Here is a 433041-nt window from a genome sequence, read left to right on the forward strand (position 1 = left end):
AGGCATTGCTGCTGGCCCAGGATCACACTCCAGGATGTAATGTTCATTAGCATCACCTGAGGCCCTACTGCAGGCCAATCAAACGCTCTGTGGGCGAGGCTTGGGCTATCAGCTCCCCGGGTGTGCAGACTGAGCTCATTTCTTGTTGGTATGTTCAAATATATCTGGGATTTGTTTTAATCAGGTGTGATATGACACGCAGACGTGGGAAGATTGTCATGAAGGAGTCATAGTCACACATCTTTAGAAACGGGAGGCACCGCACGCCATGCAGGGCCAGACGGGGGCCAGTCAGGAGGCAGAATGGGAGAGGGCAGACATGGCCCAGAGCCATGAGGTTTTTTGGGGGAGGAATGGGTGAGGCAGAGTAGGTTCCTTGAGTCAGTTTAGGATTCAATAGTTTGAATAATTTCAGCGGGCTCTGGCCCTGGGTGACTGGCTCGGTGTGTGAGTTTGATAAAGGAGACAGTCGGGGATTTGGGCTCTGGGAGGTGGGTTTGTAGATCACAGGTGTGCCTGCAGGAGAGTCCTTCGCCATCTCTAGGAGTTCGCTGGCCCTGGGAGCGGCAGCCTCGCCAGGATCAAGGCCCCAAATGCCAGAGCATCAGGAATTCAGAAAATAAGAAAACACAATATAGTCTGTACAGTTGGCTACCTCTGCTTCCCTTCTGAACCTCATCTCTGAGTTTCTAACCCAAGTCTGACTCTGTCCTCAATTCTCTCTTTTCTTACTCCAATTTTATTTGAAATTGCATAGCTTAACCTAAATTCACTGTCAAATCAGAAAGGGAGATGGGTTCTAGTGTGAACCATGTTCAATCACTTCAAGAAAATTCTGTATTTCCCAGACTGCATTTGAGGAGACTGGCATGCCACAAAATGATAGAAATGTAATTTTTCTGAGGATTATGGCAACTGCTTCAGCCTAGCACAGCCAGAGGCCTACGAACTGAGACCCCTTGTGTGAACATGACTTCACTGTTAGTTCCAAGAAAGATAAAACCATTCCAGGAATTTACCTGAGACAAGACTGCTCACCTGGCAAACAGCTTGCTTGTCAAGCCGCTCACCTCTGAAGACTCCCTATAAGACCCTTGCTGTATTCACAGTCTTAACCTGCTTTATTGCACTGCTTAAAAGACACATCTTAGCACTTGAGCTGACCCCCCAAGCCTTTCAAAATCCTCTTCTGCCTTCCCATCTGACCCACTCCTCGCTGCTGTGGGCTCTCCCTGCTGCCTTGGGTTCTGAGTCACTTGGTTTTGTGTGATTAGCAGACCATGTGATAATACGTTGGGGAGCTCAGGGTGTTATTAGGGAGTTACTTCAGGAACAGAGGGCTCTACAGGCTCCGGAAATACTATCCACCAGTTTCACCAGAATCCATATAAAGATTGCAATCGTGTCTGCCTAATAAAGCTTCTGAAAAGTTCTGCATTAAAAAACAACAACTAACTTTATGAGATTAAACAAACTGGAAGCTCATTCATGGGAAGCCTTGTTTTTCTACAGGCTTACTAACTTCTCTAAGAAAAATGTCCCCCTCAGCACCAGTGTTTAAGCCATTAAGATCATGAATGACCCATGAGGAGTTAAGGACTGCTGGCACGTACAGCACAACTCGGACGTCCTGGCGAGAGCAGGCACCGGGCTTCTCCACACGAAAGTGTCCTCACCCCACCGCCCGAGCCCGCATGCTGGGCTGGCTGCCTGAGGAGGGAGTTTCCACATCCTTAATGGTTCCTACATGACCGATGAGGGAGGGCTTATTGGAATCCACCCATCTGTCTGCAGAAGGCCAGTCACTGAGGCACCCCAAGCAAGGCACCCACCCACTGTCGGGGCAGGAGGCAGCAGGAGACCCCTCTCGCCCTGGATTCCCAAAGCCACTGACCAGGTGCATACTGCCTGGCGCTGCACTTTGCACGGAATGAGCCTCTGTGAATGCGACCCAGACAGCAATTCCTGTTGCTGGACGTGCTGCTGACAGATCAGAGGAAATCCCCATCTCGTCCCTCCAAGGCCTTCTCAGAGAGGGGTCAGGGCAGCTGACTTCCCCATTGTTTCCATTCTGGAAACACCCTGGTGTTGGCCCAGATCTGGGAGAAGAAATAAATAAATTACCAGAGAATTTCAGGATCTAATGCATTGCCAGTAAATTACGTGACCAGGCAAAGGAGACAATTGGTCTAATGAAATCAAGGTTATTCAAGTTACCAAAGAGCATTTTGCCTGTGCATTTCTTAACATACCCTCATTAAAAATTAATCAACATTAATATTAATGACATTGATATCAATTACCACCCCCCCCCCCCATGCTACTTCTCTGGCTTGCTGCTAGCATCTCGATTGTATAGCTGTTGTCTGCAGAGGTTAGCCAGAGGTTTCCATCCTGCAAAATCCATACTGCTCCAGGTCTACTGAGCTGATATGGCATTATACCAATTTTTTCCTTGTCTACACCCTGTGAACCACTCACTGTTCTTTCTTCTTTTTCCAACTTTGTGGTGGGGAAGCGAAGGGTTAAGTGAAGGTCATTCCCAGGGAGCTGGGGATTTCTCACAAGGAGTAAATGCCAGACAGTCCTGCCTTGCTCTCAGTGGGTGTTGAAAGCCTGGGAGGGAGGGGCGGGGGGCGGGGGGGGGGGGGCAGAGAAGTACTGACCCAGATCAGTTTTAGCCCAAGATGCAGAGAGACTCAGCCTGGTAGGAATACTTCCCCTCCCCCATTTGTACCTGCTCACGGGCAAGGAAAACACCCCATTATCTGCCCACAGCAGGGACAGTTGCTTTCTTTCATGCATGTCTTCCTTGAACCAAAAGCCTGGCCTGATGAAGCATAATCCAAAGCACACTAAGTTCTCAGAGTGCCTGTGGCTTTCTGCAATGTTATGGGGAAAACGGCTTCAGGCCTGGAATTTTAAAACAACACTTTCTAATTATAAAAACTGCATCGCAGGAGAGATGAAGAGTGTGCTGCCCAGCCCATGGCTCGGGGCCCTGAAACAGCAAACTTGCAAGCTTTCTTTTCTGCCCACAACCCCCTGCGAAGCTTTCTGCGCATCAGCAGGGGGAGGCGGCTGCCAGGAAAGGTGGCCTCCAGCCACTCCCGCAGGTGCAGGGGGCGAAGGTGGCCTGGTCCCAGGTCAGCCATCCTGCGTGCGCTATGAAAACGGTGCTGAGAACACACTTTCCAAAGACATGCTTGTTCTGAAAGATCAAAGGGCAAGGTCACATGGAGACTCTATAAGAGAGTCTTGATATCTCTTCAAGGGAACGAGGCATTAAGGATCTGAGTTCTGGTAGGAGTTCTAGTTACCAAGGGCTGATTTTCTGGTTAGTGCTCATAACTTTTTTTTTCAATCCTTACGCAAGGATATTTTTCCCACTGGTTTCTAGAGAGAGTGGAAGGGAGAGAGGAGGGGAGAGAGAGAGAAACATCAAGGTGACCCTTTGGTCTGAGGGCCAACGCTCTGACCATTGAGAAAACGAGCTGGGCAGTGCTTGAAACTTTTGAAATCCAGCCATTAATAGCACTTCGAAACCCGAGTAGGCCTCAGGGTCTTGCATTTCCACAGGGTGATGACTTGCCCCTGAGTCCTTGCCCCTGAGTCCCTGCCTCCCAGTGACTTCCAGGAAGAGCTGCTCCCCCCCCCCCAAGGTCATAAATCAACATGCCCTATTTACCAAGTTCTCCTGTGAGCTTAGCCTTGTACCAGATGCTGGTGGGGGTCGGGTGGAGTGCGTGCTCCATCTGGAGATGCGTCTCCAGAAAGTTCCTTATGGACTAGAACAGAGCCCTCAGCCATCCACCCCGGGGCACGTGTTCGTTGGCAGGGGCTGAAGAGCTGAGGCTTAGAAATAAGTGGGTGACCTCAGAGAGATGCGTGGTGGTGGTGGAAACTGGTTGCCATGGGGATGTGAGGTTTCTGCTCAAGCTGTTTGAGAAGCAAATTTTCCATCATGTATATGTAAACATATTGCAGCATCTTTAGCTTTTAAATTCATCTCCTTTCCACACAGCATCCAGCGGGCTCATCCATGAAAGAACTGTGGCAGGTAATTTCCCAGGGGACAGTGCCTGGAGGGATGTGGGCGTCAGCCTTGGTTAGCTGAGTGCAGGAAGGAGAGGGCGGGGCTGCTTTGCAAAACCAGGGCACCTTCCAGGTTGCATGGGGCCAACAGTAGGAGAAGCTCCAGAGATCGGCCCGGACAGCATTCTCTTCTCCTTCTTCAATCTTCAATGAGGACTTTTTACCTTGTTTTCTATCCTTCCTGCTGTTCAGTAAACGATTCCCCAGCCCTGTCTCTCGCCTCTAGCTCAACACGCAGGAACACTTTTCGAGCCTTTGTCAGCGTGGACTGCTAAAACAAATCACCATAGACTGGGTGGCTTAAACAACAAACATTTCTTTCTCACATTTCTGGAGGCTGGAAGACCAAGATGGAAATGCCAGCAGATGTGGGGTGTGGTGAGCACGCCTGCTCGCTGGCTCACCCGTGGCCGCCGGCCTGTCTCCGCACACCCGTCTAGAGCTATAACCCCACCCAGGAAGGCTCCGACCTCATGACCTTCCACAGGCCCCACCTCCCAACACCTTTACTTTGGGGATTAGGGTTTTAAACACATGAAATCGGAGGGGACATATTCAGTCTATAATAGCCCTTGTGGGCTTTTTTCCTGGTGTGTAGTAAAATATATATAACAGAAGTTACCATTTTAGTGTACCATTCAGTGGCATTAAGTACATTCACAGGTTGTGCAACCATCACCACTCTATTTCTAGAACGTTTTTATAATGCCAAACAGAAGCCCCTGGGAACCACTATTCTACTTTCCATCCCCATGAATGTGTGTATTTAAGTACCTCATTTAAGAGGAATCATGCAATACTTGCCCTTTGTGTCTCATCCTATAAAAGCCTAGGTGGCGTCACACCCTCACGCAACGTCATCACAAGATGGCTGCCCTCACGTGGTCACAAGATGGCCACCAGGAGATGGCTGGCAGGAGACGGCAGTTGTGAGTGATCAGGCTGACAGGGGAGGGCAGTTGGGGGCGATTGGGCTGGCAGGGGAGCAGTTAGGGGGCAATCAGGCAGGCAGGCAGGAGAGTGGTTAGGAGCCAGCAGTCCCAGATTGTGACAGGGACGTCCCAGATTGGAGAGGGTGCAGGCAGGCCGGGCTGAGGGACACCCCTCTTCTGCACAAATTTCGTGCACCAGGCCTCTAGTTTAACATAATGTGATCAAGGTTCATGCATGTTGTAGCATGTATCAGTATTTCATCAGAGGCTGAATGCTGTATGTTTATATTTATCCATTCATCTGCTGGTGGACCCTTGGGTTGTTTTCACCTTTTGTCTACTGCAGATAATGCTGCTATGATCATGGGTGTACAGATATCTATTTGCGTCCCATATACCCAGAAATGGAACTGCGGGACCATATGGTAATCCCATTTTTAACTTTTTGAAGAATCATCATGCTGTTTTCCACAGTGGGCCTCGTGGACTTTTGATCACTGTGTTTCCTGGGCAGATGAGGATTATTTTCTACTGGACTTTGGCGATGAGCATCATTGTTTTTGTTTCATGCTCTCACATTTCTCTGAGCTTTCCTGCATGTCATCTTAGTTCAATTGTCCTCTATTAACTGTTTAGGCTATAATGTGTCTGGGGGCAGCAGATTGATGACCTATTGATTGGTTGATAGACCTAGACTAGCAACTAGGTGGGGTTGGGGGAGGGGAGAAACTCATCCTCTCGTTTTTGCAAATCCTCCTGAGCCAACCTGTCCATCCAGCAATTCTGGGTTTCCACCACTCACCCACGGGGACCTGGGCGTCTGGTCAGGCTGGCCTCTTGGGCCTCCCCCAGCACGTCATGATTTCCTGCCACCAGCACACCATCCTTTCCTTTATCACAACACCCTTCCCCACTCCCCACGCCCACTTCTGTCTCCACCTACCCCCTCCCTCTCAGGACCAGCAGAGGCAAACCGCACCACACAAGCCCCCACGGAGCTCCTTCTCCTAAGAACATCCCGGGCCATGGAGTCTCTATAGTCTGGTCCAGTGTTTTCACTGCTATTTCTAATGTTTTGTTTTCTTGGGAGCAGCACGCACTCCACCCGACCCCCACCAGCATCTGGTACAAGGCTAAGCTCACAGGAGAACTTGGTAAATAGGGCATGTTGATTTATGACCTTGCGCAGAGACTTGGACAAGGATCTAATTGCGGTCCCTGAAATAAAGGAACACCTACAGTCAACGGAAGAGGCCATTTCTAGGTGCGGAGGCTGAAGATCCTCTACTACATTTCACTTTTTTCTTTTTAATATTTTACTGTGAAATGTAACATATATTCAGAGATGCGTGTAAAATGTAATCACCACCACCACCTAAGTTCATAAGGAGAACGTTCATTCCCAAGCACCCGGAACCCCTCTACCCAGTAAACCTTGGCTGGTTCTGACTCCTTCCTTCCCCCTGGGGTAACTGTATCCCAAATTTTGTAATTTTTTTTACCTTTTTTATATTTTTATCACTTTTGTGTGCATCTCTTAAAATTATGGTGTAGTGTTGTTTTGGAACTTTGCACAAAAGAAATAATTCTCTACATACTCTTCTTGGATTGCTTCATTCCTTCAACTTCATGTGTGGGAGTTACCTGCCGTAGTTATCTCACCTTCACGGACATACACCCTTCCACGGGATGAGCAGAGCCCAGTTTATTTGGGGCGTATGTGCTGTGAATGTTGAAGGACAGAAGGCTGTTTCCAGGTCGGGGCAATTGGGAAACCACTCCCAGGATCATCCCTACCCACCTCTGGAAGCGGAGCATTTGCGGAGCAGGACTGCCAGGTCCTAGTGTCTGTCCACCTTCACCTCCGCTAGACAGTGAATGCAACCTGTTTTCCCAGGTGGTCGTGCCGTTCTCACTCTCACCTCGAGTGAGAACGTGCCTGGTGCTCCCCAGCTCTCTGACACTCAGAAAACACCCTACCAATCCATGTGCAAGGATTTACTCCACTGAAGCCAAAAAAATGTTCAACAGACACATCCTTGACCTTACAACCCCCAAACCCAAGGGCCCTTGGAGGTCCTTCCACAGGAGCCCCTACCCCTGTTTTAGGGTGGCGGGGGAGACACGGTGCAGGAATAAGAATCTGAGGGGCAGCAGGGACCCAGGGGCCGGTCACCATCACCCTGGAGCTGTGAACCACAGCACCCTAGCCAGCAGCATAAAACAAACATCAAAGGCTCAGGATGCCACTGGCTGTGGGTTTAAATAGAGCCCAGGTGTTGCCTACAAACTCCCTCTCTGCTGCCTGCTGAGCTGCACACCTGCCCTTGACCAGGGCCTCAGTGCGCAGCCTCAGTGTAACCAGGGAGCAGGGCCCTGCAGTCAGTCTTGCTTGGTCTTGCCAGCCGGGAGTGCTGGCTCGGGCTCTGCAACTGGGGCTACCCCTGGCATAGAGCAGAGATCCCTACTACTCTTTTTAAAAATGCACCTTATTATTATGTCTCCAGCAATCGAGGAAAGTACCAGGAGGAGGACAAACAAAGGCATTTGAAATCTCGCCACCCACAAATAACCATCACGAAGGTTTGGGCAACATCATTCCAGATATCCGTGCCAATCTACAGACGGAAGGGTAGACGGAAGGGGGAGAAGGTGGATGGTGGGTGGACGGAGAGGTAAATGGACACACAAGTTATACATATAACTTTAGAAAAAATCCCACTACAGTCCATGTTGTTAGAAAATAAAAATGTCTTCTCTTCACAAACTAATATTCATTGATTTCTTCCTCTAATTACAAGAGTAATACATTCTCGACGCAGAAATCTGGAAATCACAGAGAATAATTAAAGTTCATCTGCATCCCACCACCAGAAGATTGCTATGAACATGTCTGCATGCGTGTGCATGTACAATGCAGTGCTCATTTATTAGCAATGTCTTTATCAGAAGCACAACCACAGCCCACTCCCGCCCACCCCCCACGGACCCCTGGCAATGCTAGCCTCCAGATCCCAGGCTGGACCTACTCACAAACACTCGCCCACATAGGGCTCAACAACAACCAAATCTCACTCTTTCCAATAAGGAGCCAAAAGGAAAATTGGACCAGCCTTCACTCGTCAAATGGTAGGTGGCACCATTTTTTCTCAGCATTTGAAGCAAAATAAAGCCAAACCTGACCAGTATGTATGGTCTTAAGCAGTGTATAGATCTGTATAGCTCAATCCACAGAAAAGATCCATGGCAACACTTTTTAAATAGTAACTAACACTGTAATCAGAATCTTACTGGGGTAATGCACTCCATTAACGCTCTCAGAGTACAGACACTGCACAGTGATGGGCTTTGGTGACTGTCCACCCAGACCAGGTGTGGCAGCCCCTTGCACGGTTCCTACAGAGCTCACGACAAGCCAAAAGTTGAGACCAGGTATCTTGTCTCCATAGCTACAGGGCCTTGAACCAAATTTTAAAACAAACCATTTAGGAAATAGAAACAATAAATAAAAGTCCTCTCACGTCTGTCCCTAGAGCCAGCTGGAGCCAGCATTACTTCTCCCCCACGAAGTGAGTTGGCCTTGTGCCCCCACCACCATCTCCTCGGCCAACACTCAGCCCAGGAGTCACGTGGGCCTGTGTCTGCACCTAGGCTCTCGTAAGAGGCTTTACCAGAGCGTTGGAAGCCAAACCCAAAGCTTTCCAGCTCCTTCCCCAGGCTTCAGAGAAGCGGGGCTGCGTCTGGGTGGTCCTGAGGCCATCTGGGGATTACTCCCATCCCCAATCCCTCATTCCTCACTCAATCCCATCGCCCTGGTGCCCCTTGTTATCCAAGAGCCTCATGTATCCCCACACGCAGAGCACCCACCACTGAAGGCCCTTCCCACACACCCCTTCTCTCCCATCAAAATATCACCAACCCCCATTCTCAGAGCTGTCCCATCCTCAGACATCCACCGGCCAGCTCTCTGGAGGGGACTGAGCTGTCCCTACCCGACTGCTCCCGGGTAACAGGACTGCATTTCAACTGGGCCCTTCTGAAAGCAATGCTGAACTCCAACACATGCCCACCCCCCAAAGCTACTGCCCCGAGCCTGACTACCGGGGCTCTGCATGGAGCATGCCAGCTGGGGACCCTCAGAGCATACTGTGTAGGGGCCACACACGCCCTCCATGCCTGAGACCAACCCCAGTCCAAAGAGTTGGGGGAAGGGAAGGGAAGAGAGAGGGCACCTCTCCATTCCTGCCTCAGCCCCTCTCTGTGGAGCCCAGAGCTCGCTGGCTCTGCTCAGCGTAGCCGCAGCACCAGCTGGGGAGCTTGCTCGATCTTTCTCTGTCGCCCATGCTGCCTCCTCCTCTCACCTAAAACGGGAGGAGAGGGGGAGGAAAGTTCTCCTTCTGTGCTGAATTTATCCCACTGCAGACCGGCTGCAGAAGCTGGGAGCAGATAAACACAAGTCCTGTTTTAATCTTTCAAAACCTCCCAGTGCCTCCGGCCCACTCCTTTTCCTTCCTACCTTGTGGGGGGAGGAACTCTGGCTTCTACCGCTCCATCCTGCACCCGAAAGGCCTCTCCTGGCTCATGGAGCTTCTCCTACTCCCCGTGGGAGCTTCAGGCCCCAGCTGCGGTTCGTTTCATTTATTGGCACCGAGATTTTCGGCCGGTGCTTAGCCTGTGCTACCCCGTGCTCCTCTGTGCCTGACAGTGGTCGGCAAACTCATTAGTCAACAGAGCCAAATATCAACAGTACTTCTTCAAATTAGACTCGCCCAGGCCGAACACCGACTTCTGCGCATGGGCCACGAAGTTTCAATCGCACTGTACGCGCGCCCGCACGTGGTATTTTGTGGAAGAGCCACACTCAAGGGGCCAAAGAGCCGCATGTGGCTCGCGAGCCGCAGTTTGCCGACCATGGGCCTAGGTCACTGCAGGTGCACCTGGTTTTATTGGGCTTCACTTTATTGAACTTCACAGGTGTTGCGTCTTTTTACAAGACTCTCCACCAGCAAAAACACTGGGACTTGCTTTAGGGTGATACTCGCTTCATGACGGTGGCCTGGAACCAGACCAGCAATATCTCTGAGTTGACCCTGAGTTCCACCCGCCCCCTATAAATCTTCTCCGGGGCAAAGGCACATTCAATTTCGCCTGTCTCCCCCTCTCTCACCATGGAGGTGCTAAGGAGAGAGAAATGGCTCCTGCCTGAGAAGGAGAAGGGCAGGGCCTGGATGTCCACCAAGCGGACTCTCGTGCTTGGACGCCAGGTGACTGGGTGGAGGGACAGGATCAGAGAACCCCCAAGGGGCAGCTGTCCTCTCCTTTCATCCTCATGAAAGCTCATTGGCAATGAAAGAGCAATCGGTAGTTTTCCTGCTGGGAGTTGGGAGAATTGACCTCAAAACTGAGGCCTATGGGTGTTTATCCCCGTGTGGTGGGGCGCAGGCCACGGTCGGCCTTGACCGCTTAGGGCCCTGGGACTTCAGGGAGGAGCGGGCCCTGGTGCGATGAGGCGAGAACAGGAAGAATTGTGGCGGAGGTGGGCCGGGTGTCTGCAGGCCCCAAGGCAGCTGTTCCCGCCAGTGGTGGGGCAGCCGCAGCCAGACCCGAGGAGCTGCGATACCCAGCGATCACCAGCAGGGGGTGCAGAGTGCCTGCAGGACGGGGCTCTGGTGTGATTTTTGCCTGTGGGCCTGGCTGGGGCACAACTCATGCCTCTGTTTCCCAAGCTTGCTCCCCAGCCCTCCCTTAATTCTGACCATCCCATAGCCACTCAGCACACCCCTTTCTGTTCGAATCAGCCGTGTGGGTGTCTGTGGTTTACAGGTGAGAGCGCCAGTGCCGATTCCCCAGGGACTTCCACCCGACTGCTCCCCACATTCGCTCTGCCTGCCGAGCACCCCACGTGTCAAATGAAAAGGAGGAATGCCCTTAGGCCGGCAGCAACCCCGCCACACACACGCCCCCTTCCCCCATAGCTGGGGCTTCCTCCACTCGTGGGCCGATTTGCGTAGATTGAGGGGTAGGTAATGTCCTAAAGGCAACTGAGGACACCGGGAACCCCGTAAAGTGTGATGTCCTGAGAAGCCCACGCAGGCCTCCTTCCTGCGCTTCTGACCTGCTGGTTCAAGCCCAGCTGCTCTAGTCACAGGTGGTTTCTAAATGGGACTTCTATTGGCAACAGCAAGGTGCATTGCGGTGCACTGCAACGATTAACCACCACCGTGGTCCCATTATAATAGCAATTTGAAAGCTAGGCAAGCATTTCTTCTCATGTTTGCCTGTTGACATGGGCATTTTTCTCTCTGCACATGCTTTTAGCACCTGCCTGCCAACGTTAATTATTTAAACTGAGGTATAGGGGGGCAGAGCACCCTCTGTGCCCTTGAAATGACTGGTTCGCTTCTGCTCTCGGGAGAGTCAGAACATAGGATTCCTTCGTCCTCGGGAGAAGGGTCAAATAACAAGAATCAAAGGGTTTCTAAATCCATTCCGACTTGTGGCAGCTGTGAAGGGGACCAAGGGGCTGTACTTGCGTGGAGACCTGGATGAGCTCTTCTGAACACCTCCGGCCTCAAGAAAACTGCTGCTCCCAGCCCAGAGGGGCAGAGCAGACAGAAGCGTCTAACGGTGCATCCTCGAAGGCCGTGCAATTCACCTACAAAGGGCTCTTCTGGGCGCCAGTCCCCCGTGGCCCCCGGGGCCCACCTTCCTGGTGACATCCAGATGTGTCACCGCACGCCGGGCCTGATCAGCTGCAGGACGTGCTATTTCCATGTTCCCAGGATTCATCCGAGTTCACTCGGCTGCTAATTGGGTTTGTATCTGGCAGTGGACACTGAATAAAGCTTTTGTAGTCAATTACATTCTCCTGGAACACACAGAAAGGGTTGTCCTGTCAGTGCTGAGCTGGTCCCTGCCTTAATGAGCTGCCCCTGACGAAGGCAGGAAGGACATTGTGGTCCCCGGGTACCGTCTCTGCTGGCTGCTGTTGAACAAGCAGCTGAGCTCGATCTGGGCACCGAGCGAGCTGGCTTTCCTGCACTTTCAGTTCACCTGCTTCCGGGGGGACATGGCTTCCTCCGAAGGCGATCAGCAGCCTAGTGACCCAGGGTTTGGCTTCACTGCACCCAAGCCTGGAAACGGACACTGAGCGTCAGCAGGGCCCTCCTCACGGCCACGTGGCACCACCTGGGGGAACAGACGTGGAGTGCTTCCTGCAGGGCTTTTTCCTGGTCCAGGACAAATCAATCTTCAGATGCTTTAACATCCTGAGCGTGGGTGGGAGTGATGCTCACTGCATCTCATGGAAAAGACGGCGTGTTTAGAGAGGGACCAGCCGGCTGGCTGCGGCCGCAGGAAGGGCGAGGCACTCAGGGAGACAGCAAGGCCTTGGCTTTTTTGTCCTTGGGGTCTTGATGGGTCAACTTCTGCCCACGTTTTTAGAATACTGGGGGTTTCCAGACCTCTGCCCCAGGACCGGAGTCACTTCCTATTCACAGGGAAATGGAAAGCTCCACATGACTGGCTCAGAAATAGGCCCCCGGGGCCGGGAGCAGCTGGGAGGAAGGGGGCTCTCTCTGGGCCATGCGGCTCCCTCTGGGCAGTGGGAGCCCCAGTGAGATGACCTTCAGGAGCGGTGGCTTCAGTCCCAGGCGGCGGTGGGAGTGAGCGAGGCTGTGGTCAGTCCGTGGTGAGCAGGGTTCCATGTAGGATGGGCAGCACCCACGTGGGCCGTGCCAGACCAGCCCAGGCCTGAGGTCGGTCTGCCCGGTTTGCCTCCAGGATCCCATGACCAGCCTATAAATGTGATACAATGTGGTCCAACCACTCCTGCTATGGGAACTGAAATTGCACATTTCCTGCCTTTCATCTTGACGTGCTGGGGATGCATATGTCAAAATAACCTAACCGCATTGCCGTCACAGGGGCAAGGGGCAGCGCCGTGCCCCGGGGGACGCAGGCAGGGCTCTGAGAGTCTGGCAGAGAAGCCTGCGGGCTGCAATAGAGAAGAGCCCGGGGCTGCTGTACCAGCACCATCTGCCCAGGCCAGGGCATGTGAGTGCTGCTGGCCGGGACGGGGATGCTGCTCAGACAAGGTGCACGGCCAGGAGGGCACATGAGCTGCGGCTGATCGAGCAGATTGCTAATTCTGGGTTATCTCTGGGTGGTGCTGGGAAAGCGCCCTGGAAATTTTATCCTTAGCTGGAGAGCATGGGGCCCTCCCTTCATCTCCTGCCAGGGTGGATTTTTGGAGAAGAGCCTGGCTTTGAAAAGGCAAATTCAGAGAGCATAAAGCCAGACCATGAACATGCCGAGCTAACTTTAGGGGAAGGGGGAGTTTGAAACTGATTTTTTAAAAAATTTCAGGATACAGTAAATACGGGGATGGTCACAGGTCTTTGTAGAGCCAAGGCTACCTGGTTTGCTGAGTTTTCTCCTTAATCCCAATTTGCTTTCTCTCTCCAGCTCCCCACCCCACTCCACAACTTCACCATCTCCCCACCACACACACACACACACACACACACACACACGCGCGCATGCACACACATACATACACATGCATACACATACATACATATGCATACACATGCGCATACATACACACACACGCACATGTGCACACACATGCAGCAGGTTTTCCTTCAGCCTCACCCTTGAAGGTGTGGCTCTTTCTCCCCAATACCAGGCCCCGGGTAAGGATTCAGGTCACAGTCCTGGGAAGTTCCCTGGGTGTCTCCCTAGGGTCTCTTACAACAACTTCTCATTCCCAGAACCTGTTTCCAGTTCTTCCTTAGAATTAGACAACCCATTGTCCTTGTTTTCTTTTCTCTTATTTTTTAATATTTTTTAAATTGATTTCAGAGAGAGGAAGGGAGAGAGGGAAAGAAACATCAATGATGAGAGAGAGTCATTGATCAGCTGCCTCTTGCACTCCCCACACTGGGGTAGAGCCGCAACCCAGGCATGTGCTATGCTGGGAATCGAACTGTGACCTCCTGGTTCGTGTGTTGATGCTCAACCACTGAGCCACACCGGCCGGGCTGTCCTTGTTTTCTTAGCTTAGTGCCTCTGAGTCTTTCTTCACCTTTCCTAAGCCATATGGCAGAAGACAGATGATCTGTCTCCATCTCAAGAATGAATTTCCGATAGAGGAGAACCAAGATGGCGGCATAGGTTAACGCCGGAGTTTGCTGCTTTGAACAACTACTTCAAAAGTGAAACCAAAAAACGGAAGGGACATCACCCAGAACCACAGGAACGCTGGCTGAGTGGAAGTCCTACAACTAGGAGGAAAGAGAAACGCATACGGACACCCAGAGGAGGCACAGTGCTGAAGTCAAATTCTGAGGTGTGGAGTGCGCGGAGCGGGCTGGCGGCAGAGGGCGCGGTTGGCGTTTTCAATCGGGAGGGAGTCGCAGACTCTGAGCTCCAGATCCGGGCGAGTCTTTAGGGACCCAGACTCAAACAGGAGAAGCGGGACTGTCTGGCTTCGGTCAGAGCGAGTGCAGCTTTCTCTCTGAGCTTTGCAGCGGGTGCTGGGACTCAGAGAGGCAGAGCCCCTGGGGACAGGACTGAGAGCCGCCATAACTGCTCTCTCCGGCCCACCCTGTTGATCCTGTGCGACCCGCCCCGCCCAATCCCTGCACACAGGCATTTGTCGGATAGCCTCAGGCAAACGCCAGATTAGCACCTCCCTAGAGGACAGAAGTTCTCTCACTGCTGACACAGCTGATTCTCATAGCCACTTGGCCTGGAGGTCAAACCCTCCCTGGAATTAGCTACAACAATCAAGATTTAACTATAAGACTGCGAACAAAGACCACTAGGGGGTGCACCAAGGAAGCATAACAAAATGCGGAGACAAAGAAACAGGACAAAATTGTCAATGGAAGATATAGAGTTCAGAACCACACTTTTAAGGTCTCTCAAGAACTGTTTAGAAGCCGCCGAAAAACTTAATGAGATCTACAAGAAAACTAATAAGACCCTCGATCTTATATTGGGGAACCAACTAGAAATTAAGCATACACGGACTGAAATAACGAATATTATACAGACTCCCGACAGCAGACCAGAGGAGCGCAAGAATCAAGTCAATGATTTGAAATGCGAGGAAGCAAAAAACACCCAACCGGAAAAGCAAAATGAAAAAAGAAGCCAAAAATGCGAGGATAGTGTAAGGAGCCTCTGGGACAGCTTCAAGCGTACCAACATCAGAATTATAGGGGTGCCAGAAGATGAGAGAGAGCAAGATATTGAAAACCTATTTGAAGAAATAATGACAGAAAACTTCCCCCACCTGGTGAAAGAAATGGACTTACAGGTCCAAGAAGCGCGGAGAACCCCAAACAAAAGGAATCCAAAGAGGACCACACCAAGACACATCATAATTAAAATGCCAAGAGCAAAAGATAAAGAGAGAATCTTAAAAACAGCAAGAGAAAGAAACTCAGTTACCTACAAGGGAATACCCATACGACTGTCAGCTGATTTCTCAACAGAAACTTTGCAGGCCAGAAGGGAGTGGCAAGAAATATTCAAAGTGATGAATGCCAAGAACCTACAACCAAGATTACTTTATCCAGCAAAGCTATCATTCAGAATTGAAGGTCAGATAAAGAGCTTCACAGATAAGGAAAAGCTAAAGGAGTTCATCACCACCAAACCAGGATTATATGAAATGCTGAAAGGTATCCTTTAAGAAGAGGAAGAGGAAGAAAAAGGTAAAGATACAAATTATGAACAACAAATATGCATCTATCAACAAGTGAATCTAAGAATCAAGTGAATAAATAATCTGATGAACAGAATGAACTGTTGATTATAATAGAAGCAGGGACATAGAAAGGGAATGGACTGACTATTCCGGGGGGGGAAAGGGGTGTGGGAGATGCGGGAAGAGACTGGACAAAAATCGTGCACCTATGGATGAGGACAGTGGGTGGGGAGTGAGGGCGGAGGGTGGGGCGGGAACTGGGAGGAGGGGAGTTATGGGGGGAAAAAAAAGAGGAACAAATGTAATAATCTGAACAATAAAGATTTAATTAAAAAAAAAAGTATAACTCAAAAAAAAAAAAAAAAAACAAAAAAAAACAAAAAAACAAAACAAAACAAAACAAAAAAAAAAAAAAAAAAAAAAAAAAAAAAGAATGAATTTCCGTCTGCGAAGTATCAGTCCTCATGCACATGGTACCAGAGAGAGCTGCGGCTTAGGACAAAAAGGGATAGACACACCCTGTCCTCAGTGTTTGTCACAGAGCCAGACCCAGGAAACACGTTCTGAAGGTGAGAGTTCTGATAAATGTCAACCAACATGCAAATGAACCTCCAGAATAGAAGCGAACACAGAAGCACAATCCTCCAAATCTGCTAATTATTCTTCTCTTGGAAACAGAAGTCAAAGATCAGTCTCCGGAAAATCATATTCTTAAGAGGCTGAACCAGGGGGGCTCACTGAGAGGGGTCAGACCCTTCCACCTTAATACAGACGTTAACGTTGGGCCTGGAACTGGTCTGGCTGGAACCGGACTATCACATTCAGATCTCCAGTTAGTGACTCCGATAGGGTGGTTCTTTCTACCCGAATGTATCCTGAGAGGCCTCAGGCAGGAGGCAGGGAAAAGGCCAGGTCATAAGACAGCAGCTGTTTGTCCAGGACAAAGAGGCCTGGTCATCCTCAGACCCCTCCCGCCACTGCGGTCTCCTGCTCACAGAGGCTGCTCTTGCCTGCCGGGCTCCCTGAGTTTGTCATTTCCCCCATAAGAGGCTGGAGCTGAGGCTGCGTGGGCTGCTGTGCAAGTCACCACAATGAAGTCAAAGTGGCCCCAGCCCTGGCCGGGTGGGCAGCTCAGCTGCTTAGAGCATCATCCCCATGCACCATAGGTGTGGGTTTGATCCCCAGTCAGGACACATACAAGAATCAGCCAATGAATGCATAAATAGGTGGAACAACAAATTGTTTTCTCTCTCTCTCTCCCTGCCTCCCTCCCTCCCTCCACCTCTCTTTCTAAAATCAATTTTTTAAAAAAAGTGGCCCTACATCCTACTCTCTGAGCTCAGGCTCCCTGCACCAGCCAAGCTGGCTTTATCTTTCTGGACATGAAACAAGCAACATAAAGTTGCATTTCACCAAAACAACTTCAAATACTTCTGAAAACAATTTTACAGGGAAAATAAAAGAGAGAAAAGGACCAGTCCCCACAAAATTGGCACAACCATATTGTCCACCCATTAAGAACAGGAGCTGGTTTGACTCCTCTGACATTTTGCAGACTGGGAGGAGGGGATACAGGCATTGCACAGCTACGAGGCCGGGTGTATGAAACCGTATGGATTTTAGTCATAACATAGTTAATGCATAATTTTGCTTGCTTCACAGCATGTTAGATGAAGAATTGGCAGCACATTAAATAAAAGGTTAAATTGACTAATTTTTTGTCCCTCCAAGTCTTCAAGTAAAATCAGAGCTCCGGGCAAACACACCGTGTCTGTCCCGGGGCTCTAGGCAGGGCTGCCCACATGCCCAGGGCTGTGACAGCACTGTTAGTGCCGCTGATGCCCTGAGGGAGGGCACAGAGAAGAGACACGTGGATGCCGGCAACTTAAATATACCAAATGGTGGCCACATAATAGGCTAACGTACTTACTATTAATAAGACTAATGAAATAGTACTTGACTAGAACTCAGTCTCAGCTAGCTAATCTTTAAAGGCCTAGCTAGATTAATTATGGAGCTGACATGCATGCTTTAATTTGTTGTAAGGCCTCTATAACAAAAGGAGGTAAATTTCCATAAATATTTAAGCACATCTGCTCTCTTTTACACCAAATTGCTAAGTAATTCTGTCAGGTATGTAGTAACACACTAGACCCATCTTCTAATCTGTAATTAGCCAAGTGGTCCCACGACTAAATGACTCAATACTTAAGAAAATGAGACTGTAGACAAGATTCAAGGTGATCACTGCACCTGGCAAATGCACCATGCGTATCGCGGGCTGTCCCGAAAGAAACCCTCTCATGCTCTTATGACTATAGGTTTCTGGCCTAAACTAGAGCGTGCTTGCATTAGTGTCGTGTGCAGAATCCTCGTAGGATAGTCCACTGACATACCCGAAACTCTCACTGAATCTCCTTTGATCTTGGCCAGATTTTCACACAAAAGTATTGAGAAGGCTTAACTCGCATTGGAAAAGACCAAAGGCTGGCCCCAATATTACTAGCTCTTCAAAATTTGCCCACTTTTTAGCCAGAGGGATGTGTGAGTCTTCCTTAGAATAATGCACCGATGGTTGGTGGACAACTAACACCCTTGTCTTCAAGGTCGGGAAGGAGAGAAGGGAGATGTGATTAAAATTCCAACAATATATTTTGATTCCTTGTATATTTCTTCTGCTTTATGGACTCTGGGAGCCCTGGCCAGCTTTTCTCTTTGGCACTTTTTTAGGTGAACGGGTTATTGCTCATCATTTTTCACTGTGTAATGAACATAGTCACTATTCAGCTAGAGCAGAGATTTCAAGGCTCTGGACAGTTGCTGATCTGACTGATTTCTTGCATTAAGGCAAGTCAATTATCTATGAAAAGACAATTTTTAAAATTCCCTTGCAAAACATGCAGGAGAGATGAAAAGTAATATTTAAGTAACCTCTTTGCCAATGCCATTGCTGCTTTGAGAAACACAATTAAAAAACAAACATAAATTTTAAATTAGCTGCCTTTGCTGAGCTCGAAATTATAAAATACTACATTAGTGCAAGTTTTTTCCTGAAGTGAGATCTTTATTAATTTTATTTTTGATAATTTCTGTCCCTGTGTGAACAGTAGAACATTCTTGATTCAAATGAAGACAAATTAAAAGTTATTTAGGGAACACAATGACTAACACTGTTTAACAGCACCTCTCAGAATAGAAGCTCAAGCAGCAGGCAACATGGAAATTGAAGAGGATTCATGATTTTGACTCCTCCAATCACCGCAAAGAGTAAAGTTTTTGTAACCAACATAAACCCAGAATCCCACAGGGTCCAGGTGTGGCACTGGTCCAGACCTGCAGAAAAATATAATTGGGAACAAATCAAATCTTTTCTGTCTCTTGAGAAAGTGCCAAAGCTCCTTAAAAATACCCTTTGGACCCTGTCTCAGCCTCCACCTCTCTCTCCTGATTCCCTGAAGGACTCCAGACCCGCCCAAGGCTTTTCTCTCTCCCTCTTGTCTCCGCCTCAGTCCTCAGTTCTTCCTGTGTCATCAACATGGCCTCCCAGATTGTATTCTCCAGACTCTGCGTGAGCAAGAAAAGTTCAAAACACACTCCACTAGCAGCTAAGGAAGGAATAGGTCATGCTTGAGTCTGCGGCAGATTCACTGTTCCTGATTTCTGTCTCCAGAGAAGCTGGTTGCAGAAGAATTTTGCCATCAAAGCATTTCCTGGATTAATCAAGTGGTTAGAGCCTGGAGCTGCAGGGCCAAGGCCTTGCTTTCAGTTCCTGTCAGCTTTGCTGTGTCTCAGAATCAAGTTCACACTTACTTCTACCCAAGTCAGCAGGGGCAGGAGGTACCTGAGGCCATACACCCTATGAGAGGATCCTCAGAATTTTCTCTCCTTATGCCATGTGTGTGTGTGTGTGTGTGTGTGTGTGTGTGTGTGTGTGTGTAGTATTTCACTTTATATATCTTTATTTTTTTAAATCTAAGTGCAGTTGCTCTATTGGAAGTGAGGGTGAGAGGCAAGAAGCACCACCCTTTCGGCCACAGGTCCCCGTTCCGCCTTCCCTTCTCTGTGGCCCCCTCTGAGGGCTCCTAGGAGCAGTCTGGCCCTAGAGCGTAGTAGACAGAGACCATATTTGGATCAGAACATCAGCCCGCGGCCGTGGTGAGCTCTGCTACTTATGACCTACCTGAGCGCAGACACATTACTCCAGCACCCGCCCACTGCGTTGCTGCCACATGAAGGGTGGACAGTGGGGCCGTGGTGAACGGTGACTTCCTCCCTACCCTTATCTCAAGGGGAGGCGAAGCTGGGCGGAGCAAATGCATCTCTGCCCCTGCAACAAATCCTGGCACCAGCATGGAGAGGACCCAGGTGGGCAGCACCCTGTTTTGTAAACAGTCAGAAGCATTTATGTAACCCAGTGGTTACAGATCCAATAATCACTACAAAGTATCGGCCTGAACTGCAAGGAACTGAGTTTAGATTGGGGGAGCGGGGGGAAAGAAGCAGCAAAACTGACCGTTTCGGAAGGAGTGAGACAATGGCGGAGGCGGTCGGCTGGTGTGATGATAAAATCTCGGAGCCTGAGGAGGGCCAGGTGGTCCAGTGACTTTCATTTGGCTCCGAGCCGCCTGCTGGGCGTCCCTCTGACCTGGAACCCCTGAGAAGTGGAAAAGCGGAGTTGGACTCTCTCGGGGGCTATGAGCTTCTTTATTCTTTACTCTTCTGAGGGGCCCCGGGAATGGCCCCAAGCAGCCTGACTCCCAGGAGGGAACCCGCTGGCTGGCCTGCAGGGCCTTTCCAGGTGGACAGAGCCCGACAGGCCCGGGGACAACAGTCCCAGCCGTAGAGACCCTTGCAGAGGCCCCTGAAGCGCCACGGCCACGTTCATAGCCGTCTGTTGCCACCTGCTGGCCACGGGGAGGAAGCGCTCAGCGGGGGAACCGGGAGGGTTAGGCAAGGGGTAGCTGCACCAAAATAGAGACTCAGTCGGAGTTTTCCTTCAAAGGAGTGACCTGGGGAGGACCCACAATGATTCCATTGATTAAGCCACACATGAAGGGGGACTTTTATAAAAGCGGTATCTTCACTCATGCACTATATACTGAGTCAAGTACAAGCACCCTTGAAGCTATGTACCAGGTGGCCTGCACGGCACTGTGCGTGATTGATAGTCACACCTCCTTCTACGCCCAAATGACATTATCCTGCGTGATTGCCCACCTTTTTCTCTGAATTAAGGTTTCCGTTCATTCATTCACTCGTGAACAGTTACTGACTGGACCCGGCCTGCTGCAACAGGCTCAGGCTGGAAAGCCGCGGAGATGGCAGTGAGCAAAAGCAGGTGCGTGTCTGCGGGCCCTGGTTTGCATCTAGGGGGCGAGACTGACAGTAAGCACATAATCACACAAATAAATGCACCAGTGCACAACTGTGATATGTATTATGGGAAAACGTAATTGCAATAAGGGCTGGCCTAAATGAGTTTGATCGATTCTAAAATGGAGGTTTGGGCTATTTGATATGCATTAAAATGATTTAAAATGTTTTAATTCTTTGACCCAGTACTTCCACTTTTAAGAGCTTATCTGAAGGGAGCAATCATAAGATTGGACTGATTTATGTAGGATATCTATTGCATGATTGTTTATAAAAGCAAAAATAAAATAAAAGAGATAAACAGGAAACATTCAAATGTCCAGTGATAAAGGGTTGGTTAAACAAATTATGGTACACTCAAAAAACAGAATATTCTGCAGCCACTCAAAATGAAAATAGAGCCACATAGAGACATGTGTATTATCTATTTTGCAAGTTATAGAAAACTTTTATAGTAAATCCCATTTATGAAAATACTTTATGATGGTTTTCTTTCAGATCCTTATTACATAATTAATTTTTTATTGTTATGGTTGGATCATTATAATCACCATGCAAATATGCTGCTATTTTTATTATCTAAAAAAAAACCCAGAAAATAAAAACCTCAATTAACTTCTCTTGACCCTACTTCTCCCACCCACTATCACCTCATTTCTTTGTTACCCTTTGCAGTAAAGCCCCTTTCATCTCTCCCCTCTCAAACCTACGCAGGCAGGTTTTGTACATGTCAAGGTCACCAGTGGCCTTCATATTGCTAAGCCCATAGTCATGTCTGTCCTCCTCTCACGGGCTCCATCACAAGCTTTAACACAGTGGGCCACTCCCCCTTCCTTGTCGGACTTCTTTGCTGGCTTCCGGAAGTCCACCCTCTCCTACTCACCTCCTGCCTCATTGCTTCCTCCCCAGTCTTTGCTACATCCTCCTCTTCTTCCCAGTTTTTTAATGTTAGTTCTCTTCTCTGCCTACGCATCCCTTTGACCTTATCCAGCGGTGCCTTTCAGCACCATCTACCCTAACCTGTATCTTTTTCCTAAACTCCTGACTCATAAATGCAACTGCCCACTCTGATTTCGAATACACATCTCAAACCCATCATGTCCCTAACAGAACTCATGCTTACCCCCACCCTCATTAAACCTGCTTCGTTCACTTGTTGGCACCTAAATCTTTCCTGATGCTCAAGCCAAAACCATGAAACCATCTTTAAACATCATCCTGTCTTTCTCATACCCAGGTCCACTCCTTCAGAAAATCCTCTGGGCCAGCCGTGGGCAAACTATAGCCCGCGGGCCGGATCGGCCGGTTTGAAATGAATAAAACTAAAAAAAAAAAAAAAAAAGACTGTACCCTTTAATGTAATGATGTTTACTTTGAATTTATATTAGTTCACACAAACACTCCATCCATGCTTTTGTTCCGGCCCTCCGGTCCAGTTTAAGAACCCATTGTGCCCCTTGAGGCAAAAAGTTTGCCCACCCTTGCTCTGGGCCCTAGTGTCACAATATATCCCCAAATCCAACTGCTCCTCATCACCTGCACTGCAACCACTGCGGTCCAGTCCACCACCATCTGCCGCCTGGATTGTTGCAGTAGCGCCTCACTTGTCTCCCCCACAGCCTCTGTCACCACCGGAGTCAGAGCTGTCCTTACAACATACGTCTGATCATATCCCTCTTCTGCTCCAAACCCTGGAGGCTTCCCTCTCACACAGAGTAAAAGCCTGCAAGGTGTGTGCCCCCCCTTCCCCTGGCTGCGCTCTGATCTCATCGCCCAGCCGTCTCCCCATCGCCCACTCTGCCAGCCTGGCCGGCTTCCTTGCTATGTCTTGAGCACACCAGGCCCATTCACCTTCGAACACCCATGCTGTTCACTCTGCCTGGAATGCTCACCCCGTAGATCTCTGCACCTCCTTCAAGTATTTGTTCAGATGCCTCCTTCTCAATGAAGCCGGCCCTGCTCCAGCTGTCCTGGTCCCCCTCACCTGCTCTACTTTTTGTTTTTTCCACTGTATTTTTCACCTGATAAAATACCAATTTCCTTATTAAATATATATGTATGTATGTATATATGTAAATATATTCATTTATTTTCTCCAACTAGAATGCATTTTTCCTGAGGAACAGAAATCGTTGTCTCTTCTGTTTACTGGTGCATCCCAAATGCCGAGAACTGTGCTTGGCACATAGTAATGCTCAATAACTAAAAATGTTTAATAACTGAATGTATGGGGGGAATCCTTTCACAATGCATGCATATATCAAAGCATCACATTGTATACTTTAAATATCTTGCAATTTTATTTGTCAACTAGAGGCCTGGTACATGAAATTTGTGCACTGGAGTGGGGGGGGGGTGTCCCTCAACCCAGCCTGCACCCTCTCCAATCTGAGACCCCTCGGGGGATGTCTGACTGCCAGTTTAGGCCCAATCCCTGCGGCAGTTGGACATCCCTCTCACAATCCAGGACTGCTGGCTCCTAACCGCTTGCCTGCCTGCCTGATTGCCCCTAACTGCTTCTGCCTGCCAGCCTAATCACCCCCTAACCACTCCCCTGCCAGCCTGATTGACACCTAACTGCTCCCCTGCTGGCCTGATTGCCCCAACTGCCCTCCCCTGCTGGCCATCTTGTGACGAGGTGGGGGCAGCTGTCTTGTGATGATACAAGGGCATGAGGGTCAATTTGCATATTACCTCTTTATTATATAAGATTCTACCTCAATAAAGTGGGAAAAGATTAATCTCCTGAAAGTAGCATTTCCCTAGCAGTGGTAATCCACAAAAAAACTAAAAATTAAAGGAAATCTTTTGACTTCAAGTAGCATGAAGCAGTGCTTTGGGATTGTGAAAAACATATATACGTACATATATACATAGAAAGGGTCTAAATGGATATAAAATAACCTATTAACCATGGATATTTCTAGGTAGAAGGATAGTGAGTAATGCTTTTTTTTGTTGTTCATCTGTTTTCTAATTTTTCTATAGTAAATTTAAATTACTCGAATAGTAAACTTTTAAATGAAACAAAAAAATAGGTTTGCTTCTGACTAAGTTTTAATATTTTTTTAGTTTACTTTTCACTGCCAGGAGAGAAGTGTTAAGGCACTAGGAATAAGAATAAAGCTCCGTTTGCACCACTGTGAAGATCCCCTGTCGGGACAATGGGAGAAATTCTGTCTGGATTTGAGTTCCCCCAGAAGCAGACCCTGTCCGGAGTTTATTTGAGAGGTGACAGGTGGGGAACGTAAGGCAGAGGGGAGAAGGAAGCTGATAAAGGGAGGGAGTCCAGTCACTTCCACCACAGGCAGCAGGGACTCAGTCCCACACATGTCCAGCACAGAGTGTGCCTCAGGTACCCCATCACGGGGGTGAGGAAGCTGGGGCACGTTTCCTCCTCTGGTGGTTGAGGCTGTTTCTGGGGGCGTCACTCTCCTGCACTTCCAGCTTGTCCCATGTGCTCCTACAGCCAGAAGGGGAAAAGCAATCCCCGAGGCAGAGGACTGCAGGCGTGGGCAGAAGCAGAGTTCTCTGCGCAGAGGTGAAAGCCAGGGGGGCGTGGGTGGACCCTGAGAGGGGCTGCAGTGGGGCCTCGATTAGACCCTGATTTTTCTCTGGGAGGATCTCCCTTGTTGCTCTTTGGCTCCTGGCTCTGCCCTCTGGGAGGCTCTTCCTTATCCATTCACCTCCATGGCCACACCTAAGTGGCAACGGGGAGGGTGCCCTCTTGGGAGTCTGTGCAGAGGCTGTGGCCTGATTTCTGCAGATGCATGTTTGCGGTACCCGAGAACTGCTTTAAGGCTTGAACAACCGAAGTTTTTGTAGTCTGGGTTCATGAACTCTTTGGCAATACAATTCCTTCAAATACTTAGTCAGCTCCTAAAGTATTTGCAGTCATTCCACGTGCCAGTTATGAGCTTGGTAACATTTGCATTGTAACCTCTATGGCGCTCCTTCAACAGAAAGGCAACCATCTTGAAGCCATCTGGGAAACACAGGCTTGAGTGTGAAGTACCGCCCTGCTCCTGGCTGCGGGGAGAAACTATCTGTTTAGTGAGAGTTCTTAATGGGCTTTCGTTGCTAGAAGCCCTTTTGCTGTCATCACTCTTTGGGGTTCAAAACAGAAGGCTCCAGACTTCTGGACTCATCCTATTCCTTTTCATTTCTGCTCTTGAACCAGCCACCTCTTTCCTGAGCTTCACTCTTACTTGTGCCGACTCACTAAACAAAGCCAGTAAGAATCAACATGTACTAGCTTTGGATTTCCCAACCTCTCCTCCTGGAGCCCCAGGCTCAGTAACACTTTGCTCACTAACTAACTACGGAACAATTTTATTAAGTAATCTGCTATTATATAACACTAGTGTCCTGGTTCACCGGTTCCTGCACATTGAAAGGAAATTAATTAGAAGAAATATTTTAATATCGCTATCCACCCTTCCTCTATAATAGAAGTGTCAACCAAATTCACGACTGACAATGAAAGATTGAAACACATGTGTGTGATTGGTGTCAGCGAGAGCTTTATATATATCACACATGCGCGAGTCAACCTAGCCTTTTACATAGAGAGAATAAACTTGCTTAATTAGACCTGCTTTCTGATGTAGCTAAACTTTTTTCAGCCCAGTGAAGCACTCCAACTTCTTTTCAGGTAATTGTCAGCAACAGAGTAGTAAATATCAACACGAAGCAGATTATTATTGTAGATCACGCAGGGAGAAAAAGGGTAAAATATTTAACTGCAGCAGTGTTTGACTATATTCTGCGCAGTGACAAAACCTGAAGTCATTTTCAAGTTCCACCATTTCTTACTTCTTTTCAATTGGGTCAAGTTTCTAAACTTCATAATCTCCTTTTTTCCAGCGAATGAAAAGAAAATAGGATTCTACCGAGTCTTCCATCTACCTACTCCAGGACTTCTGTGAGTATCAAATGAGATTAGGCACGGGAAAATTATTCACAAACATTTGGTTAAACTGTAAAATGTTTGCACCTGGCTATAAAGCAAGTTGGGTTCCTGGGCTAAAGAAACTCCAAGGAGACTAGTTGCTAGGGAGAGGAAGCTGGGTGTGCTACATGACGTCATTACCCGGTCCCCACAGCTACCATTTCCGGGCTGGGCTGGGCTGGGCTGTGGGCCTCATTTTGCGCCATGGGGTCTTGGCAGCCTTGGCTGTGATTTGCTGGGGTGTCACTCTGGGGTGTTGGCGGGACCTGTGTCCCACTTGGGGGAAGCCGAGTGTTGATTTGTCAGATCCAGGTCTGTGGTGCCGTTTATTTTAAATGGCCAGTACACCTCATGGCAGCTCCTGTGTTGAGCATCTGTCCCCTGGTGGTCAGTGTGTGTCATAGCTACCAGTCAGACGGATGGACACTTAGCCTTTTATAGAGAGAGATGGGTCTTCATCTTTTCAGCCTCCAACATCCATTTTCTTGCCTTCCTCTGCAGTGCTACATATCTTAGGGCTTATTCTCCCCCCCCCCCCGCCCCCCCACCCATGGACTTTTAGAGAGAGGGAGGGAGGAGGAAACACAGAGATAGAGCAACATCAATGTGAGAGAGACACGTGCCCTTGACTGGGAATTGAACTGGCACAATGGGGTGCCCTCCTCCATGAAGTCACTCAAGTTCTAGATGTCAAAAGCCCCCTTCAACACATGGGTTCCAAGGTTGCCCTGGGGGTCATGTCTGCTCCCAGCAGTCAGAGATGAGAAGAGCATGGACAGCTCTGGGGGGAGGTTTGAGTCTCATAAAATGTCTTCTCACATTTTATTTTCTAGAACTCAGTCATACGCGTCCATTAGAGCCAGGGGCGGGCGTGCTGGGTTGGGGCGGGGGGGGGAGGAGGGTATAGCTCCTGGTTAGGCAGTCACAGTGCTGTGCTATGTTGAAGGGAGACAACCAATTTTTTGAGTGGAAAGTTAGCTGATCTCCCACAATTTTAAACAGAAAATTAATAATGTGAACTTTCAGCTCTGTCCTCTAACCTCCCAGCCCTTGGACTCACTGAAAAGGGGGATTTGTCAGAAGTTGGCCGGGGAGGGTTGGGGGGCAGGAGGTAGGGGGGTAAGAGATCAACTAAAGGACTTGTATGCATGCATATAAGCATAACCAATGGACATAAGACACTGGGGGACAGGGGAGGCTAGGGGACTGTCTAGGGCGGGGGGATAAAATGGACACATATGTAATACCCTTTGTAATACTTTAAGCAATAAATAAAAAAAAATAAAAATAAAAATAAATAATGATAAAAAAAAAGAAGTTGGGTTTGAGGTGAGGGGCCTTCTTCACCCACTCAATTTGGGAAGGAAGAAGAGAAGGAGCAAGCAGGGCATCTTTACACAATGACGTCCTCCCTGTTTTGGTAAAAAATCCCTCTCAGGCTGAGCAATTACTAACTGCTGGCTTTCAGGATTTTTTTTTAAACAAAGGAATTGAAAAGCTGAACCATCTGCCCTTTGCTCCCCTGAGTGAGAGTGGGCAGAGGACTGGATGGAAGGGCGTAGGAACCTGGAACAAGAGCCTAAGCAGCAGGACGCTTTGCCATTACTTCCTGCTCCTTGAATGCCAGGCTGTGGGGGTGGGCAGTCCTCCTGCTAACGGCGGCCCACGGTGGGTAGGCGCTGCCTGCCACAGAGGGGCTGGGACAGCCACTCCGGAAGCCAGCGAAGCCAATTTTATGGGAGAAGCCTTCTTTGTTAAAACCCAAATCCAATCAAACCTTGGCTCTCTAGCTGCAGATTTAGTATCAACCACGCTCTCCTCAAATCCGTTTTGTCACAGAGCCCCAGGCACTCTCGGCCCCGCGAGAACCAAAGCAAATGGGCTTCCTGTGTGCAGAACAGGACGCCTGTGACTTAGGAGGATCGGGTCTGACACACAGCTGGTATCTGCTCAGACCAGTGACCCTAACAAATCAATCTGCAGAGCTGAGGCTCTGGTGTCCACAAAAGGGAGAGGGCTGCTCACCATTCAGAATAAGTCTTTCCCTACTGCAAGCTGTTTTTTTTAAAATTAAGATCTGATTCATGGTGCATTTCAAACACAATGCCGTTCACACTCGCCTCGCCAAGGGTACAGCAACTGTGTAAAGTGAGGCTCTGCCATATCAGCGTAAGGCCCTCGGCCACGCCCTGGGCTCCAGGCTCTGCCAGCCCAGCTGTCCCGGCCCAAACAGGTGGCGTAAAACAATAGCTCCGCAGCCGCGGGCCGGCCAGACCCTCCAGCCGCCAAGTCACCAGCCGGACTCCTGCAAGCAGCACAGTCGCCAGCCGCCACCAGCCCGGCCAGTACCCACACTCATGGAGCCCCGGCCGCTCCTCCTGCTCCTCGGCCTCTGCTCAGGTAAGTGCCGGTGTTGGGGGGCTCTTCTCTGAGGCTGACGCACTAGAGCCCCCAAACCAGAGCCTTGCTTCTTTGGTGGGAGCACAGCATGGCAGGCGTCAGCAGCCCAGACCGCTGTCGGTTTCTCACCAGTGTCCACTTGATTGGGTTTGGGGATAAAGGTTTTTAGTTTGTGTTAATCCATTAAACTGGGTGCGGCTGGGTCAAGGGCTACAAAGTGGACAGCGTCCCTCCCTCCGTCGGTGCCTGGCCCCCACGCGCGCCTGTGACCAGATTCACCGCCGCCTCCACCTTCCCAGAGCTGCTCTCAGACTTGAACCGCCACAGGGGCTTAGAGTGACGGCTTACCGCCGCAGACAATAAGGTTAACAAGCCCTTGGCTCCCGGAGAATTCTGAACTTGAAGAGGCTTGATTGACAGCTCCAGGTGCCGGAGAGAGAAACCCATTCATCATTGTAATCAAATGCTCTCCATGAGCTGAAATATTTTGTAACTTTTTAAACTTCTGAAGTTAGAAAGTTCATACGAATGCTTTCTCGCCTACTTTATTTTGGAAGTACATTACTCTATGTAGGGGTGGGTTTGAAATGAAACCGTGAAACCTTGCACAGCCCTTGACCTTCATTCCACTCTGGAACGTGTCACACCACAGCAGCTGAAACGCTATCCTGAATCCCAAACTTCCGGTAGAGGAAGCTAGCGGTTTGCTGATTGCTTCACGGAAAAGCTTCCCGGTGACGTCATCCCAACCGAGAGGCCAGGCAGCTGACGCGCTGTGATTTCTCTTCTCTGATGTTGCTCTGGCAACACAGGCCTCTGGGCAAGAGAAGTGAAGAGCGTTATTGTGAACGTTTTTCAATGGCAGAGTTGAGGGAAACAGCCTAAAACTCTAATAAATTCAGAGACATTACATCCGAGGGATTTGGACTTGATCCAACCAAAGCTGCCTGGTGGTGGCGGTAGTGTGTGTGTGTGTGTGTGTGTGTGTGTGTGTGTGTGTGTGTGTTTCTCTCTGTGTGTGTGCAAACACTACACTCAGTGAAAATTCTTACGTTACATGCTTATGTATAAAAATCCTTAGGAGATCTCTTAGGATACCAAAACCCTCCAAAGATGCATGCTTAGCTACTTTAAAAGGCATGTGACATGTATTTAGATCAATCCTAGAATTTGCTGGTGTCAATTCACATGAGTGAATGCAGAGCTGGATGAGGCATTCCAACATCTTTGATTTTTTATTAGGGACACTGAGGCTGAAAGACATGGACTGATCTGCCCGAAGTCACTTAATTTATAAATCTTGGAATGTGATCACTTACAGACTGCGTTGGTTATGCACACAGTCAGAAAACAGCCTGAAATGTCAAAGGTGGCCAAATACCTAGGCACGAGGCTGAGATAAGCATTACTTACCCACGGTGACTAGTAACCGTACAGGATTCCCTGTCTAACCCAGTGGCCATACAGACTCAAACTGGACCAGTATGATACAAAACACACAGTGGAGTCATGTTGGGCTTCCCTATTTAGAATCAGTTCTCTGTGGGCAAAATTCTCATCATATCAGGGATACATTTTCCTGTGTTAGCTTAATACATAATGATCTCTGTTCTATTTATATAGCTTTTTTAAAATGATTTCCTTTTAAAAATATGTTTTTATTTATTTCAGAGAGAGGAAGAGAAAGGGAGAGGGAGAGATGGATAGAAACATCAATGATGAGAGAAAATCATTGATCTGCTGCCTCTTGCACGCCCCACACTGGGGATCCAGCCTGCAATCCGGGCATGTGCCCTGACCAGGAATCAAACCTTGACCTCCTGGCTTATGGGTTGATGCTCGACCACTGAGCCACACCAGCCCAGCTATATAGCATTTTTTTATTACAACTTTTCCTCTCTTCCATCTCAAGAATCCCAACTATGTTATTGCCACCTCTCTTATAGCATGTTACTTTCCAATTTGTCCAGTTATTTATGTAAGTGACAAATGGCAATCACCATGAGGGTCGGAAGACAGGATTTATGTCTGATTCACTTTTGATAATCTCAAAGCTCCTAACAATGCTCTGCACACAGTAAATGTACAACAAATATTTGATGAATGAATTAAGGTTACTGCTGTCTGAATTAGGATGATTTTGCTGAAACGGGACATTATTTATTTGTGTGTCTGTATGGTTACTGATTTGCACCCTACCTTTTAAGGAAAGTATTTACTGTGACTCATTGGCTTCAGGAGGAGTTGGTCCCATTCTCCAGACCATGTTGGAGTCAGGAACAGAATCATAGATTCTGACCTCAAGTTTTCTAACACTCTACCCTGTTTTAAGGAGGAAAGAAGGACAAATGCTAATGAGCCTAATCTAAGAAATGGAGACTCAGAAATTCCTGAGAAATTCACTCAGGAAGGAGCAAGGGCCTTGTGATTGGCCGGTGGGAGTGGAGGAAATGGGTGTAACTGGCGTGCTGAGGCGTCCTGTCTCCAGTCCTGCCCTCTCCCTGGTGGGCCATAGGGTTGGCCTGCATAGTTTTCCTGCTACATAATGCCAGCCATCTGCTCTATCTGTTGCTTTTAGTATGTTCTTCCTGTCAAACCGGAATAAACCGTCACTTGAAAATAAGCAGCCCAGGGCAGTGCCAAAGCAATAGCGTCACTCGGTGGCCAAGGCACTCGGTGGCCAAGGCACTCAGTCGCCATGCCCGTCCCCTCCCCCTGTGCACTGAGTGGGGCCCGAGATAGACAGGCAAGGAGGACAGAGGATCACTGTGTCCCAGGGGCTTAACGGGGTGACTGCAAGCATTGAGTCTCTGGACAACATGCTCTTGGAGAGTCCTCGAATGCAGGAGGTTTGGGGAGATGCCGTGTGAAAGCTCTGCATAGACCCTCTGGGGTTTGCAAAACTGGGAAGTAGGCAGGCTGGGTCCGAGGTTCCCCACAGACACTCCAGGAAGGTCAAAATGAAGAGTTTAAGCTGCACTGAATGCAAATGACACATGTACCTTTAGGGAGGAGGGAAAGCGCGAGGTCCTAGTGCAGCGGTTCTCAACCTGTGGGTCGCGAACAATGAAAATACATCCTGCATATCAGATATGTACATTACGATTCATAACAGTAGCAACATTACAGTTATGAAGTAGCAACGAAAATAATTTTATGGTTGGGGGTCACCACAACATGAGGAACTGTATTAAAGGGTCGCGGCATTAGGAAGGTTGAGAACCACTGTAAGTGTCAGGCTGCCCCATTCACAGTCCCGCCTCTAACCAACTGGGAACCACGAACACTGATCAGCTGTCTGCACCTCAGTTTTCCCATTTGTAAAACAGGGTAAAGATGTGCTCGTAGGGCTGCCATAAGGACTTAATAAGTCAACACAAGACAGGGCCTTTAATGAAGCTCATGGACTAATTGAAGTGCACTCTTGAGGGATAAAAATGTGTCAGCAACATTGGTTATTTCCAGCTGCATCAAAGTACTGGCTGAGAAAGAGTGGCAGAGAGCATGGGCCCTGGGTTTGAACACTTGCTCCACCCCTTATGAAATCTGGGCAAGTGTTCACCTCTCTGTGCCTCAATTTCCCCTTCTGTAAAGTGAGGACAAAAACAGCACCTACCACACCCTATTCTGAGGATACAAAGAGTATGTATAAAGTGTGTCCGAGAGTGGCACATAAGTTGAATAGGTCAGTTATTTTTATTACTAAACATAGAAAAAGTAATTACTTTTTATTTTATTTTGTTGACAAACTCTTCAAACTTAATATCCAGGGGAAAAAATAATAACCTGTCTTAGAGGGAGTAGGCTAACACTACTGGGGGAAAGAGAGCATCTCTTTCATTCAATTTTTAATTGTCTTGGCCCAGGGAGAAGGTACGGGGGTTTCAGCAATAACCAGCGGAAAGGGGAGCTCTGGTTACATGAATCAAGGCAAATGGATCATGTGTCTGCTTCCTCTCCCAGCCCTGAACAGGCAGTCCCCCATCCACCCTGGGTTTGAGTTACAAAGACCCTTCACAAGGCATTTGCTGGAATCTGGAACACTTTTTCTCGTTGGAATAATGTTGAGCAGTTTCCAAGGCAGCCACAGCTCACCCATGATGTTAAGAGTTAGTGCAGGAGCACCAGGCAGCGTGACAGGCGCTAATCCCCGCTCTGCCCCAGCCGCGTGACCTTGCACAGGTCGGCCAACCTCTGACTCTCTGCCAGCCTGCCTGCCTGCCTCCCCGGAAGCTGGAGAGTACCACATAGCATTGGCCATAAAAGGGCTCTGAGCCCCAGGAGTACTGATGATACTGCTTTTCATCCTGAAAGAAAACGCAGTAAAGATTCCTTGGAGTCGCTCGTGCTCCAAATCAGAGCCCCAAACCCAGGTTGGCAAAGCACAGTTTTCACTCTGTCTTAACAACTCAACTGGGAGATGTACCTACCAGCAGTATTTTTTAAATTATGGTAAAATACACATGATATAAAATTTACCATAGTAAAATACACATTACATAAAATTACCACTTTACAGTGAACTATTTAGTGGCATTAAGTATTTAAAATGTTGCACAACCATCACCACTGTCTAGTTTCAGAACTTTTTCACCCCAAAAGGAAACTCCGCACCCATGAGCAGTCTCTCCCCAGGCCCCTGTCCCTCTAGGCCCTGGTAACCACTAATGTCTATCCTGGACATCTATAATAATAGAAGTGTAATATGCAAATCGACTAAATGCCCGAATAGCAGAATGACCGTCCGGACGACCTTCCGGACGAAGTCGGGGCTGCGAGGGCCAAGCCCCTTGCACAAGTTTTGTGCATCAGGCCTCTAGTTTCTTATAAATGGGATCATGCAATATGTGCTCTTTTGTGTCTGATTTCTTTCATGTGGCATAATGTTTTCAAGGTTAACCCATGTTATAGCATGCATCAATACTTCATTTCTTTTTCTGGCTGAATAATAGTCCACTGAATGGTTAAACCACAATTTGTTCACCCACTTACCTAGGGATGGACATTTGGGTTGTTTCTATCTTTTAACTATTGTATATAATGCTGCTATGAACATTCAGGTACAAGACTTTGTATAAACAATTCTTTTGAAATATACCCAGAAGTGAAACAGGTATGTCATATGCTAATTCCATATAACTTGTGTGAGGAACCACCAAAATGTTTTCCACGGTGACTGCACCGTTTTACACCCTCATCCGCAACATCTCAGGGTTCCTGTTTCTCCCCTGTGTGACCAACATTTGTCATTTCCACCTTTGCTGATTATGGCCATCCTAATGGGTGTGACCCCGCATTGACTGTGGGCTATCCCTAGCATCTGAGGCCAGCCAGTTCGAGATTTCATTACGCCAGGACCAGACTCTGAAGTACTGAGACTGGCTTTGGTGGGGACCCTTGTTCCTACGTGTACATGTTCCTAGCAAAGATGATGCAGCCAGAAGCTGGATTAAGGAATGTCATCTGTCCAAAGGGCAGGTGTCATGCTAATCTGGCACGCCCCACGGAGAAGGGACCGCACCAGCAGCTGTGCCTGGACAGGACGGCAGGCAACACTAGCTGCAAGTGGGAGCCCTTCCACCAGGGGTCCTGCGTGCCTTCCGTTCGCTGGTCACGCCTCAGGGGCTCGTGTCAGTGTCCGTGGGGGCGGGGAGCAGAATCTGACAGCGTGCATGCCATTTGCTTCCTCAGCTGGCCTGGTCCTGGGATCTGAGCACGAGACCCGTCTGGTGGCAAAGCTATTTGAACAATATAACAAAGTGGTGCGGCCAGTGGAGGACCACCGCCAGGTCGTGGAGGTCACCGTGGGCCTGCAGCTGATACAGCTCATCAACGTGGTGAGATGGAGTGCCCGGGCTCCCACGGCAACCCCCTCTCCCCGAGCATCCTCCCCTCGGCTCCCCTTTCTGCCCCCTAAACATGGGTCTTGTCTTTCTTCAGGATGAAGTCAATCAGATCGTGACAACCAATGTTCGACTCAAACAGGTAATTCAGCTAGCTAATTGCGTTTGTGTTGTTTGTTTTCAACCTGAAATTTAACCTGGGCCCAGAGTAAATCAATTTGGGCTAAAGGGGCATATACCAAAGTGTAAAAGTAAATACTTTGGGGGTGGTGGGATTATGGATCATATGTGTTGGTGTGTGTTTGTTTTTAGTGTTGTGCTTTTTCTGTGTGTATTAGTTTGCTAGGGCCGCTATAACAAAGCCACAAACTGGGTGGCTCAAACAACAGAGATACATTGCCTCGCAGTTCTTGAAGCCAAAGTCCAAAGTCAAGGTGTCGATAGGATGGGTTTCTTCTGCTTCAGCCCTCCCTCCTTTGCCTACAGTTGCCTGTTTGCATGTTCACATGGCATTCTTCATGAATATGTATCCATCTTCAAACACACCCTTTTTGTTTTTAAATTGGCCACCTTTGCCTCTTCGGGCAGACCTGTGCTTTTTTTTTAAAAAAAATAGATTTTTATTGATTTCAGAGAGGAAGGGAGAGGGAGAGAGAGAAATATTAATGCTGAGAGGGAATCATGATTGGCTGCCTCCTGCACGCCCCCTACTGGAGTTCAAGCCCGCAACCCAGGCATCTGCCCTTGACCGGAATTGAACCCGGCACCCTTCAGTCCGCAGGCTAATGCTCTAGCCACTGAGTCAAACCGGGTAGGGCCAAACCCGCCCTTCTTAAAAGGACATCACTCGTATTGGGTGGGGCTCACCTTAGTTACCTCATTTTCACGTAATTACCTCTGTAAAGACCCCCTCTCCTAATAAGGTCATATTCTGAGGTACCAGGGGTTAGGACTTCAATACTGAATTTGGGGGAGATGTAATTTGATCCATAACATTGTGTTATCCGATGTTGCCTCATTGGGCATATATTACTTTTATTCTATAGGAAGAATTATACTTGTAAAAAATGATGCTGCCTTCTTGAGGAAAATGTTCAAATTGTTCATTCTCCTTTCGTGGGGTGGGCAGATGTGGCATGATAGATCTGCCACCGCCTAGCGGTGAGACTTGGAGGTACCGCTGCTTTCCCATCTGTAAAATGGGGTCAATGACCACGCTTACGTCCCAGGACTTTTGTGAGGACTGAACCGTCGTTATCGGTAACCTGCTTATAACTGTGGCCGCATGTAGCCAATCAGTGCAAGTGTTAGCTGGTGTTAGCTGAAGTGAAGGCTGAATTCTGAGTCAAACCTTTCTTACCATAGCACAGTTTCTGTCGCTATCTGAATGATCATGCCCACCAGAGCTCTTGATAACCCTAGATTGTTTTAAAAAGGTGTTTAGCTTTCTAATCAGCGAAAAGTTTTCATTTCTAGCAATGGGTGGATTACAACCTAAAATGGAATCCAGACGACTATGGTGGCGTGAAAAAGATTCACATTCCCTCCGAAAAGATCTGGCACCCAGACTTGGTTCTCTATAACAAGTAAGCGAGACAGACGGCTGGGCAGGGAGGGGCATTCCCGGGGAGGGGAGCCAATGCCCTAACAGAAGGCCACCTCTCGGTGTGCGTCAGGAACCCAGAGCCAAGCTGACATGCTAGGGGCCATATGGCGTCTCATGTTATGAAGAGAAACAATTATCCGAATCAAATTGAATCAGGGCTGTGGGTGAGGGACATTTCATCCCTGAGAGCTCCTGCAGGGTGCGTGGCAACTATCCAAGGGACCCAAACCTCCTATAATTGAGTTCCTTGGAATTAAATGTCCTTCCTACCAATCGGTCTGGACCTCCTGAAGCTGTTGCTCGTCATACCCTCGTGGCATCCCAAGATGCCATGCAGCTGATGGCCCAGGGAGAGCATGTGGCCCACCCATAGGCTCTGTGACAGACCACATGCCATGAAATTAAATGTGATTCAAGGCACTCTGCTTTCACGACATGCTCATTATCACACTCTCATTGGCCAGGGAATGTGCATTCAAAGTGCATCCGTCCCAGGCAGAGCACACAGCACTGGCCTGGAGGATTTGCACCTGATTCCACAGCATGTTTGGGGCGAGAGGCTGTGTGTGCTGCACACTTACCAGGAAAGGTGGCCACGGCTAGTGAGTGGAAATGATACCCTGTATGGCCGACCACCCCTACTTTGATGTTCCCCCTGCATATTTTCCAGTTATAACTGGGATTCGAGCTTGATCCAGATTATCCAATCATTTGTGTGAACTTTTCGGACAAGTATGCTCATTGGGCAAAGTGTCTTGTGCTGGTTAAGTTTCTCTTCCAGTAAGAATGAGAGCGAGGTGATGAACCCCTCTGGTCCTGTTCACAAGCTTGTTCAGGGGCACCTGTTGGGGGGAGAGCCCTGTCGCCCCGGCTGAGAGGGAGAGACTTGGGAGGTCCTGTGGCCTCTGCTCCGTGGAAGGCCCCAGAGCGCAGTTCTCTGGAGAGAGCCCACCTCCATCCCGAGGAAAGCTCAATGGGAAGAAAATCCTCCTGATTCATGTCCCTGAGAGTCATCAAGGCAGACCCAGCCACCTGTGTACACCCGCGCCCTGCCCTTGGCCAAGGCCTGGACACAGGCTGTTTGCAGGACAAGCGGACTGCTCACAGAACAAGGCCTGCAGAAGTGGCCTTTTGTTATTTCTAATCTCTACCATGTTGGATATTTTTGAACAAGAAATTAGTGCCAATATTTGAAAATATCACATCAAAACCCAGGCTTTTAGCATCTCTAGAAAACTCCAACATTCAAGAATATGGAAACTTTGGGTTTAAAAATGTAGATTTTTAGCTTCTAAAGGAAAATCTAAATATCTGGCCACACTGGGCCTTTTCTCCCCTCGGGACAGCACAGGCAGAGCTGAGTGGCACCTTCATCAGAGGCAAGAGAGGCTATCCCTTCACACAGCCTCACCCCTCCCTCCTTCCTCGCCTGCCAGGCTCTGGAAGCATCTGAGTGTGTGATCCCACCCCACTGAGTCCTAAATAGTTCTCACAAAGGTATTGGACACCTTCCTTAGCCTGCTTGTCACAGTAATGAGCCACTGGATGTGTTCTTATTTAAAACTAGAGGCCTGGTTCACGAATTGGTTCACGGGTGGGGGGCCTGGCCATGATCAGGATCAATGGGGGTGCTGGCTGGCCAGGGGGAGGGACCATAGGAAGTTGGCCACCCCCTCCATTGGAGCCAATTTGCGGGGGGGGGGGGGGGGGGGGGGAGCCTGCCATGGGAGGTTGGCTGTGGGAGCGCACTGACCACCAGGGGGCAGCTCCTGCATCATAGCAACCAGTCGACCAATCATTCAGTCTTTCAGTTGCTTAGGCTTTCATATGTATAGATTCCTAGGTTTTCCCCAGTTAACTTTCAAAGTATAGAGGGAGGGGGATAGATGGAGATGATTACCAATACTAGAAAGCACTGAGAAGAAAAAGGTCTGGGATGCAGTGGGTCAGTGTTACCTGATATTTCTTTAACACTAGATTCCCAGATTCCTCCCCAGGTAATCTGATTCATGCTTAGATGGTGCTCAGGAATCTGTCTTTTAACATGCACCCCAGAGATTCTTGTTATCAGTCAAATTTGGGAAACACTGACACAGACAAGCAGCGACACTGCCTGAAAGACAGCTTCTATAATTAACGCCCGAGTAATTAACCGCTGTCTCCCCTTTTGTCCCACCGTAGTGCAGATGGTGACTTTGCCATCGTCAAGTTCACCAAAGTGCTCCTGGACTACACTGGCCATGTCACGTGGACACCCCCAGCCATCTTCAAAAGCTACTGTGAGATCATCGTTACCCACTTTCCCTTTGATGAGCAGAACTGCAGCATGAAGCTGGGCACCTGGACCTACGATGGCTCCGTGGTCGCCATCAACCCGGTAGGTGGTGACCTTGCGTCCTGAGGTTGGGTTTAGGCGAAGCATGATTCAGGTCTTCGGCTCTGCCCCTTCATGATCAGAGGCTCTCGGCACCATTGAGAGCCTGGGGGACCATCTAGTTGGATCGCTCTCAATTGGTTGGTTAAGTTCTTGATGTGCTGCCTGTGAGAATCACCTAGACACTAAAATGAAGTCCCAAGAATATGTGTCTAATCCATCTGGGATGGGGCTAGGGCACCAATATGTTTTAAAGCTCCTAGGTGACTTGAATGTATAACCAACATGGAGAATTCCAGTAGCCCCAACACCCTCATTTGATAGGAACCTAAGACCTAAAAGTGGAAGTGACCCAGAGTCCCACCTGGGTATGTACCAGCGCTGGGATCTGTGGCCTTGTCGCAGGTGATTGCGAAACCCTGGTCCTCCTCGGGGAGACATGGCTGGGTTTTCAGTTTGATTTCATCTTCTCAGGAAAGCGACAAGCCAGACCTGAGCAACTTCATGGAGAGCGGCGAGTGGGTGATCAAGGAGTCCCGGGGCTGGAAGCACTGGGTGTTCTACGCCTGCTGCCCCTCCACCCCCTACCTGGACATCACCTACCACTTCGTCATGCAGCGCCTGCCCCTCTACTTCATCGTCAACGTCATCATTCCCTGCCTGCTCTTCTCCTTCCTGACCGGCCTGGTGTTCTACCTGCCCACAGACTCAGGTGGGTGCCGTTGCCATGGCTGTGGCTGCTGATGCTAACAGATCTTGTGCTGCTGTTTAAGGAAAAGCCAGAAATAATTATAGGCTAATAAACAAATACAGGCAGACAGACTCAAATCATCATCCCTTGGAGGGCACGCTTACCGAGTGGCCATGTATAGTGGTGAGAGAGTTGAACGAGACCTTGAAGATGCACATACATAGCTCAGTCTACTTACAGGAAATAATCACCAATACCTACTTGTTGAATACCTACTGTGTGCTGGGTAAGGCGTGGATCACCGACATACCTCATGCCATTTCCCCTGGGCAGTCACTTGCTCTACACTGACCAATCAGGTCTTGCCTCTGTTGCCACTGCTGGCCACTTGAAAATAGCTTTTGCCAATCTTTTCCCAGATGGCAGTGTCTTTGTGCACAAGATTGTACTCCCTAAGAGGCAGTGCTTCCTCACCTATCAGCCCACACAGCTTACCTCCCACTGAGTCAGCACATCTCACCAAACAACAGCAATGGACAGAAAACAGGAACGGGGTCTCTATACATCTGCCAGCAGGTCCCTAATCATAAGGAATTTATGACTGACAAGTGTGTATGTGTGTGTGGGGGGGGGCAGATGGTACAGACAGTCCTCAAACTTATGACAAGTCAAATTTTATCAAAATTATAAGAAAAAAAACCTCACAAAAGTCTAAATCCAACTTTCCAACAAGGAAAAAAAAAAGACTATGCATTCATTCATTCAACATACAGTACTTGTTGAACAACTGTTAGGCAGCAGGAATACAGTGGATATGAAGGCAGAATTCGCCCCTACAGAGCCTATGCTCTAGTGATTGTACTTAGTTTTAAACAAATGATCACAAACAAATATTTCTTCAACTTTCTAATCAAATGAAGCTACTTAAAGTAAAGAGAGAGAGAGCAATAGTCAGGCAATATAAAAACTACTCACAGTTTCTATACATGATTTATGCTTGGAAAGTATTTTTTAACAGTGAGATGCTTGATGAGTGTTAACTATTATTATTATCACTATTATTAATCAAGAAATGGGATGTAAGTTGATCAGTCTTTCATATTTATAATTCTGTCTTCTTTTTCACCTTTAAAGGCTTTCCTCCTCACTAGGTAGAATTCCACTCACAAGGTAGACTGCTAACTTCTTGTTCGCACCTGATCTGTATCCTGCATACACTCCTAGCATCTGGAAGCATCCTGTGTGGGGTGGGCGGGGCCCGGGGGGAGCTCCATACTGGAAAGCAGGATACCATGAGGGTTTCCCAGGACACAAACAGCAAGACCAGCCCAAGGGAAGCCCCTCCCACCGGCTCTCCCCTGCACCTAAGGTGGGGCTCCCCACAAAAGCATCCCGATGCCCTTCAGCCCCGCCCTTCTCCTTTGCCATTCTTGCCTAAGCAAGACTGCAACAGGGAATCCTTCACCCTGAAATTGTAGGGCCTGGAGAAAGAAGGCGGGGCAGAGCACTCCCTGGTCCCTGCATATGAAAAAACAAAACAAAACAATCATCCTCTTTAGCCAAAAGTCCATGGTGTGATATCACTGATTTCATTTTCTCAGTTTGGGTCTTACCCTTGCTCTCATCATGAGAAAATTATACATGAGCCTCTGGCTGCCCACCCACCGGCAGGGTAACGAACAGGCCAGGCCGCGGTTCAGTGTTGTGAGGTTGACGACGTTCTGCTACATATGGGAAAACTGCCACTGGGTCTAACATGTACCTTGGCTCCCTGGGCTCCGCCAAGAAGTGGGATTCTGGGGCAGGAGATGAAGCCGCTGTTTCCTGCCTGGCGGCCTCTAATGAAAACACCTGCCACGTGCCAGTGTCTGCAGAGTTAAGGTGCCAAGGTCTCACAGGAGATTCTGCCCAAAATGTGTCCCCAGAATGATGCTTGGAGAAATGCCTGTCACATTCCTCTCCCCCGAGGGTTTCAGTGGGGTCTTGGTCTGAGAGAGCAGCCAGAGCAAAGGACACAGCCTGGGGAGCTTCAAAATCAGACATTTCCGGTCTCACAGCTCTGGAAGCTGGAAGTCCGAGATCAAGGTATCAGCCGGGGTGGTTTCCTCTGGGGCCTCTCCCCTTGGCTCACAGATGCCAGTCTCCTCCTCGTGTCCTCACCTGGGCTTTCCTCTCTGTGTGTATCTGTGTCCCTCTTAGGAGGACACCAGTCAAGTTGGATGAACCCACCCTGAGACCTCATCTATATATATAAAAGGCTAATATGCTAAGGTCCGACCATCTGACCGGTCGCTATGATGCGCACTGACCACCAGGGAGCAGATGCTCAATGCAGGAGCTGCCGAGCTGCAGTGACTTGGCAGCGGTGGTTCTCAGGTGACACACCCAAAACCAGAGAGGAGGGAGCCCGATTCCTCGCAGGGCTACACGATTCCACCTTCGGCTGCGAGTTATGTTGTTGCTGGGGCACTGCTGGCCCCGAGTCTGGTTTACTGCACAGTTGTGTTTGCATTCCACACCCTGTACGACAGCAACTTTGCAGAGTGCCTTCTCGCACTCGGGGACCCTTCAGGGGATGTCGGAGAGCTGGTTATGCTGGTTATGGCCCAATCCTGGCAGGCCAGCCCAAGGGACCCCACCTGCTATGGGACCCTGCTCACTCTCCAGACGCCCTTTGAGCAGTGCCACCCCAGGTGCGGTTGGCTGGGGAGGGACCATGGGAGGTTGGTTCCAGGGCATGTCTGGCCCGTCTTGTCCAGTCCCACTCCACCAACCACCTTCTAATTAATTTCCTTTCAATGTGCACAAATCTGTGCACCGGGTCACTAGTTTTAATTTAATTACCTCCTCAAAGGCCCCATCTCCAAACAGTCACTGCGTGCTGAGGCTTAGGGCTTCAACATATAAATTTGAGAGGACCAACAGTTCAGGCCGTAACAGGTGGGCGGTTGTGTTTTGTCTCCATTTTGTCCAGGAGAGAAGATGACCCTGAGCATCTCTGTGCTGCTGTCCCTCACCGTGTTCCTGCTGGTCATCGTGGAGCTGATCCCCTCCACCTCCAGCGCGGTGCCCTTGATCGGGAAATACATGCTCTTCACCATGGTGTTCGTCATCGCATCCATCATCATCACCGTCATCGTCATCAACACGCACCACCGCTCCCCCAGCACCCACGTCATGCCCGACTGGGTGCGGAAGGTGAGTGAGCGAGGCCCCTGCAAGCTCCGCACAGGCCCGCCGTCCCCTCGAGGGCATCTACAAGGCTTCTGCCCCCGCTTGTCCCCGTGGCCAGCGGAATTCCGCTCACCCTTGTGGGTACTCAGAGCTGAAAGTCCTTTCTGGGCTGTAAGGCATTTTTGAAAGGAACATTCTTGGGCCTCTTTCTAGAGATAAATAACCCACATAGCTTCCTCGGAGAAAGAAGAAAACCAGAATTAACAGAGCTCACCTCTAATTCAAGCTTTAAGAACCTCTTTAATTAGCGACGATAAATAAATCACTGTCCTTTTCATTCAAATGCTGGGAAATTCTCGCGGTTTCTGTTTGTATGGCTTGTGGTTCGTGAAGAGGTAGCTTATTTTTTGCTGGTGGGATCATCTGCAGAGAATAGGGCTAGAGATGGAGGGGAGGCTTGATGAGAGATGGTCAACAGTGAGTTCTAATGGGGAACTTGGTCTCAAGTCTTTACATTTTTGAAATATAAAATGTGTGCCCGTTTCAAATGTCAGTGTTGTTGTTTTTTATATAAAACTTCACAGACACACAAATGGCCAGGATCTTTTGTGTAAAATTAAAAATATTTGTCATGAATTGACAGAAACCACTGCTCACAATGTATTCTTTTGAGAAGAAATGGTCTCTGTTTGTATTAATGGTCCCTTTTTTGTCTTTCTGTCTGGAAGACAAAACAGGCTGGGCGCTTAACATGTTAAGTGACTTCTGGCAATACCTGTCTTGCATTTTTTCAGAAACAAGAAATGAAAGAAAATAGTTTAGCTGTTTTGTGGGGCCAGAGCTATATATATATAAAATATATATTTCATTGATTCTTTTTACAGAGAGAAAGGGAGAGGGATAGAGAGTCAAAAACATCAATCAGCTGCCTCCTGCACACCCACCACTGGGGATGTGCCCGCAACCAAGGTACATGCCCCTGACTGGAATCAAACCTGGGACCCCTCAGTCCTCAGGCCGACGCTCTATCCACTGAGCCAAACCAGTCAGGGCTATATTTTTATCCTGAGAGACCTTTTCTTTAACCATATGATCTTGAAAGAAGCAGGTACCTGCAGGGGGTCCAGAAGCTAAGCATCACTGGTTTCTCGCGAGTTCAACAGCTGCATACAGGCGCCCTCCAGTGGCGAAATGCTCACATGACAGAATCGGCACTGTTAACCACTGTAATTCCACAGGCCTCAGGCTATGTGTGTACTAGTACAGTGATTCCCAAAGTGGGCGCTACCGCCCCCTGGTGGGCGCTGCAGCGATCCAGGGGGGGGCGGTGATGGCCACAGGTGCATTTGGGGGCATATATCTTTCTGTTTAATTGCTATTAAAATTTTTTAAAAAATTAATTTCCAGGGGGCACTGAGTAATATTTTTTCTGGAAAGGGGGCGGTAGGCCAAATAAGTTTGGGAACCACTGTACTAGTATGAAGGAATCTTTGAGAAAATTGAGTAAAGTCCTTTGTTTTAAGGACAAAGAGGCGGAGGCCCAGAGAAGCCGAATGACTTGCCTAAAGTTACGTTGCTAATCCAAAGTCCGAGTCTGACGCTTGCCTTGCTGGCCATTATTCTCATAAATTGATTTCTTTTCCAATGGTAGGTTTTTATCGACACCATCCCAAATATCATGTTCTTCTCCACAATGAAAAGGCCGTCCAGAGAAAAACAAGACAAAAAGATCTTCACCGAAGACATTGACATTTCGGACATTTCTGGGAAGCCGGGGCCTCCACCCCCCGCCTTCCACTCTCCCCTGATCAAGCACCCCGAGGTGAAAAGTGCCATCGAGGGCATCAAGTACATCGCAGAGACCATGAAGTCAGACCAGGAGTCCAACAACGTAAGCTCTGTGGCTTGAATCCCACGCCTCTGGGTTTAAAGAATCAAATGCTCGAGTGCAGGTGGGTGGGTGGGGTTTCAGAGGCAGCTACTGACCTAAGGTAAGCCTGGTGACCGCCTCTTGGCCACCTCAGTGAGTCAGCATTTTGAGTAACCTTTCAACATAGGAAGATCGCAATGCCAGCCGAAGGATGCTGAGGGCTTTGCGACCTACAAGGTAAATGGCTGTAAAAGATGCGTAACCTGCACTGTGGGCCGAATGACCACCTTAAGGTCATTCTAACCTTTTCCTCCCTCCCAGGCGGCTGAGGAATGGAAGTATGTTGCAATGGTGATGGACCACATTCTCCTTGGAGTCTTCATGCTCGTCTGTATCATCGGAACCCTGGCTGTGTTTGCAGGTCGGCTCATTGAATTAAATCAGCAAGGATGAGCAGAAAGCTGAGCTGAGCACCAGGCCCCAGTACCGGGCAGAGCAGAGAAAGGTGGGCAAACAGGAAGACGTGTCCACTTGGATATAAGCTCACTGATCAAACATTTAACTTTCTGTTTGCATGATTAACCATAATGATTTACATTTATAAGGTTGTGGCCTCAAAGTGTTGTCACCTTGCTTCTCCCTTCAATCTCTGTCGGCCTGGAGAGTGAACCCCTTTCAGTAAATCAAACTGGATCTCTACAGTAAGTTTCCACCCCCAGTGTTGTCTGGAAGTTTTGCCCAGAATAGCTGAGGTTTTCTGTTGGCTTGTTTTTCTATTTTTATTGATTTAAGAAAAGAATGTATCCTTGGCTTAAAAGCCAGTTTTGTGCCTAGTGGGAAAGCCCCACCTACCAGTCCCAGGAAGGTAAAGCACTGGGTCTAGAGAGAAAGGAGGCAGTAGAAAGGCTGCCAAAATGCAAATTGCATCAAGCCCCCGGTGATAAAGTCCATGTCTGCAACTGGTGGCCAAGGAAAGCGTTTCCTAGTCTAAGGCAGCATCTGGGTTTGATGCTCGGGGTTTGAGGGAACACGTCCTGATTCCCAGGCACGAGGGAATCACCTCACAGACAAGATTTCTTTCAACCTCATGACTTTCATACAGACGAGGAAACTGAACCTGAGGGAGGTTAAGTTCATTGCCTAAACCAGTGGTTCTCAACCTTCCGGCCCTTTAAATACAGTTCCTCATGTTGTGACCCAACCATAAAATTATTTTCGTTGCTACTTCATCACTGTAATGTTGCTACTGTTATGAATCATAATGTAAATATCTGATATGCAGGATGGTCTTAGGCGACCCCTGTGAAAGGGTCGTTCAACCGCCAAAGGGGTCGCGACCCACAGGTTGAGAACCGCTGACCTAGGCCATTCTGTCACTCTGGTCAGTGTCTTGAGCGCTTCAGTGTCAGTGTCCACCATCTTTCCGCCTTCCCCAATGGAACTTCCTCCTTCCTTCCTACCCCTTATTCCATGGAGAATATCCTTTAGCGACGTCCTAGCCACTGTAATTCACGCAGGACTAGAAAATGTGCAGCCTGGGCCTTGGATCACACCTGCCCCACATCAGTGCCGGGTAGAGCAGGGAACTGCACTGTGGGTGGCCTGACTGAACCCGCAGGTCTGTCTACTTCTCCGCCGGGGCCCCTCCCACACACCCAGGGCAGGACTGAGTGCCTTCATCTTTGAATAAACTAAAGGGAAAACAGTTTGGTGGCTCCTCAAAAAACTAAACATAGAATCATCATATGCTCCAGCGATTCCACTCCCAAAAGAATTGAGAGCAGGGACTTGAGCAGATACTTGTATGCCAAGTGTTCATGTAGCATTATTCACAGCAGCCAAAAGGTGGAAACAACCCAAGGGTCCATCAGTGGATAAGCAAAATGTAGTCTATACATGCCATGGAATAGTATTCAGCCTTAAAGAGCAATACAATTCTGATATATAACATGGATCAACCATGAAAACATAGTAAACGAATGCACCAGGCACAAAAGAACAATTATTGTATGATTCCACGTACATGAGGTACCTAGGGTAGGCAAGTTCATGGAGATAGAAAGTAGGAGAGTGGTTCCCAGGGTTAGAGGAAGGGGCGAGTTACTGCTTAATGGATAGAGTTCCGGTTTAGGATGATGAAAAAGTTCCGGAAATGGACAGTGGTGAGGGTTGCACAACCTCACGAATGTACTTAATCCCACTGAATTGTATACTGAAAGACGCCTAAAGTGATCCATGTTGTGCTATGAATGTTTTACCACAATAAAAAGTGTTGTTGTTGTTTAAATCATAAACTGCTCCTGTGCTCATCCTTAAAATTGGTCCCCGGGTGAGGATTGGCTGAAAACGGGGTCTGCTAGAGAAAATAGGTTCCCCTTGAGGAGTGCTCCTTTCTCTCTCTCCCTCCCTCCCTCCTCCCTCCCTCTCTCCTTCTCTCCCTCCCTCTCTACCTTCTCCTCTCTCCCTCCCTCTCTCCCTCCCTCTCTCTCCCTCCCTCTCTCCCTCCCTCTCCCTCCCTCTCTCCTTCTCTCCCTCCCTCTCTCCTCCCTCCCTCTCTCCCTCCCTCTCTCCTCTCTCCTTCCCTCTCTCCCTCTCTCCTTCTCTCCCTCCCTCCCTCTCTCCCTCCCTCCCTCCCTCCCTCTCCCTCCCTCTCTCCCTCTCTTTCTCCCTCTCTCCCTCCCTCCCTCCCTCTCCCCTCTCCACAAACATCCCTTAGGGGCCTAGCTCCCTCCTAGAACCGAGCCCCGAGCACCCCCCCCACACACACACACACATTTCCCTCAGAAAGTCAGCGGGAAGACTAGAACAGGGAAACTCTACCCCAAGTTTAAACCACTTTTGAGCCAGTGGCCCACCTGCCGGCATGCTCAGGGGTCTACAATCAGGGGAGAGCAGGGAGCAGAGTGGGGGTCTCCCTGTCTCTTCCCAGCCCTTGGGGCAGCTCTTCCCCAAATCCCTCCCCCCTCTCCATCAGCCAGGGAAGGCCCTGCTTAAGGTGCTTTTAGTAGGAGTTTAATTTTTAGCGAGAAAAATCAATTTCTTGAACAATCTTTATTTTTTGAGCATCACCGTAACGTAGTGTTTTAAGCCTGTGTTTCCATCCTCCTTGCTGTAGCCTTCTGCTCTACCCTCTTATCGCTTTACAGTATTTTCTTGTGTCCCTGTCTGACTTGAACTCCCGACTTAGCATCTCCCCAAGGACAGAGCTTGTTTTCCCTTTGTGTTGATATTCTAGGTATGAGTAGGTGCTGGAGAATGTGCTGAAGGAATGAGGAGATAGTGAGTGAGTGGCCAGGCAGGGTAAGCAGTCCCGGGAGTCGCTGCAGCCTCTGATTACCATCCCACCCTGGTACAGCCGGTCAGAATGCCCACGGCCTCAGCTGTGCCAGGAGCTCCTTACACACCTGCGCTTGCTCATAGGCCCACCCCAGGCTCTACGGCCGAGAGCACGCGTCCTGCGAGGGAAAGCACGTCTGTGCGCAACTCACTCACTTCTAAAGACAGCTACTCCCTGCATCGCTCAAACCTTATCATCCATCGGCAAAGGCCTCGCCTCCAGGAAACCCTCCGCACCAGTGCCCATGGCCCGGCCCTTTTCTGCCTCATCACACCTTTGGACCTGGCGAGCTCCCTGACGCCTGCTTCACGCGCGTTACTTTGCGGATGTCCATCTTCTGTCTTCAAAGGGATGGTCCCTACCTGAAAAAGGAAGTCGGGGTCTTGCTACCTGTACTTCCTGTGGGGCCTGGGCAAGTTACTTAACCTTCTGAGTCCCAGAGTAAAACATGTGATGGTGCCGGCTTCTCCAGAGGATGCGGCCTGCGCTCTGCAGTGCTCCTCCGATAAACCCTCCAGGCAAAGGTCGCGCCCTAAACCTTTCAATCCTCCACCAAACCCAGGAGAGGGTTGAGTACCTATAGTGTCCACAGACATTTGCTGAATTTTTTCTCCATACATTAAAATATATATATATATATATATATTGATTTCAGAGAGGAAGAGAGAGGGAGACAGAAACATCAATGATGAGAGAGAATCATTGATTGGCTGCCTTCAGCATGCCCCCCACTGGGGATCAAGCCTGAAACCCAGGCATGTGCCCTGATGGGGAATCACTCAGCCACTGAGCCATGCCGGCCTGGCTTGGTGGTTGTTAATAAAGTCAGAGGCAATGTACCCATCATCACTATAGAATGCCAGTACAGGTCCATCAGCCCATCTGAGTTATATTTCCTTAAAGCTTTGTTTAGTTTTAAATGAATCAAAGTACATTGACTATATCACACTAAATATAATTATTCTACTTTATAATCACTGATGGTATTGACCATGTCTCAGATATTGTTTTGAGTACTTTATAAATAATAAATCCAACATGGTAAGTTTTATCAGCATCATTATCCTGTTACTGATGAAGAAACTGAGCTGAGTTTCTTCAAGGACCGAAATCTTGCCCAAGACCACACAGCTAGAAGGGGCAGAGAAGGGATTTGAACCCAAGGCTCCCTCAGCCGTGCCCCTCACCACTCCTTCTCCCTCTCGACCAGAGCATTAGGATTTAACACCAACCAACCAAACACAAGCAAACATAGAACCCTTAAGCATGAAAGCCTGTTTTCTTCCTCCCCATATTTATCAGCCACCCTGGGGTATTATTTTTTCTAAACATGAAGGACTTGTCCACTGCTGGCCCGAGGCTGGGCTCTATGGGTGACACAGAAATCCAGAAGGCCTGGTCTGCGTCCCTAGAAGTGAGCAGAATGAACAACAGCACAGGTAGAAGGTGACACACACACAGGGCATTCAGACTTGGGAGAGTCTGGCCACTGCCGATGGCAGAAAGCTGGGACTGTCACAACAGGAACCGTAAGTAATGAAATAGTACATTTAAAAGACACACCTGAATTTTGGCTACTTCCTAGTCCATTATTTGCAACACGTCATAAAAGAAGTTGCCCATCCCGAGTTGGAAGGCCTGGACTCAGCCAACAAACATCTCAGCTAGACTGTGACCCTCATGAAACCCCGGGCACTGTGTTAGGGCTGTCATCTCAGATGTGTTGCCCATACATGAAGCTCTGAAGCATTTTTTATAAGTAGAGCTTCCATTACTAGGAACCCTGAGTTCACTGAGGGCTCTGAAGAACCCTCCAGTCTGGTCTAGGATATCCATTTAGAAAACATTTTAAATGTTACCTCCCCCTCACCCCCTATTAATCATGTAATTCCTTTTAGAAAATAATGCACCATGGATTCCATTTAGACATAATGCACCAGTGATGATCGTTTTGATAGTATGTCTTTGTTTGGTGGGCTATTTGGAGGGAAGGTGGTTAAAAGGCCCAACATACTACACTTAATTCGGGAAGAAATGGACAAACCTAAAGAAATTCTACTTTTGGTCAAATAAACTGGGCAGCAGCTCCCTCTTGTGCTGAAAAGTAAGTACTGCAGCCACTGAATTAAAATGTGGGAAAGCATCCCTTAGAGCTTTCACCAAATGCTTTCAGCCTAAGAGAAGCATGTGCTTAGTAACTCTTTGTTTTAACTGGAACATGCACTGCCTCAATACTTACTTGATTAGATCCTCAAACACTTATTGAGCACTTACTGGTGCCAGTTGCTGTTTCCCAACGGCGATCTCTGCCGCCTCTGAACTGTCTCCTTTCTCCCTGTCCCCAACCCCAGAGACTGAGTCATCGCCATCTTCTTGCTTATCAGTCATTTGCTTGCCCTGTCTTTTGACTGGATTGTAACTTCTGGGAAGGCAGCAGCCACCTCTGGTCCCTCTGAGTGTTCCCACGGCCCCTCCTGCTGCGTGTGTCCAGTCGGTATCCACGTGCATATTTGCTCAATGTGATTGAGTTGAACCCAAACAGAAAGCAGCAGAGCTTGAGCCATAGAGAACGGTTTCGGCAGCTTTGCACACGTAACTCTCACAAATGGAGTATGTGGCCAAGGTCGTGTCGCTGCCAAAATGCATGTTGAATTTTTCTCTTCCGTTTCTGTGGTGTAACAAGGCCACCAATGGAAGATAAGATTTATTTTATCCTAGATCCCACTGTGTCAGGGAGAGTTTGTTTCGTCCAGTTCCTGCCACACGTGAAAGGATGCTGGATTGCTCCAGGTCAGGTGCCTGAATGCAGACGCCTGCGCTGGCCCAGCCGCCTGGGTGACCAAGGTTTAAATCAGTGCTTATCAGATTTGGGGATTTCACGTTAAATTTATATATATATTTACTATTATTATCTTAATCCTCACACGAGGATATGTTTATTGATTTTAGAGAAAGGAAGGGAGGCAGAGAAAGAGAGAGAAACGACGATCAATCAGTTGCTTCCCGGACACTCCCTAACTGGGGATTGAACCTGAAACCTAGGTATGTGCCCTGACGGGAATGTCCAACCTACAACCTTTTGGTGTCCGGGTCAACGCTCCCACCTATTGAGCCACCTGACCAGGGCTCATGTTAAATATTTTTTGAAACATTTTCCAGGGACTGACATAAGGTTGCTCACTTTTAAAAATTATAATTTATTATGACTTTCACTTATGAAAAAAACATGACTTTTTAACACCAAAACGTAGGAAGGCCATGCTCTCAGAATGAAGAAGTTTTCTTCTACGTGTACATTTAGCTCACGGTCTAGACCTTGATAAAGAAATTGGAGAAAGAACGCAGAGGGTGGACACACAGGCTCACTCCTGACACCCGTGTCTGCCCACCGTTTCCTCTGCTGGACTCAAGGGCTTCTCATTTGATAATTCCCTCCCCCGGGTGTGCCCTGTAGTGTGTGGTGATGATCAAGCAATCAGTCCCTGGGGAACAGAGGCTGGCGTGGAAACCAGCTGATGCCAAGACCCAAGCCAGAGTGGGAGACGGGTGTCAGGTGTGTGCCCTCACGTCTACCCTCCACTTTTTTGGCCGAGTATGTGGTTTGGTTGTTTGGGCGGCAGGGCAGTCTGTGGGATGGCCTTGGATGGGCTGGGGGTGGGGGTGGGGGATGCGGAAAGAGAGACAAAGGTATTGACCCCACTTGCTGGGTGGGAGTGGGTTTCTCTCCTCTCCTGACCCCCAGCCAGGTAAACAGCACAGAGTAGGAGTGGGTGGCGGTCTCTTGCTTTGCTTTTCCGACAGCCTGTCCTGCCTGATCATCTCCACACAAGCAAGCCGCCGATTCCAGGAAGGGCCGAGGTTGGCTTTTTCTCCCTCCCTCTCCAGACTCATCAGGAAGGGGATGGCTCTCAGCTGCACCTCGAGGCATTGCAGATGCAGCCCCTCACCTGACTCCCAGCTTTGCAATCTCTGCATCTTTCCCCCCGGGTGTCCCTGCTATCCCCAATCTCTGCAGGAAGCCTGGAGGGTCAGTGTGTGTTCATTTGTTCCTGAGCCCATCTCTTAGTCACCTTTCCCTCTCCCTTCCCTCCACACCCCTCCCTCACCCTCACCCGCTCCTCCTCCCTCCTTCTCCTCAGGCCAACTTCACAACAACCCCGACAAGGACGAGGACGAGGGCGAGGACGGGAGAAAAAATTCCAGGGCAGCAGTTTGTTTATAGCGGGCAATCTCTCTCGTGCCACTAGTTGTAACAGAGTTTTCCATTTATAATTTAACTTCCTGTGACCCACTGTTCTTAAACAAGAGTTGCCAGATATAGTAGATCCAGTTAAATTTGAATTTCAGATAAACAATAAATAACTTTTTAGTAGAAGTACATTCCATGTAACATTTCAGACAGTCTTCTTTTCTGAAACTGGCCATCCCGGGTTAAGCAGATGTAACAATAAAAATGGCACTATGACGCATGGAGCACCTTAGGGAGACGTCTGAGCCTGGCAGGGACGCCGGTCATGCCGGAGGCCCTGGGTGCTGATGGGTAGCTCCCCCGCGCACTCAAGTGGCCCACGTTGGGTACTCATGCATCTTCCTTTTTCATTTTGAGCCCCAGGAAAACCCTAGGCAGGAGGTTTTATCGTCTTCTTTTTGCAGATAAGGCAATCAGGTTTCAGGGGAAATAAACAATTAGCGTAAAGTCGCACAGGAAGCTAGGAAGCCGTGCAGGCCTGCGGGACTCAGAGCCCTGCTCCTCTGCACGCTGCCCCCCCTTCAGAGGGAGGCGGTGGGGACCGTGCCCACAGAAGCCCCCGGCTTCCACAGGGACTCACCCGCTTCGAGAGCCTTCCTTCCGGAAAGAATCAAAACTGTGCCCAAGCGGCTTCTCCAAGCAATGGGGTCCCCCCACCCCAATTTAGCTGAAGCAGATGAAGGGTTCTCTGCTAACCTCACAGAAAGAACCCACCTGGGGTTTGGGAGGACTGTTCGTACCTTAAAAGCTCATGCTTACACGGTGACGCCAGACTCACCCAGAGGAGCTGTGAGACTGGGGAGTCAGCATAGTCTGAGCAGCAGTTCCGCAGGCCCAGGGCAGGCGGAGGACAGGAAAAGGGCTTCCCCTTTGGTCACCGCGTTTGTAACTACAGTATCCACCTGTCCTTCATCTGTCCACACAGCACACCTGCAATCTGCACTCGCTGTGTCGCAGGCAACACACTGGACTTGCTGGTGAACCAGACGGGGGGGGGGGAGACGGACGGACCAGCGTGAGGCTTTGGGTCTAGGCCAGTGATGGCGAACCTATGACACGTGTGTCAGAGGTGACACGCGAACTCATTTTTTGGGCTGATTTTTCTTTGTTAAATGGCATTTAAGTATATAAAATAAATATCAAAAATATAAGTGTTTTACTATGGTTGCAAAGATCAAAAAATTTCTATATGCGACGCGGCACCAGAGTTAAGTTAGGGTTTTTCAAAATGCTGACACGCCGAGCTCAAAAGGTTCGCCGTCCCTGGCCTAGGGAGAGTCAGGTGAGCCAGGGGAGGGGTCAGGCTGGCTTGTTCACCTGGCCCAGCCTGCTCCCTGCCCTCCTTGGCGTGTGGGGTTTTAGCTGAGGGAGCTCCTACACCTCTTGGTCGCACAGCAAGCGGCACTGAGATCCTGTGGACAGGGACACATCTGAGCCCACTAGCAAGTGCCCACGAGATGGCCGAGCTGCTAGGCCACGGGCCACGTTTTGAGTAGAAGGCTTTAAGCCTCTGGACAGTTTGACTGCCTCGTCAGCGGTTCTCAACCTGTGGGTCGCGACCCCTTTGGCGGTCGAACGACCCTTTCACAGGGGTCGCCTAAGACCATCCTGCATATCAGACACTTACATTACGATTCATAACAGTAGCAACATTACAGGTATGACGTAGCAACGAAAATAATTTTATGGTTGGGTCACCACATGAGGAACTGTATTTAAAGGGCCAGAAGGTTGAGAACCACTGGCCCAGAGTGTCGGCAGCCATCATTTTGGCTAATTTTTATTAAGCCCTTACCCTCACTCTCTATTAGGTCCTATCGTAAGCGTTTTCCGTGGATTATTTCATGAATGTCCCCATTTTACACGTGAGGAAACGGAGGCTTAGATAGCTAAAAGAACTTGTTCAAGGTCACCACGCCAGCAAGTGGCAGCGGGCCTGGCAGGAGGAAGTGGGAGGCTTGTCGCTCATTTTGAATGTGGAGCACACCGAGGGGGAGCGTGTTGCACGTCTCAAAGCAAGGCCTGGAACCATCTGGTTCTCATAATGCAAAGCCCGTGCCTTTTCCATCTCCCCCCTAACCATGAGCAACCAATTCCAGCAAGAGATTTCTTCCTTCAGGCAGATCTGAAGGCGTCCTTGACCCATCCATCCTCATCCCCCGGGACTTGAACGAACTTTCCCAGCTTAGCTGTCTCCCTTTGCAAAGCCCATTACGTTGGTGAGAGTCCCCAGAGGCCTGCGGGGCCTCAGACAAGTAATCAGAAGCCCCGAGCTCCTGAGAGGCCCGACTACTGCGGACCAACGTGCCTCTCTCTCCCCAGTTACTTATCGCGAGTTCAATCAGCCGCAGCGGAGCCAGGTGCGTCAGGCCCGAGACCTCATGTGAACCTCCAGTGACTGCGCCAGAACCCCGGGCACAGTCATCTTCTGTCCAGCCCCCCCTCCACCCCCCCTCCCCTCCCCTCCCCTCGCAGGTCCTGGGGCCCGCCCTCCAGTATTGTGCATTCCTCTCTTCTTTTTTCAAGCTTGCTTTCCAGAAAGGATCCTTCGCATTCCAAACTGATGACCGATAATATAAACAATTGCATCCACCGAGCCAGGTGCTGGGCATGGGAATAAAGAACTCAGAGATTCAAAAGATGCCCACCCCTGGGAAATCTACAGCTGCCAGCTGAGGGAGGGTACCAGACACAGAAGAATTTCAGCAGAGAGGTCACGGCTCAGAGGCGAGGCCTCCAGGGTCTGTCGGAGGAGATGCTATCAAAGGTGAACTCTGGAGAGGCGTCTGTGAAGTAGGTGGAAAGGCACTCCAAGCAGGAAGTGCATGAGCAAAAGCAGAGTCATGAAGCCGCTCAGAGCGCGGAAGCAGTCCTGTACTCTGGGCATGAAATGCGAAGCAAGGCCTGGCCGGAGGGAAGTCGGGAGGACACCATGGAGGCCATGTCCAGGGAGCCTCCCAGTGCCACCCCCAGGGGCTCGGGCTTGCTCCTCCAGTGTTTCTCAAACCGCGCCTCAGGATGCATTTGGGAAGGCCCAGGGTGGACGCCCACACTCCCCCCCCTGCAGCCTCCCAGCCTCCACTGCCCTCCGCCTCGAGCTGGGCCTCATCGGCTTCACATATCGCTGCCCTGCATGACACTAGGCAGTGGTTCTCAACCTGTGGGTCGCGACCCCTTTGGGGGTCAAACGATCCTTTCACAGGGGTCGCCTAAGACCATTGGGAAACCCATATATAATTACATATTGTTTTGTGATTAATCACTATGCTTTAATTATGTTCAATTTGTAACAATGGAATTGGGGGTCACCACAACATGAGGAACTGTATTAAAGGGTCGCGGCATTAGGAAGGTTGAGAACCACTGCACTAGAGAGAGTCCTGCCGCCCAGGGACGCCTGACACCACCGCTGTGCACGACGGGCAGCATCTCGGAGGAACCCGGGACCTCAGGGCTCGGCATTTGGGGTTTTCGCTAACGGGTAGATGCCCCAGGAGTGCTCTCTCCACAGGCCAGGAAGTGGCCATTTCGTTGCCTAAGTTCATTCAATGATGAGAAATCTGGAGCTGCTTTCTCCCTCCCAGGTCAGCTAGCCCGGCTGGGCCTACTGACCACAAGCCTCACCAGCCCCAACGGCCCCTCACACCCTCTGAGTCAACTCCCTCTGGGCCAGCCCATGGGGGCTGGTCACCCCAGTGACCCTTGATGCGAAGCTGGAGATTACTGGTATTGACAAGCCACGGTGTCGCCAGAACTGACCTTTCTGACGAAATCTGCCCATTTTAAAGCCGGCTGCCTCCCCTTCCTCCCACCCCACTACTGACCTCATTAAGTGCTGAGTTTAAGCTGGTTCGTCTTCCCTCCTCCAATGCTCCCAGCTGCCGCCCAGGCCCGCCTGTCGCTGGGTCAGGCCGTGGACATCCCAGTGCTTTTACGCTGCTCTCCACCTAAACCGCGTCCCTCAGCCCTAACACACTGCGTCCCTCAGCCCTAACACACTGCGCCCCTCTGGCTGTGCTGCTTCCACCCCAGGAAGGGGGCTGCTAACGCTCCCTCCAGCTCCACCTCGAGGGGCCGCTGAGCCTTCCTTACCGAGTTCACCTTCACGGGAAAGCCTCGGTCCAAGAAGCTCCACGTATTTTGAATGTGCACAGTATCAATAAACATGTCTGGGGATACACCCCCAATAGATGGATCATTGATTTACTTATAGATTATAATCACATGTCACTGCAACAATCCATTGTGAACAGTATTAAACATAGACAAAAATAGAAATTAAAGCCAGAGAGTTAAAGGTAAACAATATTTTACAAAGTGTTGTTATTTATTAATGGTACAAAAAAAACTTTACTCTCCCTTAAGATATGCAATGAAAGTATTCTATCTAAGCAGGCAGACAGCTCTGGTAGTGGTGGGGGGAGGAGGGGGTAAAGGGATTGAGCAAAAAAGAAAAATGAGAACTCATGGGCGTGGACAGCAGTGTGGTGACTGCGGGGACGGGGAGGGGAGGTGGAAGTGGAAGAGGGCATAGCGGGGATAAGTGGTGATGAAAAAATATCAAATATAATTTAAAGCAAAACAAATTTTTTTTATTGATTTCAGAGAGGAAGGGAGAGGGAGAGAGATAGAAACATCAATGATGAGAGAGAATCATTGATTGGCTGCCTCCTGCAGGCCCCCTACTGGGAATCGAGCCTGCAACCCGGGCATGTGCCCTGACTTGGAATCGAACCCTGACCTCCTGGTTCATAGGTTGACGCTCAACCATGGAACAATACCAGCTGGGCTAAAGTAAAACATTCTTAAAGTATTATTTCTAAGAGGACTATGATGGATATGCTCAGTTAATTGTTTTTATTTAGCACACGGCTACCATTATCATCACAGAAAAGAGGAGCAAATTTATAATATTTGCCTTTTTTTAAAACAAAGAATCATATACATTTAAAGTTAAAAATTTTTTAAGTTTAGTAATATCTTTATGTACTTTCACACAGATAAGAAATCTTCGCAAATTATAGATTTTCATAGCCACTCCCACCTAGTAGTCCACTGTTTATTATTTTTGTTATTGTAATTTTGATATGTCTTATATTTTAATATATTTTTTACTCTTGTAATTTTTGAAACCTTATTGCAGAAGGTTGAGTTCATCACTCTTCTGGATCTGGGACACATTATTGTTCTTCACAATATTCTTGGGATATTTTAGCAAGTGCCCTCGTCATCATTTAAAGTGGTTCTCAACCTTCCTAATGCTGCAGCCCTTTATACAGTTCCTCATGTTGTGGTGACCCCCAATTTCATTGTTACAAATTGAACATAATTAAAGCATAGTGATTAATCACAAAACAATATGTTATTATATATGTGTTTTCCGATGGTCTTAAGCGACCCCTGTGAAAGGGTTGTTCGACCCCCAAAGGGGTCTCGACCCATAGGTTTAGAACCGCTGATTTAAAGCATTGTCTTTCAGATCAAATATAGTTAACAGCATCTTCAGAGAGCATTTTAAAAAACAAGTATAGCCTGGCCGGCGTGTCTCGGTGGTTGAGCATCGACCTATGAACCAGGAGGTTATGGTTCCATTCCCAGTCAGGGCACATGCCCGGGTTGTGGGCTGGATCCCCAGTGTGGGGTGTGCAGGAGGCAGCTGATCAATGATTCTCTCTCATCATTAATGTTTCTCTCTCTCCCTCTCCCTCTCTGAAATCAATACACAAACAAACAAACTCCAAAACAAGTATAAATTTGCCACAATAACTATATTAAATACAATCAGCCTTCCCTGCCCCCAGCCAGGGTCCTCTGTTCAGAGGCCTGAAGATGGAGACACTGTGCAAACACACCCACACTTCCACAGGGACTTCCTGTGGATGCTGTGACTGAAAAGGGGAGGCCCAGCTAAGTCCTGGGTTCACCCCATTTCCTGGTTATGGTACTGAGGTTTCTCTCCTCTGGCGGCACTGCCTGATCCCACTGAAGTGAGGCTCCTGGACTTCGCTATGGGAGGAGAAGGACATTTGGAAAACCCTGTGCCATTGGAAGCCCCTAAGGACTTCGCAGGTGCCGGTGCTGGCACCTGGCCAAGGAAGCCAGGTGTAATCATCAGAGTCACCAGAATGAGTGAGCAGCACCAATCCTATCAAGTCCTTAAGGCCCCTCCCCGGATAAATAAAACCTGCAGCCCGCGTTTGCTTCCCGAGACACTGAGTTTAAATCCCTGTACGTCGCCCTAGCCAGTTTGGCTCAGTGGATAAGGCCTGTGTACTGAAGGGTCCCAGGTTCTATTCCGGCCAAGGGCACCTGCCCGGGGTTGCGGGCTTGATTCCCTGTAGAGAGCATGCAGGAGGCAGCCGATCAATGATTCTCTCTCATCATTGATGTTTCTATCTCTCTATCCCTCTCCCTTCCTCTCTAAAGTCAATAAAACATATATATATTTTTTAAAAAATCCCTGTACCCCCGTCACTAGCCCAAATGGAAGCCCCTATAGAGGCACCATAAGCTACTTGCTCCGGCAGCCAACCCTCCCCACCCCCTGTGCTGGAAACTCAGGATTAACTGCTTTTCAGCTCCTTTTATGCCAAGGGACCAAGGCGTCATGTCCCCACGAAATATCCCATCAGTGAATGGCTGTGCCTGCCCACACTGGACAGTTGGTTTTTTGTTTTTGTTTTTTATTTTTAAATATATTTTTATTGATTTTAGAGAGGAAGGGAGAGGGATAGAGAGATAGAAACATCAATGATGGGAGAGAATCATTGATCGGCTGCCTCCCTGCATGCCCCCCACTGGGGATCGAGCCTGCAACCCTGGCATGTGCCCTTGGCTAGAATCGAACCTGGGACCCTTCAGTCCGCAAGCCGATGCTCTATCCACTGAGCCAAATCAGCTAGGGCTGGACAGTTGTTTTTTTAAATCCTCACCTGAGGATATATTTTTATTTTTATTATTTATTTATCTAAATATATATTTTTACTGATTTCAGAGAGGAAGAGAGAGAGATAGAAACATCAATGATGAGAGAATCATTGATTGGCTGCCTCCTGCATGCCCCACACTGGGGATCAAGCCCACAACCTGGGTATGTGCCCTGACCAGGAATTGAACCGGTGACCTCCTGGTTCCTGAGTCAAGACTCAACCGCTGAGCCACACCCGGCTGGGCCCAGGGATGTGTTTTTATTGATTTTAGAGAGAGAGGAAAGGAGACAGAGAGAAACATCAATCCATTGCCTCCCATATGCACCCTGAACTGGGAATTGCACCTGCAACCTTCCACAGTGGACATTTTTTATTCACCTCTTTAGTCCTGGGGGGCTGACCCATACACAGACAGCATGGTGCGTTTCCTTGTTCTTCGGCTCTGACTGGGCTCACATGATGAGTGGCATTGGCAGGAGAGGAGGAAAGTCAGTATTTATTCCTCTAGTCTTGCCCCTCTTGGCACCATTCTGGTGGCGGTGGAGAAAATGGCCCCAGGTGTTACACGGGTGGAGTCAGACTGGACCCTGGGTCAGTCACCTCAGTACTTCAGTTCTGGCTACCACACTCCTCAGGAAGGTGCTGTGGGTTAAAGTGTGTCTTTTCAGAGTCACGGTCTCCACTAATTGGTCAGCACCAGGGCAGGGGGTCATTTGTCGATGCAGCTGGTCCTGATGTCAGCCATGCCGTCACTTGTCTGGTTTTTTGCTTTTCTGGGCCTGGAGCTGAAACACAACTGAGGCTGAGATGTTATCCCTAGGGGGTAACGCATAAGGGAGCGGTTGTGCAAGGGCCCACATGGGAGTCGAATGAGGCCACTCTTCACCCCTGTTCCTCCTCTACGGGGATCTACCCCATGACCAGGGATATGCTGGGGGAGGAATGGTGACCTGGGGGCCAGGTCCTTGTTTTCCCAGTTGTTAGGCAGCCAGGGCTTTCAGCCCTGCTGACCTGTACCTGGCCTATTGTCCTTGCTCTGCTCTTGAACACCTTTACAAACTATTCCTCTAAGCTTTCCTGTATTACCTCACTTGAGAAGATTCGTTTCCTGATAGGAACTGCCCAAATAGTAGCTTTGATGAAAATGCCATTCTTTGGTTCTTGTGATACTGAGTCAAACAGGAAAATGGGTGTCATAACAATAACAGTAACAATAATGAACTTTTCTTGAGTGCTTACTAAAAGTCAGACACCATGTATATTACTTTGCATGCATTAATTCACTTTAGCCCCACAACACCTACCTGAGGAGGGTGGTAGGCAGCCTCTAGGATGACCCAAGGACCCCTGCCTGCGGATATTCACACCCTGGTAACACCCTCACCCTAAGTATGGGCTGCATTTAGTGACTTGCTTCTAATGACTAGAATATAGCAGAGAGATGCAGTGCCACTTTCAGGATTAGGCTCCATCTTTCTCACTTGGAGGGAAAACAGTTGTCATGTTGTGGGCTGTCCAATGGAGACACACACGTAGCAATAAACTGATGTCTCCAGCCAACAGGCAGAGATGACCCGAAGACTGCCAACAGCCACGTGCGTTAACTCAAAAGCAAATCCTCCTTCAGCCAAGCCTTGAGACGCCGTGGCCCTGGCTCACACCTTGACTGCAGCCTTATCAGAGACACTGAGCCAAATACACCCAGCTAAGCTACACCCGTCCTCACCCAGAAAAACTGAGGTAATAAATGTGTATTTTAAGTCACTAAGTTTTGGAGTAACTTGTTACACAGCAACTGATAACTAATACAAAGAAATGTCATTATTATCATCCTCATTTTATTTATTTATTTTTACTTTTTAATTATATTTATTGGGATGACAGCTATATATATATATATATGCCTAAGTGACCTATATGACCAAACAACCAGAACAACCAGAATGACCAGTCGACCAGTCGCTATGACACACACTGACCACCAGGGGGCAGATGCTCAACGCAGGAGCTGCCCCCTGGTGGTCAGTGCGCTCCCACAGCCAACCTCCTATGGCCCCTCCCCATGGCTGGCTGGCCCCCCAATAGGCCTTGATTGCTGGCCAGGCTGAGGGACCCCACCCGTGCATGAATTCGTGCACCGGGCCTCTACTTGGTTAATAAAATTATATAGGTTTCAGATGTACAATTCTATAATACATCATCTGTATATTGTATTGCATGTTCAAGTCTCCTTCCATCACCATTTATCCCCCCTTTACCCTCTTCTACCCCATCCCACCCCCACCCTCTGGTAATCACCATACTGTTGTGTGTGTCTATGAGGTTGTTGTTGTTGTTGATTTCTTAATCCCTTCACTTCTTTCACCCAGCCCCGTATCCTCAGTTTAGAGAGTAGGGTGCATTTTTTTCTTTTGTTTCCTTACTTTGTCTTTGTCTGTTGTATTCTTGTCATAAGAGATTTCATAGGCATAAATCCTATAAACCTGTTATCCTGGCCAGCCCCTACATGCTTGCAGACCTCCTCAGACTGGCTCTATGTAAATAAGCTTTACTGTGGATTACGTGCACATGAGGTAAAAGTCAGTGCTAAGAGAAACTTGGAAGCCAATGACGCAGATTGTTGGGAATGGATCAAGCATTTATGAGTCATCAGGACACTTACCGCCTCAAGCAAAGGCTCACATGATAGGATAAGTTGGTCATGGAGTAGGTTAGATTGACATCAGAAACCTCAAAAAAAGTGACAATCTCATGAAAAATTACTTACAATGAGAATTTTAAGAAGTGCACACACTCCCCAAACCCATGATACATCTCTCTTAGGTCTTAATATGGTTCCAAAAACCCCAAGGCTTAGTTAGCTAAACCTGTTAACATGCATGTAATTAAAAAATCAAACAAACAGAATTTTACTTTGATCCTAAAAATTCCCTTTTGGTTCCTGCCATCCAGAACGTGTATGTTCCAGTATGCATTCGGCAGTCAAGCTACCGGTGGCTTTAGATTATGAACACTTTTGACTCTTTGTCCAGCCATAAAAGCTTTAACACGGACCTTCACCCTCTAAAATTCCCCCAATAGTTCCTCCCCTGGGAACTTAGCTAGTTATATATACAAACATGTTGGTCTCTCCTCTTATGCCTTTTTAATAAAATGGACCAACTTAGCAAAAAATAATTTAGGCCTAAGTCTTAAGTCTACCTCAATGGCCTTCCCTTAAAGAAAGATTTTCAAATATGTTGGGAACAATAGAATGCATTCTTTGTTTGATAGGTAGAAACTTATAAAATACAAAATGACTTCAAAAACAGTTCTAAAAGGATCCTAGAAGAAACTTTGGCCAACTGAGAAGGTAATTTTAACTTAGGCACCTAAGAGCAAGAGTCTCCTCTAAAAAGTTAATGACGAATTAAAGATATAAGAGGAACCTAAAACGAAAGACTATAAGGCCCATTGGTTTTCCTATCCTTTCTCTCCCAGGAATAGCTATTGCCCTCTTTGGTATTCTAAAGGCTTGACGTAGCTTTCTGCTTCCTCGGGGACATGCAGGCTGTCAGGTCTTTCCTTGAACTATCAGAGGAATGACTCTGGAAGGTTGTAACCTTTGTATACTCTTGGGCCCATAGAATTGTTTTACTGTCAAAGATATTTATTGTTTGCCCCACCTCAGACCTAACAAGATAATTCAAATAATTTAATAATTCCATGATCAGATCTTTGGTAGAATTAAAAGTCTGATAGAAAAATTTTTAAGGTTTCCTGAGCAACTCTCCAGCCCCTCCTGCAGAAAGTCAGGAATGTAAACACAGTTCACAACTGCTTGGGACAGAGCAAACCAAAGGGGGGAATATTAGGAGAGAATTTTAAAAGCACAAGCGGCTGAAAGGTTCCCTTAGCCTAAGCAGCCCCATCCTCCACCCTCCCACTCTCACCCCCCTCCTTAAATATTGTTTGTCGAAGACAAATACAAACCTTAAAACTCTTCTCTAAAAACAGTAAAAGCCTTGCCATCTAAACAATTGAACTTAACTTATAATGACTGCTATAAACTAGTGGGTTTTGCATTATTGTACCTGTCTCATGGCTGATATTTTTTTAAAAAATTATTATCGTTGTTGTTTAAATTATGATACATGTCTCCTTTTTCCCCGCCCCCTCCCCTACTCCTGTCCCCCAGGATAAGCCCCCACCGCCCCAGTGTCCATGTCCATTGGTTATGCTTAATATGCATGCATATGTTAACATAAACATCCATTGAAACCTGTAAAGAATTTTTGTGAGTGTATTTGAGCCAAACTGTTGACATATGCTGGGAAGCAGAACCTCAATGAATTGAGATAATGCTCCGGAGAATGGCAGGTTACATTTGTATTTACACATTGCAATCAAAGGAAAGGGACGTAGGTGGGTTACATGAAATCCATTGGTGATAGACTAGAGATGGGAGAAAGCAAAGTGGGGAAACCCCTGGGATTGGATAAAAAGTAAAATGATAGACACATACTTAGGTGGGTGCAGAAACAATTAACATGATAATGAAGGAATCTGTGGTATCTGTCCTGGGGCACATTAGGTTGTGCTCCAAGGGGTCCAGAAAAAAGGGAAGTTACAAGTTACCCAGACATTTCAAGGGTATGTTATTATAGATGCAAAAAGACAGACAGGCTCAGTTAAGGTAAAGGTTGACCTTGTCAGTGAAGATACTGGCCTAGGATGTAACTACCCACCATAACTGCTTTTAGTTAAAGTTTAATTTCAGCTCATCCTTTGTGGTTACCTTAGGTCTCTAGTTTGCAAGACTGCCATGCAGGCCTCCCCTGAGCTTGTCAGGTTAGCATGTGGCCCCTTTCGTCCACACATACAAGTCTTTTGAGTTTTTTTTAATAGTTTATTGATTTTTAGAGAGAGAGAAACATCGATGTGAGAATGAAACATGGATCGGCTACCTCCTGCATGCCCCCTACTGGGGATCAAGCCACAACCAGGGCATGCGCCATTGACCAGGAATGTAACTGGCAACCTCCTGACTCACAGGAGGACACCCCACCATGAGCCACACTGGCTAGGGCTCATGGCTGAAATTTTAAAAAGAAAATATCAGGTCTCTGGTTGCACCTATTTATGTGTGTGTCTGTCTACCTCCAGAGGATATTACTAAAATTGGTTTGCAAAGAGCTCTGTTTAATTGGCTGTAAGAAATTAAGCACTTATATAAATTAAGAAACATAGCAGAAACTAACCCAAATGTTTTCAGGTTCTGCGAAAATATTTGGTGTTAATGCTAATTTAAACAGACATATCATTTAAAAAATTATTAATTTTTTAATCCTCACTGGAGATCATATATATATATATATTAGAGAGGGGGGGAGGGAGAGAGAGAAGCATCGATCAGTTGCCAACTGGGGATTGAGCCTGCAACCTTTTGGTGCACAGGATGACATTCCAACCAACTGAGCATCCCAGCTAGGGCCAAACATATTTGCAGCAAAACCAGACAAGTGACTTCAGGGCTGACCTCAGGACCAATTGCATTGAATAATGACTCCCTGCCCTGACCCTGACCAATCAATCAGTGGAGACCCCAACCCTGAAAGGACGCATCCGGGAAGCTGGTGAATATTCTATTGAGACCTTCCCCTGGGACGTGCCCTAAAATCCCCACCCTTAACCCCCTAGGACCGGGACCCAGGGTGCTCTCCCTTCCAGGAGCACGCCGGTGCCTTTCCCCTGCCCCTTGTCCAGGTGCGTTACCTTTTCCTTCCTCTCTCCCAACCTCCAAGGGCCCTTCCTTTGCCTCTATAACTTGTTTCCTTGGCCCATTTCTTCTATGAATTACTTCTTATACCTCTGTGATTTTTCTAAATAAATGTTCTCTTATAGTTTGAGTCTTGGCTCTGAATTCTTTCCTAGCCAGAACTCAAGTACCGAGGTTGCTGAACCCAGGTCTGGTCTGACACCAGCTGCCACCACCACCTCGTTATCCATAGTAAGTATACTAAGCCTCTTATTCTACCTAGGCTTCCAAACTTGTCAGCAAGAAAAATAACTCAATATGATGTTTTCATAATTAATCTAAACTTAATTGTGAAGAACTAATGAATTAGATGTAAGTGAAATAAAAAGTTCTTTTTTAGCAATAATTATGTGTTAATGTATATGTACTAAAGAATAGTTTCCAAAACTCTTTTGGTAACTTCAAGCTTTAAAATGTTGCTAGCTAAATTAAATAAAAATTTATTGAATATTTAGATCATTTCAAAATAAGAAAACATATTGAGACATTAGTTGCTGAGTAAGTCTAAGTTTACCTATTTTGGGCTTCTGATTTCAGAAAAACTAAAAGATAAGTTTGGATCTGTTAATAAAAATGTCTTGTGCTTTGTAGAGAGAGCATATGAAATATGTTTCTAGTAAAAGAGTCTATTTTTGTAGAGATTGTGAAATGTGTGGGTTTGCCAATCTATAAAATACTGATATGGCTGCTCATAGTTGCTTAGTTTGTAGCTTTCCCTAGAAATTAAGATGAAAGAAAAATAATGTTTTTGGTAATGGTGTTACCAGATGAGGTCTGGTCCCGGGCCGGTTTGCCTAGGACAGGGGTGGGCAAACTTTCTGACTCGAGGGCCACAATGGGTTGTTAAACTGGACCGGAGGGCCGGAACAAAAGCATGGATGGAGTGTTTGTGTGAACTAATATAAATTCAAAGTAAACATCATTACATAAAAGGGTACGGTCTTTTTTTTTTAGTTTTATTCATTTCAAACGGGCCGGATCTGGCCCGCGGGCCATAGTTTGCCCACGGCTGGCCTAGGGCCCACCAGTAATGTGTGAGTTCTTGTCTTGATGTAGGAAAGATCTCACAGTGCGAGTCCCGGTGGCTTTTGAAAGTATGTTTATTAAAGCTGGGAACAGTGAAACCAAGGGAGGGCTTAGGGTAGAAGCAGCCACAGGAGAAAGTCAGAGGAAAGGGGGCCTTGGAGACAGGTTCAGAGGGTTAGCCCATGTCTAGCTGCTGCTGCCCACGCTCCCTGGCGGCAAGTCTCATGGGGTCCCTTGGAGTTTAGAAGATGCATGCCTGTGTAGGAAGGAAGGGTGGGTTTTTTCTTTTATCTTTCCTTTGCCGGCTTGAATCCTAGGGGAGATCTCAGGGGAGGGGCTTAAAAGAATATTCATTAGCTTTTCATGTGTTTTCTAAATTTTGTTTCACAGTGACCTATGATCCTATTTGACGGAGTGTTTTTAAATCTTTCATATATGTATATATCTATGTATATAAAAGGCTAAGCGACTGAACGACTGGTCAACTGGTTGCTATGACATGCACTGACCACCGGGGGTAGACACTCAATGCAGGAGCTGCCCCCTTGGTGGTCAGTGAATTCCCACAGTCAACCTCCCTCAGCAGGCCAACCTTCTGTGGCCAGCCAACCTCCTGCAGTCCCTCCCCCATTGGCTGGACAACCTCCTGCAGCCCCTCCCCAAGGCCAGCTGCCCCTCCCCCCCCCACCATTGGCCCCGATCACCGGCCAGGCCTAGGGACCCAGTCAGTGCGTGAATTAGTGCACTGGGCCTCTAAAATATATATATATATATATATATATATATATATATATATATATATATATATATAATGTTTTTTTACAAACTTCCCAAAATTAAAGTTTTTTCTTAACCTGAAAATAAATTTTCCATGAAGCCCTAGAAAATGAATGTAAATGATTTGATATAAGCTTCAGATAAATCATCATAATAGCTTATGCTTAGATAGATTTTGTGCCTGATACTGTATAAGCCCTTTGGAAAGTTTACCTGAATAAGTGATGGCATCATCATAGATATATCAAACTTCAACCCTGACATCTACAATTCTTCTTAAGATCTGCCCCCTTTGATAAACATAAACTTTCATATTTTTGAAATATTTACAGATTGACCTGTGCATTTAATTTTATCTGCTTTTGTTGTCCAATTAAATAAAGGAAACAAAAAAGTTAAACAGCACAATATGTAACCAGATAAACGTGTATATTAGAAAAGACACCTTCGAAAGGACTCTTTAACCAACCCAAGATGAAAAGGACCTGAATCAGGTACTCTTAACTAATCCGTGGGCTGCCAATTTTAAGGGTGTTGACTGGTGGGTTCATTTAAAGAAAGTTCGTGCACCCAAACTGGACTGCTCCACCAACAGAGGAATTAAAATTAAAAGTCACTGGGAAGTGAGTCAGACAGCATCTGTTGTGGACAGCTAACCGAAAATTCTGGACTAGGCTTGCATAATCTAAACCTTTTTTTTTCTTTTCTTCTTTTTCTTTTAGTTCCTTCCTATCTCACAAATAATATGAGAGTCTAAGCACTCACTATAATAGTTATTGTTTCCTTTTCCCCATAAATTTCTACCTGGAAAGATAATTCACCAATGGGCATCATCTTTAAACGTACTTCATAGGTCAAAACATGCAACTCGTTGCACACATAGTTAAGGGTGTTCAATTCCTGGTGTTGTCAACCCCTGCAAAGGTCAGATTTGAAAGAATACTTTTTCCTTGGGCCAGTGTTACAGTGAATAAATACATGATTAGGAACTTATCAAAACCTTAGAAGAAACTGTTGGATCTACCACCAAAAAAAATAGCCACCCACGAAAAAAAATCTTTACATTCCTTGGACAAGTTGTATTAGACAACAAAATTGCTCTCAACCATCTTCTAGCTAAAGAAGGTGGGTTTTGCTCTATTGTTAGTATTTACTTATTATTCTTGGATAAAACACCTCTGGTGAAGTACAAATGGAACTAGGTAAAATCTGGACACAACCCAAATGATTAAATACAGTGCCCACTGGCAGCCATAGTTCTTTGATATCTTCAGCTGGCTGACTGCAGGTATCACCTCCTGCTTCAGATCTCCAAATTGGACTTGTCAGTCTGTTTGTTATTATAGAAAATTTTGCTGTTATAAAACTTTGCTTTGCATAGCTTGACGCTATAAAGACACCACCCAGATAATGGTTGCTTAACGTTCTCAGGTGATTACTGAGGCCTATGGGACGTCATATGAGAAACCTCTAGAAATTACAGAAGATTTTGGTCCTTAAAAGTTTATGATGGTAAAGCTCTTGTGCCCTGATGGGGAACTGAACTCTCACACTTTTGGTGTGCAGGATGACTGAGCCACGGCCAGGGCTGCTCTGGCATTCTTGTTGCTCAAATGTGGCCCAAGCCTCCCAAGGAAACATCTTTCCCTCTGACGCAAATCATGACCTAACAGGCATGAGACTTTCTAACAACGGAGCACCGATGAGATGTTACCGTGTCCTTTTCATAACTGATCAGTTTTGCTTTCCAATGGTTGAAGAGATGCTTTCAAGGAAAGATCTCCAAACAGGAGAAACTTGAAAAATAACATAAATGGGTCCGCCTCAAAATGGAGTCAGAGCTGCTACCCCAGCACTGCCTTACCTGTCTTATATCTCAAACCTTTGGAATGTTTAAATTGGGCAAGATAAACTTTAGGCCAAACCAACACTATATTCCAAAGCTATTTGCAAAGCTCACAGGAAAGCAGACTGAAAATTAAAGTCATTCTTTAGAATGAACACCATTATGTGTAGCTAAAGAATAACTAAGCCTATTTGCATCTATTGAAATTCTTTCCCTGACTTTTTAACACCAACAGAAGTTCTTTCTTTCTGTTCAGGTAATTATTCCCCTTCCCTTTCTCATAAAAACCCCTGGCCTTCACCCCCTAGAGGAAACACTATGTGGATTTGTTTCTACCTGAATCAGTGTTTCTAACATAGCGAGTCTTTGGGTTCTCAAACAAATGCTCGTTGCCTCTTACTGTGGCCTTTTATTTTTAAGTTAACAGTGGGTTCCACTCCATTTTAAAACTCCTTTTTAAAAATCAATCTGAATGTAAGGTATCTCAAGGCCGGACACTCTCTTTTGAGAAGGGATGGCATGGGAAAAAGCTTTCCCTCCGGGCAGGGGCGGGGAGCCCCAGCAGTGGAAAGCTGGAAAGGATGCAATCTTTGGGGCGGGGGAGGGCCCTTGGTTGGACACCCCGTCCAGGCACCCTCTCCTCTGCAGAAGCCGCTGCGTCCCCCGCTGCGCAGGGGAGGAGGGTGGGACAACCCACACGTCCCCAGGCTCAACTCACCTCGCGCCCGCCGCGCTCCTCTCGGGGGACCCGGGGCCGTATGGGCGCTGAGCCTCAGAACCAAGCTGGGCTGGCGGGACGCCCCAGCAGAGGGCCTGGGGCCAGCGGCGGCCTCGCGGCGCGTCCACATGTGGCGGGGCCGCAGGGCGGGGCGGGGGGACCGGGAGCCCGGGGGGAGGGTTTACATCTCCGAGAAGTTCCCGGATGGTCGCAGCCTCCCAGCGCTGAGCGCTTTTCCTGCCCGGCGGCTCGGCCGGCCCCACAGACGAGGGAGAAGTTTCCCAGAAAAAATGCCTGGCGCGCCGCGGGGCCCTGGAGCCGCCCGGAGTCGCTGCGTGGTAAGGGACGCGCGGCCGCCGCCTCGGGCGCCACCAGGTGCCGGGGTCTCCAGGGAGTGATCGTGGGGACCCCCGCGGCTACCGGGACCCCAGGGGGGCACTGAGTTCGGAAACGCGGCTTGGCGCTGGGTGGGCGCGGGCGGGGGAGGCGGGCGGGGCGGCGGGGGGCGTCGGGGCTGCCTCGGCTGCGGCTGCAGGAGGTGGGCGCGGGCGCAGCCCCGGGAGGGGTGCGTCTCCGGCCCCGCGGCCCGCGCGCCCTGCCCGTCCGGCCGCTGGGGCGGGAAGGAAGGGGCCGCGGAGAGCGGGGCTCCGGACGCGGGAGCCTCCCGGGCTGGGCGCGCTCCTGGACTCCGTGAACCCGGGCCGTCCGGGGAGCTCGGGACCGCAGGCGCCGTCGTTCACCGCGACCCGGGTTTCGCGGGAGTGAGCCTGGGCCGCATCTGCACCCCAGCTGGGCCGATGGCACGCCGGGCACCCCCGGGGTCAGTGCCTGCCATGGAACCGCCTCGCCTTTTCCGCCGGGGAATCATGCCACCCCGCACATCGGTTTCCCCAGCCAGCCTCCCGCCGGTGGCCCCAGACGGATGCTCGCACTGTGGTCGTTGCAGAAGCGCGTTAGATGTGTGTGCTGGCCCTCGGGGCACCTCGAGTCCGGGTCAGCGCCTTTCCTCCGGGCCTCTCCCAACTTCCCGACAGCTTCACTGCAGTCTCACTCTTCTACTTTTTTTCTATTAAAATAATTCTCTCTTTTGTTTTAAAAGAACAGTTAAAGAAAGTTGCAAGTGTAAGAGAAACCAGCTGCCCAATTCGCGGGGGTGGGGGTGTGTGGGGTGGGGTGGAAGGGGCAGTATGGGGTAGGGGGGCAGATCTTCAACTGGTGGTTAGACAGTGAACTGTTTGGGACGAACAAAGGGTGTGTCTGTGTGAGGAACCCAACCTGGCCAGATCGCTGGTCCCAGAGGAACGGCCCTCCTGGGCTGGGCTCCTGGCCTTATCTCAGCTGTCCAGGAAGCCTCTCCAATTGTCAGCAGTGATTGGGCGGACTTGGTCCTTTTTTCTGAAAACTGTGTGTCACTGTTGTCCCCTGGATAGTCACTGGATCCCACCCCCAGTTGCTGACACCATGTAACCCCAGGCTCCAGGCCATGCAGCCGGGGAGCCCCTGGGCAGAGTGCCTTGGGTGGGTTTTCTTTTGCCAGTTTCCAAAGGCAGTTTCAAACAGCAGTAGTTTCATTTTGATTCACTGGCATATTTTTCCTTTTCAAAAATGCCTTTTACTATAATTAATAAAATAATTTTGAGACATTTCCTATTTCTGTTTTTATAAATCACATTTTTACTTCTTGAGGTGAAGGGACCCTACATCACCCTGACTGGTGTGGTTCAGTTGGCTGAGCGTTGTCCCATGCACAGAAGGGTAGCCAATTGGGTAGCCAGGGCATGTGCCCAGTTTCGGGTTCCATCCCTGGTCTGGGCACGTGTGGGAAGCACTGGATCAATGTTTCTCTCTCACATAACATCAATGTTTCTCTCTCCTTCTCCCTTCCCTTTTCTCTCTCTCTTTCTCTCTCTCTTTCTCTCTAATCAACAATAACTTTTTTTTAAAAAAAAAGAAACTCACATAAGCATTTTTCATCTTCACAGTGTTCAAAACACAGCCTTCTACGTTTGCTGTGTATCTTTACCTGCCTGTTATCCCCACAAGGTTGAGTTTCTCAGGGACCAAATCCGCAAGCCCCTATAGAAACCCTGTCATTACCTGCTGAAGGAACTATGCAAGGTAGACTCTGCAGATGTTACTAAAAACCATAAGGTATGAGGATCAAGTGTGACAATGGGGTGTGAAACCGCCAAACGCAGCACAGCACAAGGCATTAGGGGGCTGCCCAGACACCGTGCAGTGTGTAGCACCAAGACACAGAGGGATGAAGAGCTAAAGTGGCAGGATGGGGGCAGCAAAGAGAAGGTTGTCTGGCCTTATCTTTTAAGTTTACTGTCTCAGGTCCTCTGGCCAGGGATGAACCCTCTTTTGTGGGTCACTGGGTCTGTGTCATTGTCTTCTGATATTTCAGGTTGTAATTTCAGGAACATGTATGTTTTCTACAATGCACATGAGGAGAACAAAGTCAAACCGAAGTACCTGTTACCTGTTGCTACAATGTCTTCACTGTCAAGCACCTGGTATTTGGGATTTCACCGCCCAGAGCCATGGTCTTCTGAAGCCTGCCCTCCAGTGAGGTCTACCACGCTCCCAGTGACCCCCACGCAGAGGCCTCTCTGCCACTGCGGCTCAGCACCCAGTTACGCAGTGGCATTGCAAGGTTTGGAACGCTCGTTCCTCGTGCATAGCCACGACCCACATATGTGAATCAGGCCACAGGTGGAATCAAGCCAGACACTCATCCAGCATTGAGGGTCCCTATGGGGGGGGGGGGGGTCCCTGCTGTGCCCTGTGCTAGGAGTAGAGGGGGACGCCTAGCTCAGAAAGAGGTGAAGTTTGCCCCCGAATGCTTACCTTCTGGTAGAAATGAGACATGGTTTCAAACAGCAGGAATGCACGACAGAATGTAGTAAATAAGGTTAAAAAAACAAACGGTACAGATCAAATACAGGGAATTTAGAGGAGAGTGCAGTTACACCCAGCTGGAGGGAGTCGGGCCTTCCCTCATTTGCTGGTCCACTTAACAAGTATTTATTAAGTGTCTGCTCTGCGCCAGGCAGAGGAGGGCGAGCAGGCACCTGCGCATCGTGCTTCGCTTCACTGCTGCAGCTGAGGAGCAGTTCAGGTCCCGCCTCCCTGTGACAAGAGAACACTTCTCACTGGGCCTCATTGTACTGCCCAGCCCAACATTTGTCAAAATAATGAACTCCGTCTCTTGTGTACTTTGGAATAATAAAAACTCTAGGCTCACCAAAGCCCCCAGAATACCTTCAATTAGTTGAGTAATGCTATTCCGCCCAACGCACTTTAACTAGTAGTTGAAATATGCTGGTCCTTAGCCATGGGCGTGCCTAGATGTTTATAAAGGTTTGATTCTGTTAGTTGGGGGTGAGGCCCAGGAATCTAGGTTTTGAAAGCCCCCTGGGGATGCTGACGTGCTGCCCAGGGCAGAGTTGCTAAAGGTTAAAGCACGGGCCAGGAATTCGGACAGACCTGGCTTCCTTGCAGTCCCAACTCTTTGTCATTTACAAGTTCTGCGACCTCTGTTTCTTCACCTTTAAAACCTACCTTGTTCTGAGCGTGGGATGAAGTCATGGATGTGGGTCTCTTAGCAGATTGTGCTGCCGGTCAGTCTTTGTGGGTTGTTATTATTCGCATCCGTGTTACCTTGTATAAAGCAGTGTTGATATTCCTCTTTCCACACACAAGTACAAAAAGAGCCTAAACAGAGGAACTGCTTTTTATATAAATTAACGTTTTGAACAGTCCCTTAGCTGTCTGTAGTCTATTGAGAGTTTCACACCAGTCACCTCATGTATTCTCTTAACAGCGAAGAAGGAATCTCACAGAACAGAATCTCAGTTCTTGGGGCTCCCTGCCCTCGGTATCTGCTTACCCAGGGAGCCTACTCTGCCAAGATTATCAGGGCAGATAAAGGGCTGGAATCCAAAGACTGATGCTTTCCTGGCCCTTTGGCACCAGGAAGTGTCAGGGTACCACACTGTGGCCATCGCGCAGTGGTCATTGTCAATATGGGTGACCAGTGGGACTGCCTGCCCCAGGCCAGACGGCTTTGGTCACAGGGATAGCACATAAGCCTGTGGGGTGGACATCCCACTGCTTTTGTGTCCTTTTGTGGCCAGGGGTCAGGGAACTTTGACTGATCAGAAGCATGCTCACTATTAGTCTTCATCCTATATAATAAAAGGATAATATGCAAATTGACCCTAACAGCAGAACGACTGGGAATTACTGGTCACTATGATACACACTGACCACCAGGGGGCAGACACTCAATGTAGGAGCTGCCCCCTGGTGGTCAGTGCACTCCCACAGGGGGAGCTCTGTTCAGCCACAAGCCAGGTTGACGGCTGCCAGCACAGTGGTGGTGGCAGGAGCCTCTCCCGCCTCCTCAGTAGAGCTAAGGATGTCTGACTGCAGCTTAGGCCTGCTCCCTGCTGGCAAGTGGACATCCCCCGAGGGCTCCCGGGCTGCCAGAGGGATGTCTGACTGCCAGCTTAGGCCCGATCCCCTGGGGAGCAGGCCTAAGCCAGCAGGTGGACATCCCCCAAGGGGTCCCAGACTGTGAGAGGGCACAGGCTGGGCTGAGGGACCACCCCGAGTGCACAAATTTTTGTGCACCAGGCCTCTAGTATTAGTTATAAATTGACTTTGCTCATACTCAAGAAAAACATAGCTAAAATAAATAGTCCACACAACTACCTACCATTTTCATTAGTTTAGAAGTTTCAATAAACATGGTTCATATCGTAAAAACATGTTGCTATGATGTTATACAAATTTAACATTTTAGCATTACTTGCTATGGATATATTTTTTCCCATCTAATAAGCCATCTTTCCAGTGGAACTCAATTTCTTCTTTTTAATTTCCTTTGATCTCTTAGTTATATTAAATTAAGTGAATTGGATTTTCAAAACTTTCTATGATCAAGCCCAAGCTTTCAAAGAGTCTCTCTTTCCTTTCTTCCTATCCACGGTCCTTCTTTTCCTTCCTTTTTTTGTTTAACATTGCCACTTACTATTTGTCATTTAGTTGAATCATTTCTGGCCACACAGCCCTGTGAGGTAGGGTCTGCTCAGATATGTGGCACCTGAGGCTAAGAGAAATGAGCTCACTTGCCCAAGGCCGCACAGCTAGTGACATAACTAGTGTTCAAACCTGGGGCAGTCTGGTTCCAACCTCTGCACTTTTAACCCTCAGTTTCACCCCTGGCGGTATTGCATACTCCTCTTCACACAGGGGGCTCTTTTCTCTTCCCATCTGTGTGCTTTTGCGTTGCCAGTTCTCCCCACACAGCTACTTCTTTTCGCTTGGTGTTGAATCCTATAGATTCTTTATGGGCCACAAATACTTTTTGAGAAGACAAATAATAGACTTTGCTAATACTCAATAAATGGAGAATATGGCTAAAATAAACAAGAGGCACAATCACCTACACATTTCACTAGGTTAGTAGCTTCAGTTCAACATGGTTCACATTGTGAAAGCATTCTTCTCAAGAGCCAAAATGCTCTCTTCTCCATGAGCTGGTTCCTGCCTCTTCTAGTAGATTCTCATACTTGATTCCTTTAAATGCATGTAATGTGTACACCTTATAACATACTGCTACTATACTGCTACTGTATTCCTAACAGCTGTATCACATTCTGCTGTCGGGATGGAGAGATGTGACTGGTGCATTATTAGTTATTCATAGTCACCCATTAGAGTTGGCACTGCCAGTTCAGTGACCATCAGCTCACCTGTTAGCTCTTGCTAATGATGCCTAAACAAGCAATCCATTGAGTCAAGTCAAACAACCAACCAATTCAGTGACAGAATAAATATAGTCATTTCATTGGCATCCACAGGCCAAATGAGCAGTTGGTTGAATGTTGTGATTTTCAAACACTTGTGTGTCTCCTCAGCCCATTTCTGAAACCTCCCAAGCATTTTTCTATAGACATACGCAGGAGATTTTTACCTGTTGACTGAAGAATTTAGGGCTGGGTGGGGCCAAGAGAGAAATCTGGCACATCTTAGAGCAGTGGTTCTCAACCTTCCTAATGCCGTGACCCTTTAATACAGTTCCTCATGTTGTAGTGACCCCCAACCATAAAATTATTTTTGTTGCTACTTCATAACTGTAATTTTGCTACTGTTATGATTGTAATGTAAGTATCTGATATGCAGGATGTATTTTCATTGTTACAAATTGAACATAATTAAAGCATAGTGATTAATCACAAAAACAGTATGTAATTATATATGTGTTTTCCGATGGTCTTAGGCGACCTCTGTGAAAGGGGTCACGACCTACAGGTTGAGAACCACAGAGTGATGCAAAGCTAAAGTGTTGAACATGTTATCAAATAATATTTCAGGAAACCCTGAGACTCCCCTACACCCAGCCCCAGCAGAATAAATTTTGAAAGTAGAGAACCTTCAAATCTTGGAGAAGATCTTTTCGTTTCTTTCTTTTTTTCTTTTTCTTTTTTTTTACTATTTTTAATAGATTTTTAGAGAGAGAGGAAGTGAGAGGGAGGGAGAGAGAGAAACATTGACCATTGACGTGAGAGCGAAACATGTGAGAACGAAACAACACCAGCTGCCTCCTGCAGGTCCCCTACAAAGGATTGAGCCCACAACCCAGGCAAGTGCCCTGACTGGAAATCGAACCCGCAACCTCTGGGGACACAGGAAGATGTTCAGCCGACTGAGCCACGCTGGCCAGGGCACCTTAGAGAAGATCTTGAGGAAACATGTACTTAGCTTTTTTTTTTTTCTGAGAATGTAAACTGTGAGATCAGTGTCTTAACCACAACAGTCTGGTGTTATGGGGATGGATATTTAAATAATGGAGACAGTCAGATCTGCCTGAGATATAAGAGGAAAAACATGGGCTGTTAATAGGCCCGTGTCCGGTAAGCAGCACACGTGAGTGCTGGGGGAGGGCCTTCCAGGAAGGACCGAGGTGATGGATTGAGAGGGGCGTGGGGAGGGAGACTAGAAGAGAACTATCCTAGTTGTCGTTCCCAGACCTCAGGCTGAGGAGCACCAAGACAAGCTTTGCTATGGTACTGAAGTTCCTAATTTGAAGTCTGAGGGTCCAGAAAAAAGGCAAAGTAGTTGAAGGCCTCTAAAACCTTTTAAAAAATAGGAAAGCGATTTACTTTAGCAATGCCTAATTGTACCTAGTAGGGCCAGAATTAGATTGCTATGCATGGTTTAAGAAATAACCCAATGTGTCAGTTTAAATAATCTCAGATTTTGTGGGTAAAATTCTACACTGTTCTTTTCCTCTGTGTTTTAGCATTGTTAAAAAAAACAAAAACAAAAACAAAAAAACGCCTCGCATTTTAAGACAAATTATAAAACTAGATTGTTGTTCAACTTGTGTGGAGCTATACAACCGTGTTTGAATGTTGTTGGGAATAAGCTGGATAGAGGGAAAAGGAAATAAAAAATAAAACTGGGGCATACTTGAGTGATATTTGACAAGGTGTTGGAGCTAGAGCCTTACTAACTAAACATCATAATTTTCTCTCCTTCATTTTCCCTTTTAAAAAAAATATCTTCACCTGAGGGTATGTTTTTATTGATTTGAGAGAGAGAGGAAGGGAGAGAGATAGAGAGATAGAAACAGCAATAAGAAACATCAATTGGTTGCATGCTTCCTACTGGGGATCGAGCCCACAACCTGGGTATGTGCCCTGACCAGGAATCGAACCAATGACCTCTTGGTTCATCAGTCAGTGCTCAACCACTGAGCCATACCAGCTGGTCTGTGATGATTTGATATGTCTCTACATTACAGTATGATTACCACCATAGCATAAGCTAGCACCTTTCATGTCGTATAATTATCATTCCTTCCTGTGGTGAGAACATATAAGATAGAGTCTCTTAGCAACTTCAAATATATAATACTAGAGGCTCGGTGCATGAAAATTTGTGCACTCAGGGAAGGGGGGGTGTCCCTCAGCCCAGCCTGTGCCCTCTCACAGCCAGGAGCCATCAGGGGATGTCTAACTGATGGCTTAGGCCCGCTCCCTAAGCTGCAGTCTGACCTCCCTCTGTGGGAGGTGACCGGGGGCCCATCAGGGGATGGCGCCAGCTGACGAGCAGCCGGCCCTGCCCCCCAACTGCCCCTCGCCACTGGTCACCACTGCTCCCCGATTGCCATCCCCTCCCTCTGCCTGCTGGCACCCGCCTTGGCCTGGCGCTGCCGGCTTGCCAGCCCTGCCCCCCACAGACCGTTCGTTCTGCCGTTCAGTCAATTTGCATATTAGGCTGTTATTATATAGGATAATACAGTGTTGTTAACTATAATCACAAAGCTGTTCATTAGGTCCCTAGAACTTACTCGTCTTCTAAATGCACATCTGTATCCTTCAACCATCATCTCCCCGATTCCCCTACCTCCCAGCCCCTGGTAACCACCATTCTACTCTCTACGAGGTGAGCTTTTTAAGATTCCACATATGGGTTAGATCCTACAGTGCTTGTCTTTTTCTGTCTCATTTATTTCACGTAGCTTAATGCCCTCAAGATCCATCATATTGTCACAAATGACAGAATTTCCCTTTTTCTCTTGGCTGAATAATATTTCATTGTATATATACTAGTGCACCATGTCTTCTTTATCCATTCATCTGTTGAGGGTTGTTTCCATATTTTGGCTATTTTGAATAATGCTACAATAAACATCAGGATGCAGGTACCTGTTTGATATCTAGGAGATTTTTTCAACATAACAAAATGCTATAGACCTCCTCTTCAAATTAAAAAGTCACTTATGTCATGGCTGCTTACTTCATCAGATTGGTTCAAGTTTTGTCCTAATGCAGCAGCTTTCTGAATACCCTTGCATGTGAGTTTGACTCTGCTAACATACAGAAGCTTTCATTTCTGCCTGTCAGAATCCCCAAAATGGTATTACTTTCCAAAAGTTATAGTAATTCTTAGTTCGACTCACACGACATGAAATTATCTATTTTCCCACATTCTTGCCAGCTTAATTCATTTTAGCAGTATAAAATTTCTAATCTCTTTTTCCTGTTTTGTTTCAGATTATTTCTTTAGGGAACACTTGCCACTATCTTTACCTCTTTTTTTTTTTTTTTTAATCCATTCACTTGAATTATTCATGCCCTGTCTTTTCCTCAATTTTCTAATGTGCATAGGATTTCTTACAGAACTGGAGAAGAAAGCTTGAGCCTAAGCTCACTGAGCTTAATCATTCTATATTGAAGTGAAACAAAACACTTGATTTCTATTTATAATAAAGTAAATATGGACCTTTCAATCTTAATTTTTTCCTTCTAAAAGGGGATTATTTGAGAACTGGTCTCAGGAAATATAAATGTTTTGATGGGAGAAACAGAAACTTACAACATGTGAAGATGGGAAATTTTAAAGGCATTTTAAGCTTGCAAAGCTAGCGAGGTGTCCTTCTTGAATCCAAAAGTCTGAAGACAAAGGTTCTTTGACAGCATTAGGTGTAAGTTATTCTGAATTACGTCCAGAGGAAAAAGTGAATCACAGCAGATAGGAATTCAAATCTGGAGCATTATTGAAAGCCCCTGCCCTGCTGCTTCCGCTTGTTTTTCTGGGAGGTGAGACTAGATTCCATTTCTCCTGCCCTTGCACTTGCCGAGTTCATTATAAAATTATTTGTATATAACTCCAGGAGTACATTGGCTAATCAGAAACAGCTGTACAACTGGATTCATTTATATGAACAGAATGACTAAATCGATCAGCCACATTTCTTGTATTTGGGTAGGTGGGGCCAACATTGTGCAGCTCAGAATAATAACAGCGCTTTGGAACTAACCTGACAGATGGCAGAAAGATTGTGTCCGGGCAGCACAGGTTGGAACTGAAAATTAAGAAACCCTGTGAGTCCTTGATATCTACCACAATAAAGTGTAACTCGATTTTCAATGCTGGTGTTTTAAAGGCTAGGAAGCTTCATAAAGAGACATTATGTTCAAAAAAGAACCCAGGAGAGTTGCATCCTCCGAAGGCGGGGGCTCCTGAATTAGGCTGGATTGTCCAGATCGGGGTCCCCTGACAGATAAGAGCGTGCATTCTGCCAAACCTCACAGGCTGGAACACGCCAAGGCCCCGTGCTGGGAAACTGTCACAGACAAGACAAGCAAACTGACCTGTGTGACCAGAGGGAGCCACACTAAATCAGGGAGAAGACACGAGTTCCCAAGCGAAATGGGGGCCAAAGTCCTGACTAATGTAGCCAGAGGAATTCCCCGGGTTATGTGTTCATGTGCAAAACCCAAAGGTCCATGAGCGGGGAATGAGTTCACAGAATGCACCCCATCCATCTGGTTCCTTGCGGTCAGTCTTAATGAAGACGGCGGTACAGTGAGACCGGAGGTCTGAAAGCAGGGAAATCTTTAGCCCTCGAATCTCCATGTGGGGTGCAGCCTTGAGGAACCCTGGACTCTCTACCACTTAAAAACACAGGTCACTCTCAAGGCCAGAAGCCCACCGGCCCCAACTAGCCAGAGTCCTCAGGCGGATTGGGCTCCGGGTGCCCGGTTGGCCTGCTGTGGAGCTCACCTTGATAGGGCGCTGCCTTAGGGTTTATCCCCTGAGTGGCATAGTGAGGGAAGGTGCCAGGGGGAATTGGCAGCTCTCCTCTTGCTGCATACCATAGCCATGGCACTGGAATTTGCAAACACATCTTCTTGGGGCCCCATATGCTGATGCCTCTGCCCTGACTTCACGTTGACTGTGCCCTGGGCTGGGGTGTCTGTCAATCCTCAGCGAGAGTGTAGACTTTTGAAAATTAACTCCCTTGCAGGGTAAGATATCAACTAGCGCATTTACTTAATTCCTTTTGCACTGAATCTGCTGAAGGTAGAGTAATAAAGTGGCAAGAGCAGTAAACCAGGAGTTCAACACTTGTATTTTAATCCCAGTTTTGTTGCCTAGTAGTCATATGACCTTGACAACAATAGACAGTATGCAAATATCTGTAAGAATGGGGAGACGATTGAGGCTAGTGATGGGACAGATGGAACATCTCTGGACAAGGCACTCTCTAGACCAGTGGTTCTCAACCTTCGTAATGCCATGACCCTTTAATACAGTTCCTCATGTTGTGGTGACCCCCAATTTCATTGTTACAAATTGAACATAATTAAAGCATAGTGATTAATCACAAAAACAATATGTAAATATATATGTGTTTTCCGATGGTCTTAGGTGACCCCTGTGAAAGGGTCATTCGACCCCAAAAGGGGTTGCGACCCACAGGTTGAGAACCACTGGTCTAGACAATGTAACTGTTAACATTTTAACTTAGCAGTCAAAAATATGATGAGTCTGAGATGTTACTTTGCCCATGTTTGACTAGGTATTTGATCAATAAGGGAGAGAAGTATGTGTCTATCACATTTCTCATTTAGCTAAACCAGTATTGTGTGTTATGTGTAATACATAAATGTGAAATTACATTTCAGCAAACTCATCCAGTTGTTCATTTTTATTTGAATCTCCCTGTATGCTTGCCGAAGAAAGAACCCTGAGGTTTTCTTTGTGATGTTATTTGCGGGAGTGGGATCTGAGCTGGATGAGTCCCGGTCTGTCTGCAGACCTTGTTTTATTTACATGCAGTGAAAATCACACTACTTCACTACATGCACCCGCCCCCACCCCCATTATACTCATCCTTATTCTGAATTATTGTATACAGGCTCACAATGTAAACCACCTGTCCTCACCGTCTACCGCACACAGGAGCATGTGCGAGCACATGCGTGCACAGGTACATCATTGGCTAAACCCACTTAAAGAGCACAAACACATGTCTTGCTGCAGTTTTGTATTCATCAGCCTTTGTAGTTTCTTAGAAGGCAGAGGGCATTGCTCACTGTGGTGCTGTGTGTGCCGTCTCAGACAACACATATGCAGGCGACTGTAGTGCATGCTTTGGAGGATGTACACTGTGATGGTGCTGAGTCCTGGGAGTGGATAAAAATGCCATGGGGCTTTCCCTTGGGAGTCCTACCAAGACTGTTGCTTGGTGGTGGTGACCGGTGCTGGTTGAGGCTCTTGTTTGCATTTCTTACTGCTGGTCTGAGGAATAATACATTGCTGTTTTGGCTCAGAGGCAGACCATTTTGGGTGGCATCCAAGAAACTGTGCATTGCTCTTGCTTCTCGAGATTGGTGCTAACATTCCAGGGCCTCCAGCTGTGCATAGAAAGGTCCTGGACCAACATACTGGCAAATGGTGCCCCTGTGAACTCCCTGCTTTACAGAGAAGTTAGACACACTGTCTGCCTGGGAAGCTGAACTTAGGACGGTGTCCAAGAGAGCCCACTCACCATCAGGATAAGGAGAAAATGCCTTCTGAGTTCCAATCCAGAAGCCCAAGGGAGGATGGAGCCCCAGGAGAAACTTCCCCTCCACTCCCCTTCAGCTCTGGCCCCAGCAACACGAGGGAGAGAGGAACAGGGAGGAGGTCCTGGTGGTGGAGAGAGAAGAGGTCAGCAGTGACAGCGGGGGAAAGAATCAGGTGGTCCTGAGCTACAGGGAGAAGCCCTCCAGTGGGGTGGGGAGGCTGGGGGTGAAGGGACTGGATCCTAAACTCCCTCTGCAGGGGTAAGGCGCTCCCTGGCCGAGTGACGTTGCTGGCACAGGGGGCAGAGTAGTTGGAAGTGAAGGGAAACTTGGTGAGAGGGACTAAGCTGTGGTCTGCTCTTAGGAAGAACTCGTCAGGAAACAGAAATAAGATGTCTGCTCTCCTCGTGCCTACACAGAAGTCAGGAATGAAGTATTTCTCTTCAGATTTCCAGTAATCATTTTTAGAGAAGTAATACCAATATCATCTAACATAGATGGCTTACTGTGTACCAGGCAATGTTCTAAATGCTCTAAGTTAAGTCACTGAATCCGTATAACAACTCTATGAGGCAGGCTCTGTGTCTTCATTGTAGAGATGAGGAATTTAGGTGAGTCACCTTGCCCCAGTTCACACAGCTGACTTGTCAGACTAGAGATTCAGGCCAGGCCGGGTGGCTTCAGAGCCCCCTCGGAACCCTGGTGTCCCTGCCTCCCTCCAGTAAGGATCATCCAATTGGAAAGATAGCTGAGCACTGATAGAGTGCTCTGGGGAGTAGCCTAGGCTTTCTGTTCCGCTGTTTCCCTGCGTGATTCTGGGTTACAGTCACCAACTCAGTGCGAAAAGGACAGTCAGAGACGGTCAATACCAATGGCTGATCCTTCATCTGAACGGCCTGCTCTTTGTATCTGAATCGCCCACTTTGACCCCTGACACCCATCACAGACATGCGTTCTCATTGACCCCCTAAGACAGTGGTCGGCAAACTCATTAGTCAACAGAGCCAAATATCAACAGTACAACGATTGAAATTTCTTTTGAGAGCCAAATTTTTTAAACTTAAACTATATAGGTAGGTACATTGTTATTAACTTAATTAGGGTACTCCTAAGGCTTAGGAAGAGCCACACTCAAAGGGCCAAAAAGGCGCATGTGGCTCGCGAGCTGCAGTTTGCCGACCACAGCCCTGAGACTTCAGCGGTCCCTAACGAGGAAGAAAAATGTCCTAGAGTATCACAAATGCTGCCCAAGACTGATGTCAGTGACTGGCGTCCAATTATGTTCTCAAGAATAAATGAATAACGTAAGTTACATTCAGCCAGTGGTGTAAACACTATAATACTTAACAATAAGATGGAGAACCTTTCATAAAATCCCAGAGCGTGCGAGCTGGGAAGCAAAGTGAAAATGGAGATCATTTTGCCGGACCTCCGTGTCCCAGCTGAGGAAACAGAATCGCAGAGAAGTTGGATGGCTTTCCCAAGGCTGGTGGCTGTTTGGTAACAGAGTTGAGACAAGAGCCCAGGCCTGCTGAGTTCCAGTTCCGTCCTCCTTCCCCGGCCTGAGACTGCATACATTGTCCTAGAAATACTTTTCTTACTAAATCCCAGGTGAGCCCTAGGATGATCTTCCTTTGCTGGGTGGGACCAGGTGAACCTTCCGTGCAGATGGGAGCGGTGCAGTGGGACACCTCCTTGCAGGGCAGCACACAGTAAGCCCAGGAGAAGGCCGTGTGTTCGCGGCACCTGCCCCATGGAGCTCGCAGCGCTGAGCCTCTGGTTTCTGGGCAGTTCTGGGGAGGAGAGCAGACACCTGTCCCCAGTACGCTCTGCTCGCATCACTTGTCTTGGGAGTGAAGGAATCAAAGTAACTCAGTTTATAGCAGAGTTCAGTGAGGGGGATGAGGGAGAGAAGGAAATGGTCACCTTGTTTTCATAAAAAAAATATATATTTCTCAAAACCCTGCTCCTCAGAGTAATCGTCAGGCAGCCAGGCCTCCTTGAGCTCTGGCCACATTGGCGTCCGAGAGGCCTGCAAGCAGCGTAAGCCCTTCCTGGGAGAGGCCCAGGAAGCCTGCAGACGGCTCCTGGGAGCTCTGCTTCACCAGCCACCTGGGCAGGTCAACACAGGACTCATCTGGGATCAACAGGCAACCTTGTACCTGCAGATCAATGACCTGGGATCCCCACAAGCCAGAATGGGGAAGAATTCAGCTTTTTATCAGGTAAAGGCAGACACCTAGGGCCAGAAGGGCACCCAGAGCTGTTTCCCCACCTCTGGGCTATGCTCAGGGCTCATCGGGGGCTGCGGAGTATCCTTGGCTGGGGCTGACTTCAGCCCTGACATTGTGCGACCCCACGCACAGCAAGAGCTTTGGTGGAGGGGGGATTGAAGCTGTAAGTGCAGAGAAGAAACTTGAGGGCCATTACCCACAAACCCTGCAGAGACCTTGACCAATAGTCTCCACAGCACCCTCCTTTCTGAGCCACCCAGTGGGTAGGGGTGCTTTATTCCTGCAGGCCCCCCAGTCCTGTCAGCCCCATGGTGATTTCTCCTGTGGCAGTTTATCTAACCATCTTTTCAAGCCCAGAGATGGACAAAATGGAAAAGCTCTCCGGCGAGCAGAAGGTAGAACAAAACCAACTCTGTTCTTAGGGCCGATGTGATCCGGGAAGGCTTTCAGGGAGATGCGCTGTTCACCAGCCCCACGGGGCCTTTCCAACCTCAAACCCACAGGCCCCTGCTCTTGGTCAGAGGACAAGAGGATCTCTTTTTTTCTGATGTGACCCAAACTCTTCTAGAATTAAGCAAAACACCAGAGGCAGAGCTAGGACTCCAATGTAAAAGTTTTTGATCCTCAAGTCCCTGGCCCCCCTGCCTCGTGCTTGATTGGAATGGTGACACATCCTGTCTCTGAGCGAGCTGCTCCAGTGTCAGCCCGCCTCCTGTGATGCCTCCTTGGCACAGGCAGACTTCTGACTTGCTGCTGCTCCTCCCCCTCCCTAAGCCTGGACAGTCCAGAAAGTGACTGAGTGGTCAAGGGGAGCAGGGGGTCCAAGCGCTGGGCTGGTGCAAATGGGCCCCACCTTCTCCTGAACTTACTGTCTCAGCAGCAGTGGAAACTTATGAACCCTCATGAAACCAGTAATGGCCAGCTTCCCTGGAGGAACTAGAGGGCAGGGTGTGCTGTAACTAACCCTGTTGCATAAGTTAACACAGTGTGTTCCTCCCCTCCATCCCCCCACGAGGTACGTGGGAAGGACCCAAGGCGGAAGAACTGCACAAATAAACTCAGTCCTCTATAGAGGAACCTTGCACTGTGTGCTCTGGGCCTAGGAAAACAGGGTAGTGGGTCCCTTCAATTCTTTCCAGAGTCAAAATATTTTTAAGAGAGAAAATGTAAATTTAGGAGGCTACACGTGCTTTAGAGTTAAAACACAACAAAAGCAAGCATGCATCGTCTAACCCAGGGTTCTGAAACCTTTTTAACTGTGACCCACAGAAATACATTTTTCATTGAGATCCAGTACAGATAGATAGATAATAGAAACAAAAGTTTTATAAAACAATCCCCATTCTTACCAAATGCAATACACTTTTATTATATACGTATTTAAAAAATATATTTTATTGATTTCAGAGAGGAAGGGAGAGAGAAACATTAACGATGAGAGAGAATCATTGATTGGCTTCCTCCTGCACCCCCCCCCCCCCCCCCACTGGGGATCAAGCCCACAACCTGGGCTTGTGCCTGACCAGGAATCGAACTGAGAAATCCTGGTTCATAGGTCGACACTCAACCTATGCTACACCAGTCAGGCTATTCTTACTATATTTTTGAAAGAGGAGCTAGTTGCAACCCACTAAATTGATTTGGCTGTTAGAGAATAGGCAGCAGCTTGTAGTTTGAAAACTACTGATTATAATAGAAATGTGTCAGGCATGTAGAAACCCGTCTCATTGTAGCTGTCAGACTTCTACAGAAGGAGATCCAGTAACACAGGGTTCATGGCCCTAGAAGAGGTTTTCTTCACTCACCCATCACTGAAAGTCAGTGGGGCAGTGATGGTGATGCAGGACCAAGGAGGGGAGCAGAGGTCATGGCTGATGGAGGGAGCAGGGAGCTGATTTTAATTCTGTTCGAACAGAGAACAGTTGAGTGTCCATGGTGCATTGTCTTGGCACAGACAAGACACAGAACCTGCTCAGAGTGCAAGAGTGCTCATCGTCGAACGCGTGTGCAGTAATTCCACCCAGTACGGTTTATAGCGAAATGAAAGCACAAACAGAATGATATAGAGAACCCGCGGTCCTCTGAGGTCCCTAAAAGGAGGCACCATGTTATAGGGTTATGCTTAGCGTTACATCCCTAGTTCTCTGTCTCATGGATAGTAAGTATTCAGTAAATATTTATTGAAAGACATGATATCTGATTAATGCAACTAAACTAGTAAGAGTCCAAATGATCTATGGTAATATTAATAAAATGCTTTTTGAAGGGCACCTTAACATACTTGACTTATGATGTCGCATAAGAAGTGACAAGACAGATAAGAAAGACCCCCAAAAAGTCTGGGTTATAGAGCAGAACTGCTAAACCCCATGTGGGTTTCAGGTCCTCTGCAAAGCAGGCCTTTAAAAAGTTGAGGTTTGCCAGGTTTGACCTGTAAGTGAGCCTGGGGACAAGTTGGGGGCACTTTGCTTGGAAAAGAGAAGTGGGAGTGGTATGGGCGAGCTGGTGCTGGCCGAGCGGGGAACTGGAGCGTCATTCTGACCTTCCCCCACTGCGGGCATCTGAAACTGCGCTCCTTCACCCACCAGGGTCAGGCAGTTCAAGATGATGTGATTCGGGCCTGAATCACCCAAGTTTGGGGTTGGGAGATTTCTCTAGAGAGGAGGGTGCTTGCAGACCACTCTGTTGAATCCTAAATGGAGCCTTTGTTTCAAGTTCTGAGCCACCCCTGCACTAATGGGGCATTGAGGCTGAGAAGTGGTCTGGGGCCATAGAGACCTGGCATGGGGCCCGGTGCAGAGCGAAAGGAGCCCCCTGCACCCCTAAGCCGGGCTTCCTGTAAGCATCTGGCCCCAAGTGCTGGCCTTCAGTCCTAGGCCTGCCGGTCCAGATCCCAACTTGCCGTCCTGCTGCTAAACTAAATTAGCTACAGGTCCTTCTTTCAAGCAATTGGGGTGTGTGTGTGTGTGTGTGTGTGTGTGTGTGGCAGGAGGTAGGGTTGGGGAGGGAGGAGAGGGGAAGCAGGCGTTTGCAAAGAGGAGAGGGAAAGACAATATGTAACTTGAGAAAAATAGGATGGTTTCTTTCCAAATGAGAAGGTCACATCACTTTAAGAACTTGTACTCAGGAAACACCCCTAAAAGTGGACACATTTAACCTCAAGAAGATTGATGTGTATTTTAGACATTCATTCAAGCTTGGCATGACCTGACCCCAGAGAAAATGGCTAGGGACCACTGGGAACGGACGACAAGATATATTTCTTCACAAAATCCCCGGGGATCCAGCCACAGAACAGGAAGCCTTGGGCTCTGAGGCCTGGACATGGGCGTTGGCACCTCGGCTGTGTCAGGGATGGTAGGCCCACCTAGGCAATTCTGTCTGTGTTTAATAATTTGCTTAGTGATTTATACCCATTTAAGATAAAGAACACTCTTGGGTAAGACCAAATCTAGTGGGGAAGGGAGAAGATGGGGGGCATTTGTGATAGTGTCAACAATAAAAAATATTAATTAAAAATAAATGTAATACTTTAAACAATAAAGAATATTAGTAAATAAATAAATAAATAAATAAATAAATAAATGCCAAAGAGCATTCAAAATAAGAAAGGCAGGCAGAGAGCCCCAGGGACTAGCTGCAGCTTGGCCAGGGTGTGACCTGGGGCCTCAGTTTCCTCATCTCTAAATCGGGGAGCTTGGAGATGCTCCCCATGATCTCCCGCAGCTCAAACACCCCGTGGCTCTCTCCAGCCTGAGAGACATTCTCTGGCAGGAAGGAGAGGCTGCCCCGAGCTCCTTTCTCAGGCAGCCAATGAGCACATTCTTTCCTGTGCCCACATATGGAAGCAATTTCTAGATTATCCAAGGCACTTGTGCTGCTGAGCTCAACCAAACAGAGGAGCTCCGTGGTGGAAAGTGGAAAAAGTCAAAAAACTGCATGCGTTTTCTTACCGCCGTGCTCGTTCCTATCTGGAATCGCCCGGCAGGTTGCTCGCCATGCTGTCTCAGGGGTGTGCCGCCGGGTAAGGGGTATTTCAGAGGTAAAATCCTGCTAAAAACAAAGCAAGTGTTGAGCTCGCTGCCTCTCTCCCCTGGAAGCCTTAAGGCTGGAGGCTGGGAGGAACATGGATTCCTGAGTTTTGTGCCCACGTTTATCGTCGTCTTTCTCTCTGGTCTGTTAAAAGGAGGACTATTAATGGCTGCCCTTAGTTGAAAGTTGAACTGGGAAACATTAGCCATGGGCTTTGAAGGGGAAAATGTTTTATTAGTTCCTTCTCTGCCAAGGTAACCCTTTACTCATGTTCCTCTTCTGAGCTCCTTGGGGGTTTTGGTAGCGGTTGAGCCATAATTCCTGTAAACTGGAGGCATTTACTCCGAAATTCAGGTCAAGACAGTGACTCTTTCTAGAGCACAACCTTATTCACACAGCCTCCTCTGTGGCCTGGTTCCCATCACTGGTCCGAAGGCCCTTATTCCCTCCATCCCTCTCTCCCCGCTCCTGACCTTAATTCCTGGGAAAGAGGTCCCTGAAGGGCATGTTTATAGAGAAATGCTTTTTGTTCCCCTTTCATCGGTCTCCAACTTCTCTACTGCCCAATCCCCTCCAACATTAAAACAAAAAATAATTTGTAAAGCAGGAATATTCTTCCTAGAAATGAAATCCGAGTAATTAGGGATCTATAAACATATACCAATGCTTGTTAAAACTGTCTCGTCAGTTCTCATAGATCCACGGTATCTCTTCCAAATACTTCCTGGAAAAATATCTCTCAAAATCAAGGCAGCAGGCTGATCAATGCCCAAGGACTCGGCAGGAACCACATTCCTTTTTGTTTTGTTTTGTTGCTGGGTCTCCAGTGCGGAGCCTTCTGTTCACAGAGGCCCTCGTGTTCCCTCGGAGAAAACACATTTACGACTCTGGTTTGCTTCACCTGGGGCTGCTGCTGTCGAGGGCTGGGACTCAAACGACATAAAGATGGAAACACTCATCGGGACCTCACATGTCGGGTCGCCCTATTTCAGACCACTCAGATTAGCTCCGCTTGGCTGTGAATATGGTTGTAATTCTTTACTTATGCTTTTCCTCCTATGGTTTCTGGACTATTTTAAAGCAGCCTAACTTGCCGCTGTATAGCACCATAATCAGGCACGTTTATTTTAAGTCCCATGTTCCTCTTCTGCGCTCCTCTGGCGTTTTGTAAACTGGCGGCATTTACAAATGTTAGATTCTCTTCACCCGCCTCCTGTCTGCGAGCTGCTAACAGTCTGAAATGCCAATCCCAGAGAGAGCTACTGAGTACAGGCCTGTTCCAGCTGGGAGCATCCGCAGTATTAAGTTGGCCCGGCTAGGTGCTCTGTGCCAGCCAGTGTGAGGCAGCGCCCTCCTCTGCTGAGAAGATGAAGACCATTCACCCAGCTGTTCTGAGGCCTCGCCTTCCTCTGCAGGGCAGGCAGCGTAGCCGCCTCTGGGCTTTACCCAGACGTCCTGCTCCCACTGACCAATCAGGTTCCCTCCCCCCTCCCCTCCCCGCCCCCCAGCTCAAGGCAGTCACCTCCAAACCTCACTCCTCTGCAGCCTGCTCTTGCTTCATTTATTCACTCAGCAAACATCTGTGCTCACTATTGAGAGTTGCTTGTGTTCTAGAAGGGAGAAACAGATAGTAAACAAGCAAACAAAAAACTATTAGATAAATTAATTCATAATTCATACTTAGATTAATTACTTAGATAATTAATTGTGAGATGTGCTAAGAAAAGGCTGACAGATGGTGGGAAGAGGATGTTGGGGATACCACTTGAGATACAGCTGCCCAGGAAAGCTTCTGAGAACTGAGATATAAGTGACAAGGAGCCAGACACGAATACCTGGGGAGAACGTGCATCAGGCAAAGGGAATGTCAACTGCAAAGGCCCTGAGGTGAGAGTAAGTTGGCCAAGTCCAGACAAACGAAGTGGGAGAGTGTGGCTGTGGGGAGAGGGTGAAGGACCCAGTCAGAGATGTAGGCCAGGGCCCAGTGCTCCGTAAGGACTGGAATGGGGTTTTAGCCAGTGGATATCATCAGATGTGTGTTTTAATATAGTCACTCTTGTTTCCACTGAACCTCTGCCTAGCTCTGCGCTCATGCCTCGCGCCCTAACTCGCAGCTGCTCTTCCCATCAGGGTGCCCCCAGCTCTTCCTGCTGCACCCTGGCCCTCCCAGTCCTGAGCCCAGGTCCCTCACTTCTGCAGCCCCAACACCAACTGATCAGCCAGGCCTGGGCTTGAAAGGATGGGTGTCTCCCTCTGCCCTGAGCTGGGCTGCAGCACTAGACAAAGAAGACAGGGAGGTGTGTACGAGGCCTTGAGACTTTGGGCAGGCTCCTCCCTCCTGCCTTCTGTTCCCACCTTCGTTCAGGGGCTCCGGCTGCAAGCTTCGGTGATTGGCACTGACGTCGCAGTAACAATGTTCATCAGGCACTTGCTTTAAGCATTTACTCCTCTAGGAGATCGACACTGTTGTTATTCCTACGCTACTGTGTAGAAAACGGAGGCACAGAGAGGTTAAGTGACTTGTCCAGAGTCTCCAGCTAGAACGTGGGTGAGCCAGGGTTCAAAGCAGGCAGTCTGATAGCCCCACGCTCTGAGTCACTGTATTCTACGGTGGCTGTGTTTCCCGCCCTTCACAGTCCTGAACGAGGTGCTTCGCCAGTTTGCTCCGCCTGCAGTGCAGCCCTCATCAGAGGCGATGCTCTCCCACTGACACACTCCGCCTCGAACCCGGAGCAGACCCGTTCAGTTCGCCAGTTAGGACGGCCTCTCCGGTGTCAGCTGAGCACGTGCTGATTGTCCCCTCCCACAATCCTCTGGTCCACGTGTGAGAACCTCTACTCTGGGAACACCCACCACCTGCCAAACAACAGTAATAACAATAGGGGCGAATGGTTATGGAGTTCTCCCTATGTCCCCGGGTCTCTTTTTATTATTTTTATTTTACCAATGAAGAAACTGAAGCACAAAAAGGTTAGGCGGGCAGCCTGCCTGAGGTCACAGAGCTAGTAACTGGCGGAACCAGGATTAGAACCCAGGCAGGCTAGCTCCAGAAAGCATTTAGAGTACTCTTCCTTCTCCTGGAGCACTCCACCCCTGTGGTGGTCCATGCCCTAATCCTTGTGGCCACAGGATGGCCTGACTTCATTGACACAGGATAGGCCTGTCAATATTTGGGGACAGTTGTCACATCTCTCTTGGTTCCAAACCGTCCCACCAATCTTTCGGGGAGCAGTTCTATCCTAGGTCTCCCAATTCCTCCCAGAAAAGCACTGAGTGCTGTATCATTTTCCGTCCAAATCCAGACACTTGTGAGAGGCGAGTGAGCACTATTAATAATTATGCTGGGACAAGGCATAAATAGGGACTGTCTAGGGCAAACCAGGATGTGGCTCGCCCTACCCGCAGGCCAGGGTAGAAATGCCACTGCTCCGAATGCCTTCTGAAGACAGAGTGCGTTCAGGGGGGTTCTGGGGAAGTTGAGCCGACTCCACACGGACTCTTGGGTGTCAGGAGTCTGTCATTACGCAGACTTCTTGCAGGGACAAGAGCTGGATGTGCAGTGGAGTCCCACAACCGCTGATGTGATCTTGGACCCATCACCTCCCATCCTGAGTTCCCAGTTCGCTCATCGGTGAAATGGAGGTTGGTAATCTGGAAGTCCCTTCCAGTCCTAAACCTCTGATTCCATGTGAGCCTTCTTGGAAGTTGGAGTTTTTAATCCATTTCTGTGTTTTGCAGCGCTTCTGCCAGCATTATATGCCAGACCCTAGAAGTCGACTTTCAGGGTGCCAGCGATCCCCTTTTCTAGCCTGCTTTCGGGGTGTCTGTGAAATTGTGCCGAGCACTAAGTAGCTTCTTTAAATAATGTTTTTCCTCTGAGGTAGCCACGGATTTTGTCGATATAAACACAGGAAACAAAAAACAGCCTCCTTTGAAACTCCCTGTTGACTTATTGAGAAATTTCTTTTGAAAAATTTACCTTTTATAGTTCCTAAAACCTGTATCTGTGACGTAATTTCCAGGTGTCTCCACACAGTTTATCTCATTAGATCCTCAATGTGGCGGTGTAAGGGCGGCTTTGTCTTCATTTTTCCGAAGCTGAAACAGGCCCCGGAGACAAAATGACGTCGTGAGAGGACACACCGCTAGTTAACGGTGGGACTGCAGCTCAGATTCACGCCTGCAGTTTTTGGTTTGTGTTTTTCAAGCAGAGAACTCATTTTTTCAAAAGAAGCAAAGCTTTTCCAGGTAAAGTAGGGTGCACCTGCCTTTTGTGGTCCTCAGTGAGGGGCTCTGTAAAACCTCCATCCCCTCCCCACCTCAATGGAACATGGTTTGAGCAACACTATGCTTTTCCAAGGTGCCTCACTGGTTTGCCCATTTCAAGGAGAGAGGATGCTACGGGATTCTGCACAGTTTCATTCTACATAGACTTGTTGCCTTTCATGAACTTCACTGTGATGCTAAGCCGCTTGGTCAGATCATCACGGAGCTTGGGTCGGTTGTGTGAACATGGTCTCTGCTAGGAGCCTTGTCTCTCTTCCTCACCCTCCTCTCCCCTAACTCCTGAGGCTCAGTGATGACCCTCTGCACCCCACTTTCCCGCCTTGCCCTGTCCATTACCAGAGTCATGTCTCCTTTCTGCATATTACTTTCCTGCCTTCATTATTCATCCACCCGCCCAATAAACACTTGTCAGCCACTTACCAAATAAAACTGCGGTAACAGGCCCAGCCTAGTGACGGGCACGTAAGGAGCATGAGCCCCCACCCCCTGCAAGCACAGTGCCCCTTTATTTCCTTGTGTCTGAGATGACTGGCTTCACCGGGATAAGCTCCCAGTTGCTTCTATGGCAAAAACCTCTTGCTGTTATGTAGCCTTTTCTCTCCCCTAGAAGGTAAACCTGGGTGCTTGGCTCATTTTCACTGCCTGGGTGTCCTGACCTCTCTCACTGTCAAATCACAGCCTATGCCTCCCCCAGAAGTGACTAAAGCAGAAGAGAAGTTAGAGGACAGTTTTCTCTCTGGGGTTGCTGTGTCCCAAGGAGCAGCCGAGTGGCGTCTATTCAACGAGCACCCTTACGGAGGGGCAAAAAAATGAATGGGAAATTTTTCCCATTTTTAAGTCCAGTGCTTGCTTGCTCTCAGCAGTTTGAAAGGGGTTCGTGCTCAGCTTCACCGACTGGCAGGTCATTGACGTGCATGCGTAAGGTTCCATTTCTCTTGCTGGAGCTTTGCAAGCACTGGGAACTGATTCTTCTCTTTCTAAACATGCAACCTTCACGCTACCAGGTTTTTCCTAAGTCCACTCTTTATGTTGATCTCCACCACATACGATTTATTAATTGGAGGTAGTTTTAGAAGACGTGATATACTAAAAAATACATTGATAATCCTATCTAATACAAGAGTAATATGCAAATTAACCATCACTCCACGACAAAGATGGTGGCATCCGTAGTGGCCGGGGCTGGATGCTGGCAGTGTCGCCCTGGCAATGCGAGCCCAGTGTCCGCTCTTCAGCCGTGTGGAGGGAGGGGAGGGGCCTCCGGCCAGAGGCAGGGGTGAGGGTTGCTGGTGTCTTTGCAGGCTGGGCTGAGGGACATCACCCCCCTGCACAAATTTTGTGTACTGGGCCTCTAGTTTTACCTATAAGAGGTCATTCAGAAAATTCAAAGCATTAGTCCAGTATAAACTGTTGGGAAATATTCTTGGCATTCTGTGTTTTGATTTTTACAAAAGACACTTTGCTTAGACCCATAGTTCTTCTATAATGATTCTTTTTCCTTTCTAAAAGAGCAGCAATTATTGAGCAATCCAAAGTTCCACCAAGCCACTATAAATGTAGCAGCCTTTCCCCTCATTCTGCAAATGTGCATGGGTTTTTTAAATAGTCTAGCCATATCCTGGATGTGCGTCAGCTGTCTCAATGGAACATCGATATTGTGTGTGTGTGTGTGTGTGTGTGTGTGTGTGTGATTGCATTCCTGGGCTAAGGCATAGGTAGCTGTTTATTTCTACTAGTCATTTAAGTCTACTAGTCAAACTTGGCCATTCTGTCCCTAAGGTGATTTTTTCCACAGAACTGAATATTTGATGACCAGTACAACTAAGCCAGAAGCCCCCACAGTGTTCATCTCCCTGAATACAGCAGCGCCCGTGCCCTCAGCCACAGCTGTGGATCTATACTGCTAGTGAATAAGAGGAAATGGAACATCAGGATGGGTTGGCCAGGGTCTAGTTTCCATTCATGTGGTAATATTCACATAGCAGACTTGGTTGGACTTCTTAACTTTCTGTCAGACCAGGAATCCTTAAAAAAAAAAAATTTAAAAAAAGGTAGGAAAATCTTTTCATTGGAAAATGTCTTAGAACCAAAGAAAATGGCATGGGAAGCTGGTGGTATGAGTTCTCTATATCCTTTAGATTCTGTTGCTGTTTTCTTGGATATGCCTGCTAGAAACATGGACTTGTCTTTTCATGAAATTTACCCTGTGAAAGAAGTTCTTATTCCCTTTTACTCATATATTTAGTTCATTTGCTAAATGTTACTCTGTAACAAGTGAACCCCAAACGTAGTGGCTTAGGACAACATTTAGTTGTTTGTGAATCTGCCGTCCAGGCTGGGTGGGCTCAGCTGTGCAGCTCTTCTGCTGTTCTTGCTTTAACCAGATGGGGGTTGCGTTCAGATGGCAGGTTACCTGGGACAGAACATGGTGGGAATCAGGGACGGCTGCGCTGCTCTTGTTCTCCATGTAGTGTCGGACCTCTCACTCTCCAAGTGGCCTCTTCAACAGGGTCACTGGGCTTTTTACATGGTGGTTAGGGTCACAGAAGCAGAAGCTGCCAGGCCTTCGGAAAGCTCAGGCACAGAACCAGCAGGTTGTAACTTCTGCAGCCTTCTTTTGGTTAAAGCAAGTCATAGGTACAGCCCAGTTGAAGGTGGGGGAGGGACTTGTTATTTCATAAAGAAAATGAGCAGTTAATATATTAAGGTAACTTCTAGTCCTTTTGTCAAAGAAAAGTAATCCTAAGATAAGAAAGAGGCATACAAACCATTAAAGTGAATTTTTTTAAAAAATGTTGTCTATTTCCAAGTGATCTGACAGAGACATATCTGTAGCCTGAGAGAATGGAGAGAGAGCAGGTCCCCATGATCAATTTTTAATAAACATAAATGGTATAATAAATTATGCATGGAGGAATGGTATAAAGCATTAAACAATGAAGGATAAATAATTTAAATGATTACAAACGGCCTCTGTCATATATTTGATATGTGAGAACTCTATTTGAATTTTCTCTTCAAGGAAATAGAGGAGGGCTTTTTTAAAGGGGATTTTTCGGGACAGGTTTTTTAAGGGAAAATCATCGCGTGGTCTGCCAAGAGAGGCTGTCGAGCACAGAAACTCCGACTTCCATGCTGCGTGTCTGTGAGTAGTGCCTTTCTGGGAAGTGGGGTTCTTCTATCAGGAGAGCAGGTGGGGCTGAGCCTGCATTCTCTCTTCGTGTCCAGAGAAACTCTGTCAGGTCACAGGGGTAGTGACCACGGTTTCTTATGTAGTCTTAAACTCCCAGGATTCCTGGGTATGAGGGACTGCACATGAATATTCACTGCCTTGGGTAAACTCCCAGTTTCTATCCCCAAATTAGTACGGCTGGATGGGTTACAACCAAAGACTGTTGGCAAAGGCATCCCCCTTCCTGGGGGCCACTCACCTGTGGTTTAGGGGAGCCACATTCATCAAAAGCACCAAGATGCAGTGGCTAAGACCAAAGGTGTGGAGGTCAAACTTGTCTAGGTGTGAACCCACTCTCTGCCACTCACTAATTTTTATCAACTTTGTTATTAATTGGCCTCCCTGAAGCTCAATTTCCTTATTTGTAAAATGGGTTCAGAAATAGTCCCAAAGGACTGTTGAACATTAAATAACATACAAATGGCAGTAACTGAGCTCAGTGTCTGGGACATAGTAAATGATCAATAAATGTTTATTATTAGCCCTGGCCAATGTTTCTCAATGGTTAGCGTGTTGGCCCATACACCAAAGGCTCTCCAGCTCAATTCCTGTCAAGGGTATGTACCTGGGTTGCCAGTTTGATCCCTGGTCCCAGTCAGGGCACCTATAGGAGGCAACCAATTGATGTGTCTCTCTCACATTGATGTCTCTCTCTTTCTCTCCCTCCCTCCCTTCCATTTCTCTTAAAAAAAAAAAAGAAAAGAAAAGAAAGAAAGAAAGAAAGAAAGAAAGAAAGGGAAAAATCAATGGAAAAAATATCCTTGGGTGAGGATTAACAACAACAAAATGTTTAGTATTAGCTACAGAATTATATATTGAGTGTTTATTTTTCCATGTCAGAGCAGTACAAAATGGACCATTTGAACCAGGCAAAAAAATCATAAACCTAGGAAATACCTGCAACCTAATCTAAATCAAAGAAACATTAGCTGTGGTCTAAGAGCCAATTCTGGAAAATGCACTATTTTTAGATTAATTTCAATTATTGAGTTCACATACCTTCAGGCAGGGCCTGAGGTGCTCCAGTTAACCCCAGTCATCAATATTTCCATTGACTTACTTACTCCATCCTTCTTTTACTTCTCTACCTGCCTAGCTCTGATAAGAGTTTGAGTTTGCCATCTCAAACTGAATAGTTCTATAAAGTTAAATTGTTTTCTCCCAAGTTTCCTAGCTCCCGAAATGTTTCTTTTTAATAAGTGTTTTCCCACCCTGTTTCTTCTCTCTTTCAAAAATTTTTATTCATTTATTGACTTATTTGAGAGAGAGAGAAACATCAATTTGTTGTTCCACTTATTTATGCATTTATTGGTTGATTCTTGTATGTGCCCTGACAGGGATCAAACCCACAACCTTGGTATATAGGGACAACACTCTAACAAATTGAGCTACCCAGCCAGGGAACTCCTGAAATGTTTTAATTTAACTTGGGGCATCTGATATCTTAATGGCGATAGGAGAAAAAAGTAATTTCCCCCAACTGAATAATTTTTATAAAATTAAAGGCCAAACATGTCAATAGATCTTCTGCCAGTTGTTGACTTTGTTGTTATTTCAAATTAATATTTATCTAATACCCATGTAGGCATTATATCAGAACTATAGATTATCATAATTCAGAATCTGATAATCTAGAAATGTAATTGCCGCCATTTGTGGTTGATATTCTGCAAACATTATATATATATATACATATATATATATATATATACATATATATATATATATATATGTATATATATATATATATGTATATATATATATATATTAGTTCAAGTTGAAATTGTTGGTAACCAGACCATGGGAAACTGAAGACACACTGTGAGTGTTTGACAGCATGGCTGCAAATATATTGACACTTCTGCTAATAAGAGGTGGATTTGTGGCTCTTTTCTCTGAATCTCATGGGGGAGGGGGATTGTCACTGCGTTGACCAAGAGAGAGGACAGAAGTGGCCCCATGTGACTTCCAGGGCTAGGCCACCAAAGGCCATACTTCTGCCTTGTTCATTAGGAACACTTGCTTTCATTAGGAGACTTGATCCGCCAAGTAAAAAGTCCAGCTGGGTGATGGAAAGGCCATGCTCTGGTGGACAGTCTTGGTTGAGCCCATCCTTTGTCCTTCCCGGCCTTGCGTCAGACATCAGTGAAGAAACCCTCCTGGAATTGGATCCTCCAACCCTAGTATTCTAGCCCCCATTTATCAGTGAGCTCAGCAAGACATATGGGACACAGAAGAGTTGTCTCCACCGTGACTTTTTTGAATCCCTGACCCACATGGTCCATGAGGAAAATGAAGCGGTTGCTTTATGCAGCTAAGTTTTGGGGTTGTTGGCTACACAGCAGTAGTTAACTGGAGCACTTACCCAGCAAGGTGGCCTGGCTTCATATCTTGGGTTGTTAAGATATGAAGATATCTATGTGGCTTATAAGATCTTGACTGTAAGAACCACCTGGCCCATCAAAACATGCCATATTACTGCTAGTTTTTCCCATACAAGATAACATGGGACATTAGCTAATCAGTTGACAGATATTTATTGAACTGAGACCCGTGGTGAAAGGCCACTCACCAAGCTCCTCTGCAATTTTACAGTTTGCTTGGAAGGGTGTGTTACTGCTATTTTTCATATTACAGTCACCACCACTAAAATAGAAATAACAGTTTTCCTCAATGATTATGAATTAGATAATGCATTAAAAAGCACTTAGGGTTGTTTTTTTTAATAAAAAGATAATACTGTTGATACACATAATGTAATCATTATTTTAGGTTAATGGATCATGCTAACAGTTCATGCTATTAAGAGCATTTACAAAGCAACATGAGCATATACAGGAAGATTGGGCCGTGAGGGCCTGAGGTAGCTAGTCATTTAGAAGCAGCTGAACTGTAATGTAATAACAGTCATAGAACTTCCATTTGTAATCAGTTTAATGGTCTTTTTATGAACAGATAATTCAGGCTGAGTTTTGAAAATCAGGGTGTGGCAGATCACAGGGTGTATCCCGTCTGAGAGGCTGAATGGAGTAATCTTTATTCTTTCCAATACTGCCTTTTCATCCAGCCAGCAACATAGAATGCCAGCACCCAGTGCATCAAAAGTTATGCTCTAAGGGCAGGGGTAGCCGGTCCACTGCCCATCCTTCTGAAGAGAGCCATGGGCATGTTGAACCAACAAAGATCCCTAGCACAGATCTGGCTGAAGAGAGATTGGGTGCTTTCATTTGTTCAAGACTCGATCTTGCTGACAATATTGTCAGGAGATGTGCTATTTATGTTTAATCCTAAAATGAACACTGAAAAGCTAATCTTTTGAGAAGAGCAGTTGGATGCCATGATGATTCAGTGAAAGTGGAAGGTCCAGGAAACCCCTCAGTATATAGGAGATTGTAGAAGGAGGAACAAAGGGAGTTTTATATCCAGTTTCAACCTTAAAACCTATAAATTACTAGACAAGTTAACTTAGAATCCAAATCGGCATTTTTTTATTTTGCAGCTCTTATACTCTGTGCATACACAGGGCGGACCATTTATGAAACTGGTGCACTGGAACTGTGGATATGAGAAGGAGGAAGTCTTCTGTTCTTTGGTGTTGGGAGGCGGTAATCTTTCATTCGTTCAGCAGACACCTGCAAGGTGCCAAGGTCTTTTCTCCCTCCCAGGAGGAGATGGACATGTAAGGCAGTGGTGTAGTAGACCATTGGAGCAATGGAGTGAGGGGAGTGGCTCAACCTGGGAGGGTCTGGAAAGAAGAGACTGACCCCGAACCAAGGCCAAGATTGCGTTACGGGAGACAAGCCACTTCTCTCCGAGGTGCCATAAGTGTCCATCTTTGCTTCAGAGATGTCCTGAGAGATGGCAAGTAATTTATTTGTTTTGCTACATATTGTTCCAGATATTTTTAATGGGATGAAAAAGCAGACTGTGGGCTTGGTTGTTATCTAGTAGCACATTCTCATGTGTGAAGATATTCCTCTCTGGGTGCGCTTCCCCCCTCTTTTTTCCCTTTAAAAGGGCCAATTATGCTCCAAACTTCCTGTCCCCTTTACAGAGAGATGAAACCGTCACAGGTGCTGGACAATCAAAGGGTTCTGTTCAAAACAAAACAAAAAAATCTCTCTCGCATCTTTACTTCATCCACTTGGTGGAAGGAGAATAAGGGGGAAGGGCTTCCCAGAGGGCATGTGGTTTATAACTGAGCCTCAAAGTCACTGCAGCAGCAATTTCTGAGCTTCTGTTGCCAGGACAGGAGGAGCCAAGTTGAGATTGACTGATCTGATCGAGAGCAGGGGTGAAGCTAGGGCTTCGGTTGTGGCTAAGATAGAAATCGCGTCTGTTCAGAATTACTCTTGATTGCTATTTCCTTGCTTGACCTCCAGAAGAAGTGGCTGGCTGCCAGTTGTGGGCCCTGGCATTTGGAAAACATGTGTTTTTAAAGACTGGAATCACACTTGGTGTGGCACGGTGGTGACAACCGCAGGTTTATGTCTGCCATCTCAGGATGCCCTGGGGCAGTGGTTCTCAACCTTCTGGCCCTTTAAATACAGGTCCTCATGTTGTGACCCAGCCATAAAATTATTTTCATTGCTACTTCATAACTGTAATGTTGCTACTGTTATGAATCGTAATGTAAATATCTGATATGCAGGATGGTCTTAGGCAACCCCTGTGAAAGGGTCGTTTGACCGCCAAAGGGGTCGCGACCCACAGGTTGAGAACCGCTGCTCTGGGGGCACACTGGTTGTGTAGGATGGTGGGTGAAATGGCTGTCACTTTAAATTATTTTTTATCTCTTTTTCTTTTTCAAGCATAAGAGTTGGATTTATGTAAGTAAAATAAGCATGTTATCTAACTGCACAGATGAGAAATGGAATCCCAAGGTGTGTCAGTCCACAATTTGCACAGTTTTATTAAGGGTTCCTGGATTTTTAATTTTTTTTTTAAACAATTTGGATAGCATGAGGCAGTTTATTATTCAGAACAACCCAGGATGGTGGTGGTGTTGCTTTGCTTTGTTTGGTTGGTTTTATAACCTTATGTCCTTGTCTTGAATCAAGCTATATGAATGTTTAAGCTGAATTTATACATTTAGTAGTATACTACTGGTCACAACTTATTTTCCCCTGCGTGTTCCTCATTGCTTAGGAAAGCTTCACACCTATAAAGTCTAGTTACTAAAAATTTCAAAATGCTCTGATGAATATTATAGTTCATGGTGGTAATTTTCTGAAAAGAGGGAAATGTAATTTATTAAAAACAAAAACTATAATCAACTCATTGTAATATTTCATCAACTCCTAATCTGTGGCTACTTCTGTCACTGTCATTAATGATCCATAGTGCTTCAAGGTCAAAGTGCAGTTTTATAAAATTTTCATATTTCAGTAATCACACTTGGGTTACCAGATACAGACATGTTTGATCATTCTTGTACATAAATTTGTCCTTGGAAGTTAATTGGTGGATATGATGTTGCTTTCAATACTGTAAGTGTATCATTGAGGCATATTCAACAGTAGTTTAGTAAACAGTACCTAGTTTTCTTTTAAGTACCTCCCAGAGCACCACCGTTATTTCTGGAAGTTGCTTGAAGGCAAAGAAAATAATGGATGCTGACATACAAAATGTAGTGTTACCCATTCCGAATGACCGTGAGTAATTAATACGATATTGAGAGATGTTTATCTTTTGAAAGTTTACCTCATTTACAGAATCATGTGATTTAGCCTGTCTGTAGCCACTTCAAAGTCCAAGTCATAATCCAGAAAATATGTGATAAACACATGTGGTTGGGTTTGATGTTGCTCAACTGGATATGATTCACACTCTGATTGTAACCTGGATAAATCCTGAGACCCCCCGCCTCACCCCCCCCAGGGTCCAGATTCTCATTCTCATTTGGAGTCTCATTCACAGAAAACATCAGAAACCCTTGAAGAATAACATTATCTCTTTAATCTAAGTTTTTAAAAAGGCATGTCTTAGAGGTTTTACACTGCACATCACATAAACAGCTTCTAGGTAGCCCCTATTCTACCTACACTCACGGCCACTGCTAAACCTCTCTTTGTCCCTCTCATCCACATAGTGTTTCACTGGCCATGAAGCTTTCCTCATTAAAAAAAATATATATATATGAAGATATAATTCACATTCCATTTTCCTCCTTATTTTTGATCAGACACAAATATATCCAACTCTTCCAAATATAGAAGTATAAATGCTATCCCACCTCCAGGCTCAAAGTACCCATGTGGATTTCCTGTTCTGCTTCCTGGGTGGGCTGTGCCTCTCTAGGGTGACTGGAGGACCTGTAGCTCCACTTACCCTTATTCCTGAATATCCCTATTTCCTGCAGGCACAGCTCCCTCGGAAATAAAACTCATTGCTAGGCTCTGCGCTTCTTGTGAGATATTCTACTATACAATTTTCTGATAATAAAATTTCCACCTACTAACAGCAGCCACCATTTATGCACTGCACTGGCTAAGCTCTTTGCACCATCACAGTCAATACTCATAAAATTATGTCCCTGTTACAGATGAGAAAACTGGGGACCCAAAAAATAAAGTAATTCACCGCAACTAGTAAGTAATGGATTTGGGATTTGAACCCAGGTAATTGGACGCCTTCCTCTAAAAGGAAGTGACGTAGCTTGTTTACAAGTTCGGCCCTATTCTCTGTGCTCTTTAATAGGGAAGGGTGGGATGCATCTGAGTAGGAAGACTGTGCAAATATAGGCAATTAGGTGTTCTCTAGCTTTCATGTTATGCATGTGTGTGAGGAAAGCATAAATCCTGAATCAGAGCCACAAATCCCTCCCAGCACCCTGGGCACGCGCTGGAATTATTTACATTGACTTGTATTCTCTCACTTGGTGTTCAGCCTAACAGAAAGGAGCGACAAGTGTGTGAGAGTGTCTTGGCTCTTAGTACTGTCTACTGCCTCTGGAGTTCCGTATTGACTGAAAGCTTATGCTGGGTGAGTGGCGAAGCTTTCTTTGTGTCCCTAGTTAGCCTTTTCATGAACACGGAAATTTGCCATACCCTTTCAATGTTTTGATCAACAACAAAGATGAGTATGGGGCCTAGTTATTTGGAATTCAACTGCACGATACTGGAAAGGGCCAATTTGGTTGTTGGCATCAGGCCCTCTGCTGTGCCAAAGAAGAATGTCCCTGTGAGGGCTCTAGCTTTGAAGACAGCTGGCCGGAATAATTCTGGCTTAGATTACATTACAATGGCATAAACAAATGTACCAGGATGCAGTGCATCAGCAAGAGAACTTTCTTGACCTTTCATCTTCCTTCTAGCTGCTCCAAGGGCTCAAAAAGTGGTATATGGTGTCTTTTTGCATGAAAGCTAATGAGGAAAGCCTTTGACATGACTTAGTGCTTCCCAAGTCCCCCAGGAACCATGTAGAAACCACTGCTCTGGGGTCTGACTGGACTGTTTGACCTACATTGTGAAGCACTGACTGCCAAGGGCGGGCCTCCTGCAGTTCCTCTCTGCACAACATGCATATGGTGTGCATGGGTCTGTCTTCCTGCGGAGACAGAACAGCAAGGAGGTAGTTTTGGCGTATACTGGAAATGACACCAGACTTGTAGTCAGACGCTTGAGGTTTAAATCCCAGTTCTTTCACTTACTCACTTTGAACAAGTGTCTTCAACTCTTGGTCTTCCCTTTTATATTATGAGGATGATTGGAAATAATAGTGAATCCATAAAATGTTTTTGCAGCTAAATTACATTTTTAATGTTATGTTAGAATAGAAACACCCTTTTAAGGTAGTGTATCACATCTTCTTTGTGGTCCAAACTAGGATCTTAGTCCAGTAAATTGAAATTAAGCAGCAGGTCTTCAAATACTTGCTACACCTTTATCCCCATTTCTTCCTTCCCACTACCCTAGGATTCTCCATGAAAAATTAAATTTTAATGTTCACCTTCATTCAAACACATATACAAACATGCACAAACATTACCTGCTTACATATTTTAGAGCCAGAATTTCCCCCATCACCCTGCACTGATATGACAGCTTTAGAAAGATAGAAGCTACCTCATTTTTAAAAAATATATATTTTATTGATTTTTTTTTTTACAGAGAGGAAGGTAGAGGGATAGAGAGTTAGAAACATCGATGAGAGAGAAACATTGATCAGCTGCCTCCTGCACATCTCCTACTGGGGATGTGCCCACAACCCAGGTACATGCCCTTGACCGGAATCGAACCTGGGACCCTTCAGTCCGCAGGCCGACGTTCTATCCACTGAGCCAAACCGGTTTCGGCAAAACTACCTCATTTTTTGAACAACAAAAAAAGTGTGGATTCTTATTGATTCCTTTGCTTTCATAACCAGACCTCAGGAAACACAGCATTCTAGTCTCTAGCAAGCCTAGCAACATTATTTTCTCATTTGAATTCCTCAACTCTTTAGAGGATATGTTTACATTCTTATGACCTTACAGTTCAGCTCTTACCTAATTCTAGAATAGATTCCTTAGCAGGTAATGACTTCTAGTGCCTGGAAGTAAGATAGCAGGAAACCCGCCCTGCCAGCCTCCCTTCTGCGGAGTCTGCTCCAGATCTCTGGATTGCTTGCATGTCTCAGAGTCCAAAATTTGCAGCAGCATTCCCTGGATGTTCCTGTCTATGTCCTAGCCCCTGGGTTCTTGGCTGTCCCCCTGTCCTACACATGTCCACATGATTTGTGAGAGCTGTAGCCAGTCTTCCTCATAGAAAATGGGAAGGGAAATGAATGGAGACCTGGCAGCATATTCTTTTAGAAGGGTTTCTGTTGCCTGTGTAATGTCATCCCCCTGAACACACAATTTATTATTGTTATTAACATGAATTTACCATTAAATTTCTCCAAACAATGTGTTGATCTTACCAATTAGTAGGTCCTGCTATGTAGTTCTCTGTTATTCATCAAGAAAGGTCATGTGTATTTGATCTTTAGAAAAAAGTATAGATAGGATTTCTAAACCATTAGATATTAAAACACACACACACAGAGTCAGGGTAGAGGGTACTACAATAATAAAAGCAGGGTCAATTGGTAAACGACAAGAAAAGGAGCAAAACAGGAAGAAAACAATAATAGAATACATATTATAAAATGGCAGGAATAAGGTAACATATAATAATAAATGTGACTAGGTTAAATTCCTTTAATAAAATCAGTGACTCTCAGGTTGATTAAAAAGATAATCTAGCTTATATGCTGTCTTCAAGAGTCATATGTACACAGTAAGGAAGAAAAGAAAGGGATAGGTTTGTGAATGCTAACTAACAAAACAAAAATAAGATGGTAATATTAATATTAAAAAGTGTAGGGTTAAATGTAAAAAGAAATATTAAATAAGGAATAAGAGAAATAAGTCAGACAAGAAGATTCAATAATAACAAACCTTCATGCACTGAACATCTTAGCACTGGATTAGATAAAGTAAATTTTATTAAAAACACAAGTAAAATAATACAAATAAAAATATAAATAAATAATTTACAGACACAAAGTTTTCATAATTATAGTGGGAAACTTTAACAAAAATGCTTTCTGAATTTGATCAAGTGGTCAAATATAAGTAGGAACAAAAGATTTGAATAATATCATTTTTGTTATTGACCTAACCTAACAAATAGAAAATACTCACAGTTTTTTAAAAGACATGGAGCATTTACAAGAGTTGATGAATACTAGACCAAAAAGAAACTTTACAATTAACCAGGAAGTAGATATACTGGTCACATATGACAATAACAGCATTGAAAATTAACGGAAGATGGCTCCTCCATCCAAGCACTTCGAAACTAAAATATGACCCTTTTAAATAATTCTTGGCTCAAACAGGAAATCACTACTCAAATTATAGACTATTTAAAAATTAACAATGAGAATACAATGCATTGACATGTGTGGTACAGAACTGAAAGTATACTCAGATAAAAAGTTAAGGCTTTTATTTAAAAGGACTGAAAAAAAACAAAGTGAGTTTGTAACAAGAAGCTAATAAATGAAAAACAAAACAAGACAAAGTCAGTGGAAGGAAATAACAAATGTAAATTAATTACCTTTATTACAAAAATTACGATTTTTTCTAATAAATTAGAAAAATAGATTGGCAATAAGGCAGAAGTGCAGAGTTTATGGGAAAGCTGCTGGAATGAGCTTGGAAAGCTGAGGTAATGGTCTGAAGGAAGCTGTCCCTGTCCTTAATTGCCACTTAGGTTTGACTGAGGTGAAAAGTATGTGCAGAAAATAATTAGAGAGCAGGACTACATTCAATAAAGTGCCTGTTTGTGAGTGGTAGATGGTAAACCTATGACCACAAAGAGCAGCAGCGGACTCTGGGTGTCTGGTGTCAGGCAGAGCTGAATTTGCACGTTGGCTTCAAGCTTATCAAAGGGCCCTGGACAGATGATTTAGCTTCTCTAACTTGGTTACCTTTTCTGAAAAGTGGTGATCACAGTACCTACCTCTCAGGATTACCGTGAGAATTAAACAAAAGTATTAATATGGAAAGCATTTAGCTCCGTGCTTGACGTGTGGTAAGGGCTTGGTCAATATTAGTAGTTTCCTAAGCAAGTCAGTGCAGCATCTCCTGCCAGTCTCTTCTGGGTGTTGGTGAGATGATTAGGGCGCTCTCAGTAGCTTAGTACATTTTACCCAGGAGTGAGACAGAAAATAGTGTTTCCAGTAGCTAAGTTCCGCCTACCTGGATGAAAAGATTGGCATTATGTCTGTGGCTGTGAGATAGACCCATGGTGAATGGTCAAACAGGACTCTGTCTGTAAAGAGAAAACTTCTGTGAAACATGATGCTCCCAAAGCAGTAGTGGTTCGGTCTTGAGCTGGAGAGAAGATCCTGGCCTGTTCTGCCCATCGGCAGTCAGTTGGCTTCTCTGTGGGAACGGCAGAATCCAGGAGTCCTTCCTGGTCTGTAAAGGCTTTTACTCTTCATCAGCAGGAGATGTCATTCTCACCACCCTTCGGCGTCAGCAGCAGGGTCCTCAGGCGTGATGTTGGATTCCTGAGAGCTTGAAAGGTAAACATAAAAGGAGTCAAATAGTAAACACAGAAAAAATGGAAAATTTAATGCCCACCTCTTATCTGTATTTAGGACTTGAGAATTTGTGGTTTGAGGCAAAGGTAGAATAGGTATGGGAGTTGGTAAAAACCATGGGTTGTTTTAATGTCTGTAGATGCTACACATCAAACCACTTCAACATATGTGTTCGGTAGAGGGAAAATCGGTGAAAGTAGTTAATGGATGTCTCTGGTTCAAACAAGAGCTAATTGACTGCTCTACTTTCTCCCTTCCCAAGACGCTATCAACTGTAAGGTATAACCTCACATTAATGACATATGGGGGAGGGGGAGAGATGTGATTTTAACATAGGCACTTTGATTTCAGGGACATTAAAATATGAAGGAGAAAACATTACCAATAAAAACATGCATCTTGGAATTTCACTTGGTATTTTGGTGTTTTCTCCCTGGTAAAGGCTAGCACTAATTTTATGAAAGCAATAAAAAAAAACTTTTTTTTCTTACTAATACATGTGGCAGAACTAATGAAAATTAAAGGCAAAGAAAAATTTTTCTCAGGCCCATAGTTATTTTCTTTCATTCTCTTATGAAGAAGGAAAAATCACGGACAGCTGGGGAGGTGCACACGGTGAGACTGGAGCATCTTGTATTGCCAGAACTTAAGGAAGAGCTCACAAACCAAAAGCAAAGCACAGAATTGCTAGAAGTATGTCAGAGGAGCCCACGGACCAACTGAGAGAGCTCCCAATGGCCAAAGGAGAGCTATCTGAACAGCAGAACAGCGTTGAATTATAACCCAAAATAAAAAATAAATGTCCATGAAGCCATGCTGACATAAATAAAAGATTGAATAAATTAAGAAGCAGATAAAAGAGACACATCTTCCATACAGAAGAATTCCAAATAACTTACATAGATACTCCACCCTCCCGGCTTTCCTTCTAAAGTGTACAGTATGGAAAGGGGTGGGAGCCCCTTTACAGAGGAGAAACCTGACACCTACTACCTCGGGCAATCGAGGCCGACATCAACAGTATTAAATTATGTTGGTGATATGCTTGATATGTGATTAAAATGGCACTTTACCTCTGTGGTCTTACTCCAAATAACCCATAACTCCAGTCTTACCATAAGAAAAAAAAAAAAAAAAAACATCAGAAGACAAATCCCAGTTGTGGGGCATTCTACAAAATGCCTGACATGCTCAAAACTGTCAAGGTGATCAAAACAAGGAAAATCTAAGAAACTGGCACAATCATAAGGAGCCTAAGGCGACATGATGACTAAATGTAATGGGATGGGCTCCAGGGACAGAAAAAGACACTGGGGGGGGGAAACTTAGAAAAATCTAAATAAACTACGGGCCTTACTTCATAATAATGCATCAATATTGGTTAATTAATGGCTACTCATATAACATTCTAAAGGTAAGATTTTTAATAGTGGGGAGGGAGACTGTGTGCATAAAGGATGGGAATTCTGCGTTCTTTATTTTTCTAATAATCTACAACTGTTCTAAAAAATAAACCTTATTAAAATTTTTTAAATGCCTAAACAGGAAAAAAAAAAAAAAAAGAAGAAGAAGAAGTAGAACCTCATGGACAGGACACCAGGTTAGGGATCTCAAAGGAAAGTTATGAAGCATTTTGTTAAGACCTTTAAAAATTCCACGCAGAGCCTGGCTTAAGTAGAACATATGTAACTGCTTAGTTGAAAAATGGAACTGGCAGCTTCACCCAGAATGTGACACTTCTAAATACATTCAAATGGAGCCATTATTATTTCTCATCTATGTAGTATTTTGTTTTTGCAAGATGGCAAAATTTCACCATTACTCCTATGCCATGCTTATATCCATCTCGACTCAACCGGCTAATCTAACTGTACAGTTCAATCAGAAAACCAGCCCTCAGTTGTCAGAACGGTAAAACAGTTTTCCGTGTTTTCAAAGCCAGAAATGCAAGCATGCGGTGAGACTTCAAGGATTTACTGTTGTCCAAAGTTCTGACTCTCAGGACTCATTTTCTCACTCGGTGTTCGCACATGGAAAACTTCATTGGGGAATTATAGGGTGACGTTTTCAAGACCTGGAACAGTGAGATTGTCTACAGTTACCTTTCTAAAAACCAAACCAAAAAATCCCTGTAAAAGCATTTGGAAAAAAAACTATTCCAGGGAAGCCAAGTATAAACAACTTTCTGCACTGAGTCAAGCTGTACAAATTGCAGATATTCCCTGGTGCGGGCATCATTTTACTCCCACACACCACTTCCTACATCCAGCAGCTCCAGTGTGTGTGGACCTCCAGAGAGCGAGGGGAGTTTTACAAGGAAAGAGAGCACTCACCACAGGAACAAGGAAACTAGAAAAGGCACCCTGGGCTCCGTGCTGGGTCCTGCCTCAGCTCTTCCACACCCCCTTGGAGACAGAGGGGCACACCCAGCCACCGCCCCCCCTGCTCCCCAATCCCTTGCCAGGCCAGCATCAGGCCCCCATAGCCAGGGCTCACATGCCACCAAGAACCCCCACCATCCCACAGGAAGATGTCAAGATCAGCCCTTTGACGGGGAAACCAAAGGCTGGCGTATTTGTATTTCGAGATCAGCAGAAGCCCTGGGGGGCATAGAGTATGGTGACTTTGCTGAACCAAGAATTAGGACACGCTGTTTGACAGCAGGACTGATTCGATTGGATGTGAACTTGAGACTGTCCCAGGAAATTCCGGGCGTCCCTGCAGGATCCAGAGATGTGAGCTGAGCCCTGTGTGTACTCTCCTGTGGTGGCGCCCTTACCAGGGCAGCCCGGGGACATCCCGGGCACATGCCACCCGCCCTTCCTCATCCTCCCTCTTCTGCTGGAGGGCAGTGGCCCAGGCCTGGACCCATGATGGGGACAGGCGAACACCCAGCTCCGCTGAGCGGTCCACCCCTTCTCAGCTGCCTCCCCGACCCCAAGAAGGGGAACCCCGGAACCCAAGAGTCTGCCTCTCCCTTTCCCCGCTCCCTCCTTGGGGAGTCACCAGTGCCAGGAGCACAGACAGTGCCCTCCCGCCTCCTCCCAGGCTCAGCTCCTCCACCTGTGCCTGGGGAAGCCTGCAACCACCTTTGGGGTAGGCAACCCTGCCTGTGGACGCGGGTTCCCCAGTGTGGAGCAAGCAGCGAGAGGGTGTTATCACATGGCCCTGACCGCGGAGAGGCAGTCAAAGAAGGTGCAGTGAGGAAGTGTAGTGTCACATGCAGCGCTCACAGGAAACGGGCCAGCAGCTAGCACGGGAACTTGAGAACGGGGTCGTTTGCAGCCGATTAAAACAACACAGGTTAGTGCTCCCCCCCCCGCCCCCCCCCCCTAAAATCTTCCATAGCCGCTCTAAAATGCCTACCCAGCTCTCTTTCCTGAGCTGCCTTTATTTTTGTAATGGGAGGTAACCGCTCTGGCTTTGAATGGAACAGCCACACGTTGTTAGAGGAACACGCATCCAGCCATTATTGTGAAAAGGAAATCCACATCGCTTGCTGCCCTGCTTGGAACTTCTGTGCCTTTAAAAAACAAGCCTGGAGATGTGCACTCAGTAACTTACTTTGCGGAATTCAGCTAAGCCTCTGCTCCGTTCACCTATCAGCATAAGTCTGCGGTGGGACGGATCAGCTCGTGTTTGCAGGCGGATCCGGGCGTTCACAGGGCTGCAGAGCAGGGATATTTTGGGTAAAATCATGCTGCGAGGCTGCCTGCAAAGGTTTGTTGTTTGGGGCGTACTTTTCATCTGGTAGAGAAGCATCTTTTGGCTTTGTTAAAATATGTGAAAATACTTTATCGTGTCTTTATACATTCTTAAGTTCCCCTTTCTATTTTTTCTGTCCTCTTTCTTCCTTTTTTCCTTTCCTTCTTGTACTGACACACACGGGGAGCAGCGAAGAGGCTGGGCAGCTTGAACCTGAGATGAGGAAGTCCCCTGCAGTGTAAGAAGGCGCCCAGCCTGGGCTGGGGCTGTGCGGGGCCTGAGGAAGCCCGGAGGTCTGGCTGTTGTGTTTTCAGCTCGTGCTTCCCATGTATAAAGAAAGATTTGAAGAGTCTAGAGAAGAGCCTGGGACCTAGGTCAAAGGTTGGAAATTAGAGCCCAGAAACAGCGGAAGGGCCCAAGATTATTCATCCTGAGGCCACGAGGGACAGTTGAATTAAGAACTTCAAGTCAATGAAAGGTCCCTACACAAACCTGATGCTTTCGGACCTATCGGAGGAAGGAATCTGTCTCAAATTTGAGTTAGAAGAAGGAAGTTACTATATTCTTGGACTATGTTAAGGACTAGAACAGGTTAGCCAGAGAGGATGGTGAGTTGTGGGGGGTTTTTTTCTGGGCATTTTTGAAAACGGAGACTTCTTCTGTGGCTCTGTGGATGTGTTGCTAGAGGCTGGGAGAGGGATGGAGAGAAGGGACCAGGATTGGTAGCTTCTCATTCTATCTTTTCATGCCATAGTGTTTCAGTGTCTGGACTGGAAAACAACAACGGAGGGGTGAGGGGTAAATGGACTCACATGTTGTTTACACCCCAGGCAGGCAAAATCACCAGGAGAGTGATGAAAGACAAAAATCATTGTTTACTTTGTCCTCGGATTGCCACATTTTTCATGTTTTACTACCATGTTGTGTAAGAAAATGGAGAGGAAGTGGACAGAATCAGGGAGGATCCTAAGTTGGGGATCGCAGGCCAAGTGGTTTGAGAAACCTTGCACTGGGTCGACAGAGGCAGCCACGTTCCCATGGGGGAGGCGGTGGAGGGGAGATTGGAGTTTTTTTGTATTTGGAGCCCTTTGCATGAAGCAGTGTTCCCCGGGAGGAAACATAGGGGAGCTGCAGGGGGCAGGTCTCTTGCACGAGGTGCCAGGAGCACCCTTGAGCACCCCGCAGGCCTACAGCTCAGAGGAGGCCCGTCATCCCTAGAAGGAGCTCCTCTTTCGGTTTTGTTTTGCTATTTTGCTCTTTTTCATTGGTCCTAGAGCTTTGTTGTTCAGGAATTTTCGTATTTAGCTAATGTGCTGTTCATAGTAGAAAAGGGTTTTCTATTTTGCTAAAATGCTTTCCAGATGGACCTGATGTTTTTTGTAAATGCATCCTTCCAAAAAGCTGTTCCCCTTCTTCTGAGGCATCTGTTCTCTGGGGCCGTCTCTCACCCCCTTCTCTAGCTTCCCACCTTCACTGTGTTCCTTTGTGTTTGAGATGCAAGAAGACAGATTTATAGAGTGTCATTATTACACAATGCCTGTTTCCCAGACCTGGACGTGGATTCTGGAAGAAAAAAAAAAAAGAAGACAGGGAATGGGCAGAAGGAGGTAAATCATGGGGGATAATGGAGAGCAACTGGAATATTAATCTCGCATGTAAGTTTTAGACAGGAATTACTTCCAACTTGAATACTGAGTTCAGTTTGAAAGTCAAAAGTAGAAAGAGATAAATGGTCACCTTTTGGCTAGAGAAAAAGTGGTGAATTTTATGGGGCATGTTACTGAATTCTATAAGTAAGGAGGAGGAAGGGGGCTGACGTTGCAAATCTCTCTTCTCCTGGACCTTGACATATAGGCAGGCCTCTTCTCCCCCAAACCCCAGAGTCAGCATCCACCAGTGTTTAGGTGGCCTGGGTGTTAGAGGGATGAAATGATGAGTTATCATTCATGCTGGGAGGGAAAAAGAAAAGAAAACTCTGACGAGTGCAACCTTTACCATGAAGTTCATCCTGGGCCATCTTTTTTAGTTGACATCAGCAAGTCTGGAGGCCCAGCTCTCTGGACTCCTCAGAGAGAAGCCCCTGGCGATGGGTAAGGCCATCATGCTGAGAAATACAGGGAGTCATAGTTTGTTTTTTAAATTGTGATAAAATACACATAACATAAAATTTACCATCTTAACCATGAAGTGTGTAGTTCAGTACTGTTAAATACATTCACATGGTTGTACAACCGATCTCCAGAACTTTTCCATCTTGCAAAATGAACAGAGAGCCATTCATCAACTCTCCCTTTCCTTCTCCTCCAACCTCTGGCAACCATGTTGTACTTTCTGTTTGTGAGTTTGACTACGCTAAGTACCGCATGTGAGTGGGATCACATGGGGTGGCCAAAAGTAGGTTGTAGCCCATGTGTCAGAATTTCCTTCATCTTCAGGGCTGAATAATATTCCATTATATATATATATATATACCACATTTTCTTTATCCATTTATCTGTGGATGACATTTGGGTTATTTCTACCTTTGGATATTATGAACAAGGCTGCTGTGAACATGGCTATACAAATATCTCTTTGAGATCCTGCTTTATTCTTTTGGGTACATACCCAGAAGTGGAATTTCTGGATCATATGGGAAATCTATTTTTAATTTTTGAGGAACTGCTATACTGTTTTCCATAGCAGCTGCACCATTTTACATTCCCACCAACAGTGCATAAGGGATTCTAATTTCTCCACATCCTAGACTATACTTGTTATTTTGTTGTTTTGTAGCAGCCATCCTAATGGGTATATGATGATATCTCATTTTTATTTGCGTTGCCCTAATAATTAGTGATATTGAGTATCTTTTTATACTCTGGTTGACCATTTGTGTATCTTCTTTGGAGAAAGGTCTGTTCAAGTCTGTTGCCCATTTTTTTAATGAGGTTATTTGGATTTTTGGTGTTGAGCAGTAGGAGTTCTTTATTCTAGATATCAAAGAACCATAGATTTTTTTAAGCTTTTATTAAGTTTTATCTTTTTGTTGTATTTAATCCTCAACCAAGGTTATTTTGTCATTGATTTCCAGAGAGAGAAGAAGGGACAAGTAGAGACAGAGATAGAGAAACATCGATGTGAGAGAGACACATTGATTGGTTGCCTCCCACATGCACCCCAACCAGGGCTGGGGATTGAGCCTGCAACTGAAGTACATGCCCTTGACTGGAATCAAACCCAGGACCCTTCAGTCTGTGGGCTGACACTCTATCCACTGAGCCAAACTGGATGGGATCCATACATTTTTTTTTAAAGTATTGAATATTCAGGTTCTAATGTCCACATCATTTGCTACTAGCCAGTTACCTCCTGTGGTTTACAGCTGTGAAAAGAGCATGAGTTTCAATAATATGTGTGTGTTTTTCAGCAATATATTTTTATCTTGACCCAGAAGTGCTACACAAAAAATCTTAGTCATTTTCAGCTTATAAGCAGTTCAGTTTTCAAGAGCTTACAAAGGTGAGGGGAAGGAAAGGAAAGGGAAGAGAAGAGGTAGCTTGAGATGTTTTTTATTCCTCCTGTGATTTATACTTTTTTGGTTACATAAACTTCAAGAAAAAGCCTTACCTGGATTCTGTTGACTAAAGCCAGACTCCATACAGAAATAAACATACTTTCTGAGAATCATCCAGTAATTATGTCTTCTTATACCTCCCTCCCTCCAAACCTGCAGACTTCAAGGTAACTCAGATCATAAGATCATTGTCACTTTCCTTTGTGAACACCTCAAACAAAATGTTATATTTTGCTTTTAAGGAGTAAGAGGACTTGGGCTCTTGGAAATGGAGCAAGAACAGTGTGATTCCTGTGGAGGTGCGGGCATGTGGTTTGTTTAGATTGCAGATTTTCTGGAAGGAAATGATGAGGGAGCTGTGATGGAAGTTTGACACAGTGCAGTGTGGTTTTAGGTGCTGTCTTCTAAAGAAATATTATTAAGGCTTATTTATACTTATTAATTCTCTGTTACACTTCCAGGGAAGGGATTGCCTTATGCCTGATTGATTTTTCACTCTGCCATTTCAATTTCCCTCCACTTCTTCAGAAATGTATTGTTTAAAAAAAGGCTTTCAAAAAAAGCCTCTTAGTGCAGGGGTCCTCAAACTACGGCCCACGGGCCACATGCAAATACAAATATTGTATTTGTTCCCTTTTTGTTTTTTTACTTCAAATTAAGATATGTGCAGTGTGCATAGGAATTCGTTCATAGTTTTTTTTAAACTATAGTCCGGCCCTCCAACGGTCTGAGGGACAGTGAACTGGCCCCCTGTTTAAAAATGGCAAGAACAGTTGCATTTGTTTGTTTGTTTATTAAAGGATGGAGGAAAGCTTTTCCTTAAAAAGAATAAACTGGGAAAAGATGAGTCTTCAAAGTAGAATCCTGTTATGCTGCAACAAACCAAATCTAAGAGCCGCCTAGTCCTAGCTTATGTGACATCCTATGTCAGCTTCACCAGGTGTTCATATACCACCAACTCTGTAATTTCTCAATACTAATTAGAAGTTACTGCTTTGAGACTGTCTAGCTGGCTAGCTACTACGGTGTCTGTTTTGGTACTTTCTGATGAATTAGGCTTCCTTTCTACTTTTGTTTGTGTCTGGATTTTAATAATATATCATATTTTAAGTTCACTCATTGTATTGGTTTATAATCCTGTGTGGCTTAAAAACAGAGTCCTTTTTTTATAGTAGGATACATGTTTGCACACACATGCATGTGTGCACACAGAAAAATATATATCTCTTAATAGGGGGAAATTCCACGGACCACTGGTGGTATGAAAAGGTTGGCGACCACTGGTTTAAGGAAACCTTTGGAGCAGCGGTCGCTAACTGGTGGTCCGTGGACAACTGGTGGCCCATGAGGTCCAAAAGGTTGGTGACGGCTGCTTTAGGGCATATGCCTCCTCAATTAAAGGTCATTAGATAATACCTTGGAATCTACCATTATTTGGAATATGCTGCTAACTTCAGACTAGGAGGTTTTGCATATATCATACCTATAGATTCATTGGGAGGGTTTGCCTGTGGATTGCTATTCTTTCAGTAAATCGCTGACTTCTTAAATGGTGATTTGGAGCATCTTCTTTCATTTCCATGGCAGCTATGGAAAGATTTGTTCTCCCTTAAAGGCTCAGGGACTTGTAGAATGATCTTGACTCCTAAAAACTAGGTGTGGGACCAACAGAGTTGCTGCCCAATACCTCAGCAGCTTGCTACGCAGAAGGCCGCGTGGAGAGAGCTGTGAAAGGGAGTTAGAGTTCCAACTCTGCCTTCTCGTTGCGGTGCGACTTCTCAGGAAAGTCCCAGTTCCAGAAGTCATTTAACCAAATGAACATTCTTGATGAACTGCCACCAGGGCTTGGCCTAAAACCTCTTTCAAAGCGAACAACATATGCCTTCACTTTTTTTCTCTTCTTCCCTCTGTATTTTCTCTTCTTTCTTCACTCCTGCCATTTTGTGCCCATCACCTCGTGAAAATGTGACCAGAATTCACCTGCATGGACTGCATGCTTCCTCAGCCAACCTTGTCTCTAAGCTTTTTGTTCCTCTTCTCCCGAGCATTGAGTAACCTTCCTTGCAAAACAGAAGCAAATCGAGGCTAATGAGCATAATTACTGGTATAAAAATGCTTGAAAGGTTTTAGGTAGGAAAAATAATTTTGGAAGGAAAATAATGTTGTAAGCTAGATCCTGACGAGCCAGGAAAGGCGATAATTTACTTTTTAAAACTTACTTTAAGGATTCATAAGGAGGAGCAGTAGAAAAAAGGGAATTGAAAAGGTCAGAGGATAATTTTCTCTAAAAGACAAAAATGTTAGGTTATTCAAAAAATATTTTTTTTCTCCTACTTTGGTGCCAGGAACATCTGGCCTTAGGAAAAGTTTCGGAAAGAGGCTCTCAGAGGCTGTTGTCATTATTTAAAACTTAAAGAGGTAGATGGAAAATAGAATCTTAGGTTTTTAGAAATAGAAGAGAACTTCAAGGTTCAATCCTCTCGTTTTTAGATTTGGAAACTGAAACTCAGAAAGGTTAGGTGATTTTTCGTTGTCCAAATAACTAATTAGTGATACTAGTGGGTGCAGACCAAGGCTTCTAACTCCAGCCTGGGTCACCAGCTACAGTGTTGAGGGGTCCCGAGGACTTGGAATCTAGATACAGGTGCCCTCGGGTATCTACAGAGGCTAGAGCAGCGGTGGGCATACTTTTTGACTCGAGGGCCACAATGGGTTCTTAAACTGGACTGGAGGGCCGGAACAAAAGCATGGACGGAGTGTTTGTGTGAACTAATATAAATTGAAAGTAAACATCATTACATAAAAGGGTACGGTCTTTTTTTTTTTTTTCGTTTTATTCATTTCAAACGGGCCGGATCCGGCCCGCAGGCCGTAGTTTGCCCATGGCTGGGCTAGAGCCATGCCTAATGGGAATAAACCAAGAGACTGAGGAGTTTATGAACTCCCAGAATTCCAGCTAAGTGATCTCTACTCAATTCCTGGAAGACAGCACAGCAATATGGGTATAATACAGGGGTGGACAAAAGTAGGTTATAATTATTCATATGGGAAATAATGCAATAATTAATAAATGATTATATATATATATATATCTACTATGCTACGTGTCCGACCATTCTACTGTTTGACCAGTAGCTATGATGTGCACTGACCACCAGTGGGGAGACACTCAACACACAGGCATGGAAACATGGAACAGACTGATGATTCTCAGAGGGAAGGGTGGGAAGAGATCAACCAAAGATCTTATATGCATACTAGAGGCCCAATGCACAAAATTCATGCAAGCGGCTCGGCCCTCACAGCCCGGCTACCTTGGACCTCTCTTATTTATCTATATATACATATATATAAAGTTAAGTGACCAACCGTCCATCCGTCTGTCTGTCCATCTGACTGGTCAGTACAAATGCTGCTCACTGGCAATTTAAAAATAAATGTTGACTTGCACATGTGCAATACATATAAAGCTCTCACTGGCGCCTATCACATGCGTGTGTTTAGATCTGTCATTGTCGATAGCAAATTTGGTTGTTTTTGTTGACATTCTGAAGCTGAAAGAAAGTGGCATTGTCAGAAAAATATATCTAAACATGCGATTCTTTGTCCTAAAAATGAGCTCATTCATAAATTAAATGAAGAAATTTTGGATATACTCAATGGAGATTTTCACAACTATTTGAATGATGATTCCATCAATTCAACGGATGATGCCAAAAAGGAAAATTTTCCCTTAGAATTTCTTAATAGTATTACTCCTTTGGGAATGCTGTGTCATAAATTAAAATTGAAAGTAGGTGCAATTCATGCTGCTGAGAAATCTTAATAGTAAATGGGGTCTTTGTAATGGCTCTAGATTTATTACCAAAAGATTGTGACCTAACATAATCAAAGCTGAAGTATTAACAGGATCTGCAGAAGGAGATTGTTCTGATTCTAAGAATTGATTTGTCCCTCTCTGACAGTGGCCTCCCATTTAAATTAATTTGAAGACAGTTTCCCATGAAGCCAACATTTGCGATGACTATTAATAAATCACAAGAACAAACTCTAGACAGAGTAGGAATATTCCTACCTGAACCCGTTTTTGGACATGATCAGTTACATGTTGCTTTCTCTTGAGTTCGAAGAGCATGTGACATTAAAGTTGTAAATACTTCATCACAAGGGGAATCAGTCAAGCACTCTGAAACTTTTTTTTCTCTTAATTTGGCATACAGGGAGATATTAGAATAAGTTTAATCAATTTATCAGTCATTGTTTTTATCAATGTTATTTTTATATCATGTTTTGTTTTCATATCATATTTTCATTGTTTTTATGTCATGTTTTTATTGTTTTTATTTCATGTCTTTGTTGTTATATCATGTTGTTATTGTTTATTTATTAATCAATTTATATTTATTTTCATATACATTTTACTAATTTTCTTTCATCTCTGACACTTCTATTAGAAAGGGTGAATAGCAATATTAAAATATTTCTTCTAATTAATTTCCTCTCAATGTGCACGAATCCGAGCAACAGGCCACTAGTCCTATATAATAAAAGGATAATATGCAAAGTGACCAAATGGTGGAACAACTGGTCGCTATGACTCACACTGACCACCAGGGGGCAGGCACTTAATGCAGGAGCTGCCCCCGGTGGTCAGTGCGCTCCCACAGGGGGAGTGCTGCTCAGCCAGAAGCCCTGGTGGGGAGCAGGCCTAAGCTAGCAAGTAGTCATCCCCCGAGGGGTCCCGAACTGCAAGAGGGTGCAGGCCAGGTTGAGGGATACCCCCCCTGAGTGCATGAATGTCGTGCACTGGGCCTCTAGTACAAGAATAAACTCTGAACTCTGTGTTTTGTGTACACACAACTGTAAACCTACTTTTGCCCAACCCCTGCATTATAAGTAGACACCGAATTCATCCTACCTGGAGAAAGTTCGTGTGTAGTGAATGGTGATGGTCCCCATGGAGCAAAGAAGAGGATAACTCAGAGAGGAAACTTCCAGTGGCCGTCCAGGATTGGCCAGGAAGAGTGAACATGCATTGAGAGGGATTGTCCAGTGTGAAGTTTCCAGATTAAGTAGCCCTCAAGAGGTTTCTCCATCCTTAGCTGTGATTCCAAGGTCCCTGAACCACCTTCTGAACACTAAATAATGGGTACCATTATCTCAGAAGAATGTATTCTGGACAATGGACACGGTCATTAGAAATGACATCATTTGTGAATTTTTGTATGCCCAGCAGCCTCTTATAAATTTGTATTGTGGGTCAGTCATGCTGAGTCTGGCTCCCAGATAAAAGGGAGTTTAGGACCTCTGACAAAGTCCCTGTGCTGGAAGTGTGGCAATCTACCCCTCCCCGTGATGACACTCTTAGGGGGTCTTTCCTGGATAAACAACAGCCTCTCCTTCATCACTCCTCTTCAAAATACCACAAGCATTATAAGAAGGAGGAAATGATATAATATGTGGGTCCTACTACTGGATATTACAATGCCCTTTTTGGACAATGGATGTTTCATGTGGGGTGTGTGTGTGTGTGTGTTTACTTTTGTTGTTGTTTGCTTGCTTTTTAGCATTTTCTCTTAATCCAGAAATATTTATTGAGTGCCTTCCATGTGGAGCATACATTTTAGTTGGAGGACTTGGGCAATAACAAGAAACCCAATAGAATAGTCTGTTAGGTTATGTAGTGTGCTACAAGGTTAGAAAGTAGTAGGTATGATGGAAGAAGTACGGCGGGGAAAGGAAGAGCAGCAATGCAGTGGTGGACATGCAGGTTTAAGTGGGGTGACTGTGGAGAGGGTGGCATTTGAGAGAAGACTTGGAAGAGGTGAGAGAATTCTTGCAGATACCTTGGGGCAGCGGTTCTCAACCTGTGGGTCGCGACCCCTTTGGGGATCGAAGGACCCTTTCACAGGGGTCGCCTAAGGCCATCGGAAAACACAGATTGAATAGATAATTATATATTGTTTTTGGGATTAATCACTATGCTTTAATTATGTTCAATTTGTAACAATGAAAATACATCCTGCATATCAGATAGTTACATTACGATTCATAACAGTAGCAAAATTACAGTTATGAAGTAGCAGCGAAAATAATTTTTTGGTTGGGGGTCACCACAACATGAGGAACTGTATTAAAGGGTCGTGGCATTAGGAAGGTTGAGAACCACTGCCTTGGGGAAAACACAGGGCCTCGAGGCAGGAGCATGCCTGGCATAGTCCAGGAATAACAAGGAGCCAGTGTGACTGGGACAGAGTAAGTGAGGAGGAGAGAAGTAGGAGGCCTGATCCTGGAGGGCTGGTGGGACTCTGATGTTCACTCAGGGTGAGAGGGAGCTTTGGGAGGACATTGAGCAAAGGAGAGAGGAGGACCTGGCTTTACCTTCAAAGGGTCTGTCGGGCTATTGTATTGAGAATAAACTGCAGGAGAGAAAGTGAAGAGAGAGACCAGTTAGGAGGCTATGGCAGTCCTCCGGCGAGAGACGATGGTGCCTTGACCAGGTGGCAGCAATAGAGGTGGTTGAGGAGTAAATAGTCTGGTTATTTTGAAGGTAGAATCAACAAAATCATTGGATTGAACAATAATAAACGCAAGAAGGGAGTCAAGGAAGACTCCAAGGATTTTGGTCTAACCAAAGCAAAAATGGAAATGCCATCAAACTGAGATGGGAAGGTGGTACGTAGAGCAAGTGGGGGTGGAGGAGAGATACATGGAGTTTAGTTTGGGATATGTTGTCTGAGATGTCTGTTAGACATGACGCGGAAATATCAAGTAGGTAGTTGCATATACATGTCTAAACGCAGGAGTTAGAATCCTAGAAGAAGTTAATCTTTCTTAATGGTCTGAATGATTTAATATTATTCCTAAATACATCTGTAGCTTGTAAAACTCCTATCAAAAAACATGCCATGGGCCTCTGCATAAGGACTTATTCACTGACTGATTTCTGGGACTGAAATCAGAGAGACAGTGTTTACGTGTGTAAACAAGAGCAGAAGGGTGAGGATTTTTGTTTTAGGCCTTGCCTTTCACTGCAGAAGCCCCAGTGATTCCACGATTCCTTTATTTAAGGGGGAAATATGTTAAGCAAAGTGGGCAAAAGTGCTGAAACCAGTTTGGCTCAGTGGATCTAATAGAGCGTCGGCCTGCGGACTGAAAGGTCCCAGGTTCGATTCTGGTCAAGGGCATGTACCTGGGTTGCGGGCACATCCCCAGTAGGAGATGTGCAGGAGGCAGCTGATCGATGTTTCTCTCTCATCGATGTTTCTAACTCTCTCTCTCTCTCTCCCTTCCTCTCTGTAAAAAAATCAATAAAATATATTTTTTTAAAAAAGTGGGCAAAAGTAAGGTTTATTTTTTCAAATGCTCAGTATAAACAAATCAAGCTTTTCTGTGTATATACATCATGGCAGTTGAATAAAATATCATGAAGTTATTTTCATATTTATGTAAATGTTATCTTAATAATTAAAAGTGTATTTATTGTCATTGTTTTTTTATTGTAGTTAATCCTTACCTGAGGATATTTTTCCCATTGTTTTTTTAGAGAGAGTCGAAGGGAGGGAGAGACAGGAAGAGAGAGATAGAGAAACATCGATGTGAGAGAGCCACATAGACCGGTTGCCTCCTGCACATGCCCTGACCGGGGCTGGAGATCAAACCTGCAATCTGGTATGTGCCCTTGACTGGGAATCTAACTGGTGGTCCTTCATGCATGGACCAATGCTCTAACCACTGAGAAACACCAGCCAGCATTTATTGTCATTGAAACAGATGTTAGTTATAAAAAATTAATGAATTAGTCTATGCTGGCTATTTTCTTGAGAGAAGGAGGTATGTTATCTTTATTCAGTAGGAAGAACTCTGAGTTCTTATGGGTTGGATCTAAGTCTGTGCAAAACGTACCTTTTGACCTCTACTTTACTTTTTGTCTACTTTTTAGTTAGCCTAAGTAAGCAAAAAGGATCTATTTTAAAAATACCTAAATTGGTACACTGGAATAACACTGGCAGTTCCTGCCCCAAACGGAGATGGAAAGTTTTTATTCTCAATCTTACGCTCCGTTTATAAGAAGAGCATCCGTCAAGCTTGTCTCTCTCTCATTAGCCCCTCTACCAGCCTGTGAGGGAGGCCCCGAATGAGTCCCCTTCACAGACGTGGACACTGCCTCCGAGGGACGAAGGGACTGCCCCACAGTTCACAGAGCCAGAACTCGGACCCGGACTGTCTGCCTCCAAAGCCTGACCTACTCTACTTGCCAGAGCACGGAGCAGAGTAAAACCAACCAGAGCATTCCAGTTACTATTGTAGACCACGAGGCAATGCAGAACGACCCCTTTTATGATAGGCCTGAGACATGGGCTCCAGTCAGAAACTTCGCGTGGTTGCAAAACCAATCCTTGACATGAAAGGGTTTGTGGGAAAAGTCTCTTTTTTGGCCTCTGCCCCATTGAGTGGTGGGGCTGCTTAGGTGGTATGACACCTATGGACTGAAAACCATCAAACCCTGAAGGGAACACCTGACCCTCTCTTGCACAGAAGTCTGCTGGTGCCAACTGCCAGAGCTGGGCCAGGCTGCTCGGAGAAGGCGCCTGAGAGCTGGGAGTCTGCAGCCAGCCTGCCCCAGGGAGACATGAGTGGTTCAGGACCTGGAGGCACTGACCTCAGCTCCAGGCTCAGGAAGGAGGGCTGGGCTCTGTCCCCTCAGTACAAGCTAGAGTGCTGAAGGGTCAGCTGCCACCCCAATAACCCTCCCCGGGGACCCTTGGGAGGAGCAGTCCTCACCTCAGCAGTTGCTATTCAGTCTGTTTGCATGGGTATACCCTTGCTTCAGAACTAGTTGTTGGTTCATTACCAATCTCAGTCATGCGAATGGACTCCCAGGACCCCAAAGATCTCTCTCATAATTCGAACAACGAAGGATTGGTGCCTGGCACAGCGTGGGGTGCCCCAGGGCCCTGTTCTCACATCAGACATTATTCTGATTGGTTAGTGCCCATAGCCCTTATTGGTTGTTAAATATTTTGAATATAACCCTGCCCTACCCCCAATAAAATGGAACACTGAAAGCATTTCTGTGAGCAGATGATGACAAATCTGGGGTCCAGGAGGGCAAAATTTAAACCTATAATTGGGTCGTAAGTTCACTGGTTCTCTGATAGGGACCTGTTGATAGCATCCCAGGCTATTCACTATCTAGAAAGAAAATACCTACAGTGGTTATACCTAGAAAGGTAATAAGCAGAGGTCAAGCAGGGCCCAGGAAACATAATTTTGATTCATGTTTTCACAGGGCCTAAGTTTAAGAAGATTGAATGTTACAGGAGTACATCTCTCTACTCCAGTTCTACCTGTCATTAGAAAAATGGTTACTACTTTGAAACATGGCTTGTTTGCTTCCATAGATCAGTTGGTGACGACCTGCCCAGAGGAGGTGAAAGGTTCATTATAAGCCGAGCTCCCCTAACCCTGATTTACGTATTAGTGCCAATCACTTGCCTTTTGCAGCTGTGGTAACAGTTTTCAAAGTTGATTTATTTCTGAGCTGGACTAGCAGTTCTACATGGTGTTTTTTTGTTTTGTTTTTTAAATGGAATCTTTCACAAACGCAGTAAATACCCACACATGGTGGATTTCCGGGGTATGTGAGGAGTCCTTGTGCCCATCCACAAAGCATGAAACTGATTTTTAGATGGTGCAAGTCAAGATATGTTGAGCCCTTTGACTCGGGGATTTTTAACCCGAACCATGTAAACTAGATGGGGAAAATAATACATTTTTATTTTCACTAACATCTCCCTGAAAACTTGCATTTCCCTCACTTATTAATGTAGCCAACAAACTGCAGTAATATAGATTACTACATTACTTCTGCCCAGTAGACGGCTTTGCAGCACAGGCACAGCTCATGTGGCAGCTCCTCTGCGAAGCCTTCATATCCATTGCTCTACCAGTCCCACAGCACCTTGTGCACCCATCACCACCCAGTCACATGCAATGGGCTTATTTGCTCACATATCTTCCTGCGCACCACTCCAAGGATAAATCCCTTGTTTCTTACCTTGGGACCCTTCCCCTGTGCTTCCCTTCCCCTAGCACAGTGCCTGGTCATAGTATATTCTTAGTAAATGTTGGCCGAAGGAGAAGATAATAGATCAATGATGAATATTTTAATAGTTCCAGGAAAAAAAAATTGTAGATTTAAGCAGGGATCTTAAGAATAGTACTTAGATGTGAGTTTTTGCTTTTGTGTGGCAAACAGTTTATTCTGACTTCGTGTCATGAAGATAAAATCAAATTTAGAACAATACTGGCTTCTTTTTCAAATGTACTTTTATGCTTTCTTTTTTTTCTCCTTTATACTTTCAGTCTGATGACAGTGGTTTGCTACTTCCATTAGGTTGTCAACCTGTTCAAGAATCTCACAGAGCAAGACTAGAGTCTAGTTCGAACTCGACTCCATCACCCAGACCACTTAACCTCTCTGAGCTTCGGTTCCTGGAACTGCTTGCTCAGTGGTTTCTACAGTAATTTCCATGACTTACATTCTACAGCATTGTGAGGCTTCAGGAGCTTGAAGTTGGGGACTACAGACGATAGGCTTCTTTCACATTGCTTGTAAGTGGCCCTTGTGAAATCTTATTTAGGAGCATGACCAAGACAAACACCGCAAGATTTCATTTATATGTGGAATCTGAAAAGTGAAACAAATGAACAAACAAAACAAAACAGATATGTAGATTCAGAGAACTAACTGATGGTCGCCAGCAGGGAAGGGATGGGGGAAGAGTGAAAAGGGTGAAGATTAAGAGGTACAAACTTCTAGTTATAAAATACATAAGTCACGGGGTGTGTAATCTAAAGCATAGGAAATATAATCGATCATGTAATAACTTTGTAAGGTGACAGTTACTAGACTTACAGTGGTGATCACTTCATAAGGCAGATAAATGTCAAGTTACCATGTTGTATACTGAAACTATTATATGTCAACTGGAATAATAAAAATAGATAAATAAATAACATGTGTTAAAGACTAGTCAAGTGTAAAGATGTGAGCTGGGTGCTGCAGGGGGGGAAGATAGAAGTGACACCTGCCGTCTGGGAGCACCCATCTTGCAGGTGCCACAGCTCACAGACACATACTGTGACCATGTCGCTGACAGTGAGTTACTATAGCACAGGGAGAGGCCAGAGCTCATCCTGCTGAGAGGCCTGGCCAGCGCTCAGCACTGTCCTCCGGTCTGGGAGGGGCACCGCAGCACCACCCGCAGGCACCTGCTCCGTCAGAGCGGTTCCGGCGCTTGAGCTTTACTTGTTGCCGTCCCCGGAGCTCTGACCCAGAATCCCAGGGAGGGAGATCTCTGAGGAAGCTATCATCTCCTAGTCTGTTTTTGTCATGGTGATTTTTAAAATGTGCTTTTTAGACGCTATTTTATCAATGAGCGCAGGATACAATATATTATTAAGCAAAAGCAGGATACACTATGTACAAGGATAGGATAGGATAGATATCACGCATAAGGTCAGCAGTGTGACCTACGCAGAAGGTTCCTGAGAGCTAGAACAGGGCTGATTCATCTTTCGCTGGCAACGCTCATAGCCGTTCCTGGTGCACATTAAGCATTAAGTAGCTCTTGACTTAATAAGTATACACTTAAGTTACTAAGATTCATAATGAGTAGAACCAAGAAAAAATGCTGATAGTGAGGCAATAAGGGAGCAAGAAATACCAGTAGACTCTGCCAGGCCGCCTTTATAAAGGGGCTTTATTACAAGGATGGACAGTAAAGGTGATAGAAAACTCAGGACTGGCCCCACATGGAGGCACATACTGGTTGGAAGTATGGACTCTGGAGCGAGGCCATTTGGCTTTAGGCTGTGTCTCTGCCACTTACGAGCTGTGTAGTGTTCACCAGGCTCCTTCTCTGTGCGTCAGTGCCGCCACCACCACCACCATCATCATCTACTTCATAGAGTTACTGTGGAAAAGGAATTAATTCGTACTTGAAACAATGCCTAGAATGTTCTTTAGCACATAGTAAAGGTACAATAAATGTTAGCTATTATTATTGTTGTTATTATTAATATTGATACTATTAGAATTGTTCAAAACTAGGATTCAGTTTAGGTGCCTGAAAATCCATGATTTGCCCTCAATCCCAGGAGATGGATCACCTCCTGTCTTAAGTCCACCAGTTAACCGGCTCAGCTGTTCCTTTCTGTCTCTTCTCATTTCTCTGGTGCGACTAATGGGCTGCTCATCCCCATGATTCCGGGTCATACTTCTGAGACAAGGAGGAACTGGCTGCCTTGTTTGAGCAGTTCTCATGCCTGGCTAGCTCACAGGGTGTTCTCCAGCCTCAAGACTGGCCACCATTGGGTCGGAGCTCTTGTCCAGTTGGCCGTGGCCAGGGTGGGTCCAGCTGCAGCTGATCTCAGAAGGGGAACGTGGGCACTGAGGGAGCTCTTGTAATTATGGGACCTTAAATTATTCTGAAAAGAGGACTCATAGAATAAAGAAAGGATATAAAACAAAAAACTTAACACTGTTGAAGAGACAGATGACTTTTGGCGTTTTCCAACCAGCATACCAATTCATTTTCTAAGGCCCATTAGTTTCTGGTAAGATCCTCAAAGGAAATTATGTGGCTAAGAACTGTGGCAATGAAACAAAACCTCAGAGGCCTTTTCTGAACCCCTGCCATTCTAGGTCATGCCCTTTCCACCTCTGCATCAGTTCATGCTGCAGCATGTCTCTTTTCTGGCATCTTATTCAATTCTTTCCATCCCGTGGACCAGCCAAGAAAACAGAGTATAATGTATAAACTACTCACAGAGATGCCAATGGACTAATTATTTTCTATGTCCGAATGAGCCTTACCTTTGGGAAAGCTCTTTTGGGGAACATTAATGGCACATGTGCACGTTCTCATAGACCATATCCCTCTCACTCTCACTGCCATGGACCCGCATCTGTTCACCACTCCCTGTGTTTTCACTGTGATCAAAACAGCATTTCACTCCCTGGAAGTTGACCATGGCCACTTTCAGACCACCTGAGCGCTGGAGTCGCGTTTGATAGAAATGGCTGTTTGCTGCAATGCCTATAGCTCAGCATGAAGCAGACAGCAGGAAATGGGTAGAACCTTTAGGGGGTCAGGGCTATGTAAGATCATTGTTCTTTCTGGGCCATTTCTTTTCCCCAGAGGCCTGTGATTTGGTATTTCTTTGGCCAGATACTAGCTCTGGAAACATTGAACAGAAAGCATTCCATCCCTTATTACTCAACGTGTTCTTTCCAGAGCCGCCGAGAAGGTTGTGTTGGGTTTCACGGGCTGCAGAGTTTGAGTCTGCTACTTAGCTGAGACAAAAATCTCTGCTTTCAGTGCCCAGCTTGAATATTATGTCCAACACTTGAATAGGGGAAGCAGCATTTGAAACATTTTCATTGTCCCCACGTGTGATCTGGGTATTAAATGTTTTGAACTAAAAAATATCTCACAACCCAGTGGAAGGTCAGTGTCACATGTTTCTGATAATAAAAAATAATCACTCTTTCCTGCCTTCCTCTCACAAAAAAATGAAAATAAAATATAAAGTAAAATAAGGTAAAATAAAATAGGTCTTGAGCTGTGAGATGAATTTCCTCAAATGATCAAAACCAAAGGGCTGTTTGAGTTTCCTTAACCCTGTTAGCAATAAAAAGGTCAAAATAGCCATACATACCCTGGATTGAAAAAAAAACAATTTAAAGACTTTTGCTGACACATCTAATGATCTCAAATAAAAGTTATTTGAACATAAAAATAAGGACCTTTTAAAGATGTGGGTAGCAATCTCCACCTGTTCGCTCAGGAAAAAACAGCTGCATTTTCAGAAAATTCCAAATGGTTTTCAAAGCCAAATATAACAGGATCTTTGCTGCTGATGTGTTCATTTAGTTTGGAAAATAATTTTTAATGCTCAAAAGTTGAAAATTCAATATTGGTCATTTTAAAGATTGTAAAATGTATTTCAGCCCCAGGCTGACAAACAATACAACTGTTTTAGGTGTCCTTCTCCTTTGTTAGCTGTGTAAGGACAACAGTGTTGAGGGAAGACTTCAAGAATGGAGAGACCATGTGTTACAGGCTCAAGATTAGCTTCTGATCCACTAGTGGCTTCAAGAAAGGACCTCAAACTTGCATTTCAGCAGTGGCCCACGGCCCACCTGCCTCATGGAAAGGTGTGAAGTCCTTACACATTGTGATTCTCTCTCAGAAGCCATGTGGGGTGGGGTATCTTCTCTTCTTCCTGACCCCAGATGGATAACCCTGCCCTATTATCTGCTTTGGCACAGAAGAAAATCACTGGACAGTTGCCATCTTTCAGTTTCCTGCACATGTGTGTAGCTATGGCCAAGGTAAACCGGTCTCTTGGGTTTATTTGGAGTTAAATTAGCTGAGCTGTTTGTTTCCTCTGAGCCATATACAGATGCTTTTTGAACTATCTTTGTGTCTGAGGGATTTTTTTTCGTAGTATCAGCACACCACTTCCTCCACGCCATTGCTTTGAACAGTTTTGCAGAGGGCGATATTCTTGCTGGCCACCAGCCTAGCCAAGCAAAGTGATGATGGATGGATGGCAGCAAGCCTTTACTAGAGTATTTCATGTCTGTGCATGACTGCATGAAACGATTTCTTTTCCACTAATTTTGGCAGATAGGGTGGGATATCAGGCATTGGCTCCCCCATTTGAATGATACTCAAAGTTTAGGCTGAAATAATGTCCTCGGACGACCCTTTGCCTGCTCTCTCTTTCTGACAATCCCATGGACCCTTCTGAATGTGGATTTCTACTTAACGTTTGATGCTTCCAGATTCTCTGGTCCTGTTAAAGTTTAGAAACTGCAAGTTTAAGTAAAGCCATTCCTTTTTTTGTTATTTATTTATTTTTAAAAAAATATTTTTATTGATTTCAGAGAGGAAGGGAGATGAAGAGAGAGATGGAAACATCAATGATGAGAGAGAATCATTGACTGGCTGCCTTCTGCATGCCCTCTACTGGGGATCAAGCCCAAAACCCAGGCATGTATCCTTGACCAGAATCGAACCTGGGACCTTTCAGTCCACAGGCCAAAGCTCTATCCACTGAACCAAACCGGCCAGGGCCTTTAAAAAAAAAAAATCATGTGATTTTAATTTTTTTATAACTTTGTTTTTATTTTATTACAATAAAAATAGTCATTCTTAATTTTCCTTTTATTGTACTTTAAATATTGTTAGTAATGATCTTTGAATATTTTTAAATGTTGATATACAAACATGTATAGTGCTTTTACTAACACATCTTATAAATATTATGCCCTTTTCCATAAATTCATAATTTTTTGTGATGAAAATAGTAATATTTTATAGTATCTCCAGAATAAATTCTAAATTCTTAAGTACTTCTATACATACGCTAAAGAAAACAAAACTAGACATTAAAATATAATAAGTTTGGAGTGATTTTTATACTCCGAGATTTATGCATTAAAAAAAAAACTGATTTGACTTTTACCACATTCTGATTTTACATTTTAGAAAATGTAATTGCTTTTTTTTGTGGAGAAATAGTTGGGAGTGAGAGTTACACTTAAGTAAATTCACCGCTGCGTTGATCCAGTTCTTTCATGGACTTTATTTTTGGAAAAGCCCAAATCTCAGCAAACTGATAACAGGTACCAGTTATTTCCCTGAGTAATATGTTGTACGCTGTCTTTTGTATTGTCTTGGTGCATTTTAGAATGTATTATCATTTTAAAACGTTTTTTAAAGCTGCATTTAAAGGCTGATGCTAGACACATCCCAGATAGTAAAATCTTTAATGAATTCAGAGTAGAAAGGAAGGTGTTACTGCCGTTCCCATTGCTTACACTTCTACATGTTGCTTATGCCTCTAAAGATTTTGAGATTCCTCATCTCTGTGTATCTCTGGGCATTTTTTAAAAACTCTTGTCTATATTTTCAAGATACAAGGCAGGGGAAGAAAACCTTGGCTCCTCATTTGTGCAGTTAGAGGTTGAAGAGAATTCAGTAGACACCTCTAGTGAAGAATGATCAGAAATGGGCCTCCGCAGAGCACAGTGTATTCTGCAACTGGACTAAATCAGGATAGAAAGTCCTGTGTCCAGAAGCCTCTGTCCTCTGGAGAATAAACCTTCACATTGGTGGTCTTCACATTGGTTTTCCGTGAGTTCCCAGACAACAGGAGCAGGGTCCTGTGTGTGTTCGCTGTGTGGTATTAAATTCTGCTGAAGCTCTATTTGACTCTTGGCACTACTGTCCTTCACGTCAGAGTGCCATCTTGAGCTGAACTTGGGCATGATAATAGGAATGTGGTTTTGTTTCTCACTTGTTCAGATCTTGCCTCAAGGCCCTTTTTCTCTCAGTTCAATATATGCCACCTCTGAAAACATTCCCAGACCATTGTTCTTCTCTCTTTTCATTTCTCAATCACTTAAAAAAAAAAAAAAAAAAAAAAAGCAGCCTTGAAAATAAGCTCTGTTTTCCATTTCCTAGTTGGTTGAGACCACCCCAAAGCCCCAAAGAGCTCTTGGGCATTTTCCTAGTGCACTGAAGAAAAGTCCTGCTGGTGTGGCTCAGTTGGTTGGGCGTCATCCCGTGCACTGAAAGGTCACCAGTTCAATTCCCGGTCAGGGCATAGTATTCCTGGATTGTGGGCTTAATTCCTGGTAGGGGGTATGCAGGAGGCAGCCGATCAATTTTAAAAAATTATATTACTTATATTTTCCAAATTGTTCCATGTATGATTTTTTAATAAAAAATATTTTTTTTTATTTGAAAGAAGTTAACTATAAAAAGTGGGAGAAACATAAAGAAGTTAACCCTAGACAATGGGACTCAACTCTATGGTGTCTCCCTCCAAACAAATGTCTTCTTTCATCTCAACAAAAAGACCACTAATTGAACATCATTTGGGTTAACAACTGCTCTCTCTTTAAAAATAAAAGGCAAGCCCAGCCAGCATGGCTAAGTGGTTGAGTGTAGACCTGTGAACCAGGAGGTCACGGTTTGGTTCCCGGTCAGGGCACATGCCTGGGTTGTGGGTTCGATCCGCACTGTGGGGCGTGCAGGAGGCAGCCGATCAATGATTCTCTCTCATCATTGATGTTTCTATCTTTCTCTCCCTCTTCCTTCCTCTCTGAAACCAATAAAAATATTTTTAAAGAATAAAATAAAAGGCAGCAATTTGATTTCCTTCTTACATCTCGAGGAGATCATATTATCTTGGGGAAGGGAATCATGACCTATGGGTCAGAAATACTTTGGGACAGGAGCCCCTTAGGGTTCCGAGTGGGGCGGAGGGGAAATGTAGGGCTGACTTGGGGGAAGGGACGGAGGCTGAGGCTGGAGTGCTCCACAGGGTGACGAGCCTCTCTCCCCTCCGCCACCTCTAGGTCCTTTCCTTTGAAGACTTGGAACTGAAGTTTCAGTTTAATCACATTATGTATTAAATAAACTTTTTCGGGCTGGCCCCATCAACATACCCTCAAGTAAACTTGTATGGACTGGTTCTCAAATAGAAATTACTGCCCCCCCCCCCCAAGGACTGTGGAGCACCCCACATTCACATCAGCCTCGGCCTGACTGGCCCTTCCCCTGCCAGTGATTTGTGAAGCGACCCTGTAAGATCAGATGAGCTGGATCCACACCAGCACCCGCACTGCACAAAACGGGGATAAATTCCTGTTCCTTCCATCGTATTGTCAAAAGTGCAGAAATAACAGAAGCAAAACCAATGAATCACCAAAGTAGTAATCAGTAAAAGCTTATTGTGCACACACCAAAAAGACAGTTTGCAAACCAGGAGCACTCAAACCAAAACATGGAGTGAGGCTCGGGGCATATTGTTATAAAGCAGCTCATGGGGTGAGAAAGCAGTGACTGCTTATTCCTCACAGTGATTGGTTATGATATTAGGATGTGCTTAAATGATAGCGCATTTGGTCAGTGGTTACCATATATCAACCTTGGGAAACAGTTTAAGTTTTTCTTATGATTTCCAGAGGCATAAAAGCAAGATATGACCCAGGTCAAGTTAGTCTTGCAAATAAACAAATTCAGTTTGGCTTGTATGACTTTACTGGTTTCATCTGCTCAGGGAATTTTCAAAATAAAAATTGAAAATTTTTGGTCTTCGTTTTTTTATGTGCACAGCATCAACTCAGATAGGAAGTAAGCTCCCTGAGGGTGGAGAATTTTGTCTGTTTGCTCAGTGCCCTGTCCCCAGCACCTAAGACAGTGCGTGTTGAATGACTGCTACATGAGGGGCTCTAACAGTGTCCCTACTCGCTAGTTAGCCATGCAGTCAACACACAGATAAAAAGGTCACAGAAAACATCTTTATTACTAGAAAGTAACTTTCTTTGTGTATTGGTCTTTTTGGCTGGAGAAGAGGGCTGAGAGGTTGGTTGTGGGGCCAGGAAAGGCCTCGATGGCAGAGCCTGGAGTTGGAGAAGCTAATCTGGAAGGAGACCGCTGTGGTGATGGAGAGGGACCGTGGTTAGGGATGAAAGGGGATGCTGGCCAAAGTGGAGGTTATGCTAACAGGTTATTCTTGACCTTTGCCCCACAGCACCCATTCAGCTACTTATTTGCTTTGCTAGCAACTGTCACCCAAGAGCCAAGAGGAACACCCGGGTTGGGTTCTGTTTAATTGCTGCTCAGTGGGTTTTTGTTTGTTGTTGGGTTGTTGGTTTTTGATAATGGTAAGGGTGAGGCAGGGAGAGACCATTTAGTTTGGGGTTTTTTTTACATTGTCCATTTATCTTTCTGAGAGTATCCTACAAAACATAAACCACTTGTGGTTTTCATACCTCAAATCTCTGTGGTTGGTTACTCTCAAACTAGTCAATATTTAAAGGTAGTCATGGAGTTGCTTTTACATAAGCCACCAACTGATCATTCTGTTGGAATGGTTTTGAAACAGAATGAAATGGTCCAAGACTGAAGGAAGCAGCTTCCATAAAGCAGGGAAAGTTAGCATTAAGCAAAAGAACAAAACAAAACCAAAAACAAAACACCTCCCCTCCCCAAAATGCTGAAGCTAATCACCCTGTAATCGCACTTTTTCTGATCCTGTTGCCCTGCACCCCTATTTGGAATTGAGAGAACACGTGTGTACATTAGTCCAGTAGGAAGCACTTCCATTGTCTTTCCTGTGGCTGAAAGGGTCGCCATCCCATCAGGAGACGACCTGGTAATGTTTTTCCAACTGTCTGTTTTCAGAGCTGCCAAGGGGCAGGCCAAAAGTTCTTGGAGTTGCAAAGTCAGATGGGAATCTGGGGTAGAACAAATTCTGTTTGGGGGCAAGCCATTGAGAAAAGCAGGGCCTGCTAAGAAACAAGAGGAAAAAGTACCTTGCACATCTGTGACCGTTTGGAAATAAGGAGAGACAAGGTTCCCTCTCAGATTTGTAGAGAGCAGCTGTGAGCAGAGCCATCAAACTCTGCTCATGACTTTAAACGAAGCCCAGGGATATGCAGATATCTGCAGAGCACCAGAAACAATGGCTCTCAGCTTTGCCTGATCCCATGCCCACTTTTAATAACAATATTTTCTAATGTCCCCTTCACACTTTCAATGAACCTTCACACGTAATTTTCTCCAAAATCCATGTAATTTTTATCTAATTAAAAAGAGGAATAAGAGGAATCTATATATATAAAAGCCTAAGTGACCAGTCGACCGTTCAACTGTCTGACCGGTAGCTATGACATGCACTGACCACCAGGGGGCAGGCGCTCAACACAAGAGCTGCCGGCCTGTCATGTCTTGGCAGCTGCAGTTCTCTGATGACACACCCAGAACCAGAGAAAAGGGAGCCTGACTCCGGGGTGCGTCACCCGAGAACCACCCTCTCACAATCCAGGACCCTTTGGGGGATGTCAGAGAGCCGGTTTTGGCCCTATCCCCGCAGACTAGGCCAAGGGACCCCACCTGTGCACCAATCCGTTCATCGGGCCTCCAGTGTAACTTATAAAATAACTTCAGTTTGGAAGTGATCAGATACAACTCATTATCAAACAACGTGAAGTAAGTGGTCAGGTATTTGCATCTACACCTGTAATCACCATAAATGGAACAGCTGTAACTTTGAACTAACCTTGGTAAGAGTTAGAGACTCTTACCTCAAATGGCAGTGTCTTTGGGCACATAATTTTCTGGGAGGGGTGATCAATTCTAGGTAAAAATCCAAGCAAAACATAGTATTTCATTTATATGATAGTGGCATTACTGGAAAATTCAGAAACTAATACAACAGTGCAGTAATTACTTTGAGTTTGTATATAAAATGGAGATGAGATCTAAGCTCAGATAACCATAAACAGCTTTTTCAAGTACACCAATGTCCAGCGGGACCTTTGAAGGTCATGTGGGAAAATTCTTTCCTGAGTAGGGCAGTCTGGTACATTGCATGTCATCTGGCATCCCTGGTCCCCAGGTCTGAATCACAGCAGGGCCCCCATCGTTATGATACCTACAAATGTCCTGTTCTTATGCAAGGTTGGGTTTGCACCAGCCAGGCCTGAAAGTGCAGTCAGGGGTCCCAGGGGAAGTCTCAGGTCACTGAGCCCTTCCTGCAGTGTTCAGATGGGTGATGTCAGGCCCAGAGGTGCAGAGCTGTAGAGACCCCTGTTTCCTGAGTAGCCCAGGGAACTGGTTTCATGAGCACAAGGCTCTGTCCTCCAGTGGGAGACACCGTGTAAGCATGTAGTTGGAGAGAAGTCTGAATAAGGAACAAGATGGCTATTGTCCCCACCCCAGAGATCATTGTAAAGACCCCATTCTGCTCCCTACCTAGTGATCAGCAACTGCAAGGAACATGCAGCTATCCGAATGCCAGTAGCTTCTCCCAGTGTGTGTGCGCACAAGAGTAGACATGGCAGGATGTGAAAATGCGGCTCTCCACCACTTTGCCCCTTGAGTTGTAAGAAACTTCTATTTCACATGGGTTTCCCCTGGGACCACTGGTATGGGATGTTGGTGACCCACTTTGAAATCTTTGCCTTTTAATTAAATTAAGAGACCCTGCCATATCCCTGACACTGGCAAATAGCCCTGCTTGGGAAGGAGAGTTGTTGAATGTGGTGGCAGGTCCCCAAGGTGACTTCTTCCATGGCTGTCCTGTGTCACGGCACATCAGGAGTACATGTAATGATAATATGTTTTAAATGCATAGTGTAGTAAATAAATATATTATTACAATTTCATTTATTTTTAATGTAGCTAGTAGAAAATATAGATCTGCACATCTGACTCATTATATTTCTACTGGACAGCACTAATCTAGTTGAAGGGTTTTTTTCTTTTGTTCTTTGGTTGGTTGGAATTTTGCTTTTTTTTTTTCTTGAGGGGTACAAACATGTTTTATTAATGTAAAATGCCTCTATTCATTTATATGACAAATACAGTCCCTTACTAAAAAAAAAAAAAAAAAAGACATTTGTCTTTCAATCTGTCAAACTTAGCTAGAAAATTCATGTGTGTTTTTTATTATCATATACTAGTATTGACATGATACAAAATGCAGGATGCAAAAATAAATTCAATAAGCATTAGAAATAATTTCACACATATGCAGAATCTTTGGGCAAATGGTTAAAATTAGAGATGAACATTAAATGTGGGCAGACAGATATTCCACATACAGCAATGAACTTAACAGATGTGTTTGCAGTGCTTTCTGGTAACCAACTTGCTTTCTGTTCATCTTTAAACACCCAATTCCAAATCGTCCAGCTTCTGGAGAAGAGCTTCTCTTTTTGAATTTTCTCCAACTGATTTTTTTTTTTAGCTGTTTTCCAGTTTCTACTTGTTCTTTCAGTTGTTTGATTGCTTTGTTTCTCCTTTAAGCTCTTGATTTTTGGTCTATCTCAGGTTTTCCAGAAGGTGACTGAGAGTATTTTGTGCTGAGGTCTGCAGGAACAGGGGCAGGAAGAGGCGCCAAATCTGTACTCGAGTCACTTCTTGCTTCCTGCTTTGCAGTTCTCTTAGATTCAGGCTTCCTTTGATTTTTAAGGGCTGTTGTTGATAAGGGCTTATCATTTCTGGGTTGTGGTTTTATATTCTTTTCTTTTTTAATATAATAATAATTATATTAAATATAATAATGTTACATGCAATAAACCTTAATATTTCAAGAAAATGATTTTAAATATAATAATGTCACATGCAATAATCATTAATATCTCAAGAAAAACAGTTTTAAATATGATAATGTTACATGCAATAAACACCAATTATTTAAGAAAAGTGAACTTACATATGGTAATATTACATGCAATAAACATTAATATTTCAAGAATAAAAGAATTTTAAGTATAATAATATTACCAAAACTGTACTAACATAGTATGATATCACAAAAGTTGTAGGAAATATTAAAAATCTGCAAATAACAGGATTACTTCTATTATATTCTAGTATATTTTTCCCCTCTGGCTCTATTTTTGTTCATCAGTTTATGTTGTTCATTATATTCCACAAATGAGTGAGATCATATGATATTTATCTTTCTTCAACTGGGTTATTTTGCTTAGCAAGATACTTTTAAAGTCTGATTTGTCGGATATGAGTATTGCCACTCCAGCTTTTTTTTTTCTTTTCCATTTGCGTGGAAAAATTTTTTCCATCCCTTCACTTTCATCCTGTGTGTGTCTTTTGTTTTGAGGTGGGTCTCTTGTAGACAGCATATAGTTGGGTCATGTTTTTGTATCCATTCAGCTACCCCACACCTTTTGATCGAAGCATTTAATCCACTTAAATTTAGGGTTATTATTGGGAGGTACTTATTTATAACCATTTTAATTCTGTATGGCTAGTTTTCTCTCTGTGTTTCTTCTTCTCAGCAATACCTTATAGCAATCCCTTTACCATTTCTTGTAATGCTAGATTGGTGGTGATGAACTCCTTTAGCCTTTTTTTGTCTGGGAAGCTCTTTATTTGACTGTCTATTTTGAATGAGGGCTTTGCTGGATATAGTAATCTTTGTCTCAGATCCTTGCTTTCCATTACCTTGAGCACTTCATGCCATTCCCTTCTGGCCTGTAGAGTTTCTAATGAGAAATCAGGTGTCAGCCTTATGGGAACTCCTTTGTAGGTAACAGTTTTCTTTTCTCTTGCTGCCTTTAAGATTCTCTCTTTGTCTTTAATTTTTGGCATTTTAATTATGATATGTCTGGGCATGGGTCTGTTTGGGTTCTTCTTCTTTGGGGTTCTCTGTGACTCCTGAACTTGTGTGACTTTTTCCTTTACCAGGTTAGGGAAGTTTTCTATTATTTCTTCAAACACCTTCTCTATTCCTTTCTCCCTTTCTGCTTCTTCTGGCATACCTACTATTCTAATGTTGTTAGGTTTCACATTGTCCCACAGCTCCCTTAAGCTGTCCTCCTGTTTTTTCATTGTTTTTTCTTTTTGCTTCTCTAATTGAGTGATATTTTCAACTCTGTCTTCTAATTCACTGATTCAATCCTTAGCTTCCCCTAATCTGCTGTGTATTCCTTCCAATGTGTTCTTTATTTGTGTTATGTCATTCTTTATCTCAGACTGTTTTTTCATAGTTACTATATTTTTTTTCATTCTGTTGAGCATTTTTAACATCATTACTCTGAACTCTGTTTCAGATAAATTTCTTATCTCCGCTTCATTTATCTCTTCTGGAGAATTTGCTAGTTCTTTCATTTGGAGGTTGTTTTTTTTGTTTCCTCATTTTGGTTGTCTGTTTGGGTTTGTGACTATGATTTAGGCAGATCCTCTCTACCAGTGGTTCTCAACCTTCTGGCCCTTTAAATACAGTTCCTCATGTTGTGACCCAACCATAAAATTATTTTTGTTGCTACTTCATAACTGTAATGTTGCTACTGTTATGAATTGTAATGTAAATATCTGATATGCAGGATGGTCTTAGGCAACCCCCGTGAAAGGGTCATTCAACCGCCAAAGGGGTCTCGACCCACAGGTTGAGAACCGCTGCTCTATACCTCTCAATCTCTAGTGCAGGACAGTGTTAAAGGCTGTTTCTGACTAATTGGATCAGGCAAAGACTCAAAGCCTCCAGAGAACGCCTCTGTCTACAGACTAATAGGATTCTGACTTGAATTGCCCCCAGGCAATCGTCCTCAAGTGTGGCAAGAGTTTTTGCAACAGGGTGGGGCAGTTGCTTCTGCCTGGAGGCTAATTGTTACTTTTAATCTCTTAAGTGGCCTCAGGGCAAGGTGTTTTCCAATAGGGTGTGCTGACTGTCTTCTCCCCAGGCAAGGCAGATGTCTGTGTGGGAAGGATGTCCTCCACTGTATGAGGGACTGACTCAGCCCAGGAAACTTGGGGTTCTGCCTTCTGAGCTCTATCCCCCAATTCCCCAGTCCTGGGTTCTGCTCTCACAGCTCCAGTCCACTTCACCCTCTCTCTGCCAGAGCACAAGGTGGGTGGCTCCACAGGGAATTTTTGTGTGTTGGCCCTTTATGAGGGTGCCCGAACTTTCAGCTGCCACTCCCTGGCAAACAGCACCCCACTGTTTTTCACAGCTAGATGTTATGTGGGTACCCTCCTCAGTTTGGTGCTCTCTGCTGAGGAGTTCAGCTTCAGGATTAGATCCCAGAGTTCTCAGTGGCATTTCCCCCCCCCCCCCCCTGCCTGCCCCCCGCCCCCAGCTGATATATCTCTCTGGGACTTCAGTTGCCCTCTGTGGGTGTCCAGCCAGCCCTTTCAAGCCTCTGCCCCTCCTACCAGTCTCTATATGGTCTCCACCTTCGATCCTTGGGTATCAGGGTTCTCTCCTATGAGTTTTCCATTGATTATTCAGGAAGCCTTTCCGTATTTCAGTTGTAATTCCAGCTTGTTCCTGGGAACATGTCCATTCAGTATCCTCCTACTCTGCTGCCATCTGCTTTTTGCTTTTTGTTGCCATTAAGAGGGTCTCAGGTTTTGAGAGTTTAATGCTTTGGGGGGAAAGAAATCTTTGAGTCCTGAACTATTACAGGGGAATCCCTCAGCCTCTGTCCTATTTCATCCATGAGCTGAGATCATTTTGAGAAGTAACAGGTAACTTCTTACAGTTCTGAGCATGTATATAACAGAGTAAGCAAACCTCTTTAACAGCCTCTAGTGGATAAAGAAGGGAGTGAGCCACAAGTCATTTTATTTTATTTTTTAAACTTTCTATTATGGAAACATTTCAAATGTACATGAAAACTAGCCAGAATATTATACCCAACTGCCATGCACCCCTCACCAAGCTTTAAGGATGATCATCTCAGGCCAGTTTTGTTTCATTTATATCCCTACCCACCTGCGCCCCTCTACTTTGAAGCAAATCCAGACGTCATATCATTCCCTCACAAATATTTCAGTATGTTTCTCTAAAAATTTAAGGAGTCTCTTTAAAAAACACAACAGCTTAACCTCAATAACATTATTACACCTAAAGTTTAGCAATAATCTTAATATTATTAAATACCGATCAGTATTCAAGTTTCTGGTTGCCTCATATTTTTGAATTTGTTTGTATCAGTATCCAAATACCATGTTGCCTCCGATTGCTGCCTCTCTCGGGCTCCCCTCGCAGCTCTTCTACTGCATTAGCTTCATTCTCAGCCTCTGAATGTTTACAGTGTGCCTATAATGCCACCAGTCCCAGCCCCACACATCTTACAACAGTCTCATTGCATCTCCTTGGTACAGAAGCAGTCGCATGCTCCTCTTTGAACCAATCACTGTCGCCAGGGAACCAACGGCCCTAACTGCCAGGGTTGGTCACTTTCTACAGGCAGTCATGGAAACACAACTTGAAAAATTGAAATTATTTTTTTTAAGCCCTGCTCATATTTTATATATGTTACTGTTGCCCTGATTCAGTCTCTGTTGATTCGGGGTCAACCACTGGAGGGTCATTGGCTGTGATTGATTCTGTACTGCTTTCCAAGACTGGTGTTTCCAAGATGTGCTGCTGTTTTATAATCTTTTTGCTCTTGTTTTGTGTGTGTGTGTGTTTTTCCAGGAGATTAAATATGGAAGATTCTTTGCCTGATTGGTCTGAGAGCCTGTTGGTTCTTGTTTTACTCTTATCACTAAGCTCAGGCTGGTCTATGCATTGAGTGGGGTATGCACAATTAAATTCTCATTGAGGTCCAAATTGCGATCGTCTTTATTTGCCTGGAGTTCTCGATTCACTTATCTTTGGCCTTTGGTTGTAATAACAGCCCTACCAGCGATCAGTACAAATACTGCTCTCAATTTCTCTTGTCCACATCACAGCCCTCTTCCTACCTCTTTCTTCTGCCTCTTCTCATGCTTATAGAAAAGAATTAAGTGAAATCCTCCTTCTGAACCTAAACTGAGGCTTAAGGCAGTAACAACACTGGGCCATGGAGCCGAGACCAGGCTTCTGGCCCCGCTCTGCTGCGCCCTGTGGTATGACATGAGCAGGACGCTTAGTCTCTCTGGACCCCCGTGTCCTCATCTTTAAGTGATGGTGTGGGCTTTGATCTCTAGTCTGGTGCAGCCTTAAAATGACCTATTTTAAGAAGCTGATGCTGATCTTGGGACACTTCATCACGGAGGAAGGTCAGAAAGCGCTTATACGCCCAACACCCGCATGTCATCCTATGCAGAGTGGCCTCCGAGGCACCCTGGGGTCAGTGATGTGGTCAGTACTCTTCCGCCGCCCGCCACATCATCTCTCCCTCATCTCCATCTTTTCCTGCCTCATTTCCTTTACCTCCCCTCTTCTTTCTGATTGGATTATTTGTTTTCAACTTTCTTAATCCATGTTTTTTTCTCCCCACTGCCCAATTCGTAAGCCACCTGTACTGCCTAAGACTGTCAAGCCCCCTGCTGGGCTAAAGGACTTACCTACTTTCCTCCTTCTGGAACTGTTCCCTTTAACTTAAGCCTTCTCAGGAAGGTTCAAGTCTAGTCTTGGCGTTTGTTATTCACTGTGCCACAGGGAACAATCTTAAGCTCTTAAGGGAATGTTATGTCTTGGTAGAACTTTTAGGAGTTATTGTTGTTTTTATTCAACAACCAATATTAATTGAGCACCTACCAGGTGTCAGACACTGGTCTAGATGCTGAGGCGATAGCAGGAAAGAGGCCCCTGCTCTCATGGAGCTTGAACTCCAGCGGGGAAAGAGGTACAAGTAAATAAACCATTAAATGAATGGAAAAAAAATGTCAAGTGGTGACATGTACTGTGCATAAAAGAAAACAGGAGCAGAGATGGGCATGAATGAGTTCATTTTTGCTGAGAACTGAAGAATGAGAAGGAACCAGGTGATGAGCTTACCTGCTGATAGGGCTTACAAGTGTGAGGCCCCAGGATGCAAATGAAATAGGTGCATTTAATAGAAAGGGGTAGAAAATAAATTAGCAAGGGGGGTGGGGGTTACTTGAGATGAGGTCAGAGGACTAGGGAGGGGCCAGATATTGTGGGTCTTTTTGAGTCTAGGTGGAGAGATTAGACTTTTTAAGTGAAAGAAGAAACCACTGGAGGATTTTAATCAGGGGAGAAACAGTATCAGATTTAGGTCCTATGGGGGCCTGGTAGACACCTCATAAATGTGTCCAAAGTTGATTGTATTTACAAGTTTTCATTAAAGATAAAATAAGCCCAAACTCTAGACAACTACTCCCTTGCATGTCTCAGAGGCTCCAGGCTTCTCAGTGACCTACTCCCTTCTAGCTGAGCTGACGCTGGTGGATAAGAATAGCCATGAGCACCTCTGCATCGTGTGCGTGTGTGTGCGTGTGTGCGTGTGCGTGCGTGTGCACGGGCGTGGGCGTGTGCGTGTGTTTGGGGTGCTCACTTCAAGAACTTAAAAATAATTCTCAAAATACATAGAGAAATCATCTTACTGCTCATGTTCTCTTTTTAGACCCAACTATAGTTAGACTTCCCCATAGGTTCACTCAGGCATTTACTTGGTAGTTAGTAGAGGGGGAAACAGATGGGAGCTGCAGGCCTCCACCTCTGCCCCGCCCCACGCCTGCCTGGGTTATTCATACAGTGAGTGTCCCTTGGACTCCAGGCCCTGTGTGAGGCAGGAGGGATACAGTCATACCTTCAAGAGGCTCCAGGCAAAGTAGAGGATTCTCGGTCACTAATCCTCCAGTGCTCGGTGCTCAGGAATTCTGCCATGGCGTGGCATCATGATAACTCTGCTTGTGCAGCTGGACTCATATCTCAAAGAGTTGAGAGTCTGGAAGAACCTTAGTTCTTCCTTAGCTATGCTGGTATTCCTCCGTAGGAGCATTTCCTCAGTAGAAGCATTTCCAGTGTTTTGGATGAGACTGTCCTAAGCATCATAGGAAATTTTTGCATTCCTGGCTCTGCCCATGAATTCTACTGACATAAGCCCCTATTTTAAATGAGAGTGGGGGGGGCGGAGGAGTCCTGTGGATCCAAACTGTCCAGTGGTCAGGAAAAATGCTACTGATAATCTTGCTTACATTTTGGCTCCAAATACCATTCCAACCCACTGTCCCCCACTCCCAAGTGAAAATGCCACCACACATTTCCAACAGCCTCCTAAATTGAGAACCACTGGTCTACCCAGCTCTATCTGAATATTAGGCAACTTGTCTTTTCATGCCATTTTTCTCAGAACCCAGCAAAATCAAGACCCAAAGTTCAAATTTTACAACAAGGTTAGTTACTAAAATATGCCTCTGTTTTTCATTCTTTCAACTGATATTATTTTATCAGAGTTATATGGTATGTGTTGAGAACATTAAATCTGATCCTTTCAGATGGATCTAGAAAAAAAAATTGTGAGCACTTTCAGATTATTTAAACATACAAGGTTTTGGTATAATATTTTTTACCTAAATTCCATTGCCCATCCACCTCTCAGAGTCCTTCAATGAGAAGCCTGGCTTTCCTTCTGTGTTCATTATCACTGTGCTTTTGTCCAGCGTCTCCTGGGAGAGGTATTGTTACCCCATTAAATATGAAGGACAGAAACAAAACATGCTGGCATAGAAAGCTCTGGATCTTCATATGGCCTGAGCTGTGTATCATGTATCCTGACTTGGGCACCAAATCACCTGTCAAAACGCAGTTGCTTTCATACACCTGACCAGCTCTCTTCACCTGCCTTTGTGACTTTCTCCCTATACACTTGAATGCTCTGGAGACGAGGACAAATCATTTGTCCCAATTATTGGTGCATTTGAGAGCTTTTAATTCTTGAATGACTCTTTTCCTTCATACCAAATGGTATAGTTAATATCGAGAGTGATTCTTTCAAATGGAATTTTCCTGAAGGAATCTCGGATTCCGTGAACAATTATTTTTGTGGAGGTATCTAGAATAAAGTTGGGCTGTTAACTAGATGGATGTTCTGATCTCCTCCTCTTACTGTGCCAAGCAGGGATATTACACCTTGTGGGAAGGAGAAACATTTTTTATCCTTTTAGTTTAGTTTGTGTGTTGTTGTTGTTGTGTGTTTTGTTGTTGTTGTTGTTTTGCTTGCTTGCTTCTTAAGTAAAACCAATCTAGTTTCTTTTTCTGCAGCAGAGGAGGAAGGAACAAACAGCAAATTAATCACACAGGAAGCGAATAACCACAGGAGAGCGGCTGCCTCTGACTCAGTATGTCACATTTAATAAGAGGCCAGAGCGTGTCCAAAATGACTGTCCAAAAGCGACTCCACATTTGCCTTAGAAGATGATGCCTTTTTCAGGGACCGTTTTCTCTCGGGGTTCATCTCTTCCTTGCTCTCTGTCTGCCTGTGTCCCTGATCATGCCTTCCGACAGTATCCATTAACGGTAAGAAAAATTATATTTAAATGTATGTTCTTTATCAGCTAGAGGGGAGCACTAAATGGCTTTTAACGGCCGTAGTATGTCGAGATAAAGCTCAGTTTTTCAATGGAAGACCACGTGGTCTGTTCCTCTTGCACAGAAGGCCAGCTTCACTGCTATGGTGATTGCAGGTGATTCATAACTTGTGTTTGGAGCCAAAATGTAAGCAAGATTATCAGTAGCATTTTTCCTGACTCCTGGACTGTTTGATCCACAAGTCTTCCCCTCACCCCCACCCCCACCACCTACCTCCCCACCCCTGTTTAAAACGGGGCCTTATGTCAGTCAGGAAGTGTAACTTTTCTGTGTATGGGGCAGTCCGGGTGCCTTTGACTGTGCTTTGGCCAGCAACAGCAAATGCTTTTAAAGTAAAGGGAGTCACTGGAAACTTCAAAGGAAAGCACCATGGAACTAAACTGTTGTTATTCTACTGCAACAGACAGACGTTACTTCAGTACAAATCCTAAATGAAACCATTTCTAAGCAGTCTTTAGAGAAGATGAGTTCTCTTTAGAATCATTCAACATCCTACCAGTGCAATCCATGCACAACCACTATTGCTAATCCAATTCCGTAGCATTTGCTATAACTATTTACATTTAATATGATTAATATTTTGGCATAAAATATTGTAGTTTTAAAATTTCAAGCCTAGTACCCAGAGCCTAGAACCCAGAGACCTACAGAGCAGGATTGAGGAAATTTGGGGGTATCAAAAAGTTTTTTTTCCCTTTGGGGCATGTATAAAAAAGCAACTTGACATTTACATTCCTCTCCCCCCCCCCCCCCCCCCCATGAAGCAATAGAAAATAAAGCTTTAAAATATTAAGAGGGCACATGCCAATTTAGTCAATAAGTACAAGTTCTTTTAAATAATTCAATGGTCTGAGTAGGGTATACAGTAGGAAACGGGGAAGTGGTCAAATGATAACGCTGCAGGAAGAAAAGTAGTACAGCTGGATAGAGAGAAAGGAAGGACGAGGAGAAGCCTGGGGAAGGTTCTGAGGTCAGTTCGTGTGGAAAATACCCTTACTATTCACTTGGATGGCGGGTCTTAAGCATTATATGTTACCTTCATAAAGCTATCTTGCTTCTGAACTGGAACATCATCTAGCTAAAACTATTTTGTAGTCTAAAGAGATTAAATAATTCTCTTAAAATCAGTTGGGTTTTCTAATGCTCTTTGAAAAGTTCACTCATGGGTCACTTGTTCACAGCCCTTCAATTATTCCAATATCTAAACCTTTAAAGGATTGCACATACTGTGAATGAATTGTAATACTTAGAGAAATCCCCATGAAAATCATCCCTCGGGGATCAGCAGCAAATCTACCCTGATCACCGATGGTATCAAGTTCTAGATCTGGCCTATACTTTGGAAGTTCCCCAACCCATGCTAAAACGTAAGAGGAATGAGCTACCTAATTCCTGGACCTTTTCAGTTTTCTGCCCTTTTGAAGGCTTGTTTAACGTCTCGTGAACACGTCATTTACTTTGGAAGTTTCTGGCTGCTTGCGATTTGACTTATTTTTGTTACACCAAACTTTCATACATTTACTTCTTGTTGGAGGGAGCATTTCCCCTCCCTGGCATAACTACCTCTGTCTGTATTTTGCAACCCTCACTCCTGAAAATTAAAACTGAAAATAATACTACAATAAGGAATGCCTTAATTAGAATGCTTTTCCGAGAAAATTAAAATTTCTTGCACACCCCCCTTCACCATTCATTTGTAATGCAGAGGTTTACAAAGATATGGACATGTGGAGTAAGGTTTAAATCAACTTGTGTTTTCTCTTTCTCATCATAAAATGGGGGGGCGGGGGGATCAGTAACAGTTATTGAGCCCTTTCCTATGTTAGGCTCTTTACTTTCACTTATTTTATTTTTAAAAAATGGCTAAAGTTATTAAGCACTTGCCTCATTTAATAACCCTACTTAATAGGTGCCATTTTCCCCATTTTATTGTGGGAACTGGACTCAGAGAGGCTAAGTAATTTCCCAAGGCCACCTGACGACTAAGTGTGTAGGAAACGTTCTGTCATTTAAAGAACTTTTTTCCTAAGTGCAGGTTAGAGACAACATCAGATGCCCTTTTCCAGGCCTGGAGTCTGGGGTTATGCAAATGCTTCGTTTTAAATGTCACAGCAACAGTAAATAGCTTTAAAGTGAATAAGACATTTTTCTTTCTAAGTCTTTGACCTTTGCAGAAGTAAGTTTGGTAACACTTCTAACTTATATAAGAAAGGCTCCACCTTTTCTTTAAAAAATTATTTTAAAAAGAAATATCCTCAAGGGAAAAAAAAGGCCCCACTTTCAACAATAAAATGAATAAAATACATCAAGTGTGTTGACATATATGCAGTGTGTGTGTGAGTGCATGCATGTGTATGAATCTGTGTGTGAGTGAGTGTGCGTGTATGTATGTGTGTGTAGTGGAGAACAGGGGTAGATCTTAATTCCATGATAAAATTAAAGGTGGTGCTGAGGATTTAGGAAAATTTGAGATTTGAGCCCCTTAAAGACAATGCTTGGCAGAGATGGGAAGTAGTGGGAGGAAATCAATACGTTTAGTTATGTGGATAAAGTAGAACAGGGTTTCCCTTCCCTTCCTCACAGTTAAACAACAGGTAGGTGGGTCATTCAACTTACTTTCATTTTCTCACTTTTGAAAAGGCTTCATGTCCATGAATTTGCATTAGTTTCTAAATTAAACATATATGACAGCAGGTTAAAAAAATAATTTTACTTCATAGCAGCCTTTATTTTCCTAGCAGTTTACTCTTACAGTAAAATTGTGAGTTGGCATCATACTAATTGTAATAACATTGTAGATGCTCCAAAATGTCTTCTGAAAAATGCCTTTCCCACCTCCCAAATTAATCAACTCTTTATCTAAATAAATTCTAAAAGAAGTATTTACAAAATAGCCAAGGACCCTCTAACCCTTAGGCCAAAACTCTTGCTGTTGAGAAGACAGCCCATAAGCACAATTAACTTAACATCATCTGAAGTCATGTTCAACCGAGAAAGGAGCGAGTACATTTTGAGAAATAAGGGGTTTCAGGTACAGAAAGCTTGTATTCCACATTCAGCTCAGACTGAGAATAAAGCAACACCTAACTAGGCGAGGCTGTCGCTCTACTTATCATAAAGCAACCCTTGCTTCTCTGCTCCACCTTCTGCTTCCTCTTGGGCTGAGCAGCCTTTTCTGTCTTCCCTCTTGTATCGATTGCCTCATTGCCTGCAGCCCTCTGAGCTTGGGCCTGAGAAGAGGAAAAGTTACAATAATAGGAACAAACTTTATGCAAAGATGTTACATTTTCTAAAATGGCCAAAGGACATGCACGGTTGGTGGGGGTGCGGGTTGGGGCACAGAAATGTTGCACTGTGACTGGTATCGTCAAACAGAAACTACAGGCGACTGCAGCTGTGAAAAGATTGTGCTAAAGAAACAGGATGGCTGTGGTTTGCTGTGAGCATCAATTTTCCTGTTGAGCATTTTTACAGGAAGTTGAAGAACAAAGCCAACTTCATCTTAATTTGTACTAATGGTTTTCAGATCTTTTTTTTTTTTAATTAAATCTTTATTGTTCAGATTATTACATTTGTTCCTCTTTTTCCCCCCCATAACTCCCCTCCTCCCAGTTCCCGCCCCACCCTCTGCCCTCACTCCCCACCCACTGTCCTCATCCATAGGTGCACGATTTTTGTCCAGTCTCTTCCCGCATCTCCCACACCCCTTTCCCCCCCAAGAATAGTCAGACCATTCCCTTTCTATGTCCCTGATTCTATTATAATCAACAGTTCATTCTGTTCATCAGATTATTTATTCACTTGATTCTTAGATTCACTTGTTGATAGATGCATGTTTGTTGTTCATAATTTGTATCTTTACCTTTTTCTTCCTCTTCCTCTTCTTAAAGGATACCTTTCAGCATTTCATATAATCCTGGTTTGGTGGTGATGAATTCCTTTAGCTTTTCCTTATCTGTGAAGCTCTTTATCTGACCTTCAATTCTGAATGATAGCTTTGCTGGATAAAGTAATCTTGGTTGTAGGTTCTTGGTATTCATCACTTTGAATATTTCTTGCCACTCCCTTCTGGCCTGCAAAGTTTCTGTTGAGAAATCAGCTGACAGTCGTATGGGTATTCCCTTGTAGGTAACTGAGTTTCTTTCTCTTGCTGTTTTTAAGATTCTTTATCTTTTGTTCTTGGCATTTTAATTATGATGTGTCTTGGTGTGGTCCTCTTTGGATTCCTTTTGTTTGGGGTTCTCCGCGCTTCTTGGACCTGTAAGTCCATTTCTTTCACCAGGTGGGGGAAGTTTTCTGTCATTATTTCTTCAAATAGGTTTTCAATATCTTGCTCTCTCTCATCTTCTGGCACCCCTATAATTCTGATGTTGGTACGCTTGAAGCTGTCCCAGAGGCTCCTTACACTATCCTCACATTTTTGGATTCTTTTTTCATTTTGCTTTTCCGGTTGGGTGTTTTTTGCTTCCTCGCATTTCAAATCATTGACTTGATTCTTGCGCTCCTCTGGTCTGCTGTCGGGAGTCTGTATAATATTCGTTATTTCAGTCCGTGTATGCTTAATTTCTAGTTGGTTCCCCAATATAACATCGAGGGTCTCGTTAGTTTTCTTGTAGATCTCATTGAGTTTATCGGCGGCTTCTAAACAGTTCTTGAGAGACCTTAAAAGTGTGGTTCTGAACTCTATATCTTCCATTGACAATTTTGTCCTGTTTCTTTGTCTCCGCATTTTGTTATGCTTCCTTGGTGCACCCCCTAGTGGTCTTTGTTCACAGTCTTATAATTAAACCTTGATTGTTGTAGCTAATACCAGGGAGGGTTTGACCTCCAGGCCAAGTGGCTATGAGAATCAGCTGTGTCAGCAGTGAGAGAACTTCTGTCCTCCAGGGAGGTGCTAATCTAGCCTTTGCCTGAGGCTATCCGACAAATGCCTGTGTGCAGGGCTTGGGCAGGGCGGGTCGCACAGGATCAACAGGGTGGGCCGGAGAGAGCAGTTATGGCGGCTCTCAGTCCTGTCCCCAGGGGCTCTGCCTCTCTGAGTCCCAGCACCCACTGCAAAGCTCGGAGAGAAAGCTGCACTCGCTCTGACCGAAGCCAGATAGTCCCGTTTCTCCCATTTGAGTCTGGGTCGCTAAAGACTCACCCGGATCTGGAGCTCAGAGTCTGCGACTCTCTCCCGATTGAAAACGCCAACCGCGCCCTCCGCCGCCAGCCCGCTCCGCGCACTCCGCACCTCAGAACTTGACTTCAGCACTGCGCCTCCTCTGAGTGTCCGTATGCGTTTCTCTTTCCTCCTAGTTGTAGGACTTCCACTCAGCCAGCGTTCCTGTGGTTCTGGGTGATGTCCCTTCCGTCTTTTAGTTTCACTTTTGAAGTAGTTGTTCAAAGCAGCAAACTCCGGCGTTAACCTATGCCGCCATCTTGGTTCTCTGGTTTTCAGATCTTAAACACATCCCACTAAGTTTGCATCATGGAGGAGCCTCTAAAGAATAGAACCAAGAATAATTGAGTAGAAATCCCAAAACTACTAGCTTTTTAAAATACAGGATTTTAGCAGCAATTTGAGTTGGCTAAATGGCTTACTTTTTCAATTGTAACTTGGAGTGGATTCATTGCTTTATAATGAATGCCTCTGAAATCCTTTCTTATGATTGTAAGAAATCAATATAAATTTAAGTGCCTTTTCTTATTAAAACACTGTTGAGTTATACTAGTATATATTACAAAGTTCTTTCTATTAGTATTTATTGGTCAAGTAATTGTGTGTATGTGTGTGTGTGTGTGTGTGTCCGTCTGTGTATTTATAAGCTAGAAGGATATACATCAAGATGTTAATGAAAATTACTTGGGCATTATTAACCCCAAATCTTTTCACCTAAAATTTAATTATTATCAAATGCTTCCTTCAGTGGTTAAGCGCCACTGTTGTGTTTCATTTTCATCTTTGTGTATTTTTGTGTTGTCTATTGATTTCTAAATGAATAAATGCTACTTTTAGAAGAAAAAAAATCTCAAAATAATCAGTCTGAAAAAGCCAAGAGAATGTGAGAAATACATACATAAAAATACTTTAAGAACATTATATATAAAGTAAAATATAAATGAATATAAATACAGATAAGGTACGGAATAAAAAGTGATGAGGGTAAGAGAGCATTTGGACCTTTAGATCTGTCCAGTTGTATTATTTCTATTATAGCCACCCCCCAACCCCCCCCCCCCACACACACACAGAGTGAATAAAATACTCAATTGAGTTAACCTTTTTGAAAAAAAAGTTTAAGTTTCTCCTATTTGTAGTATAGTATTTAAGTGACTTGGCAGTATTTATATAGCAAAATGCTTTATAGTTTTGAATAATACAAAATGGTGCTAAAACATAACTGGATAAACCTGCTTCTTATGGTCTCGAATAGAACATGGCCGATTCAGCAAACCACCCCCGCCCCCCCCGCCCCCCCCCCCCCCCCCCCAACCACACACACACACACACACACACACTTGGGATAGAGGCAGCCTTCTGAGGATCATCAGGTGCTTTCATTGGACAGAGTTGGAAATCTCTTCCCTCTTCATGTCATTCTGTAGTGGGGGCCTCACATGGCATGATCTAGTGAATTTAAAGTTGGCTCTGTGAAACTAAGAAATGGTTTACTTAAATAACTAAGTCGTTCTCTTGATCCTAAGAAAGTGGATCATTTTATACTCAGAAATAATTCTGCTTTCTTAGATGAGCACATTGAAGAAGAAAACACAAGTTTCCTGGGCTGAACTGTGGGCTGTGGTTGAGCCTCTTGTTGGCCATGCCTTCGGGGCAAGTATGTCTGTTAGAGGGTGAGGAGTCTTTCTCACAAGTGTTCCTCATAACCAGTACCACAGATTTAAGAAATGGCTCTGGGCTGCAAGATGCCCTGGCTGGTCTAGGCCCAATGTGTGATGCTGTCTAGTGTGAGTGTTAATTCATAATGCTGACCTACTGGCATTATAGTAAAACCAACAAAGCCAACCATTTTGTTCACAGGCAGTTCCAGGGTTTCTAAATATTGATGCGTGTTGTGTGTGTATGTGCATGCATGTGTGTAGGCAACGAAGAAGAACCAACTAATGAATTTTTAATTTATGCAAAATATCCTGCTCTGTTCTCTCAATCCATAGAACCAATCCCTTTATAAAAGTTTTATTAGTAGATCCCTCTCCTCACTTCAACAGCTTTTCACCTGAAATTTGACAATTTTTGAATGATGTATTTAACTATTAAATAAGACTTGTGCAGTCTCTCACATACCTAGGGTTTGGGATAATTTTTTATATATATATCTTTAATGTATGACAATCCAGAGATATTTTGGTGTAAGAAATCGATTGATGGGTATTTTAGTCAAAAGCTATTATTTTGTAATTTCCACAATGGATAATGGACGAGTATTGTTAAAACTGCGTATTCGTTTGCTAGGACTCCATACCAAAACCTCAGACTGGGTGGCTCAAACAGCAGAATTTTATTATCTCTAGAGGTTAGAAGTCCAAGATCAAGGCGCCAACAGGTTTGGTTTTTCCGAGGACTCTCTTCTTGGCCACCTTCTCCCTGTGTCCTCACAGGGCCTCTTCTTTATGCTCATGCGTCCCTGGTGTCCCTTCCTCTTCTTATAAGGACCTCAGTCATATTGGATTAGAGCCCACCTAATGGTCTTATTTTAACCTAATCACCTCTCCGGAGGTCTTATCTCTAAATAGAGTCACATTCTGAGGTACTGGGTAGGGGTTGAAGCTTCCACATGTGCATTTGAGGGGGACACGATTCAACCCATAACACTGTGTATGAAAACAAGAAAGCCTTTTCCATCCCTGTGGGTTTTCTTTGTGCACATAAAATTCAACACACAAGGTGAATGTTTTAGAAAAAAATCTGGCTTTTCTCCCTGTGCTCAAAGTTATTTAAACAGTGAAATGATTCTTTAAAATAAATTAATTCTCAAAAAATGTATGCTCTTAAAAATGTAATGCCTGAGGTGGGGGTGGGGTGAGAGGGCAAGGATCAGCTGATGGGAAGGTCAGTGATCCTCCAGCTTCAGGGAGACTCACTACAGTGGGAGGCGGGACACGATGATCTCAAAGAGCTGATTCTGATGCAAGAGAGAGCTCCCACTCCAGGCCCCCTGCCCTGGTCCTTTCCCTTGTGTGAGGACTCCTGCTGGCCCCAGGACAGGGCTGCCTTTCCTGCCCTGCTCCCTTCTCCCAAGGGAGGAACCACACGTACAAGGCCCCCCCCCCCTCCCTCCCTCCCCCCACCTCCCCCCCCACCCCCGTGCAGCTCTCGCCACAAAGGGCCTCAGCCAAGTCGCCAGCTTGGTCCCTCCTCTGCCAGGAGCTTGAGCGACACTCACACCGGCAGGACTTGTGCTCACCCTCAAGGAAGACAGTTCTAGACCTGCCTGTGGATTGCTTACCCTACCAGACATGCCGGGAGCTTCCTGTGCACCATTTCATTTCATCCTCACAGTAACCCCCATTTAACAGATGGGAAAGGGAGGCACAGGCAGGTTAGAGTCTTATCTCAGGTTATGAGGTAGCAGAACAAAGATTCAAAATCATCATCTCCCGACCCAGGTCTCATGTTCTCACAGGAATTCTAATGCTTCTCATGCCACAGACCACACTAGTGTCTGATAAAGCCCAAAGGACTCCCTCTTGGACTGTTGTAAAAAGCATAAAACAGAATACAGAGCATTACTAAGAAAACTAGTTATACTGAAATATATACAAGATCTAAACAGGGCCATCATTTCAAGAGAGATATGCCACTGTTGTAATAGGTTGTGAAAATCTATTGGTGAAAAAGTGTCAGGTGCTGTGACTTGTGGGTTGCATTCACAATCAAAGGAAATATAATTTTTGTTAGAGCTTAGGGGAGTAAATATGTCCTTTTCCTCATCCATGTTCACGAGCCCCTGAACTTAATCCACAGACCCTGCAGGTGTAAGGATCCAGGTTAGGAACGCCTGGTCTGATAGGATCCAGGCTGCTTTGAGGCCCTTCAGTAAGGCCCAGTTCTGGTTCTGATACGGGCTAACTCCTTGAGAGGAGGGAAGCCAGGGCCCTCCCAAGGCCTTGGGTTCTGCTCCACTGGCAGAGTCAGGGTCTGCCAGGAAAGCAGTCTGTGCATAATGCTAGCAAGCCCCTCTGACCCGGCCCATTCTTTGCCCAAATCTCAGAATGCACAGGGCTGATGCTGGGAGCCCTTGGCCAATGGCCAGCACATGGCGTATTTGTTTGACCCCTGGCTCTTCCACTCAACACATATTTAATGAGAATCCTACTTTGTGCCAGGTCTTAGGGAGCCCTGGTGGAGGTCAGTCCAGTGGGAAGACAGCCAAGAAATGGGCCTGGTGGGGGACCGGCATGGTAGACGTGAGATTGGTCTTTGCCCCACGTGGTGAGGTAGCAGGATTGAGTCTGAGGCTTCTTGCAGACCTGGACAAATCCAGTCAAGCAGCTGTTTAGCTTGGAAGGAGCAGAGACATGGCAGCCTCTGTAATCACCTGTCAGCATTGAGGAGGAAGAGGGAGGGGTTTATCTGGAGGAGAGTGAGAAATTTGGGGCAAAGCAGCAACAGCGGAGAGAACAGAATACAGTTGACCCTTGAACAATCCAGGCTTGGACCATACAGGTCCACTTATATGAAGATTTTTTTTTCAATAAATGTACTTATTGAATGTAAATGTATTTACCCTTCCTCATGACTTTCTTAACACTTTCACTTCTCTAGCTTTCTTTATTATAAGAATACATATGTAATATGTAATATGTATCCTATATAATAAAAACCTAATATGCAAATTGACCAAATGGCAGAACAACCAGTCACAATGACATGCACTGACCACCAGGGGGCAGACATTCAATGCAGGAGCTGCCTCCAGGCCAGCCAAGGTGGGTGTCAGAGCCCCCCCTCCACCCCCGATTGTCCTGCTGGTCACCCCACAGATTGGCCCTGATCACTGGCCAGGCCTAGGGACCCTACCCATGCATGAATTTTGTGCACTGGGCCTCTAGTAACATATATGTGTTAATTGACTATTATCAGTAAAGTTTCCAGCCAACAATAGGCTATTAGCAGTTCAGTTTGGGGGGAGTCAAAAGTTATGTATGGGGTCAGCTGTGCGGGGCCAGTACCCCTAGCCCCTCATGTTGTTCAGTGTACTTGTGTCTGCATCCCCTCGGAAAGGTGAGGGTGTCACCCGCAGGTCCTCCCTCTCCCTTGTATCCAAGGTGGCCAGGCGGGGAAGGCTGAACGTCGGTGGTCCAGGGGCTTATTTGTAAGTTAGTCAGTGCACAGTCAGAACCATAATTGCAACAACAGAAAGTTATAAAATAGGTTAGTTGGTGAACATGGGATCCAACACAATAAATTCACGTGCTAAGGGGCATTTCATCCACCAAGCCCATCTCTGCTCCACAGAGCCCGCCTCTCGGGCCTCTGGGTGGTCCCGTCCCCACCGCCTCCTTACTGAGCCGCTTTCTCCAGCTGTGATACCACTGCTTTGGCTGCAGCATCTCTCACAGTCGGCTGGACCTGAATCCAACGTCAGGTTCCTGTCCTTCCTCCTGGTCCTAGGACGTGTCTGACTCTGCAGCCTCCAAAGGTGCCTTCTGCAGCCAGGAACCCCTTTTACAGACTTAACACAGGCACCAGTCCGAGTACACAGCCCAATTAGCCTCCCCCCCCCGCGCCCCCCCCTGCCCGGGGTACCTAGTTGGTGTCATGCCGAAAACCAATCTAAGGAACACATGTTAAAAGAATCCTTGTCTGAGTCTCTTATTGAAAAACAGATTCTGACCTAGTTTACATGTGAGCCGTAGCACTAGTTAGCTAGCCCTTTACCTGCTTACAAATGCTTATCTAAGAAGAGCAGGGTTGGAAGGACTTGATTTGAACGGATTGTGTGGGTCTTTTAGTGAGTTGCTTAATTTCTCTACATCTCAGTGTCCTCTGTAAAAATAGCAGAATTGTGCTAGTTTGCGATGTCTGTAAAAGTTAGAGACGATGACGAGCCCTGGGTCCAACTGACTGTCGGTTATGAGCGCTGCTCTGGCTGCTGTGGAGTTTTTCATTTCCTTCTCTAGAGGGCCCGCTTGGAACAGAACTACCTGCCTGTCCTCATTCCTGCCTCCCCGCAACTTTGACAAGTCCGGCCACGTCCTTTTAGCTTTTCCTCCCATTTCTGTGCACAGAAAGCAAGCCACCCAGCAATACTTTAATATGGCGACTTTCAACCTTTTTTCCTCCTGGTACACATACACCAATTACTAAAATTCTGTGGCACGCCAAAAATATATTCTATTCTTTGCCGATCTAACAAAAAAATAGGTATAATTTTGATTTGTTCACACCGGATAGCTATTGTGTTGGCTGTTGTCATTTTTTATTTGTCAATCGAAGGGAAAGGAGGTCAGTGCCCCTGACTAGATAGTCAGGCGTTGTGAGTTTTGACGTTCTTGCGACACACCAGTTGAAAAGTCACCACTTTCATAGAATGTGTTTTTTCGAGGTGTGTTTTCCACATTAATATTTAGCAGTTGAACTCAATTTAAATTCTAAGAAATTGTGTTATGCAATTAAGAGACTATTGAGAATGGAAGAAAGATACTTCTGCTGTTGGAAACTGGGGATGCATGTTCCATAGAAACAGTGTTAGCTCCGGTGGTCAGGGTGCCAGGCTGCCCACTGGTTTAAAGCCCAAACTCTGCAAACAGGCTTCTCAAATGCTGACGCAGATTCAGCTGCGGGGAGAGGGGCAGAGACTTGATGATTCTAACAGCTCTGGGTGAGGCCCACGGTGCTGGTTGGGGTCCCCACTTAGAGCAGCTGCAAGGACTGGGTGGGAAAAGTTGGAATTGCTTAGGGTGAGAAAGTGGGTGAGGTGCCACTGGGGCTGGGACCTGGTGGGATGAGACCCAGGGATGGGACTCTGAGGATGAAGAGAAAGGGAGACGGGATTGTGGCTTGTGTAACTCCTAGGGCAGGGGTGGGCAACCTTTTTGTGAGTGCGTGCCAAAACCAGCAAAATCTCTGACTCAAAATTCTTCTGCGTGCCAATCCTAATTTTTCGAGAACATGTTACACCTACTTGATATCTCTTGAGGTGTACGTATGTGAAGAACTTGAAGAAATAATAAAATTCATTCGAGTGACAAAAACACAGTATATGATGATGAAAAAGACATTTTTTTAAATGTATACATGTACACTGATAGTCCGACAGAAAACTTTATGACTCCGTTTGATATTATCAGTGGGACTTTTGCTGCTGCATCACTGATGACAGAGATTTTATATCAGGTTTATATTTCGTGACCTTCAGAGATATGCACGAGCTACTGCTTTCATCCGTCAGGCTACTCCTATCACAAGACTTAACAAAATTCATCACTGAGAACAAAGATTCACAAGCATATGTGGATGAAACCAAAACACTGGTCGGATCTAGGAAGGCAGGGAGAGTTAAGGCAGAGGCATAGAAATTGCTCTTCCCCTCTCTCGTCAATCCATGTCTATGGTTTTTAAGATAACTTGTTATGTAAAATTATTTATTTATCTAAGATGCACCTACACTGAATTTATATGAAAAATAAAAAAGTTGATATTAAGAAAATAATTGTAAATGGAAGATTATAAGAGAGGGTTTCACGTGCCAGCAAAAGTTACTGGCGTGCCATGTTTGGCACGCTTGCCAGGGGTTGCCCACCCCTGTCATAGGGTTTCCTCACTGCTGTTTCTCCAGTCCCCCATGTCTGCCTGCTGCCCCCTTCACCACTGCTACCCACCAGGGTTTCCCTAAACTCTCCCGCTCAGTCGCAGAACCTGGCCTGCCTTTGTCCCCAGGGCAATCACACTATGCACAAAGCTTTTCCAATGTAGCCCATTTCTAGTAAACAGCCCGGGGATCATAGGTTTAAGCCCCTATTGTTGTTGTTTTTTTAATATACATATTTTTTTATTTCAGAGAGAGGAAGGGAGAGGGAGAGAGGGATAGAAACATCAATGATGAGAATCATTGATCGACTGCCTCCTACTGGGGATCGAGCCCACAACCTGGGCAAGTACTCTGACTGGGAATTGAACTATGGTCTCCTGGCTCATAAGTCAACACTCAACCACTGAGCCACATCAGCCAGGCAAGCCCCTAGCCTTTTCCCCCTCTTTTTTTCCACTTAGATCCTACAGGGAAATGGCAAGGCATATAAAGATAGAAATGGGGCCTCCTCATCCATCATCTTACCTGCCTACCTTACCTTACCACTGTCTTCTTTCCCAAGAAGACTAAGAACGATGAGGGCAAGAGCAGAAACAGATTCATCTTTGCATTCCTACAGTGTGTACTCAGACCCAGGTGAATGTCAGGAATCTGCACAGAAAAGAACACAGCAGGTGTAGGACTGAGGGGAAGAGGGAGCGCAAGAAAGGATTTTGTATGGGCAAAGGACCTAAATAGACATCTTTCAAAAGAAGACATACAGAAGGCCAAGAGACATATGAAAACATGTTCAAAGTCACTAATCATCCGAGAGATGCAAATCAAAACAACAATGAGGTACCATCTCACACCTGTCAGAATGGCTATCCTAAACAAACAACAAGTGCTGGAGAGGATGCGGAGAAAAAGTAACCCTCTTGCACTGCTGGTGGGAATGCAGACTGGTGCAGCCACTGTGGAAAACAGTATGGAGATTCCTCAAAAATTAAAAATGGAACTTCCACTTAACCCAGTAATCCCACTTCTAGGAATATATCCCAAGAAAACAGAAACACCAATCAGAAAGGATATAAGCACCCCTATGTTCATAGCAGCACAATTTACAATAGCTAAGATTTGGAAACAGCCTAAGTGCCCATCAGCAGATGAGTGGATTAGAAAACTACACAATGGAATACCATGCTGCTGTAAAAAAGAAGGAATTCTTATCATTTGCAACAGCATGGATGGAACTGGAGAGCATTATGCTAAGCGAAATAAGCCAGTCAGAGAAAGATTAATATCACATGATCTCACTCATTTGTGGGATATAATGAATAACATAAACTGATGAACAAAAACAGAACCAGAGCCATAGAAGCATCAAACAGACTGTCCAACCTATGAGGGAAGGCGGAGGGTGAGGGAGGAAGAGATCAACCAAAGGACTTGTATGTATGCATATGAGCATAACCAATGGACACAGACAGGGGGAGGGAGAGTGAGGGCATGTGCTGGGGGGTGGGGGTGGCCAGGGAGAGGTCAGTAGGGGAAAAAGGAGACTTATGTAATACTTTAAACCATAAAGAATTTAAATTTAAAAAAAGAAATTATATTTATACCAAAAGAAAGAAAGAAGAAAGAAAGAAAGAAAGAAAGAAAGAAAGAAAGAAAGAAAGAAAGAAAGAAAGAAAGAAAGAAAGAAAGAGAGAGAGGGAGAGAGGGAGAAAGAAAGAAGGAAAGAGAGAGAAAGAAAGGATTTTGTCATGGAAATGAGTAAGGAAGAGAAGCCACTTGTTCATGAGACTTTGTCGGGACACATTTCCAGCGATATCATCACCTTCCAGCTACCCAGGCCACAGGCCCAGGGGCCCCGCACGGGCCATTCCCCCATCTGCTTGGGTGGGTGGTGGAATTGAGCAGCACAAGGTGCTGGATTTTGCTTCCAGTCTCTTCAGGCACTTAGGCTGAGAAACCTCCCTGTAGGCTCCTTCCAGAACAGTCACAGCTTAGCAACATGGCAAAGGTAATCCCACCTCTTATGAAAGCTGGCCTGTGTGAATAGCGGGCACTTTGGTGGAGAAGAGGGAAGAGTAGGACAGAGTATTACTAAGAAGTCTAATACAGGACTGTGTTTTGTTTTTACAGACTTATCAGCAAGACTGTTGAAAACTTAGCTGTCCAAGATGCCCGTCCCTCCCCCTCCAGCGCCCCCGCCGCCGCCCACGTTTGCTGTGGTGAGTGGTTCCTCGCCCTCCATGATTCATGCATGAAGCCGCCGAATGAAGCTGACTCTGGCACCCATGTGTTTGTTTTCATTGTTTTTGCATTCTGGCTTAAATATGATATGGGGAGCTTTCCAGGTGCTGGCGTGAGCCAGAACCAGGGTTGGTTGTCTGATGTCTCCTGCCGTGCACAGTGCACGTGTGGGCCGTGGGGCAGTTGGGTGTCCTCTGTCATGTCCAGTGAGAGAAGTGTCCTGTTCATTCATTCCCATGCACTGACCCAAGACAGGTTTGCAAGGGCAGTTCTGCCCTGTTTCCATTCAAATGGGCCCAACTTCTGGGCAGGACAGTCCAGAAACCCAGGTCTCTATCTGAAAACGCATCCATTCCAGTGTCCTCCAGACCCACTCTTTTCTTTTTCTCTGCCATTTGCCCACTCTGTGTTTTTGACAACTATCCCCCACTCCCACCATTACCCCAAGACCTCATACACCCACACCCCTCTTTAAATCTATTCTTGCATTTAGACATCTAAATACAAAGGAATTTCTTCCCTGGGCTCATCCTGATCCTTGATAGACCCATCCTCACAAGTTAGTGCCCCCTCTTCCAGGAAGCCCCACAGCCTTTCCCGGGGCGATACAGGGGCTCCCAGCCATGCCATCACAAAGGCCTCCACCAGCTTGGGAAGCCTGCATTGCTTAAATGCTCCCAAGGACGGGCCCTTCATTTTTCATGTGGGGAAAACTGAGGCTCAAAAAGGAAAAGTCCTTTGCCCAGGCTTCTATGGGCACATTTCTATAGACCAGTGGTTCTCAACCTTCCTAATGCCACGACCCTTTAATACAGTTCCTCATGTTATGGTAACCCCTAATTTCATTGTTACAAATTGAACATAATTAAAGCATAGTGATTAATCACAAAAACAATATGTAATTATATATGTGTTTTCTGATGGTCTTAGGCGATCCCAGTGAAAGGGTCGTTCGACCCCAAAGGGGTTGCGACCCACAGGTTGAGAACCGCTGCTATAGACCATCTAAGGTTGGAGCCTGGTTGGAAGAACAGACCATTAATTAGCTCGTTGCTATTTGAGCTGTGGTCCTCCAACTGCTAGTTAGAGCCCCCAAGGAGATAAGCACAGAAATTGAGAGTAAGCATATAGAAACACAGCAACTTGATGGTGTTTTGCCTGTTGTTGTTGTTTTAAATATGTTTGTATTGATTTGAGAGAGAGAGAAAGGGAGAAGGAGAGAAAGATAGAAACATCGCTGAAAGAGAAACATCAATGGGCTCCCTCCTGGGGATTGAGCCCACCACCGGGGCATGTGCCCTGACTGGGAATTGAACTGGCGAACTCTTGGTGTGTGGATTGATGCTCAACCCCTGAGCCACACCGGCTGAACTGCCTGTTGTTATTAAGATTGCATTTTTGTGCCTTTTTTTTTACTAAGTTACCGTTATTTTACAAAAATATCAGTCCATAATAGATTGGAAGTTTTTTCTTAAAAATTGGTCTTTTATTTAGATAAGTTTGAAAAGCTCTGATCTAATATCACAGGATTAGTTTATATTTCCCCAAAAAATGTAGGTTGTATACCACTGCTGGGTAGTACATACTTTAATTTTTGTTTTATTTCAATGTTCATGTGTTTATCTTAATATGTGCTCTAAAAATTATAACTAGAATACCCAGAGTTTAATAGGGAGTTACTTTAAAATAAAATGCTCACTGAAAAGTAGTAAATTTTATATTGAATAGACTTAATAGAAACATAAAATAAATGGCAGGCAGCATGAGAAGATGGCCAAAATCATGAAGGCTGTACCAGAATGACTGAAATTTGGGAAACTTCATTAATTTTTTTCAATTGATATATATTTGACACATCATGTTGTATAAGCTTATGCCGTACATGTTGGTTTGACACATTTATATATTATAATTAGCTCTGTTGCTTTAGCTAACACTTCCATCACATCACGTAATTATCTTTTCTTCTTTGTGGTGAGAACATTTAAGATCTTGCCTGTTAGCCTGATTATAATGCAGCATTGTTGACTGAAATTACTGTCCTGGGCATTAGATCTCCAGAACTTCATCTTCCAGATGCAAGTCTGTGCCCTTCAACAGCAGCTCCCCAATTCGGGGAAGGGACATTTTAGACCCACATTTATCCTTCCAACAGATTCTAGGGAAGGCTCTGCAGCCAGACTGCCAGGGTTTGATCCTGGCTCCTGCTCTTACCAGCTGGGTGACCCGAGCGAATGATCTAACCCGCCTGCGCCAAGTGTCCTTGTCTCTAAAGTGGACCTACTGACTCCCCTTTCTGAGGACTAAATGAATTAATACACATGAAGTGCTGAAACAGTGCCTGACCCATAGTCAGAGCTGTCATGAACAATGTCAAGACCCTTGCAGCTTAACACAACAGAGATTCTATGTAGCCAACTTGAGGGTTTTTCTTAGCTCCCCCTCGGCCTCTGACCGCCTCTGTAATAAATAACTAGGTACCAATGGTTTAGCATTAAGCTAAACTTCCCAGGTCTACCTGCCATGGCCCTCACTGGCACCTCCAAGATCAGATCCTTCCTGAAGGGCTAGGCCAGCCGAGAGGGACTCCCGGGTCTGCCAGATGGCCTCTCCCTAGGACCAGGCCAGACCAAACCAGTTTCCAAGTGTGACAGACACAGGCACATGCCAACTTCCAAGTTCATATGCTGGGCTCTTAGAGTCCCCACTCCCTACAATAATCCTGGATAAACAAGAGCCCAACTTCATAGTAAGGATCTCTCCCAGGAATTCTGAAAGAACAGGAAATACTCAAATATTTTAAAGCAGCACTTTTGTCAGCTCTGCAGTCTCTGTGAACTAAGTTTTCAAAGATACACCTTAGGCCAAAGGGACATGAGGGAGTTTTGAGTTAATGGAAATGTTACACACTTTGCTTGTGGTGGTGGCTACAAGCAAGGTGATTGTATATGTTTGTCAAAACTCACAGGACTCTACATTTAAAGGGTGCTGTTACTATATGCAAATTATACCTCAAGTCTCTCTTAAAAAGAAGGGGGGGGAAAACTTTGGCAATGTAAACAGAAGGAATTGTTTTTCTCAAACTTTGGTGGATTAAAAAATAATACAAGTGACCTGTTCTGCTAGGAGCAGTTTTCTCCTTGTACCAGTTAGTTCCAAAAGATACAAAAGAGAAGCTCTTCTTCAGACACATTCTAGAGAATGAAGCCTTGTGGCATCCTGTAGAATCTTCCAGATTCAAGTTCCCTTCTCATTTCTAGCCATCATCCCGGGCATTGCCGGTCACAGCCAGACAATGGACTGAATTTTCAGAGACTTCTATCGGGAACTGACTCTACCTGCATTAAAAATAAATGTAATTGATTTCTGCATCTGCTCCCAAATGTCTGGATCATAAAAAGAATGACACCGGGTCTAAAACTTGTGGAGAATTTACAACCTATTGCCAGCAGCCTCAATCCCAAGCTCCCAACACGCTAGCTGTCTCCACTGAGGGTTGTAGCACTTGATTTTAATTCAAGAGATGAATACGAGTTTGCATGGTTTCCTTTCAGGCCAATACAGAAAAGCCTGCCTTGAATAGGTCAGAGCTGGCTGGGAGGAATGCTCTGCTCTCCGACATCAGCAAAGGGAAGAAACTTAAGAAGACCGTCACCAATGACAGAAGCGCCCCGATACTGGACAGTAAGTGAAGGAAGTTCCTTTCCACAGAGAGAAGTGGTTTATGGCGTAACACTCAGCCCTACCCTTCCCACCAAAAAATTTTTTTTGGTTAACAACAGCTGCAAAGCTAGCAGAATAAGGGACTGTGTCACTCATTGTAGGCCACGGCTTCGGCTTGGGTTCCCTCTAATGCTGCAGGAAGCCAGTATAATAATTCTTTGTTTAAGACACACACAGCAGCAATTCTCTGAATTATTCAAACACTTTCTGGAAATTAACTCTTTGCACCACAGATCAAAAGGCAGGATGAAACAGGGAAAGAACCCTATCCTTGGAATCAAAGGATACGGGTTCAAGTCCTGGCACATCCATCACTTACCATCTCCAAGCCTACTGCCCTCGCAAGTTCATTGTGAACATAAATGAGACAATGCTGTAAAAGTGTTTTGTTGCCTGCAATGTGAAACTCAAGTGTAAGATATGATGTTAGGAGCTTGGAGAAAGAGGAAATGAGATCACAACTTTGCTTATATAGCCATTGTAAGTCTGAGATATTTTCTGGAAGAAGGCAGGGTGTGTATACACAAACAAGTACCCACCACACAGGGCTGCTTATTAACATTTACAACAAAATGCAAAATTATACATGACTAGAACCTATGGATAGTTACTAATCAGGCCTTGAGACTATCTCCTCACATTCTTACATGTTTCCACTGCCAGCCAGATGTCTCCTGAATTCATACTAGACCACAGGGCCCATTTGGACTCAATAGAAAATAGACAAGTAAATAATGATGCAGGATTTTAGCCAAGTGAAGGGTAAGAAGGGCTTAGGAGGAATTTCTAAGAAAGGTGCCTAATAAGAGAAGGAGAAGGAGAATTAGATGAGACCACTGGTGTAGGAGGTAAATGGCAAAGAGGAAAGCCAAGACAAAGGCTTTTGAATGTTGGTGGTGCAAATAAGAATGCACCATAACCCCAAAAAGGAACTGTGAGGTCTTTGACTCTTGATACAGTTTTACCTCCAGATCAAAACTGATGTGGTTAATGTATAATCAATCCCTTTGTTCTCCTGATCCATGTTACAAGATTCTCCCAAGGGGAATCCCAGCACAGTCACTTATATAAAGGGAGCCTTGGTCCAACAACCATCAAGTCATGATGCCTGGTATGGGGCCAAAGGCCAACCTCTAGGACAGAGCCCAGTGGTTCTCTCCACCATGAGTGGGAGGCTAGGCTCCAGAGAGGTGGATGTGAGTTCCCCAGATGTTGAAGGAGACTGGACATTCTAGGACCTAGTCCTGAATCCACTAGTGAAAACTCATTATATTCTATAAGCTCCACTTATCCTCCCATTAAATGGAAATAAATGTTAGTTCTTCCTCCCAGCTGCTCACTTTGCTTGGTGGACACAAAATACAGCCCAATACATGCCCTTGTTATCCATGCAATTACTTGGCCACCAAGACTATTGTCACAAGCTCTTTGCAAGTGACAAAGTCCATCTATGGTTTTGAATTTTTTTGCAGGTGAAACCTCCCTGGGCTCTATATCAAAATGTTATCATGGCTATGCATGTTATAACTCTTAAAGTCCTGCAGTTTAATTACTAACAAAGTGACCTGTGCCAGTTAGCTATCTTCAACTGCTTTAGCTTCTCTACGGAAAGATACACTAATGTATGGTATCTGATAGTGTATTGATCTCTTTGAATGTTTAATACCATTTAAAGGTGTCCTATGTAAATGTAATATTCCAAATTGTATCATTCATTAATGAATAATATTTGAATGACAAGGGCATTATTAATATTACTAGAGTCCCAGTGCATGAATTAGTGCACAGTCGGGTCCCTCCTGGCTGATCGGGGCCATCTCGCCCAGTCCCAATTGGGGCCGGCTGTTGGGAGGGACCGCGGGAGGTTGGCTGTGGGAGCGTACTGACCACCAGGGGGCAGCTCCTGCATTGAGCATCTTCCCCCTGGTGGTCAGTGCGCATCATAGCTACTGGCTGGTCGTCCCATCGTAACAGTTGCTTAGGCTTTTATATATATAGATTGACAATATTATTGCTACAGAGCCAACAAAGACATGCTAAAACTATTCCAGAAAGAAGAAAACACAAATGAATAAAACTAGAACTCAGGAAGCAGATAATTAAGAGATTCAAAGCAGATTTCTTTTTAAATCAAGGATGCTATGATGAAGTTATATGCTAAATCATTTAGAAATCTTAAATTTATGTTCTAAGAAAAACATAAATTTACTAAAACTTACTCATGAAGCCTCAGTGAGCAAGGAAAGAGTTAAAAGCATTATCAATTACTTTCCCTCTAAATAAATTTAGAGCCAGATGATTTTTATCAATAAATTATTTCAGATTTTAAGTGATAGCTAATTCAATGCTGTATAAATTATTCACTCCCAAATACAGGAAGAGATGGAAAGCCCTCTGATAGGTGTAATGAGACTGGCATGATCCTAATATCACAATTTGACAAAGGCAGCATATAAACAAAAAGAAAACTATATATTAGTGTTCCAGTGGACCTGTGGCAATGCCTGGAGGCATTTTTAGTTGTCACAACTTGGTGAGGGAGGAGTTCCTACTGACATCTAGTGGGTATAGGTCAGGGATGCTGTAAATGTTCTATAGAGAACAAGACAACCATTCACAAGAAAGAATTACCAGACCAAAATGTCAGTTGTTCCAAGGGTAAGAAACACTATTATAGATGGACCACTTATGATCATAGATGAGAGGGTACTAATGGAAAAAACACACAACAAAAAATCTAATTCAATATGTGTAGTAAAAGAATAATTCATCAACATCAGGGCTTACCTCATTTTTAATGTTAGAAAATCAATAAATGCATCATATCAAATAAGAAAAACCATATAACTTTGAAACATTAGAGGCATTCTCATTAAAATCAAAATGTTTTCCTTTAGCAACATTAATAATTTACATTGTTATGGAAGTTCAGTCATCAAAGTTATTACTTATATAAAACAGAAATAAGATAAGATACACAACTGTTAGAAAAGAAGGGGGGAAACCTTTATTATCTGCAAACCATTTGTCTACTAGAAAATCCAAGGTAATTTTTGGGTAAATTTTAATTTTATAAGAACAAAGTTGTTTATAGATATCAAATGAAATTTCATGATGCTAATAATGACCAATCACAAATGTTAGTAGAAAAAACAATTTTTATAATTTTAACAAACAAAAATGTATTTGAAGTAACCCTAACAAGAAGCCTGTGTGACTCATATCAAGAAAATTACAGCCCTAACTGGTTTGGCTCAATGGATAGAGTGTCAGCCTGCAGACTGAAGGGTCCCAGGTTCAATTCCAGTCAAGGGCACAAAAAAAAAAAAAAAGAAAGAAAGAAAATTACAAAACTTTACTGGATAAATCAGTAGACACAGAAAATAAACCGTGTTTCTGTCCGGCCTCCCGGATTATTTTGTAAATCTCATATAATATTCATCAAAGACTCACCACAGTTTTTTAGGGTAGAACTTTAAACAATGCTTAACCTCATAAAACATACATACATAAATTATTTTTTTAATTAATTTCAGAGAGGAAGGGAGAGGGAGAGAGACAGAGAAACATCAATGATGAGAGAGAATCATTGATTGGCTGCCTCCTGCACGTCCCACATTGGGGATTGAGCCCACAACCCAGGCACGTGCCCCAACCAGGAATCGAACCGTGACCTTCTGGTCCATAGGTTGATGCTCAGCCATTGAGTCACACCGACCAGGTCATACATAAGAGACAATTTTATTTTGCTTGTTAAGTAATGAGAGGTGATGTTATCAATATGATGGTATCAGTTCAAAGGAGATAGGCAGATAGACACTGACATTAATTTACAAATAGGTGAAAAATGGATCAATATCAGTTGCCTTCCTCTGAACACACCAATTTGCATTCTATGGACTAATATTATTTGTATTATTGTTCTACAGTTTAGAGTTGTAAAATAGCTCAAAGACAATGGGAAATAACACAGAAGGCTAGACTTAGTAATCTTTTTCTTCATTTGTTTGTCCATTTCAAAAGCTTTCACTATTTTTTGAAAATAAATACAAAATAAAATATTTGCACTGTCTCAAATTGCAAAGAATTTTTAAATGTGAAAGCCTATCTTTGGGCTTAATGATACTAAAAAATTAAAATCAACCTAAAAGACCATCAAATAAGTAGATAGTTAAATAAACTACAATACAATCAATCATGTTTTAAAACACAATGCATTCCTTTAAATTTATCTTTTTAAAGAATATTTAATGACACGGGAAATGCTAACAATAAAGTGTTAAGCAAAAAAAGCAGGCTAAAAACTGTCCAGTGAATGTTGGTCTTAATTTTAAGAAAAAAATAATAAAAATGAAAAGATACTGGCGGGGGGAAGGGGTGGGGGGAAATATGCCAAGACACTAGGTATTTCCAAGTAGTAAAATTATGAAATATTTTTATTCTTTTTATTTTTACAATTTCCTTTTTTCTCACCTTTTTATTGCATCTCCCCCTCCCTTGAGACTTTATTTATTTGAAGATCCTTTTATTTGCCGAATAGATATTAATTCATATGGCAGCTAGCCAAATGGGAGGCCTGGGGCCAGTCACCACCTATGTCCATTCTTTCACCGGGCCTGTGACTGCCCAGGAGTGGAAGGAACCCCTCCTTTTCTGATGAGGGTGGGGTAAATCCTTACAATCCTGCTTTTTAATCAGATTCCAGTTGTCTACCATAGGCCCAGGTTTTGTTGTTACTGTGTACTTGGTCCAGGACTGGTGAAGGAGACTGGTAGTGCTTCCAGATCTGTGTAGAGATTGTGTTTTCTTCCTCTGCAGAACCTAAAGGAGCCGGAGCTGGTGGCGGCGGTGGCTTTGGTGGAGGCGGCGGATTTGGCGGAGGAGGTGGCGGCGGAGGTGGCGGCAGTGGCAGCGGTGGCGGAAGCTTTGGAGGGGGTGGACCACCCGGTTTGGGGGGACTGTTCCAGGCTGGAATGCCCAAGCTGAGATCCACAGCCAACAGGGACAATGGTAAAGCGTTTCCTTCTCTCTCGGTCACTGAAGACCAGGGTTTGGTGGTTAGGAGGCTTGGCATCCCCGCTAAGGCACCGCGCCCTTTAAAACATTCTGGATTGCTTGAAATGTTAACTTACAAGAGACTCTGTGGAGCATCTTTTTTAAATTAAATCGGTATCAGACGTGTCCTTGGGGTAACTTGTACTTTTTTCTAAAGGGTGAGCTAGAGTGGGAAGAAAAGAAAGGAACAAATGGAACTTGCCACCCTGGAAACTGCCCAGTGACCTGGCAAATTCCGCTTTCTTTGTGAGGCAGCCTGACCCAGCTGTCTAGTATAGTAAATACTTGAGAGCCACATTTCTCACACGCTATGGAGCATGTCATACGGAACATAATTACATATCTCACTAAGTCTGAAAAGGTGTTTTGCTGACAGACATTCGGCGTTTCAGGGCCAGTGATTCTAAGTCTTCCCTGCAGGGAGCCAGGGAAATGAGTCCTTCAGGGTTGTGTGTGGACCCGCTGGCAGAGGGGGAGCTGAACCTGGCTGAGCCCAAGTGAAAACCTCACAGAGCACGAGGCGCTCTCCTGACCATAGCAGGAGCTCAAGAAATTATATCATAAACTTTCTTTTTTCATGTTTACTGTTAGAAGAATTTTATCTCTAATTTTGTGACCTTTTAAAACGTCCACTGGGGAAAGTATGAAATTCCCACATTGGTCTGAAGATAAAGTCACTGAATCCTCAGTGACTATTTTAGCACTGGATGGCAAACTCTAGAAAGAGACTCAATAATATGAGAGAGTCTATCTTGCCAGACCTGCATTGAAACTGAAATTTAAAACCGACCAGAAGGATTTTAGGTAGCTGATAAATGCATACATTTAGTACTTTTTTTAAAAGGTGAAGAAATTAAGGCAAGAGACAACTGGAAGTAAAATAATAAAATGAAGGTGGAATTTAAGTTGGTCCATAAAAGGGTATACCAGAAGTATATATGTTCATAGTATACTATCCACGTAATGGATCCTATCCATGTAATGTAGGAGCTGCAGCTTTAATCTGAACTTGGAAGATATAACTTATTACAAGTTGGCGACATAAAAATATACCACACAGTCAAGGACACTACATCTTCTTTTAGTACTAAAGTTGAAACAAAATTCTAGAGTTCACATTACTCCGCTGTATAAATCCCTCCCAATGCCTGTCATTGTGCTTGGACAAAATCTGAACTCTTTTTGGCCTACGAGGCTCTTTCCGACCAGGCTCCTGATGGCACTCAGACTCCATTTCCTAGGGTTCTCTTTCCTACATGCTCACTGTGTGCCAGGCACACGGGCCTTGGTTTTCAGTTTTTCATTTGAAGTTCATTCCCCTCTCGGGGTCTTTGTACCTGCTAGTCCACTGCCTACTGTGCTAGCTGCAGCTTTCCATGGCTGGACTCAGCTCAAATGTCACATCCTGAGAAGAGCTACCCAGCCATCCCAGCATCCTCAGGCACTCCATCTCATCGGCCTGTTTTAGTTTCTTTTTAGTACGTGTAATTTTCTGTGTTTGCTGGTCTGTTGTCTATCTCCCCCCAAAAAGAATGTAAACTATAAAAGAGAGGATCTTTTCTATTTTGCTTACTCCTCTGTCTCTAGCATCTAGAATAGTGGCTGACATACAGCAGGTGCTCAGTAAATATTTAGTGCATCACTTGGCTGTACTGGTAGTTTTCAGGCTAACCAATTTTTTATTCTGGGGTGGTGGTTTGAATTTTTCTATAACCTTGGTTCCCCCTTTAGTTCTTCTCTTTGTTGAACTAGTTTAATATTAATTGTGTAATAGGGTTTTCCTGTCCTGCCAATATTGAAGTGGAATTGACCCAGTAGGAAAAAAGTTGTATAGTTGGTTTACTTCTTTGCAGATTAAGACCATTCACCGGTATTAACTTTTTCAATTCAACTTTGACAGTTTTTTTTTTCTTAGTTCCTTCTTATTTCTATCATAACTTTCCCATTCTATTTTTCTACCTTCTCTTGGGAGTTTCTCTTCAAAGAGACTAGGTAACCCTTCTCCTATGAAGATTTATACTGAGATAACTAATTTCTTCACCTTAAATGGCTAAGTTATTTTTTTAAGCCTACGAAGTACCAGGGCAAGGAGGCAGGGATGGTGACGGGGAGAAAAGAAAACCATGCGCAGAAGTCCCATGCGCCACACTGTCCTGTTCTCGTCCTCTGTGAGGAAGAGGGTGTCTCCAGAGGCCTTCGCAGCTGCCTCCTGGTTCCTGCCCACACGTAAGGCAGGAGGTCTCCCCAAAGGCCTGCGGGGAGCGGCGGCTGCAGAGCCTCAGGCCGAAGGTAATGGGAGAGCTGTGCTCGGTTCCTCTTCCTCCAGGAAGGGCCGCACCAAACCTGACTTAAATAGCAGTTACCTGTATCTTGTAGCATCTGGGAAAGGATGTCCAGCTGCTGGGAATCTACTCTAGTTCCTGGTTTCTTTTAAGGCTCCTCATCTTCTAACTGAATTTGCCCCCCTCCTTCTTCAGATTCCGGAGGAAGCCGACCCCCGATTTTGCCACCAGGAGCAAGAGCCACGTCTGCCAAGCCGTTCTCACCGCCCAGCGGCCCGGGGCGGTTCCCGGTGCCGGCTCCGGGCCACAGGAGCGGGCCCCCGGAGCCCCAGAGGAACCGCATGCCTCCGCCGCGGCCCGACGTGGGCTCCAAGCCCGAGAGCGCGGCCCCTCCGGTGCCCAACACGCCCAGACCCATCCAGTCCAGTCTGCACAACCGCGGGGCGCCCCGGCAGCCCGGCCCCGGGCCCACGCCGCCGCCTTTCCCTGGAAACCGAGGCGCTGCTTTTGGAGGAGGCTCCGTCCGCCAGACCCCCTCGGCCTTCTCCAATCGGCCGCCCTTGCCCCCGACCCCGAGCCGGGCCTTGGAGGACAAGCCCCCTCCGCCGCCGCCGCCGATGGGCAACCGGCCCTCCCTCCACCGGGAAGCGGGCCCGCCGCCGCCCCCGCAGAACAGCAAGCCCCCGGTGCCGTCCACGCCGCGGCCGTCCGCCCTGGCGCAGGCGCCCCCGCCGCCGCCCTGCAGGCCCGGCCCGGCCCACCCGCCTCCGGCGTCCGGCGGCGGCGACGAGATCCCGAGGCTCCCGCAGCGGAACCTGTCCCTCAGCTCGTCCGCACCTCCCCTGCCTTCGCCTGGGCGCTCGGGGCCTCTGCCTCCCCCGCCCAGTGAGCGGCCCCCGCCCCCCGTGAGGGACCCGCCGGGCCGATCAGGTATGGCGAGGCGTGGGGTGGGTGGTCTCCCCGAAACCCAGCCTGCACACGTCACTCCTGATAGGGGCTGAACGGAGTCCGGCTGAAAGCCCGCGGAACCCTTGGGCTGCTGTCATCTTACCTCTGTGATTGCACCTTGGCCGCGTGCAAACCCGAGGGGAGCGGGGCTGATAGCTGTTTCTGTCCGTGTTTTAGAGATGAGGAGACTGAGGAGGCAAGAAAGTGAGAGGATCACAAACTAGTTAATACCGAAGAGGCTAGAACTCTTTTCTTTTTTTAATATATTTTTATTGATTTCAGAGAGGAAGGAGAGGGAGAGAGCGATAGAAACATCAATGATGAGAGAGAATCACTGATCGGCTGCCTCCTGCACGCCCCCCCACTGGGGACCCAGCTTGCAACCTGGGCATGTGCCCTTGACTGGGAATCCAACTGGTGACCTCGGTTCCTGGGTCGATGCTCAACCGCTGAGCTACACCTGTCTGGGCAATGCTAGAACTCTTTCATCTCACCACTCTGCAACCCGGCCTCCCTGAAGTGGTTTCAGATGTCCTAATTTGGGAGATAAATTCCCGTCTCCTGCAGCAGGGCCCGTTATTCCAACAAGAAGGGCAATTATTTAAGAGGGAACGAACTTCTGCACTTCTCTCTTTATCTGTCAAGCTTTCCGGCCGCTTCCCTGCATAGTAAAGACAAATGTTAGAGCCCGTTTGGCTGTTGGCTCACATCTCCGGCACACAGAGCCCTTGGAGAATCAGATAAAGGCATAGGCCTGCACTTGACAGAAATGCTCATGAGCATAAACTCGAGCTACGCACGGTAGTTCATGGGCTGGAAGACCTGCTGAAGCACATCTGTGGCCCCTGCCTAGGGCTGAGAACCTGAATCTGAGGGAGTAGCTTTCAGAGTATGAAATGAAGTGTGAGGATTACCAGCATCATACTCCCTCTGCTAATTATAATCGGTGCTTTTTTGTTTTGCATCAGTTATTGATGGAATCAGGGGAACTATCTACTTTTAAAATTTAACCTTATACAGGCAAGATGTTTGGAAATGGGGCATTTTTTTTCCCTCTCTGCAAAGTTAACGGACCTTTGACCCTGTGACCTCGGGAACCTAATAAACACCATTTTTTAAACCAGTGGCCCCAAACTTGACCATATACTGCAATCACCTGGGGAGCTTTAAAAAGCACGATGCCTGGGCCCCTTCCCCGGGGCTTCTGGTTTTGGTGGTCTGGGTTGCAGACGGGGCATCAGGATACTGGGATTGCAATGTCCCAGTGACTAATGTGCAGGAAAGTTCGAAAACCACTCCTTCAAACCGCCCTGCCACGGAGAGTCCACTCCAAACATACAAATTTACTAATCCGTTCAATCCAGTCCCTAGACATTGTGGCATCTCATTAAGTAGTCTGCAGTGAATTAACAAGAACAGGTAGTCAGATGAATGAAACACAGTGTCTTCTTTTTATCCAAAAGCTATGGATTTCCCCCCAAAGTGGTTGAGAAGCTGATTGCATGACTCTACCAAATAGATGAATCAACAGATTAAATCTCCCCCAAAATAGGGTAGTCACATATAACATTTATTGTTCCTTTCAATTACATAAGTCAGATCTGTTTATTATAGAAAATTAAAATCATCTATAATCCTACCACCACCACCATCTAAAAATAACCATAACAGTTTTTAAAAATTATTTCAGTCTTTTAAAATATATATATATATATATATGTTTATAAAATTAGTATCATACTACGTATATTGTTTGGTATTAATTTGCTTTTTATTTAACAATATTTCATTAACATTTCCTAATATGATACAATCTGACTTTTAATGACTGCATAATATTAAATCCTACAAAATACCTTGATTATTTAATCCCTCACTTGGTCATATAGGCCATCTCCAGATTTTTGCTGTTGCAGATAATGCAGGAATATATTCTTGTAACCAAATATTTGTGCACATCTCTATGTATTTCCTTGGAATGAATTTCTAGAAATGGAATGTCTAGGTCAATGGGTGTGCACAGTAAACTATGGATTTCATAGGTACTGCCAAATTGGCCTCTAGAAAATTCCTACCAATTTACATCCCCACAAGGAACATATGGGAGATCATCGAGGGCCACCTGGATTTTGAGAGGTGGCTTAGCTTCATTGTTAGGAGAATAGGCTTTCAAATTTGACAGATTTGTAGTCAAATCCTGGTTCTTCTCATTAGCCTCCTGACTTGGTCTTTTTAACTTTCAACACCTCATCTGCTGTCTCTGCCTTTCAGGGCTGTTATAAAAATCAAACGAGATTAAGTGTATATCGTGGTTATTTCCCAACATAAATGACCACTTTTGTTATTATGCTGCCAATGGGAAATAGAAATGTTTCCTATTATGCTTGCCCAGGGTGAGAGACCGACCAGGGCAGGGCATGCCTCCTGCCTTCATCAAGTGTCTGAGCCAAGACTTCAGGCAGGGATGTCTGCGATGGACGAGTCGTTCCTTTGTAGGTCCTCTGATTGGATTCTGAATATGCAGTTAATAAGAGATACTTACATTTATAGCACTAAGATGTGTGTTACATAAAACGTCAGCATCGGACAAGTGGAGCACACTGCTGAAGATCAGGAGTCACTAAGGTCATTTTGGTTTACAGGAAATACTTAAGTTCTTCTTTTTGTTTATTTTACTCACGACCCAAACAGCCTCTGCACTTGGAGGATGGAAGAGGCAAGATAGGTTCCTTTTTATTATCAAAAAGAATTTACTGTGTTATTTTCCTAGGAACTTAAAGTTTTCTATTTCTACCATACCACTGCATTTTTAAAAAGTGGTTTCAAATACTTATGTAGTGCTTTTTATTTGTTTTTTGACTAAGTATTCCTGGCAACAGTGCTGTGGGAAAGGTAACTATTTGGTGCTCTTTGTAAATAGGAAATCAAGCTCCGTAGGCAAGCAGCCTGCTCAGGGTCAGGGTCCTGCACCAGCATTTCTAGCCATGCACACTGATGAGCTGTTTGTCACTCCCTGCATTAATCGCCCCGTGAAAGAGGAAGAACCAAGAAGGAACTTCTATTCTCAGGATGACTAACATTGGGTTTCCTGACCCACTTCTGTCTGGAAGAGATTGTGTGCCCGTGGAATTAACAATAATACTGTGCATTTAAAGAACTTAACCCATCTGAAGATCTAAAATAACTTCATAGCTATCTTATTCTTCATTTAAAATCCTCTTTTAATACAGCATTTATTTAATAAGTATATTGCAGTAATTAGTTCAAGGGCTACTTAAAATATTAAAATGTGTTTTAAGTATGTATACGATTGCCTGTATAAACAGATTATCACCTGTTGTCAACTGTATCATCTCCAATCTCAATACTCACAGCCAAAACAGCCACTTAGCTGTCAATATGCACTCATTCCACATCTGTGTATACATATGTGCATTTCTGAGTTTATATGTGCCTACTCCTTGCTTGGCTAAATCTCCTAAGAAGTGTCCACCATTTCTCCATGTTCTCTAGTAAAGGGCCTGTATCCATCAGGCACACAATAACTGCACCTTGGTGATGGAGAATGTAAGGTATGGCCCTAAATGTTGGTTTTTCTTTTACTCCAGGCCCTCTCCCACCTCCTCCTCCAATAAACAGAAATGGCAGCACATCTCGGGCCCTGCCGGCCACCCCGCAGTTGCCGTCCAGAGGAGTAGACAGTCCCAGGAGTGGGCCTCGGCCCCCCCCTCCTCCAGACAGGCCTGGTGCTGGGGTGCCTCCCCCACCTCCACCATCAACATCAATTAGAAACGGCTTCCAAGACTCTTCATGTGAAGGTGAGGTGTGGTCCCAGCTTCTTGGAATCCTACAAGCTGTAGAGCAGCGGCTGAATGGGAGATTTGTATTTGGGTGTGTGTTTGCATTAACATTTCTTGTTTGCATGACCCTCATTGTCATCACGCTGCACTGCTCTATCTAACCCAGCGATTTTCAACCTTTTTCATCCCATGACACACATAAACTAATTACTAAAATTCTGGGGCACAGCAAAAAACGTATTTTTTGCCAATCTGACAAGAAAAATAGGTTTAATTGTGATTAAACCTATGGCTATTTAAACCTATTAAACTCGATGGCTATTATTGTGTTGGCTGTTGTCATTTTTTAATTTGACAATCTAAGGGAAAAGAGGTCAGTGCCCCTGACTAAATAGTCAGGTATTGCATGTTTTAAAAATTCTTGTGGCACAGCAATTGAAAATCATTATTCTAACCATTTTAGGGCCCACCATGATTTCAAACCAAAAATAGTGATCCACCTCCACTTTCCGAAAAGTCAGGTCATTTTTGCTCTTCCTTGTTTGAGTCATATTTGTTAACTTTCCAGCGATATCAGAATTCTGAAAAGAATCATTTGTAAATTAGCTTCTTATTACCTCCCTTTCTAAACAGTTTGCTGTAGGGAAGAGGCCCAATGACCTGAGGTATTAAGCAGCTTCCCTCGTCCTCTGTTATCAGAGGGTCCCAGGCATTCCTCCCACTGGTGGGAGGAATAGTTAAGAGAGGTGTCCCAAGCCTTGGCCCCCAGCTCCTGAGCATTGCTCTACTTAAAATCCCTTGGATCTCGCTTTGGTTTGATTGGCAGACCCATATATTTTATTCATGTGCGATGTCAGTGACATTTCTAGTACTTCCAGCTTTTCTCTAAACTTCTGGACGTAAGACTAGAATCAATCTCTTCAGTTCTATTTCATCCTGTGCTTTACATGACATGTTTTCAGGGCAGATTGCCTGTTCTGAAGGCACTGTTTGTTTCTCTCCCTCAGATGAGTGGGAAAGCAGATTCAACTTCCATCCGATTTCTGACTTGCCACCTCCAGAGCCATATGTGCCAACAACCAAAAGTTATCCCAGTAAATTGGCAAGAAGTGAAAGCCGGAGTGAGTATTTCTGCAAGGGCTTTTGGTGACTTCCTACTCTAATTGATAAAACTCTGGTTTATATACAATTGCGGGGTGCATAGAAAATCCAGGCCTATTGCCTGGAGTGGGAGACTTCAGAGAAGTCACTTCCGGGTTTGATGCCATCTAAATTCTGGTAAACTCCCCTTCTGCACATGATGGGAAAATGGAGATAATCCAGAATGCATATGAGAAACAACTATTTTAATGTGTCATCACAAGCCCAAAACACTGTTGGGTTGCTAGTAGATCAAATTGTATTATTTTGCTTGTTTAGACAATTGCCCCCATTTTGATCTTCCTAAGATGGCACAAATAGAACCATCTTCTTTCTATTCCTATTAGTTTTGATACAAGCAAAATGTCTTAATTATAACAAAAACTTACTGAAATGGCCTTGATCTTTTTAAATATATTATAGCTTTATAGATTACATGAAAAATTTAAGTGTACCCATAATCTCTACACATATTTTCATTTACCAGGTTCTCATCTAATTTTTATCCATCTAATAATTCTGATTAATTTATATGGTTGTAGTTAGAGAGTGAAGTTTTTGGTAGTGGGGTTTATATAACATTGTTTAGTAGACACTTCCCTATTTTATCACATGGTTTTTATGATACAAGTTTCCATCAAGTCCGCAAATAATAATTTAGTTTACCATTATTGGATACTTAGGTTGCTTCTGTTTTGTTTGTGTTTTTTTGCTAATATATGTAATACTACCATAAGAAGTGACTCACTTTTCCACTATTGGGGGGAAATGTGAACAAGAAGAGGAAACAAAAAACTAAAATTTTACAACAACTGTATAGAACTGAAAAAGAATTAGCGTAAAATATATATATCACTGATGAAACTCAGACCTGTGACAGGCTTAGCTTCAGAACCAAACTCCCAAAGCAGAAATGTGTGGAGAAAAAGCATCTGAACATGTCAGATAACCGTCACCATGTCCCTAAAATGTTCTCTCTCTCTCTCTCTCTCTCTCTCTCTCTCTCTCTCTCTCTCTCTCTCACTCACACACACACACACACACACACACACACCCCTTGCCCTCACTCCCTGGCTGAGCTCCTTACACATACTCAGAGCCTGCTGACTCTTAGCACAGAGTTCTTAATATTTAGTTGATTCCCAGCCTTAGAGCAGATTAGTATCAACTGAAGTTAATGTTGGTTAGAAGCAAAATCACTGACTTCAGGGAGAAGTGATAGGTGGCAAAGGAGGAGACAGGGACACAGAATTGTGCTATATATTAGAGCACAGGACAACACTAGATGTCTCTGTTGGGTTATCAAAGATAGGTCAAATTGTGCTTTGCGCCTGTGCTAAAGAATTCAAAGAATTAGGAAATATTTTAGGAAAATTTTCATGAACAAATAGAAGTAAACAGAATATTGCTGCTTAAAAGGAGAAGTTTAATTCCTGGGGAGAATCATTTATGTGGAATAGTGCATTCCTAGACAATGCCTAATAAAAGAGGTATAGGTACAATAAAAATTATCATGCAAGAGTTGGTGGTTGAAATTTGGGGTGAAAAATGATTCTTCACATGGGACAAATTTCTTTGAGCTCTGCGTGTTTATATATGCATGTTTGTAGTGTGTGTGTGCAGTGTGTGCTTATGTTGTAAGAGGGGCTTCTATCTGGTAAGAATACAGCCTGCTTTTCTTCCCTCTTGGGCACTAATAAATGAATTCATTTTAAGGAGTTGTTCACATAGACTCTAAATATGTTAATACACACACACACACACACAGGTGGGCAAAAGCAGGTTACTATGGTAAAAGACATGTAGGTTATGGTTACTATAATTACTAAAGCAATTTAGTAAATCAAAAGAATGTCTCAGTGGCACAATGCACTTACTTTGCCTACGTGTGTGTGTGTGTGTGTGTGTGTTTTAACTTACCTTTATGTTGAAAGTATTACAGATTACATATATTGTCAGTTACAGAACCATCTTCCCCAGCCCCTCTAGATTTTTTATTTAATAGCTGATCACATTCCCTTCCCCATCCTCCTGTCTTTAAGACTTTATGAAATTTGAAGACGGGAACTATGTCCTGCTCACTGTTGTATCTTCCTGGAGTGACACAGAGCCTGAAACATGGTAGACACTTAAAAATATTTCTTAAATTGGTGGATTAATTTCCACTGCTCCCCCAAACCTCTTTTTGTAGATATACTTTAAATTTCTAGCATTGTGCATTTTAATATTTTTATACTGATAAAGAATCATCTCTCTAAAAAACACATAAAGTACTATCAAATGGTTTTATTCTGCTCCTGCTACCTTGGCCTCCAGGCCCACAGTCTGGGAGGGCACCCAGACGGCCCTGAGCAGTGCCACCTAGTCCAAGCTCTGCACAAGGCCAGCCCTTGTTTTGCTAACCCTGTGGTATATAGCAGTTGACAGTCAAGGCCCCATGACAGATGGCTGGTGTGAAACCAGATGTCTTTCCTCAGATGCCTGCCCAAGAAAAGACTTGGTTGGGATAGTAAGAGGAACAAGCAAGACAATGGGATGCCACTGCTTTCCTCTGACTCCTGTCCTTGCTCAGAGACTTGGTTCTATCGCCGAAATCCCTAACAGGGCTACTAGGATCATTGTTGAGATGCCTGCTGAGGAATCTGCTGGTGCCAGCTCACCTGAGTCTCAGAGCAGTGGCCTCAGCAGGCACATTCAATTGCCATGTGCCCCTGGTAGACATGCTTAAGCATCTGAGCATCTGGCCCTATGCCTAACAACAGTAAGATCCTCAGACAAATGTGTGTGGGACAAATGAACTTCAAATATTGTAAATGGCTTAAACCTGGATAGCTTACAAATATGCATAGAATGCAGTGTGTCAATAATTACATGTGTAAAGAGTAATGACTTTGAAAGATGTTCAAAATGACTATAGATGACCTAATTTTTAAAAGACAAAAAGGAACTGTTCATATATAGAAAATATATAAATAATGTTATCTCTGGGTGGTGCAAACATGGGTGAATCTTTTGCTTTGTTTTTACTGATCTATTTTTTCTAAACCTGTAATAAATGCATACTACATTTGGGATAAGAAGCAATTTTTTAAATTTTCTTAACTTTATGCAAGTACTCGGTAGCCAGTGGTGGGTCATCCTTAGTAATGTTTATTCAGATCCTTACTTGCTTCTTCCCATCCCCTCTCACTTCTCATCCACCTGTGCCAGTTATTTCCATCCCTGGTTAGGGTGTATGGTTGTGAATACCTTTGCACACATCCTTGAATTTCTACAGTGAGAACATAAGCTTTCTAACCAAAATTTATATTTTGTCTATTTTTTCATCAAGGTGGATCCAACCGAAGAGAAAGGGGTGCCCCACCCCTTCCCCCCATCCCAAGGTGATCCTAGCCTGCTCTTCTCCACCCGAGCCCAAGAGCTACTTCTGTTGTTGCTATCAAGAGTTGCACACCCTCCTCCCCTTGTCTTCCTTGTCCCTTTCATACTGGGAGTAGGGAAGAAGGGAGGGTGATGTGGGAATATGTGTGTGGGGGGTGGGAATGCAATGAATGCACCTAGATTTTTATATTGTGTATATCCTCAAAGCTATTGCTTGCTTTAGCTACAGCCCACCAGTGCTGACTGCTTGGGTTCAACTAGCTTTTATGGCAAGTAGGCAGAGATGAACTGTGTCCCAGCTTTCAACCAACCAGATTCAAACATTCACTGCATGTTTGCTACAGATAATGTTAAAGTCCCTGAGAGCTGCTTGCTTCCATGCCATTTTTGCGTGCTTGGCCTCCTGTCTGTTTCCATGAACCACAGACCACCTACACAAGTTGCTGAGCAAGGGTGCACATGACATTTTTGTGGTTATAGATTATAATCTTTGGCAGCCTGAGGCAGGCTCTAGGACAGACTGTCCAATAGAAATACAGTGTGAGCCACATATACAATTTAAATATTTCTAGTAGCCACAATAAAAAAAGGAAAATAAAAAGGTGAAATTAATTTTAATATATTTTTATCCAAAAATATCATTTTTACCTGCAATTAAAATAACAATTATTAATGAGATATTTTACATTATTTTTTTTTTGTACTAATGCTTCAAAATCTGGTTTTGTGTTTTACACTTAAAGCGCATCCCTACCTGGACTAGTCACAGTTCAAGGACTCAGTGACTACATATGGCAGTGGCTGCCATATTGGACAATGCAGGTCTAGAAGACAGAGGCTAGCACAAATACCTCCTGTTTAAAAAAAAAAAAAAATGCACAATAACGTTTAGCAATTCAAGAGGTCACTAAAAATAAAGTTAGGACCCAACACCTTGCCTGGCAGACAGCTTGACCTTAGATTGTGCTCCCTTATTTTCCCTTCTTCCCTTAGTATCTGTGTACAAGTGTTGCTTCACAGTCCCAAGGTCAGAAATTACTCTAATAGGGTTTACAGTTACGTGGAATAAAGCCATTGCAAGGAAACTGAAAGCCTGTTGGGGCTTCTGGGCTCAGAACCAGCTGGCTGGAGAGTATCTGTCAGCTGGACTTCTGCCTTGCCCATTGGAAGAGGCCGCCCAGCTTGCTCCTCAGGCGGGGAGGTTTGTAGGCTCAGTAGTGGGAGTGGGGAGGGGGTAGTCAGGGAAAGGTAGCAAATCAGAAACTCAGAAGAAGGGATCAGATTTGGCTTGATGAGCAAACTCTAAAAATCTAAATCTGATGCTTATGGGGTTGAGAGAAAGAGATTGCTACTGGAAATCAGAGGGAATTTGCTTTGAAACTATCCAAATGCAGCTATGCAAATACAGCTCCCGAAGGGACCTTAGGGAAGAGCCAGCCTTGCCTTTTTTTGTATGATTTTGTTTACAGACTTTACTGGGATTTTTAATCTAGCTACAGAGTTGGGGGAAAAATGTCCATTTAGTTATTTTATAACAGTTGATTATGTTTGAAATTACCATTACCTGTTTTTCAAAAGCACATGGTCACAAATGTATATGTATATCTACCTAAAGTTTGTATCATGGTTTCAGTGTATTGTTCATCTGTGACTGAGAGATGCTAACAAGAAATCAATCCAAAGAAAATTTTGAAAGAAGCATTCCTATTTATAGAAGAAATAACTGTTTCATTTATATAAAAGCAAAAGAACTTAGAGTTCTATTAAATGGGATGTCTAAATAATTATGATGTTGCCCATTTGAATATACTGTATTTTTATAACTTTTCTTGCCAAAGTCCTGGGCTTAGTACATTAGAGAACTTGGGTCCCTCCCTCCTCTACTTTTAATTTGTCTTTCAGGCACTTGGGGTCCTTTACCCAAAGAATCAAGAAATAAAAAGGTATAACAAGCTTGGCAAAGTATTTCCTCCCCCCAAAAATGGTATTGCTCATATTTTGGTAATATAGCAGCATCGTTTTATTTGGGATTCTTTGATCAGGTATCATTCTTGAATCTATAGTTGATTAAAACTCCTATGAGAAAGCCTAATGACCCACTTCAGAAAAGAGGCCTTGCTAGCAAATATGGCAGAGGAAAGTGTGACCCAAAGAAAGGGGGTCTGGATTTTGTACAGGGAAGTACGAATAGCCAATTTCCTTGTATATCTCAACTTTGCAGGTACCATCCTAAAGTCTGAAACAGGGTCACAACTCAAAGTTACTATTCACCCAGGAGGGAGATGTTTTAGAATGTTTTTTAAGTGAATGTTTCATGAATACACTTACATTCTTGCTTTGAAAGTTAGCAACCTAATTGCATCCAAAACTCTGAATAAGTTCTATGCTAAAACTTTCAACTATGGTAAATCACAAAAATGAATAATTTTCTTCCCTGAAATCAGAGCTTACATGTGTTTTTCCATAAAATTTCCAGGTAATGTATTCAAGATGCAATATAGTATTTTAACATTCACACATCATTTTATATTGAAATGTATTACAGTATTAAAATTCAGTGTTCGGTATTTATTTCACTATGCATTTTATTTAGTAAAAGCCTAGAAAGTGTTTAATCCAATGGTGCCTTACTTTGTGATTGGAAAGAAATCAACTTTTTATGTCTAAGTAGCGGGTTATTTGCATATTTGTAACAAACGGTTAGGCCTTTATATTTTAACTTGTAATACCAATTGTGTTATCTTAGTAAGATATGGGATGGGATAATTGTTAAAGTGCCCCAAATTTTTGGTATGAAATTAATTTTCCCCTGTTTATAGTCAGGGACTGTAAAGAAAGAAAAAAAACATTTTTCATACCACTGCACTATGTAAACAAACACATTTTGGTATCTAAGTCATGGGGATAGTTTAAATGGGACAGAGTCTATCCAAGACATCTGTGTCTTTGTAAGTTAACCACCAAATAAATAAAAGCAGAATGATATGAGTGTCAACTGGTGGTTTTTATTTAAGTATTGTCTATGTAAATGTAAACAAAAAAGCAAGTGTCTGTTTTCTGTTTTATACTCTGGTAAAGAAAGACATTCTCAAAAAAAAAAAAGAAAAAGAAGAAGAAGAAAAGTTCTCTATAAGTAAGTAAATATTCATCGCATCCACTTTCTAATACCTTGTTTTTCCTGAGAACCTGTCTCTTCATCAAAATCTTTTGTCTTTATTTGAGGCAGATGCTTCTACTCTGTGGTAAAGATGGATGGTAGAAGCAATGGAAGATGAAATTACAAAGATTAGCACTGACACTGATAAATATAGGAAAGGCCAATGGGAATTTAGGAGGCCTTCCCTCAGAAGACAGGACCAGATTTGGGTGGATGGGCAAAACTCTAAAATTCTAAATCTGATGCTTATGGGGTTGAGAGAAAGAGATTGCTACTGGAAATCAGAGGGAATTTGTTTTGAAACTATCCAAATGCAGCTATGCAAATACAGCTCCTGAAAGAACCTTAGGGAATAGCCAGTCTTGCCTTTTTTTGTGTGATTTTAAATTAACAGCTGTGTATGTAGGTGTGCCTGTGTACGTATCTCAGTATACTATAATAGTTAAGAGATTAGGAAGACCTGGCTCCATCTCCTACTTAACTTCTCTAAGCCTCAGTTTCCTTATGTAGAAAGTGAGCTATCTTACAGCATTAATAAGTGCACTAAATGATAACGCACTCACCCTGACTTCTCTAAGTGCTCAATAAATGGTAGCCACTATTAGTATGAACTGAAAACAAATATTTATATAATGATCTCAAACTAACTAGAACCAAATTGACTAGAAGGGGATTTACTAGTGTACTTTTAAAGGAAAGCAGTAAGAGCAGAAAAATCATCCCTATCAGAAATGCCAACAACCTCTAGATGAAAGTCACCTCAGGTGCTGTCAGCCCCTTACACTTCACAGGCTGGGAAACGAAAATTCATGTTACTTCAGTTCTCAAAGGAATTAATAGATTCAATTGGAAATCATAGAAATTGAGACTTGGAAAGAGCCTTATATAAGGACAGGCTTGGAATTTATGACCCACAGTGGAACACTTTAAAGTGGAAAGGATGCTAATAATCATTGCCTTGGCACCACAGATATAAGCCAGGGCTGCCCTGGCAAATGGCGCCATGTGGTCACCCCGTTCAGAGGTCATCTAGTCCAACTCTGTGGCCTTACAGTTGGGTAAATTAAGGTCCCAAATCACATACTAATAGGCAAGCAGTATGGCCCTTCATCATAACACACTCAGTTCTTTATAATCCTTCCTATCACTTGCTAAAGTCTGTTTCACGTGTCTTTCACATTTACTGGAAAGGACAAATGATAAGTTACAGAGTCAGAATGAGTCGTGGGCACATGAACCTGGATCCGAATCCCAGCTCTGCCACTTGCTCCCTGAAAGGCCACGGAAAGGTATTTAAGCCCCCTGACCTCTAGCCCCCTCAACTGCAAAATGGTTACAAAGCTTAAATGAATGTACAAAATATCTGGCACATGTCAGGCACTCAGTGAAAGTTCCATTCCATTTCCTAATCCTTCTGCCATCGATCCTAGGCCATATTCAGTTAAAAATTTTCATTGCATTCAAAGGAGTCTGATAAAATGTAATTACAGAATTCTTAGGGAAACAAGTCTGGATATTATTAGACAATGAGCTGAAATTTGGCTTAAATCTTTACTAGGACGATGCCTGCCAGAACACCTGGAATATCCATCATGGACTTCACAAAAATGTGTTTTAGTTATGAGGAACTCCCACTTTTTTCCTGTTTGCTGTCTTTCTTAGCAAGTTAGTAAGTTAAAGGTCACCTGTAAGAATGCAATCTATTTCCGATAGGTCCCTGAAACAAACAGCAGCAGATAATTGGGAAAACCTTAATTCTATGGAGCTATTGTATTCCGAGATTCATTTTTACATTTATTCATTCAAATCATCAATAAGCACTGACTTCGATTTAAGCAAAGATACACATTCTACAACAGGAAAGTACTAGTCCTGGAACCAAGGGTGTATATTTAAATTCTAGATCCAATGAGAACTTTAGCCAGTAGGCACAACCCCACCCTATCGCTGATTCTGGAATGTTCCTAACAACTGACACAAGGCTCTTGGGTTGGCTGTGTGCATGAAAGGGAATTATCTTGGTCTTAACGCTTGGAACAAAGGCATGGATAGGTCCCAAATGAGGCCACCATGACATAAATGGGAAAACATTACACACAGTACGAAAACACAATTTTATACCATTGACACTCTATCTAATTTACTTATTTAGAAGACAACACTTCCATATTGTCCTTATTCTTCATCTAGCCGCCACCAATTATTGATTACCTACAATATGACAAACTGTGCTAAGATCTTTGCAAATATCAATGCCTGTGTTACTGTTGATCTTTGTGACTTTACACATGGAGAAATCAAAGCCTGAGTGGATTAGAAATCCTCAAGCCACTTGCCTTGACTAGATCCAGAATTCAAACTCAAGGTTGAGCAAATAAATTTGAATGGTGAGTCGTAATATCATTGTCAACTTTTCATATCCAGCTTAAAAACATATTGACGCTTTATAAAAGCAAGGACATTTTAGTAAGGCAAAACAAGGAAAAGTCCTAATCTTAGGATGAAACACAGTATGCTCCATTGAACACATACAGCTTCACAGAAAACTCACTGTGCATTGTCCTTATTTTCCTCATTGAGCTACGGACTGGCTCTAGTCCTGCACCTGCGTTTACCACCCAGGACACATTGCCTCTTGTAAGTGATTGAACGTCTTTCAGTTCTTTGGTTCTTCATAGCTTGAGGGGTGGTCGTAATTTCTACCTTGAGGTTTTTAAAGCAATGTTATATACCTGCACTTCTCAGCTCATCTAATCAGATACATGCTACCTTTTAAGTGATCTCGAGGGAGCCAGCAAAATTCAGACATCATTCCTAGAAGTGGTATTACTGGGTCAAATGGCAGTTCCATTTTTAAATTTTTGAGGAAACGCCATACTGTTTTCCACAGTGGCTGCACCAGTCTGCATTCCCACCAGCAGTGAAGAAGGGTTCCTTTTACTCCGCATCGTCTCCAGCACTTGTCATTTGTTGATGACAGCCATTCTGACAGGTGTGAGGTGGTACCTCATTGTTGTTTTAATTTGCATCTCTCGGATGATTAATGACTTTGAGCATGTTTTCATGTGTCTCTTGGCTTTCTGAATGTCCTCTTTCGAAAAGTGTCTATTTGGGTCCTTTGCCCAAAATAGAAACACCAATCAGAAAGGATATATGCACCCCTATGTTCATAGCAGCACAATTTACAATAGCTTAGATTTGGAAACAGCATAAATGCCCATCAGCAGATGAGTGGAATAGAAAACTGTGGTACATCTACACAATGGAATACTGCTATAAAAAAAAAAAAAGGAATTCTTACCATTTGCAGCAGCATGGATGGAACTGAGAGCATTATGCTAAGTAAAATAAGCCAGGCAGTGAAAGAAAAATACCACATGGTCTCACTCATTTATGGATAATAAAGAACATTATAACCTGATGAACAAAAAGATAGATACAGAGGCAGAGAAGCATTGAACAGGCTGTCAAATTACAGCGGGAAGGCTGGGGAGTGTTGGGGGGTGGGGGTAAGAGATCAATCGAAGGACTTATATGCATGCATATAAGCATAACCACTGGACACAAGACACTGCAGGGGGGGGGGGGGGGCGGTAAGGGCATGTGCCGGGAGTAGGGGAGGCCGGGGGAAGGTCAATGGGGAAAAAGGGAGACATATGTACTACTATTTGTAATACTTTAAACAAGAAAATAAAATTTAAAAAAAATTCAGACATCATTTCATTAAACACTTGCAGACTTCTGAAAGGCCCCATCTCAGAATCAAACTGCAATGGGAATAGTTAATTTGTTCCTCTGTGTATCTCCCTTCATTATCTATGGATTACTTCTTCCATTCATATTATAAGTTTTTAGTATTTAATTTATTGATTACTCTTCTTGAAGTTGGAGAAGTGATGTGGCTCTTTTAAATTCCAAATAATAGGATTTGCTTTTCCATAACAGCCAGAAATAAAGTTTGTGTTCTTTGCCTCAGACAACCTAGCACTCATTCACAGGAGAAATTTGGGTTAGACATACTCAAAACAATTGAAATAAGTGGTTCTACAAGTTTAAAGTGTTTTCACATGTACTGCCACATTTTTACTCCATAGCAGCCTGTGAAAGAGAAACAAACAATCTCCGATGTTACAAATGCTGGGCTCTGTCCCTGAGAGATGACGAGACTCACAGCCGGTGGGGGAAAGGAGCCAAAACTAAGCTCTTTATGACTATTTCAATCACCCTCTTCGAATTGTATTTTTACCCTATTATCTTTATTCATTTGACAAGTATTACTAAAGCACCTTCTCAATAATGAGAAGGCCCAGAGTAAGCAATGCTGAATATACAAAGGTCAGTATATCACATAATCCCTGTGTTTCAGGGAGCTTACAGTCTTTGGAGGGACTGAGGCAAATACACAAATAACTCTAGAACAAGGCATAATATATGTGCTATTCCAAAGCTTGAAATAATGCATTACAATGATCCAAAGCAGATACAACTCCTATGAAATTGGCTGAATTTTACCATGTCACACTCATTCATTTTCTTTCTCTTCCTAAGTCAGACCTGCAGTGTTTCCCAAAATAAAAGGTAAGGACCACCTACACCAGAATCACCTGGAGTGCTTGTTAAAAACATATTCCTGTGCCTGGCTACTGTGACTCAGTGGCTTAGCACCGGCCTGTGAACCAGGAGGTTAAGGTTCGATTCCCGGTCAGGGCACATGCCCAGATTGCAGGCTCGATCTCCAGTGTGGGGCATGCAGGAGGCAGCCAATCAATGATTCTCTCTTGTCACTGATGTTTCTATCTCTCTCTCCCTCTTCCTTCCTCTCTGAAATCAATAAAAATATATTTTAAAAAACAAAAAAAACAACAGAGTCCTGGGCTCCACCTCAGACCTACCAATATAAAAATCTCTCGGAATCCAGTCAAGTTATATTTTTAACGAGCTTAAAGGTCATTCTGATGCACATTCACAATCCAGACCCACTATTCTAAATGTTTGCCTTGCATTTGGGCCTTTAGAGATTGTATTCATATACAGAATATTTGAAATAATATTAAGATTAAATCACAAGATGGCATTTACCTTTTGTCATACTCATTGACTCCATTTAACACTGCCCCATGCATGCTGATTCAATAGAATTTTATTTGTCTCTAAAATACTTTCTTTAAAAGTTATCTCTATCTCTATTTATCTATCTAATAGTCAATTACCAAACTCTGTGATGCAGTTTTCTCGTGCTAAGAGCTACCTTACCCTCTCAGCCAAAGAAAAACTATGTAATGACAACACAGCACAGTTCTGGCCAGTAAGCTTCAGCTCTCTGTTAAGTTTGTGTTCTGTGTTATCTTGAATTAAGTGTGCTTGCAGTGGGTTCTCTCTCCATTCCATTTTCTGGTGAGTTATTATAAATAACTGTGACCTATAGGACTATCAAAAGATAATAGTTTTACCCTGGCCGATGTTGTTCAGTGACTAGAGTGCCAGCCCTCATACCCAGTTCGATTCCCGTTCAAAGGCATGAACTTGGGTTGTAGGTTGGATCTCCAGCCCTGGTTGGGGCACATATGGGAGGCAAATAATCGATGTGGCTCTCTCACATTGATGTTTGTTTCTCTCTCTCTCTCTCTCTCTCCTTCCTTCTCTCCTTCCCTTCCACTCTCTCTAAAAATCAATGGGAAAAATATCCCCAGGTGAGAATTAAAATAATTTATAATAATAAAAGCATAATATGCTAACTAGACCGGACATCCTTCCAGACATCCTTCCGGATGAAGCCGGGCTGCGAGGGAAGCCCGGGTCCTGGGTGCCTGCGGGCAGCCAGAGGGAAGCCAGCCCGGATCCCTGGTGCCAGAGGGAAGCCAGTGCTGGCAGCCAGGGAAAGGAAGACCTGCTCTTGCACGAATTTCGTGCATCGGGTCTCTAGTCTATATATATAAAAGACTAAGCGACCGGCCAGTAGCTATGATGTGCACTGACCACCAGGGGGCAGATGCTCAATGCAGGAGTGGAAACCATAGGCATGGAAATATGGAACAGACTGATGAATCTCAGAGGGAAGGGGGGAGGTCAGGAAGAGATTAACCAAAGATCTTATATGCATATTATAGACCCGGTGCACAAATCCCTCGGCCTGGCCTATGCCCTCTCGCGATCCAGGACCCCTTGGGGGATGTCAGAGAGCCGGTTTTGGCCAGATCCCCACAGGCCAGGCCAAGGGACCCCACCAGTGCACAAATCTGTGCACCAGACCTCTAGTCTATACATATAAAAGGCTAAGTGACTGACCGTACATCCATCTGACTAACCAACCGGCTGGTACATATGACATGCACTGGCAATTTAAAAATAAATGTTGACCCATGCATGCGCGATACTTATAAAGCTCTCGCTGGCACCAATCGCACACGTGTGTTTCAATTTGTTATTGTCGATCATGAATTTGGTTGTTTTTGTTGACATTCTAAAGCTGAAAAAAAGCAACATCATCAACAGAATGTCTGAAGACCAACTATTGACACAACTGTCCCTGTCTGACACTGCCTCCCATTTAAATTAATTCGAAGACATTAATGCCAGCCTTTGCGATGACTATTAATAAATCACAAGGACAAACTCTAGACCAGTGGTTCTCAACCTTCCTAATGCTGGGACCCTTTAATACAGTTCCTCATGTTGTGGTGACCCCCAATTTCATTGTTACAAATTGAACATAATTAAAGCATAGTGATTAATCACAAAAACATTATGTAATTATATATGTGTTTTCTGATGGTCTTAGGTGACCCCTGTGAAAGGGTCTCTTGACCCCAAAAGGGGTCGCGACCCACAGGTTGAGAACCGCTGCTCTAGACAGAGTAGGAATATTCCTACCTGACCCTGTTTTCGGACATGGCCAGTTATATGTTGCTTTCTCTCGAGTTCAAAGAGCAAATGACATTAAAGTTAAAGCTGTAAATACTTCATCACAAGAAAAATTAGTCAAGCACTCTGAAAGTAATTTTACCCTTAATATGGTATACAGGGAGATATTAGAATAAGTTTAAACAATTTACCAGTCATTGTTTTTATCAATGTTGTTTTTATATCATGTTCCTATTGTTTTTATATGTTTTTGTTGTTTTTATATCATGTCCTTGTTGTTATATCATGTTATTGTTTATTTACAATTAGTAAAATGAATATACACTTTACTAATTTTCTATCATCTCTGAAACTTCTATTATAGAGAAAGGGTGAATAGCGATATTAAAATATTTCTTCTTATTAATTTCCTTTCAATATGCACCGGGCCACTAGTAATAAAATAAAATCAGTTCTGCCATCAAGAAATATAGAAGAGCATCATGTTGGATGTTAAAATTTTTTAAGCAGCTCAAGATGACTGCGAGGAAATGGCTGTAACGGGGGAAAGAGCAGGAGGAATTCAGGCTGGTGTAACTCCTTTGACATCATGAAGAGTATCACATCCCGCCTACCAGAAAGGATGAACTAACAATTATGACTGGTAATGGGAAGAAACTATGGCTTGTGAGCTAAGGAGATTTAAAGAAAAAAGAAAATCTACTTAAGAGGAACCCTTGGACTCAAGGACTTGACCGAAAGAGCCTGCTCACTTCAGCTCCCCTGGAACACACACCTCTGCAGTTAACAGGGAATGCTTACAGTGTGGCTGCAACTGCAGCCTGCATGCTTGCCCATGTTTCACTGTAGCCAATGAACACAGTTACAAGATGCCACAGCAGTGGTTCTCACACCTCAGAGAATCATCTGGAGGGCTTGTTAAGAGCCCTGCCCTAGCTGGTTTGGCTCAGTGGATAGAGCGTCGGCCTGCAGACTGAAGGGTCCTGGGTTCAATTCTGGTTAGGGGCACATGCCTGGATTGTGGGCTCAATCCCCAGTATGGTGCATGCAGGAGGCAGCCAATCAATAACTCTCTCTCATCATTGATGTTTCTCTCTCTCTCCCTCTCTCCGTCCTGAAATCAATAAAAATGTATTAAAAAAAAAAAAAAAGAGAGAGAGTCCTGCGCTCCCCCTGCTAGAGATTCTGATTTAGCAAGTCTGGGGTTGGGCCTGAAAATCTGCATCTTTTAGGTGATGCCGCTGGTTCAGACCACACTTTGGCACTGAACACTATCTGTAGTAATGGAACAGTTTTCTTTCCAATATGTATTTATAGCATCAAACCTAAATCCTGTGTCCATTCTTTGCATCATGGTTAAAGAAACTTAGCGGATTAGAGTAGAAAATCAGTGGGCATGGCACTGCTGTCCTTAAAACATAATTATGTCTTATAATTACCTAATACTCCTCTTTGACCATTAATCATCTTTGTTGTTGTTGTTTCTGCCTTGCCCACATATCATGGGGCGGGGGGGATCCACATGTTAATTATGGAGTTTTAAAAATCAAATCAAAACAGCCAAATCATGAAAAAATAATTCATGAAAGCTGACAAGCCTTCACCCTTAATCATCATCTCAAGGTTAAATAATGATCAGAATTCTTTCAGTTGAAGTACTTATGTTGCATCTTGATGTTTGACTATCATATAAATATAACTGTGCTATTAAACTCTATTTTTCATTGCAGATGAAACTGATGCATCTTTGTGTGGTGTATTCTGACATAGTAAAATTGTTACTCTCTAGGTAGGATATTCATAAAAATGTAATTATCGTAATCAGAACAGTCTTTAAGCTCATGAGAGGGGATTGCCAGACTTGTGATTGGCAGTTTTCAATCACTTCACATATAATAAAGAAACTTCTTAAAGCAGTCTTGGGAATTGTTAACGTCTTACAACAAAGGGTGATCAAACAACGAAGGGTGTTGGTAGATGCTAATGAGAACTCCAGTTGGCCTCCTCTGCTGGGCTTTGGGCGGGCTGGTTACAGGGGGCCTTTTAACATATTTCATTCCGTTTATTCACCAATAGGTTCAATAGCAGTGCTGTTTGCTAGGAGAGTGCTTTGATAAGAGATCACAGGAAGATCACTGTCAATAACTAGATCGCATTTTATCATTTCCCTTCTTGAGTTCATAACCTGCTGGAGGAATAGCCCGGAGTTGCTATGCACCATGCTACCTGGGAAAACGAAGCAAGTCCCTCAAGTGGGATTTAGCTGGAGTCTCTAGTGTTCTTCATGTCCCAAATGCTGGTGTAAGCAAGCATGCTTAATAATGTAGAGATACCACACAAAATTACCATGTTAGTGGGCTGCAGAAATAAAAAACAACAAAATAAAGTCAATAGGCTGTTCAATGTGAAGAAGAAAATAATCTATTCAAATCAGAAAGCAACCTTATTTTTGATGTTCCTTTTAAAATTATTCAGTGAGAGGGAGAAAGTTCTTACCCTTGCCACTGGATGAAAACCTCCATAATACTAGGACTTTTTTTAATACTCTTAAGTAATAAAAAGGTCCTACAGCCCTGGCCAGTGAGGCTCAGTTAGTTGAGCATCGTCCAGTACACTAACGGTGGCAGGTTAGATTCTTGGTCAGGGCACATACCCAGGCTGCGGGTCCAATTCCCGGTTGGCTTGAATGTGGGAGGCAACCAATCGATGTTTCTTTCTCACGTTGATGTTTCTCTCTCCCTTATTTCCACTCTCACTAAAATCAATTTAAAAATAAATAGAATAAAATAAAAGGTCCTATAGACACTTTAAGTCTCCAACACAGTCTTTAGACTCTAAAGTCATAATATCCAATCAATCTTATGTAATAATCAATTCTTGGGATCAGATTTAAAGGTGAAACTTCCCTTCACCCATCTGGGGTATTCTGCAGCCAAGACACCAGGGAAGGGGGCAGGGTCCATCTTTTCCTTTCCTCTACCTAGTGTTCCCTATGCTGGTCCCCATTTCACTAACCATGCTTTAGTCCAGGGTCAAAGCAGGAAGAGGGAAAAGAATTAAAGGGGGAAGAGAGAGAAAAGTTCTTAACTGGCTGGTTGTCCCACTAGGTGGCTTCTCTTTTTCTGGGCTAAGCTACAATATTGAAAGCCACCTGTTCCTAATGTTGGGGGCTTCTCACCTGAGTTCCCTTAATCACCGAAACTCCTCCGCTCTGAGTCAAAACTCCAATTTCTCCCTGCAGACGCCTAAGAGCTCCTCTAGGTGGCCACCTATAAGTGAGGTAAGTTTCTTTCTCTCTCTCTCTCTCTCTCTCTCTCTCTCTCCCCCCCCCCCCCCTTCTCTCCCTCTCTCCAACTCTCCCTCACTCTCACCCAACCATGGCCCACCCAGTCTCCAGCCACCTCTCCTTTACTCCCACTGTTAGAATTCTTTTTTTTAAATCTCCAGGTGGGAACCAAATACCAATCTTCAGCATCCTCAGCTAGCACCTTCCAAACCTCAGGAGATGTATGTCAATCTTTCTGAATGAAGCCTTTTAAATGGGAACACAACTTTGGGGTTGGGAGGGGCTTTCAGACTAGTCTCCTCCTGAGAAACCCTCCTGACAAATCTTCCCTCACTATCTTCAACCCCTCTTTTTGTGATGGGGATGGCTGTCCCTACTCCTGTGGAGAGTCCTGCACTAGCTGTCACATTCAGGTCTCCTCCTGGCACCACTTCTCATCACTGTTCACTCACCAAGAAAGCTTAACTGGCCCCCCTTCTTCCTGCCCTCAGGCACATACCTGTTCTGCTCAGGTCAGCCTGAACCTGGGGCTCGGTGAACAGCCCCACTTGGCTGCCACACTGAGCCCTGCCTTCCAGCTCAGCCTTACTCAGTAATGAAGGGGATATTTTGGCCTTCATCTTCTACCTCTTGTTTTGTTTCTCAGTTTGTTCAGAACCTGGGTGGGGAAGACAGGTGCTATTTATTGAGCCCCCTCAGAGCCCCAACATCTTTTTGCCTTGAATATCATAGGCAAAGGATTTGAGTCATGTTACCACTTTTTGGATAACCCTTTGAAGTTTTCTATCTTTTATGACTCCTCTCTTTGGTTTGTCATATATTTAATTTTGATGTGTAGGGAAGAACTTATTTAACTCCTGAAATGTGTCATATGGAAATGACTAGCTAAAAGCTTTATGAGTGTTCTTAAGGAGTAATGGATTACAGCAACTATTTGAGGACAGATATCCTATATAATAAAAGGCTAATATGCAAATCAACCAAATGGCAGAACTCGCTATGATGCACACTGACCACCAGGGGGCAGACACTCAATACAGGAGCTGCCCCCTGGTGGTCAGTGCACTCCTACATAAAGAACGCCGCTCAGCCAGAAGTCGGGCTCACAGCTGGTGAGCACAGCGGCAGTGGAGGGCACCATCAGTCGAACATCCCCCGAGGGCTCCTGGACTGCGAGAAGACGCAGGCCAGGCTGAGGGACCTCCCCCTCGAGTGCACAAATTTTGTGCACCGGGCCTCTAGTGTGTGTATGTGTGTATGAAATGAAGGTATTGTAGATAAAATTTTAAAATATTTCAGGAAGAGAAAAATGACTTCCAAGGAGACTCAAATTTTTTCTTGGCTTTGCCAAAAGACTAGCTATACTACCTTGGGGAAGTCACTCCATCTCTCCAGGTCCTATTTTTTTATTTATAAAATAAAGAGTTTAACCTAAATAATCTCTCACATCCTTTTCAAATGCTCACTATGATTTTTTTTGAGACCTTGAAAGAAAGTGGGAGAACATTTCTCTTGCTAAATAGGCAATGCTGGTGACATGGGCAGGCTCCTCATGGTATTCATGAATGTGGTCCTTCCTCCACTCAATTAGGCACAAACACTTACTGAGTGCACACATTTGTATACTAAGAGATATTTGAGTGCATAAGATTTAATCCTTGACCCAAGGAACTTATGAACATGAGAAAGCTACATGTTCACAAATATTGCTTAATAACATGACAGAGCACCCACCATTCTGTGTACAGTAGCCTCCTCCCCTTATCCACATGGGATATATCCCAAGACCCCCAGTGGATGCCTGAAACCGCAGATAAAACCAAATCCTATATTTACTATTTTTTCCTATACCTATGATTAAGTTTAATTTATAAATTAGTCACAGTAACAGATCAACAACACCAATAATAAAATAGAACAATTATAACCACATACTGTAATAAAAGTTATGTGAATATGACCTCTCTCCCAAAATATCTGATTGTACTGTAGGTGCAGCATGAAGTCACTGGACAGGGAGGCGGTTCAGGATGGAGCAGGGCAGCATGAGATTTCATCACACTACTCAGAATGCCGCCCAGTTTAAAGCATATGCATTCTTATTTCTTGAATTTTTCCTTTGAGATTTTTGGACTACAGTGGACTGCAGGTAACTGAAACCTTGGCAAGCAAAACTGCGAATCGGGGGGACTACTGTACAGAGCACTGTGGGATTGTGCTTGGGGCACAGGGGTAAAGACATTCCTCTCAGAGCACCACAGCTACATAAGGGAACAGACCAACACAGAGCCCACAGTCAGGATGGGCTGAAAGTAGAGCAAAGGCCATGTGACAGTTCACAGTCTCAAGGTCTGCCCTCACACTCTTGGTCCTATGCTTCCAAGGACAGAGACAAAGGACATTTCCATTAGGAAAATGATGGCGGTGCCTCTCTCTCTCTCTCAAGACGTGACAATCAGTCAGGATTCCCTGTTTACAGTTTGACTACTTCATAGAAAAATGTGTCTATAAAACACCTGGTAGTTGTAAAAAGGCTTGGGTAAAGGCCCAGGGAGCCAGATAAATATATGTTATTTATTCAGCTGTCCCTAGCCATTACCAATCTCCTTACACCCAAGGATTGTCTACCCTCTCCTAAATTTTATTTGTAATAATCTTGTTTCATGGTCAGGTTAAAAAACAAATCTGGAAAATCAAAGCTCTACTTCCCTTAAAAACTATCTTCAAGTACAAACATTCTTCATGGCACTTTAGGCATTCTTTGATCCTCTGAACCAGAAAGATGGTGGCAATGCATTTATCTGATGGGGCAAACACAATAAATACAATACAAGTTACTTGTCATTATAGGTCAGCAACTAGCTCCTAAGCACCTTTGGTGTACTTGGCTCACTGCAAGAAGGACATAGAAGATAATAGCTGGTATGTTCTCCAAGCCTCAGATTCAGAGTGAGCCCACTCTGATGTACTTCCTGTTGACAGCAATTCTGCCCTAAGTGGGCTTGAAGGTTGTTCTCTGCTCTGATCTGATCTCCAAAGACAAATCCTAACCCTCCCTTCCTTCTTCCCTTCATTGAATTTTCCTAGATAAGTTATGTTCATCAGCTCAAATGCACCACCTTATGCATTTTTAAAGACTTTGAACTTTATGGTAACAATGGACATTTAACTCACTCAGAATTTGATCAAGTAGCTTTCATAGAGAGATAGACTCCTGCCTTATTGATTTGAAAGAGAGAAGAGAAGAGAAGAGAAGAGAAGAGAAGAGAAGAGAAGAGAAGAGAAGAGAAGAGAAAACATTGATCTTTTGCCTCCCATAAAAACCCCAATTGAATATGTGCCCACAACCTAGGTATGTGCCCTGACGGGGAATCGAACCCACAACGTTCCGATGCATGGGGCAATGCTCCAACCAACTGAGCCACACCAGCCAGGGCTTGTCTAATTTTAGTATTGACTATGTTGAAATCCCTTCTGGGCAGGACCCCTGAGAAGAGGGTATTTCCACTGAAGACACATGGGGAATTTTGCTCATTGGGCAAAGTAGAAGAAGTAACACCTAAAGAAGCACCCAAAACAATGAGACATGTAGGGAAAACATCCAAGCAGGCAGAGAAGTTGCAAGGGGTTCTGCTTATACTTACGGTGATCATATTTTCCTAATCAGACACCAGGGCAGATGGCCTGACGCATGGTCTGAAACAGGATAGATTATTATTTTTAAATCTGGGATGTATGATCACCATCTCCACAGTGAATGAAGCCAACAGCTGTTGGGCGAAAGTCATTAACAATGAGTCTCTGTACATTGAGAGATCCAGGGGAGTGGGTGGGAAGCCTCCTGATGTCATCCATGTATGAGCCAGAGCTTCCTCACAAACACAAAGAGGGTTTATTAACGAGGGTTTCCTGGAACCACTTGCTGTCACTGCCTTGCCTGCAAGGACAAAGGTGCAATCTACCGACAAAAAGAAAACACAAGCACAATGAAGCTTTGCTTCCAAACAACACAGTCTTGGAATGCAAATACAAGAAGCAGGAGCTTAATGTTATATGTCAATTACATCCCAATTTTTACAAAAGCAAGAGCAAGTAAAGGCTAGATCATCAGCTACCCTTTACTTTTTCATTTTTATAGCTTTTTCTTAGTCAAATATACTATTTTTAAATTAAATCGTCATACTCAATCTTGCGCATTCAGTTTAAAACTTGGGAATTGTTGCAAAGGAGGAGATTCAGAAATTCCAATTCCCCTACTTAATAAGAATGTTATGTCCAGCATAATGTAATAGGAGAAAAGTTTCCTTTTGTTGCCAACACTCAAAGTCAACTCTTAGTTATGTACTTTGAGAATGATCCTTAGAAAATATTTTAACTCCAGTTCCTATCACCAATATAGAAATCTGTAGACCTCCATTTTCATTTTTAAGTTGTTATATGCCTTTTCAACTTATAGCTTATCAAAAGCTGATATTTTTTGCCCTGGCCTGTGTGGCTTAGTGGGTTGAGCATTGTCCTGTGCACTGCAGGGTTGCCTGTTTGAATCCCAGTCAGGGCACATGTCCAGTTGCAGGCTCAATCCTGCTAGGGGGCTGTGCAGGAGACAGCTAATTGACGTTTCTCTCTCACATCAGTGTTCCTCTCTCTCTTTCTCTCTCCCTCTCTTTTCCTCTTTCTCTAAAATTTATAGAAACATATTTTTTAAAAGCTGATGTTTTTTTAAAATATGCCATCATAATGTTAATTTTGATGATTCGATATGTTGTGCTATCTGTATCACCATTTTAGCTCTGTCAGAGTGGATAAGAAAGACTGGCTTTATGAAAATTAAAAGTCAAGGTCTTTTCTCTATATCAGGGCTTTAAATAGTAAACAGAACATAAAAGAGATTTATTTGAATACTAGAGGCCCGGTGCATGAAATTCATGCACTGAGGGGTGGGGGTGTCCCTCAGCTCAGACTGAACCCTCTCCACTCTGGGACCCCTTGAGGGATGTCTGACTGCCGGAAGTCGGACATCCCTCTCACAATCCGGGACTGCTGGCTCCCAACCACTCGCCTGCCTGCCTGCCTGCCTGACTGCCCCTAACCACTTCTGCCTGCCAGCCTGATCACCCCTAATCACTCCCCTGCCAGCCTGATCGAAGCCTAACTGCTCCCCTGCTGGCACGATTGCCCCCAACTGCCCTCCCAAGCAGGCCTGGTCACCCCTAACTGCCCTCCCCTGCCAGCCCAGTCACCCCCAACTGACCTCCCCTGCCAGCCCAATCGCCCCCAACTGCCCTCCCCTGCCAGCCCAATCGCCCCCAACTGCCCTCCCCTGTCGGCCATCTTGTGCCCACATGGGGGCGGCCATCTTTGTGTGAGGGTGTGACAGTCAATTTGCATATTACCTCTTTATTATATAGGATATCTGATATTTCAGTTAGGTTGTTTATAGCTTCAAATGATCAACTAAAAGTGGATTCAATTTATAATCTCACGTAATAAGTCTGGAGGTGTGGCATCTGCAGGTTTGGCTATTTCAATGGCTCAGTGACTTACTGAGGACCTGGACTCCTCCCACATTTCCAGCCCATTGTCCTGGGCACAACGTGGTAATCCTTAAGCTTGACCCCATGGTCAGAAGACAGCCACTTCAATGCCAAATAACCTCATACATCATCTAAAGGCAAAAAGCTAAGAACATCCTCACTGAGAAGGAAAGAGTTTCCCAGAAACCAGTCAGGCTTTGAAAACTAAAGAGCTGGTCAGCCTCTTAAGTGGGAGGTGGGCTAGCCAGTACATTAAAAGGGTGGGAGGGACAGCATTTGAATAGATAACCAACAATATTGCCATTAAGTGTGAATGAGAAAAATTCCGTTTACATATGCTGAAGATTTATGGAACCTTATGACTATTTTCTGAGGAAATTATGTCTCTGAAACAATCTTACAATCAAGTAACCATTTTCTAATCAGTTAAAACAGTACAAAGGAGTGGATATAAGTGAGTGTGTTTGGGAAGAGGGGTTGTAGCTTGATGGTTGGGTTGAGGGGTGATCAAAAATGAAGAAGGAAATCTTTCAGCAATGATAATTAGTGCCCGCTAACATCATTTGCCTATCTACAGAATTGAACAATGCCACCAATTAAGTGTTCTTGTCAAAAATCAAACCAAATCAGATTAAACCTCTAGATCTAATGCTCAGCTAACAGGAAGTACAGGGAACAGAGAGGATCTTGTTCAACATCACAAGGAAGTAATTAGCAAAACTCAAAAATGGCAGAGGAAGTTTACCCTGACTGGATATTTGATGATACAAAGGAATGTTTGTCAAAAATTGAGGAGTATTATGGTTATGTTTTGTTTTAGAAAGTACACCTCTTAATTTTGCTAGAGGTGCCGAATCCAAATATATGCTTATATGTTTTTTTTTAAAGAGTCCATATGTTTTAGAGATACATGCTGAAATATTTATAGAAATGATGTGACATCTGAGATTTACTTCAAATGTCTCAAAATAATCTAGTGGGAGTAGGGGGGTTCAAGGTGAGAGGGAATGACAGGATATGAAGACTTACAGTCATTTATTCACTTTCAGTGAAGGCTCTGTTTATTTTGAGAAGGTATAAACCTGGTGTACTTAGGACCAAGAAATGTAATTGTCAGACTTTGCCGGCTTGCTCTAAATGACAGCAAAAAACAAAATCAAACCTCTCAACAGCAGTAAGCCAGTTCTCCTCCACTGTGACTTCATTATTCCAAACCTCCAAGAAAACAAATGCAGCACATACACCACCAGCACAGACAGACAGTATTCAGCTTTTCTCAAAAATATGGGCAATGAAGACACCCTCTAAGCTCCAGATTGTTTGCAAAAGATCTATGAGAATGGCCTGCAATTAGGTATCTACTAGTAAATGCATCTGATATATCTAGGTATTTTCCTGAATATACCCCACGTCTCCTAGACTTCTACTTGAGTCATTTGGAAACTAGCTCAAGAAACAAATTTGGTTCTCACTTTTATCAGGATGAAACAGTGACAAAGAGGTGGGGAAAATTGGATGGGAATTGCCCAGCAAAGACAATAAGAAACTGAAGGAAATCATATGGGTGTCCCCCGCTTTTCAAAAGTTCATGTTATACCACTTTGCTTTTTACAAAAGACCTACATTAGTACCAGTTTTTGCTAACAGGAAGAAATCTGAAGGGGATTTTCACTTTTACAAAAAAAGGCAAAAATAGGGTTCAGCATTTGTTTCGGCGAGCTGTTACAGAGGCGGCACTCACTCGGGGCAGGAGAGTGGCACCTGCAAGCTCCTTCCCAGGAAACCACATTCAGCATCTCTGCATAGCTCTGATCTGTCTGTGAGCATCTCTGCTTGAGTTTCTAAACCTACTGGTCATCAGAATCACCTGAAGATTTTTAAAATAAATATTTTCATCTCCTCCATCCCTACTGAATCATATTCTTAGCCAGGGTAAGAGAAAGCCAGGGGCTAGGATAGAAATGCAATCCCAATGGTCAGTCAGGTTTGTGCCTTACTGTTGAGACCACGAAGGTACCTCCCAGTGCCTTCTAAGTTATACCACTCACCTGCTTGGAGCTATAAAGAAAAGGGCAGAAAAGGATCTCCAGGTGCCAGCCTGCCTCCCACCTCCTTCGCAAAATGCATCACTTCTCTGTTCTCAGAGCCCTGTAATCTGGGCCATCCAAGTCAGATACTCACACTTCCACACAGGTAGGTGATTCCTCCTGTAGAGAAAAAAGATGAAAATATACTTACTAGAACCCTAGAATAAAGTTTTACAAATAGCTAATTTCATTTACTAATGGCAATGTCCTTGTAAGTTTGCATCAGCATCATTTTGCAGTTGAAGAAACGGGCCAATAGGACTGCCGTGTGATTTTGCCAGGTTTCCCTGTGGTTAGTAGCAGAGGGTGAGACACAGACAGGGGGACAGGATAGATTATTGACATAGTCATTTGTGCCCTGTTCTTATGTCTATTGGGGACTTATTTGGCAGAAGGAAAGGGTGATTTTATCCTTTTTTCTTCTCTAGAAGGAAACTTGGCTTATTCTAAGATGCAGGATGCTCTTATGCTAGGGTGTAAGAGGTTTAAGAACTTCTTTGTGTTTCAAAAGCTATTCTGCAAAAAGCCCCAACCAGGACTTTGAGAGTTCTTGGCTCTTCCAGAAAAGAAGCTGGAATTATCCCCAAAAGGGTGGAGATGGAAGACAATGTTTCACAGGGAAGACAAATATGCCTCTATCCTGGGACGATATGTTCCCCAGAGGCTGGAGGGAGGCATGGACATTTCCTGCACCCAAGTGTATAGAGCAACTCAGTGTTTCCATTGCACCGCAGCTACAAAAGGGCAAAGAAGGTGCCACTGTCAAGCTAAGTTACACAGTTGTCCCATCTTACAATCTGACTCATGGGGAACCGCAGAAATAGAAGGAACTACCTACCACTCACTTCACAGCTACTGTGAACAGGAATGTTTATCCCTGAGTCCTGAGAGCCTCCACAGGGTGTCAGGCAGATGGCAGCCTGCCTAGGCAGGTTTTTCCTCTTCCCCATCCCCCACAGCTGGACCCGGATCACAAAAAGCTGTACTTGTGTACAGAGCCCTTGGGCATCACACTCTTAGCTATCGGCTCACAGATTCATGGCCTGCAAAGCTACTGGTTCTTTATCAAAATAAAAAACTAAAAGAAATCAGACATGAAAGAGCACAAACTGTATGTTCTGTTTATATGAGGTCTAAAACAGACTAAACTCACCTATGATGATAGAGGTTAGTGTAGCAGTTACCTTAGGCCAAGTATTGACCTGGGCAGAGGTAGATGATGGCGGACAGGGGGCCAAAAGGGACCCTTCTAGGGGCTAGAAACTTTCTATATCTTGATCTGGATGGTGATTACACAAGTGTAAACATATGTGAAAAATTCATTGAGCTGTACACTTAAGATATGTGTATTTTTCTGTTATGCAAATTTTACCTCCATAAAATAAATGCATAATAAAGCAAACAAGCCAACACTGATACTAAACAAAAACCTACAATGATTGCTAGCTCCAGCTTGCCTATTACTGGGGCAACTTAGTCCCCTTTTGCTGACTCAATCTCTTCCCAATTCCTAAAATTAATCTGTCTCCTTACCTCAAAACTGCACAGAAAATTTTAAAAGCCAGAGAAGAGCAATCAGCTGCATATCCCTTACCCATAGGTTAATCTGTAGCATTGCATGTGTGCAGAGATAACAGAGCCACAGCCCAGGTTCAAATCCCTGCTCTGCCACTTAATGATCACAGCCTTAAGCAGCTTACTTAAATTCTCTCTTCCTCAGTTTCCTGATCTGTGTAATAGACTTAATAATCAGGATTAAACAAGATTAATCCATGTAAATGCACTCAGTAAATATCCAATGTTATGGTATGCCAAGCCTATGGCAAGCATTTTACCAGTATTATCTTGTTTAATCCTTGCAGTAACCCTATCTGATAGATGGTGTTATCCCCATGTTACAAGTGAAGAAACTGAAGCTCAAAGTTACATAGTTGGCAAGGGGCAAAAATAAAGGTTTGAACTCAGTTTTGTTTTTTCTTTTCCTGTTCAGGGCTTCCCTGATGTCCACTGGATCCTCCCAATCAGGTGTTCCATCAGCTTCCTCCCAGATGGCCCTAGAGTTAACCCACCATTAACTTGCATTTCTCCCACTGCCTGCTCTGAGACAATGGCCCACATGGCCCACACTTCAGGGAACTTTTGAATTCTGTCTGAGTCCCAGGTACAGAACACACAGTCTAAATAATAGAACCATGTCCCCTTCCACCAAGATTTTCATATACTGACAGGAGGAAATGTTGTTCTTAAAGAAGAAATCCACACAGCACTAGTAAACTGGAAAGGACACTACTGTCAGAAAATTTTGAAATATCTGGAAGATAGAGTTAAATGGAACCAATATTGACAAGAGTGAAGAAAAATCACATCCCAAAACTGGCTACAGAAAATGAACCAAATAAATGATTAAAATAATCTATAATAATAAAAGGGTAATATGCTAATTAGACCAGACGTCATTCCAGATGTCCTTCCTGACAAAGCCAGGGTCAGAGGGAAGCCAGCCCAGGTCCCGGGTGCCTGCGGGCAGCCTAAGGAGGAAAGCCCAGGTTCCGGGTGCCAGAGGGAAGCCAGTGCCAACAGCCGGGAAAAGGAAGGCATACTTTTGCATGAATTTTTGTGCATCGGGCCTCTAGTGAGAACCTAAAAGCAAATCCAGAAAGATTCCAAATTCAGATAGACATTTGCAACAATACAGAAGAAGCCTCTGAATGAACCATCAGGGTAATTTAATAAATAACTGTATTCAGAACATGAGGCCCATTAAGCTTCTCCTGCTCCTAAACTGGCAGAATGAAAACATCAGTAGCGTTTGGCATGGGGAGGGGAGAGGGTTGGAGATAGGGGTGGGAGTGCACCGGAGGAATTGTTAGGAAATGAGAAGGTAGCTCTGAAAGAAGAAAATGTGCAGTCTGCCACCAGAGTGAAACCTTCCTTGCTTTAACACCATGGCAGGAAAATACTGTAAATGTGTGGTGTACTGGTTTTCAGTTGCTGCCATAACAAATTTCTACAAACTTAGTGGCTTTAAACAACACAATTCTGATGCCTCTTGCATAGTCACGTCTCTCTCTCATCACAGCTGAGAAAGCTTCTCTATTTTTAAGGAATCCTGTAGTGGGGCCCACTGGATAATCCAGGATACTCACCCTTTCTCAAATTGTTTAACTTAATCACATTTGCGAAGTCCCTTTTGCCATGTGAGAAAACATGTTTACATGTTCCAGGGATTAGGCCATGGGTATCCTTGAGGCTATTTTTTCTGCCTACCGCATGTGGGTGCCTGACAGGTAACTCTGCTTCCTGGTTTGGCAATTGGAGTGTTTGCTGGCTGTCCCACCCAGGACCTGAATGTGGAGTGACACCCATAAAGACCAACCAATAACCTAACCAAACTATTTTTGAAGAGTTTCCTTGGCAGTGGTCCCTTGATTCCTGCTGATTTTCCAAGCCTGGTTTTCAGCTTTCTGGTCAATTCTGTGAGCTACCCAATAGCCTGCAATAAACTATTTTTCTGCATTAATTAGCCAGACCCAATTTCTGTCACTTATAATCAAGAATTCCGACAGATATAAAGTGTCCTACCTAACTGTGTACTCCATACCCACTCATCTTTAAGTAAATGCTTCCTGGGAATATTCCCCACCCACGTACAGAGAACTTAGATCCTGTATTTAGAGGAGAGGTCTGTCAGATAGCACACCCACACAAAAGCAGATAAAACCCATGCCACTGGCCTACAATAATCAACCTAGTCCTTCACTTATACAAGTAAAAAATAACTCGGATCACTAGACATAAAAGCAAACAAACAAAAAAACCAGCATGAGAATCAAATAAACAAAAAGGAACAAATAGACTTGACCTGGAAGAATAAAAGATCAGAATAAAATGTCCATCTTAGACAAAAAAAAAAGAGTCAATTTAGTATATTTATGGATGATTAAGAATATTGCGCCTACATAAAACAAGAACATTTAGAGAGTAAGAGTTATCCTATATAATAAAAGGCTAATATGCAAATTGTCCCCTTGACCAGGAGTTCAACAGGGAGTTCAACCAGAGGGTGGGGCCAGCCCACTAGCCACCCCCGGCTGGCCTGGCCTGATGGGCCCTGATGGGGGCTGGCTGGCCAGACCCCACCTGTGCACAAATTTGTGCACCGAGCCTCTAGTTGGAAAATAAAAATCCAGTAAGAGGACTTCATTCACTACTGCATCTCAGCATTTAAAATAATACTAGGAACTAACTAAACATTTGTTGAATGAATGAATGAATGAGCAATGGAACCTGTACAACTGAAAGTCAAATTAGTAATCCAAAAATAAAGAGAAATCTCCCAAAATTTGAAATAAAAAGGACCAAATAAATGTAAAATACCAGAAAGAACTTAAATATGGAAAACTAACCAAGATTATCTGAAATCCATATAATAGAAGCTCCAAAAAGAAAGTACGGAAATAATAAAAGAAGAAATCATCAAGGAAAATAATGAAAAGAATTTCCCTGAGCTGAAGAAACCACAACATATAGATTGAAAGGGCCCACTGACAAATCCTGGTGAATCTTAAGAAACCTACAGAATAAAATATATATATAAGAAACCTACAGATATAGAACATGATTCTGAAAAATTCCACATGAATAAAATCTACAAAGGAACAAGCAGATTAGCATCAGACATCTCATCAGCAATGCTGGGTTCCAGACACCAGAGCAATATCTTCAAAATTCTGAAGGGAAATGATTTTGAACCTAGAACTCTATATACTAAGGAAAACTTATGTTCAAGTGTGAGAGCAAATTGGAAATATTTTTTAACACACCGTGCCTCAGAAGTTTTACCACAAACACACTATCTCTAAAATAATTACCTTCTCCTTCTTTCATCCTGTCCACCATCTCCCCTCCCCTCTGACAGCTGTCAGTTTGTTCCATGTAAACATGCCTCTCTATTTTGTTCATTAGTTTATTTTGTTCATTAGATTCCACATATAAATGAGATCCTATGGTATTTGTCTTTCTCTGACTAGCTCATTTTACCTAGCATAATAATCTTCAGGTCCATCTATGCTGCTGCAAAAGATAAGATTTCCTTCTTTTTACAGCTGCATAGTATTCCACTATGTAAATGTACCACAGCTTTTTAAAAATACATTTTTATTGATTTCAGAGAGGAAGAAAGAGAGAGAAACATCAATGATGAGAGATGCACACACCCCCTACTGGGCATTAAGCCCACAGCCTGGGAATGTGCCCTTGACCAGAATTGAATACAGGACCCTTTAGTCCATAGGCAGACACTCTATACCAGGGATGGGCAAACTTTTTGACTCGAGGGCCACAATGGGTTCTTAAACTGGACCGGAGGGCCGGAACAAAAGCATGGATGGAGTGTTTGTGTGAACTAATATAAATTCAAAGTAAACATCATTACATAAAAGGGTACGGTCTTTTTTTTTTTTTTTTTAGTTTTATTCATTTCAAATGGCCGGATCCGGCCCGTGGGCCGTAGTTTGCCCACGGCTGCTCTATACACTCAGCCAAACCAGCTAGGGCTATACCATAGCTTTTCATCCACTCATCCACTGATGGGCATTTGGACTGTTTCCAGATCTTGGCTATTTTATATAATGCTGCAGTTAACATAGGGTGCATATATTCTTTTGAATTTGTGTTTCAGGTTTCTTGGGATATATTCCCCAAAGTGGGATCACTGGGTCAAAAGGCAGTTCTATTTTTAACTTTTTGAGGAAATGCCATGCTGTTTTCCACAGTAGCTACACTAGTATGCATTCCCATCAACAGTGTACTAGGGTTCCCTTTTCTCCACATCCTCACCAACACTTGTTGTTGATATATTGATGGTAGCTATTCTGGCAGGTATAAGGTGGTACCTCATTGCGGTTTTAATTTGCATCTCTGTGACGATTAGTGATGTTGAGCATTTTTTCATAGGTCTAGTGGCAATCTGTATGGAGAAGTGTCTATTCATTCGTCCACTTTTTAATTGGGTTGTCTTCCTTGTGTTGAGTTGTATAAGTTTTTTATATATTTTGAAAACTAACCCCCTTATTAGATGCATCATTGACAAATATGTTCTCCACATAGATAATAGTGTGGTTATGGCCAGAGGGAAAGGTAGGGAGAGCTAGTGGAGGTGGACAGAAGTTTGTGTGGGTGGGGGGGTAGGATGGGGATGGGAAGAGACTTTGTTTGGGGCAGTGTACAGATGACATTTTGTTGACTTACACACTTGAGACCTGTATGGTTTTCTGAACCAATGTCACACCAATAAATTAATTTTTAAAATGCACTTGAACAAAATAACAATGACAAAAAGTAATCCAAAGAAAAACATAATATTGGATAAAAGAAAAAAGGTGAGTCAAAAAAAACACAAAACAGTACTATTTAACTAGAATACAACTAATTTGGTAAAATTGCTTACACTTGTAGAGGTAATGTGGCTGAAGGAGAAGGTTAGATGGGAATTTCTTGTTTAATGGGAATATATAAAGATGGATTAATTGTAGATGCTGATAAGAAACAACATGTATAACCATGAGAGTTCAAATGTTCAATTAACCATCTAAATAACTGAAACCAAATACTTAACTTTACCAACCTTAAAGGAAAACAAATGGAACAAAGAAAACAATCAATCTAACAACTGTAGCCTGGGAGAAAGAATAGCAAACAAAGCAACTGGGATAGAAAACATAAATCAAGATAACACAAATATACTTAAACATATTAACAATAAAAATGTGAATGAGTTAAGTTCCATGAGTTTTACCCGGCTAGTTTGGCTCAGTGGTTGAGCATTTACCTATGAACCAGGAGGTCATGGTTCAATTCCCAGTCCTGGCACACGCTCATGTTGCACAGGCTCAATGATTCTATCTCATCATTGATGTTTCTCTCCCCCTCTCTGAAATCAATAAAAATATATATATATATATTTTAAAATGAGTTTTGACTTGTAGTAAAAACTATATATATATATATACATATATATATATATACACACACACATATATATATATATATGCCATTTACAAAAGAGACACCTAAAATATTAAAGGGAAAGAAGGCTATTTCCCAATGAAAAAAAATCACAATTCGCTAACAAGACGTAAGAGGCAAGAACCTTTATTCACTTAATATAGAACTTAACCATTTAAAAAGCAAGACATTAGAAATACAAGAAGAAATTAAAATTGTTCAATCTATAATCTCTAATGACAGTGGAAAACTTTAATACATGTGTTTCAGAAATTGATAGATCAAAAAAAAATTTTTAATGCAAGTGTTTTTGAGTTATGTATTTAACCCAGGGGTGGGCAAACTTTTTGACTCGAGGGCCACAATGGGTTCTTAAACTGGACCGGAGGGCCGGAACAAAAGCATGGATGGAGTGTTTGTGTGAACTAATATAAATTCAAAGTAAACATCATTACATAAAAGGGTACAGTCTTTTTTTTTTTAGTTTTATTCATTTCAAACGGGCCGGATCTGGCCCGCGGGCCGTAGTTTGCCCACGGCTGATTTAACCACTGGGAGCAGTTTTATAAAGATCATAGGGCCCTCCATCACACAAAATAGAACTGTCTTCATCTTACTCCATCTCTCAGTAACAATGATGTGTGTGCCACCCCTTGTCCCCAAAACACTCTCTTCCTGGGCTCCAGAGATGCTGCACCCTCCTGACTTTCCTACTGCTCTGTGGGGCCAGTGTGCCCACTCTGCTCTGCTGGCTCCTCCTATTCCTGACCTCACAGTACCAGTAGTCCAGGACACAGTATTCCTTTTCTTCTCTCTCTACACTGCCCTCCTAGGTGGTCTCTCCCAGGCCTCCTCAGCCTTTAAACGCCATACCTACTATGATGATGCCCAGATTTATTTCCCCAGTCCTGGGTTTTCCCCTGAGCTCCAGATTCCTACATCAGCTCTACCTGAATGTCTAATAAGCACCATAAATTTAATATGTCCCAAATGAAACTCGAGTTTACCTACAAACATTTTAAAATGTTTGTTGTTGTGTCAGATTTTTTTATTGTAGTAAAATACATATAACATAGCATTTACCACTGCAACCATTTTAAAGTGTATAATTCCATGGCATTTAGTATATTCATAATGTTGTGCAACCATCTCTACTGGATAGCTCCAGAACTTTTTCATCACCCCCTAATGGAAACCTCCATTAAGCAGTCACTCCCCATTTCCCCTCCCCACCCTGAGCCGCCAGCAAACACTAATCTCCTTTATGACTCTACAGATTTGCTTATTCTGGATAATTTATATAAATGGAGTCGTATAGCCCTGACTGGTTTGGCTCAGTGGATAGAGTGTTGGCCTGTGGACTCAAAGGTCACAGGTTCGATTCCAGTCAAGGGCATGTAACTGGGTTGCGGGCACATCCCCAGCAAGGGATGTGCAGGAGGCAGCTGATCGATGTTTTTCTCTCATCAATGTTTCTAACTCTCTATCCTTCTCCCTTCCTCTCTGTAAAAAACCCAATAAAATATATTTTAAAAAATGATAAATAAATGGAGTCGTATAATGTGTGGCCTTTTGTGTATAGCTTCTTTCACTTGGCACAATGTTTTCAAGGTTTGGCCATGGTGTAGCATGTATCAGTGTCTCATTCCTTTTCATAGCTGAATGAGATTTCATTGTATGGAGAGACTTCATTTTTTTTATCCATTCATCTACTGATGGGCATTGGGTTGTCCCACTTATACACTCCACTGTTTTTCTTCCACTATTGCCTCCCTCCCCAGTCATCTCTATTTCAGTTGGTGGTACTAACACTGACCCAGTTATTTAGGCCCCAAATCTAGCAGTCATCCTTGATTCCTCTCTTTCTCTTAGGCTCACCTTACCCCTGACATCCAAACCATCAGCAAGTCCTGTTATATCATACAGATTGTTCCAATACGCCGCATATTTCACACCTTCCGCAGCTACCACCTCGTCCAAACTACTATTTCTCTGGCACAACTGAAGGTCTTTTTGCTTCCTTTCTTCCCCCTCTAATTCATTCCCCTACAGCAATCAAAATTAATCTTCCATAGTGTGAATCAGATCATGCCACAATAATGCCGAAGACCTTTCAATGGCATCCCATTACATTGGGGAATAAAATCTAAATGTCTTGCTATGGCTAACAAACCCAGCATCACCTAGCCCCATCTACCTCTCTGAGCATATTTCCTACACTCTCCAGCCACACTGGCCTCTCTGAGTCTCTGCCACACCTGAGTCTTCACACTCCCTGAGCTTCTGCCTAAGACACACACTTTCCCTCAAACTTTGCTCAGCTCCCTCCTCATCATGCAGGTGCCCTCTGCAGAAAGGCCTTTCCTGACTCTTCTATCTGAAATAGAGCCATCACCCCTAGTTTCTCTCTAACCCTTTACCCTGCTGGGTTTTTCCCTCATACAACTTAGAACCCTATAACATTACATTATTTTTCTGTGTATTATCTGTTGTTCCCCCATAAGAATGTAAGCTTTAAGAAAGTAGCCACTTTGCCTGCAGCCAAATCCCTGCGACCTAGAGCAGTACCTAGAATGTATGAGGCATCTAGTAAATACTTGTTGCTTGAAAAAATGCAGCGCATTATATACACACATAGAAATAGGACTTTGTGCTCAATAACATAATATCCATTCTTTTCAAACATCCTTGAACATTTATATGAACTGACCACAAGGTGCTCTTCAACAATGTTGGTGAAAGTATAAATTTGTATAAGCTTTCTGGTGAATAGTTTGATAATATCTACCCAATTTTAAAAAGCAAATATCCTTTGAACTAGTACCATATATTGTAAAGCCCTACCTTACCCCATGAATTTCATTGGCAACTTTGTGATAAATCAAGTGATCCTCTATGTGTGAGCTTATTTCTGCATTCTATTTTGTCCTGTTTATTGTCTATTTGGTCACTTTCAAGGATAATACAGAGGTTCATATGGATCTGAGGAAAGTTTCCTTCCACAATATTATTTTCTTCCACTGTTATATGTCCTAGAAGTGATTACTCTATACACCAATAGATTTATTAAAAATTTAATACTATGGTAATATATAGAGAATACTTTTGGTTTTGGTAAAAAGATTTTCACCATATTTAGGAGAATATTCTGGGATATTGTCTTCCTGGGCCTTGTGTCTGGAGGTAGGGAATAAACTTTTTTTAAATGAAAGAAATAGGCTCTGAAATTTCATTAGTTAGCACTAAATGCAGAATGCAGATCTATGGGGCTCAGCTTTAAAATAAAATAAAAAACAAAAAAACAATCGTTTGGATTTGACCTGATAGTAGTGAAATAGAAACTTTTTATCTGCCACATCACAAAAGAACAAAAGTCAGACTGTTTGAAGCTACCCACTGTCTTCACTATCAGAAAAGTGTAAACAAGGAACCAGAATACTAATGGACCTTGAGCTCTGGCAAGAGCCAAATCTATGCACCAATTGTTTAATTGAGACAATAGTGCTCAAGCAATTTCCTGACCAAATAGTCTCAAAGTAAATCTTTACTAATATTTACTGACCTTTAAGATTGTCTGTTACTGGAATTGCCTGCCTAAGGACAATATGTCTAAAATTGAATAAATGGTTGGCAGGGCCGGGCATCAGCGAAGTCCTTCCCCTAGAGTTGGACTCTCTTCCTGGCACCCCATGATTTCCAAATTCATATTTCTTGTCTAGTCTCGTCATTTGCACACGGTCCTTTTCCAGATCCTCAACCCAAACCATGCAGGACATGGCATCTCACATCTGGCACCTCGACGAGGGACATTTGGAGAAGAAGATTCACCTAGAGTGAAAAACTAAGTTTCACCAGCAAGGTGGGGGAGAAATTCACTGGATAGGTGGGAAAGAATTTTTTGGTTAGGTGGGGAAAATTCACTGTGTGCAAAGCCCACAGCCAGCTGCAGAAATCGCGATCTGTATGCAGGGTGGGAACGTCTTTTTTTAGCCAGGCTAATGGGGCAGAATTCGGTTATAAAGGAAGAAACTTTATTCTAGACCAGGAGTGGGCAACCTTTTTGTGAGTGCGTGCCAAAACCCGTAAAATCTCTGACTCAAAATTCTTCTGCATGCCAACCCTAATTTTTTGAGAACATGTTACGCCTACTCGATATCTCTTTAGTGAGCACCAAAGCCCCACTGAAGCAAGTCCTGCCCCATAAGGGTGTCTCCAGCACAGCAGTTCTTCCATTATAGACACAGCGGGTCCTCACAGACAATTGGCCTGGAGGTCAATTTCTCCCAGTGATACCAACAGCAATCAAGGATTAACTACAACAAGGCTGTGCACCTAGCCCACAAAGGGGTGCACCAAGAGTGTCCACCTCAGGTGATTGGAGAGGCTGAGCTACTGGGCCCTATAGGACACCTACCACACAAGGCCATTCTATCAACACAGGGAAGCAGCCAAAATGTGGAGACAAAGAAACATGTCACGAATGAAAGAAATGGAGGAAAGCAAACTACTGGATATAGAGTTCAAAACCTCAGTTATAAGGTTATTCAAGAATCTTCTAGAAACCTCCAAGGAACTTAGTGAGACCTTCAAGGATCTTAATAAGAATGCCAAAAAAATGAACCAGTCATAAATTAGGCATACACTGTCTGAAATAAAGAATAATATAGAGAAATTCAACAGTAGACTAGAGAATCCCAAGAATCAAATCAAAGATCTGAAATACGAGGAAGCAAAACACACCCAACCAGAAAAGAAAAAAGAAAAAAGAATCCAAAAATATGAAGATACTATAAGGAGCCTCTGGGACAACTTCAAACGTACCAACATTCGAATTATAGGGGTGCCAGAAGAACAGAGGGGGCAAGATATTGAAAACCTAATTAAAGAAATAATGACAGAAAACTTCCCCTACCTGGTGAAAGAAATAGACTTACAAGTCCAGGAAGAGCAAAGAACCCCAAACAAAAGCAATCCAAAGAGGACAACACCAAGACACATCATAATTAAAATGCCAAAGGCAAAAGACAAAGAGAGAATCTTAAAAGCAGCAAGAGAAAAGGTTAGTTACCTACAAAGGAGTACCCATATGACTGTCAGCTGATTTCTCAACAGAAACTATGCAGGCCAGAAGGGAGTGGCAAGAAATATTCAAAGTGATGAATAGCAAGAACCTACAACCAAGATTACCCAGCAAAGCTATCATTTAGAATTGAAGGTCAGATAAATAGCTTCACAGACAAGAAAAAGCTAAAGGAGTTCATCACCACCAAACCAGGATTATATGAAATGCTGAAGGGTATTCTTTAAGAAGGGGAAGAAGAGGGTGTTTTTAGGTGCCCCACTGAGATTGATTCACCTTCACCTGTGCGAGCCCTAGTTGACCAGGTAGGAAACCAGACAGGCAGTAAAATATGAATGGAAGAGTGGATTGTTTGGTCACTGAGGAAGAGATCAATCTTACCCGAGGACTCTCAGGTAAATGGCCAAGACCTAAAGAACCTGCTTTCTTTAGGTTTACCAGGATGCTGTAAACCTCTTTCGTAATGCAGGCTACGCTGTATCCCTAAGAGCACAGCACAGGTTACAGGTGCAAAATGGGCCCCTAGGACATCGAGGCGAAGGGGAGCCGAGCGGCATTCCCATGCCTGTGGTGCTGGTGCCACTGTTTGCCCTCACCATGGTGGCAGCCTGGGCCTTCATGCGATACCGGCAACAACTTTGAACAGCTCGCTTCCTTCCAGTGCTCCTGATGAAGAGAACATTTCTTCCTTTCTCTCCTCCTCCTCCCCTGCCATTCTCCCGTCTCTTGCCCTCTCTCTGCATAGCTCACACATGATTTAAAGAGACTGCTTCCCAACCAGAACCTGGCTCTTCAAAATCTTCAAGTCCTCGTATTCTGATGGGAGAGTAGAGGCATTGTTTGAAGGAAAGCTGAAGAAAGACTTGCTTAGGACAAATGAGGAGTCATATGTTTTACTAGGACCGCCAACAGAATCAGCTACAACCAAAGAGGGAAAAGTCCAGTCTTCCCGTCACCATGGTGATACCTGTTTTCTTAGCTGGCTTGCCTCAAAGGCCAGCTGTGCGATATAAGAGGAAGAGAGGATTTTTCTTTCTAATGATCTTCCTTGGGAATTTTTTTGGCCTTTATTTACTTTCTAATGACATACTTGGGTGCCTATATCAAACAAAATACAATGAGGAGACCATTTTTACTTTTTAAAAGATATATATATATATTTACACATGTATACACATATGTGCATAAATGATAGTATAATAGTGAAGCCTTATGGAGAGTTAAAGAGGTAGAAACCTGCTCTGGTTTCTAGATTTCTGGTGGAAGGGGTGATCTTAATTGAGGGAGTAAGAGAGTGAGCCTGACAGGATGCCCAGTTTGAGTCATAAGAAAAAGGAAGGAAAACTGAAGCAACTAGTTTAAAATCTTAGAATTCTTATTTCTCATAACACTTAAGGTGAAGTTGAGGCAAAATGCCATAATCCAGCTTAGCGCAAGTCAATCTGTCGGAAAACCTTTGAGGTTTAGAGAGAAATCTTACCAATCTCCGGCCTACTTAGTGACTTTTTGGATACCTCACAGCCTGTGAAAGGATCGGCTGGAATGATTGTGGTCAGAGCTGTAGTGACGGGGACAAAACGACCCAGTGAAAACCCCACAAAGGAAAAAGATAGTGCCTCCAAGGTGGTGCCTGAATCCCCAGACTGCCAACACGCCCCCCAAGGCTAATAACAGGCAAACTCTGAGCGAGGGAACTGCTCTTGGCCGGGTGGGCATGAAACCAGTTTTGCTTCTGACTCAGTTCTGTTTAGAGAGTTTGGATTGCTAGTTTGTAATTATTATTTCTTTTTTTTAAAAAAAAAAATAACAAAAAAACACATGGAAGAAAAAAAAAGAAGGGGAAGAAGAAAAAGGTAAAGATAAAAATTATGAACAACAAAATGACAACAAATACATATCTATCAACAAGTGAATCTAAAAATCAAGTGAATAAAAATCTGATGAATATAATAGAATCAGGGGCATAGAAAGGGAGTGGACTGACAATTCTCGGGGGGAAGGGGGTGTGAGGGGTGCGGGAAGAGATTGGACAAAAATCTTACGCCTATGGATGAGGACAGTGGTTGGGGGTAAAGGGCATGGGGTGGGGTAGGAACTGGGTGGATACATCTGGGACTTCTGAACCCATGAAGAGAAAAGCAAGCTTAAGAAAATGCAGGTGCCCCACCCAATTTGGGGTGATTTATCGAGCCCCAATCTCTTCACGGATGCTACAGAATAAACCCAAGACTTTTTTCTTTAAAAGATGGCAAAAATGACACAAGAAAATATACAGGCTGTATTTGGACAATAGGATGAATGTTTCCATAATAATGGTAATTTTTGAATAATAATGTACCTCATTCCAAAGTTGCCTCCCAAAAATCTTGGAGGCACTCCTGTTTTTATAAAATAAGATAATACTTTAACATTAAAGCCACTGAAAGTCAGTAAATTATTTCTGTTACAAAATTTGCCAAAAGAAAATGCGTTGGATAGTAATTGGCTTTAAAATCTCAAAGTTGTTAAAACATAAATATATAGATATAACTAAAATAAAGAATTTGTGGCAAAGCTTCTCAGTAATAATTATAAATATATAAAAATCCAGTCACTCTTCTCCCTGTAAAAGTGGAGAAGCCGGCAGTAGCAACCTTAAAATATTATCTCTAAGGAAGGATGTGGCACTTTTACATTTAGGCCCATTCCCTCCTCCCTCTGACTTTTTTGCCAGCCTCATATATAGTTTTCCAAAGCCTTTGATAACTTAAAACTTTAGAATACTGCTGAATTAAATAATAAAAATTATTAAATATCTAGGTATTTAAAAATGACAAAAATACTAAAATATTCATCTAAGTTCGCCTAATATGAAAAATCTAGAGGATAGAATTGAATCTATTAATTAAATATGCCTAGTATTTTATTTGAAATATTATCCTTAAAAATATAAAAGTATTAGTAATCTGAGAAATGCTAAGTATTTAAATTGCCACCTAAAATTTGAGGCATCTAAGAGTTTAAAGTTCAAATTAAGTTAGAAGAAATTATATAGATTGCATAAAGTTTAGAAATTCATTTTTGAGAAAAATAATTCTTATATTTTCTCTAGAGAAATTAGTAGTTCAAAATATATTGTAGTCTGTACAGTAAAATTTCAACCTAAGATATAATATTTAATATGGTCTAATTAAAAAAGAGGATTAATTCTATAGTCTGAACCAAATTTTTAATATAAAAACCGGTTCAAATTTAATTGATATCTTTTAGAATAATTACAAAAGGTGTGTTGATAAATGCCAATCTAAAAAATGCTGGCTGTTTACTTTTAATTATCATTGGAAAATTAAGGTTTAAATATTGTAGTTTTAATACTAGAAGGCAGGACATATATTTTAAAGAAAAAAATTCTGTGCAAATAGCTAAAGGTATATACAAGTTAATAACAGAAAGAAAATATTAGAGTAAAAATGCATTTTTAAAGGACATAAAAAGAAGGTTTAAAGACTAATTTGAAAGTATAAAATTTAGAAACTAAGATGGCGGCATAGGTAAACACCGGGAAATTGTCACCTCACACAACAATTGAAAATTACCGCAAAGGACTGAGCAAACATCATCCAGAACAACAGAAAGGCTGGCTGAGTGTAAATTCTACAACTAGAAGGAAAGAAAAGCACGCTGAGAGCCAGAGGCGCTGCGGAGGTGAAGTGCAGAGGTACGGCGGCTCGCGCGCCTGAGGAAAGGGGGTGGCACCTGAGGACGTGGCTATCTTTTTGAATCACAAGCTCCTGACTGCTCTGAACTCCGGTTCCGGGAAGTCTCTGGGGACCCAGGTCTCATACGGGGAGAAGCTGGTCTGTCCGGCAGCGGGCGAACTTGAAGGCGGCTTTCCCTCAGAGGTGCTTGCAGCAATTAGCGGGTCACTGAGACCCGCGACTCCGGGCGGAGAATCAGCCATAGCTCCTTGATCCGCCCTTGGATTCCCTGAGACCCCGCCCCACCCAGGCTGCGGCAGAGGCTTTTGCATGTGAATGTACCTAACTGCAGCCGAGTCAGGCAGACCCATAACTTCCAAGAGAAGGCCCAAGGCCCCGCAGCGGCTTGCATTGCTTCACAGCTGAGCCTCTTCGTGGCTCCTGCTGTGTGGCCTCAGGCAGAGGCTGAATTAGCACCTCCTTAGATCCAGGAGCCACTGTACCCAGTGGTCAGAGGGGGACCATCCAGACTGCAACTCCTCAGACCCATAAGGGACACACTCAGGGAGCAGACTCAGTGAGCACCAAAGCCCCACTGAAGCAAGTCTTGCCCCAGAAGGGTGTCTTCAGTACAGAAGTTCTCCCACTTTAGACACAGCTGATTCTCACAGCCAATTGGCCTGGAGGTCAATTCCTCCCAGTGATTCTACAACAACCAAGGCACCAAGAGTGCACCAAGAGTGTCCACCCCAGGTAACTGGGGAGGCTGAGCTACTGGGCCCTACAGGACACCTGGCGCGCAGGGCCACTCTATCAACACAGGGAAGCTGCCAAAATGCGGAGACAAAGAAACAGGTCACAAATGGCAGAAATGGAGGAAAGCAAATGACTGGATATAGAGTTCAAGGCCATGTTTATAAGGTTTTTCAAGAATTTTATGGAAACCGCCGATAAATTTAATGAATCCCTCAATAAGTATAGTGAGACCATGGAGGACATGAAAAAGGACCAACTAGAAATTAAGCATACACTGACTGAAATAAAGAATAATTTACAGAGATCCAGCAGCAGACAAGAGGATCCCAAGAATCAAGTCAAAGATTTGAAATACAAAGAAACAAAAAATACCCAACCGAAAAAGAAAAAAGAAAAGAGATTCCAAAAATATGAAGATAGTGTCAGGAACCTCTGGGACAACTTCAAGCGTACCAACATCAGAATTATAGGGGTACCAGAAGGAGAGAGAGGGCAAGATATTGAAAACCTTTTTGAAGAAATAATGACAGAAAACTTCCCCTACCTGGTGAAAGAAATGGACTTACAAGTCCAGGAAGCGCAGAGAACCCCAAACAAAAGGAATCCAAAGAGGACCACACCAAGACACATCATAATTAAAATGCCAAGAGCAAAAGATAAAGAGAGAATCTTAAAAGCAACAAGAGAAAGACAGTCAGTTACCTACAAGGGAGTACCCATACGACTGTCAGCTGATTTCTCAACAGAAACCATGCAGGCCAGAAGAGACTGGCAAGAAATATTCAAAGTGATGAATAGCAAGAACCTGCAACCAAGATTACTTTATCCAGCAAAGCTATCATTCAGAATAGAAGGTCAGATAAAGAGCTTCACGGATAAGAAAAAGCTAAAGGAGTTCATCACCACCAAACCAGCATTATATGAAATGCTGAAAGGTATTCTTTAAGAAGAGGAAGAAGAAAAAGGAACTCTTACCATTTGCCACAGCATGGATGGAACTGGAGAGCGGATAAATACCACAAGATCTCACTCATTTGTGGAATATAATGAACAACATAAGCTGATGAACAAGGACTGATCCAGAGACGGAGAGGCATTGATTGGACTGTCGGGACTTGGAGGGAAGGTAGGGGAGGGTGGGGGTAAGGGGGAAAGATCAACCAAAGGACTTATATGCAAGCATATAGGCCTAATCAATGGACATGGACAACGGGGGGGTGAGGGCATGAGCGGGGGGGGGGGGGGGGGGGTAGAGGGTAACGTGGGGACAAGGACACATATGCAATATCTTAATCAATAAAAAATATATTAAAAAAAAAAAGAAAGTATAAAATTTATGAAGGTTATGTATATGATAAGAAGAGAAAAAAGAAATTTTAAAAGAGAGAAATAAATTCTAAAGTTAACTATTTGAAAAAGTTGTAAAAGGGTCATAAAAATCTCAGGAAAGTTTTTAAAAAGGCTACACTGCCACCCTTATCAAGTTGCATATGCAAATGAGCACTAGCCAAAAAGAATGCTGTTTAAAAGTAAATTTTAAGCTTAATAAAAAGGAGAAATTTTTAAATCTCTTCCGCTACTATTTACAAAGTAAACTAAAAATTATTGTTCAAGCATTAAATCTCACCATTAATGAGACACCATAAGTAAAAAGAGAGTTACTTTTACTTGGCAGCATTGACCAGCATCCAAGTTTGTTGCTCGGTTTAAAAGAAAGAAAAAAGTTTTTAAAAGAAACTCCCTAAATATAGCTTAAAGATCACTCTGGGAGGAAGTAAAGGGAAATGCCCCTCAGATATTTAGAAACTGTAATTGAAAGTCAATATATTAGTCCTTAAAAAGTAGAAATACAACAAGAATTGCCTTGAAACCTTAAATGACTTTTTAGAAGTTATTAAAGGGCATTAAGTGGTTAAGACCGTAGCCAAAAATCTCTATGGAAGAAATGACAAATTTGTTACTCAATTAAAATAACTCAGTGACACAAGCTGTCATTTCTAGCAATTTTGAAAAAAGTTAAAAAATTCAGCACACTGCAGGATTTCCAAAAGCCTCTTAATATTATTTAAAACAAAAAAGGGGGGATTATGGAGAAATCACCTGTAAATAGACTACACCAAGCCTTAATTACTTCAAATTTTTTCACCTGTAATGCCGATGGCACGACACCCATGAAATACACTGGTGTCAGAATAAGCCAAAGGAAAATGGTTTGGAAAAATGAAAAGATCCCGAGTCTAGTTTATAGAAAGGATCCCTTTATTAACCTTTGGTCGAGGATATGCTTATATACTTCCAGAAAACTCCTCCAAGCCTGTATGGTTTCCTACAACAATGGATCCGAGAGAGGAAATGACCAGACTACTCCAACCACAAATGGCAATGGCCCCAAGCAACATGCTGACGAGACAGAGGAAAAACAGTCCAGACATGGGGGATGGTAAAGACACCTTGCCATGCTAGCAGTCATCAGCTGTGCGTCACTGCAGGTTGCCCAGGACCAAGCCAAAGAAGGTTGGACCTGCATTGCTATTGCTCACCATTTGTCCACCATCCCAAAATTGGAATATCATTGCTGTAATATCACAGGGGACAGTAACTGAGAAGGGAACCCATAAAAAACTGTTGGACAGCCCTAGCCAGTTTGGCTCAGTGGACAGAGTGTCGGCCTGTGGACTGAAAGGTCCCTGGTTCGATTCCCATAAAGGGCACATGCCCGGGTTGCGGGCTCAACCCCCAGTAGGGGGTGTGCAGGAGGCAGCCGATCAATGATTCTCTCACCATTGATGTTTCTATCTCTCTCTCCCTCTCCTTTCCTTTCTAAAATCAATAAAAATACTTTTTTAATTAAAAAAAAAACCTGTTGGACAGTGACTGGAAAGGGACTTAAAGAACTGTTAGCCTAGAAAGGAGCTTACTGCGAACTAATTCCTTAGATGCCTGGCAACAATTTAAAAAGGACATGAAAGGATTTAATCCCTTCCACTGGATCTCCTTACATTTGCCTCTCAGCATAACCACTATTGCTTATCTCATTCTTGTTCTTATATGTTAAAAGGACTCGAACCCTTCAGGTGGCATTCACTTTTCAAGATTTATTAAGGAAAGGAAAAGGGGGAGATGTTGGAAGCTATCCATTGTCTTCACTATCAGAAAAGTGTAAACAAGGAACCCAGAATGCTGGTGGACCTTGAACTCTGGCAAGGACCAAAGCTATGCACCAATTGTTTAGTCAAGACAATAGTGGCTCAAGCAATTTCCTGACCAAATAGTCTCAAAGTAAATCTTTACTAATATTTACTGACCTTTAAGATAGCCTGTCTGTTACCAGAATTGCCTGGCTAAGGACAATATGTCTAAAATTGAATAAAAGGTTGGCAGGGCCTGGGCACCAGCAAAGTCCTTCCCCTAGAGTAGGACTCTCTGCCTGGCATCCCATGATTTCCAAATTCATATTTCTTGTCTAGTCTCGTCATTTGCATTCGGTCCTTTTCCAGATCCTGAACCCAAGCCACACGGGACATGGCATCTCACATCAGATAGACATCATACTTCTCCTCAACAAACCCCGGTACTAAACCAGGAAGAAATAAGTACCACATTTCTTGGCAACATGATTTTATGGTACCCAGACAAACACAGTGAAGTGTGACAGTGGAATTGTTCCAGAAGATCCCAGAAAAACCAAGCGACGCTTTGAAGAAGTGGAGAGATGCTGTTTTAATTACACCGGTGGACTCCGGGAAATAATTTCCAAATCAGAGTACCAAAACATGCAGGGGCCTTCATTTTATATTTCCCTGTGGTCTTTGTCCCGCAAATATGGATTATGCTTCCGGTCCTTTTCACAGGCTTTGCAAGAGGCCCTCAGGTGTTGGGGGTCTCCGGGCTATATCTGATGGCCTGGCCTGGCACCAGTGATAACAGTGCAGGGCAGTGCACTGTTCACAGGTTTATGGCCTCTGTAAAAGATTCTGCAAGACCAGTTTCTGGGAAGGAGGTAATGACTTAATTATAGGTTAGCTTGCTGGCATGGATTCCAATTGCTAGCCCTCCAAATATCAGGATTACATTTGAATTAGCCCTTTTTAGCCTTCTCAGAATGAAGACCTATCAGACATGCAAGGACTTGGAACATTTACCTCCTCCTACATGCTCATTTTGCTGAGGTTGCCTGAAAATATTCTGCAGTAAAACAAGGAGAAATGAAAGGGTAAGACCAGTGACTCAGGAAACAGTGAAACAAACCCCAGAGAAAGAAAGGGAAGTTCAAATATGACTTGCTGTAGGGCATGATGAGAGATTAGAGAAAAATGTGATGTTCAGGAGGGAGGGTACCAGGGAAAAGAGATTGTGTAGAGGAGGGGGATCGGAATAAGTGACAGAATAACTAATATAATGAAATATCTGGGAAAAAAGATGAAACTATTATAAAAGCAAATAGCACATTAAAAAAAAAACACAGAAATCCTTCACAATTTTTAAAAGGAAATGAAAGCAAAGTGTGCCCCTTGGTTCAAAGTATAGAGAGACCCACCCTTCAGGAATGAAAATTTGATGTTGGAGTGTAGTGGCCCATCAAATTGAAGGGATAAAGTCTGTGTAAATTACAGAAAACCTTCAAAGCTAGGCTCAGAGATTTGTGCCCATGGTCTGATAAGCGCAAGAGAGCGGTTACTAGTTCTTGAGAAAGAAAATGAAAAGTTGAAGGCAGCATTTCAGTAATGGTAGCCTGGCAGGAGAAGAGGCATGAAGCTGAAGGGAAAGTCTGTTGCAATTTTTCAGACATGAGGCGAAGGAATAAACAGACGATAGAGAAGGAAAAGAGAGCACATCAGAAAGGTGTTTCAAAAGAGGACTACAGGACTCAGGCACCAGACTGAACAAAGGGGCACGGATGGCTCTATACTTCCTGGTCAGTGAACTGGAAAAATGGTGATGGCTTTTCATCTACTATTGCTGTTTCATTATGATACACATACATTCCCTCCTCCTCCTCCTTCCTTTTGCTCTCTCCAAGTCCATACTGATCTCCTTGATGGTAGATACTAAAACCTGTGTTTGTTTCCTTGACACCAGCACTAGGTCCTACAACAATAGCCACTCAGCTCTGCTGTGACTGGACTGTGGGTGGTGGAGGTAGTTGTGATGATGATGGTAACAATGTCCCAATGCCTTAAAGATAAGAAAATTGGAAAGAGCAGTGACTTGGGGCATAAATAATTGATAATTAGAGCTTTAGTGAGATGTCAGCTCCCATTGGGAGTTAGAAGAAAACACTTTTTGAAAATATTGCTATTACTTCTTTAGTGAAATGCCTTGATTTTTCCTTCCTTTAATACACTTTTCTTAACTTCATCTATATCTATGTAGTATTAAAACCAAGTAGTAATGGGAGATCCAACCAAAGTCAAGTAAACTTAATTCTAGATTCTTATTTCAAATCTGTTTTGATCAAAAATAAACCATTTTAGGAAGCAGAGTTAGTTACTTAGTGAGTTAACCCTCACTGGAGGATATTTTTTTCCATTGATTTTTAGAGAGAGTGGAATGGAGGGAAGGAGGGGGAGAGAAATATCAATGTGAGAGAGACACATCAATTGATTGCCTCCCATGCCCCGACCTGGGCCAGGAATCAAACCTGCAAGTACGTATGTGCCCTTGACTGGGACCCTTTGGTGCTCAGGCTAATGCTCTAACCACTGCTCAGGACAGGAAACAGAGCTATTTAAGCAAGCTCTGCTCTAGGACTATGTGCCTTGTATATGTTGTTTTGTTCTTGTTTCTGAAGATAAAACATGTTATTTTCAAAGAAAGCTCTAGGTGGCACTTGTGATGTATTCAATAGTTGCCTCAGATCCTTTTTGGAAAGGTTTGGTATTTTAAAAATGCAATAAATATTAAAATAGGAAAAATCTTCATTATAATAACAAAGATCAATATCTTATAGCTAGAGGCCTGGTGCACAAAAATTTGTGCACTCGGGGGGACGGGGAGGTCCCTCAGCCCGGCCTGTGCCCTCTCGAAGTCTGGGACCCCTCGGGAGATAACGACCTGCTGGCTTAGGCCCGCTCCTGGGTGGCAGAGGGCAGGCCCAATCCCCAGGTGCAGCCCGTGGTCGGGCTCAGAGCAGGGCTGATTGGGGAGTTGGGGCGCCGCCCCTGTCATGCACAGAGCAGGGCAGATCGGGAGGTTGCGTTGCCACCCTCAGTCACGCTCAGGGTAGGGCCGATTGGGGGGTTGGGGCATCGCCCCGTCACACTCAAGGCAGGGTCGATGGGCAGGTTGTGGCGCCACCGTCTGTCTTGCACAGAGCAGGGCCAATCAGGGGGTTGGGGAGCTCCCCCATGTCACTCACAGAGCAGGGCCCAGCAGGGGGGTTGGGGCTCCGTACCCTGTCACGCACAGAGCAGGGTCGATCAGGGGGTTGGGGAGCTCCTCCGTCACGCACAGAGCAGGGCCCCTCAGGGGGTTGGGGAGCTCCCCCATCACTCACAGAGTAGGGCCGATAGGGGAGTTGGGGCACCGCCCCCTGTCACACACAGAGCAGGGCGGATCAGGGGGTTGGGGCGCCGCACCCTGTCACACTCAGGGCAGGGCCGATGGGGAGGTTATGGCTCTACCCTGTCACACACAGAGCAGGGCCCATGGGGGGGCGGTTGGGGCGTCGCCCTCTATCACCCACAGGGCAGGGCCGATCAGGGGGTTGGGGCGGCGCCACTGTCACACTCAGGGCAGGGCCGATGGGGAGGTTATAGCTCTACCCCGCCACACATAGAGCAGGACCCGTGGGGGCAGGGGGTTGGGGCACCGCACCCTGTCACACACAGAGCAGGGCCGATCAGGGGGTTGGGGCACCGCAGCCTGTCACACACAGAGCTGCAGGGCAATCAGGGGGTTGGGGAGCTCCCCCCTATCAGGCACAGAGCAGGGCTGATCAGGGGGTTGGGGTGCCTTCCCCTGTCACGAACAGAGCAGGGCCGATAGGGAGGTTGTGGCCCCACCCTGTCACACACAGAGCTGCAGGGCGATCAGGGGGTTTGGGCACCGCCCCCTGTCACGCTGATCCCGGTGCTGGGAGGCCTCGAGGCTCTGCTGATCCCAGTGCTGGGAGGCATATTACCTGTTTACTATATAGGATAGAGGCCTGGTGCACGGGTGGGGGCCGGCTGGTTTGCCCTGAAGGGTGTATCAGATCAGGGTGGGGGTCCCCACTGGGGTGCCTGGCCAGCCTGGGTGAGGGGATGATGGCTGTTTGCAGCTGGTCACACACCCTTCAGGGTGGGGGTCCCCACTGGGTTGCCTGGCCAGTCTGGGTGAGGGCCTGAGGGCTGTTTTCAGGCTGGCGGGTGACTGAAGCTCCCAACCGCTCCTTTTTTTCTTTTTTTCTTTTTTTATTCTGGGCCAGCTTTAGCTCTGAGGCTTGACTCCAGCTCCTAGGCCTCTGCTGCTAAAAGCAGGTTTCTGGCCTTTGTTTACCTTCTGTATTTGAAACAATGTTGCGATCCTGCTGGCTGATGCCCGGCGACTAAAGCAGGTTTCTGGGGTTTTGTTTAGCTTCTATATTTGTAACATAGTTGCTTAGAGTTGCAGCTCAGAGGCCGGCAGCGGCAGGCGGGGAACGATGGAGTCCTCTGTCACTGAAGCAAGCAAGCCTCATGTTCGCTTTAAGCTGCCTGGCTGCCGGCCGCCATCGTGGCTGGCAGTTAATTTGCATATCGCCCTGATTAGCCAATGGGAAGGGTAGCGGTCTTACGCTAATTACCAGGTTTCTCTTTTATTAGATAGGATTGTGTTTACCATCTGATTAAGTACTAAGGGCCCAGTACACAAATTCATACACCTTAAAAGGAACTGTGGGCCGCGAGGCTGCGGTGGACACAGGGGCAGGTCTTGGCCCATCCTTCATGCTCCCGCCCGGCCCCTCCTGCCGTGGCCCCCTATCCCCTGTCTGCCTGCAGCCCACTCCTGCTGCTGCCGCTTCCACACGCTGAGAGCGCCGGCCCTGCTTGCACCCACTGATGGCGCGGAGTGATTGGGGCCGGTGCCAGCAGCGGGTGAGAGCAGGGCCGGCACTGTCAGCAGGTGTGAGTGGTGGCTGCTGCCCTGATCGCTCCTCAGGAGCAGGGGGAGGTGGAGAAGTCCTCAGGGGCAATCAGGACTAGCAACGAGTGATCGGGACCGGCACCAGCAGCGGGTGCGAGCAGCGGCTCCAGCACCAGCTACGGGTGCAAGCGGGGCTGGCACTGGCAGTGGGTGCAAGCAGCGGCTCCAGTGCCGGCAGCAGGTGCGAGCGAGACTGGCACGGGCAGCAGGTGCGAGCACCAGGAGGGACCGCAGCACATGGGAGCAAAGAATTTTCAGTAACCACCAGAGGCTCACCCTGATGACAGCAACCGGTGCCCCGCCTTGGTTTGGCGCCCCCGCTCACCTACTCCACCATCCCGCCACAGCCAACACCCACCATATGTTCCGCACACGCCCCCTGGTGATCAGCGCACATCATAACGACTGATTGTTTGGTTGTTCAGTTGTTCCGGTCGTTCCACCATTCAGTCTATTTGCTTATTAGCCTTTTATTATATAGGATGATCAATGTCTTTATGCAGCGTTGCATTTAAAATATGGGCTTTACTTCCTTTATAAAAACTGCAAAAGGGGAACCAGCATTTCTATAATATGTGAAAACTCCACATCACTAAAAATAATAAGAAAGTAATGTTTGATTTGCAAAAGGATTGACTATAGGTGTTCTTTTAAATGATCAGTTCCTCTATTCTGTTTAAAATATTTTAATTTATAAAAATCTTATACAAGAAAAGCCTAATATGCAAATTGACCAAACGGCAGAACAACTGGTGGAACAATTGGTTGCTATGAAACGCACTGACCATGAGGTGGCAGATGCTCAATGTAGGAGCTGTCCCCAGCCCGCAGGTGCCAGGCTGGCCAAGGCGGGTGCCAGTGGGGGCCCCCCTATCGCCCCGCCGGTCACCCCACAGTTCAGCCCTGATCACTGGCCAGGCTTAGGGACCCTACCCATGCACAAATTTCATGCACCAGGCCTCTAGTAGATTATAAAAGTAGTTTCCAAGTCCATCTATTGTGTAAAGCAGTGGTTCTCAACCTTCTGGCTCTTTAAATACAGTTCCTCATGTTGTGACCCAACCATAAAATTATTTTCGTTGCTACTTCATAACTGTAATGTTGCTACTGTTATGAATCGTAATGTAAATACCTGATATGCAGGATGGTCTTAGGCAACACCTGTGAAAGGGTCGTTCGACTGCCAAAGGGGTCGCGACCCACAGGTTGAGAACCGTTGGTGTAAAGCAAAATAAGTTATGAATTTAAAATACAGCACTATAGCCTAAAGTGGGATTTTAAAAGAATATTAACAACAAAAAAGAAATTTAAAGCAGATTTCCTAAGAATTTTTTACCTAAATAATACCATAATGACTTCAAGGAAATGTATTGTCTTCTCTGTTATTTGGTTAGGCAGTTCCCTCCATGTAGCAAGTTGCTTAGTTATCTCATGGTCCCACTTTACTGTAGAGAGATTACAAGCTCTTTTAACAGAAATGCAGGTTGAGAAGGTCTATCTCAAGTGGAAAATATTGTTGCCAAATACCATGGCAACAGCCGTAGCCTGTGACCCTCTCACATTGTTGCATCTTTCCTCTACCCATTATCTAGGCCTTCAGCGTAACCATTTTATGGATTAGGTTCACTTGTGGCACCATTTTACTTTTCTACCTTTATTTTCCCTTTGTCTCATTTTTGTTTCTTATTTTAAATGTTTGTTGTTGTTTTTTGCTGTACCTTTGTAGGATAATTTAACACAATGAAATCCTTTGGGAACATGATGGGTTATAAATAAATTAATAATACTGCTAATATGCTATCTTGTAATTGCACTAATTTGTAGGTTTTGGGATGAAATTGACATTTTGAAGGTAGTATCTCATGCAGTAGTAATCTCAGCATATCAGAACTCAGAACTAACTATGCAAAACTGTGCCAGTATTGAAAAAGTCTTGGATCTCAGAGTAACAGTTGAGCTTCTTTTGTTGAAAATGATAGAAATGGATTCTGGCTAACCTAAGCAAAGGAGACTTTGACCGAAAGCTAGCCAGGAACTCATGGGATAAATGGGAGGCTAGAGGCCAGGCCTAGACACCAGACAGGAATGAGGGCAGCTCCTGGAGTCCCCGCAGCAGGAAAAACTTACAGATCATGTGGAGATGCACTACCTTTATTTCCTATCCTGTGTGCCTCTACCCAGGTTGTTTCATGTGTTCTATGCTTTCACGTTTCCAGTGCTAAAATCATGGGAAATCCAGTATAGAATGAATGCTTTATTTTGAAAAGTTGCCAAAATATAAAGAAATACAAATTTGGAAAATAAAATATCTGAGGATCCAATTGTCTTCCCTTGGGTCACATATGGCTCCTTGGTTACAGTGGAATGAAGAGTATTAATTTACATTTCCACCAAGACTGTCTACAATTGGAGAGGTAATTGCCCAACAGGAAATTGGGGTTTTCCTGGGGAGGGAGAATGTGGTTGCTGGTCACCAAAAACAACCCATGTCACTACACTACAGCAAGAATAGATTGCTAGTTTCTGTGTTGTGTTGTAAACCCCTGTAATGGATTGAATATGTCCCCCCAAAATTCATGTTCACTCAGAACCTCAGACTGTGACCTTATTTGGAAGTAGAGTCACTGCAAATGAAACTAGCTAAGAATCAAGATGAGATCTTACAGGATTAGGGTGGGCTGCTAACACTTGATTTTGGACTTCTGGCCTCCTGAATGGTGAGAGAATAAATTTCTGCTGTTTTAAGCCATTCATTTTGTGGTTATTTGTTATGGCAGCCCCAAGAAACTAATATAACCACTGAAAACAGTTTCTTTGTGCAAAACCATAAGTGGTAATACCATGAAAGTAGGTGCTTAGTAAATGCAGTTATTTATGAGAGTGAATAAAAATTCTCTTTTTTAATTTCAAAAGAAAATAAATCTATAAATGGTTTTGGTTATTTACTCCACAAAAAGCTATTAAATGCCTTTAATGCACTGGGCATTGTTCTAGGGGCTGAACACACTGCAGTGAACAAATAAGGTACGCTTACAGAGCTTGCATTTAGAGGAAACGCAGTTACACAGGTGTCCAGACATATTCTGTTGAGAAGTGAAACTGGATGATGTGATCTAGAGTGGCATACAGGAAGTGGGGAAACAGTGCAGATTGGGTGATCACGCAAGGAAGAGAGAACTGAGACCTGAACAATGAGAAGGAGCAGACATTGGTGACCTGGGAGAAGAACATTCCAGGGAGGGGAACTGAGAAAACCCAGAGCTGAGTGACCACTGACAAGTGAAGGGGGGTGAATGGAGAGATTTAGGCAGAAACAGATAACTTCTAATCTAAGATATGTCATGGAAGTGGAGAATTTTAAGTAGGAGAGTAACATCATCTGATTTAAACATTGGTATGTGGAGAAAAGATTGCAGGGGGCCAGAAAGAGCAAGAGGCACTTGGGAAACCAAAGTATTAAGCTAGATTAGGGTGGTATAGTGGGGGTGTAGAGAAGTGGACTAATTCTGGATATGTGTGAGGTAGAGTTTGACAGGACTAGTAAGTATTAGTTAAGTGTCTTCTCTTGCTCCAGACTTAGTCTAATATCCAGAAGTTTTGCATTTAATTGGACAGATAAAATTATATATATATGCAACTCAGACCTATTATCATTTATGCCAAATTTAATAAACACCTTAGAGCATATGAAGAATATAATATTAACTTAGAAAGATCTTTGTGTGATTGGGTAGCAGCAGCCTGGAAATTAAGATAATACCTAGGATTTTATATCCTAAAACATCTCCATGGAAAGTATCAGGGGGAACTACTAATAAAAAAGTGAAATTAAGACGACTGACCTATGATAGGGACAGGTATCCTCACCACTATACATAGAAGCAACAGAACAAATTTTAAAAGTCATCTTGCCCTGGCCAGGGTGGCTCAGTTGGTTGGGCGTTGGTTGTCCATGCACCAAAAGGTGGTGGGTTCAATTTCAGGTCAGGGCACATATCCAGGTTGCGGGTTCGATCCCTGATCAGGGTGTGTATGGGAGGCAATCAATGTTTCTGACATTGATATTTCTTTCCCTTTCTCTCAAATAAAAAAAACAAACATATCTTCAGGTGAGGATTAAAAAATAAAAGTCATCTTAAAAAATGCACCCCTGCAGAATAGAACAGCATTATTTACAGAATATTTAGGCACCAGGAACAACAGGAAATCTCACTGACTTGAAAAGAACAGCTGAGGAACTAAGTCAAGATAAAAGCTGTAGCTTTAAAACTAATGTATACAGACAAAACAGACTATTCCTAATGTAAGTAAACCCAATCAACATAGACCATATAGAACTAAATTTACAAGGCACTTTCGGCCACCTAAGCAATTTAGACCACCACCCTTTCAACCAAATTATTAAAACAAAAACCCAAATAGAAACCTCAGAAACTATTTACATTGGCAGAGACAAGGAAATAGCTAATCTTTTAGAGCAGTGGTTCTCAACGTGTGGGTCGAGACCCCTTTGGGGGGTCAAACGACCCTTTCACAGGGGTCACCTAAGACCATCGGAAAATACATATATAATTACATATTGTGTTTGTGATTAATCACTATGCTTTAATTATGTTCAATTTGTAACAATGAAATTGGGGGTCACCACAACACGAGGAACTGTATTAAAGGGTCGCGGCATCAGGAAGGTTGAGAACCACTGTTTTAGAGGAACTACACCTACAGAAAATAGACTTAGTAATCCATTTGTTGTAAATAAAAACCCCTTTATAAAACCTAACCACATTAATGGGCAAACCATTTATAGGCCAAGGACAGAAAATCCAATGAGTCCCCTATAGGGACTCAGCATTTTCCTGGCCCATGTGTTACAGTGGCCATTTCAACAGAAACCCCTTTTATAAATAAAAACACTATGTATACTACTATGTTATTAGATACAAGGTCCCAAGTAACAATGATATAAGGATATCCTACTAAATTAGGAAAATAATATGAAATGGAAGACACTGAAAGGAATTAGACCAGATGAAAGACTAGGCATTAAGTGATAAGGCAAAAGAAAAGTCATTGAAAAGAGAGAATATGTGAGGTTAATATATATTGATATGCCCAGAATTCCCACATTGAATAAAATGCTAAGGGGGGAAATTTAAAGAATACAGGGAGTAAGGAGTTTGGGTCTACTCACAAGGAAATACACGTACACGTACAACATACAAGAATAGAAAGGTTAAAGATGAAAGATACTTTTATTTGAAGTCTCAGCCCAATCATAGTCCAACAGACGATATAACTCTAGCAACCAAAGATGTAAAAAAACAAGTATTTAAAATATATATGATAAAATGTCCACCACAAAAGCAAGGGTCTATAAAATGGTATGCCAAATTATAAGTATGGTAAAAAGAAAAAAATGAACACTATGACAGTGGAAGACTTTTAATCTTAAGTAACAAAAGAAAATTCAACTCAAACAGATTTAAGCATTGAAAGTGATTTGTTGGCTAATAAAATCCAGGGTAGTACAGGCCAGGCTTGGTTTGATTTAGTAGTTCAACTGTTGTATACCATACTCATTGCAGCTATGAATACTTCTCTGGCAGCTGCATCAATAGGATAAACTAGTGAGAAGTTTTGGGTTATATTCTGGAATGGAAGAGGAATCAGATTAAAAAAACAAAAGGAAGAGGCACAGGGTGACTGGATGACAGATTGGGAAACTCTTATTAGAAAGGGTAGGACTGATCAAGCCATTCCAGTTATTTATATTTTCACATTTTGGCTATGGAACATTCTCTCTACATAACATGTGGTCCATTGACATATGTAACTTCTAGGAGCCTCAATGAAATAATAAAGTAAACCATGGAAAGAGATGAGAACTGCTGGAAAAAGGAGACATAGCAATGATTCACAGAATTGCTGAGTCTTTTCATATTTCAGTGATGAAAAGGTAAATAAGAGACTTCTGGTTTCTGAGAGGGTATGTAAGAAGCTTAGAAGTTGCTACTCCATCCTAACAAGTAAAAAGCTGAACAAACTGAAAAATCAACAGTTCTTCTTAGATCTGAAAGAGAAGTGAGGTCACAAGGCAAAATGCTACTCCCAAAATTGGAAATACCAATATACAAATACAGAGAGTCACATCTTACTGGATGTGCAACCTCCCTAAGAATCAACACCAGAAGGAAAACCCGAACTATAATTGAAGAATTGCTGGGTCTCAGTCTGGGCATCTCTAAGAATTAAAAACTCCAGGGAAACCAAGTCGTTGCGGGCCCAACACAGTTGTGAGTTTTACCTCCTAGGTATTCACCAGGTTCTCACAGTGAATATTGGAAATATTCACACACTCCCTTCCCCACAATTCTTCTGACGGGGAAGGGAAAAGGAACCATAAAAGGAACACTACAGCATTCTGTACTTAACAAGGTCAGCCTTCAAGCGAAACTAATTAACCAGAGCCTAACCTGTTGGGAGTTTTATCAGAGCCTAATTGGCCTGGCAAGGTAAATACCTACCCCAGTCCATAGGCACAGGCACACTAAAAGACTGAGCCCTCATCATAGGACCAGAGTACACTCCCTTCCCACCATTAATAAAGGTCTATTTACAGCAATTCCTTTTACCCAGTACATCAGGCCCCGCTACCAAAAAAGAAAAGAACTATAAGATATACTAAAAAGCAAAAATCAGCTGACCTGGTTTGGCTCAGGGGATAGAGCATCGGCCTGTGGACTGAAGGGTCCCAGGTTCAATTCCGGTCAAGGGCATGTACCTTGGTTGTGGGCACATCCCCAGTAGGGGGCGTGCAGGAGGCAGCTGATCGATCTCTCTCATCCATGTTTCTAACTCTCTATCCCTCTCCCTTCTTCTCTATAAAAAATCAATAAAATATTTTTTAAAAAAAGCAAAAATCACAGATGGAACAGACAGGCAAGCATCAGAACCAGACTCAGGGATGGCAGGGATATTTTAATTATCAGACCAGGAATTAAAAACAACTATCATTAATATGCTAAGGGTTTTACTGGATAAAGTAGACAGCATTCAAAAACAGATGGGCAATGTAAGCAGAGAGATGGAAATTCAAAGAAAGAACCCAAAAGAAATGCTAACGATAAGACTGTAACAGAAATTAAGAATGCTTTTGATGGACTTATTAGTAGACTAGACACAGCTGAAAAAAAAAAAAAATCTCTGAGCTTGAGGATATCTCTACAGAAACCTCCCAAACTGAAAAGCCAGAAAGAGAAGAAAAAAATGAACAGGAGAAATATTTGAAATAATGACTAGAAATTTCCCCAAATTAATGTCAGGCACCAAACTGCAGACCAAGGAAGCTCAGAAGACACCAAGCAGGGTCTGATCCAGGCAGTCTGGCTTTGGAGTCTGTGCACATACCTGCCACTTCAGGAACAAGATTGGGAGGAGTCAGATTCAGGAGCACAGAAATCCGTGAACTCCAGGTCATCTTTAGTGGCACAGTTGCTCTCTCAGCACTTTGGCCACCAAATCTTCAGCTTTCCCTCTTACTCCATCAGTTTGCTGACTAGAATACCTTGTGAGGCTTACAGGGAAACTAACTCCGAGGTGGGTGGAGTTGAGGTTTACCAGCAGAGAGGGGACACTGAGAGTGGCAATAGCTCACCTGGGACTGTAAAAAAATGGAAGAGAATTCCAGGTTTACAATTCCTGAAGCTAGGCTGCTGCATGGACTTTTTGGTGACAGATAAGATCTATATGTGGCCTGAGAGCTCCTCAGGCACAAACTCTGTTTTCATTTAGAATGCTAACCAATGGGGGGTTACATGGCACAGATGAGAGTCCATAGGCATGAGTGTTCAAGAGAAGGGGATTTATGAGGGATCTAAGATGACAAGACCTCAGATTTTGGGTCTATCCAGGGTGGAGAAAATTTGGAAGTGGCAGAAATGAAAGGATACCAGGTTGTGGCTGTTTACTGAGAGGGCAGACTTGCAGAAAAGAACAGAAAGTAGTGAGAAAGGAAAGGGCCAGCCAAGGCAGCTAAACCAACTCTACAGGTTCTGCCTCACATCCAGAGATCCATCCCATCCAAAACAAATGTGCAGTGACAGCAATAACCTTCTTATAGTAGACGGCAGGGAAAGCTGTTACTGGTGAGGACCAGAATCATCCACTGAGCCCACCCAACTACATGGCAGATTTACTTAGTGAGAGAAACAGGTCTTTCCACAAAGGGTGGTGCTATTCATGAAGCCCAGGGTAGCTTAACAGAAATCACACTTTTGAAAATAGATTATTTTATATAGATAGAAATGCCTCCTTTGCTGGGATGATTATCAATTAGACCATTTGAGTATATGGAGAATATTCTTAAGGTTTGGCTTTGCAAGTACAAGTAATTGTCTACCAGGTGACAGTTGGAAAGTTATGGCTGGAAACTTATTCTCATCAGTTTGAGATGATATTAAGATGATATTAAGGATATAATCATGGTAGCCCCATGATTATAATGAGATAGAATGTACAAATGAGTCAAGTCAATCACATGTAGGCAAAGCTGGGTGTCTGACCCAATCCTCAAGACAGGCAGAAGACAGTAGGTAATAGCCATTCATAAAGCAGAGCAGCTGGAGCCCAGTTCCATAGTTAAGCCAAAAACCTAAGGAAGTATGTGGGTATGGCAGGCCAGAGCAGGGGTTCAGAGATGGGACATCTAAAAATGTTATCAAAAGATTACTTTCGTTGAGGTGGTTGGTTTTTTATTAAATAATTAACTACTATATGCCAAGCACTGCTCCAGGCACTGCAGATATTATGGAATTCAATAGAGTACCTGCCCGTTAAAGGAGGGAAGGAGATTGGAACTCCTGAAATACATACTCTACTGGAAGAATGCTTCTGAGGTCTGTGGTTAATTGTTGTGCTGAGAATGTTAATAGCTTTTTTTGAGCTAGCTTTTTACTCAATGATGACATTGAGCTGTAAAATGACTTTTATTCAAGGGCATCTTAAAGGTCCTGCTAGACATTTGACAAACATATGATAAATATATCTCTCCTAGACATTTGACATGCATGCGATAAGCATACCCACAACATGATTACCAGCCATTAGTCCACATGCCCTGCATTTGCTCTTTTCAAGGCTTACGGCCTTATTGCTTCAGTATCACTAGGGTAAATATACATTGACTTTAAGATAATTTATATTTCCATTAGCTGATACTGCTCTGCTATCTTCTTTGACCACATTTCATAGATTTTCACCTCTCTGTACAGTCTTATTTTATTCTACACTGAGGATTATTTTATTTAGACTCAGTAGCAGGAGCTACAGAAGTATTCTCTGTGTTGGACAGGAACTTTCTACACTTTGAGTCTAGAGTGGAGCTCTAACAACACATGAGAATTTAAAAAATGGTACAAAGAATAACATTTTTAAAAGACATTTAACTATAAAGCAGTGGTTCTCAACCTTCTGGCCCTTTAAATACAGTTCCTCATGTTGTGACCCAACCATAAAATTATTTTCGTTGGTACTTCATAACTGTAATGTTGCTACTGTTATGAATTGTAATGTAAATATCTGATATGCAGGATGGTCTTCTACCGCCAAAGGGGTCGTTCGACCGCCAAAGGGGTCGCAACCCACAGGTTGAGAACCGCTGCTTTAAAAGTGTATATATAAGTGAATATCATTATGACCTTGATGCAGGAGAAAATTTTTTTTAAGGACACCAAATGCACAAACTATAAAGGATAAAATTAAGTCATTCCTTGGGAAATAATATTTCTGAGGAAGAAATTATTATTGTTTCTCAAAAGCTGAAGCTTTAAGAGATGGTGAAATGACTGCATTGGGGTTTTGCTACAAATCCACAATATAGTAACTGTATTGGCTTAGTTGTTGAATGTGTCAAAAAATTAATTCATCCAGTTTCACCCATAATATGAACTTTCTGACTGGGATTTGGTAATGGCACTATAGTGACGATAATATATATATATATATATATATATATATATATATATATATATATATATATGAATGAAAGGAATACAGTGATCAGTTTTGTTTTGTTTTTCTTTTCTCCATAAAGGACAAACCAAAAAGAAATTGGTTTTACATGAGGAAGAATGTCCTCATAGGAAAATAGCTATTGAAATTAATTTCTGAATGAAGTTGCCAGACTCAATGTGTCCTTTTTCCTATAATGAGAACACATTTCTCCCCACACAACACTGACTCTAGAAAAATGAAAAATGTTCTGCCCTCCTCTAAGGCAAATATCCCCGCCTACTCTAAAACAGATGTGTAATTTCTAGTTTATTCCCTAGAGCAGCTGTTACCTTGGAATTTGCATTAAAATTTATCTGCAGAATCTGGAAAAAATACAGAACTTGGACCAAATCCCAGTGATGTTGATTTACTAAGTCTGACTGGGATCTTGGTATCTATATTTTTTAAAATGATATTCTTCAAGAACAACCATGTCAAAACTTAGTGTCCAGACCTCTTTCTGACTTGGTCTAAAAAATGGTCTTGTAGTTCAGAAGTCTTAAGCTCTCTTTTCTGTTTCAACTTTTTGGAATGGTTCAGATAAAGCTTGCATGGAAGTTAGGGTAACAGGAAAGTCTAAATAACTTTTGGAATTTTAGGAGCATTGAAATATTTATAGAATTAATTACTGGGACACTATTTATCATATTTAGTCTATGTCTCAAGCAATGATGATTCCCCCATGATTTATTCTGTTTCAGCCATTGTCAGTCACAAAAGCAATCTGTGTATTTTTGCTGCCAGATAGAGTCAAACATTTTGATATTTTTTGGTCAGTTACTTTTATTGATAGTTGAAGAAGCAGAATAAGAGCAGGTGTTTCCATTTTAAGTGACTCTCTAAATATAGAAACTTCACAAATTTGTTTAGCTGCCATTCCAAGAGTGAGTAGGTCAACAAATACTTATTAACTACTATATGCCAAGCACTGTTCCAGGCACTGCAGATACTATGGAAATCAATAGAGTACTGCCTGTTCAAGGAGGGAAGGAGATTGGAACTCCTGAAATACATACTCTACGGGAAGAATGCTTCTGAGGTCTGTGGTTAATTGTTGTGCTGAGAATGTTAATAGCTTTTTTTGAGCTAGCTTTTTACTCAAAAGTTCCACCCATGTTTTGTTTTGTTTTCCACTCATGTTTTAAATAGAGTAAGTTAAAATCTTACTCCCAAGTCAAAATTAAATCTGAGGTTTTCTCCACTTCCTCCTTATATTTTACAAAGTTGGGCAGATCTAGAGTTTTTCATGTTAGATATTATTCAAATTACAAAATGCTCTACACATTTATAAGATTCTTTGTTTAAAGATTGCCTATTACATAAACTTGTTTCTGAGCACATTTTTAAGTGAACAACCTAGTAGCTAAAACAGGACTATTTTGTTTTTCATGTTCATGTTCCTGATGTCTAACCCCTTAAAAAAAAAAAAAATGTGGTCAAAATGAAACAAGTATCAAGAAGTTATATCCACCCTGAAACAAACTGGATGGGCCACCAAAGTCATCATGCTTCTAGCTATTGTGTGTTTTCTGCATGCTATCTTATCAAAGTCGATTCAACTTTCAGTTTCATAATCTAATTCTGGCTTCACTGTTTTTCTGCTTAACTTCTTTTTTATGTACTTTAAATGATTTTTTATTTTTTAATTACAGTTGACATACAATAATATATTAGTTTCAAGTGTACAAACCAGTGGGTAACATTATTTAACTTATTAAGTGATCACCCTGATAAATCTAGTACCCATTTAACACCATACATAGCTATTATAATACTAGTGGCCTGGTGCATGAAATTCATGCACATTAAAAGGGAATTAGAGGAAATATTTTAATATTGCTATTTTGTTTCCATCTCTCCATCTCAGTCTCTCCCAGTCTGTCTCCCTTTGTTTTTCTCAGCAGTCCTCCAGGCCTCCCTGCCTCCCACTCTCCCTCTTCCTCTTTCCCCGCTGGGAGGGGGTGGGGCCAGTGGGGGCAGCTCCACCCTCTGCCTGCCCTGGGGCCTCATTCTGAGAGAGGCTCCAAGAGTGAGCTGGGAGGGAGGGAGGGAAAGAAAGGGAGAAAAGGCTGTGAGCTGGTGGGCGCTGTGTGTGTCTGTGCTTGTGGGCGGTTGTGAGCATGAGTACTGGCCCTGCTTCCCCTGGCCCTATCCCTGCTGCCACAAGTCCCCACCCACTAGAGCCTGCTGCACACGCAGCCTGGGTGTTAGGTCGAGCCTTCGATCATTTTGGATGTGACAGACCTGGCTCTTTATATAGAGAGATTTACTGTATTCCCTAGGCTATATGTTACATCTCCTTGACTAGTCTGTAACTACCAATCTGTACTTGTTAATCCCTTCACCTTTTTCACCCAGTTCCCTAACCTCCCTCACATCTGGCAACTGTCAAAATGTTTTCTGTATCTATGAGTCTGTTTCTGGTTTTTTTGTTCATTTATTTTGTTTTTTAAATTCCACATATAAGTGAAATCATATAGTATTTGTCTTCCTCTGTCTGACTTATTTGACTCAGCGCAATACCCTTTAGGTCCATCCATGGTGTTGCAGATGACAAGATTTCATTCTTTTTTATGGCTGTGTACTATTCCATTGCATATATGTACCACTTCCTCTTTATCCATTCATCTACTGATGGACACTTAGGTTGCTTCCATATTAGCTATTGCAAATAATGCTGCAACGAACATATGGATGTATATGTCTTTTTTATTTAATACTTTGAGTTTCTTCAGATAAATACCCAGAAGTGGATTTGCTGGGTCCTTCTTTGTCTTTTGTTATATAGCCTTTGTTATAAAGTTTCTTTTGTCTGGTATAAATATTGCTACTCCCATTTTTTGTTTCCATTTTCATAAAATATCTTTTTCCATCCCTTACTTTCAGTCTGTGTGTGTCTTTTGATCTGAAGTGAGTCTCTTATAGACAGCATATCTAAGGGTTTGTTTTGTTATCCACTCAGCATCCGCATGGCTTTTGATCAGAACATTTAATTTACTTGCATTTAAATTAATTGTAGATACATATATATTTATTGTCATTTTATTATTTATATTTTTATCCTTTTTTCTTCTTCTTAAAGAAGACTCTTTAATATTTATTATAATACTGGTTTGGTAGTGATGAGCTCCTTTAGCTCTTCTTATCTGGGAATCACTGTTTCTGTTCTCTGATTCTAATGAAAACTTTGCTGGGTAGACTATCTTGATTGTAGGTCCTTGCTTTTCATCACTTTGAATATTTCATGCCATTCCCTTCTGACCTGCAAAGTTTCTGTTGAGAAATCAGCTGACAGTCTTATGAGAGCTCCCTTATAGGTAACTGCTTTTTTCTTGCTGCTTTTAAGATTCTCTCTTTGTCCTTAACCTTTGGCATTTTAATTATAATTCTGCTTAACTTCATAAGTGCTGGCACAGAAATTGACCCATCATTACAGTCAATAAATATTTGACAAAGGATTGCAGAACATACAATGGAGTAAAGACAGTCTCTTCAATAAGTGGTACTGGGAAAACTGGACAGACACATGCAAAAAGATGAAACTAGACCACCAATTTACACCATACACAAGAATAAACCTAATATGGATGTAAGACTTCAATGTAAGGCATGAAACTATATAAATCTTCGAGGAGAACATAGACAGCAAAATCTCAAACATCTCTTGTAGCAATATGTTTACAGATACACCTCCTAGGGCAAAGGAAACTAAGGAAAAAATAAACAAATGGGACTACATGGAAGTAAAAACCTTCAGCACAGCAAAAGAAATCACCACCAAAATGAAAAGGGAACCCACTGTATGGGAGAACATATTTGCCAATGATACATGTGATAAGAGGTTAATATCCAAAAGTTAATATAAATACTCATACTACTCAACAAAAGGAAGACAAACAATCCAATTTAAAAACGGGCAGGAGACCTGAATAGACATTTCTCCAAAGAGGACATACAAATGGCCAAGAGACATATGAAAAAATTTTCAACGTCACTAATCATCAGATAAATGCAAATGAAAACCACAATGAGATATCACCTCACACTTATCAAAATGGCTATCATCCAAAAATCAACAAACAAGTGCTGGTGAGGATGTGGAGAAAAGGGAACACTCGTTCACTGCTAGTGGGTATGCAGATTGGTGCAGCCACTATGGAAAACAGTATGGAGTTTCCTAAAAAAATTAAAAATAGAACATCTGTTTGACCCAGCGATCCCACTTCTAGGACTATATATCCTAGAAACCTCCAAACACCAATCAGAAAGAATATATGCACTCCTATGCTCATGGCAGCATTATTCACAATAGCTAAGATTTGGAAACAGCCAAAGTGCCCATCAGTATATTAATGGATAAAAAAGCTGTGGGACATTTATACCATGGAATACTCTGCAGCTGTGAAAAAGAGAGATCTCTTACCCTTTGGGACAGCATGGATGGACCTGGAAAATATTATGCTAAGTGAAATAAGCCAATCTGAGAAAGACAAATATCACATGATCTCACTTATCTGTGGACTCTAATGAACAAAATTAATTGACTAACAAAATAAGACCAGAAGCATGGAGGCAGGGAACAGACTGACATACCTCAATGTGGGGTTAGGGGGATGAGAAGAGATAAACCAAAGAACTTATATACTTAATAGGGGCCCAGTGCACAAATTCATGCACCTTGAAAGGAACTGTCGGCCATGAGGCTGCAGTGGGCACAGGGGCGGGTCTTGGCCCATCCTCTGTGCCCCCACCCGGCCCCTCCCGCCACAGCACTCCGACCCCCGCCCCCAGTCCTGTCTGCCGGCAGCCCCGCTCCCACCACCGCCGCTCCCACGCACTGACGGCGCTGGCCCCACTCGCACCCACTGGCAGCGTGGAGCGATTGGGATCAGCACCAGCAGCGGGTGCAAGCAAGGCTGGTGCTGGCAGTAGGTGCAAGAAGCAGCTCTGGCATCAGCAGCAGATGAGAGCGGGGCAATCGCTGGCACCGGGTGCGAGAGGTGGCTGCTGGCCCCGATCGCCCCTCAAGAGCAGGGGGAGGTGGAGAAGCCCAAAGGGGCGAATGGGGCCGGCAGCCACCGCCCACACCCACTGACAGCACCGAGCAATCAGGGCTGGCACCGGGCGCTGGCAGTGGGTGCAAACGGGGCCAGTGCCAGCAGCAGGTGCAAGCACCAGGCAGAACCGTGGAATGCGGGAGCAAAGAATTTTCAGTAACCACCAGAGGCTTGCCCCAATGACAGTGACCGCTGCCCCACCATGGTCTGGCACCCTTGATCACCTGCTCCACCATCCCACTGTGGCCAATGCCCATCATGTTCTGCACTCTGCTGCCTGCTGCCGACGCCTGCCATGTTCCGCGTGTGCCCTCTGGTGGTCAACGCATGTCAGAGAAACCAGTTGTTCAGTTGTTCCAACATTCGGTCTATTTGCATATTAGGGTTTTATATATAGAGACTAGAGGCCCAGTACACAAAAATTTGTGCACTCGGGGGGTCCCTCAGCCCGGCCTGTGCCCTCTCGCAGTCTGGGACCCCTCGGGGGCTGTCCCCCCGGGGGATCGGGCCTAAGCTGGCAGTCAGACATCCCTCTGGCAGCCCCGGAGTCCTCAGGGGATGTCCATTTGCCAGCGGGGAGCAGGCCTAGCTGCAGTCGGGCATCCTTAGCGCTGCTGAGGCGGGCGGCGGGAGAGGCTCCCGCCATCACCGCTGTGCTGGCAGCCATCAGCCTGGCTCAGAGCTCCCCCTATGGGAGCGCACTGACCACCAGGGGCAACTCCTGCATTGAGCATCTGCTCCCTAGTGGTCAGTGTGTGTCAAAGTGACTCATCATTCCTAGTCATTCTGCTGTTAGGGTCAATTTGCATATTACCCTTTTATTATATAGGATAAAGGCCTGGTGCATGGGTGGGGTCGGCTGGTTTGCCCTGAAGTGTCCCGGATCAGGGTGAGGGTCCCACTGAGGTGTCTGGGCAGCCTGGGTGAGGGGCTGAGGGCCATTTTCAGGCTGTTCACACCCTCTTCAGGGTGAGGGTCCCCACTGGGGTTCCATGGCCAACCTAGGTGAGGGGCTGATGGCTGTTTGCGGGCTGGTCAAGCCTCTTGGCGACTGAAGCTCCCAGCCTCTCCTTTTTTTCCTTTTCTTTTTTTTTTTTTCAGCAGGTATCTGGGATTTATTTTATCTTCTATAATTGAAACTTTGTAGCCTTGAGCGGAGCTCAGGGCCTGCCAGGGCGGGCAGGAAGCTTGGCTTCCTCCATTGCCAGGGGCAACCCAAGCCTCCTGCTCGCTCCAGCTCCGTAGCAGCCGCCATCTTTGTGACGGAGTGAGGGAGTGATGGTTAATTTGCATATTACTCTTTTATTAGATAAGATAGGATATGCATAGCCCTTGGACATGGGCAATAGGGTAGTGAAGACCTGGGGTGGGAGGGCAGGGGCATAGGGCCTGGGAGGAGGGGAATAAAGGAGGGGGGAATGGGAAATTCCTGTAATGCTATCAATAATAAAAAATATATTTTTAAAAATCTTGTTTAAACAATAAAGATAATTGATTGGCTCAATTAAATCTTAAAGTTATAGTTCCCAATTATACAACTAGCAGAAATCAGATTAACAATGAATGACACTTGAGTGCTTTCAATGGGAAGCAAAAGGGCCATATTAAAATAATAATAATGATTATAATAATAATAATAATACCACCACCAGTAACTGGGAATCCCTCTCATGATCAGATTGTAAAAACGGAAGAGATGCGTATGTTGTGTCCTCACACTATAAGTAAATGTTATGCTGAATGCAAAACACATAAAAGTGAGATAGCAAAATTTGGATAGCTTGCAGGTTAGAAATGATCCAGAGTGTTTTTTTCTTAAGGAAGACCCATAAGTCCTGACTGGCTCTCATTTACCTGCATTTCCCTTTTAAGAAAAATTCGGCCTTAACTTCCAACCAAGTTTACCATCTTGCCCATTCCCAATGCTCCACCATTTCAGCAAGAAAAACACTGACACTAAGACTTCCTAGGAATGAGCCTTCCTAGCAAATTATCCAACCAAGAGCTTGGTCTTGCATCTGAAGATGAACAAAAGGGGAAAGTGTGCACAACAAAGGGGCCACATACTGAACCTGACAAGCTCAGAGGAAGCCTGCATGGCTGACCTTACAAACTCAGAGACTGAAAGTAACCACATAGGATAGTCAGAACATAAAAATTCCTAACTAAAAGCAAGTTATGGTGGTAGTCAAGACCTAGGCCTGCAACTTTCTTAACAAAGATCAATCTTTATCTTAACTGAGGCTGTCTAGTGTCTTTTTGCATCCAATATAACATACCTTTGAGATGTCAGAGTAATCTCTTTTTCCAGATCCCTCAAGGCACGACCATAGCACCAGAGCACAGAAGCCTTCATTATTACCTTGTTTCTCACATATCATCTATATGCTTTAAATGATAATTATTAACTATCCTATACCCACCAATGTAAAAGAAGGATGAGTTCCTCCAGTTTATTTTTTATCCAATCCCAGAGATTCCCCCCTTCCTGTTCTCCCACCCTCTTAATCTCCCACCAATGGATTTCATGTAACCCTCCTTAGTCTCTTCCTTTTATTCTAATGTGTAAAATAAGCTACAAAAACCTCTGGAGCATTTTCTCAACCTGTTGAGATTTTACTTCCCAGCAATTGTCAGTTTGACTCAAATAAACTCATAAAAGTTTTTTAAAAAATTGAGACCCCAGCAGCAAGCTAACTTACCATTCAGAGCATCTGTCCCCTGGTGATCAGTGCACATCATAGCGAGCAGTTGAGTGGCCTTAGCATATCATTAGCATATTATGCTTTGATTGGGTGAATGGATGACCAGACGACCAGACACTTAGCATATTAGGCATTTATTATATAGGATGTTGCTAAAAGTCATGTGTATAAAAATCATGCCTATTGTGTGATGTTATTTTTCTTAGTCTTATATACATAGAAAAAATGATACATATAGTAAAATGTTTTCAATAGGTGTTGATTTTTACTTCATTCCTTTCTAATTTATGTGAATAGAGGATGGAGCAAAAATAGATTTACAGTTGTGAGTACATCAGAGTTTATTCTGGTAATATTTTTTAATTATTGTATTATTGTGCATATGAATAACTGTAAACCTACTTTTGGCCCATCCTGTATTTTATAATTATTTATTACATTCATAATTATTTTTTAAAAATTAGATAATGAAACTGTGAATATGTTAAATATTAGCCCCAGTTTAGTGACAGGGCCCAGCAAAAGTGACTTCATTTTTGGCCTGTGGTTTTCTTTTTAACAATTGGAAACAAAGGTGAAGTGAGGAGAGCAGGAGAAGAATACATAACTTTTCTATAGTTTCAGTTTCTGACCATTTTTTTCCTGCTTAGTTTTCAGATCCTTTTATAACAGTTAGACAGACAAGAGCAGAGCAAGACGATGGACCAGATACAGAAGGTCACCAGTTTGAAAAGCCCTGGGTGCCTCCCTAGGGTGACCTTTCCTCCCCTAGCATATACTGGTCATGCAGTTTGGACCCCCTGACCTTTCATCCCTAGAGATAACATCTAGGCTTCAGTTGTATTTCAGCTCCAGGCCAGAACAGCCACAAAACCAGACAAGCAATGCCATGGTTGACCTCAGGGCCAGCTGCATTGAATCATGACCCTCTGCCCTGGTGCCAGCCAATCTATCAATAGGAACCACAACCCTGAAAGGACATACCTGGAAAACTCCTGAATATTCTACTGAAATCTTCCCCTGGGACCTCCCCTAAAAATGTCACCCTTAAAACCCTTAGGATGGACCCAGTTGCTCTCCCTTCCGGGAGCACCCCATGCCTCTCCGGTTCCCCCAGGCACTTACCATTACCTTCCTCACTCCCAAGCTCCAAGGGCCCTTCCTCTGCCTCTATTACTTGTTTCCTAAGCCCATTTCTTCTAGGAATTGCTTCTCCCACCTCTGTGATTTTATAAATAAAGGATCTCTTATGGTTTGAGTCTTGGCTCTGAATTCTTTCCTTGCCAGAACTCAAGTACCAGGTTGTTGAGCCCAGGTTTGATCAGATGCCACAGGTCTAGTACCTGGTGCCCTTCCCATTGCCCACACTTTAACCGACACTCAGCTTACTGTAATTTTTCAAGTTACATTCTTGTATCTTTACACTAAAACCACCAGGATGATAGGAAGACATTGAAGTTGCAAGACAAGAAAGTTAAAGATGCAAAGCAAACTAGAGGCTTTACAAAGCACAGACGCTTGGGGAGATATTAAGTGGGATCAGGTTATAAACATTTTTAAGTTTGAAATAGTTTTCCTTCCAAAGGACTAATTCAAATACAGGATTCCTTCTGGTTTCAAAACGGAGTTCTAAGTCTTCACCTAACATTATGGATAGGTTCTTGGAACTGCAAGGAAACAACATATAACGAAACCAATTTTACCATAGGCAAATTAACATACACAAGATTAAATTCTTGGAATTTCATCAACGTTATAACAAACCACGTGAAAGAAAAGGTGCTATTGGAGGATCTACCGTATTCGGGGCCCCTTCATTTCAAGAAGCTCTGGAAGTTTTCCACCAATACACAACCAGTTTCCTCTTGGGAGACCAAGGGGATATGCAGGTAGTTCCCTTCAAAATATAAACATAGGCAGACAGGGACCGGGAGCTCATTCTAAATTAAGCACAGTGCTAAAGCTTCACAGACATTTAAATCTGAGTTAGCCAAGTCAAGGTCACGCTGCCTTGGGAAAGAGGAAGGCGGGATTCTGAACCAGGTCTGATTCTTATTTAAATCCTCGCGCTTAAACTCTGTGCCATAAACATGACTAGGTTAACAAAGAGAGGAATTGGCGGATCACACGACGACGCTGGGGTTAGAGGGAAAGACTAAAGGCCTCTGAAGCTGAGTTTAGGAAAACACGACACAAGGATTACCCACTGCGGCCGCCATCTTGCGGGAGCCGGGCGGCCGGAAGTCCCGCCTCCTGAGTCTAGTGACTGGGCCGCTCGCTGGGGGCGGGGCCGGGCACCCTGAGTCTCCTCGTCCAGGAGGCGGGGGCGGAGCATGAGGGTGGGCCCGGAGGCTGGGAGGCTGGGAGGCTCGCGGCGAAGGGCGGGGCCTGGAAGCGGGGCGGGGCCTGGAGGGGGCGGGGCCTGGAGGCGAGGCGGAGCCGCCCGGGAGGAGCTGACCGGGCCACCGCTTCTCTGTACCTCACTTTCGTGGAACGTGACTGAGCTCCTGCAGCCGGCAGCTCGCAGCTCTCTGCGAGGGGCGCTGTGCGTAGGAGATGACGGTGATTTCCTCCCTGCCTGGCCCCCGCGAGCACCAACTCCCTTCTCGCGGCCCCGGGGCTGCAGACGTAGCAGGTGAGATGGGCCCCCGGTGCCCCCCGCCCCCTGGATCTGAGCAGGTGGGCAGCGCCCAGCCCTCGGCTCCCAGGCCCGAAGCCCACTGCCTGTGCCCGCCCGCCTCTGCCCCGCAGCGCCCGCCTTTAGGACGTGGGGGGCCACCGGGAAGGCTTACGTAGGGGCAGGGGCAGCTTGCTTGTACCTTCTGGGGACAGGATTGCCATTCCCTAGTTCGAGGGGCACCTCGTTTCACCCTGTCATTCTCGGGCTCTTCCCGTTATCCCAAGGGGCGTCCTCGGTATCTGCCCTCCTGGGACCTTCTGCCCATGCACTTGGAGAGTTGCCCCAAATTTCCTCCCCTACCCCCTTTCAGAGCATGTCAGTGACTCTGACGTGGTGACGCCCATGCCCAGGGGAGCCTGAAGGACCAGCTGGCCATCCCAGCCGCAGACCCCTCGCTGCCTGCCCACTTCTGCCGCTGCTGCCGGGCATTGGGTGGCAGCTGCTCTCGGCGGCCTGTGCGGTTAGCGGCTCTCCACACCCTTCTCTTGGAGGGCCAAAGTCTACAAGGAAGAGCCCTGCGCAGGGCTCCCCACGCTGGGTCCTGGGCAAGGACATTTGGTTCCCCACAAGCAGTGGGCGTGGGTGGATGGTGTGGCTGTTGCTGTTGGAGGGTGCTTGAATAGTACCACCCTCTTACGCTGTTCCCTGGGATAAAGGGGAAACGGACAGCCTGGGAGTTTAAAGCTTTCTCTTTGAATTGAATCAGGAAACCCTCTTCCCGATTTTTACTTCATAACAATTATAATGTCAGTGGTTTTCTGGTGTTATCTAAACAAAATACCAGTGGGCAGCAGCCTGAAGTGGTTTGTATATAGCAGGTGTCCACCGCTGCCCCTTTTACTGACAGGTCAGTGTGTTTGTGACACAGTGAGCTTTGTTTTAATGAGATGAAAAAACTGGATGTAACTTTTTAAAGAAACTCCCATTACTGTGGTTCCTGTTTATTTTAAAAGAATGCTTTAGATAGCACATTTTCCTCCCCCAGGGGACGGGTGGGGGGAATTTAAAGAAGATAAAAACTTTATAAGTCCTTTTTAGTTATTTTGATTTCCCCTCAACTAGCAGGTATTCCCTTTATAATGTTGAGGAACATTAAAAGAAACCTCATGGAAAAGGGGAAAATTACTTTTCAGTTTTTCTCTTAATTTTCAACTAACTGAAAGTTAAACCTGGACGTTACTACAACTATTCGACCATCACCTTGAGAAAAATGAAGAGCTCTCCCTTCCCTGCTAACAACTATTTAAGATCAAACTAAATTAAATTGAACTTCTCTTAATTGTTTGGTATAAAATAAAAACGGATAAACTTATGACCCATCCTGTCCCTCTATTTTAGTTGAAGGATCTTTAATACCAAATATTGTTTGAAGAACTGACATAGGGCAATACAGTGTATTTAATTTGTATTCTTCTTATAATAATTAGGACTACAGCTCCTAATAGCAATTGCTACCATTTTAAAAAATGTATTGGCACTATTACAGATGTCCTCCGTCCCCCTACCCCCTGACCCACCTTCACCCAGCCCCTCTCCCCTTCCCCTGGCCTTCACCGCACTGTTGTCTGTCTCCATGGGCTATGCATATGTGTTCTTTGGCTAATCTCCACCTTCTTTCATACAACCCCTCTCCCCCATTTCCTTTACCTCTAAACTCTGTCAGTCTGTTCCATGTATCCATGCCCCTGGTTCTATTTTGTTCGTTATGTTATTTTGTTCATTAGATTCCACATATAAGTGAGATTATATGGTATTTATCTTTCTCTGTCTGGTTTATTTCACTGAACATAATAATCTCCAAGTCCATCCATGCTGTTGCAAAAGGTAAGAAAGAGTTCCTTCTTTTTTTTTTTTTAAATATATATTTTATTGATTTTTTACAGAGAGGAAGGGAGAGAGATAGAGAGTTAGAAACATCGATGAGAGAGAAACATCGATCAGCTGCCTCCTGCACATCTCCCACTGGGGATGTGCCCGCAACCCAGGTACATGCCCTTGACCGGAATCGAACCTGGGACCTTTCAGTCCGCAGGCCGACGCTCTATCCACTGAGCCAAACCGGTTTTGGCAGTTCCTTCTTTTTTATAGCCGCATAGTAATCCACTGTGTAAATGTACCACAATATTTTTACCCACTTCTCTACTGATGGGCACTTGGACTGGTTTCAAATATTGGCTATTGTAAATAACACTGCTATGAACATAGGGGTGTGTATATTCTTTCTGATTGGTGTTTCAGGATTCTTAGGATATATTCCCAGGAGTGGGATCCCTGGGTCAAAGATACCATTTCTTGAAGACCTACTTTGTGATAAACTATAAGCTTAGTATAAAATCTCCAATCCTCACAATATCCTTCTAAGGAGATTTTTACTCTAATTTTATAGTTAAAGAAGCTTAGCTTCTGAGAGGCTAGGTAACTTGACCAAAAATTTGATAAGAGATAAGGCCCAAAATTGGGTTCATGTCTTTTTGACTCTTCTCACTGAACAACTACTAGTTTAGTTAAAACTATTGGTTTAAGAACTATTTTAATGCATTGATAATGTGAGTGTGGTACAAATAAGGGGTAGTGAGCCGTATCAGTTATTAATACTTCAGGCAAAGAAATACATATAGAGAACTTTGAAAAAAATAACAGAAGCCCTCACCGGTTTGGCTCAGTGGATAGAGCTTTGGCCTGCGGGCTGAAGCATCCCAGGTTCGATTCCGGTCAAGGGCACATGCCCTGGTTGTGGGCTCGTTCCCCAGTAGGGGGCGTGCAGGAGGCAGCCGATCAATGATTCTCTCTCATCATTGATGTTTCTATCTCTCTCTCTCTCCCTTTCCCTTCCTCTCTGAAATGAATAAAACTATATTTTAAAAAAATAACAGAAAACTGGGCTACTTTATCACCTCATTCTTTAGCACTGACTTTTAATGGCTCCAAATGTTTAACACCTTTGTTTAATTGTTTACCAGCTCCTACTTCAACTATGAGTACCTGTACCAACCAGTAGCTTTCCCAGGATATAATTGGACGCTGACTTGCTAAACTTCAGGTATGTGAATATTGTAGGTTTTGTGTCTAGTGACCACTCCTGTCTAATCCCGGTAGGAAAATACTTGTCCTGATCCAGATTAAATGTAAGTTTTTAAATGGTTCCGTTTATACCAGGGTAGCACAGAGAAAATTATCTCGTTCACACCCCTGAGTATCAGTTATTGCTGGTCTCTGGCCTGCCACCAGGGTCTTTTTAATGTGATGTAGATGTTTGAGAACTTAATTTGGGCATTGCACATTTCGGGAATGAGCTTTTCTACTTTCTACCTTATATAAGGTAACTTTAGATGATTAACTGGAATAATTACTTATAAATTGGCAGTTGCTGCCATGTTAACTTCAGGTTACTAATAAGAGCTGATTAGTTGCAGTTGTCTAAACTTCACGCTCATGTGTCCCTGGCAGCAAGAGGGGAATCTGATTATAATATTAGCATTCCTTGCTTTAGCATTTTTTTGAACATCTTTAGGACATTTTACAACACATTTGTGTTCTTTAACATTTAATGAACAGCTTTAGAACATTTTAGAACACATTGTGTGGTCTTGGGCCTGTTACTGTAGTGAAAAACTTAGAATACTTTATCATCAAAAAAAAAAAGAGAGAGAGAGATTTCTGTCTATGAACTAGATAGTTCCTAAAAGAGAACATTGATTCACTAAAAAATGAAGTAAATATACACATATGGAGTCTCCTGTGTGCCATGCACTATTTTAGGTGGTAGGAACATAACAGTAAGTAGAAACATGCACAGACTCTGTTTCTGTGGCACTTAAAGTCTACTAAAAGAGGTAGACATAAAACAAATAGCCACTCTAATGCATAGTATAATTATAAAATGAGAAAAGTGGCCAAACCTAAGGAACATGATTATATTTGAGAAAGAATCGTGGCCTGGTTGTGGGGTTAGAGAAGCCTTACCTGATAGAAGCAACTCCCGGACTATGTGATTTAGAGGATGAGTAGGCGTTAGTATGTAGGGAGTGGTGGGTGGGTAGAGAAGAGAACATTTCAGAGTTAACTGCATGTGCAAAGTCCATGTAGCACAAAGGGTCTGGGACATTCAAGAAGGCCAATGTGTGGCTGGTATAAAAGGAACTAAGAGTAGGTTGGTGGAATGCCATCATTTTTTGTTTCATTATCTCTCTTAATATGCTACCAAAATTATATTTAACTTTTGTTAAGGGATTACTTTGTTCCAGATGTGATTGTAAGGACTTTACTTAAATCATCTCAAGTTCCTATTAGGTGGGTACTATTATACAGATGATGAAAGTGATACCTACAGTATGTTACTGGTTCAAAGTTGATAAGGGATACTCTACTATACCCTTCGTCCTATCCTATAGTCAAGTATGGCCACAGGCTGGAAAGGCCCCTTCTGTCTAGTGTGTCTCCTTGACGTAACCCTGAGAATTTCTGAAATTTCTGGAGAAGTTGAATGCAGGTGAATATTCAGCAGAGACTCTGTGAGCTCCATGCTCTTAATCAGTAGGTGGAGCTCAAGGGTGGACCACTGGAAAGGACCCCGGGGCACCACTGCAGCTGTATTACTCGGGTCTGATATTGAATATAGGACAGCAACATAAATATTTTGCACTGACCCACCTTTGAAAGTAAAGAGGTTACTGTTAGTGAGGAAACACTCCTCCCACCCCTGCCGCCCTCTTATTGCTTGCATTTTTCTCAGATGGTAGTTTAAGAAAAGTATGTGTTATTTATTTGGCCATTTAATAAGTCTAGGTTTGCCAATGTATCCTTTCAATTAGAATTCTTCCTACTGATTGTCACACTGAACCTTTCTTCCTTCTTTCCAGAGATCTGGTTGGAGTTGGAGGGTGAAAGAAAATGAGTTCTTTTTCTGATTTACCTGCCAAGAACTTAACCATTGCAGTCAATATGACCACGACTTTGTCCTCAACAGTAATGCATGGATTTAATTCCACTAATGACTCATCTTCGATGTCAATAACAAGGCTTTTTCCAGCCTTACTAGAATGCTTTGGTATAGTCTTTTGTGGTTATATAGCAGGAAGGACCAATGTCATAACATCAACACAGGCCAAAGGACTGGGAAATTTTGTCTCCAGATTTGCACTTCCAGCTTTATTATTCAAAAACATGGTTGTACTTAATTTTTCCAATGTGGATTGGTCTTTCCTATATAGCATCTTAATTGCCAAAGCTTCTGTATTTTTCACTGTATGTGTATTAACCTTATTAGTTGCCAGTCCTAACAGTCGATTTAGCAAAGCTGGACTGTTCCCTATTTTTGCTACACAAAGTAATGACTTTGCATTGGGATATCCTATAGGTAAGTTATTTTATATTATTCAAGTTTCTAAAAAATTCAAGTGTTTTAGAAGGTACCAGGATGTAAGCCTTTTAATTTATCTAAGCATTTGTTAGTGATACTCTTAAATCTAAGAAATATTTTGTACTTTTTTCTTAGCTATATCTTAAATTAGGATGAATTATATTTTTCCTTAACTTCAGAATTTGAGTTCTTGAAAGGCCTACCTAAAACAAATGGTCATGTCCAAATAAACTTTGTGAATTTTCTTTCTAATAGTATTCTTTTTCTTCTCAATAATCATATATGAAAGAAGTATAATTTCAAGAAGAGATCAGATTCTGATTTAAATTATGTAAAAGAGATAGGTATATGTCTGTATAAAAAGTCATTACTAAATGTTAGCAGTGGAATTTTATGAGTGACTTTTTTCATCCCTTTATTTTTCTTACCATCTAGAATATATATTATTTTACATTAAAGCTCATTTTTTAGTTGTTCTTCAAAATGTCAATGTACTTTAGTTGAAGTTAATTTTTTGTTTAAGAACAAAAGCAGTGAGGGCTTTTTCACCTTTCCAACTTTTCCTTCTTCATCTTTCCAATTCTTTAAGCAGTCTAATTTTATGTTTCTATGTGTGTATGTTTTCCTGATGAAACAATAAACATACCAGTTTGGGATGTTGAGATATCTTAAAACATCTTTTTTTTTTTTTTTTCCGGAGCACTCTGCCACTAAGAAAATAAACATTTTGCCCTAGCAGTTTCGGCTCAGTGGATAGAGCATCGGCCTGCGGACTGAAGGGTCCCGGGTTCATTCCCGTCAAGGGCACATGCTCAATCCCCAATAGGGGGCGTGCAGGAGGCAGCCAATCAATGATTCTCTCATCATTGGTGTTTCTCTCTCTACCTCCCCCTTCCTCTCTGAAATCAATAAAAATATATTTAAAATAAAGTGCAAAACTGCCATTAAAAAAAAAGAAAATGTACATTTAGTAACTACTTACTTATATTTTTATTTTTAACTTAAAGTTTATGTTGTGCTTTGATCATGTATTATAAAGTGAGGACCTGAATATTATAGATCTAGTCATTCATTCATTTGCTCATCGATAGGGACCTGTTATGTACTAGTGACTGTGCTAGCTGCTAGAATACACCTGTGAGCAACATTCTTGTACATTTTAATGGAAAATTAAAATTAAAATAATGACAAGGGCCTTAAAAATAAGTAAAATAGTATTATAGAGGGATAGGAATGAGAAGGTGCTACTTGAGGTAGAGGATCAGTAAAGGCCTTTCTGATGATGTAGCTTCTGAACAGAGACTATAAAAAACTTAACAAAATGGACAACTGAAATCTACCATTAACTTTCAGATTTCTTATCGTGTAGTTTTAACCCGCCCCCACCCCCCAGCTTATCTCATTACTGGCACCAAGAGGATTTTGGTGGACTATACTTCTCATCTTTCTCCTCCTTTGACCCTCCTCCATCTCTTTTACTAGAAACAGAGGTATACCTTAAAATTAAATAACCATGAGTAAAGCAGGAGGTTTATGAGAGAGGAAAAACTAGGCTCTTACATAACTGAGCTGTAAATAGTCAGAAACTAGGTAGGTGTTCCTTTAAGGTTATTGAAATTTAAAATTAAGAATGAACCAAGCATTAAAATAAAGACTTTGGAAATAAAAGCAAGAAGTTAATGTATTTATCTGTCTCTTCAGAGCTGCATTAATAATGTAAATTTGTCAAGTATTTATGGTATAAGGGCCTGAGCAGTGGCTCAGTACAATAGTGTTAAATATTTAATAAATGTTGCGGTGTTTTAATTTAGACATAAACTGTAAGTATATAGTTTCATGTTCTCATAGATTAGTGAGCCCATAACTAAATAGAACTAACATTTGTAACTCTATAGTTGATAGAGTTCTTTCTTATTTACTTACCTCATTTGAGGTGGGGCAGATATCATTATCCTCATTTTTAAGTAAGGAGACAGGCTTACAGAGACTTATTTGCCCTGTCCCAGGTCAGATAGCTTACAGGTGCCTGAGACCCACACCTAGGTCTTCTGGTTCTAAACTCTGGACATTCCCTATGCCGCACAGTCGTATAACATGCCCATTTAACCTTCAGAAGACCCAACTAGCCCTTGTAATACATTACTTTCACAGAGAATCAACATTTTATTATCTTTGCATTAATCTAAAAATATTTCACAAAATGAATAGTAGTGGAAAAGACCTATTAAATTAAGTGTGTTTATTTTCATATCGAGGCAGACTCTCCAACTAAAAACTGTAGTTAACCATATTCATCACTACTTTTCCTATGTCCCACATTAAATCAGGTAATAATCTGGTAATAATCATGTTCCCAGCAGCGTGAGAACTCAATTTCCCCAATGATTATGGTTATAGATTTTGAGTTGTAGTACTTGTGTGTTTTTTCAGCATTTTAAATCACAAATAACATAAGAGCTTTTATAATATTAGATGGTAAACAATACCTTTACCAGAATCCAATAGTATAGTCAGGAGTGCTTTTTCATATATCTGCAGATTGGAAGGTGTGGTACAGAACTGCAGGGCCGTGTATCTGCTCCAGTGAGGTGATTTACTATTGCTGTCCATGCCCATCTGCCTTCTGGCCTCGTTCGTTGTGAACAGGAAAGATAGTGTCTCTAGAGCAGTGGTTCTCAACCTTCTGGCCCTTTAAATACAGTTCCTCGTGTTGTGACCCAACCATAAAATTATTTTTGTTGCTACTTCATAATTGTAATGTTGCTACTGTTATGAATCGTCATGTAAATATCTGATATGCAGGATGGTCTTAGGTAACCCCTGTGAAAGGGTCGTTTGACTGCCAAAGGGGTCGCAACCCACAGGTTGAGAACTACTGCTCTAGAGAGAAGACCTTTTCAGTTTATGTGGCCTCTCCCAGGAATTTCCACTCTCTTATTCACAGGTAAACATCATAGCTTACAAGACATATCCTTTTTAAGACTGCATTTGTTTCATAACATCAATCCAGTTTACAGGTGACTCAGGAGAAGGCAGATAATGAATAAAAGAAAAGGACAGTCATGTTTCCTTTTTCTCTATACTATGACAGTTATAACGGTCTATGAAACTAAATCAAAATGATTTATCTATACTCAGGTGACAGAAAACTACACACTGAAGCTGTCCGTTTCTTAAGAACAATTCCTTTTTTTTTTTCCAACTGATTTTAGAGAGAGGAAGGGAGAGAAACATCAGTGTAAGCGACAAACATGGGTCCTACACATGAACCCACAATCTGGGTTGCCCTGACCAGGAATTGGACCCACCACCTTTTGGTGTACGGGACAATGCTCCAACCAATTGAGCCAGACTGGCCAGGGCTTAAAAACAATTCTTCTCAAAGGTACTTAAAGAAATATGAGTGTGCCCTGGCTGGCTTAGCTCAGTGGATACAGCGTCAGCCTGCGGACTGAAGGGTCCCGGGTTCGATTCCAGCCAAGGGCACATGCCTGGGTTTCGGGCTCGATCCCCAGTAGGGGGTGTGCAGGAGGCAGCCGATCAACGATTCTCTCCCATCATTGATGTTTCTATCTCTCTCTCCTCCCTTCCTCTCTGAAATCAATAAAGAAATATATATTTTAAAAATGTGAAAACTCCATTTTAAAAAAAAGAAAGAAATATGAGTGTGAAAGGAAACCAAGGTGAAATGTTGATTTCAGCACATCAGAATGGTTTCTTGCCTTGGTCATTAAAAGATACTAATAGGGCATAGTTAAATCCTATAATTTATTCCTTTAACAATGCTGATAGATAAGTATCCTGGCTAATCATAATTATGCTCTAGTGTTTGAGCTGTAAACAAAAAGAAAATGAAGCATTTAACTATATGCCATTAAATAATAGAATGATCTTATCTGGGTCTTTGTGGTATTTGCTAGGGCTTGAAAATCTGCCAGAATTAAAATAGGAGCCACAGTGGGTGGTTAAATTTATCTCTTAGTTCTTCAAAGCTATGTAATAATTCCTCATAGTGGGTTTCTCCTCACCCCCAAGAGCCTTATTTCTAATTAATAATTAGAGCTTAATAGTTGATATAATGATTATAAATCTAATTTGTTAGTAAAGGGTCGCTGCTTTCATATATATTTTTTTCAGATTTGAAAAATCATCTTCAGATTGGTAGCAAAAAAATTGCACTAATTTATAAAGACATAATGTTAAGTAATTATGCAAATGAATGGCAGAAGTGGACTGAAATTTCCCATGTTTAACCATAATCTTTTAGTAATTTAGCAAGTATTTATTTATTCCCGATTTTTTGCTGTCCCGCTAGACCAGTGATGGTGAACCTTTTGAGCTCGGCGTGTCAGCATTTGGAAAAACCCTAACTTACCTCTGGTGCTGTGTCACATATAGAAATTTTTTGATATTTGCAACCATAGTAAAACAAAGACTTATATTTTTGATATTTATTTTATATACTTAAGTGCCATTTAACAAAGAAAAATCAACCAAAAAAATGAGTTCACGTGTCACCTCTGACATGCGTGTCATAGGTTTGCCATTACTGCGCTAGACTATACTTTTGCTTTCAAATACCTGTCCAACTAACTGGAAATACCCCAATAATAACCTGTTTTATAAATATTCAGAATATGAAAAGGGAAGAAAATTTGGATATAAAAAGAAAACAGGTTGATGAACAATTAGATATAAATTATTGTGTGTTAAAAAAATACATTTCTACTCTGAAACCTTTGATATCCATTGATGTGTTAATTCAACTCAGCAGCTATTTTCAGGTTTTCTCAGTACTGTGCTGGGACCTGGGGGCTATAGGAACTTAGAATAAGTTGGCACTAATATGACACAGTTACCAGAGTCACCCAGAGAAGAGGATATCCATGAGACAGATTGCAGACTTGGTGGAAGAAGCAGCACCTGAGACAGGCCTGAAACAGTAGGCAAGAGTTAGATGAGAAACAAGAGATTTCAAGAAGTTGGGGGATGACGGTCAGCATGTAGAACTAGTCATAAACCTGGCATTTGTCTGGTGTAACTATGATATTAAACTGGCTGATGGAGGCTTTGCACTAAGGAATAGCTAAGCATTCCCAGAGAGATGAGCTGGTAAATAAGGGGCCAGTTGAGGAGACTGGACTGTGAATGTCAAAAGAAAGGTTTTATAGCCGTTCTTGTGGGCAGTGAGAGTTATGGGAAAATCTTATTTTTTGAAAGTCAAGATTTAGATCAGTGGTTCTCAACCTTCTGGCCCTTTAAATATAGTTCCTCATGTTGTGACCCAACCATAAAATTATTTTTGTTGCTACTTCATAACTGTAATGTTGCTACTGTTATGAATTGTAATGTAAATATCTGATATGCAGGATGGTCTTAGGCGACCCCTGTGAAAGGGTCGTTTGACCGCCAAAGGGGTCTCGACCCACAGGTTGAGAACCGCTGATTTAGATGATATTGTCAGCAGTGAATAAAATGGATGAAGGGGTGGCCAAGAAAAATCAAAAGGATATTGGTTGGAAACACATTAAGTAACCCAGTTTTGAAATTTTTGACCAATGGTATCAAAATATGAAAAAGAAGAAAGTACTTGGTGATTGGCTAGCCATAAATAATAGATGGTTGCTCAAATTTGTTTTGCTCTTTAAAACAATTTAAAGTCTATTATATGATGGTGATTAAATGCTAGTGTGCCAGGAAAGTAAATTCTGGAAAAAGGCATTAATTTAAGGGACTTTGTAGGCTGTAAGTTGTCAAAGTTTATGTATTTTATCTTGGCCATTTGGGAAAATTCTTGTGCTCAGATTGAAAACACAAGGCTTTTCCAAAATATATTTTCCATTTTTAAAATTGAGTGGTGGGCAGGTATGGATGCCTTTCTCTTAGAATATCTAATTAGAAAAAGTTAGCCCTAACCGGTTTGGCTCAGTGGATAGAGCGTCGGCCTGCGGACTGAAAGGTTCCAGGTTTGATTCCGGTCAAGGGCATATACCTTGGTTGCGGGCACATCCCCAGTAGGAGTTGTGCCGGAGGCAGCTGATCGATGTTTCTCTCTCATCGATGTTTCTAACTCTCTATCCCTCTCCCTTCCTCTCTGTAAAAAATCAATAAAATATATTTTTTTAAAAAAGAAAAAGTTAGCTACCTATAAATAGTTATTAAAAGTGCTGCTTTTTTTTTTTAATCCTCACCTGCGGATGGTTTTTTAAAAGTTGATTTTAGAGGGAGGGGAGGGGAGGATAGGAGAGGGAAGAAGAGAGAGAGGGAGAGAGAGAGAGAGAGAGAGAGAGAGAGAGAGAGAGAGAGAGATGAGAGAGAAACATCATTTGTTGCCTCCCGTATGCACCCTGACTGGGCACTGAACACACAACCTAGATATGTGCCCTGACTGGGATTGAACCTGAAACCTTTTGGTGAACCATATAACACTCCTACCAACTGAGCCACCCTGCCGAGAGCAAGTGCTGCATTTCTTCCTTAAAAGATAAAACCTTATGAAACATGAAAGAAAACCACTAAGAATTGTCGAGCTAGTCCATCTGGTTTGAAAATTGGAAAGAATTTGTGAAATTTTATGTAATCAAATATGTTTTGTTTAACCACTGCTTCATTTCAGAGATATTATAGACCTCTGTATGTGCTTAACTAAAGGAAGGGAATTGAATCTTATAAAACATCGTCTTTAGCTAATGAGAACAGGTGAACTTCTACAGGTTATATAAACTAGTTACATAACTTTAATGGAACATGTGCATGACATTAACTGAACCTAAGTATCCTGAGTAAGTAAACTAATATATTTTCCTACCAGTGTCACTTTATCTTAATGTAAATTGAGAAAGCTAATCTTTTACATTTTTTCACATGATTGCCTTTCTCCTGGTGAGTGATTGTGGCTGTTCTTTTATCTTTCTTAACCTCAAATCATTTAGGCATCAGCCTTTATATAATAGTTTGAATAATTTCAGAACTCATTGCCAAAAATGTGCCTAGATTCCAGGTTGCTTACTTCAAGGCTCTAAGTTGCCCTGATCAACCCATGACCAGGTCACCAACCCCCACTTCTACCAAGAAACGCGAAAAGTCTGATCCAACCCACGTCCAGTTCTAAGGAGACTTAACTTATGCAGTGGTTACGTTCATGTACAGTCAAACCCTTGAAAAATCCCTTAAATCACCTACAAAATATAGCACACATATTTTGTATATATTGTACCATTTCTCCTAAGTCTAACACAGCCTGATTTTTTTTTTCTCTCTAGCACTGTTGTTCTTCAGTGAACAGCAAGTGAAGTAATTCATTTGCATTTGGGGACCTGCTTTGTGAAAAAAACCCAAAAAACTTTTGTCTTCCTTAGAGAGTAGTTGAATTTGTGTTAAGTGTGCATTACATGACTCTACTGTATACCCCTCCCAAACATTTCTTATCCACCTTTCCATCCCTAATTCTTCAGCATCTTCACTGGCCTTCCCAAAAGCCATGCATTCCCTTTCATTCCTCTCAAATGGAGGCTGCCCATCTTGTCATCGCCTGCATACTACATGAGCAATGGTAGATAGGGCTGACATCCTCATAGCCACTTTCTACCACTGTGAGGCCATTATTATTTGCTCTTTTGTAAAAATTGCCTCTTTGAGGTTCATGCTCAGCCTCATTGCTGTCATCTGCTGATCTCATTCTAGTCATTCCTTCTCATTCATTGAAGACTTGAATATCTGGCTGTTATCTTCTCTGCCCCCACGCTTTGCCATTATCTTGTTTGACTTGACATCCATGTGAACTACCCATCAATTTCTCTGTCCCCTTGACCTCCTCATCTCCAGTGATGTCTTTCTCTACTCCATTTCAGCCACTAACTAACATGGCCACCCTAGGTTATCCTGGACTTACTCATCTGGGAAATATTAAATTCAATAGCTCATTCTCTGACTTACTCTGAACTCCAAAACTTCCCACTGCATCTAATTCTTAGACTTTGTAGAGACGCCAGTCTCTTTTCTGTAGCATAGCTTGGACTTAGTCACATCCGTGTTCATTTTTGAATTTGTTGTCTGCCTCTTGCTCCTCAATCCTCTGTACCCTGACTTCTACCTCACCACTCCAGTGGAACTTCTCTCTCAAGAGAACCAACAGCCAACTACCTTGTTGCTATTATTACTTAAACATCCTGTTCTAACAATTTTACTTTGTTTCTTTTAAGAATTCTACAATTCTTCCATTTTATTGTGACTAGTCTAAGCCTCTACTTAGTAGAATTTAGTGGGTATTACTAAAAATAATTTGTAAAAGTTGATTATTATTTTATAAGCTAAATGTTATTTAACAGTATGTTTTTCTTTTTTTCAAATTTCCTGCTAAAATCTTTTTACAAAACAAGGCTAATGTGGTTGTTCTGCATTATTTAGATTTAATTTATAATATGCTATAATTACAGATAACGTTATACACATAACTTATTAATATGTTTCTGTGGCAATCATTTTAAAATCTATTTTAATTCTTGTTTTGCAGTTGAAGCTTTATATCAAAGTACATATCCAGAATATCTCCAGTACATTTATTTGGTGGCACCAATATCTCTTATGATGCTAAACCCTATAGGGTTCATCTTCTGTGAAATCCAGAAGTGGAAAGACAGTCAAAATGCTTCTCAAAGCAAAGTAAAAATTGTGGGACTTGGACTTCTGCGAGTAATACAGAACCCAATAGTATTTATGGTCTTCGTTGGCATTGCCTTTAATTTTATTCTTGATCAAAAGGTGCCTGAATATATGGAAAATTTTCTGGATGGACTTGCAAATTCTTTTTCTGGATCAGCTCTATTTTATCTTGGTCTTACAATGGTAGGAAAAATAAGGAACCTGAAGAAGTCAGCATTTGTTGTACTAACTCTTCTCATTACTGCTAAACTGTAAGTTGACGATTATATTTTGTGAAAATCTGATTTAGTCAGTTCATTGGGATGTGTCTGCAACTATTTTCTCCTTCAAATAGTTTGATAATAATAATTTCTCCTCATGAATAATTGTGACTTAAAGGAAAATGTGATGTTGGTGTATTGTGCAAAGTCCTTTCCTTATTCCATGTAGGTTATCCTTTCCATTTTACTGTTAGAGGATAAAGACTATTGGTTTTTCTTCAGCTTTTATATAACTTTATTTAATATCTCCTAATGTCCCACTTTGGTAATATTTTTTAAGTAATTTTGCAGGATTTCTGAGTTTTCTAAATCTGTTAAAATCCATTAAAATCTTAGTTGTGATGAGAACAATAATTTTGAATATAAACTGTTTTTATCATCAATTTGGGGAAAACATTCTGTAATTCTGAGGGTGGTTGAAATTTCTAAATATAAGTAAGTCAATATGAATGATTAGTATCAACCATCTGACCCTAGCCTGTCAAATAAAAAGTTATCAAACCCTTAGTTAATAGTTCTACAACTTACTTGGCTCCTTAGCCATGGCGTTATACTTCATGGTGCAGATGACATCGATTTTACTGCAAGATTGTCCCAAGGTGCTTGGGCATTCTTAACTATTGAATTCACCTCTTGTATTGACAGTTAAATTTATGAGACCAGTGGAATATAAAATAGTTTCTATATTTTTAATAGAATACAAATGAATGTAAATTCTGAATATTATTTATGGTAGTATTATGCTCCTCAAAAATGAAGTATTAATTAGTACTGGTACAGTACTAAATATGGTTCTAACAGTAATAGTATTATTAACTTATAAGTAGAATTTAAATATTCTCATTCTCTCTTTTTTCTGGGTCTTTGATCCCTATTTAATATTTTCATCTTTTTTTTTTTTTTAAATACACAGAAGAGTAGTTCTTTACTCCATCCTAGTGCATCTCTCTAGGTCAGCGGTTCTCAACCTGTGGGTCGCCAACCTATGGGTCGAGACCCCTCTGGGGGTCGAACGACCCTTTCACAGGGGTCGCCTAAGACCATCGGAAAACACATATTAAATATATAATTACATATTGTTTTTGTGATTAATCACTATGCTTTAATTACATTCAATTTGTAACAATGAAAATACATCCTGCATATTAGATAGTTACATTATGATTCATAACAGTAGCAAAATTACAGTTATGAAGTAGCAACGAAAATAATTTTATGGTTGGGGGTCACCACAACATGAAGAACTGTATTAAAGGGCCGCGGCATTAGGAAGGTTGAGAACCACTGATCTAGGTACTGCTGTGACAGTATCATCAACCTTGTTCTTTTTAAGGGAAAGCTCTATTAGCTCAGCTACTACTGATAGTGCTTTTTTTATGGAATCCTAAAGGATCTGTTTAATAATTGACTCCACCGGGTCTGGATTTCACTAATTTTCTGCTCTATTTCCACTTGTTTCAGTTCCTTTGCTACACCTTTTTGTCTCTCCAAAGATGAAGAACTCATTGTAAGATACCTATTTTTCTACTGGTTTTGAGAACCTTATTGAGCAGCAGTGTTATCATTACCTGAACCATCTAAACCCTTAATCATAATAAAGATCAGCTTTGTTTTTCAAAAAGGAGTTTAGTAATTTTCTTTTTAAAAGTTTGCTGAGATTGTCAATATTTTTAACATTTCCTTGAACTAATAGAGGAAACAAGAAACAGCAGCTATTACAACTTTTACAAACTTTTTGCAAGAAAATTACTGTAGAGCAAAAAAAGTCTGATTTTCTTCTTCCCAATATTTCAAGTTGAGTTCTTGATTCTTTCAACAAAATGTCCACAGAAGGCATGCAGAGAACATGTGCATGCATGTATTCTGGGAAGGAGAAGAATAACCTAATGCCAACCTTACTAGAACAATTTACCACCTGGGGACCAGCATGCTTGGATATCAAGTGATGATGCATTTCTTGTTTCTTCAGCCTGGTGCTGCCACTTCTGTGCAGAGAAATGGTGGAAGTCTTGGACAAGGGCGACAATGTAGTAAACCATACAAGTTTATCGAATTATGCATTTTTGTATGGTGTCTTTCCTGTAGCACCAGGAGTGGCTATCTTTGCAACACAGTTCAACATGGAAGTAGAGACTGTATGTATATACTACTTTTTAAGTTTGATTGTTTGTGTGGTTAGTAGAAAATGAATTTTCAAGACACAGAAGTCAGCATTTTTATGAGAATTTGATATCTATAAGTTATTTCATGGTATATAAGAGGGCATCATGTAACAGTAGTTATTTAATCTGGGGTAATTATTCGGCCAGGACGTTTTCCATTAGTCTTTTTTAGTTTCAAATATTTAATTGCTTTACTTATACTTAAGCCTAAAGGTTATTTATGGAAGGATAACTTTTGAAATTTTGAGGGAAAAATTCTATTTCATTCATTGATAATTCAACTACCAGATGCAAAACATCACATAATCAACTGCAGTAAATAGCTAAAATCAATTAACACCAAATTGTTAACAGTGTCTAAGTATATTGTAATTGTTATCTACAGCATTAGAGTAAATGTTTTTGTTTGTTTATCCTCACCCAAGCATGCTTTTATTTTGATTTTAGAAAGAGAGGAAGGGGGGGCGGGCGGAGAGAAACATTGATAGGAGAGAGAAACATCAATCAGTTACCTCCCATACATGCCCCAACCTGGGATTGAACCTGCAACCTTTTGGTGTACAGGATGACACTCCAACCACTGAGCCACCCTGCTAGGGCTAGAGTAAACATTTTTGAAATATAACATGAAGGTACTAAGTTGTTTAACAAAGATCAGTTTCATTTTTAATCTGTAAAATGTTTGTGTGATAATTTTCTCTTTTTGAATTGTTTTTATTGCATATATTTCATGAAACAGTACGTAAGGAAACTGGTCATAAGTTTAATTAGATCATTAATATGGTTTACTTCCTAGAACCTAGAGGATAACCAAATAATGTCTATTATTTGTTATGTGCAAATATAAGTTGAGCATAGATTGGAAAGGAGCTAAGGGAACTTATCTGTGTTTTCTTTTAGGAACTCTTAGAAAGGGGGAATATAGTATTAGATAGCATGTTGAATTCTGTGATGTCTTTTTACTGACTCTTGCTTCTATTTTAGAATGCCTTTGTGTGCTGTGGCTACTTAAAGTTTAAGATAATTGCTTAAGTGTGACTGTGACCCTTTCCTCAATTTGGTTTTTTATTTTTGCAGATAACCTCAGGGATGGTAATAAGCACATTCGTGTCTGCACCAATCATGTACATTTCTGCCTGGTTGTTGACCTTTCCCTCAATGGACCCTAAGCCATTGGCATATGCCATCCAGAATGTTAGTTTTGATATAAGTATTGTCAGCCTGGTTTCCTTGGTAAGTATGGTTCAATGAAAGATGAACCACAGAATGAGTGCAAATAGCTTGGTAAGAGAAAGTTAGGGATTTAAAAATCTAATTTCGTAGGCAATAGAGAACACTAAAGCCTACCCATAAAATATAATATCAGCCTTCTAAGATTTGTCTTTCTAACTGGAGTTAGAGTTATATAGCAGACAAGGCCTGAGATTTAGTCAGACCTGGATTTGAGTCTTGCCTTATCACAAACTAGCTGTACATCTCAGTGGAGTTACCTTAAAGCCTCTAAGCTTCAGTTTTTTCAGCTATGAAGTAGACATAATAATTTTACCTATTGCCTTGGGTCAAGGATCATGAGAGACAATACGTGTGAAAAGCATTCTGTACATAGTGAGTCACTATACATATACCTGCTGTTGTAGAATCACGGGGTTGAGGGATCCTCGGGATCACATCTAACCACCCATTTAATGTTCATGGAACTTTTTGGATATACTAGCATCTAGCTCAAGTTAAATACTTAAACATTTGACAACTAGAGTATTTTATAAATCAAGATGCCTACTAAATTCAAGCAGTATTTTGGCTAAAAAAAAAAAAAAGAAGAAGAACTTTCACTGTTAAAAGAAAGGAGGTGGGGATGAATATGTATATTGGCAACAAAAAATGCATAATAAATGTAACTTTAGAAAATTTTACTTTGGTTACATATTCTTAAAATCTATGCCCATTGGTAAGGGCAGTTTGGGGAGAAAGACAATATAAGTTTTGATTGACAATGAGGGGAGCAAAAAGAAAAATCAACAAGCATGCTTGGCTGGCCACTGTGTAGTTGGAATAGAAACCCAATCCTTTTCAATATAAGGAATGCAAGACAATTAACCATAAGGTAGGGAATGTGTATGGTTGAAGTAAGATAGCCTGGAATTTAGATACTGCATGAGTCAACATGATAGAAACTAAAAGGGAGAACTTAGTGCATTGTAGTTGCATCTCCCTCTAAAGCTCTTTTCCTGAATAGTTGCCTATGAACCTGTGTCCCACCCCAACCACCAAAGGCAGGGGGAGGTAGAACATGGCCCTGGTCAAGGCATTAATTCTTAAAGACCCTGTTATTTTTTGTACAGTTAATTTAGCATAGTACCTTTCCATGCTTTTTATTTTACTTTGGATATAGTAATTTATCTTAATACCTTTTGGGGAACTAGGCAGATGAAAGTAAATAAGAGATTGGAATTTCTTCCTGAATCAGGATAAAGTGGATTCTTTAAAGAGACTAATCAATGAATTCTATAAGTAATTATCAAGATTAAGAAACCTGAATAACTTTTGAACCTTTTGTCTTTAAGATCTGGTCTCTAGCTATTCTTCTTTTGAGTAAAAAATATAAACAGCTTCCTCATATGCTTACAACTAATTTACTCATCGCTCAGGTTAGTAAACCTATAGATATTTAGAACTATGGTTTTCTCATTGAAAATTACTTCTCTGTGTTTTTTCACTTATAAAGTAAAAAATGTTTTTTACCAAGTACAATCAATTATAATTTGATTACAATTAATTTATGCCTAATTTATTAAATATTACAATAGGTCTTGAACTATATAAAGATAAGGTTAATAATACCATTTGATTATAATTTTGGATTTTTAATAGAAGTAATTGAATCATTAAAAATTGAACTCTCACAGTCTTATTTTTCTAGTTAAGTCTTTGCATGTCTCAAGTTATAATGTAAAGAAGTTTAGCATTTTTTATGTAAACTATTACTAAATATAAGGTTAGTATTTAGAATGTTGTCATCTGTTTTAATTGAATATGTACATCGTTAAAGACTCTGTATAAGAAGGGGTTTTTTTTACCATAAAACTTTAAGTTTAGTATAACAGTATGCAATAGTTGATAATTATTCAGCAATAATTTAAACTGAATAATTATATTTGCTGTGACTAAAACATGAGTATGACTCATGAATATGACTGACTGTTTCTTTACATATTTTGTTCTTCAGTCTATTGTCTGTGCTGGAATGATAATATGGAATTTTGTTAAAGAAAAAAATTTTGTTGGACAAATTCTGGTGTTTGTTCTATTGTACAGCTCCCTCTATAGCACCTACCTATGGACAGGTAAGTTGGACCATGAATGGAAATTTAAGTCTGTCCCCCTCTCCATCCCTAGAAGCCCTCAGCTAGTGATCTATTTGAAGTCTCCTAGGACAAGATTAAGGCATTCTCTCAGGCAGTTCCACCTACTCACGGAGGCAGTCTGCAAAGCTGAGTCCTGTTTCCTGATGTACTCAAATTCTGCCTGGGTTTGGATAGTTTCCTCTCACATGGTCCTTTTCCTCGGAGTCTTTGGCTCTAGGCCACAGTCAGCACAGCTCTCCTTTGGAGACACCGAAAGGACAGGCACTGGAGAAAGTAGGGGATGGGCAGAGAGGTCTGAGGCATGTAAGGTATATCCCAGGCTCACTATTAGAGTCCAGCTGAACTGAATGAAAATTTCTGGCTCTGCCTTAAGCAAATGATTTCACTTTTGCAGTCTCCATTTCCTCATCTGTAAGACTGGGTCATCGCATCTTACAGAGTCATTTTGAGAATTAAATGAAATATGGGTATTTATGCCTGGTACACAGTAGACACTCAACAAATAGAACTATATTATTAAATAGAGGGGAAAATAATAGAACAAGAAAAGTAAGGAGTAAAAGGGTATAGAAATAGAAGAGTACTTAGTAAGAAAGACTATTTCTCATTTTAACGGGCTCCAAAAAGGATATTCAAAATGGTTTAGCACATTGCTCTTTTGAAGTATAATATTTATTTGAATGCATTCTGGTATGTTTGTGAAACATTCTGTCTGGTTGTTTTGTATTCATACCACAAATGTGGACCTAGAAAATGGCACATAAAAGGAAATTGTAGAATGGTAGGGCTGGTGATAGCCACTGTTAGGCAGGTGTCAGGAAGTGGCTGTGAGAAACTGGCCTTTGATTTCATGCCTTCAAGATCAAAAGTGGAGCCTAATGTAAGTCAACAACCTTTTGAAGTGAAGCAACAATGTAAAAATTCAGTGCAAAGAGAAGGTTCCAGCTTTTTAGAGGCAAGTGCACCTTGCTTAGCATAAGAGACTTCATGAGATGTCAAGTTAAAACAGCTTAAGGACTTTATTTCCAGATACAGATAAACCAACTTGATCTCTAATACTTGAGTTTATTGAGGCTAAGTTTATAATAAGAATAGGAAAGCGGGAAATAGGTCAATGTATCAAAAAGCCACAAGTCTCCCTGACACACTCTTCAAACATGCATACCAAAATCTATCCCAAAATGTTGTTCTGCATTTCCTGACCCTGTTGAAAGGGCCCTTTAACCTTGAGAATATTTTGATATAATAGATTTTAGACCTAACGTATCATTTTAAATCATCCCATTCAGCCATCTTTAATTTCTCTCATTTGCATACCATCCTCATGATTTTTGCCATATCTGCATACCACATGCCCTTGTTTTTCCTTAAAGTTGATTCACTTTTTTTACTTTAATAAATTGAGACTTATAGTAGTAAAATCTCAGGTTTCATGTGATAGCTAAAAATTTTTGAAGCACATGTTAAAATAAACACGTAACTAGTAAAAAAAAAATGTCACCCTGTGCCACCTCTTGTCTCTACACTTTTGGGAACACTGGTCTGCTTTAAATTTTTCATTTTGCAAATTAGGGAAATAAGCCCAAAGAGTTTAGCTGATTCGGCTTTGTCAGTGATAGAGCCAGGACTAGATTGCACCTGTTCCTGTATCAGTCTTTTCACAAGGAGGAAATAATGAACATCAGAACTTTAATGACCATCAGTATTGTAACACAGTTGGCACACTTTTGTGATTGGTTACTTGTATCCATGGCCCTTTGAAAACCTGAAACTATAAGTGTTTACAAATGTATTTAGGGAAGAGCAGGGATATTACAGTATCTCTTGACCTTGAATAATGTGTGGTCCCTTTTAAAGAAAAAAAAAATTCTCAAGGACCTTGGTGTTGATTTACATTATTTCTAGCACAGGGTTACTCAATCTGTACAACCTTAAATCTAGGTATGAATTCCTTATATACAGCTAATATACAACTTTAAAACTAAAGCAAATTCACAGATGAGATTCATACAAAACTATAAACTCAGTAATTCTAACTAGCAACATTTATCAACATGACAAAGGGTCTTGTTTTCCTAATCTGAATCAGAGTTTGAAATGTAAAATGGGGGGAGGGGGGGAAGGGAAATGTAAAATGGAACTCACTTCTCTGGTTAGGGGTTTTTTGTTGTTTATTTTTTTAGTTTGGCCTGCCTTTATTTCTGTGGGTTTATGATCTGGTTTTCTCATTGCTTTTCTCTCTTCAAACGGCCACAGAACCTTCATTTGTACCATGTGTTAGGATATCATTTAGCCTTCATTTGGCTCAAACTGAATATAAAACCAAAAATAATCTCTAAAATCATAAGTCCGAACTTTGGTTATAAGGTGGGCATTTAGGTGATTGTCATTGAACAGATACCAAAAGGACTTAAAATTTCTCAGATATTTCCAGGTCCTGACAAATGTGTCTTAGGAACCATCAGGGCTCATTGATCTGAGTTTTAGAAACACTGATAAAGTTGGACTTGCCTCCCATCAGGTGGCTGGGTTCCCAGTCCTGCTCTGCCCTCTGCTGGCTGTATGGCTTGGGCAAACCCTTGTTTCTATATCTGTAAAATGAAGGTATAATTTAAAACAGTGGTCCCAACCCTATAGTTCTAAGCTTCTATAGCATGTAGAATTTGTTAAATAAGCCATTACCTGGGTATATGGTATAAGGAGAGTTGAAGAACTTTAAAACATTTGTTTTTGTATTAAGTTAATATTATATTTAAAGTCTATCCTATAGACTTGGAGCTTTAAAAAAAAAAAAACCTGCTTAAGAATTGCTGGCTCTTTCTTAGCACAAATAGAATGGGAGTGTTTTTATTACTAGAATTGTTCCATAGCCGCTTAAAAAAACAACCCTCCATTTTCCAAATATACTTAGATTCCAAACACATCAGTCAAAAGAATAAGATGATTTGGGGCTTTTGAAAAAAGTCCTCATGTATAAAACAAGAAGGTTTGAGTAAAGACATGATTTAGGGGGGAAAACTCGAATTATTTTGAATTTAAAAAACCTGCTTCAAAATACTGGGGACAGCACTTACTTAGAAGGAGTAAATTCTAGGGCAAAAACTGCAGACTGCTCCTGAAATGAACTTAGTTAAATAAAATTCCATGAAGTCTGAACAACATCAAGAATAATTTTGTATCTTTCAACCTTTATTTCTTGTTCTTAGGCCTTCTAGCAATTTCTTTGTTTCTTCTGAAAAAGAAAGAGACGGTACAAATTCCTGTTGGAATCATAATAATATGTGGCTGGGGGTAAGTTGGTAGCTTTCTGTTTGTTTGCGTATTTCTGTATATACAGTGTTAAACAATAAAATTTGGCGTCCATGGCTGAAAGAAAGGGTTTATTTGGCCATTGCTAGCAAAAGAGAAGACCGTTTTGGGGGCATGGATTTTGAACTAGCAGCTGCATGGCTAGGTAGGAAAGACAACATGTCCATTGTTTCGCAGTTTGCAAGTGTTTTTATATATTAGGTAAGGGAAAGGGAGAAGAAAGATGTAAGGTGTTGAAAGAATGTATGTTAGCTATAGGCAAAGGGGTGGGAGGAAATGAAGTGGGCCAGCTCTGGGATAGGCGCAGAGTCTACAAAAAGAAATGTCCGCTCCTGTGGATTGGCTGCGGGCCGCAGTCCAGAAAGACCACGCGCACACAAAAAGCAGAGACCCCTGGAGTTTGATGGTTTCTGGCTAAAACCTAATCTGTGGAAACACCAGTCAGGCGTGGATCTGCACCTCAGTACTGAACTAGGCCAGGCAAGAGAGACAGAGATGATTCCTACCAATCTCTCCAACTGTACAGATGGCCTTACCTCCGTTAGAATATTTCTCCAAAATATACATGAGCCACACTATCTCTATCTATCTGGCCTTTGTCCCTTTCTTTTTGTTAATCCTCACCCAAGGATATTTTTTTCCATTGATTTTTAGAGAGAGGGAGAGGGGGAAAGATGGAGAGGGAGAGAAGGAAGGAGGGAGGGGAAGAGAGATCAACTGGCTGTCTCCCGCTCACAATCCAACCACCACGACTGGGGCCAGGGATCGAACCTGCAACCCTTTGGTGCAAGGCCGAGTAGCCCCCAGGAATCAATCCGAAGTTCCAACAGATGCACAGAATGTGTGCAGTCGTTGTTAGTTGGCCCCCAGCCATTAATTGACTGACAGTTCTGTCTCTCCGTCTGCTGTAACTTAATTTAGAACACCTCAGAATTTTCTTCTTGTTAATAGCTACCATTCATTCTGCCTTTCTCTCTAAACCCTTGTTATTCCAGAATTCCTGCTATCCTTGTTGGTGTTCTTTTGATAACTGGAAAACATAATGGAGATAGCATTGACTCAGCCTTCTTTTATGGAAAAGAACAGGTGAGAAGAATGTATTGAAAGTTCTGTTCTTGAGAACGTCTCTCTTTAGCTTGTTAATGTGTTTTTCTATACTTACATTAAAATTAACTCTGAAAATCTATTCCAACTTACCACATATCACACTGGTGATCCTACATCACTTTGTTAAGTCATGTCTCAAACTATGGTAAAGGTTTTAAGTGTCTAAGTTTTTTGGTTTTTTTTCCCCGAAGTTTGTTTTTAGGTGAGGATTTCAGATGTTTGAAACTTACTGAGTCTTCTTAAACACACTTATGAATTATGTTTAATTATGTTTCCTCTATTGGAGGAAAGCATGATTAATTTAAAGCCATTTATTGAGTTAGCAATAATAATAAAAGCCAAATTCTTGATTTTCAATCCTGTAGTAAATATAAATTTCAGAACAAAAAGTATCTCAGAGAAAATGTGCTTGAAAAGCTAGAGAGAAGAGACTTGTGGGACCTGCTGAATCAGAAATTCTCCAGGGGGTTGGGCCCACAGATGTGTGTTTTAGAAACCTCCTCAAATAATTTGGATTTCTCACTTTTTTGTTTTGTAATTTTGAATTTTATTGGGTTATTGTGAGAATAAATAAAATTATACACATAAAGGATTTAGACTAGTATTGCCATATAGTTAATACTCAGTAAATATTAGCTGTAATTATTTATTTTTGTTATTATTACTATAACAGAGTCTCTAGTTGAAGTATGCTTAAACTATGTATTAAAGCAAGCAAAAACTTTGAAGAGAAGGGCTGCAAACAATTATTTAAATTACTTGTGGAAGAAACCAATGGCATGATGCACAGTGAAAGAAGTATCTAGAAATTTTATATGATTACAAGCAAACTCTGATTTTTCTACAAGTAACTTACATCTCTTCCACACTCTTCTTTTTTTAAGAACCATTGTAATAGAGCATTTGTAGCTATGGAGCTATTGCATTTTCCACCAAAAAAGTACCCTTAACCTATTCGACTAAGATTATAAAGATAGAATTATGAAAAATGGCTTAATGTCTTTTTGGCAGATGATCACCACATCGGCCACCCTGTTCGGCAGCATTGTGATAGCCAGCATATCACTCATGTGTATGAACCGCACCACCCAAGGAAGCTACGAAGATTTCAACCAGTCTCAGAGCCACAGTGCAGCAGAGCCTGGGAACACTGCTTTTGAGGAGAGTCCAGTGCCAATAAACGAACCCGAACCTTTTGCAAGTTCTATCCCAGAAACAAGTATGACCCTTAAATATAAAGGAACTCTTATATGCCTGTATAGCATGTGTCCTAAATGTGTTGTTTAAGGGCACTTCCTTGAGCTACCTTGAATATCACAGGTATTTGTCAGATAAGGAACTTGAATGATAGTCGATAATAGAAAGAGCTTGCAAGTTCATTAGATTCTTGTTTATAAATCTTTTGTGAGGACAGTCTTTTGTTAAATCCTAAAACTTCCTTGGACCTGAAAGTTTTAGAGAAAAGTAACAACTTAAGGAGGACCCTTTTTAGGAAACTTAGCATCTAGACTTGTTAATTTAACAACTTGTATCAGGCAAGCACTATTAATAAAATGTTAAAGGAGACCTGACTGACACAGGGTTAATAGCATGTCAGGAGTTGGCAATATGAAATCAAAAGTTTAATTAGTAAAAGAGAAGGCTAGTGGTCTACTTATATATCCAAGTTATGTTTGAAGGCAAAGACTGCCATAGTAATGTTCTTGGTGGCCATAATCTGTGTGTGTGTGTGTGTGTGTGTGTGTGTGTGTGTGTGTGTGTGTGTGTGTGTGACTTCTGTGACTAAATAGTGGAAAACTTACAGTTCTGTAGAAGATGGCTCTGTGTGACTTCTGTAAACCAATCTACCTATAAACCAGCAAGAGATTTTTAGCAGTATTTTATTGAAAAAATTATAATTGTTTTTACTACATCTTCTAAACTAGTAGGAGACATATTCTTGAAAGCAGTGAGTTTTGAACTAAAACTAAAGGAGAGTGTTTAGATGAATTAACAAAAGTGGTAAGTCCCTGTCGTACTAGGCCTGGAGACCCTAAATAAACACGGGGTTTGTGGAGGCCACTAAAGATTTGTTCTGAAAGAAGAGAACGACCTTTGCTGAATGGTGGGAGGGGTTGGACAGACAGAGAAGGGCCAAGCCAAAGAGAGCTTTCAAATTCAGACAGAGGAATTTGAATAAACTACCATAAGCAATAGAGCATTGGGACCTGTTTTTGATGAGTGATGAAATAAAAGCTGTTTTTAGGAAAGTGTTCAAATTCTTAGTTCCCAAAGCAGAGTGGAAATTAATGGAACAGCATGGACAAAAACATTTTTCCTTGTGTCATATAGTGAGAAGACAATGTTTAAGGGAGCCGATCCTCTGCCTCTCCAAGTGTTAACTTTTCTGTATAAGTACATTTGAATACTTTTTGATAGATACCTTGTGACAACGTTTCCAATGAGACTGCATGAGAAATGTGTGTGTGTATAAATGGATTTGTTTGTTTGGGTTTTTTGTTTGATTGGTTTTTGGTTTTGCTTTGGCATCTCTTGAAGTTGTCCATTTCTGTTGTGATTGGGCTCTGTCCTCACATGTTATTTGATCTATATAGGGTGCTGCTCCTGCTTCATGGGAAAAGGTGAATTATGCTGCTCATCCACAGAGCCAGGAACAAACATAAGCCCTAGTGGACCTGCGACGCCTTCCTCTGAGGAAAGTAAGTACCCCTGGGTTATGAGGATGGGCCGATAAAAGATATGCTGATTAAGAGTACGTGTTCTCAGCCCTGGCTGGGTAGCTCAGTTGTTTAGAGTGTTGTCCTGATACACCAAAATTGCAGGTTGGATCCCTGGTCAGGGCACATACAAGAATCAACCAATGAATGTAAAAATAAGTGGAACAACAAATTGATGTCTCCCTTTTTCTCTTTCTCTTTCTCAATCAATAAAAATTTAAAAAAATATATGTGTTCTCAAATAAGATGGAAGAAAGTGCTAATAGGATACTCATGCATAGGTAGAATACTCAGTTTAAAATAAAGTTCTTATGATGTAGTAATAGGTAGTATTAGACACACATACACACACACACACACACACACACACACACACACACACATCAATTTCTCCAATAAATTTAACCCTAGTGATAATTCCAAGAAGTGTAACCTAACCACCATTATTTTTTATTTTTGGCCTTTTTTTCTTGTCTTAGCAGCTGAGACTTCCCCCCTCTCCCTTTCCCCAGGGCCAGGACTAATTAATTAGGGCTTAATTACATTTTGAATCCATATACTTAAAATATACCCTTTCTCATAAAAAGAGAAATCTTTCAAAGTAATAGCCTTTTGGCATATAGACTAAGAGACTGAATCACATTTGTGGTCTGGACTTCAAATTATTTAAAACAATTGTTTATAACACACTTATGTGAAGTTACAGTGTACTTTTAGTTGGTTATATTAATTTATAATTAAAGTTGAAAGGGAAACAGTAAAAAGTCTTCTTTATAATGAACCATAAGTCAACAATATTATTGCCAAAGGCATTATGTTGGGTTTTTAAAATATTTTTTACATATTTTTATTGATTTCAGAGAGAGGATGGGAGAGGGAATTAGAAACATCAGTGATGAGAGAGAATCATTGATCGGCTGCCTCCTGCACACCCCCTACTGGGGATGGAGCCACAACCCGGGCATGTGTCCTGACTGGGAATTGAACGATGACCTTCTGGTTCATGGATCGACCCTCAACCACTGAGCAACACCAGCCAGGCAGGCATTATGTTTTCATATCACAAATGTTGTGAAGAGTGTACGAAACTAGACGCCCAGTGCACAAAATTCGTGCAAGGGTGGAGTCTCTAGGCCTGGCCAGTGATCAGGGCCGATTAGGTTCCTCGCCTCCCTGCCTCCCTGCTTCCCTGCCGCCCCCTTCCCTCGCCACCCATGCACCACCACCGTGCAGTTCCCTGCCTCCCCTCTTACCCCCTCCTCCTTCCCTTGCTGCCCACGTGCCACCACTGCACGGTTCCCCACCTCCCCTCTTCCCCGCCTCTTCCTTCCCTCACCACCTGCATCTGCCGCCACCCACCCCTGGTTCCCTGTCCCAGCCCAGGGGCCTGGCCCTGATCATTGATTACAGGTAAAGCTTGAATTATTAATTTAGCCTTAAATATATATTACATTGTTGAATAGTGTAGAAGGGAACTATTGCATACTACTCTTGTTTTTTTCAGATAAAAACACCCTACAAGTAGAACTCTCTTGAAACAACATGAAGGAGCCTTCCTCAGATTTCATCTAAAATGATATACTGGTTCAGAGCTGAATGTGCATATGTGGTGTTTTGCTTAGGAAGTCATTATGAATTTAAAATGCATTCAAATAAAAAGCTCTGATTACAAATTGTTGTACTTACTGTTTTATAGATGATCATTGTGAGAGTCGCTGTAACTCCCAGAGCTGCATATTAGTCCAGGAAGAAGAGCAGTATCTACAGAGTGGAGACCAGCAACTGACTCGACATGTGTTGCTGTGTTTACTTCTCATTATCGGCCTGTTTGCTGTAAATGTTTCTTCTGATTTTGTTTTGGGGCCATTTCTTTAAATGTTTGGCAAAGGTTTTATTCAGGCATCTGGGAAAAACTTAGTTACTACCTTCCAGGGGAGTAGCAGCTAGGCCATCTGAATCCTAATCTTGAGCTAAATGTTTTTTTGGGGAAAGAGGAATAAATAATTCACATTACTGTGTTGCCTAGATGTCCAGTAGCTTATTTTGCTTGGAACCACTTACTCATTCTATACTCTGAACCTAGAATTTGGTAAGACGAGGTATCTTCGTAATGTGTGCAGAGCCACCTTTTCCTAGTGTACTCCTTGACTGACCTCAGTGGATAAACGCCCGCGTGGTCTCCCAGAAGATATTCCTCAGATAAATAAACTTTAAAAAATAATTTTTAAATTATGAAAATAACATAACCACTTCACATAATAGATACTTACAAAATAGAGAAAAGAAAAAAAATATCCATCATACTACTGTCTTCTATTTTTTAATACATTTTTCTAATCATATATACAGATTCTGCTTTGTCACTTATGTCAAGCATTTGCACGTTGCTGCATAGATGTTCATAACCATTACTTTTAATGGCTCCTCAATAAACCACAGAGGAGATACATTATAATTAACCAATTCCTTACAGAGCCTTCCTAGTTTTTTAAAATGCTCTAATAAACATTTCCATGCAGTATATTTCCTTATGATAGATTCTCCAAGTTGGGAAACTTGGATCAAATAGTATAAATATTTCTCTGCCTTTGGATGAATTTTACTAAGTTGTTTTCCAAAGGAGTAGTATAGGTGTTTGTAAAGTATCCTCACCAACACTGATTATTATAAACATTTTAATTTGATAATTTTATAGGTAAAATATAGCACTTTATATTAATGCATTTTTTTACTACTAAATGGTTTTTATAATTGCCTTTATGTCCTCTTTTGTGAATTATCCGTTGTTTTTTATAATTACTAGTACTTGAGACGGTTCAAATGTAACTTGCCTAAAAGTAGAAAATGGACCATATAACCTATGAGGGACCCTCCTACCCTTTTCACACTGGGATGCTCATTACACAGAATGATATCAACCAGCGCCATTTTAACTGCTGTTTAAGAACAAAAATCAAAAAGAAATGCTGCCAAGAATTGTTGCTTAGTGATGTGATTGTTTTCATTGTGTAGAACTAATTTTAAAATCACTCCTGTCTTAGGCTAGTAGGCAGTCCTGATATATTATGTAAGCTCTGTATTGTGGCTCATGTCTTCTTGCTTCAAATCTGATCAGAATAGATGCTGTTTGAGTGACATCTGTCAAGAGGAGAGGTTGAAACTTCTTGTTTGAAAGACAAAGCCTCTATATTCTCTAGGTGTTTTTCCCTTTAGTCTTTTTCTCCCTAATTATTAAGTAGTAGGTAAGTTATTGTTCTGTGTTCTGGATAGAGAGAAATGATTAGCTTACTTCATTTAAAAATACTATTTTCTCCTTCCTTTACAGAACCTTTCTAGTTGTTTATGGTGGCTATTCAACCAAGAGCCTGGGAAACTGTATGTTGAGTTACAGTTTTTCTGTGCTGTATTTAACTACGGCCAGGTATTTATTTACTAAGAACTTTGAGGGGTTTTTGTTTGTCTGGATGGGGTGATTGGGGGTGGCAGGACGGATGCGCTTTTCTTTTAAATCAAAAGGGTTTCGTTTGTTTGCCAGCTGCTGGTATGCGTGACAGCTGACAGCTGCTGCCTGTCTCTGGTAGAGATGGATTATTATATTGGTTAAAGTCATCACAATGCACACTGAGTGTTATAGTCAGAAATACTAAATCATTTTTTTTGCTTTGGTTTTGAGATAAAGAATGATAACGTAAGCAGCAACAAGATGTTCCAAGCACTTTTTACACTTTGTTGTGGTCTTAATAAGTCACTTTGGGAAAATGACTTACCTTCTCTGAGCCTTTAGTTTAGCCACTTAAATTGGTTTACATTATTTCATTTACATTTTGATATTTCTTGAACAATAGGTACTTAAATCTTTTCTAAAAATTATAAATTGGTGTATAAGTAAATGTTGGCCAGGTATAGATAGTAGTTACCATTCCTTGAGAGGATATAATATACTACCATTGGTAAGCATTTTATAATAACTTTCCCATTTAAATATTCACAATACTTGCCAGGTAGACATTATCATCCTAATTTAAAAATTAGAAACTAAAATTCTATGAAGAACTAATACAATGGTGCTGTTGTCTTTATGTCATTATTAAAATGAATATTTAAGGATAAATGGCATTTTGCATACTGGAAAAATGTCTTTTATGTGCAAATTTCAAAATTTGATTCTGTAGTCAATCACTTACTCTTAATTAGAGAATATTAGTCCCCAGATTGAGTATAAGGTTGATAAAAAGTGCTACTTAAAATTATTGGGTTTTCCTATGAAATCTAAAATAATTGGCCATGTGAGTTAGTTAACATTTATTGGTAGATATCCCTGCAAGTTTTTCCATAACTAATTTTTTCAAAATATTTAGAGTTTGTTTTGCCATTATTGTGACCTCAGGCAATTTATTACAGACAGACATGAGCATCTCAAGGGCCACTTGTTGCCCCCCTTACAGTGGAATACTAAGATCAGATTTTGTACTCAAGAACTATAAAATACTAGGTGGAAAAATCATAGCCTCACCCAGCATTTTGCATTTTTAAAGCCCACTCCAAGCTGAGCCGTCCCAGGACTAGGACTGGGAAAGCTTCACAAACAAAAACAAATGCCAGAATGTTGCGTTTGAAATACTAGCCCCACAGCTATGGCTCAAGTGCTTCAAAGGAGGGAAAGAGATACCACAACCTTCCCACACACACACACGCTGCACTCCCACATCCCATTTTTCTCTTGGGGATGTATTGAGTGTTGTAGTCAGATCATTCCCTTTTGGTTATTTATAGTTCTGGATGAAAACAGGTAGGTCCTCATGTAATACATTGCATTCTCCAACCCAACTCCCACCCACCCGCACTTAGATCCTTACCCCATTGTGCCTGACAGATAGCAGTTCCCAACCTCCTGTCTCCCTCATTCTGATCACAGCTCATATCTGGTGCCAGTTGGCCTCATCACCTCCTTTAAAGCCCTTTCACTAAGCACTAGCCAATTTCACTTCACATAAATTTTATTCAGTTGCTGCATTATATTCAGATACTACAGCATTTTTAAGTTCTGTAATTTCTGAAGTTTTAACAGAAAATTAATAAGGAAATACTTAAGTACAATGTGAAATATTTTTTCTTTTTTAAAAGGGAAAAACAAAGAAATAAAGCCCTAAATGTTTTCATTTTCTTCAGTAAGCCAGCACACACGTGTGGTTGCTCAGCACTGGTTTATATCACTCATCATGATTAATAGGACAGATGATGGGCAGAGGCAGCCAAATATCATACTTGCCTCCAGGCACTACATTTTAGAAGGTCTTCCTGTGCATTCTACTTAAAATGTTGCTTTAATCATACACATTTGCTTCCCCAATCACTAAATTTGGTGGCTTCCACAATTTCTCTGTCTTGAAATGTTATTGTTGTATTCATAAAATCTAATTTTTTTTCTCCCATAGGGGTTTATTTCCTTTGGCATCTTTGGATTGGACAAACATTTAATCATTCGACCTTTCAAAAGAAGGTAAATTTATTTGAAAAAAAATAATCTATATCTGTAGGTTCTGCCGGAGGAAATGAGGCCCTTTCATGGAGTCGCAAAGAAAGCATTCCAGGGACCCACGTATGGGAGGACAAGGCTTAGTGGTAAGGTTTATTGTAGAAAGAAAATCGAAGGACTGTCCTGGGGCAGTTCCGTCCTGCTGTGAATGAAGTCCAGCCTTGTCTTCATCAAGCCCAGACAAAGACCAGTGCCCAGAAATCCTGTGCCTTTGGTTCAGTCCATGTGAAAGCTTAGTCCAGTTCCGCCTCTGTCATCGTCCAGCTAGCTTAGCTTCTGTTCCTGGCTGTCCTCCAGCTGGCGCTGTATCGGCATACACAGGCTCACACTCAGAGCTCATGAGGTGTGCCGGACCCCAGGTGGCTTCTAGGGCCACATGGCTGCTATGGAAAGAGATGGCGGGAACAAATGGGGAGAGCCCGTGTTACAGAGGGAGAACTTTGTTAAGCTGATTCTATTACCTTGGGCTTGGTAAGGACTAGGTGCTTTTACAAACTAACCAATCACCTTCCTAATCTTTCATGGGCTTCTGCTGGTTCCTCTCCCTAAGAAATCCATTTCCTGGAACCTTCAGGGTTCTGTGTCCCTTATCCAATCCAATCCTTTTCCCAGGCTTGGCTCTTACTGCACATGCCTCATAGTGGAAGCATCTCCTCCTGCACCATCATGGCTTCGACTGGGCATGTGCCCAGCAGAGGAATTTCTCCTGCTGTTTTATTCCTTCTCTGGAAATGACCTATAAGGACCCATACTGCCCCTTCAGGGATTGGGTCCTGGTGCAGCGGTGCCCTGGGAAGCCTACGAACGCTGCAGCTTCCTGGTGAAGCAGGCTCAGTGTCCGACTCAGCTCCCCAGCTGATGAGGCTTTTTAATGTCTGATTCCCTTTGCTCCCTTCCTTTATTAATATCGAGCTACCTACCCTGACATGAAGGTGATGACAAAGCCACCTATTAAGATACTGGTATTTGTAAGTCTTTAGTAGCTAACTGCTGGGAGACCACAGAAAGTGTAAATCACCACCACAGATATTTGTTGTAAATAATTGCACAGAAGATATTAGAAAACTATTATCAATCTAACACTGTAATTTACATTTTAATCAGAAATGATGAATGCTGGTTTCTATCTGTGCCATTATTAGCTTGGTGAAGAGTTCCTTTGAATTCAGATTGGAAATTTCTTTATGAAAAATATGAAGGGTGCCCTAGCTGGTTTGGCTCAGTGGGTAGAATGTTGGCCTATGGACCGAAGGGTCCCAGGTTCTATTCCAATCCAGGGCACATATCATAGTTGCAGGCGCTCCCCAGCCTGGGCCCTGGTCAGGTTGCATGCAGGAGACAACCAATCGATGTGTTTCTCTCTGTCTTTCCCTCTCTTCCATTCTCCCTAAAAATCAATGGAAAAATGTCCTCAGGTGAGGATTAAAAAAAGAAAAGAAGAAGAAAAGAAAAATGAAGTAAGAATACTTCAGCTTGTGGGTGGGAGAAATTGTGGGGGAGGGGTTTTAAAAAGTCTTGTACTTCATTTGTTTTCAAAGTCAAAATTAGTAGAAACTATAAGTGCTAATGGAATTTTTACTACTAATGATATAAAAAGTGCCCAGCAAATGTTAACTGTTCTTTCTTCTCCTTGTTTTTCATCATCATTAACATCATCATTAAGATATAGTTGTTAGAGTCATAATCCTGTCATGGGAGAGGAAAAGTATAATAGAAAAGTCACTGAACTTAGCAGCTTCATAATGTTAATCAATTAAAATAGTCAACAGAGCCAGGCCGGTGTGGGTCAGTGGTTGAGCATCCACCTATGAAGCAGGAGGTCACACCACATACCCAGGTTTCAGGCTCAATCTCCAGTAGGGGGAGTGCAGGAGGCAGCAGATCAATGATTCTCTCTCATAATTGATGTTTCTATCCCTCTCCATTCTCTGAAATCAATAGAAAATATATATTTTTAAAAGTTAAGTAATATTCTTTTAAAAAATATTACTTAACTTAATATTACTCTGGGCTGGCAGAAACAGAATTGTTCTGAACTCCAGATTCCATTATGTGCCGTTTGGATACTGAAATTGGAAAATGATTAAATAAAATAATTGATCTCTGTAAATTATTTTTGCATTTCAAACAGTAGAATGTAGAATAAGAAACTTCATTTGTGGTAGAAACTGAAATGGGTCAAACATGCCTGGAGGTTATTTTATAAAATGTCCAGAACAATTTAATAAAATACCCCACTGCACCTCATGTTACTCCCACCCTAGCCTACTTTGAATAGGAAACTGAATGCAAGCTAAGTATGTTTCTGCTTCAGACACTAATGATGTCTTGGTGTTGCAGATGACAGCTTTAGTAAATGACAGCTTTGAAGCAGCCATGTTGATGGGGTAATAAGCAGGACGGGTTCTCTCTCGGTGCTTTTCTTTCCTTAAAAACGGTCTCCTTCAATTTTGGTTTTCAGACTTGAATTTCTTTGGAACAATAAAGAAACAGCAGGAAACAGGGAATCTCCTGTTCCTGAGGAAATAAAAATGACCTGTCAACAATTTATCCATTACCACCGTGACCTCTGTATCCAAAACATAGTCAAAGAAAGAAGGTAAGTATAGGTTCCAGATAATTTTATTTTAACTGATAATTTTGGTTTGTAATGCAGTTGTGACTAACTACATGATTATTCTTTTTAATATCATATTTACATGCAAAAGTTAAAATAGTTTGGGTCGGTTTATAGTTTAAGAAACAGCATACTATCAGAGCCATTATCACTTTGATTTTTATAATTTTAAATGTCATATAACTTCCTATTTCCTTAAAAACAGGAAAACTTTAGAAGGAGCCAAAATGTACTTGAATATTAATATTCACTTCATGTTAACTATTAGTGTCTCTCACAAAACTTGGAGACACATTGGATTTAGAAGTGATTTTGTATGCCCCAGCCCTAGTTATTTCATATTACTAATGATGCTGTCAAGAAAATGAAGTGAAATTTCTTCTCTTAATCAATTCTGCTGCTTGTTATTTACAGTAGCCAAGATATGGAAGCAACTCAAGTGCCCATCAATAGATGAGTGGGTAAAAAAGTGGTGGTACCTATATACAATGGAATATTACTCACCATAAACAAAAAAGAAATTTTAACATTTGCAACAGCATGATTAGGCCTAGAGGGTGAAATATGTCAAACAGAGAAAGACAAATACCGTATGATTTCAACTATATGTGGAACCTAAAGAGCAAAATAAATAAGCAAACAAAATGAAAATAGTCTCATAGATACAGAGAACAGACGGATGGTTGTCAGAGGGAAGGGGAATTGGGGGCTGGGTGAAAAAGGTGAAGGGAGTATGAAGTACAAATTGGTGGTTACAAAATAGTCACAGGGATGTAAAGTACAGCCTAGGGCAGCGGTCACCAACCTTTCAGAGACCGCTGGCCTAGGCAATATATTCAGTAATCCTATATAATAAAGAGCTAATATGCAAATTGTCATCATGCCCTCACACCACGATGCCCTCAAGCCGTCACAATCCATCACCAGGAGGCGGTGTGTGCAGCGGGCATGCGTGGGTGGGCGGGCTGCATGCACGGCGAGGCAAGTGCAGGTGGGCGGGGACTTGATGCTGCATGCGTGGTGCGGAGGTGGGTCCCGGCGGCTCCGTGTGGCCAGGCCCGGGGGTCCCGTGGCTCTGCGTGGCGCAGAGGAGGCAGGGCCCAGAGGCTTCTCGCAGCGAGGTCTGGGGGTCCCACAGCTCCACGCGGTGTGGAGGCAGAACTCCCGGCTCCAGCCTACCACTTTGGGGCAGTCCATCGAGGAGCCCTGAATGGGTGGGCAGGGCCTAACTCTTTGGGACAATCGATCATGGGGCTCCCACACAGTGAGGGCACAGGCCAGGCTGGGGACACCCCCTCTCTCCCGAGTGCATAAATTTTGTGCACTGGGCCTTTAGTCCTATGTAATAAAAGCCTAATATGCTAAGTGTCCGGCCATTCCTTCAACTGTTCAACCAGTCGCTATGATGTACACTGACCACCAAGGGGCAGACTCTCAGACCAGTAGGTTAGCTTGCTGCTGTGGTCCAGCTGATTGGGACTGGGCGAGATGGACCGGACATACCCTGGAGCCCTCCCGCGGCCCCTCCCTGGCCCTGATCGTGCACCGGTGGGGTCCCTCGGCGTGGCCTGTGCCCTCTGGCAATCTGGGACCCCTCGGGGAATGTTGGAGAGCCAGGCCGAGGGACCCCACTGATGCACTAATCTGTGCACCGGGCCTCTAGTATTTTAATAACTATGTATTGTGCCATGTGGGTATTGAAATATCAGAGCAATCACTTTGTAAACTATACGACTGTTTAACCACTATACTGTACATCTGAAATTAATATAAAATAATGTTGATGTAAACTTTAATTGAAAAATAAAAACGCTTTACTCTTTAAAAAGCAGTTTTAGTTTCACAGAAAAATTAAGAGAAAAGTACAAAGATATCCTCCCACAAAGAACTAGACTAAAAAAAATTCATTCTCATCTTCAGAATTTTCTGTCTCTCACAGCATGTAGAATATTTTTTTAGCATTCGCATCACAGTTTAAATTAGCATGTGGAGGACAGTAAAACCACTCTTAACCTTGACCTGATCTTTCCAGTCATGTAGCCACTAGGCCACTGTGGCTATTTAAATGTGGCAAGTGTGATGGAGAAACTGAGTATCTCCTTTTAGTGCTTACTGTTAATAAACTTAAACTGAAAATTCACTGAAAAATTTTAATTCTGCTGCTTATTTTTCACCTCGAGTCCTAACCTTTAGTCTAAGGTATCACACTTATTCTTCTGATCCTCAAGATGTGGAGTATGCAGCAAGAAATCAAAAAACAAATGTTACCAATTTTTTTAGTCATTGTAAAAAGAGATTAAAAGCAAACCAGAAAGCCAAATACTTTTGTCTATACTGAAAATTTGAAAATTACCATTTAGGATGATTTATTTACATATTATTATGCCACTATACTTTATAATAACCAGAAGGCAGCCTGATCTAGCTAGTGGAAAGGGGACTCACTGGGTGGGTACTAATAGGGGACTAATACTAGAACTCAATTCCTGGGTATGTCACTTACTAGCTGTGTGACACTGGGCAAGTTCAGTTCTCCAAACCTTAGTGTTACTCTTTTTTAAAATAGAGGCTGGGTCTCTGGATTGTTCAAGTTAGATGACAAAATCTATGGAATGGGCCTAGTCCAGTTTCTGGAAATGGTAAACTATGAAGAAAAGTTGGTTTCTCACCCTTAAGGGCCAAACACAATTATTTTTTAAAACTACTTAAGGGAACTCCCCATTAGTTCTACCAGGCCCCTGTTATTGCCCACTATCAGGAAGCATAGCTCTTGCCATTTGCAGGACTGCCAGCTGCCTCAGTCCCGGGAGGCAGAATGGGGCTCCACTGGCATTGGCACTGCCCTGCAGCCTGCACAGTGGCACATTCTCTGCCTCTCTGCAATTCCATGAGCTGTGCTTTAGCTGCCTGATCAGTCATCAGGAAGCAAATATTATTTCCTTGGTGTTGGATAGAAAGTGTTGGGCTATAAATTAAAACTCAGCATGTAAGATGAATGCTCAGATTAAGGTTCTAATATTCAGGCTTCTGTTGAAAATGATGTTTTGGTTGCAAAGCATAAATTAAGATATTAATAAGTAAAATACTAATATCAATCTATCGTGATTTTATGTACTTGAGAAAATTTTTCATGTATATTAACCTCTTTTCTAATTTTCTTTTCTAGTTTTTATATGAAAATCTAATGTATATTCATTTGTGGTTAAATGTTTTAAGATTTTTGTCACCTATTCTTTATTTCATCTTGATTTTCTTTTTTTTTAATTTGTTTATTGGTGAAAGTATAACAGATGTCCCCTTTTTTCCCCATTTACCCCCTCTACCCTGCACCCACCCCTCCCAGGCCTTCACCATGCTATTGTCTGTGTTCATGGGCTATGCATATATGCATATAAGTTTCCCAGTCATTTCATCTTGATTTTCATCCACTGTTTCCTTCTGTCAAGCACTTTGGGTTTTACAGCTTGACTGATGCTTCTAAACAGATTCATATTGCCTAATGCACATTTGTATGAAAATGTACAGAATTCATTTGGTGTGTTTTTTTACATTTCTTTCCCTTGTTTATTTGTTTTTACTTGAGGCACCCCATATCTGCATTAGGAAGACCATTTTAATACATTTTAAAAATCTTAGATTTGTAACAAGACAGATCTCACTTATTCTTCCCTTGCTTTCTAATGCAGCAAGTTGCTGACATATCATCAGTAAATCTGTCTTGGCTGCTGAGGGCAAGAAGAAAGGCTATTCATGGGCAGTGTGATAAGCAGAAAATACAAAGATCATTTGAGTAGTTTAGTTAAAATTGTCCTTCTTAAGGAGCTTATAAAAATATTATTTAATGTTTCTGAGATAAATTATTTATAACTTTGAGTATAATTTACTAAATATATAATATTCAACTGTCTACAGAATGTATCTGATCATAAAAGGCCATCCTATATAATAAAAGGCTAATATGCAAATCGGCTGAACAACAGAATGACCAGTCGCTATGACGCACACTGACCACCCGAGGGCAGACGCTCAATGCAGGAGCTGTCCCCTGGTGGTTAGTGTGCTCCCACAGGGGGAGCACTGCTCAGTCAGAAGCCCTGAGCCCGGCTCATGACTGGCAAGTGCAGTGGCTCCCCAGCAGCACTAAGGATGTCAGACTGCTGGCTTGGGAGCAGGCCTAAGCCGTCAGTCAGACATCCCCCAAGGGCCCCCGGACTGTGAGAGGATGGAGGCCGGGCTGAGGAAACCCCCCCCCCCCCTGAGCGCATGAATTTCATGCACCGGGCCTCTAGTCTACTATAAAAAGAATATTTATTTGTAGATGAATTTACATTATCTGAGTGGGTTTTGTTGGTTTAAACATTTCCGTTTTCACAGGCGTTATTGGCATTTTTTCTCCAGTGGGTCTTTCTAGGGTTAGGCGAGTTAAACCCATTATACTCATAACAGTGTCATTCCTGCCACAGTTTTAACTATCATGCTGTCTTTCCCTGTCTCCTCCTATTTTTCCTTGCTTGTCTTCTATCATGCAGTGCTGATACCAAGTTTACAGACCATATGGGTGAATCATTCCTTTGACATACAGGTGTGGTGCAAAGACTTCGGCTGGGACCTTCTGTGGCTGTGACCTGGTGAACTGGCTAATTGAAGTTGGCCTCGCCTCTGACCGTGGTGAAGCTGTTATATATGGAGACAGACTGGTGCAAGGAGGAGTCATCCAACACATCACCAATGACTATGAATTTCGGGATGAGTACTTGTTTTACAGATTTCTTCAAAAGAGCCCTGAACAGAGTCCTCCTGCTATTAATGCAACCACAACCCAGCAGGAAAGATATAAAGCAATTGAGCATTCATCTCTATCGCCTAAGACATAAGTTATGAAGGAGAGAACCTCACATGAAGTTGTATCAAGCCCCAGATCTGTTCTCTGACCCTCAGGTGCCTCTTCTGTAAAATTTGATGTTTTCCCACCCCATGCTAACATTCTGTGATTTTATGTGTATGTAAAACAAACAGGAAACTGACTTTAGGAAAAATAAACAAATTTAAAGTTCTGAATGTACATAATAACTGTTAAATAATTATTTAAAACTAAATACTCCAACATTTTAAAACATTGCTTCCTACAGCTGTTTGCTATAATTTCAAAATCAATATCCAATTTACTATTCCTTTAAATTGCCAAATTTGGCAGGTATATTGCTAGTAGAAAATGGACCTTAAATTATGACAACTTTGCACGTATTGATAGCACCTCCTAAAAAAGGATTTTGCTGGTTCTAATAAGAGGCCTTCTTATTATATTTTCCCCATTTCCTTGACAAATAGTACTCATTAAAACTGGAAACACTATTTTTTAAGGTTCACCTTTTCTTGCTTTTCTATCCATAATACTAAACTGTGCCATTAGGAGAGCAATAAGAACTTCCATAAATCTTATCATCTACAAAATCCATCAACAGAAGTACAGTTTAATCTTTAACTTTTATGCTAAAAATAATAATTTGAGATTTGTTTAAATTTTATCAATAAAATTACTGCCATGTGATGTATCATTTTTGGCATTTGCACAAAGCATCACAGTGTGGAAGGCTAACCCTGTTACTTTATTCCTTGTAATTAAAAAGAAGGATATGTACTTCAAGCCAAGATTTTCAAATTCTAAGCCTAACATTCTACTTTTACATTTAGAATTTAGTCTTTCTTGTGTCTATGTATAAAAATCAATAAGTTTAAAGATTTCTAAGTGTTGCCCTCAGATAAGCTTTATGTTCCTTCAGTAAATTAAATCTATGCACATGATCTTTGAACCTCTACTTACTGGGTGTCAGTTTTGGTTTAACTTATTTAAAACATGTTTTAAATATTTATCTCATACTTTCAGCGTCTCATATATAAAAATCATTTAGAAAATAATTTATAGGGTTAAGTCATTTAATAAGTACTTTTTTAAAACCTGCATGGAAGCCTAATGTATTTAACAAGTACAGGCATACCTTGGAGATGGTGTGGGTTTCGTTTCAGACCACCACAATAAGGAAAATATTAAAGTGAGTCACACAAATGTTTTGTTTCCCAGAGCATATAAAAGTTATGTTTACCCTATACTGCAGTCTGTTAAGTGTGCAACAGCATTATGTCTGAGAAACAATGCACACACCATAATTAAATATACTTTATTGCTATAAAATGCTAATCATCATCTGAGCCTTCAGCGAGTTGTAACCTTTTTGCTGGTGGAGGCTCTTACCTTCAATTGGTAAAAAATGCAGTATCTGCGAAGTACAATAAAGCAAAACTCAGTAAAACAAGGTATGCCTGTAAATACATTAGTGTGTGATATTAATCTATAGCAATTTTAAGTTATGATTAGGGAATGAGGATATTTTTCAGGAGAACTGTCTTGCTGCAGAACTTTTAAAAAAAAATATGACCACAATGTAACTCTCAATGCTCAGGAGATAGCATAAAACCTCACTGTTGTGCCAGTAGACCTTTATAGCTACAGCAATAGCGGTATTAACTCACATGCATGCAGGCAACTCAAACTCAAGTGGAAAATTTGTTGTGTTTGTAAACAAGTCATACCACACGTTCTGTTATTTGCACGAGCGGAATCAGCAGCATCTTTTTCCATGAGAGACATTAAAAGAAAGCCAAAAAACAAAACAAAACAAAAAACCCTGGGTTAAAATGATCTGCAGTTTCAGAAAAAGAAGGCTTTTAAGTGATGTTTTTAGGATTAAGGATATGTTAATTTTATTAAATTAAAATGTTTGTAACTTTTACTCTCTCACTGACAAAGCAAGTTTCTAAATAAAAATACCTATTTCAACTTGCATTGCCAATGTCTTTTCTTTGAGTAATCTGAGTAATGCAGAAGCCATCACAGAGGTATTTTCTATAAGTTTTTAATGTTTTCTTAAATGGGTCTCCTGAGATTGTTCCATTCTTCGTCATCCTGGGGGGTCTGTGCACAGGCCTTGCTCAGTTATGCACTCAGTAAACTCTTTTTATTGACTCATATTTCATAATTTTTAACATGCAGGGTCACAGCTGGAAAAATTATGATACAATTTTGATTAAAAGCTACCACTTGTATGCTAATCTTCAACATGATCAATTGTTCTTTTCTTTGTTCTCAGTGAGTAATTCCATGACTAGCTTGTGCTTAAATTTCAATATTTTTAGAATAAGGTCAAGTGTACTTGACATTTTCAGAATAGCAATTAATGGTCAGTAAGTTTCTAAAGAAAAATGTAAAACTATTATTTAACATGTTTCCCATGCAGCAGAATATAGCTCTTAGGTTCTGTCCCTTCATATCTCACATTATGGAAAATACTATATTACTTTAGACCACTGGACATAGATAGTCAAGTGATGAATGATGGTTAGAAGCACAGTTCAGGATCAGAAATGTTATCACCATTCTTCAGGAAAAGATAGGATGGCAAATTTATACACGTGGTATGATAAAAGCTGGAAGTAATTAAAAAGAGAAAACCGTCACTCTATAGTACCTGTTTTTAGCAAGTTTTATAAGTAGGCAATAATTTTACACAATTCTAGACTGCATAATTATTTCTAGGGAAAAATTTTTTTATTGAAGATTAATATATAAATTAAGGTTTTCATCAAAGATTAAATGAGCTTTCTCTAAAATACTCAGTTTATTAGATTATTTCCTTGATTTATCACACAATTATAAATAACTAGAGGCCCAGTGCACAAAAATTTGTGCACTCGGGGGGTCGGGGGGGGGGGGGGGTTCCTCAGCCCGGCCTGTGCCCTCTCATAGTCTGGGACCCCTCGGGAGATAACAACATGCTGGCTTAGGCCTGCTCCCGGTTGGCAGAGGGCAGGCCCAATCCCTAGGTGCAGCCCCTGGTCAGGCTCAGAGCAGGGCCGATTGGGGAGTTGGGGCACTGCCCCCTGTCATGCACAGAGCAGGGCAGATTGGGAGGTTGCGATGCCACCCTCAGTCACGCTCAGGGTAGGGCCGATTGGGGGGTTGGGGCACCGCCCCCTGTCACACTCAAGGCAGGGCCGATGGGAAGGTTGCGGCACCACCCCCTGTCACGCACAAAGCAGGGCCCATCAGGGGAGTTGGGGCTCCATACCCTGTCATACACAGAGGAGGGCCAATCAGGGGGTTGGGGCGCTGCCCCCTGTCACGCACAGAGCAGGGCCGATCAGGGGGTTGAGGAGCTCCCCCGTCACTCACAGAGTAGGGCCGATAGGGGAGTTGGGGCACCGCCCCGTCACACTCTGGGCAGGGCGGATCAGGGGGTTGGGGCGCCGCCCTCTATCCCCCACAGAGCAGGGTCGATCAGGGGGTTGGGGCACCGCCACTGTCACACTCAGGTCAGGGCCGATGGGGAGGTTATGGCTCTACCCCGTCACACACAGAGCAGGGCCCATGGGGGGGGGGGGGGGGGGTTGGGGCGCCGCACCCTGTCACACACAGAGCAGGGCCGATCAGGGGTTGAGGTGCCACACCCTGTCACACACAGAGCCGCAGGGCAATCAGGGGGTTGGGGAGCTCCCCCGTATCAGGCACAGAGCAGGGCTGATCAGGGGGTTGGGGCACCTTCCCCTGTCACGAACAGAGCAGGGCGGATAGGGAGGTTGTGGCCCTGCCGCCTGTCACACACAGAGCCGCAGGGCGATCAGGGGGTTTGGGCACTGCCCCCTGTCACGCTGATCCCGGTGCTGGGAGGCCTCGTGGCTCTGCTGATCCCGGTGCTGGGAGGCATATTACCCTTTTACTATATAGGATAGAGGGCTGGTGCATGGTGGGGCTGGCTGGTTTGCCCTGAAGGGTGTCCTGGATCAGGGTGGGGGTCCCCACTGGGGTGCCTGGCCAGGCTGGGTGAGGGGATGATGGCTGTTTGCAGCTGGTCACACACCCTTCGGGGTTGGGGTCCCCACTGGGGTGCCTGGCCAGTCTGGGTGAGGGGCTGAGGGCTGTTTTCAGGCCGACTGAAGCTCCAAACTGCTCCTTTTTTCTTTTTCTTTTTTTATTCTGGGCCAGCTTTAGCTCTGGCTCCAGCTCTGAGGCCTCTGCTGCTGAAAGAAGGTATCTGGTTTGTTTGTGTTCTATAATCGAAACAATGTATAACTCTAGCTCTGAGATCCCGGGCTCACTGAAAGCAGGTTTCTGGGGTTTTGTTTAGCTTCTATATTTGTTACTATGTTTCAAACTGCAGGCTCAGAGGCCAGCAAGGCAGACGGGGAACGGTGGTTTCCTCCGTCACTGAAGCAAGCAAGCCTCATGTTAGTTTCAAGCTGCCTGGCTGCCGGCCGCCATCTTGGCTGGCAGTTAATTTGCATATCTCGCTGATTAGCCAATGGGAAGGGTAGCGGTCATACACCAATTACCATGTTTCTCTTTTATTAGATAGGATAAACATCATTTAAGGGTTGACCCAAAAAAAGCTAAATTTTAGCTACTACATATTTTATTTTTAAGAAACACATGAAATGTAAGAAAATCTTAAGTTTTCTAAAATATACCACAAGGCATTAATGACCCACATAAGTACCAAAGCCCAAATACCACACTGGATTGATAGAGTGAAAGTGTCCTAAATTGTTTTATAAATTAATTTACATAACCTTATAATAATCCTTGTCTTTATCTGGGGAGTTCTTATTCCAATTTTGAATATGGGAAAAGGCAACAGGTTGATCTGAGACTTATCAAAGGCTACCAAGTTGTACATATTGATTATCTACCTAATTTTCTTAATTTTACAGATAGAGAAGAGGACTGTATGAATTTCCATCAATACTTGAATGTTCACTTAACAAAATATTTATTGAGCTTGTGCAGACAGAATATTGAACACTGAGCATGCAACTGTGGGGAAAAATATGGTTCCTATCCTCATAAAGCTTCTATTTTACTGTGAGAGAACAGATGTTAAATACATAACAGTTATGATCAGGATCACCTGTGGCTCTGAGTATCTGTAACAAGAAACCTGACCTGGTGTGGTGTGGGGAAAACTTCCCCGAGAAAATCATGTTTCAGCGAAACTCTGAAGGATAAAAAGAACTACTTATATAAAAAGGAGCAAATGAAATGAATGGTGGAAGCAGAGAGTACAGACATGATCTAGAAACTGGACACATTCAAGTAACTGAAAATGCAACATAGCAGAAATTTTAAAAAACAGTGGCTTCCAGTCAAGATAGTGGCTTAGGTAAATGCAATACTAGAATCCTCCCACAACCACATCAGAATTGCAACTAAACTACAAAACAATCATCATTAAGAACTGCCTGAAATCTAGCTGAAGTCCTTCAACTAAGGATTTCAAAAGGAAGCCACATCAAGACTGGTAGGCGGCTGGCCAGAGTTGCTTAGTTGGTTGTTGTTGGAGCATCATTGTCCTATGCACTGAAAGGTTGCCAGTTCAATTCCCAGTAAGGGCACATGTCTGAGTTTTGGGCTCATTCCCTAGTTGGGGCATGTATGGAAGGCAACCAATCAATGTGTTGTTGTTTCTCTCTCTCTCTCTCTCTCTCTCTCTCTCTCTCTCTCTCTCTCTCTCTCTCTCTCTCTCTCTTTCCCTCCCTCCCTCCCTCCCTCCCTTCCTCTTTCTAAGCATGTCCTCAGGTAAGGGTTTAAAAAAAGAAGACTGGTAGGCATGGCAAAGGTGCTGTATGATTCTAACTATATGATATTCTGCAAAAGGCAAAACTGGAGACAATAAGACCTGTGGTTGCCAGGGGTTAGGGGGAAGGAGGGATGAACAGGTGTAGCACAGAGGATATTTAGAGCAGTGAAACTGCTCTGTATGATACTATAATTGTGGATACATGTCATACATTTGTCCAAGCCCATAGAAAGTACAATAAGTGAACCCTAATGTAAACTATGGATTTGGGTGATAATGATGTGTTAATGTAAATTCAATTACAACGATCATACTACTCTGGTGTGGGACTATGGGGTGGTAGGTCAGAATGGGACCGGAGGATATAGGAACTCTGTACTTTTTGCTTAGTTTTGCTCTAAATCTAAAACTGCTCTAAAAAATAAGGTTGTGGGGTTTGTGGGTGTTTTTAGTTTTAGGAGGGAAATTCATGATTAAATTTTCAGTTTTAACAGATCCCTCTGGCTGCAGTGATTCTTGTGGATGGAGATAAAGAATTAATATGGGTGTAGAAGAACAGTTAACGGCAGTTGTCCAGGTGAGAGATGGCGCTAGTTTAGTAGCAGATGGTGTCAAAAGATAAAGTGAAAATGTGCTGGCCTTAAAGAAATAAGATTAAATTATGTGTCCATGAATAAATCAATGAACTGCTTACCCTTAGTTCCTTATATACTAAAAAAGAGAAAGGGAGGAAGTATATGGGGTTTGGCCAATGGTCTTCATGATTTAGGGAGAATCTATCACTGAATCACACTTAAGGCAAATAGAATAAACTGAGAACCTGAGGTAGCTATCCTTTCTTTCTTTAATGGCAGCCTTGTATTAAACAAAAACAAAACCAGGCAGATTAAGGTTTTTATGAGAGAACTTTTGAAAAATAATTTCCTGGGTACTCTTTATAGATAATGGTCCACTACTTTAGTAACAATCTTCGTTGCAATGATAGTGACTAATAAATATGATGATATAATCAAAATCCTAAAACGGACATTTCTAGAAACCAATAAATATATAATGTTATTTTGAGTTGGGTTTTTCTATTGTTTACTAGAGGCCCGATGCACGAAATTCATGCAAAAGTAGGCCTTCCTTCCCCCGGCTGCCAGCACCGGCTTCTCTCTGGCATCCGGGACCCGGGCTTCCCTCCAGCCACCGGCAGACACCCAGGACCCGGGCTTCCCCTCGCAGCCCCAGCTTTGTCCTGAAGGTCATCTGGCCTAATTAGCATATTATGCTTTTATTATTATAGATATTTGCAACTTTGACCCTTACTTGGTAATCTCAATGTAACTTTAACAGTTTTATAAACTTTGGGCAGAGATTATTACTCATTTATAATAAATGTCCACAATATATTATACATTAAAATGTTCATAATACACTAATAATTCTATTTAATTCTTACTATCTCCTTCCTATTTCTGTTTTCACAGAGTGAAAAGATGTAAAGGATGAGAGAAATTTAAGACACAGAAATGGTATCTTCTATCCCATTTCCTAATCTCCCACGCAAACTCTTCTAAAATATTAACATGAAATCCTACAAAGGAGTATGGCCAAAAAAATGCTACATAATTATAGCTAAAGGCTCACTGGTCATCCAAGTCTTGACAAAGAGCATATCTGCGTTTAATAAAAGTACATTTTCAGAATGAATCTATATAATAAAAGCCTAAGCGACCGTTACAGCAGAATGACCAGTTGCTATGATGCATACTGACCACCAGGGGGCAGACGGTCAACACAGGAGCTGCCCCCAGTGGTCAGTGCACTCCCACAGGGGGAGTGCCACTCAGCCAGAAGCCAGGCTCACAGCTGGCAAGCGCAGCAGAGTTGGCATGAGCCTCTCCTGCCTCTGCAGCAGCATTACGGAGCAGCGAGCTAAGCAGTAAGGAGCAGTGAGCAGGCGGGCAGTAAGGAGCAAGGGCTCCTGGACTGTGAGAGGGATGTCCGACTGCTGGCTTAGGCCCACTCGCAGGGAGCCAGCAGGTGGACATCCCCCAAGGGGTCCCAGACTGCAAGAGGGTGCAGGCCGGGCTGAGGGATACCCCCCCCGCCCCAGTGCATGAATTTTGTGCACCGGGCCTCCAGTACACTATAATAAGACTTAATGTGTAAATCTGGAACACTTTGTTAGAGCTGGTTAATATTTGCCTGAAGCACATAAAACTTCACTATAAAACAATATTTTTCATTATTAAAGAAAAAATTTCTTTTTTGTAATTGAGGACAATACATAATTATAATAAACTTAAATCCATGCGTTATTTTAATGTTTCATGCTTTATGCAGAATTGAATATGTGATTTGTAAAAAGTTATTGTAGTACAAAAAAAATAACACAGGGCAGTACCTGATTGTAACAACTGGCTATCCCATAATATATGTGTCTAATTTCGATGTTATTTTCTTTCTTGATATTTCAGCAATTATATGCAGTTTTAATAGTCAAGCTATCACTTGAATGCTATTAAACAATAATCATATCTGCTCACACTAGATTCATATCATTTACCACGGTGATTGATTCTGACTTTGAGGAAGATCGTGGACCATTTAGATGATAATTAAGAACTAATATTTAACTTATAAATTCGAATTTCATCTTTTGTACACTGAGAAAAAAGATTAACAATTTTATCCACATCAAGATGCTTGTTTTGAAGGATTGATTCCATCTCTTTGAATAGTTCTTTCTCCAGTTTTCTCATGTTCTCCAACATTGTTTTGGCTTTTTCCTAAACAATTAAAAATAACAATAAATGAACACACACAAGTCTAACCAAACTCTAACCAACTTCCATAGACAAGGTTTGTTCATTCTGGTTTCTACTTCTTGTTTGGTTCCCCTCCTCCTATTCTTTAGATATAGAACAAATAAAATTCTTTCAGAGAAAATCATTGTTCTAAAGTTTGAGTTATTTTATTAACCCCAAATTGTTAGTTATTTTTAGTAGAAAAAAACAAGAATAATTATGTAGGATTAGTCTATAAACAAGAAACCTAAAAGACAAATAACAAAATTGTTGAAAATCTGGTATTAATTATGTATGGGAATGCTGCTAAAAGTTGAGGCTGAGATATTTCTATGAATTTGGATCTTCTATATTTAAAAATAATATAGTCTATAAACAAGAAACCTAAAAGACAAATAACAAAATTGTTGAAAATCTGGTATTAATTATGTATGGGAATGCTGCTAAAAGTTGAGGCTGAGATATTTCTATGAATTTGGATCTTCTATATTTAAAAATAATATCAGAATAAACAAAGGAAATAGCACAGTAATGTTCAAGGGAAGGAGCAACTAAAATATAAGAAAATTACTAGAAAGTGAGCATAATTTTTAAATTTTGAACCATTATGGGACAAAACAGCACAAAATAAAGATACTTAACCTTAACATTGTATACAATTGTCTTTTGAAGAAATTTTATTTCATATCAGTGGAGAAAAAGTACATTTTGCCTATAAATTGTTTTTGAATAATTGGTTACCTCTTTGGAAAACAAAGTTAGAATCTCTATTTTATAGCATATGCAAAAATAAATTCCAGAGGAATTAAAGGACTAAATATTTTTTCAAACATATACACCTACTGGAAGAAAATACAGAAGTTATAATTATCTTGAGGTAAAGCAGGCCTTTTGAAATCAAGATGCTTTAAAGGAAAAGACTAACAAGTATAATTGACTAAATTTAAAATTTTTGTCTATAAAAAAGTCAAATAAATAACAAGTTGAGATTAAAAATTTGAAATGTAACAAAGACGATGCACATAGTTTGCCTCTTTGAGGTAGAAGACAAAACAACCAAGAATCAATTGAAAAATAAACCAAGGAAAAGGGTAGGCAAGTCTTTTAAGAGCAAATACTAATGGCCAATAAATATATGAGGAAAATTTCAACCTCATTAGTAATCAACAAATGAAAATTAAAACTGCAAGTAGGACTGACTTTCCCTAAGACACAGAAGTAGTTATTTGCAAAGCCAGGACTAGAACCCAACTCTTTGTCACTTCTACCCTCAAACTGTATTCTTTCCACTACTTTTTTTGTCAATCAATATTTCATGCCCATTAAATAAAACCTAAAATAGTAACAGCTTTTAAAATTTTATTTCAGTATTACTTGGGAAAATGTCAATCAGCAATTTAGTTGAACAAACATTTAGTAAGTCTACAAAACTCACCTCCCAGAGCAGTATTGAGGGGGAAAGGAAGCTGACAACTCTAGAAAACTAACAAAAGCAATTTGGGCAATGAGGCTGCTGGGGAGGAGGAGTGAGGGGAAATCCCTCCAGAGCAGACACTTTTGAAACATATCACTGAGGAACTGGAGTACAGGCAAGAAAAACCAGAGGACTTATACAGTGCTGTGTTGAGTCTGGACAGTAAACCAGGCCCAGGGAATGGATGACACCTCTGGCCCAGTGGACTGGGCCCTAATTAGCACACAGTGGACTCCAAGAACAAAATGCCTGCCTTTCACTCCATGCCACCAGGCTACAAAAAAAAGTGTTTACAGTGTAGGTGAGAAGTGAAAACAAACTAGGCCCAGATAAAGCAAATAGGAGGTCTCTGCTTTAAGCATAAGCAAGATGGGGATGGCAGGGAGAGGCATGGCAACTCTGCAAACATGCTACAGACAAAAGTAAATAAAAAAATAAAAGGAAAAAGCATTTAATTCATTCAATGTAGATAGAATATAAATACATATACCTTGATAAATTATAGGAAATTATAGGAATTATAGGCAATAAAAATGAGAGTTGGTGAAAACAGGTGAGAAAAATGAATAAAATGGAGAATCTTTTCCTTCATAGCAGGGAATCTGTTAAAAGCCTTTAGGCAGTCCTTCCATTTCCTTCTAATCTTTTTTTTTTTTTTTTTTTTTTTTTTTTAATCTCTGAGGAAGAGAGAGAAGAGGGCAAAAGAGGTATGGATATAAAATTATTTATCTATCCATCTATCTATCTGCCCCCCAAAAATACATTTGCTTATTTCTGAAGATAAGATTGTGGTGATATTTTTTAAAATTAAATCTTTATTGTTCAGATTATTACATTTGTTCCTCTTTTTCCCCCCATAACTCCCCTCCTCCTGGTTCCCACCCCAACCTCCGCCCTCACTCCCCACCCACTGTCCTCATCCATAGGTGTACGATTTTTGTCCAGTCTCTTACCGCATCCCCCACACCCCTTTCCCCCCAAAGAATAGTCAGTCCATTCCCTTTCTATGTCCCTGATTCTATTATAATCACCAGTTCATTCTGTTCCTCAGATTATTTATTCACTTGATATTTAGATTCACTTGTTGATAGATGTGTATTTGTTGTTCATAATTTGTATCTTTACCTTTTTCTTCTTCTTCCTCTTCTTAAAGGATACCTTTCAGCATTTCATATAATCCTGGTTTGGTGGTGATGAACTCCTTTAGCTTTTCCTTATCTGTGAAGCTCTTTATCTGACCTTCACTTCTGAATGATAGCTTTGCTGGATAAAGTAATCTTGGTTGTAGGTTCTTGTTATTCATCACTTTGAATATTTCTTGCCACTCCCTTCTGGCCTGCATAGTTTCTGTTGGGAAATCAGCTGACAGTCTTATGGGTACTCCCTTGTAGGTAACTGAGTTTCTTTCTCTTGCTGCTTTTAAGATTCTCTCTTTGTCTTTTGCTCTTGGCATTTTAATTATGATGTGTCTTGGTGTGGTCCTCTTTGGATTCCTCTTGTTTGGGGTTCTCTGCGCTTTCTGGACTTGTAAGTCTATTTCTTTGACCAGATAGGGGAAGTTTTCTGTCATTATTTCTTCAAATAGGTTTTCAATATCTTGTTCTCTCTCTTCTTCTGGCACCCCTATAATTCGGATGTTGGTACACTTGAAGCTGTCCCAGAGGCTCCTTACACTATCTTCGTGTTTTTGGATTCTTTTTTCATTTTGCTTTTCTGGTTGGGTGTTTTTTGCTTCTTCATATTTCAAATCTTTGACTTGATTCTTGTGATCCTGTACTCTGTTGTTTGAATTCTGCATAATATCCTTTATTTCAGTCAGTGTATGCTTAATTTCTAATTGGTCCTTTATCATAACCTCGAGGGTCTCATTAGATTTCTTGAGGGTCTCACTACATTTATCAGCGGTTTCTAGAAAATTCTTGCAAAACCTTAAAAGTGTGGTTTTGAACTCTATATCCAGTTGTTTGCTTTCCTCCATTTCTGTCATTTGTGTCCTGTTTTTTTGTCTCCACATTTTTTATGCTTCCCTGTGTTGGTAGGGTGGCTTTGTGTGCTAGGTGTCCTATAGGGCCCAGTGGCTCAGCCTCCCCAATTGCCTGAGGTGGACACTGTTGGTGCACCCCTTTGTGTGCTTTGTGCACAGTCTTGTTGTAGTTAAGCCTTGATTGTTGTAGGTATCACTGGGAGGAATTGACCTCCAGGCCAATTGGCTGTAAGAATCAGCTGTGTCTATGGTGGGAGAACTTCTGTGTTGAAGACACTCTTATGAGGCAAGACTTGCTTCAGTGGGGCTTTGGTGCTCACTGAGTCTGCCCCCTGAGTGTGTCCCTTATGGATCTGAGGAGTTGTAATTGGATGGTCCCACTCTGACCACTGGGTACACTGGCTCTTGGATCTAAGGAGGTACTAATTTAGCCTCTGCCTGAGGCTACCCAGCAGGAGCTACGAAGAGATCTGCAGTTCCCCTTCCTTGTTTTGGGTTTGGAGGTGCCCAAATGAGGCCCAGCTGTGAAGCAATGCAAGCTGCTGTGGGGCCTTGGGCCTTCTCTTGGAAGTTCTCGGTCTGTCTGGCCCAGCTGCAGTTTGTTAGGTAATTTTCAGATTGCAAAGGGCCAGGGCATTCATATGCAAAAGCCTCTGCCGCAGCTTGGGTGGGGCAGGGTCTCAGGGAATCAACAGGGCAGAGCAAGCAGCTATGGCTGATCCTCAGCCCTGCCCTAAGGGGCCCTGAGTCTCAGTGTCCCGGTAATCGCTGCAAGCACCTTTGAGAGAAAGCCACCCTCGAGTTCCGAGTTCTGCCTGCTGCCAGACAGTCCAGTTTCTCCCCGTATGAGTCTAGGTCCCCAGAGACTCACCCGGAATTGGAGTTCAGAGCAGTCAGGGGTTTGTGACTCCCTCCCAATTCAAAAAGACAGCCGCACCTCAGTTGCCAGCCCTTGCCAGCCCTTGCGTGCACCTCTGTACCTCTGCACTTCCGCACCTCCTCTGAGTCTCAGTGTGCTTTTCTCTTTCCTTCTAGTTGTAGAATTTCCACTCAGCCAGCCTTCCTGTGGTTCTGGATGATGTCCGTTCCGTCTTTTAGTTGTATTTTTAAATTTGTTGTGGGAGGCAGCAATTTCCGGTGTTTACCCATGCCGCCATCTTGGTTTCTCTGGGATGACATTTTAATCTTCTATAGTGTTCTATAATGCTTACATTTTAAAATAATAAGCATTTATTATTTTTTAAAAGCCCCAATTAATTATTATTATTTATGTCGATGAGGTCTTAAAGCACTTTCAATTAAAATTAATCTGAATCTGTATGCTTTAGAACATTATATAAGAGTCCAGGTTAACTGCCCTCCAGTGGCTTTGTAATTTGGGGTGTGAGATATATAATAAGCAAGCTACTTAGAATCTATTGAAGTCTTAGATTCCTTATCAGTAAAATGGAGATAATAATAGTTCCTACCTCACAAAGAGGCTGTGAAGGTTAAATGAAATATTCCATGTAGTAGTACTATGGTGCTTGGTGTATAATAGTGCTCAATAACAAGTAGCTATTGATATTATGTTTAATATGCTATATCTCTCTAAAAGATTCACAACATATTCTTAATCATTATTTTTAACCAAAGATACAAAATAGTAGAGCTCTACCATAGTCAAAGCATCTAAACTATTTTTAAACCTGATTGCCCAGCTGATGTGGCTCAGTGGTTGAGCGTCAACCCATGAGATCATGGTTTGATTCCTGGTCAGGGCACATGCCCAGGTTGTGGGCTCAATCCCCAGTAGTGGGTGTGCAGGAGGCAGCCGATCAACAATTCTCATCATTAGTGTTTCTATCTCTCTCTCCCTCTCCCTTCCTCTCTGAAATCAATAAAAATATTTTTAAAAAGACAAAATATGGATTGATTCATATTTTAAACTATTTGTAATGATAAAAGATAGAACATAATCTAATCATACCTCCTTGTTATCTATTACTTTCAATGCCTGTTGATGCTCTTGGTAGAGTGGGTGTCTTCTATCAGGTTTAGTCTTAAAATGTGGCTTCTTTTTTACTGGGTCTTCAAATTCAAATATTGGTGAACTGGTGTCCAGTAGTTGTGAAATATTTGGCACAAATATGAAAGGCTTAAAAACAGATCTAGAAGTAAAAATATTTTATTAAATTGTCACATGGGGAATTTAAAAATATTCAGCATTATTCTAAATCTTGTAAGGGTCCCTCTACTTAGATGTTTCTATTAACTTGCTACATACTAATGAGTTCCCGTCATACTAGTTGCAGCCATGCTGTCTTCCCTGGTATACTGGGATCTCCTTTGGGGCGGGGAATGGAGTTTATTTAGCCTTGTATTCCCATGAGTTTAACAAAATGCCTGGCATGTAAACAGTGTCAAGTAAAATTATAGTTCATCAGAGGGTAAGAACAATTCTCAATGTTACAGATTGAGGATTAAGATTTTGGATGAAAATTAGCAGCATTATTAATAAGGGGTTCACAGATTTTTCTTGAAAATATCTTTAATAATATGAAAGACTGTAACACTGAAAGATCGTGAATATAAGATCATTTCTAAATGTAATTTATATTAAGTTTTGTGAGAGATACTAATGACTTAAATCAAGATAGTCTATACAAATTCTTCTAAACTTGAACTGTTGATATTTTAAGTTTTACATGAATGTATTTTCTAGATATGAGTTCATAAGCAACCATCTAAATCCAGCACACTACATCATTTCCTTTTTTTATTAACTCTTAACCATCTAATATTATAATACTGAAATCTGCATAAGAAAACCTTTCTACTCTCTTTTCTTGACAATGTTAAGTATACTTGGGGAAAGAGGATGTAGGGATGACTGTCTACAAGAAACTATTAACATTTTTTCCAACAAAAATGAGAACAATTATGGCATTTATGCACATATGGAAATGGCAGACGAAAACTTAAACTGAAATGCATACAAAAATTATTTGTGTATTAAAAAAAAAAAGAAGAAGCCTCACAAAATAATCAACAGACTAAAGATTCTACCTTACCCCCTTACCCCTTGCTGGTTTATAGTATTTTTGTGACTTTACCTCTCAGGATCAGGAGTCCCAGTAAAGAAGTGAATGCAAGGAAAGTTGGAATCTTGAGGTAAAATAGAAACCATGCTTGCAGTGGTCAGGAATTCTCCCTCCATATTAATGCCACTTGGTTTATCTCGGAGAATTTCCATCATTGTTTCAAAAGTTATGTTTCCTAAGAAAATAATTTTGAAAATCATCAAATGTGCATAAATTTGCAGGTTGGTATCCTGCAAATATGAAATGCTTTCTCTACTGATAATATATACAATGAGATATTGGTCTAGGTATAAATTAAGGGATTGACTATAAAACAAAGCTTGTATCATAACTGTTAGATTAGACTCATTTCACTGTTGGAAGAAAGATATTTTTAAATATAAAATATCAAACCATTATAACAGGTAAAAATCTATGTAACTGCCTAAGAAGAAGAAATTAATAATACAAAATTAAATTCAACCTCATTGACCTTAAACAATATTTTAAGGTGTATTTGGTTAGCAATGAACTGATGCTATCAATATCATGTGAGTCAATCTATTCAGAAAACCAACTATTAAGAGAATAGTGTGCTTAGCTTCCAATACTAGTATTCAAGATGCTCTTTACAAAATAACAAATTATTTTTTCTGTAATAATTTCCTGTGCCTGAAATTAATATTGTTATAGGAAAGTGTGAATTGTAGTCTGAGTAGGAATGGATATGTATGTGTGTGTGTGTGTGTGTGTGTGTGTGTGTATCTCCATCCAGAGAGAAACTTAAAAGCCAATGTGGAAATCAGTAATCTAAGCTTCACTTTAATAAACTAGAAAAAGAGCAAAATAAGCCCAAAGCAAGCATAAGGAAGGAAATAATAAAAATAAAGCACAAATCAATGAAATTGAAAGCAGAAATAGAGAAAAATCAATGAAACAGAAATCTGGTTCTTTGAAGAGATCATTAAAATTGACAATCCTCTAGATACACAAATAGTTTGGGGAAACTCTTAGCCAGTATCTTTTAAAATATTGCTTTTGCCCCTCAATATTCCTTCTCCTTTTCCTTCTAGGACTTTAACTACACATATGTGAAACCTTTTCACTGAGTCCCATATGCCTCTCACACCTTTGTCTATATTTTCTAAACTTTTATATCTCTGTTTTCATTAAGTTCTTTTCTACTAATCTTCCAGTTCACTATTTTTTCCTTCTATTATGTCTAATTTGTTGTTAAACCAATCTATTTGGTTCTTCATTTTAGTTATTATTACTTTATAATTCTACTAGAGGCCCAATGCATGAAATTCATGCATAGGTAGGGTCTCTATGCCTGGCCGGTGATCAGGGCTGATCTGTGGGGCGACGGCGGGGTGGTTGGGGGGGCCCCCACTGGCACCCACCTTTGCCAGCCTGGCACCGACCGCTTGCCAGCCTCACCCCCTGCTGCCGCTGCTGGTTGCCTTCCTCTGTGGGGTGACTGGCGGGGTGATCAGCAGGCCTCCGCTGGCACCCGCCTTGGCTGGCCTGGGGTCTGCGGGCTGGGGGCAGCTCCTGTGTTGAGTGTCTGCCCCCTGGTGGTCATTGTGTGCCATAACAACCAGTCTTTCTGCCATTCAGCTGATTTGCATATTAGGTTTTTATTATATAGGATTATTTCCATTGTGTTCTCTTTTATAGATTCCAGTACTCTGATGTAATTCTCTTCCTTTTTATCAAATTTTCTTAAACATACAAAACATACCAATTTGAAAGTCTGTGTCTGATAAACCTAATGTGTGATGTTTATTTGTTTTTTATTGATCTCAGAGAAAGGAAGGGAGAGAGAAAGAAACATGGATGTGAGAACTACCCATCCGTTGCCTCCCACACACATCCTGACTGGGGATTGAATCCTTAACCTGGGTATGTGCCCTGACCAGGAATCTAACCCATTACCTTCTAGTGTAGGGAATGATGCTAACCAACTGAGCCACACAAGCCAGGGCCAACTGTTTTATAATAGAAAAATCTCAGTTTCTCCATAGTACAGCAATGATTTCAAATTCAAGAAAAGTAATTTATAAATAACTTGTTATAGGAGCAATATCTTTCTGTTAAATCTGAAAAAAAAATTCAGGAGGAAAAAAAGTTGGATATATAAACAAGCCTTAATCTTAAAACTAAACAATAAAGCAAAAGCCTGCCATCCACACCTAGCAGACACATAGCCGCTGCACCTAGGAAGGTTTTAAAGTGATTCAAATCTAAATTCCTTAAGTGGCAAGTTTTAATGAAAACAGTGTCAGAACCATAACACTGTCATAATATAGGTATTATGAAAATGTTTTCTGTATTCAAAACCTACAATTCTCAAAATGAAAGGAGGATTTACATGATCACTTGAGTAGGATAGCTATGAGTAATTCACGAGCAAGCATTGAATAAGTATTGAGACTTCAGTGGCAAGGTTCACGCAAATGAATGCAAAACACAGGGTGCAATTTCACTGCAATTTAAACTAGTTATTTAAAATACATGAGTGAATATAGATACAATTTGGATATACATGCAGCACAGTTAATAGCTATCAGTCAGGGACAGTTGGAAAGAAGAGAGGTAAGCTCTTCCATCTAGAAAAATCATAGGAAAAAATTAACCATAATGTACAAGTAGACAATTTCCTATAAAAGTACTGGAAAGACATTCTTTTGGCAAAGCACAAAAAGCTGAGCTGAAATTCAAACTTGGGAGGAAAAAATAAGTTTCATGTCTGATGCACCTATTACTATCATCATATATACATTTTAAATATATTATTCAGTTATTTTATAGTTAAGTAAAGCAGAATCAATTATTATGATGCAGTAACTAATTAATTTGTAATTGTTTCTACTTTTTCTTCCTTTTGTTTAATTCTTGACATTTTCCTCTCCACTCTAATTATGTGTTGTTCATTTTTTTAAAAAGGCCTGCTAATTTTATGTCCTGAGGATTTCAGTTTATTGCCAAAAAAGTACACAACAGTAATCTTTGTTAAACTATCTACAAATTATAATTTAATTAAATCCTTTTAAAATTTAATCAAAACATTAGGTATACACAACAAATTAGTGCAAGACTAGGTGCTGAGAGGAACATAAGGACAAGAAAGAGTCCATTTTTTTTAAGTTTCATAGGGAGAAAATTGAAGGCCACAGTTTCATAATTTGTAAAATGGCAATAATACCTACTTCACACAGTTGCTTAAAGATGATAATATATTCACTTAGCACAGTGTCTAGCCCTTGATATGCTTTTAACAAATGGAAGTAGGTGTTGCTGCAACTGCTATGCCTGTCTCTACTTTTACAATAATAATTTTTTAAAAATATATTTTATTGATTTTTTACAGAGAGGGAGAGTGACAGAGAGCTAGAAACATCAATGAGAGAGAAACATCCATCAGCTGCCTCCTGCACACCTCCCAACTGGGGATGTGCCCGCAACCAAGGCACATGCCCCTGACCGGAATCAAACCTGGGACCCTTCAGTCCGCAGGCCAACACTCTATCCACTGAGCCAAACCGGTAATACAATAATAAATTTAAAGTTAGAATTAGAATAACATATTTCAGCATTTTCTACACAGCTATCCACATGAGAAAAAGATAGTTTATATAACTTATAAAATGATAAGCTAACATTTAGACACTTTATAGAAAACTTTTCAAATGATAAGTCATTCTTCTGGAAATTAAAATATAAGTAAGATATTAAATACTTTAAAAACAATTGTGTTAAATCATTCTGAAAACATTCTGTCACAAATTTTTTTTCTGTCATACCAAATAACTAATATATCATTAATTTGTTTAATGAATTTCTGGAAAGCAACTATCAATCACTGACTGGTCTGTCTCTGAGTAGTTGCTTTCTGATTGATTTATAGAACTGGTTTATCCTTCAAGTGAAGGAGGATATATCACATTTTCTCATTAGTAAACTAATCCTTTTAGCAGTTATCTGCCACCCAATAATCTTCTTAAATAGAAGTTATTTTTCTGGAATTTTAGGTAACAAAGGGACAAAGAAATTATTGAAATTATTTTTTAAGAGTCAGGAGTAATGGAATATAAAAATGGGGAAATATGTATTAACTAGAGGCCCAGTACACAAATTCGTGCATGGGTGGGTCCCTCAGCCTGGGTGGCAATCGGGGACGATCAGGGCCATCATCTCTGGAAGAATGGTAACGGAATTGCCTCTGGGAAAAGAACTGCTATCTAGGGACAGGGTAAGAGGGAGAGACTTCACTGCATACTCTTATGGACCTCTGAATTTTGAATCATGTGCATATATTTATATTTACACGTAAAAGAATGCCATAGAATATTAAATGGCATGGGAAAGAGTTCTGCTTTAATTTGGCTGAGTAAACTCCCACCAGATCAGCCCTCCCTCAAATAACTATACACTCAGAATAAAATGCAGAAAAACAACTAACAGAAGGCTCTTCAGAGCAAACAAAAGCAGAAAAATTCTGGAGGGAAGGTGACATTTGGAAGATGAGATAATGCACAGGGTGTTTCCCTTTTCTGTTACAGCTTTGGCCCACAGTCAATGCTTCGCAATACTGGGCAGGGAACCATAGAAAACTTAGTCTTTGTGGCCTGAAGATCCAGAGGTCAGCCACAGGCACTAGGAAGTGAAGGGAGAATACCATAAAGGTGAAAGTTGAAGAGAGGAACCACCAAATTCTGTGTAAAAAACTCTGCCCACATCTCACCTGATCTGTGTAGGGCAGATCAGCTAAAAATAAAAGAACTGAACTGAAATTTGAGCTGCCGACTAGGGGATAAAGTTAGCAGGTTGAGAACAAACAGTCTGCTAAATCAAGACTTACTTCTGCCCTGGTCAGTATCACTCAGTAGGTTGGGTGTCATTCCGGGCACAGAAAGGTTTGGGGTTCGATTCCCAGTCAGGGCACATGCCCAGGTTGCAGGTTCAATCCCCGGTAGGAAGTAACAGATCAAGGTTTTACTCTTGCACCAATGTTTCTCTCTCTCCCTCTCCCTTCCTCTCTCTCTAACAATCAATAAAGAATATTTTTTTAAAATTCAATATATGAATAAGCAGGAAAATGTGACCCAAAACCAGAAGAAAAACAAAAACAGAAACAGACCCATAAATTACAGAGATAATGGAGTTTGCAGACCAAGATGCTAAAACAGCTATTATAAATATGTTGAATATGTTCAAAGATTTCAAGAAAAATGAAGATAATGAATAAAGTAATGGGAGATATATAAAAAGAACCAAATAAAATATGTAGAGATGAAAACTACAATATCTGAAATGAAAATGTCACCACATGAGATTAACAGCAGGTTAGATAATGCAGATGAATATATCAGTTAACTTCAGGACTCAACAATAGAAATTATCCATAGTAAATATAGAAACTACAACCATTCATCTAAACACCCATGAAGCTTAAATGTTTTCAATGGCAACTACATACAGAGTCATTATAGCAGGTTTACTACCTAGATGGAAAATCTGAATAAAATACTAAATATTTGTCATATCAAATATTCTCATAGAGAATACAGAGATATAGGTATGCTGGAATCCTGTGTGGTTTACTGCTTCCAAACCAGTGTTTGTTTCTCAGGATAGCACAGGTAGCCCCTGCTGTGCCTACAAAAATATATGTAGTTCAGCGTTCAATCTCTCACAAGAGACTTGTTGACCCAAAGCTCAGACAGCAGACAGCACAATTCCAGGCTAGACCTCTGGGCAGGGAGCAGAGTAGCATTTTTCATACTCTAATTTTGGTACGGAGTCCAGTTCCTGCTCTCCAAATGGGTTTTTCACTTACACACCTGCATTCTCATAGATGATAAAACTAGCCTCTGAGGCTTATACCTGGTCCAGAATCGCCACCTTTGACACAGAGAGGAAGAGTACTGTATGGGAATAAGACATCTCAAATCTTGCTAACATAATGGGTTCTCCCCTCATTTTTGGTACCTAGTGATTTCTTCTTCTTGTGTTTGAACTTAGCTATATATGACTTTAATATTTAAATATTTTATTCAGCCTTTCTAGAGTTTTGGAGTGGAAATTCTTAATCTGCTCAGTTTGTCTTTTTGACCAGTTCTAGATATAACTTTTGTCATAAAAATAACCAATAATAGCCTTGACCAGTTTGGCTCAGTGGATAGAGCGTCGGCCTGCGTACTGAAAGGTCCCAGGTTCGATTCCCGTCAAGGGCATGTACCTTGGTTGCAGGCGCATCCCCAGTAGGGGGTGTGCAGGAGGCAGCTGATTGATGTCTCTCTCTCATCGATGTTTCTAACTCTCTATCCCTCTCCCTTCCTCTCTGTAAGAAATCAATAAAATATATTTTTAAAAAAGTAAAAAATAAAAAAATAACCAATAATAATACCATCAAAGATAAATGAAAGAAGCAACAGTTATAGTCCAAAAACTCTGTCTCCATGTTTCGGTGAACTCTGAGAGGTAAAGTAATTCTAATTTGGATTAAGAACATTGGTATGAACTGGAAAAAGGGTCTAAGAATTATAAATCTGAACTTGTTCTTCAAAAAAAATCATTACCCTCTCATAAATTTATAACACTTCACTCATCTTAAAAAATAGCTTATAATATCACAATATTTTTAGTTTAAAATTACATCTTTACTAAGGATGATGCCTCAAAAAATATTTTATTATACCTACACAAAAATATAATTTTTCATTTTGATACTATTTAAATGATAAAATTACCTTTGTGTTTATTCAGAAGTTTGTAGCCTTCACAGTATCTTCCTGGTGAAATTGTCATCTTGGTTGTGTCAATATAAGAATATGTCGCTGCAAAATCAAACTCCTTTTTACCATCCCACCAACCTTTCCGCTTAGCATAGTTTCTCATGTCTGGGTGTTCCCGATCAATCTTGGTCGTTATAGAAAGCTGATTAGAAATATTACGAACTCCCTCTTTTTTCAAAGAAGAAGAGGTAAAGGGAGAAGAAAAGTGGTATTTAATATAATGTAGCTATCTGTATATTATGATTCATAATCACAATTTAAATGTAAATATAGTCTTCAAAATTTGTATCATATGCATCTATTACATATTCAAAAAGATAAATTGCTTTTTAAATTAAACTTTTTATTTTTGAGATATAGATTCACATGCAGTTGTCATAATAGACAGATCCTGTGTATACTTTACCCAGTTCCCCACAATGTAACTTTTTGTATAATATTACAACCAAAATACTGGTACTGATAATGTCAAGATGTAGAATATTTTCATCACCAAAAGGATCATTCAAGTTGCCCTTTTACAACCACATTCACTTGTCTCCCATTCCCAGCATCTCATTAACCCCAGGCAACCACTAGTTTGTTATCCATTTCTACAACTGTCATTTAATAATCTATAATAATAAAAGCATAATATGCTAATTAGGCCAGACAGCCGAATGACCTTCCTGATGTCCTTCCGGATGACCTTCCAAACGAAGCCGGGGCTGTGAGGGCCGAGCCCCTTGCACAAATTTCGTGCATCGGGCCTCTAGTGTTATATAAGTAGAATCATATAGTATATAACTTTTTGGGTTTTTTCATTCAGTATAATTCTCTAAAGATTCATATAGGTTATTACATGTATCAACAGTTCATTACTTTTTATTGCTGAGTAGTATTCTATAGTATGTTCATATGACAGTTTATTTAGCCATTCACAAGTTAAAGGACATCTGTTTGGAGCTGTCATGGAAAAAGCTGCTATAAATATTCATGTACAGGTTCTTGTGTGAATGTAAGTTTTTATTTCTCTGGGACAAATGCACAACATTTCAATTGCTAGGTTTTATGATAGTTTCATGTTTAGATTTTTTTTTAACTTCCAAACTGTTACCCAGAGTAGCTGTACATCCTTACTAGCAATGTATCAGTGATCCAGTCTCCACATTCTCACCAGCATTTAGTGGTGTCATTTTTTATTTTAGTCATTCTGACAGGGGTATAGTAATATCTCATTGTGATTTTAGTTTCCCTTTTCTAATGAATAATGATATTGAACATCATTTTACATGTTTTTTTTCCCATGTGTTTTTTTGACATCTGCATATCCCTTTAGATGATATGTCTCTTCATGTCTTTTGCCCATTTTTCTTTTTTTTTTTTTTACTGTTGGCTTTTGAGACTTTTTAAAATATATTTTAGTATTAATTAGTTTTGAAAAATAGTCATAAAAAAGTTTAGAACAGAAATATATAAGTCTTCCAAAAATAGCATGGCACTAAGTTAAACAAAATGTTCATCTAAAATACAAAATAGACAAAATAATAAAAGCCTGTGCTAAAGAGATCATAATGAATGAAATATATCATGATAAATGAAAATTGATAGTGTTTTAGAAAGACTTAGAATTACAGTCTGCCAAGTAGAAATTAATTAAATTATTCTAATGCAGTCATACTTGAGATATTCTCTCCATAAAAACTAGACTTAAGTCAGGATAGAACAAATACAGAAAAGAGTTTTCCATCTAATAGCTAATTCCCTAGTTTAACTCTTTAGTCTTGGGATCATTTAGTAAGGAAGAGAAACCAGTGGGCAAAGTTATTTTAGAGCTGGATAATTAAACCCAATGATAGTGTTCACATTGGATGGCTTGCTGGGCCCATCTTTTTCAAAAGAATACATTTATTCATTTCTCTTTTGCAAATGGCATAGTTAATAAAATAAAAAGTGCTTAATGGTACAAATCAGGCCAATTATTACAATAAGAAAAATAGTCTAAATTCAATTATATGTACTGTTTTTTTTACTGTTGTATTAGTAAACATACATACAAAAATATAAAATGTCCATCAAAAAACTGGCAATGAAAAATAACATCCAAATCCTCCTAATCTTGAGGCTACCTTCATAAAGCCTTTCTGAACTCCTCTGGCTCACTGTGACTTTTACTTTCTCCAAATGTTTACAGTATCTATGTGTTGTATCATTCATACACCATTTAATATTTTCACATGTGTATCTTATCTCCCTTGTAAAACCATGAGATCCAGGACGTAAGTGCACAAGAAGTATGTGATCACACTTGAGCACAGACTGTACTCTAATGAAAGAACACTGAATGGAGAGTCAGGATGGAAAGACTTAAATTCTGTTTTTCATTCACTGCCTTGAGTAATTCACCTGTCTGGATTTTCTCACTTGAAAAATGAGAGGAATATATGTTCATAAAGAAACCATGGAAAACAAAGCAAAGCATTTTAAGACAATTAAATTGTGTTCTTTTACTATGATAATGCTTTACTATTGTATCAACATATTCTTTCTAACCACTAGCCACCGACATCCATGCCCACCCTACTACCACTCCCCTTTTTCACCTTCATACCCACACATTATGAAATTTTGGAATTCAGCCCAAAGTTAAAAGAGAGAAAATGGTAAGAGATTATTAAAAAGTGGAAAACACAATAAAACAGCCAAGAGCTACTGTATAGAAAATATATAGAGGTTATTTAAAATTTATATTACATCTACGGAAAAAAGATAACATCACTGTTTTCTCCCTTTCAAAAAAGCTCTTTGTAGTGCTCTTTCATTGTGTGTTCTTGAAAATTGTTTCATTTCTCCTGTAGTTCAACCCTTCATTGCACTGAATTATAAATCTTGAAAGACAATTACATGCAACTTCTGCAAGTAAGGGAGAATTTATTAATTGTAAAACAAATGAGGAAAATTTATCCATACCTTGTACTTTTTCTGCTGCCCAGTACTTCCCTGCAGTCTCCAGAATCCAGGCTTCACTCCTATCAGCTATTAGGAAACTGTTGTGATAGCTAAATGCCATACCATCCTCTGAACAATTTCCACCCTGGCCATATTTCTCTAATAAATCAACAATGACATCGAGAGCTTTTTCAGCTGTATCAGCTCTTTCAAGGCCAAGTCTAAAATAAAAATATTAAAGTTCTCAGGTTAAAATAAATTTCCACTGTTTTGCTTAAATAATTTCATGCACATGAGATTTTGTGGTTGTATTCAAATAAAAATTATTTCAAGTTAACAGGTAAACTGAAATCCAACTTCAAAACTATTCCTCCTGAAGTCAGTTTGGAATTGAAAACAATGATTTTGGAGTCAAACAGATCAATGTTCAAATTCAAAGTTGGTAATTTATTGGCAAGTTACTTGATCTCTGATCCTCAGGTATCTCATCAGAAGTTACTGTGAGAATTAGTTATGGTCTGACAAAATATGTTAGGTACTTCCAATGAATCATGATTATCAATTCTTAGCCTCTCCCAATTAATGATATTTGAGAGTCTTTACACTACATGCTAGTACTTTAAAGCATTTTTGACACACACTATAAAGTATCAAAGTCCAAACAAAAGAAAAAATAGAAAAATAAAATATGTAAGAGTTACACCAAAATTTAAAATTTAGACAAGTTCTATAGTGCAAAAAATACAACAGAAAAATAACCTGACAAGGTCCATGCCCAGTAGCGCCTCTTCATCACAAACTTCTTCTCTTCCCCAAACAGCTTCATTCCCAATGCAAACTCCATGTTCATTGGCTCCCATTTCTGCGCCCCACAACCAAGCTGGGCGACTGAGAACAACAGCATATGTTTCAGGGACCTGATCAATTTCTATGTAAGTACACTGTAAAGAGAGTCATAGCAACAACCATAAAACCAAAAACATACAACTTGTCCAAGTCCAGGATCTTAAAAATCAACCAGAAAATACGACCATGACACAAATGAAGTATAACTAAATTGTAATTTTCAATAATCATATTCAGAATTGACCCTAAAGTATTTATTCATTCAAATACTTGCTGAGCCTTAGCCAGTTTGGCTCAGTGAATACAGCATCGGACTGCGGACCAAAGAATCCCGGGTTTAATTCTGGTCAAGGGCACATCCTGGGTTGCAGACTCAATCCCTAGGAGGAGGCAGCTGATCAATGATTCTCTCTCATCATTGATGTTATCTCTCTCTCTCTCCCTTCTTCTCTGAAATCAATAAAAATGTATTTTTTTAAAAAAACACTTGCTGAGTATCTTCTATTATAAAGCACTCTGCTAAGAAAATGCATCAGTTACAGATTTTGTTTTCAAGAAACTAAGACTTGTACATTAACTAAGGTACAACAAACTATAGGGGGCCATAAAGAAAAATGAAGATGAGGAGCTACAGAAGCTCAGGAGAGAGACAGTTTCTAATTGTGAAAACTCTAAATATTTTGTAAAGGAGGATGTATGTGATTTGAAGCTTAAGGAAGCAGTTTTCAATCTTAATGTACAGTCTTCCTTGGTTAGTGATATAGGACCCGTATGGTAGCCCTTATACACAGGGTATTGCCATAAAAGCCCACCCATCTATTATGTCCACAGCAGTGAAAAGAATGAGAACCACTAGTTTACAGGATAGGCTAGACTTAAGTATGAAGAGACAAAAGTGGAAATGGACCCAAAAATAATTAATAGTAGCAGCAAAAGAAAAACTGGCCTAGTATATAGAATACATCTAGCATTTAATATATTTTAGTATTAGAATATCAATGAACTCTAAAAAATATGCTAACAATTAAAGCACAAAGTAAAACTTTTAAAGTTCCACGCTGACTAGATTTTTTTAATTAAAATTTTTAAAGAACCCTTTAATTAATGTGTATTCTACCAAATGACTACATAAAATTCATGTTGCTAGTGTTATCACTGGGTCCAATAAATATTTTATTCCCAGGTAATAAAATTGTTATTCCAGAATCTGAATGACTCTCCCCATTCTACACCAATCAGAATCCTTGTTGTCCATCAAACTCCAGCTGAAACCCCAACTCCTAGTGAAGCCTTCCTTCATCCCTAGACTGAACTAATCGTTCTTCCTCCACTGCTGTCACAGCTTGCTGCTCTTATATTTTATATCTAGACCATCATACTTTATAATGGGGTTAGCTGCAGCATCCGCATCCGAGTCCTCTACTAAATCCTAAGCTTGACAGCAGGATTTAAAAAAAAAATTTTTAATTTTATTTTAGAGAGAGATGAAGGGAGAGGGAAAAGAGAGAGATGTGAAAGAGAAACATCGATTGGTTGCCTCCTGCATGCACACTGACCGGGGGATTGAACCCGCAACCTAAGTATGTGCCCTGACAGAGAATCAATCTGGTGACTTTCCAGTATACAGGATAAAAGTCAACCAACTGAGCCACACCAAACAGCAGGTTTTAAATCCCTGCCCTATTTAACAGGTTTACACATAGTAAGCATTCAAATAAAATTAACAATTATTATTATTGTTATTTCAGCTTCCTCCAAATCACAAAAGACCAGCAGCCTACTTTTGATTCAAATTATTCTTCAAATTTCAATTCTTGAATTTTTAACTTCTATAGTATCTGCCAAATAGCTAGCTTATGACAAAAAAAAAACACAACTGTTTATGATATTTTTAAAGAAACATATTGCTAACAAAATATGTATTTCACCTACCTTAAGATGTCCTCTCAGGTTATCGTGAACTGCAGCAGGAAAATAAACTACCTCTTGTACTTCATCACAGGGTCTATCTGAATTTTTTCCAAAAATAATCCTATTTTGCACTGTTGCTGGAGGTAATGCCACGAAAGTGTCACAGGAACAAGGTTCCATTTTTTTAAACTGAAAATCATATAAAAGATTCAAAAGAAGAAAAGCAATTTTAAGTATATACAAAACAAAGTTTTACTTAATGACCAAGGGAACTATTGCCATCTACACTAATAAAAGAGAAAAATGGTAATTGGCGTACGACACTACCCTTTTCATTGGCTAATCAGGGCTATATGCAAATTAACTGCCAACTAAGATGGCGGTTAATTTGCATATGTAGGCACAATGCAGGGAGGCGAAAGGGAAAGCAGGAAGAAGCCCCCTGCCACTGACAGTGATCGGGAAACCCAGGGGGGAGCTAAGAGCTGGGGGGCAGGGCAAAGGCAGCCCCAGGGCCGCCTTTGTCCTGCCCCCCAGCTATGATCGGAGAATCAGGTGCCTTTGCCACCCTGGCCAGTGATAGCAGGAGCCAGCGATGGGAGCTGGGCACGGTCGAAGCTGGCATTCCCAGGAGCTAGGGGTCCCTTGCCTGGGCCTAAAGCGGAGCCCACGATCGCGGGGCCGCTGCAGCTGTGGGTCCCCGTTCCCCGGGCCGGACGCCTCAGCCAGAGGCGTCCTGCAGGGGCAGGGGCGGAGCCCGCGCGATCGCGGCGCCCCCCGCTGCCACTGCGGGTCCCCGCTGCCCGGGCCGGACGCCTAGGCCAGAGGCGTTAGGCCTGGGCAGGGGCAGAGCCTGCAACCGCGGGGAGCTGGGGGTCCCCTGCCCAGGCCTGACACCTCTGCCGGAGGCCTCAGGCCTGGTCAAGGGGCCGATCCGGTGATCGGAGGGTGATGAGGGTCAACTCCTCTGGCCGAGGCATCAGGCCTGGGCAGGGGGTGGAGCAAGCGACCAGAGGGAGATGGGGGTCCCCTGCCCAGGCATGATTCCTGGGCCAGAGGCCTCAGGCCTGGGCGGGGGCCAGAGCCAGTGATCTGGGGGAAATGGGGGTCCCCTGTCCAAGCCTGACACCTCTGGCGGAGGCGTCAGGCCTGGGCAAGGGGCCGATCAGGCGATCGGAGGGTGATGGGGGTCTACGCCTCTGGCCAAGGCATCAGGCCTGGGCAAGGGGCAGAGCCAGCAATCGGAGGGGTCTGGGGGTCCCCTGCCCAGGCCTGACACCTGGGCCAGAGGCATCAGGTCTGGGCTGGGGGCAGAACCAGTGATGGGGGGAAATGAGGGTCCCCTGCCCAGAGGCGTCAGGCCTGGGCAAGGGGCCGATCCTGCGATTGGAGGGTGATGGGGGTCAACGCCTGAGGGCTCCCAGTATGTGAGAGGGGGCAGGCTGGGCTGAGGGACACTCACCCCCCACACACACACACCCAGTGCACGAATTTCGTGCACCGGGCCCCTAGTATCTAATAAAAGCTGTTCATTGAAGTTTTAAACTTCATGGACTGTAGTTCAAAACTCAGTCAGAAAATGACTTGGGAATGAATCTTACAGCACAAGAGTCAATAAGAAAATGGCAATGACAAGTACCTTCTTCTAATCTATCAGTCAGATTTACCCTCTGCCAGTGGTTCTCAACCTTCTGGCCCTTTAAATACAGTTCCTCCTGCTGTGACCCAACCATAAAATTATTTTCGTTGCTACTTCATAACTGTAATGTTGCTACTGTTATGAATTGTAATGTAAATGTCTGATATGCAGGATGGTCTTAGGCGACCCCTGTGAAAGGGTCGTTCAACCGCCAAAGAGGTCGCGACCCACAGGTTTAGACGGTAAACTCTTTTACTCCTTAAGTCTTCCTGTTATGGGTTCAATCAGAGAGATAGACCACCGACTCAAAATTTAAATTTTAAGAGCCTTTATTAAGCTGGCCAGCTGACTACCGCCACGTCCCTCCCTTAGGAGCATCGCAGCTTGCAGTGCTGACCGAGAGTACAGCAAAGCCTTTTATTTGCAATACTACAAAGTATTTCTAAAAAAAAAAAAAAAGAAAAAACAAACTGCAAAGCGGTTCATTAGCCGTTTCTGATACTGGCAGGGTAAAAGTTCACATAAAGTTTACAAGTACAACGGGGAGGAAAGCAAGGTCACACCTGGTTGGGTTTAATCATAACACATTGCCTTTCTAGCGAGATAATTAGCAATTTTTCTCTCCCTTGGCCCCTGCCCCTCAGCACATTCCCTGAGTCATCTTTGACTATTTCCGTATTTGGGAATCCCTGGTTCAAATATATCATAGGGCTATTATGAGAAATTAGTAATACGATGCGTCAAGTGTTTTGCACAGTGCATACAACGAAGAAGACACTCAAATGAAAGCTGTTTTTTTCATTCGGCGAACGAGTGCATATCTCACAGAAGGCATCGCGCACACACACCCCCGCAAGAGAAGCTGGTTGGTGGCGCCCCTAGAGCAGCCACGGCTACCCCAAGCCCTGTAGTTTCAAGGGCCATAAAGCGGCACTAGATCTGAGCTACGGGGTTGTACGGGAAGCTAAGGAAACGAGCACCCTCGTTAGCAAGGCACCCAGCGAGCCCATTTCGAGGGGGAGCCGCAGGGGCTTACGGTGCATTTATCACTCAACAAATGTTTCCTGAACATCTTTCTGCCCCGTGGCGACAAAACACACAGTCCTCGCTCTGGTAGCGTCGACACCCTATTTAAAAGCTTTCGTTCACCAACTGCTTTCAGACACCTCCGCACAAACGGGCTACACATTGTGAGAATTCCTACTCCCATAACACAGATGAGAAAATCGGTGCAGAAAAGTTTAACTCGAGTCCGAGTTCCCGGGCTAGATAAAGGGCTCGAACTTCAAACACGTCTTGTAGAAGAGCCGCCGCACAGGGCGCCCTCCGCGCCCCGTCGGGGGCGTTGAAACGGCGGCGGCGCAGCTGTGCCCCCGGCCCCAGCGGCCCGGGATCCCACCCGGCCATCTTTCCCGTCTCCCCCACTTCCCACGTCTCCTACGTACGCCCCTCCCCCGTGCACGCCCCTCACCTGGCCTGCGGGCAAAGTGAAAAGGGGAGGGGGCGATCTGTGTCCGGGAGAGGCATTAGTTGCCGGAAGCCGTCACCTCTGACCCCGGAAGTGCTCCGTGCAAAGGGAAGCGCAGTTCCGGTTAGGCGGCAGAGTTTGTTTACGTTGCTCTCAGACCTAGCGGCGGCTTTCTCCAGTTCAGCCTCCAAGATGGGGAAGTCCTTCGCCAATTTCATGTGCAAGAAGGACTTTCATCCCGCCTCCAAATCCAACATCAAGAAAGTGAGTACGGGGAGCCCGGGCGGGTGCTGGTCCTAGGACTGGGTTCCCAGGGCGTGCTGGACCTGGGGAGTGCTGGTGTCTCTTGGATCCCTGAGACAGTCGCCTCTTCGCCAGGCCCAAAGCTCTCGTGTTCTTGCCCCTTCACCCCCGCTGAGACACTTGTTGACAAAGCTGGCCCTCGGGTTTAGGCGGCCTGGTCTGCTCCGTCGGCTCTGCCTGCAAGAATATAAATCCATAAGATCTGAAGATCGATAGAGTTCCTCATTCCTTCCCTCAGGAGATTCTGGATTTGCCTTTTCGAATCCCAGGATCGCGGTGTCGGAGCGCTGCTAAACTGTACAGAGAAAACTTACTATTTAAGATAAGGTAGATCTTAACATGGAAATAAAGTCAGCCCCTTGCTTCCTCTCTTTATCCTACCCGATAATGTAGTATCGCTCCGATGATCTCGTTGAAGTTTCAGTGATCAATTACGTGTCTACGAGGCGCAGTGAAGAGAAACCGTGCTCAGTACTATAGCAGTGGAAAGGAGAGATGACGTAGGAAGAGTCTGAGCATTGGCATCAGGCCTAGATTCAATCTAGTTATTCCAGCACAGTCGCTTTTAGCCCTGACACCTTGCACAAAATCGTTCCCTCATTCCAGTCTCCTAATCTATAAATTAGGAATGATCATTATCAATTGCTTTGACTTGTAAAATTGGTATGAGGGTTAAATAAGACGGTTTAGACAAAGTACCACCTAGCACTGAGTGTGCCCACCATCTAGAAGGAGTGCTCAATAAAATATTAATTTTCCCTACACATATACTTATTCTTAACCTGCTCCCAGATACAGAGTTGCATTCTTGGCATATGCCTTGCTTACTCTGTATGCTTTCCCAAGCAGTCACATCCAAATTCATAGTTTTAACTACCCCCTCTTCACTCATGACTCTCAAATCTACAGCCCCAGGTGTCTCCACTACCTCGAAAGAACTATATATGTACTTAACAATTTCATCTAGATATCCTACAGGCATCTCAAGCTCAACATATCTGAAATGGAACTTATCTTTCATCCAAAATCTGCTCTTCTTTTTATACTTCCTATCTCATATGAGTAGGAAATATAGGTAGTAACAATCCTTCACCCAGTCATCCAAGCCAGGAATTCAATATTCATCCCTTTCCCATTACCCCTTTATCTAGTCAGCAAATAAATTCGATTGGTCTTACCCCCCAAATATCTCTTGAATCCTTCTCTCCTCTTTGTCACTACTGCCTGTATCTTAGCTTAGACTCTCATTATCTTTCACCTGGACTGTTATGTTTCCTGACTGGTTTTTCTGCCTCCAGTCTTGACCCCTTTCAAATCTATTCTCTACATAGACATCAGAATAACTATTTTATTTCACAGTTTTACTGAGATATAACTTACATACCATAAAATCACCCATTTAAAGTACACAGTTTAGTGGTTTTTAGTATATTTATGAATTTATGAATCATTACCACAGTTTTAAAATCTTTCTGTCACCCGACCCCTCAAAACCCATATCTGTTAGCAGTTCCTCCCCATTTCTCCTTAACCCTCCCTCTTATCCAGCCCTAGGCAACCACAAATCTTTATATTTCTGTGGATTTACCTATTCTGGGCATTTCATATAAGTCATGAAATATATAGTCTTTTGTGAAATATTGCCTTTTTCGCTTAGCATAATGTTTTCAAAGTTTATCCATGTTGTAGAATGTATCGATACTGCATTTCTTTTTATTCCTGAATATTCGATTGTGTGGATATGGCACATTTTATTTGTCCACTCATCAGTTTATGAATATTTGGGTTGTTTCCATAGAAAAGTCTTTTTAAAGCAAAACTCTGATCTTGTCCCACTCCTTATTAAAATACTACAGAATTAAGTCCAAGTAATCTGGGTCCAGTTTATTTTTCCTTCTCTGTCCCCAATTGCCATTCTCCCAGTTCAGATTTTATATTCCAGTAATGTCAAACTACTTAATTCCAGTTTTACACCTTTGGGTCTTTTTTTTTTTTTTTTTTTTTTTTTTATTGATTAAGATCTTACATATGTGTCCTTGTCCCCACGTTACCCTCTACCCCCCACCCCACCCCCCCGCTCATGCCCTCACCCCCCCCGTTGTCCATGCCCATTGATTAGGCCTATATGCTTGCATATAAGTCCTTTGGTTGATCTTTCCCCCTTACCCCCACCCTCCCCTACCTTCCCTCCAAGTCCCGACAGTCCAATCAATGCCTCTCCGTCTCTGGATCAGTCCTTGTTCATCAGCTTATGTTGTTCATTATATTCCACAAATGAGTGAGATCATGTGGTATTTATCTGCTCTCCAGTTCCATCCATGCTGTGGCAAATGGTAAGAGTTCCTTTTTCTTCTTCCTCTTCTTAAAGAATACCTTTCAGCATTTCATATAATGCTGGTTTGGTGGTGATGAACTCCTTTAGCTTTTTCTTATCCGTGAAGCTCTTTATCTGACCTTCTATTCTGAATGATAGCTTTGCTGGATAAAGTAATCTTGGTTGCAGGTTCTTGCTATTCATCACTTTGAATATTTCTTGCCAGTCTCTTCTGGCCTGCATGGTTTCTGTTGAGAAATCAGCTGACAGTCGTATGGGTACTCCCTTGTAGGTAACTGACTGTCTTTCTCTTGCTGCTTTTAAGATTCTCTCTTTATCTTTTGCTCTTGGCATTTTAATTATGATGTGTCTTGGTGTGGTCCTCCTTGGATTCCTTTTGTTTGGGGTTCTCTGCGCTTCCTGGACTTGTAAGTCCATTTCTTTCACCAGGTAGGGGAAGTTTTCTGTCATTATTTCTTCAAAAAGGTTTTCAATATCTTGCCCTCTCTCTCCTTCTGGTACCCCTATAATTCTGATGTTGGTACGCTTGAAGTTGTCCCAGAGGTTCCTTACACTATCTTCATATTTTTGGAATCTCTTTTCTTTTTTCTTTTTCGGTTGGGTATTTTTTGTTTCTTTGTATTTCAAATCTTTGACTTGATTCTTGGGATCCTCTTGTCTGCTGCTGGATCTCTGTAAATTATTCTTTATTTCAGTCAGTGTATGCTTAATTTCTAGTTGGTCCTTTTTCATGTCCTCCATGGTCTCACTATACTTATTGAGGGATTCATTAAATTTATCGGCGGTTTCCATAAAATTCTTGAAAAACCTTATAAACGTGGCCTTGAACTCTATATCCAGTCGTTTGCTTTCCTCCATTTCTGCCATTTGTGACCTGTTTCTTTGTCTCCGCATTTTGGCAGCTTCCCTGTGTTGATAGAGTGGCCCTGCGCGCCAGGTGTCCTGTAGGGCCCAGTAGCTCAGCCTCCCCAGTTACCTGGGGTGGACACTCTTGGTGCACTCTTGGTGCCTTGGTTGTTGTAGAATCACTGGGAGGAATTGACCTCCAGGCCAATTGGCTGTGAGAATCAGCTGTGTCTACAGTGGGAGAACTTCTGTGCTGAAGACACCCTTCTGGGGCAAGACTTGCTTCAGTGGGGCTTTGGTGCTCACTGAGTCTGCTCCCTGAGTGTGTCCCTTATGGATCTGAGGAGTTGCAGTCTGGATGGTCCCCCTCTGACCACTGGGTACAGTGGCTCCTGGATCTAAGGAGGTGCTAATTCAGCCTCTGCCTGAGGCCACACAGCAGGAGCCACGAAGAGGCTCAGCTGTGAAGCAATGCAAGCCGCTGCGGGGCCTTGGGCCTTCTCTTGGAAGTTCCGGGTCTGCCTGGTTCGGCTGCAGTTAGGTATATTCACATGCAAAAGCCTCTGCCGCAGCCTGGGTGGGGCGGGGTCTCAGGGAGTCAAAGGGCGGAGAAAGCAGCTATGGCCGATTCTCCGCCCGGAGTCGCGCGTCTCAGTGTCCCGGTAACGGCTGCAAGCACCTCTGAGGGAGAGCCGCCCCAGAGACTTCCCGGAACCGGAGTTCAGAGCAATCAGGAGCTTGTGATTCAAAAAGACAGCCGCGTCCTCAGGCACCACCCCCTTTCCGCGCGCGCGCGAGCCGCCGTACCTCTGCACTTCACCTCCGCAGTGCCTCTGGCTCTCAGCGTGCTTTTCTTTCCTTCTAGTTGTAGAATTTACACTCAGCCAGCCTTCCTGTTGTTCTGGATGATGTTTGCTCAGTCCTTTGCGGTAATTTTCAATTGTTGTGTGAGGCGACAATTTCCCGGTGTTTACCTATGCCGCCATCTTAGCTTTTCCCTCACCTTTGGGTCTTTGAGTTATTTCCTCTGCCAGTAAAATCTTGCCCTTGCCCTTGCCCTTGCCCTAGCCCTAGCCGGTTTAGCTCAGTGGATAGAGTGTCAGCCTGGGAACTGAAAGGTCCCAGGTTCGATTCCGATCAAGGGCACATGCCCGGTTGTGGGCTTGATCCCCTGTGGGGGACTTGCAGGAGGCAGCGAATCCATGATTCTCTCTCATCATTGATGTTTCTATCTCTCTCTCCCTCTTCCTTCCTCTATGAAATCAATAAATAAATAAATATATATATATATATATATATATATATATATATATATATATACATACATACATATATATAAAAAGATCTTGCCCTTTTTTCCTTGGCAACATTCTGATCCTCTTTAAAACCTGTTTAACATGTATGAAGTTGCTTGTGTACAGGGTTATTTATTGCAATAGAGTTTTTAATAGCAAAAGATTAGAAATTTTTTAAATGCTCATAGTGCAGCAAGAGATTGGTTCAATAAATGATGATATAGCCCCACAATAGAATGATGTTCAGCTCTCTCCCCCCCCCCACACCCCCCAAATACAAGGAGGCTTTTTATTCACTGATCTTGAATGATCTCCATGGTATAGAATTTTATTTTATACATATTCTCTGTGTGTATATGAACATGTGTATGCAATATATGTTACCATATATGAAAAGAGTGAGAAAAGAAATGTGTGGCCCTGGCTGGTGTGGCTCTGTTGGTTGGAGTGGCGTCCTGTACACAAAGGTTGTGGTTTTGATTCCCTAGTAGGGCACATGCCTAGGTTGCAGATTCAGTTCTCGGTAGGGGTACATTCAGAGGCAATGGATTAATGTTTCTCCGTCTCTTTCTCCCTCCCTTCCCCTTTTCATAAAATCAATAAACATATCCTTGGGTGAGGATTTTAAAAAAAGGAATATGTATGTATGTTTGTTTTATATACACAGGGCGGGGGCAAAAGTAGATTTATAGTTGTTTATATGGAAAATAATATAATTAAATAATAAGAATAAACTCTGTTTTGTGTACTCACAACTGTAAACCTACTTTTGCACTACCCTGTATATCCTTTTGTGTATATGTACATTAGAACATCTTTGGAAGGATATAGATATACAAGAAATAGATAACATTGGCTACCCTTGATTTAATTTAAATAAATAACTTTTTAAAACCAAAAGTTGCTGTAAAGTATTCCCTTATACCAGCCTTCCTTCCCGGTCCCTAATGTTAATCACTGTCTTATTCTTTTTTGTTATCTTGTATATATTTCTGTTGTCCAAATATCAAACTTTATTGTTATTATTTATTTATCTTATATAATTCATGTATTTTTTATTATACAGAGCTTAAAATTACAGAAAAGTTAGTATGGTTTTCTATTAGCAGATTCTGAGCATTTTGAAGACAAGAGTGTGCTTTATTACTTTTTATTCCAGTCCATAATGAATACTCAGTATGTGTTTAAGCTCTCGAGCAATTGAGACAAGTAAAATAACCTTATGAAATCTAAAGCAAATAAATGGTAGCCATTCTGTCAGAAGTGATATGTTATTCATTAGATTGTTATTAATATGTTATTCTGCTAGACGTTTCCCTCTTGCAACTGTTTGTATTTAAGCTACTGTGAAAATTCCAAACATGTACCTTTTTTTAAAATATATTTTTATTGATTTCAGAGAGGAAGGGAGAGAGAGAGATAGAAACATCAATGATGAGAGAGAATCATTGATCGGCTGCCTCCTGCACACGCCCTACTGGGGATCGAGCCTGCGAGACCACAGCCCAGGAATGTGCCCTTGACTGGAATCGAGCCTGGGACCTTTCAGTCCACAGGCCGACGTTCTATCCACTGAACCAAACTGGCTAGGGCACAAACATGTACCTTTTACTGCCTATCCTAAGTGTAGTTTTTTCTTCTACATTGGTAAGTGTGAAGTCAGTGGAAGAAACTTCAGGAACTTATACCAAAATAAATGTCTGGTATATTCTGTCCCTGAAGGATTCTTCTCATTTTGATTTTTTGCTTTTATCTCCATGCTAGGGGCCCAGTGCACGAATTCATGCACTTTGAAAAGAACTGTGGGCCGCAAGGCTGCAGTGGGCACAGGGGTGGGTCTCGGCCCATCCTCCACATCCCCGCCTGGCCCTTCCTGCCACGGGCCCCAGTCCCATCTCTGCTGGCAGCCCCACTCCCACTGCAGCCACTCCCATGCGCTGATGGCGCCAGCCCTGCTCACACCCGCTGACTGCGCAGAGCAGTTGGGACCAAAAGTTGCTGTAACAGGTGTGAGCAGCAGGTGTGAGCGGGGCCGGCGCTGTCAGTGGGTGCGAGCAGCAGCTGCTGCCCCAATCGCCCCTCAGGAGCAGGAGTGGGTAGAGAAGCCCTCAGGGGCGATCAGGGCCAGCAGCTGGTCCTCCCACCCACTGACGGTGCCGAGCGATCAGGACTGGCACCGGGCGCCAGCAGCCAGTGTGAGCAGCAGCTCCAGCACTGGCAGTGTGCGAGCGCCGGGTGGGACCATGGCTCACGGGAGCAAAGAATTTTCAGTAACCACCAGAGGCTCGCCCCCATGACAGTGACCAGTGCCCTGCTGTGGTCTGGTGCCCCCGCTCACCTGCTCCACCATCCTGCCACCATGTTCCGTGTATGCCCCCTGGTGGTCAGTGCACATCATAGGGACCAGTTGTTCGGTTGTTTCGCCGTTTGGTCTATTTGCATGTTAACCTTTTATTATATAGGATAGGATTAACCTTTCTTGTTCACATCTCAAGCTGTGTCCTCAGCACTTTCCTATCTCAGCACTACTAAAATACTAATAACTACCTTTTTTTGCTCCTGAAATTGAAAAATGGCAGTCTTGTCCTACATCCTCCTCCTCATACTCATCTGCCCTCACCCACAGTTAATTATAATTTTATCAAAGTAAGTATTTGTCCTCAAATTTACCTTCTTAAAATTAGCTTGTTGGAGAAAAAGTTTGACTTGTTTTTGGTGAATGGTTGTTAAATACTTTGTCCTTTATTCTAAAGGTGATAGGAAGGCATTGGTACCTTTTAGGCTCAGGAAGTAACATGGTTAAATACCCTTGCATAAGCTGTGTGCCCTTTTTACCTTCACCACTTTTATGGTTTTGAGAATTTCACATAGGGACACATTCAACCTGTGCTGCTGGTGCCTTTGAGACATCTGACACACCTCTCTCTGATCTCTTTATTTCCTCTCTTGTTTCTTCCCTTTATTCTACAACTATCTTTCATTTCATTTCCTTTTCTTCCTCTTCCTGGTCCTCCATTTTTCCTCTCTTGCTGTGTCAGTGGCACCCCTGGGCATTGTTTGACCCTACTGGTTGTACCTGTGTGTTTTCTAGTCTAGACATATTACATGTGGAGAGATGGTTATTCTCTCTGAAATAATACAGGGACTGAGTGCAAAAAGCTGTTGTTTCAGGTGCTCAGAGTAGTTCTCAAGTTGGACATTTTTGCTTGAAATTTTAGTTCTTTTGAATGGTTGTATTTAAGGACTTGCCCAAAGACACAAATCAGACTTTTCAGCTGTTATTTTGTAATGGTGTCATTATGACCAAAGTAGATTATGTTGTAAACTATATATAATAGCATTTGATATTTTATTAGAAAAGCAAACGTCCTATTTTAAATTTTTTACTTTATTAATTTAGGTATGGATGGCAGAACAAAAAATATCATATGATAAGAAAAAACAAGAAGAATTAATGCAACAATATCTTAAAGAACAAGAATCATATGATAATAGGTAAGAAATTCCATTATACTGGTGATTTGATTTTATTTTTTAAATTTTATTATTATTTTTTAAAATCCTTACCCAAGGATATCTTTTTATTGATTTTTAGAGAGAGAAAGGAAGAGAGAAAGTAGTGGGGAGAGAGAAAGATACATCAATGTGACAGAAAAACATGGTTTGGTCACCTCCCACATGTGCTCCAACCAGGGATCGAACCTGCAACCTTTTGATATATAGGATGATGCTCCAACCAGCTGAGCCACCCAGCCAGGACAGTGCTGGTGATTTTAGAATAATCAATTGCATGAAAATGATCCCTACTGAATTATGTATTAAGTTAGCCTTTTTGAATTGAATGTCTTTTTTTTTTAATATATTTTATTGAATTTTTACAGAGAGGAAGGGAGAGGGATAGAGAGTAGAAACATCGATGAGAGAGAAACATCGATCAGCTGCCTCCTGCACACCGCCTACTGGGGATGTGCCCACAACCAAGGTACATGCCCTTGACTAGAATCGAACTGGGGACCCTTGAGTCCGTAGGCTGACGCTCTATCTGCTGAGCCAAACCGGTTAGGGCTTGAATTGAATGTCTTAAGGATAGGATTCTATTCCCTCTGAACTATCTTTACTCTCATATTTGTAGATGGCCATTTACCCATAATTCACATAAAATATATTGATGTGAGTATATATAGCCTATGATCAAGTTCCAGCTGAGGCAAAGCTTAGAACAGGAGTCCTCAAACTTTTTAAACAGGGGGCCAGTTCACTGTCCCTCAGACCGTTGGAGGGCTGGACTATAGTTTAAAAAAAACTATGAACAAATTCCTATGCACACTGCACATATCTTATTTTGAAGTAAAAAAACAAAACGGGAACAAATACAATATTTGTATTTGCATGTGGCCCGTGGGCCGTAGTTTGAGGACCCCTGGCTTAGAAAAACAATAAAAGTTTAACACTCAAACTGCTGACACCTCTCACAAAAATATTTCTTTAAAAGCTTATTAAAGATCAGTGCAGTGAGAAAGCAGAAAAGATGTTCAGGAAACAGTCAATAATTGAGTTAGACCTATAAAAAGAGTGTGGGTGGAAAAGTAGGTTTACAGCAGATCATAGTGCGGTTTTTCTTTATCTTTAAAAAACAGTTACTTTTTTTCCTTGGTACTTTAATTAATATTTGAAGCTATGCAAATATCCTGTTTTTCCTAGAACTTTTCCCAGTAGTTTTAGCATTTATTGGTGCTAAATTTAGCATTCACATCAATTATTACTGTGGTTTTCTAACGGTGATTTTCTCTTTCTCTCATTCCCACTATATATTTTTAAATATATTTTTTAATTGATTTCAGAGGGGAAGGGAGAGGGAGGGAAAGACAGAAACATCAAGGATGAGAATCATTGATCAGCTGCCTCCTGCACGCCCCCTACTGGGGATCGAGCCCTCAACCTGGGCACGTGCCCTTGATTGGATTCAAACCTGAGACCCTTCAGTCCTCAGGCCAGTACTCTATCCACTGAGCCAAACCGCTATATTTTTTAATTTGAATTCCTTTTCCCTTTCCTCATTTATTTATTTAGTCATTTATTTGTATCAGTGTAGACTCATAGATATTTCAGATTTCATCTAATGAGTGAAGTTTTGAAACTATTACAATACCTTAATTCCCTTAGAATTTTAGAGGTTGAGGGACAGTTATTCTGTAATTTTTTCCTCCTACATAAAATTGTTACTCTTATGTCTTATTTTTATTTAGATTGCTTATGGGAGATGAACGTGTAAAGAATGGCCTTAATTTCATGTACGAGGCCCCACCAGGAGCTAAAAAAGGTACTCACCTCATTTCTTTTTTTAAGTCTTTGATATGTTTGCAACTAAAAGTTTGAGAACTGTTATGAAAGTTGCTCTTTATCTTTTAAAATGGCTATTGTATAAATGCTGTAATCAATAGAATAAATACTAAAAATATTTGTCTATAATCTAGTTATATTTCATGACTGGTCCTTTGGGTAGGAAAAAAATCTCAACATCAGCAGAAGTGCGTTTATTCTTTTATAATTTATGTATATATCTTTAGTGAGACTACATGCCTATTAAATATGATGTCTTACTTAATTTTGTTTTTTATCCTTTAGTGATTTGAATTTTATCTTGTGAAAGAAGAAAAATGTCAAACCAATAAATTCTTACATGTTATAATAAAATATCATATCATAGTATAGTATATGATAGACTTTTATGAAGTTTTTAACTTGCTCTACCTTTTTCCCCCGTGTTTTTGATATGCAATCAAGAAAATAAAGAGGTAAAGTACCATTTACTATGCTTGAATTTACTTGCAGTAGATTATAATTTTATGAAAAATTGAAAGACTTTTTAATGAATGTTTTCAGAAAGAAGAAACAGAAGGAGAGACTGAATACAAATTTGAATGGCAGAAAGGAGCGCCACGAGAAAAGTAAGACTGGTTTTCTTTTAAGATAAAATACATATCATTCAATTTATCTGATATCCCATCTTGTATTCTTTTTTTCATTCACTAAAGGCATCTAATATGAAAAAGTATTTTAGGTGATTTGTCTTATGCAATTAATTTGCCTGATTATAGTCTTTAGTTTTATTTTACCTTTTCATTTTTTTAAAAAAAATTAGACTGGACACTTAATAACTAAGTCATGTTTGGAAATACTAAATAGATTTATAGTTTTGTATAGTTATTACAGTTATACATTTTGTAATATATTTACTGGTAGAACTATAGAACTTTTTCAGAATAACTGCTGTTTCTTAAATTATTCTTAATATTGTGTTTGCACATTTTTTTCTACATAATAGATATGCCAAAGATGACATGAACATCCGAGATCAGCCCTTTGGTATTCAGGCAAGTGACATATATTTTACTCTGTAAGAATAATTTTTATTTAGTAAATACTTTACATTGTGGTCCAAAAGGTATTTAAGCTGAAAAGGAGTTCTGTGGTTTCTGTTTGTATCAGAAAATCGAAGGACTAGAGGAGAAAACATTAAATGTAATAGATTGATGAAAGATAGAAATCAAAGTTTTATAGTGAGGCTTATAATGACAGTGGTCTCTGCAGTTTTCAAGGAATTTGAAGAATTACCTCAAAATTTGAGAATTTAAGATTAAGCCATGACATAATTATTTTTTGGATTTTTATTATTCTTTTTTGGATGACATTGTTTTATTGCCACAAAATAAGAGTCAAAAAGAAAAAGATAGAATTTAGCTTAGTTTTTAGGCAGACTTTATAGTAAAAGATTTTAGTATTTATATTAAATTAGAGGCCTAGTACACAAAATTCGTACATGGGGGGGAGGTGGCGGGGGGTCCCTCAGCCCGACCTGTGCCGGGAGCCCTCTGGGGATGTCCAACTGATGGCTGAAGCCCGTTCCCTGCGGGGAGTTAGACTAAGCTGGCAGTCAGAGGCTCCCCCCACCACCGCCACTGTGCTCACCATCCATGAGTGGCTTCTGGCTGAGCAGCACTCACCCTGTGGGAGCACACTGACCGCCAGGGGGCAGCTCCTGCATTGAGCGTCTGCCCCCTGGTGGTCAGTGTGCATCATAGCAACCAGTCATTCTGCTGTTTGGTCGATTTGCATATTAGCCTTTTATTATATAGGATTATAAAATATAGTTATGGAGTCTCTTTCTCTGGAAATCTTTTTTTTTTTTTTTTTTTAAATTACCCTGTCACTGTAATTTATTGTGTTTTAGCATAAGCCAACTAATTAGATCTTATTTTGCAAACAAAATTTTCATGGCCTGCTATATGAAATTCTTCTCTAATAGGTAGCATCTGCTGTATTTATTTCATCCATTAATTTTGTAACCTTCTCCAAAACAAACACTAGGCTCATGTGATGTGATTCAGAAAGAAGAGATGAGATATGTTGCCTGGGGGTACACAAGCAATCTTAGTCCCCAAATCCACCAGTCTTCCTGGACATGTCTTCCCAAAGACTCTAGACACATGATGGCCAGCCAGCCCAGTCCCTTGTAGGCTGTGCCTATTGAGAAGAGACCCTAGTGGTCTTCCCATGGAGTGTGCATTCAGAACTTACCCACCTGTTATTGGGTGTGAGGATCCTAGAGAAAGGATGGTCTAAACCCAGGCAGCTTCCTGGGAAAGGGAGGACTATTACAGGGCCTGGAAAGATGACAGGACAAGAACAGTGAGAAGCCTTTTTGAACAGGAACCTATAAGAAGATCAAAGGGCAACATGATTCTCTTTCGACATACCTACTTCTGGTCTTTCCAAGATAGAGGTCCTTTCCCCCAGGCCATGAGCAAATTTGAAGAACAACAATGATCATAGTTCAGGAGACTACCATTGTCACCAAATGCACTGATGCCGGGGTCCAACCCCAGCAGGTCCAGGGGTCCCCAAAGGTGTGGACGGAGTCGGCGAAGAAGGAATGACATGGATACAGCGTTCAGTTGATCAGCAGCCTACCCAGGATCTCTAGCCAAGTTCTGGTCAGGATCTCCAGTGAAGTTCTGGTTAGGATCTCCAGCCAGGTTCTGTGTCCATATTCTCTTCCTAGGTTCTCCAGCCACGTTCTCCAGGTTCTCCAGCCAGGTTCTGTAGCCAAGTTCCCTCGCTAGGTTCTCCAGCCAGGTTCTGTCCAGGTTCTCCAGCCAGGTTCAGTTACCAGGTTCTAGTCAGGTTCTCTTGCCAATTTCTGTAGTCAGGTTCAGTCCAGGATCTTTTGCCATGTTCTCTCGCTAGGTTCTGTCTCTAGGTTCTGAGGCCAGTTTCTGTCCAGGATCTTTTGCCATGTTCTCTCCAGCGAAGTTCTTCTGTCTCTAGAGAACGTTCTGTGTAGGTTCTGTGCCTAGGTTCTGTCTCTCTTGGTTCCGTATTCTAAGTTCTGTGTTCTAAGTTCTGGGTTCTAAGTTCTGTCTGGAAATCTTTTTAAAATTAGAATAATTTAATTTAAAATCTACCAAGGAGTAGGGAGCCAAATGTTGGTTAGATTCTTAATATTTTAATAACCAAAATAATGTTCACTATTTCTCAGGTTCGAAATGTGAGGTGCATTAAATGTCACAAATGGGGTCATGTCAACACAGATAGAGAATGTCCTTTGTTTGGTCTTTCTGGAATCAATGCAAGTTCAGTTCCCACTGATGGCTCAGGTAAGCACTAGACATGATTTATTTGTTTTAGAATATATACCAAGGACAAATAAGAAAAGATCAAATAACATTTTTATCTTTGGCTTGGGTTGGGCTTTTTGGACTAAGGCACAATCCCAAAATATGATGGTCAATAGGAAACTATGATCATGTGTTCTGAATTTGAAAGACAGTATATTAGAATTGAATTTAATGTTCCTAGCCAAGGGCCCCTGTGAAAGACATTAAACATAGTTTATCAGGTTAGTAACTTAAATATAGAAGGAAGAAATGGTTATTTCTATATTTATGTCCTCCTGAATTATAAAAGTAGATTGGTCTAGAAGCCTCAGCAGTCACCTTAATTCAGAGATAAAATCAAAACTGAGTTTAGCTCTAGCCAGTTTGGCTCAGTGAATAGAGCATCAGCCTGCGGGCTGAAGGGTCCCAGGTTCAATTCTGGTCAAGGGCACATGCCCGAGTTGCAGACTCAATACCCAGTGTGGGGCATGCAGGAGGCAACCAATCAATGATTTTCTCTCTCATCATTGATGTTTCTATCTCTCTCTCCTTCTCCCTTCCTCCCTGAAATCAATAAAAATATATTTAAAAACAAACAAAAACTGTTAACTATGTTAAAATTGGTTTTTACTTAAAAATTTTATTTGCCTTTCTGCATATTGTTGTCTAATTAAGAAAGATTAGTCTAATTTGTTTTTGTGTTATTTGGATTCCTTTTATAAAAGGATATTAAAACAGAAGTTTTAACTTAAATTTATCAGTGCCTTAGGTAAAAGAAGTACACAGATACAATATTATAATTGAGTTTTTTTAAATCCTTATTATTCTAAAAAAGATAGAAGCCACATTTTAAGTAAAGGGAAACTATTTGCTCAGTGGTGAGAGAATGCTGATACAGACCTTGATCTGAGAACCTCTGACAAAAAGAATATCCCACGGATGCCACAATGTAGGTATCTTAAAGCCCACATACTGATACTCCTTGCTCCCCTACCTCCACACACCCACTTGGTGAAAGAAAGGTGAGAGGTCTCAAAAGAAATAAAGCCCTTCCATAGCTGGTTTGAAGGGTTGAGGAGTCAGTTCCAGTCAAGGGCACACACCTCAGTTGCAGGCTCAATCAGGGAGCATGTGGAGGACAACCAATCATTCTGTCTCTCTCACATTGATGTTTCTCTCTCTGTCTCTCCCCCTCCCACTCTCTCTTAAAAAAAAAAATGAAATCAATTGAAAAGATATTCTCTGTTGAAGATTAACAAAAAAAAGAAAGAAAGAAAGAAAGCCCAAAGAAATACGGGGGTGGAGTAAGTCATATATGAAGAACCCATTGGCTCACATATTTCTGACCACTAATTTTAGTCACAGGAACCTGTTATTATATATAAAAGGTATATTCTGTTTTCTGGAAAGGGTTCGATCTTTCTCATCTTTTCCTTCACTCCAACCTTGTTGTGCCCTTACAATTGCATGTTTCCTGTGTTGGATAGGGGTGGTCAGTGATAGTAGCTGTCTTTGTTCCTTGGCCTATCTTTGATCCTGCTTCTGAGAAAATGAGTAGGATAGACTGCAGACTTAGCCCTTTATTTAGTAATCGATTAGACCTGCTTTCTCTTGAGTCTATATTAGAAAGTCTGTTAACCACAAACAAAAGAACTTGTGCTATTTAATTATCCTATTTTTAAGAGTATTGAAAACATTGAATTCAGATATAATGAAGCTAGATTGGCTCTTCTTCAGCCATGAATTTATGCTTATTAACTTTACAATAACTCAATCATTCATTTTATGCAATCAAAGTTTTTGTACCCCACTTATGGTGGAGTTTTACTGTAGAACTATTCTTCAATCAAATGAACTTTCTCAAAATAAGTGAATGAAGTAGAAAATGCTCAATTTTTTTTTTTGCTCCTATTAAGTTTTAACACATGTAACCACCCTTGAGTGAAAAGTATTACCTTTGTTGAAATACTAATATTAGTATATTAATATTCCTAATACATAAAATGTTCCTTCAAGTCAAAAGATGAACAAACTCAAAGGAGCAAAGGACATAAATATTGGTGGTTTACAAAAGGAGGGGTTCAAATAGCCGTTACAGCCATGACAACATTTTCAACAGCATTAATAACCAGATAAATGGACCTCGCTGGTTTTGCTCAGTGGCTAGAGCATCGGCCCACAGACTGAAGGGTCCCAGATTTGATTCCGGTCAAGGATGAGTACGTACCTCAGTTGCAGGCTCCATCCCCAGCTCTGATCTTGTGTGTGTGTGTGCGCGCGCCTGGGAGGCAACCAATCAATGTGTCTCTCTCACATCCATGTTTCTTTCTCTGTCTCTCCCCCTCTCTTGCACTCTCTAAAAATCAGGGGGAAAAAATATCCTCAGGTGAGAATTAACAAAAAAATAATAATAACCAAAGAAATTAAAGTAATATTATCTTTTTGCCCATCAAATTTGGTAAAGTCTTAAAAGAACTTTACACCCAGTGTTGGAGCAAGTGTGGTAAAATTAACATTTTAATCCACTATTGATAAATTGGAGCAGCCTTTCTGAAGTCATTTGATGATATGTATCAAAAGCCTTAAAAACATGAATATCCTTTTACCTAGAAATTCAACATCCAGGAATTTATAAGAAAATGGTAAGGTAGATGCTTAAAGATTTATAGTGGTGAAATATTAGAAACAACCCTAAATGTTCATCAGTAAGGGTAAAATAAATTCACTTATTCGACAATTATTTGTGGAGCACTTACTCTGTGCCAGGCATTTTTCTAGGTTCTAGGAATACAATATTAAGACAGAAAAGGTCCTTTCTTTCATTGTGTTGGAAATGACACAAAATAAACTGATAAATAAGAAAATATTAAGTATTTATAAGTTCTATTGTAAAATTAAATTGGATACTGTGATAAGAACTGAAAGGGGAGTAACTTTTGATTAAGTGGTGAGGAAGGGCTCCTCTGAGGAAGTGATGTTAAACTGCAATCTCTAAATGACAGGAAAGATGCAGCTTGCAAGATCTGACAGAAGAGCATTTGGCATCTTAGGCAAAAGGAACAGTCTTCCACACAGAGGGAACCATAAGTTCAGAGAGGCAGTGTACCAGTCGGTGAAGAGCACAGGCTATGGAACGATGGGGCTAGTAAATGCCTGATTTGGATCCTCTGCTCTGCTGCTTAGTAGTAACTTTAAGCAAACTGCTTAACCACTCTGTGGGGTGTAAATGTGAGAACAAATGTTGGTAAATATCTAAGAATATCTCAAAGCACTAAACGCTATGATAAAATTACTAGAGGCCCGGTGCACAAAATTCATGCATGGGGGGAGGGGATCCCTCAGCCTGGCCTGCACCCTCTCAAATCCGGGATCCCTCAGGGTATGTCCGACTCACTCTCGCAATCTGGGATTACTGGCTCCTAACCATTCTCCTGCCTGCCTGATCGCCCCTAACCCCTCTATCTGCCTGCCTGATCACCCTAACTGCTCCCCTACTGGCCTGATCGCCCCTAACCACCTCTGGCCAGTCGCGGGCACCCGGGGCCTGGGCTTCCCTCCCTCTGGCTGGCCACAGGAACCCAGGACCCAGCCAGCTTCCCCCAGGCCAGCCGCAGCTGCAGGGAACTGTGAGGGGGCGGCTTCGCTCAGGCCACAGGTGCAGGCGCCCAGGACCGCGGGGCAAGCAGCTTGTCCCTCTCCTGGACCGCAGGTGCAGACACAGTCACTGGTGCCCGGGACCACGGGGCAGGCGGCTTGTCCCTCTCCCAGGCCGCAGCCTGTCTGGTCCCCATTCCTCTCTCCCAAGCTCATTTGTGCCTGGCTGGTCCCCATTCCTCTCTCCCCAGTGTTGAGTGTCAGCCGTTACGGGGTGATGGCGTGAGGGCGTGGTGACCATTTGCATATTAGCTCTTTATTATATAGGACTAGAGGCCCGGTACACAAAAATTTGTGCACGGGCGGGGAGGTGTCCCTCAGCCTGACCTGTGCCCTCCCACAGCCTGGAACCCCTTGGAAGATAACCATCTGCTGGCTTAGGCCCACTCCCTAGGTGGCAGATGGCAGGCCTGATCCTGCAGTGCCTGCCCCACCTCCCCGGGTCGCACATAGCAGGCCCGATCCCGTGGTGGGGCAGGCGCTGTCCCGCCCTGCCTGCAGTATGCAAATTTAACGGCCATCTTTGTTGGGTTAATTTGCATACTCTTCTGATTGGTGTAGCGAAGGTACGGTCAGTTAGCATCTTTGTATTTTATTCGTGTCGATGATAAAAATAAGTCAGTAATTTTTACCATCTATGATACCACATAATATGATCTACACTAATAATAAAAGAGAAACATGCAAATTGGTGTCACTCCGCTACACCAACAAGCCATGCCCACCAGCCAATCAGGAGCAAGTATGCAAATTAACCCAACCAATATGGCGGCAGCCACGGAGCTGGAGCGAGCAGGAGGCTTGGGTTGCCCCCAGCAATGGAGGAAGCCAAGCTTCCCGCCCTCCCTGGCCAGTCCTGGCCTCCACTCAAGGCTACAAAGTTTCAATTATAGAAAATAAATAAATCCCAGATACCTGCTTCCCTCCGCTCAAGGAGGTGCTGAAAAAAATAAATAAATAAAAGGAGGGACTGGGAGCTTGGGTTGCCGTGGACCATGACCAGCCTGCAAACAACCATTAGCCCCTCACCCAGGGTGGCCAAGCACCCCAGTGAGGACCCCCACCTTGAAGGGGCTGTGGCCAGCCTGAAAACAACCCTCAGCCCCTCACCCAGGCTGGCCACACACACCCCCAGCGGGGACTCTCACCCCATGGGGGCGTGGCTGGCCTGCAAACCACCACAGGCCCCTCACCCAGGCCACCCCATTCCCCAAGGAAACCCCCACCCTGATCCGGGACATCCTTCAGAGCAAACCAGCCAGCCCCCACCCTTGCACCAGGCCTATATCTATACTAATAAAAGGGTAATATGCTAATTAGACTGGGAGACCTTCCAGGAGACCTTCCGGACATTCTTCTGGACAAAGCCATGGTGACAGGGCTGAGGTAGAGGCAGTTAGAGGCCAAGAGGGGAGGGCAGTTATGGGTAATCAGGCTGGTGGGGGGCGGGGCTGGTGGGGGTAAGCAGACCAGCAGGGGGCCAGTTGGGGGTAAGCAGGCCGTTAGTGGGGGTCAGTTGGAGGTGATCAGGACAGCGGGAGGGGGGGGGCAGTTTGGAGTGAGCAGGTCAGCAGAGGGGCAGTTGGCATCAAGCAGGCCAGTGGGGAGGGAAGGTGGGGGCAAGCAGGCCAGCAGGGGGGGAAGTTGGGGGTGAGCAGGCTGGCAGGGGAGGCAGTTGGGGGTGAGCACACTGGCACGGGGGGCAGTTGGGGGTGATCAAGCTGGCGGGGGAGGTCATTTGAGGGCAAGCAGGCCGGCAGGCAGAGTGGTTAGGGGCAATCAGGCAGGCAGGCAGGCAGATGAGCGGTTAGGAGCCAGCAGTCCCGGATTGTGAGAGGGATGTCCGACTGCCGGTTTAGGCCCGATCCCTGTAAACCGGCAGTAGGACATCCTTCGAGGAGTCCCAGATTGGAGAGGGTGCAGGCCAGGCTGAGGAACACCCTCCTCCCCCGTGTACGAATTTCGTGCACCAGGTCACTAGTATATCAAATATTTCTGATGTACCATCAAGGTTGAGAGCCATCAGCTTCAGTTGTATGTAAGAATAATTGAAGATTTGAGAAATAATGCCTTTGTTTATTTAAATTATGTTTACTAATATTACACAGTCATAAAGTTATCCTAAAGAATAATTGTGGCCCTGTCTGGTTTGGCTCAGTGGATAGAGCGTCGGCCTGCGGACTGAAGGGTCCCAGGTTCGATTCCAGTCAAGGGCATGTACCTTGGTTGTGGGCACATCCCCAGTTGGGGGTGTGCAGGAGGCAGCTGATCGATGTTTCTCTCTCATCGATGTTTCTAACTCTCTATCCCTCTCCCTTCCTCTCTGTAAAAAATCAATAAAATATATTTTTTTAAAAAAGAATAATTGTGGATATGTCCAAAGATTTTGTTGTAAAGTATTGTGTCCAATAATAAGAGAGAGAACCTAAATACCTAATAAAAATACATTAAGTGAATAATTATGGGCTATTAACAATGGAATAGTATACTATGCAGCCATTAAAAATGTTATGAAGACTGCTTAATGATGATGGATATTGTTTATAACATTAGGTCAAAGAAAAAAGCAGGTCATAAAACAAAGTAGTGCCCTAGCCAGTTCAGCTCAGTGGATAGAGTCTTGGCCTGTGGACCAAAGGGTCCCAGGTTCTGTTCTAGTCAAGGGCACGTACCTTGGTTGCAGGCTCCTCCCCAGCTCAGGGTACGTGCAGGAGGCAACCAATCGATGTGTTTCTCTCACATCGATGTTTCTGTCTTTCCCTCTCTCTTCCATTCTCCCTTTAAAAAAAAAAAAAAAAAATCAATGGAAAAATATCCTTGGGTGAGGATTAACAAAAAAAATAAAACTAAGTAGTTATATGGATTCCATTCATGTTTCTTTTTAAATCTTTAGGTAAACATATAGACACTTCTAGAAAGGAAATTGCCCAAAATGTTAACAGTGATTTTACATTTATAATTTTTAAGTGAATATTGTTTTAAAAGAATTAAAAATTATACATAGAAGTAAATTATTTAAAATTGTATTGTTCAGTTTAATACCTTTAAAGTTTGACCTGCATTTAGCAGGACCACTTAACTAACAATAATAGAAACTCTTAAAGGTTTCTCAAAAACAAAATCGAAACTACTGTATCAAATAGGAAAGCAAAGAATAATGATGTATTCTGAATTTGAATGCAATGAAAAACAAACTGTCCAATTTCCTAATCCACTTGCTGATTCAAGCTAAAAAATCTTTTCATTTAAAAAAAATCACCTATTGAATAATGTCTCACCAGTGAATAGAGATTATTTTTGCAATAAGGCAATTTCAGTAGATGTGGTTATCCTGGGATAATCACACCCCTGGGGTATGTAGCCTTGTGTCTGTAATCTCCCAGGAGTGTAATTATTTCATGATAGCTGTACCCCCCAGTGCTGCATTATTTCTATTATGAAATTCTTAGTTTAGTATATAAAGTAACTTACTTTGATCACTGGAAACTGCAAGGTGCTGTTAGACTGTTCCAGCTGTGAGGTTTACAGAGACCAGCTATCAGATTTACTTCTCCTTTACAAAGTTAAATTAGGCAATCAAAATGCTTCTTTTGGCTAAGCTGGTTTACAATATCTTTTCTACTGATAAGATCTTAACTTTATAAGTTTTCATCCTTTTTGGATAGTACATTCAAATTATATGTAAAACTTGCAGGCTTCAGTGGAGGCTGAATTGTTATGAAATATTTTTATATTACAATATAATTAAATGGCCTGCCCACTGGCTTTTATTTATACTCTATGGCCCTTATTCTTATCATAGATTGTTACCATTTATAACGTATATTGAAATTAAACATTTTTTAATCTGCAGTGGGATTTTCAACAAAGCAAGTGGGGTTTTGAGGGAAGAGAAGCATGAGTAATAAATTATAATGTTTTATTATTATTATTACTGATTTTAGACTGAGGAAGGAGAGGGAGAGATAGAAACATCAATGATGAGAGAGAATCATTGATTGGCTTCCTCCTGCACGCTCTCTACTGGGAATCGACCTCACAACCCAGGCAATAAGAAAAATAAACTTACTGATTTTGAAAGAGAGCAAGAGAAATATCAATCTGCTGCCTCCTGTACATGTCCCGACCAGAGATCGAACCAGCAACTTGGGTATGTGCCCTGACCAGGAATACAGCCCTCCACCTTTCAGTGTACGAGATGATGCTCCAACCAACTGAGCCACACCAGCCAGGGCTGGGTCTCACTCTTTTAGTGAGCCTGTGCCCCTGAGTTGTAAACTTCACAAGTGCTCCTCAGTTTCCCCCCCTCATTTCTCAGCTTTTTTTTTTTCCTGTGTAGGTTAGGCTGTAATAAAACAGCTTTCTTTAAGAGTAAGCATTTGTTGAGGACAACAGAATGATCTGGGCATACTCAAAATGGTTCCTTTTCCCTTCTCGCTATTGGAAGAGAAGTGTAAGGGGACTGTTCTTTGATGTTCATAGTGAGAACCTGATGGACTCATGGAAATAAAACTCACAAAGGTTGGGCCCCAGGAGTTTTTATCTCAAGCTAATTCTTGTTCAGTCTCCAACAATAGTCAGTTATCCTTTAGGTAATCCTACCATGTGCTGGCTCCATTGGTGATTTCTGGTTCTAGTAAACTGATTCTCTGTTACCTGTCTCTCCTATTGTGGGGATAGTAATTTGCCCTGTGACCTCAATTCTGTAATAGACTTAAGAAGATTTGTTGATTTTCAGTATTTTCAAGCTTTTTTCTTACTGTGAGGATGAGAGAACTTTTCAATCTCTCTATATATTGGACCGAAACCCAAAAGTTATAAAAAAGCAGCATAAAAGTGAATAAACATTAAATCCAAATTTGTTAACATTAGTTTCACTTCGTACTAATTATTTGACTTGTGGTTTTTCAGGCTTAAGTTACTTTATATTTAAAGTTTCTTTGCTGTGTTTTTTTTTTTTTTTTAATTTAGCTATAATTTTTAAAATATTTGGAACTGTCTCAATATGGTAATATGGAGAATTTCCTATTTTTTTTAAAAGTAAATTTGAAATTCCAAATGATGTCACCAGATATTCTTGACATGTACAACATTCCTTTTTTTTTTTTTTTAATCCTCACCTGAGGATTCTTTTCTTTTTTTTTGAGGGAAAGGAGAGAGAGAGAGAGAGAGAGAGAGAGAGAGAGAGAGAGAGAGAGAGAGAGAGAAAGAGAAAGAGAACATCGATGTGAGAGAGAAACATTGATCAGTTGCTTCCCATTTCCCATATGCACCTTGACCAGGGATAGAACCTGTAGCCTGAGTATATGTCCTGACTGGGAATTGAACCCACCACCTTTTGGTGCACAGGACAACACTCTAACCAACTGAGCCGCCTGGCCACGGCAATTTTTCTTTATAATGCCTCCGTGTGAGATTCAGCAACACCGCAAATGGCCAAAGTGCTCTTAGGTGCTTAATGTTTCAAGTGTCTCTAGCCAGTCTTGTTTACACCATAACTTTTAGTGTTTAAACAATATGAAAATGAATAAATAGCTTAAATTGAGGAAAGTATTATTTTACACTTGTTGCAAAGATTTGCCGGCATGTCTGTGTTCTTTTCCTTTTATAATTTTCCTTAACTCTTGATTTAATTTTTCTAGAATTTTACACTAAGCTATAGAACTGATAGAAATATTCTGCAATAGAGCTCCCACATGCTGCTCCTCTACCTTTTCATCAATCTTTCATGTTGAAGGCATTTTTGTTACTTGAGAACATGTTTGAGAAATTTAACAAAATAATTGTCTGATCATAAGTTTTGCTAGCAAGACACAAAGGAGCACGCTGGAGGGATTTTCTGTAGAAAGAAAAATGATAAACTCAGTTGCCCTCTGGCAAGTCCCCCTGAATCTGTTAATGGATTTCTCTTAAGCAACTTCTTGAAGAAGTTGAATCCTACCAGCAGAGCTACTAGAAAGGCCTGTATCTGATGATAGAAATTTTTTTAAATCCTCCAGTATAATTTTACTGTAGAAAAAGTATTTGTGTTACCAGAATCTCATTAAAGCTAAATTCCTAAAATAAGCAGATATGAAAATTAATAAAGGATTGACTTCACAGTAGCAAAGTGAAGTTAGGCACCATTTCTGTCCTTTATAACATGTAGTTGATCAGTCAGGAACCAAATTTTTTTTAATGTATGAAGAAGCTAATTAACTGAAAAGAAATTTTGACCCAATAGAGATTATTCAGAAACCTTATTAAGTCATAGGGCTTTAAAGGTCAAAATGATGCTCTTTATTAGTACACTAGAGGCCCGGTGCACAAAATTCATGCACGGGGTCGGGAGTCCCTCAGCCCAGCCTGCACCCTCTCCAATCTGGGACCCCTCGGGGGATGTCCGACTGCCGGGATCGGGCCTAAACCAGCAGTTGGAAATCCCTCTTGCAATCTGGGACCACTGGCTCCTAACCGCTCGCCTGCCTCCCTGCCTGCCCACCCCTAACCACCTCTGCCTGCCGGCCTGATGCCCCTAACTGCTCCCCTGCAGCCTGATTGCCCCCTGACTGCTCCCCTGCTGGCCTAATTGCCCCCTAACTGACCCCCTGTTGGCCTGATCGTCCCTGAACTTCTCTCCCCTGCTGGCCTGATCACCCTCAAACCGTCCTCCCCTGCCAGCCTGATTGCCCCTAACCGCCTCTGCCTCGGCCCCCACCATCGTGGCTTTGTCCAGAAGGACATCCAGAAGATGTCTGGTCTAATTAGCATATTACCCTTTTATTAGTATAGATTATATTTTAATATAATCAATTATATTTTAATTGATTACCAGTGGTTTAGTCATTCTGAATTATTTATAAGCACTATTATAATTCAGTGATTAAATTTGTTGTTAAAGTGGCTATGCCTTGAAATTCTATTAACATTAACAAATTAATTACTGTTCTATCAGTAAATGACTGCTCTGTATTAAAGGCATGTGTGGGACTAGTAGAGGCTATATCTCCCTCAATCTCAAAGGAGTATTATGATTCTCAGATCACAGTCATAACTCTCTTATGCGACTTCGTATTAGCATCATTCCATCTACACAAGGTCTGCCAGCTTCAAGTAAAGAAAATTAGCTAGTGATTATCTAGGAAAAGAAGAATGAATGAAATGTAGTCTACCTAGTAAATATTAATTCTATTCAAATCAAACTAACGAAGTTAACATGAACCTTCATCATGTTCCATTCTCTTAGAATGCCCTACTTTTTACCTTTTCCTAAAACCTATGAGAGTTTGAAAATCAAACTCAGTTTCTAGTTCTTTCCTATAAGCTTTTTTGAAAGAGGGACTGTATCTTTTTTTATCTTTGTATTCCCAGTGCTTTGCACAGTCTACATACTTAGTAAATAATAGTTTAGTGAGTGACTGAATAAAAAAGTTTTGCTAGCTATTCTAAATATCACTATCATCCTTTCTGGATATATCTTTGTGTGTGTGTGTGAATCCTCACCTGAGGATATTTTTCCATTGATCTTTAGAGAGAGTGGAAGGGAGGCAGAGAGACAGAGAGAAACCTCGATGTGAGAGACACATCAATTGGTTGTCTCCTGCATGCACCCCGACTGGGCCAGGGATCGAGCCTGCAACCAGGGTATATGCCCTTAATCGGAATTGAACCCCTAACCCTTCTGTCCGTGGGCCAACACTCTCTCCACTGAGCCAAACCAGCTAGGGCTACAATTTATATTTTTCCAGTTCTTTCATATAAACTAATTTCCCCCCCCAAAAAAATATAAGCTATCCTAGCCAGAGTGGCTCAGTTGGTTGAGTGTTGTCCCATGGACCAAGGTAGCTGGTTAGATTCCTGGTCAGGGCACATACCCAGGTTTCAGGCTCGATTCCCAGTAGGGGGTGTGCAAGGAGGTAGCTGGCTGATGTTCATATTTCTCTCTCATTGATGTTTCTATCTCTCTCTAAAATCTATAAAAACATTTTTTTAAATTCTTAAAACATAGTACTAGCTTCTAATACTTGATATTCATCACAACACAAATTATTTTTTATTAAATTTATTGGGGTGACATTGGTTAATAACATTATATTAGTTTTACGTGTACAATTCTATAATACATCATCTGTATATTGCATTGTGGGCTCACTACCCAAAGTCTAGTGTCCCTCTGTCACCATATGACAAATGATTTTTCTTAGTCCTTTAGGACTAGGAATTTACTTTATTATAGCTGGATGTATCATCACTAAAACGTTCACATTTAATTAAGTTGAAAATGTAAGTTTGAAGACATAACCAAATATGTCATGTGTCTTTAACTATATTGATTCTGTAAAGCAAGATTATTCTTAATAAACAGTGTTTTCTTTCAGCATACAATAAGGGCAGTTTTATCCTTCCTTAGTTTTGTGTATCTTTCAGATGCATATTTTAAATGTAATGTTTCATTTTCCCTTTGTATTGTATGTTTTAATAGAGATCAAATTAGCTGTTTTCAGTATGAACTTGGGATAAGGGCAATAAGAAATCCTATTGTTTCCAGCCTCCACTAAGATGAACTGGCAATGTGTCAGGAAAATTCCCAGTATGGAGTAGTGTTATTACAACTCAGTTCAATTGGCTCTTGTATAACCTTTAGAAAATCATACATAAAACATTCTCATCGCCCTAACTGGTTTGGCTCAGTGGACAGAGCGTCGGCCTGCGGACTCAAGGGTCCCAGGTTCGATTCCAGTCAAGGGCATGTACCTTGGTTGCAGGCACATACCCAGTGGGGAGTGTGCAGGAGGCAGCTGATTGATGTTTCTCTCTCATCGATGTCTCTAACTCTCTATGCCTCTCCCTTCCTCTCTGTAAAAAATCAATAAAATATATTTTAAAAAGAATTCTCATCTATATAAATGAAAATCACCCACACACTTTATTAATAGCTTTGTTCACTTTTTCCCTGGGACTTGTGCTACATGTTCCTACTGTGCCCCCCCTTTTAGTCTGTTTTAAAGAAAACTTTCTATAAGCTTTCTTAAAAGCAAAATGGTTAGGTAATATTAGGAATTAAATATAAGTGTAAGATAATTCTTGCTAATTCCTACTAGACACAAATCTCTTGCTTGATCTTGTACTAGAACTAGTGCCTCTAAGTGTCCTTTTTACATTTAGTTACAAGGAGTGGCTTTTTTCCTAGATACAGTCAGTTTAACTTTAGAAAAGAAGGTGGTACTTTCATGGAAATAAGAATAATATATTTTATTTGTGATAATGTTGAGAGGGTTCTTTTAAAACACATTTTTAGGGATATACCGCTATTGCTATGACTATAGGTAGGTACATGGTGAGAGCAGGAACACACCAGGTTGAAATCTCAGCCTGTTTTCCTTAGTCTAGTTCAAGAGCCAGAAATGTGTGTGTTTTCAGGTATCATTTCTTGAATTCATACTTCATAAGACTTTTCATATACTCCCCCAAAATATGTGGTATAATGTACCAAAATAATTAATAATGTCTCTAAATCTAACTACAAATTTGTAGGAAATACAAGGGCTAGGAGAACATATTAAATTATGTCACTGTTCAGAATGTGGGAAATTCTACAGGAATTTGACTGAGTTTCTTCAACAAGTGAATAGTGGGTAATGGAGGAGAGGTTGCTAAATTTGTTTTAGATGAAAAGAGACTTAAGATATGTATCAGTTATACATCAATAAAAAAAGAGGGAGACTTAAGAGAGATATAAAATAAATGCAATGTGTGGACCTTGTTTGGATTCTAATCTGAACAAAAAATTATCAACATACTTTTGAGACTACCAGGGAAATCTGAATGTTGACTGGACATTAGATGGTGTCTCAAAACTGTATCAGTATCCCTAACTGGTTTGGCTCAGAGGATAGAGTGTCAGCCTGCAGACTGAAGCGTCCCAGGTTCGATTCTGGTCAAGGGCATGTACCTTGGTTGTGGGCACATCTCCAGTAGGAGGTGTGCAGGAGGCAGCTGATCGATGTTTCTAACTCTCTATCCCTCTCCCTTCCTCTCTGCAAAAAATCAATACAATATATTTTTTTAAAAATAAAAAATAAATTTAAAAAACTGTATCAATAGGTGTAATAAAAGTTTTGGGGTTTTATTTTTAAGAAATAGTTATTATTAGTGATTTATATATCTGAGGTTTCTTTAAAATACTCTTATCAAAAAAGAAACAAAGAAACTTGGAGTTAATAGATAAAACAAGAATGGCATAATATTGATAATTGTTGAAGCTGTTTGATGAATACCTAAGGTTTGTTACATTATTCTCTCTAGGTTGGAAATTTTCCATAATATAAAGTTATATACACACATACACAATGAAAGGGAAAAAATTGTTTACCGCTGTAACAGTAAACAAAACTATACAGGGTGTTCCCAAAAAATGCATACACACTTTTTTCTGATAACTCAACTGATGTTTCTTTCTTTTCAGATTTAACTCTTGGAATTAATAATCATTCAAAGTATGTATACATTTTTAGGACACCCTATATTTATTTTAAGAACTAGGGGCCTAGTGCACAAATTCATGCACCATGAATGGAACTGTGGGCTGCAAGGCTGCTGTGGGGCACAGGGGCGGGTCTTGGCCCATCCTCCAGGCCCCCGCCTTGCCCTTCCCACCACACCCCCAGTTCCCTGTCTTCTGGCAGCCCTGTTCCTGCCACCGCTGCTCCCATGCTCTGACAGCACTGGTCCCGCTCGCATCTGCTGATGGTGCAGAGTGGTTGAGGCCAGCGCCCACAGCAGGTGCCTGCGGCGGCTCCAGCTCTGGATCTGGCGCTGGCTCCATCTGGGAGCGGGGCCAGAGCCAGCAGTGGGTGTGAGCAGCAGCTCCGGCGCTGGCAGCAGATGCGAGCAGGGCCATTGCCAGCAGTGGGTGTGATATGTGGCTCCCGGCCCCAGTCGCCCCTCAGGAGCAGGGGGAGGTGGAGAAGCCCTGAGGGGTGATTGGGGCCGGCAGCTGCTGCTTGCACCCGCTGACAGCTCCAGCAGCAGATGCGAGCAGCGGGGCCAGCATTGGCAGCAGGTGCAAGCACCCGGCGGGACCACGGCGTGCGGGAGCAAAGAATTTTCAGTAACCACCAGAGGCTCGCCCTAATGACAGTGACCGGCGCCCCCGCTCACCTGCTCTACCATCCCGCCACAGCCAATGCCTGCAATGTTCCACACTCTGCTGCCTGCTGCAGATGCCCACCATGTTCCACGCGCACCCCCTGGTGGTCAGCGCACATCATAGTGACTGGTTGTTCAGTTGTTCCGCTGTTCAGTCTATTTGCTTATTAGGGTTTTATAGAGAGAGAGAGCTATTTAGTTTCAGCAAAGAGTACCATCCTGTAAATTAAATTAATGTTTTAAATTGGGGTGAAGAAGGAAAAAGCATTTCTAATACAGCCTTACCTAACACACAACTCGATCTCCTCTCTTCTCCCATGGAATACTTTAAAATTGTAGAAAGTAATTCTGTATTTGAAAGGAATGATGAACTGTAAATGGAAGATACACTTGTCCTAGTGCTAGCAGTGAAACACAGAGTGCCTTTGCCTTTAGCAGTAGTGTTCTGCCTGTGCCATTTGTGGGAATAACCTGGGACTGCTGTCCTCAAATTGTGAAGTCAGTGGTATGGCCTAATGGCCAGAACTTCCCATATTATTCTCTGATAAAATACTCATTTTACTACAGAAGATTCTTAACCTTCCATTGCTTTTGCTTCATTCTATAAAAAATGAACTCTTGCAATGAATAGATTAAACCCTTTACAAACATAATTTTGTATAACATAATTCACCTTCTGGGAATTTTTTTCTCCTGAGACACTGACTTCATGCTATTGTTTTAGTGGAAATAGTCTGGGTCTAATCAGAACTGAATACCATAGTTGCAATCAGTACTTTAATGCTTACTCATACCACAACAAAAAAAAGCTTGCAAAATTAATTAATGTTGAAAACAGTTTCTCCAGTGGACCTGGTTTTGTAAGTTGAAACATTGGTTTTCATGCTGTGGAGGCTTAACTCATCCTGGCTTACAAAATCTAGAGAGGAGCTCTCACAAATCTACATTTTAAAACAAGTGCCCTTTTTCTGGATTACCTAGAATTATTCTGAAGTAGTGAGTTTTGGCTCTGGTTGGTGTGGGTCATTTGGTTGGGCGTCTTCCTGTGCACTGAAAGGTTGTCGATTTAATTCTTAGGGTACATGTCCGGGTTGCAGGCTCCATCCCTGATTGGGGGGGGGGGAGGCCTTGGTGGGGAGGGTTGTGCAGGAGGTGCCAATCAATGTTTTGCTCTCACATTGGATGTTTCTCTTTCTCCCTCTTCCTTCACCTCTCTAAAAATCAATTAGAAATCTTTTTTAAAAGTAGTGATTTTGCATTTGAACATATTTGTAAAATCTCTTTTTCAATATATCTAATAATGTATTATATCAACTAAATTTTGAGTTCTCAAAGAGTTATTTGTATCAATTTAACTCTCCCTAACCACTGTCACAGTAACATGAACATATAAAGACAACTTACTAAATATATCTTTTTTTTTAATTAAATCTTTATTGTTCAGATTATTACATTTGTTCCTCTTTTTTCCCCCCCATAACTCCCCTCCTCCCAGTTCCCGCCCCACCCTCTGCCCTCACTCCCCACCCACTGTCCTCATCCATAGGTGCACGATTTTTGTCCAGTCTCTTCCTGCATCTCCCACACCCCTTTCCCCTCCAAGAATAGTCAGTCCATTCCCTTTCTATGTCCCTGATTCTATTATAATCACCAGTTCATTCTGTTCATCAGATTATTTATTCACTTGATTCTTAGATTCACTTGTTGATAGATGCATGTTTGTTGTTCATAATTTGTATCTTTACCTTTTTCTTCCTCTTCCTCTTCTTAAAGGATACCTTTCAGCATTTCATATAATCCTGGTTTGGTGGTGATGAACTCCTTTAGCTTTTCCTTATCTGTGAAGCTCTTTATCTGACCTTCAATTCTGAATGATAGCTTTGCTGGATAAAGTAATCTTGGTTGTAGGTTCTTGGTATTCATTACTTTGAATATTTCTTGCCACTCCCTTCTGGCCTGCAAAGTTTCTGTTGAGAAATCAGCTGACAGTCGTATGGGTATTCCCTTGTAGGTAACTGAGTTTCTTTCTCTTGCTGTTTTTAAGATTCTCTCTTTCTCTTTTGCTCTTGGCATTTTAATTATGATGTGTCTTGGTGTGGTCCTCTTTGGATTCCTTTTGTTTGGGGTTCTCCGCGCTTCTTGGACCTGTAAGTCCATTTCTTTCACCAGGTGGGGGAAGTTTTCTGTCATTATTTCTTCAAATAGGTTTTCAATATCTTGGTCTCTCTCATCTTCTGGCACCCCTATAATTCTGATGTTGGTACGCTTGAAGCTGTCCCAGAGGCTCCTTACACTATCCTCGCATTTTTGGATTCTTTTTTCATTTTGCTTTTCCGGATGGGTGTTTTTTGCTTCCTCGCATTTCAAATCATTGACTTGATTCTTGCGCTCCTCTGGTCTGCTGTCGGGAGTCTGTATAATATTCGTTATTTCAGCCCGTGTATGCTTAATTTCTAGTTGGTTCCCCAATATAACATCGAGGGTCTCATTAGTTTTCTTGTAGATCTCATTAAGTTTATCAGCGGCTTCTAAACAGTTCTTGAGAGACCTTAAAAGTGTGGTTCTGAACTCTATATCTTCCATTGACAATTTTGTCCTGTTTCTTTGTCTCTGCATTTTGTTATGCTTCCTTGGTGCACCCCCTAGTGGTCTTTGTTCGCAGTCTTATAGTTAAACCTTGATTGTTGTAGCTAATACCAGGGAGGGTTTGACCTCCAGGCCAAGTGGCTATGAGAATCAGCTGTGTCTGTAGTGAGAGAACTTCTGTCCTCTAGGGAGGTGCTAATCTGGCGTTTGCCTGAGGCTATCCAGCAAATGCCTCTGTGCAGGGCTTGGGCGGGGCGGGTCGCACAGGATCAACAGGGTGGGCTGGAGAGAGCAGTTATGGCGGCTCTCAGTCCTGTCCCCAGGGGCTCTGCCTCTCCGAGTCCCAGCACCCGCTGCAAACCTCGGAGAGAAAGCTGCACTTGCTCTGACCGAAGCCAGACAGTCCCGCTTCTCCCGTTTGAGTCTGGGTCCCTAAAGACTCGCCTGTATCTGGAGCTCAGAGTCTGCGACTCCCTCCCGATTGAAAACGCCAACCGCGCCCTCCGCCGCCAGCCCGCTCCGCACACTCCGCACCTCAGAATTTGACTTCAGCACTGCGCCTCCTCTGAGTGTCCGTATGCGTTTCTCTTTCCTCCTAGTTGTAGGACTTCCACTCAGCCAGCGTTCCTGTGGTTCTGGGTGATGTCCGTTCCGTTTTTTAGTTTCACTTTTGAAGTAGTTGTTCAAGGCAGCAAACTCCCGCGTTAACCTATGCTGCCATCTTGGTTCTCCTTACTAAATATATCTTGATTAAATCTGAATTATATCTTTCAAACTGATCATATAAGAGCTTTAAGTACAAAAATATGTACTAGAGGCCCAGTGCACGACATTCATGCACTGGGGGGGGGGAGGGGATCCCTCAGCCCGGCCTGCACCCTCTCACAGTCTGGGACCCCTTGGGGAATGTCTGCCTGCCGGCTTAGGCCCACTCCCCGCATTAGTCAGACATCCCCCGAGGGATCCTTAGCGCTGCTGTGGAGGCGGGAGAGGCTCCCGCCACAGCTGCTGCACTCACCAGCCATGAGCCCGGCTTCTGGCTGAGTGGCACTCCCCCTGTGGGAGAGCACTGGCCACCAGGGAGCAGCTCCTGTGTTGAGCATCTGCCCCGTGGTGATCAGTGCACATCATAGCCACAAGTCGTTCTGCCGTTCGGTCGATTTGCATATTAGGGTTTTATTATATAGGATTCTATGTTACTTATTTTTAGTATATATTATGTGACCAAAAAATAGCTCACTTTTCAGTTTGGGATTTTGCAAATGTGGAAATAGCAGCTTGTGAAAAATATAACGCTTACAAACCTCTAGCCAGCCTGAAATTGCTTTTCACCAACATGACACTACTAACTAGAAATTTCAAACTCTGGAGGTGTGTATACACACATGCACAAAATTAACTGAAGTACTTATAGAAACCATATCGATAGCGCGTGCGTGTGTGTTTTGTTGATAATTAGCAACCACATGACAATGTACTCAGTATTGATAGCTGATAAATAAGGGTGAGGAATTAGGAATTGGAAACTAGAATAATAAATTGCTTGGGTGGCTTTAAGTGTCTTTTTTAAATTGAATTCTTACTAAAATAATAACTATTATAAGTTCAATAGCCGTTTTTTATCATTTTGCTTTTATTTCACACTAGAAACTGCCAAGCAGATAACATCTAAATGTATCTTTTTCAATATGACAAAGTTACACAAGAAGAGAATCCCCTAGCACGTAAAGAAAAACGCAATTATTTTCTATTCTGAATCTCCAGACTGCTGTTTTAGAAAATCATATCTGATTATTTGCTCAGCAGAAGATTATTGAGTTGATTTAGCTGTGATTTTACTTAACAAAGCTTCAACTGCATTCCTACTGTGGAGTCCGAAAAAGGTAGAGAGATATAAATGATACATTCAAACTGTGATTTTTGTGAACAGGCCCATCGATGCACCCCTCGGAGCTAATAGCGGAGATGAGAAACAGTGGGTTTGCACTGAAACGAAATGTACTGGGGAGAAACTTGACCGCAAATGATCCATCACAGGTAATGATCTTTTTATCAGTAAGCTGAAAATGCCTAAAAATCTAAATGTGATTGCTTGTGAATTGCTACTTAATGTTTTCCAATATGCATATATCCATAGGAAAGCAAGATAGAGCAAAGAAAATGCCTAAATGTATTTTGATTTTGCTTTATTATTTTAACTTAAATGAGAAATTGTTTTTAAACCTATATTTTAATAAATGAAACTGCTCCTCTGGGTTTATGTGGATGAAATATCTTAACTGGTGATGAGATGGTTGTTTTTTTTCCTTCTTGCTAACTTACCACTGAAGTGACATAAATAGAACCAATGGGAAGAAATGTATAAAAGAAAACTCCTAAAAAGTATAGAAAATATTTTAAGCATTAATTTATAAACTGTACATAGATCCAGAAAATGGTGTAGATACCCTAATGCAAACCATTTAGTTTATTTAAATGAGGAAAGTGGAGCCCAGGCAGTTAAGTGATTTCCCTGAGGTCATGTTTTCTGTTCTGAGACAGAGCTGAGACTAAAACCCAGATTCCCACTGGTGTAAACTTGTGCTGCCCTGAAAAGAGGCACATTACCTTTCAAACATTACTAGGGATTATTCATATAACATATAATAATCATATGTTTGTACTATTTCATACATTGTATATGAATTGCTAATCATATATTTGATAATGTACTGTTGAAATTATAAAGGCTAAAATTGTGGATGTTTTCATCTTCCCCAAAAGTTAATGATCTTCTTGGTTTTAATATTTCATTTTTAAAATAAAATATTTAAACCCTCAAGTATTTAAATTCAAACTCAAGAGACAGAAACATTTTATCTGTTTCTCTATCATACTCTTCCTGATTAAAGTTTGTTAGTGCTGGCAAAGCTGTCATCTTACCCTCTTAGTGTGTAATGATACTCCTTAATTTACATGCCCCCCGCCACATACACACACACACACACACTTTCCAATTCAGAATGTCACATTCATCTACAGTATGTCTCTAATACAAAATTTCTTATTTCTAAATATTTTCTTTAATGTCTGATAACTAACTTGTCTGATAATCTAGCAATGTAATGATCTTTGTTGCCTCAGGAATACGTTGCAAGTGAGGGTGAAGAAGATCCAGAAGTCGAATTTTTAAAGTCACTAACAACCAAACAAAAACAGAAACTTCTCAGGTAATGAAAAAATATATGTTTAATTAATTCTGTTACATTTTTTGCATGTTCCATCTTTGTATCATATTCAACTCTGATTCCAAGAGCTCATGAAGGTACTTAGACCAATGTATCACATTTATTTAATGATTTATTCTTCAGCTATAGTAATACAGTTTTGTCTTTCTTTAAGTAATATGAAAATGAATCTAAGATTATACCACACACACAAAAAAAGCACTTTTCAGAATACTTAATTTGGAAATAGATTTATTTGTAGGATTTACTTGGTATAGATTTGTATATATCTTTGCAGTTTATTCTTAGAAAATATTTTGGGACATGTATTGCTCTTTTATATTTTGTAAGATTTTATGAGGAATGCTGACAGATGCTTAAATTTAAGGTAAATATGAATCTTGTTAAACATACCACCTTTGGATTAAAGAATCCAAGAAACGGCTGCTGAATCCAATAGAGGGAGCTCATGCTGTGGGTGTTGAGAATTGCTAGACAAAACCAGTGAAGGACATTTTCATTCCAGAGTGACGTAAACAAGTTACTCTTCTGGGAATGTGAAGTGCTCTTTAGAAATTCAGAATGCCTTAATAGAATTATTCTAATTACTTATAAATCTAAACATTGTTGAAAACCAGTATGTGATTATTTTGTTTTATATAACCAAAAAACAGTATAAAAAATGTAAAGTGTATTCTTATTCAGAATTTCTGGAGAATATATCCTTGAATTTTGATAATGTAATATTGATTAATATTCCCATAATTTAAAATAGTACATACATAAAAATATTTTTCTCTGATTATAGTTATATATTTTAGTTTGTAGTAGGTCCAATTAATGAATGTTACAAGCCTTTAGGTCAGGATAACCATTTATTTAGAGTGCTATATCATTTCAAATTCTGATTCAATAGGGATTTTTTTTTTAATAATGAGAGAATTATCTTAATGCATTTAATTTCTTATTTATATTTAATATGTATGTGACTTGAATAATTTAAGAGGAAGAAAATGTCATTTAATAAAGTATGTGTTTATATTTGAATACCTCTTTCAGTAGCTTCTAAGAAAATATATTGTCTGTTCAAAATTTTGTTTGTCAATAAAAGGACTATTTTTAGTCTCTTACTTTTTTTCCCAATTATAGGAAATTGGATCGACTTGAGAAGAAAAAAAAGAAAAAGAAAAAAGATAGAAAAAAGAAAAAGCTTCAGAAGAGTAGAAATAAACACAAAAAACATAAACACAAATCCTCCTCCTCCTCTTCCTCCTCCTCCTCTTCCTCCTCCTCCTCTTCCTCCTCCTCCTCTTCCTCCTCTTCTTCTTCCTCCTCCTCCTCCTCCAGTGAGACTTCAGAAAGCAGCAGTGAGAGTGACAACAAAGAAAAAAAAATACAAAAGAAGAAAAGAAAGAAAAACAAATGTTCAAGAAATAAAAACAATGATATAGGAGAAAAGGACAAGTCTAAGAAGAGAAAACTTTATGAAGAACTTTCTAGCAATCATTGTAATAAGGAGAAAGCCAAGGAAGAGCCTAGATTTTTAAAACGAGAGAGTTCTAGGGAGACTAGCAAATGGAATCATTCTAATTTTGACAAAACGTCCAGAAGCCATAACCACAGCCCAGAGAAGAGAGGATCTGAAAGAATTGAGAGGAGCAGGAGAAGCCGGAGCAGGGATGAGAGGAGCAGGAGAAGCCGGAGCAGGGATGAGAGGAGCAGGAGAAGCCGGAGCAGGGATGAGAGGAGCAGGAGAAGCCGGAGCAGGGATGAGAGGAGCAGGAGAAGCCGGAGCAGGGATGAGAGGAGCAGGAGAAGCCGGAGCAGGGATGAGAGGAGCAGGAGAAGCCGGAGCAGAGATGAGAGGAGCAGGAGAAGCCGGAGCAGGGATGAGAGGAGCAGGAGAAGCCGGAGCAGAAGTCATAGTAGTTACAAGCAAAGGGAAATAAGAAAACGGTCTTAGCAAAGTCCCAGTAAAGAGCGGAATAGAAGAAATGATACTAGAAGCCACGGCACAGATATATACAGAGGAGGAAAAATGCACAAAGAAAATTCGGGAGATAAGCATACTAGAGTGACAGAGAAAGAATGAAGAAGTAGAGAGAATAGAGACTGCATGTGACAATTAACTGGGAATAAAAATATCTCTACTTATCAAATACTTCTAGCAAGGGCTAATATGTATTGTCTTTCTAATTAAAAAGCTCTATTTTAGTTTTCAATCTCTGTAAACTCATATCAAAAACAAAACTACATAAATCTCATAAGAATGAACTTTGCAAATATTTGTAAGTAATCTATTTTGGAGCTGTAAAATATTTTCTGTTGGTAAGTATTTCTTGTGCGCGCTATACCAGATTAAAAAAAAACAAAACACACAAACTCTGTGACATTGTCTTTCTTCTGAAACTAAATCATTAAAAGAATGACAGCACAGTTGAATGGGTATAATTTAATTTTTTAATTTCAATTTACTAGAAGCAAAATGTAAACATTATTGAAATTCACTAGTATGAATTAAATATTGGGTTGATCAATATTTCTTTAAAACTCCCTCATGTGTTTTATTCTCCAGAGTAAGCTATTTACATTTGGGTGATATATTAATTTTCTATGCTGCCATAACAAATTACCTCAAACTTAAAACAATACAAAAATATTCTACAGTTCTGGAGATGAGAAGTCTAAAATGGGTTTCACTGGAGTAACATAAAAGCGTCAGCAGGGTTGGTTCTTTCTGGAGGCCCTACTGGAAAGAAAACTGTTTGCTCGCCTATTCCAGCTTCTAGAGGAATTCCTTGGCTCCTGGTCCCTTCTTCCATCTCCAAAGCTAACAAAGGCAAGTCGAGCTTCACATCTAATCACTCTGACACTTTGACATTCTTCATCCCTCTTCTTTTTTATGGACCCTTGTGATGATAATGAGTCTATCAGGAGAATTGTCCTATTTTAAAAATCAATTTGCAACCTTAATTCCCCTTTGCTACTTAACCTAACATCTTCCCAGGTTCCAGGGATTAGGATGTGTATATCTTTAAGGGACCATTATTCTCCCTACCACAAATGGTCTTTCTACTACTGGCTTACAACTATTAGAATTTACTTCTAAAGGTTAAGTATTTATGTAATGTCACAAATGGACCAAAGTAAATTCTTCAGCTATATTTTATGACTATAGGTATATAAGGTTTATTTAAACTTTTCCCTCGTGTTTCAAATGATCTGGTAAAAAGAAACTATAGGGAAAAAAGTAGTACAAATTACAAGTAACATGCAATTCTAAAAAAGATACATCCTGGACACAAGTATTTTTATCAGGGTTCCACATTTTTTAAACATGTTATATAATACAATACAGATACTGATTAGATGGTTTTGAGGGTTGGCAGCATAATTTTGTAAATTCTATAAGAAGTAAATAAGTTTGGAAGAAGGGGTAAATGAAACCACTCCTAGTAATCTGTTATATATGTCTGCATCTTGTATATCACACACGAATGTCCTCTGATTTAGAAGCAACTAAAGGTGTAAGAAACGCTCTGATTATTTAGATTTTTCAGAGAATTGGTGGGGAAGAACTTGAATTTCTTCTAAAGTTATTCTTTAATAACTTACAGTGCACCTAAAAGATCCTTTTCCTTCATTTAGAAAAAGCATGCATTTGAAATGGATAAAGACTGCTGATTTACATCTTGAATTCATTAGTGTTGCACTAATTTTCTATCTTATGCCTTTTTATACTTTATAATGTCAAAATCTATGCAATATCTACTGCCTTAAAGGATTTCTGAAGGGAAATATAGTGTTCATGAAGAGAAATGTTGAAATGCATCCTGTAATTTAAAATGAATTAAATACATTATTTTTTACACTTTTTTCATTTGACTTTTACAAAAGTGTAGTCCTCTTTTAATTTGATGTGGCTGTAGGAATTTTTTTAAATCTCTGGTTTAATTATCCTTCATTGTTAGACTGAAAAATATAAACTGATTTACCAACTTATCCATCCAATGGTGAGAAAAATTCCCATGTATTTATGGAAGATACTGATTTACTATTTGGCTTTTAGCCTTGGTCACCCAAAGGTGCTAGACAGCCCCAAGGGGCTAGTATATCAACCTTGCAAACTTAAAAACTGAAAGAAGACATTTCACATATCACAAGGTAAGAGCTTTAAAGAAGCTCGCCTTTTCTGCATACTCTTGATATGGATAAAAGGATTTGAAAGTGATTTTTAAAATAAAAATGTTAGACATCTAATTCTACTTTTGATTTTGAAATATAAGGTTGAACCAGAGAGAAACCTCATAATTAAAAGGATGTCTACTTGTATGTGTAGAGCGCCGCCTAATACTATAAACCAAAAAGGAATCCTTCAAGTATAATGAATATTCAAGAACAAGAGTCCTCAACAGTGACATTTTTAAAGAAGAACCACAGGGAAAGTCTGATGGTGTTTGCCATTCTTACTCTCAACAGAAAAATTATTTTAAAGATATATGGATGTGCCTGGTGACATTTGTCCAGGGGCCTGGAAACACACTGACAGACTCAGGAGACATGTTGGGGGCACTCCCCTTTTCCCTGGCCTTACACTTAATTTAACACTAGCAAATTAATTCCTGTAGGAGGTGCTGTTGATTTACAAATGGCCAGGATGGATCGGGTTCCCAGGTTAGGACTTGTTTACTTACCTGAATGTTACGTGGTTAGTCATCATTTCATTTAATAAATGTGCCAAAATAAGCAGAGTTTGCTTCAGCAGAGTGGCAGGTCGGCTTACCTTGCAATGTGGAGTGGAGATCTTGTCTTGAATCATACAGTTTTAATCTGAAAAAAGCTTTTTATCTGACAGGCTTGGGAAGACCTATCTTGCTGTGCTTCGGTGAGACCGCTCCTGATAGTGAATCAGATCAGTCTCCGCTGCTGGGAGCACAGCGCTTTCCGGTTTTAATCACCAGCCATTTACTACGCTTTAGCATTGATGCTCAAATGTTTCCAAAATCCACCTGAGCCATTTCACTCGCCTCCTTACCTAGTGACCACTGGGCCCAGAAGCTGTTGGAAGGTGCGTCCTCCACACCCTGTGCTTAAGATCAGAAGAAAGCTGCATTGCAGCTTCAGTAGCTGAAGGATATCTAGAAATCTTACTTAGGCTTTCTGAAAAGGAAACTGGTAGTTACCACGTCTTGAAAAGAGATAAAGGCATGCACTAACTGAAGGTCCTGAGACTGTTTATTGGATCAAAAAGGAGAAATCCTTTTAAAGAGTTGTGAGAAACAAATAAGATGACCCAAAAAAGGTAAATGTCACCTCTCGCCAGCAATCTGCAACTCTAAGATTTGGGAGATCCGCTGACAGCTGAGAGCTCCTGATGAGGTCCCTAAGGCCGGTCCTGCTGACAGAAAGGAAACGTACTCATCACCTCCCCTCTTCCTCCTCCCTTCATGCCACACTCACCACCACCCTCAGAATGTAACAGTAATAATGAAGCCAGCTGCCCGACGAAACGCAGGCGCTGCCATTAGTGTCATGGAAGGGCACGCACATTCTGGCCCAAACTGCCCGTGAGCCAGTTTCTTTGACCCCGTGGGCAGAAGTGGAGGTCTGGGGGCTCGGTCGCTGGCCAAAGCGACGCTTCTAAGGACCTCGCCCTAAACCCAAAGGAAGCCAGAAAGGGGCTGCAGTAGGTGCTACAGTGATTGATTCCATCCCCCGAGGCAATGCCACCCCTTCGTACTACAGCTGCTTTCCTTCTCGACCGCGGTTGGAAACCTGAACGCACCTCAAATCCAAATGGAGAGGTTGAGAATTAGGCTGCGCATTCTTCTAAAAGACGCGCCCCAAGCGCAAGGCAGCCGCTGGATCCCCCACCCGCAAAGTGTAAGGGTTTAGCTCACAGCAAGGGTTCCCTCGCGCCCCACGCCGGTGGCCTACCCAGAAGAAACTCCCGAGCCACCCGCCGGGCGCGGGCCACAGGCGCTGCGCCCAGGGGACCGACGCGCCCTGCCGGTTCCCGCCTAAGCTCGCTTGGCCTCCGGCGCGTTTCTCCCACGCAGGTCGGAGGGCGGACTCGCCTTTGGTAGTCAGGAAATCGAGCGAATTCCTCTCGTCGCTCAGGCTCCACAGGTGCAGAGGGCGCCTTAGGACGCCTCTGCTAATCTCACCCCTGGAGCAAAAAGGAAAGTGTCATCTCTCGCCAGCAATCTGCAAGCAGAAAACGGCCTGGGGGAGACACCCTATCCCTATGCATTGCTTTATATATGAACTATCCCGAAATAGATGTTTGCAAAACAATGCAAAATCTCTGTTATGAATTTCCAAAGAAAAAGTGCAAGGGTGTTGGAAAACCTAAAAATTTGGGTTCTTTCCTGGATTCCTGAGAACAGGCCCCGGAACAGGACCCACGGACATTCTGAAACCTTCCCTTTAAATGGAGTTGCAAACACACTGTATATATTTATATCAGTAACATATAGGGAAGGCATGTCTGTATGTATTTACCTCGTACATATTCCTATAAACTCTTGAGTCTAGAAAGGGTGGGGGGTAAATAACACTGAACGGTAAAAATTATGGAGAAGGGATAATAACTGATTACTAATTTGAAAGTAAATAAACAGGTGACTTTTTCAGATCAAATTCCTCCTTGGATCGTTACAATAAATATCTCTGAAGGAAGCTCTCTATTTATGTTGTCATTGATTAATTCTTCACTACCTCATTTGATTTCGATTTAGAACGATTTGATTCTAATTTAATTAGCATGTAATTTGGATGTACATAATTACTGTAATTATGACATTCAGGTAAGGCAGCTTTAGGCTGAAAGGCAATTTCAAATTTTCTAGCAAGCTACTTTGTACTGAGAAATGGACAAGGACTTTGCGCCCTGCTATCCAAGTAGTAATTAGCACATCTTTGAAATAGGCAGTGCGGCGGGGTTTGTATTAAAACAGCAAATACAAATGCAGCCGAGTTATCCGCTGCTAAGGTGGCTGTGAGTTCTCGGAAAGGCTGGCGTTTCCTGGGCATGAGATGGGGGAGCCCGGGGCTGCTGCGGTCCACGGCGCCTCCGCCGCCTCGTGCGCGAGACTTGGAGGTGTAGCTTTTCCGATTAAAATACAATAAACGGGCGGGATGGTGGGGAGGGGGAGCAGGAAAGAAGCAGCAGAGCCACGCACAACGTCTGAAGACTGGGGGTGGGGTGGTGGACTCGGAAGAGGAGGGAAGGGGGCGGCGGGGGAGGGCGATGCTCAGAGAGGAGAGAAAATTGGTCAACGCCCCCAGCTGTTATCAGATTTCAGATTTCAGTTTCAAAGGGAAAAGGTGGGAACAAAGGGGGTCAGTTTGTGCCTGCAGGAAGTGAGGACCCTTCGGGAGGGGCTGGGGCGAGGGGTTTCGGGGCTCCCGGACCTGCGTGCCCCTCAGGCCCGGGTCTGCCCAGCAGTCCCCCGCACTCGTTTCAGCCGGGACAGCTGCCTGGAGGACGCCGGCGAGGCAGGAGGCTTGGTGGGCCATCGGGGCCCCAGGCTGGTGGAAAGCTGTAAGCCCCTCGCTCCCCTCCCCTTCAAAGGGGGACCTGGGGACGTGGAACGGTCTGGTAGCCTGGTTTAATCAGCCTGGTTCCGGTAGGCCCGCATAGAGCACGCGAGCCTCGTGGACCGAGAGCCCTCGGATCTGGGGTCATTGGGCAGAGAGCACGAGGGACTGTGCCCACGCCGGTCCCCATCCCGGGGTCCAAGTCGCCACTGACTGCACCCAGCCTGCTCAACTCCGAGTCGGAAGACCCTGATGTTGCCTTGAAAGGGGTATTAAGTGCAACAATTCAAAGACGAGGGCCAAGCAGGACGTTCGTTATTTTGTTTACTTTGTTTGGATTTTCAGTTAGCATGTTTCAGAAATGACCTCCTTCTCTAGGAGCAGTGAACCGGCCATTGCTAAGCAGTGCCCCCCAATTGCGGGGCTCTCCTCTTCCCCCACCCGCACCCTCCTCCAACATAAAAACATAAAAACTCGCTTTTCTTTTCTTGCTTCGCTGGGTTGTTGCAGCTGGCGGCAAACGGCGGTCTCCCCGCTCAAATAGCCGCGAGCGAGGAGGACAGCGCGGCCTTCCCGGCCGGGAGCTCTAGATGGCGCCAGCGAGCCGCACTCGCCAAGCTCCTTAAGGGAATCAAGAGCGACTGTCAAAGATAAAAGCAAATCAGAGTTTTCAGTTTTTTTTAATGTGTTAAGAATGTTATTCCTTAAGAAAATTTGTAGCTAAATTATTCTCACTTAAAATAAACACTTAGTATACCAATTACACAAATGGGCGGGATTTATGTAAGATTTACTTCATCTGCATTTTTGTTGTGGGAGAGAGCCTTGGTGAATACAGATAATAGATGCAAATAAGATTAGAGTTAAAATAAATAAAGTTTCCATCTGAATAAAAAGAAATTCAATTTTACACGACTTGTAACGATTTGACGGAATGTCCAGACACGCCGTTCAGGTGCACAATCTAATCTCGTCACAATAAGGTTGTGTTCCCTCCTTGAGGAAAGAAAAATCCTTCTTTTCTTTTTCCTCATCAGGTAGGATCCAATTCACTCCAAGGGGGGAAACGTAAGGCCAGAGGGAACGCCTGGGGAGGGTACAGATTGGGACTAGGGTGGGCGCGGGGCCTGGGAAAACTTGGCCTTCGCCCCTCTCCTGCGCAGGAAGCTCCCTAGCGGGAAGCGCTGGGCGAAAACGGCTGAAACGAAATCCCGTTTCCCCTCGCCCGGACCTCAGGGGGACTCAGAGGTCCTGTCTGCGCCCCCCGCCCCACACCGGCTCCAGGCAGCAGCCCTGTCCGAGCCCGGCCCGTAGCCGTAGCCGCGGCCCCCTCTCCTCCCGGGCCCCGGAGCTGGAGTAGCCCAGGACCCTGGAGTCCCGAGGGGGCCCTGGGGAGGCTTGGCCCCATCAGGCAAAGACCTAAGTCTCCCGTGAGCTCTCGCCTCCCATGCACAATCTCTCCCATTTGCTCGGCCTCGGCGGGTCTCCACCCGCCCCGGTCAAGGTGTCCCAGCGCCCCCCTGGGCCCCCTCGGGCCGGGGGGCTTCGGCAGGAGGGGTGGGATCTGTTTCCGCTTGCTGGTTTCGGCGCGGGGCAGGCGCCCCACTCCCTCCAGGTTCAGGGTGTGCGAGCGCTGGTCTGGCCGGACGCTCGGGCCCGGCCGCCGCCCGTGATTCCCGGGAGCCGCGGTGATGGACGTCCGCTGACCCACGGGGCAGAGAAAGCAGGCAGAGGCCTTGATCACTGGGCTGCGGAGCCAGCCGCACTGCCAGCGGGACCTGCACGGCCAGGCCCTTTGATCTGCTTTTTTTATCCGCGAGAAACAAAGCTGCCTGGGACAGACGCCCGGGCGCCCTCCTTGCTCAGGAAAGCCCACCGTACCCTCAGCTCTGCGCCGCTGGCCCGCACCCCCAAAGGTGCCGGGCACCCTCTGGGCTTCCAGAGCTTCGGCCCCAAACCCCCAGGGCAAACGCACCCCTGCCGGCCTCTCGAGAGCACTAGCCCTGAACCCAAAGGCGCGCGGTGGGTGGGGTGGGAGGTCCCTGCTATGGACTGTTTGATCTGGGAGGGAAAATAGCCGAAGGAAAGGAAAGCTCGGGGAAGAAGAGCGGGCATCCGAGGCTGCAGGGACAGGGACTGCACGGGGGAAAGGGAGGAAGCCACCGAGCCCCACGCTGCAAGCTCCCCTCGGAGAACCTTCGCTCTCTGTTTTATCGCTACTTTGTTAGTTGGCTTCTCAGAGCAGAGCTTCCGATAAGACAAATTGCTGTTAAGAACAATAATTTATTTCTTTCTTCCCTAAAAATCAAAACCTCATTCAAGTTCCCAAGATGGACAGTAATAATTTTTTTTTCCATTGGGGCTGACTTTGCTTGTGTTGCCTATTGTGTGGGGAGCCTTGTAAAAATATTTTATTCTGCAAATACGCATTTTATTTTCTAAATTAACATTTTTTTTTCCGAATTGTGAAATTATCTCATTTACCAATTTTCTTTTCGTCTCTCCCTCTCTTCTCCCTCTCTTTTAAACTGGGCTGTTAAGTTGGTGGTCAGAAGACAAAGAGAGTGAAAATAATTTTCATTTCAATAATTGCCTTCTGGTCAATTTAACTGTGCCTTATTTTGAAAGAGGCTGCCTAAATGAGATTCCTGTCCCGAATGTGTTCCCAGGCCTGATCCCAGCCTTTAATTATTCCTGAGGTTTTTTTCTTCAGAATAAGACGCCGCACTGAGTAATCACAAAGAAGTCAGAGAGCATCCTTGAACCTTTTCAGAGGCAGCGCCACTGATATTCAAATAACCTGCGAGGGCCATTTGACGGGCGCGGGGACCTCGGCATTTCCAATTCACTATTTGCATAGATCAGCCGTCTTTGAAAAGGAAAGGAGCAGTTGTCTTCCATAACATTAAAAAGCCTAGTTATCAAATCAAGTGCTTAGTTTGGGGGCTTTTAAAACGTTTACATTTTATCTCAGGTTGCCCTTTACCGTTTGACATGCAAATTTGGTGCAGTTAATTTAGACAATTAAAAAGATCTTCAAGGGAGCTTTGTCACGGAGAATATTTGGAGTTTTCCCCGAGGACCAGCTGAGATAAAGTTGGCCAGAACAAATGATGTCTAGGAGATTAATTAGATATTTGATAAGACATGAATCCCTAATAAGGGAATACAAGGCACAGGGGGCTGCTGTGTGCTCTAAGTCAAAATTAATAACATTTAACAAGATTTTCATTTAGGCATGAAATGTCTTTTCCGGGGTATTGACTCCAGCGATTTATTCCCTGGAGTCGCCTCCCAACATAGAGGGCCTTGGGAACGAAGACTTCTTTTTAAAAGCTTTCCCCTTTCAGTTTGTTTTTAAATCACTTTTTTAAAACAAATAAACCCGCGGGTGTTTTTCCTGACCCCCTCCAGGAGGTATAAGCATCTCCCCAGTTAAAACTGCCAAAGACCTTTTTTTTTTCAGGCCCTCCAGAGTTTTAAAATGTCATCTTTTGAGAACTCTTTCATTAAGTAATACAACTACACGTTCTTATAACCCAATTTAATTTATGCTGTTAATATACAAATAAATAATTTGACTCCTCAAAAACGGATGTTTATGGCTTTTATAACTTACATGAACTTTTCATTACCTAAAACTAACATTAAAGGATTTTTTTCCCCAACCAAAAAACGTCGACCCACATAAAGGTTATTGAGTGAGGAACAGGATTTTTAAAAGGAAGTATATTGTTCAGAGTCCTTTAATGATACCAAAATGAAAATATGTCAGGATTTTCTTCATACAGATAAACGCATTTAATTTCTTTAGATGACCTTAACTTATGAGTTTGTGAGTGAAATGATAACTCAACATTTTAAATATCTTTTACATATATACTGACTTTCACAAAGTGCATCAGAAAATTAAAGAAAAAACTCCCTGAATTTCAGGAATTCACCAAAAAAACAAAAAACAAACCCCAAACAACTCTATTCGAATGAACATTTACAAGAAAATAAAAGAGAACATAATCTTTTGAACCCTATTTATACAGATGTTATGAAATACAGAGCTGTCACTAGACTTCCAGTTTAATTTCTCACCTTAAGCCTTTTATGATGCTTCCTTTTTTAGGAAAAAAAAAGTCTCAATGTAAGTAGATATCAAGCAGGATTTGGAGTATTTTATATATAATATAATCCACACAAAAGGTCTGTTTTTATAGGTCCCGTTTGTTTTAAAATGTTCTGACAGTCCTTTGCAGGGTGGTGGCTTGTTTTTGGAGAAAAGGAAAGAGAAGGGTGGTGGAGGGGGTGGTCGGTGGAGGAGGGAGTGTTTCTGTGTATTGCTCTTCCCTCGAGAAGTTTGTGCGTGTGTGTGTGTGTGTGTGTGTGTGTGTGTGTGTGTGTGTGTGTGTGTGTGTGTATGTGCGCGGGTGTGTGTGCTTTGGGTTGTAAGTCTCCGGTGTGTGTGCATGTCTGTGTGTGCAGTTTTTAAGTAGTGTTGGTGGCGGAGGATGGTTTGCTTTTGTTCCTGGACCACGCGTTCGATTCCCGTGTGAGCTCCGACAGCAAAGGGGAGCTCCTGGCGTGGCCGGCGAAGAGCGGCCGGGGAGCCGGTTACTGCTCCACCTCGCGCCGGCCCGGGGGCGTCACCGGAGCCCCAGCCCATCTGTCCCCCGCTCGCTCGCCCTCTGAACCTCTCGTTTGCTCTCGACGTTTCTTCCCGCTCGCTCGCGCCTCTCGCCAGATCTCTAGGAGTCGGTGGGGCCAGACGCGGCTTCCTTGCCTCCCGCCGAGGCCGCTGCCGCCGCCGCTGCCGCCGCCGCTGCTGCCGCCGCCGCCGCCGCCCGGGCGGCACTGACCCCGGAGTCGTGCAGGATGAGGTCGGGGGACTCGGAGCGGGGCGTCTCCAGGTTGCTGGCGTCTGTGTCACTGTCGCTGCCCTTTTTGCCCCCGCCGCCCCCGTTGTGCGTCTTAATGTGTTTGCTCAGGTGGTCGCTGCGCATGAAGCGCTTGTTGCAGACGGGGCAGGCGAAGCGCTTCTCGCCCGTGTGAGTCCGCAGGTGCCGCTGCAGCTCGTCCGAGCGCGTGAAGCGCTTGCCGCAGAAGAGCCAGTTGCACACGAAGGGCCGCTCGCCCGTGTGCCAGCGCAGGTGCGCCTTCAGGTGCGACGTCTTGCCGTACACCTTGCCGCAGCCCGGGATGTGGCAGCTGTGCAGGCCCTTGCGCCGCAGGCTCGCCCCGGCCGGGCCCAGCCGCTCCGCCTCCTGGCAGTTGGGGCAGTCGCAGGTGGCTCGGCCCGAGTAGCGACGGGCGGAGCGCGCCGAGCTCCCCCCGGCGGCGGCGGCCGCGGCCCCCGAGATCATGGCGCTGGCGGCGGCGGCGGCCACCGCGGCGCTGGAGTCCGAGTAGGAGGGGAGCACCGGCTTGAAGCCATCCTGGGCCAGCAGGTGCTGGCTGGTGGAGAGCAAGTGCGAGGCGGCGGCGGCCGAGGAGCCGAGGCCGGTGGAACTGAAGGCCGAGTGCGTGAGCGAGCTGAAGTCGGGGTTGTAGGTGCCGAGCTGGGAGTGCAGCGAGGCCTGGGGGGCGCCCGAGTGCAGCGAGCTCTGGAGCCCCCCAGCGGGGTTCTGCACCTCCAGCCACGAGCCCGGGCTGCTGTGCACGTCCCACCACGACGACGCCGCGCCGTTGGTCACCTCGCCCGCCGCCAGTGTCGAGTGAAAGCCTGACTTGTACCACGACTCGTACGGGTGCGCCATGCCCACGCGCGGGTACAGGCCGTCAGCCGCCGTGGTGTGCACCTTGGAGATGAAGGCCGACTGGCCTCCTGCCTCCTGCGGGGACACCCCGGCTGCAGCCGCCGCGGCCGCCGCCGAGTTGGAAAAGAGGCCGCCGTAATCACTGCTGAAGGCGGACGACGTGGGGGACGTGGAGGCCAGGCAGAAGGCGCTGTTGGCGGCGCCAGAGCCGCCCGCCAGGCCGCCCGAGCCGCGGCCGCCGGTGGCCACAGCGAAGCCCGAGAGGCTGGAGCCGAGGTTGCAGCTAGATGAGGAGCGCTTCCAGGGGTGGAAGCCGCCCTTGGCGAAGGCGCTCGACTCCGGCAGCGTCGTCAGCGGGCTCGTGTTACCGATCTTGTTGCAGGTCGCCGCCAGCATGGCCAACGGGGTCGTTCCGAAGCGCGGCTCTTCCTAAAGTGGGGGTTGGGGGAAGGGAGCAAGGAGGAGGGCAAGAAGAAGTGGGAGGAAGACACAAAGTGCACCCCGTGAGCATTCTCGTCGCCCCGCGGCGGGTCCCGGGGGGGCAGGAGGGGGGGTCGTGGCTCCCCGGCTGGTGCCTCCTCCCCTCGCGCTCAACCAGGATGCGCGGCGCCCCGCGCGGGACACCGGCGATCGCAAGGGCGAGGGCCCGGAGCTGGAAAGTTGTTTTTCGGTGGGGCTACAAGTCAAAGTGGTCTCGGTTCTCCCCGCCTCAGTCGCTACAACCCCTGCCCAGAATCAGATTCGGGTTGCTCTCCTTCCGCTGGCCATAAGCCCGTTCCTTCACGGATGCCCCCAAAACCGCCCTTAGGGGTGAAGCACGGAGGTAAATACAACCACAACAAGCTCCGGGTGAGGGCGGGGGCGGCTGAAACAGTGGCCCAGGGTGGAGGAGACTTGGGGCACTCCTCCAAGGGTTGCTACTACTTGATTCTTTTCTCTTTTTTTTTAATAGAAAATGTTTTAAATGATTAGTCACCCAAAAACCCGATTAGGAAAACAAGAATCCATGGAGAAGCAACCCAGCGATGGCTCTGAGTCACAAGCCAACTGGGGAGCCGCAGAAGTGTGAATGTTTGTTAACGTGACTACATGAACTGCAAACCGATTAAGGCTGTTTTCTGGAAACACCGCTGTCGCATCATTGCAACAATCTCCGAAGCAAGGGGGGTGGGGTGGGGTATAGATCACGAGGGGGAAGAAAATAAACCTTTAGGTTTTCTTAAAAGCCAAATTTACAATGACTTGCTTAACAAATCGTTTTTCTTACCAATGCACTTCCTAGGTGCCAATAACGTGGAAAGCATCGGTCCCTAAAACGTGGAAAGTGCTGAAAGAAGTTGAAGCTACAGTCCGGCAGCAACAGTTTCTCCCGAGCCGCGGACCCGGGGAAGCCATAACGAAAAATTACTCCAGTTAAAAACAAGCAAATGCGTTGCCGCACTTCTGACTTACCCCGAGTATAGACGTGGCCATAGCAGGTCCCTGGGCTGCGCGGCGGGGCCGGGAGCGGGGCTGAGCCTGGCGGCTGCTGGGGAAAACTGCTCAGGTCCCGCGCAGCTCCCGCGTCCCTGCGCTCGCGCCGAGCGGACTCCAGGCTTCCGCCAGCTAAACTCAGCCTAAGTGCGAGGCGCACCCGCTTTGAAGTGCCGCTGGCTGCGCCTCTCGCCCAATGAGGGCGCAGGCAGAGCAGACGGGAGCTGCCCCGCAGCCAATCAGACGCGCCGAAGGGCCTGAGCCGGGGCTCCCGGCGCGTGCCAGTCAAGGCCCCTAGCGAGGAGGGGGGTCGCGGGCTGGGGACTGGAGAGATTACCGTGCAATTAAACATTTACACGCACGCAACAAGCCTGGTTTAAGTACCGTTGAGACCGAGCCACCAACACCCAAGCACCCCTAGATGATGCCAGTTAGAGCTGACAGTCCTCCTCCGCTCCCCACTTGTGGGAAAGGAAGCAGGAGGGGAGGAGGCGCCGAGGTGGAGGCAGCATCTGCGAGGCCCAAGTGGAGACGCAAATGTCAACGCTCACTTTGTGTGCCCAGACTTCGCCTTCAGAACACAACTTCAGCTGGAATCCATCATGATCGCTCGCGACTTTAGCATTGGCGTCTTCTACCCAGTTCCTTATTCCCACTTGGATTCAGTTTTACTCTGAATCACCCTGAGGAGAGGGCGCGAAGGGATAGTACCTCCGAGGGGAGAAAAACAGGCCTCTTCGTCCAAGTCTACACCCAGAGACTTGGGAGGGCCTGGAGCCTGCTGCAGCCCATCATTTCCCCCCCAGCGCTCTAAGTGACTTCCTAATTGTCGCTCTGGCCTTTGACCCGGGCAGTAATGCAAGTGCCACTCACACCAGCAGCTTCTGGTGGTAATTGAGGGCACCCTTTGTACCTTTTCGCCAAGCGCCTAGATACCAGGTTAACCCAGTTGTCAAATATGACTAAACAGTGGGACGTGCTTGATTATCCGCCGGCTTTCGCTGGGGGCTGGCAGGCGGTGGGAGGCGTCAGCCCATACAACACGCTGCATGAAGCTGCTTATTTTCACCTTTTAACAACTTTGGAAACAGAGACCTGCGCGAGCCGCGTCCGCCCCCCACCGCCACCCCCGGCGAAGCTGCAGCTTGCTCGGCTGTTTGTTTAACCCGGTGAAGATTTGCGTGTCACGTTTCAGCCTAGAGTCGAGTTTTCTTGTTCCAGCTCCAACCCACTCCTACTCCAGACCTCCTGGGCCTAGATGCTCCTCTGCGGGGAAAGGCCGCCCTGTTGGGAGAGGGCCTCCCCTCCCTCCCCGCCCCCCAGCGCCTTGCTTTGGCGGATGTGCTTTTAAGGAGCCTGTCTCCCGGACCTCCATCCGCGGTTGCGGGGGACGAGGCCAAACGTGGGAGACTCCCCATTTTGCAGGCCTGGAAGCACCCTGAAGTCCTCTCCGGATCTTGTTCGTGTAAAAAGAAGTGTCCTCAGACAATTGCGCATCCTGAATGGAGTCCCTCAGCAACCGCTGAGCTGTTTGTTTTTCTCCTTTCTGGGTCTTGCTTTCTCTTTCTTCGTCAGGGCGGCCAGGAGCTGCTTTTTAACCAGAAATACCAGCGCCCTCGGACAGACCTGGGTCCTGGTTTGAATGTACCACATTCCCCTCCAAACCCACATCCTGCTGTTTAAAAGACATTTTAAACCACCAACCTCAAGTGGTTGGGTGCAAAAGACAAGTTGTTGCGAAGGGGAAGCAAGTGAGGAGGACGTGGAATTGTGCTTTCTCTTCTCTTTTGCCATATCTCTTGACCCCAAAGTGCAACCAGCGTGGCTCTTCTCTCAGCCCTAAGATGGAGCCTGCGTGCGTCCCGGTGCCCCCGTGGGTGGGGAGGGCGACGTGGGTCGTTTTCTTTGCTTTCCCTTAGAATACCTTTGCTCGAAAGGTTTTCTCCTCCCCTTTGGTTTAAGGTGGAGAAAGAACCGAGGAAATTATGACAGAAAAAAAGAAAGGAGAGGAGAGAGTGAAAAGACTCGCGTGACCATAATGAAGCGCTGTGCACTGAGGGGCTGGGGTGGAAATCCGCGGGGGCAGGGCAGGGGGCAGGTGTGAAAAGCCTGGCGTGGAGGGTTGAGTGGGAATCCAGGCAGCCTGGAAGGGCCAGCAAGCCCGGCAGGGGGACCCGGGAGCCGGTCCCAACAGGTGACTTCTGCCCTGGAAGGGAGACTGGTGCTCGGCTTCCTGCGTCTCCGCGTGCAGTTACTAATAGAGGGATTGTTAAGTGGCAGCGAGGCGTTGCCGACTCACCCAGTGCAGTCCCGGGAGGGAAAGCGCCGAGAGTTCCTCCTTCCACCTCCTCTCCCACCCCCAGCACACCCTCTCCTTATAGAAACCCGACAAAGTCATAAATAAGACCATCCGCAAAGCCACTTAGCACTAGTGACATTTTGAAATCAACCGTTGAAAACCGTTCGCGCAGGCACCTCGGGCTCCGGGCGCCCTGTGTTTGGCTCGCCTTCCTCTTCTCGCCCTCCGCTCCCCTCCCCCTCCTGCGGGTTTCAATGTAGTTCCAGCTGTCAGACTCTCTTCGTGGGGCCCTGGGATATTCCTTCAGTTACAGGCGTCGGTATCACAAAAGTTAGGGAAATCTTCCAAACCAACGCCCCAGCCACTTCACATCTAGGGTGGGGCCCCAAGGAAATCTTCCTGAAGAAGTCCAGTTTTTGTGTGTGTGTGACAGCTTTTTTTCATCCTCTAAAAATCTAGTTTTTAAACAAAGATCAACGTGTTATGCTAAAGTGTTGAGCTGACTGTTAAAACATTTGGGGAAATAATGACAATGTAACAAAGGCCTGGTTTGGAGTGAATCATCACCCTTTTTAAAAGTTAAAGCAATTTTCAGGAGAATAGCTTTCAGCAAACGCTTTACATTATTCAAAACGGCCAAATAATGCTCTATTATAGCGCCTGAATGCTGCCAGTCAGCCCCTAAGTGCAATTTGTGCAAAGGCCCCGGTGCCTTATCTCCACTTCTTTATAAAGAGGTGAATATAAAACAATTTCTTCCAAACCCAGACAGAGAGCACGAAAATTGCTTCCCTTTCTGCAATCAGGGCAATTTAACTGGAGTGCAATTAGCACTATTAAATGTCGATTCTGCATAAACAAATCTGACTGAGCAGTGAAAGTGGGGTGAGAACCTCATATACACTGAAACTGATTTTTAAAATTATGTATCCGGGTCCTTTACAATTGATCCGTGACGTTTTCATCTTGGAATATATTTACATCATAAATACACTATGGTTAAATCAACATAATTTTTTTTTGCAAAAAAAAAAATTCAATAGGAATCCTAATAAAGAAGAATAGGGTAATTAAAGGGAAGAGTTCACTTCCTTTGAACAAATATTGTTTCCTCCATCTTGCCTCTGCGGAGAGCTTTGATCTCTAGAGCAACCGCTCAAGTTGCTGCCTTTGGGAAGCAAAGCCGGGAAAACAATTCGGTCATTAGCACTGACCCGAGGCATTGGAGTTCCTTCGCCGGGAGCGGGGGAGGGGAAAGCTTCTCTCCGATGCACCGGTAATAGGGTGAGGTCTAGGAGGACCAGTAGTTATCTTCTGAAAAACTCGAAATATTAGTTGGAAGATTTGAGGATGTAAGCGGGAGGGGAGGTGTGGGGGAGGGAGGAACCGAAGGTTTGGTCTGGGCTCTCCTGTCAGGTGCCAGAGCTGGCCATCCGTGCAGGGATGGTCAGGGGTGGAGAGAGGGGAGAGGCAGGAGAGAGGAACCCATAAAAAGCTTGTATCTGACCTGTCCTCCTCCTACTTTTCTTTATTTATTTGCTAACCCACAAGGCTCCCTTTTAGAATCATTTGTGCAATTAATTATGCTTTTCATTTGCATGACCTACGCTAGAGCAATGATTATCAGGTTAGCACAGTGTGGGAGTTGGGGAGATACGTTAATAACTTGAGTTAAAAAGGAAAAAAAAGGGGGGGGGGAAGAAGCTACCCTGTGTACTATAGTCACCTGCCATGAACAAGGGTGGAGGAAGCTACAGACCATAGGTGCCTGTTGAGTGCCGGTGAATCCTTCCCACTGTTGGGGTTTGCCAGTTGTGGGTGCAAATGAAATGCAGCTTTTGATTAGAAGGGAATCTTTTATAGTTAACGCACAGTCGATTTAAAAAAGCACCAGCCTTGAGATCAAATAGATGGAGAAAATTAATTGAAAATTGAGGAACTCTCCCACAATTTCCGTTGAGCTTTCATTTCATATTTGTTCTAGAATGCTCTCATTCCAGCCCAACTCTTGCAAATAAAGGAGCCAGAAAGGATCAATAGGCCAATGGAACTTTCATCTTTTCTCCATCTCAGAAGAATTACAGCTATTTAGAGGTGACGCACGATGCAAATCCATCTTGTCTGTAAGGTCTACTGGAGAAGCTGAAAACTCTTAGTCTATTAAGTGTACTCCAAACATTTGCTGCAGAACGGCTGCAAGATGTATCTGGGCCATATATTTTAAGGCTGCCTGGGTCTGTTTATCTGAGCCAAAAATGCAGTAACAATTAAAGGAAAGACTCTGGTGTGTCAAAGGAAGGAAGGTAACTGTAGACTGTGATGATTTTAATGACTGCAATTATTGGGAGATTATTCGACAAGCATCATAGATTTGTTTACTGCATTACTTGGAAACTATGGGGGGCCTATTCAGCTTGGGGTTTTATCTTCCTCCCTCTCTCCTCGATTATCATACAGGGGTCCTAGACCTAAGCAATTGTGACATTCAGTGTTGACTTTCTTTCTTTTTTAAAAAGCATTTCAACCCAAATGAAGTACATCTGTTGTCTCAGCCAACTCTAATGGAACCATCTTTAGAGACATTAAAGCAGTCTTTTCACATAGACTCTGAGCTAATATATTAAAAGCAAAGCCAAAGGCCAGAGGATTCTGGTCACTCGTCAGCTTCTCCCAGCCAGGGTACCACTTTTACCCTTTCATAGGCAGCTATTGAGGAGACTTCCAACTCTTCCTCCTTCACCCAGGGCTTGGAGGAAGCACTATTGCTGCAAGATGTTAAACATAAGCTTCCCCATATCTCCAGGACTCCATATTGGAGAAAGTTTGTATTCTCCTTCCTTGCTTTTAACATGCCTCCTATGCCCTGATATTATCTCCTGTCACAGCTCCTGTTGTTGCCCTGATGAATAGAAGACCTATTCCTAGAAGTACACTGGTTTGTGGATAAGAAAGGTTTTCCTGTACATACAGATACAGGGGATACAAATAAGAAAGATTTTGTGTCTGACAGAAATAAAACCATCCTCAGCCTACAATAACAACTCACAGTCCAGGCTTCGCTCATTGATGAATTACTGATTTGGAAGTGAGATCTAAAGGGGGGAAAGGATAGCAAACATTCGCAGCAAGCCCCTTCCCTCCCTCTCCTGAGGCACTGGGCTCCCGTGACCTGGTCACCGGGGTGCTCTTCCTCGGTCTGTAATCATCCCATCTCAAGATTAAGGTGGACTCTGCTGGGACCGAGAAACTTCCCTGTTCAAACAGTTGCCTGCAGAACTCTGCAAGTGGCAATTAGGAGCCTATTTCAAGCCATTAGATTGATCAATGTACCTTAAACAATGCGAATGATTTATATGGCTGATTTACAGCGGGGAGGAAAAGGAAAGGGTGGAGGGACGATGACTCCTTATCCTTTACGGCCATGGCGCTGTGTTGGAGACCTGAGAACAGCTATTGCTCATCACGGCTTAGAACCACCGGAGCGATTTATTTAGAAAACTTTTCAAGCAAGGACACAGGCTTGCCTGGCTCCTCCGGTGGGTGGCGAGATGCACATTCTTTGCCCCTTTCTCTTTTTACTAAGGAAGAGCTTAGAAGGACCAAGGCCCGGAGGAGCAGCGGGGGAGGGGGAGGGTGGGATGAGGTCGCAGCGACGCCCCTCCCCGAGCGGGGCACACCTCCCCGTGGGGTCCCAGCTGTCTCCCTTCCCCGGGTCTGTCCGGGGAGAGGAGGAGGATGACTTACACAGTTGTTTAAGGGAGTGGTGAAGAGCTGTGTGGCCTCCTAATTATAGAAGGAACACAGAACCATTAGCCCTTTAAGTCTCCGGCGCGATTCGGGGAGGAGCTGCGACCCAGCTCCCCGCGTGCAGATGACGCGGGGGGTGGGGGGATAGGGGGTGGGGGAGGTGGGCTGAAGAAGGAGGGGACTCCGCGGAACGAAACTCCTCGCTCGGGCTGACTATTTCAGCTAATCTATCCGGCGAAGACAAAACGACAGCAGAGCCGAAGCGATCAAAGCTGGCCCCGCCACCGCCCCTCCTGCCCTCCTTCCCGCCCCAAGTCTGTTAGTAGTTGTCTCCTCCGCTGCAGACACTCGTCGGTCTTCTCACGACAAGGACATTCCTGCCAGTTTTTCCAGAGCCTGCAAGCAGAGGACAGACGCATTCACTTCTCAGGGAGGGAGAGTTCCCTTTGTCTTATGTCCCCCTCCACCCGTCGGCCTTCAGCTCTGAAATGGGGGGGGAGGGGGGGCTGCGGCGGAGAAAGACCCTGGGAACCGAGGGGGGGGGGTGGCGATCGTCATGTCACCCCACGTCCAACTCTGCCCCTGCTGGTTCCTCCTCTTCCTCCTCGTCTCCTTCTCTTTCCAAACCCTCTCCTTTCCTTTCTCCCTCCCTCCTTCCAATCCTAGGTCCTCTCCCCTCCAGTCTCCCGGGCTCCTGCGCCCAGCGCCCGGGCAGGAGGGGGAGTTTATTTCCTGGCCTTGGTGCGTTGGCGGGAGAGGTCCTCCTGGCTTGTTCGTGGGCGCCTGGGACAAGCCCTTTTGTCTGTGTCTACACGTGGAATGGGGAGCACTCGGGGCTGATAATGGGGCAGAGGCAAGAGCGGGAGAGCCGAGAAGCCACCTGCATGGGGAGAGTTGCTACCTGTGTCCTTTGCAGCCGGAACGCAATGGGAGCCCAGGATTTGGAAACTCTTCTGGGTGCGTCATGATTTCACACACACACAGCCCTCCCGCCACCAGCAGCTGCTCTCGCCGATCCCTTTTTGCCCCACATCTCATCCTCCTGGGTTCTTTTCTGAGTTGGTTCCTTTCAATTCCCTCCTTCCTAGGACTTCATCGCAGAGCCCTACAGTTCAGGGAGAGGCCGCGAGAGAAAGAAAGTCGCTGATAAGATTTCCTCCAAGGACCCAGGCACTCCTGTGACACCCCCGGATCAGACCTGTCCTGGATCGACCCTACCATGTTTTCTGGATTTCGGCCTCTCTGGAGTCGAACCCTGCCCGGGCTAGCCTCTCTTATCACACTCACCGATGTATGTCACCCCCCTTCCCCCCAAACTTGAGACCAGACTGACACCCCGCCACCAGGGCAGAGGGAAGCTCCGCACGCATCAGACACGTGCGCGGCTTCTTGCTCCCCCTCCCGCCGCCGCACGCAGAGCGCACGGGATGACACCCGCACACTCGGGCGCAGGCCAGCGCCATCCACCCTTCTTCCCAGCCAGGCAGCGGCGCGCAGCACGGCTGGAGGCAGGTGACGTCGCGGGGGGAGGCGGTCTCCGCGCTCCAGATGCCACCCTGGGAGCGGGAAGTTCACGTCCCCCCGCGCCAGCTGCGGGCCTCCCGGGCCCGGTGGCCAGCTGCCTGGCAGCGGCGGGGCCTCCCCTCCGCCTCCCGCGGCTCCCGGGCCCCGCCTCCGGCTCTGCGCCCCTCGCCTCACCTCCGCCGTCTCAGCCCCGGAGCGCGGGTCTCCGAAGCCTGCTGCCCGCCCGCCTGCCTTCCGCAGGCCGGGTTACATCTGGGATGCATTGCCCCTTAATTGTCAATCCCATTATGGTGATCAAGTGAACGTTGCTAATCTCTACATTTATTGTTTAGGCAAATGGAGGCTGCGTTTAATCAATACGCAGAGCACCAGTCTTCGCAGTGCCAAGTAACTTAAGTCAACGGTGAAGATCTCGGCGTGTGCGCAATCACTGAGCATGCGGAGTGCTCGCTCCAGCCGGGTCCCCCAGCTCTTCCCCGACCCGTGGGAGCCGGAGGAGGGGACGTGAGGCATCTCCACCTCCCAGGGATCGAGGGCCTCTTCCCTCCCGGGAAGAAAAGGACTTCGTGGCTGTGACCCCGAGCGCCTGGCAAGGGAGCTGGAGGCTTGACCCGGGACGCCCTGCCCTCCGAGCAGTTTGAAATCGCGCTGGGCGCCGACTTCCTGCGGGCTTCTGGACTCCTCCCCTCCAAATGTGCCACTGGGAAAGACAGTGGCTCCCCACGGGCCAGGTCCTGGCCGGGAGGGAAGGCTGAGGGGAAGGGGCCCTGGGGTGGGGGTGGGGGTGGCGAGGAGGTCGCCGATGCTCCTGACGCCAGGGCTTGCTCCAGCTGGCTTCCTCCTCTCCCGGAGGGTGGAAGTTGCCGGCTTCCTAACCCCGCGGGAACCCCTGAGAATGCCAAGGCTTGGGCGCCCAGAGAATGGGCTATTTGTGCTTCTTCTGAAATAGCTATTCCTAAAAGAGGACCCTAGCCCAACCAGACGAAGAGGATCCAGGATACGCAGTAGGGGTGGGCAGGCCAGCGGAGGTGGGCGGTCGGCTGTGGGGAGGGGCGGTGTGGGCTCCTTCCCGCAGCCTGGCTGCTGCTGTGGCCTCAGGGTTAGGGCCTCGGGGCCTCGGCAGGGAAAGGATTTGTTGGGATACTTCCCGGTGGCTGCTGAAATAACTCGATCCCTCCCAACACGCCCTGGACCAGGGAGGCTGACCCTCCAATTTGAGGCACTAACACTTTCTCCTCGGCCCGTGGTCGCTAGGGGTTTCTGTTTGTCAGCTCCATTCTCGAGAGCGTTGGTTATGGACAACCCAGAACTCCGGTTGTAATCAGATACCCACCTTGCAGGGAACTGTCCTCATTTACATAAGCTGCATTCTAAAGTCAACTCATCATTTGCAAGTTTAGGGTGTCCGTGCAACCACCGAACTAAATTACAGCTGGTGCTTGAATTAGGTCCCACGTATTGAATGACAGCTGGCTGTTTTTAATTTTTGGAATGGAACAGTTCTGGTATAAGGTATCTCTGCCTTCTCCTTCTCTTAAAAGTCGAATAGCATTTGAACAAGAGGAAAATGAAACACAAATGTCAGTGCAATCCTGAAAACCTATTTCTTTCTGTTACCCCTTCCTGAGCCCTTCCTCTGCTACCACCCAAGCCTGTGACTCTCCTTGTCAGCTACAAGACAGATCTCTTACCTCCCTGCTGCCAGCCACCCTGACAGTCAGCCCAAAGGACAGATAAATACGGTTTCAGACTCTTGATTGGGAATGTCAGCGGAACGTTTTCTGGGTTGTGGTCGTTTCGAAGCTAGGACAAGGAAAAAGAAAGGCAAGGGGGCTAGTGGTCAGGGCTCCTGGGTGGCCACTCCTCCAGGGCTCGCAGGAGCTGGGTGTGAGTTAAGGTCCACCCCTGAATGCTGTGATATTGGGTGGGCCTGGAAACCTCTAAGTTTCCTCATTTCTCACATGAAGCTAATCATTTCAACTTTGAAGGATTGTTACAGAGGTTAAGTAAAATTATATAGGGCAATTCATAGTCGTGTGCTCAAAACTTAAAAATTGAACTAAAAAAGTTCCTGCCTTTCGTTTCTCACTGAAATAGCATTCCCACCAAAAACTTACATGGAACTAAGGACTAAAATAAGATAGTATACGACAGAATTTTAGTGCATATGTGTAAAGCACAGGGCCTAGTACAAAATCAGCTTGGATAAGATAAATGTCATGACCAGTGACTCTTTGGGGGAGGGGTAAGGTTAGCTGTTCCAATCAGCAACAGGTTTCATGGTCTGGCCCTCACTGCTCTGCCCAGGGAAGAGGAGGCGTTTTCTCTAATAGGAATACCTACAATTTACTGAGCACTTGTTGTATGGCAGGCACTCTGCTAAGTGCTTTACACACAGCATCTCATTTAATCCACCCCAAAATCTTATCAGGTGAATATTGTTGCCATTTCTCTTTTTAACCTTTGGTTATGGAAAATCTCAAGGATATATTTAAAAGTAGAGAATTCTATAATTAACCCCTCCATGTCCATCACCCAGCATCAATAATTGTCAGCTCATAGCCAAACTTATTTATTCTCTACCCTACCCATTCCCTTCTCCCTTATTGGAAGCAGATCTTGGAAATTATATCATTTTACTTGTAAATATTCCAATATGTATCAAAATATCAAAAGACAATGACTCTTTTAAAATAAAACCAAAATCACAATATCATGTTAAGTATACCTAAACACATTTGAAATAATTCCTTAGTATTACCAAACATCTCTCACTAGTTGTCTCATAAATGACTTTTGACAATTGCTTCCCCTCCCCAAATCAGATCTAAACAATATTCACACATTTAATTTCTCAAGTCCCTCTCCCTCTTTTTCTTTCCTTGCAATTTACTTATTGAAGTAACCAAGTCATTTGTCCTGATATCCTTTTTGAAAATGAAGAAGCAGGCACAGAGAGGTTAAAGGAATTTAGTAAGAGAGAAAAGGAATTCAGTTCTAGCTATGTCTGATCCCAGAATCCAAGTGCTTAATGGCTTTATTATACTCCCTTTAAACCAAGTGATGAAAAGCAAGACACAGGAAAAACACAGTCACTCATAAAAGATTTCAGAACATGCATGACTCCCTTAAGTAACTAGTTCCTTTACCAAGTGTCTACAGAAAGCCATTCACTTAAAATGCAGGCAGGGTTTGAAATGTGGGAAGAGAAATTGAAAACAGGATAACCCAGTATCCTCCTTATGTTTTGAATCTGACTAAATTTCTTCATGCAAATGTATCTATAATGTGGTGAAGGGGTTTTTATTTCCAACAAATATTTAGCAAAGTAAAAACATTTCTTAAACGAATCTATCAGTTTCATTTTCTCTCTTCTCCTCCCTTTATGTTCCCCCTTTCTCTGTTCTTTATAGCTAGATAAGGAGAAAACATCTTTTTTATGCAGTTATTTTAAAATACCAGTCAAATTAACAATTTAGTAGTTTGATATGTGATATCTGGCTTTTGTTACGGTAGTTTTGAAACCACAGTTACCCTAGCAACTGAATACATTTTTTTCTTTAAAAATTTTTTAAAGCTGTCTGGAAGAGAAAAAAAAATAATAAAAGGAAAACTTTTGCCAGAATTTTCCCATAATAGCTTCCATTAACTGCAGTGACTTCTCTTGGAGAGGCCAGCACTGCTGTCTCCTGCTGTCACCAGTCATTCACTGATCCAGCAGATGTTTTGTTTGATAAGGCCAATTTGAGTTTTATGAAACATTTATTTTTTCACCTCCAAGGAGCAAATACTAGTAAGGATGGGATTGAGCATCTATCACAGTATGCCACACAAGGGCCTTAACCTTCCAGTGGAGCTTCTAGGTAAGAAACACTAAGACAAACCTAAAGGCTTCACTTATTTAAAAGAAAAAAGAAAGAGGGGGGATGGCTAAAGAACATTAACTCAGTCTCTAAAGACTTAACAAGAGGAAAAAAAATAGTAGACGAGCCAATAGTCTACTAGGGAATCTCTCTGGAAACACCTGATAGGTGTGCAGTTGCCAAGGAGGGCAGTGATAGTGAGATAAGGGAGTAAGGGGGTGACGTACACTGAGTTGAGTTTTGTACATTTGATAAATCATTTGTTAGTATTTCAAGGAGGTGAAGTAGAGAAGAATCAGCAAAGGAAAAAGATTGCATTATGGTTTTTTGGAGCAACAAGACTCTGAACATTTGTGAGAATAGTCACTTGCTTCTGACTAAAATTTCTTTGACAATCATGTTTCAAATGCACATAGTTCTAAAACAAAAACAAAAACAAAAACAAAAAAAGCCCATAAAAATACAAAACCTGACTTTATAGAATTACAAATATTCAAATCCTTTCTCTTGAATAGAAGGAGGCTTGGTTTCAAGACCTGGGGCTATGGGGCAGGTAAATCAAAAGGTAATAAAAGACCACCCAGCTGGTGTGGCTCAGTGGCTGAGCATCACCAACCCATGCAGCAGGAGGTCACCAGTTTGATCCCTGGCAGGGGGCTTGTGGGAAGTAGCCAGATGATGTTGATTCTCCCCCATCACTGTTTCTATCACTCTTTTCCTCTCTTTCTAAAATCAGTAACAACATATTTTTTAAAGGTAATAAAAGAATGAAACAGCAGTCAAAAAGAATATATGCATCCTGTGTTCACAGCAGTGCTATTTATAATAGCTAAGATTTGGAAACAGCCCAAGTGCCCCTCAGTAAATTAGTGGATAAAAAAGATGTGATACATTTACACAATGGAATACTATGCAGCTGTAAAAAAAAAAAGGAATTTCTTACCCTTTGAGACAGCATGCAGGGACCTGGAGACTATTATGCTAAGTGAAATAAGCCAGTCAGAAAAAGACAAGTATCACATGATCTTACTTATACGTGGAAGCTAATGAACGAAATAAACTTATGAACAACATAGATCCAGAAACATGGAAGCATGGAACAGACTGAGGAATCTCAGAGAGAAGAGAGAATGGTGGGGGAGGGAGTTATGAAGAGATTAACCAAAGAATTTATATGCATACATGCATAATCCATGGACACAGACAATAGTGAGGTAGGCCTGGGGGGAGAGCAGGGGTGAGGTGGAGAGGGTCAATGGGGGGAGAAAGGGGGCCATCTATAATACTTTCAACAATAAAGATACATTTTTTTTAAAAAGGTAGCAAAAGAAGTACTGGGTGTTTCTGCCCCTGTTGGTAAGATGCCTCCTTTTATGGGGCTGGGGGTAGGGAGTGGGATTATTTTGGCATTCTGCAGAAGACAAAAAAAGAAAAAGGAATTTTGGTACAGGAAATCCTCTTTTGCAATGTAATGGCTCAACAAATTGAAGGTTCCAGTCATTCATTTTTATTTTAGATTGTGCTCCCTGGATACACATTTTTTACTTTAAATAAGTTTTTATTTTTCAATTGCAGTTGATATACCATATTATATTAGTTTAGGTGTACAGCCCAGGGATTAGACATGATATAATTTATTAAGTAATCACCCGGAGAAATCTGGTACCCAGATGACACCATACTTAGCTATTAGTTATACAATACTAGAAGCCCGTTGCATGAAGATTTGCGCAATAGGCCTTCCTTCCCCTGGCTACTGGCACCGGTTTTCCTCCAGCACCCGGGACCCAGGCCTTTGGTCTGGCTGCAGCGAGGCTTGGCTTCTCCGCTGCATCTGCAACGGAGAAGCCAAGCCTCTTCAGTCTTCAGTCTTCAGTCTTCAGTCTTCAGTCTTCAGTCTGTCTTCTCTCCAGCTGGAGTCTTCAGTCTTCGCTCTGAGCCTGTGTATGCAGATTAACCATCATCTTTGTTGGGTTAATTTGCATAGTCACTCTGATTGGCTGGTGGGTGTGGCAGAGTGACACCAATTTGCATGTTTCTCTTTTATTAGTGTAGATTATTGACTCTACTAGAGGCCTGGTGCATGAAATTCGTGCGGGGGGGGGGGGGGGCGGGGGGATGTGTCCCTCAGCCCGGCATGCACCCTCTCTCAATCCGGGAACTTTTGGAGGATGTCTCACTGCCAGTTTAGGCCTGATCCGCATGGGATTGGGCCTAAACCAGCAGTTGGACAGCCCTCTTGCAATCCGGGACTGCTGGCTCCTAACTGCTCGCCTACCTGACTGATCGCCCCTAGCCACCTCTGCCTGCCTGCCTGATTGTCCCTAACCACTCTGCCTGCCTGCCTGATGCCCAAAACAGCTCCCTGGGGGGCTGGGCCAGCCGGGATGAGGAGCCATGGTGTTCTGGTCATTCCACCATTTTGGTCAGTGGGCTTTTATTATATAGGATTCCCTATGCCAGTGATGGCGAACCTTTTGAGCTCAGCGTGTCAGCATTTTGAAAAATGCTAACTTAACTCTGGTGCCGTGTCACATATAGAAATTTTTTGATATTTGCAACTATAGTAAAACAAAGATTTATATTTTTGATATTTATTTTATATATTTAAATGCCATTTAACAAAGAAAAATCAACCAAAAAAAATGAGTTCACGTGCCACCTCTGACACGCGTGTCATAGGTTCGTCATCACTGCCCTATGCTGTACTTTACATCCCTGTGACTATTCTGTACCTACCAATTTGTACTTCTTAATCCCTTCATCTTTGTCTCCCATCCTCCCAATAGCCCTCCTCTCTCAGAACTGTTAAAATGTTCTCTGTATTTATGAGACTGTTTCTGTTCTGCTTGCTTGTTTATTTTGTTTTCTAGATTTCACATATAAGTGAAATCATATGGCATTTGTCTTCCTCTGTCTGACTTATTTCACTCAATACAATACCCTCTAGGTTTATACAAGTTGTTGTAAATGACAACTGTGGGGGGCTGTTTCTCTCTTTTCCATGTCCCGCATGGAAAAGGAAACAGTCCATTTGCTGAGTGGAGGAGCTGGGGATTAAGAAATTAAAGAAAGACCAAGACACAGAAATAGATTTTAAGCTGGGGCGAGGTGGGAGCCATCCTCTCTGATGGAGAGGCGGCAAAAAGCGGCTGAGCCACACAGCAGGTTTATTTTAAAGGCCTAGATTTACATATCTAGTTCCGCCCCTACCTGATTAACATGTCCAGCCTTATTGGGGAAGCATGTTCCCAGGGCATGGCTCTGCCTATGCTCTGAGTTCAGCTGACAATAATTATAAGAAAATGCCTAGGTGCCTCCCAGGCGGCCCTCTACAACAACTTTTATGGTTGAGTCATATTACATTGTGTATATATACCACTTCTTTATTCATTCATCTGTTGATGGACAATTAGGTTGCTTCATTGGCTATTACAAATAATGCTGCGATGAACATATGGATGCTTATGTCTTTTCAGTTAAGTGTTTTGTGATTTTTCAGATAAATATCCAGAAATGGAATTGCTGTATCCTTCCTTCTTTGTCTCTTGTTATACAGCCTTGGTTTTAAAATCTATTTTGTCTGGTATAAATATTGCTACCTCAGCTTTTGTTTGTTTGTTTCCATTTTCATGAAATATCTTCTTCCATCCCTTTACTTTCAGTCTGTTTGTCTTTCAATCTGAAATCTTTTGAGGACAGCATATGTAAGGATCTTGTTTGTTATGCATTCAGCCTGCACATATCTTTTGATTGGATCATTTAATCCATTTTCATTTAAAGTACTTATTGCTAGATATTTATTTACTACCATTTTATTATTTGTATTTTTTACCTCTTTTTTTTCCTTCTTTTTTAAAACAGACTTTTTTACTTCCATGTAATACTAATTTGGTGGTGATGAACTCATTTAACTTTTTCTTGTCTGGAAAGCTCTTTATTTGTCCTTCAATCCTACATAATAACTCTGCTGGGTAGAGCAATCTTGATTGCCAGTTTTTGCTTTGCTTTTCATCACTTTGAATATTTCTTATCAGTCCCATCTGGCCTACAAAGTTTCTATTGAGAAGTTAGCTGACAATTTTATGGGAGCTCCCTTGTAGGTAACTAATAGCTTTTCTCTTCCTGCAAAGTGTCTATTGAGAAATTAGCTGACAGCCTTATGGGAGCTCCCTTGTAGATAACTAATTGCTTTTCTCTTGTTGCTCTTAAAATTTTTCTCTTTGTCTTTAACCTTTGGCATTTTAATAATGATGTGTCTTGATGTGGGCCTTTTTGGGTTAATCTTGCTTGAGACTTTCTTTACTTCCTGGACTTTTATGTCTATTTCCTTCACCAGGTTGGGAAGTTTTGTCATTATCTTTTCACATAGGTTTTCAGTTCCTTGCTTTCTCTTCTTCCTGCCCCCCTATGATGCAAATGTTGGTATGATTGACATAACAGAGGCTCCATAAATGATCCTTATTTTCTTGAATTCTTTTTCTTTTTGCTGTTCTGTTGAGTATTTTCTGCTTTCTTATCTTCCAAATCTCTGATTTTATCTTCTGCTTCATTTACTCCACTGTTGATTCCCTGTAATGTATTCTTCATTTCAGTTAATGTATTCTTCATTTCTGACTGTTTTTTCTGTTTTCTATCTCTATTTTTATGTTTCCCATCTCTTTGTTAAAGTTCTCACTAAGTTCATCTACTCTTCCCCTAAGTTCATTGAGCATCCTTAAAACCAGTTCTTTTTTGAGTTTTGTTCTGTTCTATCCTTTGGGACATGTTTCTTTGTCTCCTCATTTTGGCTGCCTCCCTGTGTTTGCTTCTTGGTTTAAGGTAGAGCTGCTATGTCTCTGAGCGTGGTAGAATGAACTTTTGTAGTAGGTGTCCTGTAAGGTCCAGTGGCACAGTCTCATGGATCACCTGAACTGGGCACTCGAGGTGTGCCCCCCATGTGGGCTGCTTGCATGTTCCTGTTGTTGTTGAGCCTTGACTGTTGTTGAGACCTCAATAGGAGGGATTTACCCCAAGGCCTATAGACTGGAGAACTGGCTGCTGTCACCATGGAGAATTAGGTATGCAGGGGCCAACCCCACAAAGCAGGACTTACTTCTGCAGGGCTTTCATGCCTATGGAGCCCACAACTTAAGTATATCACTTATGGAGTCTGAAGCTGTCCACTGGGCAAGCTGTCTCTGAGGCTTCCAAGGATGTGCAGGCCAAGGAGCCTCTTCCTCTGCTCTGCCCTGAGCTGACACCTCTTGCTCCTCAAGGAAGATCTCTGCAGCCCAGATATCTCTCCTGATTTCTTACTGCCACACATGGGTGTGGGACCAGCCTGTTTCTCACCTCTGCCCCTCCTCCCAGTCTGGATGTGGCTTCTTCATTACACCCTTAGTTATAAGACTTCTGTTCCGCTAAATTTCAGGTGGTTCTGAATGAAGGTTGTTCTACAATTTAGTTGCAATTTTGATGTGGTTGTGGAAGGATTCGACTACTGCATTTACCTACACCACCATCTTGACTGGAACTCCTACCTAGGTAAAATATTTTGACTGGACAAATTACATTTTGAGCCAGGGTCAGAACTAGAAAAAGAGAAAAACAGAGAATGCAGAAAATTCTATTTGCAGAAAATGTAATTACTATACAGTAAACTAATCCTGAGCAGCAATTTTTTAAAATAAAATATACATATTCCTCTCTATGTCAAAATTGAAAGGGAAAAAAAAGTCAAGACTAGCAATATCAGTAAGGGCTTTGTCTTAGTTACTTGAACTTTTAAAGGAATCTACTGTGTTTTTTTCTAGCTTTTTTGAGATATAATTGACATGTAACATTGTGTAAATATAAGATATGTATGTTGATTTGATATACATACATAGTGAAGTGATTGCCACAATAAGTTTAGTTAACACATCCATACCCTCATTTAATTACCATTGTGGTGGTGATGAGAACATTTAAGATGTATTCTTTTAGTAATTTTCAGTTATACAATAGAGTATTGTATGTCATCACCATGCTGTACCTCATTAGATCCCAGAACTTATTCATCTTATAACTGGAAGTTTTTACCTTTTTTAAAAAAAAATCCTCACCTGAACATATGTTTTTATTGATTTTAGAGAGAGGAAGGGGAGAGAGAGAGAGAGAGAGAGAGAGAGAGAGAGAGAGAGAGAGAGACTTCAATGTGAGAAAGAAACATTGATCTGTTACTTCCCATACACGCCTGACTGGGGATCAAACCTATAACTTAGGTATGTGCCCTGACCTGAATCGAAACCACAACCTTTTGGTGTATGGGACGACACTCCAACGAACTGAGCCACCTGGTCAGGGCTGCAAGTTTATACCTTTTGACCAACATCTCATTTCTCCCCCACCTGGCCAGCCAGTAATTCAGATAGAGTATGGTGGATAAGGATGACTTCTCTTTGATCCACCATATCTGAAGCCTCAGCTGGGAAGACTCAGGTACTGGGCGTGACTCAATGACTGGGGCCTGGAATCATCTGGATGAGTCTTGGCAGTTGATACTGGCCATCAGCTAGGACACGTATATGTGGTATTTCCAAGTGGGCTCTCTGCAGGGGCTAGTTTGGATGTCCTCATAGCATGTGTCTGAATTCCTTGAGTGAGTAACCCAAAAGAGCAAGATGCAACACATGACATTTTTGTGATTTAGCGTCAAAATTCACATAGCATCATTTTACATTTCTCTCTTGGTTGGAGCAGTCATAAATGTTTGCCCAGATTGGAGGGGAAAGAAGATAAATGCCACCTCTCCAGGAGAGAAGTGTTAAGGTCACATTGTAAAAAGAGCACTTGGTGTATGAAATATGATTTCAGCTCCCTTTGGAAAATACTGTCTGCAATAATATACATGTCTACATGTGAAGGGAGCTTTCTAACAGAGTGAAGAGGGTTGACACTTGAAAGCCAATTTTTACTGTCTGTGGCAGTTGGAAATTAGTTTTTCCTCAAAGACTGAGATTTAAAGCAAGATTTTACATATTCCTTATGCTTTCTTTATTAGGAATTATTTTCCACTAATTTCTTGGAAGTGTAAAACTTGCAGTGTTTTGATTAACATTTTGCTCTCATATGCACAATTTAATAAGCGCATTACAACTCTTAACTGCTCATCAGCAGATGAACAGCAGTACGTCCAGAATGTCAGCATCTGCAGTAGTTTCTATTTTGGCTGAAAACACTGCAATGAGGTATTGATCTGGTAACTTGATCATTCACGTATTTTTAAAAACAAAATTTGCTAGACTGCGTTAGTGGAGACTTACTGATAATAGAAAAAATAATGTTCTGTCTCTCAGTTGTGCTTTGCATTTTATTAGCTTCTATTTGATTACATAATACAAAAGTTTGGAATATTAGAAATCAGCCCACATCTTTGAAGAAAACATTAGTATCCCCTTTTTAGTTTCTTCTTCTTTTTTTAAAATTTAATCTGAAAAGAGACTAAGAAAATGTCCTAATGTTTGGTTAACAAATTAAAAACCCATGTTTAAATGTTTTAGTATCCTGGTCTTGTTTCACTATGTCATCAGGGGTTGATTTACCAGTTGTAAAATTACATAAGAAATCTTTTAAATGTAGAACTGTTGACACCATTTGAACTTCTATGTATATACTGTGATCTTCTGATAATGACTACATCAACTGTGACAGCTCACTGTGGCTCACCAGACTAGCTCTGAAACCAGCGATGTATTTTCTGAGATCTGAGACAGGTCACGGACTGTCTTGATTTCAGTACCCGAAGCTCATTACATATTCAAATGTTCAGGCTTTTTTCACCCTTCTCCAATTCTTTTTTGCAAACTTTATGAACAAAACAACTCTTTTAAGAAACAAACAATTGGGTCATTTGAATAGTCTATCTATTAAGAAGACAGAAAGATGTTGATTATACAGTAGGGACAGAACCAAGGGAAAGGAGTTTTGAAAGTTGAATATTTGTCGTTTTAAAATATTTAGTAGCCCAGACGGCATGGCTCAGTGGTTGAGCGTTGACCTATGAACCAGTAGGTCACAGTTTGATTCCCGGCCCAGGTTGCGGGCTCGATACCCAGTGTGAGGCATGCAGGAGGCAACCAATCAGTGATTTTCTCTCATCATCGATGTTTCTATCTCTCTCTCCCTCTCCCTTCCTCTCTGAAAGCAATAAAAATACATTATTAAAAAAAAAGAAAACAGGGGAGAACCAAGATGGCGGCATAGGTAAACACCGGAGATTGCTGCCTCGCACAACCACTTCAAAAATACAACTAAAAGACGGAACAGACATCACCCAGAACCACAAGAAGGCTGGCTGAGGGGAAATTCTTCAACTAGAAGGAAAGAGAACAGCATGCCGAGACACAGAGGAGGCGCAGTGTGGAAAATACAAAGGTGCGGAGGTGCGCACGGAGCGGGTTGGCGGCTGAGGGCGCGGTTGTCGTTTTCAATCGGGAGGGAGTCTCAGGCTCTGAGCTCCAGTTCTGGGCGAGTCTCTAGGGACCCAGACTCAAACGGGAGAAGCGGGACTGTCTGGCATGGGTCAGAACTCGAGGGCAGCTTTCTCTCCGAGGTTGCAGCAGTTGCTGGGACTCTGAGAGGCAGAGCCTCTGGGGACGGGACTGAGAGCAGCCATAACTGCTCACTCCGCCCACCCTGTTGGTCCCCTGGGACCCGCCCTGCCCAAGCCCTGCACAGAGGCATTTGCCGGATAGCCTCAGGCAAAGGCTAGATTAGCACCTCCCCAGAGGACAGAAGTTTTCCCACTGCAGACACAGCTGATTCTCACAACCAGTTGGCCTGGAGGTCAAATCCCCCCCAGTAATACCAACAACAATCAAGGCTTAACTACAACAAGACTGCGCACAAAGACCACTAGGGGGTGCACCAAGAAAGCATAAAAAATGCAGAGACAAAGAAACAGGACAAAATTGTCAATGGAGGATATAGAGTTCAGAACCACACTTTTAAGGTCTTTCAATAATTTTCTAGAAACTGCCAATAAACTTAATGAGATCTATAAGAAATCTAATGAGACCCTCGATGTTGTGATAAAGAACCAACTAGAAATTAAGCATACACTGACTGAAATAAAGAATATTATACAGACTCCCAAAAGCAGGCCAGAGGAGCGCAAGAATCAAGTCAAAGATTTGAAATACGAAGAAGCAAAAAACACCCAACCGGAAAAGCAAAATGAAAAAAGAATCCGAAAATACGAAGATAGTGTAAGGAGCCTCTGGGACAGCTTCAAGCGTACCAACATCAGAATTATAGGGGTGCCAGAAGATGAGAGAGAGCAAAATATTGAAAACCTATTTGAAGAAATAATGACAGAAAACTTCCCCTACCTGGTGAAAGAAATAGACTTACAAGTCCAGGAAGCTCAGAGAACCCCAAACAAAAGGAATCCAAAGAGGACCACACCAAGCCACATCATAATTAAAATGCCAAGAGCAAAAGACAAAGAGAGAATCTTAAAAGCAGCAAGAGAAAGAAACTCAGTTACCTACAAGGGAGTACCCATACAACTGTCAGCTGATTTCTCAACAGAAACTTTGCAGGCCAGAAAGGAATGGCAAGAAATATTCAAAGTGATGAATGCCAAGAACCTACAACCAAGATTACTTTATCCAGCAAAGCTATCATTCAGAATTGAAGGTCAGATAAAGAGCTTCACAGATAAGGAAAAGCTAAAGGAGTTCATCACCACCAAACCAGCATTATATGAAATGCTGAAAGGTATCCTTTAAGAAGAGGAAGAAGAAGAAAAAGGTAAAGATACAAATTATGAACAACAAATATGCATCTATCAACAAGTGAATCTAAAAATCAAGTGAATAAATAATCTGATGAACAGAATGAACTGGTGATTATAATAGAATCAGGGACATAGAAAGGGAATGGACTGACTATTCTTGCGGGGGGGGGGGGAGGGAAGGGGTGTGGGAGATGCGGGAAGAGACTGGACAAAAATCGTGCACCTATGGATGAGGACAGTGGGTGGGGAGTGAGGGCGGAGGGTGGGGTGGGAACTGGGAGGAGGGGAGTTATGGGGGGGGGGGGAAGAGGAACAAATGTAATAATCTGAACAATAAAGATTTAATAATAAAAAAAAGAAAAAAAAAGAAAACCTGTCTGGCTTAGAGACTGAGTCAAGCTCTCTAATTTGGTAAGCATAAAGCCAGTATTTTCTTTTCTAAAGAGAAGAAAAGGAATGAAGGTATAGACTGATTTGTGCAGGCATTTAGTATGGCTTTTATAAGAAATTATATAAGTCACTGATTCTCCCTTTGAATGTCGCCTCCACTGGGCCCCCACATCAGGCTTTGTAGGTAGGTGTAGCTTGGGATGGGTTGGGATTGGGGAAAAGGCATTCAGGAAGGTTCTCCTTTGGGCTGTATGACAAAGAGCAGACCAGAAAGCTGTCCTTCTTCCTCAAGCCAGGAGGTCACAGCTACTGTAGTGCTCCTGGCAAAGTCCAGTCTGGCTTAGTGGTGCTGCTGCCCAGAGTGGAGCTCATTGGAAGATAGCCACCTTCTCCAAAAGGCCAGCGTACGCTTCCCAAAGTCCTTTTATTTGTTTTCCAATATGAGAACCCAGAACAATGATAATTATCTTTATAATCACAAGGAGGCAAAGATATTTCAAAATATAAGACCAAAGCCATAAATAAGGAGTGTGGCCTCATTTACCAGTCCTTGGGACTCACTTTATGCCAACATGGCAGAAAACAACTGATTTGCCCAGTATTTTCATGGAGTTGACCAATCATTTTGACCCTGTATAGATACAGAACTTGAAATAATTTCTTCAAAAACTGAGGCTTCAGTATTTGACCTTAAAAATGTCAAGCCTAGAAATTGTAAAAGTTGGGTTCCCAGGATAAAATATGACTGAAGGAGGAACTAATTATGGTCTGGAGCTTTGTGAGCTGTAAAAACCCATAGAAAGCTGTCTGGTTCCTAGTGCTCTTGTGCTCTGTTCTAATATATGATTTTGCTTTAATACTGTTGGGAATGTTGGAGATCAATTGAATTGTTCATTCAAACTCATAAATGTGAATTAATGTCTCAGTCTGCACAATACTCTGAGAATTAGTAGTGTTTTGTCTAAAAAATGAGGATTCCCTTAAAAGTTAGCACATGGCTTTTATTTGGAGAGATGTTAGACTGATGAGTCTTAATTTGACTGAGTACAATAAAAATCTTTTTTAAAAAAATATATTTTATTGATTTTACAGAGAGGAAGGGAAGGGAGTTAGAAACATTGATCAGCTGCCTCCTGCACATCCCCTACTGGGTACTGAGCCCGGAACCAAGGTACATGCCCTTGATCAGACTGGAACAGTTGAACTCCGGACCCTTCAGTACCCGGGTGGATGCTCTATCCCTAAGCTAAACCGGTTAGGTCAATGAAAATCTTTTTAATGAAGATGGAGATGCTGGATATATTATACTCTACAACCTGTTATCAACCTTCCAAATAAGCCCCAGGTAGAAAATTAAGATTAGGATCTATTACATTTCTTTGTGAGACATGTTTTTTATCTAAGCTATTTGGATTCCAGCATTTCATCTGGAGTGTGTATATTGCATAGTTGACAAATACTGTTAATGGAAAACTACTGTGCTAATTTGCATGGTTATTGTATGAATGAGCTTTTGCTTGCTTATGTTGTAATGAGAAACTTGCACAATCTCAACGGCTTATAACAACAAAGGTTTATTTCTCATTCATGGACCATGTTATCTATGGCTGTGCTCAATATGTGTTCATTTCAACATCCAGGCAGAGGAGCAACACCTGTTTAGGACACTCATTATTGTGACACAGGGAAGAGTGTAACGGCTGAACTATGCAATGGATCTTAAGCTTCTGTTGAGATGGTATATGTGGATCATACCTCACATTTCATTGGCTAAAGCAAATCACAGGATTAAGATTAATATTAACGTAAAAGGGAAGTATGCACTTCTATAGGAAGGAACTGCAAGTTACATGGAAATGTGGAGGATACATAATTTTATTATAGAAAGTAAAAGTGAATAATTAAAAACAACAATATAATCTCCCACAGCTATTAAATGAGATGCAGCTGATAAAGAAATAATTCAACAGATTATGCTCTGATCATTCAAATTAAACCAACCTGATAGTTTATGTAATATCCTTGCAAACTTTATCACTGTACTCCAAATTTTAAAAAATATTTTTATTGCTATCAGAGAGGAAGGGAGAGGGAGAGAGAGATAGAAACATCAATGATGAGAGGGAATTATTGATTGGCTGCTCCTGTACCCCCCACGTTGGGGATCCAGCCCATAACCTGGGCATGTGCCCTGACAGGGAATCAAACCCAGACCTCCTGGTTCATAGGTCAGCGCTCAACCACTGAGCCACGCAGGCCAGGCTGCACTTCCAATTTAAGAATCATGAAACTCCTAGTGAAATACAAACCATTACTGCTTAGAGCTATTGTGTTTTTTTAGGGGTGGAAAGATGGGGGGCAAAAGTCTCCTTGACAGGACCAATCACTAAACAGCTATGCCAAAGACAGTGACTATTCTAACAGCAGAGCTCCAAGCACTTCTTATCACATATGGCTCACATGCTCTTTCAGAATGTATGGCAGCCACCGCCATTCATAGTCCCTATTACTGTCTGTAACTGTACTTTAAATGTGCCCCCTTCTCAAAACCTTTTCTTGCGAAGAGCTGTTATTGATTTTCTTCAACATTCCATTGAGATGCCACATGTTTAAAGCTGAGTGTCAGTATGTATCCTTCCAGCAATTCTTCTGGCTGTAATCATCCCACACCTCTATGCTGGCTCCTCATATAGGAGCTGGCTGGTTATCCTGATGTCACTCACGTGCCCAGGGCAGGGAACTGTTTTTGAAGAGCTCTGCTACCTTGCAGATTCTGTTGTCTTCATGCGTGATTCAAGAATTTTGGTATGATGTCTGATTTTATATATTTTTGGGAAGAGATTGAGGTCCAGCATAATTTCAAAGGCCTTAGGTTTTGTCTGCTGCTTAATGCCACCCTATTTTTCAGTTTCCATTATGATATGATGTTCTTCCTGATGTGATCGCTAATTTTTCTTTATTAGTGCATGTGATAAAGTTACCCTCCCACCACACTCCACTGCCTTTAAAGAGAAAATTGTCTTTATTATTGGATGAGATGAGTCATTAAAGAGATTCTGGGTAATGAGCAGACCTAATAGAGTAGGTAAAGGTGAGAGCATTTGGTTTAGAACTTGCCTTTCATCTTTGCAGGAACACTGAGGTTTCCAAAAGACAAAAACCAGCAACTGAGTGGAAGATTCAACATAGAGGCATAACCTTTGAACTTGAAGAGTTGGAAATTCTTCTGCTTGCCCCCAGTGGATTGCTGACATAAGATAGAACACATGCTATGAGCCTTAAAATGCATGGAACTGCTGAAAAAGCAAATGTTCCTTAAAAGCCTTCACAATTCAGCAGCAAAGGGGCTTCAAAAGTTCCCAAAGGAACCCTCATGCACTATTGTGGGAATATAAATTGCTGCAGCCACTATGAAAAACAAAATGAAGATTCTGCAAAAAATTAAGAATAGGCCCGGCCAGTGTGGTTCAGTGGTTGAGGAGGTCATAGTTCGATTCTCAGTCAGGGTACATGCCTAGGTTTCGGGCTCGATTCCCAGTAGGGGGCATGCAGGAGGCAGATGATCAATTATTCTCTCTCATCATTAATGTTTCTATTTCTCCCTTTCCCTTCCTCTCTCTGAATCATTAAAAACATATTATTATTTTTTTAAATTAAGAATAGAAATATCTCCGACTGGCTTATTTCACTTAGCATAATGATCTTGAGGTCCATCCATGCTATGCAAATGGTAGGAGTTCTTTCTTTTTTACAGCACAGCAGCATAGTATTCCATGATAATCCAGTCAGAGAAAGATAAATATCACATGATCTCACTCATTTGTAGAATATAATGAGCAACATAAACTGATGAACAAAAATGGATCCAGAGACATAAAAACATTGAACAGACTGTCAAACCTCAGAGGGAAGGGAGAGAAGGGTTGCGAGTGGGAGCAAGAGATCAACCAAAGGACTTGTATGCATACATATAAGCATAATCAACTGACACAGACAGTAGTGGGGTGAGGGCCTGTGCTGGAGGGCGGGAGTGGATGGGGAGAGGTCAATGGGGGAAAAAGGAGACATATGTAATACTTTCAACAATAAAGAATTAAAAACAACATAAAAAAGAACTATCATATCATCTAGCAATTCCATTTCTGGATATTTATCCAAAGAAAATGAAAACACTAACTCAAAAATATATATGCATCCCCGTGTTTATTGCAGCATTATTTACAATAGCCAAGGTATGGAAACAGCTTAAGTGTCCATAGACAGATGAATAAATATATATACTACTCAGCCATAAAAAAAAGATGAAATATTGCCATTTTCAACAGCATGGATGAATCTTGAGAGTACTATGCTAAATGAAATAAGTTAGGTGGAAAAGGACAAAAACCATATGATATTACCCATATGCAAAATATAAGGCAAAATAGAAACAAATGAACAAACAAAACAAACTCATAGAAACAGACAACAGAATAATGGGCATAAGAGTGGAAGAGGATTGTAAGAGGGCAAGAATGGGTAAAAGGGATCAAATATGTGGTGATGGAAGGAAACCAGACTTTTGGTGGTGAGCACACTGTAGCATATACAGATATTGAATTATGTTGTACAGGTGAACCCTACACAATGTTATTAACCAACTAGAGGTCCAGTGTATGAAATTCATGCCCTCGGGGGTGTGTGTGTGTGTGTGTGTGTGTGTGTGTGTGTGTGTGTGTATGTCCCTCAGCCCAGCCAGGGCCCTCTTGCAGTCTGGGAGCCCTTGGGGAATGTCTGACTGATGGCTTAGGCGGGGGGAGTGGGCCTAAGCCGGCAGTAGGACATCCTTAGCACTGCGTTGGAGGTGGGAGAGGCTCTCACCACTGCTGCTGGCTCAGGGCTTCTGGTTGAGTGGCGCTTCCCCTGTGGGAGCACACTGACCACCAGGGGGCAGCTCCTGTGTTGAGTGTCTGCTCCCTGGTGGTCAGTGAGTGTCATAGCGACTGGTTGTTCCAGAGACTGGTTGTTCCAGAGACCGGTTGTTCTGCCGTTCATTCAATTTGCATATTAGCCTTTTATTATATAGGATGTTACCTAAAAAAAAAATATCCCAAAAGGAACTGAGATAAAGGACTAAGGGTAAAGCCCCATCCTCATCATTTGAAAGAGATGACTAGCCAAAATTCCTCTAAGGAATTTTGAAACCAGGGAGGGGAACTCTCTCCTTCTGTCTCTAGGAGATTAGGGAAGGATGGAACTCAAGAGGCAAAGTGGCTGATGGCACTAGCTAGGGCAGCTGTGGGCAAACTACGGCCCGCGGGCTGGATCTGGCCCGTTTGAAATGAATAAAACTAAAAAAAAAAAAAAGACTGTACCCTTTTATGTAATGATGTTTACTTTGAATTTATATTCGTTCACACAAACACTCCATCCATGCTTTTGTTCCGGCCCTCCGGTCCAGTTTAAGAACCCATTGTGGCCCTTGAGTCAAAAAGTTTGCCCACCCCTGGGCTAGGGCATTGGTCCCACATCCAGCAGAGACCAAGATTTCTGTCAGTTCTGGTGTGGGTGCCTGCTCTTGCTTAGGTAAGACTGACTGCTAAATATCTAACTCACCAAGTATGTAACTCAGACTGTGCAGGAGCAAGGCATGGAAGAGGGGACTGTGCCAGCCAAAGCCAATCTGGACCCCAGAGCCCAGAAAAGGGAAAGGGAAATCTCATCCATTTCTCCAGGGAGGAGGGGTTGGTACTCTTGTCAGATTTCAAGAAATTTATTAGACCACAGTTACTTGTGGGCAGGGTCACTGTGATTAAAGATGCATTTCCTTCTCTTTACTTTCATACAATGGGCTGACATGAACCTCTATTTAAAACACAGATATTTTATTCCTTTTTGGTATGTTTCACTCATGCAGCAGAAGGAATAAAATTAGCTGGGGGCCTACTTTCTGGGGAAGGCTCTATTCTTTTTCATAGGTGCTTTATTTCCTGGGTTAAGTCCTTTGCAGGGAGAGATAGTCTTCCTTGGTCCAGGTAAAATTACCTATATTCTTAGCAGTTTTTTAAAAAAATCTTTCTTGTGCCCTGGAAATTTTTGTGAGGAACAGGATACACTATCTTGAACATGTTCCCAACCTGGCTTCATTCCATTGGTTGAAGAGAATTAATTCATTCTCCATGGGGTAACATCAAAGAAAAAGGAGGCAAGATTTTTCAAGGTTATCAAATGTGTACAGAGGTGTTCAGGTCTACAAATAGTAGACTTTCATTTGTTATAAATGTTTGCTTGGGCTTATGATGGGTTAAGCAATATTCTGGGCAGTGGACTAACATATTAGATAACCAATGCTGTACAGGTGTTTTACATATAGAATTCTTTCATGTATAAAACTGGGGAGAAAACAGCTGTTCCACAGCCCTTCTTATCCCAGCAGGCTTTTTCTTTTAACGAATAATAAAAATATATTGCTCCTTGCACATTCCCTATTTCTGCTGTCACAAAGATTATATCCAGGAGACATGTGATTCCAGAAGATCCACTTGATGATAGGTAAATACTACAAAATAGTTTGGCTAAATATCTGGGAGTTGGACCCAACTATCCTGTCCCCTTTGAAATTTTGCACAGAATGGCAATTTGCTACTGGCCTTCTGCAGCCTATTTTGTGATAGATGTGAATCACTATAGTGTTTAGACTCTGCATATGTTGCTTCTTCAAGGAACAAGTCTCTCTTGGCCAGAAGATAATCCATTAGCCATAATGAAAACAAAAAAGAGTGTAAGGATAACAGTACAACATGGAACTCACTTTCAGGCTCTCATATTCAGTGGTGGGACACAGTAAGGAAGAGTGTTATGATGGGAAACTAACTGCTAGGATCATTGGATGTATTTTCCATCAGAAAACTGATATTTTGTGCCAAGAGCCATGAATCCAGATGGTAACCCTACAATTCAGCTGCTCACCAGGAATTGTTCTGCTAATTTGATGGCCTTGTCTATTGAGAGCAGGAATGTAACATTGAATTGAGAGCATTCCTGGGGACTTCAAAGGACGATCATGAACTGGGAGCATTTACCACTTTCTGATTCCTTATGTCTGATTTATGACATAATTTGGATCCAGGAATTCTCAAAAAATGAGTTATGAGTATAATTATTTCAGGTAAACATCTTTGTTCATATCTGATTAGAATTTAGTGATTTTTCTAGTTTAACTGAAATATATTTCAACATTAAAGGTTATTGTAGCATCATTACACTCGAGGTTTTATATACTCCAGGAAGTGAAAATTTCTTTTCCCAGAATTTCTTGCTTTGAGTAATGGTTGGTGCTCAACATTATGTAGATGAGCCAATAACTATGTCAAACTCCACAATGTTTACTGAATATATAGTGCTTGAAAAGTGGGTTCCAAGGTGAAGCAAGGCATGGATCCTGATGGAAAAGAGATCAAGATCTACATATCAAAACATCCTGATGATGCCCTAACCGGTTTGGCTCAGTGGATGGAGCATCGGCCTGCGGACTGAAGGGTCCCAGGTTCAATTCCAGTCAAGGGCATGTACCTTGGTTGCGGGCACATCCCCAGTAGGGGGTGTGCAGGAGGCAGCTGATCGATGTTTTTCTCTCATAGATGTTCCTAACTCTCTATCCCTCTCCCTTCCTCTCTGTAAAAAATCAATAAAATATATTTAAAAAGAAAAGAAAACAACAACAAAAAAAACCCATCCTGGAGAACCAAGATGGCGGCATAGGTTAACGCCGGAGTTTGCTGCTTTGAACAACTACTTCAAAAGTGAAACCAAAAAACGGAACGGACATCACCCAGAACCACAGGAACGCTGGCTGAGTGGAAGTCCTACAACTAGGAGGAAAGAGAAACACATACGGACACTCAGAGGAGGCGCAGTGCTGAAGTCAAATTCTGAGGTGCGGAGTGCGCGAGCGGGCTGGCGGCGGAGGGCGCGATTGGCGTTTTCAATCGGGAGGGAGTCGCAGACTCTGAGCTCCAGATCCGGGCGAGTCTCTAGGGACCCAGACTCAAACGGGAGAAGCGGGACTGTCTGGCTTCGGTCAGAGTGAGTGCAGCTTTCTCTCCGAGGTTTGCAGCGGTTGCTGGGACTCAGAGAGGCAGAGCCCCTGGGGACAGGACTGAGAGCCGCCATAACTGCTCTCTCCGGCCCACCCTGTTGATCCTGTGCGACCCACCGCGCCCAAGCCCTGCACAGAGGCATTTGCCGATAGCCTCAGGCAAAGGCTAGATTAGCACCTCCCTAGAGGACAGAAGTTCTCTCACTGCTGACACAGCTGATTCTCATAGCCACTTGCCCTGGAGGTCAAACCCTCCCTGGAATTAGCTACAACAATCAAGATTTAACTATAAGACTGCGAACAAAGACCACTAGGGGGTGCACCAAGGAAGCATAACAAAATGCGGAGACAAAGAAACAGGACAAAATTGTCAATGGAAGATATAGAGTTCAGAACCACACTTTTAAGGTCTCTCAAGAACTGTTTACAAGCCGCCGATAAACTTAATGAGATCTACAAGAAAACTAATGAGACCCTCGATGTTATATTGGGGAACCAACTAGAAATTAAGCATACACGGACTGAAATAACGAATATTATACAGACTCCCGACAGCAGACCAGAGGAGCGCAAGAATCAAGTCAATGATTTGAAATGCGAGGAAGCAAAAAACACCCAACTGGAAAAGCAAAATGAAAAAAGAATCCAAAAATGCGAGGATAGTGTAAGGAGCCTCTGGGACAGCTTCAAGCGTACCAACATCAGAATTATAGGGGTGCCAGAAGATGAGAGAGAGCAAGATATTGAAAACCTATTTGAAGAAATAATGACAGAAAACTTCCCCCACCTGGTGAAAGAAATGGACTTACAGGTCCAAGAAGCGCGGAGAACCCCAAACAAAAGGAATCCAAAGAGGACCACACCAAGACACATCATCATTAAAATGCCAAGAGCAAAAGATAAAGAGAGAATCTTAAAAACAGCAAGAGAAAGAAACTCAGTTACCTACAAGGGAATACCCATACGACTGTCAGCTGATTTCTCAACAGAAACTTTGCAGGCCAGAAGGGAGTGGCAAGAAATATTCAAAGTGATGAATACCAAGAACCTACAACCAAGATTACTTTATCCAGCAAAGCTATCATTCAGAATTGAAGGTCAGATAAAGAGCTTCACAGATAAGGAAAAGCTAAAGGAGTTCATCACCACCAAACCAGCATTATATGAAATGCTGAAAGGTATCCTTTAAGAAGAGGAAGAGGAAGAAAAAGGTAAAGATACAAATTATGAACAACAAATATGCATCTATCAACAAGTGAATCTAAGAATCAAGTGAATTAATAATCTGATGAACAGAATGAACTGTTGATTATAATAGAATCAGGGACATAGAAAGGGAATGGACTGACTATTCCTGGGGGGGAAAGGGGTGTGGGAGATGCGGGAAGAGACTGGACAAAAATCGTGCACCTATGGATGAGGACAGTGGGTGGGGAGTGAGGGCGGAGGGTGGGGCGGGAACTGGGAGGAGGGGAGTTATGGGGGGGAAAAAAAGTGGAACAAATGTAATAATCTGAACAATAAAGATTTAATTAAAAAAAAAACAAAACCATCCTGATGAAATGGCAAAAATGTAATGTCCAACATATAGATGTTTGAAAATTGAATTTTTTTCCAGTCTTACCATCATGGGACAATGTAAATGTAGCTTTCAAATGTTGAGTTTTCACTCAATGCCCAATTCTGTTGAATTTTTCCAGGTATAAATAATCACCTCTATTCAACTCTTAGGTTAAAAATCCAATTATTAATATTAATAGAGAATTTCATAATACTCTGTTTGATAAAGACATTTTCCAGATATTTTTCCTTTTATTCTCCTCATTCTTATTCTGCTTTAAAAAATTCATAAAGAATTAAAAAAGAAACATCAAAAGAAAAAATTATAAAGTTTATTTTTCTAAAATGAACTATTCAGTGAGCTTTAGTATATTCCCAAGATTGTGTGACCATCACCACTATATAATTAGGAAACATTTTCATCACTCCAAAAAAAAAGGAAACCCTATATCCATTAGCAGTATCTTCCCCCTCCTCTGTACCCCCAGCCCCTGGCAACCACTGATCTACTTTCTGTCTCTGTGGATTTGCCGGTTCTGGACATTATATAAATGAAACCATATGATATTTGGCCTTTTGTGTCCGGCTTCTTTTATTTAGCATAATTCTTTCAAGGTTCATGCATGTTTTAGCATGAATCAGTACGTTATTTCTTTTTATAACTGAGTAATATTCCATTGTATGGCTATACCACATTTTGTTTATACATTCATCAGTCGATGGACATTTGGATTGTTTCTACTTTGGGGGCTATTATGAATAATGCTATTAAGAGCATTTGTGTACAAGTTATTTGTGAAAATATCTTTTCAATTCTCTTAGGTGTATACTTAGGATTGGAATTGCTGGGTCATATGGAAACTATGTTTAAGTATTTGAAGAATTGCCAGATTGGTTTTCAAAGTGGCTGCACTAATTTACATTCTTATCATCAATGTCTGAGAGTTCCAATCCTTCACATCCTGTTAACACTTATTATTGTCCATCATTTTCATTATAGCCATCCTTGTGGGTGTGAAGTGGTATCTCATTGTGGTCTGATTTGCATTTCCCTAATGACTAATGACGTTGAGTGAGCATTGTTCATGTGCTTATTTGTCATTTGTATATCTTCTTTGGAGAAATGTCTACTCAGATCCTTTGCCCATTTAAAAAATTGGATTGTCTTTTTATTATTGAACAATCCAAGTTCTTTGTATATTCTGGATACTAGACCCTTATTACACATATAATTTGAAAATATTTTCTCCTTTTCTGTATGCTGTCTTTTTACTTTCTTGGTAGTGTCCTTTGAAACAAGCCCATTTTTAACTTTGATGATGTCTAATTTATGTTTTTTTTCTTTAGTTACTTGTGCTTTATGTATTATATCTAAGAAACCATTGCCTAATAAAGGTCATGAAGATTTACCTCTGCGTTTTCTTCTAAGAGTTTCATAATTTTAGCTTTTGCATTTAGGTATTTGATCCATTTTTCATTAATTTTTTGAATATTGTGTGAGATAGGGTCCAACCTCACTCTTTTGAATGTGGATATCTATTCCATTTTCTAGAAACTTTTGCTTATATTTAAAAATTTGGTAAGTATTGATAAAGGAACTGATATAATTCTAGTGAAATACAGTATAAGAATAAAATGAAAACTCAGAATTTTCTAGGTTCAAGTTACCCGGGTTTTCATCTAAAGGAAACCACTAAGTCTCCTTTGTTTTACTTGAAATCATCTGAGGATCATAGATTTGTAAAGCTTTCTTTTGAAAAACCAGCTGACTCTATAGGTTTTGGTGGTTTCTCACAGGGCATTTTTGAAGAGCAAACTGCTTGAGCTAACTGGGAATTCCTCAGCTGGTACAGTTGACCCTCTGCATCCATGGGTTCCACATTTGTGGATTCAACTAAACATGGATCGAAAAAATGTATGTAGCCCTAGTCAGTTTGGCTCAGTGGACAGAGCGTCAGCCTGTGAACTGAAGGGTCCTGGGTTCGATTCCGGTCAAGGGCACATGCCTGGGTTACGGGCTTGGTCCCCAGTAGGGGGCCTGCAAGAGGCAGCCGATCAATGATTCTCTCTCAGCATTAATGTTTCTATCTCTCTCTCCCTCTTCCTTCCTCTCTGAAATCAATAAAAATACATTAAAAAAAGAAAAAATGTATGTATACATTATTGCTAATGGATACTATATATGTAGCTAAGCCTATAATGGTTGTGTCTGTAATGAACATGTATAGACTTTTTTTGTGTCATTATTCCCTACACAATAACAGTGAGACAACTATTTACAGAGCATTTACATTGTATTGGGTAGAATAAATAATCTAGAGATGTTTAAAGTATATGGGAGTATGCATGATTATATGCAAATGCTATGCCATTTTATATTAGGGACTTGAACATCCTCAGATTATGGTATTGAGGGGGTCCTAGAACTAGTCTCCCATGGATACTGACTGTGTGGCTGTAATTGGTATTTTGAACATGAAGCAAGCATAGTGAACAGTACATTTTATGTCTTATTTTAACATTACTCTTCCTCCACATTTTTATAGCAATGATTGGACAGCCAATATTTTTGGTTTTACCCTCTTATTTCATGGCATTTATTAAGTTGGTTTTAGTCAATTGTAGCTGTTAAGTTTGAATCCTGTTCTTCTATTACCCATAATGCTCCCTTGCCTGTGTGTAGCTAGAATATGCAGCTATTTTATTCAGAAATGATCAATGAAATTATTCATCCTAGAGGACAAAATATCTCAAATGAGAAAAGTTTGGCTTCATCTACTTCATTTTTAAAATTAGTGCAATTTCCAACTTAGCATTTAGGTTGAGAAAATATTGGCTGCCTTTGAAAATGTTATAGAAATAAAAGCAGATACAGCAATGCACTTATTTTCCTCAAAGACATTCAGACCTAAGGCTTTTGTCCAACCTGGCTGCTGTGGAACTGGCATTCTAACAAGCCGATGCTCTAAGCAAGAATGAGAATTATTAATGCATCACAGCATTGTCATCAACAGACCACAAAATCCATTTTAGAAATTCTTTTACATACATAGTGCAGATTCTGCTGTAGCACTGTGTGCTCTAAAAGCTGCGGGTACACTTTAGAAAACACTGATGAAGCCATTACTGCTCTGTCCACTTGTTCATAGTATATATCATTATACAAGAAATTTAAGAACCATAATGATGGAAAATCACACAGAAAGAAAAGAAAAGGAGCATGGACTCTGTCAGAAACAGGGGCTACATTTTTATTCAAGAGGTCCCTAATGATGGAAAACCACAGTAAAAGGCAGAGGGTAAACTGGATTCCATAAAGGCCCTGACACACACCAGTAGTACAACCAGGAGACAGTCATAGCAGACGTGTAAAAATAAAGAAAAACAAAATTAACGAGAGACAAGCTGTAATGGGGCTGACGCACAAAACAGCAACAAATCACAGTCAATTCTGAAGATTAATTTCAAAGAATCTTCTGAAATAAGCCAGGAGACAGACAGCATCAATATTAATGAAGTTGAAATGGAACTCCAAAAGAGCCACAACATAAAATGGCACATGAATGTTTTGTTTTTAAATGGATTGTAGATTGGATCACAGAACCGTCAGGAAAATGAAGGGACATTCACAAGAACATCATAACCCGGCCAGCTGTGTGATAAGCAGTTACAACATCAGTGCTAAACTCTCCAATGTAAAAGAAAAACATCCGTGTTGAAATACAAGAAAATGTCAAAAGTTTGCAGATGAGGTAAAAGAAAGTGAAGAAAAGATTTTATTGAGACTCAATAGCCCATTCTGTGTCCATATCGAATGTCTTCGATAAAACAGACAACAGGCATTCAAAGAAAGATCAAAATTTGATTCCATCTTGTATTGCATTCAATTTCCCTTCAGATTGCCAGATAAGTCAGCCCTGGAATCGGCCCAATGCTTCTACTGCTTAAACTACTTGCTGGCTGTAAACTAGATGCTTTTGGAAGCTGCAGAACGTTGACAGGCTCCTAGAGTTCTGCAGACGTATCTCCCAGGCATCCTTGTAAACCAAACTTTAAATATTTAATATGTTAATAGTGCAGGCTACTTAAAGGAGTGTTATAATCCAAATTTTTTATAAAATGAAGGATTTGTTATTAAAAGGCAAAGTATCATACCCCCATTATTTTGATGGAATGTTGACCTCCAGGTGGACGGGTCCAGGTGCTGGGTAGCAATGTAGTTGTGGCAATTCCACTTGGCATTTCTACTGCCTGGTGGTACCACAGAGAGAAAATAACACTCGCTTTAAGCTCTTTCTCTCTTCCTATAGCTCTACGTGGCTGCAGGTTGTTTTCTAATTCCTACCCGCAATTAGAAAAGCAAGTCATGTCTGGCACAAAACAACTTCTGTAGGCTTGGGTTCTCTGTCACTCTCGCCCAGAAAGATGGGTGGGAAGCTGTGGGTGGGTAACTTAAACTAAGGGGGCTTTTGGCAAAGCCTTGCTCTCTGCACTACCACAGGAAATAGTATTAGCACTGTAGTAATTTAAAAATATGTGCACATATTCTTTGGTACTCTTGCCTTCCAGAGCTGGCACTTAACTTTAATCTCCCTCTCCTTGATAGTGTGCTGGACTTAGTGACAAGCACGATGTAATGAAAATGATGAAGCATGACACTGCAGACTAGGTCATAAACGGTACTGCGCCTTCTCCCTTGGTCTCTCTTGAATCACTCACTCCGGGAGAAGTGGCCACCTCATGAGGAAATCTCAAGAAAGCACTCAAGCAGTGCTATAGAGAGGCCCAGCGATCGGGGAACTGGGCCTCCAAAGAGCAGCCAACTGGAGTAACTGAGGCCTTCTGTCAAGAGCCGTGTGTGTGAGCCATTCTCCAGACCCAGTCAACTTTCCGATGACTGTAGCTGGTGCCAACATCTTGAATACAACCTCCTGAGAGTCCCTGAGCTAGACTCCCTTAGCTGAACCTCTTCCAAATTTCTGAGATAATAAGTGTTTGTTGTGTAAGCTGCTAGGTTTGGGGATGGTTTACTACATAGCAATAGGTAATAAATACAAGCCCCCACCATTTATTTATGGCACTTCTGGCTCTGTGCAAAACTTATGAGTGTGGGAACCAAGATGGCGGCATAGGTTAACGCCGGAGTTTGCTGCCTTGAACAACTAATTCAAAAGTGAAACTAAAAAACGGAACGGACATCACCCAGAACCACAGGAACGCTGGCTGAGTGGAAGTCCTACAACTAGGAGGAAAGAGAAACGCATACGGACACTCAGAGGAGGCACAGTGCTGAAGTCAAATTCTGAGGTGCAGAGTGCGCGGAGCGGGCTGGCGGCGGAGGGCGCAGTTGGCGTTTTCAATCGGGAGGGAGTCGCAGACTCTGAGCTCCAGATCCGGGCGAGTCTCTAGGGACCCAGACTCAAACGGGAGAAGCGGGACTGTCTGGCTTCGGTCAGAGCGAGTGCAGCTTTCTCTCCGAGGTTTGCAGCGGTTGCTGGGACTCAAGAGAGGCAGAGCCCCTGGGGACAGGACTGAGAGCCGCCATAACTGCTCTCTCCAGCCCACCCTGTTGATCCTGTGCGACCCGCCCTGCCCAAGCCCTGCACAGAGGCATTTGCCGATAGCCTCAGGCAAAGGCTAGATTAGCACCTCCCTAGAGGACAGAAGTTCTCTCACTGCAGACACAGCTGATTCTCACAGCCACTTGCCCTGGAGGTCAAACGCTCCCTGGTATTAGCTACAACAATCAAGGCTTAACTACAAGACTGCACACAAAGACCACTAGAGGGTGCACCAAGAAAGCATAACAAAATGCGGAGACAAAGAAACAGGACAAAATTGTCAATGGAAGATATAGAGTTCAGAACCACACTTTTAAGGTCTCTCAAGAACTGTTTACAAGCTGCCGATAAACTTAATGAGATCTACAAGAAAACTAATGAGACCCTCGATGTTATGATGGGGAACCAACTAGAAATTAAGCACACACCGACTGAAATAAAGAATACTATACAGACTCCCAACAGCAGACCAGAGGAGCACAAGAATCAAGTCAATGATTTGAAATGCGAGGAAGCAAAAAACACCCAACCGGAGGGGCGGAATGAAAAAAGAATCCAAAAATGCGAGGATAGTGTAAGGAGCCTCTGGGACAGCTTCAAGCGTACCAACATCAGAATTATAGGGGTGCCAGAAGATGAGAGAGAGCAAGATATTGAAAACCTATTTGAAGAATAATGACAGAAAACTTCCCCCACCTGGTGAAAGAAATGGACTTACAGGTCCAAGAAGCGCGGAGAACCCCAAACAAAAGGAATCCAAAGAGGACCACACCAAGACACATCATAATTAAAATGCCAAGAGCAAAAGACAAAGAGAGAATCTTAAAAGCAGCAAGAAAAAGAAACTCAGTTACCTACAAGGGAATACCCATACGACTGTCAGCTGATTTCTCAACAGAAACTTTGCAGGCCAGAAGGGAGTGGCAAGAAATATTCAAAGTGATGAATACCAAGAACCTACAACCAAGATTAGTTTATCCAGCAAAGCTATCATTCAGAATTGAAGGTCAGATAAAGAGCTTCACAGATTGGGGGGGAAAGGGGTGTGGGAGATGCGGGAAGAGACTGGACAAAAATCGTGCACCTATGGATGAGGACAGTGGGTGGGGAGTGAGGGCGGAGGGTGGGGCGGGAACTGGGAGGAGGGGAGTTATGGGGGAAAAAAAGAGGAACAAATGTAATAATCTGAACAATAAAGATTTAATTTAAAAAAAAAGAAAAGAAAAAAAAACTTATGAGTGTGAACTTTTTTGTAAAGGTCTAAGATGCATCAATGTGTATATGAATCACCTACTAAAAATGCTGTTTTCTGTGGCTCATCCTCTGAAATGGGACCTATGATTCTGTATTTTAACTAGCTTTCCAGAGGATTCTGATGTAGTTATCCAGGGAGCACTATTTGAGGAATATTTCATTAAGCCTTTACCTTTTCCCTTTAAAAAAATGCACGTATTTTAAATAAGACCCTATGTTCCTATTAAAAAAATTATTTTTTTAAAAATACCACCCAAAGTCTATATTGGAGTTCCTGGAAAGAGAAGGGACTAATGTATCCCGATGAGGAGAAGATATTTTAGGGACTAACAACTCCTCAAACCAGACCATTAAGCAATTGTCTTTTTTGCTTTGGTGGACATAGCGGGGATGACACCTGCACTCCCCAGGGAATTTTGGGGTTGCAGTTAGGATAATTCTATGGGGAAAAGACTAGACCTAATTTTGTTCACAAGTTTCTCTAATTTTTAAGAGGTGAAGACAGGGCCATCTCAGAGATGCAGATAGTTGTCAACATGGTAGATCTGAAGGCCCCCAAAAGCCTTTGCCTATAGAACTATCCTTTACGCTCATATTATAGGTGCATTTTCTTATTTCAACCACATATTTTAAAATGTAAATACTTTTAAGATAAGTAGTATTCTTAACCATCTTTCCCTAAAAGACAGTGAGTGCATTAAAAAAAAAATCCTTTTCTTGACATTCTTAGCAAGGAGTTAGGGAAGTGGAGAGAAAGAAGGGCTATTTATGATACCATCGGTCATAAGGAGCACCTTTACTTAATGTATTTTTAAAAAAGAAAACATGTTTCTAATTATAATCGGAAGATGTTATCAATTGTAAGATAATTCTTAATTTCTGAGATATTAAAATGTGAAAAAGTATGCATCTTAGAATAGATGAAATAAAAGTAATTTTATGTCCAACAACTAGATAATGAAACTATTTCTCATCTTTGTGTTTCAAAGTGTTAAAGATTATGATAGAAAGTAATATTAAAATTTTAAACTATAATGGAATTATTATATTGGCTTATGCTTAAAATCATAGCAACAAAAATTATTCCTCATACTTCTTAATTTTTTTCAACTTAACTAGAAATCACCAAAATAATCACAATGCGTAATACATGTGGAGATTTTTCTTTTTCTTAAAAGGTAAGCTTTTTGTTTCATTCATCACTGGGCCCTCAACAATGCTAACAAGGGTTTGGTAAAAGTTTAGAGTGGAGTTGTTAGGGAGTAGGGTGGGGGTGGGGAAAGAAAACAATAATTTTATAGCCTAAAGACATCTTCAATAGAAGATGATCTAGAATATGATTCTGCCTTTCTTTACTGGGCTCTCCCTGCTAAGTTTCCTGTTCTCCTTCCTTACCACTCTGCCTCTGGCTCTCAGAGAAAGTAGACAGCATTAGACCAGAACTCTCTCGATGTCGTGGCAACTCATCTACCGCCTATACTGCATCGATAACCTCTATTCCTCCAACTTCAGTGAAAGAGACATTCACCTTCCTCCTGTGTAAGACCTGTCTCTCCACCTGCACCCTGGATTCCATTCTCTTCTGATTTCTCAGAGAACTCACTTAAACTATTACTGTTTTTTCCTGTTTTTAACTTCAATCAATTGATCTCTATGGACTCCTCCCCATCCACATTTAAACATACTCATTTTAAAAGTTCTCATTTTAAAATGTGTCTCATTTTTGAAGTTATTTGAAATAAATACAAAGTAGTGAGCACAAATAAACTGAGTAAAATTATAAAACTCAGGCAGAGCTTAGATGAAAGATCCTGACTCCTTCCACTGCAAAAGGCATCTTCCCAGAGAGCCTCTGTGCCCCATATGTTAACTATTCGTTCCCTCAAAACAAATATTTGTTAAGCACCTTCCAGGATGGAGGTGGAAAGCTGGAAATGTTTTCATTCACCAGAAAAATAGAACTTGGCTCCGAATTTCCAACTGGAATATATATTTTTCATGACTTTCTTAATTAGAAAGTTAGAGAGTAAAGCATGTTTTCTTTGTACGTAGTTGGGAAGGAGTTACCGTTAATAAGGAGTGAAATCCTTACCATTGGGACGAAGCTTTCCCACCATGACTTTTTCTACTCCGTGTCAATAAGAAACAGAACCGGAAGCATGGCAGCTTTTACAGATTCCTGACATTAAAACATTTCTATATTCAAAACAGACAGCCATACTCCAGTGTACTCAAATATCCTATTGTTAAAAATAAGTGAATGCAATTTAAAGATCCAATTTATTTTTTTAAAATATATTTTTATTGATTTCAGAAAGGAAGTGAGGAGAGAGAGATAAAAACATCAATGATGAGAGAACCGTTGATTGGCTGCCTCCTGCATGCCCACTACTGGGGATCGAGCCCACAACCCGGGCATGTGCCCTTGACTGGGAATCGAACCGTGACCTCTGGGTTCATAGATTGATGCTCAATCACTGAGCCACGCCGGCTTGCTAAAGATCCAATTAAAAAAAACACACAAAACCACACCAAACACTTACAATAGCATAAAAAATATAAAACACTTTTCTAGCTAAAGACATGCAAGAACTGTACACTAAAAACTATATAACATGCTGAGAGAAATTAAAGAAGACAGAGAGCTAAATTTTGTTCATGGGATTAAAGATGTCAGTTCTCCTCAAATTGATCTATAGATTTGAGGCAATCCCAATAAAAAACTTAGCAGGCTGTTTTATAGAAACTGACAAACTGATTCTAAAATTCATATGGAAAAGCAAAAAACCTGGAATAGCTAAAACAACCAAAAAAGGGAATAAAGTCGGAGGACTTACTCTCTCCAATTTCAAGACTTTAGAAGGCTGCTGTAATCAGGACAATAAGGAGTATTGGCACAAAGGTAGACACATAGACTAAAGAAATAGAATAGAGTCCAGAAGTAGGCCCATGTGTATACGGACAACTGATTTTTGGAAAGATATATAACGGCAATTCAGTGGAGAAAGGATAATTTTTCCAACCGATTGGTGTTGGAATGTTTAGCTATCCACATATAAAACAATGAATGGATAGATACATATAAAAACTTATCAAGTTGTATACTTTAAAAATGTGTAGTTTGTTATGTCATTATATCACAATACAGCTGTTTAAAAAACATTAAAACTTATTTCTGAAAAGCCAATGTGTAATTTTTCAGATGATGCCATCAGAAGTCTTCCAAATCAAAGTTGTCATTTCTGCAAAAAAGTTAAAAGAATAGATTTTTAACTTTGAAATGAGAAAACTAATTCTCCAAAATAAATTCTAATTTTAGAATAACATGATTCATCCAGATACATATTTTTTCATTCTTGATAATCTGAATTGGTACTATTATATTAGGCAGGATATCCTATTAAATTTAATGCTAGGGAAATTAAATGATTCCTAGAATCATCCAGAGTAAAATTATAAGGGCAACAGTTTAGCTTTTAGTGTATTTTGACAGCATAACAACAATCAGAATAACAATTAGGCTTAGTTTAATGGTTAAGAAGTTTGTCATTCAAAAGACCTGGCTAAATGTCCATCAAACAACAGAAGGATAAACAAAATATGGTATACATACAATGGCATATTATTTGGTCTTTAAAAAGAATAAAATTCTGCTACATGCTACAACATGGATGAAAATTGAAAACATTAATTGAAATAAGCCATGATTCTACTTATATGATGTACCTAGAATAGTCAAATTTATAGAGACAGAAAGTAGAATAGTGGTTCGCAGGGGCAAGGAGGAAGGGGAAAGAGGGAATTAGTATTATACGGGCACAGCTTTCAGTTTGGGATGATGATAAAGTCCTAGAGATGGATGGTGGTGATAGTTGCCCACCAATGTGAATGTACTAAATGCCACAGAATTATACACTTAAAAATGGTAAAAATGGTAAATATAATGCTATATGTATTTTACCACAGTAAAACTAAATATTTTTTTTAAAGGCCCGGACTGAGAACCAGTTCTACCATTTATTTATTTATTTATTTATTTATTTATTTATTAATATATTTTATTGATTTTTTACAGAGAGGAAGGGAGAGAGATAGAGAGTTAGAAACATCGACGAGAAAGAAACATCAATCAGCCGCCTCCTGCACATCCCCCACTGGGGATGTGCCCGCAACCCAGGTACATGCCCTTGACCGGAATCGAACCTGGGACCCTTCAGTCCATAGGCCGACGCTCTATCCACCGAGCCAAACCGGTTTTGGCCAGTTCTACCATTTAAAAATTATATGATCTTGGGCTTTGTAAGATGCTGCAAATTCCTCATATGCAAATAGGGATAACAATGTCTACCTCACAGAATTTTTGTGACAAAGAGATACATTATGTAAAGTATTTAAACAGGTTTAAAAAAACATTTTATTTTTATTGATTTCAGAGAGGAAGGGAGAAGAAGAGGGAAAGATAGAAACATCAATGATGAGAATCATTGATTGGCTGCCTCCTGCATGCCTTCCATTGGGGATTGAGCCAGCAACTCTGGCATGTGCCCCTGACCAGAATCGAACCCAGGACTCTTCAGTCCGCAGGCTGATGCTCTATCCACTGAGACAAACTGGCTAGGGCTAAACAGGTTTTTTTTGGACAAAGTAAAAGCAAAGAAATGATAACTATATTATATATTTTCTTATGTATTTACCTCTGTACCTCCGAATTTGTTGAATGAATAAAATGAATGAGTGAAGAAACAGTGTATCCAAAATGTTAGGACAATAGCAATAAAAATGACTATGAATATTTGCATAATGATTGAGAGTTCACAGAGAGCTTTCACATTCATCACCTCATTTGAATGTCAGAATAAGGAAATGAGTAGGGCAGATGTGAGACTGCTCTTCCTAACCACCAGAAACCTACAGCAGGTAGCAATTATGGGGACAATACAATGGAAGAGTGGAGAACAGCCAAGTTAAATTTTAATCCCAGGTTTGAAACCCAGGGTCTTTTCCACAGACACAATGTAAAATGCCCAACAGGACAGAAAAATGTGCAGAACATAAGATCACATGGGGGATTGGTCGGTAGGACCGGTTTGGCTCTTTTGCCCCAGATATCATCCCTTTTCTCACACTTAAAAATTGGCCGCTATGCCTATTACAATTAGGGGTTAAAATGGATATTTACAACAGCTGAGATAAGGTGTCTTGAGGGTGAATGAGAGCCTGAGAGGATGGGAAAGAGAGAAATCGTACACTCATAACCTCAAAGGAAGAAGGAGTGCTGTCATTTCCGTTGCTGTAAGACAGTCCTGGAGCAACGGGGGAGGCTAGGCCCATGAGTTCTCTTATTGTTCAAGTCACTGTCCTCCTCATTATTTCTACGACATTGCACTTTATAAAGATGGAGAAGGCAAAGTTGAAAATAGAGAAGAAAATAGGGTGAGTGCAAATCAAGCCACTAGATCGAGATTGTGAGTTTTGCTAGAAGTTAAACAATAAGTAAGGAAGGTATTGGCCAAAAAATAAGACTGTCTTTCTTTATTGCTGCAGAGTTTTTTGCAGCAATAAAAATGAGGTTGAAGTCTCTCATGCATTATTATCCATGACAACTCTTACTCCATAATCCCCTGGGCTGTCTTTCTGGTTTGTTCTTTCAGACTGGATTTTTCGAGGTGTTATCTTCTACCTACAGAATAACATTTCTGCTGTAAATTCTACAGCTAAAGTGTGAACCAATTTATCATTTCCTTGAAAATGTTAGAACTGAGTCATAAGAAAGCTGGGTAGCCATACAATCACCCCAAAAAGTGCTTGAAGCAAAGCCTCAGTGAGATGCCTCCCATCTCAAACTGGATGGCAAGCTCACGGTTCTCCCAATGCCTTCATCATGATAGAGGTGATCTTTCTGTGGGCTCTTTTGTTGGGGCTCTAATGAGTGAGGCTACAAATACATGTCATGCTCTTTCTCTCTACTTCTCTGACCTCGGATAGTATGCAGTCAGATTCTGTCTCCATTGTTACTGCAGAAAGTGCTATCTTTAAAGGATGATGTATTTTGCAGTCTTGGAAGAACTCCAGCTGGTCTGGCAAAGGTTGTAACCTATTTCACACCTTAAAGGACTATTCTTTATTTTTTATTTATTTTTATTTTTTTAAAAAACAACACTCTATAACAGTGATGGCAAACCTATGGTTGATTTTTCTTTGTTAAATGGCATTTAAATATATAAAATAAATATCAACAATATAAATCTTTGTTTTACTATGGTTGCAAATATCAAAAAAATTTCTCTATGTGACACGGCACCAGAGTTAAGTTAGGGTTTTTCAAAATGCTGACACACCAAGCTCAAAAGGTTCGCCATCACTGGTCTATAACAACCTATTTCCTATGTAAAAATTCCTCATGTCCTTTACCATTCTTCTTAAAAACACACTTAGGAGGCAAAAATACTAAGATCCGAAAAGCTTAGTAATGACCAGGTCCTAAAGTCAGTATTAATATATGCAGGTAACATGCTGAGATTACACAGGAGAGTTTGATTCTAAACCTAAAGGGAAATTTTTATTAATTGTACATGGTAACAAGCCTATATAATAAAAGCCTAATATGCAAATTGACTGAACAGAGGAACAACCAGTGGAACGATTGGTCACTGATACGCACTGATCCCCAGAGGGCAGACGCTCAATGTAGGATCTGCCCCCAGCCTGTAGGCCCCAGGCCAGCCAAGGTGGGTGCCAGCAGGGGCCCCCGGATCTCCCAGCCGGTCACCCCACAGATCGGCCCTGATCTCCGGCCAGGCCTAGGGACCCTACCCATGCACGAATTTCGTGCATTGGACTTCTAGTCTTTAAAATAAGCAGAAATATTTTGCATGAACATCTGTGAGACACAATATATTTTCAGATCATATCAGGCTGTTGAACTACTAGAAGATACTGAGAAAATCTATATACATAAAGAGCCAGGGTCCATAAAGTCCACAAGACCAAGGCTCAACTGAACACCGGAAGTCAGTGGTGCAGCCAGTGGTGCCAGCATAGCGATCCAACACTGACTGCCAAGGGTCCTGCAGATCAGGCCCAGAGAGAGGCCTGCAGAGAGAGAGGCAGGGTTTGATCCCCAGCCTCTGTGGCAGCTGTTGATCAGCTGTTGCCTCTCTCTTTCTCTCCTGGCTTCACCAGCAGCCAGGCCTCTGTTTATCTCCTGGCCTCTGGGGGCTGCTGATCAGCCTTGCCTCTTTGATCAGGCCCAGAGATAGGCCCAAAGACACTGACTGGTATAGAAACCAACCAATCAGAACCAAATCTGGGTGAAGTGCCAGGAGCCAATGGCTGCCTAGGAGGCGGAGCTTTTGACGCTGACTGGCATAGAAACCGACCAATCAGAACCTAACTAATGAGTGAGGCTACAAACCTCATTCAAACCCTAAGGTGGGGGCTGAGGAGGGGTTTTAAGGGCAACAGCTGTTTGGTGTAAGGTGTAAGAAAGTGGTTCAATTTTTTCATGACTGGTTTGGCAGTATAGTGCATATGGCTGGCTATCAGTCCAGATACAGGGATTATGTGTTTTTGTCTGCCAAGAGCATCTCCTCCTGCTGAAAAAGGGTCCCCCCACCCCATTTAAGCAATCCTATCCTATATTGCCGGGGTCCTGCCCCAGCAGGTCCAGGGGTCCCCAAAGGTATAGACGGAGTCACCGAAGAAGGAAGGACACGGAGACAGTGTTCAGTTGATCAGCAGCCTAGCCAGGATCTCCAGCCAGGATCTCCAGCCAAGTTCTGGTCTGGATCTCCAGCGAAGTTCTGCTGTTTATTGTCTTGTTACATCCGTATTTATCCCAGTTGATTTTAATCCTGTCAATTTCTATTATAAAGGTTAGGGCGTTTCTTATCTCCATTCCAGGGAGTAAAGATTATGTAGCTTAAGCATGATTGTTTGTAGTGATTAACTGCCCGCCTGGCACTTAGTTAAGGAGTTTCATCCCCTCCCTGACTTCAGGGAAAAATTCCTACCTGGGGAAACAACCTTTCTAGGAGAGGCATCCCCTCCCTGACTTCAGGGAAAAATTCCTACCTGGGGAAACAACCTTTCTCGGAGAGGTGACCTTGGTTAAAACACACAGTGCTAAGGGGAGCAAACATATTAAGAACAGTATGCTATATACGCCAGGTCCCTTGAAACATATGCTGTGCAGATGTTTCTTTCCTGCAGCGACTGTGTCAAGCAGCAAGGATGGACTGGCTTCCGGCACTATATAATCTATCTAAACTACTAAAAGGGTAATATGCTAATTAGTCTGGGTTGACCAGCCATCTTCTGGACATCCAACTTCCTTCCAGACAAAGCCATGGTGGTGAGGGCCGAGGCAGAGGCAGTTAGGGGCAATCAGGCCGGCAGGGGAGGGCAGTTGGAGGCAACCAGGCCAGCAGGGGAGGGCAGTTAGGGATGATGAGGCAGGCAGAGGCAGTTAGAGGCGATCAGCCCGGCAGGGGAGGGTAGTTAGGGGTAACATCAGGCCAGCAGGGGAAGGCTGTTGGTGGCAACCAGGGTGGCAGGGGAGGGCAGTTAGGGGCGATCAGGCAGGCAGGCAGGTGAGCAGTTAGAAGCCAGCAGTCCCAGATTGCAAGAGGGATGTCCCCGATTAGAGAGGGTGCAGGCTGGGCTAAGGGGACCCTCTTCCCCTGTGCATGAATTTCGTGCACCAGGCTACTAGTCTCATATAAATGTGAAATTGTGATGATTTGTAAGGCTACTGGTATCTCTAGCAGGAAAAGAAATATCTGCTCCTAATATTTGTTGTTCAGAGAGAGTCTGATCACACAGTAATATAAAATGCTATTTTCACTGCTTCCAGGTTAAAGAAGCAACTGAGCATTTAGATCCTTGAAGACTGATGAGGGTGATAATGTAATGGAACTTGTTGGTATTTCAGGTCCCCCTAGAGCAGTGGTTCTCAACCTTCCTAATGCCATGACCCTTTAATACAAGTTCCTCATGTTGTGGTGACCTCCAACCATAAAATTATTTTCGTTGCTACTTCATAACTGTAATTTTCCTACTGTTATGAATCATAATGTAAATATCTGATATATAGGATGTATTTTCATTGTTACAAATTGAACATAATAAAGCATAGTGATTAATCACAAAAACAATATGTAATTATATATGTGTTTTCCGATGGTCTTAGGCGACCCCTGTGAAAGGGTCGTTCGACGCCCAAAGGGGTCTCCACCCACAGGTTGAGAATGGCTTCCCTGGAGGAATGAAGCTCAAGGTGGGAGGGGCTTTGTGCTAATAGAAAAAGGATCCTAAAGAGGAAATGGGATTCACAAAGTTTGAAGGAGGCAATAGGTGGCCTAGGTAGGTATTAGGAAGGAGATTTTGGAGGAGTGCATGGGAAGTGCACTATTTTGCTGAGGCTGAGATAACAAAGTACTGTAGATTGAGTGGTTTGAACAATAGAAATTTATTTTCTCACAGTCTGGAGGCTAGGAGTCTAAAATCAAGGTGTCAACAGGATTGGTTTCTTCTGAGGGCCTCTTTTCTTGGGCTGTAGATGGCCATCTTTCTTTGCTTTAATATGGCCTTCCCTCTGTGTCTATGTCTTAATCTCCTTCTTTTAGGGGCAGCAGTCATATTGGATTAGGGACCACCCTTATAATCTCATTTTACCTTAATGACCTTTTTAGAGGCCCTTTCTCCAAATATAGTCAATTCTGAGGTACTGAAGGTTAGAACTTCAACATATGAATTTGAGGGGGGGCACAATTTATTCCATAACAGAGAGCATTCTAGGCAGGGGTATGAAGCCATGAAACTATATGATGATCACTGAGTGTTTGCTGTAGTGAAAGAGTATTGTGCTCCTTGGGAAGTAGAGCAGTGGGGCTGGAGAGGTAGATGGGGCTCACAGGATTAAGGATCTTATCCACCAACCTGAGAACTTTTGATTTTAACTTGGAGACTATTAGAAGCCATGGAAAAATTTTAAATTATGGAAATGGCACAACTAAATCTGTATTTTTGAATGTTCTCTCTGCATTGTGCATTGAATTGTAGAGAGAGAAAGTGTTTGAAAGCAAAAAACGTAAATTAAAAAGTTAAGGACAAATCCAGAGAGATGGGACAAGCTGGAAGGATAGAGTATTAGGGTGTTGTGTAGAGGCTGTAAGGTAGGAGATGGCGTGAAAGAACATGAAGTTATAAATCAGAAAGTCGACACAATAAGATCTTGAAGGAAGTCAGAGGAGTGCAAAAGGCACAAAGAAGGGGATCAAAGAAGAAAGGGGAAAGATATAAAGAGGAGGAAGACTCAGATAAATTTACAGATGAAGGGGAATTAAAGGAGCTGCATGATACCTGCTTTTGTTTTGTATTTGCTTCTGCCCAGAGAATGGTGAAGAAAGCCTGGGACTTGAGGAGCACAGTAAAGGTTTAGAGTAGCCAGTGTGACTAAGAAAGAAATAAAATAATTTCCGAGCCACACTGAAACCTCAGTGAGGCAAGGCTCTCCTAAGAGTGTAGAGCGACCAGGGGAGAATGGTCCTGGAACAGAGCAATTGAACTTGATTGATTTCTGTTTGAACAGCTGACAGGGTTAATGAGGCCAAAGTTCCAGGCAGAGGGAATTAAGGAGGCTGGGGAGAGAGTGACTGACATTTTGGGGTCCAGGCAAGGGGAAGGAGCAGGAACCAGGAGAGGGGTAGAAGTCTGACAAACTGAGACACTGGAGGTAGAGATAAGGCTGAAGGGCAGGTTTAATGCCAGGCCATGAGGAATGCCGGAGCCCAGAACATGGTGGGGAAACAATGAGGTTCCTGATGAAAGGTTTCAGAGGAAGAGCATTGTCAGTAACGACTAGGTCTTAAAGTCAGTATTGCTCTGTGCAGATAATGTGCTGAGATTGCACAGGAGAGTTTGATACTAGACCTAAAGGGAAATTTTCCTAAAAATGATGTCAACATGGCTCTATTATTTGGTCTTTATTCAACTTTGGGCTTGGGGAAATATTGGAAACCTCTGTTCCCTAAGGAAGATGAAAGTAAAAAGATAGAGCTCTAAAAAGCAAGTACATCTGGGGACCATTAATTATATGTAAAAACAAAAACACCCTCAAAACAAGAAACAGGACAGGAGAGGTAAGCACTCTGCAATGTTAAATGACTAGCTAGAAAGGATTCTTTGTCTAAATCTTCATAATAAGGCATTTTATTTGGTTATACTTCCTGTAAATCTTGAAACCAGAGAACTTTTATGTAAGTTTTGTTATATAAATCCTCCCCTATCCCTGAAAAACAGCTTGAATTCTCTTTTATGTTCTTGCCATCTTCCTGGGGTTATGAGTTTGATTAGTAAAGTGGACCTGTAATTTCTAAGTTCACACTCTACACTTTATCTAACTATTCATTATTGCCCTAATTTTCTCCTTCCAGAAATCAGTTTTCTTTTAGAGAGCTTTCTTTTCCAAAAAACTGTCTCTAATATTAAAATAAAAACTAAAAAAAGAGAAAACATTAACCTTTGTTTATTTAGGATTTTCTGTAGGAATCTTTAAAGTGAATAAAACTCTACATAAATGTTCATAGCATTATTCATAATAGCTAAGAAGTGAAAACAACCCTATTTGTCTATTAATTGATGAATGAATAAAATGTGCACTATTCATATAACTGAATATCATTTGGCAATAAAAAGAAAGGAAGTACTGATACATTCTACAGCATGGATGAACCTTGAAAACAAGCTGAGTGAAAGAAGCCAGACACAAAAAGCCACATCTATGATAATAAAAGCATAATATGCTAATTAGACCAGACAGCTGAATGACCTTCTGGACATCATTCCGGACGAAGCTGTGGTGGCAGGGGCCAAGGCAGAGGTGGTTAAGCGCAATCAGGCAGGCAGGCAGAGTGGGTAGGGGTGGTCAGGCAGGCAGGCAGAGTAGTTAGGGGCCATCAGGCAGGCAGGCAGAGTGGTTAGGGGTGATCAGGTAGGCAAGCAGGCGAGCGGTTAGGAGCCAGCAGTCCCGGATTGTGAGAGGGACATCCCCCTAGGGGTCCCAGATTGTGAGAGGGTGCAGTCTGGGCTGAGGGACACCACCCCAACTACACGAATTTCATGCACCAGGCCTCTAGTATTATATGATTCTGTTTATTTGAAATGTCCAGAATGGTCAAGTCTATAGAGATAGCAGGAAAATTAGTGGTTTCCAGGGGTTTGGAGGACAAGAATGGGAATGACTGTGAACTGGTATAGGGTTTCTTTTTGGGGTAATAGAAATGTTCTAGAATTAAATAGTGGTGATAGTTGCAAATAACACTCAGTTGTACATCTTAAAAGGTGAATTTTATGCAATGTGAATTATATCTCAATAAAAAATCTTACCTAATAATAGACAAACATGGTAATTGACCACACCTTCGCTACGCCTCCCATTGGCTAATCAGCAAGATATGCAAATTAACTGCCAACAAAGATGGCGGCCAGCAGCCATGGAGCTGGAATGAGCAGGAGGCTTGCTTGCTCCAGGGATGGAGGAAGCCAAGGTTCCCCGCCTGCTGTGGCCCGGCTCTAAGCTATACTCAAAGCAACAAAGTTTCAATTATAGAAGCTAAACAAACCCCAGATACCTGCTTTCAGCCAGCCGTGGCCACCACTATGGAGCGCAAGAGGCTTTCCCTCCCACCCACCCTGGCTGGCTCTAAGCTCCTCTCAGGCAACAAAATTTCAATTATAGAAGGTAAATAAACCCCAGATACCTGCTTTCAGTCAGCAGTGGTCACTGAGCTGGAGCCTTGGGTTGCCCCTGGCGATGGAGGAAGCCAAGCCCTGGCCCCAGGCTACAAAGTTTCAATTATAGAAGGTAAATAAATCCCAGAAAAAAAAGAAAAGAAAAAAAAGGAGAGGCTTGGAGCTTCTGTCACTGGGGAGGCTTGGCCAGCCTGAAAACGGCCCTCAGCCCTTCACCCAGACTGGCCAGGCACCCCAGTGGGGACCCCCACCCTAAAGGTGGTGTGGCCAGCCTGAAAAGAGCCATCAGCCCCTCACCCAGGCTGGCTAGGCACCCCAGTGGGGACCCCCACCCTGAAGGACAAGCCAGCTGGCCCCCACCCATGCACCAGGCCTCTATCCTATATAATAAAAGGGTAATATGCAAACTGACCCTAACAGCAGAAAGACTGGGAATGACTGGTCACTATGACACACACTAACCACCAGGGGGGAGATGCTCAATGCAGGAGCTGCCCCCTGTTGGTCAGTGCACTCCCACAGGGGGAGCTCTGCTCAGCCACAAGCCAAGCTGACGGCTGCCAGTACAGCAGTGGTGGTGGGAGCCTCTCCCGCCTCCTCAGCAGCACTAAGGATGTTCGACTGCAGCTTATGCCTGCTCTCCACTGGCAAATGGACATCCCCGAGGGCTGCCAGGCTGCCAGAGGGATGTCTCTGATTGCCAGTTTTGGCCCAATCCCCCGGGGAATGGGCCCAAACCAGCAGGTGGTCATCCCCTGAGGGGTCCCAGACTGCGAGAGGGCACAGGCTGGGCTGAGGGACCCCCCACCCCCTTGCACAAATTTTTGTGCACCAGGCCTCTAGTAAAGTAAATAAAGCTACTTTGAATTAAAGTAAGGTCTATATGACACATTGGGCATGTTATATAGAAATAAAAGCGTTTACTCCAATTTAATTCCCTCAAGGCTGTATATTTTGCTTTGTTAAACTCGTCTATCAACCTAAGCTATAAGTTATGTGATTTAAGATTTTAAAAGTATGGAATCAAATGTATCTTTTAATCAGTTGGTCATATTTCTTTTTTTATGACTTTAAGATTTTTACATAGATTAAACATTTTTTATTTATGCCCATTGTTTGAAAAGTCTCACTCAACAGACCAAACCCTTAATGGTAAATCTGGGCTCAAACAGCCAGGAGTGAAATTGACCAGTAATAGGTGTTATACTACTTGACAAATTATCTTATACTGCTTTCAGAGAACCGGTCAACTGGTAATTGGTTGAGATATTTTGTAGTGCAAGCAAAGTAAGTGATTGGGTTAAAGGAGATATTATGAAATTGGCTTAGATGCAAGAATTTCTTTTTCTTTGTTTGATAACTATCTATATTTAATAAAATTCTTTAATATATAGGCATTGCTTTTTTAAAAAAAGCATGTTATTGTGGTTTTTTTTCTTGGTTTTATTTATAGCCTGCCTTTCCCATAATATATCTGATATGATTTTCAGCAGAAGAAATATAAAGTAGGATTAATGAAATAGAAAATCAAGATTAAGGGAAAGCAAAGGAAGCAAATAAAGGGGAGAGGAGCAAAGGGACTGGGAGGATGACCTGATTCTGTTGTGAAATAAGCTCCTGCATGTCCAGCCTGGTGGGGGCTTAGGTTCTGTTAGGGAGTCAGTTGCATCCCGTTAAGAAAATGGGAGTCATATCAGGAAGTGAAGCAGAGACTGGACCTATACTTGCCCTTGAATTGAAAGGTTATTTCCCCACACATCCCAGCAGGAAGTAGCATGTGCAGCCATGTTATATATAAAGCCTACACCTAGAGACAGCCCAGCCAGTGCCATCAAGAAAGTGTGTATGGCCCTAACCGGTTTGGCTGAGTGGATAGAGCGTCAGCCTGTGGACTGAAGGGTCCTAGGTTCGAATCCGGTCAGGGGCATGTACATTGGTTGTGGGCACATCCCCAGTGGGAGGTGTGCAGGAGGCAGCTGATCAATGTTTCTAATTCTCTTATCCCCTCTCCCTTCCTCTCTGTAAAAAAATCAATAAAATATATTAAAAAAAAAAAAAAAGAAAGTGTGAATGGCCTGGCCAGTGTTCTCAGTGGGTGAGCATCTACCTATGAATCATGAAATCATGGTTCAATTCCCAGTCAGGGCACATGCCTGGGTTGCAGGCTCAATCCCCATAGAGGGTGTGCAGGAGGCAGCCGATAAATGATTCTCTCTCATCATTGATGTTTCTATCTCCCTCACCCTCTCCCTTTCTCTCTCTGAAATCAATAAAAACATATTTTTTTAAAAAGATATAGAAACATGTGAAGGTGCTTACAGGGTGATTTAAACAAATCAGCATTTGGAACATAAAATGAGACATTAAAATTGAAAGCTAACGAGAACAATTCAGAAATTGGTTAATTATTCTACTCTGCAGGCATAACACCTTCACATGACTGTTCGTAATGTTTGAGGTAGATTATTATCTAGGCATGTGGGTAGGGCAGGAACCCAGCTGCCTTTCCCACCTGCACACATACCTAGACTGTTCTTTTGCCACCTCATTTTTCTTAAACATGGCAGAGTCCATTTTATCACCCACCCAGACCCAATCTGAATGCTTCCACATTGTCTACAAAATAAAAATACAAGTTCCACAAAATGATATTCATAATGCTCTCAACAATGTCACACCCCATCCACCGAAATTATTTCCAACTCAAATTAGCAAAGACTTACCCTCATGGATGGGAAATATAACTGCAGAAGCTTCTCCCTAAAATCTGACTACCTAACAGAAAAGATAGATATATAAACAAGTACTAATAATAAGAGGTACTGATGGAATCATATATTCTTCTGTGTAGGGTGAAGGGGTTATTATAAAAATCTGAACTGAAATTTGGAGTAGGAAGTGGAATTTACCAATGGTGAAACTAAGGAAGGGAATTCTAGGTAGAACAAGAAAAGACTACAAATATATGAATCACTTTTTTTGCGTGTGCTTTGTGACTATTTTTTAAATTATTATTTTATTTTATTGAAGTTATTGGGGTGACATTGGTTACTAAAATTATATAGGTTTCAGGTGTACAATTCTATAATACATCATCTATATATTGTATTTCGTGTTCACCACTCCAAGTCAAGTCTCCTTCCATCACCATTTATCCTGCCTTTACCCTCTTATACCTTCCCTTACCCTCCTTTCCCTCTGGTAAGCACAATATTGTCGTCTATGAGTTGTTTTTTCTTTCTTAATCCCTTCACTTTTTTCACCTAGCTCCCCAACCCCCCTCCCTTCTGATAGCAGTCAGCCTGTTTTCTGAATCTGAGTCTACTTCTATTATGTTTGTTAGATTATTTTGTTTATTAGATTCCATATATAAGTGAAATCATATGGTATTTGTCATTCTCTGACTGGTTTAATTCACTCAGCATAATACTCTCCAGGTCCATCCAGGCTGTCACAAAAGGTAAGATTTCCTTCTTTTTTTATGGCCAAGTAGTATTCCATTGTGTAAATGTACGATGACTTTTTTTTATCTACTCATCTACTGGTGGGCACTTGGGCTGCTTCCAAATCTTGGCTATTGTAAGATTTTCTTCTTTACCAGGATCAATTAAATGTATTCATGGTCTCTTTTAAAAAGAAAGAAAGAAAAAAGGTGGAAGGAGTAAAAAAGTAAAGATTAAGGTAAAAGAAAAAGGAAAAGGGAACTTTGCAATCTTCTCCTGTCTGGTCAACATTCTCTGATGACCTGAAACAGGGTTTGTGGTTGAGATTAACAGTGCTCAGTCTAGGCAGATACCTGACATCACACTTAAGTGCACCAACATTTAAGAAAAGAGGACTCAGACTTTTTGCAATTTACCCCAAACAAGGGAGCTGTAGACGTAACTGTTATGGTAAAATGGAGGGTTAAAATGGCCCCAAAGAATTTCTCCCTCTTCCTGAATGCACATTTTTTCTTTTTTTAAAAGAAGTTCCTTCTTTTTTAAAAAAAATATTTTTATTGATTTCAGAGAGGGAAGGAGAGGGAAAGAGAGATAGAAACATCAATGATGAGAAAGAATCATCTATCAGCTGCCTCCTGCACCCACTGACTGGGAATTGAACCGCAACCTCCTGGTTCATAGGTCAATGCTCAGCCACTAAGCCACACTGGCCTGACACATTTTATTCTTCATATTCGAAGTGGAGTGTCTCAGTCACCTTGAGTTGCTATAATAACTTATATAAACTAGGTGGTGGCTTAAACAACAGAAATTCATTCTCACAGTTCTGGAGGCTGGAAGTCTGAGACTGGGGTGCCAGCATGTTCCAGTTCTATTGACAGCCCTCTGGGTTGTAGAGAGCCTACTTTTGTATTTTCCCATGGCAGAAAGAGAGTGAGCTAGCTCTCTGGCCTCTTCTTATAAAGGCGCTAAACCCATTCATAAGGGCTCCACCCTCATAACCTAGTTATCTCCCAAAGACTCCCACCCCCTAATATCACCACATTGGGGATTAGATTTCAACACAAACATCCAGTTCATAACATGGAATTTATTTCCCCTCCGCTTCAATCTGAGCTGGCTTGTGGCTTGCTTGGCCCAAAAGAACACAACAGAAGTAGCTTCCTGGGAATTCACCTCTTGCAAATTGAGCCATCATGTAAGAAGTCCAGACTACCCTGCTGGGGAGAGATATATGAAGAGAGAGGTTGCAAGAAGGAGGTCTGAGCCAGACATGTGAGTAAATAAGCGTTTGCATGTTCTGGACCCAATCACTATGACGGCAATCATTTGAAGTCACTACATTTTAGTATATTTTTTATATAACAGTAGATAACAAAGACAGAAATTGGAATCTGAAAGTGTGGTGCATTGTAACAAAAACCTAAAAAAACATGTGGCATTAGCTCTAGGACCAGCTGGAGGGCAGAGGCAGAAGGGCCTTGAGGAATCTGTAAAGGAAGCTGGAAGGACTGTGATAAAATTGTTATTGAATAATGGAGAAAAGGCAACCCTTGTTATGGAGTGGTGGAATGTTTGGCAACTGTGTTGATTGTGGTATTAGGTAAGAGAGAAAACATGCTTAATGCATTTGTGAATATGGCTATGGAGATTTGCAGGCAGAATGTTGCAAGTACCAACTGGTTTCTTTTAGCTGCATATGATGAAATGTGAATATAGAGTTCAAGCCAGGACTTTGCTAGCAAAGATCAAATCCATCTCCATGATAGGGCTAAGAATTTTAAGTGCACACCTTCTGAATTATTTTGGTTAGATTTTTTTGTTAAGCAAAAGGACTTCTGAGAATCTTAAGGGTTTTATTCTACAGCACCTGACTATAAATCCAAGATAGAGAGGGTGTGTCTCAAAGATATTTGTGGGTGTGCTTTTATCTAATGTAGATTATAATTTGATATACTAGAAGCCCACAAAGTTTTTTGTTTTGCTTTGCTTTTTTTTTTTTTTTTTTTTTAAGAACTTATAAAAGCATGACCTGAAGGACAGAGAAAGTTTAAAAGTGACAGAGGCCTCTGAGCCCCCAACATCATCTGGGCAAGAAGCAAGAGAGAAAGCTACTTAGTTGTAAACACAGGCCACAGAGCCAAAGGCCTAGGGCAGTGGTCGGCAAACTCATTAGTCAACAGAGCCAAATATCAACAGTACAATGATTGAAATTTCTTTTGAGAGCCAAATTTTTTAAACTTAAACTATATAGGTGCATTGTTATTAACTTAATTAGGGTACTCCTAAGGCTTAGGAAGAGCCACACTCAAGGGGCCAAAGAGCCGCACGTGGCTCACGAGCTGCAGTTTGCCGACCATGGGCCTAGGGAATCTAAGAGAAGTACTCTAAGCAAGCAGAACTGGGCCTTAATCAAGGAGCATTCTCTGTGATCTCAGAGTTGTAGAAAAGTGATACGGTGAGCTGGGTCTAAGTTGAGAACTACATGCTCTGGTGACTAGTATGTGCCTCCAATTACCCCCTCCAGCCTCCCAATCTTTTTGAATGGAGAGTCTATTGTGGTAATCCTGTCCCTTTTCAGCATTGTGCTGATGGATGCATGTGGGGCACATAACTAGTCTTTTTAGTTCATAGGACTTTGCAGCCAAGCTACTGCACCTGAGAGACCACACCTGAAGTGCCTCAGCTGCTCTTGTATGTTATTTAGCTGACAAGATCTAGACTTTGATCTGATGCCATTAAAGTATGAGACTTTTAGAGGTTTTAGGGTATATTTTGCATGTGTAAAGGATGTGAATTGTGGCCAGATGGTGGACCTAGTAGCTAGTCTCCAAAGACTGTCCCCCAAATGCTTCTATTCATATACTTGCCACTCTTCACTTTAAGACGTGGAGCTTATTCCATTTCCTTGACTCCAGACCTGCTTTGACTGTTAAAATGTGGACAAAGTAACACTCTGGGTCTTCCGGACCTAGACCCTAATGAACTGGCAGCTTCCACTTCCTATTGCTCCTGAAATGCTCCATCTTTGAACCCAGTCATCATGCTGTGAGATGCCCAAGCTACACGGAAAGGCAATGTAGAGATGAAATGAGATGCCCTAACCAACAACCCCAGCTGACTAGCACCAAAGGCCAGCTAAATGAGTGAAGCCATTTGGGACCTTCACCCAATCCCAGTGCCTAGCTGATATCACTAAGTTTGGTTGTGTAGAAGACTGTAAGGTGAGAGAACTAATCACATCTGTAGAATGCTCTCATCCTGGGCCAGGTGGCCTGCTTGCCACTGTGTACACCAATTTGTTAACCCTCACAAAACCTTTGTGGAGAAGATGTTAGTAGGATCAGGAAACTGAGGCTGAGACAAATAAATTGGTCCAAATTACATAGCTAGTAAGTGGTAAGACCAGAATTTAAGTGAAGATTATCTGGCTTCAATGCTTGTGTTCTTTTTAGTATATCATGGCACTCACCAATCCTATCTAATAATAGACAAACATGGTAATTAACCGTAAGCTTGCTACCCTTCCCATTGGCTAATCAGGGTGATATGCAAATTAACTGCCAACCAAGATGGTGGCTGGCAGCCAGGCAGCTGAAGCGAACAGGAGGCTTGCTTGCTCCAGTGATGGAGGAAGCCAAGGTTTCCCGCCTGCCGCTGCTGGCCTCTGAGCTGCACTCTAAGAAACAATGTTGCAAATATAGATGCTAAACAAACCTCAGAAACCTGCTTTCAGCCAGCCGGCCTCGGAGCTGGAGCTGCAAAAGTTTTTCAATTATAGAAGCCAAACAAACCCAGATACCTGCTTTCGGCAGCCGAGGTCTCAGAGCTGGAGCAGAGCCTCAGAGCTAAAGCCGGCTCTCAGTTCCAGTGACAGCCATAGAAGGTAAATAAATCCCAGAATAAAAAAAAAGAAAAAAAGGAGAGGTTGGGAGCTTCAGTCACCTGCCAGCCTGAAAACGGCCCTCAGCCCTTTACCCAGACTGGCCAGGCACCCCAGTGGGGATCCCCACCCTGAAGGGGGTGTGACCAGCTGCAAACAGCCATCATCCCTTCATCCAGGCTGGCCAGGCACACAAGCGGGACCCCCACCCTGATCCGGGACACCCTTCAGGGCAAACCAGCCAGCCCCCACCCGTGCACCAGGCCTCTATCCTATATAGTAAAAGGGTAATATGCAAACTGACCCTAACAGCAGAAAGACTGGGAATGACTGGTCACTATGACACACACTGACCACCAGGGGGCAGACGCTCAATGCAGGAGCTGCCCTCTGGTGGTCAGGGTGTTCTCACATGGGAGGAGCTCTGCTCAGCCACAAGCCAGGCTGATGGCTGCCAGTACAGTGGTGGTGGTGGGAGCCTCTCCCGCCTCCTCAGCAGCACTAAGGATGCCCGACTGCAGCTTAGGCCTGCTCCCCGCTGGCAAGTGGACATCCCCTGAGGGCTGCTGGGCTGCCAGAGGGATGTCTGATTGCCATCTTAGGCCCAATCCCCCAGGGAGCGGGCCTAAGCCAGCAGGTGGTCAACCCCTGAGGGGTCCCAGACTGCGAGAGGGCACAGGCTGGGCTGAGGGGCCCCCCCTTCCCCCCTGAGTGCACAAATTTTTGTGCACCGGGCCTCTAGTATTTTATAATAGGAAAGTTTCAAGTGTAACATCAAGAAAAATATAATTTGTGATTTTAAAGAGTATTACTCTAGAAACCTTGTTATATTAAATTCCAGCAAATTCTTATTCTATATGCAATGCTAAGGTAAAGATAGCCAAATTCTTTTTTTATTATTCTCAATTAATAGACTTTCATTGAACTTAATTTCTTCTTATAGCATGTATTCTTTAAATAATAGGAAGATATGTTCATTGTTTATTTTGATTAATAACTTTCTATTATATTTCTATGGGAAAATCTTTTGTTCTTGTTACTTATGAAATCTTTCGTTGGTTTAATGCTGTCAAACCAGCTGACAAAAATATATTCATTACATTACACTCCCTTTAAAGTTAATATGTAGCATAGATATAAAGTGTGACAGAAGACAGTTGCATTTGAAAGGTACAACATTTCTGGGATTTTGACTTTAAAAAAAATGTGGAATAGAACACTTAAAAAATTTTTCAAGCAGCATGAAATATGTGCTTCAAAGCCCCATATCTAAGATGGAATCCATGGATAAAGAATAGTGACATTTCTATACTTTCCCAAGATAGCTCATTTCCATTTATTCACGAATGACTGGCCAGTTATATTTAGCTTACAATTCTATACAAAGGAGTCGCTGAGCGTTCTCTTTAGCAGTCTAGTTTTATATAAGTGTGAGCAATGGTTTTAGGCAAAATTGTTCCTTTTATTTGCTTGCTCTCGACTTTTACAATTTCATAATCTGGCTCTTTAGGGTTATTTTTCCATTTGGTGGGGGCTTTACTACACTGTAGTTGTGTACATTAACAGAAATATGGATAGAGATGGCAGTGGTGAGAAGTCTGGCAGGCAGGTCCCTGCCACCATGAACCCCTTGCTCTCCCCTAGTGTTTGCAGCTATTTTCTGGTGATTGAGTGAGTGAGCTTTCGATTTCTCTGAGACTTGGTTCCCATCTCATTTAACCCCAGTCTTTAAATTCAGCACAGTGTTCCCCCACTGCAGTAAGCTCTCCAGTCATGATCAGTCTTGGCGCCATATTGCATTCACTCACCTTCAGGTTATCCCTTGCTTATCACATTGTGACCTCTTTGTCTATTTTTCCCATTTTGCTATGGCACTGTTGAGGGAAGCAATTACATTTTATCCATCTATAGCTCCCTGTTGCTCAGCAGAGGACCTGGCACAGCGTTAGGTTCCATAGATGCTTGTTAAAGGAGAGAATGAAAGGGAAGGAAGCCTCTCTGCCTTAGAGAAAAAACAAACGAAACAAAACCAAGCCTTAGAAAGGCACCTACAAGGGGAACCACAAAAAAACACTATCTTACTTTCTCTTGTAAACAGCTTTATTGAGAGAGAGTTCATAAGCTATAGAAACCATTGGATGTAAAATTTATACTCCTTCAGACTATTACACACACTGCACATAGTTGTTTTTTTAAAAAATGATGACAGTTTTGTTCTGGCTGATGTGGCTCTGGTGGTTGAAGCATTATCCTGTGCACCGAAGGGTCACAGGTTTGATTTTCAGTCAGGGCATCTTCCCAGGTTTTGGGTTCCACTCCCAGCTAGGGGCACCTACAGGAGGCAGCCAATCAATGTTTCTCTTTCACATTGATGTTCCTCTCTCCTCCTCCCTCTCTCTTCCCTTCTCTCTAGAATCAACAAAATAATAATAATATTGACAGTTTTCAAAATGCTAAAAAATATTAAGCGCCAGAATCCCTTTTGCCCAGCATAGTGATTCTCAAACTTTACCTACATCAGAATCATCTGGAGGGTTTGTTAAAACAGATTTGCTAGTCCTGCTCTCAGAGTTTCTATTCCAGCGAATCTGGGCTGGGCCCAAGAATTAGCACTGTAACAAGTTCTTAAATAATGCTGTGGCTCATTGCGGGAGTGTGGGAATCCTAATCAGTATGCCGGATGTTCAAAGCCAATTTGCCATACACATGTGCAAAGGCAATGACGCAGCAATTTTACTGTACGCAATGTTCAGGCGTACCTTTCTATAACCCAAATACTGATAGCACTATTTGGCAAGAAGCCTCTTTTGTCTGAATTGGTATAAAGAGGTGTTACTGACCAGCCGGTGCGCGGCCGCTTGGTGAGGCTACTTTGCAGAGCTGCTTTGTCTGATGGTTCCTTGTTAGCAATGGCTGCTTGGTCTGCAATAACATCTCTCCTATATGCCTGTGACTGCTCATATTTCCTTCCAATACCCAGTGTCCATGGAGGTACAGTTCCTGGAAGGAGGCCCAACAGGGAGCATATTTTGAGAACTACTGCTCTAGCAGTTTCAATATTTTGCCATATCTATCATTTATTCTTCCATCCCTTTCTGCTCTTTCCTTCTCTTCTTTTTTTAAAAAATCCTCACCTGAGGATATGTTTTTATTGTGTGTGTGTGTGTGTGTGAGAGAGAGAAAGAGAGAGAGAGAGAGAGAGAGAGAGAGAGAGAGAGAGAGAGAGAGACGGGGAGAGGTAGAGAGAGAGAAATATTGATATGAGAAACATTGATTGATTGCCTCCCATAGGCACACCAACCTGGGATTGAACCCACAACGTAGGTAGTTGACTGGGAATTGAACCCACAACTTTGTAGTACAGGGGACAACACTCCAACCAACTGAGCCACCCAGCCAGGGCACCTTCTCTTCTTTACTAAAAGCAAATTTCTGACAGCTCTTTATCATTTTACCCCTAAATACTTCTGTATGTATCTAAAAAAATAAGGACTTAAAAACATTACAATATTATCACATCTAAAATGTACCAGTATTCCCTTAGTACCATCTAATTGATAATCATCAAAATCTTCTGATTATCTCAAAAACACTTTTTATAGTTGGTTTGTTCAAATCAGGGTTATGACAAGGTCAGCACAGACTCTGAAGTGTCTTTTAATCTAGAGTAAAAGTTCTTTTTATTTTCTCATGCCAGCTATCCTGCAGAATGGCTTCCCCTCTGGCTTTGGATAATTGCTTCCTTGTAGTGGAATTGACTTGTCTTCTTATTCACTGTATGTTCTGTAAACTTGAAGTTATAACTAAAGTTTCAATTAGATTCACCTGTCTCCTATCCACTATATTTCCTGTAAACCAGAAGTTAAAACTAAAGTTTCAATTAGATTCAGTTTTAACTTCTTTAGCAGGAATATCTTGACACCATGTTAAGTTATGCTGTGTCACATCAGGAGGCATATAATGTCGGGTTGTCCTACTTTCAGTGGTGCTAAATTGATAGGTAGATTCAAGTGGTAACAGTTTAATTTTTACATTGTGAAGTGAACTATCAACCTTTCGCCTAATAGTTTTATCATCCATTGATCAGCATTGCCTACACTACAAAATAGTGATTTTCTAATCATTCTGTTTACATTGATTAACTGGATTTCCCTCCTCAATTAGAGCATTTAGTGAATCTAAAATAGTTTGTACAGGAAGGCAGCATAATCCTTTTTTCTTTTCCTTTAATTTCTAACTTTCAAAGTAAGGACTTGCTGCCTGTGGTTACTAACCTGTGTTCCTCCCGCCCCAAATTCATGTATTGAAATCCTAAACGCCAGTATCTGTGTTTGGAGATAAAGTCTTTAAAGAGCTAATTCAGTTAAAATGTGGTATGTAGGGCGGTCCCTAATCCAATACGACTGGTGTTCTTATAAGAAGAGGAAATTTAGACAATGATATACAGAGGGGGAAGGCCATGTGAAGACACTGGGGAAAAATAGCCATCCTCAAGCCAAGGAGAGAGGAGGTCTCAGGAGAAATCGACTTTGCTGACACCATGATCTTAGATTTCTAGCCTCCAGAATTGTGAGAAAATAAATTTCTGTTGTGTAAGCCACCCAGTCTGTGGTACTTTGTTATGGCAGCCCTAAATAACTGATACAACGCCCTAGCTACTTCTAATGGTGAACCCTGACTTTTGTGTATTAAATTAATTAACTAATTAATCAATCACTTTCTTCCTGATTTTCATATTATTATGAACTCATGGATGGATGTTTAAATTGTTTCGTATTTGGCCAGAGGAAGCCTCAGAGGAGGTAGATTTTTGGGTTCTTTTGATATAACTCCAACAGTCTTTGATAACTTCCTTGCTTTCAGGTAGAAGATGTCCCAGACGTGGAATCAGCTGTCTTACAAACGGTGTAATCTGGGTGTTAGGGCTGTTCTGTGATACTGGGTTGTCACTGCTTCTAAGCCTTTTAAGGAAAAAAAAAGCATAGGGCTTTCACTTATTTGTTTTTCTATTTGTATGTTTCATCTTTTACATGGAACATTTTGGATCCTAACACATTAACATAATTATCTATACTAATAAAAGGGTAATATGCAAATGGTCAGGACGCCCTCACGCATAACAATTGATCAGCAGGCTGTGTGTGCAGCAGGTGCAGGTGGGCGGGAACTTGTAGCATTGGGGACTTGCATCATGCCATCACAATCCATCACCAGGAGGCCTCTGGACCCCCGGCGGAGGCGCACGGAGGCCTCTGCATGGCCTGGCTTGGGGGCGGGGCCCAGTGGAGGCCTTAGCATGGTGAGGCCTGGGGTCCCGAGGCTCTGTGCGGTGCGGAGGCAGGCCCCCTGGCTCCAGCCTACATCTTTGGGGCAATCCTTCAAGGAGCCCCAGATGGGTGGTCGGGACCTACCTCTTTGGGGTGATGGATTGCAGGGCTCCCACACTGTGACAGGGCACATGCCACGCTGGGGGACCCCCCTGAGTGCACAAATTTCATGCACCAGGCCACTAGTTTGCTCTATAATATCCATAGAATAATTTCAAAATGATGCCAATATTTTTTACTAATCATTAGACTACCAAATGAAATTTAAAATTTGCCTTCTTTTTGTCTTCAGAATATACATATTTCTAAGAATATATAGAAAAAGTCTTATGTCCTTAAAAAAATACCTTAAAATAATTTTTTTCTTTGTGTGGTTATATCACCACACAGTTAAGTTTATTTGTTTTAAAACTGTCTTCTTGGTTCTCTGCCAAGCAATGTTCTTTGTTTATTTCAAAAGCATCATTAGAAAATACTTTTCTTCAAACTTTAGTGAGAATTGAAGTTAAAAGACAGACGAAATGGGAAGAAGCACGGTTCTGGGACCTCATCTTCCTACTTATATGCATCATTTAATAGTTTACCAATGATTTCATAGCAATTCATCCAGGATTTCCTGAATAAACTGTTCCCTGACAAAGCATTTTAATCATTGCTTCTATTTAGATAATCCTGGCCATATTTCCAGGCTCTTGTTTGTCCTTGAATAGCAAAGTCTAACAGACATATTGACTATGTCTTCCAATACTGCTAATAGTCCTATTTACTGAACTGAAATATTCATGATTAAAAAAGAATCCTAGCAGGGGAGGGAAAATGGCGGCGGTATAAACGGACGTGTCCTGTGCCTTGTCCTGGAGCAGATAAGGGTGAGCAGCTGAAACGGGTAACATGCAGCCCGAATAGGCAGAGGATCTTCAGCTGAGAGACTGTCTGCAGCTAGGAAAGACCGAGAACCCCCCCAGGAAAAAAAGGACGGTTGGAGACTGCGGCTGAAGCCTCTCCTGGTGCGCCAGCTAAGCAGCGGAGACTGCGCCATCTTGGGTGCTTGTTGCCGGCATCCAGAGACCAGCTACTAACCTGGAAACAAGGGATTCAAGCTGCGTGACTGCCTGAACTCAGAGGAGCACTGCTTCTTCTCACGGAAAGGTTGGACATCCCCTAAAGGTGCGGTTTGCAGTTCGGGTTGGAGGGAGGACCGAGCTCGCGCGCGGGGCGGAATCTGCGCCCCACAGAGTCCGCAGCCGTTGGGACCAGCGTGACCCACGAGTGGGGAAGGGGCCCCACAGAGCTGCTGGCAGAAGGGAACGCGAAAAATGAGCCCATAGCTGGACTGGATGTAAAGGAGCAGCCTTGGACTTTGCCAATCTGCTGGCTGCTTGGTGCCAGGGGCGAGTGGGCGCGCGGAGACTGCGCGCGGAGACTGTGCTCAGACCAGGAAGGTGGAGGCTTGCGAATTCGCACAACTATCAGGCTCTTGTTACAGTTCCCCTTAGATCCGTGCATTTGATTATTAAACCCAGTGCATGGGATTCCCCAGTTGGGGTCATTCGCAGAGCCTGTAGGGGAAAGTTCTTTTTGGGGAGCCTGGGAAACAGCGGGCAGTGGCAAGGAACCAGCTCTGGGCAGTGGTCTTTCCCGAATCAGTGCCAAATACCATAGAGGGAAAAAAAAAAAAAAAAAACCCTACTGATAGAGAGGACTTATAGCCTCTGAGGTCAATCCAGACACACTGCCACCCAGAGGCAGAGCCACGAACTGTCTCTTCTGCGATCACAAATAAAGGCAGTCTGGTAAACAAATACAAGCCGCCTTAAAATCAGGTCTGTGGTTTACTGCACGGAGGGACAGTGTATTGCAGGGAAGTTCAACACTCCCCTGAATGCCTGGCAGGACTGAGGCGTGCCAAAAAGAAGAGTGGAAGATCTGAAGCACCTTCACTTCCGAATATTTTTATATATATATATATATATATGTATATATATATATATATATATATATATTTTAATTCTTTTTTCACCATTTCATTAAGAACCTATTTTATTTTTTTATTTTATTTTTTATTTTTTTCATCACTTGATTTTACCTTTTTAATTACTACATTTTTTTAACCAGTATTATTGCTATCCTTTTACCATTTTTTCAAGTGTCATTTTATTTTTTATTATTATTTTTTTATTTTTCTTTCTTTTATTTTGGGATTAGTGTTATACACACTATTTTCATCGTTCCTTTAGCATCATTTCTCTCTAGCTCACATTTACCCTTAAGCCAAAACTCTCTTCCTCACTTTTCCCCTTTTGTTGTCCTGTTTCTCTTACCCTATTCCTGCTTTGGATTTTACCTATTCCTTCTTTCTACCCACTGTCTAAATTTCACCCTACTTATATATCTAATTTCCAATCCCTTGCTCCCCCCATACAAATAGCCTCTTCCCCACCTCTATTTCATTCTCTTACTTTTTTTTTTTTTTTTGTCTTTTTGTTTTTTTCTTCTCTCCCTTTTCCCAATCTCATTTCGGCACTCCTTTTTGTTTTTTATTTTTCTCTTTAGTCTTTTTCTCTTTTTTCTTCTTTATCCCCTAATTCTCTTCGCTCGGGGGGTCACCTTTATTTGGGGTTATTAATATCGTGAATGCATTTAGTTCGGTGCCTTGTACGTTGTGCCTTGTTGTGTTGTATTTTGTGCCTTTGAATCAGCGCAGCAGAGAGAGAACTACATAACCAAACACCTTGAGAAGAGAAATCATGGTGAAACAAAGAACCAACCCAAATATGAAAGAAAAACAGGCAGCATCAGAAAAGGAAGTAAACGAAATGGAGGCAATGGAGGCAAGCAACCTGTCAGAGAAAGAATTCAGAGTAATGGCCATAAGGTGGATGAAAAGAATGGAAGACCAATTCAACAATATGTGTAGGAACCAAGAGGAAATGAAGAAGAACCAAGAGGAAATGAAGAGAAACCAAGAAGAAATGAAAAACGACATCACTGCCATAAAGAACTCAATAGAAAGCATCAACAGTAGACTAGAACTCAATAGAAAGCATCAACAGTAGACTAGAAGAAGCAGAGGACCGCATCAGCGAGCTAGAAGACAAGGTAGAAAAAAATACCCAAACAGAACAGCTTCTAGAAAAAAAAATTAAAAAGCAGGAGGAAAGCCTAAGAGAACTATGGGACAATGCTAAACGAAACAACATCCGAATAATAGGGGTGCCAGAAGGAGAGGAAACTGAGCAAGGAATAGAAAACGTGTTTGAAAAAATAGTAACAGAAAATTTCCCTGATATAGGGAGGAAAAAACTCACACAAATCCAAGAAGCTCACAGAGTCCCAAACAAAATGAACCCGAAAAGACCGACACCAAGGCACATAATAATTAAATTGGCAAACACCAACGACAAAGCCAGAATCTTAAAAGCAGCCAGAGAGAGACAGAAAGTTACCTACAAAGGATCCCCCATCAGACTAGCGACCGATTTCTCAACAGAAACACATCAGGCAAGAAGGGAATGGAATGAAATATACAAAGTCATGCAAAGGAAGGGTCTGAATCCAAGAATACTATACCCAGCGAGGCTATCAATCAAAATTGAGGGTCAAATCAGGAGCTTCACAGACAAAAACGGTCTACAGGAGTTTATTACAACCAAACCAGCAATGCAAGAAATGCTAAAGGGTCTGCTGTAAATAGAAAAAACAGGAAACAAAGAAGGAACGCAGCAGTAAAGAACAAAAATGGCGACTAACAAGTTTCTATCAATAATAACTTTAAATGTAAATGGATTAAATTCCCCAGTCAAAAGGCATAGGGTAAATGAGTGGATAAGAAAACATGACCCATATATCTGCTGTCTACAGGAAACCCACCTCATCAAAAAAGATGCACACAGACTGATGGTGAAGGGATGGAAAAAGGTTTTTCAGGCCAATGGAAGTGAAAAAAAAGCCAGGGTAGCAATACTTATATCTGACAAATTAGATCTCAAAGTGAAGGACATAAAAAGAGATCAAGAAGGCCACTTCATAATACTAAAGGGAGCAGTCCAACAAGAAGAAATAACTCTGGTAAATATATATGCACCCAATATAGGAGCACCCAAATATGTAAGAAATCTTCTGGAGAAGATCAAGGGAGAGATTGACAGCAATACAATCATAGTAGGGGATCTTAACACCCCATTATCTCCACTGGACAAATCCTCTAAACAGAAACTCAGCAGAGAAACATCACTCCTAAATGACTCACTAGATCAGATGGAATTAATTGACATCTTCAGAACATTTCACCCCAAAGTCACAGAATATACATTCTCCTCGGGTGCACATTTGTCATCTTCAAAGATAGACCATATATTGGGTCACAGACAAAGTCTCTTCAAATTCAAGAAAATTGAAATCATATCAAGTATCTTCTCAGACCACAAAGGCATAAAACTGGAAATCAACTAAAACAAAAACAATCCAAAAAAATCAAACACATGGAGACTAAATAGCATGCTATTAAACAATGACTGGGTCACCAGTGAGATCAAAGAAGAAATAAAAAACATCATGGCAACAAATGACAATGAAAACACAACAATCCAAAACCTATGGGACACAGCAAAAGCAGTCTTGAGAGGGAAGTTCACAGCTCTACAAGCCTACTGCAAGAAACAAGAAACAATGAGAATAAATGACCTAACTCTACAACTCGAAGAATTAGAAAGAGAGCAACAAAAAAAGCCCACTGTAAGCAGAAGGAAGGAAATAACAAAGATCAGAGCGGAGATAAACGACATAGAGACCAAAAAAACAATACAAAAGATCAACAAAACCAAGAGCTGGTTCTTTGAAAGGATAAACAAGATTGATACACCTCTAGCCAGGCTCACCAAGAAACAAAGAGAGAGGACCCAAATAAACAAAATCAGAAATGAAAGAGGAGAAATAACAACAGAACCCATAGAAATACAAAGGATTGTTAGAAAATACTATGAACAACTCTACTCCAACACACTAGACAACCTGGAGGAAATGGACATATTCCTAGATAAATACAACCTTCCAAAACTTAACCAGGAAGAATCTAAAAATCTCAATAGGCCAATAACTATGGAGGAAATCGAAGCAGTAATCAAAAAGCTTCCAGCAAACAAAAGCCCGGGGCCAGATGGCTTCACAGGGGAGTTTTACCAAACATTCAAGGAAGAACTAAAACCTATCCTCCTCAGACTATGTCAAAAGATCCAAGAGGAAGGAGCACTTCCCAGATCATTCTATGAAGCCAACATCACCCTAATCCCAAAACCAGATAAAGACAATACAATGAAAGAGAATTATAGGCCAATATCCCTCATGAACATAGATGCCAAAATCCTCAACAAAATCCTAGCAAATCGGATCCAGCAGTACATCAAAAAGATCATACACCATGACCAAGTAGGATTTATCCCAGGGATGCAAGGATGGTACAATATCCGCAAATCAATAAATGTGATACATCACATAAACACATTGAGAGAGAAAAACCACATTGTCATATCAATTGATGCGGAAAAAGCATTTGACAAAATCCAACACCCTTTCTTGATAAAAACTCTCAGCAAGATAGGAATTGAGGGATCATACCTCAACATAATAAAAGCCATATATGACAAACCCACAGCCAACATCATAATCAATGGGCAAAAACTAAAACCATTCCCCCTAAAAACAGGAACAAGACAGGGATGCCCCTTCTCACCACTCCTGTTCAACATA

General features: G+C 42.8%; 6 protein-coding genes, 1 long non-coding RNA gene and 1 pseudogene across 21 annotated transcripts; 5 read left to right on the forward strand and 3 right to left on the reverse strand.

Annotated features, from left to right (window-relative positions):
- Positions 1-28067: 28067 nt before the first annotated feature.
- CHRNA1 (cholinergic receptor nicotinic alpha 1 subunit) lies at positions 28068-46313 on the forward strand. The gene is made up of 9 exons (XM_036320699.1): positions 28068-28471; positions 34163-34308; positions 34412-34456; positions 35791-35900; positions 38102-38297; positions 38769-39006; positions 41960-42183; positions 43811-44050; positions 44351-46313. Exons 1-9 carry the CDS (start codon positions 28429-28431, stop codon positions 44480-44482), a joined length of 1374 nt encoding a protein of 457 aa, XP_036176592.1. The 5' UTR covers positions 28068-28428; the 3' UTR covers positions 44483-46313.
- Positions 46314-68890: 22577 nt separating this feature from the next.
- WIPF1 (WAS/WASL interacting protein family member 1) lies at positions 68891-181407 on the forward strand. Of its 3 annotated transcripts, XM_036318761.1 has the most exons (9): positions 141652-141895; positions 142749-143018; positions 157973-158061; positions 161638-161767; positions 166625-166816; positions 169339-170073; positions 173700-173909; positions 174899-175012; positions 178363-181407. In XM_036318761.1, the coding sequence occupies exons 3-9, from the start codon at positions 158011-158013 to the stop codon at positions 178416-178418; spliced, it is 1488 nt and encodes a 495-aa protein (XP_036174654.1). In that variant the 5' UTR covers positions 141652-141895; positions 142749-143018; positions 157973-158010; the 3' UTR covers positions 178419-181407. The 3 variants fall into 3 exon arrangements, with proteins under 3 accessions (XP_036174655.1, XP_036174656.1, XP_036174654.1); XM_036318762.1 differs by lacking the exons at positions 141652-141895; positions 142749-143018 and adding an exon at positions 68891-69046; XM_036318763.1 differs by lacking the exons at positions 141652-141895; positions 142749-143018 and adding an exon at positions 107526-109246.
- On the reverse strand, positions 123416-244038 carry LOC118661143. 3 transcript variants are annotated; one of them, XR_004969159.1, is made up of 5 exons: positions 243977-244038; positions 199432-199457; positions 170195-170279; positions 125102-125185; positions 123416-123897 (listed from the first exon to the last, which is right to left on the reverse strand). It is a non-coding gene; the product is annotated as an uncharacterized LOC118661143 (long non-coding RNA). The 3 variants fall into 3 exon arrangements; XR_004969158.1 differs by lacking the exon at positions 123416-123897 and having other exon boundaries at positions 124977-125185; XR_004969157.1 differs by lacking the exons at positions 123416-123897; positions 125102-125185 and adding an exon at positions 145798-146320 and having other exon boundaries at positions 199299-199457; positions 243977-243998.
- On the forward strand, positions 211739-212490 carry LOC118661142 (annotated as a pseudogene).
- A 169-nt stretch (positions 244039-244207) lies between the features above and the next one.
- On the forward strand, positions 244208-286385 carry GPR155 (G protein-coupled receptor 155). Of its 6 annotated transcripts, XR_004969441.1 has the most exons (18): positions 244208-244408; positions 247414-247493; positions 249313-249809; positions 258325-258724; positions 260703-260868; positions 261973-262128; positions 263460-263543; positions 264122-264239; positions 267467-267551; positions 268565-268655; positions 269688-269895; positions 271271-271375; positions 273090-273226; positions 274719-274814; positions 276829-276893; positions 279391-279528; positions 282890-283081; positions 284076-284263. XR_004969441.1 is itself a non-coding variant. In XM_036320029.1 (17 exons), the coding sequence occupies exons 3-17, from the start codon at positions 249344-249346 to the stop codon at positions 284418-284420; spliced, it is 2607 nt and encodes an 868-aa protein (XP_036175922.1). In that variant the 5' UTR covers positions 244208-244408; positions 247414-247493; positions 249313-249343; the 3' UTR covers positions 284421-286385. The 6 variants fall into 6 exon arrangements, 5 of the variants coding, with proteins under 5 accessions (XP_036175922.1, XP_036175926.1, XP_036175925.1 ...); XM_036320029.1 differs by lacking the exon at positions 282890-283081 and having other exon boundaries at positions 284129-286385; XM_036320033.1 differs by lacking the exon at positions 282890-283081 and having other exon boundaries at positions 284076-284272.
- On the reverse strand, positions 277005-315219 carry SCRN3 (secernin 3). Of its 4 annotated transcripts, XM_036320034.1 has the most exons (9): positions 315085-315219; positions 311996-312163; positions 309977-310158; positions 309239-309438; positions 306245-306457; positions 299523-299685; positions 298397-298577; positions 292567-292951; positions 286128-286173 (listed from the first exon to the last, which is right to left on the reverse strand). In XM_036320034.1, the coding sequence occupies exons 2-8, from the start codon at positions 312152-312154 to the stop codon at positions 292781-292783; spliced, it is 1269 nt and encodes a 422-aa protein (XP_036175927.1). In that variant the 5' UTR covers positions 312155-312163; positions 315085-315219; the 3' UTR covers positions 286128-286173; positions 292567-292780. The 4 variants fall into 4 exon arrangements, with proteins under 4 accessions (XP_036175928.1, XP_036175927.1, XP_036175930.1 ...); XM_036320035.1 differs by lacking the exons at positions 286128-286173; positions 292567-292951 and adding an exon at positions 277005-277312; XM_036320037.1 differs by lacking the exon at positions 315085-315219 and having other exon boundaries at positions 309977-310105; positions 311996-312128.
- Positions 315213-355771, forward strand: CIR1 (corepressor interacting with RBPJ, CIR1). 2 transcript variants are annotated; one of them, XM_036320039.1, is made up of 11 exons: positions 315213-315345; positions 323261-323355; positions 325107-325180; positions 325645-325655; positions 325744-325808; positions 326186-326234; positions 328400-328517; positions 347815-347921; positions 349008-349093; positions 350240-350763; positions 350978-351472. In XM_036320039.1, the coding sequence occupies exons 1-11, from the start codon at positions 315274-315276 to the stop codon at positions 351037-351039; spliced, it is 1263 nt and encodes a 420-aa protein (XP_036175932.1). In that variant the 5' UTR covers positions 315213-315273; the 3' UTR covers positions 351040-351472. The 2 variants fall into 2 exon arrangements, with proteins under 2 accessions (XP_036175932.1, XP_036175931.1); XM_036320038.1 differs by lacking the exons at positions 350240-350763; positions 350978-351472 and adding an exon at positions 353946-355771.
- A 4589-nt stretch (positions 355772-360360) lies between these two features.
- Positions 360361-364131, reverse strand: SP9 (Sp9 transcription factor). Of its 2 annotated transcripts, none has more exons than XM_036320631.1 (2): positions 363647-364131; positions 360361-362808 (listed from the first exon to the last, which is right to left on the reverse strand). In XM_036320631.1, the coding sequence occupies exon 2, from the start codon at positions 362773-362775 to the stop codon at positions 361372-361374; it is 1404 nt and encodes a 467-aa protein (XP_036176524.1). In that variant the 5' UTR covers positions 362776-362808; positions 363647-364131; the 3' UTR covers positions 360361-361371. The 2 variants fall into 2 exon arrangements, with proteins under 2 accessions (XP_036176524.1, XP_036176523.1); XM_036320630.1 differs by having other exon boundaries at positions 363832-364130.
- Positions 364132-433041: the final 68910 nt, after the last annotated feature.

The sequence above is a fragment of the Myotis myotis genome, unplaced genomic scaffold (genome assembly GCF_014108235.1).
Source record: "Myotis myotis isolate mMyoMyo1 unplaced genomic scaffold, mMyoMyo1.p scaffold_m19_p_8, whole genome shotgun sequence".
NCBI lineage: Eukaryota > Metazoa > Chordata > Mammalia > Chiroptera > Vespertilionidae > Myotis > Myotis myotis.

Coding starts and splice junctions, on each gene's coding strand:
- GPR155 (XM_036320029.1), top strand. CDS start 249,344: ATGAGTTCTTTTTCTGATTTACCTGCCAAGAACTTAACCATTGCAGTC. Junction 269,896..271,270: donor AAGTTCTATCCCAGAAACAA/GTATGACCCTTA, acceptor TGATCTATATAG/GGTGCTGCTCCTGCTTCATG. Junction 271,376..273,089: donor GACGCCTTCCTCTGAGGAAA/GTAAGTACCCCT, acceptor ACTGTTTTATAG/ATGATCATTGTGAGAGTCGC.
- WIPF1 (XM_036318762.1), top strand. CDS start 158,011: ATGCCCGTCCCTCCCCCTCCAGCGCCCCCGCCGCCGCCCACGTTTGCT. Junction 161,768..166,624: donor AAGCGCCCCGATACTGGACA/GTAAGTGAAGGA, acceptor CTTCCTCTGCAG/AACCTAAAGGAGCCGGAGCT. Junction 175,013..178,362: donor GGCAAGAAGTGAAAGCCGGA/GTGAGTATTTCT, acceptor TTTTTCATCAAG/GTGGATCCAACCGAAGAGAA.
- CIR1 (XM_036320039.1), top strand. CDS start 315,274: ATGGGGAAGTCCTTCGCCAATTTCATGTGCAAGAAGGACTTTCATCCC. Junction 323,356..325,106: donor CAAGAATCATATGATAATAG/GTAAGAAATTCC, acceptor ATTTTTATTTAG/ATTGCTTATGGGAGATGAAC. Junction 326,235..328,399: donor ATCAGCCCTTTGGTATTCAG/GCAAGTGACATA, acceptor ACTATTTCTCAG/GTTCGAAATGTGAGGTGCAT.
- SCRN3 (XM_036320034.1), bottom strand. CDS start 312,154: ATGGAACCTTGTTCCTGTGACACTTTCGTGGCATTACCTCCAGCAACA. Junction 306,458..309,238: donor GGCAGCAGAAAAAGTACAAG/GTATGGATAAAT, acceptor CTTTGAAAAAAG/AGGGAGTTCGTAATATTTCT. Junction 299,686..306,244: donor ACTTCTGAATAAACACAAAG/GTAATTTTATCA, acceptor TTATTTTCTTAG/GAAACATAACTTTTGAAACA.
- SP9 (XM_036320630.1), bottom strand. CDS start 363,852: ATGGCCACGTCTATACTCGGG. Junction 362,809..363,831: donor TGGCCACGTCTATACTCGGG/GTAAGTCAGAAG, acceptor CCCCCACTTTAG/GAAGAGCCGCGCTTCGGAAC.
- CHRNA1 (XM_036320699.1), top strand. CDS start 28,429: ATGGAGCCCCGGCCGCTCCTCCTGCTCCTCGGCCTCTGCTCAG. Junction 28,472..34,162: donor GCTCCTCGGCCTCTGCTCAG/GTAAGTGCCGGT, acceptor TTGCTTCCTCAG/CTGGCCTGGTCCTGGGATCT. Junction 44,051..44,350: donor CAGACCAGGAGTCCAACAAC/GTAAGCTCTGTG, acceptor CCTCCCTCCCAG/GCGGCTGAGGAATGGAAGTA.